This window comes from Colletotrichum abscissum (genome assembly GCF_030869225.1).
Source record: "Colletotrichum abscissum strain IMI 504890 chromosome Unknown Scaffold_7.1, whole genome shotgun sequence".
NCBI lineage: Eukaryota > Fungi > Ascomycota > Sordariomycetes > Glomerellales > Glomerellaceae > Colletotrichum > Colletotrichum abscissum.
The window spans coordinates 289,210-729,737 of record NW_026850514.1 but is presented as its reverse complement, the minus strand read 5'-3'; the positions used below and the strand labels follow the sequence as shown (position 1 = coordinate 729,737).

At 51.2% G+C, this 440,528-nt stretch overlaps 131 protein-coding genes across 131 annotated transcripts, besides 3 other annotated features; 67 read left to right on the top strand and 64 right to left on the bottom strand.

The window, feature by feature from the left end:
- Positions 1-5,164: 5,164 nt before the first annotated feature.
- CABS01_03750 (uncharacterized protein) lies at positions 5,165-6,787 on the top strand (the record flags this gene model as incomplete). Its single annotated transcript, XM_060537122.1, has 1 exon — positions 5,165-6,787. One exon carries the CDS (start codon positions 5,165-5,167, stop codon positions 6,785-6,787), a length of 1,623 nt encoding a protein of 540 aa, XP_060391380.1.
- A 1,153-nt stretch (positions 6,788-7,940) lies between these two features.
- Positions 7,941-10,708, top strand: CABS01_03749 (BRO1-like domain-containing protein; the record flags this gene model as incomplete). The annotated part of the gene is made up of 4 exons (XM_060537121.1): positions 7,941-8,192; positions 8,260-8,968; positions 9,018-10,260; positions 10,312-10,708. The coding sequence occupies 4 exons, from the start codon at positions 7,941-7,943 to the stop codon at positions 10,706-10,708; spliced, it is 2,601 nt and encodes an 866-aa protein (XP_060391379.1).
- Positions 10,709-13,190: 2,482 nt separating this feature from the next.
- Positions 13,191-17,195, top strand: CABS01_03748 (hsp90-like protein; the record flags this gene model as incomplete). Its single annotated transcript, XM_060537120.1, has 3 exons — positions 13,191-13,548; positions 13,780-16,414; positions 16,475-17,195. 3 exons carry the CDS (start codon positions 13,191-13,193, stop codon positions 17,193-17,195), a joined length of 3,714 nt encoding a protein of 1,237 aa, XP_060391378.1.
- A 390-nt stretch (positions 17,196-17,585) lies between these two features.
- CABS01_03747 (uncharacterized protein) lies at positions 17,586-18,972 on the bottom strand (the record flags this gene model as incomplete). The annotated part of the gene is made up of 4 exons (XM_060537119.1): positions 17,586-17,697; positions 17,814-18,227; positions 18,338-18,503; positions 18,612-18,972. 4 exons carry the CDS (start codon positions 18,970-18,972, stop codon positions 17,586-17,588), a joined length of 1,053 nt encoding a protein of 350 aa, XP_060391377.1.
- Positions 18,973-21,474: 2,502 nt separating this feature from the next.
- On the top strand, positions 21,475-22,784 carry CABS01_03746 (cell wall glycosyl hydrolase YteR; the record flags this gene model as incomplete). The annotated part of the gene is made up of 2 exons (XM_060537118.1): positions 21,475-22,614; positions 22,683-22,784. The coding sequence occupies 2 exons, from the start codon at positions 21,475-21,477 to the stop codon at positions 22,782-22,784; spliced, it is 1,242 nt and encodes a 413-aa protein (XP_060391376.1).
- Positions 22,785-22,897: 113 nt separating this feature from the next.
- CABS01_03745 (uncharacterized protein) lies at positions 22,898-24,918 on the bottom strand (the record flags this gene model as incomplete). Its single annotated transcript, XM_060537117.1, has 5 exons — positions 22,898-23,974; positions 24,047-24,126; positions 24,178-24,512; positions 24,570-24,650; positions 24,707-24,918. 5 exons carry the CDS (start codon positions 24,916-24,918, stop codon positions 22,898-22,900), a joined length of 1,785 nt encoding a protein of 594 aa, XP_060391375.1.
- A 901-nt stretch (positions 24,919-25,819) lies between these two features.
- Positions 25,820-26,222, bottom strand: CABS01_03744 (uncharacterized protein; the record flags this gene model as incomplete). The annotated part of the gene is made up of 2 exons (XM_060537116.1): positions 25,820-26,093; positions 26,164-26,222. The coding sequence occupies 2 exons, from the start codon at positions 26,220-26,222 to the stop codon at positions 25,820-25,822; spliced, it is 333 nt and encodes a 110-aa protein (XP_060391374.1).
- A 1,727-nt stretch (positions 26,223-27,949) lies between these two features.
- CABS01_03743 (uncharacterized protein) lies at positions 27,950-28,247 on the bottom strand (the record flags this gene model as incomplete). Its single annotated transcript, XM_060537115.1, has 2 exons — positions 27,950-27,970; positions 28,023-28,247. 2 exons carry the CDS (start codon positions 28,245-28,247, stop codon positions 27,950-27,952), a joined length of 246 nt encoding a protein of 81 aa, XP_060391373.1.
- A 1,263-nt stretch (positions 28,248-29,510) lies between these two features.
- Positions 29,511-30,216, bottom strand: CABS01_03742 (uncharacterized protein; the record flags this gene model as incomplete). Its single annotated transcript, XM_060537114.1, has 3 exons — positions 29,511-29,556; positions 29,774-29,889; positions 30,073-30,216. The coding sequence occupies 3 exons, from the start codon at positions 30,214-30,216 to the stop codon at positions 29,511-29,513; spliced, it is 306 nt and encodes a 101-aa protein (XP_060391372.1).
- Positions 30,217-32,204: 1,988 nt separating this feature from the next.
- Positions 32,205-33,110, top strand: CABS01_03741 (uncharacterized protein; the record flags this gene model as incomplete). Its single annotated transcript, XM_060537113.1, has 1 exon — positions 32,205-33,110. The coding sequence occupies one exon, from the start codon at positions 32,205-32,207 to the stop codon at positions 33,108-33,110; it is 906 nt and encodes a 301-aa protein (XP_060391371.1).
- Positions 33,111-34,693: 1,583 nt separating this feature from the next.
- Positions 34,694-37,143, top strand: CABS01_03740 (calcineurin-like phosphoesterase; the record flags this gene model as incomplete). Its single annotated transcript, XM_060537112.1, has 7 exons — positions 34,694-34,898; positions 34,967-34,979; positions 35,044-35,167; positions 35,223-35,514; positions 35,569-36,061; positions 36,126-36,957; positions 37,027-37,143. 7 exons carry the CDS (start codon positions 34,694-34,696, stop codon positions 37,141-37,143), a joined length of 2,076 nt encoding a protein of 691 aa, XP_060391370.1.
- A 323-nt stretch (positions 37,144-37,466) lies between these two features.
- CABS01_03739 (heterokaryon incompatibility protein) lies at positions 37,467-39,347 on the bottom strand (the record flags this gene model as incomplete). The annotated part of the gene is made up of 1 exon (XM_060537111.1): positions 37,467-39,347. One exon carries the CDS (start codon positions 39,345-39,347, stop codon positions 37,467-37,469), a length of 1,881 nt encoding a protein of 626 aa, XP_060391369.1.
- Positions 39,348-39,934: 587 nt separating this feature from the next.
- Positions 39,935-42,127, bottom strand: CABS01_03738 (F-box domain-containing protein; the record flags this gene model as incomplete). The annotated part of the gene is made up of 2 exons (XM_060537110.1): positions 39,935-41,264; positions 41,346-42,127. The coding sequence occupies 2 exons, from the start codon at positions 42,125-42,127 to the stop codon at positions 39,935-39,937; spliced, it is 2,112 nt and encodes a 703-aa protein (XP_060391368.1).
- Positions 42,128-43,065: 938 nt separating this feature from the next.
- On the top strand, positions 43,066-44,856 carry CABS01_03737 (MFS monocarboxylic acid transporter; the record flags this gene model as incomplete). Its single annotated transcript, XM_060537109.1, has 1 exon — positions 43,066-44,856. The coding sequence occupies one exon, from the start codon at positions 43,066-43,068 to the stop codon at positions 44,854-44,856; it is 1,791 nt and encodes a 596-aa protein (XP_060391367.1).
- Positions 44,857-45,148: 292 nt separating this feature from the next.
- Positions 45,149-46,813, bottom strand: CABS01_03736 (uncharacterized protein; the record flags this gene model as incomplete). The annotated part of the gene is made up of 2 exons (XM_060537108.1): positions 45,149-46,232; positions 46,371-46,813. Coding segments are annotated over 2 exons (1,527 nt in total), but the record flags the coding sequence as incomplete, so codon positions are not given.
- A 915-nt stretch (positions 46,814-47,728) lies between these two features.
- On the top strand, positions 47,729-51,099 carry CABS01_03735 (protein kinase; the record flags this gene model as incomplete). The annotated part of the gene is made up of 5 exons (XM_060537107.1): positions 47,729-47,757; positions 47,873-49,388; positions 49,449-50,311; positions 50,395-50,660; positions 50,735-51,099. 5 exons carry the CDS (start codon positions 47,729-47,731, stop codon positions 51,097-51,099), a joined length of 3,039 nt encoding a protein of 1,012 aa, XP_060391365.1.
- Positions 51,100-51,736: 637 nt separating this feature from the next.
- On the bottom strand, positions 51,737-52,270 carry CABS01_03734 (uncharacterized protein; the record flags this gene model as incomplete). The annotated part of the gene is made up of 1 exon (XM_060537106.1): positions 51,737-52,270. The coding sequence occupies one exon, from the start codon at positions 52,268-52,270 to the stop codon at positions 51,737-51,739; it is 534 nt and encodes a 177-aa protein (XP_060391364.1).
- Positions 52,271-53,872: 1,602 nt separating this feature from the next.
- CABS01_03733 (cyclohexanone monooxygenase) lies at positions 53,873-55,879 on the bottom strand (the record flags this gene model as incomplete). Its single annotated transcript, XM_060537105.1, has 1 exon — positions 53,873-55,879. The coding sequence occupies one exon, from the start codon at positions 55,877-55,879 to the stop codon at positions 53,873-53,875; it is 2,007 nt and encodes a 668-aa protein (XP_060391363.1).
- Positions 55,880-57,106: 1,227 nt separating this feature from the next.
- On the top strand, positions 57,107-57,982 carry CABS01_03732 (uncharacterized protein; the record flags this gene model as incomplete). The annotated part of the gene is made up of 1 exon (XM_060537104.1): positions 57,107-57,982. The coding sequence occupies one exon, from the start codon at positions 57,107-57,109 to the stop codon at positions 57,980-57,982; it is 876 nt and encodes a 291-aa protein (XP_060391362.1).
- A 782-nt stretch (positions 57,983-58,764) lies between these two features.
- On the bottom strand, positions 58,765-59,031 carry CABS01_03731 (uncharacterized protein; the record flags this gene model as incomplete). Its single annotated transcript, XM_060537103.1, has 1 exon — positions 58,765-59,031. The coding sequence occupies one exon, from the start codon at positions 59,029-59,031 to the stop codon at positions 58,765-58,767; it is 267 nt and encodes an 88-aa protein (XP_060391361.1).
- Positions 59,032-59,761: 730 nt separating this feature from the next.
- On the top strand, positions 59,762-60,376 carry CABS01_03730 (Methyltransferase domain-containing protein; the record flags this gene model as incomplete). Its single annotated transcript, XM_060537102.1, has 1 exon — positions 59,762-60,376. One exon carries the CDS (start codon positions 59,762-59,764, stop codon positions 60,374-60,376), a length of 615 nt encoding a protein of 204 aa, XP_060391360.1.
- A 3,245-nt stretch (positions 60,377-63,621) lies between these two features.
- Positions 63,622-66,207, bottom strand: CABS01_03729 (fungal specific transcription factor domain-containing protein; the record flags this gene model as incomplete). Its single annotated transcript, XM_060537101.1, has 1 exon — positions 63,622-66,207. One exon carries the CDS (start codon positions 66,205-66,207, stop codon positions 63,622-63,624), a length of 2,586 nt encoding a protein of 861 aa, XP_060391359.1.
- Positions 66,208-71,141: 4,934 nt separating this feature from the next.
- Positions 71,142-71,390, bottom strand: CABS01_03728 (uncharacterized protein; the record flags this gene model as incomplete). The annotated part of the gene is made up of 1 exon (XM_060537100.1): positions 71,142-71,390. The coding sequence occupies one exon, from the start codon at positions 71,388-71,390 to the stop codon at positions 71,142-71,144; it is 249 nt and encodes an 82-aa protein (XP_060391358.1).
- A 3,407-nt stretch (positions 71,391-74,797) lies between these two features.
- On the bottom strand, positions 74,798-75,056 carry CABS01_03727 (uncharacterized protein; the record flags this gene model as incomplete). The annotated part of the gene is made up of 2 exons (XM_060537099.1): positions 74,798-74,906; positions 75,001-75,056. The coding sequence occupies 2 exons, from the start codon at positions 75,054-75,056 to the stop codon at positions 74,798-74,800; spliced, it is 165 nt and encodes a 54-aa protein (XP_060391357.1).
- A 2,400-nt stretch (positions 75,057-77,456) lies between these two features.
- Positions 77,457-77,810, bottom strand: CABS01_03726 (uncharacterized protein; the record flags this gene model as incomplete). The annotated part of the gene is made up of 2 exons (XM_060537098.1): positions 77,457-77,690; positions 77,790-77,810. 2 exons carry the CDS (start codon positions 77,808-77,810, stop codon positions 77,457-77,459), a joined length of 255 nt encoding a protein of 84 aa, XP_060391356.1.
- A 333-nt stretch (positions 77,811-78,143) lies between these two features.
- Positions 78,144-78,523, top strand: CABS01_03725 (uncharacterized protein; the record flags this gene model as incomplete). Its single annotated transcript, XM_060537097.1, has 2 exons — positions 78,144-78,192; positions 78,351-78,523. 2 exons carry the CDS (start codon positions 78,144-78,146, stop codon positions 78,521-78,523), a joined length of 222 nt encoding a protein of 73 aa, XP_060391355.1.
- A 3,325-nt stretch (positions 78,524-81,848) lies between these two features.
- On the top strand, positions 81,849-82,049 carry CABS01_03724 (uncharacterized protein; the record flags this gene model as incomplete). Its single annotated transcript, XM_060537096.1, has 1 exon — positions 81,849-82,049. One exon carries the CDS (start codon positions 81,849-81,851, stop codon positions 82,047-82,049), a length of 201 nt encoding a protein of 66 aa, XP_060391354.1.
- Positions 82,050-83,248: 1,199 nt separating this feature from the next.
- Positions 83,249-83,332: a sequence feature (Short protein (CABS01_03723, KAK1475446.1) was converted to a misc_feature.).
- Positions 83,333-85,030: 1,698 nt separating this feature from the next.
- On the top strand, positions 85,031-86,098 carry CABS01_03722 (adenosine deaminase; the record flags this gene model as incomplete). The annotated part of the gene is made up of 1 exon (XM_060537095.1): positions 85,031-86,098. One exon carries the CDS (start codon positions 85,031-85,033, stop codon positions 86,096-86,098), a length of 1,068 nt encoding a protein of 355 aa, XP_060391353.1.
- Positions 86,099-89,842: 3,744 nt separating this feature from the next.
- CABS01_03721 (uncharacterized protein) lies at positions 89,843-92,092 on the bottom strand (the record flags this gene model as incomplete). Its single annotated transcript, XM_060537094.1, has 2 exons — positions 89,843-91,934; positions 92,001-92,092. The coding sequence occupies 2 exons, from the start codon at positions 92,090-92,092 to the stop codon at positions 89,843-89,845; spliced, it is 2,184 nt and encodes a 727-aa protein (XP_060391352.1).
- Positions 92,093-92,190: 98 nt separating this feature from the next.
- On the bottom strand, positions 92,191-92,886 carry CABS01_03720 (uncharacterized protein; the record flags this gene model as incomplete). The annotated part of the gene is made up of 1 exon (XM_060537093.1): positions 92,191-92,886. The coding sequence occupies one exon, from the start codon at positions 92,884-92,886 to the stop codon at positions 92,191-92,193; it is 696 nt and encodes a 231-aa protein (XP_060391351.1).
- A 1,035-nt stretch (positions 92,887-93,921) lies between these two features.
- On the top strand, positions 93,922-97,029 carry CABS01_03719 (HET domain-containing protein; the record flags this gene model as incomplete). The annotated part of the gene is made up of 4 exons (XM_060537092.1): positions 93,922-94,617; positions 94,717-95,910; positions 96,324-96,767; positions 96,823-97,029. The coding sequence occupies 4 exons, from the start codon at positions 93,922-93,924 to the stop codon at positions 97,027-97,029; spliced, it is 2,541 nt and encodes an 846-aa protein (XP_060391350.1).
- Positions 97,030-97,243: 214 nt separating this feature from the next.
- CABS01_03718 (uncharacterized protein) lies at positions 97,244-97,879 on the top strand (the record flags this gene model as incomplete). The annotated part of the gene is made up of 3 exons (XM_060537091.1): positions 97,244-97,289; positions 97,366-97,616; positions 97,730-97,879. 3 exons carry the CDS (start codon positions 97,244-97,246, stop codon positions 97,877-97,879), a joined length of 447 nt encoding a protein of 148 aa, XP_060391349.1.
- A 687-nt stretch (positions 97,880-98,566) lies between these two features.
- On the bottom strand, positions 98,567-98,866 carry CABS01_03717 (uncharacterized protein; the record flags this gene model as incomplete). Its single annotated transcript, XM_060537090.1, has 1 exon — positions 98,567-98,866. One exon carries the CDS (start codon positions 98,864-98,866, stop codon positions 98,567-98,569), a length of 300 nt encoding a protein of 99 aa, XP_060391348.1.
- A 574-nt stretch (positions 98,867-99,440) lies between these two features.
- Positions 99,441-101,907, top strand: CABS01_03716 (HET domain-containing protein; the record flags this gene model as incomplete). The annotated part of the gene is made up of 2 exons (XM_060537089.1): positions 99,441-100,717; positions 101,823-101,907. 2 exons carry the CDS (start codon positions 99,441-99,443, stop codon positions 101,905-101,907), a joined length of 1,362 nt encoding a protein of 453 aa, XP_060391347.1.
- Positions 101,908-102,105: 198 nt separating this feature from the next.
- On the top strand, positions 102,106-103,651 carry CABS01_03715 (acetylornithine aminotransferase; the record flags this gene model as incomplete). The annotated part of the gene is made up of 3 exons (XM_060537088.1): positions 102,106-102,240; positions 102,310-102,549; positions 102,623-103,651. 3 exons carry the CDS (start codon positions 102,106-102,108, stop codon positions 103,649-103,651), a joined length of 1,404 nt encoding a protein of 467 aa, XP_060391346.1.
- A 768-nt stretch (positions 103,652-104,419) lies between these two features.
- Positions 104,420-104,917, top strand: CABS01_03714 (uncharacterized protein; the record flags this gene model as incomplete). Its single annotated transcript, XM_060537087.1, has 1 exon — positions 104,420-104,917. The coding sequence occupies one exon, from the start codon at positions 104,420-104,422 to the stop codon at positions 104,915-104,917; it is 498 nt and encodes a 165-aa protein (XP_060391345.1).
- A 1,098-nt stretch (positions 104,918-106,015) lies between these two features.
- On the top strand, positions 106,016-106,870 carry CABS01_03713 (uncharacterized protein; the record flags this gene model as incomplete). Its single annotated transcript, XM_060537086.1, has 2 exons — positions 106,016-106,522; positions 106,682-106,870. The coding sequence occupies 2 exons, from the start codon at positions 106,016-106,018 to the stop codon at positions 106,868-106,870; spliced, it is 696 nt and encodes a 231-aa protein (XP_060391344.1).
- A 463-nt stretch (positions 106,871-107,333) lies between these two features.
- Positions 107,334-108,069, top strand: CABS01_03712 (cutinase; the record flags this gene model as incomplete). The annotated part of the gene is made up of 2 exons (XM_060537085.1): positions 107,334-107,805; positions 107,882-108,069. 2 exons carry the CDS (start codon positions 107,334-107,336, stop codon positions 108,067-108,069), a joined length of 660 nt encoding a protein of 219 aa, XP_060391343.1.
- A 1,067-nt stretch (positions 108,070-109,136) lies between these two features.
- CABS01_03711 (uncharacterized protein) lies at positions 109,137-109,847 on the bottom strand (the record flags this gene model as incomplete). The annotated part of the gene is made up of 1 exon (XM_060537084.1): positions 109,137-109,847. One exon carries the CDS (start codon positions 109,845-109,847, stop codon positions 109,137-109,139), a length of 711 nt encoding a protein of 236 aa, XP_060391342.1.
- A 933-nt stretch (positions 109,848-110,780) lies between these two features.
- Positions 110,781-111,954, bottom strand: CABS01_03710 (uncharacterized protein; the record flags this gene model as incomplete). The annotated part of the gene is made up of 3 exons (XM_060537083.1): positions 110,781-110,976; positions 111,044-111,611; positions 111,681-111,954. 3 exons carry the CDS (start codon positions 111,952-111,954, stop codon positions 110,781-110,783), a joined length of 1,038 nt encoding a protein of 345 aa, XP_060391341.1.
- A 1,186-nt stretch (positions 111,955-113,140) lies between these two features.
- CABS01_03709 (uncharacterized protein) lies at positions 113,141-116,183 on the bottom strand (the record flags this gene model as incomplete). Its single annotated transcript, XM_060537082.1, has 2 exons — positions 113,141-115,812; positions 115,871-116,183. 2 exons carry the CDS (start codon positions 116,181-116,183, stop codon positions 113,141-113,143), a joined length of 2,985 nt encoding a protein of 994 aa, XP_060391340.1.
- A 1,104-nt stretch (positions 116,184-117,287) lies between these two features.
- CABS01_03708 (uncharacterized protein) lies at positions 117,288-118,560 on the bottom strand (the record flags this gene model as incomplete). The annotated part of the gene is made up of 2 exons (XM_060537081.1): positions 117,288-117,893; positions 117,952-118,560. The coding sequence occupies 2 exons, from the start codon at positions 118,558-118,560 to the stop codon at positions 117,288-117,290; spliced, it is 1,215 nt and encodes a 404-aa protein (XP_060391339.1).
- Positions 118,561-119,298: 738 nt separating this feature from the next.
- CABS01_03707 (uncharacterized protein) lies at positions 119,299-121,104 on the top strand (the record flags this gene model as incomplete). The annotated part of the gene is made up of 3 exons (XM_060537080.1): positions 119,299-119,479; positions 119,564-120,925; positions 120,980-121,104. 3 exons carry the CDS (start codon positions 119,299-119,301, stop codon positions 121,102-121,104), a joined length of 1,668 nt encoding a protein of 555 aa, XP_060391338.1.
- Positions 121,105-128,869: 7,765 nt separating this feature from the next.
- CABS01_03706 (uncharacterized protein) lies at positions 128,870-130,206 on the top strand (the record flags this gene model as incomplete). Its single annotated transcript, XM_060537079.1, has 2 exons — positions 128,870-129,900; positions 129,960-130,206. The coding sequence occupies 2 exons, from the start codon at positions 128,870-128,872 to the stop codon at positions 130,204-130,206; spliced, it is 1,278 nt and encodes a 425-aa protein (XP_060391337.1).
- Positions 130,207-135,039: 4,833 nt separating this feature from the next.
- Positions 135,040-135,450, top strand: CABS01_03705 (uncharacterized protein; the record flags this gene model as incomplete). The annotated part of the gene is made up of 1 exon (XM_060537078.1): positions 135,040-135,450. One exon carries the CDS (start codon positions 135,040-135,042, stop codon positions 135,448-135,450), a length of 411 nt encoding a protein of 136 aa, XP_060391336.1.
- Positions 135,451-136,856: 1,406 nt separating this feature from the next.
- CABS01_03704 (uncharacterized protein) lies at positions 136,857-139,357 on the top strand (the record flags this gene model as incomplete). The annotated part of the gene is made up of 2 exons (XM_060537077.1): positions 136,857-137,049; positions 137,136-139,357. The coding sequence occupies 2 exons, from the start codon at positions 136,857-136,859 to the stop codon at positions 139,355-139,357; spliced, it is 2,415 nt and encodes an 804-aa protein (XP_060391335.1).
- A 279-nt stretch (positions 139,358-139,636) lies between these two features.
- Positions 139,637-140,480, bottom strand: CABS01_03703 (glycosyl hydrolase family 12; the record flags this gene model as incomplete). The annotated part of the gene is made up of 2 exons (XM_060537076.1): positions 139,637-140,036; positions 140,146-140,480. 2 exons carry the CDS (start codon positions 140,478-140,480, stop codon positions 139,637-139,639), a joined length of 735 nt encoding a protein of 244 aa, XP_060391334.1.
- A 6,168-nt stretch (positions 140,481-146,648) lies between these two features.
- CABS01_03702 (uncharacterized protein) lies at positions 146,649-148,360 on the bottom strand (the record flags this gene model as incomplete). The annotated part of the gene is made up of 4 exons (XM_060537075.1): positions 146,649-147,284; positions 147,337-147,731; positions 147,803-148,019; positions 148,091-148,360. 4 exons carry the CDS (start codon positions 148,358-148,360, stop codon positions 146,649-146,651), a joined length of 1,518 nt encoding a protein of 505 aa, XP_060391333.1.
- Positions 148,361-150,835: 2,475 nt separating this feature from the next.
- CABS01_03701 (uncharacterized protein) lies at positions 150,836-152,395 on the top strand (the record flags this gene model as incomplete). Its single annotated transcript, XM_060537074.1, has 6 exons — positions 150,836-151,036; positions 151,108-151,235; positions 151,287-151,386; positions 151,449-151,590; positions 151,649-151,857; positions 151,946-152,395. The coding sequence occupies 6 exons, from the start codon at positions 150,836-150,838 to the stop codon at positions 152,393-152,395; spliced, it is 1,230 nt and encodes a 409-aa protein (XP_060391332.1).
- Positions 152,396-154,618: 2,223 nt separating this feature from the next.
- On the top strand, positions 154,619-155,428 carry CABS01_03700 (uncharacterized protein; the record flags this gene model as incomplete). The annotated part of the gene is made up of 4 exons (XM_060537073.1): positions 154,619-154,812; positions 154,866-154,968; positions 155,070-155,236; positions 155,311-155,428. 4 exons carry the CDS (start codon positions 154,619-154,621, stop codon positions 155,426-155,428), a joined length of 582 nt encoding a protein of 193 aa, XP_060391331.1.
- Positions 155,429-155,618: 190 nt separating this feature from the next.
- CABS01_03699 (uncharacterized protein) lies at positions 155,619-155,978 on the bottom strand (the record flags this gene model as incomplete). The annotated part of the gene is made up of 1 exon (XM_060537072.1): positions 155,619-155,978. One exon carries the CDS (start codon positions 155,976-155,978, stop codon positions 155,619-155,621), a length of 360 nt encoding a protein of 119 aa, XP_060391330.1.
- A 2,733-nt stretch (positions 155,979-158,711) lies between these two features.
- Positions 158,712-159,774, top strand: CABS01_03698 (glycosyl hydrolase; the record flags this gene model as incomplete). The annotated part of the gene is made up of 5 exons (XM_060537071.1): positions 158,712-158,834; positions 158,911-159,109; positions 159,173-159,228; positions 159,284-159,350; positions 159,416-159,774. 5 exons carry the CDS (start codon positions 158,712-158,714, stop codon positions 159,772-159,774), a joined length of 804 nt encoding a protein of 267 aa, XP_060391329.1.
- A 444-nt stretch (positions 159,775-160,218) lies between these two features.
- CABS01_03697 (LysM domain-containing protein) lies at positions 160,219-161,072 on the bottom strand (the record flags this gene model as incomplete). Its single annotated transcript, XM_060537070.1, has 2 exons — positions 160,219-160,511; positions 160,568-161,072. The coding sequence occupies 2 exons, from the start codon at positions 161,070-161,072 to the stop codon at positions 160,219-160,221; spliced, it is 798 nt and encodes a 265-aa protein (XP_060391328.1).
- Positions 161,073-162,021: 949 nt separating this feature from the next.
- Positions 162,022-162,858, top strand: CABS01_03696 (uncharacterized protein; the record flags this gene model as incomplete). Its single annotated transcript, XM_060537069.1, has 1 exon — positions 162,022-162,858. One exon carries the CDS (start codon positions 162,022-162,024, stop codon positions 162,856-162,858), a length of 837 nt encoding a protein of 278 aa, XP_060391327.1.
- A 1,180-nt stretch (positions 162,859-164,038) lies between these two features.
- On the top strand, positions 164,039-168,421 carry CABS01_03695 (glycosylhydrolase family 18-6; the record flags this gene model as incomplete). The annotated part of the gene is made up of 1 exon (XM_060537068.1): positions 164,039-168,421. One exon carries the CDS (start codon positions 164,039-164,041, stop codon positions 168,419-168,421), a length of 4,383 nt encoding a protein of 1,460 aa, XP_060391326.1.
- Positions 168,422-170,236: 1,815 nt separating this feature from the next.
- Positions 170,237-171,719, top strand: CABS01_03694 (uncharacterized protein; the record flags this gene model as incomplete). The annotated part of the gene is made up of 3 exons (XM_060537067.1): positions 170,237-170,363; positions 170,445-170,613; positions 170,804-171,719. 3 exons carry the CDS (start codon positions 170,237-170,239, stop codon positions 171,717-171,719), a joined length of 1,212 nt encoding a protein of 403 aa, XP_060391325.1.
- Positions 171,720-172,343: 624 nt separating this feature from the next.
- On the bottom strand, positions 172,344-174,985 carry CABS01_03693 (OPT family small oligopeptide transporter; the record flags this gene model as incomplete). The annotated part of the gene is made up of 4 exons (XM_060537066.1): positions 172,344-172,412; positions 172,567-173,035; positions 173,108-174,592; positions 174,669-174,985. The coding sequence occupies 4 exons, from the start codon at positions 174,983-174,985 to the stop codon at positions 172,344-172,346; spliced, it is 2,340 nt and encodes a 779-aa protein (XP_060391324.1).
- A 1,364-nt stretch (positions 174,986-176,349) lies between these two features.
- On the bottom strand, positions 176,350-177,354 carry CABS01_03692 (3-hydroxyacyl-CoA dehydrogenase; the record flags this gene model as incomplete). Its single annotated transcript, XM_060537065.1, has 2 exons — positions 176,350-176,936; positions 177,081-177,354. 2 exons carry the CDS (start codon positions 177,352-177,354, stop codon positions 176,350-176,352), a joined length of 861 nt encoding a protein of 286 aa, XP_060391323.1.
- A 683-nt stretch (positions 177,355-178,037) lies between these two features.
- CABS01_03691 (histidinol dehydrogenase) lies at positions 178,038-179,453 on the top strand (the record flags this gene model as incomplete). Its single annotated transcript, XM_060537064.1, has 3 exons — positions 178,038-178,399; positions 178,455-179,154; positions 179,211-179,453. 3 exons carry the CDS (start codon positions 178,038-178,040, stop codon positions 179,451-179,453), a joined length of 1,305 nt encoding a protein of 434 aa, XP_060391322.1.
- A 316-nt stretch (positions 179,454-179,769) lies between these two features.
- On the bottom strand, positions 179,770-181,714 carry CABS01_03690 (uncharacterized protein; the record flags this gene model as incomplete). The annotated part of the gene is made up of 2 exons (XM_060537063.1): positions 179,770-180,545; positions 180,613-181,714. 2 exons carry the CDS (start codon positions 181,712-181,714, stop codon positions 179,770-179,772), a joined length of 1,878 nt encoding a protein of 625 aa, XP_060391321.1.
- Positions 181,715-184,858: 3,144 nt separating this feature from the next.
- On the top strand, positions 184,859-186,586 carry CABS01_03689 (acyltransferase; the record flags this gene model as incomplete). The annotated part of the gene is made up of 2 exons (XM_060537062.1): positions 184,859-185,177; positions 185,235-186,586. 2 exons carry the CDS (start codon positions 184,859-184,861, stop codon positions 186,584-186,586), a joined length of 1,671 nt encoding a protein of 556 aa, XP_060391320.1.
- Positions 186,587-187,436: 850 nt separating this feature from the next.
- On the top strand, positions 187,437-189,743 carry CABS01_03688 (uncharacterized protein; the record flags this gene model as incomplete). Its single annotated transcript, XM_060537061.1, has 1 exon — positions 187,437-189,743. The coding sequence occupies one exon, from the start codon at positions 187,437-187,439 to the stop codon at positions 189,741-189,743; it is 2,307 nt and encodes a 768-aa protein (XP_060391319.1).
- Positions 189,744-190,824: 1,081 nt separating this feature from the next.
- CABS01_03687 (dioxygenase) lies at positions 190,825-192,100 on the top strand (the record flags this gene model as incomplete). Its single annotated transcript, XM_060537060.1, has 2 exons — positions 190,825-191,270; positions 191,428-192,100. The coding sequence occupies 2 exons, from the start codon at positions 190,825-190,827 to the stop codon at positions 192,098-192,100; spliced, it is 1,119 nt and encodes a 372-aa protein (XP_060391318.1).
- A 2,591-nt stretch (positions 192,101-194,691) lies between these two features.
- CABS01_03686 (NADP-dependent L-serine/L-allo-threonine dehydrogenase ydfG) lies at positions 194,692-195,825 on the top strand (the record flags this gene model as incomplete). The annotated part of the gene is made up of 6 exons (XM_060537059.1): positions 194,692-194,721; positions 194,784-194,870; positions 194,945-195,100; positions 195,176-195,561; positions 195,626-195,720; positions 195,770-195,825. The coding sequence occupies 6 exons, from the start codon at positions 194,692-194,694 to the stop codon at positions 195,823-195,825; spliced, it is 810 nt and encodes a 269-aa protein (XP_060391317.1).
- A 628-nt stretch (positions 195,826-196,453) lies between these two features.
- CABS01_03685 (dienelactone hydrolase) lies at positions 196,454-197,194 on the top strand (the record flags this gene model as incomplete). Its single annotated transcript, XM_060537058.1, has 1 exon — positions 196,454-197,194. The coding sequence occupies one exon, from the start codon at positions 196,454-196,456 to the stop codon at positions 197,192-197,194; it is 741 nt and encodes a 246-aa protein (XP_060391316.1).
- Positions 197,195-198,448: 1,254 nt separating this feature from the next.
- Positions 198,449-199,675, top strand: CABS01_03684 (isoflavone reductase; the record flags this gene model as incomplete). The annotated part of the gene is made up of 4 exons (XM_060537057.1): positions 198,449-198,532; positions 198,602-198,886; positions 198,958-199,284; positions 199,394-199,675. The coding sequence occupies 4 exons, from the start codon at positions 198,449-198,451 to the stop codon at positions 199,673-199,675; spliced, it is 978 nt and encodes a 325-aa protein (XP_060391315.1).
- Positions 199,676-200,765: 1,090 nt separating this feature from the next.
- CABS01_03683 (major facilitator superfamily transporter) lies at positions 200,766-202,835 on the top strand (the record flags this gene model as incomplete). Its single annotated transcript, XM_060537056.1, has 10 exons — positions 200,766-200,805; positions 200,878-200,937; positions 200,996-201,046; positions 201,117-201,142; positions 201,202-201,275; positions 201,334-201,436; positions 201,490-201,751; positions 201,806-201,998; positions 202,058-202,604; positions 202,677-202,835. The coding sequence occupies 10 exons, from the start codon at positions 200,766-200,768 to the stop codon at positions 202,833-202,835; spliced, it is 1,515 nt and encodes a 504-aa protein (XP_060391314.1).
- A 149-nt stretch (positions 202,836-202,984) lies between these two features.
- CABS01_03682 (DEAD/DEAH box helicase) lies at positions 202,985-208,701 on the bottom strand (the record flags this gene model as incomplete). Its single annotated transcript, XM_060537055.1, has 5 exons — positions 202,985-204,614; positions 204,668-205,516; positions 205,591-207,962; positions 208,027-208,463; positions 208,533-208,701. 5 exons carry the CDS (start codon positions 208,699-208,701, stop codon positions 202,985-202,987), a joined length of 5,457 nt encoding a protein of 1,818 aa, XP_060391313.1.
- A 1,708-nt stretch (positions 208,702-210,409) lies between these two features.
- Positions 210,410-212,093, top strand: CABS01_03681 (cyclopentanone 1,2-monooxygenase; the record flags this gene model as incomplete). The annotated part of the gene is made up of 2 exons (XM_060537054.1): positions 210,410-211,694; positions 211,759-212,093. The coding sequence occupies 2 exons, from the start codon at positions 210,410-210,412 to the stop codon at positions 212,091-212,093; spliced, it is 1,620 nt and encodes a 539-aa protein (XP_060391312.1).
- Positions 212,094-216,574: 4,481 nt separating this feature from the next.
- Positions 216,575-217,262, bottom strand: CABS01_03680 (uncharacterized protein; the record flags this gene model as incomplete). The annotated part of the gene is made up of 4 exons (XM_060537053.1): positions 216,575-216,655; positions 216,773-216,899; positions 216,957-217,075; positions 217,122-217,262. The coding sequence occupies 4 exons, from the start codon at positions 217,260-217,262 to the stop codon at positions 216,575-216,577; spliced, it is 468 nt and encodes a 155-aa protein (XP_060391311.1).
- A 1,418-nt stretch (positions 217,263-218,680) lies between these two features.
- Positions 218,681-219,046, bottom strand: CABS01_03679 (uncharacterized protein; the record flags this gene model as incomplete). The annotated part of the gene is made up of 1 exon (XM_060537052.1): positions 218,681-219,046. A coding segment is annotated over one exon (366 nt), but the record flags the coding sequence as incomplete, so codon positions are not given.
- A 2,443-nt stretch (positions 219,047-221,489) lies between these two features.
- Positions 221,490-223,265, top strand: CABS01_03678 (bZIP transcription factor; the record flags this gene model as incomplete). Its single annotated transcript, XM_060537051.1, has 2 exons — positions 221,490-222,384; positions 222,436-223,265. 2 exons carry the CDS (start codon positions 221,490-221,492, stop codon positions 223,263-223,265), a joined length of 1,725 nt encoding a protein of 574 aa, XP_060391309.1.
- A 1,488-nt stretch (positions 223,266-224,753) lies between these two features.
- CABS01_03677 (GMC oxidoreductase) lies at positions 224,754-226,975 on the bottom strand (the record flags this gene model as incomplete). The annotated part of the gene is made up of 5 exons (XM_060537050.1): positions 224,754-225,152; positions 225,282-225,827; positions 225,900-226,385; positions 226,449-226,792; positions 226,864-226,975. 5 exons carry the CDS (start codon positions 226,973-226,975, stop codon positions 224,754-224,756), a joined length of 1,887 nt encoding a protein of 628 aa, XP_060391308.1.
- Positions 226,976-229,231: 2,256 nt separating this feature from the next.
- CABS01_03676 (uncharacterized protein) lies at positions 229,232-230,089 on the bottom strand (the record flags this gene model as incomplete). Its single annotated transcript, XM_060537049.1, has 3 exons — positions 229,232-229,516; positions 229,592-229,788; positions 229,861-230,089. The coding sequence occupies 3 exons, from the start codon at positions 230,087-230,089 to the stop codon at positions 229,232-229,234; spliced, it is 711 nt and encodes a 236-aa protein (XP_060391307.1).
- An 859-nt stretch (positions 230,090-230,948) lies between these two features.
- Positions 230,949-231,340, bottom strand: CABS01_03675 (uncharacterized protein; the record flags this gene model as incomplete). The annotated part of the gene is made up of 2 exons (XM_060537048.1): positions 230,949-231,076; positions 231,136-231,340. 2 exons carry the CDS (start codon positions 231,338-231,340, stop codon positions 230,949-230,951), a joined length of 333 nt encoding a protein of 110 aa, XP_060391306.1.
- A 1,875-nt stretch (positions 231,341-233,215) lies between these two features.
- On the top strand, positions 233,216-234,806 carry CABS01_03674 (uncharacterized protein; the record flags this gene model as incomplete). The annotated part of the gene is made up of 2 exons (XM_060537047.1): positions 233,216-234,184; positions 234,375-234,806. 2 exons carry the CDS (start codon positions 233,216-233,218, stop codon positions 234,804-234,806), a joined length of 1,401 nt encoding a protein of 466 aa, XP_060391305.1.
- A 158-nt stretch (positions 234,807-234,964) lies between these two features.
- Positions 234,965-237,019, bottom strand: CABS01_03673 (uncharacterized protein; the record flags this gene model as incomplete). The annotated part of the gene is made up of 1 exon (XM_060537046.1): positions 234,965-237,019. The coding sequence occupies one exon, from the start codon at positions 237,017-237,019 to the stop codon at positions 234,965-234,967; it is 2,055 nt and encodes a 684-aa protein (XP_060391304.1).
- Positions 237,020-237,864: 845 nt separating this feature from the next.
- On the bottom strand, positions 237,865-238,953 carry CABS01_03672 (short-chain dehydrogenase; the record flags this gene model as incomplete). Its single annotated transcript, XM_060537045.1, has 2 exons — positions 237,865-237,979; positions 238,037-238,953. The coding sequence occupies 2 exons, from the start codon at positions 238,951-238,953 to the stop codon at positions 237,865-237,867; spliced, it is 1,032 nt and encodes a 343-aa protein (XP_060391303.1).
- A 673-nt stretch (positions 238,954-239,626) lies between these two features.
- On the bottom strand, positions 239,627-241,237 carry CABS01_03671 (uncharacterized protein; the record flags this gene model as incomplete). The annotated part of the gene is made up of 3 exons (XM_060537044.1): positions 239,627-240,276; positions 240,343-240,648; positions 240,739-241,237. 3 exons carry the CDS (start codon positions 241,235-241,237, stop codon positions 239,627-239,629), a joined length of 1,455 nt encoding a protein of 484 aa, XP_060391302.1.
- Positions 241,238-242,581: 1,344 nt separating this feature from the next.
- Positions 242,582-245,410, top strand: CABS01_03670 (uncharacterized protein; the record flags this gene model as incomplete). Its single annotated transcript, XM_060537043.1, has 2 exons — positions 242,582-242,968; positions 243,047-245,410. 2 exons carry the CDS (start codon positions 242,582-242,584, stop codon positions 245,408-245,410), a joined length of 2,751 nt encoding a protein of 916 aa, XP_060391301.1.
- A 93-nt stretch (positions 245,411-245,503) lies between these two features.
- On the bottom strand, positions 245,504-247,498 carry CABS01_03669 (aldehyde dehydrogenase; the record flags this gene model as incomplete). Its single annotated transcript, XM_060537042.1, has 4 exons — positions 245,504-246,521; positions 246,591-246,753; positions 246,827-247,026; positions 247,125-247,498. The coding sequence occupies 4 exons, from the start codon at positions 247,496-247,498 to the stop codon at positions 245,504-245,506; spliced, it is 1,755 nt and encodes a 584-aa protein (XP_060391300.1).
- Positions 247,499-249,068: 1,570 nt separating this feature from the next.
- On the bottom strand, positions 249,069-250,884 carry CABS01_03668 (alpha amylase; the record flags this gene model as incomplete). Its single annotated transcript, XM_060537041.1, has 6 exons — positions 249,069-249,093; positions 249,145-249,659; positions 249,722-250,103; positions 250,157-250,564; positions 250,623-250,670; positions 250,733-250,884. 6 exons carry the CDS (start codon positions 250,882-250,884, stop codon positions 249,069-249,071), a joined length of 1,530 nt encoding a protein of 509 aa, XP_060391299.1.
- Positions 250,885-251,751: 867 nt separating this feature from the next.
- CABS01_03667 (serine protease) lies at positions 251,752-253,101 on the bottom strand (the record flags this gene model as incomplete). Its single annotated transcript, XM_060537040.1, has 2 exons — positions 251,752-252,653; positions 252,912-253,101. The coding sequence occupies 2 exons, from the start codon at positions 253,099-253,101 to the stop codon at positions 251,752-251,754; spliced, it is 1,092 nt and encodes a 363-aa protein (XP_060391298.1).
- Positions 253,102-254,779: 1,678 nt separating this feature from the next.
- Positions 254,780-255,917, top strand: CABS01_03666 (uncharacterized protein; the record flags this gene model as incomplete). Its single annotated transcript, XM_060537039.1, has 4 exons — positions 254,780-254,806; positions 254,868-255,053; positions 255,132-255,463; positions 255,524-255,917. 4 exons carry the CDS (start codon positions 254,780-254,782, stop codon positions 255,915-255,917), a joined length of 939 nt encoding a protein of 312 aa, XP_060391297.1.
- Positions 255,918-257,077: 1,160 nt separating this feature from the next.
- Positions 257,078-259,117, top strand: CABS01_03665 (major facilitator superfamily transporter; the record flags this gene model as incomplete). Its single annotated transcript, XM_060537038.1, has 6 exons — positions 257,078-257,474; positions 257,529-258,545; positions 258,599-258,677; positions 258,738-258,802; positions 258,866-258,993; positions 259,046-259,117. The coding sequence occupies 6 exons, from the start codon at positions 257,078-257,080 to the stop codon at positions 259,115-259,117; spliced, it is 1,758 nt and encodes a 585-aa protein (XP_060391296.1).
- Positions 259,118-259,166: 49 nt separating this feature from the next.
- Positions 259,167-259,793, bottom strand: CABS01_03664 (uncharacterized protein; the record flags this gene model as incomplete). Its single annotated transcript, XM_060537037.1, has 1 exon — positions 259,167-259,793. One exon carries the CDS (start codon positions 259,791-259,793, stop codon positions 259,167-259,169), a length of 627 nt encoding a protein of 208 aa, XP_060391295.1.
- Positions 259,794-260,120: 327 nt separating this feature from the next.
- Positions 260,121-261,546, bottom strand: CABS01_03663 (uncharacterized protein; the record flags this gene model as incomplete). Its single annotated transcript, XM_060537036.1, has 2 exons — positions 260,121-261,217; positions 261,273-261,546. The coding sequence occupies 2 exons, from the start codon at positions 261,544-261,546 to the stop codon at positions 260,121-260,123; spliced, it is 1,371 nt and encodes a 456-aa protein (XP_060391294.1).
- Positions 261,547-261,788: 242 nt separating this feature from the next.
- On the top strand, positions 261,789-263,138 carry CABS01_03662 (class II Aldolase and Adducin domain-containing protein; the record flags this gene model as incomplete). Its single annotated transcript, XM_060537035.1, has 4 exons — positions 261,789-261,843; positions 262,083-262,401; positions 262,467-262,983; positions 263,058-263,138. 4 exons carry the CDS (start codon positions 261,789-261,791, stop codon positions 263,136-263,138), a joined length of 972 nt encoding a protein of 323 aa, XP_060391293.1.
- Positions 263,139-263,410: 272 nt separating this feature from the next.
- CABS01_03661 (uncharacterized protein) lies at positions 263,411-263,914 on the bottom strand (the record flags this gene model as incomplete). Its single annotated transcript, XM_060537034.1, has 1 exon — positions 263,411-263,914. One exon carries the CDS (start codon positions 263,912-263,914, stop codon positions 263,411-263,413), a length of 504 nt encoding a protein of 167 aa, XP_060391292.1.
- Positions 263,915-264,836: 922 nt separating this feature from the next.
- CABS01_03660 (flavin containing amine oxidoreductase) lies at positions 264,837-266,718 on the bottom strand (the record flags this gene model as incomplete). The annotated part of the gene is made up of 2 exons (XM_060537033.1): positions 264,837-265,904; positions 265,966-266,718. 2 exons carry the CDS (start codon positions 266,716-266,718, stop codon positions 264,837-264,839), a joined length of 1,821 nt encoding a protein of 606 aa, XP_060391291.1.
- Positions 266,719-267,810: 1,092 nt separating this feature from the next.
- On the bottom strand, positions 267,811-269,887 carry CABS01_03659 (amidase; the record flags this gene model as incomplete). The annotated part of the gene is made up of 7 exons (XM_060537032.1): positions 267,811-267,926; positions 268,003-268,405; positions 268,531-268,654; positions 268,711-269,129; positions 269,203-269,352; positions 269,413-269,535; positions 269,597-269,887. The coding sequence occupies 7 exons, from the start codon at positions 269,885-269,887 to the stop codon at positions 267,811-267,813; spliced, it is 1,626 nt and encodes a 541-aa protein (XP_060391290.1).
- A 904-nt stretch (positions 269,888-270,791) lies between these two features.
- CABS01_03658 (major facilitator superfamily transporter) lies at positions 270,792-272,829 on the top strand (the record flags this gene model as incomplete). Its single annotated transcript, XM_060537031.1, has 7 exons — positions 270,792-271,115; positions 271,174-271,269; positions 271,332-271,451; positions 271,503-271,625; positions 271,700-272,055; positions 272,109-272,249; positions 272,316-272,829. The coding sequence occupies 7 exons, from the start codon at positions 270,792-270,794 to the stop codon at positions 272,827-272,829; spliced, it is 1,674 nt and encodes a 557-aa protein (XP_060391289.1).
- Positions 272,830-272,994: 165 nt separating this feature from the next.
- On the bottom strand, positions 272,995-274,592 carry CABS01_03657 (uncharacterized protein; the record flags this gene model as incomplete). The annotated part of the gene is made up of 3 exons (XM_060537030.1): positions 272,995-273,897; positions 273,956-274,494; positions 274,550-274,592. The coding sequence occupies 3 exons, from the start codon at positions 274,590-274,592 to the stop codon at positions 272,995-272,997; spliced, it is 1,485 nt and encodes a 494-aa protein (XP_060391288.1).
- A 631-nt stretch (positions 274,593-275,223) lies between these two features.
- On the bottom strand, positions 275,224-277,094 carry CABS01_03656 (uncharacterized protein; the record flags this gene model as incomplete). Its single annotated transcript, XM_060537029.1, has 5 exons — positions 275,224-275,339; positions 275,410-275,642; positions 275,698-275,991; positions 276,053-276,477; positions 276,534-277,094. 5 exons carry the CDS (start codon positions 277,092-277,094, stop codon positions 275,224-275,226), a joined length of 1,629 nt encoding a protein of 542 aa, XP_060391287.1.
- Positions 277,095-278,340: 1,246 nt separating this feature from the next.
- CABS01_03655 (uncharacterized protein) lies at positions 278,341-280,371 on the top strand (the record flags this gene model as incomplete). Its single annotated transcript, XM_060537028.1, has 7 exons — positions 278,341-278,549; positions 278,617-278,824; positions 278,875-279,003; positions 279,087-279,209; positions 279,270-279,745; positions 279,820-280,149; positions 280,209-280,371. 7 exons carry the CDS (start codon positions 278,341-278,343, stop codon positions 280,369-280,371), a joined length of 1,638 nt encoding a protein of 545 aa, XP_060391286.1.
- A 723-nt stretch (positions 280,372-281,094) lies between these two features.
- CABS01_03654 (14-alpha sterol demethylase Cyp51A) lies at positions 281,095-282,801 on the top strand (the record flags this gene model as incomplete). The annotated part of the gene is made up of 3 exons (XM_060537027.1): positions 281,095-281,316; positions 281,388-281,822; positions 281,899-282,801. 3 exons carry the CDS (start codon positions 281,095-281,097, stop codon positions 282,799-282,801), a joined length of 1,560 nt encoding a protein of 519 aa, XP_060391285.1.
- A 1,174-nt stretch (positions 282,802-283,975) lies between these two features.
- On the top strand, positions 283,976-284,816 carry CABS01_03653 (MFS transporter; the record flags this gene model as incomplete). Its single annotated transcript, XM_060537026.1, has 2 exons — positions 283,976-284,023; positions 284,094-284,816. The coding sequence occupies 2 exons, from the start codon at positions 283,976-283,978 to the stop codon at positions 284,814-284,816; spliced, it is 771 nt and encodes a 256-aa protein (XP_060391284.1).
- Positions 284,817-285,966: 1,150 nt separating this feature from the next.
- Positions 285,967-286,927, bottom strand: CABS01_03652 (uncharacterized protein; the record flags this gene model as incomplete). Its single annotated transcript, XM_060537025.1, has 2 exons — positions 285,967-286,561; positions 286,623-286,927. 2 exons carry the CDS (start codon positions 286,925-286,927, stop codon positions 285,967-285,969), a joined length of 900 nt encoding a protein of 299 aa, XP_060391283.1.
- Positions 286,928-291,892: 4,965 nt separating this feature from the next.
- CABS01_03651 (AMP-binding enzyme) lies at positions 291,893-295,245 on the bottom strand (the record flags this gene model as incomplete). The annotated part of the gene is made up of 7 exons (XM_060537024.1): positions 291,893-293,635; positions 293,693-293,786; positions 293,838-294,122; positions 294,177-294,280; positions 294,334-294,416; positions 294,467-294,601; positions 294,669-295,245. 7 exons carry the CDS (start codon positions 295,243-295,245, stop codon positions 291,893-291,895), a joined length of 3,021 nt encoding a protein of 1,006 aa, XP_060391282.1.
- Positions 295,246-299,081: 3,836 nt separating this feature from the next.
- CABS01_03650 (uncharacterized protein) lies at positions 299,082-299,948 on the top strand (the record flags this gene model as incomplete). Its single annotated transcript, XM_060537023.1, has 1 exon — positions 299,082-299,948. The coding sequence occupies one exon, from the start codon at positions 299,082-299,084 to the stop codon at positions 299,946-299,948; it is 867 nt and encodes a 288-aa protein (XP_060391281.1).
- Positions 299,949-301,315: 1,367 nt separating this feature from the next.
- On the bottom strand, positions 301,316-303,123 carry CABS01_03649 (major facilitator superfamily transporter; the record flags this gene model as incomplete). The annotated part of the gene is made up of 3 exons (XM_060537022.1): positions 301,316-302,519; positions 302,580-302,862; positions 302,934-303,123. The coding sequence occupies 3 exons, from the start codon at positions 303,121-303,123 to the stop codon at positions 301,316-301,318; spliced, it is 1,677 nt and encodes a 558-aa protein (XP_060391280.1).
- Positions 303,124-304,839: 1,716 nt separating this feature from the next.
- On the bottom strand, positions 304,840-304,953 carry CABS01_03648 (uncharacterized protein; the record flags this gene model as incomplete). Its single annotated transcript, XM_060537021.1, has 1 exon — positions 304,840-304,953. One exon carries the CDS (start codon positions 304,951-304,953, stop codon positions 304,840-304,842), a length of 114 nt encoding a protein of 37 aa, XP_060391279.1.
- Positions 304,954-305,810: 857 nt separating this feature from the next.
- CABS01_03647 (uncharacterized protein) lies at positions 305,811-307,202 on the top strand (the record flags this gene model as incomplete). The annotated part of the gene is made up of 1 exon (XM_060537020.1): positions 305,811-307,202. One exon carries the CDS (start codon positions 305,811-305,813, stop codon positions 307,200-307,202), a length of 1,392 nt encoding a protein of 463 aa, XP_060391278.1.
- A 389-nt stretch (positions 307,203-307,591) lies between these two features.
- On the bottom strand, positions 307,592-309,874 carry CABS01_03646 (uncharacterized protein; the record flags this gene model as incomplete). The annotated part of the gene is made up of 2 exons (XM_060537019.1): positions 307,592-309,779; positions 309,828-309,874. 2 exons carry the CDS (start codon positions 309,872-309,874, stop codon positions 307,592-307,594), a joined length of 2,235 nt encoding a protein of 744 aa, XP_060391277.1.
- Positions 309,875-312,184: 2,310 nt separating this feature from the next.
- CABS01_03645 (uncharacterized protein) lies at positions 312,185-312,591 on the top strand (the record flags this gene model as incomplete). The annotated part of the gene is made up of 2 exons (XM_060537018.1): positions 312,185-312,303; positions 312,363-312,591. The coding sequence occupies 2 exons, from the start codon at positions 312,185-312,187 to the stop codon at positions 312,589-312,591; spliced, it is 348 nt and encodes a 115-aa protein (XP_060391276.1).
- Positions 312,592-313,530: 939 nt separating this feature from the next.
- CABS01_03644 (cation diffusion facilitator family transporter) lies at positions 313,531-315,031 on the top strand (the record flags this gene model as incomplete). The annotated part of the gene is made up of 6 exons (XM_060537017.1): positions 313,531-313,665; positions 313,737-313,781; positions 313,846-313,996; positions 314,092-314,172; positions 314,227-314,612; positions 314,798-315,031. The coding sequence occupies 6 exons, from the start codon at positions 313,531-313,533 to the stop codon at positions 315,029-315,031; spliced, it is 1,032 nt and encodes a 343-aa protein (XP_060391275.1).
- A 12,648-nt stretch (positions 315,032-327,679) lies between these two features.
- Positions 327,680-328,240, bottom strand: CABS01_03643 (uncharacterized protein; the record flags this gene model as incomplete). The annotated part of the gene is made up of 3 exons (XM_060537016.1): positions 327,680-327,792; positions 327,894-328,065; positions 328,103-328,240. Coding segments are annotated over 3 exons (423 nt in total), but the record flags the coding sequence as incomplete, so codon positions are not given.
- A 5,113-nt stretch (positions 328,241-333,353) lies between these two features.
- CABS01_03642 (uncharacterized protein) lies at positions 333,354-337,022 on the top strand (the record flags this gene model as incomplete). Its single annotated transcript, XM_060537015.1, has 1 exon — positions 333,354-337,022. The coding sequence occupies one exon, from the start codon at positions 333,354-333,356 to the stop codon at positions 337,020-337,022; it is 3,669 nt and encodes a 1,222-aa protein (XP_060391273.1).
- A 1,242-nt stretch (positions 337,023-338,264) lies between these two features.
- Positions 338,265-344,357, bottom strand: CABS01_03641 (AT hook domain-containing protein; the record flags this gene model as incomplete). The annotated part of the gene is made up of 3 exons (XM_060537014.1): positions 338,265-343,551; positions 343,605-343,794; positions 343,853-344,357. Coding segments are annotated over 3 exons (5,982 nt in total), but the record flags the coding sequence as incomplete, so codon positions are not given.
- A 321-nt stretch (positions 344,358-344,678) lies between these two features.
- Positions 344,679-345,193, top strand: CABS01_03640 (transcription factor S-II; the record flags this gene model as incomplete). Its single annotated transcript, XM_060537013.1, has 3 exons — positions 344,679-344,793; positions 344,865-345,099; positions 345,175-345,193. 3 exons carry the CDS (start codon positions 344,679-344,681, stop codon positions 345,191-345,193), a joined length of 369 nt encoding a protein of 122 aa, XP_060391271.1.
- A 102-nt stretch (positions 345,194-345,295) lies between these two features.
- On the bottom strand, positions 345,296-346,410 carry CABS01_03639 (deoxyhypusine hydroxylase; the record flags this gene model as incomplete). Its single annotated transcript, XM_060537012.1, has 2 exons — positions 345,296-345,806; positions 345,893-346,410. The coding sequence occupies 2 exons, from the start codon at positions 346,408-346,410 to the stop codon at positions 345,296-345,298; spliced, it is 1,029 nt and encodes a 342-aa protein (XP_060391270.1).
- A 1,167-nt stretch (positions 346,411-347,577) lies between these two features.
- Positions 347,578-348,615, top strand: CABS01_03638 (uncharacterized protein; the record flags this gene model as incomplete). Its single annotated transcript, XM_060537011.1, has 1 exon — positions 347,578-348,615. The coding sequence occupies one exon, from the start codon at positions 347,578-347,580 to the stop codon at positions 348,613-348,615; it is 1,038 nt and encodes a 345-aa protein (XP_060391269.1).
- A 297-nt stretch (positions 348,616-348,912) lies between these two features.
- On the bottom strand, positions 348,913-349,607 carry CABS01_03637 (GMF family protein; the record flags this gene model as incomplete). The annotated part of the gene is made up of 4 exons (XM_060537010.1): positions 348,913-349,101; positions 349,184-349,317; positions 349,423-349,525; positions 349,605-349,607. 4 exons carry the CDS (start codon positions 349,605-349,607, stop codon positions 348,913-348,915), a joined length of 429 nt encoding a protein of 142 aa, XP_060391268.1.
- Positions 349,608-350,797: 1,190 nt separating this feature from the next.
- Positions 350,798-352,290, top strand: CABS01_03636 (molybdenum cofactor synthesis domain-containing protein; the record flags this gene model as incomplete). Its single annotated transcript, XM_060537009.1, has 8 exons — positions 350,798-350,998; positions 351,077-351,085; positions 351,168-351,212; positions 351,271-351,365; positions 351,423-351,440; positions 351,503-351,795; positions 351,852-352,068; positions 352,173-352,290. The coding sequence occupies 8 exons, from the start codon at positions 350,798-350,800 to the stop codon at positions 352,288-352,290; spliced, it is 996 nt and encodes a 331-aa protein (XP_060391267.1).
- A 6,647-nt stretch (positions 352,291-358,937) lies between these two features.
- CABS01_03635 (uncharacterized protein) lies at positions 358,938-359,698 on the bottom strand (the record flags this gene model as incomplete). Its single annotated transcript, XM_060537008.1, has 2 exons — positions 358,938-359,043; positions 359,217-359,698. The coding sequence occupies 2 exons, from the start codon at positions 359,696-359,698 to the stop codon at positions 358,938-358,940; spliced, it is 588 nt and encodes a 195-aa protein (XP_060391266.1).
- A 526-nt stretch (positions 359,699-360,224) lies between these two features.
- CABS01_03634 (Ras family protein) lies at positions 360,225-361,216 on the top strand (the record flags this gene model as incomplete). The annotated part of the gene is made up of 4 exons (XM_060537007.1): positions 360,225-360,236; positions 360,371-360,485; positions 360,579-360,854; positions 360,975-361,216. The coding sequence occupies 4 exons, from the start codon at positions 360,225-360,227 to the stop codon at positions 361,214-361,216; spliced, it is 645 nt and encodes a 214-aa protein (XP_060391265.1).
- Positions 361,217-362,783: 1,567 nt separating this feature from the next.
- Positions 362,784-366,047, bottom strand: CABS01_03633 (uncharacterized protein; the record flags this gene model as incomplete). The annotated part of the gene is made up of 1 exon (XM_060537006.1): positions 362,784-366,047. One exon carries the CDS (start codon positions 366,045-366,047, stop codon positions 362,784-362,786), a length of 3,264 nt encoding a protein of 1,087 aa, XP_060391264.1.
- Positions 366,048-367,421: 1,374 nt separating this feature from the next.
- Positions 367,422-367,487: a sequence feature (Short protein (CABS01_03632, KAK1475355.1) was converted to a misc_feature.).
- Positions 367,488-368,015: 528 nt separating this feature from the next.
- On the top strand, positions 368,016-370,148 carry CABS01_03631 (uncharacterized protein; the record flags this gene model as incomplete). Its single annotated transcript, XM_060537005.1, has 5 exons — positions 368,016-368,108; positions 368,162-368,355; positions 368,663-369,164; positions 369,226-369,436; positions 369,529-370,148. 5 exons carry the CDS (start codon positions 368,016-368,018, stop codon positions 370,146-370,148), a joined length of 1,620 nt encoding a protein of 539 aa, XP_060391263.1.
- A 1,022-nt stretch (positions 370,149-371,170) lies between these two features.
- Positions 371,171-373,857, bottom strand: CABS01_03630 (kelch repeat protein; the record flags this gene model as incomplete). The annotated part of the gene is made up of 5 exons (XM_060537004.1): positions 371,171-371,757; positions 371,807-372,818; positions 372,870-373,540; positions 373,588-373,683; positions 373,734-373,857. 5 exons carry the CDS (start codon positions 373,855-373,857, stop codon positions 371,171-371,173), a joined length of 2,490 nt encoding a protein of 829 aa, XP_060391262.1.
- A 4,299-nt stretch (positions 373,858-378,156) lies between these two features.
- On the top strand, positions 378,157-383,089 carry CABS01_03629 (glycoprotein X; the record flags this gene model as incomplete). The annotated part of the gene is made up of 4 exons (XM_060537003.1): positions 378,157-378,234; positions 378,799-379,316; positions 379,361-379,498; positions 379,795-383,089. The coding sequence occupies 4 exons, from the start codon at positions 378,157-378,159 to the stop codon at positions 383,087-383,089; spliced, it is 4,029 nt and encodes a 1,342-aa protein (XP_060391261.1).
- Positions 383,090-384,211: 1,122 nt separating this feature from the next.
- Positions 384,212-385,238, top strand: CABS01_03628 (uncharacterized protein; the record flags this gene model as incomplete). Its single annotated transcript, XM_060537002.1, has 4 exons — positions 384,212-384,250; positions 384,352-384,694; positions 384,759-384,856; positions 384,948-385,238. 4 exons carry the CDS (start codon positions 384,212-384,214, stop codon positions 385,236-385,238), a joined length of 771 nt encoding a protein of 256 aa, XP_060391260.1.
- Positions 385,239-385,331: 93 nt separating this feature from the next.
- Positions 385,332-387,562, bottom strand: CABS01_03627 (uncharacterized protein; the record flags this gene model as incomplete). The annotated part of the gene is made up of 2 exons (XM_060537001.1): positions 385,332-387,063; positions 387,114-387,562. The coding sequence occupies 2 exons, from the start codon at positions 387,560-387,562 to the stop codon at positions 385,332-385,334; spliced, it is 2,181 nt and encodes a 726-aa protein (XP_060391259.1).
- Positions 387,563-389,926: 2,364 nt separating this feature from the next.
- CABS01_03626 (uncharacterized protein) lies at positions 389,927-391,297 on the bottom strand (the record flags this gene model as incomplete). The annotated part of the gene is made up of 1 exon (XM_060537000.1): positions 389,927-391,297. One exon carries the CDS (start codon positions 391,295-391,297, stop codon positions 389,927-389,929), a length of 1,371 nt encoding a protein of 456 aa, XP_060391258.1.
- Positions 391,298-393,324: 2,027 nt separating this feature from the next.
- Positions 393,325-394,759, top strand: CABS01_03625 (uncharacterized protein; the record flags this gene model as incomplete). The annotated part of the gene is made up of 2 exons (XM_060536999.1): positions 393,325-393,423; positions 393,485-394,759. The coding sequence occupies 2 exons, from the start codon at positions 393,325-393,327 to the stop codon at positions 394,757-394,759; spliced, it is 1,374 nt and encodes a 457-aa protein (XP_060391257.1).
- Positions 394,760-396,225: 1,466 nt separating this feature from the next.
- Positions 396,226-397,356, top strand: CABS01_03624 (uncharacterized protein; the record flags this gene model as incomplete). Its single annotated transcript, XM_060536998.1, has 1 exon — positions 396,226-397,356. The coding sequence occupies one exon, from the start codon at positions 396,226-396,228 to the stop codon at positions 397,354-397,356; it is 1,131 nt and encodes a 376-aa protein (XP_060391256.1).
- A 953-nt stretch (positions 397,357-398,309) lies between these two features.
- Positions 398,310-399,090, bottom strand: CABS01_03623 (uncharacterized protein; the record flags this gene model as incomplete). Its single annotated transcript, XM_060536997.1, has 3 exons — positions 398,310-398,460; positions 398,531-398,790; positions 398,899-399,090. 3 exons carry the CDS (start codon positions 399,088-399,090, stop codon positions 398,310-398,312), a joined length of 603 nt encoding a protein of 200 aa, XP_060391255.1.
- A 2,264-nt stretch (positions 399,091-401,354) lies between these two features.
- CABS01_03622 (fatty acid synthase alpha subunit) lies at positions 401,355-407,051 on the bottom strand (the record flags this gene model as incomplete). The annotated part of the gene is made up of 3 exons (XM_060536996.1): positions 401,355-401,465; positions 401,523-406,453; positions 406,523-407,051. The coding sequence occupies 3 exons, from the start codon at positions 407,049-407,051 to the stop codon at positions 401,355-401,357; spliced, it is 5,571 nt and encodes a 1,856-aa protein (XP_060391254.1).
- Positions 407,052-410,591: 3,540 nt separating this feature from the next.
- On the top strand, positions 410,592-410,861 carry CABS01_03621 (uncharacterized protein; the record flags this gene model as incomplete). Its single annotated transcript, XM_060536995.1, has 1 exon — positions 410,592-410,861. One exon carries the CDS (start codon positions 410,592-410,594, stop codon positions 410,859-410,861), a length of 270 nt encoding a protein of 89 aa, XP_060391253.1.
- Positions 410,862-413,231: 2,370 nt separating this feature from the next.
- Positions 413,232-419,543, top strand: CABS01_03620 (acyl transferase; the record flags this gene model as incomplete). Its single annotated transcript, XM_060536994.1, has 1 exon — positions 413,232-419,543. One exon carries the CDS (start codon positions 413,232-413,234, stop codon positions 419,541-419,543), a length of 6,312 nt encoding a protein of 2,103 aa, XP_060391252.1.
- Positions 419,544-421,315: 1,772 nt separating this feature from the next.
- CABS01_03619 (guanine deaminase) lies at positions 421,316-422,895 on the top strand (the record flags this gene model as incomplete). The annotated part of the gene is made up of 2 exons (XM_060536993.1): positions 421,316-421,625; positions 421,742-422,895. The coding sequence occupies 2 exons, from the start codon at positions 421,316-421,318 to the stop codon at positions 422,893-422,895; spliced, it is 1,464 nt and encodes a 487-aa protein (XP_060391251.1).
- Positions 422,896-423,463: 568 nt separating this feature from the next.
- Positions 423,464-427,743, top strand: CABS01_03618 (uncharacterized protein; the record flags this gene model as incomplete). The annotated part of the gene is made up of 2 exons (XM_060536992.1): positions 423,464-425,816; positions 427,715-427,743. The coding sequence occupies 2 exons, from the start codon at positions 423,464-423,466 to the stop codon at positions 427,741-427,743; spliced, it is 2,382 nt and encodes a 793-aa protein (XP_060391250.1).
- An 8,183-nt stretch (positions 427,744-435,926) lies between these two features.
- Positions 435,927-435,998: a sequence feature (Short protein (CABS01_03617, KAK1475340.1) was converted to a misc_feature.).
- Positions 435,999-440,528: the final 4,530 nt, after the last annotated feature.

Genomic DNA, 440,528 nt, shown 5'->3' with positions numbered 1-440,528 from the left:
TGCACCCGTAGGGCAATGCCAACCAGCTCGTGTTGATCGTGCTGCAGCGGACGGAACAAGGTGGCCCAGAGTACAGTGCACAACAGAGCGGGTTCAGAAGGGCCGATGAGGGCCGATGACGATGGCGATGCAGGCTGAACCAGCGTCACGGGTTTGGTGGCAGAGGCGGCGACTCGGCGCGAATTGATGATAGGCCATCCAGTTTCTGTGGAGGGGTTCCTTTCCTGCCATCTATCCGTAGCTGGTGTAGCTGCACGGAAACAACTCCGTGGGAGTCCGTGGAAGACGCCATATGTTTCTTGATATTGACCGAAAGAGAGACACTGATAGTATCATCCCCTTTCGGCTGACCGAAGTCGAAAACGGCTGGTCTGGGATTGAGGCGAATCGACGATGATCAGCAGCGTGGTATATAGATTGAGTAGCGAGTAGAGTTGTCCGAGCCGTGCAAAACCATCCACCAAATGGAGAAAAATCCACGGGCCAAGTTGCCAAGTCATTGCCTGCTGTATCCGTATTGAACCGACGGGACGTTTAATTCTTAGGGCCTCGACCGTCAAATCTGTCACTATCCGAAAATGGACCGAACGCGTTGCGCCGGCCCTTGGGAACCCTTCCGTGATGATGCCATGAGCAGTCTATTTCAGAAAGACCCGATTGGGAGCCGCACTGCGATATGAATTGGAACGGAGACGAGGATTCGCGATTCGGGTATCCGTACGGATAGACTCGACTGGAAGGGGTTGGCCTGGATGGCTTCGCAGCAGCAAATTGATGAAATTTGGATGGTTTACAGATGGGGGTGGGGGGAGGGAAAATAATTAAGATTGGGGTCACTCGGCACATGGGAAGGCGAGAGATTGCAGGTTGTTCGCGGGTACGGGAGCGGTACTTGGCGATGCGCGGTCATTTCGGTGGGCTCGGAAGGTAGAATCTGAGTTCCTTGTTTTGTCGCCTTCCTAGATCATCTTTGGTAGATGGTCCCTTCCCAGGTTTTTTTTTTGGCTCCCAGTGGGAAGAAAGAAAGGAAGGAGGGAGAGGGAGGGAGGGTGCAGAACAGACACAGGCTATCTTCACACCCCTCCAAAACGAAGCAGGAACCCCTGAGGCCCTCAGGAAAAGGGACAGACAGAAGGTGGCATCTTGACCAATCATGACGGTGCTCATTATGATTTTCTACTTCCATACTCCGTACGGATGGTTGTATCTGGAGTGTGCAACCGCGGACCTTCCAATCGCGTGACATTGCCTCGAGCACGTTTACAGACTTGGCAGAGCGGCAAGATTGAACATTTGAAGATGGCGATCGAATCTGGTGGTCTGTGAGAGGAGGAATGGATCACATGAATCAGGATCCTCTCATCCCCCAGATATGGTGAACTCTGACAGACTGATACGGATGAACATTTCGTCATTGCTTTTCGTTTTTTAATCGTACCCTATTTCCTCACACTCAACTTGCATTTGGCACTCATTTCGCCTTTTCCTCCGCTCATGCAGGGCACGCTCAAACACTGTCTAACAGCCCACTATCTGATAAGGCCGAATACTCAACTGCCACTCATATACACGCCAGAGGGAGGGAAAGTCAACAATCATGCAGATGGCCTTACTAATGAACGCCCACCGCTTGCGAATTCGCCCAAATCTGCTCTAGCCTCTTGGTCCCATCTGCAATCTGTACACTAATTAGCGCCCATCCACAGGCGACTCGGCGCTGAATCCCAGCGGAGAGGGACGGTGGGCCGGCGTTTCCTCTCAGCTTGGAAGCTTGTGGCTTGCAGCTGGCGCCGGGCTCGATACGCAAGTCAGGAACAGGAGCCCGTTGATAGCGCCGTCTTGACGGGAATGTCAATTGAAAGTCAAAGAGCAGATCGGCCGACACCTACCTAGGCGTTAGCACGCTCTTTGACGCCTTCTGCCACGTAACCGCGCTCGAGGGCCGAAAAGAAATTTAATGCAGGCGATTGTCCATCGACAAAGTGTCGAATGTGTGTTGATAGCTGACGTCGTCACCTACTTTCTCTGCCAGGTTTCCAAGGTCATAGGTTGGTATCATCATCATCATCATCACCATCGTGAGCAGCAGCAGTGCCGTGCCGTCTTATCCACGATAGCGCCTCCGCATACAGCGCCCAGCGTTCTCGGCACGGTTGACAGGTCAGCCAGATGCCGTGCCCAGCAGATGGGATTGTTGGGTCCTTGCCGTCTTGGTACCGCAACGTCGTCGACAAGATGCATATTCAGCAAGTAGATCCGTGATCTCGCCAGACTGCTAGCTGGATATGGCGAGCGATAACGCAGAGCACACTGGCGACTGGTCACTGAGATGGAACTCCTAGAGGCAGGCCGCAGGTTACCTTACTGCGTACAGTACCTAGAGCAGCACGGCAGTACACCGGGGAGGCTGTGAAGGTACGTACTGGACATCCCGACTCGCACCCCACCCTGGGCCCCCACCTGCGCCTATCTGCACACCCCTCCTTCCCATAGTCCCCCCCTCGTGCGTTGCCGGTCCTGGCCAGTCAAATTTTCTGATTCTTTCCCCGTCCCTGGTCGCGCGGGCTGGACCTCTCCCACCTCCCCATGTCTTTACAGTTGTCGACCCATGCGCCGTGATCCAACAATTTTCAAATGCCCCCTTCTTTCTCACAGTGCCGCCCGCACCCAACACGCAGCTCACTCACTGTCACCGACACTGATACTCACGTACAACACTGCGTAGGTCTTGGTTTCGGTAGCTTCTCAGGGCTCTCCCTACCTATCCATCCCGCTACGATGCGAAACCCTGGAAGACTGGCGGAGATGATTGAGGTCAGTATCGGGGGCGCGATAAGATGAGATGAAATGACGAGGACACCCGCTTTGTGCCACGAGGAGAAGCAACGACTGCAGCAAGCAACATCAGATCGGACTCATGTTGCTTCTGCGTGTTCCATGCTGCCGCGTGTACGTGTGCAATCGCACAGGAGAAAAAGGGAGACGGAGACACTGGAGTCTGGAGACATGATCACGCGGTTTCTGTCTCGAGCAGCAAAGCAACTTTCGTTCTGATTCAATCAGTTAGCCTCAAGTTCAATACTCGTTTCGTGGAATCGAGAGTAAGCTCGACTCGGTCCCCCATCCGCACTCGTCAACCTCCAACTCGGTTGTAAATTCCCATGCAAGACGCAAGCTGCAGGTCCCGTTTCCGCGCCAAGGCACCATCCCAGGTTCCCCTGCACCTTGCCTCTGGCCCTGCCGCCCTCTGCTCAGCAATGGTGCCTCCCACTCTGTAACCACTGGCTGTCACTGCAGCACGCAGAATCTCTCTCTCATTCTTTTTCGCCTCACAGTACCTCCTATTCCTGTCCCTTCCTCCCCCCCCTATCATATGTGCTCGTCTAGGAGCAGGAGCATGGTCTTTTTGTCACAGAGTCTGTGTAGGTACTCCGTAGTGTATATACGTGCTAAGGTACCATACCGTGCTGCTACCTCAGGTCGGCACTGGCAGCCGGTGGCGGTGGCGGCGTTGACACTGGCAGCGGCTCGTTATCCGTTGTCGTCGTCAACCGGCGCTTGGGAAATTGTGGCTGAGACGGCCCAAGTATTCAACATCGGTTTGTTGACTTTCCGTCCTTGTTCATCCGAGGCAGGACCTGGAGGCAGTTGAAGCGCCCGTCCCCTATTTCCCTTGTTCACGCACATACGGATGCACACACACATATCGTTTGGACGGTATTTTACCATACCGTCCTCCGTACCTTACCATAAATCCTGTACGGGAGGCAAACCGTCCATCGCTTCTTCTATGTGTGGAAGCGATGGGCGGCAAGGACCATCGTCTTTCTTCAACATGGCAGGCTACCCCTGTACGCCCAATTTAATTCCAATCAACCATCCCACCCGCGTTCCCACGTCTTCTCCCAAGTGTGTCGGTTCATCAATCCAAGGCCCCGGCCGCACCAACCAAACCTGGCCCGCCTGCTTCTTCTTTCTCTATCCGTTCCTACACAGTGATTTTTTTCCCCTGGCTTGATCCCGTAGCTGACAGAGTATGATAGTATTGGTACCTATTTTCCCCTTGGACGTGGGCGACTGATTACCTGTCTCTCTTCCACAGCTCCCTACAGAAACAGACTGCCCTTTCTGCTTCCTTCTTTTTTTCCCTCGTCCCTTTCAGTGTATTCCTAGTCTGCTAGTGTCCACCTTTTCCCTTTCCACACTTCATATCCGTAGGTACGAAATACTGCCACACAGTCTCTCTCTTCCCCTCCAAGTACCCTCGAGGATCGCGCACTTGGTTCATCCACATGCCCCCTGCTCTTTTCCCTAGCTCCATCACTCTCCCATTCCAATTCCCACACCCCCTGACAGCCTACCCTGGGAACTTCCCACCATCCCCCGTCCATCACTCTACGCCGTACCGGAGTCTCCTCTTCTTCGCTGCTATCCACGAATACGTCTTCGAGGTCCTTGCAAACTGGGACCTGTCTTTCTCCTAATTGCCCTAGCCTGGCCTCCCGTTCACATCGGCGCGTTATTCGTACGCCTTTGCTTCCCCTACGCAGCACTACCTATCCGCCAAGACCCTCTTTTCCTTCTTCCAGACCTCTTCTACCTCTTCTTCCCTCATCTCCCACCCTTCCCCTCCTACTCCTTTCCTCCTTCTTCGTCTCTCCAGCTCACGACGAAATCTGGATCGCCAGTCTGTCTGTCTGCGTCTTCGTTTCCTAGCGGCAGAGATTCCGATCCCGCTCCCGACCACACATCTCACTCGTCATTGTCGTCGTCAACGTCTTCCCGATCACTTGCCGGTCCTATGATCGTGTCACTCGCTCAGCAACAATAACAGCACTGCTAGTCACTATCTTTAGTACCTACGTTTACGTCTTTCCTATGCGGTTCTCGCCCTGACGCCTTTTTCCGACCGTTTTGACACCTCTGGGCCCGTGGAGCTACATCGTCCGAACTCCTGCTGCCGCCATTATTCTCTCTCCATCATCCAGAGTATAGCTTGGTGGGCTTCTCTTGGCTGCTCTCACCAGCGATTGTGTATACCTCACCTTTCCCCGCCTCTCAAGGACGACACCCACTCACAACCGTCAAGCTGGACGAAAAACAACTAGAAGTTTTTATTCGGACAATGGGAGCTAAGCTGCCCAATCCGCATCGCGTCTGCAGCATGCGTAACCCACTTACGAGAACGCTGCTTTTTGCAGTCGTCGTCCTCATCGTCATGGCCCTCACCCTCAGGAACGATGCCATCGACGTTCGCGGCCGCATTATGAAGACGGGCGCCGGTGTCAAATCATCAATCACGCATCAGCAGCCCCTGGACCCCGTCAAGTCGCACGGTTCCTCGTCGCTTTCCGAAAAGATCCCCGCCGAGCCCGCTCCCTCCTCAAGCCACGTCATGAACTGCGATATCAACACCGACCACATCAAGACCCTCAAGGACAAGTACGGCCTTTCCGAGAAGATTCACTACTTCAAGCGCTACGTCAGGTTCAGTCGCAAGCCCATTCAGCGCAAGGGTTACACTGTTTTGGATCAGGAGTTCCTCCCCAAGAAGTTCAAGACTGTCGACATCACAAAGTCGTACGCCCCTGAGGAGTGCCACGAGCCCCTGGATGTCCCCGTCACACAGTCTTCCTACCCCTCCACCGTCAACGCCTCCGACTTCATGTTCGCTGTTTCTACTACCTACAAGCGTTTCAATGACCCTAAGACAAGCCCGATTAAGGAATGGGCTCACTGGCTTACCGACAGCAACGGAAAGTCCAATGGCGGCAAGCTTTTGCTGTTGCTTCTTGACGCTAGCGACGCTGAGTTGAAGGACGCCAGCGACAGGCTCAAGAGGGTTGGAATTGACGCCGACGTCGCCCACTCCGACCCCTCCATGGAGATGGCTGTTCGCTACCTTACCCTGGTGCCTTATCTGTACAACCACCCTGAGAGAAAGACCAGAAAGTGGCTCGTCACTTGTGACGATGACACCTTCTTCCCCAGCATGCACGGTCTGATTGACAAGTTTGCTACCTTCGACCACCTCGACCCTCTCTACATCGGAACCCTTTCCGAGGACGTCAACGCCATTCACCGCCACGGCTCTCAGGCTTTCGGCGGTGCTGGTGTCTTCCTCAGCGTCCCTCTCGCGGCTGCCATTAACCAGCTCTACGAGTCTTGCAAGACGGAGACCAAGATCAAGGAGGCCAACTCAGGCTGGGGTCCTCAGGGCGATATCCTTCTCCGCAAGTGTATCTACGAAAATACCGAGGTTCGTCTGACCAATATTTGGGAGCTTTGGCAATTGGACTTGTACGGCGACCCAGCCGGCTTCTACGAGTCTGGTATCAAGCCCTTGAGCTTGCACCATTACAAGGGCGGCGGTTGGCATTACGCCAAGCCCCTCCAGTCTGCCAAGGTCGGACACGCTTGTGGAGAGGATTGCGCCTACCAGCGTTTCATTACTGCTGACGACTTCATCATCGCCAACGGATTCAGCGTTGCCCACTACCCCCAAGGTATCGACTTCAACTTGGATCAGATGGAACGCACCTTCACTCCTGCTCCGGATGACATTGGCTGGAACTTGGACTACATGTTCGGCCCCCAGCGCAGATCTTTGCACAAGACCGGTCGCAAGATTGCTTGGGAATTGCAAGAGGCCCATGTACAGGAGGATGGATCCGTACTTCAGGTGTACACTCGTCGGAAGGATGATGAGCGGTGGGTTGAGGAGGATGGCGAGCCGATGAGCAAGATTGACGGTGTCATTGAGCTCGTCTGGATTCCTTCAACATGAAGTGCCCTCGGAACTGCCGAGCACGACGATACGATACGACCAGAGGCATTCCCAATAACCTCTCGCCTCATGATATGATGGGTTAGGGTGATTTTGGCATTGCAAAAAAAGCTCAAGGATGGATCAAAGCCCATTCGCAGCTCATTTCACGCATTTGTTCAACCCAGGACACCCCGGCCTGTTCGCAATAGCTGCCCTTCAGCTGAAATGGCACGGGCCCGTTTCGATTCAGACGGCAGCAAAAAAGTCAATCTGGCCGACAAAGAACGACAGGTTGCATTGCCCAGGGCACCTACCTACAATTACGACAACACCCCTGGACAGGATCATAATTATAATCCGCTGACCGTGATACCCTCATTAAAACACAACAACACTCTTCTTCGATTCGACTCGCATCTCGACTTCGGCATACAGCTCGCATTGAGCTTCGGCGTTTGAGTATGATACGGGGCATTTTTTCTACATTGACAGCATGCTGGCAAACGCTTACCAACTTTTCTTTCTTTTCTATCACTGCGGCATTGCATTGCACATAGATGGATTGCGTCGACGGATCGCGCAATCGGCACATAGACCTGTGACAGGCCGGACGTTTGGAGTCATGATAAGGACGTTGGGTGTCCTTTTTGGAGGTCAACCACCTGGTATGGTTTGATTTTGGTGCAAGGAAAGGCAAACATCGGTGCCTATGTAGAGTTCCAGAACAGGTGTATACCAATGCTACGAAATATTCAACAATTGCAAACTTGATTTTACAACCTTCGGTACCTTAGTTCTTGAGAATCTGTGCCTTGGAGTCGGATCGCCATCGGCTGAGAGATGCTCGAGATGGGACGAACTGCTCATTCTGGGCCTGATATCTCAGGCCTCAGTCAATAACGGTCGTCAGGCACCAAACTGATTTGTCTCAGCCACGCCCCGCCCCCACCTGAGGCAGGCTCGCGCCACAATGCACTCGTGCCCCGCCAACGTCAGTTCCAGCGCTGCTTCCTTTCCATGCCTCGAGCAATGAAGTCATGAGGCTCGCGACATACCGCGCCTAGCTCGAGGTTCTACAACGACGTCCCCTAAGCCCCGAGAGGCACTCTTCCACCATGGCGACGTGAGTATTGCCTTTATACACACCAGTGTCTCTCCTAACTTTCTCGTCATGGCCAGCATTTCGAATATTCTGTCGTTGCCGTTCCGCAAGTCCACACAGCTCTCGCTCTCGTCGACGATACGACAGTACATCAACACCAAGTATGACCAACACCCGGACATGTTTCGTCAGGACCTCGAGGTCATCGACGCCCTACGACGAGATGCGGTCAACGTGAGGGAACCGCACCCTAGCGGCGTGAAAAAGCTGCAGGCCTATGCGGGACAGCTCGTGTGGATCGGGGGCAAGTTCCCGATCGACGTACGTCTAGCAATTTCCACCCAAACCAGAGAGAGATGGTAAGATCACTAACGCAGATTGAGAACAGATCGGGGCTGAGTTTACCTGGTACCCAGCATTGGGTTACAACACTGAACGACCGATGGTGCGAAACAACCTCAAATACGAACTCATGAACATTCTCTACAACTTGGCCTCCCTCTACTCCCAACTTGCGGTCGCGCAATCAAGATCTGGTACGGAAGGTCTCAAGACGGCCGCGGGCCACTTTGCCTCGGCGTCTGGAGTACTAGAACATATGCTGAAGGAAGTCCTGCCCGAACTGCGCATGTCTGACCCGCCCGAAGACATGGACGCCAACACCCTCGAGTCTCTGTCCCAACTGCTCCTGGCACAGTCGCAAGAGTGTTTTTGGCAAAAGGCAGTCATGGACGGGTACAAGGATGCCATCATTGCTAGGCTGGCGGCTCGTGTCTCCGATCTCTACAACTCGGCGGGGGAGGCTGCTATGAAGAGCGAGGCGATCAGCTCTGCTTGGATCCACCACATGAGCGCAAAGCACCACCACTTCGCTGGTGCCGCGCAATACCGGGCCGCATGCGATTGTCTCGAGAAGAGGAAATATGGCGAAGAGGTTGCTCGCTTGCAGGACGCTGTGAGCTGTGTCAACGAGGGCTTGAAGGAGAGTCGGGGTGGCTACCTTAATAAGGCGGTGCTCGAGGATCTTAATGGTCTGAAACGAAAGGTTGAAGAAGATCTCAAAAGGGCAGAGAAGGACAATGACGTTATCTACCTTCGTAAGTACCGAAATCTAGTAAACAGAGGTCGCAAAGCTAACTCGTGAAGAACCTGTACCGCCAAAGTCGGAGCTCAAAATTCTTGACAGAGCCAATATGGCAGTCGCTAGAGTGCCTCCGCAAGTAGCCAACCCGTTTGACTACGTCGGGGATCAGGCCGAGTTCGGTCCAGCACTTTTCACAAAACTAGTTCCGTTCTCCGTTCACGCCGCCATCACTATTTACGAGCAACTGCGCGATCGCATAGTCAACGAAAACATTATTGGTCAGATGGAAACGCAGACAGAAAAGCTTCATGCCATGCTCAGCTCCATCAATCTCCCGGGTTCGCTGCAGGCACTTGAGAAACCGCTTGGTCTGCCTCACAGTTTGGTCCACCACGCGGAGGAAATACGGCAGGCAGATGCTATAGGAAGGATTCAACGGGCCTTCTCGGATATCGATAAGTTACGGACTGCCGACATCGCCATCTTCAACGAAGGTAAAGCGATACTGGCAGCCGAAGAGGAGGAGGACAACCGAATGAGACGGAAGTACGGCACAGACAGATGGTCAAGACCGGAAAGTCGCAGCGACCCCCAGGGAGGCCAGTTCTGGGCTCAAGTAGCCGAGATCGAAGGCTACTTTGCGAGCAGTACCAGCAGTGATGCGGTCGTTCGAGAGAAGTACAAGGAGGTACAGGACTTGCTCGAGATGCTCTCTGGATCCGATCGAGCCATCATGGACTATGTGCCTTCATCCAGGCGCATGGACATCCCAGAGCACCTGAAGCCGGTAATAGGTAGGCTTCGGGGGGCTTATAATGATGTCCTGCGACTCGAGTCCAAAAGGAGAAAAAAGGCTGAGGTGCTGCGGGAGAAGGCGAGGACGGACGACATCAAGCCGGATATCCTGAAAGAAGCTGCACGACTCGAGAGAACATACCCGACAACAGCAATTGTCCCGGCCCACTTTGAGGACTTTTTCGAGAAGCGTCTTGACAAGCTTTATGACTCTGAGATCGAAGCGGTGGCCAAGGAAGAAGACGAGCAAGAGCGCCTCATGACTGAGGTGCAGAGAGTCAACCGAGAGTTTGAGAGCCAAAAGAAGAATATGTCGAGTGGTAGTCGCGAGCGGGAGCTGGCACTTCAGAAGCTTGACAATGCCTACTACAAGTACAAAGAAATCGTCAACAACGTGGACGTCGGTCGCAAGTTCTACAATGACTTGAGCAAGGTCGTGGGCCAGAACTTTCGCGATCCTGTCAAGGCCTGGGCTGCAGAGCGGCGGATGGACGCCAAGAGTCTTGAGGAGTAAGGAATAAACCCTCTGCGTATCAGCTCACCGTACTAACTAGTTTATAGGGAGGTCAGCATGCCGCCGCTCAATTCACTGAACCTGAACCGATCCCCGGTCCACTCCCCGACCGGCTCAAACTACGACCCGCGGCCCCAATCCTACTTTAGCGCCAGCGTCGTCCCCAGCACAACAGCCCAGCAGCAGCAGCCACCGTCGCGGCACGAGGTTCACTCTCCCGCTGAGGCACATATTCAGTCATGGGCCGGGTCGACTGTCGAGCCCCAGCACCCGAGACCCGCGGCGGCAATGTCGAACATGTGGCAGCCGGATATGGGCATCAAGTTCGGAGCTCAGCCAGGTGCACCAGCACCTCCTGGCGGATCAACACAAGGCCAGGGCCCGGCAAGCCAGCCGCCGCAAGGAGGCACCTGGAACCCGTCCTCTGGGATCAAGTTCGGTTAGGACACGGATCGATTCCCACCGCCTGCAAAGAAGGGACGGTGAGGAGGGAGGCGGACGGGCAAGTCCAATGAAGGCTTCCATTTTGTCGGCTTTGAGCGAGTAGTTTGGCGTTGATGGGTTTGTGTCGTCTTGCTAGATGTACCATAGCTCCGTCGCAAAGCACGCTTGTCGTGTTTGCGGAATGAAGAATACGTACATGGTTCGTTCATGTATACTGAAGCATACTCAAGCATAGTCGAAGTACTCCGCCAATGTCGAACCGCCAGATGATTTCTCGTATGGATCCAAAGGGAATTCTTAACATGTTGCACGTGATGTCTTGCCAGTAGACCATTAATCAACATTGCGTCTTTGAGGGCTGTGTGGACTACTAGATCTCTGAAGCGGGGAGAATGTGTCATTTCACTAGATGTTCCTTTGAAAATTCGCCCCTTCCCCTCCTATTATCCAAATCAGTGTTCACAGCGAAGCGTAGGGTTCAAAAACATGCGCTATGACAGACAACATTTGAAATCTTGATTCGACACAGGTTCTTAAGAGAGACTCGGGGTGGAGGCGACTATGTATGGCCGGAAGCGGGATGTCCCAAGGGCGTGGGACGCTTGACGGTATTAGATTCCTCTAGAACGGAATTGGAGGTGAAGAAAGTTCGGCGCTATTTTTAGTCTCATGGCTTTTTGGAATGTTTTCTCCATTTTTTGCGCCTCTTGTCTCTTTTTTCTTTTTTTTTCTTTTGTTCGGCCGATAGGAATTGGAGAAATGAAGTCTGGGGGTTTCCATGGCATTTCAACCGCAGTTGACCGCGGGTCACAAGGCAAGAGAGAGCGGAAAGACTAAACACACGATAACATGCTCTGGGAACCGCTTGACTCGGAGCCGATTTGAAATCAGTAAGTGCAAGCGCGACGTTTTGCCGGGGAAAGGGGTTGTGAATCAGTCGGTGACGTCGCTGAGTCAGTATCTGCCGAAATCATTTCGGACATGATCCGCGGTAGCCGTTGAAGAGTCTGCAATTTGTTTAAGGTATGCGGTTGCCGGCCAGAGAACAACTGCCTCATGTATGTATAGGTAGTCTACACGGAAGAAGGTGACGATTTTGAGAGTATGAGTTTGTAGATGCTGGGCATCATGTTGTCGTGGCAATTGTGAGTTTTGTTTACTTGAAAAAAGTAAAGCTTGGGGAGCGGCAACGCGGCAGGCAATCGGGCGATGAGCCAAAGTGGAAAAGTTCGAAAATTCGATCCTGACAGCCGACAGAGATCGGGATCGGTTGAACGCTACCTGGGTACCTTATTGACAAGAGGAGAAAAACGTCCGACCGAGTCATTCCATTGGTCTCTTTTTTTTTTTTCCTTTGGCTGTGGACGCGTTTCATAGGCCGCTCTAGAACGTGGGAGAAGGCCCCAAGAAGAGACTGACGGGTGGATCTTGAGTGAATCTGGAAGGGGGAAAGAGGAGGGGTATGATGTCAGATTCTCTTTGGTTGGAAAGAGAGCCTCGCCCACCTACTGCCAACCTCCTGCCACCCTATGGGCTGTGTATGGTGTACCACAACAAATGGATGTGTTTTCCTTCGGTATCCATTTGCGGCATCTTTTTTTTTGGGGGGGGGGGGGGGGTTGTGGTGACGTTTTTGTGGGAGGAGAAAGGAGCCCCCCCCCCCCTCCCCCCACCCCCCCTCCCTCTTGGTTGGGTGTTTAGGGCAACACAAAAATTTTTTGTTTTTTTTTTTTTGTTTTTTTTTTTTTTTTTTTTTTTGGGGGGGGGGGGGGGGGGGCATCTTCCATTCTTTTTTTTTTCTGCCCTTTCCACCATTCCTTGTTGCGTTTGCCACCAGCCTAACAGTTACCGCCCAGCCGTCACCGCCGCCGCCGCCAACAGAGAGCGAGTCGAAGAAATAGGAAAAGTGCAACGCCCGGAATGGTTTAGGTGACACTTCGCACTTGCCCGCCTTTCCGCATTCCTTCCATGCCCCTCCCCCTTCTCCAAATGCACCCCGTGGCCACGCGAAGTCCACGAGCGTAGTGTTGTCGCTCCCCGCCGGACTGTCACTCCGAAAGGCCCCTTTGGACAGGAAAAAAAAAGAGAAACCAACCTAAGCAACAAAGCCTCGGAAGAAAGAGAGGGGAAAAAAAAAGACGCAGAACAAATCTGAAATCTGAGGAGAGAGACATAGAGAGGCAGGCCTAGGCACGAAAGCCGCCAACACCGCCGCTCCCCCCCTGCTTGCGACCCCTCGACATCGAAGCACGGCTACGCTCCTCTCACTCTCAGCCTCACACCCACTGCCCACTGACGCTCATTCTCATCCTCGTTCTTACTCTCAATTCTCACTCGCTTTCCTTCTAACTCCCTCGCCAAACCCGGCTCACCTCACACACACACGCTCCCGCAGAGAACCGCACCCGCCACCCCTGTGCGGTGTGCTGCTGCTGCTGCTGTGCGCGCATCCGCGTGTGTGTATTTTCTTTCCCGCATTCAAATGTCCGAGGCCCAACGCGAGCGGGAGGTCCAGCGATATCTCCAGAGCTGGCAGGTCGCCCAAGGTTCCTCCTTCAACGTCGCCCTCAATGTCGATAGCATCGCCGCCCCGGACTTACATGGCAACGGCTACAAGCCAAAGGCCTCGGCCGACAAGGCCCTCACCGCCTTTGCTCAGCTCGCCGTGCTGAAGCTCGACGTCAAGCGTGCCATGGTCTCGCTGATCGATACCACCACCCAGACCATTCTTGCCGAGGGTACCCGTAGCGTTCAACTTGGAGACTTTGAGCACCTGCAGGATTCAAACAGTAGTGGTTTGAACGACGCCGATGAGACGAATGTTGATGATGAACTGTGGCGTACGTAGGCCTCTCTATTCGGGACATCACATCACTCAGTCCCGGCCGCGGCTGCGGTTGCGGTTCGCCTCCGAAGCTATCCGCCGTCGCAGCATGTCGACAGTCTTCTTTACAAATGCTGGCCTCATGCTCGAATCTTATTTTCAGTGTGCATTGTCGGGCTCAGACATGCGGGAAGGAGGGGGCGGATCGTTTTGGGAGGTCCTATGCTGACATTTGTGATTTCCATAGTCGGCGCCACCATTCTTTCTCGTCCCGATGCCGTTTGCGAACACTCAATGGTGAATACTTGCACAGGTTTAGACCCCAAGGGCCGCCCGTATACGGCGACCGGACTCATCGTCAATGACTGCCGCCTCGACCCTCGATTCGCGCAGCGCCCCTATGTGCTCTCGGAACCCGGCGTACGCTTCTACGCTGGCGTGCCCATCATCTCACGCAGCGGCCACAAGATTGGCTCCTTTGCCGTCTCCGACGAACGACCTCATGATGGACTCACGGCGGAGGAAATTCGGTTCATGCAGGGCGTCGCGCAAACGGTTATGGAACATTTGGAGTGGGCCCGGGATCGCGTGGATAGGTTCAAGGGCGAGCGGATAGTGCGAGGACTGGCGACGTTTATCGAGGGATGTTCTACCATGAACGAAGATTCAAATCCTGTCAAGGACGACATACCGAGGAGCCCCTCGACGGTACGGCCACCGGATATGCCGCTCATCTCGACGCGACGGCCGATGCCCAGATCGAATTCGTACTTCCGCAACGCCGAAGCACTCGTCCGGTCTCGAGAGTCATCAGCGTCTCGTCAGCAAAGCGATACTACGGAACCTCAGGGGCCCAGCACCGAGAACCCGCCATCGCCCAAGAAGGCATACCAACCGAGGGCCGACGGCCTGTCGAAACTCTTCAACCGCGCAGCGGACGTCCTTCGTCACTCGACGCTGGCTGACGGCGTAGCCTTCTTTGGAGCCACGGCAACGACTGCTACTCCCGGAAGCCAATCAAGGTCGGGCAGGAATCAGTCGTCGGACGAGGAGGATGTCACACGACCCGCCACATCAGGCTCTGGGCTGGATAGCTCCGACTCTGACACCTCGCCCTCCGCCAGGCCCTGCAAGATTTTGAGCTTCTCCGTGGCTGATGAGCGTGCGCGCGCGCGCATCGAGCAGGGCCCGGCGCTTTCACTCGGCATTCTTGAAAAGTACTTTTCCATGTTCCCCATGGGCAAGACCTTTTCCTTCACCGAAGCCGGACTTGGGGTGTCATCTGGCGACGACAGTGCTAGTGACAGGGAGACGATGGGCGTCGACGGGGCAGCGCCGCCTGACAAATCCGAAGGCAGACGGCGAAAGGTCAAAATGGTTCACGAAGAACTCCTCAAAAAAATACCCGGAGCCAAGACAGTGGTCTTTGTACCACTGTTCGACTACGGTGAGGACAGGTTAGCCGGCGGGTGTTTCCTCTGGACCTCCGTCACCGGCCGCATGATGAATCTCGACCAGGACCTCTCGTACCTCCGAGCCTTCAGCAACAGTATCATGACCCAAGTTGGCCGCATCAACAGCCAAAAGAACGAGGCGGCCAAGACGACCTTTATCGCGAGCATGAGCCACGAACTCCGCAGTCCCCTCCATGGCATCCTCGGATCCGCCGAGCTTCTGCAAGATACCAGCACAGACGCGTATCAATCGGGCCTCATCAGCTCCATCGCCACCTGTGGAAAGACGCTGCTCGACACGCTCAACCATGTTCTCGACTACAGCAAGATCAACAGGCTCGGGCGGGCACAGATGAGACGGCGCGCTAAGCAGAACCAGAGTAGGCCGGCGGCCATCACATCGGACTCGCTCGAAAGCTTGAGCATGTCCTCCGTTGTGGATCTCGCTGTTCTCGTGGAAGAAGTGGTCGACGCCATTGCCGCGGGCCACGCCTTCAAGAAGCTCGTCGGTGCGGGCTCCCTGGATGGACCCAAGCCCAGCATTAGTGTCAAGGAGACGAATAATGTGAGGTCAGTAGGCAACTTCCAAGCGCCGGGGGCCAAGGGTCCTGTGTCAATATTGCTAGACGTCGACCCGAAGATACCATGGCTGGTCAAAGCGCAGCCAGGTGCCCTCCGGCGGATTATCATGAACTTGTTCGGGAACGCCCTGAAGTACACGACACAGGGCTACGTTCTGGTTTCTTTGACCGGTCAGGCGAGGTCTGAGGGAGCAAAGATTGACGCCATGATACGCGTGGCGGACTCTGGTAAGGGCATGTCTGAGGAGTTCCAGCAAACCCGACTGTTCCTCCCCTTCAGCCAGGAGGATTCCTTTCAGCCCGGCACGGGCCTAGGTCTTAGCATCGTCAAGCAGATTGTTGACTCGTTGCGGGGAAGCCTCGAAGTCAGGTCCGAGCAAGACAGAGGCACCGAGTTCGACGTACACCTCAGCTTTACATCGGCATCCGACGAAACGGAGGACCCCCGTGAACCGGATGAGGCGATGCGCAGCGTCGTCGACGAAACAAGGGGGATGAAGATTGTCCTCCTTGAGGAAGAGCGTACTCCTGACGCACCGCCCATGACGAAATACGCCGCGAAGCTGAACCAGATTCTCACGGAGACGTGCTCCGAGTGGTTCAAGATGAAGGTTGTTAAGGAAAACCCCAGCGAGCCACCGGATGCCGATATGTACCTCTACTCTGAGCCTCCCTCGGTGGAGGTGCTGGAGAAGCGCTTCAGGGAGAATTCGCGGAGATCGCCGAGTCAGAAGAAGGCACCCTTTATCATTGTGTGCCCGACGGCAGAAGAAGCAGTCAACATTCTCCAGGACCACAGCAAGCTCTTATTGGACTTTTCAGAAATCGTCGAGGTGATACCGCAGCCGTAAGCAAACAACTCCTGGATATCTTCAAATCCGTGTCGATGGCTAACTAATGAATGCAGATGCGGCCCGCGAAAACTGTCCAAAGTATTTAGCCACTGTCTCAAGCGGGTAGAAGAGCTGGAGAGGACCCAAGCAACGGCACGCAACTCATCCGGGCTGCTGGCCCCGATACCGCTCGCCCCCGACGGCACCACCCCCGGCACCAACGAGATCCGCCAAGTCGAACGGGTCGGCACCCCACTCCATCAGCAAGCTAGACCAGAACAACTCGAACCCGCCATGGGCGTACAACCCCTCATCAAACCCCTGGGCGCTATGGCCCTCTCCCCGGCCCTCAACGGCGGCCAGCCCGTCCTCGTGGGACAGAAGAACGTGACGCTGCACGTTCTCCTGGTAGACGACAACCAGATCAACCTCAAGCTCCTCGTCATGTTCATGAAGAAGTGCGGCTTTACGTACGAGCAGGCCGAGAACGGGCAGGAGGCGCTTGATCGCTTCATCGAGGCGTCGAGCTCGTCCATTGAGGCGAGCGCGAGTAAGCGGCGAAGGTTCGATTTTGTCTTGATGGATATCAGCATGCCGATCATGAACGGGTTCGAGGCGACAAAGAGGATACGCGAGTACGAGAGGGAACATAGGTTGCAGGCCACGACGGTGGTGGCGCTGACGGGGCTGGCGAGCGCGGATGCGAGGAGGGATGCTGAGACGTCTGGGTTTGATGTGTTTTTGCCCAAGCCGGTGCGTTTTGCCGAGTTGCAGAAACTTCTTACGGCGTCGTGATGGGTATGTTCTAGAACATTGGCTGCTCGAGGCGGTCTTTATCCCCTTTTCCTTTCACCCCTGAGCATAATATACAAAGACGCTTTCTAGGAAAATAGACTAGGTCGTCTTCAACGTCAACTATGTATTTTCAGACCTGGCAAGAGATCGTTCACGGTTCTTCTCCAGTAATTGACGGTTACATGGTTTGTAATTACGATGTAAAAAGACAAATACCACTTTTATGCTTCTTCATTGCTACCTTTTTGTGCTAGTCTCCATCTTCCCGTTTTAATACTTTAGGACCCCGCCATCTATGAGTCTAGGACAACATCTTCACGACTGATGAATCATCTCAAGTACCAGCCGTTCCGTTCGGTTCTTCCCCCTGTTACCCTTTCGGGACATAGTCTACTCCTCTTGGGAAAGAATAGGAGCCGCCGCAGGATCGTACGAGGTCCCGAAGCCCTTTGCCAAGACAGCACACGCGTCATGGACGAGTTTCCTGCTAATCTGGTGCACACTAGAAGATAAAAAAAAGTCAGCATATCAGCCCTCGCCCAAGCAAGCAGCGAGCAAATCAACCGAAAGTAAAAAAAAAAAAAAAAAAAAACCAAACTCGTCGAAGAGAAAACATACCCAGCAAGCACAAGCACAGAATGCGTCGCCCCCTCATACACCGCGCTCTCGACCTCGACCCCGTTCTCCCTCAACAGCCGAGCGTACGCCAACCCCTCCGTCGTCAACAGATCCACGCCCGCGACGGCGAGCCACGTCCTGGGGCTCTCGGCCAGCAGCTCGCGCGGCGCGAAGCACGGGGACGCCCGCCACTCCTTCTTGTCCTGCTCGCCGCGGGAGAAGTAGAGGTCTTGGTACCAGCCCATGCGGGTGGGCGTCAGCCAGGGGACGTGGCGGGTCGCGGACCAGCCTGTTGAGGGGGTGGCGGTTGAGTCGATCACGGGGCAGATTAGGAGTTGGGAGACGGGGGGCGGGGAGATGGGGGTGGGGGAGAGGGTGAGGTTCATTGTTAGGATCGCGGCGAGGTTGCCGCCTCTGGGTGTGTGTTAGCATAGAAATTGGCTTGGAAGGGGGGAAGGGAAGTGAAGGGGGAGAGGTTCATGGTGAAGGGTGAAAGGTGTAGAATTCAAGAAGGGGGGACAAACGCTGAGAGGCCGCCGATTGTGACGAGGGATGTGTTGATGCCTAGACGGGAGGCGTTGGAGGGTTCGTAGAGCCATTTCAGGCCTGTGAGGCAGTCGTCGACGGCGGCTGGGTAGGCGTGTTCCGGGGCGTGGCGGTAGTTTATCGTGACGACGACGCACTTTACATCTGTTTCGATACTCTATCAACACTACTTGTGTCATGTTTTCCAAAACCTTCATCTCTATATGAAGATCTCATACGGAGAGGGAAATAGGGGAGAAAGAGATGACTAACATTTACAAACATGCGTCAGGAAGCCATTCTCGCTATCCAACCCCCCATTCACCCACCCGCCGCCGTGAAGCCAGACCAAGCACGGCCAGCCGCCTTCAGGCTGATTTCCCTCGGGGACGAAGACCCGCACCTGGATCTCCTCGCCGGGGATATCCTCGTCCCACTGCTTGCCGACGGGCGAGAGCTTCTGCGTGGTGTGCGCGAGCGGGTTCGGCGCGGACCGCGAGGCCGGGTCCCAGGGCTTGGCCTCGGAGGGCTCCATGTACTGGATGATGGAGTCGTGGAGGGCGACGTACTCCGGGTCGAGTTTGGAGCGGACGGAGGGGTGGATTGGTTGGTGGATTTTTCGTGAGTCCGCCATTGTGTGTTGAGGTGAGAGATGATGCCTGTTGGTTTAGTTTGATGATCTCGTCTCTGGGTAAGTCAAAGTACACCTCGTATGGGGTGGTGGTCTGCTGGTGTCTAGGGCAGCGTTGTTGAGCTTCACGTTGGTTGGATGTTGAAAGCTGAGAGAGAAATGAGTGAAGTTGAAGATAGTTGACGTGATTGGTGAGGTGGAGCTCTAAGGTTGAGAATGAGGCTTTTTAGGAAGTTTGTGGTGGACGGACCCTTATCCCACCCCCATCCCGTAGCTTGAGATTTGCCCGTTCTCGGTAATCTTCGTTGAAATTCGTATGGGGCGTCCCGCTCGCACCGGCGCTGGATCGGACGGGTAGAAGGACCCGCTGAACCACGATTGAGTCAAGATTTAGCGGCTTTGAGTCAACGCCCAGGCATCGAAACACGCCAACTTCCGCGGTCACGATGATGAGGTGAGAGGCATATGGGTAAATAAACAAAGATGGATGGTGAGCTATTTGCTAATGTATGAGAGATATGTACGTAGAGGTGCATGTCGTGTAGTTGGAAGAGTTGATTCCGTACTTTTCCAAGATCAATGATCCTCGTCACTAATCTTTCTTCACCCCGTCTATCTAGGTGGATGCCGGAGCAATACATTGCTCAACACATCCTCACTACCTCAATCTCTGTTACTATCACCATCAAGACTCTGTTTTCTTCTTCTTTTTTGTCTCGAACCAGCTCTTTACGTGTTCTCTCGCGGCTATGCTCGTCTAGCAGAAACGACGCCGTCAACTGTTGGTAGCAATTCACGCCTGATATATCACAGCACCTTGGAGAAACAGAGGAAATAAGAACATCGATAGAATACGAAAGGCCGTCGATAGTTGCTAACAAGTTATCACGTTAACTACTTGTTACCCTGAGGTACGCATGATAGACTGACCTTATCATCGCACTCCATAATATTCGAGGGAGATGACGGGTCCGGGCTCGGCAGGCTTGATGAGAACTGCGCCAAACCAGACTCCCGGCTGCATGAACACAATAAGCCATGATGAGGGAAACATTGAAAGAACAGAACAAAGTGACGATGAATTACTGCTGAGGTTTTTCTTCAAGCAACTTCAATTATACACATGATTGGTGTCACTTCTTACGAGATAGTTTTCGGGTAATAGTGAGCATGAGGTATCAAGCCAGGTAACTTGCAAGGTGGTTAGCTACCTTGTCTTATATGCAATTAAAAGATCAACAGCCGGCTGTCACAAATTATGCCAAAATGTCGGCTTCGCAGCTGTCTTGCGCAAATTGAGAAGAGGGACTTGACTTATTATAGAAAGAAAAGAGGAAGGAAAGATCATCGCGGCCTTCCGATTGTGCGGAAAAGCGCTTGGCTTGTGAACGGAAAAGTCACGGCGTGATAGGGCTTGGCAAAATGGCGATGCTGATACTGCAACATGAGCAGGCGTCACCGCCTTCTGACAATGGAGAAAACGCCAAGCATCGAAGCAGGCCAACCGGTTTAACGACCGCCGAAGGAATCGAGTTCTTCTGATTCGCATTCTAAATATGCCAGGGCAGCTACATCACCAGTCGTCCTTCTGATTGGTGTATAAACTTATCGGCAATTTGGAGAACACGAGTGCCGAGTTTCCAAAGAAACGACGACATCCTGCATGCAGCCTGGACAACTGGGAAGGAGCCGATAGGAAATATTCGACATATTCCCGGCTGACTACTACCGCTCCGGCACACGGAGCGTTGTGAGGAAGCCTTACTAAGGCACGAATGTACGAGAGCTTGTAGATAGGTACAGATCGGGGATTACTTAGAGAGTAAGCATCTTGGTCTCGATCTATGGATGCAGATGACAACCGGATTTCGGGTGAAATAACTATAAAATTCAGTTCGTCCCAGGCTACTTAGAAAATGTCCTGTAAGGGGGTTCCCTGGTGTGGAATTAAGCATAAGGGCAGACTACTGGGCTTCCCCGCTCCGGCCGGTCTCTCCTCCCGACCCTCCCCGCAAACTTCAAGGTGAATTGAGCAGGTACCCCTTGGCCCCGCAATATTAGAGAGCTCTGCTTTTCCGTCAAGCTGCTGAGCTTCGAACCAACTACCTACTTTCTTTGGTCCGCGGTCTGGCATCATGCCTCGCTTTCTTGGGTTGATCAGATGCCAAGAGTGGCTTCCAAGCTGTTACTCTATGCTCACATTCACGCATCGGATAAGCAGAGCTGCAGATGGAATGAAACCACAACGACTCAGTCAAATTGGCCAGCTCTTGGCCGATCTTGGACGGAGTCAGAGTGAGGGGAACCTTGAAGATGGCAGAACTTCACGAGATCTCTTGAGCTTGGTGGTGTTCTCATTGAGAGACAGGCTTTTGTATAAATAGTCAACCTTGGGGGATGCCATGATAGTATACTACCCTCTTCGGCTCGATCTTCATCCTCCAAGTTATTGACTCGTCGATAGCCTCAGACTTCTAGCTGAGCAGCAGTCAAGTAGTAGTCAACATGAAGATAACCTCACTCGCAGCCACCGCGCTCGCCAGCGCCGCCCTCTCCTCCGCAGCAATATCCCTCCCCAACGGCTGGTTCGCCATTGCTCCCGACGAGAAGCTGAACCCCGGCAAACTCGACGGCGGGCCCCGGTACCTCACATGGATGGCCGACTCCCAAATCAAGCACGGCGTAGAGCCAACCTACGCCTACACGATCTCAGCTTTCTACTCCGGTGTCTTGCGCGCCTACGAGCGGACCGGCGACCAGCGATACTACGACTACGTCAAGCACGCCACAGACATCCTCCTCTACCCTTCCCAAGACGGCGAGATCCTTCTCTACAACAACAGCAACTCCATCGACGATATCCGCTTCGGTCACACCTTCCTCGACATCTACAACGCCACCGGCGACGAAATCTACAAGACCGCCGCGCAGACCCTTCGTCACCAAATCGACCGCACAGGCCGCTCCCCGGACGGCGGCTTCTACCATCGCTATCCCGTCTACATTGACCAGATGTGGCTCGACGGCATTTACATGCTAGACGTCTTCTACGCCCGCTGGACCGCCGAGTTCGAGCCGGATAACACCACCGCGTGGGACGATATCGCGCTGCAGTTCGACCTCGTCACCGCGGGTACGATCCTGGGTAACGCGACAAACGGCCTGCCGCTTCACGGCTTTGACTGGAGTAAGAAGGCCATCTGGGCCGACCCGGAGACGGGCGCCTCGCCTAACGTATGGGGACGCGCTGTTGGGTGGTACGTCATGGCCCTCGTCGACACTCTTGAGCTTTTCCCCCTGGACCATCCGGCCCGCGAGCGTCTGGTTGGGTATCTGCAGCACGTCTCGGACGCCGTTGTGGCTGCGCAGGATGAGAAGACGAAGGGGTGGTGGCTCGTCATGACGCCTGGTACCGAAGGCCAGTGGGGAAATTACATTGAGAGCTCTGGGTCCGCCATGTTTGTGTATGGACTTCTCAAGAGTCTTCGCCTGGGCTATATACAAGGCGACAGCTATCTCAGGTCTGCACTTAGCGGTTACAAGTTGATGACGGACACGTTCTCCGAGACGCGCAAGAGCGATAATGCTCTCGTCTGGGGATGGACTGTGCAGACGGGCAGCTTGAGCTCCAACGGCACGTTTGAGGTATGTGAAAGTATCATTCCGTGCTATGAATACATTGAATGGCCCTCAGTTCTGATCCTTCTTTCTAGTACTATGCCAGCATGCCTCTGTTCGAGAACGACCTCAAGGGTGTTGCTCCCTTCCTCTTTTCCAGTTATGAATACGAATTGTACCTAGAGCAGAAGAAGTAAAAGCCGTGTAATGAGAAATCAAATTGTGATTTGCCTTAACAATAGAAGTAGAGAACGGAATTCAGTATGCTGGCGCAGGGGACCAATAGAACAAGTTTTTGTACGATGAGCGGTCACTTTGAACCACTCTTGTCCGCCCGCTCCTCTCGTCGACGCAGGAGGACTTTATGGAATGTTCGTAAGACATCACCCATTCTGTGCCGTATCTTGTTGAGAGTGTCGATGATGCTCGGCTTACGGGGCGAAGATTCGGCCTGTTCCTCCTTCTCGGCAGTAGAGGATTGAATCCCGTCAACCATCTTGTCGCTCTTGGCCGTATCCTCTTTTGCATCTTCATTGAGGCTCACCGCTGCATCCTCAACTTGTTTCGAATCTTGGGGAACATGGGACGGTATGTCGGCAGCCGCCGAAGGTGTGTTGCGGCGGCGTGGGTTCGACGATGATTCGTCCCTCTTCATCTGCATCCGCATGCGAGCTGTAGTAGCTATTTCCTGATCAAAGTCGTCTTCTGGGTTGTAGCCTTCATCGTCGCCATCGCCTTCAAACTTGTAGGCTCTCGGGTCCACAGCAGCAGCTAGTGAGAATGCCGTATACAGGTTCGCCCGCAGATCCAAAAGGTCACAGTCAGGCAAGTCCTTCTCATCGTAGGCGAAGATCCGGATGATATCTCCGCCGACCATAGAATGAGCAGTGCTGTAATCTACGGCTCCAAAGTCATGGGGATCAAGGTCCTCGAAGTGCTGGCGGGGATCAGTGTCGAAAGGTATGGTTTGCTGCATGTCTGGGAACTCCGTCTTCCGAAGCCAATGGAAGATCAACGTCAAGACCCATACGGTCTTCATTTGAGGTTCTTCAGCCGGATCTTCTGCCGGAACTGGAATAACCACCTGAACTGGGCGACCCATCGGTTTCAGCATGAACTCTCCCATGTACCAGAGCGTGCCCATTTGGAGGTGTATGCAGATCATGTTACGACGAGTGTTGATGATGTTTTCGTGGCAAGACTCCGACGTAAGCTTCTTCAGAAGCGCGTCAATGCGTTCATCTGTATACCAGGATCTCATCCCCTTCAGTGACTTGATTAACTGAGCTCTCGATCTCAATAGATCAGGTGGAATGATGTGTATCACATTATAGACGTCGGCTCGTAGCTTTGTGATGATGCAGCGGTTGCTGTTGTGTCGGAGAACCTTATGTGTGAAGGTTGTCAATTTTGCCTCTCTACTTTCACCAATACCTGTTGAGGGGCATCTGAGACTCACATGTTTGATTTCGGACGTGTTCCTCAGCTGCTTGGCCGGAGAATACTTCCTGGAAGGCTCTTTCGCATACCCTCGTATAACTGAGCAAAGGATTAGTAAACTAGATCGCAGCGGATTGGGGCGTACCTTACAAGAACGGAGAAGCATTGGCGTTGCCATGGCCCATACCGGAAAATCAGTGAGTAGAAGCCTCTTGGCTTTGGCGCTGGTCATATCATCCAGGTCGCGTCGAACTTCCTTCAATCTCTCCAAGTCCATGGTCATCAACGTAGACCAGAACGAAGCCTTGTCTAAGTGGAGCTCCTTCATCGAGACATCCGTATGAAAATTTCTACACAGCTGATTGATTTGTTGCACCAAGACGATCTTCTGGTCGAGGTCTTTGAGGTAGTCGCTGTCCGGGAGATGAGCTGGGTACGTCGTCAATCTTCGATGGAGTTGATCGAGATCTAGCATGGAGGGCTTGCTATTTTGATGTCAGTAATCTTTCAAGTACGTCCATGAAAATCGGCGTGATATTTACCAGCGCCCTTCTCGGCTCAAGAAAGCTTCCTGCAATGCTTGCATCACGGGTATGGCGGCTAGGTTGGCGGGGTCGGGATTTCTGTTCAGTCTCAGTCATCCATCAAGTGCAGTAGTATCTGGATTGGTGGGATGTACCCTTGGGAGTCTGTCCGACTCAAGTATTTCTCCAGCATTCGAGAGAATACGGGCTTCATAGCCACGGCCACCGGGTTAGGGCCGGATATGCTACCAGGTATCGGTCCCCGCAGGTGGCTTCGGAGAAAACGCGAGATGGAAGCATCATCCATCGAAGCGAGGTCCATCGAAGCAAGGTCCATCGACGCGAGGTCCATTGAAGCGACGTTCATCATGTGTAAAGAAGAGGGAGTGAAGCTGGGAAAGTACTTTAGACCGACTCTTCTGAGGTGAGGCCTGTTGCGAGATGAGGCCTAAAGGTGGGGGAGATGATAACAGAAGGTGAGCCGGATCCTCAGATGGGTGGTAGGAGGCAGGTAAGTTAAACGGTTTGGTGGGTGGGAAGAAAAATCTGCGAGCGTTGGGAGGGAGGTGAAAAGAGGGCACGGAAATGTTTGCCTTGGAAGGCACCACCCGTACTTCGTTTATTCTCGCTCCTTCCCTACAGGCTGCCGCCTTTTTCTTCCTCATCGTTGCTTCCACCAGACCATCGCTGTCACTATTTTTTCTACTTTGAATGCCCTATATCGCTAGATCGTCTGATACATTCTCCAAAGAACATATATACAATGACAAATAGAGAGACACTGATAAGGGCAGCTATGATAGTAAGGAGCTTGATTGAGCTTAAGTACCATGCGTTTCCTAGTTGATTGACTGTTTGAACTAAATCTCGATGAGGAAGGGAATGCCATCTATGAGCTTGTCTACAAGTCATGGATTGAAGGCAGCCGAGCCGCCCTGTATCCCTTTTGTCTCAGAATTTTCTAGAACACAGCTGGACACCCCTCTCCCCCCCAGGCCAAGGCGCCTTCCTAAAGGTTCGTATCCACCTCTCTTGCTTCAAGTTCAACCTCTATTCTACAGCCAAGCCCGAAGTGATTATTCGGACTTTTAGATCTTTTTATGATATTTGATCATTTGCACACTCAGTAACATCGCAAGAAGGCCATGAGGAACTTTGATATTGCTCAGCATCTCACTGATTCTATGTTTTGATTCACCAAGTATCAGTGGCCAACTTTCGTATATCATCGCATGTATAATATCCATGTAAACAGTTTATTATGGGACCTAAATGCGCCTCTTCTTGTTGGCGTTGTTGTTGTTGTTTCTGTTCCTTCCGTTCCTCCCAGTGCCAGTGTTACCAGTATTGCCAGTGTTGCCATTGTTGCCGTTCGTCGCGCCGCCAGCACTAGCACCGCTTACACGCTCGCATCTCTCGCCGCCATCGCCATTGCCACAACGGAGGGGTAGCAAGCAGCAGCCATCGGGGTCTGCGAATTGCTCCAGTCCGTTGGCGCCTTTGCCGAGGGATTGGCAATCAGGTCCATCCGGGAAGCCGCATCTTTAATTCGAATACTTGATTAGCAAGAGAATTCATCTCAAGAGGAACAACATGATCAGCCTGGACTTACCCATTTTGAGCGAGGACGCCGGCGGAGAAGAGGGTGAAGATGATGGCTGAGAAACGCATTATCGAAGTGGTGTGAACGGAAATTGTGTAATCGAAGATTTCTGCGCAGCAGATTTGAATTGGGAATTATAAGATCTAAGTAGGCAAGAAGCACACGACAAATGCGGTTGAGTTGTGATGGTTTGAATTGAGACAAAAACTATGAAGTGAGCAACTCCTATCTACATTTATAGTACTTGAGTTGATCCTATTGACCATCAGCTTGGCTATGATCTGCAAAAGTCTCAGCTCCTAAACATCTTGGCTGAAGTCCTCAGCTGTTTTGCCAGGTAGTATCGCTTACTCCGAAAGGAGTACTCCGTTCTGGATAATACGGGGTAGTAAGCCCATTCACAGAGCAGGCCCACCCGCGGATTCCCTGCGAAACTCAGCTCTAAAACCAAGCTTAATGGAACTCGGGTCCTGATTCAAGGGGTGTGTCAGGATTGGGCGGAGCCATGCTAGGTTCATGGTTTTAAGCTTCAATATTCGGTTCGTTATGGAAAAAGAAACTGAGAAAATTTTGAAGATCGTGGATAAATGTCTTGCGGGATATCTTTTACAAGAGCTTGGAATGAGGTTTTGCGAATCCAGGATAATAGATCCAGTCTGGAGTAGCCTTGAGTTGGGAAATTGACTTTTGTATGGCAGTATGTTACATAGGTTTCATCCAATGTCCAGGGTGGTCATTAGGCAAGCCAGTACCGATATATACTGTCATGCCAACGAGAAAGTTGCTGAGACGAGGGATAGGCCCAGCATCGGTGTCATCCGATTTCCTGAACTACCTACCCAGCACTACATTTACGCGGACTACGCCTGTCATGCAAGTTGACGCGTGCTGCCGTCTGAAAATTCCCGGTGGATCTTGTGCGTGCTTTCGTCAGTGCGTTGACTTTGTCTCAAATGATGGCAATGTGAACTGGGAAGATGCCTTCGGTAGTCCACCCAAAATCTAAGATGAACGCTCAGGTTTATCACTCTTCGAAATTCATCGACCGTGTCTTGAATATCTACGGATCTATGCTTCAATCCAACAAGACAGAACTTGTGTCATGCATTGCCTTGATACTTTTTGCAAGCGAAAGACGAAGGTACCACCGAAGGTAAGACGATGACGCAGCCTAGCTCTTGAGTTCGACTGGGCAAGTGTCTTTCCTGGAAGCAGGTAAGCAAATGGCGGTATAGGCAAGCAACAAGTGGGTATGTGGTGAATATCTCATTCAAGGTAACTTTAGCCCTATCTCAGTTCCAAGCCCCTGTACGCGAGGGCTGATGTGAGGCGAATCCGGGGTGGAAGTTTTCGAAACTTGTTCTATACATGAGAGGACCCATCGCATCAACTCAGGGGTGATAAGCCTGCCGAGAAAAGCGAGGGAGTCGGGCATCCCTCGTCACTTGGGTTGGACCAAACTTAGAGCACATGCACGTGTAACTTTAGATGTGCCTCACGGCGAGAGGACTACATTTGTACAGCGGGCCGCCGCGACGTGCGGCCGACATGACTAGAATTGCTTTTTCTGCCTGTACCACCTTCATCCGCATCATATTCATCCTTCTGAACTGTGTCTATATTGCTCATACTCTTTATGGACTTTGGCGCCTCTATGTCTCTTGCTGCCTTCGACCCTCGAGAGATCGCTCGATGTCAACTCAAAGTTGGACATAATAGTCAATAGCTTAGTTGCGTAGGTCTCGCTCTTCGTGGAGCATCAAACAACTGTTCTTGGGCACAGCGAAAGGCTGCGCTACCTTGTGCAGCATGTAACCTAAAGCTTCGTCAGAATGGTCTGAGGTATTTGGGGCTCTGTGGGCACCTACTGCGATTGCGCATCCGTTACCCTCATTGTAATTATCCCCATCGTAACTGTATCGCAGCTTTTCCTGACTCTGGCCAGCCTGACAGACAGCGTTCGCCAATGCAGTACACTCAGAAGCCGAGCCTTTCTTGTACACAGTGCCTCGGTAGCTCTGTGTCCGGCAAGACGCTGCTGACGCAATCGTGGCATATAAACCCACAACAGCGAGGGCCTTTGAGCACAACATTTTTGAGGCTTATAACTACCACCTGGGGTGTAGAGAAGTTATGAATGTCGAAGGAAATGAGGTTGAATATGTGGTGAGAGTCTCAAACTTTTCCAAAACTAATCACTAATACGCTTGAATAGACTACCGTATGTTAGCAATATAATCCCTATGACCTGACGGAGTTGGAGACTTACTGTTCTTTAAAGGTCTTCTCAAAATTCCATTGCGATTCTGGTTCTCTTCCTAATTACTTTCTTTACCAAAATTGAATAGGAAAGACACTGTGAATAAGATTGCATGCTCAAAGATCGACAGACCGGGTCCCCGGCTTATTAGTAGAAGACTGCTACCTGCTTAGGTATTTTCTTCGCTTAATATGAGAGACTTTAAATAGCTTGCTACTTACGGGGTTTAATACGAATCCTCACTTGCTCATGACCTGGAGTTGGAAATTTAGCTTAAAGTTTACCTAAACGACAGACCATTCTGGGTCTAACAACGGGGTGTATCACACATATCTTACTCATCTACAATAGGCCCGTGCTAGGTCATGCGTGGTAAGTCCTGCGATGCCATAACAAGACCGTTCTCAGGTGCGTGGGCCTTTTCATATTTGGCTAATCTCGCCTGGAAGCAGGTGGGGAACAAACTTTCTACTACGAAGTTACGAAAAACTTGACAATGAAGACGGGAAACGGTTACCGCCAGATTTATTGTAACTGAAGGTACCCGTTACCAGCTTGTCAGAACGAGAGGGCCGGGTATTTGTTAAGGACCGGCTTTTCGTCCTGTACGACAATAAACTACGCCTCCGGCTGCTGCGTTCTTACTATGATTATCCTGCGGCAGGTCACCCCGGAAGAGCAATGATAGAAGTCCTCTGCAAAAACTGTTTGTGGCCGGGGATGAGCCAGGCGTTGGGTGGAACGGACGCAATAATTAGCCAATCGTGCGCGCGATGAAAGTCTCCAGACTTCCATATCATGGTCTATTGCAAGCCCTTAAATTCTCACAGTAAGATGGTAGGGCATCGCTGTCGACTTCATGACAGATCTACCGCGTCAAAAGAACGAGACAACCGGACAATAGTCAGAGAATCTTACACAGTTTTGGATCAAATCGATAAACAATGTCGAAATATACCTTGCTACAAGAATGCCAAGTCTTCATAGCTTTAATGCTAGCATCTTGGAGCCTTGTCAGAACCATATAATTTCAACGTCATAATAAATGAGTGTAAATGAGTATGACAATGATACTACAGTGATCGGATTTATAAATTCAGAATCCTTGGACGACATACAATCGAATCGCAAGCCGAACAAAGCTAATGTCGTACAAAAACGGAACCGTAATTGCCGGCCAGCAATTACGCCTTATTTACCACAGCTAAGTATAAAGAGAAGATCATAAGTACTGTAAACTGTCACGGTAACTTGGCTGCCGACAGTGGTAGATGATGTAGAGGCCAAACACGGGGATCTTCGAGACAGCTAGTCATTGTTTTGCGTCGGCAAAGTAGGGCACTACGGATTGGTAACTACCTTGGAGTGCTACAGCTATCGGCCAAACCCCACCATCCTCCAAGCATCGCACTAACTAAAGCAGCCAAAACCGAGTAGGATTTGATCAAATCAAAATCAAACTCAAACAGATGGTGCTACAGCCAATAATTGCTAGCTGGACAACGTTCTGGTTTTTTGTTAGGTCCCAATGAATAGCGCATCCGAGCAGCTTGAACATCATGGCTCAAAAACGATGAGAGAGGAAAAGCTTACTGTCATGGCTCACAACTTCAGCCACATGTAACCCAGTTCGGGCATCTTCCATGCGGGTTGCACACCTCGGCGCAGTTTCCGCTTGCTGGTCGCGGGAGTGCGGCGCAGCCAGAGGCATCGGGAGTTCGGTTGCATTCGCAAAAGCATGAAGCTTGTGCAACGATGGTGGCAACTTGAGCTGCAACGAGGAAGATGGCTGATAGACGCATTGTGACGCTCGGCTATGGAGTTAAACAATCTTTAAATAGAAGTTCTTGAGGGTTCTATAATGAAATATGTCTGTTGTGATGAGATACAAAACCAGGTTGTAGCGATGAACCATTTCCGTTTTTGCAGGTGAATGCTGGCCTTTAAATGTCTTCGCCTGGTCAATAGCTACAGTGATTGAGTCAGCTGAACTTTCCTTCCAGACAACATCAGTGAGATATTCTTGCTGGTTTCTAGCACGCTCCTCCCTAGACGGTGTATGAGAGTTCGAAAGTTGGTCTAGGCCTCGAAACTATATTGACCTTGTTTCTTATTAAACTGTAATATCACACCTGCGGCCTCTCTCGCGGCCTTGGTAATCTCATTCGTTGTCAAATAAGGGCGTAAACTAAAGTGATGATCTTTATGCCTGACACGGATACTAGAAATGCCGTGTACCGTGCTAGACTGCTTCATCCCTACGGAGGTAAACAGGATGCTGCTTTAGCGAAAAGTTTGAGTACCGAGCACAAAATTTCTGGAAATTGCTCTTTCTACATGGTTTTAGCCAGTGATTCAGCGGGTTCGCGGGCTTTGATGCTCGAGTCACAAACAGGCTCCAATAAGGAGGAAATCACTGTATACAGAGTAGTGCCACGAACCGGGAATAGTATCAGCGCCTATTAAGCATTCTGGCACGTGTTTCTACACGTGGGTCTTGCACTCATTCAGTAAATCGACTGCTCTCTTTACCTCGTTCTAGACTGGTTTGTTCAAGTCACCTATAGCCCATTCCATATGTCCATTGCCGGTTGTCATTTCTCATGACAAGTAGTAATGTCAAGAAAAAGAAATCATCGATGTTATCTGTCGAGAATGATGGTATAGACTGAGACGAAATCCTCCTGCCCTACCCTTGATGTATGAACAGAAAAGCTTCTTTCGCTCTCTTGTGCGATGCCAGCGAATATCTCATTCATCTCCGCTAAACTTTCTATCTAGACGTGATGTTCTTTTTTTTTTTTCTAATCGCCGCTCGCATTAGCCCCACACGGTCGGCCGAACTCCAGGCCGCTCGGAGACTTAGGATGATTTGTTCGGAGACATAAGTGTATCGAAAGCTCTCCGTGGTAGCGGACTTTAGGCGTTCTGCGTGGCATAAACTCCCAAATTCTTTGAAGCTTATTTGCGGATTCACAGTGATTGAGTTTGCGACATACCTCTAGTACTTGATCTGATTGGTGTGGCTGCTAAAGGATTATTTTGCCAGCAGTACTTACGATGCTGCATGTATCTAAATCGATTGTCAGCTTGTCTTGTCGCGGTATGAGCCTGACTCACCGTAGGAGTGCCTACTGAAGCAAAAGTAGTATCTTAACAAATCGTGAAGCCATATTCTTGCCTCGTGATACCAAATAATTGTGAAAAGAAAACAAGATGCAAGCTTTCGTGTGCCCTCCCTAATCATTCTGGGCCGGGAGGATCTCGGCGACAAACGAAGCCAGGGGTCCCTATGATGGACTCCTGGTTGTCCCGATCTTGAAGTCCGTGCTCTTTGTGCAAGAGAGAGGGCGACCCGCGCGCAGGAGAGTTTTCCCCAAAAGCCATGTTCGAGGAAAGTCCGCAGTGCCTTGCTTACGAGACATCTGAGAAGTCCGCGATCGGCTCATAACGACTTTACGAGTTATGCGCACGTGCAAAAGGCTAATCATGTACAGACGTAAGGACGATACCTACGGAGAAGCACTATAGGCGGAGCGGAACGGAATAGCCTCAGTATTAGCGGCGCGTAGTCACAGACATATCACGAGAATACAATACGTCTCTCACTGTTCAATTTCAAGAAGATAATTATAAGTATCGCAGTGTGATACCAAGTTTCCAGCCTCGATCTCATCACTCACAATCAACAACATTCAATCAACCATCCTCGAACACAAGTTCATATTCTTGCAATACCAAGTCCAACAACAACTTCGTATCCCACAAAATTATATCAAACACTTCAAAGATGTCTTCTTCCAAGCCTGTTCAGTTCAACAACCGCGTCGCCATCGTCACCGGCTCCGGCCGCGGACTCGGCCGTCAACAAGCCATCCTCCTCGGCAGTCTAGGAGCTTCTGTCATCGTGAACAGCACCACTCCAGCAACAGCCAAGTCCACCGTTGATGCCATTGTCGAGGCGGGGGGAAAAGCTATCGCTTGCGTCGGTTCCGTCACTGAACCGTCTGTCGCCGAGTCTCTAGTCAAGACAGCCATCGACACATTTGGCCGCATCGACATCGTTGTTAACAATGCCGGTACATACCAGGACAAGGCTTTTGACAAGACCACCGTCGCCGACCTGCGGGAGATGCTCTCAATCCACGTGGAGGGCTCTTACAACCTTACTCGGGCTGCCTGGCCACACATGCAGAAGCAGAAGTATGGTCGCGTCGTCATGATTACCTCTCACACGATTTTTGGCATGCCCGGTATCTCCAACTACGCGGCTGCAAAGGCGGCTCTTATCGGTATGGCCAAGACGCTCGCTGTCGAGGGAGAAGCGCATGGCATCCACGTCAACTCGGTGGCTACGACTGCTTACACTGATACCACTGCTGCCAACGCCCCCGAGCAGATGAGGGGATTCATGAAGGCCAACCTACCTGCTTCTGAGCCAGCGCGTGCCGTCGTATGGCTCACCAGCGAGGATTGCAAGGTGAATGGGGAAGTCCTTGGTGCTCAGGGAAGGATCGTCAATCGAATCTTCTTGGGCGACACAAAGGGCTTCAAGGGGTCGAGCAACGAGGAGTGGACTGTTGAACGGGTCAGAGATAACTGGGAGGCGGTGGTTGATGAGAAAGACTACGCCGCGCCGAAGAACACGAACGAGATTGGCGGGATGTTGTTTCAACGCCTTTCAAGTGATTCCTAGATGATGGCACAGCCAGAATCATATGGGTGAATCCCGCAAGTTGCAGGTCGTTAAATGCAATGTATCTACTCAAATTGGATTGATCCTTAAGAATTCTAAGCTCGTTTGTTGGCATTCATTTCGCAGAGTAGTTTGATTCGAACTAATGGGTGACGAAGAGGGTGATTTGACCGTACTAATGTATTCTGCATAGGGTGTAAAAGGAAGGTTCTAATTGTAGGTTGGGTGGGTAGCGATAATTAGGAGTAGGAGCCGCAAGTAGTCTCTGCGCGGCTGCCCGCCTCGAGGTATAATTGGAGCTCTAATTAGACACTTACCCCTTGTTGGGGTACTGGAGTTCCATGATGAAATAAAGCACTGGTGGAATGGGAGCATATGAACCCTCATTGAGATTCAGTCCGAAGCAGCCTCCCATTATCCATTTCCTCAGCACGTGAGTCAGTATGGTGAGAAACTCATTACGAAAAAATGACTTTAGAACCCACCTCTACGACTGGTCAACATGTTATGTCTCATTCAAAATTTATCGCTCCTCAGGTCAGTTTATCGTGGTGTAGCCATCACAGTGCTGTTGAGAGCTATAATTGATTACACCCTGACTACAGGCTTGGCCCGTTATTGAGATTCATACTCAAATCTTCACAGGCCGGCCTCAATGACTAATTGTGACTCTGGCTTGTCACCGGCTGATCGCGCATATGACCACCGGGTTCGCAGATCAATAAAGGAAGACCGTTTGAACAGAGAAACGTATGAGTGTTTCTTAAAGTAGATGGTAATCGAGTCTAAATGTAAAAGATTGGTCATTTTGAGTCGAATTGTTGGAACGAATTGTAATTATGCAGTATCTAGTGATGGGATTGGTTACACAGCAAAGACGAACAATACTCTCTTAAACTCGAGCAATTTGAGGATTAGTCAACCACCAACTCTCGAGTGACGTTTACTGCAATTAATCTCCAGGTCCTCCACTGACATGACTAGTAAACATCCAGCCAACATGCAAACCAATCAAAGCACCCCGTGGATCACCAGCGATCGCCATTTGGGAAACCCGGCAATGACGGCACGTTAAACGAGATCCCATGCGGGCCCGCCATGTCCATTGGAGCGCGGACATCGGCCACGCTAGATAACAAGAGGAAGCTCGGTCCCCAGCGACCCCGGGCAGCTGCTTTATCACACGTGCCCAGGATATGTTGTTGCTTTGGATGATAGCGAGATAGCAGCTTTGCGAATTGCGATTTCGGTCGCCCCCGATGGAGATATTGAATGAGGGGTGGGAGAACGGTGGGTTATCATTTGCCGCGTCAGCGCAATAGAGCTGCGGCTGCCCGGAAGACCACGCCGTCTCCAGGTCCTGCTCTTGGCTCCTGCAGAGAAAAAGCTTGTTTGAGCGGGAAGCGCATCTTTTAAGAGCTTGGCTGCATGCCGTTCCCACGCCTTGTATCCTGGGCCTTGCTGACCTGCTCAGAGGATCTCGTCAATCGTTGCTTGAGCTCGCCAGGCAGAATTGCGAATTAGGTTTTCCAGACGTTGGACCGTTCGTTCTTTTGTTCCATTGGGACCCTATTCACGTCGCAATGCGTTTCGAAAACAGCGTCTGGGCCTCTCTCGCCCTTGCGTTCGGCGCCGTCCCGGCCCTCGCCTGCGAGAGCTGCGAGCATCCCGAGAGAGACGTCGTCTTGACCAGAAATGTTCGTCGCGCGCAGCCCGATGCGCAAGCGGCCGCCGTCGCGCCTCGTGGTCCGCTCTCGTGGGGTCAATTGAACTTTCTTCACACCACTGGTAAGCCAAACTTGGTCTCTAAACAAAATTAGAGTGCAACTTCGTGTACACTAACAGCCTCGGCACAGATACTCACGGATGGTACGATCTCTAACCCCCTTCCCTAACGAGTGTCTCGCATGGCTCATGCTGACAATGTCTACAGGCTCGAGGGACACATTCGCGAGCAAAACTACGGTGCTGATTGGGGTGACTTTGTGAGCTTCGTCAAGCACATGCGCAAGAAAGCCAAGGACCTGGATGTTGACTTGCTGGTGGTTGACACCGGAGTAAGTTTTTGCTCACGAGCCATCTTCAACACCAGTTTTACTAACGCACATCTAGGACTTGCACGACGGTGCAGGAATCAGCGATGCCACTGGCGTTTCGTCTTACGCCAATGGCACCGGCGTCAACGGCCAGCTGTCGAACCCAATCTTTGAGAACATTGACTACGACGTTTTGGCCATTGGCAACCACGAGCTCTACGTTTCCGCCATTGCGTACGAGACCTTTAGCCAGTTTGCCAAGGTATACGGTGATAGGTACTTGACGAGCAACGTTCAGATCCGCAATCCCAGCACGGGTGCGCTCGAGACCATTGGCAAGCAGTACAGATACTTCACCACCCCCAAGGGTATGTGACCTCTCTGCCTTGGTCTTCTCGATATCTGACACAACTCCTACATAGGCCTCAGAATCATGGCTTTCGGCGTCCTCTTTGACTTCACCGGCAACTCCAACGCCTCCGTCGTCACAAAGGCCGCCACAATGATCAAGCAGCAGTGGTTCCTCGACGCAGTCGACTACACGGAACCCATCGACCTCTTCCTCGTCATCGGCCACAACCCCGTCCGCCCAACCCAGAGCAGCAGCACCCTCAAGACCGTCTTCGACGCCATCCGCGCTGTCAAGCCCGATACCCCCGTCCAGTTCTTTGGCGGCCACACCCACATCCGCGACTTTGCCGTCTACGACGAAAAGTCCACCGCCCTCGAGTCCGGCCGGTACTGCGAGACCGTCGGCTGGCTGTCGCTGAGCGGCGTCAAGTCGGATAGCTACAAGGGCGCCGTATATCCCAAGGGCGTGCCTCACCCGTCTCAAAAGGCCGTCAACGTGACTGCTGGACAGACGGCTACTTCCGGAAACTCTAGCATCACGTACTCTCGCCGCTACCTGGACTGGTAAGAAGATGACTACACACACACCGTCAAGATTCCGCAGTCTGTTACTGACTACATCTCCTAGGAACACTCTCACCTTCGAATACCACGCAGTCGGCAGCCAACACAAAGCCTTCAACACCACAAAGGGCCTCGCCGTCTCCGCAAACATCACAGCAACCCGCAAGAAGCTCAACCTCACCTCCCTCTACGGCTGCGCGCCCCAGACGTGGTGCATCGCCTGCGCGCCCTACATGTCCGCCGGCTCCATCTTCTCCCTGCTAACGACCGCCCTCTCCGCCACAATCGTCACCGAGGCCCGCAAGACCACGCCGCGCATCATCCTCGCTAACACGGGCCACATCCGCTTCGACCTCGCCGAGGGCCCGTTTGACTACGACTCCTCCTTCATCGTGTCCCCCTTCACCGACGGCTTCCAGTACATCCCCGATGTCGACTGGTCTCTCGCGCGCCAGGTCCTCGCGGGTCTCGAATCCGGCGGGTTCCCCTCCAAGCGCAGACGTTCTCTCTCGTCAGACTCGTTTGGCTTCGGACAGGTTAACCCGGCCCTCTCGGCCGTTGACAGCTGCATCGACCCGCACGTGACGAACGACCACTTCTCCAAGAGGTCCTACGCCGGCGGGCGCATAGTCAGACGCCAGGCCGTCACGCCGGGGTACACGACCACCGACGACTTTGGCACCGACGGAGACGATACCGTGCACAGCGAGATCCCGACGTATGATTACCCTGACTTCTTCCAGGCCAACGGCAGCTTCCCCACCAACGGTGAGCTTGCCGACGACGACAAGATTGATCTCATCTTTTTGGACTACGTTGCGGGTTCCGTCGTCTCGGTTCTGCGCTCTCTTGGGGGCAACTATTCGTCTGCTGACGTCTCTTACTATCTTCCTAGCGTAAGTCAATGTCCGGGAGGATGGGTGACTGTCGTTTACCTGGATGTGATGAGCTGACTTGTCTCATAGACTTTCACGACCAACTCGTATCTGCCCGCGTTCGCAAAGAGCAATGAGGCGTGGCAGGCGAATGTGCCGAACTGTCCCGTTGGACTGGGCATCGGCTACAACACCACCAGTGCTTGATATTGAGTTGTAGATAGTTGCCACCTTCAAGTGCAAAAGCAGCATCCAGAGGGGTGTGGGAATCGTGGTGTTAACATTGGTATATCTGGGCCCATCAGGTGTTTGGCGCATGAAGATCGCTCGCAGGATCTCTCACCCGCCACCGGTACATATTTATTCTATTCAATTGCACATATTCTATTACACGCTATCAAGAGTCTGTGATCTATGACATCTGTTTTCTCAGTGTTGAGGGTGTAAGCCACCTTCGCCCGCTCGAAGACCCAAACAAGCAAGCCAAATACTTTTATCTACATCATTCCATCTTTCATCATTTCAGCATCTCAAATTGTCTCCGACGTCTTCAGTCCCGCAGTAACCCCCGAAACAATAAGATGCGCAGCCTTAGCAATCGTCTTTCGATCATTCACCTCGGCGCGGAACTCGGGCCCAAACGTAATCGTAATCGCATCCCTCTTTGTTACGCGTCTACTCTCTACCGCCTGCGGGGAGACGTACGCTTTAGCCCGGTACGAAGGCTGCCAATTCGTCGCCGCGTCCCGCAGCAGCCTCTCCAGGTTGGCTTCGGTCATCGAGGAGGAAGAGGACGACGATGACGAGGCAGACGAGCCGGGGGTGGAGGCGAGCCCGTCCAGGTACCGGAATATCCACCACGACTGCCCTGCCTTATTGACGAGGACGCCGAAGAGCATCCAGAGGGCGCCGTCCTTTTGGCTGAGGGAGTTTGCGTGGAGTCGGACGAGCGCGCCGTGTGCTTCGACTGCGTTGAAGACTGCCGAGTTTAGTGCCGAGTTTGGTCCAGTTGTCGCTGTTGTCGTTGTCGTTGGTGACGGCGGGAACTTAAACTTCTTCATGGTGATGAACCCCGCCATGGAATCCGTATACCTCGGTATCGCCTCGATGCGTGTAAAGATCTCGACGCCAGAGCCCCGGCTATGCATGACAAGGAGCATGATGGCGTACTCGCCCAGGTGAAAGCTCGAGTCGTGCGGCTTGAGCTGGACGATGCCGTGATCGCTTCCCGGCGCCTTTGAGGGGACGAAGATGTCGTGGACTTCGACTTTGAGGCTGCTGCCGGACTTTAGGAGCCCTAGATCGCGCGTGTTCCATCGCAGCGAGATGGGTCGGGGGAAGTCCCGGACGACTCTGTACGTGTCTACCAGGCCGGTGCTCTCCAGGGGAACCCCGATGAGGTGGCCGCCCTTTGTACTGGCGGATAGGATGCCGATACACTCCGGGGGCCGGAAGCCAAAGTTGGAAATGCGGATGTTGGCGGGGCGTACCAGCATCAACTGTATCGACAAGCCAAAGTTGGTCATGGAATACGGCACCGGCCTGCTCGAGGCGTCGTGCGCCGGGTGATAATCCTGCCCATTTCTAAAATTGCGCGGCGACGGCGCCAGCATGCTGACCCAGGAACCCGGGTCGCTCTCCGTCCAGGACCAGCAAAACAGCGACTGGTCTGTCGACGTCTTGAGTATCTCCTCCTGCAGCCTCGCAAACGCCTTCGCGCCCTCGCCGTAGAGGAGAGGCATGTTGATATCAAAGATGCCGAGCATGCAATACGCCATGTCCTCCTTGCGGGTCGTCTTGCGACACGACAGCCACGACATGCGCTCGGCGACGCTGGCGTCGGACAGGCGTTTCCTGCTTCGCGGCTGGAGGTATTTCCAGTCAATGTTTGTGATTCTCTGGATGACGCCCGCGAGGAGCTTGCGGGTGCCCAGGAGGCTCCAGCCGCGGGCGAAGAAGAGGACCTCCCGCGGGGCTAGGAGCTCTTGCAGCGTCCAGCCGCGGGTGAACCAGAGGCTCCGCGAAAGGATGTCGAAGCTGTGCTCTGCGTCGCCGGCGGGCCCGTCTAGTCGTTCCGCGTGGTCTACGTCCGAGAGGTAGGCGTAGCAACGCACGGCGCACTCGTACCACGCAAACATGGAGTTGATGGCCTCGGACAGCTCGGCGGAACTCTCCTTGTTGATGCAGCAGGTGTCGATCCAGAGATAATCGAGTCCATCGTCAATCGCCTGAATCCTGGCCATGTCAATCTTGCGAAACCCTTCCCTCTCTCTCGCCACGCATAGGTCCTCCTTCCAGTCTTGAAACGTCACTTCATCGTGGCTCCACGTGTGAGAGACGATGGCGTACCGCGGGATCTCGTCGCCAAAGAACTCGGCCAGGGCCAAGGTGCGGGTGTTGATGAGGCGCATCGCACGTAGCGCGGCAGGGTCGAAAGATGCCGCGGTGGAGACATGTATCTCGCGCTTGGATCAGCTGGGTTTGGTAAGGCACGTCATGTCATGTTGCTGGTGATTCCATGTGTGCGCAGTTCCGTAGACCGAAGCTGAGAAGCGGGGACATTTGCTGACCGTTGCGAAGCTTGAAGTCAGTCCTACACCGTTGGTTAGACCAAATGTAACCTCCCAGCTAGCAGCAGCGAAAATGGCTCAAAGCGCCCAGGTGGTGCCAGCTGCAGCCAGCTGATCCAGGAATCATTGAGTATCACGATGCCTCGTATATAAGTGATGGCAGAAATGATGACCTACAAAACAACTGGCATGGTTCTGGGTAAATTGTCTTTGTAACGGGATGCCTGAAACCACCTTTGAGCCTCAGAAAAATAGCTGTGTTGTATAACCAAAAACTACTCTCTTTCGTTTCCTCCAGTTTCGTTACTGCTGTCAACGATTACTCGGAAGGTGTATTCTTTCGGATAGTGTTTCCTGGCACTCTCTATCTTTCTTCCTCTCCAAGCACAATGTCTATCGGAAATACAACTGATTCAGTGCGGCAACGATCACATCCAGCGTAAACCTCGTGGAAAGAGATTGGAACTGGCCTGGCCAAAGCCCGCATCGTCATCGTCGGAATCCGAGGTGCCGTCGCCGTAATAATGATGGTAGGTTTCGGCTTCGTCCGACGACGCATACATAGAGACATCGGTATTACCGATGTCATTACTGCAGACCTGGCATGTGCTAGACTTGTTCGGCCCCGGGCAACCCCAAGCGGGACATTTCGTGTCCTTGTTGTCAATGTAAAGCCGCACCTTATGGGGTTCGCACCAAGGCCCTCCTTTCAGACTTGAGTCGCCAAAGTTGTACACGACGTAACCCCGTCTGGAAAGGCCAACCACGAAGTCATCGTCCACCGCAAGGGTCCGGAATGCCTCCGACTCTTTGAACCAAGGGTTGTTGGTTTCCAGGACAACCGTTGATGACTTGTTGGCGATGCAGATTGATCTTTGGCCGTTACCCTGGAATTCATGCCTCCATCGAGCTTTGTTGTCGCCCGCGAGGATGGGCAATTTGTTTTGAATGTAATAGATCGAGTCGTTCCACAAGATGCCGCCAGTCTGTGACGGGTCACGACTACCAAAATCCCAGATCGGCATCCGCATGCCGTTCAGGACCCTCTTTTCTACAATGAATGACTCCGTCACTGTGTTGAAGTTGATGCTTCTCACGGGAAGACTGGGCGTCGTTACAGCCTCGTTTCCGGGCAGCTCGCTCTTGACGGTGGAAAGACTGTCCGAAATCGACCTGTATATGTTGCTAATGTTGAAAAGTCCATAGGAGTTCATTGGTCGGCAGTGTGTTGCAAAGCGTGGCACATTTTGAATCTTGTATCTTCGGGTGAGTTTATATGGGAAAGTTTTGACAAACTTCATGTTTTCGAATTTGTGAATCTCGACAAGGAGTTCAAGGGTGACGTATTGATGTGTGTGAACATCGATTTCTTCAACCTCAGCTGTAGAATCATATTCACTCGTTTCGTCTCTCAGCCTGGAGTTGCCGAGAAACACACTGACGAAGTAGAGAACGTGAGGTTTTGTTGGGTGAAAGATGAAACCGTTGTTTATATCCACGCCTCGGCATACATTCTCCTCCCATGGAAAGCCGAGGCCGTGCCGTTCATGGGATGCAGGAGAAATAGGAACCTGGAGCTTGACAAGTCCAGTAGACCAGGTCCAGACATGAGGCGGGGTGTGTTCAGCTTCATCCTCGCCATGAAAATAGTCGGGGTTGAAAATGACGACGAACGTATCTTTATGGGCCTGTAGATCCGTCATGTGCCTAGGAAGTGTAACACGACGGTGCTGGTCCTTGACAAGATCGTACACGATACTGAGACGATTAGCTGGATTTGAAATATGACTCGGTGTCTTTCTAATGGAGTGATGAATGACATGTTGTCGAACAACTTACAGAGCCCTCATGCTATATTGGTCAACGAGGATTAAGAGATTCTCCGTCATGGTATAAACGATGAAGTCCTTATCTCCCTTCACCACGAGGTCGGGAAGTGAAAGAAGCTTCCTTGTCATGGCTCGGATGTCGTCAACGAAGAAGCGGTAGGAATCCCACTGCCAGGCGACTTTTCCACTGCAGTAGGCGAAGCCGAGATGAGTCCTCAGTTCTACTTCTCGCGTATTCTTGAAAAACCTCGAGGGTGTAGGTGTAGGCTTAGATTTGGCAAACTTGAGGCTGCGCTTATCGTACTTCAGGGCGGTGCATTTTAGCAGAGGCACATCGGCCGTGTTGATGGAAAGCCAGGAGGTGAGTTTGCCTTCGTTCCGGGCTGTGGCCTTTTGGGCTACAGGACGCAAGAGATCCCAAGCCGACGCATCTGGAGACGCAGCGACTAAACCAGGGAAGGAAATCTGGGCGATTTCTCTGATGACGGTGTCGGACGTCCATTTTGCTCGCCATACTTTGGAAACCTGAGTGCACCTAAGTGCATCGCCAAGGCGCAGATACTGTGCTATCATAGCAACGACTTCCTCCGGAAGATGATGCATCTCTGCAAGTTTGATTGTGCTCTTCATTGTCAGTTGCCTGAGATGTAGAAGTTCCCAGGGCGTGAGTCTCGAGACAAGATTATCCAGGTTGGCGTGCCGGAGGGCTGTGTTGGGAGATCCATCGTCGTTGGTGAGCTTCGCAAGCTGTCCAGCCAGTAAACCATCATGCGAACCTCTGGCGTATTCCATCCTGACTTTGACTTTGGTGCTTGCAATATCAGAATCGGTGTTCTTGGTGAATAGACTGATGAGGGCTGGAAAAGCCAAAAGAGAACCCCCTAAGAGTGCAGCTGGATGCAGATGGAGGTACCTTAGGCACCTAGGTTGGTGGTTCTTGTCTTATCTAATCAGTGTACCTAATCGACCTTAGCCCCGCAAGGTACCTAGGGAGGTACCTTAGGGGGGCATCGGCGGGGAGTCTACCGGACTCCGATCTCGCTAGAGGCAAGTTTAGGTAAGCGATTGGTGCCTGGCTCACCCCAGCTTTTAGCTCGCTGTCCTCCCTCCACGGTCCACCAGCCACCTGGTCAGTGACACGGTACGGTATGTACCTTAGGTACTGTGGACAGCCTAAGCTCTGTGCCCAAGCGCCATGTCAGTGACAAACGGGCCCGCCGGACAACAGTCCAGCAGCGTTCAAACAGCCTAAGCGGCGCTCCAGAGTCCACCGGCCCGACGAGCACGACATCATTATAGGTGACAGAAGCGACCTGCTGACGTGCGAAATCGTGACTCCAACTCCTGACTCCGACGCGGGCCGTCCGTCTCCTCCCACCATCTTCTTCTACTCCCTCTTCCCCCCCAGTCAGTTCCATCCCGTCCGCGACTATCCATCCGTTATCCGCAAACCCGAGACTTCTCCTCTCCTCTCCTCGCCCTCCCTCTTGAGCACGTCATGTTTGATCTTGGTTGTTTGTGACTCGAGTCTCGCGGATCCGGCCACCTCACTTCTTCCATCTGCGCAATAATGAACAGCGACTGCCCTTCTTTTTCTGTCTAATTGTCGGTTCTTCCCTTGGCTACCCATAGCCGACCAAGGCACATATCTCCAATTCGACAATCCGTACTCTCTTCCACGCATCTCCGAACCCGACTGAACCTCCCACACAACCAACCCGTCATTCACCATGGCGCGAGCCGCAAACACCCCAACCCCGTCCGATGACCGGACCCTCGTCGCGGGAGCTCACGACGACGACGACGCTTCCTCCACAATCAGCCGCTTCAGCTCGAGATCCTCCTTCGACTCCCAAACACCACCGAGGCGGAAACGTCCAAGCCCCCGCGCGGCCACCACCCTCCGAGCAATCTCCTTCGTCGCGGCATTGATCTCGGCCCTCTGCGCGGGCTCCATCACCGTCTTCTCCATGTACGGCCACATCTTCCAGGAACGCCTGCACTACACCCAGTTCCAGGTCAACGGCCTAGCCATCAGCAGCTCCGTCGCCCTCTACCTCCCCGTCTCGTTCCTCGGCTACATCTGCGACCGCGTCGGCACCCCGCCCTTATCGCTCCTGGCGGCTATACTCTTCAGCGGCGGCTACGCCATCGCCGCGGGCACGTACCGGAAGCTCGAGGCGGAGAACCTCGGCGGGCTGCGCGATTACGCCGGACGGCGCATCGGCGGCGGCGCCGACTGGACGTACCCGCTCATGATCTTTGCTTTCGTCTGCGTGGGCGTCGGTACGTGCTCCATGTACCTCGCCGCCGTCGCGACGTGCGCCAAGAACTTTGGCAAGGGAAAGCATCGCGGACTGGCGCTGGCTGTGCCGATTGCCGCCTTTGGGTTGAGCGGCATGTGGCTCAGTCAGTTGGGCAGTCACGTCTTTTACGAGCGCTTGCCGGACGGCTCGGCTGGAGACTTGGACGTGTTCCACTTCTTCGTCTTCCTCGCCATCCTGCTTTTGGTGGTGGGAGTGACTGGCTCTTTCACGCTAAAGGTTGTCGACGAAGAAGAGATATTCGAGGAAGCCGTTGAGGAGCTGGAGCGAAGCGGCCTCTTGGAGCGCAGCACTTCCTTCCTCAGTGCCCGCAGTCTCGAACGCAGCAGAAACTACGGCGCAATCGGACAGATCGACGACGAGGAAGACGGCGGCGTCTTGGGACCGGCGGAAGACGATGCCAAGCTCAGGAAGAAGCTCGTCCTCAACGCCGAGACCAGGAGCTTCCTCACGGACAAGACCATGTGGTGCTTCGCTCTCGGATTCCTGCTGATGATTGGACCCGGTGAAGCCTTCATCAACAACCTGGGCACCGTGATTGGCACGCTGTACCCTCCCACCATGCACTACGTCGGACCTCCGACCTCGGCCGCGACGCACGTCTCCATCGTCGGCATCACCAGCACCATCGCCCGTCTCGCAACCGGCACCCTGACAGACCTCCTCGCGCCCTCGCCGCAGACGCAGCACCTACAAGTCTCCTCCACGTCGCCCTTCCTCCGCGGCAGACCCACCATCTCTCGCGTCGCCTTCCTGCTCTTCTTCGCCATCATCCTGTCCCTAGGCCTGGTCGCCCTAGCCTCCGGCCTCATCCAAGAGCACGGCGAGCGGTTCTGGATCGTGTCCGGTCTGATCGGCTCCGGGTACGGCGCCGTCTTCAGCCTGACGCCCATCATCATCACCGTCATCTGGGGCGTCGAGAACTTTGCGACAAACTGGGGCATCGTCGCCATGTTCCCCGCCCTGGGCTCGACTTTCTGGGGACTGGTGTACTCGGCCGTCTATCAATCTGGCGCCGAGAACTCTCCCCAGCGCGGCGGCGGCAGCGGCGGTGGCGGAGACGTCTTTTGCTATGGCGCGCAGTGTTACGCGCCGACGTTCTGGGCCATGGCCGTCACTGTATGGGTGGCGTGTGGCATGATCCTCTTTGCCTGGAAGGGCAAGGGTGGATGGGCGCAGCGCGGCATCATCATCTAACTCGTCAAACATCACTGTTACTACAACATTACATCACATAACACATCTTTCTTTTTTTATTGTCAGGCATGTGTATCGGCGTTTGGGCAAGAGCATTTGGGTTGAATAAGGCGTGTCATATCTATTCCGCCGTGGTTTCATTGGGGTATATAATTGCGTAAAGTCATAAAATATCCGGGCCAGTCCTGTTTTCCCTCTCGTGATCCAAAATTCGCTCTCGCATCGCACACACACATACTTTCTGTCTCTCTTTCTCTCTCTCGTTCTCTCGCTATGTTTTTGTGTTATTCGATCATAGCATCATGATTGCTACCAAGGTCGCAAGCGCCATAATCAGGCCCGCCACCAGAGGCGTGCTCGTCCTCGCACTCGCGTTCTGCTGGTCGTACTCACTCATCGTCTTCATGCAGATCCATTGCGAATACAAGAGCTTGTCAAACAAGACGCTCATGACGGGCGTGTACCCGTTCAGCCCGCCTGTTGGTTTTGTCGTGCTCCCGTCCCCGTCGAGAATCAGCTCCACGTCGGTCAGCTTGAACATGTCGTACGACTGCGGCAGCGTCGGGTGGCAGTCGTTGTTGTCGTCTGCGTCGCCCGCGTCCTGCGCCAGCACGGTCGGGGCGTCCGGGCCGATGACGTCGACACCGGTGATGTTGACGGCGCCGGCGACGAGGTTGCAGTGGAAATCTTTATCAGTACGCGTCCGCTCCTCGAGGTACATTGCGATTTCCTGGCACCGGGGTAGGGTCTCGTCATTGGAGTGGGCGGTGCGGAAGTCGTCTACGTAGCCCGTGATCTCGTCCATACAGGACTGCTGGAGCCAAGGGCTACAGTCTGTGGTGTCGAGGTCGGGTACCTCGTGCGGTGTGGGCAACGTCTGGAACATGTGCTGGAAGATGAGGGCGCATCCCTTGGGGTAGCTCTCCGACGAGAGATTCAGTCCTGCGGGGGCGCCTAGGTAGTAGGATTGGGTATAGAGCTGCTTCTTTATCCAGCTGGGGGAGTTTGCCGGGGCGGGGGAGTTGGCGACGGTGGCGACGGTGAGGGAGAGCTTGCGAATGTCGGTGGTGTTCTTGTCGTCTATGGGTATGTCGAGAACCTCCGGGGCGATGCCGACGCGGCGGAGGACGGAGCCGGCGAGGGTGCAGTTTGACTCGCCGACGAGGTCGTCGACGGCGCCGGGCGGGCAGTCTACATCGGCGCAGCCTTTTAGAGAGACCTCTGTTAGGATGGGGACCGTTGCGAGAGCGGGCCCGGACCCCGCGAGGACCGTGAGGAGGGAGGTCCCCATGAGGCTCGAGGACCAGAGCCTCATTCTAGAGGGGGTGTATCCGTAGGGGACACCGGCCGGCGGGATGGACTGGAGTTGCTTTCGTCTCGGTTGAGTTGGTTTACGTCAAGTGTTCAGGGGAAAGCGTGTTGAGAGGGACCCGGAGACGGGAAACCGGCAAGAGGCCACGCAGGGCCAAGACCGCGATGAACAATTGGGGCCTGGGCCGAATAGGTATAAAGACCTGGGTCCCGGGACGCGAAGAGAAGAGCAGCGCGGTGGGCGCGCCGGGCTCTGCTCTGCTCTGCTGCGGCGTGCGCTGCCTGGTGGGATGCTGCGCAGGTTCCGCAGGACGATGAGAGGTGGTTCGTCTGGCACGGAAGTACGGCAACGACGGGTGAGGTTTTTGGTCTCGGCGCCGTGGTTGTTCGCGGGCGGGGTGTGGGGTGCGGGTTGCTTTGCGGTAGGTTTGTGCGTGGTGTGTTGTGCTGGCTTTGCCGACCTATGCGGACTGCTGGGCAGTGGATGGGCAGAAAGAGCTGATGGAGTTCTGGCAGAAGCAGACGAATGTGCTAGGGTCGGTAAGTGGTCGATAGTATCACCAACACCTTTGTCGCTGGCTTCATCGTTCGACCTCGCGTCGTTGTTGTTGATTCCTGCATTGACTTTGGAGGAGTCGAGAATTTTCCTGGGCAGAGCGCCGAGAAAAGGAAAAAGGTGAGCAGAGAGGCAGAGCAGAGACGGGTAGCCAGGAGCGGGGTGAAAACCACCGCAGCAGGAAGTACTTCGTACAGACACTGGCAAGACTGGGCAAGAACTGATCACAGATTACATCAATGAGCGAAAAAGCAGCAACAGCGGGCGAGAGGGTCGCGTGGTGGAAGGTGATAGGCGCCCAGAAGGTGATTCTTTCCTTGGCATTTCTTGGCGCTCTCACCGTCTGGTTGGCTTATCTAAGGATTTGAGGTAAATTCCTCAATTCCTCTTCGTCCACGAACTGAATTTGACGGTTTTTGAATGTCGAGTTGGCGTTGATTTGTTTGTGATGCTCAATTGAGTTGCTATAAGATGAGATGGCAGGTAAAAAAAGACTCACGTTATACTCATCTCAAGTGTACCTTGAGCACTGAGGAATGGACGGTGAGTTTGGGTTGAAGAGTGAGTGTGAGAGTGAGGTACCTAACCTGAGAGGGGGGATGGTGGGGTTGGGGATGACTAACCAGCCTGGAAACTACCTAGGTACCTTAAACTGCGTCCGATCTAATCCCCGGATAAGGTACCTACCTGAGGTAAGCTTAAACTTCGGACTTTGCAAACAGCTCCTTCAACTTCACTCACTCCCCCTCATCCAACATTCCTCATGTTCATGTCCCTTTCTGCGGCTCATGCGAACCGCTCTTTCTTGCTTAATAACCGCTACGAATGATGTTCGTGACGACATTGAACCAAGCCGTCTACCAACTGAGACACAACTACCGTTACGCTGAGGCATTGAGGCAGTGAGGCTGTGCTGGAGTTGGTGCTCGACGCCTGGTTGCCCTACTTCAACCTGACCAATCTTGAGAGCCCAAGATGAATTTTTACGCGTCCAATCTTCCGCATATGCGTAGATACGCAAGAAAGGTGAAGCGGTATGCTTGACCGAATCTTGCATTTGTGCTACTAATGGCACGTTCGATCGCCCTGTTTCTCGTGCAATGTGCCATTCTTTTTCCATTTAAAGTGATGCTGCTCCCCCTTTGCCAGAATTCCCCTCCACCTCACCTCGCCCAGCCTTGATCTCTTGGTATCATTAGACAGCAACCATCAACAATCCACATCCTACAGCACTCTTAGCATGATCGAGACTACTCCCGAAAATGAATGCCCCATCCTTCCATCAGTTGTGCTCCAGCCTGACACCATGGAGATGACGAAGCCTCTGAAACAGGCATTGGAAGGAGCCATGCGTCGCTCCTTCAGTCTCGATGGTGACTCTTCCAAGGAGTTCCTTCCCGAGCCTGATATCAACCGAATTCTTTCCGAGAAGTCGATACTTGGAGCTCTCCGGGCTTCCTGCCCTGGGGCCGACTTCATGCGCCGCATGTATGCCTCCGCAATCGTCAAGGAGAAGAAATACACCAAGATATTTGCCATCCTGGTCTTGATTGGTCGAGCCGATGCCATCGCAGCCTTCAGACAGAATCACCTCGACGATTCGCAACTTCCATTGGCATTTGCTTCCACGTCGGGAGAAGAGACGAGCACATTGGTGCGGTCTACAGTCGCCCGATCTAGCTTCGATCTATCCTTGATGGGACTCAGTTACTACGAGTCGATACTCTTGGAGGAGACACAGTGGAAGTTTCTTGCCCCTGTGTTTGCGCGAGCTGATCTCGACAGCGAGACTCGCAACTTCCCGGCGTCTACTATCCTGCCTTTCGTCATGCCTGACTCTCCCCATGGAATCCAAGGGCCTCGCAATGGTTGCAGCAAGAACTCTCGCATATATCAGGCCCACCTTCACGACGGCCATCACGACTTTTCCGTCTCTACAGTCGCAGTCAAGCAGCTTCTCAACGCTGGACCGGAGGAATACGCTCGCGAGGTGGAAGCCCTCAAGACCTTTGGCGGCCCCGATCAACCCCATGTAATTGAGCTGCTTGCCACCTTCAAGCATGGAGATACCTACTACTTGGTGACTCCTTGGGCTGAACACGACCTTCACGGCCTCTTCACCGAACCGCCATCCTCCTTGGCTTGCGACTCAGCCAGCGCGGTGAAGCCTACGAGCATGACCGCGAAGCAAATGCTTGGTGTCGCCGAGGCCTTGAAGGCGATCCACTACTGCCGACTGAAGAAGCGCTCCATCGCGAGAGACCACGAAACGGCTGAAGAAGTCGATGGGGGCTACCACGGCGACATCAAACCTGAAAATATCCTCGTCGAAAATGGGCAGTGGAAGCTGGCCGACTTTGGCCTATCCCAGATCGGCCGCAGGCCAGACCCTTCGCAAGGAGACAGACCTGCAGGCTGTTCACCGGCGTATCGTGCTCCAGAGCATGATGTTGGCAAGTTTGATGGCCAAAAGGCAGACATTTGGTCTCTTGGCTGCGTCATGAGTGTCGCTGCTACGTGGATGACTCTGGGCCGGAAGGGGGTCAAGAAATTCAGCGCCAATCGCCAGACAAAGACCGGTAAACGGCTCGACAACTCCTTTTTCGAGGTTTCCAAAGACCAGGAAAAGGGTACTCGAGTGAAGCTCAAAGCCGCTGTCTCTGACGTGAGTACCCGATGGATGTGTATTCGTATTATGCGTGGGTGCTAATGCAGACTTGAACAGTGGATCAGTCGACTCCATCGCGCCCCGAAAGCGAGTTCCTTCATTCACGACTTGCTTGATTTGATTCAAGACAAGATGCTGGAAGTTGATGGTTCCAAGCGAATAGCTTGCGCTGGTATTGTCTCCAGCCTCGAGAAGATGTACGAAAAGTGTATAGACGACCCAGGCTACACAGAGCCAGCTCCTCGAGGAGAAATGTCAAGTTGGGCATGCAGGCATGAGCTCTCGATTGGGACCGCGCGTCGTGAAGCTCGGTCAATCACTGTCAACGTGGTCGAAGTACCAAGCCCAACACAACGCAGTCAGCCATTCTCGACGCGTGTACCACAGTTCAACTCTTCCTACTCGTCTACCGGCTCCTACAACTCGGAGTATGACGATATGATTGACTTCCCCTTGGCTGCCTCATCGACAGAGCCACTTTTAACTTTTGGGCCTTCCGCCAATACCATGAATCAGTCGAACATTGTATATGGAGGCATGAACCTCACCATCTCACCTGACATGGGTCAACTCGGATCTCCAAACTTGGAAGAATACTCGTTCTCTTTTGGAGACCCCCCAACATCTCGTCCGAGTCTGACTGTTCCTGAAAACATCAAGAATGGGAAGCGGCGCTGTAGCACCAGCAACGAGAAGTCTGCAGTCAAACGACGTAGATTGCAGAAGCCGCCAAGAAAGAGCTCTGCAACCACACAGGGAGCGGAAAGCTCTTTTGACTTAGTCTCAGAGTCACCGACAACCAGTCAAGATGTAGAGGGCGCTTTTGCATGCCATTATTTCAAGCATGACCCTGAGAAATACTGCAAGGGGAAGTGGAAGTCGTGTGGAGGAGCCGGTTGGCAAGAATTTCACAGGCTCAAGTAAGCTTCCTCTTCCCCCTTCTGACATGTGTAACGCGTCATGCAGATGGAATGAGATTGCACCGGTTAACATGTTATCATAGGGAACACCTTCGTCGCAACCATCGCGAACCTGGATACAAATGTAGCAGGTGTCAAGTGCGACTGTCATCGGCAGAAAAACTCAATGACCACTACAATTCTGAAGTTCAATGCCAAAGGCAACCTGCCATCGCCGATGATAACATGGACGACGCTCAGTGGAGCTCTTGTCAAGGACAGATGCGCGGGATGAATGGAGCCGGCAAGTGGGGGGAGATCTACAAAATCATCTTCGGACCGACATCTCCAGAGGTCATGCCTTCACCCTGTACGTGTCCTTCATATTGCCCAGCTGGAGCTGCCGTAAGGCCAAGCACGAATATACAGCTGACTACTGCTTAGATCGCGACGAACTTGATGGACTTGATAAATTCTGCAAGTTCCTGGACTCACAGAGGCAATTTCAGACCTGTGACAGCGTTCAGCGGGAGATTACTATATGTCTGAAGTGGATTCGCGATTTCCAGGACCGACCGTCTCTCACACAGTCGTCTATCAAATCCGAAGTGCCGTCGTTGACCGAGGGCTTGTCCAATATCTCGACACTATCCACTAATGTCATGGCAACGAGCATTGACCAAGAACAGATTTACTACGCATATAATCCAACATTCGATTCTAGTTGTCAACAGATTGGAACGATGACGCAAGATCATTCGGTTGTTAACCTTCAATATCTTGGGTGTCATTTGAATTTTGGACCTTAAGGTATCTGATGTGAAGGGAAAGTCGGGCTGCTGGCACTGGCACAGCATGTGTCAATCCTCTCATTCCTTGAAAGTTCCTAGATTTCCTTGTTATGATACCCAAATTTTTGTCATCTCTTGTTTGCTTTCATCATGTTGAGGTGTATCGAGATCAGATTTTCTCTTGGAATAGAAAATCGCCATCATCTACGAGGTGAGAGTAATGGCATCTTCCCTAACCCAATGGAACTTCGCAATCTCTATGTGATCTTCAAGCTGCGACTGAGGACGACTTCAGCTCCATCTGAAATGATTTTTCTTATCCTGGTTTGTGATTGTGACAGATTTTTGATCAACATCAAGCATGCATCGCTGCCGCGTCCGTTTACGTCAACTCTTGGGACAAGATGGTCATCCAAGCAACGATGACACGTGCAAAAACGAGGTCATAACCAAAAGCCCAGACCGATCACGAGCAGGGGAAATCCCAAAGTCATTAATCAATGCCGCTTTAATAAGACTGAACTAACCAGACTAAGTACGCACAATACCAGGAACCCAAACACCAGAACTCAGCCGCGTTCCCCGGTCCTATGACACATCACGAACCACAGTAGACTTTATGAAAAGATCTAAGCGAAAGCGATGAGGCTTTCAACTAACACCCACACCCACAAGATTTACACCCCTTCCCGCACCCAACATTATCCAAATTTGCACAATCGGAATCTCTATCGCACGTCTGCCAGTCTCCGTACCCCCTATTCCGCGCAGTCCAGCACCACCGCCCGTCCCCGTCACACGCCTTGTAGCAGTAGCCCCCCGAGCAGCCGTAGTCGCCCGGATCGACGTCCCAGCAGTTACCCCAGCCGCCGCCGCCACCGTGCCGCCAGCCCCAGCCCCAGCCCCAGCGATTTACGGTTGTGGAGTTGACTCCTCCGCCCACTTTGTTGTCTGCGGGCGCAGGACGGGGTCCGACGGCGTGTTCGGGTCGAGGGGCCGGGCCTAGGGGGTGGTCCTGGCACGTGCGGATCTGTGCGGGATCAACGCCGGTGCCACCGGCGACGAAGGTGTCGAGGGATGCGGCGGTGTATGTCATTACGCCGAGGAATCCGCACTGTTCGGCGGTTGTGGCTGGGGCTACGGCCGCTAGGATGGGGGTGGCGAGGAGGAAGAGGTGGGAGGTCTTCATTGTGTATAAAGGGGCGAAGAAGGTCTGGTGTGATGAGATGGCTGAATGTTTCTTGAGATTGAGTTTGCGGGGGTTCCGGGTGCTGAGGGGTTTGGTGCGGGTGTCCCGACTGCGTGGATAGAGTTTAGATTGGCGGGAGTCTCGGGAATTTTGGATGCTTGTTTATGATGATTTGTTGGAAACAGGTTTGTTGACGATGATGACAGGGAGGATGAGGGTGTGGGTGCTGTCACTGGCTATTCAGATGGGTGAAGAGATGTGATGGATCTGTATTCCCAAGAGTTGAAGCTGGTAAAGAGGGTTGCGCCAAATTCTTATACTTGGGTTTCCTACACCCTTTTTCAAGTCAGCAGTGATCATGTCCGTTGATCTCCGTCCTCGTCCCAAAGTTTTGATACCGATGAAGCTTGAAATTGCCGTCACCTCCGCTATACTTCGTTGAAAAAGCAAGTTTAACATGCGAACACGGAATCTGCGGGCATCGGACTTGACGGAGTGATGACTCCTGAGATACTTTTTCGATCTTGCTTTGAAGCCAGACCGAGGCTCGACTTACAAGAAAGTCTTCCGGTACCTTCGGTTTTCTGGAAAAGCCCGCCTCTTTTCGTCTGAAAGGATATTCAACGTCATTTCGAAGTGCTGATAATGACCGAGTCCGAGCTCATCGACAGCTTGATTACGAGAACACCTACAAAGTCATCGCCAAGCTTGTTCCGAAGTAATCTGAGGCATGTCTTTCACCCAGCCTATGTGATGAGTCCTGATGTCACTCTTCAATCTCTTTCTCCCAGATATTCGAGTTCATCATGCTACAGAGTTCATGAAAACTCCGAGATTCGAGGCGGCGTCATTGGGAAGTCGACTCGACTCGAGCTTCCAAGTCCGGCATCCAATATCTTGCATACTTTCCGTGACGTCCCGCCACTTTGACACCAGATGGATATCAAGTAGTAGCGGTTACATCCGTCATCGTCTCGATTCTATAGACCGCACATGTGATCTAGATTCTTTTTGATTATCTGCTGCTGCCTGAGATCACTGTATCATAGCATGCCGGCTGCACGACTCAACGCCCACAAAGTTACGAGTGGACAGAGCGCTTTGCTGAGAGGTCAGAGTGTTTTGATGTTTAACCTGGAGGCAGACATATTGTGTCGGGTCGGAATCGTCAACTCAAAATCGAAATCAATTGTATCTACGTTTCAAACTTTGATTCGTAGAAATCGTGACAATAGTGACAAAGGTATATCGCAGGCGAATGCCAGTGTTGGAAGATCCTTCGATACATGTGAACTATTGCATACTACATTTTGAAATATGCTTAAAGTCTCCCATTGGAGTGTCAAATATCTTGCTGGGCTTTCTAATCAAGCTAGGTTGAGAGCTACAAGGATAAGTTATGCTTGTGCTGTTCACGGGGGTGAACCAAGACTGCAATGGACCTCTGACCCTACGCTTGTCTCATCGTGCGAGCGCTCGATAGTGCATGGGAATTGGGAATTCTCTATCCTCAATTCCCATGAATCCAGTTTCAGTCACCTGAACTGCCTTAACAGCATAAGGGCTGAGTATGCTTAAGACCTAGGTTTAGTAGATACTGCATCAAAGCTTAGACAATCTGTCACTGCCATTCGCCGCGAGTCTAGGTCGCGCTGAAATGGAGATCCCTTCCAACTTTCCCTCGTTCCTCCATTTACCAATATACTCCAAGAAAGAGACCGTACCTTCAGCCCACACGACACCCCGTGCCTGCTTGGCCCTCTCTCTTGGGTCGTCTGAGGCCGCTTGACCGTGTCCGTTGAAATATCCCGGGGTACATCCCGCAAGCGACGAAAAGAAAGGAGCCCTCTTAGCAACCTCCAGACTGTGCTGTTCCTCTGCTTCTCGTGTCACCTCGACGATGGCCCTTTGGCCAGCACCCACTCGTCCCTCAGCCTCAGAGATGATGTACGTGACATGTCGAGCAATGAGACCCAACATGAACACATTGTTGCCTGTGATGGTACCCTGAGACGTACCAGAGAAGAAGAGGTTGGGAAACTCGTTCGTGAGGTATCCATGCAGTGTGGCAGCACCGTTGCGACGCCATTTGTCGTCCAATGAGATGCCATTACGTCCGAGAACCTCGATGCCGACTCGTTCTGCTGGACTGCCTCCCGTGCGACCACCGGTGACGGAATAGCCTGTGCTGAAGATGATGACGTCGACGGGATACTCCTCACCGGCGACGACGATGCCTCTCTCTGTGGCGTGAGATGGTCCCCTGCCGTTGGTGTCGAGGAGATGTACGTGCGGCTCGTTGAAAGCCTGCAGATATTCATCGCTGAATGTTGGACGTTTGCACCAAGAGGGGTACCAGGGCTTCAATTTCTCCGCGGTAGCTTCATCGTTGACGATGCTGCTGACTCGAGCGCGCACACGTTCCATATGTGGCAGGTCCAAGGCGTGGAACCAGGTGGCCCTTCGGTCTTGGTCCCCAGGGGAGGGATTGACGATGCCATGGGCGGGCGAACCCATGACTGCGGAGTAGGCTGGCATATCGGTCCAGCCATCGTTGACCAGATTGGACTGGCCTGGCAAGATGGCGTTTGTCATGTGTCGGTTCAAGTTGATTTGCCTCTCGAATTGCCAACCTTTCTTCCTCGCGACTGTAGCTTTGAAAGTTTCGGGGTCCGTGTCTTGTTGACCGCGTTGCTTGACGTAGGCCGGCGTTCGCTGCACCACGTACAACTTCTTTGCAAACTTGGCGAGCGTGGGGATTGCTCCTATGGCCGTTGCAGCCGTGCCGACTATTGCGACCCTCTTGTCTCGCAAGTTGGTGAGTGTTTGATCTTCTTGAGATCCGCCGGTGACATCATAGTTCCATCTGGACGTGTGGAATATGTCCCCTTTGTAGGAAAGAAGACCGGGAATCTTTGGCACTTGTGGCTTTGTGAGAACACCCGCGGCCAGGTAAACATACTGTGCCTGGATCTCTCGCTTGATCACAGGTTCTCCAGGACCACGTCTCTCAGAGAGACTGATATTCCAGAGTTCCTTCTTATCGTCCCACTGCACACTACGCACGTCAGACCGGAACAGAGTCTTGTCGTCAAGCTTCCATCGCGACGCAATGAGTTCCGCATATCGTCGGATTTCCGCGGCCGGGGCGTACTTCTTGGTCGGGACGTAACCAGTTTCCTCAAGAAGAGGTAGATAGCAATAGCTCTCGAGGTCGCAGTGCAGTCCGGGATACCGATGCCAGTACCAAGTCCCGCCAAAACCGCCAGCCGCATCGACGATTCGTATTTCGTCTGCGGTTGCAACTCCAGATTCAATGAGGTTTACCGCGTATAGTAGGCCTCCGAATCCGGCTCCTAGAACGAAAAATCGGGTATGCTTGGTATCGCGGAATGGCGATGGTTTGGCATTCAGTCTTGCGTGATCCGCCCACGGATCATCGAGAAGTGAGTGTAGTCGATCCTCTGAGGCTTCGTTGAGGGGTTGAAATTGTGCAGAGCCTTCTGGTCTCAGCCTCTTCTCTGCTTCCTCGGCATACTTCCTCCTGACAGCCTCAAGCTTTTTGGCGTCAACGTGAGAGACAGGGTCTTGCGGTGCGGGTGCCGACATAGTTTGTGTCGCGTTTGAGCTTCTTCAATTGAGTCGAATGGAAGAGGTGATGTGAGACTACCTTAGTGGCAGTGACAAACATACGTATAACAACTACTACACAAATTACACTTGTTCACCCCTTATTCTCGATCAAATTGTCTCTGGCTTTGACTTCATATACTCGCCGCTGTTGCTGGCCCGCGTTTCGATGATAAGGCAAGCCGCACGCCATTACAAGGCCTTCGATACGCCATCGTTCCTCGATCACACAAGCTGCAAGCGTTCGCACGAATACTGGCATCACAAGTCCGACATCGCTTTCTACACAAGTGCATAGATCATTCAGCCTGCAATTTTGACCAATCGGCCAATCTAGTGACATGCCGGATCACTGATTTGGCTGTGTGTGAGTGTTGGTATCCCTTTCACAGGGTAGTTGATTCGAACCGATGAGTTCCGTGGGCGACGGAGATGTCAGAATGACTGTATTGGGTAATTCTGCGTAGTGTGTCAAAGGGACACGAACAAGCGTAGGTCGGATGGGCAGCTGGGATGGAAGTAGGGGCTGTAGGTGGTTGGTCCCTACGCGGCCGCCCTTCGAGGTTGAATTGGAATTCCAATCCGACAGTGAGGTCTTGAAAGTTTCTATCTCAAGAAGAGACTCATGGAGCAGGTTGCAGGCTTATTGCAGGCTTACAACAAAAAACATGCTTGTTTCCACTTTGATATACCACATCACGATGGTTTTTCTTGACTTGGAACCATTTCCTCTTCAATCGTAGCGTATCGGTCTCATTACTCCCGGTGACGTTGGCGGGTCTTTGTTGTTAATCCTACATGATTTCCTCGGAATCTGTGTCTCTCTATGAAAAGTTTGTTATATGCGCCTGCCATAGTTCAGGCATGGCAACGGCATAAAACTCCCCAGCTTATCCAAAAGACCGTACTCAACTACAGATATGTCGATCTACGATCAATTACTGTAGACTGTGGCTAATCCTCGATCAGCTGTCAATCGTAATTGTTTCGCCGGCTCTAGGCATCAGTCCCCACTTCATGATAGCGCCGACCCTACTCGTTCCATCACTAATTAGGGACCAGCACTTGTGCCCATGAGCCTTGGGACAAAGTCTCCTTTTTCATTGCTGTGAAATTTTCTCCCATCGTCATCGCACAGCTTGAATGTTATGTTGCTTCCTGATCGAGTCTGAATAAGTCAACACCAGAAAGTATTGTGATGCAACAATGTGTCGCGCCTGCGAGCGGCTCTCTTACGACCCATTCCCGGACGTTCCTTCAGAGAATGAAGGCGACGAAGACGGCGACGAAAGTGAACCTCAACTTCACCACGCACCAGTGATACCACTCAGGCGTAAGCTCACTACAATCGAAATAGTAGTAACACCTGCACCGAGCTACGACGGCACTCCGATTTTTGCAGCATATGTGAAACCCACAACCGTTCAGCCAGACGACTGGAACTATTCGTCCCAGCGACAAGCCCCTTTTGGTATGGCGGTCTATGATATCACCCCAACAGCAACCCCAACCCAGGCCGCAAAGCTGGCGCACGCTCTCTCTCGTCACGCCAGGCGTCACAATCGCGAATGGGGACGGGACAGGATAGAGGTCGTTTGCTTCCCTCTTCCGTCCCACCTGACCTGCCAAGAGCGTGCACAAGCATGCATTGATCATCACGGGCACGAAATTCGGAACCGTGCCGTAATGGACGACATTGATGACGCCAAGTTCTGGTTTCTCCCCGAAGACTTTGACAACGAGTGGTATTCCCGCAGCATCATCGTCATCGACCGACTGGAGAACACTTGGGAGGACTCTTTTGGTTATGACGACAGGACGATCCAACACGAAGATGAGAATTCTGGAAGTTCATTTGGCAGTTTTGCAACAGTCCGCTGGCGGCCGCGCGAGGAGACCTGGGAATACTACGAAGATGAGCTTCGTCCGGAGAATCGAGTAATCATGAGAAAGTATGGGTTGGAGAGTATCGGCGAGATGCTAGGACTTGACGGGATTGGCAATAGTATCAGGGGCTTCTACGAACACTTCGCGCCTGATGGGGTTTTGGATCGAGAGTTGGCTGTCGCCAGGACCAGGTAGGAATCGCCAACCCATCTGCCAACTGGCGTACAGAACTGATCGATATGGTTGTAGAAGAGTTGATGCAAGACAGAATCCATTGAAGGAGAAACTGGCGAGAGTGATAAGGCAGGCTTGCTCCATGGACTAGAAGGTTTGCCGTGGTTTTGGTTACATATTCCATCCCAGTGAATAGGTGGCATGTTGTTAGAGACTTGATTCTACAGGCACCTTCATCTTGAAACTACAGTGGTAAATTTGTTCTCAGGACATTAGCCTTGTGATAGAGAAACCTGAGGTAGGGGTATAGATTGATAAATCAGCAACAAAAAACTCCTACACCGACGCCTGCTGCGGCTAGCCTTCTGGCCACCTTCCCGTAACTCCTGCACAGAATAACAGTCGAAAATATCGCTCGTAGACAAAAGACCATAGCCCCAGCCGCTGACTTTCCTTGCCATGAACGAAACGCGGTTGCCCCTGTCTCAATAACCAAGGCCAACATAATGACGTGACCCTTATCACCACGCCCTTGAACACCTTGATTTTCCTTCTGTCGTTCTTTGTATGATTCCATGTAACTACTTTTGACTGCAGCATTGTGATAACGCAATGATGCTGTCGCAGATTTCAGGGTCTTCGTTTACAGGCTGGTCAAATGCGGTCGTCTGTCGAGTGCTTGCGATCGCGACTTCAACTTTTGACCGTTGGTGCATCACCAGACTGTTCGAAAGAATCCGTGTCGCACGCCATTCCCAGAATTGATGGAAGATCGAATCATCATCGTAAACAAAGTGTGCTTCTTACAGGCTTTGGTAGTCTGATGTGCGAGGCTTTGAGTTCTCGTTCGAGGTCTTCGAGGTTATGTGGAAGCTGCCGAGCCATTTTCTAGCTTTCTTAGTGCCGACCACTTCCATATTGTCTCGCGTCTTCGAATCGTTACGTCCGCCAAAGCCGTCCTCTGTCTTTTCGGCTGATGCAGCCTTCATCTTTGCTTTTTCGAGAGCACGCTGTCTGTCTGCAGCGAGGGCCGCGTGGAGGGGTCTCTGGTTTCTTGGGTAGACTGGCATGGTTGTGAAGGATGTGAGGTGCCAAACAAGATTTTGTGAACAATGTATAGGAGGTTTGTTGATGCGAATAAGAGCTATTTCTTGTCTTTGATGGAGAACTGTAACTTCTTGTGAATAGGAACGACATCTGGTTGGAAGGGTGGCTTTGGTATTTATGGAACCGACCTGTACGCCAGGTTTGATGTTGAACAGGAACACATGTGAATGATTTCTAATTACTATAAGTTAAGCAAAACAAGTTCCCAAATCCCCCCTAGATCGCCATCTTGTCGCAAAGTGCGAAAGTCCTTTGGCGGCGTCCAATGTAAGCCTCGGACACACCGACCCCGCATACTCCGAAAGTCCGAAGAGCCGGCACAAGAGTCAGTAAGCAAAAAGCCAGCCATATGGTGGCGCTAACTCGGCTCCCACATGCAAAGTTAATTACGGGGTTGGGAGAGGATCTTATAGTGAACCAACCTTACTGGGTAGGAAGTTGTCAATCTGCTCTCAACACATGCTCAGATCGATAGCAGCGCCAATCAGCATGATGTTACAACCTGTTGGATGCGCTACGCAACGTCATTCTCGCTTGGTGTCGGAATGTTACTTGTTATTAACACAACTTTTGACATCCTTGACGGCATAGGACGATACTTTCCACCAACTCGTTTTCATCACATTTCCAAGCTCCCGCCTTTGGTCATCTACTACCCAGGAAAGAGGCCATCGCCGATAATTATTCGCCGGCATGTCTATTGAGCGCGCTTTGAACTTGACCAGCATCGCGGAGACGAGATGCCTCTACGATGACTGGGCCGAAAATTACAATCGCGACCTGCTAGGTGCAGACCAAGATTACGTCGCACCAGTCCTTGCCAGCGAGCAGGTCGTCAAGTATGTCGGTCCGTCTGCTATTGCAACGTCGAAGATTCTAGACGCTGGGTGCGGAACAGGCCTTGTCGGAGTCAATCTCGCGAAGCTCGGAGCCACGCAGATAGATGGCGTAGACCTCAGTCAAGGAATGCTCAAGGTCGCTGAGAGATCTGGTGCATACCGGTCTTTGAGCACGACAGACCTCTCCCAGCCTTTGACGCAGGCCTCTGACTACTACGATGTCGTTGTCTGCGTTGGTACGATGACTGAGGGTCATGTAGGGTCCGAAGCTTTTGACGAGTTTGTTAGGATTGTTCGCCCTAGCGGATTCGTTGTCGCAACTGTGTACGAGACTGTGTGGGAGAAGAATGGCTATAAGGAAAAGGTTACGTCTCTTGACAAGCTGGAAAAAGTGAATCTCTTGAGCGCCCAATTGGAAGACTATAGACGTGGAGCGCGTGCGGTCATGGTTATTCTTCAAGTACGGTGATGTTAAGGGATAGTCCGTAAAGGTTCAACGAAAGATCTGATGAGCTCCCTTAGAGGAGTCTACGGCTGTGAGAAATCGGCAGTAACCGTTACTAAGGTAAGAAGCAATTCAGTCAGACAAGTCTTCATTACATCATACCTACAGAGATACAGGAACTTGAGAGCAGGTCATCTAGAAGCCCAGACACTATCCCTCAACCCAAGTTGGCCGATTCTGGAAAGTCACAAGATTTTTAGCTGCCGGAATTTCAAGACTCAAGATTCATTACAGTTTTCCTTCGCAAGCCTTACCCGGCGGAGATGCCAAAGCACAATACCAGAGCAAAGACCATGGGAGAGAACTAGCAGGCTAAGCGTCTTGAGAGTAATCTCACGAGCAGTCGGAAGACGCCCAAGGCAGTGGCTTACCTTTCATTCCGAAGCGTTCTCTGGACAGCGCACATGGCTGCTCCCGAGCCCCCCCCCCCCCCCCCCCCCCCCCCCGCCCCCGCCGCCACAGCCCCCCCCCGCCGGCTGGCCCCCCCGCCCCCCGCCCCCCCCCCGCCACAACCACACACCCCCCCACCCCCCCCCCCCCGCCCCCCACAACCCAACCCCCCCCCCCCCCCCCCTCGGCGCCGGGGAAACGGACGATAGAACGCTCGGCTTGGTTACGTCGCCGGCGCCGCTCGAGTAGCTCGAAGCAAAGATACTGAGGCCCCTAGTTCGGGTGCCCAATCAACAAATGCACAAGACCCGCCTTGCTAGCTCAATCGGTAGAGCGTGAGACTCTTAATCTCAAGGTTGCGGGTTCGACCCCCGCGTGAGGCTCAAATCCTCACCGCGATTGGCAAAGCCATTCTTCGGGTTCTTTCTTTTCTATTTTTCCTCTTTTTGAGATTGAAGATATCCTCTTTCTGGCGACCATCTCTCTTGTTCCCGTATAACATTGGCCGAAAAGGAAACGAAACACAGTTTTAGCAAGTTGATTACATAAAGATAAATTCATAATCCAGAAGAAGACTCAACGCGATCGCAGAAGTGACAAACGTTGTCGCCATCGGGTGCACACTAATACGCGCGAAACTCGTATGCATGGTTCATGAACCATCACTGATACGAGCACGCGACAACTGGCCATCCCTCCACAAAGTCAACATTATTCGTGCGTATCGCACAGTCGACGCCTCTGCGACACGGAGACGGTATTCATTCAAGGTAACGAAAGCAGGGTCTTGGTCTGGCCTAGATGAAGTCGGCAAGGTAAGCTGACTGTGACCGTAACAATCACCATCTCTCACACGCTTCGCCCCCGTGCAGAACTAATCCGCGGGCAAATACAACTCCCAACACTCTTACAGGGGTTTTGAGAACCTCACAGCCCCCCTCTTCTCTCTCCAGTCTCCATCTCCCCCTCCACACACGTACACACATTAGCGCCCAGCATCGCAAACGACCTAAGCGACCTGGTAAAACAACAATCATCACTAAACCTCCAAAGGTCAGAGCGTAGATATCGACGATCAAGGGTCCAGGCTTCGAAATAAGCGAGACAAACACTGAAATCTGCCAAAAGGCACGCTAGGATAGCTGGGATAGATGCTGTTGATCATCCCGGGACGCAAATCCTCTAGCATCAACCCCGTCACGATCATCGCCGGCCCGGCCTCCCGAGGATCACCAAGTTTAAACTAGCGGGTCCTCCCCTCCCTTCTCTAGTGTAGACTCTACCCGGCACCGCGAGCAAGGGGTGGGAGTGAGTGAGTGGGCGGGCGGGGGAGAGAGAGAGATATTAGCGAGTGGGAAAAATGGAAGGCGGAGGGGTTCAAGGGACCGTGAGGTTCGTTCTCGTTTAATCGGACAGTTTCCGCCCCCAAGGACGGGCGGAAGATGACAGCCGAGCCGGAGGGCCTTGAAGTTTGGTCAGTGCAAGCAATGTAAGACACATGGCACCGGGGAATTCCCGTCCAAAGAAGGGAAAAAACTGGAACTCATCATCTCGACACTGTTCGCGTTGGAAAGACGTGTGGTGGAAGATGTGCAACTTTCAAGATGGACAGCTGCGGAAGGTTGAGCCGGACTAACAAAGTCTTGAGGCTCTGTAGAATGCAGGCAAACCTCTCCTCCCCCCTCCTCCCCCCAAGCCCGGGCAACATCACCCATCTTTGACCAGAAAGACTTGGCTTTGGGTGCCAAAAGGGAAGGAGGAAAAGAAGGTTTCCCCATGCTATCCTTGTGTCAAGTATGACACGCATCTGCCTCCGGTTCCCGCAACGACCGTGAGACTTGGCTCACTAGTCAGGGCACCACCATCACACATTGCAGGTGAGGGATCAGTATAGTAAAGTAGGGTGATGCTTACTACCTTCAATCGCTCGCTCGCGGGCCCCTCGTGGTACTGGAGTGTACAGTAACAACCAAAAAAAAATGGTAAAAAAATGAATATGATGAACAAGCAGCGATATGCCATATAGACAAAAAAACCAGACCGATTCCAGCCCCAATTCATCCTCTCTGCTGGGTATTGCACCAAAAGGAAAAAAAGGCCCGGCCTCTTCCCCATCCCCTCCTCGCTGTGCCGCGTCCATTACGAAAAACCATCCCTATGCCATAGCCCTCTTCTTTTCGAAGTGTTTGCGAATCCTTTTTTTGTTTTACCCAGGCGCGGTCATCCAGCGAACCGGGCCGTGAACAAAGAGGGAAAAAGAAAAAGCAACCGGGAATAAGCTTCTGGCCTACTGCCGTACCTCCACCCTTTCTCGCCTCTTGCTGCTAAGATGGTGCATACATTAAGGTGTTAACGAATGGTTTGAGGGGGCCTGTATGGCTACTCCCGCTCAGAGTTTGTTGAGATCCAAAAGAGAGAAAAAGGAATGATCGGAGCAAAGTAAATCTTTCAATAGAAGAAAGTTGATGAGAGAGAAGTCGAGTGAAGAAGGCGTTTTAAGCCCCTTGCATCAACACATTATCGTACATCGGAGTTCTTTCCTTGAATCCGGCTTGCTGTCATGGGGCCATCATGACAAAGACCCATTTGTAGGAGTTCGACATAGTATGCATGGCTTCATTTCCGTGACGTTCGTAAACAGTCATGATTTGTTGCCTAGTGTTTGTTTTGATGTAATGAAACATCATGAAGTGGTTGTTATGCAGCTTTTGGGGACCCCTATGGATAGGGCTCCGATCTACCGGCCTGCCCCGTGCTATGCAAGATTGAGCCGCTTCAAGAAGAGAGCATGGGGTTCGATTCTGAGCCCCTGCCTCTCTCTAGATGATGTTTGCGATGCTCAACCTGTCCTGGGGCCGGCCCTTGGTGCTCGTTGTTGGGCTGTTGGTGCTGCTGCCTTCGCCGGGGCCAGGGATTATGCTCGGTAACGTCGGCGTGCCTTCGGTCTTGATCCCGGCCGGTAGAGCAGATGTCCAAGTCGCGGATGTCGGCGTGGGCGTAGTGTTGCCCGAGGCCAGCCCTCGCAAGGCTGCCTCAAGGCGCTCCCACCCTCCCCACTCCTTGACTTCCTCCTCGCTCAAGCCAGTTCTTTGCTCAGCGCTGAAGAGCCCGCTGCTGGCACCGCCAGAAGCTGTGATCGATCCGGGGGAGGTCGGGGAGAGGATGGCCTCGCGCTCGCCGCCGGCCCAGACCCAAGCCGAGTCTGGCGCCGCCTGCAGATCGGCGCTGACATATGCCAGGAGCTCCTCATCCTGCATCAGAGCCTCCTGCAGCGGGGTAGGTCCGGAACGGCCATGGGGTGGAGGAGGTGGGGCAAATGGTTTCGGAGGCGTCGTGCGGGCGACAAATGCCGCATACTCGGAGCGCTTTGTGCCTAGTGTAGATACGAAGAAGGCGAGGAATCGTCCACAGGGGATGGCAACATCGCGTTTCGAGTCTATGGTCGCTAGAGCACGCAGACACGTCGTTGCATGGTCCCAGTATCCTGCCAGAAGGAGAAAGAGGGCACAGCGGAACGTGTGGGTGGTGAGGAGAGCAGTAGCGCCGTCGGCAAGGGTCGGGGTTGCACGCGAAAGGAGCGACGCTGTTTCAAGAGCAATGTGAGTACATTGCTCCATGGCAGCAAGACGTACATCGGACGGGCAAGTCGGAGCCAGGTTGTGGCGGTGTAATGCGAGACGAGCGTGGAGAAGGTAGGTGTAGGGCGTCAGGAGGTGAGGCGATATTTGCCCTGTGCTGGCTGTGTCGCATACTTGAGGGAATTGTGCATGGCAGGCGTTGAAGTGCGTCTCGAAGGTTGCGAGCCTGGTGGGCACCACGATTGGGGCAGCCAGTGTCTTGATCAAAGAAGAATATGACCTGACGACGTTGATAACAGCCAAGAGGGAGTGGTTCAGGGGCTCGCGGCCGGGAGGAACCATAATGCCTCCCTCGTGAATATAATGGTCGTCCACCGGGGCCGGGAGCGACACGTCGCAGTCAGTGTCGTCGATTAGCACCGGGCGGCCAAGGTCGAGAGCCAGACTTCTGTCCAGTATATAGATCGTCCACCATACCCGCCGTCGCGTTTCGCCTTCAATCACAGGCCACGGTCCGGATTCCGAGTACAATTCCAAGTCTTGTCCAGCTCGTACTGCCGTGCCCAGCCATGTCCAGGCAGCAGACTTCTGGTTCATCTCGTTGAGACAGAGAGTAACGAGAAGCAGTGCGCGTACGTTGTCAAGGACGTAGTCGTTGTTCCAAGGGTCGATCATGCCCCTGGCAACTTCCAGTAGTTCCGCCGCCCGGAATGCGCGATGGGGATCCTGGGTGAATAGGCTGCCGAGTGCCAGAGCCGCGAAGAACGTTGATAACCATGCCGGCTGCACGGACTTCGTGTTGCCGATTCTGTAGAGGTCTTCGACTCCCATCTGAAATGTTGGCCAATGAAGGATAGGGAACATGGTGTGCGCGGAGCCGTAGTAGGTGTGCAGGAGCTGGTCAGTCGTCTGCCTGGGAGGCAAGTCTGGTCTCTGAGGATCAAACAATGGCGTCGAAGGTGCCTGGCGGTACTGAGCAGGTGCTTTCCAGATGCCTCTGGAGAAAATGCGCATATTCGATCTTGCCCGCGCCAAGTCGTGAATAGGGGCTGGCCGCTTTCTTCGCTTGATCTCGACTCCTAGCTCCGGTAGCTGAAGGGGCAACTGCTCAAGACCATCCGGATCCACGTCCATCGCACCGTCCCGCTCCTGGAGCGCTCTCTTCAAGTTGAGATTGTCCCGCCTGAGGCGTTCCATCTGCTTCTCTAGGTCCTGCACCTGCTTGATCGAGGACATCCGTCGGTTAGTCTCTTTTGTAAATTGGCACTTGACATTGCGGCTTGAACACTCCGAACAACTCGTTGTCTCTGTAGCGTCGCATTTGACCTTTCTCTCACGGCATGCATCGCAGCTCGGGTCCTTCCTTCTCTGCCTGTACGCCCTCTTCTGAGCTTGGGAAATTGGGGGTAGTGAAGCTGTTGACGGGCCAGGTGTGCTTGCCACGGAATCGGCCGATGGCAGAGAGTCGCGGCCCATCATTGAGCCAGCAGTCACTGGTGTGTAAGGCGTAAAGGCGTTTTGGTTCATTGGCGGTAGAGGTGGGATGCCAATGGGCTGAGGAGGTGGTGCCGCAGTTGTTCTCGCTCCAGTGTTCATCAGACCTCGCGGGATGTACTGGGCAGGTTGTCTCGGAGATGTGGCAGAGGAGACTGAAGATGAGTCGTACGACCTGGTGGAGGGATTAGGAGATCGTGGATATGGGTTGTGCGACGACGCAGCCATGGCGGAGCGCGGTTCAACGGACCAGTGCTCGTGAGTCTGGTTCAAAGAAGACTCCACAGGCTCCCCTAGTCGGTGGACGGTGGGCAAACGGCGCTCCACGAACATACAGACGGTTTGTCGAGTCCTGCGGTTGGAAGGTTGCCGTACTGGACCCAACACACGGTTAAGTATTCCGAGGAAACTCTTTGGTGCGCAATACGGTATCCTCCGGGAGAGCGAGTGCCGTGTTCTACAGGTTGAGCCTTCCCAAGATTCGTATCTCTTCGCGTCCGGGCAACGAGGGCACAGTGGTTATCTTTGGCGATGTTGAAGCGTACCCGTTGTGCTGTAGCTCTGTGTGACCCAAAGCCGGCTAGATTCCTAACGTCCAATGACTTGCTTGTCTGAGCTCCGCCTTCCGAGTACAGGACTGCAGAGAAGACGATAAAGAGGCCCGGCTGCCGTGCTGTCTGATACAACTGTCGAAGATGCTGACACCAAGTGGCATCTGTTACGCAGCAGCTTGATTAGCGTGTAGACTCCTCGTGATCCGTCGAGAGGATGCCAGCTTGTATGATATATGCAAGCAGCGAGCAAGATGCTAAGCAGGCGTAGTCAAAACGAAAGAGGGCGGCGTGGGGTCGTGGAGGATGGAAGCCGGTAGGGGAAACAAGCACCAGATGTAGGTTGCGCGGAGGGTAGAGAGATGTAAAGAATGGCAAGCTGTGTGGCTCTGCGGGATGGTGGCAGAAATGTTAAAGACTAATAGCAAGCGGCGTCTGGTCGGAGCAACGAGGAAGCGGGTAAGGTAGACGGACAAGGGAGGCTAGGCAAGGCAAGGTATGGTGGTCTTGGGCCGTAATGTCACTCGACGGGTACAACACCGCCGGAGGTTTTAGTGACGATGGTTTGCGGTGCCCTCGAGGCTTTAGTTCTGGACTGGATCCGGGGCTCTCCGCGCCATGAAAGCAGAATCGGAAATATTATCTCTGGAGAGTGGTGGAGGGCTGGACGGGATCCTTGCTGCCGCTGGGCCCAGGAAGCAAGGAGGAAGAACAGGGCTGTGGAAGATGCTCATCAACCAAAGTAACTAACGTGTTTCGACCGGAGAGTGGGCGCTGCTGGGATGCCAGGGTCCCGGTTCAAGAGAGCAGGGGGTCCAGGAACCTCGGACAAGTCACCAGGAAACCCCATGATCCCTGCCTTTAAGCGTCGACACCAAGGATTGGTGATGGCGAATCGGCAACAGCTTCGAAAATAAGGTCGCTGTGCCGCGACTCAATGGCATTTCCCGTCGAACAAGCCCACTTGGACTCGGCTGGGGTGCTTTTCTCAACCTCTTGCGCAGGAGGCAGGGGGGGCCAATGTGAACCGTGAACGTTGATGGTCCCCAAGACAAGGATTCGGGTTCAAAGGGGGCTAATAAGTCGATATGGCTTGACTTGTATGATCGTGGGTACCACGCGTCGAGCTCCCTCGTCGGGAATTTTGCAACAGGTGGGCCGTACCAAGACAGGAGAAGCCGCTATAGATCCTGATCCAAAAGAAAACGGGCTCTGGGATGGAGGAGGCACGTACGTATGTGGGTGAAATTTGCCCTTATGCAACCCTCACCCACGCTTAGAGGGGGGGAACTTGGGAAGAGGAGAGAGGGCTTCAAGGTAAGATGCAAAGGGTGTTGGGATACAATGTGGATGGATGCAATGAGCCCGTCGTTGGTTCGGCTGGTTTGCTAAGGTAAAATCTGCAGGAAACTCTTCCGCTTCTGCACTCGGTTGCAGGAGACTTGTTGTTGGAGGCTTGGAGCTGTTGAGAATCGACCGGCATTCTTTCGGGTTGTACCACTGACACTTTGGTGCTGTGGGCTGAGGGCGACTATTTTGGGACATGATGTGCATCGAAAAATCCTCCCAGCAATCTTTGCAGCAGCGTGCAGATGGGCCAACTTGGTCCAGGTCCTTTTCATTCTCCTCTTTGCATATGTCCCTCGTCTCGCCATCATCTTCTCTGTCTTATGAGGCCAGGCTGGATGGAGACAGCGCCGCAACAGAACAGCCGACAAACGAGCCGACCATAACCAGCCCGGGCGATGGACGTGCGCTTGATGAGAAGGGGCCGCTAAGCCGTTCGTCGGGAGCTATCGAACAATGATCATCGGGGGGTTTCGCTGCTACTGGCCGCGATGAGACTACGAGTCGATTGGGTGTTTGGGCAGGCATGGCCTCGGCCACTCAACCGCGTCCCGATCTTGTCATAAAATCTGGCATAAGGTAATGTCCGTGGCTGTGCTAACTAACGGTCGAGGTTCAGGGCGGGCGACTAGCCGATACCCGGGCCGGGTGAAGATGGGGTGCTGGCGATATGGACAGGAACAAGGACATATTCCGGCTCCAGACGGGGGGGAAACGAGACAAATGAAACATGTGGCATACGCACCAAACTTAATGGTTGACTTTGAGGCAAGCTTCTGTGTTCCAGACCGTTTTGCTAAGCTGCTGTTGATGAACGTCGGAATGTTTGCGGGCTACGAGGTGGTGTTCCGTGTCGACGTAGCGGCTTGTCCGCGGATTTCTGCAACGGCCAGGCACGTGGTGCATCTATTACTGACACCAAGAGGCAATAAGCATATCTCAGTGACAGGACAAATCCCCGACTGACGTTTGATCTCTCCGAAGAACAACGTCGATGGACTGGCGCAGACAAGGTAAGAGTAAGGTACAACCAACCGGCTGCTGCTCAGTGCTGGAGGGTTTCTCAAACGCGAGGCGTTGGAAGGCTTTGAAAGCCCTGTGTCAAGGGAAAGGCTTGGTATCCGAACTGGGGTCCTCGCACTGCCTTGTGGTGCTGGTCGTACTTGTCGTGCTTGTCGAATGCCTGTCGACCAATTCGAGACTCTTCTCCGGGCTGTTGGCTAGGGGCTGAGATTGGCTGGGGGGGGGTTCGTAGGAGCGGGAATCTGCACGTTGCCGCAAAAGATTACGGCCGGCTGTGCCCACCGGCCACGCAACAGGCGTGATGTTGCAAGGGTCTGGTGAGCTCGTTGTTGCTAGTGGCAGGGTGGAATGTGACGGATTTGACAGGCCCAAGGCCGACGGAACCGCTATGCGGCAACAAATGGGCTTCCTTCCAAAAATCTGTTCGCCTACGTTCCTTTCCCAGGGCAAGATCGACCAGCCAGCACCGGAACTGGAGGAGATGTATTGCAGTCTATTCAAGGTGGTCTTGACTCTGTATCTTGTAAAGAGAGAGCTGGGATCCAGACTTGAGCTGCGAGAGCGGCCCAGTATGTCTCGGCGTGTTACTCAATGTCGGGTCCTTACAGGGGAGCGCTTTTCCTGAGTTGACTGGAGGGGTCTTGAGTTAGGATTTGGGGCCACCGAAGTAGAACGTGTCAGGATTCGGGAGTCCCAGGACTGAAGGAGAATCGAACCTAACGACAAGGACCAGAGAGACGAGACCAGCTGTTGTGGAAATTTTGCAGAGTATTGTCCCTGCTGCGGCAGGCTGCGGTCGATGTGTGAAGGCAGCAAGGCTTGGCTAATCCGGCCTGCTGGTGCTGTATGCCTGGATGTTGCTTGGCGATGTCAAGTGAGGAACCTTCAGAGAATGACAAGATTCGGGACCAGTGTGATAATGCGTAAGGGTCAGGGGTGATAGAGGCTGACGGGGAGAAGCATGAAGATGCCCGTGATATGATGGTCGTCGTAAGGTGGGTAGCGGCAATAATGATCCCCAATTCCAGGAGAGAAGGTATAGCTGGTGAGATATGATTTTCTGGAAGGTAATGCAAAACAAGTCTGATGGGTTTGTAACGCATCTAAGCCTTGATCCTCGACTAAGAGACGCGAAGCTGAGAGACTCGAGACTCGGGGGGTAGGCCAGTGAGAAAGTACCATCACCGTGATATTAAGGCCAACGCCCGACAGATAAGCTCTACACTTTTCTTTGCCTGCATTGTAAGCCAACGAGGGAGGCAAAATACGGATACATCAAAGCAGTGACCGCCTGGTGCAAGAGACGCAACTGACCGGCCAGCGATCCCACGCACCAACGCGCCGGGGCCGGGACGGATCAGCATTTCCTGTGGTTGAGTCATCCCTGCACCGGGGTGTGGGTGAGCTTCTGTGCACCTGGCCAGTGTCTGTGTCTTGTCGTCCTGTCTTCTTTCTATCAAGGAGCCGATCAAACGCCGTCGGAAAGGGGAAGGTCAAAAGTAACAGACGGTACTAAGAATAAGCCATCACTGGCGAGGGGAACGCTGAAAGTTGAGCTGGTATACCTCACACTACATCGTTCATCCTGCCGCAAGTGACAAGTGGCAGATGGAGATCAATGTTGGTGGAAAACCCCGCAAGCTCAAGTTATCAGCTTGGACTTGAAAGTTGGAGCGGCCATGTGCGCCAGGGCCTCTCGAGGTTCTTTCCTGGGCCAGCATTTCGGACACCGTCCGTTACGTGAGGCACGAGGCAAAGACATGGCTTGCCGCTTGTCAATACCTGCGAGTCTGCGGCGGCGCGACGGCGGTGGTTTGCCTGTGCGCCAAAGAGGGCGTGGATGTCTTGGTTGCGCGGGACGGGTGGTTCCCCAGGGCCTAAAAGCAACTGCGGTTTGGAGCGTCAAAGTCTTGTATGTAAGTACCTGTGGCCCTGTGCCCGGCAGGACGTGGTTGACAATGGCGTCAAGAAATCTGCGAGATTGGAATGACGCTAGCTCCCCCCCCCCCCCCCCCCCCCCCCCCCGGGGCCGCGGCCGCGCGCCCGTGGGGTTGGGGGGGGGGGGGGGGGGGGGGGGGGGGGGGGGGGGGGGGGGGTGAGAGGTGAGGCGTGGGGGGTGTGGTTGACAATGGGGCGCAGAGAGTTCTCGGAGTGTGGTGAGGCCGGCGCCCCCCCCCCCCCCCCCCGGGCTACGTGGTGGCCTGGTCCACATGCTTGGGATGTTGGGGCCGTGGAGCAAGGCGGTGCTAGGAGTTTGAGGAGATGGACTCGAGTCAAGGTTGGAACTGTATTGTCTAGGGTCAGGGTCCTTATCCTTGGCCGGTCTGTTCCTGTCCCCGTCTGTTCCTAAAGGGAAAACATCGGCGGGGAATCGGGACGGCCAGGATCCCGGGCAGGGATGTGAAAAGTAGTGAGAAGTTCAAGGTCCGTAAAACTCCAGAAGCCTGTGTGGCCTTTGTATGTGTCTTGATGTGATGATACTGATGACAACGTCTGTGCCGAAACTACCATCCCCAGTTGGAGTTGCCAATGTGGCGCTGCATTAGCCTCGCGCAAGCAAGTAACTGGCAATGTGAACAGATGAGAGAGAGGCATGCGAAAGATGGGATAAGACAATGCCCATGAGTTATTCTCAATACTAGTAGTTTTGCACAGTCGCTTCATGTTCGTGTGATATCGACCGCATTTGGCCAGGTTAAGTTGTGCTGCGTGCACCTCGCCTCTCAAGTAATGTCTCTAAAGGTAGGTATCGAATAACAAGGTATCTGAGTGCAAATTACGGCATTATTCTAGATTGTGGTTGTGATTTCGAACTAAACCGCTGGTAGCTTCTAGGGTGCCAGGTAGGTTCCGGGCCGTGAGACATTCTCGATTTTTCATGTCTGATGAAAAGAATGGGCGGCAGCAATCCAAGGCGGGAGGGGGAAACTCAGCCGTTCTACCGGCGGCGTCGGCCGGGTAGAGGGCGGCAGACCAAACGGACCTCCACAGCGGGCTGGTTGAGTTCCGCCCACAAGTGTGTGGGGCAGCGACCGGGATACGCAAACTCGCTTGGAGAAAACTGGTGAGTCGTGACGAGGTAACCGAAGCTAGACTTGGGCATCAACCGTTCGAGTTCAAGCTTCTTTCCTAGCGGCATCACCTTGATGCCGAAGCTGTACGAACTATGGTTGGCTTGACCGATGGACGGTGCTTAGTCGTTGACGAAAAGTGATGGGCACGGTGACGTGACAGCCCGATGTCATTGGAGAAACACCAAGGGTGGGAGCCTGGGAGGCGAGCGAGAGACGAGTCCCAAAGCCACCGGGCACTGGGGTAAAGACTGTCTGCACTAAAGTTAGTTGTATTCCGTACTACGTACACAACTTGGTGCGGACACCATAGTGCCACTGCCATGGCATGTGCAGCTGCTCATCGCATCGCCAGTAACAGAATCAGGGGTTGTAGCGGCTGCCAGGACCAGGCCTTGACTCCGAGTTCCGAGCTGTTGCACGGGAGGGTGTTGAGCCGTGGCGCCGTCCCTTTTGGTGTATGGATGTCGCGTGTACAATGGAGATGGCGCGCTGTGTCTCGCGGGAAGGGGGCGGCACTCTCCCTGCAGAGGCGCTAGATAGGTATCGGACAGCTCTATTCTGTGTGGCTGACGGTGGAACAGAGAGAGAGAGAGAGGCTTTGACGGTCGACGTAGAGCGTACGCTCCAGAGTAAGGTTGGTTGGTGGCACACTGGCAGTTCTCAACTTGTGTGAAAGGTCCAGCCATGGAGCTTGTCTTGTGCTACCTAGTTAGTTCGAGCTTGTTAGTTCGTTCCCGGCAGTTTCAAGAGCGTCTCCGGCAGGCTTCTTCACTGTGGCTGACTGCCAGTTCTGGAGTCGAAGGTTGTCAAAAGCTTGGGATAGGGCGGTCAGACAGACGCAGTTTTGCTCATCAGCGTTCATCTGAGGAGGGATAAAGTTGAGAGTCTCAGTCCGAATGTCCCGCATGTGAATAGAAAGTAAAGCGGGAGCCAAGCTCGTCTGACAGTCGCAGGTTCCATAGTGCCCGGGCTGAGCTGGTTGACTTGAGAGTATGTCAAGAATAGCAACAACTAAAAAGTCATTTGGTGATTGCTTGTTTTGATTAATCAGGTGAAATCATGCCATTCCCAAACGAGAAACGACGAGTCGGAGAATTGAAGGGATTGACTACGGCCCCTTTGGAACAGACGAGAAAAGCGCAGACGTGAAGTTGTGAGCCTGATGAGGAGGCGGAGAGCTCAGACTTGGACGCCGTGCAGTGATAACGGTAAGCTCTGCGGTGATCCGGTGTGCTGGCGTGGAGGAAAGAGTTTTCTCTCCCACACACCCCCTCGGGACCCCTTCTCTACATTTGCCTCTTAGTCGTTGGGAACAGAGCTTCTAACCACATGTTTCTGTTCGGTATAGGTGCCTATTGCGCGTGCACTGGGGATAAGGCGGCAAAGAAACAAGTGACATCCATGCTGGTAGACCCTTGTTAGTCGAGCAGAGTTTGTCCCCCTCTCGGCCCCAAGCGATGGTGGTGGTGGTGTTGGTGTCGATGGTGAAGAAGGTGGTTGCGGGTTGAGGAGGGAACGAGATGGTGGTGCTAGGAATAGCACGGCATGCCCCGTGCCGGGCGAAGTACGGGATAACAACTCAAGTATCGATTCGTCGAGGCTTGTTGCCCCCTTGGATTCGTTTGGGCCATTGGACCCCCTCAGTCTATTGTCATGATTCGACTTCCCTGATGGACAGGAGTGACTCGAGCGTTGGTACGATTACTGGAGCATAACTGCGTATCCATGAGGGCAGAGGAAGGGAGTCGCAATATCGAGGCTGGAAGCTGGATGCTGGATGCTTGCTGCTGGGTGATGCCGGGATGGAGAGCAAATTTGCGTCGGCTACGTTGGCCGTAGTGTGGCAGCATGGAGTATCCGCAGCTCGCACAAACAGGTCGGCATTTGGTTGAATGAGGAGCAGGGAGGCTTGATGCAAGTGGGATGAAGATGGACAAGATCGGCGCCTCGTGGATAGTAAGAGATGGGCCAGAACTGAGCGCCGGGAATTTGAAGAGGCACCAAGGGTTGGTAAGGTGTGAGGTGTGGTGGTTGAGTTTGGTGAGTGCTTGTCAGAGTCAGAGGGAATTGCCCGCCCGTCTCCTGTCTACTACGTACCTTACTACGTAGGTACTTCACAGTAGGTACTCCTGTCTGCCACTCCTTCCCCCACTCCGCGTCCCGATTGAGGAGGGCGGAGTACGTACTTCTCAAGGCTCAGGGTCGCTGTCACCCTGCCCGAATGCCCAAGATCCCCTGGCACTTGCCCTGAGCTGAGTCCCTGAGTGACGCCTGAGGCCTTAGGCAAGAAGTGAGACGATGGAAAAGAGGGGCGAGTGCGCGATGGGAGAATACGTATCTCACCGCGAGACTTGGGTTGGAGTCCGAATGGGAATACTCCGTACCGGTACGGAGTATAGAACTGGAAGGAGAGCGTCCTTGGGTGGACGGGTGGACGGGATGATGTACTTCCGAGTCCAATATCTGATGAGAAGGAAGGTAGGTACCTTACCTACCTACCTTTAAACCTCCCACTGTACCTTCCTTGCATTCCAACCGCAAGGAAGCACTTTGATGGCAATTCTCTTTGCGCTTTCTTCCTCCTCCTCCTTCACTGAACAATGACAGGCGTCAGACCATGGCTATAGTAGTCCGTTGTGGGCAACAACGATGAATTGCAATGTTGCAACGCTGCAATAATGGCCTGAGGTACGGTTGCAGAGAAGGGAATGTACCTTGCATGCGTGTGAGCCGTAGTATCCAGGCACGGAATACTGCTTCCATCGATGAGATTGACTGTGAGATCGGCGCCTGGAGCCAATGGAGCTCGGCAGACGGCACTTGCTTAATCTCCTGAGCCTTATGCGCCAATGGATCAAGGTCCATTGGCTCGACGGTGGTCCTCTGGTATCTGACAGGCGTACCCGTATTGTAGGGTCCTCATCGACTTCAGCCGTCTTTCCATGATCCCAGGGGCCAGGACACCGGTGACCGGTGCCGGAGTCGTGCAAGGCTAAGCAGCCAGGTGAAGGGGGAGGGTGTTGTGGACTTGTGGGTGCTTTGCAGTGTCAGAATTTGTCTGTCTGCCCGGCGTGATTGCTTGAGATGAAGTCTCCAAAGGGCCACCGAGGCACCTACCTACCTCACCTTACGTATACGCACACAATTCAGAAGTGAGCCACTTCGGAGGTGAGGGACCTGGCGGCATCTTAGGTAAGGCATCTCAGACAGTACGGAGTACATGGCTACTGTGTAAGCCAGTCCCACAAAATGGAAAGACTCCAACAGTTCACTCTTTCCTACCGAAGTAAACTTGGAGGCTTGAGGTGGAGTGTTCCTTCTCTACCTAATAGAGGAAGGACATGGAGCAGCTGCCAGGAACCTATCTTAGCTACGTACCTTGCCTTGGAGTCTGGACGAGAGTCTGGATTACGTACGCCACTAACCCCGAAACAGACTAGACACCAGGCTCTGACAGGGAGATCCTCCGATGTGCCTCCGTATCCATCCCCAATCCGCAATCCACAACAGCTCCGCGCTGTATACGTACTCGGTCTCGTTTCTTGACATCTTCAGACTTCCACGACTTCGACCTCTCACTATCAATCCACAAAGTCAACCCCGACCCTAGACGAAGCAAAAGCTGGAGCCGGACTTATGCACCTTGACCCGGCGGAACTTGGGTCTGGACGCTCGATGCATGCTGAAGCTACATTCGAAATGGACTGGCTGACTGGATCCTGATTCCCGGCTGCTCGCTTTGAGCCCATTCTTTCTTTCTGCCAGATCCCACATCCCTCAGCGGTACAGTCATCAACCTTCTTCAAAGTCCAACCTCTCTACGCAGTATTCCTCCAACGGGCCCTTTCAACTAAGTGTACGGATACCCATGCGGGCACTTCTTCATCCTCTCCAATTCTCGCAGTCCCTCGACACTTGCGAGCGCACTTTGCACATACACACGGCCACATTTCCGGGTCCCACATAGTGTTGAACCAGACTCGGCAAACCTCTCCGTAGCAACTTGCATTCATATCGACATCAAGCCACGGTTCGTTGTTAGCTCAGCATGTTTTCCCCAAGTCGAGAATCAGGGGGAGGCTACATGTTAAGATACCTTACCTGCTCCAGAACAACTTAGATGCGACACATATGCCGGAAGCACAGCCGAACCCTGAGTTTTCAGCCGTTGACTTGTAGGCCGTCGATCTGCGACGTAGCTACGCAAGACAAACCTACGAGGACCACTTGGTACTTGCTCCGAGTCCGACGAGTCTCGAACCCACACCATGCTAGACCTTCTACTTGGCTCGATATTCCGCCTAGACCAGGACCTCTCTCACCATTGCCGCTGCTTCGCTTTCTGCCCACTCTAACTTGCTCGATACGATGCATGTGTCTGTCGTTTTCCTTTCCAGGACCTAGCAATCTCTCAACCTGCGGCTTGGGATCTGCATTGGCGATTCAGAGACGTGCATCAATCCCTTGACCATAGCTGGCAGCATCGATCTCTTTCCAAGGTCTACGAAGCCGGCAGGTCCCATAGGTTGCAAATCACAAGATACCACGGTAGCAAGCTCATGGATCATGTCTGGCCCCATGGCCCCCTCTCCGTTGCATGCCAACGTTCGCATCCCTCAGACAAAACGGATGCAGTACGGATGCAGTACGGATACATCGCACTCTATGAATTCATACAGAAGCCGATGGGCGAGCGGGCGGGCGAGCCACCCGACTATTTCAACGGCCTCGACTGAACACAATTAGCCTTTTCCCAATCGCCTGGCCTGCCGAAGCAATCAGCCCGCACGCCCGCTCTTATCCATTGGGATTTGAAGTGCCGGCTGCACATCAGTTTTGCACCGCATGCCGCACTGGGATGGCTGGAAAGCCACTGCTGCAACCCACGTATCTGTCTCCAGATCGTCAGCGGACAGCTCTAGCACTGAACGCCGCTGTAAGTCCGACATAAACTACTGGGCAACTCGCCCAACTGCCTTCGAAGGCACTCACACAACGCAGTGAAGGTATCCGCACGTCCACAGTTTCACGCCACGCTACAGCACCTTGTTTCTGCACTCTCGCCCTACTTCTGCCGATCCAGGAGCCGTCGGCCCCACGCCGCCCACTATGGCTTGTTCCCGATATCCGTCTTCTCGGGGTCTTTGAGAATCTACTAGTACGGATACTCGCAAGTGTGACGATGGCTGGACTGCTTCACCATCATGCGGGAATTCTTGGCACATCTCACAGTACGGTTGAGCAATACGCATATCATTCCTCCCGGCTCGCCGCGTTCATCTGGTTTTAGCAACCAAAGCCTCGGATGGATCCTTTGGAAACTGGGCATGCCAGGCAAGAATCAGCGAAGGGGGGGGGGGGGGGTTCCGCCAGCCGGGGATTTTGATGACGACCGCCTCCTGGGCTAGTGGCAGTGCTACCAAGCCCGCAGATTGACAAGTTCATGTCTACAGGCCACTCGACTCGAGGGATTCCGTCCCCGTACCTCCTGATCAGTCGGCAGCATCCGGATGTTCCCAAAGGCCATCAAAGTGGCTCCATCGAGAATCATGTTCTCGCAATGTCACAACCACCCAATTTCCCCGAATCATGTCCCACAAGTTCCGTTCCTGACGGAGAACACGCACGGATGTCGCTCGCCAGGGGAAACACCGCCGGGGGGTTCATCAGCGCTAGTGCCCAGGGTGACAGGGCCACAGGATGGCCAGGCCTGGCCTGGCCTCGAACCGTTGACAGCGAATCCACGAACAGGCAACGTCCCAATGTCATCTTGCGGCTTGCCATGGCCCGCGGGCCTTGTACATGAAGATTTCGCTGCTCGCTACTCCGATTCGAAGCCCTTCGAGTTCGGCCAGATGCCCGGGGTTATATCTGCGACGGCCAAGTTCCCGCTTGGAGACCGTGGATACTGGAAACTAACCAGGCTCGGCTTCTCCAACATGCCATTGTCAAATTAAGCTGGCGCTACGGATACCTGCTAAGGTTACGGCCTAGTGTCCACTGTCCACCGTTGGAAGAGCATTTCAGCGAGTGGCCTGCCCAACTATCCAACAGCATTCCTTCGGCTTGAGCCCCGAGAGCGGCTGGTCTTTGCATGGCTCTAGCAGGCCGCCCCAGCAGAAAACATCGAAATCGCTGCCGATGGCCCGAAATTTCCTCCGACATACTCGCCAGGACTCCCACGTCCCTTGTTTCTTTTCCGACTTTCTGCCAGACTGCCACGCTTCTGACGTAGCATTGGGCTCCGTCACGGCAGAGTAGCCTCGCAACCATCATGTCAAAGACTCCATACGGGCACGGTGTACGGAAGCACTGCTCTGTACGTACACAATACACAGTAGACTGCGGCTGGGCTTGTTGCCCTCAGTTGCTGTCTGCTTTACACTCTTAGCTCCCCCGTCATCTAGATATGCCTGCGTATTTTCCAACGATCCATGTCTCAATGCATCGTGACACCTGGGCACTTTGCTCGGTCAGCCAGCCGAGGGTGAGCAAGCCGACGCGGCCAATGGTAGGGCCTCAAACCTCCGGGTGATAGTCGATATCATCGTCGTTGCGCAAGATTTGATCTCGCCAACCGCGTCTTCCCGCCCTGGAACGCTCCGCATCCGCCATCATGTGTCGAGAACTGGTCGATTGCCCCGGGCCCGGTGAGGCCCTGTCCTTGTCAAAATATGCTCCTGCAGCACGCAGTGCGCTATTGCACAGGCTTACGAGCTAGATGAGCTGGGAGGGAGGAGGGAGGAGACTACCTTAGCCTGCAGTATGTGAGTGAGTGCGTCCCTAGCCTCTCCTGGGAAAAGTCGTGCCGCGAGAGACGATCCCTCCCCCTCCTGATGGCCTTCTCAAGAGGGCCACCACTCGCGTGGGCCGGGGATGCATCCATTAGCACGCCGCATCCCACTTCCCGAAGCCCATGCGCCCGGTCAGGTTGCGTGTACGTTTCTGCCGTGTACCACGGTACACAACGGCCAACCACACGCTCTTCACCTCCACGACAAGCAAACACATGAAGTAAAGGAGGTTTCCGACCCCTTGGCTTGCTTAGTTGGCCTTGTACTGTGGCCTTGTGGCGCATACGACCGCACACAAAGAAGATGAGACTCGCAATGATGTTGTGGTATTACTGCGCCGCACAACGGCCAGCGTCGGTCGACTGCGCGATGGGAAAACCCAGGCACAAGTGACTCCCACGTCAGGAAGAATAGACCATCCTCTCCCATTCGACCCCCGAAAGTCTCGACAGGGCTTTTTCACCATGGGGTTGGGACGTCTTCCACATGTTACGGGTACTTGGTACATACAAATATCACATTGGCGTGGTCGGACCCGGTTACTACCCCACAGGTCCGCATCAACAATTGCATCTCAGAGGTTGTATTCACAAACATCGATATCCCTTCTGTTCATTCTCAACGATTCCCTTCAACCATCCAACGGACCGAAGCTGATGTCTAGGCTCGAGGTTCTCTTGGGACAGGGGTAAAAAGTATGGACATCGCTCGATTGTAAGAGTCAACGAGTCGCTGTCTCCAGCTTCACTTGGAAGATAAGGTGTTCTATTCATCCTTGTCAGCACCACATACGTCTTTCCTCTGTCGTAGGTCGCCGTGCCACCGAACGGTTACCAAGGGTCCAATAGTTGCGAATGACGATTGGCGCAACTCCCGGAGAAGTCGCCGCTTCTTAGGCTGGTTGTTCGGCCATTCTCATTCACGTCCTCTACATACCTCGGAGGTTCGCAACTTGGCTAGCTTTCCCGAGCCATGGTAGAGGGCTGCGTGACGAAAGCGCAGATCAGTGGCAGACGGTAACACGACAGGTGGTCGCGTACATGGTGCGGGTGTACTGTACAGAAGCAGATTGGATCCATTTCACGACTCGCAGCATTCCGGCCGGGACGGTATGTTTGCAGCAATGTAACGCGATCCCCGAGTCGTACAGCACCTCTTCAACAGATCGCCGCCATTGATTCAGTGTCAATCGCAGACAAGAGGATTTGCCTGACCGGGGCCATGGGTACTGCAAGCATGCCGGGGGTCAAAGGACAAGCCCATGTCAGCAAGGTTACAGTATCGTGTCAATCGCTTCAAGGCCAGAACTCTTCCACGGGGGAATGGGGACGACGATGGCGTTGCCGACGTCTGCCACACGTCCGCGTTTGTGCACACGACCGACAGTTATCATTTGGACTCGGTAGGGACTACAGAGTACGCAGTATGGTCTCGATAGGATCCTCCTCGACCACGCCATTCCTTGTCAGCCCCTTGGTCAACATTGGCTCTTGGTGCCGCGGATTAAGAGCATAAGCTATAACCAGGACTTTTATCCTAAACGAGCCGTGGAGCCGACGCATCTGATCACAACCGAATGCCGAATCTGCGGATAGGTGAGATCGGCTCCGCACTTTTTCACACGAATATTAATAGCCAAGCTTTGGAGTTTGGTTTTTGACGGATTTCCGCCGTCGAGTCAACCATCAGTAGACGGCCACCAGTCTGCTGTGATGTTGAACCGATTCGCAACATGAATCAACTATATCAGAGTTTTGTTCAGGCCCAGGGAAACCGTGTTTCCCCTCGGGAGAGTTGTCAAGAATTATCCACAACGGACCGCAGACTGAATGTCGACGGCGCGATTGGCGTACCTGGCAAGCTGGCTCGAGCTCCCAGGGCTTGTCGGCCCATATGAAACATGACAGCCCGGAGTGGTAACTTGCCAGGTTCCATCCGCGAAGCGAATCTAAAGCGCAGTTTATCTGAATACCACTGGGTGATAGCCGAGAAGTCTACGGAGTACTACGGATGCTGCGTACCCAATACACTACTAGCACGCCGGCATGACCTCGACGGAGCTCTGTCGAAAGTAGCACCTTCTCCGAGCCCTCCTCACCACCACCACCTCCTCCTCCTCCTCTTCACCTCCTTCTACAGTCTACACCCTCTTGAGGGGCAGCGAAACGGACCATGTGCAGCGCAGGTTACACTACAAGCATCGTTGCAGCAACCCGAGTTGCAGACAAACCCAGGCAGTAGACTCGGTCAATCACGGTGCTCAGGAGACGCCATCAACCGCCCTCTGGATTCGAGGTGCCATTCGGTATCTCCGCCGGGAGGGAACAGCTCCTGGGTAGCGTGATGGGCACCCGGTGGCAAGCAGAATGGTGTGCAACCCCGCAAAGAGCAAAGTTAGCTGGTCGTTCCGGCTGGCAAGTCCTCTGCCCACTTGGAATCGTGAGACTTTTGTCTTTTCAGCAAAGTTATCCACCAATCCAACCATCGTCTCCTCGCCTTAGTTATTGTCTAAAGAGAGTGGTCTATGAGCCATATCTAACGTAGTTAAGGAGACCGGACGAGGATATACATAGGAAGTATGCGTGTCATGTCACACAAATGCAACCACCGATAACTCGAGGACGGGTGCTGGCAATATCGCATCGCATAGCTTAAACTCGGGCAAGCTCACTGACAGAGACTAAGAAGCAGTGTGACGATGGCGGCAACGACCGTAAACGCACCTTCTTACCCGTAATGACTGTACCGCCAGCCGCGGCTTGCTACGGTATCAGTAAGACTAGCTGTCAACGTCCGGTCCCAAGACACGCATGCATGTTACCATCCACCGATTAGCTTCCGATGGCCAGGCAGATTGGCAGGCTATCCGTATTACCTCGCACTCTTTTCCCGAAGCAATACAACGTTTGAAAACGGTCGACAGCCACTCGTGTGATTTGTCTTGAGTCTTTATCCGTACCCGCGCTTTCGAGCAGCGGTGCGGCGTGCCTCCAAACAACTGGGTCCGGCAAAGGATGCGGAGAGTATTGGGTCTGCGGCGGCAGTTATTGGCAACAGGCGGTCAACAAGCCGAATGAAACAGCACTGCCAAAGAAGCCCTTGCTAGCTTGCATGAAATTGGGTCTGGCTGGGTTTGGCGGATCCCACATTCCTGCCAGCGGGAGAGGGGGAACACCTACGGATACATGGGTAGCAAGCAGCTCGACAAACCGAAGGATCATCTTCACTCGCAGGTTAGATACAAGCACGGCGAAAAAAAAAAGAGTCCAACGGGATTGCTCCTCGCACGCTCGGGCGCTTCAACAAGAAGCTTGTGTCCCTCGTGGCCCAGGGTTGTCGATCTCGGGATAAAAAGGTTCACGGGCGCATCCCAAGTCTTTGGATAAGGTAGGAAGATGGAAAGTCTGACAGAAAAGGTGGTTGCTGTCTTCAAACGGACAGAATTAGAACATAGAGGGCGGGCAGCGGGCATCAAGATGCAACGGGACGACTGGTGACTGGTCGCGTGCAACAAGCATCGGGCGCGGGCGCGCGGAAACGGCCATGACAAGCTTAAAAAGACACAACGGATGAAGGGACGGAGGTCAACGGGACTCCATTCCAACCGCCATTCCATCATCTCACCTGGACGTTAGAGCTATTCCTGTCGATAAGCTTTTGCGCACGACTGGCGGAGGCTTCCCTTCTCGCTTGGGAGATCGGTGGTTGCGACGACTCACGTCACAGATGCCATGGGACAGGCCGTGCCACCATGGATGGGGCTGATAATCAAGCATATCAAGGGCCAAGAGACCCTTTTTAGAGGGAGGGGCCTCACGGGCTAAGACCAGGAACATTCCTTGGCTTGACAGTTCGGAGCAACAGCCTGAGGGGGCGTGTTCGGCCGTTATCCAACATCTCAGCTCCTTGATGGATATCCATACATATGTACATACGCTGCGGCGGCGTACGGATAGTCCTGGGAAAGTCTGAGAATGGTATCATTCAGCTCTCTCGGGTCCCAGTGATGCGAGGCAACACTAATATCCACCTAGTATGGATATCCCTTCGTAGTCAGCCATCCCGTCGGCTGCTGCCTCGCCCGGTTCATCGGCGGCCACAAGACGGATCTGACCACCGAATCCCGGTCGTTTCTGCGGTTTTCTTTTTCTTTTTCCCTTGTTCTTCCTTCCATGGGCGCACCGCCCGTCGCCCCCCCGCAGTCGAACACTGGGATGGATCTCTCTTCTGATCGGCCGTCGAAAAGTGTCCAGTTGACGTTGAACTTTCAGCTCCGGGATGATCCCTACCGAGAAATCCTAGGAGCGGCGTGCGGCGCCACCACTTGCCAGCCTTTCAGCCCCCCAATGTGGGAAATAACCGGGGAATCGGCAGGTTTCTGGATGTCTCTGGATGTCTCTGCGCTCTGGGACAAGAAAAAGCAATACCAGAGGTCTAGACTTTGGAAGCGGTTCAGCGGCAGGCGGCAGGCTCTATCCGTCGCAACGGGGGGAGAACATCCTTCAAAGACCAGACAGACAGAGAGGGGTCTCGCTGGAGCCAATGAAGGTTGGCGAGTGCAACACAGATTGGGTTTCGAGACCATCTAGACGAGTTCGAGGAGCGCGCCAGCCCGCACACTGCTGGCCGTTGGCGGACCGCTGAAGAAGAAACAGCCAAACCAAAGCATGATACCTAAGGAATGCAGTCTACCAATGTCGTATGTGGCGGCCGCCTGGACCTGTCAGTCTCTGAGAGTCTGTGAGGCTGCCCGTTGTCGAGGTCTTAACGTACATATGGCACGGTGACTTGACAATTGGTGACGGGGAAGCTGGCGGCCCCCTCGCGAAGGCCAGCCTCCCAGACTGTTCAAATGGAAAGCATTCCATTCGCGGACAACTTGCTCATGTCAGTCAGTTGCGGCTGCACATCTCTTTGCCACTGCAACTGCGACTGCGACTGCGACTGCGACCGCACCCTCCAGCTTCAATCCTGCTTTCTTGCGACAGTGAGGTGCGCCGGGTCACCTCTTTCCGACGTCAAAGCTGGAGAAAAGAAGGGTAGGATCTGTGATTGTGCCTGTCACCAACAGAAAGTGTTCCTAGCCCAATTCCCGATCCACTGCGACATCATCGTCGTGACAGGCAGAACGGGAGGGAGCTTGTTTCGTCGATGGTCATATTTCGTCCAATGTCTTCCTCCCCATATCCCCGATGCTACTACTCTTAGCCCGCTTCAAACATGGATATTTCAAACCATCTTGTCGTTCGACGGCTTCGCTGGTCGTGCGTTTAATGCCGCAGGGTGCGTCGCGGGCCCGGAAAATTGGGCCACTCACTGACGACAGAGGGCCCTGAGAGGGGGAAGCGGTTAAGCTGCTGGAGACTCTCTTGACCACCGGGTTGGAGAGAGCGTGGGAATGGGTGTGGGAGAGAAGCGTTCTGGCGAAGGCTCGCCTCCGGATCCGTGGCACGGGAAGTTTCTTGATCAGGGGAACCCCTTTTCACAGGTCCCTCGTTCTCGCGATCTCTTGCCTTGTGGTCAATGCTAGTCGTTTTGGAATCGTTGTTTCTCCGACAGCCGTGGAGGCTCATTACTGCCCTCTTTTCAGTCTCTTTTAGTACTATCAGCCATCACTCCATTGTGTCTAAAATCCCTTTGTTATCTAGGATGGATATTCCCGAGGCTAACAGCGTTAGCCAGAACCACTTATACTCGGTCGGAAGCCGGACACAGTCAAGCGGGCGAACGAAGACTGGGCCGAACCTTCGCCGTCTTCCGCTGCAGAAAGAAACACGGCGCTCGCCGACAACGAGGGGAACCTGATAACGTAAACCTGCGAATATGGAGACAAATTCGGGTCATTGTCACCAAAACGAGAGGCAAAACGTAAAAAAACTGGAAGTGAAAGAAAACAAAATCCAATGATATGACACAACACGGATAAGAAAGAAACTTTTGGTGGCAGATACCAAGCCGTGCGTTCGTCTACAAGACTTTTCTAGAAGTTCTCCAACAAAATCTATTTTTGTTCGTGAACGACACAAAAGGCAAAGGCAGAAACCTGTCGACAAGATTTTTTGAGCAAACTTTTTCGGGTGAAACATCTTTCTACTAAAATACACCTCTCATCTTTTTGCGACTTCTCTCCGGCGCATCGCATCGCATCGCATCGCATCGCCTCCAAACTTCATCCCATCATTCGTCGTTTTCATCTGCAGAACCGACAACGACCTCTCACTCTCTCTATCTAAAGCATCTCCAACAAAACGACACACAGACTCTGCAACTTCAGACATCTGGGGCCCCCCTCATCATCATACTCAACACACTCGCACACACCCCACACCCACACCCACACATTCACGACACGCATATCCCGCCCACGATGTGCAAGGACAACCTCCACGACTTCCTGGTCGATCTCCCAAAGTGCGAGCACCACATTCACATCGAGGGCTCCCTGGGGCCCGAGCTGCTGTTCCACCTGGCCGCACAGAACAACATCGCCCTGCCCGTCGACAAGGATCCCGCCTTCGCCAGCGTCGAGGCCCTGTACGAGCGGTACCGCAACTTCTCCTCGCTCGACGACTTCTTGCACTACTACTTTATCGGATTCTCCGTGCTCCTGACCGTCACCGATTTCGAGGAGCTGGGCTATGCCTATCTCAAGAAGGCGCACTCGCAAAACGTGCGTCACGCGGAGGTGTTTTTCGATCCGCAGGCGCACACGTGCCGCGGCGTCGCGTACGAGACCGTCATCGAGGGCTTGAGGCGCGCAAAGGAGCGTGCGCAGCGGGATTTCGAGGGGTTGACGGTTGAGTATATCGTCTGCTTCTTGCGGCACTGCACCGTCGAGGACGGGCTGCGCATGTTTGTCGAGGCCCGGGACGCGGGCCACTTTGCCGACGGCACGATTGCGGGCGTGGGCATGTCGAGCAGCGAGGCGCCGTACCCGCCCAAGATGTGGACGTCCGTCTACGACGCGGTGCGGGCGGCGGGCGTGCGGGCGACGGCGCACGCGGGCGAGGAGGCGCCGGCCGAGTTCGTCGTGCAGGCGCTCGACGACTGCGGCGTCACGCGCATCGATCACGGGCGGCGGTCGGCGGAGAGCCCTGAGCTGTTGGCGCGGTTGGCGCGGGATAAGACGCTGCTGAGTCTGTGTCCGATTTCGAATGTGGTGTTGAGGGGCGTCAGGGAGATGAAGGAGATGCCGATTCGGGAGTTCTTGGACAAGGGTGTGCGGTTCAGCATCAACAGCGACGACCCTGCGTACTTTGGGGGGTATATTCTCGAGAATTACTGCGCTGTGCAGGAGGCGTTTGGGTTGAGCATCGAGGAGTGGAAGGGGATTGCTGTGGGGAGCGTGGAGGGGAGCTGGTGCTCTGAGGAGAGGAAGGAGGTTTTGAAGGGGGAGATTGAGGTTGTTGTGAAGAAATATGCTGGTAAGGCTTAAAGAGGCTGGAAACTGTGTATTGCTGATCGGGGGGAGGTCTTGGGTTGATGGCGTTTGGGCGGATGTCTGATTTTTTGGATGAGTGAGGGTTTGAGGCACGAAGTGATGTCGTTGTCTACCTCGGAAGGATTTCAACGAAGGGAGGTTGCATTGGTCCCCCTTCAACTGGGACTATCGGTTTTGGAAAAGGGGGTTTGAGAAGGAGATACCAGAATGTCACGACGCTGAAGATTGATTAGCGATTGGGGGTACATAGTAAAATATGAGAAACAAGAACACACATATCAAGATTCAACAATGCCTATGGTGACTTGCATGAAGACTTCCATGAATATCGTTGGGCTGGCCTTGTACATCGCGAAGCGCTGGAAAAGGAGTAAATTCCCTCTCGTTGCCCAAACGCTCTCAACGTGTCCAGGCGAGCTGGGCTGGTGGGATATCTAACAACCACCACCGACGATGTAGGCATATCAACCTCCGAAGCTAGGCTCGATGTATCACCGTCAGGCGAATGATTTGCGGTTCTCGACGTAGCTACGGAATATCCTCCGATTTACTCTGTTCGATTCCCTCCCCCCCCCCCCCCCCCCCCCTTTTCCACTTCGAGCGATGATAGCTTTGATCAGAGAAGCATCGGCGCACTTGCTGGAACACCTTCAAGAACACGGATGTACGGTATCTAAAGCCGCGAGTACTACGCAACTGATTCTCAGGGTGATTGGTTGAGTTCGTGCCGTGGTTCACGCCTTGGGGATTCGAGTCGGCCAGGGAGAGGAGTGGGCCAAGCTGCCAGCGATACACACAAACGATCCCTCAAGAAATAACTCGTCGCGGTGCTATTGGCATCTGTTCTTTCATCTTGAGCTCTTCCAATTTCATTTTGTCATCCCTGAACGTCATTCAAAGGCTCAAACTATTCTGCATTTCGTGATATCCTGCCCGGATCCTCTCGTTCAAGTCCGCTGTCACTGACGATAGCCCGCGTTTGTCAGCGATACCTCAGCAAACTGTAGGACTCAGAGACCCCGTGCTAGATAGAGCCATACGGCATGAAGAACGCAGTGCGACGCGCTTCAGATTCGTAGGATGTCTCTGGAAAGCAGGCCCGGTTCAGGCCGTGCTATGGCTGGAGGTGGTCCTTCGCCGTGGCGGGCTTGTCGTGTGGTTAAGCTGATCGCGCACCGTCTACGCGACGTTGGAGAACGATTTCGTCTTGTTCTATCTGTGCGACTGGAATGGCAGTACAAGCCTTGGGAGCATTCGACTAGAATGCTGTGCAGTCTGTGGCAGCTTCCTCGTCTCAAGTCTTTGGCTGGCCCGAAACGGAAGAGCAGATCGCGGGCACATGACAACCCTTCAAACTGATCTCTACCGAGTCGAATCAACCGATCAAGACACCTGCATCCACCTCTTCACATTTGCTTCTCAAGTTGGTCACCGCTGGTCGCAGATTGACTCAATGATAGGGGGCGTGGTCCCCTCTAAGCCTGGCCATGATGTAGTAATTGGATTAAGGTAATTAGATCTCGCAATGGCAGAAATATAACAGATCCGAGGTTCCGTCATACCACTTAGAGGTGGTGCTGACCTCTCCCGTTGTATACAGAGTGCCACAACTGCAGATCGTCTTCTACGCGAGTTTCTAGATAAGCAAAAGCCCTTCCAAGCTCCGTCACGTGGCGGTACCCATAAGCTTGTGAGCAACGAGATCGTTCATCTGCGCCTACCTCCTTCTCCGAAGTTACCCAGCAATCGCCCCAGGCATCCCAGTTTGCTTCGAGAGATCTGACCCAGACGAATCTAGGTGGGTTAGAGCGGTGTACGAAGCAGACATCTATCTCCTGATTGAGTACAGGCCAGTAAGATGTTGATGGAAGCCCTCTAGATCACAGATAGGCTAGCATGAACCACATAATCATCGATTGATCAGTATACCCTACCCAAGAACCCTCAGAATATATGCCAGAGTTCCAGGAACCCCTTGGTATGAAGGCAAGAAGTGCTCATCCCGAACCTATTCAATACCATCCGATTTCATTTCTCAAAAGCGAGAGCAACGGCAGGAACGAACATCAATAATAACCAAGCATTCGAAAGAGAAGAGTTCCCTCTCCCCCAGGCCCAAAACTAAATAGCTATATTAGCAAAAGAGTTCGCCCCCCCGGTGGCGAATGGGGACTACATCTCTGGCGCACATGCTGGGACTCGAACACGGGACCTCTCAAAGCCTTCACCGCGTAGGCTCGTGGACTTGAACCACTCCACCACCCAGCCAGTTTTGACCTGACCCCCAAGGGGGCGCCTGCTGGCTGGTGACGGGAATGGATTTGAGGGGGTCTATATACCCTTCTCGTATATTTAGATGGAAGGCGGGGGGTGCAAGGTGGAAGGTGTGAGCCAAGCGGTCCGGTCTTGCGTGCCTGCCTGTACTGAGCCGCTCTCTCACGTGAATTCGGCGACGGGATGATGTATCCCAAGACCATGAATCATCTTCGAGCAAACAGGCTGACAGGTGATTCATCCATGGTAGGCTTTACTTCTCATTCTCGACCGTCGCCCTGCCATGACGTTTGCCTCTGGGTAAGATAGTCCCAAGGTCTTGGTAGGCAGATACCAGTCAAGCATTGAGTCATTAATATAAACATCAAGGAAGGCGTGCTTCTCACGACTTGGCTTGATTTGCTTGCCCCGGAACTCCTCAGATTAGATATAGATAGGCCAGTGAGATTCCGTCTCTAAACTCAATATCGTAGAAGACCAGGATATCATCACGTCAGAACTCCCCCCAACCTGCATTAGGTAGATTGTCCAAGGACTCTCAAAGCACCGCCTCAGGATTCTCCAAAAGTTGCAGCGTAAAGGTGGGAGGCTAATTTACTCAAGTAATCCAGATCAGAGCGGGAGCAGAAGCAGCCACAACTAATAGTACAATCTACAGTATCCAAAAGGGGTTATAACAGCCCCTCAAAAAGACAACACCAACATCAACCAAAACAACAAAAGAGTTCACCCCCTCGGTGGCGAATGGGGGCTACATCTCTGGCGCACAAGCTGGGACTCGAACTCGCTAAGCCTGTCGTCGAGTAAGGCTGGTTGGGGTTAAATAATTGTTGACCATTAACCACTCCACCACCCACGCCACAGCTTTGACCTGACCCCCGACCTAGAGGGCGCCTGGTGTGCTGGTGACGGGAATGGGATTGAGGAAGGCTTCCTATCTGGTGTGTATTCATGTCTCCTCAGGTGGTCGGAAAGGTATTCGGTGAAGAAGGGGAAGGTATGACTAAGGCGCCTGCTTGCCGTCCGGGTACGTGGTTGGTGGTGAGCATATGACTGAGGCTGAGCATAAATCACAGAGTTCTCTCGAGGAGAGAGACAAGCGGCTGTCATTGTGCCTTGCCTCACTCTCTGAAGGCTTCACATAATCCTCTCGACAGCGAACTTTGCCATGATCGTCGTCAGTAGAAGATCTCTCGACCCCATGTCAACGACCATCAACCCCTTGTTGGAGGCAGACTTACATAGTGACACAAAAGAGGCACGGCCATGATCATACTGGTGTCTATAAAACTTGGTGCTACCCGACGTATGTGTACAGCTTCGTTGGCGAATCCAATCTACAAACCATCTATAGCCACCCAATGAAAGAACACATTCCTGACGAGGCTACATTCGTGACTCGAAATCGTGATAAATACTGTGCGCCTCCATCGTACAAGGACACTTTCAGGTCATTCACCCGCTTCATTCCTGTCCCCTCCCGACGCCAGTCAAGCCCCCAGCAAGGCCTTGCATTCTCCTTCCCAATAAGTCATCTGTACTTTTCAGCTTCACGAGGCTCGCGCTCGCGCCCGCACTCTTACTTGCGCCCCTCGCGCGGCCATTCTTCTTCTTGCCATTCGCATCGGGTACAATGGACTCGCTCTCGTCCATGACCTGCGGCTCCTTGGTCAGGGTATTCTTGCGGTTCGCTCTCGTCATGCCAATCTCCAGCGGCCTGTCCTCGTCCCCGCTCGACTCGACGCGGTTATGGTGCCGTCCCTCGCTGTTGCCATTTGTGATGGGTCCACCGCCGACACGTCTGCGGCCGCGGCTCTCCTTTTCGCGTACAGCGTCGGCTGAGGCAAAGATCTCTGTGATCCATTCCGCTGACCTCTCAAAGTGCTTCCATGCTGGGGGGTACACGGTCGGGAACTGAAGGAAGCCGTGGGAGATGCCGGGGATCAGCATCACCTCGGCAACATCCTTGGGATTGAAGATGGGCTCGAGTCCATCGCCAAGGTCGGAGCGCTCGGATTGGGCTTGGTCGAACATGGACTCCTTCACCTTGCGCAGACGTGCTGAGAAGATGACGGTGTCGTCGACCAGAGGGTCTCGCTCGCCGGTCAGGAAGTAGACCTTAGGGAAGCGCGCAAGGAGGGAGTCGGGGGTAAGAACAGGAGAAAGGAGGTAGTCCTTGCTGAAGTCGGGTCGATTGTGAGGACCGATATAGAGAATGATCATGGCGCGCATCATCTCGGGCGTGAGCACGCGATCGTTGAAGTACGAAATCATGGACGACATGGCGAGGCGGGTTCGAAGAGGTTCCGAGTGATGGGATGCGCTCTGCTGACGCTTGATATCCGGAGCTGAGGATCCTGCGTTGGACATACTTTGTGGACCGCCATGCGAAAACTCGGGATGGGGACTAGCGAGCGCTTGTTGTGAGGCGATCTGGACCTCCTTGGCCGTCAGCTCTGTCGACTGCTTGTTGGAGTCCTCCTCGTCATCACTGTGGTGAGGTGTGCCGACGAGGTCGTTGTACTGCATGCTCTTTCGCCTGATGATCGATTGGTTCGTGCTTCTCAGCCTTCTATCCTTCATAAGTGACATTTGCTCGTCTGACATCCAGTTGCCAATGTTCATATCAAGTGCTGGGTAGAACAAGACCAATCCGTCGGGCAATGGCAGATCTCCTGTGCTCGAGTAGCGACGCATCGGCACTGACGTTCTCTCGACAATCATGAGAGTCGTTGCCGTGGCCAAGTTACCACCGGCGCTGTCACCTGTAAGCACAATTCGGGGTGTCTCTCTTCCAGACATGCCGATGCATCGTCCCTTGCTTCGAATAAGTGTCGTGTAGACGTCGAAGCACTCGTTCAGAGCGAAGGGGTACGGGAACTCGGGAGCCTTCTTGTAATCCAAGCTAAGAACTGGCATGCCGGTCTTGGACGCCCATGCAAATAGCTTATCATCGTTGCATCGAGGGTCCATGGCGACGAATCCACCACCAGGGATATCCAGGATGATTCTGCTGTGTCGCACGAGGTCCGTCAATGGTCCATCAAAGTAGAGCCAAGCCGAGACAGGCTCCTTATAATCGCTGCCAGAGGGTCGGGGAATGCGGATTGCGCGCGGCGGCCAGCGAGAGAAGCGAGGCCGCATGAGGCCCTGGAAGAATTTCAGGTACGGCGTCGTTCCTTTGTCCCAAGACACACGCAGATGCTCGACGGTCAACATGCCGCGCACCTTGCGCACCTTTTCGTCAGCCTTCTCGGCGGCAAACATGTAAAATACGGAGAAGACGATGCTGGCCAGGTCGCGAAGCCACTTTGCGCGGATCTTCATGGCGGTCCAAAAGCCGGCATCCAGAGCAGTCAAGATCCATGTTGCGCGGAAGTAGGTGGCGTCGTACATGTTGGACATGGGTTCGGGACTCGCAAGGCCGACTAGAGTGCTGAAGTGTCGGGCAGCGTAGAGGTAGATCATGGTGACCACGACGGTCTGCCATGTTGTGAGGCGCTTCGTTGTGAGCTTGGAGAAGAAGCGGATGACGGGAGGGCCGTGGGGGTGTCCTCTGCAAAAGATCTCATCAGCTTCTATCACGACAGCGTTGCACGAGATTCAAGATGTTGTTTGTTACCTGAAGATGTATGCCGACCAGAAAGCCAGCACCGCCAGGACCTGAAGGCGGCGCGACTTGACCGACGGCCGTCCCAGGACGTGGTCTATCATGGCGACTGGTGTATGCTATGATGAACAACAGAGCAGTGGACGAAGGAGGAGAAAGAAAAAGCAGTGGGTTGCAGATTCCGGCGCAAGGTCATGGGAATCTAGGCACCGAGGACAGCCGGAGGCGTGGCTGACCAAGCGAGCAGCGCAAGACCACGAGTTTGTGGCTGGGGGTAACAATGGATGGCGTTGGAAGTCGTCGACGGGACGGCGCAGCGCGAGTAATGCGATGGCTCCAGGGCTAAAAGGCCATGGCAATGCGTCCCAGGCAGCTCAGAGAAGCGCTTGGCGAGCACGGCGGGCGAAAAGGTGCAGCGACGGACGGCTCGACACCACGGACCGCCACCCGAAGTTGGACTTGGTTCGAAATAGAAGACCGGAGAGGTTCCGGTTGTTTGGGATCGTACACGTTTGGGGAATGGTTGTACGTGGTGGTACAAGGAGCTAGAAGCCGAAGATGATGAGCAGCCGAGTGCCCGGAATGAATGACGATATGTTTCGCGATGGATATGGCGGAGAGGAGTGGTTGAGAGTCGAACGAGAGCTGTCAAAGAAGACCACGATGGGAAGAGGAGCGGTAGCAGCGGCAGCAGCAGCGACAACAACGGCCGACGTTGCTCGTGAAAGAGGGTCCTTGACCAGGGTACCGGCGGCACATGTTTCAATGTGAAAGCGGTCGAGTGAGTGTGTACGCAGTACTCTGTGTGTGTCTCTCCGCGTGGGCTCGGTTCAATTGCTGGCTTCTGAGGTGAGATGGTGACGTTTGTTTGGGTTTGGGGGGGAAGGGCAGCTGACATGTGAAGAGGCCCAAACCCACCTGCAGTGTGGGTTTGGCCTGGGTGCTCGAGTCAACCCGCACGGGGTAGGACGGAGTACCTACCTAGAGCTCTAGCCTGTACTGTACGCAGCAAGTACGGAGAACCTTGGAGGGGCACGCGGGCAACTGCGGCCTCCGCCGCTAGTCCCCATCGAGATCCACCCCGGATCCGACACCGAGGATGTCCAATCACGCAACGCCGGTTGGCTCTTCTAGCGCTGTTCCCTTGCCGGTTCCACTGCTGGCAGCTACTGAACCGCTGTCCAACTCCACTGAAGATTGTTATCCTGCAGGGCCCTCAGTCAGGTCGTACTTGTAGTGTACTGTAAACCAGAAGAGTTACCTAAGCATCAAGGTAGACCCGCCTATCCCCGGATGCGGTAGAGTTTCCTCAGGAACGCACTCGACGTTCACATGACGAGTCACGAGCACCCGGAATCCCGACGCAATCCGGCATTGTGGATAACGCCGACACCCGACATGTCAGATTCAACATCGGTATTCCAAACGTGCGTAGACGATACTGCAGCCAGGAAGAATATCTATCCTTGGCTTCTTGCTATATGACAATGACCCGAGGCCATGTCAGTGCCGTACCTGCTGCTAATCTTCAACACAATGGGCGATTCTGCCCACGAGGCAAAAGATCGGCATCGGCTTCGCCACCAACCGATATTCGCGATCACGCCAGAATACCTTATGGTTGGTCAAAACTTCATGCATGAGATAACGGTGCAACGAGGCAGACTTGCTGGTTCACCGGCTCGTTACCGGTCAGGCAGGCATGCAGGCCACTATGGTCAGCTTAGCTACCTTACGTATCAGACAATAATAACCCCTCACTTGGAAAGCCTGATTACTTTGAGCAAGTAGATAACCAACCACCTTTGAGCCATCATGAACTTCAACTTGACCTGATTCAAAGTTAACCGGTTTCCTTGCGAGCAAATCAAGCCTTTCAGCTCCACCACCAGAGATCGATTGGAATAAGCAAACATCAATCACTCGACAAATCATGGAGCTGTTCCAATACGAACCCCTAAATCTCACTGAAAATTCATTCCGGCTACTCATGCTTCATCCCGGATCCACCAACGCGATATCATGCAACATCTTTGAAGCAAGTCTTGAATCCGACGACAGAATCCCCTACGAAGCTTTGTCATATGCTTGGGGCGACATAGAGCTCTCGGCCTCCATCACCGCCAACGGCAAGACCCTCTGCATAACGTATAACTTGTTCACTGCTTTGACATATCTCCGAGACGACCATGTGAGCAAAGTTATGTGGATCGATGCTATTTGTATCGACCAAAGCAACGTCGCTGAGCGAGGTCACCAGGTTGGACAGATGGCTAGCATTTACCGAGGCGCAGAACAGGTCATCATATGGCTCGGTACCCCCACACTTGAGACGAACCTCTTGCTGGGATGCCTCAAAGAGCTCCAACAACGCTGGATCCGTCAGAAAAGCCAAGACGACATTATCCAGGCACAAGAGCAATGGTCAAAGATGCGACAGGAGTCGGAACTTGACCAGGCTGTCCTCATTGATCGGCAACAGAAAGGGCTTATTTGCCTCCTCAGTGAGACCTGGTTCACGAGGATATGGGTTTTGCAGGAAGTATCAAACGCACGGGCAGCTTCCATTTCTTGTGGAAGACGATCCGTTCAGGCTCACATGCTCAACATCGCTGCGAAGCTCGTTGGGGTTATCCCGGACGCCGGTTGCCAAGCTGTTCTGGATTTGCTTCCGGATTCATTGACTCAGAGATCTCCAAGAAAAAGCCTTCTCCTGACCTTGTTACAGAAGTTTCAAAATAGCAAGGCGAGCGACCCTCGGGATATGGTATACGCCCTACTAGCAATAGCCTCCGACGTATCGCAGACCGACTCAGGATCACTGCTATCGCCAGACTACTTCAAAACCGAAAAGCAGTTGGTGCGAGACCTCAAGACATACCTGTTCCTTGATTTGCGATATTGCGGATATGTTCCTGAGCAATCCATGGCATCCTTTCTTGAAGCGCTGCCTCAACAAACAGCGGCGATACTCGAGAACGTTGTGGCGGCGGGAATCACAAGCCACGTTCTCACGCTTCTTGAGAGGGGCCAAAAGTTTAATGTCAATAAGGCCGTTGTTAAGAAAGTAAGGAATCACGAAGGTTCGAGGACTACAAAGGCTCTCTCTCATCTAGCTCAGATTGAGCACCAAAACTTCCAGTTCGTCCTAGAAGGCGTCGAGGCTTCATTTCAATTTTGCGATGTTGCAACTGCGCAACGTCTTTTGGGCCAGTTTGGAGATAGCATGGTGATCAATCGACATCTTACCGAAGCCTTGCGACAAAGATACGACAGGAATCAAATGCTCATGCTGCTGACCGCATGGAATAGGTCCACTATTCCATTAACACAAGAAGGATTCTCTACTTTAGTAGGGTTTATCGATCCGACGTCTTTGAAAATGCTTCTCAGTAATCACATACAAGTCTTTCAAGTGACGGACGAGGTTCTTGAAATGGCATCCCGCAATCCGGAAGAGGGCAAGATCATCCCGATGCTCCTCGATTTGATCGGCGATCGAACGGAATTTGAAATGAGTGGGCTGCTGTGGTTGCTCCGATTCTTGAGCAAAATGAAGTTGATGTTGCTGCTTGTATGGAATTTTAAAAAAGTCAGTATTGCTGCTTTGGGGCCCCCTCCTGATGAGAGTGTCCGCTGGTCCACGGAACTGGTATCCGGCTTAGGCTCATTCGCCAACTGGAACAACATTGGATACATCAGAGAAAACACGAATTATCGCAAGCGAGTTGATGTTGCGGTGATCAGAGTGGAGGCGGAACTCACCAATGGGTTGTGTATGGATGCCACCCTTATCTGGGACACTTTATATCCACGCAAGCAAGAGGGCGAGAAGGAACCCGTTCCAAGATCACTGGCAATTGGTCCGGAACATCCACGGCGCCGAAATCTCGAAAGCAAGACCTCAGGAAAGAACCTAGAGGTACTGTTTACTATTCGAGATGAAAGCTGACAAAGTCTTTTGTAGAGGCTTCATTTCCAGCGACCTTCCGCATTGTCAGCCCTTAGCACTAGGATTCTACACTCTTAGAGAGGCCCGCTGGATGGCGTTTGGCTTCAGCAATTCACCACTGCAATTTCGGAACAGCGCGAGATTCCACTGCCTGGAGGCTTTCATACGATTGGTGATTCGCCTGCACGAATCATGGCCACAATGCGGGCCAGGCCACAGGAGGCAGATTCATTGGCGAAGTGTTTCTAAAGGCAACTCACCCAACACGTATCGCCCGGGTATATATTATGGCTGTTCCTGCTTCTCTGTACTCCTTACTCCACATCGCGGTGACCCAACCTGCACCAAGCAAATGGTTGAGTGAAACACTGGCCCATTAACAGTCAAATGTGTCAACCAAAATGCCGCTTCGCGAGACTGACCCAGACTTCAAGAGCGAGATCTTCGAAAGGGCAAAGGCGGCGTTCAGCGCAAAGTCTGGGGTTTACGAATATGAACTCCCGCTGCCAACAATCCTCGGTGAGCATGCGGAGCAGCCTCTGCCATGCCAAAAACCGGTCGAAGAGACCAATGCCATCAGCGCCCACATGTCGACGCGTATCCATGCCTATTACGAGCAGCTTGCTGCCGCCTACGATAAAACTGAGGACCCGCCAGCCAGTATTGGCATCAATCTCGAAATCCAACCGCGAAACTTTGAACCAGAGGCGCCAACATGGCACCATCGCAGGTATCACTCGCGTCGCCTGCAACTGCACAGCCCTGAGACATTGCCAAAATTTGCCCTTTGTGAACAAGTTGTTGATCAGGTCAAGGTCGTATGGCGGGTACGCCGAACAAGTCACAGACATACGCCCTCTGTGCCCCCTCGTGCCACTGCAGTGCCTCGTCCACCTGCCAGCCGTCCAGGAGTGGGAAGCAACATGGTTGTGGGAGCGGCCCATGCCCGCCTCTATACCGAGTAGGGTGATGCGTGAGCACTACACCTGGCCGTGGGAGGGTCCTTTGCGAGACGCCCGCCACGAGTTCGGCGCCTCCATCATGGACCAGAAGAAGAGCCTTTGCGGGAAAAGAATTCCTCCAGTCTGATCAAGGCCGCTCTGCGTTTTGGCCTTACTTCTCGCGCCCCAGGCATGACCAGACCGTGCCCCGGCCAATCCTGATCTATCCTGTAGAAAAAGACCTTGTGTCTATTGGCTTGTGCAAGCTCGGTACACAGCTAAGCTTATTCGACGTGCGTGCTGTGGTCACTCCAGGTCTATTCCCTAATCCTGACGCACCGACCGACCAGTAGTGGTCACAGATGCGGCGATTCCGGCTCAAGTTCCACGTCCTCCGTCCAGACGGGCGTTGGTACTTTGTCGACCCCAGAGGCGAGGATCCGCACGACTCTGTAACAAGGAGGGTACAAGATCTCCAACACAGAACACTACCCCCGCGAAACCAATACGGACGAGGAAATGGACCACGACGCCGAGTACGACAAAAAGCCTGAAGATAAGTACGGTTACACTCTATACATGTTCCGCGTCGAGCTCTGTAGGAAGCATATCGAGCCCCTGCTTGCGGCCTTTGCCAAGTCTTTGACTCGCGACAGTCAGCCGAGCCTAAAGGACGCTGAGATGTTCATGTATCTGTGGTGGTGCCCTAATGATGACAAATTCAAGGAGGAAATGGTATGCCAAGAAGAAAGGGCTACAAACGGGGTGTTGAATTCATTGCCGGGCGTAGTAGTAAGAGACAGCAGCAGGATAGCAATGTTGCTGCACCAACACTGCCGGTGGTGCAGTGGCAGGTTGGTGACTGGAGACCTAGCGAAGACATCACGAGTTTATTTGAATGCCTAGGACGGCAAGAGTGGCTCGATCTTCAGTGGGACGACTATAGATCTACGGCGGGACAAGACGTGCTGGGTGATAGCGAATCTTCGCCCATATAGTCGGGCGGGCAACGGGAGTCTCTGACGAGAGATTTAGAGAATAATCTTTGAGGGATGAACTAGTGATGGCAGCAGCGGAGACGGCGGGAACGTATGTACGCTATTCGTATTCTTGAGCATTCCGCACACAATCATATCAATAGATGCTTGAGATGAACAAGTTTGTTTGAGAGGCTACAGCCAAGAGAAAGTGGTTCAAGTTCGAGAGAGATAGCAAACCTCAGAGTAACCAAGTTGCAGTACTTAGAGATGCTATAGCAATTATCATCGCCCTGAATCTGGTATGTAGTGCCGCCGCAGACTGACTCGGTAGGCGACAGCTGGGTGGTGAAGTAGTCGACGGAAGACGTGATAGCCGGCTTGCCCGTGACGTCATAGCTGGATGTCCAGGCTTGGTGGATAGACTTGCTGGCCACAACGAGGCCATCAATGTAGGGCGACCCAGGCCGCAGCTGCAGCCTAGCTACAAGACATAGGTCACAGTCAGTGGGCTCAACAGCTCCCTCAGGAAAGGCGTTGATAAGTGAAAGACGGAAACTAACGCGCTAATGATTTGAATATACTAGCAAGGCCCATAATTAGCCACCAGGTCATTTTGAAGCTCGTTTATAAAGTAAAAATAAACTTGCCTCCAGTATCAGTGAAGAAAGCTGCTAATACAGCAACAGGTCCGCAGAAAGCATCGCTCTACGTGAGACACGTGAACTCGTAGATATACCGACGGCTAGTAGGGATCACAATAGTTAATACGTCAAGGTCATTCTCTACAGGAATAACAATGTCGCTGCCACACGCAAAACGAACCGAGTTCTCCCACGACTGGAGCGCCGAAGCGCATCCAGCAGTACATAGGCGGATCAACGTAGCAGGAGGATAACAGAAGTCACAGCGGAGGGCCGGCACAAGAGGATCACAAGAAACATCCGCCATGAGAGCCGCAGAACACTCCGCATCGAGATCCTCGGGAAGGCTGTCATCGTAGAGCATCTTGACAGCAGAGACCGCGCCAGGGCTAAGACTCAGGCTCAAAAGAGCAATAGGCGACTGCAAGAGTGATAAATAAGTCGGAGAGTGCCAATGACTGCAGAGCAACAGAGGTCACTCCTCACAATTGCTCAAGCCCGATGGAGAATTTGGTCCAAGGGCTTGCAGCTGATCCATCTCGTCGTCGTTACTTTTGAGATGAGATGAAACTCAGCCGTTCAATGTTAGAATAAAGGTGAAAGGAACGCGCTTCCAATATGTCAAGAATCATCAGTTTTGGCACCAACAACATCCTATAATATTTTTTACAGGGTAGCAGAGGGATTTAGGTACATGAAGCATGGCTACAATGCGGGCGAGGCAAAGGTCCAAAAGGCAGATTCACTGGCGAACCATTTCCAAGAGCGGCTCAGCCAATAACCATACGTGGCATGCTGTAAGACGAAACCCCTCTTCTCCTCAGCCTGATCGCCCTTAAGAGGAGAATCTCAAAGGTTACAAGCATTCTTTTCCCCAGACACCCCACTGCTTCCTTCTGATACTACCGTCTGCTTACCTGTCTAAAAGGGCGATGAGGATGGAGCCATTCCAGTACGAGCCCCTTGACCTGGGAATAAGGTCATTTCGACTCCTCATTCTTTACCCCGGAGATGACGACATCCGATGCGACATATTCCAGGCGGTTCTTGAGCCCGACGACATCATTCCATATGAGGCCCTCTCATACGCGTGGGGTGGGATCGACCGCACCGAGACCATCACTGCTAGTGGCAAATGGCTACCCGTCACAGAGAGATTATTCACAGCCCTGGTTCATCTTCGAACCAACGAGACGAGAATACTTTGGGTCGATGCGATATGCATCGACCAAGACAACATTGCGGAGCGAGGTCATCAGGTAGGACAGATGGCTGGGATATACAGGCAAGCAGAGCAGGTCCTCATCTGGTTAGGGCCCGGGACACCCGACACAGTACTTTTGATGCAGGGCTTGCGAGTTCTCCATCATGACTCTATACGTCAAAAGTCCCGGGACGATATAGCGTGGGCTAGAACTCGGTGGCAATGCCTTCAGATGGATAAAGGCTTCTCTGCGCTTGCAAGGGACTCATTTCCAAGAGGTTTGCTACATATGTTGCAGCAAGCATGGTTCACAAGAATATGGGTGTTGCAAGAAGTATCCTATGCCCGAGTGGCTTCAATCTGCTGCGGGGATTTCTCTGTTCCCGCATACATTTTCGTCTTGGCGACACAGCTCATCAAGAACGAGGACAACGCAATCTTCGAGCTCGGCGACCAGCGACAGACCCTCCTTGACCTCATGCCAAGGCCATCGAGCGAAAAGATTACGAGAAAGAAGAGTTTGCATACTCTGCTACAGAAGTTCTGTGAGAGTGAAGCAACGGATCCCCGCGACATGGTCTACGCACTCCTTGGCATTGCATCTGATACGCCGAAAGACGCGAACAACACTCCACTGGTACCTGACTACTTTAAGACCGAAACAACGCTCATCAGAGATCTACTGTGGTACCTATCCTGTGGGAATTTCGTCCAACACGAGATACTCGACACTGATTTACGACTACGTGCGTTTCTCAAGACGATACCAGCAGTGACTGATGCTAGCTTCAAAAGCTGTATAGTCAAAGGCAACCTAGATGGCATCAAGGAATTGCTTGCTAGGGGTCAGAGCTTTGAGATCACCCGGAAGGCCATTTCAGCATTAGGAAGCAGGGTAGGCATTGTTTTGACTGACCCCAGACTTCCGGACGACACACTGTGGGGCCTACTTCGGCTTCGGGATTCAAGTCTCACATTCAGCTCGGACGGTATTGTTGCCGCTTTGGATTGGTGTGATGACAGCGTGGTTCCTTGTGTATCAATCTATTACGAAGTAAGAATGGAAACTTCAGCCGTGGTAGCGGAGGCTTTGCGGACAAGAATTCAATGTTCGCCAGCGATTTGTAACGATATCACGCTACCTTAACGCCATTGTGGCATCGAATCGACGGAGAAAGGTCTTCTTACACTCTTGACCATCTTGTCGACAGACTGGCTTTCTCATATTGTCGGGGACCGACTTGATGAGTGCAAGATTACTCGAGCTACGGTGGAGGCAACTCTAAAGAACAGTGGTCATGGGCTCAACAACCTGCTCCATCTGCTGAGTCTGAGAGAACATGAACAGAGTTTCGCTTCATCGTTCGCTAAGTTGAAACCAGATGGTATAGTCTCGATATTGGCATTCTACAACGATGAAACTGTAGCTTTACTTCGTCCTCATCGCAACATTGTTGAACTTTATCTGGAATGGGGAGGCCCTGAATTGGGGGTCTGTATAGCCAAAAAGAAAGGTGATCATTATGGTTTAGATTGGAAATACATGGTGGAGGATACAAAGACTTTGAGGAGGATTCGGGAAATGCTTCGGGTGGAAGCGTACATCACTCTGACAGTCGTCGAGTTTGATGGTGGCTATACTTCACGGACAAACTCTATCGATTGGAAAGGTTATACATTGAAGGAAATGTCATGATTGGTAATGCAGTTTGTAGTTATGCTTGCAAATTATCTCATAGGGCGAAAAAAGGATCAGGTGGTTCACTTGCAATATGAGGCATTCGTGGCGCATCCTGGCTGAGAGCCTCTAAGCATCTGCCCGACATCTTCTGAGAACATCAAAAATGTACAGAACACTGTGGAGTAGACTTCTATCCGCTGGAAAGCTTATTTGACATGCCCTTGCCAACATACTTCTGCAATTTACCTCCTACTCTGGACAATGTGAGCTACCTACTCAAGTCTCTTTTGCAAGTTAAAACACATATTACATTTACACTAGATATGGGATTTGAATGGCATAGTGTTTGCTGGTCTCAACATCTCGCTTGAACATGGGATCTACGATAGGTACTGCCACTATTCTGCAGTCAATAGGATACTAACTCAATAGTAGTAGGCATGTCCGTTTCAAGAACATCGGCAGTTCGTCCGAGCCCGACCGAGATCGGAGGGATATCCCCGGGCCACAGCGCACGTAACACCGGGAAAGAGTGGATCTGCCCCTCCAAACGGCGCAAAAAGTGGGAAAATGCGCGCCTTATCGATAACATGTTTGACGAGTCACCTCTGTGCATGCATGCGCGAACGGCCCAAATTTTAATTGACTTCTCTTCAACACCATTCTCTTTTGCCAGCATTTTACCGCAGAGCCCGATTTTGTTCTTCAAGATACCATAATGGCGTTCCGTGCTCCTCTGCGACTCCAATTGGCAAAGTGCCAGCCTCGTCTGGCCGTCGCCTCGCGCATCAACTCCCGCGCACTCTCTTCTGCGGCCGCGGCCGCCACAAGCGACGTCAAGAGCAACTTCGGCGTAGGTGACCCCATGAAGTCACGAACTATTCGAGTAACTCACCACCAGACTGACACTGAAAATGAGCAGAAGCAGTCATCAGTACCCAACCCCGATCCCACCGAAGACTCCCCGAGCGCCGCTCTTGTCCGCGAACACGCGCCCTACATGGTCGCCACATACGCCCGCCCGCCCCCCGTCTTCGTACAAGGCCAAGGTTCTCTCCTGTGGGACGTTGAGGGCAGGAAATACCTCGACTTCACCGCTGGTATCGCCGTCAATGCCTTGGGACACTGCGATCCTGAGCTGACCCAGATTCTGACCGAGCAGGTGGGTAACTCCGAGCCGCCGTGAGTCATTTTAATACCAGATGCGCTGACAGTACATGGTCGGAACCTTACAGGGTAGCACGCTCATGCACGCCTCGAACCTCTACTACAACCCCTGGACCGGTGCCCTGTCCAAGCTGCTGATCGAGAAGACCCGCGAGGCCGGTGCCATGCACGACGCTAACTCGGTGTTCGTCTGCAACTCCGGCTCCGAGGCCAACGAGGCCGCCATCAAGTTCGCCAGGAAGGCCGCCAAGGTCAGCCAGCCCTCGGGTGACAAGTACGAGGTCGTCTCCTTCAACAATGCCTTCCACGGCCGCACCATGGGCAGCTTGTCCGCCACCCACAACCCCAAGTACCAGGAGCCCTTTGCGCCCATGCTGCCCGGCTTCAAGCTCGGAGCATTCAACGACGTCTCTGCCATCAACGAGACCGTCACCGAGAAGACCTGCGGTGTCATCGTCGAGCCCATTCAGGGCGAGGGCGGCGTCACGCCCGCAACGGACGAGTTCCTGATCGCCCTGGCCAAGCGCTGCCGCGAGGTCGGCGCCGTCCTCATCTACGATGAGATCCAGTGCGGCCTCTCCCGCACCGGCACCTTCTGGGCCCACACCCACCTCCCCAAGGAGGCCCACCCGGACATCATCACCACCGCCAAGGCCCTCGGCAACGGCTTCCCCATCGGCGCCACCATCGTCAACAGCAACGTCTCGGAGAAGATCAAGGTCGGCGACCACGGCACCACCTTTGGCGGCAACCCCCTCGCCTGCCGCCTGGCCCACAACATCGTCTCCCGCCTCGCCGACCCCGGCCTGCAAAAGGCCGTCGCCGCCAAGGCCGAGATCTTCAAGACCCGCTTCGACGCCCTGCGCGAGCGCTTCCCCGACCTGATCAAGGAGGTCCGCGGCCGCGGTCTCATCCTCGGTCTCCAGCTTACCCAGGACCCGACGCCTATCGTCAAGGCCGCCCGCGAGCGCGGTCTTCTCATCATCACTGCCGGTACCAACACTCTGCGTTTCGTGCCGCCATTGACCATCACCGAGAAGGAGATCCAGCAGGGTTTGGATATCGTTGAGGAGGCCATCTCCGTCACCCGCTCATGAGAGCGTGATGACTCACCACCCCACAACTTCATGTGATGAAAGGATGTTTCGATCCATGTAATTAATTTTCGTTCGGCGCCGGCGTTTAAAACCTGACGACACTTAGACCTAGATTCCAAGTAACGCAAAGCAGCGAAGCGTTGTAGTTCTGAAGAAGCAGTTGCTTTGAGGCTTGCCGTCTTGAGAGATGAACTTGCTGAAAGCTTGGATTTGTGCGATGAAAAATGAATGAAACTTTGAACTAAACAAAGTGTATCATGGCAAGGTGCCTCTATACTATCGGATCACTCCCTTCCTCCCCGTCTTGGTGATGACTTCAACTGCGTCTTAGGACTCGCTCCCATATATGAAATATGATCTTCCAGTGGCACCTTCCTCACTCAAGAGCCCTACCGCCGTAAAAGAAGCGGAAGGCGTAAGGGAGCAGACCTTCCCTCGAGAAGTCTCCACAACCGCTTTCTCACAGTATAAGATCCTCTCGATCTTCTAACCCTCTCTACTCTTCTTCCTCTTCAACAATCAGAGGGCTTGAGCACCCAAGCAGCCAAGCTTGGCCTTTTTATTGCAGGAAATTTCCCAGTTCCGAGTCTCATAACCCAAACTTTACCAGAACAACAAGCCTTCCTCCCGAGGCAAGGTATCATCAAATCCTGCCGGCACTTCCTATCTTCTACACGCGAAAGACGCGGCCTACACTCGCACCTATCAAATGTAAGAGACAGCCGACTTTGAGAGATCCCTGGTCAAACACACTAACGCATTTTGAAGATGGATAACGTATCCGAGGCAGAGGAACTGAAGCGATGGCTACACGAGATCAGAGGGCAGTCAAGCGATCGGCCTTACCGTGCTATGCACGAGGCCCTGGCCGATGATCTCATCACCGCTCTGTACGAAGACAACTCCGTCACGGTCGAAGAGCGCTGCGCTCCCGATGTCACGCTACTCGTGGATATCAAAGTTCCTGGCCAGATCTTCCACGGACTGGAAGAGGTCGCACAATACTTCGAGAGGAACCCCGGCATTGTGTCCGAAGAGATTATCATCGTCGATCGCTTTCGTATTACCACCGTGGTTGAGTTCATTCAGGAGCCCGGGAAATATATCAAACGTTTCAAGCAACGCAGACTCATCATCTTGGACATCAACAACGATCACAAGGTCATTCGTATCGAGATGAGACCCGTTGGTCCTAAGGAGTCAGTCGATCCGGATGCGCGAATTCCGTACGGTAGTCCAAGTATCTCAATTGACAACTCTCTCTGACGACTACAACATCAAGTTGCCAAGAGGTATATCAGGGAAAGGAGGCATATAGACGAGAGATTATTGAAAACGCGAGGGAATGGAACTATAGTTGAAGGGATCGAGACATGGGAAAATGGCATCCCAGGCAGATTAGTTCCCAATGATAATCTCACGCAGTTTTGAGAAGTTTCAAACTACTTTTAGCATTTACAGTCTCGTATCCCTAACTGACTTGAATATGAGAAAGAAGCTTAATTCCAGTTGTATGATGGTCATCTCTCTCGCTGAAAATGGTCACCGACGATGTTGGATCGTGCTGAATTGAGACCCAAGTAGGCCATCTTCGTTTCTTTAGACCTTACATTCAATTGTGAAAGATTTTTTCTTCAGCGCACTTTCTTGTTGTGGGCATGTCAACCTGTGGTAAGGCAGTGGTTTCGATGAGATCTACCCGTGGCTGATGGTTTTTGATGTTTACTGTGAGGCAAGCCTTGACGGAAGTGGTCACAGTTCTTTCCAAGCATCTCATATCATACAACAAGTATACCGAGCCAAGGCCGAAACTGTAAGTCTGGGGTATACACTGACTCCAAGGACCAACAGCAGTTGCTGGTCATCTTGCCTCACACCTCGGTGGACGGCAGGACTAGTGTAAGTTCCATGTCGAACCTCGGAAGGCGGTGGTCAACCTTGAAAGATGGGTCTCGGCTAAATTCCCCTCCCGTGAGGCGGGCCCGATCTTGCCGGATGCCCCTGCGTCCCCCACGTTTTGCCCCTCCTTCCACCTCACCTCACGCTCCCAAGGAAGGTACGTAGCTGCCAAAGCCGTTGGACTTCGGTGTGACGAAAGTCCTCTCGGTGGCCTCTCTTGGCTGCCCAGGAACTCTCCATCTTCATCATGCTTTTTCAATACAAGTCAACGACAATCGGCAGCGCCCGTCGACGCCTCGAGGCACCTGCCATGTCAAGACATCGATATCCGTAGAGCGGGGCTTTCTCAATAACCTCCAACTTACATGCTCCAACGAGCCTAGTTGAAGTCCCAGTCGATAACTATCGGGACAGCCATTACTCGGTCACAACTAATCATCTTGCCGAAACCGCCCCGTTGCGTTGATGAGGCGCCACCATACTGCCGAGAGTGATGCCGTGTCGTCGGGTCATCTCACCGCATCTTCCCCGAGCCCAAGTCCGGATCTTCGTCCAGTGCCTCTTCCGGTCGAGGGAGAGCATGATAAGACCAGCGACAGAAAAAAGTCGAGACGATCTTGGCAAAAGAGCCAGACGGCCAAACGGAAGGCCATCGAAATCCGACGGTTCAGCTGTCTCCCAACGCCAGTCTTACCTAAACGCACGTCAGCGGTCACCCTCGCCCTTGGTATCGATGCCACCTTTCCAGCCCTCCCTTCCTTCACTCAAGGAGGGATGATTCGCAACTTGACTGGAGCAAGAATGGGTCAAGACGAAGAAAAACGGCGGAAAAACATGGGACCAGAACAAAGCGCTGTCAGAGACCTGCCATCTACTACAGCCAAGCTCAACGGATACTTCCACTTCAGTCTACCACAGCGAGTTTTCCATCCCGCCATTCGCCCTAACCAGCCCCACCAAACCACACCAAACGTCAGTCGGTACATTCTGAAAAAGCTTGGGAGACCGTCGGTGTCCTCCCCTTCCGCTGGTGTTGCGCACAGCCCACCCTGTTGTTTCGAAACTCGTCCCCTCCCTCCCCCACAGGCAACAAGAGATCGGACCCAGCTTCACTCTTGAATCAGACTGTAGCCAATCGCAACCGGCCCGCACTACGATAATCCGCGCCGTTATAGGATTTTGTCTGCCCCGTCAAGTCGTCAACAGCACTTTTCAGCCCGCTTAAGCTGCGGGAAGGAAGTTTGGAACGCAAGGCACGCACACCAAGCTTTCGAGGGGTCCACCTGTTTGGCTCAGCTCAGCTTGGCGGACTACTCCTGACCATCATCATCATCTGCCGGTACCAGCGTACCAGCCAACGATTTCGAAGAATCAGCAGAGTCCGTTCCTGGCTCCCCCGTCTAGTGTCGGGATCAGGTCGATCCCACGTGAGGTCCCTGCCTCTGATCCGCCCTCTTTACCCCATTGGGATGAGGTTGCGGTACCTGAAGCCGTTGTGCTGCAGGAATGTCCAACACGGAATAGGCGAGGGAAAGAAGCTTAATGTCGCCTCCGTCTCACCGGCCGGCTAGGCGACTCGAGAGTAGAAACAAGGAAGATCTCACACTACCTCCGCTATAAGAGTGCAATGGTCGCCAGTAATCCCTTCATTTCATGTGACGACGACCAAGAACCTTGAATAGTTGTTGATCCAACTTTCAGCTAGCATCGGATAATCCAAATTCACTCCTTACTAATATTTTACCAACTACAATAATCAGTCCTTACAATACCAGCACACAAAATGCACAGCTCGACAGCAGCCTTCCTTCTCGCCCTGCTGGGCACGGCGAGTTCCTCCCCTCTCACGATCCAGCCCCGTCAGGCCGACTTCTCAGGGAATCAGCAAGATGGTCTCGCCGCCGGGTGCCAGTCCATGATCGTCATCTTTGCCCGCGGCACCACCGAGGGAGGCAACGTTGGGACCATTGCCGGCCCGCCCTTCTTCCAGTCCCTTGCGACTCAGGTCGGCGGCAGCCTTGCCGTCCAGGGTGTCGAGTATCCCGCCGATATCCCCGGTTTCTTGGCCGGAGGTGACGCCAACGGATCCCAAATGATGGCCACTCTTACTGAGCAAGCCATCACCAACTGCCCCAACTCGGCCGTCATCATGTCTGGATACTCCCAGGGTGGACAGCTCGTCCACAACGGTGCTGCGATGATGCAGCCTGACATGGTGGCCAAGGTTGCTGGTGCCGTTATTTTCGGTGACCCGCGTAAGTTACTTTCCATGAAGCCCTTTCACGGGTGCATGATAATTTTGATCTCAGTGCTAACGCATCTTCTTCACAGTCAACGGACAAGCTGTCCAGGGCGTGGATGCCGCCAAGACCAAGGTCATCTGCCACAACGGCGACAACATCTGCGAGGGCGGCAACCAGATCCGCCGCGCTCACTTGACGTACGGCAATGACGCTGATGAGGCTGCCACCTTTGCTGCCTCGATGATGCCGGCTGCTGCGGCCCCTGCTGCGGCTTGAGAGGGACCCCGGCAGCCTTCTCAGAGTTGACCTCGAAGGCTTTTCTTTTCCTACTCACACTCTCGTTGTATATACATATCGTAAATACTTTTTTGTGTGCACAAAAGCCCAAGCCAAACAGGTTGCACTCGCTTGTCTATCTACATAGTAGTTATTGTTTTGTGTGGAAATTTCTAATGTGGAGAGGAGGGGAGAAGCGTTTTCCTCGTCTCAGGAGCGAGGTGTTGGGGGCGGTTGTGATCATCATTGGCATAGCTTAGCATTTGCGTAGCCCTAGTAGTATACAATCTAGACCAATGTATTGTGCAATCAGATCTAGTGGGTTATTAGGTGACGGCAGTGGACATTGCACGCAGGTGTCGGCTCCCGTCACAGAGTGCCTGGGTGCTTCTTGGCCTGTTTCAGCGCCACGCCTGATTGAGACCAGACTCTTCATGCTGGGTGGCCTGGTGAGCAACACGACGACCCTTTGAGAAGTTCGGCAGTGCTTATGTCGATGAGCGAATCTTCCAGGGAATAAATACTATTGAGATTGTCACCTTCCATCCAGCTGTCGGGAATCATTATTGCTTCTTGGTGTCCTTTGCTCTGCCGCTTTTGTCGTAAGGCGTAGTCTTGCCAGTAGCTGATCAGAGATTGATGTCTCTACGTAGCAGCGCATGCGTATTATACCATGTGAGGGATGTCTTTCTTCCGTCGTTCTACGCCCATCGACCGTAGTAGGATACACGTCTCACTTACTATACTAAGACTTGGTCTCCGGCTGCTATCCTGATGAGACGATTTGAAGACGTGGTCGGACAGGTTAGAGTAAGAAGACGAAGATGAATATGGCCATCTTCGGGCGTTACTCATGACCTTGATATTGACTTGGGCGGGTGACTATACCATATTCAAGTCGAATCCCGCAGTACACCCTTCTCACCACCTATAAGCCTACCCAAGAACCTCTCTCCGCCTCAAATCTCGCGTTCATACCGGACTCCCCTTCTATCCTGACCCCGCGCACACAACCTCTCTCCCACCTCTATCCTGACCCCACGCATTAAACCTCTCTCTCTCCAACTTCACCTCTTCACCCTCACCCTCACAACACACTCCCACCCCTGCCCGCCAACACTCTTCATCCTCTCCTCATCCCAAACCTCCACATCCTCCGCAAACGACTCCAACGCGCCCCGGAAATCATCCCAATCCATTCTTGGACCGACGTACAGCACAGTCTCTACAGCAAACCCCTTCTCCCCGAAACCAGAACTGCTAGAAGCAAAGGCCTCCATGTACTTCCGCACCAGGGCGACTTGCTTCGGGTACACAAACATCCACGCCTTCGCTTCCGCCGCAGCGGGGTCGAGCGCCCACGTTCCTGGGACAGTGCGGTGGTTGCGGTGGTATTTATTTGGGGACGGGGCGATTTCGATGCTGGTTAGGTTGAGCTTCCGAGGGGCAGGCGACTTCTGAGAGACTTCTTGAGTGGGATCTTGGGCCTGGATATCGACCAGAGAGTCCAGCAGGGCCTCGACAAGCCCCGTCCCGCTACCGATCGAGAGGGTAAGCTCCGGCGTCGGCGGGAGTTGTGCGTGGAGGGCTTTTATGAGAGGGAGGGAGAGGGTCAGGCAGGAATCCGGGTGTCGTTGGGGTTCGTTTGTGAGGGGTGGGAGGGGCGCGGGTGTGAATGCTGGTGAAGGTTCTTCATCTTCAAGGAAGTCTTCGTATTCTGGATCTTCCGGGTTGACTGGCGAAGAGTCACCGGCAGAATTGTGTTGGGTGGTGGGCATGCCTGTTATTTTGATGGCGCGGGTGAAGTACACGGAGGTAAGGGCCGGAGGGGCAGGTACATGGAGCCGGGACAGGCGAGCTTCGATGAGGTGCATCCGTGCTGCACATCAGTTGAATCGGCCCCACCGAATCGCGGATCCACCAAACCTTACCTTGGGGCTAACCCAGATCTTAGTCCCGCGGCCCCTTCCGTGATGGGATATGATTACTGCTACGTCCAGCCTCATACGTACACAAAGCGTGGGAACCGCGTATTTTAAATACAAATGTAGTGTGTTGTTGCATTTCTCTTGCAAGCGAGATCTCGTCAAAGTCTACTTCAGTAAGGAAAACCATTCTATATAGAAAGGAAAAAAGAGTTCACCCCCCCGGTGCTGGACTGGGGGCTACATCTCTCGGTGCTCATGCTGGGACATAATTTCTGGTGCTCATGCTGGGACTCGAACTCGGGTACTCGCGTATGCGCTAAGCCTGTCGTCGAGTAAGGCTGGTTGGCGATTGTTGTTGACCATGAACCGCTCCACCACCCAGCCAGTTTGACCTGACCCGTCGACCTAGACGGGCGCCTGCTGGCTGGTGACGGGAACGGGGTTGAGGGGACCTATACACCCTTTGGCTTGTCGTGTATACCAAAGTTAGATATGTAATCCCGTTGGCAAAGATCTACAGCGACACCGGAAATAAATGTCCATTTCAATCAAATGTGTATTTCTTGAGAGACAAGCTAATGCGACAAAGCTCCAGAGGACCAAACACCGGTCCCAACTCCAAAGTCGCGACTTAGGCTCGCGAGAAATATGCAGCCCAGAAACCGTAGCCACTAATCCAGTTTACAGCTATAAAATGTACACTTTCCTCTTTCGTTCCCTGCCATCTCTTTTTCTTTTATAAGCGGACGCTGTGGACGAGGATTATCATCTCAGTTCTCACACCTAGACTGCACTGTATCCGCCCCGGCCACCGCTAGTGTTCACGGTGTTGAGCACGTTCCTAGTCCAGTCCTTCACCAGGTAGGGGATGTCGCGAATGGTGTCTCCGTGCGGCAAAAGATCCCAGCCCCTAGCACCGTATCGGTTGTAGTTCAGCCACGAGCCGAAGATGAGGTACGCAGCGATGCCGAGGAAAGCCCTGTAAAAAAGCATTGACGTTAGTCTGTGCGAAGATAAACCACCATAAAGATTCCGTCCAGACTTACAAGACAAAGAGCCAGGTGAAGAAGCCCCAGTGGCTGCTCGTGTCACCACCACCACTGCCACCCTCCGCAGGCGGCTTACCGTACGCGTCCTCGCACGCGTACTTGGTGTGCCACGTCAACCTCAGCACATCCATGTCGTTCTTCTCGTTCGGGCCGTAGCTGTTCCAGATCAAGGCCGTCCCGTTCAACAGAACCTGCTTCTCGTCGGGCGAGGGTCCGTCATCCTCGCCCTCCTTGCCCTCCTCGCGCGCGCGGAACTGGCTGCCGTCGTACTGGTCCTCAGGCTTGACCTCGCCTTCGAGGCCCGTCCTGTCACGGTCGCAGAGGAACTCGATGATGGCCTTTTGGTTCCGTCCGTTCTTACCCAGTGGGTACGAGCCTCCGTTGAGGATCAGGCGGACGCCCTCCTTCTTCGCGTCCGAGTTGGAGTCGCTCGACTTGAGTCGTTCTGCTGTGGCGTCCAGTTTGCTTCCGCCGTGGTCGCCAAGCTCGCCGGCGATGGGTATCACTTTTTCGACTTCGTCCTTCTTGTCGTCACCTGGATGAATGTTGCGTTCAATGGCACATACTGTCCAGACACGTTAGCTCTGTACTGGTCGAGCTTGCCACTCTCAACGATTTCGCGTGAATCCATTACCTCTTGTGAAACTGGGGCACTGCTCCTCCTTCTTGACGTCTCCTTTGCGCTTCAAGGGAGCACAGATATCGACGGTATAGGATGTGTTGGTGTACGTAGGAGGGTGCCACTGGCTGGTCACAACGCTGTGCGGTCCGCCTAGCGCCTCGAGGTTGAATGAGACGTCGTCCACTCGGATGTGTTTGCAATCGAGCATCGCGGCCGCCGGCAGAGGCGCCAACAGCAGTGCCAGCACAAAGGCTCCTTCGGCCCGCGGTAGTCGAGGGAAATGCATCGCGGGAGATCCGGCCAAGCGTTTCTCTCGGGGGGCCGGATGGGAAACGGGGGACCGTCTGAGCTTCGATGGGGATTTCGGGGAGAGGCGGATCTGCTGCGGATCACGAAAGCTTAGCAAGCGACAGCTGCTGCAAGGTTGCGTAAAGTATTGCGAGAAGAAAAAGGGGAGTAGTTAAGAAAAAGAGTAGTTTTGTACGTAATGAGTGTGGTTCTGGAAGCTGGGTAGGCAACAGAAAACTGGCAGGTCACGGCGTGTCGCTCATGTGGCTTGGAAGGCCGGAGCAAGTGGACTGTGGCAGCGGGTGGATGACCTCGTTTTGGCTGCTGCTTGGGAGAATGGGACCTGACCGTTTTGGCCAGGCGGCATTTAGCTCGTTGCATCATCGTCATGCCGAAGATCTAGCGAATCACGTGCACCGGCCATGCCTGCATGGGGTAACTTGGGAAATGGACAACAAGCACGGATCTGGCCGCACTGTCATCCATCTGTGTACTCCGTACATAGGTAGCTGACATAAGCCAGCACTGCATCCTCAATCTCACGTTGGCATACCTTGGCCCACCTCGGCCACAGCTCATCCTACGCATTTGATATTCGTTGATATCTATTAGTCCGCACACGTAAATACTCACTCAGGTTCAGCAAACTAGGCAGCTTGGCAGGGCCAACATCACTCAACACATCGATCAAGCACCGAAGCATGGAAAACTGATTTGATACTCTGTACATCAAATGATACATGAGCTCGCTTCCGCAGAGCCTTGAACTGCTCTGGTGGTATGCACCATTCCCTTCCCTCCTCCGTGACCCGTGAAAAGCAGTTGCCGTCCATCCCTGACCGCACCTCGAAGGATAAGGTAAGTACGCCTTCGTAGGGGTATATAAGACCATGAGAGATCAAACAGCCAATCCATCCCTAAAGTCCCCAGACGCCAAAGTACCGTAAAAGACGCTCACAACCCATTCCGTCCTCGCCATAGTCTCCTAATGATTCATTTCACTCCCCTCGACATGCCCGCAGCGTTAATCAGTAACGCGATATGTGGCGGCACGTCTCATCTTGAACCTAACTCGCGATTGCCAGTTGAAAGCCGATTTGATTTGCGACATGTCTGGCACGTGCTCATGTGCCCTACGGGGGTCGCTGAGCCCACCAGCACCAGGGTCGGAAACCGGGCGAGTCCTACATGCCGTGAGGTCCCATCATGCCGCCCATGCCTTGCATTTGTTGCTGTTGCTGCTGCTGCTGTTGCTGCTGCTGCATCATGACCTGATGAGCCCTGCGCTGGGCAAGAACGCTCTGAATCTGATTCTTGGCCTCCATCATGCAGTTTCTCTTGAAGGCTTCCATCTGCTCCGGTGGAATATTCTCAACGGCACCACCCCACTTAGCGGCAAGATTGGCGATCTGCTTATTGTATATCGCTTGCCCTTGTAGTTTGACTTGGTTCGTCAATGCGTTGTTGTTGTTCATTGCTTGCTGCTGCTGCATCTGCATCATAGCCTGCATATTCATGTTCTGGCCATTCATCATGTTCTGGCCACCGCCGGCCATCTGGCGCTGCATCGGGTTCATTTGCGCCTGGATTTGCGCTTGAATTTGTGCTTGCATCTGCGGCGTCATCTGGCCACCATTCATGTTGTTGGCGCCCATCTGGCTGAGCTGCTGAGCGTATCTCTGCGCCAGTTGCTGATTCATCATGTTGCTCATGTTGCCGCCCATGTTGCCGCGTTGTTGCTGCTGCTGTTGCTGCTGCATCATGAGTCTGTGCTGCATTTGCTGCTGCATATATTGCTGTTGCTGAGGCGTCATCTGCTGAGGGTTCATATTGCCGTTCATCATGTTACCCATGCCGTTCTGCATCGCAGCAGCCATTTGCTGCTGCTGAATGGCTCGCTGTTGTTGGGCAACCTGTGCAGCAATCATATTGGGGTTATGCCCAGCTTGTGGCATAGCACCGGGCGTTCCCATCATGACGTGTTGGCCCATTTGAGAGTTCGACTGCATCATGTTGGGAGGTGGGCTTGCCTGATTCATACGAGGCGTTGCGGCCACTGCCGGGCGAGGCACGGGCGTTCCCTGCATGTTTGGCGTACCGTGCTGGATGCGCGGGGTGGCGGCTTGATGACTCTGTTGGCTGGCGCGAGCAGACATGCTGTGCGCCATTGGGACCCCACCAACGTTGGGTGGGTGGCCTTGGACGGCTGATGGCGGGCGTGGCGGGCTGTTGGCCATTTGGGAGTTGTTCTGCTGCATAGGCACAGCACCGGGCATGGGAGATGACATGCTGTGGGGTGTGCCCTGTCTGACGACGGGAGACACTGGTGGCTGCGATGCCTGAGAGAAGCGTGCCTGAGTCTGGGCCGGAACGCCATTTGGCATCGCACCAGATGTACCGTTTGGCATAGCAACGTTCGCTTGCTGCTGCTGTTGCTGTTGCTGCTGCTGTTGCTGTTGTTGCTGTTGCTGTTGTTGCTGCTGCTGCTGCTGTGCCAGATTTGCCGCCGCAGCGTTCTGGCTGTTCTGAGCGGCCTGGTTCGCAGCAGCCTGTGCGGCCATAGCCCGTCTTTGGGCCTCTCTCTGCTGCTGTTCTTGGCGAGCTTTGAGTTCCTGAGCCATTTGATGTTCGCGCCGCATCTTCTCCTGTTCCGCCTGGCGCTGTGCCGCAATGACCGCTTGCTGTTCCTGCATCTGTTTTTGCTTCTCTTGTGCAAGCTGGCGTTCCTTCGCGGCTGCTTCGACCTTCTCTTGCTCCTTTCTCTCCTCGTGCTCTCTCTTGATGTCAGCAATGACCTTGAATCGCTCGAATCTTGGCTCAAATGTAGACACAACAGCCTGGCCTTCTTTGTCCGCTCCGTTGGCCCCGCCTTGGGTGCCATTGGCAGCCGAAGAAAGACGCTCGTCCAAGATAAGCATGTATCTTTCCTGTTCTGCTGCGGCGGCCTCGTCGGCAGCCATCTCGGCGACGGTTCTCTTGCGAGTTTTAGGTTGAGGGGGCGAGTCTGAGTGTTGGGGGTGCGCCAACGCATCGAGCAAAGTAATAGTCTCTTCAGTATCTCGGGTTGGCTCGAGAAACAGGGGAGCGTTGGTCGCAAGCAAAATCTGTGATTCTGCTTGGTATATATTACTTCCATCAAGCTCCATGCGCTCACGCTTCTGCTTCTTGGCGGGAGGAGGCATGCTGCCTGCAGTAGGAGTTGGGGGCACCATTGTAATCGGCGTTGATGGAGGTACAGTGCCAGTGCCTTCCACACTTCCTGCTGCGCCTCGAGGTGTTGCAGCCTTGATCATCAGGTCTGCGTGGAGGCTTTCAGGCGTAGGGTGAAGTACGACAGTGAAGGTCTTGGGCTTTGACGGTATCTTGCTCTTTTGGCCTTCACCAGGCAGACTGGGTGCCGGCATGCTCTGCTTATCCTTCTCCTCTGCAGTTTTGGGTTTCGTGTCTTCCTGTGTAGCTGATGCAGCATCGGGCTGCGCACCGAGAGACTCCTTAGGATACGGAACGTATGGTGAAGGTACGATATATGGGTTGTGATTATGAATCGAGGATGGCACAACCTTGCTCGAAGCCGATGTCGGTCGCTGGACTTCCTTGGATTGAGCGACAGACTTGTGATCGTGCACCTGAACAATCAAGCATCCCTCGTAGAAAGGGACACCCGCTTCTGAGAAGTATTCGATGAGATCGTGAGGTACCGTGCGCTCGCGCAAGTGCTCCAAGAACAAACGCATCGGCGACTTGTATGGAAATATTCCATCTTGCTGATCAAATCGGAAATGCGTTGCGTGCATGTGTACGACGAGGGAAGGTGCGTTGCCTGCGAACTTCTTCAAGATGTATTCATCCGTTACAACTATATCCTGTCAGCATTGGCGTCCATGATGATTGCAACAAGTCTACAATCTACTAACCATATGGTAACGGCTCCGAAGGCTGGGCGGCTGCCGTATCGCCGACGAGTGACGCCGATCGGAGTCCCACACTGTTCCTAGAAATGCGACTGCCTTGGGCCGACTGTTCACGGCGCGTGCGATTGATAGGCCGCGCTGATTGCGCATTCGCGCCATTCGTTGTCGCAGAGTTAGGAGGCTTCTTTGTCGACATCGAGGGCGATGGCGATGATCGGATAGAGCTCGCTCCATTGGTTTGGATACCGGGGGGTACGGGACGCTTAATCTTGGACGCGACAGAAGGCGGCTGGATGGCCGTCACGACTGGCGCCATTTTTGCCGGATGAGGCGGCTACCGGAGCGCAACAGGCCGGAAATGGCGTCGCGAGGCTATTCTCCCACTGTCGAATGATGCCCAGAGTTGTGTTACAGAGCAATCATTGAATGAGATATTCGGCTCGTCGGTCGTGATGGGGTTCGTTACGGGGGTGGTCGAGTGGATGATGCGCGTTGACAGATCGGGTGACGTCGACGTGGAGCAGGGTAATTGATGTCGAAGGCGCGGTCGCAATTGTATCGAATATATCCTCGGCGGAGGATCAAAAGGTAACGAAGTTAGAATTCAGGAAAAAGACGACGGAAAGATGCACAACAGCCCTGATGGATGGATTCCAAGCGTGTGGGGTTGGGATGTAGTCAGGCTTCCGCGAGACCTGTCGGAGAAAGGTCCAAGGAGGAGCCGCCGCAAGTCTCCGAGACGGAGACGCGGGCGTGGAGCAAAGCAGAGCCTCAGGCAAAACCCCGGATAGGCGCTCGGATCACAGTACTGGTACAGTGTGTAGACGGTACGTACTCCAGCATCCAAAGATATTGAGAGTATCAAGCCTCGAAATGCACTGCTGATTTGTCTAAATAGTGAATATGAAGCTACAGCAATAGGTATATGCCAATTAAAATCAAGCTGCTGGAAAAGAGTAGTCTTCTTAGTCAGATTTACTCTGACTATATGAGCCCCATCCTCATGCGTAGGTCAGGAGTGAATTTTTTACTCTTTTTCTTTTAGTTGTTTTTAAGATATTGTATCACAACAGAAATATCATGCCTCATGCAGTCTCCCACGCCAGAACTTCATGCAAGAGGCCATGTAGGCGACAATTTTGGAGATAGTATGGATGTTTAAAGGTCGAAATAGTGTGACAAATCATATTCATCACGTTGCAAGTAATATTTAGGGGCTTGTCATCAAGATAATGCACTATCAAAACACTTTCATCTCGCGTCGCAACGGTCAATTACCTATCTGCTCATGAAAACGTTACATGATATCTCGTGGTATATACCAATCCAATAAAAAACACACATTTCATACCCGTTCTTTCCTCCCATGAGACCAGATTTCCCTTATTGGAAGTCTTCGTTTATACAGTGGAGAGAATATTTACTCCTTGCCCTGGACACGGCGGGCCCAGTCGTCATGGACCCGCATGCCGTCAACGACGACAACGCCTCGGCCACGTCCCACGCGGTCCGATCGCTGCCACCACTTTTCTTCCTTGCCAGGCCTCTCTGCCTCAGACTCGCTATCAGCAAGACCACCGCCACCACCCTCGGCACCCACAACAAGGATAATATCGTGGCGCAGCCAGGTCTGGAGATTGGCGACCATGGCGCCGTTGTCGCCTGCAAGAGACTCCTGGAGATAGATGATCTCGGGCTGGAGATGGCGAAGAATATGGGTGTGCCCGTTGGCCGTAGTGAAAGGCATCACCATGGTCTCCTTCTCAACCAAAGCCAATGCCTGGGAGTAAACGGCATTGAAGGCAGGGTTCGCAGGCGAAGGGTTCATCAAGGGGCTCTTGGATGACTCCTCACCAGGCGTCTGGGCTTGATGGTGCTCAATGTTAGAGAAGGACGAGCTCAACGACGGTGGCGGAAGGTTACTAGTAGACTCGCCCGCCGTCTCTTTAAGACCCGGCGCATAGATCAAAACGAAGAGCTTGATGTCGTTGAAGTTGGTGTAGCGTGGGATATGCGACAAAATGGACTGTAAAGGAGTCAGCGAGGCGCTTCGGAACCTATGGCAATTAATGAGATGGGCTTACGGCGTGTTCATGGAATCCATCTTCGTCAAAGTCGTCACCATGGCTGTCCGCGGAAACCACAATGGCAACAGTCCTTCGTCGCTTGCTGGGGTCTCTAGGCCCGGAAGATCGTTCCTTTCTGGCATCCGCTTCTTCGGACCATGTCTCATGGTCAGCGTACGCATTCTTGTCCTCTTCCCTGATGGCGGCCAATGCCCTACCGGCTGCAGCGCCGGCGGCGGCGAAGCCAGCAGTCACTGTCTTCCCGGCAGCATCGAAGAACTGCTGGGGGCTGGGCGTGCGCCTCAATGCGCCAGACATCCTTGCTCCCAGACCATCCCCGGGTGCATCTCGGGGTCCTTCGGCCGTGCCGTATGTTTCGGTTCCGACGTTGCTGGATGGGGGTTTGGGTCTTCTGGAAGTACCATACGCAGGATTGTCGCCATAGTTTGCATTGTCGTAGTCGAGGTCGGCGTACTGCTCGTTTTCGGGCGTATCGTCCTCATCTTTGCGCTGACTCCATACCCACGCTGCGATGCCGACTGTCGCGACAGTCACAGTAACTGCAAGCGGCACCCAATGGCTCCAAACCCCTCGCCTCCGAGAATTCTGATCGTTGGGCCACGACATTTAGTTGGACGCAACCATTGCACTTAGGCACGTAGCCTAGGTATATATAAGATGTGGGTTTGTGTAAATACAAGGTACTCGAACTTATCGAGTTTCGTCAAGCGATTCGGGCGGCTGCGTCCGTGGTCGGGCTGGGTTTGTCTGTGAATTCGCTAATGGTATCGCAATCGTCGGTGTTGAGTCGTGCTTCGGCTCTCGATGTTGTCAACAGACAGGAAATCGCAAATTGGGGGGTGGGCTATAGATCACCCACTTGTCGCGAGCTCGGGTGGCTGGTCTTGGGGGAACATCAACATGGGGGAATTGAATGGGCAAGGAGCTAAGGCCCAGGGGGGATCCCGAGGTTGGCCGTGTTGCCATTGGTTGCCGGGCCAAAATCTCTCACCTGGCCCTCCTGCCCGTCAGCCAAGGTGAGCAGCCGCCAGCCGGACCGAGGATATACCGACAATCACGTGCACCATCCCACCTTGATGCGCGACGTCAATAGTGGGTCCCTGCCGATTGGTCGCGGGTCGTTTTTTGGCGATGACTCCTTCAGCGCGCAGACAAAAATATCAAGAAACGGGTTATTGAACCGGCATTGGTGTGGGCATTACAGAACCTTAGCTTCAACTAGGCCCGAGACGAATCGATCTTGCATCGCACATCTCAACAGCCCAGTTTCTACGCTCTCACACCCCGGCATCTCTTGCTGCAGTCACTTGTCGCAATCGAGATACCCCGCCAAATCACTTCGAGATGCCCCACGCTGTGTCGATGCCCTCACCAGGGCTTCAAGCCTTGGTCCTTTGCGGCCCGGGATCCTCGTTCCCGACCTTCACCTCGAATCCCGATGAGAACCCCAAAGCGCTCTTGCCCATTGCTAATCGGCCCATGGTCTGGTATCCCGTCGATTTCTGCTATCGTATGGGCATCACAAGTAGGTGCTTCGTTCGTTGCTGGGCTCATCATGAGCTCTCACAGTAGCCATTAGTCATGGACATTTTGAGGCTGACTACTGTAGACATTACTCTCATCTGCCCGGCATCTGCAGAAGCAGCAATGACCACTGCCCTGAACACCAACCCTCACTTGACAGCACTTCCCCTGCCGAGACCAGACATCCTTGCTCCTAAGGAATTGGACCAAACCACAGGTACGGCTGAGATCCTCCGCCTGCCTGAGGTCAAGGAACTCGTCAAGTCCGATTTTGTCGTTCTTCCCTGCGATCTCATTTGCGAGGTCGCCGGCGAGAAGCTGCTGCAGGCATGGATGGTCAAGGGCGCAAGCATGTCAGACTTGCTGAGTGCGCCAAAGTATTCAGGAAGCAGACAGAGCCCCTTCAGCGGCGGTTTGGGTGTTTGGTACGAGACGAAGACGGCAACTCCGGTCAAAGGAGAGGAGACGGACTTCATCGCAGTAACACCGTCGACTCCCTCCCCCGTTGCGCCCCCTAAAGGATCTTTACTCCCTAACCTCTCCAATCTGGTGACGTCTATACCCACAGACTCGCTGAAGGATCTCATGGAGACACGGAGAGGCTTCGCTGTTCGTCATGGTCTCCTGCGCAGCCATCCTCGGCTGAAGATGCTCACGACCCACAGAGACGCGCATTTGTACATTCTACCAAGATGGATCATGGACTTTGTTGACAAGAATAATCGTTTGGAAAACATCGGCGAAGATGTCATTGGCTGGTGGGCCAAGGCAACCTGGCAGAAGGGTCTTGCGGAAAAGCTTCAACTGGACGAGGTTCTGCGTAAGGAAGAGGCAGACGACAGCGACGACGATGATTCACTGCAGGAGAGCGCCTCTTCGCCCCAAGACGAAGATCCTGAAGAGCTGCGACCCAGCAGAGGCATTGACGATAATGCTCTCGATGGTAAAGACTTTGACGGCACAAATCCTAAGGGATCTTCGCTCAACGTACCACCGATTATCGCATACGTACATCCTTCTGGAGCCGACGCACCCATGATACGCCGTGTAGACACAGCTCAATTACTCCTAAACGTATCACTACAACTTGCTAAGGTTCCCTCAGTGGAAGAGACTGGTAGCGAGGCCGCATCCCCCTTCGCACACGCCAAAAAGGTGGCGTACCCTGAGGGCGTCAAGGGCCGAACGACAATCACCAAGGCCGACAGCTTGGTCGGAGAGAACGTCACAGTGGAAGAGAAGGTGGCCATTAAGGAGTCCGTTGTCGGAGCCGGCTGCCAGCTCAACGAGGGTGCCAAGCTGTCACAGTGCCTACTGATGGAAGGCGCCGTGGTGGGCAAGAACTGCAAGCTTACGAGATGCATTCTTGGCAAGCGCTGTGTCATTGGGGACAACTCAGTCTTGACAAACGTCGAGGTTCAGGAGAACTTGCTGGTTGAGGCCAGGAGTAAGTCCAAACCATGTCCCACATAATACATGATAATAGCTGACCATGCCCTAGCTGAGGAGAAGGACACGAAACTCATGAGCTCCGATGGCTTGGAGGCTACCGAGGAGGAGATGCAGGGAGTGTTGGAAGACATGGACAACGAGATCATGGCCCAGAACGAGGAGGCAGTGGAATAAACTTCAGGCCCTTTTTCCGTCGATTATGCTTCGCTGCAATTCTGGACCGAGCCCCTCTGCTGAATTTTCTCTGGTGATCCATCGTATTCTGCCCTGCGCTGACCTACGCCAAACTAGAATATCATATACGCTACCCGGATGAGCTGACAGTATTGGGAACGAGAACTTTCCCCTAGCCACCGTGGAGGATGAACCAGTGTTCACTAGGCCGAACCCGCGGATGAGGGACGGAGGTGGACAACTGCCGGCAATGCGGGATCCCCGACAAAGTCCGGAGGCGAAACGACGAACAATCAGTAGGTACTCGAGGGCACCCGTCGTCCTAGTCGAACTCTACTCTTGGTCCGGTGGGAACGAGAGGATCCATCAGATACCTCGGGGAAGATGGACAGTAAGCCGGCAGACATTCAGCAGAATCGCGACGGCGGGCTGGAAGAGCAAAGCCCACCCCGCGGAAGCAACGGGAGCCAGGAACCGCTCTCACCCGTAACGAACGAAGTGGAACCTTCGCCCGCCTGGTCCACGACAATGGCATTCCTGAAGCTCGTGTAAGTCCCCAAAAGGCTCTAGCCAGCTCGTCAGGGGCGATTGTCTTGGAAGCTTCTGGCTCGATTGGGAATTCCAGAGGGGTTCGAAGGGCGCATTCTAGCAGGTCTTGTTCAGCGAGCAAAAAAGAGGCGAAAGAGGCTTTTCGTGTGTGGCCTGACTGCAGTAGCATATGTAAACTAGGGAGCTGGTGAGCCTTTCCAAAAGGCACGAAGTGGAACGACTTTCTCTTCGGACACGATGGGACATCAGACGAAGCTTGCCAATAGCTTGCAGAAACCACGGAAGAGCGTCCGAAAACCCCTCAATTGGAACGGTCCAAGGTAATGGTTTCATCCCCAGAGTTTCCCCTCTCCTTCCGGATAGCTGCAGAAGAGGGCGCAATCGCGAAGAACATCCTCCCCCTTGATCTCCTAACGCCGGGTATGGTGGACGAGCTATTTGCCCATAACCTCTTTTCTACAATGGACGCCAGGGGCAAGAGACATCCACATAGACTCACACACACACACACCGAGCGAGAAAAGCGCGAGAGATTCGCGGCGAGAGTGGGAGAGATGGGACTTCGGGGAGGGCCTCTGTAGAATCAGCCCATCTGCCAGGGGCAAACTGACTCTGCAAGGATCACCAATATTGGGGCCACTCGAGAGGCCCGAGGAGAGACATTCAGCAGATGATGCTACGGTCTAAGCGGGTCTAGCGTGTCCTCGATGTTGATATCGGGAATTTGGCCTGCTGCATATGGCACTTTGAGAAAAGTGACAGGTCACAAAAATCCTCGGAACATTGTCATCTGCTCGTCCCAAGTTGGCGGGATGGGCACTTCGCCGAACTTACTTACACTGACCTTGTCTGGACCGAATGCTCAAGGGGGGCCGAAGATGTGGGCAAACGATGTGGGCAACAGTCCATTGAGTGTGTGAGAGAGTGAGGGGCCAAGGGCAAGCAATGATGGGACTCTAGTGTAGCATCCGAATCGCAAGTGCCTTGTGGTAGTACAGAGATCGATTTTGAGTCCAGGCTAACGGGGTTCAATCCGAACCAGACGACGCGGCGGCGGCGGGCGGATGTGGGCAAAAAAAAAGAGGGGTCCAGGGCAAGAGGGACTTGATACGGTAGTTACGGACAAGATAGAGCTAGAATGCTAGAGAGCGAGAGAAAGAGAGGGACAGGCAGGAAAGAGGGTGGCCGAGCGAGACCGACGGCCCAGCTCCGGCCAGGAACGCGGGTTACGCGGGCCACGATGGTGAGACCCCTCCAAAAGCCTGCGTCGCTCGCGCGAGAGTTGTTGCGTTCCTCATGAGAAGTCGTGGCAAGGCGAAAACTTCTCTTACTTGTCTTTCCCTCTGTCTATCTACCTTACGTTGGAAACACAATGGGAGAGACCTCCCACGCGTCATGATTGGGGGGCGGGCGTTTTCTTACACATAACAAGGGAAAAGGGGGCCAACGTGAGCATTCCTCTCGCGTGTGCTGAGGATCAAGAAAAGTAACGAAAATTATGCTGCGTGAATGTGATTCTGTGTGTGTGGATGGAGTTCTTGAAGCCTCACACAAGACTTCTCTTGCAAGGCCAACGCCAAAAACAGACAGGTCTCGTTTGACACGCGTTGTGGGAACTCGACAGTGTCTACGAGACTATGAGAAGGGCAAAAAAGAGGAGAGTCAGACTGCGGAGCGGCGAAAGCCGCAAAGAAACAGACAGATAGACCTTGTGGAAAGTCAATTCGTTTGAACCGGTAGTCTTGTATCACTTCTTCCCTCCCCTCCTTCTCTAGACTCTCTTGTACGGTCGTGGTGGTGGTGGACTAACGGCCGAAGGTTGCTAGACTGCCCTTTTTTCCCTTGGCTGCCGCCTCTGTTCAAGGGACACGAAACATGGGCCACTAACGTCGGAGGCGCGGATGGGGTTTTGGAATCATGGAATTTGGAACAAGAAGAAGAGGATGCCGGTGGCACCTGGAGACACCTGGAGCTAGGGACTTCAAGGAAGACGGCTTATTGTTGTGTAGCCGACTAAGAGCCGCGGGGGAGACTAATACAAGCGTACGGGTACTGCACAGATATGTTGATGGGACGAATCGAGCTAGACGTACTGACTGGTATTATGGGGATAGTCACGGGCTGAACGGTTGTCGTTGTATGGGAGGAAACATCTTTTGTGCGCTTTGTCCCAGAAATAAGTTGTCAAAATCGGACGATTCGCACTGACGGCGTCGTTGTCGTGATGATGATCGTCGACCGTTGGACCAAGCCCTTTGGCCAAAATCCGATGGGAGCGAGAAACGGTTCCGTGCGGGATTGAACAAAGAGCGGCCATGTGGTAGTGGTGGTGGGAAAGAGTTCGTCCGAATTAAGGTCGTATAAGCTTTAACCTGGATTGAGTGATTGGATTGGATCTGTGTGAGAGGCTGGGCGGGAACGGTGGGTGGACGGGGGGGACAACCTTGACGAGGACAGGGAGCCAAGCACAAGCCGACAACGACGACGCCAGGTACAAGCACGACAAACACGCACGCCTCCAGCTTTCCCGTCATGACTTCGGTGATATTTGATGGAGGAGGGGCAGTGAAGGGATCCCATTCTGGTCCGTCCTATTCACAATGGTTCCTATCTTGGAGTGAGATAGCGAGTGCGGATCGTCCTCTTTCTCCACGTCTGCCTTGCCCGGTGCCATCTTGGCCAGGGCTTTCGCGTCTCCCCCCATGCCCGCTTCCCCACCAGGCCGGGTGATCTGCCAGGTATTTGACAGCAGTACAGGAAGCTCGGGGCCGCTCGTGAGCCGTGATGGCGATCGGTGCGGGATGGGAAATCCGAAAGTGACAGAGGCGAGAGCGAGAAAGAGGTGAGAAGGGGAAATGCGTACGATAACCATGGCATATGGGGGGGAGGAAGCGGGACATGGGCAACCCTGTCCACCTGAGCGACAGTCTCGGGTCCGGCAGCTTGACGTCGATCACGGATGTGGGCGAACTGACTGCAGCTCGACAGGGGGGATGCAGAGAGCCAAAGTGGGTTAATAGTGACAGATTCTCTTTGCTTGGCGATATCCATACGGGATATTCACCATCTAGCATATGCGATGCGGTGCTGGGTTGCGAAGAGAGGGGATTTGCCCATCCTCCATCCTCCCATCATCCACTTCCTCGCCGGCTGCTGGAACTGGCCAGGCACACCACTCGATATGGAGACCACTACGGATACCTATCCACAATGGATTTTGACGACCGAGAAAAGAGACACACGGACGAGGCGGCAGACGCACGGATTCTCGGGTGCCTGAGTTGGACGACTGGGGATTGGGGGCGCGCGCGAGGCTGTTCAGCGGGGATCCCTTTGGACGGCGGCGCGCCAAGTAGCGCGTGTTGTTTAGACGCGAGTGTGTGTGTTTTTTTTCTTACTTTGCTAACGCTGGATCAGATGCCGACGACGCTAGCAGTTTCTGATAGTTTGCCTTGCCCTTCCCTTTGGCTGTGGCTGGTCAACATTGGACCGAATGTTTTGAAAGGGTCCTTCTCGTCTGACTCTATTTCGCGTTCTCTGCCCTCTCGAACCAGTCTGTATCAGTCTGGCGTCCGTCCTGTTTCCCGGGCCTAACGTAGGACCGGAGAGGGCGCAAGAAAAAAGCCTCCCAAAGCATCGGAGACTAAGGTTGGCCGACAGGTTATAGCTCGTCCCAGGAATCGGAGGACTTGCAGCAAGCGTGCAGCAGTGCCGGGGACCAGCCCAGACTGAAAGATTGAAGGACGTCTAGACATAGTGGACAGCGGCACAGCCAGCCCCAGGCGGCGAGCCGGCGAGCCACCACAGACGGGAGTTCTAACTTGTTGGTAGGCTAGAGAGGGGTGGCGTAGAGGCGTAGAGCACCTCGCCGGGCCTGTTAGGGCGTGGGCAAGATGAGAATGATGGTCGACATGGGTCCTGGCGGAGAGAAAGAGACATAGCCGTACATACCCAGCAAAAGAGAGAGAGAGAATATGGTGACGACGAATATGATGATGGAGAGGGGTGTGTGTGTGGGTGGGTGTGGATGGTTTACTGATGAGCCGCCCTGCCCTTGTCAAGGATCTTTGGGGGTCTAAACATGGATGGTCAATGGTGTCTGAATCTATCCCCGCTTTACCTTTCAAGCGTGCCTGCGTGCCTTGATCGCAGCCCTTGTTGGTGGCTTTCTGGGAAGGGCTGTCCAGGGTCCTCGTCGTGTTCCCATTGTGTCGAGGCTTTTGAATGGGGGGGAGAGAAGACATGGGACTCGTCAACTCAATGAGTGAGGGGAGGGCGTGAGTGAAAGGGTGGATGAGATGAGATGAGATTAGATGACATAAGCACTCTCACACAACATCAAAGGCTTCTCACATGAGCTGGGAACCAATGAGATGAGGGATCAACGGCAGGCATCTCGTCGATGAGTCTTGCTAATTGGCCGATCTGGTTGGTGGAGAAGCGGCAGGCCCATGTTCTGCCCGTTTTTGCCGTGTCCAGGGCCTTCAGGTGTGTGTGTGTGTGTGTTTCTGCCATTCTCCCACCCATTCGTCAATTCAATCACCCTCCATCCTTCTCTCTCATCTCACTCACACTACCTTGCTCACAGTGAGAGAGTGAGTGAGTGAGAGAGGTAGCAACACCAACACCGAAAGAAACGCTATCAAATCTCACATCGCCCAATATTCAGCCCGTCGTTAACTTACGGTGCGTCCCTGACTCAAGCGACCCGAGTCGGACGATAACTTTCCGTCGCTCCATCATTTTTTCCCGCCTTCTCCCTTCTCAACCTTTTTTCTTGCAAGCTTGCCGTCTATCTCTTGCCAATGGCTTTCTGCCTTGGTGCGCTTCTTTCTCACACAACATTCCGGTCATTCTTACTCGTTTTGGTCCTCTCGCAGTTCTAGTCCCCTCTGGCTTGGAGACCGTCTCCTTCAGAATCGCTTCATCTTTGCTTTTTGCACATCTCTCATCTGCATCGTCCCTGTTTCAGCGCCTCTTTTCCTCACTCACTCACCCACCACTATTATCCATCATAACAGTGAGAGAGAGTAGTAGGAAAAGAAGTTGAGACCAACTAGCCATGCCGTACCAAGTGAAAATGTGCATGCATACCTTACGTCAGGTAAATCTTCTTCCACCTCACTGTGCGAGCTCCGTGTCAAGATGGCATGCGGATTTGACCGGGGTCCACAGCGCCGGACTACTAGGTTTTGCTTTTCTTGCCTCTCTCTTCTTCCTTCGCGTCCTGCGGCCTGCTCTTCAGGCCCTTGTCACTTTTCACATTTTCTGCACTGTGTCTCAACTGCATCATACATACTCCATCGTCAGCGAAAGAGAGAGAGAGGAAGAGGAAGAGAGCCGATTATTGCCCAAAGGCAGAAGAGCTTGCATCAGGGGGGCAGAGGGGAGGCCTGTGCCTGATGTCTCACACCACAGCTGGCCAAATTCTCGGCCAGTGAGTGTCGTACGTATCAAGTTATCACTTCTTCCATTCCTTGACAGCCATGTCTCCATTCCCCAAGGTTACACACATTCAAACATAAAGCCAGATGCTGAGAGACATATACGGCAGCCAACTACGTCTGGGCGTCCCCACTCTCACACACACTCTCTCGCGGCCTCCCGTTCATCCCAGTCTCCCCTTCCCCTCCGCCCAAGGCTACCGGTATCTCACAGACACACGCTTTCTCTGTCCTCTGTTGAACCCCACCACCACCACCACTACCACTGCAGCTGTCTGTCCCGCTCGCCATGGGCTGTTTCTGGCCCGCGGTGTCATGTACCTTTGATAGCTAGCCAGCTAGTAGGAGGAAAACCGGAGACGCGTTCTTGCTCTCACGTCTGACAATGGGGCCCTTCCGGCCTCCCTGCTTCTTTCCGACCTCACCAGTGGAAGTCTACCGGTTGTCTTGCAATGCTCGGACGTCCAAATCTAGAGATGGATACAGAGGACGATAGAGCCATGTCTCCGAACCAAGATTCAAGAGCGTGTGGATTGTGAACCATCCACCCTACCCCCCTTGTCGTCCATCATCCTCACCCTTCACCAACCCGCGATCCTTGAACAAGCAGAAGCGGTTCATGCAGGTACTCTTTCTTCTTCGTCGAGTGTGTCCCCCGGTCGGTTCTCCGAGTCTCCAGCTGCCTGGCAGCAGTTCCTCGGCCGTGGTCAACCCCGGTCAAAGTTGACTCGATCACTACGAACCCCCCCAAGGACAAGGGTAATCCACACAAACTGCAACCTAAGATAGAGTAGGATTTTGGTTGTCTGGGCTTGACGAATGGGTAGTTTGATCATGATGTATCCGTATCCCAGCAGCCCCAAACTTGGACTCGGCTGTGTACCCTGCCAGTTGCTCCAGATTTGGACTCTTTGCTTTCTCAACTCAGAACCCATGCAGACAGGCATAGCCCTGAGCCTGTCCTTCTATCTCTCTCTGTCTCTCTGTCTCTCGCCTGCCATGCCGGGATCAAGAATCGTAGGCGAACAAGAGAGCAACTGGCTCGAGCTTGTCTTTTGGATCAACAGCTTAAGCCGCCCAGTGTACCGTACCTGGTCCAGCTAATCCATTGATCTAAAACCTATATGTACGTGGGTCTGCGTTCATGGACCGGGCGATCGTCTCATTGTTTCTCAGGGACGACGAAACAGACTGGACTGAACTGGACTGGACCCTCTTCTTCCCGCCGCAAGAAACGCTCTTCTGCTCTAGACCCTCACCATCCTCTCGTCCATAGATTGGTGGATCCCGCGAAGGAGATTAGAGCCCTCTCTGTGTGTCTCTGCCCTCCTCTCCTCCCCCACCACCACCACCATCACGTCTTCAAACTCCACGCCCATTCTTCCCACACCTACACCCCCCGGCTGGCTCTTCGCAGCTCTCCCTCCCACGCTCCACTCCACCTCCACTATCACGTACTCAGACCTCGATACATTCCTATCTGGGGCTCTCTGTCTCTCCCAGTTGGTGTATTGATGACACTATTTCCCCATTTTGTGAGAATATACCTGTCCATCACTCTTTAGGGGCGTCATCTTCATCTCCGTCCCCCTCCGTCTGACGATATAATACTGCCTCGACTGCTCGTCTGTGGAACGCTTCCATTATCCCATCATTCTTCATCTTACTTTTAACCGGACAACTCGCTCCCTCTTCAGAAACGAATTCACCCCCTCTCTCGAACAACAGCGAGTAAGCAACAACAATCAATAACATACACACACTCTCACACAATGATGTCGCACTCGCACCTCTGGCAACAGGAGCAGGACCACTCCATTGATGGAATCATGGAGACCTTTGGTGGCCCCGAGACCAGCTTTAGCTTTGACGGTTCCATGAGCTGCGGGACTACAACACCAAGCTTCTCTGCCGCCTCCTCTGTCTACGACCCCAACGGCCCCTTCACTCCTCGCTCTGGCCGCTCAACACCTCACGATCACAGCCAGTCCAGCATTGACTTCGACGCTTCCTTCTCCTCCCACAGCTCCTTCACCTTCGACCATGCCCCATCACAAGATCACAAGGGTTACTTCCCCAAGCCCGACGAGGTGAAGATCCAGATGCCCATGCAGTATGCCTCAACACATGTCACCCCCTCAAGGAGGCAGAGTGCAGGCTACGGCATGGACCATCTCGACTACAACACAATGCTTCACGTTACCCTCAACTCCCACTGCATGCCCGGCATGTCCTCGCCTCACCCTCACCAGCAGCAACACCAGCACCAACAACATCACCACCACCATGCTGAGCAATACTCTCTCCACCCGGATTTGAGCTCATCACCCTTCGTGATGCCGACTCCCCACCGCGGCCTCCCGAGCTCCACACCCAGCAACGCTCACATCTGGTCCTGCAGCAGCGAGAGCCCCATCATGATGTTCGGCAATGAGGCTACGCCCTCAACGTCGCCTCTTCAGGCCATGCACGGCGGCAACAGCAGCGCTGTCAAGCGCGAGACCACAGACTCCCCTATCCCCCGCCTCACTCCCCCCTCAGCGGCCGCATACCACCACCGCCAGGACCCCAGGCGCAAGCTCTTCGCCGAGGTCCAGCGCAAGACTCTCGCACTCCAGAAGAACCAGAACGATATGGAGGCACTGCGGCAACTGAGGTCCATCCAGGTCAACCAGGATGGCTCCGTCCTCGAGTGCGGCTCAATGAAGGTCCGTCACGTGGCGCCTAGACGGGAGCGTTGCACATATCCCGACTGCACCAAGACTTTCAAGAGAAAGGAGCATCTCAAGCGACACTTCAAGGCGTAAGTATCTACTTCATCGCTCAAACTCACAATTACAACGCCACTAACACATGTCTTAGCACCCACGAAAAGGAGGTTGAGCTCTACACGTGCCCTGCAACAAATTGCAACCACGTGTTCAAGGAGCGCCGCGACAACTTTGTCTCCCATCTCCTTCTTCACAAGCAGGGCAAGAGCAGCAGGACGCCGTACAACGAAAAGGCCGCCAAGCTCTACGACGAGATGTGCCTGCAGAGCAAGAGCCGCAAGCGCGTCAAGACGGGCACCAGCTCAAGCCCCAGCAGTAGCGGCAGCAACAAGAACTGAGAGAGAGAGACATCAAAGTTTCTTACTCTATCTCTACTGCTTTGCTGCTGGAGTGAGACACTTCGAACCGGGGTGTTACGGGACGTTTCCTGGGGGCCACTGGGAACTCGAGAGCCACTCCGGCCGAGAAAGAGGGGCAGCAAGAAACGCCAAGTCGGGATTTCCCATGGCGATAGGCTGCTTCTCTTCATTTCCAAGACAATTCCCAGGATCCCCAACGAGGATGCGAACGCCACTTCTCTGCATGTTGCTCATCCTTGCAACATTGCTGCAACAAACACAAATCTTTTTTGCCTTTCCAACCTGTAATAATTCTGTTGCACGAAAAATTACCTTTTTTCTTAGGCGTATATTTGGCAAACCGTCTGGGTGTATTTTGTCACTTTGTGTTATTTCAACGTTACTTGTTTCTCTACTGTATGGGTCAAACTGGGGAGGATGTTTTTGCTTATCAGAGAGAGACGCTTGGAATTCCCATCGGAGGTTGTCAACACATCCCACCAACCGTCCCTGCGCAACGACTTTACATGCATTTTTACGATTGCCGCGGAGAAATATCAACCCACACACACACACACTACAACCTACACACAAAAAACTCACAAGATTTACATATATTCTTAACGATTGAAAAGACGTTCAAAAACGAAGTCGTATGAGTACCAATCAAAAACATTGGCGGGAGTGGGAGAAAGAGGGGAAGGAGGATACCAAAAGGGAAGATCCTGTCTCTGGCGCGAAAACTAGGAGTAGGGGATACCGGGAAGGAGGCCAACTTTGTCTTACTTTTGGGGGTTCAAACGGCGAAAAATGGGGACACGGGAGGGGAGGAGTGGTCGGTCTATTACTCTGTACTGAATAACTACCCTATTCTACTGGGTTTGCGAGGATACGAAAGAGATTACCATTGTTTCTACGATTTAGATTGTCACTACCAAGAAATGTGAGAGAAAACAAGGTTCGAAGATCAAAAGATGAAAGAAACCCGATATTTTTCCCTAGTACGGGTCTTTGATCACTACATCCAGGCACTTAACAGTCTACCTTACGTACTGATGATACGAAGAAAGCTGAAGTCCGAGAGCAGAGCGACGCAGGATAGGTGGCATCCGAACTTCTATCACATCTCGTCTGCATGGCGTAGACTTGACATGTTGAGTTGTCGGGGAATCTCATCCTTCAGCTACGTCTTTGCATCTCCCAAAAAAGTAAATCAGTCTATACTCAATGGAGACGATTTTGCCCGTCAGAATCTTGGTACTGCTTTGATGTATGCATACCTACTGCAGGTGATATCTGATATTTTGGCTCGATACTACCCGATCTCGTAGGATCATCTTGGCCTTGTGGGAGACCGTAGTAGTGGTCAACGCGTAACTATTGTAACAGCGTTGCAATCATCAATCTGACAACGGACAGCCTTCAGCTGAGGTCCCCTCTCGTCCCATTCTCGTCTCGGTAGGTGAACTTGACGATCACCGCCCGGATCACTCAGATTCCCCACTTCCAAACGCGTATGTGGTCAAGGTGGAACCGTGGACGGGTGATGGAATAGACAGGGCCAGGGGGTCAAGATCAAGGCACGGCCAGAGCGAAGGTATGCTTGTCTCGGATTTTGGCGTCGTTCCTCTTCCTCTGCCTCTCTTTCCTGCTGCAAGAGTCGAGACTACAAGGCACCACCGCTTTTTTTTCTTGCTCCATCCGCCAAGGAAGAGCATCTAAGAGAACTAGGTAGGGGTTAGGGTTCATGATGGGGACGAACGTGCTTGATAGCCTCTCTTATGATCTTATCCCATGCTCTAGTTCAGGACCAGGGCTCAGACGAAAACTCTCCTTCTGCCTCTTTTTGCCCATTCAGGCTCTCGTAAGTTTGCCCCATCATGACCTGGGCTCGTGGACGATCCGGGACGCGAGTCGAGAGCCGGGAGCGAGCGGGGAGGAGAGGGGCAAACGGTGCGGTTCAGGCCGTCAGGGTTTTGGGGAAACGTTCATTTTGGGCTAGATAGAGAGAGAGAGACTACGGATACTGGTCTATGGCTTAGTTCATCGGCGTGTGCGGTTAGTTCAACCGTAGTTGCGTTTTTCAAAAAATGCCCCCATTCTTACAGGCAAGCTTCCGTCATCAGGATTACGTCCCGCGCGAATCGGGATGATTGACGGGATCACGAAATAGGGTTGGTGGGAAAGCAGGGGCAAAAGAGGTTTTACGAAAAGAGGTATCCATAGCAGAAAGTTGGGACCTGGTGGTACAATGGTTGCTCTGGAATCTAGGGGGCCTCTTGATAGGTAGGTTCGACAGGGCGACGAAGGTTACGAACCGATGCGAATGATGGAATGGGCAGGGGTAAGATGATCAGAGGCAGGGGAGGGGAGACCAATCGACCAGGGGCGAAGGGGAGAGAGGAGGAGGAACTTGGGAGGAGGAGACAGCAAGCCTGACAGGGTCAAAAGCCGATGCCCGATGGGCAGAAAAAAGGCGGGAGTCGGTCATTTTGAGCAGGGCCACCCCGGACGATAGAGAACTAGTAGCCTGGCAAGCCTGGGTTTGCCCTGTACAGTAGGGTGTCAAAAGTTCGTGTACACCCTCCCAGTGTGTCACCTATAGCCCACTAACTACGTCTCTTTATTACTATAGATATCTTTCTAACTTAGGTATAAATAATATAATTTAAAATTTTAGTAAAATACTTAAGTATATAAAGTATATAAAACTATTTTTTATATATTTTTAAATACGTTATATTAGTACTTTATAATATAATATAAAAGTAAAATATAAAATAAAAAAACTTTTACTAAGAGGTACAGTGCTATTCGCACTTAAGAGGCCCTATAATCCACTATAATAAAAATCTCTTTAAACCTATTTTTTAAAAGATTTATTTAACGCTTTTATGCTTAAGAAAAACATAGTATAACTTAGATATATACTAATATAATAACTAATTAGTTATATAGTAATTTTTTATTTCTTTTTACTATTATATTTAACCTTTTATTCGCTGTTGAAAAGTAGTGTTTTTGCGGGATACTGTGCGCTGCACACGAACTTTTGACACCCCACTGTAGGTAGCAGCCAGAGTGCCTGGACGACGCGACATTTGACAGGTGACTCCGAAGTGCAACATAAGACGAAGAGAAATCTCCGTCTGGCCTCTTTTGTTTCGAAACGGGTGCTTAATCGTGGGAGCCTCACGGTTGGTCGGGAAGGGCGGCGTGCTGTGTGACTATTCCCATGTGGTAAACCCTTTCTTTCCTACATGATGGGGTTCGCTTTGATTGGCGAAGAAAGCAAGACGAGCCGAAGCCGTTTGCATGACAATGAAAGACAGCAGCAGGAGCAGCAGCAGCAGCAAATTCGAATTAGGACCACAGGGCCTTCTGCTGTGCAAAAGGCGAGAGAGCAAGTGAGTAGCAGGGCAGCAGGGGAAGACCACAACTCAATCTCAGAGAGTGAGACGAGACTGAACACTGCTTCTCTCGGTATTACGGGCGCAAAGCGTGTTTGATTAAGCAGTGCTGCAGTTGAACCACACACACATGCACACACCATACTCCGTTCACACACGCACTGACGGAGCACTCCACCCCGGAAATGCCTAGACCTTGGTGACCTTGTCTGAACGGCCGTTCCGGTGCAATAACTGGTCAAGAGATGAGATGAGTCGAGGTTCGGGCTGATGGATGGGCAGCTGGGGTTCCCAGGTCCAGAGGTTGGCAGGTTGGTAGGGTGGTAGCGCGTCTAGGCAGCCCAGTCAGGCTGGCCTGAGCGTCGGCATTCGGAGCCTGCGGCGACCCTGTCAAACCGTCGATCTTGACCATATTCTCGGGATATGGGCAGGGGAGGGGGTTCGTCGCTCAGCGCTGTCGACGTCGTCGTCGTTACACAGGCACACAGGAAACCCTGCCAGGAGAGGTCTGACGCTGGTGCTGCTGGTGCTACTACTGGTGCTCTCGCACGGGATGGGATGGCAGCGTTCCACTGAAGATGCAAAATTGTCCGCTGTCGGTGGGCAAGCTGCAGGCAGGCCATCATGCAGGAGTCCAGGACAATGATAGGTAGGACAGCGGGAATTTGTCAGGACAAGATGCATGTGTCCCCTGTGCCCCCTCTGGCCCTCTGCTCACCCCTGGTGCCCTGGAAGCACAAGGAAATCCCAAGAGGGCGCGGCGTTCGCAGGGGGGCAGCATGCAGCCCATCGGATTCGGGCAGCCGCTGCATCTGGTGTGCTGCAGCATCTCATCGTGTAGAGACATGGGCAGTGGGACCTTGTGTAACCAAGGCAAGGTACCAGGAGTTGTAGAGCGAAAGGCAGAAGGCTGCTGTTGCGACTTCGGGGAGTGGACGTTCGTACGAGATAAGAAGCGGCCAGTTGTCCATGTGCCGAGGTAACGTTATCAAAACAAGGCCAAATCCTTCTGAGGCATCTTTCCGTCGTTTCTCTTAGCGTATGCCGTCCGGTGGAAGTTGAATGCGTGAGGGTGGGACGGGTGGACGGACCGACGCTTGACAAGCAAGATGCGGCAGAGAAGAGGATCGTTCGTGGTCGTTAGAATATGCCTCAATCCATTGGAGTTTCCGGTTAGGTTCGTTTAGTCTATGAGTCAGTGATTAAGTCTATCGCGAACATTCGCGATGCATTACACGGACAGAGGTACTTTGGAGAGCTTGGAGCTGAGTGGCTAGGATGTGTGCCTTGTTTTCCATGTTAAAGAGGTTGACTAGCCGCACAGAGATGAGAATAACAAACCATGATCCGTCAGATGATGTCGTGACGGGTGGTTGTCTGGTCAGAAGGAGGATGGTTTTCTCATTCGGGGGCTGGTGAATGGATGAGCTTAGGTGTGTGGTCATTGGTGTGGTGGACCTACGGAGCTGCGTCCGTAGTTCTTCTGATGGTGTCGCCAAAGCGCAAGGGAAAACCTACGGTTGCTCTGAACTTTCCCATGGTGTGGGAAGCCGTTAGGTGCGCCGTGCGACGATGCGGGGGCAGCGCCGGCTGTCGGCCGGGTCTCGACCTCTTGGGACCATCGGATGCGGGGGTACAGACGGAGCGGGATTGGCTGGAAGGTTACGAGCCACGGAGTGGAGACTCCGACGCAATTGGCTGTGTGGGGCACCAGGCCGGGGCGCAGTTCCGGAGACTTAGCGCCGAAGGTGGCTTGCAAGCTTGGAAGGACCCTGGCCGTTGTCATCTTTTTCTGGTCGGACCCGCCTACCGCTCACGGCTCCGCATTGCGTGAGCTATCAGACGGACTCGGCTCGCGTAGACTAGGACTATCGAAGTCAATGTTAGCTTCGGGATATGTCGTCTTGCGAGGTTAGCTGAGAGGATACTCTGGCGTGAGTTTGCGGCACTCCTGTCCATTGCCAATGCCGGCTTTGCCGCGTTAGCCACGGGAAGAAGACGCCGGACACGCCGGGGGCTCCCGAGGTACGTATCTCATGACCGCTTAGGTAATTCGGGACCATGCAGCTTCCAGCGGAGAAGTCTCTACATTAGGTAAGCACACGCTACGGTCACGGGTCCTCACTTTCGCCCGGTTGACGACGGCATTCTTTTCCGAACCCCGCGAATTCCTGTCTTCGGATTTCCCACACCTCTTGGCCCTGCGGTGTACGGATTACGGATATTACCTTTCAGTCGTACAGACAAACCCTTGGTCATCTGCGATACGTGCGGTACGGACAAACAGTGTTAGCATGCATGCATGCATAGCCACAGCCTCGAGTTGCTGCTGACGTCAACCAACACCACCCGACCGATCGCCCAGAACAAGGCAAGCCAGGCGAAGGAGGCAGACACGGCAGAGCAAGCAGATCACTGAATGTGAGGCGACAGAAACAATCGGGGCAATCTTACACGCCCAGTCCCAGCCTCCCAGCAATGATTGCCCGACAGTCGTCACACGCAGCGAACAATCACCACGACAGCACCGCTCCCATGCCCTACCACTGTCGCCGGGCGCTCCCATGTCACCCACGTGTCTACCCCGTCTGAAAGCTCGTCTTTGCTTCGGGACGCTTGCGGCTTGTCGTTGAACTTCATCAAAACAAATTTGCTGAAGGTCATCCTCAACGATTTCCAACCGGCGTGGCTTCGACTTCATTCCTGCATTCGCCCCCTGCTTCTCAGCATCCAGCATCGCTGCATCGCCTCTCGAGCACAACCCCCGACAGCCCGCCCTCAAAGAATTGTCGATATCCCGCTGGGCCGCAATCTGGCCCGCGCGTCATTGTTCACTGGAACGGAATCCGCATCATTCTCATGTCTGGCGACGACCATCTCACGACTCTCACGCCACTTTCTTTTTTCCAGCCTCGGTCTCGTGGATGCCACATTCGCACTTTTCCATATCGCGACTAGCTGCACATGCCGTCCGTAATGCAAGCTTCACATCGATCATCGACTGTTTGATCGGCCGCTGTAACGTATCGCCCGTTCATCTCGCTCCAGCAAGATTGTCTAGCAGTAAACGCACCCACGTTTGCTTCTCTGCATCGGCGGCTGTTTCGGCCTGGGCTGGCCCCCAAACCAGTAGAGAGAGGCAGCAAGCTGTTTCATTGTCTGCTACATACCCCATGATCCTGGCATGAGAGTCCCAAGTGGTCTCAATTAGAAGGCGTGAACAAAGCCACCAACACCATCATGGCCACGCTGCCATCATATCAGGATGCCGTCAGTAAACTCGACTGGCTTGAGTTGGTGGCACCATACGTCGCAGACAAGGACTTTACTAGTCTTTGTTCTGTGAATAAACGTTTCTACGCCGTCTTCGCGCCCCGCCTTTGGAACGACCCATTAGTCGCCGTTCGACGGTTGGGACTGGATCCAAGTGACGGTATGTTTGTCTTAACCTACACCCGTTTTGAACTAAGGAATACCATTTGCTGACGTTGTTGCTACTATCTCGGTGGGGTGTTAAAGACCTTGAATGGTACCTAACATTTATCTTCGACCGCATGCAGCGCTTGCGGCCGAAGACCCTGGCCCTGATCATGACGCTTGACTTTCGCGAGTTTGCAAAAGACACTGCCCACTTCTCGTCCGACAGTAGCAGCAGGACAATACCTCACACTCTGCGTCAACTCTCCAAGATATTGCCGAACCTCAGATGTATCCTCTTAGACGGGCATGCCGAGGCGGACCCCGCCTTCTTGACTACCATCCTGGCGTCCGAAGCAAACACGACACCACCAGATTCTCGGCAAGGCCTGTTGGTTCTTAGTGTCGCTTATTGTCAAAATCAACTCCCCAACGGCTTCTATGCATCGGACAAGCTCCAGCAGCTGGTCCTTCTAGACGTTTCCGGATTGCCAGGTTCCCTGCAGCCTCTGATTGCTGCAGCTCACGGACGACGCAACCTACGCAGATTAAAGGTCCTAAAGGTGAGACGTCGGGAGATCAACGACTCCATGGCTTTGATGCTCTTCCAGGCTTTCAAGAGCTCGCTCTGGAGTCTGGATATCAGCGAAAACAGAATCACAGACGGTGTTCTCGACCAATTTGCTGCACTTTGCTTCAATAGTCCATCTTTGAGGTCTCAGTCTCGATTCATGACTGAGGGCAAACTTGTCTTTGACGGTCAAGGAAACGACACATTTGGGCCATTCATGTTCATCCAGGAATCCGACTCGAGCGCAACCTTTAGCGATGCCGAGCGGCACTTCGTGGATGCTCCCATTTACTCAGCTGCTACAGGTCGCGATTTACAAGAAGATGAAGCAGTGCGAGCCAATGGCAGAACTCCGTTGAGGCGAGACAGTGTGGACTACGTTAAGGCCGCAACTGCGGGAGACATGGATCATCCGGTGCCTGACTGGTCAGACGTGCCGTACCTCGACATCTGCTCTGCACCCGCCGGGATCACCCATCTGCACATCTCAGACACTCAAATCACTTCTTCAGGTGTGGAGAGACTGCTGCGTAGCTCGCAAGGCCAGCTGGAAGACCTCTCCTGCGATGCTCCGTTCTTTCTACCAATCCAAGGATCTGCTTTGAAGCAGCAGCATCTCCTCCCATGGCCCAAGAACGTCACTCTGCGCGGCGCTCTGGGCTGCGCGCACGTCTTTAGGCCCGTATTCTCGTCCAATCTGCGGGTGCTGAGGATTCACCATTCGTTTGTGACGCAGATTCCGACACTTGAGACTGATGGGCTGTCAACCATGGCACGACTCTGGCTAGCCGAGACAGTGGTTAGGGAACGATCTCAGATGGCCTTCCCACAGACATTCGAACCGGACATGAACCCCCGGCTGACGTCTCTGACTCTGACCCAGATCCCACGTCGCTCCAACGGGCCGTTGATAGACAAGCTTGTGCATTTTCTCACGCTGGGTGGTCTCCAGGAACGTGCGATCCGAAAGGCTGCCTCTCAATCGTCATCGCGACGTAGTCCAGTACTCCTGCATGGCCTGCGTCATCTTCGTCTAGAGTTTGAAGCCGATCCCATTGAGGATCCAGCCGGATTTTCAGCCGCAGACGACTTGGATGCGGAAGAGCTTTTGAATATGGGCGAGGGTGAGGGCTTCAGCTTCTTCGGCGACGAGCGCCGGCCCCAGCTACGGCCTGAAGCCACAAGGAAAAAGCAAGCAACAGCGGGGGACGAAGTCACTACGCACCACACTCAGCCCGCCACAGTCCGTCTGAGCGCATTCCCCTACAGCGATATCCAGGGCGTGTCTATACCCTACCGTGATACATGGGGCGGGAGTCAATTCGACCGGACAATCTGGGTTGGCGACGGCATGCTGGGCTCAAACCGCCTTGCTGTTAACGAGTATATGAAACTTGTGACGAACCCGCTGCTTAGAAGCAGAGTAGGACCAGCCACCCCAGCGCACGTAAAAGCTGGCGTGCCGGAAGGGGTTCTCATATTCCACGCGGCTTGGGACGCCATTGTCATGCCACCAGAGTTGAAACCTCCCAGAGCGGCAGAGCTTCATGGTATGCGGGACGTCCTAGAGGCCATCAAGGCGTTTCGCATCGAGACAAGAGCAGCATACGAGGCTGCGAAGAAGGCTGCCGTTGAAGGCGTGGCAGAACTTGGCACAACCACCGGGCCACGACACTGCTTCTGGTCGGGAAGGCTTGAGGTCTCTGCGCAGCAGAGCATGGCACACTATCGAGCGCCTGGTTATTGGCGATGAGAAAAAACAAAACTAATCTCCTTTCGGTCACAAGTTTTCTCTTTCCCAACGAGTTTCTAGTGTTCCGTCTTACTCTCGTGTGAAGGCGCAACTTTTGGTCATTTGTGATATATACTTGTTTTGAAATAAGTATGGACAGTGAAGCGAAATGTGGTCCTCAAAACAGCTTTCTTTTTGGCCCTCCCATATGCCACATGTCTGTCTCAGTTTCCAGTGGGCCTCCCCCCCCAATTCAACGTCACATGACTTTGCTCAGAAACCCAATCAGAAGCCTCTCTCTCAAGAAAGAGAAGCAGTGTAAGCAGTCGTAGTAAACTTAGCATTCGACCCGACAAACGGCTCAGTACCGGCGCCGATGCTCTGGAGGATCTGGGAGGAAGGCAGGCCCTGGCTGTTGATGAGGTAGGTCGCGAACGCCTTGAGGTCACCGCTGAAGCTCTGGACGTTGCTGGGCGCGACGAAGCTGAAGACGGTCATCTGGCCGTTGACGCCCTTGTAGAGGTTCCAGGTGCGGCCGGCGACGGTCGGGGTGGCGATGGCGCTGCCGGTGGCGGAGATGGGGCCGGCACCGCCGAGGGAGCCGAGCCAGATCATGATTTCGTATTGGGCGGAGCCGGTTGCCGTGGAGGAGGTGAAGAGGTCGTAGGCTACGTTTGCTACGAGGCCTGTGCCGGAGTAGCTTTGGGGGTGTTAGTGGTCATCATCCTCGATGGTTTTGGTGTGTAGATAACGTCTTTGGTCTTTTCTCTTGGACAAGGAGTACACAGTGACGGAGTAACAAGACATACCTCCAGTTCCACGTCGAGGGGATGCTGCTGATCGCGCTCAGGGCCTTCTTGCTGACGTTGACGACGGCATTGGCGTACGACTTGACGTTGTACTGCCCGCCGGACCAGGACCAGGTCGTGGACCACTGCAGGTTGCTGCCGGAGAGGCCGGTGAGGGTGGTGCACTGGCTTCCGGTGCCCGAGGACATGCCCCAGAGGTTGTTGTAGACGGTGTAGGTGCCCGTGACGGCCGAGTCCCACTGGCCGCAGTAGGTTGTCGCGCGCTTCTCGACGGTCGTCGGCGTCGGGCTGGCGAGCGCCAGGGGGAGGAGCGCGAGGATGGCGGAGAACTTCATGGTGGATGGGCAGAGACGGAGAGAAAGCTCGTTGTGATTATTGGATAAGGAACTGGCTGGAAGCTCACGAGATGTGGTACCGGGGAAGGATGGTCAAGTTTTATATGTCCTGCTTTTCGGTGTATCTGTAAATGGTTATATGTTGAACTTGACTTTCTTGGTCCCGGACTGCATCTTTCTGCCATTCCTCTATTCTTGCGCGGGGTCCCTAGCATTGACAAGCAGCCTCCCGCCAGAATCACAGTCCATGTGGGAACATTCTATGTATCCGCACGAATCGTCACCAATGCCGAACCCGTTTCGTGGGCCTACCTTCCGCAATTGCCTCGGAAGGGTATGCTAATGTGATCACGAGAGTCTTCATCCCCTGAAGTTGGCACGGGCGAGTTACCAATTGGGACGATGATCATATCCGCTCTCGATATAAACTCTCCAGAACTGTAGGACGGACAGTGAGCTAGGCCCAGGGTGACGGCTCTTCATTGGCGGCTCCCATCGAGGTGTTGTCAATACCCCGGGCGAGATCCATTCAGTTCGGGAGTTTTGGGAACCACGAATCAGGGCAATCCGGCTATTGGTGACGTGGGGAAGGAAGAACCGGGGCCGTGGATGAGATGATGCCCAAAGGTTAAAGTTTCTTGGGACGTTTACGCAAAACTTCATGGCTGAGTTGATTATCTGATTAACTGTCATAAGGACCTGGAATCAGGATCAATTTCCTGTTTCTGAGGTATTCTGAAATGTTCGCGGAAGCCCGTCACTTATCCTGAACTTTTTCGGCATCTCGTTCTTCTACAAAGTACAGAGCGTAACTGCACAGCAGTTCTGTTCATCATTATCGGCGTCACTTGGCGCCACATCTACCCCGGCATGGCTTTCAACGCACGGGATTCGAGGATATAATCTGCCCTGGCACTCGTGGAAAGCAGCATGGACTGCCGGCGGAAAATGCGGGGTTAGAGTGCCGTAACCTGTGCTGCTGCGCCGGGTGGTCCCCGCGATGTAACCGAGAAGAGTCGACTAGGTGGAGTTGGGAAGCTGGGGCAAGGCGGGATCTGGTAGCCGCGATTGGCGGGATTCGATCGGGCGTTAATTTACTGGAAACGCACCGGAGGCTTTTCGTTGCGTGCGAGATGCGAGGGTTCTGTTCTTCTTCTCACGCTTGCGTGCGAAATGCTGCTTTTCTTCTGTTGGGGAGATTGAGTGTGAACTTTTGGTTCACAACTTTCACTCTTGATGCTACGGACGTACACGGCTGGCTTTGTGGAGGCACGGAGTTTAGAGATTAATCTCGGTGTACCCTCATTCCAAATCTCTCGACGTTTTAATCTAGTTCAGCGTTGGTAACGATAACGGGCTCGCTTGATCGGCGCCTATGCGATCTCGCTTCTGCATGGCTTCGAGACCTGTCATTTCAACGTGCATTTCGTACGTGCGCACCCGATCTGATTTCCCAGACTCTTCTTGGCTGGCGTTGGCTCTGAGTGATTACGTGATTACCTAGAATCTGATCCAGCCTCGGAATGAAATTGCTCTGGTCCCTGGATCCTACGATGCCTGTTCCCTGACAGACCATCTGGCGGCCCTGACCCTACATTCGCTTATCTGACTGAGCTGGATATCGAGACATGACGCGCAGGTTGGAAGCATAGTTCTGCAATCTGTTAGGCCTCCCTTTTCTTCACGTGAAATTCAATAGTATGCAGATTCATTTGCCAATGAGGTGCTCGTTCGCGTCATTGTTATGATTTATTAGTGAAGATGATGTAGTCAGCGCGGTCGAGTCATAGTAGCGCCCTCATGCAACTGGCCATTGAATGGTTGAAAGCTTGCTAGCACGAGTGTCTCACTGGAGGAGCTTCCAATGAGTCTGCTGGCTACTCCGTAAAGTTCAAGTTCAACGTGGAACTCTCCCAATCTGAATTCAGTCATATTGCAGCTAGTATTGATATGAGGGCACAAAAGCAAACGCGGAGAGGCCCGATCTCATGGTGGCGTTGTTGAAATCTAGCTGTGTCTAGCTCACAGCCTCATGGCCTGGGTAGGAAGGGCTACCTAGGCGAGCTCAAGAACCGCTCGTGGCTTTCGTGCGAGGAAAAACCAAGAACGGCTGCTTGCAGGACGAGATGTGATAGTGGCTCGGAGAAACTCTCACCCACAGTTGTCGATACTTGGTTTTTCTGTGCGCTTGTTGAACGCCTTCCTACTAGGCTCGGCCAGCAAGCCATCTGGGGACGTGAATTGGTTCTGCACTTGGAATATTTGGTTTTTCTTCGTATCTGCAGAGCGAGCCTCGCGTGGAGAGCGCCGAACCGCACTATTTTGACGGCATATGAGATGTGAGGAAGAAAGGTTGGACTACCACACCTTCGAAAGAGAGGGGACGGTGCGATTTGCCTGCGCCACTTGGCATACGCCATCGATTATCTGTATGTACCTGTCCAAGTAAGAAAGCGCCTCGTTCTAGCCTCGGAGACAGGACGCGTCTAGCTCAGACAAGAGACTGGGGGACCTCTCGGAGGTCAAGGTAGTGTGATCTTCGGCGCTGCCATCCCACGAATCTGGGAAGATCTCCTTCGACCCTGTTATGTCTTGGTTGTCTACCTGGCCTTTCCTTGTTTTGTAGCCGCGGGCGTGCGTCGTGCCTGAGCCGGTGGAGACGCGTCGCGATGGTGGTGATGTTTGGGTAGGATGGTGAGAGGGGTGGTGGTGGTGTGTGTTGACAATTGGCACATTGGCTAGCGGCGGGTTCATCTGAGTAGCGTAGCCGATGGCATAGACTCAACTCTAATCAGATATCATTGCTTTTCATCCTGCTTGGAGGGGCGTGTGCAGTCATGTCTTTTGGTATTGAGGCTGTCTTGGTATATCGACACTCAAGAGGGTTGATCTAGGATGCGTTCAGGGGATGAGGGTCCCGGTTCCGAGGAATGGAATTTGAGTTGCTGGATCCCTGAAGGCGACTCAACACCGGCGCTTGTCTCATCTGTCCTGCGTTCCCGATCGGAAAGAGAACAGGGGACTCTCAGAAGGGATGGTTGGTTCCACGTGCTCGGGACCAGATTATGAGTCGCGGATTTTCCTAAGCCTGACATTTATGTGTAGGAACGAGGCTCCAAGAGAGGAGAGGAAAGGGTGGTGTAGGTGAAGACGCACTGTGACAGGGGTCGAGGAGAGACGGACTGAGACTTGTGGCGTACGCCGGCCGGTACGGGTTTTACGCGGCGACGGGCAGCCGGCCTCCACTAGGCCCAGAACATGGAAGTGGGTAAAAGACAATTGGGATGACTGAGGAACGAACGGAACTACGGAACGTCGTTCATTGAGGAATGGAAAATGGGTAAAATCGCGCGGTGCGGGAGCCAACAGGAAGAGCGATTTGCCGCAACAGGGTGCCCGTTGGTGGCTTGTCTGCCTCCTCCATAGAGGATGGGCTGGACTCGGCGTTCCCAGAATCCTCACGACCTCTTATCAGCAGCCATCATCCGCGGCGTTTTGAGGGGTCGAGACATGAACCGGCGGGAATGTATCGGATGGAGCACTTGCGGGCTTTAGCCGTTGCTCGTGGGCTATCGTTTTGACTTGTTTCTATTGTCTTCCACGAAGGCTATGCGTGGTTTTCTTTGTTTTTCGGAGGGGGGCTATTCCCACGCGTTCCTCTTGTGGCAACAATGCCGCGGCAATGCCACGGCCGTTCATTGAAACACACAAAAGGCGTTCCTGGGGAAGCGTTGGAAGCCAACTTGTGAGAAGCGGTGGTGTCTTGAGTCTTGCGGTATTCGATATTCACTTGGGTTGCTGGCAATGATGCTTGCCATTGCCCTGGATTTCTTCATCACCGACTGCAGTAGGATAGGCGATCACCATGCAGCTTGATTCTGCCTCTGGTGGAGTCCTATCCTCATCTGTAATAAAACCCATCAATATACGGGATTTATCTCGCATGTGGACTGGCCGACGGGCGTATCAGCTGCATTCCAGATTCTTGCTATATGCATGTCTCTGCCACTCATGCAGCTTAACGATTCGGGACATGCACAATTACCCTCGGTGGTTGAATATGCCCCCCTGGTCTCTCGCCCAGAGACGAGGCTTCGGATTTTTTACGCTAGGGAAAGCTGGAAGATGGGATCCGGGGAATGCAGGTTGGTCCTCATTGGGTAACTGAAAGGCCCAATCGAGGATAACCTCGTTCTTGTCTATAACTTTCGGTCTCGGACTTTTGCGACAGCTGGGTTTTGATGGGTGGTTAGTTGGTTCGGCAATCCACCCGTCAAAGAAGGGGTACTCGGGGTTCATGCTGCTATTGGCAGCCCAGGCCCAATGATTTTTGACGTGAAGCGAGAGAGAGAGGAAAGGCCTGCAGAGTGGAGAGATTGACGGACAAAGTGGATGAGGCAACATGTCTCTCAGTATTTGCGTTTTGTGCATTAGTGCCTCGGAGCTGAAAGATGCAGCTACTGCAGGATTCACCAGGGGTTGATGCAATCGAGATCTACATGACGAAAAGGAGATCGCCTGCATATTGAAAGGCGACATTGAATTCTTATGGGAGGTTGAATATCATTCGGTGTCAGGTAGATATCGCCATTCTGATGTCTTTCGTAAGTTGAACTTCTCACAGAGGTATGACGGCAGGGCGAAGGTCTGCCATCAGGAGTCACGCCACACATCCTACCTTGTTCTCATTGGAAACTGTGGCTTTTTGCCGAAATGTGATTCTCGAGATTTCTTGGGTCTGAGTAGCTTGTCACACAAGGCCATGGCGACGTCAAGATGATTCTAACAAGAGTTTAGAGGCGAGCTCCTGGACGATATCGTTCCCCAGAAGGCTGTCCTCTAGACATCGTAGTCATCATTGATGATTGTAAGACGAGGGACGATTTCATGGTTGCAGCCACAGGTATCAACGCCCGCTAATGCGTGTCCTTGACACTGTGCTTCCAATATCATTGAACACAATACGAAGATTTGGGGCGGGAATGAAGACGGTCATTCTAGCCTCCCACCAGGTTCATACTGATGCCCGGCTTCTCACCGAAGTAATCACAAGGTCTCTATTTCATTGAGAATCTTTGATAGTGTCCGTGTATTTCTGTCGGCAATTACTGGTGCCCTTTTTGCTGATGAGGCTGGTATGCCTAGGCGACTCTGCTGGTCTCAATGTCGGTCATAGTCACCTCATCTATATCTGGGCGACCTTCAGCGTATTCTGTCTCAGCCATCAAACTTTGCAAAGGTACCTAAGTAAAGAACAGAACCCCTCGATCTTTAACAACTTTGAAGCCTGCTCCCTGAAACCTGGAAGTTTGAAAAAGCTCGTCCAAGTACATCGGCGGACTTTGTATTGATCAACGCACCATACAGGTGTAGACCATAGAACGTAATTCTAGAATTATAAAACCTGTGACTTTGCTAGCTTTCGAGCTATATTACGTTGATTCGGTTGTCATTTTCATTGGTGTGAAAACGACCTCGCCGTGAAGCCCTTCAGAATGTCTCGTGTTGGTTGTCCAGAGCAAAATCAGCAATATGGTGACAAATGTCACGCGAAATATCAACGAGAAACAATACAGACGCAGCAAGCGAATAAAACCACTTCAGCCAGACTTCAAAACTTTTCCAAGTGTTCGAGATGCGGCCGGCTAAAAGCTCTCGCTACACATCTAGAATACCACGTTCCACAGAACTTCTATCTGAGCAAGATACTAGCTGTCAGACCAATTCTAAAAGTGAGTAACTTTGAATGTACAGAACATGAGCAAGGCGAACAGAAAGACAAAAAACTGTAAGTCCCAATCAGAGTAAACTATGGTCAAGACCTTTAGTGAGATAAGAACAGATTTCGTGGCGCAATGAGCTGCAACTTCATTGACAGCACTAAACGCGTTACATTTCAGAGCAAATCAAACGACTGACTAGAATTCGGCAGTATAACTCAACAGTGGTCACTACTGTAACCCTCATTAATTCGTGTAACTTATACGAGTTGAAGAATACAAAGAGCGCACACGTTCGACATTGCAGAAGTATTTGACATTGCTCGTGCCTGCTCAACAACTTGACATCGACGACGTGGTATGTTCGGGCCAAAGTAGAATTGATTTAAGTACTTTATGAGTTGGTCAAATTGCCTCTAGATACAAATCCAAAACCTTCCAACTCCTTCTATGCAATGGGGCCGTAGAAGCTGAACTTGCCGTTCGGGTCATACTTGGTCTTCAGAGACTTAAGGCGATCCTGTCTCCATTGTTCGCTACCATACCACTCTTTAGGACCCTCATCACCAAAGGCGTAGTTCAGGTAGACGTGCTGCTCAGTGCGGCCACTTCCTTCATGGATGATGTCACGGAGCTGGTTGCCGAGCGTGGCGGCCTTCTGGTCAAGCTCAGTGCCGTTGGGGGAGTAGGTGATGAGAGGCGCGAAGAGAAGATTATCGCTACGATAGGCGAATGCAGTTGAGTCGCTTGCAATGGCCTTGACACCTTCGTTGGAGTAACCCTCGAACATGAAGAGAGAGTTGTTGAAGGGTGAGTTGCCGCTGATAGAAGAAGCAAAGAGATCGTAAGCCTTGCGTTGAGCCTCGATGTTGTATGACTCGACATAAATCGGGAAGCGAGGGTTGTTCAAGCCAGCCTTCTGGCACGGGATGGAGTCAAGAGCAATGCCAGTCCACGTGGCTAGGTCAAGGTAGGTTCCCGAAGCTGGAGTGGCAGAGATGGGGCCGATATCCCGGAAAGGCTGAGTGTAATTGGAGTCGACGGTGGTGACGCCCTCCTGGATGACCCAGAAAAGAATGATGGGCTTGGGTGAGATTAGTAGTGCTCATGGACAACAACAAGATAGTCGAACTCACATTCACTGGGTCCGCATCTGGGTTTCTGAGCCAGTAGGACCAGTTGATGACTTCTGCGGCCTGTGTACCATTCTTAAGGAGGTGCTCATTGGCAGCTTGATAGACTTCCTCAACCTTCTCGCCGCTGAAGATAAAAGTCTCCACCGCCCAGTCGCTATGTTCGATGTCATAGACCTTGACGTTAAGAGAGGTCACGATACCAAAGTTGTGACCCGCGCCCTTGACAGCCCACCAGAGGTCCGAGGTCTCATTGATGGTCTGCAAGGTGCCATCGGCCAGCACAATGTTCATAGAAACAAACTGATCGGCGACCAGGCCATGGTGGCCCTGAAGCCATCCATGGCCTCCTCCGAGAGCAGGTCCGAGCGTGCTGACGCACTCGCAAGTTCCCGTTACTGTAGCCCATGGTTAACGATACATTTCGACAAGGTATAAGTGATGGAGATAAAGCTAGAATGGAACTTACCAGTCTGCTTGCCGGCCTTCCACAGCGTGTCGGTGACGAGCTTGGACCCGGTACCACCACCAATCTTGGCGGTATTCCCGTCTGCAGCAACCTCGACACCACTCAGCTGGGACAAGTAGATTTCGATACCGCTGTCCATCTTGCCCAGAGTGGTGATAGCGCCATGCACGCCATTGTATGCAAGGAAGGGCATGCTCTTCTCGTTGGCGAATTTGACCTGTACGCAGGGTAGTGAGAACCTGCTTCGCGCCTGGGTACACTCGGACGAAAGTAGAGTCAGTCACTTACAGTCTCTGCAACATCGTTCTCAGTTCCAGGAATCACTACGAGATTGGGCTTAGGTGCATCAAGGTTCGACCACCGGATAGATGCGTTGGTAAATTCGGCAGTGCCCGGTTGGTAGATCTTTGCAGTAGCTGAGAGCCTATCACCGAGCTCAGCCGTATCTCTCGCGCAGATGCCCCCGAGCAGTTGACGAGCGACAGGAACGTTCAGGCATGCTGAGGTGATTGCCCATGCAGCAACGGCTGTAAGGACTTCCATCTTGAATCGATGCATCTCGGCAGGGGGGAAAAGGGGAGAAAGGGGAGCCGGATTGACAGTAGATAAACTCTCGATAAACCCAAGGATGCAACTGGTGACACAAAATCTGGCCCAAGTGTAACCTAGATGTCAAGAGAGTTCGAAACGAATGTGGTGGTAGTGAATGGACAGACCCCTCGTGGTTGAGTGCGCCTGGTTCCAAACAGTCAATCCGTCGACAAGCAGCAGCGCTTCGACCATTATTTATCGTACATGGGAGGTGTGATGGCTTCTGTAAGCCAAGTTTACCGGGCGCAACGCTGCTTGCATTCTTAATTTCGAGCCCTTGCTTGGGTGCCCCTGACATGCATGCGCCCCTGCTTTTTCTACAACGGAGTCGCCAACCAAGTTGATCAAAAGTGGTGAAAGCTCCTCGCAATCCTCGTCAATATCTGTCGCTTTAGTCCGCGTATCCCGGGGAACACAACGACGAATTGTCTAGACTTATGCGCTTTCTCGATGCTGGAATTAACCGCATGTACTCTCTGAGAGACCTCTTTCTTTCCACGCAGGTGAGCGACATGCCTCGATATAGCCCCCCATCTGAATCCACGTGTCTCTGCCAGTGTTCATTTGTAAGTGAGTTACATTCATTTACCAAACTCCCAATCAGCATGAATACCGCAGCGGAGCCACATCCTTCAAGGTTACTTCGAAGAGGGAAATCGTCCCATGGAGTCCAAGCGTAGCGAATAGTTCCGACCAGTGTTTGTAAATCCTGCGGCCCGTACCATGGGACACCTGTGCAGCGACGAGTCGAACGGCTGCCAACTTCATAGTGCCAAGTCAAGTCAAGTCAGAGACAAAACTCCGAATACTACCCACCTGTTGCACCTCTTTGCACTCCGGCGATGAGATATATTCCACTCTCCACAATCCTCCACCATTATTCTGCCTTCGATGCGGCAACAAGACGTTAGAGACTCGGCTGTGCGGCACTTGGGACGGCGCAGCCACAAAATCCCTCGTGCCCACGACTTTTGGGGGGTATCTTCTGTTGTGGAGTACCTTTTCTCGGCGCTGCTCAAGAATTCATGATGCATTTACACCAGGATCAGGAAGTAAGCCGAGGCAGCTATGGCCCAGGAAGGTTGATTGAACGTCAGGCTGGAGAGTCTTCCCGAGTCTGCGCCTCACTGTGCCCCTTTGCTACAGAAAATCTGGAAGGCGTCTATCTTTCGGGCCGCTTTGACCTGTCAACCATTCCCTCGGACCCATGTGAAGTCTCCCGTTTCCTTCTCTTCCTTCTAGACGTGTTCTCGGGCATGACCGTCTGATATGAGGACTCTGATTAAAGAATACAGCTGCTCGTGTCCGGGGCTGGGCCCTTTCAACTGCAGCCCCATTTGTAAATCATGGGCCGTGTAGGTCTGGTGTTCGCAACTCGCCCCCGCCCCCTCATCGCATCACCCGAGGTATCCTTCTTACCTTATCGTAAAGAAAAGTATTGGCAGTGGGGGCGCTCTACACCGGGGGAAGCACCCGTGTTCCGCTTGGGCCCCCTACAGGGCTCAAGGGAGCTGTCCACTTCCGAGTCAGGGGGCAGCCATGGATTCGATTCCACCATCATGATCTAGGACCTTGGCAAGTGGGGGATAGCTCCGCGAAGTGAACGCTGAATAGTCCACCGAACGGTAGAGCGGAGGCAAATTCGGCCCAAGACAAGGCTGCGAAGCTGTGTTTGTTTTATCATCTCCAACCTGAGCTGATGCTAGGAGGCCTGCGGATCGAAGTTCGCGGAGGAAGCGGATGAGGGCCCAATTCTTAAAGTAAAGGTATCCTTGCCTTTGATCCCACCACTTCTTCCATCTAGAAACCCTGCAAAGGGCCAGGACCACGGAGACAACTTGCACTGCCAAGGGAGAGATGAAGGAGACCATCGGAAGCCGGATGATGAGCGAGCGTAACATATTCCTGAGCCATCACCGTTGCGGTAGTACCGAGTACTGCTCACCAGATGCGGGATTCGTCCGACGAACATGTTTACAGATCCTTGAAACCTTAGAAACCACACTATGGCTTGTATTGGTGCATCCCATACATGAAGTTTGGTTTGCACTGTCACAGCTCGGAGATGGAATTATGCAGCAGGAACGGCTGCATGGGTTCCCTGCAAACTCATTCAAAGTCGCCTTGAGGATAGTAGGGTAAACGTCTCCTCCGCCATGGGTTGCATCAGTTGGGACTCTGCACTCCAACTTGGTGCGTTTAAGCCCGTTGCCATGTTTCCAATGATGGATGTTCCGGTTCTGTTGTACTAGTGATGGATCGCAGACCCTGATTCAAACATCTAGACTTCCTCCTTGATTCAGTTCTGCTCCTCCTGGGCTCCAAGGATTTAATACTTGTACGAATGACACTCCGCACTTGATTTTGCTCTCTTGGTCGGTCGTTTCCTCAGTCATTGGACTTATCTCGACTCCACTTAGTCGACTGCGACAGAATCTGCCAATGTCGACCACCGATCTCACGGACCCGGCTGCACAGGCTGCCGCTGCAGCTGCTGCCGAGGCAGGGCGACAGTTCACGATCGAGGCCTGGACACTTTACGGCATCGGAGTGATCGTTACGGCCTTGAGGACGTACGCCAGAGCAAAGGCCGTTGGGATCCGGAATTTTCGGGCTGATGACTATCTGGTGTGGGGAGCAGTTGTATGTTTTCTTGTTGATGATGCTACGACACTAAGCAAAGTTTGTTGCTGATCTTCGTCTCCTTTATGCAGCTTTTTTACACAGTCCAATCAACCCTAGCCTACTCCGTTGGCAACATAGCTCATGGGCTCGCCAATAATGGTATGACAGACGAAGAGCGAGCAGCACTATCTACTAGTGATCCGGAATATCAACTGAGGTAAGTGACATTAATCCAATGTCTGATGTCATTAAGTGAATTGGTGAATAGAGTCATCGGCTCGAAGATTCAGATTGCTGGGTGGACCACTTATTCCGCACTCATCTGGCTGCTGAAGCTTGCGATGCTGGTCTTCTACCTTCGACTTACGGTACTTTCCCTTTCTCATCTAGCCCTATCACATCATATTTACCGACTGACACATGCCCTTAGGAAGGTCTAGGTCGTCGATATCGCATGCGCATCTGGATTGGCTTCGGTCTGGTGATCGGGACATTTGTCGCCTCTCTTGGAGCAGTGTTCTTGTCGTGCATTCCATTCAGCAAGTATTGGCAAATCAGCCCGGACCCTGGTAGTAAGTTTATGAACCCCAAAGCCAAATGTGTGATGCATCCTCACCATTTCTTTTTTAGATTCCTGTCAAGCTGCCGTATCGTTACCGATCATCTGGACCTCCTTCGCCGCGAACGTCTCGACCGATATATATCTCATCTTGATTCCTATTCCTCTTTTATGGGAATCAACATTGAGGCTCGTCAAAAAGATTGCGTCGACCATCGTGCTTGGTGCAGGCATCTTCGTCCTGGTCTGTGCCACGCTGAAGAGCATATTCGTCCTCGTGGTAGGTTTCATCTATCAAAAAAGCCTCTCGTTATAGGCCTTGTTTGTTCACTAAGGCCTCATTTGTTCACAAACTAAAACTGAACTAGGATCCCGTCAATGGTGCCCAACTTGCCGGCGCATGGGGTACTCGCGAAACCTTCGTCGCGGTCGTCACCACGAACCTTCCTATGATCTTTCCTCTCATTAGAACATATCTCAAGCCTCTTTGGCCCAATGTCTTACGATCATCCAAAAACACGAAAAAGGCATACAAGACACCGAGCGGCTTCCAAACTATCGGGGGCGGCCACGGGGATTCATCGCGCCGGACTGGTCCTCCAAGCGCAAACCCTGTTGCCTCCAACGTCACTTTCACCGAAAGCGAGGAACGCATAATGAGCGACGTTAAGTTGCAAAACCTTAAAGGCTCTTCCACGCCTACATCAGGCAAACCGTCAAACGGTATTGTGGTGTCGAACGAAGTGGAGATCATTACTGAGGACAGAACTAGCCAATTTGGTGAGCAGCGCCCTCAACGAGCACATGAAGCTTGGTAGTCTCAGGATTATTTTTCTTGATTTTTCACGTTCGATTGGTTATAACTTATGTCTGGTTACTTGCTCTATACCAATTTCTATCTTCAATTCATCAATTCTCTATACGTTTGCAGGCGTTGAGCGTTGCCTTATACCGCGAGTAGCATGTCTGACTTTTCCATGCAGTTGAACGCCATACCAAAAGTTGGCTCGACTGTTAAATGACAGAAAGAGCGTGTTCATTGGTCGTTCGAGTGGAGGAAATAGCTTCAATCTTTGTGAAAAGTAGCATAAAAGTCTCCGAGGTTCCTTAGACTGACTCGGCTCGCACGATTTGAAACTCTCCTTGGTCGCAACAACCACCACGAAGGTTTCTGCGGACTCGGGGGATTTCTGCTCATGAAGGAAGCTTGAGTAAAAGTCTCTCAAGTCTGAGAGGGACTAATACATAAATGACACCCATGTTCGTGCAATCTTTGCTGCTTTGCGAAATCTGTCTGCGCAGAGAAAGTGACAATAGGAATTATCTAGGAAGGCAATTTCAAGACATCCCTATTCATATCTGCCCCATGTTTCGGGTTTGAACTGCGCGCCTATGTGTCTGCAGTAGCAGTATTTGCTTGATACGAGGCCTAGAAGTGAAACCTTAAGGTTAAGCCGCATATTTTCAAAACACAAAGAACCAGTACATTGCTAACTTAATCAACGTTCACTCAATATTGCGGATGGTGTCTCCTTGGGAGAGGATAGGGAAGCTCTTCAAAGCAAACTCAGGCGCAGCTGAGGCGTAGTCGCAGCGAACCTTCTCCACATCTCCACACAATCCATCAACCTTTTAGTCGAAACAGCCACTGTCTTGCCGGTGCCTGAATGCTACGTTCTGAGGCTTCAAAAACAACTCAACCAGTCGGGCTGGAACAGGCTATTTGGGGCCCACCTGTTATTGCTTGCCTACAGTTGTGGTTCCCAGCGGTGGGTAAGGTGACCAACCGGCCTAAGAGGCCTCCCACTTCCCGGGCCCTCTTTCATCGGTTCTCAGGGTGTACAAGTATCAAGTCAACCCGAATAGATCTCACGATGAGACGATGAGCAACCAAGGGAAATTAGTAAGTGTTCCTGCCTCGATTTCTAAGAATACCTCTGGCTTGTGTTCATATAATCTCAAGTCTTTGCCAAGATACTTTTGAGAAGCAATGCGTGAAGTCCATAAGAACCGGTAGAAATGAAGGAGACTTTTACTATCATGTAGACATTATGATCCTCCAATATTCTAGCCGTGGATTCAGGCTTATTTCAGACTATCAGTTTGGCTTGGGATACGTGGGTACAACAAAGGGTTGCAAGAGTGTGGGAAGGAACATAAAAGTGAGATTCACGTTGAAAGGCCGGTACCACTAAGAGAATAAGAAATCACTTATTTCAGCAGAGCACATTGCTGTTTGCTACATGCATGAGCTTTAGTTTACCTAATTAGTACTCCATTGCGAATCTTTCACGTTGGTACAATAATTTGGCCAAGATTGCCCTGATTCCTGGTCAACCCCAGCAAACCAGCGGAGCCGAAGAACGCTGCCATCTCTACCTAGCTGAGTGCGCTGTGGTCTACCAATCTCGAGGTCGAAGCAGTCGGATATTTACACAAAGAGTAAATTCTGTTCGGTTGTGAGAATCCAGCATTTCTTAAGAATATTTCCGGCGGTAAAACCTCGCCTTGTGGACTGAGCGAAGTGCGACTAGACTGATTGTTGTGTAGAATGAATCCGCTGAAGGAGAATAATTAACTTGGCGCTGGCGGTTTTGTTGTAGCATGTCTATTTGCCTAAGCTGCTTCACATGGTCCTACCTTACTAATCATAAACGAAGATGGGGCAACTTTCGGGGCCGGAAGCGAATGTCAGCATGACTGCAGCTTTGAGAGATGGTGACAAGTCCGTAGTAAGCTCGAGTAAATCTTTAGGGTGATCCTCCGGCCCCACATTACCGGCGCCGTGACTAATGCCCTTATTTCCTCGGCGCCGAAATGATGCTTGTCACTCAAGGACCTCAAGCCCGATGTTTGAAGCCCACTAAGTCGGCTTGACTACATAAGGCCTGATCTCACAGATGCTATTTTGTCAAAGCCAGATAGGATTGAAGCTTCAACATCACTTGACATTCTGAACTCGCCAAGTCGCTGATATAGGCATTCCGCTTCTGAAATACCAACACACCACAGGCATCAAACTCTCTGCTAGCGAAACAAATATGGTCGATTCATTCCCTCACCGGCGCATAGTGATTTCTAATCTCGATATCGGCTCAGACAATGACAACGGCAAGACTGAACCTGGAGTGGAGGTAGTCACAGATAACTTGGTGACGGAAAATATGTTCGACGGCCTGCTGCAGAGAACCAAGATTGGGACTGTCTCGGCTGTCCCTGCCAGCAATGAAGGGCTGTGAGTAAATTTCGGCTGCAAGACCGTAACGATTAGAGATTGACTTCGTCAAGTGGCCTGCCGGTATTTGCTGACGTCCCTGGAAGTGGGATAGTCTTGCCAGGCGGAGTGAACGTGTACTTCTTGGATTTGGCTCCTGGATACACCACCCCGATGGTAAGTTGGTTTCCTTCTCCTAAGATATTCTAGCAAACGATCCAAAATCATTGACGTGTCTTGCCCTGAATTCACCCCAAAGGCTGACTCAATCATTTCAGCATCGAACCCCATCAGTCGACTACGTTGCTGTCACCCAGGGAACGCCTGTTCTTATCACACCAAAGGCTGCTTTCAGCGCCAACAATGATCAGGCTGACTACGAAGAAACTGTTGAAAGCCTGCTTCGGCCGGGAGATGTTGCCGTTCAACGGGGGGCAATGCACTCGTATGCTTCATGTCTCTTTGATAAATAACATGTCATTCTTGAACACCAGAGCTAACCCGTATGGTCTGTAATAGCTGGGCAAATAGAACTAACGAGTGGGTTCGCATGATCGGCATGGTAGTCGACGCAAAGCCCTCCGAAGCTACGGTAGATGGAAAGCGATTGGAGCTTGGCGAGAGATGGCTTCAGTAAGCATCGGCTCGCAAATCAGAAGTGTTTGATAGCAACACTGGCGGAGCGTCTTGGAGTTGTCTGGTGTAGACTAAGTTGTTCATCTGGAAAAGGCTACGGGGAGAGCTATTATGAAAGCAACTGCAGACAGAGGCACGCGTCTAAGAAATTATCGGCTTAGGTAAATGACCACACAGTGTATTTGGTCAGTCTAGTCTTTGATATTCACCCCCGGCCGTGGGGTGTATACGAAACAGTTCCTGTCGTAGAAGAGTACACCCGTGCCATCCTCTTTGTCCACGCCGTCTTCTACAGGGACATCGAATAGCTTGCATTCTTTAGCGGCCGACTGATACGAGAAAGACTGGCATCGAGGTGGGCGGCGTCCATCGGTACATAGCTCCCAGCATTCGTATGCGTTATCAAAGTTTGACCCGAGACCATAGTTCCCATATGCAGGCTTGATGCTGCCCTCAACATTGCAGGTCTCATTGACTGGAGCCTGCGGTGGCCAAGTAGCGAGAGCATTGGCACCAAGTACCAACACTGCAAGATATTGAAGAGTTGTCATGTTGAAAATGTTAGAGTCGAGGATTGAAGTAAAGCCGGTTGATCAATTCCCCAACCAACTCGGTCAACTGATTATGGCAGGAAAGGTTGAAAGCCTGCCAGCGTGCATGACACAACTTATTCGTATTTATAGGTCAAGAAACAAAGGCTACCCCGCCCAGGTAAGCAACTAAAGTAAGTCTCTTTCTGTCGAATGCATGATGCAGCTGACACAGAATGTAATGTTCCAATTGGTGTTGTCGACATGCAGCCAAGCCTCAGCTCGTATAACCCCTCGATGCTAGTCTTTTGGAGGTTGACTTGTGCTACAGCAGCTGGGCGGAATGGAGGCTTCAAAGTCAGGCTTGATTCGCTGCCATCAAAACGAACGCAGCGACATAATAACAAATTGCGCATGTCTGATCATTCCAGAATGATCATCCGGCCTCGCATTTCCTGAACTGGCCGCAGGGACGGTCATCACTTATTGATTCTAGATGAAAAATTGCGAATAGGGCAGGAAGCATAAAACGACCTTAGATTTCCACAAAGGTAAAGCACCGTACACGGTACCTGCTCAAAATCAATCTTTGAATAGAAATAAGTTGGCACAATGTTGTGGTATCATCTGGATATCTCAAGGTAGTTGACAATCGAATGGTACCAAATTGCCACAAGATTTAAGTCTGAACCTGCGTGGTGGACAAACTGTAACATGCGAAGACCGAAGCAGAAGCTGAAGCCGATACCAGCGGCTACACTCACGAATGTATAGGTTCCGAGTGGAATAACACGACAAATTTGCCGTCCTGTCGAGTACGGATGGCGTCAGTACAGACGTATCCCGGGTTCCTCTACCCCTGTTCCCAACATCACTTTCTTCATTCGAAGATGTGAGTGGAATGGGATGGGATCAGCACGTATTTCACTGCTATTCCAAGTATATACGCGTATCTGCTTATGTACCGATGCCATCCAGCACTCGACAGGATAGCTATGTCGAGGAAGAATGAAGAGCCGGGGGTATCGGAACTGAAAAGCTTCGAATTTTGATATCTTCGTACCGTACTTGACTACTTGGCAGACATGATTCAGGTATTGAAAACGACGACCTTGTCACGCGGCCACGAAGAACATATTTGATGGAACATTTCCGCCCACAAATGGTGGAACAGCTCGGAGGTTAATTGATTTCATCAGCGAGCCCGCCGCTTGCCGCTAACAATGAAATGTTAGAGCTTCAGCACCCAACATCAAGCCTCCTGTTGGCTCATGTACGTGAACACAAGATGTTGCCAGCCGCGCTGAGTTTGGAACCGTAGTTTTGACTACACGTTCATTAAGAGCAGCATGGAATATTTTCCGCCGTACTGATGATAGAGCTGTTCACGTGCTTAACAACCCTTTACGGACGTCGCCGCGTGTAAACAGGGATGAGCCTAGATGAGGCAGGTCGGGAGCTCTAGAGTATTGCCAAATAGGGCTCTTACGCCGTCAAATGGGGCAACAAGCCTTGGGAATTGCCGTCACAAGACCGGCATTCATTGATTGCCGCGGGGCCTTCAATCGGTAATCGGAACGCATCGTCAGCGCCAAGATGAACTGCACTCGGATGAACCACGTCCACTTCTCTCTTATCCACGTACATTCACCTTCCCCATTGGACAGTTTAGCGCCGCATTGCGTGATTAGGAAAAAGTCTTTACCTCCCCCTTTGGCTTTTGGCAGATCCTTGATTCAATCATACTTCTCACTAACTTGTTTGTACCAAGGATTTGGGTGGTGGTTCCTGTCGGCGGAATGTTCTTTAGCGGAAACTCGGCGGAGTTTCAGCGGAGATACGATCGAGCTCATTCTAGATTCTCGTCTCTCGAAAATTCCGCACCCTTTCATTGCTGTCGATACCTATTTCATCACGCAGCTCCTGCGAAACTTACCGTCGAGAACTTGGCAAGCTGCGAGAAGTTTCGTGTAGATAGCCCGCGCTGAGAGTAATGTGGGCTATCCGGGCAACGTCCGATGCCGTTGTCGGAAGGGAATCTGGCCATGTCAATATGCCAGATGGAGCCCCAATACCTGGACCCTTCTGTCATCCACCGTAAACTCATGACAGGCCACCATGACGGATTTGAGTCTATCCACACACACTCGCATGTTCCCCTCTTGAATCATTCCGTCGCCACATCTGATACGTTCTTCATGCCCTAGGACGAGACAGGTTTTGAGGCCGAAAACCAAGGAGCATGATGCTTGATCTACGATTACAAGACTCAGAGTTGACTCCTCTAGTGCCATCATCCTAGCAGTGTCTACGCGTAAAGCGGAAGGTAGTGCTGACAATAGAATCGCTCAAATTTTTGAAAAGGTAGAAGCAAGTACCTCGAGGTAGTCGCAAATGTACAGCTGTTCGCTTGTAGACCTACAATTACAGAGAAGTACAACAAGTTCAGCCCTATTGGGACTTAAGCATACTTGTATCCGACGAAAGCCATAAATTTCTTACCCTATTGTGGAAATGCGCGTACGCTGTGCAACTATGGAGACTCAACATGATGTTCTTTCCTCGGTTTCGCTTTGACGTGGAAAATCACGAAAATCGTAGATGGTTTAGAGAATCCTGACCAGGTTTTAACAGACTTATAAATATCTACAAGTAGTATCATGCAGGTCTAAACCCAATCTCACGCTAACATCGATCTTAATCCCCCCCATAATTACCAGAAAAGGCATTCGCCGTATCTCTCAAACTTCAATCATGTTTACAACTCTTCTTGCGGCCGTGGCTATTGCTGCCAGTCATGTTGCACACGCTTCAACCTCTGCAACTCCTAGCCTCCTCCTTTTCTCCAAGACGGCTGGCTATCGTCATGCAAGGCATGTATCGCGCTCCCTATTTATTGTTCTCTCTGTCTAATTAGGGCATTTGAGCTATTAGCATCCCTCATGGTATCCAGCTCGTGAGCTCCATTGCCAATGAGAAGGGTTGGTCAGTCGCGGCGACAGAAGACTCTGCCATCTTCACCAACGGGAGCCTGTCCGCCTACAGCACTCTGGTCTTCATCTCCACGACCGGCAACTACCTGTCAACTAATGAGTCGGATGCTCTCAACGATTTCCTGCTTAACGGTGGCTCTTGGCTAGGCATTCACGCCGGTAAGTTCAAGTTGATGGATGTATTCACAGCGCTAAAGACATGTCTGACGTTTTCAAATATAGCCGGTGATTTTGGAGACGATATGCCTAACTGGTTCACCAAGCTTGTTGGTGCACAGGTAAGACGCAGTGTCGGGTTTCCCACCTTTCCTAGCTTTATTGACCTCGCCAAAGTTCCGATCCCACCCTTGTGAGACAGACGACATTTGTGACGACGCGCAGAAAGAGCGATATCCTCCTAGTGAGTTAACAATAAGCTCGATTATCAATTAAACATAAGAAACTTCTAACGTTTTCCCTCTCTAGATGGCAACATTCGCCCAGACATCGTCACAATTCTCGACTTTGACCATCCCTCGACCTCTGGTCTTCCAGAGAGCCACAACCGGACGGACGAGTGGTATGCATACAAGACTAATCCTGCCGATGATTCTGCATACAAAGTTCTCGCAAAGGTGGAAGAGACATACATCGACGAGATCACGCTATCTCCAGAGCTTCAGCACATGCCTCCCATGCACTCTATTTCGTGGTACTCTATGTACGAGGGCGTGGCTAGGGCGTTCTACACTGGTATGGGACACACTAATGAGTCTTATTCTGAGGAGTACTTCGTCAAGCATGTCACTGGAGGGTTAGAGTGGGTCACCGGCACTTCAGATTAAAGAGTGGGCACAGCAAGACGGGATCGACTGGTCCCCATCAAGGAACGACTCAGTCTTGGTTTTTGCGGACAAATTTCCTGTAGTACAAGAATGGTCCGTCATCGAACTCTTGATAAGGGGTACGTGGCCGATGACGGACCCCAGGTTCAAACTCTTAACAGTCTGATGAAGAATAAGTAATTCATCCACATGCTGGATTTGTAGTGATTGTGCATTTGTTTCTTGTTTTCCTGTTGGAAAGATCATTAGACGAATAAGAATACTAGCATTAAGAAAAGACCAAACTTATTTACAGGAAACGATGAGATGTTTAGAACTTGAAAGCTTGGGGAATTGAAAATTAGTTGACACAATGTCACACCATGCTAGACTGACACCAACATGATGAAAGTCAACTTTACGTCCGACGTGTATCTGGGCCAACATAAACCAGAGACATCAAATTTACACGCCAGTGCAGACATAATAACCCAGCCACAGATTGCTGCAACTCGAGTCAACTTGTGTGTTGTACGAAAGGAATTGCTCAAACGTGATGCCCGCGCCGCTGTAAATAGACCAGCAGCTGTCGCCAGACTTGACTTGGTAGAATGTCTTGCAGTTGGAGACGATGCCAGGCATCTGGGGTGTCGGGCCGGTGGAAGGAGGAGTCGTCGGCTGAGTGGTGCCTTGAGTGGTGGTGGCCGCGCCAGGCACGTGGACACAGACGTAGTAGTCGAGCCAGAGGTTGGTACAATCTGTTGGGCGACATGTTAGAGGATTGAAACCGAGCAGTAAAAATGATTATACGTACCAGCGTTGATCTCGGTGTTCCAGCTCTTGAACTGAGCAGTGCTGATGCCGTACTTGGATGAGATGGCGTCACAGGAGTCACCGGAAGAGACCTTGTAGAAGCCATCACAGTTGGCTGCGAGGCCGGGCATAGTTGGGGAGTTACTAGGGGCCGCAGCGGTGGTAGTGGTAGAGGAGGATGTGGTAGTAGTTGAGGTCTTGGAAGTGATTGACGTGATGGGGGTAGTGCTCTGGGATGTCGTAGTCGTCGGCTCCGGGTCATTAGTGACAGTACCGATCACGCAGTACGACTTGCTGGTGTCTAGTGCAGGACAGGTGATTCCGGGGTTCAACTTCTGGAGATCGTCGACAGAGAGCCCCCAGCTGCTCGCAAAAGTTGTGCAAGTGTCACTTTTACTAGGGGCCGTGGAGAAGGCGCAGTCGACAGCGCGCCGCGAGAGAACTGACCCAGCAGAAACTAATCCAGGGAGAACTCCCGCAGCGGCGATGAAATGAGTGATCTGCATCTTGAGGAGATAATTGGCAGAGAGGAAATACCCTAAAGAAAGACAAGAGAAGTATGATGTTGATGATGGTAATCATGCGACACTTGAACGCGGCCTGGAAGCCCGAGTCTTATACTCGCCTCCGACAGATTGTTTCCTCTTTCCAACGAGGAACTCAAATTTCGCTAGGTGTAATCCTTCAAGGCAGAAAGAAAAGACTTCTCATCGACTCGACCTTGACAACATCCCACTTCCGGTCATAGGAACCAATTCGACTTCGGAAAGCACAATGCAGGAACTATCATCAAGATCCGACTTACAGCGGCAAACGCTCGTCCCCGTTCAATAATATCTAAACCCGAAATCCGCTCGATGAATTCTTGAGTGTAACTCTACACGGCCCAGCCGGTGGCGCAGAAAGAGAGAACGGTTCAGAGTTGCCGAGACATGTCAAGTCTCTCAGGTACCACCTTGGCGCCAAGCGCGGCGTGCGTGATCATTGCTTAATACTGCTTCCGCTTATTGGCAAGGCTGCCGAGAAGGATTCGATACATGTATTATGTAGGCACCCGCGGCAAGGATGATCGGACCAACTAGCCTATCAACTCTGTTGGTTGCTGTCACATTGTAGAAGCAACTGTTTGCGCCAAGCCGGCCAATCGGCACCAACGTGAACTCTCGTGCTTGAATTCAACTCTTTTTTCTCGTCACACAGTCAAGGGACGGATCACACACTGAACAAGCAGGCTGAAATGGGTAGGATGGCGGGAAATAGCCCGGAATAGTGGGGGTGGCTAGGCGCTTTCTTTGCCCATCCATCTGTATAAAATTCCATGTTTCTTACTTTTCCGTGCCTCTTTTTCCCCATCGCAACGAAATTATTGCCTGCCTATCTTGCCCCATCGAAACCGAGGCATCGAGCATCGCCTGCTGCTACCCATCAAGCTTCCGGATCTGGTAGAGCGTCAGCATGTACACAACATTATGGACGACTAGTTGGCGGCTCCTTCTAGCCTGTGTCTGGACCATCCTCGGAGCAACCACCGTCGCAGCAAGCGATCAGTCGGGCGTCGTGGAAGTTGACCTGGTATTCCCCCGCAATGAGACATACGCGCCGACGCCGCTTTTACCCATTGTCTTCGGTTTCCAAAACTCGCACTTGGCGCCGGGGCTCGCTCTTAAGATCGGATTCTCGATATGGAACTACAATAACAAGAGCGATTCGGTCAAGACCACGGAGTACGACGTGAGATTTGCCAACTTCTCCAGCAGCGACCCATACTATGAATACCGCGGCTTCGCCATGTTCAACGTTGAGGGGACCTGGCAGATCAGATACACTGTGTCATGGTTCAGCTGCACGGAGGATTCATTCAAGTACCCATACGAACTTCCCAGCAATAACACGTCCAACGCCATGATTTTCACAACCAAGACTGCCGGGCAAAGTGTGGATCTCATGGCTGCCACAAACGGACAGGATTGCTCATCTGACGCGGGTGTCGCCATCAGCGTGACTGATACGCTCAACTCTACCGGAATCTCAAAGTGGCCAGGCGGCGATACGTGTGCTGTGGTGGCTTCATCAACGGTCACGCCGAACCCTTGCAAGATCAAGATGAGCGAGGCCGACGCGTCGAGTATCTCTGCTGCTGTCACTGCTCGGGCGTGCGAGGCACAGAATCCACCAATCGAATGCCCTTCAGGCAACGATGGTGACGAAAATGCTGCGGATCATGGGTTGGTTGTTGGAGGGGTGGTGTGTTTGGCTGCCGCATTGGGTGCCATCCTCCACGTTTTGATGTGAGAATGGGCTGAATTGTGGTTGTATTTCGCACCGAGATGACTCAATATGAAAGTTTCTACGATAACTGTGAAAAATAAAGCCTCATTGAGGGTCTGCTAAGGTATCCGAGATCAGGCTGAACAAGAATGCCCTGCGTCGTCCTGCTGTGCCTCCTGCATGGTGTTCGCAGGTGACCATGCTTAAAGGATTTAACTTAGATGAAAACAGGCAACATGAGAATATCATTGGGCTGATGTAATATCAATGTAGCAATATGGGTATGCACAGCGGGAGCGGATGAGATTCAGGACTTTTGCACCTCCGGATGCAGGGGAACATGACTGAAAAATGATGTGAAAGGGGGGAAGGAGGCGGGCTTGGCGAACTTCGGAGAGTGGCGGTCCATCCCGCTCCGTCGCTTCCGCCAGCCCGCTCATTTAGCTTAACTCTAAGCATGTTGTTTCTCCGGGGTTGGGCGACTCCACCTTGATCCTTCGGAAGTGTTCTTTCTGGAAACTCAGCTGTTGGTCATGCTTGTTAAAGGGGGGCAGATGCGTGAAGGATCACTTGCCGTAATGTGCGTCCAACTGCCAAGGCTCTACGATCGAGTTGCCAAGCGTAGAGCCTTGCGGGTTATGCCTAATAACGTAGAGAACTTCGGTAAACACGGCATACGGAAGGTGATTTTGAGGCAAAGGTCGTGAGGCAGCTCTTTTCGCCCCCGAAAAGTGCAAGGATATCGCAACCTCCAGACAGTTGGAATGGAGGTTTTGTGTTGCGTTGAAGTGGAATTCTTGCTGCCTTCTGGCCGTTCATGGATTCAATAGTGCTTACTCGCAATTTGGAACTTGTTATCGATCGATATCATGAGGTTATGGGGGCGGGTTGGGATCAAAGTGGAATCCGAACGGGATTCAGAACTCTGTGCTTGATCGGATGCGAGGAAGATTCATTGTCGTGGTTTGAGTGTTGGCTTGGGGGATAGACTTTTGTCTATCTCAACCGAGTGAATGATATAAAGCTGCTGCGCTGTCAACAACTACAGTTACCAAAACGAGTCAACTGAATACGCTCCTTCCAATCTTTTGTCTCCTATCTATCTTGCATTTTGACTCTTATTCGTCCTTACCATCTCAACCAACTTCCTAATTTCTTTACCCCCTGACTCATATTGTACGAGGCGTTAGCCTCTAGAGCCAATATGCACTTGCCATGGCTCACCGCGGGCCTTATGGCTGTTGGCTTCTTGACTGAAGGAGCCTCAGCGAGGTCGCGGACCGGGCTGAGACTTCCCTCCAGCCCTACCTACAGCAGCTTCGAAACTTGCCCAGAGCGTTGCAGTGTCTCTGGTCCTAATATTGGGAACTGGTCGGTCTATCCCGACTTCAAGCACATGCAGAAATGCAAGCAGACCATGTTCTACCGCTTCTCTCTCTTCGACCCCGTTGACGACAAGGCGGCTAATCATCGCATCCATGCCTGTTCGTCATATGGTCCTGATTTCTCCAAGCTGCCTGCATCGACCGCTCGCATTCCATCATCAGAGTCAGTCGACGTCGACTTTCAAATTGGATGGTGGCAAGAGGGTTTTGGCCAAGCCACCGCCGGCCTTCGCTCTCTGATCAAACAGATGCGCAACTATGTTGATCATGGGCATGGCGAGACTGACGGACCCTTCATCATGTTTGGTCAGTCTGGGCAAGCCACAGTCGGACTCTACATTGGCCAAGGTTTGCTGAACCAAGGCATTGGCGAATCGGCCCTCAAGAATCTCCACGATACCTTGCCTACTCTCAACGTCTCAACACCAAGCCTGGCCATGCAACTTTGCGAGCCAGGCTACGACAGCACTCACATCTTTGGATTGATGCTCTTGAGTAATGGTTCCTTCGGCCCGATTCAGGACGCCTTGAAGACGTGGGATAATGCTACTTGCCTTTCCTTCGAGGATTCCATCAGCGTTGGTGGCCAAGTCAAATTTACCACGCCTCTTCTGCCCTCGAATGGCACGATTCCCACGAACGGCACCACCAATTCGACAATAGCCAAGCGTGTTCACGGCACTGCCCACAGCCGACTCCATGCCCGCGCAGAATGCAGAACTGTGCAGGTCGAATCCGGCGACAGCTGCGCGGCGCTGGCCACAAAGTGTGGCATCACGGCCGCTGAGTTCACCAAGATCAACTCGGCATCGGATTTCTGTGCTACTCTGAGACCGAAGCAGCACGTCTGCTGCTCCACCGGCGACATGCCTGACTTCAGCCCGGACAAGAACTCGGACGGCTCATGCTACTCGTACCAGGTGAAGGCGAACGATAACTGCGACGATCTTGCTGCCGAGTACAGTCTCACGAGACAGAAGCTTGAGGACTTTAATAAGAAGACTTGGGGCTGGAACGGCTGCCAGCTACTCTTCACGGATACCATCATGTGTCTCAGTGATGGGACGCCGCCGTTCCCCGCTGAGATTGCTAACGCAAACTGTGGTCCTCAGAAACCTGGTACGACGCCGCCGACTGATGGGTCGGATATTGCTAAGCTCAATCCCTGCCCTTTGAACGCCTGCTGTAACATCTGGGGCCAGTGCGGTATCACCAAGGACTTCTGCATCGACACCAACACGGGAGCCCCTGGAACTGCTGAGCCGGGCACCTATGGCTGCATTTCCAACTGCGGTACCGACGTGGTCAAAGGCGATGGCACAGGCAGTATCAGGATCGGTTACTTCGAAGGCTATGGCCTTGGACGTGAGTGTCTCTACCAGGATGCTATGCAGATCGACTCGTCAGCGTACACACACATCCACTTTGCCTTTGGCACCTTGACAGCCGACTTTGAGGTAGAGGTTGGCGACATACTGTCCTCGTACCAGTTCACACAATTCAAGCGCATCAATGGACCCAAGAAGATCTTGTCCTTTGGTGGCTGGGACTTTTCGACCTTCCCTGACACTTACTGGATCTTCCGTGAGGCCGTAACGCCGGCCAACCGCCTCAAAGTTGCAACGAACATTGCCAACTACATCAAGAAACACAACCTCGACGGCGTCGATATCGACTGGGAATACCCCGGTGCGCCTGATCTTCCCGGCATCCCGCCCGCCAGCGAAGACGATGGCCCCAACTACCTGGCCTTCCTCGTGCTGCTGAAGAACCTCTTACCTGGTAAGACCGTCTCCATCGCGGCGCCCTCGTCGTACTGGTACCTGAAGCAGTACCCCATCAACGCCATCGGCAAGGTCATTGACTATATTGTCTACATGACATATGATCTTCACGGCCAATGGGATGCCAACAACGCAAACTCACAGGAAGGGTGCGACATGGGCAACTGCCTACGCAGCCAGGTAAACTTGACGGAGACCAAGCAATCTCTAGCCATGATTACCAAAGCCGGCGTGCCGGGCAAGAAGGTTGTCGTCGGCGTTACCAGCTACGGACGATCCTTCAAAATGGCGGACCCGAGCTGTTGGGGCCCGGACTGCCTATACACCGGCGACCGGCTCAACTCGGAGGCGGCTAAGGGCGTCTGCACGGGAACAGCGGGCTACATCGCCGACGCCGAGATTGCCGAGATCATGAGCGACAGGCGCCGCGCCGGCCGTGTGGTGACGAGCTTTCTCGATGCCAGCAGCAACAGCGACGTGCTCGTCTACGACGACGGCGAGTACGTCGCTTACATGAGCGCCAGCACCAAGAAGACACGCGCGGCGCTCTACACTGCCTGGGGCATGGGCGGCACCACGGACTGGGCGACAGACTTGCAGAAATACCACGACGTGCCCGCACCCGCGAAGGACTGGGCGCAGTTCAAGCAGCTCGCCATCAGCGGGCAGGATCCCAAGTCGGACTACACCCGTAACGGCAATTGGACCGATTACGACTGCACGAACATTTACGCAATGGACCAGCTTCACCGGGATGTCGAGGAGCTCTGGCAGGGTCTCAACGCGGACGCGGCATGGGAGGACGTTGTAAGGATCTGGAAAGAGACGGATCAACCCTATAATGACACCAGTTTCCTCGCTTCTGTCCATGCAACACTCATGATTGAGGCCGGCGCGGACGACTGCGGCGGCGTCCTGGGTAGTGACTGCAGTACAGACGGATGCTCCAAGAGTATGGACGGACAGTACTCGGGCCCAGCGGCGCAGCTGATTTGGAACTCGATCATCACGATCCGGAAAATCCACGCCACATACTATGACGCTCTATATAAGGCCTCTGTAGGCCTCGTTGCCGCGCTCAAGGATATGGAGAACACTTTTGCGCCGATCCCTCCTGAGGAGGACAATACCTGGCTCCTCCTCATCATCGATCTCGTCACTCTGGGAACACTCTCTGCCGCAGGGCCCTTCTTCAACACGTTTCTCAAGTCTCTGCCGAAGTTTGCCAAGTCACTAGACAACCTCAAGGATACCAGCATGACTCTGATTGGCCAAAGCACAACCATTGCCAAAGACCTGCTGCCAGACGCGGACGGATCAGACTGGACACCTAAAGATCAGGACAAGTTCTCCAACTACATGGGCCAAGTCATTGACGGCTGGGCTGCAGTTACGTCCCTCGCCCTCACCAAAATCTTTGACGGCTCTTCCGAGTCGGTCAGCCTCATTGGCAAGGCCATTGCCAATGGTAACCTGTATCCCAAATCGGTCAACGGGACTGTGGACGCCACTACGCTGTTGTCGAACATTCAAAAGTCCTATTTCGCCTATGCCATCCCCGCACTCTGGCATGCCTCGAGCGCGTGGGCGTTCGTCATTGACTCGGGCTACGGCTGCGACGCATCGAACCCGCTGGATGACTACCTCTCGGACGAGACCATGAAGGCCACCGGCGCGTGCTACAATGGGAAGCTGTACTACCTCGCCAGCCCGGACGGCGACGCCTACGAATGCTCCGAGGGCGGGTGCGTGGACCAGAAGTTTTCGGCGCCCAAGGGTGTCGGCAAGCTGGGCGACAGCTTTGGCGACGTCACGAAGGAGGACCTGATCAAGGGCGCGGTGCGTACCTATCTGGCTAATGGCGGCAAAAACGGTGGCGGCTTCGCCAACGTAGATGACGAGGGCGTGCAGGACGACCTGCTGGACGTGGACGTCACGACGCCGGGCTTCATCCGCATCCCCGTCTGCAGCGCCGAGCGCGCGTTCCAGAGATGGGAGTCAGCGACGAGGGACGAGACAAAGGGCTCCACCGAGAACTACCCGTGCGACGTGCCGCCGGGCAAGGACTACTGCGGCTTGTCGTCGTTTGAGGACCAGACGAGCGGTGCGTCGCCGAGCGCGAGCGATTGTCGGCAAATTATCAAGAACATTGAGGGCGACGGGGGTACCGACTGGACGACTCAGGTCGTGGGGAAGAACCAGCGCGAGATTGCCAAATTTGGCGGGTGTTCTTTTGGTGTTGAGGCGACCAAGGTTGATGGCAACGTCGAGTTCTACGTCGGTGGGCAGGATGTGATTGATATCATAAACACTGCTATTGAGAAATTTGAGAATAGCGACGGAAAGGTGGGAGCCAAGGGAGACATGGACTGTAACGGGAACAGTCACCAACAGGCGGTGAAATGGGGCATTTACTAAGCTTACCAGGACTTGGATCTAGGGGTTGAACTGGTGCCATACCTTGGCAACTGTTTTCTTTGTAATTCACATTCTCCTGTACGTATTGAGCATTACCTTGGGTCTTTGACTATCGAGTCATATGTATTCTATCTTCGTTCCTGCGTTGAAATCCCGCAATCAGCTTGACCGCGTCTTGAACTCTCGGTGAGCGATCATGGATGGGGTTCTTCTCTCAGGCGGAGAATGGCTTGGCTGGAATGTTACCCAGCTGTGCCAGCACGAACACCTTGGGCAACGCTACAGACAAGTAAGATATGGAGCGTGCGTATGAACTCGCTACAGAGTACCAGGTAGGTGGCCATAGTGACTCTAGTAAGAAGCACCACATGTCATGATTCTACGCTCTTCCATCTTCGAGGATGGGTAATCGAGAGTTGTCAGGACTGAGTGAATAATGTCCAAAGTGTTGTTCCTGGTTGGGTGAGACACGGGCATCCTTGCTGCTGCTGCAGAGCGTTGTGCCACGCCGTTGGGCCTTACGCTCAGGCACCGATACAGATCGATCGAGCGACTTTGATCATATGCTCGAGGTGAGCCATCAGTGGCTACACTGTCTCGTGAGTTCTCGTGAGCTCTCGTGATGTGGTCATCGAGTTATAGATTCACTTCAGATTCGTTCTGAAAGTCTGGCTGTCTTGTTTTCAAGACACGTTGGCGAGGTTGTTCTTCTCAATGGGGAGATTCCTGTGCAGGGCCCCTAAACTATTCCTATTAATAGGCGCATTAACCCCTCATTCAGCTGATAGTAAGGCGGCTGCACCCGCACCCCCCAACACTGTTAGCACAGCGCAACATGGACGCTCCTGGGCCGAGTTAGGCTTCATGACACCCTCCTTCTCAAGCAGCTGTTGCAGAAGACGACGAGCTGAACTTGATTCTCATTCCAAGAATGATGTTGTCCCATTGAGCAACGTCAGAGGGGGAAGAGAAAGAGAGATAACGAAAGAAGATGACTGATTGATCAGCAACCCCGGCACGCCGGTGAAATGATCCGTGCCGAAATGGCGGTGACAACGACGGGTCCTGTACATCATGTACTCCTAGGGAGGGGGGCACTCTGGGACAACTCACGTCTGGTTGGAATGGCGGCGGGGTGGAGACGAGAACCCTCACCGCGGCCATTGACATCGCGGCCGACGCATGGCGGTGGAGGTTGGGCATCATACACCGCGCATGATCCATAGTAGCGACGTGGCGGAAAAAGTAGAGAGAGGCAGCAGCCAGCCAGAATCTCTTCATTCTGTTTGGTCTGCTGCTCTCTCTGGTGCAAGCGTGGCCGCAGGTTTTCCACGAGACCGCTCTTCACGACCCTCGCCTCGCCTCTTCTCACTCACCTCTCACCTCTACTCAGACAAGCAGAGTCTGTTCTGTCCCTACCCGAGGTGATCCCTCCCCCTTGTTGCATCTCGCCCTGCCTCATCTCAATCGTTCCGAGATCCCAAGCCCAAAGGAGTCCAGTCAGCCCCGGGTTTCTTGCTGCTCTATTGTGGTTCTCGAGGTTGGGTTAAACCACTACCTAGGTACTGCATCCCACCGCTCATCCCACACCCCCAGTCTTCAGTCTCCGTCATGTTGCAATGATTTGACCCATTCTCCGTACCCTTTCTCTTACCTACCTTACCTTGCCTCGACCTTTTTTTTCTCTTTGGTCTCCGCCAGAGCTATCCATACACCATACCGACAATTGAATCTTTAAACAGCCCCCTTTAGAAACTCTCTTCCCTTCCTTTTCCTCTTCCCTCTTCTTCCTGTTCCTGGGATGTGTGGCAAGAGATGGTGATCGGGAACCGAGATTTTTCGACTTTCAGGAGTAAGAGTACCAAGAGCACTAAGAGTGACTCGGGGAACGGGGACGATGCGTCCATAGGCACGCACGAGAGCTCGTACGAGCACCCTCTGGGTGAGTACAAACCGAGGATCAACGGTCTACGAGATCACCAGGTTTTCCCCTTTCTTTTGCTAACATTGAGGCAATCTCCAGCTCGCAAAGGTTACGATATTGGCCCCGCGTCGAGATGCGAGGTAGGCGACGTCTTTGAGTTCCTCTGGGCAGACTCGCACGAGTTCGAGTGGGAGTGGAAGTGCCTTGGCTACACGCGCTTCATCGTCCTTCGACACAGCGACACTTTTCCGCATTACTGCCACTGTGTGTAAGTTTTGATCACCTCCAGTCTCCGACCGCCGGAATCCCTCTGTTGATGTGGTTGAGCTTGTTGTTGCTTTTTACCCCTCCTCATCAACGCCCCTCATCCCACCAAAACCCCCCGTCGGCAAACCAAATCAAGCCATAATCAAGCCCAAAACTTCATCTCGCTAACCTCCGATCGACGATACCACCAGTCCCATCTCCACCCCCACGAAAAATGACTTCCAGAAGCCCGGAATCGACTCGAGCCAGCAGGGTTACGTCTTTGACGAAAACGACCGCACCCCGCCATTCGATCGTCTCCCCTTCTCCCCCGTCGGCATGCAGCTCCGTCCGGGCAAGTTCCGCGTGAAAGAAAATTCACGCGCAAACTATGCCGACGTGCTCGAGATTGATCACGATGCACAAGTCATGGTCGTCGGCGACGTCACGCGCTACTTTGACCGGGTGCGGAGGAATGTCAACAAGGCCGTCATGCGCAACGTGTTGAAAAAGGCGTTGGAGCAGTACCGCCAGGGCAAGCTCGTCGGCAAAAAGGGCGCCAAGCTCGAGGCCAGTGTCGTCAACGGCGGTGGGAGCCAGGATGACGAGGAGGAGTTCAACTTTGACGAGGAGCCCGAGGACGGAAGCGATCCGGACCATCCCGATGTGTTCCTGCGACCGGACGAGACCTCGTCCGTCATCGAGAAGCGGAAACCCGATCGAGGAGATCGTAGCGACCGCAGCGACCGGGAACGCGACAGAGACCGGGACCGGGAACCCCTCGTCAGCGCAGAAATGCCGCCACCTCCGCCCCCGGCCCCGCCGCTGCCGCCGATGGACCTCCCGTCCCCGATGCCGATGCAGCAGCCGTCGCCCCCGCGAGAGCGAGAGCGCGACGACGCGTCCTCGATCCGGTCCCACGCGTCTCGAGAGAGAAGGCATTCCCGGAAAGAAGCGCCCCCGCCGAGAGGTGAAGACCTCCCGCGGAAAATGTCGGATCACCACGTCGACGGCGCCGCTCGGCCGTATAGACAGCGCATCGACCTCCCGCGATCCCGGAGCCATCGGGCCTCTGAACACGAGGTCTCTGCTTCAATGTACGACGTCGCTACGGCCAGAGCGGACTGAGAAAAAATCATGAGTTGTGACATTGGGATCTGATGGGTGATGAGATGACGCGCATTTCTAGGATGATGATGATATGGTTACCATCGATCGATCGGCTCTTGAAACGGGTGCTATGAGTGGCACGACGGCGGCTCTGAATGTCTTTTTTTTTTCCTTCTCTTTTTTTATGACACATATCATGATTGCATGCATCAAATGCCTCTTTTGCTTTTTCCCTGCTGCGACTACAACATCAACATCAACAAATAACGAGAATCCGCCAGCATTCACGGAGTACAATTAGACTTGTTTGGTATTTCCTTTTTTTTGCGTGTTTTTCTTCACAATCATCATGATCTTCAGAAGACACATTACAAAAAAACTGTACAAATGATAATCAGACTGCGAGTTTTGTCTCCTCTCCTCTGCACTCAAGATCTCACGATATATCCAGGCAGCTTACCGATTTCACTGTGACTGTTGAACTATTGCATCTAGAATGCATCTAGAAGAAGATGGAAGGATGCAAGATCCGCTTGGGTAGCAATTTGGGCAGCAATTCAATACCAATTTCCTATCTGGGGGCCCCGCGGGCGCTAAATGCGGCAGTCTGCATCGTCATGCAGGATGATTCACGATCCTCTCTCACCAACTAGTCGGACCAAAGGTCTCGTTTTCCCCCACCGTCTTCAGAATGGCGCCATACGTGGAGTCCTATATGCAAGACACGATTAGTTGAAATGAGCCTCGACGTCAGATAGCGTTGCCAGCAAGCGCATTCACTTGCGGGCACCCGCGTTTCGCGGGGAGAGTGAGGGAGGAGGGGCAGGGTCCCCATTCTCAATTTCACGATGCATATGCAACTTACCAATGTATTATATACGTCGACGTTTCCCCACCATTGTGGGATCGTGACGTTGGGTAACGTGATGGCGAAGAAGATGACAATGGTACTGATGATGAGACCAGCGTCGAGCGCAGCGGCGGTGATATAGTTGTACGTCTTCCACCACCCGTGAAACCTCTTGCGCACGCCGTGGTTGAAAATGAGTCCGACAATGGCCCAGCTGGAGAAGCTGAGGGGCGTCGCAGGCGGGAGCCAGCCCATGGCACCGAGCATGACGGGCGCGTGGAGGACCTTTGCGAACTTGAGGTTGAGAACCTTGGCCAGCACGTAGAAGACGATGGGCAGGCAGGCGCCGATGAGCCAGAAGTAGTTGAAGTTGTGGTAGATGGAGCCGGCGCCGAACATGCGGCGGGGACCGATGACACCCCAGACGATGGAGGATGAGAAGAAGGCTCGGCCGTTGGGGCAGGTGAAGTGTGCGTGTTGTGTGCTAAGGTCAAAATGTCAGGTATCAATCCTCCGTAGGGTAAGTAATAATGAGGCTCCCTTTGGATGGACTCACAGTGCACAACAGTTTTCAATATTGCCAAGCGTCCAGTTCATCACGGCAATCTGCACAAAGACGGCCCAGATGGTAGCCACAACCTGACACCAAAATGTCACGCGAGGCGGGATCTTCATGTAATGCGCCATCTTGAGATCGCCAGAGTACGTCTGCGCCTGGCCGAGAGTAATCGTGCTGTACACCTTGAAGATCATGACACCTATCGGCTTCCCGGGGATCATGAAGCCCGCCAAGAACGGGGACAGCACGTTGAGCGCGAGCCCGAGGTTCGAGATGGCGAGGATCGTGCACGTGGGAATCACAAAGATCATGGCCAGAAAGTTGGCGACGAAGAAGGCCCACCACGGCAGCTGGGAATCGTAGCCCTCCGCCGTCGCGAGACCAAGACCGATGGCGAAGAGCAGGAGGACGGCGTACCACCACTCGGGCGCGTCGACATACTTCTTTGCGAGCTTGAGGTGGATGTCGGCTTCCTGGTTACGCGCAGCCTTGAGGCGATACCAGATCTCTTTGCCATGGAAGAAGCCGCAGTGAACTATAGCGGCGGTAAGGGCGGCGAAGGAGAGGCCGTAGTTGAGGGCAAAGGTAGGCGGAAGGAAGAGAGGCGAGTACTGCTTGTACTTCTCTTCTGAAAAGGTGTACCCGGGTCCGAGAATCTTGCTGACATTGTAAGAGCTCTGGGTGTTGTCATAGGTCTGCGAGGTGTTGATGGGGAGGTAGTCTGCAAAGAGGGCGCCCGAGTAGGCGATGCCGATAGTAGGGATGATGACGAACGTGAAGAGGCCGATCAAAACATTGACGTGGGTATGTGTCGGCGAGAGGAGGGGGTCGCCCAGGTAGGCGGATACATAGGTCCAGTCAAACGTGATGGGAATCAGAGAGAGGCCGGTGAAGCCTCCAAAGAGCTGGTTGACGACGATATTGTTCGGCTTGATCCAGGTGACAAAGGCAAACACCGATAAGCCTTGCCAGAGAACACCCGGAATCCAGTAGTAGCAGAACATGGCCGCGAGGACGTAGAAGAAGTACCGGTACCGACTGATGATCCAGCCGTTGCTGTGCGTGCCGTCGCTCTTGCTCTTGTCGTGGAGGGCGTAGAAGAGGGACGTGTTGGCGAACTGGTTGGGCCAGATCATGGCCGCCGGCCAGACGAGGAAACGGCGGCAAAGGCCCGCGAGGCCGATGCCGATGAGCTGAGAGCTCAGCGTGAAGAGCAGCTGGAAGCCCCATCCAAGGTTGATGTCGTAAAAGGGCTTGCCTTGGAGCGCGAGGAGAGCGTCGGTGCTGTAGGCGTAGCCAATGGAGACGTTCGACATGAGAGTAATGACAACGTGCTCCTTGATTGTAAAGGGGCCGGTGTTAAAGGTCCATTGAACGCCAAATGTGTTGAAAACCTTCATTGGCATGGCCTTGGCCCAGAGACATCCAATTGGGTAGACCAGCAATTGGACGATGATGGATGGGAAGTTGATAGCGGGACTCCTGTGAAGATGGAGTAAGAGTGTCAGCCATTGATGTTCAGGTATCCTAAAGTTATCATCATCTCAGTTCCACTTACCTCATGCTCAAAAACATATTGAGTCCGCTCCCAATTGTCACGAAAATCATACCCAGGATCCACGCTCGGACCGTGTTTGCGACTTCACCACCATCCGTGTTGCGTACAGCAGCACGTACTTCCTCATAGGGCGAATCCTCTGCCAAGATGGCATCGGCGGCAATGATCTCCTCAGAGTCGCCGTCCTCGAGCGCTTTCTTCACCATGTCGGCCTTGTCCTGGGGCAGATTAGGGTCCCATTGATGATCACGCTGGAAGTTTTCGAGATCGGTCGCCGCCTGCGTGACGTCCACGCTATGGTTCTTTTCGTCCGCCATGGCGGCTACTAGGTGTGCCTATATTATCGGGCGTGGTGTTGATGTTGGTGGCTACTGCAAGGCTCTATGCAGCAAAGATTCACTAGCTAGATCGTCATAGCCCAATGGCTGATCGATTTGGGGTTTCACGGACGTCGGTGGCAGCTTGGGAGGGACCAACATTAAGATCAATGCTTCGCGATGCATGTACGTACGCGCGTCTCACATATAAGTTGAACAATTTGCGGATTGATTGAACTCAATCAAGGTCCCAAGAGGGAAGTTGCCTACGTTGCCGGGAGCCCGAACGACGTGATAACGGTCACCAGGACCATCCCACCGTAACGTACCACGAGGTATCGTTATCATGGGTAAATGGTCTCCTTTCTCCACCTTCAAAGTGCGAAATGGTGGTGTTCCCAGGCAGTTCGTGTTATCTCGCCCGAGGCCGGGGGCGGGGTGGCGCCGTTTATTTCCCCGGAAGGAGGGGGGAAACGACAAGGAACATGGAGGATTACGTGCGGTTAGGATTCTTTTAGAGGAACTTATTTCTGCGAACCCCTGCCCGCTTATCGTCTTGACAAGTCTTGTCCCGACGCGGCAATGCTTGGTCCAATTGGCGTTAAACTCAAAACAAAAAGTTCCCAACCGTCGGGGGGGATCCCCTTGACAGCATTGAACCGTCGGCACGTTGCAACCGCGTGACGGCCGAACGACTAATAACGAATCCTCGTTCTTACCCCGCCGGTAGATAAGGTAGCAATCCTTCCCCCAACACGAAGGAGTTAGATACGGATAACCTTTGCCCATGAAAGATACGGATATTGTGATAAGACGGAAGTGGTCCCGCGGGGGGTCTTCCGACAAACAAGGATCTCGGACTGAAAGCCCGGGTAACCCGGGTCTGGCCGGGAATGTCACTTCAAGCGTTTGTTTAGAGAATCCCAATTGATTGCAGCGAAATCGTCCGAACCCAGCGCGATGGTGTCAATTGGCCTGAATCGCACATTGATTTTCCTTGAATCATTACCGCTATCCCGGGTGCTGGATCTACAACACCCCAGATGACCTCGAGTGTCCAGCTGTTCCGCCTGCTCGGTACTATCAGCGTGTAAACGGCTAATCATGGAGCCCTTGCCTCGAGGTAACCCTCAGTAACTTGCATGAGGTACCTTGGCTGGCGATACTGCTCCATACAGCCTGCCTGAGATCAATCCATTATCAACAGTCTAGCACATTGACCTCCAGAGATCATGGTGCAATGCCAATGATAGCTCAGTGAGAACGAAGCTCGCCTTTTGCTCCTCTTATGAGTTCAGGCTTTGAACACAATCTCAGGCTTTGAAACTTCGTCTTGAAGCTCTTGAATCAAACATAGAAGCAGTCTACTTCTTAGTATGGGTCTCTCGCTGTCGTTGAACATCCAAAATCTTCCTCAACGCTACATCTCGCTCTCGAAATTGCTCCGGATTGGGCAGACCGTAGGCATCCACAGTCTGCTGCACAACTTTCGCATCCCACGTCGGCCCGTCACTCTTCTCTATGCCCTCTGACTCATTCGTTGCCTTCTTCTGGAAATTCACAGGTTCCGAACTATCCCATACCCCTTGAACAGTCCCAGAAAGGTTATTCAAGAAGGCCTGGATTCCAGCTACCCCGCCACCCATATTGTACGACTTGAAGATGCCTTGCACCGCCCATCTGGGCCCAAGGCTCGCTTCCATAATGGTGTCAACATCTTCCGTGCTAACGACGCCCTGATCAACCAGTGAACAAGCTTCTCTGAGCAGCGAGAACGCCAATCGGTTCCCTACGAAACCAGGAACCTCTTTCTTGATAACCACAGGTCGGTGGCCAGAACCCAATTCCGCAAATAACTTTTTGGCAAACCTGACTTCGTCCGGGTTTGTAGTCGGTGACGGGACAATTTCGATCAAAGGCATGATGTGCGGCGGATTGAAAGGGTGAACCACTAAAAGACGAGTCGTATCCACCATATCGCGGCTCTGAACCGACGCGGCGATACCAGACGTCGAGCTCCAGAAGTGTGCCTCAGCAGGCGCAAAGCTTTAAATTTTTGGCCATACTGATCGTTTGAAATCTGGATTCTCCGGACCTTGCTCCTGGACGATGGTGGCGCCGTCGCATGCCTCTTCGAGCGTGGTGCAGATCACGAGGCGGCCGGACTCGCGCAGGCGGGATATGCCCAGCGAGGCATCATCCGAGTCGATGTAACCCGGCAGGACTGTGGAAAGGTGATGTTCGAGGTCTGGCCTCGTATCAAAGACCCTGACGGTGCTCTTTGTATGTCTCAGGTAAAGGGCCGCAAAGGAGATGCCGATGGCTCCTAGTCCGACGAGGGCGACGCGCTCGTTCACGTCAGATGGCATGGTGACGATGAATTGATACCAGGAAGTTCAACTGAGTGCCGCTTATGTAATGGACTGACTTGCCGACTGGAGAAGGTTAAGGATTGCCGCGAGGGAAAGCCGTCAGAAGAGAAGCTCGTCAAGTTGGGGGAGACTTGCCCCGCATAACGGAAGTCTCCCTCCCGGGCGTTTCGGAATTCCGAGTTTTTGTCCGTGACTATCCAAACGCGATTCCCTAATGCATAAGACAGGGTGCAATGCAGCTACCGAGGTCTACTTTGCTTGGTATTGGGAGCACGGTCAAACGCTCATAATTTAAAGTAGTGACTGCTTCTAAGAGCAATAGTAGACGTCGATGGCACTTTAGAAGAATCAATGATAGGCAGAAGTGTTCACTCTACTCAAGCGATGGTCATCTGCGAAAAAGTATGACATGTTTATTGTCGGGAGAGTTGCACGACACATGTGAAAAAAGGGATATTGTAGAATTGACGGAATTCCGAGAAACTCCGTGAGCTAACGACCCTGATGTCGATGTTGACGCTCTGTATATTAAGCATGAGCAAACTCTTTGAAGATGTAAAACCATCTTTGCCCCCTTCACTCCGACTCCAGGTCAAGTCATAATAGTACTACAGGATCTCTTTACCTCAATAAGTCCATATTCCAGACCTACCATTGCTTGTATATCACCATCGTCCACAATGGTCCAATACCTCAAATCCAAAGCTGCTACAAATGGCACCAACTCCACATCTCCGCTCGATGTCCCAAGGATTGTAAGGGGCGTGATTGACGACATTCGGGAAACTGGCGACAAAGCTGTTCAGACTTATTCAGAAAAGTTCGACAAGTGGTCGCCGGCGTCCTTCAAGCTCTCTCAATCAGACATTGACTCGATCGTTGCCAAAGTTCCGGCCCAAGTTATTGCCGACATCAAGACGGTACAGAACAGCGTTCGGACATTTGCTCTGGCCCAACGAGATTCTCTGAGGGAATTTGAGCTCGAAATTCGCCCAGGTGTTTTTCTTGGACAGAAGAATATCCCTATCGATCGTGTCGGCGCGTAAGTCTTTCAACATGATGTGTAACAAAACGGCTGATTGCTAAAAGTCAAATAGTTACATCCCTGGAGGACGGTATCCATTACTCGCGTCCGCGCACATGACAATTCTTACGGCTAAAGCAGCCGGGGTCCCCAAAGTTATCGCCTGTACACCTCCAATCAACGGGCAGATACCCCCTTCAACCGTGGCGGCTGCATATCATGCGGGAGCTGACGAGATCTGGATCCTTGGCGGCGTCCAGGCCGTGGCGGCAATGGCCATTGGTACCGAAACTATGGACAAGGTCGACTTCATCGCGGGTCCCGGTAACGCCTTTGTAGCAGAAGCTAAAAGGCAGCTCTTTGGTGAGATTGGGATTGATCTTCCCGCCGGACCGACTGAGATCCTCATTGTCGCCGACGACAAGGCGGATCCGACAACCGTTGCTACTGATCTTCTTTCTCAAGCGGAGCATGGGCCGGATACTCCGGCAGTCCTAATCACCAATTCGAGGACCGTGGCCCAAAAGTCCATTGAGGAGGTTGATCGCCTGCTGAAGATTCTGCCAACTGCACCGCTGGCCTCGGTCTCTTGGAATACCTACGGCGAAGTGATTGTAGTCGATTCTCTAGACGAGGCCTACGCCTTGGCAGATGATTATGCAAGCGAACATGTTCAAATCCTGACGGAGAAACCGAGAGAGGCCCTGGAGAAGATGAGAAACTACGGCGCTCTGTTCCTTGGGGCCAAGACTTGCGTTTCCTATGGCGACAAGGTACGCCGTTATCCTGACATCCTCGGCGTCTCTGTTTTATGCTGACATTTCACCAGTGCATTGGTACAAACCATGTCCTACCAACGAAGAAGGCAGGTAGATTTACTGGGGGGCTCTGGGTGGGAAAATTCCTGAAGACTGTTACTTATCAGGAAGTTGTTTCCGAGTCGGAGAGCGGAGAGCTGGGTCGACTGTGTGGTCGTGCTGCACGCGCTGAGAACTTTGAGGGTCATGCTCGCTCTGGGGACCTCAGAGCCAAGCAATTTTTGGGTGACGAGTTCGAATGGATAAGCAAATAGGCACACCATGGAGTCACGTGTATTCATCCGAGAATTCGATGCGTTATCTCAACCTCATTCAGTCTGTGACGCAAGAGATAGGTGACGAATAGTTAGTACATGTACTATTCTATCAGATTGAACTTGCGGCGTAGTTCTTAGTTTTGACTCAAAAGTCGTATCTTTGAAAAGCGTCGAATTTACATGGACTTTACCCAGGTACTAGTAGCTTAAAGAATCAAGGCGGTTTTTGATTTCACATAGCCTGCCTGCCATAGACAGTGTGCTTGGGTTGTGCAGATATTCTAGGCTTTTTGATCGGCTAGCCGGCTATTGTTTAGAGTAAACTGAACCCCATGTGCTCAAAGTTGAACGATGGTAAGAATGAATCCCATGCTAGGTCAGATCCCTCCAAGATGTCCAAACCCAAGTTCTCCAAGCTGTCCATGTCGACAGTATTCTCTGGAAAGTTATAGTTGTCATCCATGAATCCTTGCAGACTTGTGGGAAATGCTTCAGCAACTCGTCTTGCCGAATCCCATGCATCGTTTGATGGCATGGCTCTACTCAAAGCTCTAGCTTTCCGAGTAGAGAGAGTCGGGCTGGCAGTCGTTTCGCGCTCACGTCCGTCCGCAAAGGTCTCTGATTGCCTCTCAGCAAGCTTTCGGCAATTTTCGACAAACTTGGCCAATCCAGCCCCCATCCAACTGACAAGGTGGTACCGCGTGCATTGTATGGACTGGCAGGTCTCTGCAGCTTTCGACACATGGTCAAAGGCTTCATCCTGGTCCATATCCAGATGGCGATGATACTTTGTTGCGACTTTGAGAAGGAAGGTGCACGCATATGCTATCATCGTGTGATTGTAGTGCGGCAATCCCACCAACCCAGCTTTCAGGTCTGGATCGGTGGTGATAAGCTCGATCGTTGATCTAGCGGACTCGACCGCTCCGTGAGCCAAGTCGAGAAATTCCATCGGAATCGGGTCATCGACCGGGTTGGACGAAAGTCCCCGGAATACAAGGGACCCGATGAACAATTTTGCGAAGTGGTAGTGCAGACGAAGATTCTTCCGAGGGAAGGCTCCTATCTGCCTCTCGATATCCCGTTGGGCTATAAAGCACATGATACAGTCAACGACTACCGGTCACAACATTTTCGCAAGTCACCCTAAACTTACTTCTGTATCGAGCACCCCACAAACCGTGCCATCGATCCACCTCTAAATCGAATTCCTCAAGCTTCTTCTTGAATATTCCCGATATGCGACTGTCACCATACGAGCCGAACATATAGGTGACTTTCTCCAATATTGAAAGCAGTTCCAGCTGACTGGAAAGACGAGTGTCGGTGCTTGAGCTGGGAACGGCACGAAGGTACTTTCTCCATCCTTGCACAGACGACGGGTTGCCAAAACTGGAAGGCCTGCCATACAGAATTGAGAGATGATGGTCGCAAATGTAGAACAGATACCACACTCTCAAGCAGCTGAGTACATCTTCTTGGTCCTTGAGCCCAAGACTGTTGGAAAACCTGTCGTCGAGTTGGCTGGCCCCGATGGCGATTTCATATGACTTGTCGAGTTGGAACTCGATAGCTCGACGAATGGCAAGACCAGACACTGACCATGAAAGATCACTGAGCCAAAACGAAGCTATGCACAGTCCCTGAAAATCGTAGAGGTTCACATGCTTCTTGAACATGAAGTCAGACACGAGCTTGCGGAGCCGAGCACTGCAGACGCGGTATAGTTGCTCGCCCCCGTGTTCATGCAGAGCCGAGACCGTGCAGATTGCCACGAATAAGAGGGGAGATGCGCGGCGCACGCTGTCTAGATCTTCAAAGCGGCTTGTGATCCCATAGAGGTAGTAGTCCGTCCGCTCCAGAAACCTTTTCACCAGACGGTCTGCATCATTCCGCTGAAGGGTTCCTTCTGTGATGAGGTCTTGAGGCTCTTGTGCGCCTGGTTGAGCTGTCATAGGCGCCGAAGAAACAGCTCCATTCGCATTGGCAGACCTCAATCTCGTGATTTCATGCAAGGAGCTGATGGGCGCTTGACTCAATGGCTCGACAAGGTCTTCACTCTGTGCACATAGTGAATTGGTTTGCTCTTCCATGTCTTGATCCTCATCTTCGATGAAGGTGCCAGTCTCATCCGCATGCAAGCCCTCAACATTCAGCCTTCCTGCAAGTGAACTTTTCAGAGGCCCTAGCAACGGCAGAGATCCTTGTTGCAGAAGGCCATTAATCGCTGTGTGCAGCATGCGCATATCATCCACCATATCCGACCTTCACAATGCATTATGTATTAGCGGTGCAACTCATCAGACATGAGGCGGGCAGTCGAACCGATTGGGGCTTGCATCATTAGACCTCAGCTCGACCTCTCGAGCTGGCCGTTTGAAGACGCACTCAATATTTTTCTTCCTACAATGCTGGCAAGGCCCATCTCGGCCGTTCGGTAAGCATCGCACCTTCAAAGGGATGTCAGCGACGCGCTAGTTGAGATGTCACGCATGCCAAATGGTCGGGGGGCCCGCACGTGCCTTTTGCTTTTGACAAGAGGAGCAGGCCTTCATTCGGGAGCTGTACGCGGCCCGGTGCAGTCTCTCCGGCTTTTTGCTGCGAGTTTCCATTGTGAATGGAATGCTGTGCTGTCTCAGAGAACATGAATCGGGGAGAAAATGTCAGAGGCGCGGAGTTGACCGCGACGCTGAGACCCCGTTATGCCGTTATGCCAGATATCCCTATAAGAATACTTCCCTAAATGGCCTAGCAATGTGTCTGAGTGACCTCCTCCCTTTTTGCTCTCCCTGTCTACATGATGCCCTCTAAGAAATGACACCATGTTCACCAGAGCACTAGACATGAGCTCTACCATAGATAATGGAGATTAAAATGGTATCTGGTGCCTTTCCCGTTCATTCTACTTACCGTGGAAACTTTTAAAAATGGGTTCAAGGCGCTCAACACGCTGCAGGTGACTGCGCAACGAAGATCTCAAGTTCCTCTGTCGATATTGGTATGGGAATGTGTCATTCATATCTGCTTTTCTTTTGTCAAATAAGGGTCTGCGAACGGAGTAGAGTCAAATAGATAAGGCACTGTGCCTAGTATGCTTTGATAACCGGCAGGAGATCCTGAGTACGAACTCGAGCGCCCGACTTGCCGACGGGGGGCTCGCATATCCCCCGTTTGCACTCGTTGCTCCAATTGATTCTCTGATGGGTTTTTTCGGTCCCTGGTGAATCACAAACGATCGAACGGCGGGCATTGTCACTTGAAGAGTCTCCCTTCTTTGCAAGCCAACCACATCGACCCCACCCACGATTTCAATACGTAGACAATAGTCTCAGTTGTAGCGTACTAAGAAGCTTGTAGCTCTGCTTGCCGGAACGTATGAGCGGGCCGACACTCGAATGAATCTCGGCGAATCTCATCCGGGCAAAGGAGGGCTCGCACTTTCGAATCGACATCACTACCTTATTACAGGACAGGTACTGAATGTATCTTCTCCTTCCTCCAATCATAATATCAACCATGTGTAACCGTAATTTGCACCTCATTCAGTGGCTTGAATGGCGCTCTAAGGTAAGTGAAGAGATATAAAAACTCTGGCCCAACATCATCTTGGCACGAACTTTCCAACCTTTGAGCAAATTACACCGACCCTTTCTTGATTTATACGTTTACGGCTTAAGACCCACGGGGCCCAGCTCCTTCTAGGCATGGACTACCATCGTATCAGCTCCTTCGGCCATACATGATGTCATCGGCCTTGTGTAACGGTACAGCATACCATTTTGAGATGTCTAACACGCAGGCTCATTTCTCATCATACCAGTCATTGACCGGTCGACTGCCCACGCCTTACCTCGCCAAGCTTGCCTCGCCGAAGCATTATGCCGGAACACGGATTCGGCTTACTCGTTTCCTGGCCGAGACTCGTCTTATCCGGGAGGCCAACACCTGACGGGGCTTGACCTCGGCCCGCTGATCGCGCTAGCTTAGTGCGAGACACAACCATTCCCCATCTCTCCAACCTCCAGTCAGCATCGACATCTACACGACCTTCGGGGCACAAAACAAGAATGCCGTGTAACCGACTGAAAGTATTTGTTTCAGGATAGTTGATATCCCTTTCTGCTGCTCACTTCTCGGCAAGACGACTTGTACCCATCCCGAGTTGATGAAGAAGGCAGCAAAACGTTTTGCAACGTAAATTCAGCGCTGTGAGTGATCCGTCATGAACCAGAAGAGTAGTTTATATACGGGCATTCCAATCATCATATAACATGGAGGATTTTTCATTACGTCATTATGCTACATGTGCCATGTCGGCTCGGGTTGTCCTTCGCTTCACGCTCAAATGAAAAGCTAGACTGGACATTGAAGTACTATGATTAGTCAATGTAAACAAGGGGCAAGTCCATGTACACCTCTGAAAATGCGTCCTCATATCAAAAAGAAAGGAAGGGGCCACTCATAGTCTCAATTGGGGTTGCACAAGGCGAAGTATCATTTCCTCGAAATGCGGCCTCTAGGGTCCAGTCGACTCCCTTGCCCTGCTGATCTTTCGACTGGTGTAATCTGAACCACTACCTAGGGGCTTCGGTGGCCCAACAACGACAATGGTGTCACGAAGCTTGCGATTAGAGAGAGCTCTTCTTATCAACAAAGACTCATCCAGAGCGATGAAATGACATCTCGATATTCAGCGATGTAACTACGTCCACAGACCCTGCTAGTTAGTAGGGAAGAGGCGCATGAGGCTCATTGGCATCGCAACACTAGAAGGGGTCTAATAATGAGCCTACAAATTGCGATTCGAGCTTGCTGCTTGCCTTCCACCAGGCTTTCAGGATTTCTTTCTGGTAAAAGTAATTCCAGCCGAAAGATCAAGAGCACGAGGCAAAGGCGTGCCTAGAGCTTGACGGCTGTTCAGTTCAAGTTTGCATCGACTGATTCAGACTTTTGTGCTCGATCCAGAACACCAAAACCTCTCGATGGCTGCACTGCGAACAAAGAGCAGTCTCCAAACACACCGTCTCCCGACTGCTAATTCGCCAAGCACAAGTTGAGTATAAACATTCCTAACTTGGGCGCATGTCATAGTGCTGACCATTTGAAAGGGCGATGGACATTTCGGCGCTCGATGTGGTCCCGATGGTCGCCTATGACCCCCCAAGGGATTTCTTACCGAAGATTCCACTCCATAAGACATTGTGGCATGCGGGAGCAACGCACGAAAAAGGGGGCGAACTTTCCGGCCCTCGAAATCCCCAAGTAGCTTCCATAAATGTCGCTTCATTTTCGTATCCAGCCGCAAGCAGGACTCTTGGCGCTTCACCTCCTTGACGTTGTCCAACATCACCACTCGGGCAATCAGCAGCACCGCCTGCTTGGAGGGCACCACCGACGACACCATGTCCGGAGACCTGGAGTCCATCTTGCTGAAGTCTCAGCCTTCCTCTCCTTCATCCTCCTCGCAAGCATCTTTCTCTTCTTCTTCGGATGACTTGGAGTACGCTCGTCTTTGCCAGGACGACAAGGTTGAGAGCTTCCGTATTGAGACTCTCGAAGTAGAAGATGATATCTCTCTCGACGACACCTTCGTTGCAACTCGCCCCTTGCCGCCTTGGCTGAGATATCCCAAGAACCTTGCTTTGGCCTTGATCCCGAGTTTCCTGCACCCAGTGGATCCTGATGCGACACCAAAGCCCCTCCATCCATCAGCTTGGCTCGGTAAGTTGATCTAAGTTTCAGCAAAGCATGATTTTCTGTAGCTAATGTAAGGTGAAGATGGACTTCGAGGACTCGCAGCGTTCTTCGTCGTCTGCCACCACTGGTCCCTCTGCACGTTGACCGGCGAGGTCCGCCGCGGCTTCATGAGCGATGATACACCTCTCTTTCTCCAGATCCCAATCGTTCGCTTGGCTCTTTCAGGACTGTCGAATGTCTGCGTCTTCTTCGTCATATCCGGTTATGCCCTAAGCTACAAGCCTATGAAGCTCATTAGGCAGAAGAAGTCGGCCGAGTTCGCAATCGCCAGCGCTTCCTCAGCTTTTCGTCGGTATATCCGCCTCTTCCTTCCGACAATGATCACGTCACTTGCCGTCGCTGGCCTAGCTTACTTCAAACTATTTGAGCTTGAGCCTATTTCCGGTCCATCTGTCACAATGTTCAGGCCACCAGCACTAGACAATGTATGGGACCAGGTAGTTGGATGGTGGGGGCACTTCTCGATTTTGTCCGACCCAATGGCCAAGAACCTTGACAGAGGAAGAGGGTTTCCATATCAGCCGCAACTTTGGACCATCCCCGTGGAGTTTGACGGTTCACTCATTGTCTTCTTGGCACATGTCGCCTTTTACCGAGTTCGCCCTAGCGTTCGAATTCTTTTCCTTGTGTGCCTCCTCATCTACACCATTCACTCCGGCTACTGGCAGTTTTTTCTTTTCTTGTCCGGCCTGCTCCTCGCTGCCCTTAGATTTTACGGCGACGATGAGAATGCCGACTACGAGAGCAACGGCTACGTCTGGGAAACTCTACCACACCTATCGAGCCCTTCGTACTGGCGACGTGAGGGGCTGAGGGGGTTCAATGCCCCAATTTCGTTGATCAAATCCTCCAAAACCTACGGGATCTCCAAGAAGACTCTTCAATTAGCCTCTTTCATCGGCGCCCTATGGCTGTTGTCGTTCCCCGAGGGGAGCGGAAGTGTTGCGCAGACCCCAGGATTTAGAAACCTTTCCTGGCTGACCCCTGCAAAGTACGGCGAAGGCGACGGCTTCTGGATCCCCATCGCCGCTGTCTGGCTGGTTTCCACCATTGATCAGTCACCTTTCATTCAGCAGCTTTTCACGGGTCGGGTCATTCAATACCTCGGCCGGATATCGTTCGCCATCTACCTCGTTCACAACTGCCTGATTTGGCTCTGGGGTTATCACTGCGTTCGGTTCTTTAGTGCCATTACTGGCACTCTTCTTGAAGCCAACCTTAGCACTGACTGGGGACTTGTCGTCTTTCTTTCAACGTGTCTTTACTTACCAGGTGTTGTCTGCGTAGCGGATTTCGTGCAGAGACATGTGGATGTCAACGCTGTCAAGTTCGCGGCTTGGTTCGAGGGAAGGTTGATTGAAAAGACGAAGTAGTGGAATTTCCAGGGTTGAACAGTTACTTAGTTTAATCATTTGATACATTACAATTCTGTCAAACCCCATTGTTAACTCTGAGGCCTGTCCAACGCTAATTTAGCTATTTCTAATCACTGCTGCCTTCACGGCAACTGACATAATTCAGAGGCATCCTTGAGTGCATATAAAAACACTGCCAACGTGCATCATCAGAGCGACGTCGGCGAGATGACTAATGTTCGGAAAGGTTAGAAGCACTCTTTCCTGCGACTTTTTGGGAGAGATGTTGAGCATAATTATCTACAAGTCAAGGTGCTTGAGGCTGAGTCAGCTCGGTCAAGACGTACATCACGAGCTGGTCTCACCAAGGTGAACGCCAAATTGGGATGAGAGTTCCGCTGAATAGGCCGGAGAAACGACCACGGCGATCGTTTCTCCGTGTTGTGGATCGTCATGTTAGCCCAGACGCTTCCATCCGTATATTTAACGGATCATCGGCTAGTCAACCTTGTGGATGGAAATTTCCGAGTCAGTGCCCCAGGGTGGCTGTGGATACTGTCGAATACGAGCAACGCCTAATTGGGTTACCCGTCCGTTCGTATGGTTTAAGGCTGGATATGTTCGCAAGTGGGAGGCGATCTAAATGGAGAATCCAATCTCGGTTCATTTGATCAACCTTCTTTGCAAGCTTGAAGATTAAATCTGGCCTTGTGGGCGCACTCAGGGGGCATTATCATCATCGAAATATGAAGGCCAACCTATTCTTCTTGCCCGGCTGTGCTTCACGCACCTTGGCGTAAGTCTTTGCATGTCTTCAGAAAGCTTCAGACGCGGACTAACGCTGCCAAGCCGTGGTGTCATTTGAGACATGGGAGTACCAGAGGCACAACGCAGCTGGGAGCTGGAAGACCGGGCCAAGCAACCCTCTTTTAACCCACCTCAAGAAGACACAACCGCCTATGGCTCGAGATCACAGTATCCATCCGAGCCTCGATGGCCCTTCCAGGAGACCGACCAAGACAAGCAGCCTCACTTCTCACCACCAGCTCCGCCACCGCCTCCTCCTCCGATAAATCCGCCAATTCACCATCAACCCGCACCGAGTCCGAGAAGATCTGGCCACACCCGCCATGTCCTAAGGTACTGGGGCCTCGAGATCTTCACCCTCTTCGTCGCAATCAGTCTACTCACCGCAATCATCTGGCTCCTCACCCACTACGATGGCCACTACATGCCGAAATGGCCCTTTGAAATCAACCTCAATTCCGCCATTGCGCTCCTCTCAACCTTTCTCCGCGCTGCCATCGTCGCCGCCGTAGCAGAAATTATCGGCCAGATCAAATGGACCTGGTTTGCCGAACAGACCCGGCCCCTCCAGCACCTCCAGGACTTTGACGCCGCGAGCCGTTCAATCCTCGGCTCCACGAAACTCCTGGCGATGCTCGTGTGGAACCTGGGCTTCTCCTCCACCGGCTTCCTCGCCATCGGTGCCGCCATCGTGACGATTGCCAGCCTTGCCGTTGGTCCCGTCACCCAGCAGGCCGTCCGAACGATGACCTGCCCCATGCTCGAGGACAACATCCGCGCCAGGATCCCCGCAGCGAACTACGTGCCGGGCTCGTCGGCGTACTACCGCGTCGGTGCCGGATCCTATGAGATCGAGGTAGACATGAAGAGTGCCATGATCCAGGGGATTACGGATCCAGGCAGCCAGGACAGCGACGTCCAGGTTCTCTGCCCCAGCGGAAACTGCACGTGGCCTGACTACGGCACGGGCGTCACGCACGCGAGCATCGGCGTGTGTAGCAAGTGTATTGATACGACGAGCTTCGTCAGCGAGCCTGATACGGTGGGCAACCTGTCGCTGCCGGACGACGGCGCCGTCATCAACATCCTGGCCGGAAAGTACATGTGGATGGGCTACAGCAACCTGACCGCGTACACGAAACTCTTCAGCGACGACTTCGCCGCGGCAGCCCCTGTTTCGATGGCTAACTTCAGCATGCTCATGATTTCGACGTCTCCGTGCACGTCAGACAACTCGACGGGGACATCGAAGCTGACGTGCCCGCATCGTCTGTCGCAATCCGACAATAGTTACTTTAGCAACCTGGGGGATTACATCGCCGCCTCGTGTATCTTGTACCCGTGCCTGAAGGAATATCATGCGCGGTACGTGAACAACACATTGACGGAGACGGTCGTCCGCACGACGACGGCGGCGTCCAATCCTGCCGAGAACGCAGCGTCGGGATACTCATTGTACGGCAACTACACGGCGAGACAAAGTCCCTGTGTGATTGACAACGGCACCTGGTACGATACCACCAACCAGAGCCAGGCCTTGGACGTTCCGGGACGCATCTGGACCAACTTCAGCGTGAGCGGCAGCGACGAAGTCACCCGCGTGCCGAACGAATGCCTGTACAAGATGGACGGGACCTTCTTCTCCGCGCTATCGACTTTCCTCAAGGCGAGCTTGCTGAGCGCCTCGTGTAAGTACGACTCCATGCAGAGCGGACACCTCAACTGCTACGACTCTTGGTGGCTCACGCCGCTGTGGGCCGACATGAACGCCACCGTAACCAACCTTACGAGCGCCGTCGACGACTTTGCCTGGGCCGTGACGAACAAACTTCGGATGACGGGGCTCGGGCCGGACGTCGTCCCTGGCGCTAACGCTCTATTGAATCGGCGGGCTGAGGCGCTGGGCGAGGTATGGGCGAGCTCGACGTGTACCTACTTTGACAGGCAGTACATAGCTCTGCCCATCATCTTGGTGGGCCTCTGCGGGATCCTGTTGGGCTGGATCATTCTCAAGAACTATAACGACCCCGAGCAGCCCGTCTGGAAGGGCAGCGTGCTGCCGCTACTATTCTTTGGTTTGCATGATACCATGGGGCCAAAGGGGACAGCGGGCGGAGCGAGCAATGGTGGTGATGGGCCCAGGGATGGGGTCCGCATGGCGAGGAATATGACGTTCTTCAAGGAGAACGGACGGTCGGCGCCGGAGCTACATCGGATTCAGCAGGAGTCAGGCCGGATGCGGGTGCGATTCCATGGCGGGATGGACCCGGGATTCTTAGATCTGGGGACGGGGAGGAGTGATCCGGAGGCCGCGAATGCCTCGTTAGTGCCGGGGCAGGGTGACTCCCGTGGTACGAAGATGAGATGATGCTCGCTGTAGAGAAATTAGAAACGTGTCTTGTTGCTGTCAATGTAAGATCTAGATTTGTCTCGGTTGTGATCAAATGAGCCTTTCCCCAAGGACACATCGTTGTTGCCAGCATTGAAGGTACGTTCGGGAGGTCGAATCTTACCGGCGTCGATCCCGGAGGACGCATCTGGTGGCCTCTGAGTCTAAGATTGAGCAAATCGGTGGTGACAAAGATTACCGGTACCTTACCGCGATGAAGAAAATGTCTGACCCGGCAAGAGACGCGACAGGCGAGTCTGGGGTCGTGTTGTGCTACAATTCATCTTCCCATATCACACACGACTCGTGGAAAGCCAACCTTAACCTTCAACCTCCGCGTTTCTTCCCGACTGAGCCGCTTCGATGCGCCGATTTGATGCGCTACATGGTCAAACATCGAACGATGGAAAGCTGAAGGATCCAACAGTTCCGGCTGAATCCAAAACCGACAGCGACGCCCGCCTGACAGGTCATGCCAATCAGGAGAGATGGATCCGTCAGCGAGCTGTGAGCAGAATCCCAGCCATCTGGCATTGGACGGACTCTGTCCCCATATGTTCCTGGCGTCCAGCCAGTTAGAAACATTAAATCAACTCTTGATGGAGCCTAGTCGACGCCGTCTGTCTTCCAGAGTGTCCTCCCCGCATGCTTTGAAGCTTTCCCACGGGTTTCCCCCGCATTTCGGCTGCTAGGCGTAAGGAGTTACACTTACCCATGCCATCATCGCTACTCATTGTCCCGGATCTATGTTTTGCCCCCCTTGGCTGAGTAAAGGACCGCAGGGACCATGGCGGGGGTTAGTCCGTCGTCTCTGCCACTCTGATCGAGGTCTGGTGGTGGGATGGACGAGCCACCGCGGGGCACAAAGCGCGAGGCGCGAAAGTTTACCCCAAAGAACTGAACCCCTAGTCAAATTGCCGAAGTCTGTTGCCGCACTCGATGCCGCACTCTGTTGCCGCAACCAAAGATGGTCATACGATTCATGCCCACCATCCGTGGCTTGCTTGTCTGGATTGCTCATGCCTGAATCCGGGGCTCCAGATTTTGATACTTAACCATCATGGCCCTCCGGTTCGTTCGCAGGTCTGCTCCTGTTTCAAAGAATCTCTCATTCTACAAGTGCTCTCCCCCATCTCTATCACAGCGCGTTGTTCCTGTCACCCCCCAGATACCCTCCACCAAACACATCTCCACAACATCCATCACAATGGCTACGAACGGCACAAACGGCGTCAACGGACACGCCAACGGCGCCAATGGCACCAAGAGCAAGTTCGACCCCAACTTCACACAACATGTCATCGACCTCATGAGCCCCGAGACCAAGCCCAGACACAGACAGGTTCTCGGCTCTTTGATCAAGCACCTTCACGACTTCTGCAGAGATGTCGAGCTCACACAAGAGGAGTGGGTTCTGGGTGTTAACTACATCAACTCCATTGGCCAGGCCTACCAGAAGAACCGCAACGAGGCATGGAGAGTGTGCGATATCCTGGGTATTGAGTCGTAAGTCGCAACCCCCCTTTCCCTGCCCTCTAGCGCGGCCGTCTACTCCGAAAATCATTTACCCCGCGTGCGCGGCTTTTCCGGCCGCGCCACTACGATGCCATGTTCGCAAGCAGAGATCCAGCCAATGGCTAACAATTCTCCCCCCTCTCTACAGTCTCGTCGACGAGATCAACCACACGGTCGAGACCGAGTCCGGCGTCACCCCCACATCATCCACCATTCTCGGCCCCTTCTGGTCCCCCGAGACCCCCTTCCGCGACCTCGGCGCTTCCGTCGTCCAGAACATGCCCAAGGACGGCCAGCTCACATACTTCCATGGTGTCATCAAGGACGCGGAGACGGGCAAGGGCATCCCCGACGCCGTCTTCGACATGTGGCAGGCCAGCACCAATGGAAAGTACGATGTCTTTGACCCCGAGAACCAGACCCGTCACAACCTGCGCGGCAAGTTCAAGACGGACGCTGAGGGCAAGTTCTACTTCTACTGCCTGAAGCCCACCGAGTACGCCATCGACACCTCCGGCCCCTCGGCCGATCTCCTCAAGCTCATGGGCCGCCACCCGTACCGCCCCGCGCACATTCACATGATGGTCACGCACCCCGACTTCATCGGCGTCACGGCACAGCTCTACCCCAGCGACGACCCGTACCTCGAGACCGACACCGCCTGCGCCGTGAAGGACGATTTGCTTCTTACTTTCAAGCCTGTTCAGAACGAGGCCAAGGGCGCCACCCTCGACGTCGAGTACGACGTCCGCCTGGTGTCCAAGAAGTACAAGCCGGATTCCCAGATGCTCATGCAGAACGCCAACCAGAACAAGTTCTAAGTCTAGACTTGTGGGGGGCTTCTGATTTGAATGAGAACGAGTGGTTGTTTCAGCATGTGAGAGCGGAATGTGTGTGGGTGGTGTGCGTGCATAGTACACTGAAAGGACAGCACAATGGGTCTGGATAATTGTTTTGAGCATGAGACTCCGAAGAACGGAGATTTCTCACTTTTTTTCTTCGTGTATCCCTCCAAAACCGCACTGCAAAATGGCGTCAGTGCAAATGTGGCCCGTTAGAAGGCCCAATTTTCTCCGCACGAATTAGAAATTGATATCCTCTTCAAGTTGATTCGGTAGAAAATCGCGGTACTTTGGTGATTGGTTGAAACCCCGCGTGCTTGTGTCTTCGTCTCCAAGTTTGCAACTCGTAGACTTGCAGTTTAGCTATTGAGTTTCTAGGCGAATGCTACGTAGCGAATCTGAGCAAACCGGCTCTTGAGAACCGCTCTGAATCTATTCATTCCCTCACCCGTGTGAAGTGAATCCTGAAGTCCTTTGAAGAATACCTTTGAATTGACTCGACGCGACTGAAAGCTCAACTCTGAGACTCTGCGTGTCTTCAGTCAACAGTGTCCCCGACTTTTCCCCTCCCCCTCCTCCACTTACCGGGTTCCTTCGGAAACCTTCGGCTAAGCTATTCGCCCTCTCCCTTGGCTCTTGGGGGGACGATTCTTTTCCCGACTCGAAATGCCGTGGGGGGCGAGACCGGGGTAGGACGTGCGTCAGTGGGTCTAAGCCGGAACTGGAGAGCGGCTTTGCGACACTGCTGGCATTTTTAGAAGCCAAGAGATCACAGTTTCCCCTGGCTCCGGATGGTAGTCTGCACGTTATCGTGCCGTGCGTGCCTGACAGCTATCACGGCTAATGGCTACGGTAGGTAACGGACATCGAACCCGTACGCTCGGGTTGTCGCTCTTCGGTCTTAACGTGAGAGCTGCCGATCTACCGGTATGAGGAGAGCCTCTTCCCGTATTACCCCGCGATCCTAGTGAGTGCCTCGTTATCACCGGTAAGTAGATCGGTCAAGGGATGGCTGGCAGATCTCAATGACTACATTAAAGCCACGAGCTCCAGCTCACGGACAGTACGTCCCTTCCTCGTGTTTAGACCTCACAGTTCTTCAAGAACAAGTAGATGTAGCAATGACCTGTTTTCAATTCAAGGCTCAGAATTCCGTCGTACATTTTGGACGAAACCTCGCCGCTCTGCATGCTCGGGAAATATGTAAAACTTGGTATCTACTGATTGGGTCAATGATTCAGTAGAACTCCCTATCGAACAAATTCAACATAGCTTCTGACAAGCGTTATCTGCTCCCGTCATCTCAAAAATAACTACCACGTGGTATTAAGGTGAACTAGAGAGGGCTTATCTAACAGGCATAACCCACAGCTCCTACTTTTCTGGCAAGGTGCGAGAGCACTATCTCTTGGGCATGAGAAACACATTTCTCCGAGCCCATCTTGGTTAACAACATGAATGAGTTGGGGCTTGTGCTTAAGCATGCCGGTGTCTCTTGACGTGTCGCCCACAGCACAATCGGTAAAGTCGGTCCTATCAGCGATAGGCCTTTTGTAAAAGGTATCCCTTGTTGCTTCGTGTCAAAAAGCCAGGCCGTTGAATTACCCCTGTGCCGCCTGCCACAGTCATCGGCCCGTCTAGCTTGAGATCCGGCGTGAGATCCGATTCGTTCCCACGCTGCCGGCGTCGAGATAGCCTGTAGACTGATCCAGGTAATATCCAGATTTTATCGCATTGGTAACATCAAGTAGAATCTCGCTGCTAAATTCCTTTGATTTCCTTTAACTGAGAGTCTTGATCCTCGTCATGATTCGTTGGTATCTACCGCTGCCGTAAGCTTGAGGTCCTAGCGCAGGGTGTCTTTCTTCCGAAGAAGGCTACATGATCTCGAACCTAGCAATTTTCTCTCTTCAGCAAGTTTCGATGTACGTGCATGTAGGGATCGAAGCCCGAGACTGTGCACATTCAAGTGATTCCATATCTTCACACTGACCGATGCCTTACTTGAATCATTCGTCCCCAGCACGACTTAGCCAGCGTCTCAGACCTTGGCTTGACGAAGTACCAACGCTATAATGACTCAGTCGGCGAGAAAGTCCGTGGAGTTGAGGCAAAAAGAGGTCTCTCCCCACCTGTGGACGCGCCAAGGCGCAGCGCGCCCAATAGAGGTTGTTTCCGCCCATGGGCTCTCTACAGCGGGAAAGAATGTTATGCTTAGAGACTATTTCACCGTAATCGTGCATGTTATCGCCGAAAATGAGCATGTAGTGGCCTTTCTCATAGGATGACTTTACTCAGGTTCTATCTCACGAAGTGGGGTCGTCCTAGTTAGTCGACCATGACGTAGGGGACATTTGTAAGCTGAACGACTAGAGAGTCAACTCATCTCGTGGTGTTGAATGGTTCTCATATCACTGAGAGACGCTCCTCAGAAATCGTATAAATGCTTTTCAAAGACCCTCAAAGCTCATTGCCTTCCACCTAGTAGTCTCATCGATTCAACTTTGTCGAATTTAGATCAAGAGGAACTTTAACTTGGGCTGCGACCACCTTACCTGTTCGACATCAAGATGGGCCTCGACGGAAAGAATGTCTTGCTGGTTCGTTTACAATGATGACAAAAACTGGGCTACAACGCGGATTCATCACTGAATCTCTACAGACAGGCGCCTCTATGGGAATCGGCGAAGCAATCGCCACGGCGCTGGCCGCCAAGGGTGCGAATCTAGTTCTCCTATCCAGGTCCAAAGTAAGTTGGCAGCAGGAGGGCCAGGTATACGGGGAGGCTTTACCTGCACGTCAGTTGACTGACGCTCTGTGAAGGAGAAACTCAGCACTGTTGCGAAAAGCGTGTCGAGTGCCAACCCGAACGTCAAGGTCATCTGCCGAGCCGCTGACATTGGAGTTTTCGACGTGGTCGACAAGGCGATCGGCTCAGCCATCGAAGAGATTGGCGAGATTGACATTCTCATCAACAACGTACGCTCGGCTTTTACATCAACTTTCAGTGTGACGCCACATCCTTCCAAGCCTCGCTAACCCGTCCCCCCCAAGGCTGGGCTCGCTTTGGGAGCTCCCGCCAGGTTCCCAGACCTCAAGATCGAGGACATCATCACCATGTCCAACACTAACATCAACGGAACCATGTTCGTGACACACTCGGTACTCAACAGGTCCATGATGAAGCAAAAGCCCGGGAAGGGCACAATCCTCAACGTCACCTCTGTCACTGCGCATGAAGTGCCACCGTTCCCGGGCGAGGCAGTCTACCACGCGAGCAAAGCGTTTCAAGAGGGGTTCACCAATTCTCTTCGCAACGAACTCGTGGAAACCGACATTAAGGTGCTAGCAATCAGGCCTGGTGTCGTCGCGACTCACTTCCACACGCAGCGCGTGGGTTTCGATCAAGACCAGTACGACTCATTCGTGGAGGGATATGAGTAAGTTCTTGCCACTGGTCTATTTTTTTGTTTGCTTATGAGTGAATAAACTAACACCGGTCAGTCCGCTTGTGTCTGGAGACGTTGCGCAAGCGGCGGTCTACATGCTGGAGCAACCGGACAATGTCTCCATCAAGGCTCTTGACGTCGTGCCTACAGGTATGTCGAGCAACCCTGTGACTACATCAATCAACTAACCTGCAACTAGCTCAACGCTCACTCACCGTGTTCGATCGGACATGGAATCAGCGGGGTCATGATTAAATCTAAATTCAATTGAATCACGATAAACGATGTACGCCGAAGCTACAGCTCTCTGCGGGAGGTTGTAAATATTTCAAAGCGGGGAGATGGCGAAGATGTCTACATCGACTTTCCTGAACCCACATCTCTCTTCTGCTTGGGAATTAGCTGTACGTACTTAGTTAACCCAAGTACCTTTGGTCTAGTAGTCGCAGCAACATTAGTTGCCAAGTCGAGTTTCCGTCCCCTTCAGGTCGCTAAACCAAAGTCCCTAGCCTGAGTCGCATTCGCACTCGTACGCCCAAAGCTTTGATTGGTACATCAACAACCTTGTTGTGACTATTTCACTTCAACTTAAGATGTTGGTATCCCGACCATCAATTGCCTCGTTCCTGGTTTGGTGTAACGTATATCTCATTGGAAGATCGGCGTCCGGACTCTTTCCAGGCCGACTTGCTTTCTCCGCATTGTCATGGCACCGGTGTTTAGGTAGTAGTGAATCCGAAGGCTGCAACATCAGCCCTATTAATACGAACCCCCTCACAGAATCGTCTTACTCAACTCACGACTATACCCCTCGAGATTGAAGATACTGTTTTACTAAAGACCTAAAGGGCGCTGCTCTATTCACGTTCCAAAGAACCCAAAAATGGCTATCCCATCGTGTTGCTTGAAAGCCTTTGAATGGGACGGCACTCCAACGGGCCGAACCGACAAGCTTGCCAACAATGACGTCTACGTCGTCGGTGACAATCCACACGCCGCAGTTGTCATCGTTCACGACCTTCTAGGCTGGACCTTCCCCAACGCACGCCTCCTGGCGGATCACTATGCTCGCGAAGCCAACGTCACGGTCTATCTACCAGACTTCTTCGGCGGTTGGGTTGTACCCTTTGAGCCAGTGCTTCAGAATCGATGGCACGAAATTGACCTCTCGAGCTTTGGAAGGGACAATTCACGAGAAATTCGAGAACCTGAAATCACCAACTTTGTCAAGGAGGTTCGCAAGAAGCACACGAAAGTCGGGGCTATTGGGTTTTGTTACGGAGGGTGGGCAGTCTTTCGGTTAGGAGCAAAAGAGCATGATCCTCCGTTGGTTGACTGCATCGCGACTGGCCACCCCAGCTTGCTGACCAAGGAGGATATTGACGGTGTTGGGGTTCCGGTGCAGCTGTTGGCTCCCGAATTTGATACGCAGTTCACCCCCGAGCTCAAGTCGCATTATTTCGAGACCATGTTGAAGAAGGGCGTGTCGTTTGAGTATCATCACTACCCTGGTGTCGAGCATGCTTGCTTGACTAGAGGTGATCCCGGAAAGCCTGGAGAGAGGAAGGCGATGGCTCTGGCAAATTCGGCCGCGGTAAGCTGGTTCAGTCAACATTTGCATTAATGGCATCAAATAAGAGTGACTTTTGAAGAGTAAAAGTTGAGGGAGATCATGAAACGATGAGGTGGAGAGAAAAGAGTAACTGAGCAGGCATTGGAGGGCACTATGTGGCACTCGGAATGAATTTAGCATACCTGCCACAATGGATTTCTAGTTCAGCCACTCGATTATGTGTTGGTAATTCCAGTCGGCAGCGAAGTCTATGCCGCTTCAAGTGTTTACTATCGATACGACTTCGAGATTGCTCTTCGGAGAAGTTGATCAATGTCATGGCACCGATTGCATTTAGAGAAGAGGCATATTTGTTAGAAACATGCCCACTTGAGCATGATTCAAAGAATATCATACTGACTAAGGTCTACAACCATCAGTTCGGCAAAGAAACAACAGTGTGAAGTTGTGATCTCATTAAAAAGGTTGTTGCAACAGACTTGAACCACTTGATATAGCATTGTCTCGTCCAGTCAGTTGAACTTATTGCTTCTATGTCCCTTGACTACTCGAGCCAAAACATGAAGTTGAGATGTAACATGCCTTTCATGCTTCGTCACGATAAAGTAGTAATTACGCTTGCGCTAACTCGGGTAGAACAAGCTTACGGTCAATTGTGGACTGCTAATCATAACGACGTACTTAGACTATTAGAACACAATGCTTGGTATGGCATCACAATGACTCACTACAGCATAATCTCAACGAAGAGCCGACACGATGTTGTTAATGACAAATTTTGAGATACCTCGTATTGTTCGTATTCTCATACGAGGGAATTACCAGCAACAAGACGCGGGGTTGATACTGATTTATAAGCCAGAGCCACCTCGGCCGAGGTTTTGGGCCGCCGCCCCCGGTCCTCCAGTCACTTCCGGAACCGAAACCGAGTGGGCTGGCGCGGGCCCCGGGCCCTAAGCGCGGGAAGTTGCGTCCGCGTTGCATTCAGCCCCAACCCGATAAAACTCCGCAGCGTCAAACCGGGCCAGCCCGCAGCTTTTCCCCGCTTTTGGCGGACTTTGGCTGTTCGAGACACCGACATTGAGAAATGGTGTTGCGATGATATCATCCCCATGGCGATATGAGAGCCCATAGTAGGCGGTTCTCTGGGTAGAGGGGGATCCATACTTAGCTTTATGAGATTCTGGAGCATAAGTTAAACTCAAGTCCTTCTCATCAACAACAAAGCCTTGAACTAGATCATTGACTTCGACTCCAGGCAACAAAATATTCTAGGTTCTTCGAAACCAAAGAACAACATCAAACATGAAGGTCGCAGTACTCGGTGGAACCGGCGAGACTGGAACTTCCATTATGAATGGACTGCTCTCCTCGCCTGAGACGAAATACGTAGGGACCTTGTCTATCATGAAAGTCTGTACAATACCTTGGTAAAGTTACTGATAAGTCGTTTGATAGGAGATAACTGCGCTTATCCGACCGAGCTCGCTTGAGAAGCCAGAGGTCAAAGCTTTAGAGAAGAGGGGCGTCAAGATTGCCACAGTAGACCTGAGCGGACCCGAAGATGAAATCGCGAATCAGCTTACCGGTCATGAGGTGGTCGTCTCAGCCATTGTGGCAGACAAGCTGCTCGACCAAATCCCCCTCGCCAATGCGGCTAAGAAAGCGGGGGTAAAGCGATTCGTCCCCTGCTTCTTTGGGACGGTGATGCCCGGCAGGGGCATGTTATGGTTCCGAGATCAGGTGAGGAAGACTCCCTAGACCCCCAGGATATGTCAAATTAGCTGTTGAGCTGACATCTAAATGCGTCCTAGAAAGAGGATGTCTTAAACCATATCCAGACTATCTACCTCCCGTACACGGTCATCGATGTTGGCTGGTGGTACCAGATCAGCTTGCCCCGTCTGGCCTCGGGACGGATTGACGCAGTCGCGAGCCCATTTGACAACTGGATCGCTGGAGATGGAAGCGTTCTCTCTGGTATGACTGACCTCCGCGACGTTGGCAAATACGTCGCCCGCATCATTGCGGACCCACGGACCCTGAATCACAGAGTCTTCGCCTTCACCGAACTCATGTCCCAGAATGAAGTATACGATCTGATTGAGAAGATGAGTGGAGAAAAGGTTGAGAGAAGATACGTAAGTTCTAGACCACCTTCCCAAGACTCGGGGAAATAAGGCATACATGGAGCGATAAATAGACGGTGAAGGCTTAGCTTTGAGCGATTAAACTAACATTGAAACACAGATGTCGGCTGATGAGATTGAGGCTGCGATGGTCAAGGCGAAGGATGACAAGGCCAACCCTCATAGGCTATCGGTTTTACAATATCGGAAATCGTGGGGCCTCCGAGGAGACAACACGCCGGAGTACGTGCGATACCTAGGATATCAAATCGCCAAGGATCTGTATCCTGACTTAACGGGAAATTCGTTTGAGGCTTTCTGCGGCGAGGCTCTGGAGGGCAAGGTCAACTCCATCTACGAGAAGAAGAAGCGTGAGGCCATGGAAGCAGCTGGTAAAAAGTAAACAACCAATAGACTTCTTACTTGGTAGGTTTCGACAGGCTCAGCAATTGCGGCTATTGTTGGAACGTGTCAGTAGCCGTTCTTGCTGGACCAATAGGTGAGTCCGCAGAAATTCAAAACTTCGATTAAAGTCGCGATGCATCCACTATTAGTGAGCTGATCCATTTCAAGGCGGCCCCGGTTTCGAGTTGGAATCCATTCATTTGATCTGCATGTTTAAAACCTTGATGCTGTAAATATGGTTCGTGGGCGATCAGAGTTTTGTCTAAATCAGCTCGGACTAATACTCGCCTTGGCATCACCAACGATTCTGTAAAGATAGAGCTCCGACTTAGGAGTACCTTGATTAGGTAAACAAGACCACGAAAAATGGAAACAAAGGCATTCAACTTCGAATACAGCAACAGGCTTTAAGAATTGTCATGCCAATAGTTTGCCCGCTGCAGTCAGAGAGTACGAAACCAGCGATAATGTACGTCGCCGAAGGTCGCCACAGTTAGGCCTTCGGCAACTGATGCAGGAAAGCCGCCTCCCAAGCGGGTGGGTGTTTTATCAGATCCATCAGCCGCCAAGCGCTTCCCCGCCCGTCTTCGCTCAAATCCGAGCAATTTCATTTGACAAGATGCCATGTCCATGCCAGTCAGTGGAGTGCACTTGTGCAATGGAGCCACAAAAGTAGATGGGCGAGACGGGGCCGCCGGCCACCATGTCAAAATGACTAGTAGGAAAACTGGTAGTAATGAGGCCATCAAGGTTCTCTGGTGAGCAAGTTTCTGTTCTTTCTTTAGACATCTTTGGAAGTTCGGCGCGTTTACTTTCGCTTATGACCTGTAAGGAATGCGATTGACATTTCATCGCCAACGACGTGTGCTCCGAACAGACGAATCCTTGTCGCGCACGCCCTAGATCTGGGCAGTAGAAAATTTCGAGTTTACGGATGAATGACACGCTAGTCAAGATAGAACACTTAAAATTCTTTATCAGATCGTTTGTTTCACTCGGGACTCGAGAGAGAAAGCACTTGTTCATGTTGCATCTCGGATAAGGTAGTATCGGAAAGAATCTTATGTGGCAAGCGATTTACAGAGAAAATGGCCACTGAGAACCGTTCAACCGGCAAAAAGGTCAAGGGTATGTTTTCGAGCCTCGACCGCCGTCATGACTGTACATGTGCCTTGGGCTAACTTTCTTGGCTTCACGTAGCCTTCTTCCTTGGCAATGAGGCAACTTCAAAAGAAGAAAGACGTCTTGTGCAGAAAATAGGTAGGCACTCCCATTATCTCTGCATTAGGAGACGATGAATCTGACTAATAAACCGCAGACTTCTTCATCTTGACATACTGCTGCCTCAGCTACTTCTTCAACTACCTGGGTGGGTGATGGTTGTCTCATATCAGCTTTGAGGAAGGGACCGTAACACTGACAATGAACGGATACAAAAGACCGTGCTGCTTTTGCCAATGCTTATGTGAGTTTCCACATCGGAAATGAGTAGACCATCGAGTAGAACTGACAGGCTCACCCTAGGTTGCTGGCCTCCGCGAGGCCTTGCACATGAAGGGCCATGACTACAACACAGTTCTTTCGGTGACCACTGCTGGGTAAGATCTAGGCCGATGAGCAGCGTTTCCACGAACATGAGCTGACCCCATGTCAAAGTATGGTGGTGGGACAGATTCCTCATGGCATCATCATCGGTCTCCAAATCGTCCGGCCGCGAATCTGGCTGCCGTCGATGTGCTGTCTCTGGGCATTCCTGACTGTACGTCTCATCGATGTCAAATTGCCCTATTCCGGCTCGCTGACAATACCCAGATGGCTAGTGCAGGCGTCAAGAATACCGCTCAGCTCTGCGTTATCCGCTTTTTCCTTGGCTTGGCGGAGGCTAGCACCTACTCGGGAGCCATCTACATCATGGGCTCCTGGTACAAGCCTGAAGAAATCTCGAAGCGCACGGCCATCTTCACCGCGTCAGGTCAGGTAGGCACGATGTTTGCCGGCGTCATGATGGCTGCCATCTACAAGGGACTAGGCGGCCTTGCCGGTCTTGGTGGATGGCAGTGGGTCTTCATCATTGGTACGAACAAGTTGACGAGGCCTGCGGCTGGAAGAACTTACTGACAAACTTCAGATGGCATCATCACGCTTCCCATCGCGATCTTCGGCTTCTTCTACTTCCCGGATATCCCTGAAAACACCAGCGCTCGGTATCTCAGTGACTCTGAGAAAAAGATTGCTGTTGGACGTTTGCCTCCAGTCATCAAAGGGTCGCACGGAGTCAACCCGTTCTCTCTGTTAAAGCGTCTAGTACTTATGCCCACCTTGTAAGTCGAATATCCCGCTTTTATTACGACATGAGTTGGGAAAGCTGACCACGTAATAGTTGGGTTTTGGTGCTGTGGTCTCCGATTTGCGCTACACTCGAGGCCTGGGTTGTCCAGGGTAACTTCATCCTTTGGCTTAAATACCACGCCGAATCCTTCACGCAGAGCCAAATCAACACCTATCCTTTGGGCGTGCAAGCAGTCGGCATCGTAACCAATATCATGGCGGCATGGCATATGGACGCGACCGGAACCCGAGTACCCATGGTTGTGCTGGTTTGTCTTATCCAAATCGTCTGCGCCGCGATGCTCCTCGTTCCGAACCTGCCTTACGCCGGTACCATGTTCGCATTCTACGCATCGGGTTCGTCGTACATGGTCAACCCGTTGATCTTTGGCTGGGCCAGCATCATTCTCCAACGGAGCGGCGACGAGGCGGTGCGCAGCGTGACGGTGTACGCTATGAACATTGGCGCCACCACGCTTTACACTTTCTGGGGCATCGTCTTCTATGCGGCCGATGAAGCGCCGTATTGGAAGAAGGGTGCGATTGTCATGATTGTGTGCAGCGTCATCGTACTCTGCTTCATGGGACTCGTCATCAGGGTAAGCTCATCATGATTGGAAGAATCACTTAATTTCCGCAAATATGAAGTAGCTAATCACGATATCACACAGATCGATAGGCAATCACTTGCAAAATATGGCTCAATGACGGTGGAAGACTTCGAGCGTGCCGCTGCGGCTCGAGAGACGCAGACGTTGCCTGACGGAGAGAGATCCGATGAGAACGAGGACCAAAAGAACACAGTTTCGGAGAAAGTGACGCCAATCTGAGTTCGAATAAGACTTGGTGATATTTGGTCTGGCCCTTTTAGTACATCATTGGGTAGAGTCGGATCAGACGAAGCTTTCGATACTCTTTCTTTTACAGTTGCTGTAATTAATCAACATGTACTTTTGAGAGAAAAAAACTACCTACTTACTCATGCCCACACCTTTCTGAACTTGTCTTCGAAAACCTGCTGCAGGAGTTTGAAAGCCATATGGACCTTCACAAGACTATCACCGCCTCCCTTCCCCCGACCTGACCCGAAAGACGTTCCTTCTGACTCGGTTGCCTGACCCGCTCTGCTTGCGCTGCTACTCACGTGCTCGGTATCGGAGGAGGAGCCATCCGACACATCTTCCCATGATTCAGCCACTGCTTCTTTAGATTTGCTATAGTGGGACTTTGTCTCTGCTTTCGCAGTAGCAGACGAGGCCACATGGTTCTCCGAGTATTGTGCATCTAATTCCTCGCCGGATCTCTCTTCTTCAATGGTATCGGCAACATCTTGAACATTGATCATATCCGAGTCATCAGCACCGACTCGGCCCATGATATTCTCCAAGCTTGTTACGATGGTGGCCAAGATCAGAGAGAAGTCTTTCAGATGAAACCAAACATCGCCGCCCTTGATTCCGTTGTCCTGCACAAGAGTATTGAGATCGCCGTGCTTGTAAAAGTCATAGATGTATGCGTTCCAGGGCACGCCGTTTGTCTCTTCAGGGTAAATGGGGATGTACGGGATGGCAGACTCGTCAAGAAACACACCAGCGCGGACTGTGTCGCATAGCTCATGAATTGTGGCGAAGTCGTCTGTGAACCCCGACAGCGCGGCGAAAGGGGATCGAAGAATTGGATGAGGGAGCGTTGGAATCTGTGCTGTTGAGGTATCAGCCGAGGCCTCTCCAGCGGCGCCCACCCGGCGTTTGGTGAAAGGAAGCTGGTTATCTGGAGAGTCCTGGAGATTCTGTGCAATGAAGCTGCGAACGTAGGTCTTAAAAGTTTTCAGAGTCTCTTCGTTGTGACCTCGGAGGACGGTTTCTGCCTCTCTTGGGAGCCTGGGTAGAAGGACAACAGAAGGTGATCGATATACGACGTTTTCACGCCACTCCCGATTGTTGTACTTGCTGCAAGGAATGCGACAGAAGAGGTGACATAATACTGTCAATAAAGTGAGAATGATCTCTCCCTGCTTCCGTGGATTGCCAAAGTCCTCGCAGATCTTGTGCAAGTAGCCTTCCTTGAGCAGGGAGTGCAGAGCAAACACAGCATTCTCGGTAAAGTACAAGTGACCCACCAGGCCCGAGAAGTTGAGAGGTGCTCCTTTTCGAGAAAGGAGGTGCTGTCGTCTGAGATACTCGATGGAAAAGCGCAAGTGGTGCTTGACGGTCATCTGCGAGGCAGGTCCACCGAGGAACAGACGTGTTTGGGTCAACAAGGACTCCACTGCATCAATGGCATACTGGGAGTTGTTCGTGCTGTGCAGCAGGGTGAAGAGCCGAAGAACCAAAGTGACGGAGATGGGGAATTGGCCTTTGAGATCGGGCAACCGCGACGAGATGATTTCCATCGCACGATGGTGGGGGATGCCATGAAAGACGACGTTACCAAGGAGGTCAAATCCACGACGTCCAGCACGTCCTGATGCTTGACGGTAGTTGAGAGCCGTGAGGAATGCCGAGTCACCTATAAAGACAACAGTTTTGCAAGGCATGTTCAATCCGAGAGCGAGAGTACCGGTCGCAATAACGACGGTCAAGTAGCCCTTGCGGAACAACATCTCTACCCTTTGCCCCTCGAAATCAGTGAGTGCTCGAATATGGGGCTAGGCTCAACTTACACTTGGCGGTACTGACGGTTCATACCAGCATGGTGGACACCGAGTCCCCGACGAAGAGCGTCGATTAGGCGAGGCTTGATTCCCAAATCATCCAGAGACCTAACACGGGCCTCAAACTCTTCAGCCGTAAGTTTAGTAGTGTCCGCAAAATTGTATTGCGGAAGCGGCGCCTCGGGATCAAAGTTTTCCCATGGGCTGGTTTCCCGGCCTGCTTCCTCCCTCACAAGATCAGCTTGATTCAGGGCTGCACCAGAATCCTTTGCGTGGTGTCTCTCCTCCTTGGAATTTGCGATCCCAGTTGCTCTAGTCCCTTTCACTTTTTTCTTCGCAGCTTTACTATCAGTGACTTGTCGCCATTTTTGATATGCGTCCATCTTTCGTGCCCACTCTGTACTTGTATCGCGATACTTTTGTTCAGCATTCTCCAGGACTTGAAGAATCTTGAGAATTACCTTCTCGCATCCAAGTCGGTCGTAATTGAAAAGGATAGCTGGCAGGGCACCCCGGGAGCGGAGATCGACGAGGAGTGAGAACGAAGCGTCACCGTAGATGTCCGCGACAACCTCGGGCCTTTTAAGGTCTATCGCTGATGAAGGGCGGTTTATCTTGAGCCTTCTGTATACTTCTGGAAAGGGTGACTTGGGATCCTGTTGCCATTGCCAGAGCTGTTCTTTGAGAGCAGCCTCCCACTTGATAATGTCCGACTTCTTCACCAACTCTGGCAACGCAATGTTGGGCTCAAGGCTAGGATTGATAAGATAAGACTCGTTTTCATATTCCTTCATGGACAGCCAAAGCCGGAGACAGTCGCGTGGCTCGAGACTGGCATCTTCAAGAGCCTCGCGATTCCTGGGTTTAATCAGTCAGTATAAGATGGCATTCAGGATTTGGCAAGGCTGCATGAAAGTTTTATCAAGACTCACTTGTTGATAATGCTTCCGATAGGATGCACAAACGTGAATCGCGAGGTTTCTCCTGCTTCAGCATCCAAACCGGGGATTGGCAAACGCTCCACTGGCTCTAGTCCTTCAAACTCAAGCCTAATGGGTGGCTGGTACAGGAACTTTCGCAAGTCAGAGTATCTGGCCGAGTGAACGATCATTTCAAGGTCAAAGCCCTTGACCTTCTGAGTTCCTGCGAGCCACTCCTTGAACTCGAGCGGGTTGCCCACAGTAGCAGATAGGGCGATGATGGGACAAGGAGCAAGAAGCAATAGTTGCTCCCAAATGATACCGTCTTCGGCCTGACCAATGCAGTGCACTTCGTCAAAGATAATTCTCTTCACTCTGCGAGCCCAGGATTTCTCATTTTGCGCATTGGTGGGCGCCAGAAGCATGATCTGGAGGATGTGCGGAACGGTCACCAAAACCTGACAGCCGGTGGGGTTATTGACACGGTAGTCTCGAGTGTGGATGGCCCAAACCGAACGGCCCTCATGGCGGTACGACTTGGAGAACCGAGCCTGAACTTCGGCGGCAATCTGGTTGACGAGCGCTTTGGTGGGGGCTACGTAGACGAGAACGTCATCGTCGTTGTTCTGCAAAATCTTCTTCATGGCGTAGAATGAGATGAAGGTCTTTCCGGCGGACGTTGGAGCGACGACGAAAAGGCTGTTATCGTCATCAATGGCATCAAGTACGCTTCGTTGCCAGGCATCTGGACTGAAAGAAACGCGCGGGTCGGGGGCGGAGTCGAAGCTTCGCTCCAGATAAGGGCCACAGTGAGCCAACTGGAACTCGAGACCAGTCGTCTGGACTCGTAGATGCGTGGTTGACACTTCATACGTTGAGACGAACGGAAGACGATGTCTGACGGGCACAGAAGGTCCGCTTAGAAGTTCCCCCAGCGGGAACTTCAAAGCCTTCATCAAATATTGGGCCTGGTGTTTCGTCTCAACGGAGAGGGGCAACGATATCATCTCTCTGACTTGGGCCCAAATCATTGCCAATACACTCGATTCTAGAACGATGAGGTCAGAAATAGAGACCAAGAAATCATGTCCACGCTTGCTCATACCTGAATCGCTGAAGGCCCTTTTCAACGGTCTGCGAATAAGTTGGAGGCCAAGGATGTTGCACATGTACAACATTACCTCGCCACCAATAGACTTCTGGTCCTCTGAAGAAAGACTTGATAAATACCTCTTGACCTTCAAGTAGCGCTGAAAGACAGACGTGATCTTGTCGAAGTCCTGGCATTTCTCTGCCCAGTTCTTGATGATTACGGCGGTCCTGGATTGACTCTTCGCCTCTCTCAATCTCCTCGATGTTTCAAGTGCATTCTCTGTACCGCTCTTAATCGAATGATCTTGTCTTCGGGTTGTGCCCACTTGCTTTTTGGACCGGGCAGAAAGGTCCGACTTCTTGGCGACAATCGTCTCAGGATCAATGCTTTTCCCGGCAGAATTAGTAAGACTGGCAGAGTAGGCAATCGTGTCGGCCATGTATCTCTGGTTTCTCTTGCTCGCATAGAATCCTCGACGCTTTGGTACATGCTTGGGGTCGATGCTCTTCTTCGAATTCTGCCAGTGGGAGAGCTCTTGAAAGATTTTGGACTCAAAGGTCTCATCCTCCATCACGGATTGGCTTGTCAACTTGACGTCCTCGAGATACTTGTCCAACACGGGATGGCTGAATGCAAGTATCGACTGTGTGTCTGGGGGCTGGTAGCTGATGCGATGTATTCCTGCGCCACTTTTGATCTGTGGAACGGAATTCGGCATGCAGTAGGATACGTCGACGCCAGATAATCGCCGTACAGCTTCTGCATACCCAGAACCGGCATCACTTGGGAGTTTGAGTGTTTCGAGTCTCTCCAAGACTTGATTGTAGATTCGGCCGTCAATGAGATCACAGACTCTCCAATTGAGGTATTGTCCTTCTTCTCCCCTGGGCCACTGCTGTATCAGGTGAGCTGCTACCGCAGCAAAAGTCGCAAGGAACTCCTCGATGCCCGAAGAACTCTCCAGTTTGGGTAGAGTCTCCACGGGTCGTTGTAAGAGCGTTGCGTGCTTCAGCAGAACGATGTGTGAGAGGAAGGCGGCCACTAGTCTGTGACTGTGTACATCCGAGGAGGCCTTGTTAGACAAGAAGATTGCGCAAACAGTGACCGCTACTTCTTCCTGGGCCTCGACTTCACTGTCAGATCGAAGCACTCGCCACTCACTGGGCTTGGGTATGGCCTGGAGACGTTCGATAGTCCGTTGGCAACCGGGATCGGGTGTCGTCGCTGGTGTTGGCTCTGTGACTGGTATCATTGCCACTGAGGTCGGCGCTGTTGCAATGAGAGTATACGCCTGCCATTGAGAGATTAGGTGAGCGCGCTGTGATCTATTGTCAAAGGTAGTACGGAAACTTTACCTTGGAGCTTCGAAACTCGACATCGTCAATAAAAGCCAAGCTGTAGCCGCGAAGACCGAACAGATACATAATGTTCAAGAATTCTCCCTTCTTGGTCGTGTTGAGATCTGAAGACCGGCCTTGGGACATCATGATGAAGTGAAAGCGGTGCTGATTGGTGTACTCCGCGAACTCGGGGCTCATGATGGAAGGGAACACGAAGCTCATTGGAGAATTGATACCGCGATCGTCGAAACTCATTTTGGGATGTGTTTCAGGGCATCTCAGGTGCTCAATGATGACAGCACGCGTCAAGAGATATTTGTATGATTGATTCTCGGGAGAATCAGGTGGTGTCGCTAGGTCTCGATGACTGTCGAACCACAAGACGTGGAAGTTGCACAGTTTGGCCAGGAAGACCTCGATCGCATGTACTGCATGAAGTAGCTGGAAGCCCGCTGTTTTATCGATTAGCCAAGATCAGGTAGGTAGTGAACGCATTTGAAGGGGTATCTGGAGATGCCCACCGAGATAGTCGACTTTTGCAGAGGCGAGACAGTGAGCCACCAAAGATTCCCCATGGATGGTGAACAGCTCTTTCCCAGCAAAGTCGCCAACGATGTCAACTCTTAGGGGGCTCAGACGCCGCTTCCATTCCTGTAGAGAATCCATGATCATGTCGTCTGAAGACGTCATCGCCGGCGATATCGACCAATGCAAGCGGCCAGGTCCGGCACTAATGGTCTGGTTTGTAAGAGATCGTCGCTTTCCGGAAGATGAGGAAAGAGAAGAGGTTCTCAGAAATCTAGAATTCGAAAGAATTTCAACCTGTACGGCTGTGCATTCATACAAAGGGCATAAAACAGTGAATCAGTTGGTTGTGTTAGGGCTAAGGTCGGTAGGCCTCCCGCAGCACGCAGCCGCTCGTTAGATCAAAGGAAGCATCCCCTTTTTTGAAAAAGAAAAAGAAATAAGAAAAGACTTAGGCATCATTCACTTGAGAAGTGTTAAAGCGTCGCTTGCCTCTTCCTTATCTTTTACTGTATCGTATACGAAGAGGAAGCAGACTTTGCTTTCGATTTCGCTGGAAGGCTCTTCTAGGCTTTTCATGCGACTTGCAAGACTTCAAGGCAAACAGTGCAGGTCAGGTGGAAGCCACGAGATGATTTCCGTATCATCAGCTGGTTCTCTCTCCATTTTCCTTAGAATGTTAGTATGCATCTTGCTTTCTTTCTCATTTCCCGGGCGCCGCTATCGTGACCTGAGATTTCAATATACCCAGTCCTCGACATGAAGCCCTAGGCATCGAATTTTCGGTCAAATGAGGCTGACTGCCATCGTACGAGGTCTGCCAGCTGCTCCGGCCCCTTGCATTGGTTGTGGGGAAAATCTCTAGCCATGACAGACTTCATCCTTATACTGAAAACTACCAGTGGCATGCGCCAGACATAATATTTGCGAGAGGCCGTCCACATATCTCCCCCCGCCCCCTCTCCAGGCGAAATGATTGATGGCATAGCTACACAAGTTTGACAGTGCTCCAGTCGATATTTGAAGACCATATGTTTAAACACACATTGTTGACTAATACATCTGAATGACTCCATGCAAGGATTGAGCGAGCTTGCAGATGAACCTAGTATTGCATTCTACGATATCACGGCTGCGCATTCTGTGGTCAAGTATTTCAGAACGTTCTTTCTCGTTGCATCGACAAGTCATAGAGCTTCGGTTGAATGCGATATCAAACGGCCTATGGTCTTGGAGAGACCAATCATTAAGCTTACTTGGTCGAGCTTTGAAGCCTTTAATTAACAGGACTATACAAATGCCGACCTTATCCTGGCTGGAACCACGCATTATCCACTGGGCGGACACGGAAAGAGCATCGACATTCCCGAGAGATCTAGACCCGTCTAGCCCATTACATCGACTGCAACGCTGGCCAGGTTGCAACTGCGGGGATCGTTTCAAGTACGACGTCAAATCGTCAAAGATTCAACAATGGCAAGCTTGCACCACTCATCAATTACTTCCGAGTACGGCAGAGCTAGGAAGATAGCGAAAAAAGGAACTTTATTGCCGCAAGAGCATGTCGAGGCGACCGAGGCGGGCCTAATGCCGCACATCAGCTTCATCTCCTCTCCTGCTTGAACCCAAAATCCCATCTGATCTTTTGGACCATACGCTCGTCGGCTCTTAATCAACAGATCTCGCCTCATGAGTCGGTAGATCTCCCAGATTGCTCGATTTCTAAATGTTCCTGACTCTTTCGTCCCGATCCTGACTCAATTTGGTCGACTTAAGGTTCAAGACTGAGTTGGTGATAATGGGGTCTACCCACTACCTCAATCACCACCGAACTAAATACAACGGTAATTGTAATGATACCTGCGACAGAAAGATGGATTACGATGTTCTGATCATTGGCGGCGGCTTTGGGGGATGCTACGCCTTACACCAGCTGCGCAAGTCGGGCTTTTCGGCACACGTTGTGGAAGCTGGGTCGGCCCTCGGCGGTGTATGGCACCGGAACGACTACCCCGGAGCACGAGTTGACTCGGAGACCCCCTACTATCAGCTTTCGTTGCGGGAGGTCTGGAAAGACTGGACATGGTCGCAACGCTTTCCGGGGCACGAAGAGCTGAAGAGATATTTCACACACGTCGACAAAGTGCTTGACATTTCTAAGGACGTGTCGTACAATACTGTTGTGGTTGGGGCCGACTTTGATATGGCGACAGCCAAGTGGATCATCGAGACCGATACAGGACGCATCATCACGTCGCGGTTCTTGATTCCGGCGACGGGCAGTTCAATCAAACGATATGAGCCCGAATTCGCAGGAAAGAGTTCCTTCAAAGGCATAGTGGTACACCCCGCGGCATGGCCTGATTCCGGAATCGATCTTGAGAATAAACGAGTTGCCATCATTGGATCAGGTGCAACAGGGGTTCAATGTGTGCAAGAAATTGCTAAACAGCCCGGCGTGGAGCTGACAGTCTACGTACGAAATGTCAACATTGCACTCCCAATGCGTCAACGCGAAATCTCGGAACTCGAGCAGGACAGCTTGAAAGCGATATACAAGACACTTTTCAAGTTGGCGAGGGATAGTAGTGCCGGGCTACCTTGCGATGGACCTAACCAGGTTACAAAGGAGACAACAATGGAAGAAAGGGAGGCATGGTGGGAGGAGCTATGGAAGAGAGGGGCCTTCAACTTCCAAGCAGGCCAGTATATGGACTTCTTGATGGACGCGGAAGCGAATCGTTTGATTTATGAGTTTTGGTCAAAGAAAACCAAGTGCCGGTTGCAAGATCCGGAGAAACGAGCCATCTTGGTGCCTGACGAACAACCTTTCCCGTTTGGAACGAAGCGAAGCAGCCTGGAGCAGGATTACTACGAATGCATGGACCAGGATAATGTGGAAGTAGTGGATGTGAAGCAGATGGGCATCCGCGAATGGACAGCACGAGGTATCGTGACTGAAGATGGAAAGGAGAGAGAGCATGACATTGTTGTCCTAGCGACGGGGTACGACAGTATGACCGGAGCGTTAACAAGCATGGGGCTCCGTGGGAAAGACGGCATCGATATGAAAGAGAGGTGGAGACAAGGCGTTTGGACGTATCTTGGCTTGATGGCTCGAGGATGTCCAAACATGTTTATGATATACGGGCCGCAAGGTAAGCACGAAGCCCTAAGCATCTTTTCTAGAAGACCTCAAGTTATTGACGACAACTGAAATAGCTCCTACGGCTTTGACGAACGCGCCGGTGTTCATCGAGCAGCAAGTCGATTTTGTTACAGACTTCCTTGTGAAGCTGCGCACGGGAAACATCACATCCATCGAGCCACGCCGTTCAGCTGAGGAGAACTGGAAGGAAAAGGTACAAGCAATACACGAGGCGTTGCTGTTTAGCAAGAGCGATACATCCTGGTACGTGGGAGGGAACATTCCCGGCAAGAAGAAGGAACAGCTCAACTATCTTGGTGGTATTCCTCGATACCTTGAAGAATGCCGCAAAGGCACCAAGGACTGGGACAATTTTGAAATTACCTTGGGAGTTGGAAGCGCGGTATGATTTAAGTCTGCCTTGAGTAGACCAAATCAATGGAATAATCAGATGATGACAGGTACCTACAGTCATGAATGCTTGGCCCCGATTGGCGAGAGATTGTCGGCCCACAGAGATGGCTTAAGGTTTATGTAGTTAGATCTGGAAATTTCCATCATAACCGTCGTCGGTCGTTTAGGTAGACCATGGAGAAGGATGAAGCATGGGTCGACTGCTCGTTGTAATTATTCCATATCTTCGCCGAAGTTCAGCAAGATGACTCCCCACTGGCAACTGGTTTGCATGAGCATGGTCTCGGTTTTTCTGCTCTACTTACTTTGGGTTGGGTAGTTGTTTCATGGTCTAATTAATTATACAGGTACGGTGCTGTCCGAGATGACCCCGGCGTGGGTGATTAAGCAATAGCCTTGCCAACCGGGCAAGTCTAAAACCACGGCAGCACTGTGCAATACTACTCCCTTCAGATGTGTCAATCGTTGACTCGACAGGACGGCTTGAATTGCTTTGCGAAAGTCTTCCTCGCTGTGAATGCTGTACAGATGCAAAGTCTCCAAGACTCCGACAGAAGTGCCTCCAGGCTAGCAAGCAGGGGCTCTGTCGTGACTTCGTTGTACACGCCGCTAGCAAGATTTGCAGTTTCACAGACGTCGACGCACAATTAATGAGACGTGCTGATGAGTTACTGAGTTACATGATACCTGAAGATGATATGTTTAAAGAATAAGAAGCACTTTGCCGAAGTGACGCTGCTAAGCAATAAGCCATCAAGACTTGAGTTCAATGAACAAGACGTAATTCGAAAGGCTGCTCCAATAGCTCAAGCCTTGTGTAGAACGTGTATTCTGATCTCAACGCATAGCAATTGCATGTTGTTGTAGAAAGCCTCCTGCAAGACGTAGGCACATCTCTTTTTCTTGTCTTGTGAGAAATAATATAACATATAATAATAAATTGTAGATACTTCAACGTCTTAGAGATTCTCGAATAGGTCCACTACAACATGAGATTATTCATTGAATACTCCAAAATAAGCCTTGATAACCTCAAATGTTTCCAAAAGCAATAGAGAAGTGTCATCATAAGTTTCTCAAAACAGAAACCTATGTTAAAGCGCTAAAGCGTTCCCCTTTGACTAAGAGCAACCATCCCAGAATATAAACAGCTCTACCAAGCTGCTGCCTATCACAGCCATCGTCTTGTGCCGAGGCATCCCAATGTTCGCCATCGACCTTCCCCTCCCCCGCCTCTAGCTGCTCAACATCGGCAGAATCACTAAGCACACTCTCTTCAACTATGAACTCGTCCAAAAGTGTCGGCAAATGAACGCGAACTCGGCCTCGACATCCGGTCTTCCAACCAGAGCGTCAAATAAGATCGTCCCCTCTGTCGTTCCTTCAGATGAAAAAGACAAGCCTGTGACTTCCTTCTACGGCCCAGATCTTCACTACCTGAGTGCCCTCCCCCCTACCTCAGAACCCCCGCATGCCATGAAGCTCCCTCGTTTATTTTCTCTGACATACAACAAGAATCCACACTGCGCCCGCTAAGCTTCACCAAGCTTTTTCATCCCACTTTGTACACTTTGTAGACTTCGTAGTCAGAAGATTGGGTTTCCATGGCGGCGGAAGGTGTACATTCCCGCTACTACCACTCCTCCTCAACCTCCCGACGGCATAATGCTCTGAGTAACTCTCGGGAAGTCTATTTCTCGCAAGCAGAGAGGGGATGGGGTAAAAGCACGGATTCGATAGACACATAGGTAGTTCGAGACGTACCGAGGCCGAGGGTCAGTAAAAGATTTCCAGCTGATGACTGCGTTAATTTTGCACTGACCTCCCATGAGCTTTGGGCAACACACACACACACACACACACACACACACACACACACACACACATACCCTTACATAATCACACGGGTATCTGTATCTACATTGCTTATTCTTGAATAAGGCTCGACTCCTCCAAGCGGCCCCTAATCTTTTGCAAGTGGAAAGAGAGCACATGGAAGTTCGGATGGCGAAGCTTTCCACAAAATGGAAGAGCTTAGCGACTCAACAGAATCTAACTTACAAGCCCTCAGGGTCGAGCATTCCCTTCCACTCGTCCACCGAGGCCGGTGACATCTGCCACAACGAAGAAAGAGGGAACCGACCCTGAGGTTGCCGAAAATCATCACGTGTGTGGCTTGACGATTCATGTGGCGGGTGTAGTCGCGAGCGCCACATGTGAGGGGTAGTGTGGCTGTGCTAGCTACCAAATCGTCACTATGACCTGTGGCTTGTCGCGCATTGGTCCACCGTACCGTTCCAACTTGGACACCATAAAAAACCTGTTCTCGACAGCTGCTGTAAGTTGGATCTACAGGGGAAACTCGATTCTGATAGGAAGACGGCTTTGTTTCTAATAACGTCCTGCCAACAAACTTTCCTGGTTACTGTGGCATCTGTGATGTTCATTTTTGTGGCGAAAACCTTGGTATTCGTGCAATGATCAGAGTTGCTTATTGAGAATCCCTCTTTTCCTTCCCTCGACATTGTTCGAAAGCCCATCATCGGTGATCTAAAGTCGAGCTGATTGGCTGGATGCCATCGGGGCGTCTCAACACTTGCCAGGTAAGTCGAGGGCCACCGTACTATTTCATCAACGGATATATTCAGGGTTGTTACACCGGTGACCTACCCCAAGGATATCGAGGTGGAACCACACGTCAGTGCCACCATTCTCAGTCAGTATCTTGGGATCCATCATCTAGGCCACCCAGTCAAAACTCGAGTTCCTCGGAAAGTCCAATGCCCCTAAACTTCTTTGCTCCCTGTTCACTCAAAAGCACGACATCAGATAGGCGAGACGGAATTCTGCTCGTCGGATATTGAATTCAGCAAGCAAAGAAGCACCTCGCTGACTAGCCGACTATCTCAGAGACATCGGTCAAAAATTCGGTGACAATGACCATGCAGTTTCTGACTCTCTGCTCACCTCGAGGCCATGGCCCTGCCCACTCTCACGATAAGGCTTCAAATTTCGATACCACCTTGTTAACATTGCATGCTCAAAGTTCAGCAATCTCGTTATTTTCGCAGTGGCTCATGCACCCGCGCCGCAGGCCGCACGGGAAGAAGGGGGGCGCCCATCCATAACTGTCAAAAAAATGCTTGGTCCCCTCAACGCTAGGCCCGAATAGAACGGAGCATCTTGCCAGATCCGGGCCAACCTCGAGTCGTGAGTCGTGAAGGTTGTTTACTGGACAGGGGGGGGGGGGGCTTTTTTCTTTTGCTCGGCACGGCAGATGGTGGAGACAGAGGCTCAGCCATACCCTTGCACTCACCTGTCTGCGGGACATTCTTTTCTCTCTTTTCGATACGGATATGTGCGATTCAATGTGCGGATGATATCCGGACAAGAAGTACATGAATCGACGTGATGGCGGAACGCATCCGTACTGCTACCGTGCCCACACGTGTGGACTGACCACCTCCGCTTTTGCTTACCTTACAATTCAAACTTTGTCTTCGGCTTGGACAAGTTGATTGCTATTGTGGAGACGATTTCCCAGACAACAAATCGTGGAATGTGGGAGCGCATAAGTAGGTATGAGGGTGTATTGGCCGGCGCTGTTTGAGAAAACGATTCCAGAGTGAACCCCTCGAAGAGAGTTCATGGCGGAGGCCCATTCAACGAAATGACCTGAGAGAGAACATCTTCAATGGGCAGAAACAAGCCTTTCATCGAACAGGCTTTTGCTCCGAACTGTAAGGTGGACATACCATAACTGATAAGATTCGGGATGATCGGACACTAGAGTTCAGCTCTTCGCGATGAGGGGGGAAAAGTGTAGGGGGCAAAGGAATGTAGAGTCGACGTTCTAGAACCCCGAGGTCGAAGGGGCCGCCACCGTTCTGAAGTCTGTCGGCCTGTCATTCGCTGTGGCCCGCATGTGTCACTGCTATGTATTTACGAATACACCTCCCTGGATCTTCTCCAGACTCCTGGTGATGCGCCGATGTGGGCGATCAAACCGACGCCATTCCCGCGAGAATCTGAGGGGTTGGTTGATTGATGGTGCGGTACGGAGTACGGGGCGTCTACTATGCATCGAAACATGGGATGGCAGGGCCCCCCTCAAGCGGCTCTTTCGAGTTTGAGGTCAAGGGCAATATCTGGTTGGTGGTCGAATTCATCGAATGTTGCGGTTCTTGGTGCCGAAGCCCCTATTGTCCGTTATAGTCCGTCAGAAGGCGTTCTCCCACACCAAAAGGGAAAAAGAGCCTTGCCGGTATTTGGGGCCGTCGAGCTGGCCAGTAGGAAGCAGCCGCGGGAATGGAGCATGGAGTTTACGGTGGTCCCTGGTTGGCTCTTGGAAGCAACCCGTTGTCAGTTGACAAGGCGTTCTGGATTTCGCTCCCGGGACTCTGTGGGCTGTCGTGGTTGTGAAGGTGCCGCAGGTGAAACAAGGCGTACATATTTTCTATTTTTGTTTACACAACGTCATGGTTCGCGCTTGGCCGGGGCGTGGCCTGGCAGCGGCTCACCCTGATTCTCGGCATAAGAATACATACTTGTGAACCACTAAGTAGCCCAGCTAGTGCAAGGTTTAGCTCCTTATGTAAGCCCACACCCATTGATGGGTTGATAGACGGCTGCTGAATGGTTGCGGTCGAGTCTTCTACTGGTGACTTTACTGACATTAGCCCACTGCGGCGTGTGCGAGGCGGCGAGACTCGAGAAAGTCGGCACGTCGGGAATGTGGGAGGACCTTCGGGACCGGTGGGGCCAGAGCGAGGTGCCAGAAGCCGAGACGGTGCCCATAGTACTAACTAGGCGCACTGTTACAGCAATGCCGAAACGGCGCCGGGGGGTTCTGCCGTACCTAAGTGTTGGAAGTACTGGCTTCAGGTCTGTCTTGGTCGGATTCTCAATCATCACGGCACCAGCGTTCGATATTCGGCTCAATTTCGCGGTGCGAAAGGGCTGACAGTCGTCTGGACTCTGGAGATTGTCAAAAGTTGAAATGGAGACTGAGACGTCTGCGAACCCTTCTTGAGCAAGAGCCCAAAAGTGACAAAAAGTGGACGGACGGTTCGCGATCCAGATTGCGCGTATCAAGGGTAGGCGAGATGGCGAGGAACATCAGATTCGCCTTGAGTCTGGGGGCCGTAACAAGCCCAATTTCCATCGTTTGTCGACCTTATTGGGAGGACCCGCGGGTCGACGTTCGCCTGCTGAGTTGTGGCCCAGGGGCGTGAAGTCGACCAAGACTTGTGATGCAAGATGTGCGATGGTGCAGTGACCGCCGTTAAGCCAGAAGTCTGCTCCGCAATGAGCTAGAATTGTTCCCGTTGTGGTGCTGAGGGCTTGCTGTTATTGCCAGCTTCCAGGGCCATCGTCGTGGTCCAACGCCCGACAGGGCCGGGTTAGCAGTGACTGTTGCAGACGGATAAGCAGCTCTACTGCGAATAGAAGCTCATCTAAGCCACGCCGTGTCGCGAGTGTTTTCCACTAAGCTCGCTCATAGGAGTGGTCAACGGCACAGCCCATACGAAAAGCAGATGAGCGAATCAAACATGGGCGGTGGATGATTTGGTGATTTCGATAGTGCACTGTTTAACTCCATCGTTTTGCATTACTAGAGGATTGCCGTAGTATATGTAGACGCTACCCTGCCCTCAAATTCCGCACTATTTAACCTTAACCCTTTTCTTACCTATCCTTTCTTCTATTCTACCCTCTCCCTCGTTAAGGGATTACTAGAATTATAGTTTTAATAGCTTATTAATAAGCTAATACTACTATTTAAAAGTAAATAATCTATTTTTATATATAAGTACTAGGAGTTTTATTATTATAAAAATAATAATAAATATATTAAAGTATTTAAAAGAGCTTTTTAATAGATTTTTAATACTATTTAAAGTAATTATTCTTAAGCTATAAAAAGAAACTAAGGTATTATATTAATATAGCCCTATCTATCTTATTAGTATTAATAATAGTCTTTTTAATATAAAATATATTACTAATACTCTATAACTATATTATTACTTTTTATAAATCGTACTTAATATTAATAAGAATTTTAGTATTATTTTTTAGTTTGTTTCTTAGTTTTTTTATTAAAGCCGTTATTATAGGGTTAGTTTAGTTATTAGTATTTTAATAAGTATTTTAACTTAGTATACTTAGAGGCTCTTATAGTCCTTAAGGAGAGGCTTTTAAAGGACTTATAATTAAACTTTTTATTTATTATAAATAAAACTATTATAATTAAAGCTATAGCGTTACGAACCTTAATAATAAGTAGTTAGTAATATAGTTATCTTTTTTTTATAGTAAGCTTAAAAAAGTATCTTAATTTAAGTACTAAGTAAGTACTATACTATTTTATTAAAACTATATTCTTATACTTATGACTTAGAAAGAATTAACTTTTTTCGATAATAAGGTACTTAGATTTCGATAGTAATAACGGCCGTGGTGGCAGTGCATGAATTATCGCGGTAGGGTCAGGGAACGGAAATCACAAAAGCGTCCCACAGGATTGAATGATCATAGGCGGCATTTCCAGAACGAACGGGGCGATCCCCTGAACGGGATCTAACCACCGACCAAATTGAGGGCCCAGTTCAGTGCGGAATGTCGGGAGCGAACGAGACACCTGAAGTTGCCGTCGGGTCTGGCTCTGGCTCTGGCTCCCTGGACGAAAAGTCTTTTCCAGATGTTAATGCCGTGAACAACGGACACAACTTCCGCTTCGGGGGCGAGCTGAACAGAATTTGGAGCCGCGAGAATGGGACGGCTTGATGTCAGCGCATGGCCAAACGCCGTAGACTCCCTTCCACCACCTCCTTGACCACCTCCATGAAGCTCGGACGGAGACCAGTGAGCCTTTTCGGAGGGACCTTTTCGTGATGTGGGCAGTGGCCCGGACGAGTACCGTAGCCGCAACTTGCAAGTGAAAGTCTATGCCGCGCCGTGTTTCTAGTCGCCGAGACCAGTCTGCACCTATTGCTTCAAAGAATGGCAACCAAGGGGAGGCGTGAATGCTGAAAAAGGTTGCCGCAAGTGAGAATGCTGTGTCAAGGGGTGTCTGAATTGCTTCGATATGGGGGCCTGTACTGTTCTGGGCGGCGACGCTGAGAAGCATGGGAGGTTCAGATGGTTAGAGACGGACAGGTGGCCGGTATTTGCATACTGCTGGATTCCAAGCCCATCGTAAGCAGCTGGGTCAGGCCGTTGGAGCGAGTTGAATCGAATCGAAGACCATGAGTCCAGTGATTGAGGCTGAGCATACCGAGTAAACAACCTTCTTTTTGAACGAACCAAACGAGGGCCTTTGATTTGTTGGTGGTGGGAAGAGTAAGAGCTCAGAGCAACATTGACGGACGATCAACCTACGCCGAAAGCAAAAAAGAGGCAGAGCGCCAACTGGAACAGCCACACCCGGGATGGCGGCACCATTCGTATTGGTACACGCGACTGCGGCTATCTTGGGCGTGGCATTGAGTACTCGATACCTGTCTTCGACCTCGCAAGCGAAAGCGAACAGGGGAGGGTGCGCTGCCGCCACGCACAACCAAAACTTCCCGCCGCCCGTCTCCGTCGGGCAGTGAATTGGTCGGCTCGGGTCAGCACTCAGCAACACGCAGCGCAGCATAGCGCCAGGCGAGGCGCCGGTGTGGTTTGGTTTGTATTATTTGCAGCGATTCGCTTGGTTCGGATTTGGTCTCGCGCCCGAACAATACGCGGCCTCGTCATCTTGTCATCTCACCAACCTCGAGTTTGCGGCTTCGTTCTTGTATGTCGGCTAGATTCTGCTCCGTCTTATCGGAAGAACTAGAGAGGCTACGACAATGGGGGGAGGGGATTGACGTTGGATTCATCATCGACGACTTTATTGTACATAGAGCCGTAGCCAACATCAACGAGTGGGAATTGATGATAAAATGGGCGGGTAAACAGGCCTAGTCTCTGTCGGTAGCATAGGCGAAGACGAGTAACCGGAGAAAAAAAGTCAAAAAAGTTCTCTCAATAAGCGTGCGTCGTCGAGTCGTCGTCAGCAACATTTCGAAACGGCGACATCGCGCCATTGCTTGTGGTTGGGCGGCAGGCGACAGGCGGTAGAGCGAGTGGTCGAGTTCAATATCAAAACAAGCGGTCGCTGTTCTGGCGAGTGACGAGCTTGCGAATCCACGTTGAATTCCACAGCGCTCCGGGGGTTCACCAAAAGAACCTGGAAGCCAAAGGCGCAGAAAATGAAGGAAATGGGGACCGCCAGGAGCGAATCAGTGTGAGCGAATGGTCGAGTACTCGTCGACGACTGAGCCGAAAAGGGCAGTTGGCGTCGTCATCCTCAGGCCGCAGACGTGTACATTGTAAGTGTGCATCGCTGCAAGAAGGTACCTGACATCTTGCGAATTCGTGCTTTCCCACCCGGGCATTTTCGAATACGATTGTACCTGTCTGCCGTTGACTGGTCTACCTAGTTCTGATCCAATGCTCCTTCCTTTGCCTGCCTGCATTTGCTGGTACGAATATCCGCTGGACGCAGTAATGGGAAGGGAAGCAACGGACGAGTGAGAAAGAGCGAGAGGGAAGGAACACCACTGCCTGCCTTCCCACCCGACGAGAAGGTGCAGCCCGTCAGCCAAGGACGCCCAGCCCAGTCTCTCTCATCTACCCGCGCTAATCCCAATCAGGACACGTCGTCCATCGGCTTACGCGTCCCTCTTTCCCTCCCATCAGCGTCCCGGTCGTCTCTCTCTTTCCCTCCGTCTTCCCTCTTGCGCTCTCTGGTCGTTCTGCTCAGTGCTCCCTCTCCTTCCCTCCTTCCCTCCCCCAATCCCGTCTTTTCACTCCCTTCCCAAAGTACCGAAGTACCAAAGTACCTTCCCCTCGCTCTTGCTCGCCCGTCCTGGGACTCCTGGTCCCTTCCTTCCTCAACTCCCCCCCAAAGCCCACCCCCCTGCTCAGCCCGCCCAGAATCCGCTTGGGGCCCGCCTTTCCCCCCTGCTGCTCCGAGGACCAGGCACCCAAATCATTCAAGAAACGGAGTCCCCGTGCTCAGTCCCTCTTGTTACGCTTCCCATACATCCACTGCCCAGACCCCCCCTAAACTAGTCGTCTATCTCAACACTCTTCTTGTCCTCTTTTCCTCTTTCTCTCTCCCACCTCTCGAACCCTCTTTCTTCTCAACTTCAACCAAACCACCAAACGAAACACTCACCTCAGGCATTGCCATCTATCGTCACGAGCCTCACTTACCGAACCGAGTACTATATCGATCATTCCCTCGTCGTCGCGTACGGGACCCAACAGTCACAACAAAGGTTCGCCACAGACCGGTGCGAACCCTAATCCACCAACACCCATCATACCCAAGGGATCGAACTCTCCTTCGACGGCGATGACGACCTCGAATCAGAACGTCGATAACATCGACGCCCTCCTCGACTTCAGCGAGTATGACAATATGTCTTATCAGTCTCCCTCGCTCTCTCCTGCGGCGACCGCCAAGAACACCTTCACTCGCCCATCAGTCAGCACCGTCGCGACCCCGACGATGCCGTCCGCATCACAACCCCTTACTGGCCCCAGCCACCAGTATGATCTCTACAAGCAGCAGACTGGCATCGTTCCCGGTGCCCTCGCCAGCACCCTGGCTGTGAACGAGGCCAACTCTCATATCAGTGGCTACAACAGCGGCTATGGAATGGACTACTTGGGCAATGGCTTGAGCCCGGAGAACGACATGTTTGACTTCAACACATCGCCCTCCCAAAACTCTACCGGCTTGGATATGGATATGGAGTTTGACTCCCCTCCGGACTCCCAGTACTTCTTCCCCAACCCCACCGTCAATCCCACTGCCATCGGCGGACAAGAGTCTCCCGTGGTCCCCTCCCAGCAAAGCAACGTGGGCCGCCTCTGGCCCGGCATGCACTCCCAGGCTGCGCTTGCCAAGGCCCAGGCCCAGCAAAGACAACAGCAGCAAATTATCCAGCAGCAGCAGCAGCGTCAGCAGATGGGCCAGAAGCAGCGCACCAAGAGCCAGCAGCCTACCGACCCCATTGTTGAACAGAAGATCACCCAGCTCCTCAACTCCATGCGTGCTAAGCCCGCTCAAGAGGGCGACAGCCCCACTCCTCTCATGAACCTGCCTAGATGCAAGAAGGACGAGGAGGATATGGACGAGGATGAGAGACTTCTCGCTAGCGAGGAGGGCAAGAAGCTCAGCAGCAAGGAGCGTCGCCAACTCCGCAACAAGGTTTCCGCCCGCGCCTTCCGTTCCCGCAGAAAGGGTAAGTTCCGCTACCACAACGCCAAAACATTACCTCGCTAACCCATTACAGAATACATCACTCAGCTCGAGGCCGAGATTGCCAACAAGGTTTCCGAGAATGGCGAGCTTCGCCAGCACAACCGTGCTCTCCAGGACGAGAACAAGCGCCTGCAGGATCTCACCCGCATGCTCCTCGCTTCTCCCTCATTCTCCAACTTCCTTGACCACCTCAGCACCAACCCCCAGCCCGCCCCTCAGCAGCAGCAAGCTCCCGCCGTCAAGGTTGAGAGACAAGCCGAGCAGCGCCAGATTCCCAAAGACATCAACCCCTACGCCAACCAGACCCAGCAGCAGCAGATCGGCATGGCCATGCTCCCTGAGCAGAACATGGACTTCTCCATGCTGAACATTGACAACGACGCCTACAACTTCCAACCCCAGGTCTTCGCTGTTCTCGAGACCCCGGATGTTCCCGTTACCATTGACACCAACGTTCTCTCCGGAAAGTCTTCCAACTTTGTCGGCGAGCAATTCGAGTCTGATGACGAGAAGATCGAGCTCCCCACTATTGAGGCTCCCAAGGTCCTGGCGCCCGAGGTTCAGTCCCAGGCTCCGGCGACCGAGGAGGTCTTCGATGACGAGTTCGAGAACGACCCTGAGTTCGCTCTGTACCACTCTGCTCCTGCCCCTGCTACCGTATCCCCTGTCGAACTTGACACCGAAGCCCTCTCACAACCCGAGATCTTCGGAGGTGTCGAAGCCGAGAAGGTTCTTGCCCGCTACGAGCTCGTCGATGCATCAGAAGATGAGAAGAACGCATGTGTGGCCATGGCCAAGGTGCAACGCATCGACGCCGCGCTTCAACCAGTTCTCGCCAGATTGGAGTCGCTTTTCCTCTAAACACCACATTCTCTACTACACTTTCTTTTAGCACCTTATTTTGGGCATTTAGTTCGCTACAACATTTCCTGTGCATACTAGCTTGATATCTGGGACATGGCGTTGGGATTGATTGGGAATCAACTACACCCGAACCGGGACGGCATCTAGTTTCTTATTTTTATTTTAAGAATGCTGCGGCGGTCGAAAAGAATTCTATAGGAACCAAGCTGGTTCGGCATGATTGATGATTGTTAACATTGGCGAGTAAGAGGTGGAATTTACGGCTGGCCATGGCCATCGTGTACTAGATAGATTGGGCGCTCCCGCAACTCGATCTGAAGAATACAAAAGAATTCTTTAACTTGATCTGCACTGGTTCGTTTCTTCCATGTGAATGATTGTTTCCCTCCATGATTGAGATCGCGATATGTCTGCTCTGCGTGCCTCTGGACCCATGGCGACGGTGGTAAGATTATGGACCTGCCATACAAGATGAGGCACGAAACGTCGCGTCCGTTTCTCAAGAATCTGCTCACCCCGTGCATCTATGCAGTGTTCTCGCTCTCCCACCACCCATGGGTTTTCCGTGAGCACGTCCCCGAATCTGTTCAGCCGACCGCCTGCCTGTCACCGTCTCGTCTTTCGAAACGGCTTGGCTTCGGCTCGGTACAGGTCTTTTGCTAGACATGTTCTCTAGAGTCTGGAAAGGAGATGCCGAACCGTCCAACGAGACGATGACCTTCCGATGAATCCCCACCTGCTGCCGAGAACATGGACGAATAGTATGGTTGGGAGATCACTGTCATCTGGTGTCTGGATCTTCGGGTTCGTTCTTTTGGGGGCTATTGGTCTTGATACCCTTGTCTTTGATGTGCCCTTGGCCTGTAAGGGGTCTTGGTAGAGCAGATAGTAGGAGGCCTCTGCGGACTACGGAGTCTGAACTCTGGAGGCTCTCTCTCAAATTTTGGGGCCGTTTGACTCCTGGCTCGGATTTTCCGACTGGAGGTGGGGTGCCACGTTTTATGTGACGGGCGTTGTTGGTAGCTTGCCTTGCTATGCTGTTTGACTTCATGTTGCTTTGACGAGTGGTTGTCAAGCGAACCCCCCGGCTTGTGTCTTTCTTGTCGTCGGATGAGTGTATCATCTTGTCTCTGGTCTCTGGAGGGGATTCAGAAAAGTTGAGATGGCAAGTCTGGGCGAGGATGGAGCATACCAGGGTCCTTTGCTTTTCATGAGGTGAGATCAGTCTATCAGGCAGGAGTCCTGTGTAAGAACCGATGGCTGGTTGGTAACGGCCATTACTGCGGCTCCCGAAGGTAATGGAGCTCCGTTACCAATGTGTGAATGTGTCTATCTGGTTATGCAGAGGGATGGCCGTGGACGACGATTACAACTAAGACGTACTCATTACCACATCAGACAATATCGAAAGCTACTTCGCATCTCGAGCTGAGCCTACAGACACCAATCATACCGTCGTCAGACATCACTACTCCAAAACCGTAATCACGAATCCCCCCAATCCTCCCGGATCATCTCCGCCCCCTTCTCCCCAATCATATACACCGACCCCACGATATTAACATCAGGCAGGATGGGAATGATGCTGCAATCCACGACCCGCAGCCCGTCCACGCCGTACACCCTCAGCCGCGGGTCTACGACGCCGCCCTTGTCTTCGGGGAGCATCTGGTTCGTGCCGGAAGCGTGCCAGTTGGGGATGGTATTGGCGCGGACGTAGGCCAGCACGGTGTCCTCGTCGTCTTCCGAGACGCCGGCGCCAGGGGAGACTTCGCCGTGGGATGGGCCGACGGTGTATTCTGACATGCGCGGATGGGCGAGGATCTTGCGGAGGTATTTGAAGGAGGCGAGGGCGATTTTGCGGTCAGCTGGGTGGGCGTAGTACTATGTTACAATGGGTTAGCCCACTCCGTTTCTTATCAACGTTCGTTAGAGGGGGAACGAGGAAGAAAAGTGAGCAAGCCGTCCGAGATAAATAGGAGGCGCTTGGGAAGAAACCAAACGTGGACTCACATTAGGATTGATTCTCGGCGTCTCAGCCATAGAATTTGACCTCAGCGTAACATTTCCCCTCGACAGAGCCACCATACTCGACGCCGTGAGGGAAATGTACGTCTCGTTACCGCGGGGCGTGTAGTACGGCGTCGGCCCGCTCGGGTAAAAGACGCTCTCGAAGAGGTACTCGATGTGCGACTGGTTCGCCAGCCCCGCGGTGACGACGTCGCCCGCGCCGATGGCCTGCAACTCGTCGACCGAGAGCTTCTGGAAGGCGTTTGTGATGCCCGAGGGGGCCGTGTACTCGCCCGTGGTGTTTTTGTAGAACTCATCTTGTGCGGCGCGGAGGGATTGGTAGGTTGCTGCCATGTCTGTTGTTGAGAATTCGGGGGTCGAGAGGGCCATTATGCTGAAGACGGAGTGGTCGTTCAGGCTTAGGGGATTTGATGTTAGTCGTAATGTGAGAGGGGTGAGAAGGAGGGGTACGTACTGCTGGCCGATGTTCTCGTTGATGTGGACGGGTTCGATGCCGAATTCGTTGAGCTGGGAGGATGGACCGACTCCCTGAAGCGGACGAGGTTAGTACATGATCTGCCGTTCATCATGCCACATCCGCGATACTCAAGAGAAACTCACAGAAACCATTAGGAGTTGAGGCGAGTTGAACGCCCCCGCGCTGACGATAACTTCCTTCTTCGCTCTAACCTCATGTACGATACCCGTAGGATGGTCCATGAAAGCGACACCTACGGCTCTCGGGTTCTTCCCCTCCACCTGGTCAAAGTTGATCTTCCACACGGGAGCAAAGTGCAGAACATCAAGGTTCTTCCGGCCCTCGGCCTGCTTCAGATAACTATCGTAGCTGGAGCTGCGCATGAACCCGGCGTCGAGGTGGCCTGTACCCTGCTTCACGCCGGTGCTGTTGCCCGTGTTGTGGTCCTCGACGATGGGGATCTGAAGGGCTTCAGAGGCGGCCTCGATAAAGCCTACGCCCGAAGGTGGGACGTAGCCCTGGAAGCCGAGCTGGAGAGGACCATCGGCGTAGGCGGAGGGGTCGTGGGTTTTGTAGGAGACGTCGAAGCCTCGGACTTCGTGGTCCGTTGGGGGGTTAAAGTGCGTACCCTATTATCATGTCAGTTAAGCGTGACAGACATCCACGACTGGACAAGTGAGCGTGTGATTCACCTTAACAAACAGAGGATACACGTCGTCCCATCCCCAACCCGGGTTCCCTACTTTGACCCAATCATCGTAAACGGACGAGCTGCCACGACCGTAGTAGAAGCCATTGGTCACGCTGCTGCCGCCGAGGCACCGACCGCGGTGGTAGCGGAGGATGCGACCGTCGAGGTGTTCCTGCGGAGTGGTGTAGAAGGACCAGTCGATGGCGGTTCCGCCGAGGAACTGGTTGCCGCCGGGCGGCTTGTAGGCGGAGACGACCTCGGGGTTCGGCCCCGCTTCAAGGACGAGGACCCGCTGTTTGCCGGACTCGGAGAGGCGGTTTGCGAGGACGATGCCGGCGGTGCCGCCTTTGAGAAGGGGAAGAGTGAGTTAGCCGCCTGAATTACTGTGACTTTGGGGAAAATTGAGCGTGCGTTACCTCCTGCTATGATGAAGTCGTATTCATCTTGGATCGTTGCGCGGTCGAGGCCCTTAATTGGTGCGGCCGAGACTCCAGCGAGGAGTGTCAGGAGAGGGAGGGTCAGCTGCATCGTGAGACCGCGTACTTCACAATAACAGTGGTTGCCAAGAGGGAAGTTCTATCAATTGAATCCAATTAAAGGTCTTTGAAGCGGTACCTAGGCAAGGGCCTCGTCTTTCTCCGGCGAACTATCGGAGATGCCCCCGTCCTCAAATACTCTCGCCCAGCGCAGCGAAGTGCACCTCGTGATCAAACTTGCTTGCAAGTGAACACAATTAAGCCGGCTCAGCCCATCTTGGTTCCCATTGAATCAGGCATACAAGCTTACCTTGCGCCATCATGGTGCGTCATCGCACCGCGAGGTGTCAGACCGGGCGAAGGCGAGGCGTGCCGTGGATGCTCTTGGCGAGGAAGCGAGTCGGATGGATTGGATGTGGTATTTGTTCTTTTAGGCTTCTTTTTGGGTTTTTCTCTAGGCAAGGCACATTGAACTTTGGGGCGAAGATGGCGGGGAAGGAAGACGGGGGAAGCTTGGTTTTGGGGTATGCTGGTGAATGGGCACGGTGAGCAGGTGACGGGCCCATTGCTTGGAATTGAGCAAGGCTTCTTGCTCTTGCAGATCAGATATTGGAGGTGGCACAGCTTGGAAGCGAAGCGAAATTGAGAGACAAGAAGGACAGGCAAGATACCTAGGCACAGTGTGATGGTGCCACGAGTTGATGGCGCAGGATCCGAGAGCGACGTATGTCAAGACAATTAGTCGACTAGTACAGGATACTAGCTTTATGTGCCGTTGATGCCGCGGGGTTGGCATCCTGTCCTTGGCTCCCGCTATTCGGCTCAGCATGGAATCGAACTTTACCTGGCTACTAACTTACCTCATGGGAACATGTTGCCCTCTAGGTTCTTAGAACCAGAGAGTGACTTGCTTTGTCTTAAATAGGGAATTGGCATCTAATGACATGCGAGTGAGATGGGCCATGGCAATGCTACTTCGTACTGTACAAGGCATTTGTAGACAGAGAAACTTCACCAATGAGCGAGGCCAAGACAATAGCATGCAGGCTGGAAGGATCCGGCCGACGTACGTCCAGCGGGGTATGCAGAACCCATCAACCACCAAGCCCTACCGGCCCCGAGTCCCGTGTGGTGCCCCATCTTGTGTCCGCTTTGCCCCGCATCCCGGCGATGACTGGGGTGAGAGATCTGGGTAAGGATGGAGATTTGTTACTATTCGATTCGACATGTCTTGTAATCGGAGAAGGAGGGCAGATTTGAGGTGCCTTTGGCCACTATTTGACCTTGATTTCTCCGATAAGCTGCCGTTGTGCAACTTATTTTACTCTGTATCTTGCTCAGCATCCAATCAAATCCTGGGTTTCGGTAGGGGAACGGGAGGCTCGGGCGTGCCTGGGAGGCGTATTATTGATCGGCGCCCTTTCCGCCTCGGGCAGTGTGATGTACATGTACTTTTGTCTCACATCATCCTGCTTTTCTTTTATGGTGGAAACCTGCGCGGCGAAACTGAAGTTGTGTTGTCTTGTCAGGAGATGCTGTGCGTCTTGGACGTTGAATGCCTGATTGTCTCTGTATTATCAAGACTGTCCTCGCAATCCAGTAGGAGCATCGTTCATAGCTCGGTTTCGCGATCTTCCTGGTCCCAGAATTAGGTTTGATGCCCAAGGTTTTGGTCGATGAGGTCAGTTTAACGTGCGACCTTGACGGGCTGCATCCTTAACTCAGATTTTGCTGAAGGATCAGATGCAAGTTTACGAGTATTGTAGGTTGACTTGGCTGCATCGCCACTCTAGGGTTGCGAGCCTTGGTTACTTGTCAGGTGCAGATTTGATCTGAAGACATCCTGAATGTTGAACCGGCAACATCATGGCGACATTTCACAACTGGAACAGCGAGAGATAGAATCGAAGTCGTGTATTGAGAGCTTGAGTGTTGGTGAGATCGTGATGTCGTCAAATGAGTGTTGCCTCAAGCTCAGGAGCAGGGGGAGGGGGATGGTGTAAAGTGCAAATTCCAAAAGATGGGGAGTTCACGTGTATCGAACCGATAGCCCCGAACAGAAACATCTCCTTCAAAATAGTAATCCAACCCAGAGCTCATTGTACCCATTGCTCTTCCGTCTTCCAATCCCTGCATGTATGTGTCCCTTCTTCCGTGCGACCCCTCTCCGCGTCGAACAACCATCTTCTCCATCACCAAATCGACTGAAAAGTGAGTTAGACTGAGAGTCCCTCCAACTACACATACGATAGAACTCATCACGGTCCATAACCGCAGACTACGCGAGTGAGCGATCTGGGGTACCCGCTCACTCCGCAATAAGGCCCCTGGCCAAGAGGAAACCCGGAACACCCGCATCGGGGCACCAAGGGCCCCATACGGAATCCCCTAGGAACACGGTGGTCGGTTCTCTCGGCAGCAGATCTTGAGAGAAGAATGCAACACCCAAGCTGACCCCAGTCTGCTTCGATGTTCTTCGCTGGATCTGCCGCGAAGACAAGAGATGCCAAGCGCCATATTCCGAGGGGATCTCCGTTTGGATCCCTCGGTGCCCCAATGCGGGGCTTCCAGGCTTCCTCTTGGTCTGGGCAGGCTACTGATCGTTAGCTCAAGGGGTAAGAAGGTTTTGACATTACCGATATCAGAGAATATGGAGGTTCGTTGCCACAAGTCTGGCAGCTTCGAATCCGCCGTCTAAGTACGCAGCACCTATGATGGCCTCGATGGTATCGGCCTTGGTCCGAGGACCGATGGACAAACCCTGAGATGGGTTGAGGCCGAGACACTCCAGGAAGCCAACCATGTCAAAAACTCCCACAAGTCGGGCATTATTGAGCTTAAGCTGAATTTCGGCGTCGATGTCACCTACCATCGCCATGTCAGTTTTTTTGGATGGGAAACGATATGCAGAAATCTCGTTGTCGAATATGAACTCACCCCTAGTTACCAGGTTTTCCCTCACCATCGCTTCCACAAGCAAGAATCCGAGAACTTTGTCCCCCAAGAGAGCCAAGGTTTTGTTGCCGTCAATGATGGAACGGTCACCGGCAGTTCGGACTCCGGAACCTGGAGTCTGTAAGGACTCCAAGAGCAGGCTGCGAGTATTGAATCTATAGTCAAGAATGTGCTCAGCCCTGTTCAACTGGTCGTCCTGGTAGGCCTGCATCGCGATGGTAGTTTGGGCCACTGTCGAACTATCAGATCGTCTGTAGCGATTCGAAGTTGAAAGATGTGAAGGAAGGTACAATAGAAGGAAGAAGTTGTGAGAAAGATGAGGACAAGATGTGGAAAGGATTTGTACCCAGGACGGTCACGGGATTTTATACACTTGGGGGGTTTGAACTGACTTAATTACGGTGACCGGGGGAACAGTCTCCTTGCAGATAGCTGGTTTTCATGCTTCGACATGGCGTGGTGCTTGAGACATTTCTCAGACCTATCATCCAACCCGGCCACCAAAATTGCGACAAAAGATAGGCTTGCCTTCCCTGTGTCCATGCATGTCTTGAAGCTGCGCCCGAATTCTGTCATCCTCGGCGCAACGTCGTCGCGCCAACCAGGCAGCCAACCAGCTACGCAAGATTGAGAGATTCAAAGCTAAGGTACTGTGTGATATTCGCCGAGGTGCGTGTCAGGTAACCAAAAGGCAACGACATTAATCTACTGGAGGGATCACATCATTTCTTTTCGGGGAGTTAGTTTACAGCTGAATGTTGTTGAGGCAGAACCATGGCTACGAGCGTCAGGAAGATAGGTTATGCCATATAATCTGCTTGCGCTTGTGATGTGAACTAAACGAAGATTTTCCATGAAGTATCCAAACAATGGAAGGAAATCATGCGCTTGGTGGGGTCTTTCTTCAATTGAGATCCCGGACGGCAATATAACAGTCGACTTCACGCAGGGTACTTGGTAAGGCCTGTCTCAACTAGGTATTGGAGCTATGGATTGGGATGAATTGAAGTTAGAGATTTGAACTGCTACACGCCGAAAGGAACATCATAATGAGTTGCTTGAATCTAAAGCTATTTCTTCGCCGGGTTTCGGGGGCCGTCTACGGCTTTTTCCACCGTGCCTGCAATGCCTCCCTTGCTTGCGTCAAACTGACTTCCAATGACACCGTCCTTTGAGAAAGGGCCGCCAACTGCTTCACCTATGAATGAAATGTCAGAATTAAGGTTATGTGATAAAGGTGTTGGACACATCACTTACCAATCTGGCCGATGTTACCATCAGGGTTGAATTGCTTGCCAATGGCGCCCTCCGAGGAGATGACGCTAGGCTTGGAGGGGCTGGTGTCCTTCTTTTGGCCGGCGGCCTCGGCAGCGTTGTGGATGGGGTTCTGAGACGACATGGCTCTAACTCTGGGTACTGATGCAGCGAAAAGCTTGGTTTGTCTAAGGGCGATTCTGTTCATGATGTAGTAGGTGATGAAGATAATAGCTCTTTTTTCTAAGGTTCGGTGGGTGAGATCTTATACACTTTGAATGGTCGTGCGCGTCATCTTTGGCGCACAACATGTGGTTAGCCAGAATGACGTTTCTGCACCAGTGAAAGAATGGTGACATCATGAAGCGCTGACCATAACATTCAGATAGGTAGTGTGCGGAAAGGACCGAGTAATAGTAAATGGCATGAATCATCGTTCAATCGAGCGGGCTTAAGACAACGATTTTCCGCAAACATCAGCATTCCTGCGGGTTGGCCTGTCAGTGTCTACCAGTGCCACATGCACCTTTGCTCCTAGAGGTATTAAGAGGAACCCCTATCAGCATGTGAACATACAATAGAAACCTGAATATGACGATACTGAAACAACTTACTGGACTGACTTGAATTCTGGTTATTTCTAGGTGCTAACTCAATGCTGGAACTGCGAGTTTCTACTTGACTTGGATTTGGTCGTGATTGAGGGCTGCAGCGTACTGAAATTATGCATTTGGCCAACTCTGAATGCCATGTGAAGTTTGATGGAGATGGAAGTACCTATCCTGCCAAATACACACCAATCAATGCTTGAGAATGATTCTTAGAGCAGGAAAGATTCTCTATCCTTTCCTTAGCCGATACCTCGTTGAGTAAACTGAACTCGAACATGTGATCATGTCGGAAACGCATCTTGTCGCAAAGCGAGAAACAAGTGGAAGACATACACCTGAAGAAAGGGCTTGGGTTCTTGAAAATCCAGACTCCTAAATGAACGTATATATATAAATACCTATGTATGTATAATAACCACTCACCATAAGCTCTACTGTTTTGTCTGCCGTTCAAATTGGGAGAAATAAGCGCATCGGCAAGGTTGACATGGCTATGACCGTATGCCTGGTAGTCTTATTGCTCCTAGAAAATTACGAGATTGGGCTACCAGCAAGCCACTACTTCTTAATCAGGAACGTGTTGAATAAGATATCTAGTATTGAGAGAAGATTATCTACGACAGGAGACAAGACGCCGTTACTAAAGGCTCTGGTACAACACCTTGTATAGTCAGTTAGTATCTGATCTTCGAGTCACACTTGCCCATCTCCTGACGAGGACTTGTGCATGTGGAAGTCGGGAAGGACAAGTTGAACTGAGAGACAAGAGGTTAAGTCATACTCTCGTCTGTTCGCTAGGACTGGAAATTGAATTCTCAAAACAATTTGAATGTCTCTACTTGACCAAGGTGAATACGAGTTTCATCGATCCTATACTCGGACTCTTCGAGGCATGCAATTCATAGTTTCACATAGCTTCTAGATCCAGTTACTTTACAGCTGTAATGTTTCCAGTTGTTGCCAAATGGAAGCAAGCAAAGGCTTCATTCCAACTGTGACTTGAGACAAGGAGCTCACAATTCACCAATGAGAATCGACAAGTGTCTTTGATGAAGTCGATTTAATTGTATCAAGCAGGGGTTTGATACCAAGGCCTTTGTTCTGTAAGCTATTTGCACCTGAATACTCGTGTATTCGCTAAGTGGCTGGAACGCCCGAGTATTCCTCAAAATTAGAGGAAGGAGCGAGGTGAACGTGATTGAAGTCTTGGATTAAGCGAGCAACTCTAGATGAAATCGCGGTTCTTCACTTCACCTTCGTCTAGGGCTTCTGCCTCACTTCCTTTCTAGATAGTTCACGGTCGCTCCTTTCTTCTTGTGGAAATATTCTCAACCTTCTCCTTCAACCCATTCTTCTTACTTCCTGCCCTTATATTGCAACCTTTCCCTTCCCACTAATCCTTTCACTTCACACAAGCGACCGTGAGTCCCTGAATCTCGGTCCCCAATCTTTCCTCCTCCGATCACAAAGCCATGGACTTCGACGACGACGAGTCGCTCTTCGGATCTTCTCCTCCAACTTCAGCGGCGTTGGGGTCTTACTTCGCTGTCAGAGATCCGATCCCTCTCTGCTTGCCCAGAATGGGCGCAACTCAACTACCGAATGCCAACGGTGCTCCTGCGCAGGCGCAGAGCGCAACCTCGAGTTCACAAGTCCCTCACATGCCTCATCAAGTACTTGGCATCGAGAACAACTCCCTGGACGTTCCTTCCAGACCACAGACACCCGCACAGAGACGGCTTTCACGAAAAACCTCAAAGCCCTCTTCCTCTCGAAGAAGCTCTTCATCTCAGAAAGCTCCCATCTCCGCGATTAACCCCGGCGTTCCCGTTCGACTGATTCCGACATTGCCAGGCTCCTCAGCTCCCACAGCAGAGACTCCTCTGTTAGCTCCGCCAATTGCACCGGGTCACAGTACCTTGCCCCCTTTGCCGGCATCGCTCCTTCTGTCACCTTCACCGCCCGTTCTGAACGGGAATGGCGCACCCTTGGCCTTAGGTGTTGGTGAAGCATCTTCAAGCCAGAAGTTGTGTACCAAGTGCCACAAGTCTAAGCCACAATCGGAATTCTCTTCCATGACCAATATGGGTCTGATAAGGGAGCGAAGCCAATGCGAGCCGTGTCGCAGGAAGAGAAGGGAGTCATCGGCTCGATACAAGCTTCGCAAAGAAAAGGCTGAGACTCAGGCTGAGGACAACCAAGAGCAGCTTCAGCAGCAGCAACTTCCACAAGGTGGCATGGCGCAGTGTCCTTATCATGGCTTAAGCGAGCACCAGCCGACTCGCTCTTCTCATCCATTGACAGGAGTGGTCGGTCTTGAGCAGGCAACTGAATCCAGCCCTATGCATGGCGTCGCCACGGCGAACACAATGCTTGGCTTCAATTCTACTACAGAGCTCATGAGAAAGGCAAGTCCCATAATTGACAAGTTTTTCCCCAAGGTTGGCTAATAGAATCATGCCAGACATTCGCTCCCAACGCACTGATCACAACCCAACATGATCCAATCGACTTGACGTCTCCAACTTTTTCCCCCTTCTTCGACTGGCCAGCAGCCCAGGAACCAGAACAGGTATCTCACCATACCTCCTCCAATTCGCCCAAGTCCACATGCTAACGTATCATTCACAGGGCGTCGACATTGAAGCTGATATGGCATTCTGTGGATTTCAGTCGTCGAAGCAAATGGCGTCGCCGAGCTTAGTTCTCCCGCAAGAGACTGGCATGGAGGCTGGACTTCCCCCAACTCAAGATCACACAAGCGAACTCTACGACATTGTGAGCGTCAAGACGCTTAAGACTCCCTTGACCAAGAATGCCGAGGCCTGGCTTCTCAACCACGAGAAGCAAAAGTTCAAAGAAGGCCGCGAAAAGTGTGAGTGGATGAAGACGCAGGAGAAGAAGACTTTGGTGGCGTGCTGGGAGAAGAGACAGGCCTCGATTGTTCTTGGACTTGTAGAAGTGCCTGGCTCTGATCTTCAGCCCATGATTGGCTATTCCTACGCCGAGGGTTCGCACCAGAATCTGCCTGGTGCTTACCCAGATGACTATGATTGGCATTGAACTGGGCTGGACCCTTGAGACCATTGAAGCAGAAGATGATGAATGGTTCGAGATGACTCTTTGTGTTTCGTTGGCGTTGTCTTTTGGGAATGAAATGGAAGATGAGGCATTGGCAGGACGGATCTCAGATTAGTTCCATAGTGGAAACAACGATTGTATCATACAAAAGTTCGCGAACCAGTAGTGACAGGCCCCAAGACTCCCAGCTTCGTTAACTCTTCGACAAGATTAAACAAGACAAAATCGCACCCCCTCCTGGCCACCATATTGATAGTCACAGGCATCATCTCTTCTCGGTGGGTGATGTTGCTGTAGTAAGGCACCTGACCAATTGGAATGGTGAAGTCTACGCTTCCAAAGTAGGACGCAAGGGAAGAAGCAGCTCCTCGAGTTCCAGGACCATCAGGTAAGGCAGCGCCCGGGGACTCATTCAACTCAGCCTCTCTGAAGGAGGGAAGCCCGGCCGTGCCGATGTCGTAGATCATGATGGACTCAGAGCAGCTTTCGGTCGTATTGAACAAGACCTCACGATGCCAGGCCTCGGAGTCCTGGCGTCTGCGGTCAAGCGCTTCGGTATGACCTTCGGCGTCTAGGGTGAAATTCCAGAAAGAAGTTCGGTACGGTCTATCAAGAGAAGGGAAACCAGGGCTGTAGTGTGCAATCAGAGGTGTTGCCACAACTTTGAGCTGTGTGTAGGTCCAGATTGTACCCAGGTCAGCCAGAATCCCGTCAAGATCCCGACCAGTTACGGTCCCGACCCTTTCCGTGATGTTGACTTTCGACACCATCAAGTCCATGACCTTGCTGACCCGGGCCAGGAAGCTCTGAAGAACGGCTTCGGCAGCGGGGTTCTTCAGCGGAAGATAGTCGGTGGGATACAGAATTCGCCTCGGAAAAGCACGAGAATCCGGAACCACAAGATCGGGTAGCCCATTGAGGCTGCTATCTTGGTGAAGTGAAGGGTCGTACCAGAGCTTAGCGAACTTCACCCAGTCCTGAGGATCACGTGCAAATACACCGCCCGTGTCGGCACCATAGGAAATAGGCATGACTCCGTCTAAAACCATGAGACCTTGCGATGGGCGGTTTCCAAAGGTACCCGAGAACGCCGCCGGTTGGCGCATAGACTGGCCAGTGTCGGACCCGATGGCGAAGTCGAGCCAGTCGTACGCGGCTATGGAGCAACCACCACCAGCAGACGACGCCGAGCAACTGAGATATCCGTCACCGCGGGGGTTCTGGGGGTAGTAAACGTCGGTCCACTCCCACGCGTGAGCCGCAGATGCGAATTGGGACGTCTTCTGCTTCCCCACGACCGTTCCGCCGAGGTCAATAATACGCTGGATAGAAGGAGCGGTTGCGTCCGCTTTGGTGGTCATTTGCGTCCATGCCTTGCTTCCTAGCGTGGACTTGAGTCCCTTGACGTCGTAGATATCCTTGACGCCAATTCTTGTCCCAGAGAGAGGCCCAGAGTCGGCTGCGGTGTAGAGGCGGGATGGGACGGGGATCAAGGGGTAGCCCCAATCAGCGTCGGTTAGGCTAAGGATCTTGTAGCTTCCGTTGGATTCGTAAATTCCATGGACAAAGTCACTGTAAGTGTCCGTGTAGAGACGGAAGACTTTTGAGAGCGTAACCGTCTTGCCATCGGACTCCAAGAAGAACGGACCGGGAGGCGGCATGGGCGACTCAAATTGGGAAGAGACTGGTAGCATGAGAACTTGCGACCCAATAGATACCACGAATGCTGTGGCAGCATCATCAAGCCTTGAAGAGCAATTGGAGCTCAGGATGATGGTCTCGAGGAAGTCCTCTGAGAATACGTCATCTTCGGCCAGGTAGCGCGCAATCGTATCTTGGAGGTACCGACCAGTGATGACGGGGCTATTTGCGACGATATGAGTTGCCGGAGCGGTGGTTGCTTTGAGATTTGCAGCTGCGAAAGCGAGTGATGAGGCGGGCGTTGCCAAGTAGCTCTTGTTGCCGAGTTGGAAGACTTGATCTAAGCCATTGATGGTGTGAGTCAAAACCAGGGGACTCCTTTCAACGAGAGCAGCGGCAATGCCCGCGAGGCAGACAAAGGAGAGAGCTTGAACTGCCATCGGAAGGATGTCAAGCATGTAGAATTCTGAGATGCTCTGCGACGAGTTACCCAGGAAGCTTGGTAGTATCCATGGCGATAGGAATGCGACACTCTCTGGATATAAATGCTCCATTACTGATGTATCTCACTACCCTCCGCGAAGATACCTAAGGTAAGACGATATTGAGGAGACGTCAAGCTTGCATGAAGCTACTTCGTTAATAAGTGATGGTGTGAAAGTATTTCCACTGATAAGGCATGCATGTTATCAGGCCGGTCTCTCCCCGCTTACCTCGCTAAGACCCCGCGCCTCGGAATGGGAGCATCTGTCCTACTGCGTGGCATGGAGAGAAGATCGACGTCCTCCATGATTTGCCGATTGCTCAACAACGTCCGAATATCGGCTTTATGGCCCAACTGTCGGAAACATTTCTTGTTGTCTCATTGAACAGGCTTATCTCACCCCGCAAAAGTCACTCAGGCACGGCAATCCACCCCCACCGGGCGGAATATACATTCCGAAACATTTAAGTGGGCATGATGAGCAGTGCAATCAATAACTTCACTCTTAGCTCTCTGTCCCGGCTACAGAGACGACCGGCGACTGCGATAACCTTCAGATCCCGTTATCTTTTCTATGATATAGATAAGCTCAACTCATAAGATAGAGAATCCACCATTATGTACAGCAATCGAGTCAGATTCGACTACATTTGTCGATTTCGGTTAGGAATCTAAGTTCAATTCTGATGCGTGCGCGACTAAGAGTAAAAGAAGTCTGCTACGAAGAAATGAGGCAGAAATGGTAAAGATCGGCAAAAAGCAGCCCGGGTCTATACCGTAGGACGGTATCGTACGTGCAGGCTGGCTGGCTGGCATCGTCTTACACTAGAGTAAGTTGCGCACTCGCGCACTCTCGGCCACGACAACACGGGATAACATAGCTTCCGGAAGAAGGTTGGGGAGCCCGAGTTCGATCTATAACGCTTTCAAGATGGATCGAACGCCTGCAAAGTCAAGCTCTTGTAGTGTCTCTTCCCAAAGACGATCTGTAACAGTGATGCCCTCGGAGGTGTAGAGAAACGCAGCAAACCTAGAAGTTGTTAGTGGTCTGGTACAATGAGGGAACTCGCATTTAGGACAAACGTACGGATGAATTTTCCAGCTCATAAGGAAACACCCATGAGACTCTTTGCCTTTGTTGACAATGGCATCAACAAAGCAAGAGGCACCTACTCGTGGCGTTCGTCCAGTCGTTGCCCCAAATACCGCGACTCCCAATTTCATGATGCCCTGTGCATCTCGGGCTAGGTTTGTGCCTTTGCACCACGCCGGATCTGCGAGGTTGACAATTACATCGTCAGCCGAAACATAATCTACCAGTTTCCAGAGAAACATGTGGGCGAGCAGCTTCGAAGTATTATAGGCTTCCCGGCCGTGGATGGCGAAGACTTCGGGATCATCAAAGGATGGGAGGAGGGGGTCGGCAGCTCTATTGGGAAACGCGGCTGCCAACGTTAAAGCTGCGCTGGCGATTGTAAGACGCGCGGGGCCGCCATTATTCTGACGTTTGGCCTTCAGAACAGGGAGAAGAAGTAGGGCGAGGAGCATAGTTGACAGGTAGTTGACTTGAATTGTCTCCTCGTGACCAGTGCTAGGGACTTTGGTAAAGCCCATCCGTATCGCTCCGGCATTGAGAAGGGCGATGTCGATGCGATCCACCTCGTTGTCAATGCGACGTACGAAATCTTGGACAGACTCGTAAGACGTCATATCGAGAAGTTGCACGCTGATAGTTGCAGTGGGATATCGGCGACGAAGCTTCGTGGCGGCTTCTTCGCCTCGCTGGAGTGAGCGCACAGCTAGGATCAAGCGGGACAACTCGAGATCTAACAGTTGAAGGGCGGCTTCAAAGCCTAGACCTGTGTTCCCGCCCGTGATAATCGCGGTTTTGCCGGAAAGACTGGTGCCCGGGGCCGGCCATTGCGGCTTCGCACAGAATTGATTGTTGTAGAAGACGCGCCCAAAGGAGAGAGTTGATGGAGGGAGGTCTTTAGAGCCGACCATCGTGATATTAGTGCCGAGGGATTGCGAAGCTGAGGTTGCCTGGATTGGCTGATACGTGAAATTCAGTAATTGAGGTGCCAATGGAAGAGATAGAACCATGAAGACTGCTCGGCGACCACAAAACTTTTATAGCCATGTTACTGCTCCCTTTGAAGAAATGGTTATTGTTTCTGATAATTCACGTTTCTATCTGCTGACTTATGTCCGGACCAGTTTGTTTGCCTAGTCGGGCATGGTCTGGAAACGGACTTTTGAATCCTGTCAGCCAGATCGACACAACAAGTCACTAGGCCTAGATTGGCGAACAATGTGGTCTAGGCTACTAAGGCTTTGGCCTACGTATGACAAAGCTAGGTATATGTAATTACTTGGGATGACTCGGTCCAGACGGACGCGAATGTTTTCGTCTGGGTTTGATGCCATACTCTGTCACTTTGGTAATTACTTGTGTCACGCGAACACAGTCTGCAATGTGTCCATATAGCTATGCGGTCAACAGTGTGTGCCACTGAGAATTGCCTTATTAATACGAGAAACTTCATGCCCTAGCTACGCACCCGACGGTCTGTATGTTTCTCATGGGCCAACCCCACCCCTATTAGCACCCATGTAATGGAATTGCAACCCTGAAAGTACCAATACCGCAAAGATCGCACAGTCTTCGATGGCATGATTAGACCTGATCAAGCTGCTCTACAAGCTTCTCGTCCTTGGCGACAGCAGCAGCAGCTCCAACAGAATCCTGCATAGCATGAGGCACCAGCTGGTCCCCAAAGAGCTCATCCATCTGCTCAAGCGTTCTGCCCTTGGTCTCCGGGAAGAAGAAGATGTAGCAAATCATGGCGATGAGGTTGAAAACGAAGAAGACGTAGAAGTAGCGGAAACCAATATTAGTCAGGGCCTCCGGGGAGATCTGGGCAAAGATAAGATTGACGGTCCAGTTGGTGAAGGTGGTGATAGCGTTTCCGAGCGCTCTGACTTCGACAGGGAAGATTTCGGCAGGGTACACCCAACTAATAATGCCCAGCGGGGTATAGAACATGCTGAAGACGAAGTTCATGGCTACCATACTGCGCAACTGATTGGCGTTATTCTCGTTGAGATATTGGGCCTGCACTGCGTTGACGAGGAGGGCGGCGGCGAGACCAGCTGCAGAGACGATCAGGGGCTTCACTCTGCCGACGCGGTCGAGGAGCCACAGGCCAATGCTGCAGTAGACGATCGAAAGAGCACCGCTGATGCCGATAATCATTAGAGAGGTTTGGGTATCGATGCCGAGAATCTTGTAGATGCGAGGTCCATAGTAGTTGATCACATTGATACCTGTTGGAATACGGCGTTAGCAATATGCTTTGACTTGCTTCTTCTTTGCGTAAATGACAGGCTTACCTGAGAGAGGTCCAAAGGCCTGTACACCACAGCCCAACAAAAGACGCTTGCGCCACGAAGGCTTTGTGATGATGGACTTCCATGAAATGTTGCCGAGGGCGCGGTCAGCCAAGATGACGTCGCGAATCTCGCGGAACTCGAGATCGATGGTTTCCTCGTCCAGGCCACTTCGGAGTTTACCGAGTGATCGGCGGGCATCTTCGTGTCGGTCTCGCTCCATCAGCCAACGAGGGGATTCTTGGAGGAAGTAGATGCCGGTGACGAGGATGACACCGGGGACAGCCTGGAAGGCGAGAGGGAAACGCCCTATCCCGTTGTTAGTTTGCAAAACAATTCGTATTACACTGACTCTGAGTGGGTACACATATATTGGGACAATGAAAAAAAAAGGCTTACAAGAAAAGTCGCTCTTGACAAAGGAGCATCCATATCCAAGCCACTGGGCGATCAAGAATCCCCAACTCAACATCCACTGCAGCAAACCGGACAAGATACCACGGTACTTGGCTTCCGACAGCTCAGAGGCGTACATAGGAATTGTCGAAGTGACCATGCCGACGGCAGCACCACCGATGAAGCGGCCAATAATCAGCATGACCATGTTGACGGCGCCGGCCTGCAGAGCCGAGCCGAGGCACGAAATCACGGATCCGACAAAGATGGTGTTACGCCGACCGATCTTGTTGGCGAAGAGCATGTTGATGATTGTGCCGAAGATGGCACCGCCTTGAAAGGCTGACACGATGCCGCCGGCGACGGTATCTGATGGGTGGCGGAAATACTTTTCAAACGAATCTAGAGCGATCGTCGAGGTGATGATACCGGAGTCATAGCCGAAGAGGAAACCTCCGATGGCCAGGAAGACGGCGGAGAGCACCGTCGTGAGGCGACCCATGGTTGTCGTATGTTGTGAACAGTCACAGCTGTCAATAAGAGACAAATAAAGAATCAAGAATGAATGCCGTCCTTGGGGGCAGAAACCCGGGAGAAATATCAAGGCTAAAATACAACTGGAGGTCAACAAACATGACCAACATCCAGTAACGGACTTGTCAGCTTTCAACTCCCACCGGCGAGTGTCCCAGTTCATCCAATCGACGAGATCGAGGTGTCATCCAGTGGGTCTTGGCAGCATCTGAACGGTACTGAACCTGGCCGATCCCCCCCTGAATGTGCGGTCTTTAGAATCTGGGGCCTCCGCACGAACCCAGCAAACCCCAGACAAAGCTGCATCTTTAACCCGACATCACCGAGGGTGGTTGGTGGCGTGTTCAGTATCGATTCTTTTGGGTAGCCACTTGGCAAGCTGTGCACTACGGTCGCTGATAACTACTACGGATGCGCGTACCGCACTTGATGAGGCCGTTAATGTTCGAGGCTCAAAGCGGCCCGGTAAGTGGCGACCCTAGTCCGGAGCCGGCACGGTGGGGGTTCCCCATAGAGAATTCTCGTGTCAACTTTCTAGGTTGACCACTGAAGCCGGTGAAGTTGCTCAAAGTACGAACCACTGGCGATGAAAATTACTGTCGGAGACGAATACAGACGACAGCGACACGGCGACACGTCTAGGACTCTGTGTAGAGATCTCTGCTGGACTAACCCCAAATAAATGTGTGGCTCACTCGGGAAACCCGGTCTAAAAAGCCGTTTCACAGTCGGTAATTCCGAGCCAGAAGGCATCAGATCGACACCAACACAAACGTATCAGGACTTGTGATTCGGCGACAATGCCTTTACCCCACCCCGGCGACATCTCGGTGCCAATACTCGCTATCCAAGTACCGAAGGCCGGGTCTCCACCGGCACATGGCCCTGATCCCTTGGCCAAAAAGACTCGGCGTAAAGATTCGAGGTTCATGGTACCAGCCCGCCGGGTGCTCTATAGACTATACTGGATCCAAGAGGAGGTCTGTTTCAAAAGCTCCAGAGTTGCCACTCTTTTCGAGAGAACAACGCACCGAACTTCGGTCATTTCGGTTCATTGTTGACTTAACTACCCCGAGTTATCTGACCACAACCTTTTCAAATGGGGGGCCACAGCATGCGGAACATGCCCGAAACAGAATAGAGATTACAGAAGTTACATGTACCTATGAAGCTCGCTTCTCTAAAGACTTGCCGGGAACCGAGTACTTTTCTAGGTTACTATCCGTAGAAAGCTGCTTTCACCTTCTTTTCGACCGAAGCTGCGGAGGACACCCTGGAGCCTTACTCCCTTGACAATCGTCGCGCTAGCGTAATGGAAGTGACACGCTGTGGCATTCATGCCTTTCACGAAACCCTGGGCATCGACGTTGATGAGATTCGGTTCTACTGGGTGCTTCACTCTGAGCTCGAACATGCTTCCCAAAGTGCCTATCGTATCGTCGTTGCTTTAAACGCGACAGCACTCGATGATGGTTCAAGCTCTCAAGTCGTCTGGGACTCGGGCAAAATCGAAAGCAATGCCCAGAGAAACATTCTCTGCAAGCCGGATGGCGGCTTCAAGTCCGCGTCGTTCCACTTCTGGAAAGTGTCCGTCTGGGACCAGGACGGACAGGCTTCGTCAAGCGGCGTCAACGAGTTCTTTACGGCGTATCCAAGATCGAGCAGACTTTTGCCGCCGTACAGCATGAACCAAACCTACGTATGTCCGTCCAGCACATGTTATCGTCCCAGAACATGATGACAGCACCTTCCTGACTTCTAACGCGAACGAAAACAGATGCCCCATACCAGCCTCATCTTCCGCACCTGGTTCGAAGACGAAGCAAACCGCTGGAAAGGAGTCTGGATCGGCGACAGCAGCGACAAACCCTTCTACCTCCGCAAACACCTCCACCTCCCCCGCAAACCCTCCCGCGCCATCGCCTTCGCCTCCGGTCTGGGCCACTTTAACCTCTCCTGCAACGGCGCTCCCGCGTCGACGCATGTCCTCGACCCAGGCTGGACAAATTACCACCGCACGGTACAGTTCGTCGCCTACGACCTCAGCGATGCGCTGACGCAGGGAGACAACGTCGTCGGCGCGCACGTGGGCAACGGGTTCTACGCCGGTGATAAGGGCGGTGATGATCGCTTCTTTTGGCCCATGTACGAGGATAACACGTACGTGCGGTACGGTAACGAGTTATGCTTCTTTGCGGAGCTGCATTTGTTTTACGAGGATGGGAGTCGGGAGACGGTGATTTCGGGACCGGATTGGAAGACGAGGAAGAGCGCTACCACGTTGGCGAATATCTACGCGTCCGAGGATAAGGATTTGCGGGCGTATCCTAACGGGTGGGACACGTCCGGCTTCGATGACGGGGAGTGGATTGCTTCGACGCCTGTGACCGGGCCGAGGGGAAAACTGAGGTACCAGAGCCAGCCGCCGGTCATGCTTCACGAGACGGTCGAGCCGGTTTCGAAGAAGACGTTGGAGAGGGGTGTCGTGACGTTTGACCTAGGGCAAAACATGTCCACCATGATTCGCATCCAGGTCAGCGGCCCGGCCGGCGCACAAGTCATCGTCAAGTTCTCCGAGAGCGTAGACGAGACGGGCCGCGTGCTGATGCCGGACCCCCTTTTCAAAGACTTTGAAACAAAGGTCTTTTCCAAGATCACGCTCGCGGGCACAGGCGGCATCGAGACGTGGGAGCCAGACTTTAGCTTCACCAGCGCGCGCTACATCCAAATCGAAGGCGTCTCTCTACAGACGGGCGAAGACCTCCCCGTCGTCCACTCCGTCGTCGGCAGGCACATCTCCTCCGCCTCCCGGAGGCTGGGCACCCTCAAGACAGACAAGCCGGACGCGAACGCCCTCATAGACATGTGCTACTGGTCCTTTGTCAGCAACTTGTTCAGCTACCACACCGACTGCCCGCAAATCGAAAAGTTCGGCTGGCTGGAAGTCACGCACCTCCTCGCGCCGGCGACGCAGTACATCCGCGACATCGAGGCCCTGCACTCCAAGATCCTGGACGACATCGCAGACGCGCAGGAGTCCGACGGGCTCGTGCCGACGATGGCGCCAGAGATTCGGTACATGTGTGGTCCGCTGCACGATACGATCACCTGGGGCGGGGCGGTTGCCTTGATCCCCGAGATTCTGAAGAAGTACTATGGCTCGACGCATACGTTTGCGAAGCTGTATCGGCCTTGTGTGCGGTATATGGAGTATCTCCGGACGAAGGAGCGTCGGGGGGGTTTGATCGAGCACGGACTGGGTGATTGGGGCCGCGACATCGCGTTTGGGAACCACCAGGCCAACATCGAGACGGCCATCTACTACAAGTGTCTCCGCAACGTCGAGTTAATGGCCAAGGAACTCGGCTGCGCGAACGACGAGAAAAAGTGGCGCGCGTGGGCTGACCGCATCTACGAGACGTACAACCGCCACCTCCTCGTCACCGACAAGACGGAACACCCTTATGCCTTCTACACCTCCCTCGACGAACCCGGAACCCACGACCGGACGATGATCGCGCAGGCTATGGCGCTGCAGTTCGGCCTCGTCCCGGAAGAGCACGTAGCGGACGTCCAGCAAGCCTTCCTGGACGACGTGGCAGACTGTCGGATCCGCGCTGGCGAGATCGGGCTCAAGTGGCTCTGGAACACTTTTACCGACGTCGACCGCCCGGATATCGTGATGGCGATGGCGCGGCAGGAAGAGCACCCGTCGTACATGCGCTTCCTCCGCCGCGGGGAGACGACTCTGAATGAGTTTTGGCAGGATGCGTGCCGGAGTAAGTGCCACGACATGCTGGGCACGATTTACGAGTGGTTTTACGAGGCTGTGTTGGGGGTGCGGGTCGAGGAGGATGGATATAAGACGTGGAGTGTCAAGCCGCCGTTGAGGGCCGAGTTTGATTTTGTGGAGGGGACGTTTGAGTGTCCGTATGGGTTGATTGAGGTTACGTTCAAGCGCGAGGGCGGGGAAGTGAAGATGAGGGTTGTTGTGCCGACGAGTACGAAGGGGACATTGGTGTTACCGAGGGATGAGAGCGCGGTTGAGATTAGAAGGGAGGGGGGCGCGGGTGTGAAGGGTGCGTCTGGGAAGAGGGTGACGCTGCTGCCAGGTCGGTATGATTTGGTTCTGCACCCATAGAATGTGCGAGGCATCGATGGATACAAAAAGCATGATCATAAAGTTGTTGATTGCGTCATTTTCATCTTCCTGATAAAACCTACTCGAAACACTTCACAGCCTCGTGCCCATGTTGACGTGGACAGCCTTGATCTGACTATACGCCTCCAACCCAGCCTCGCCCAACTCCCTTCCAATACCACTCTGCTTGACACCTCCAAACGGCACGCGCGGGTCGCTGTCCTGGGTGCTGTTAACCCACACCATGCCCGCCTCAATCTCCGACGCAACACGGTGCGCCCGCTCGACATTCTGCGTGAAAACCGCGGCGCCGAGCCCGTACTGGCTGTTATTCGCCAACGCGATCGCCTCCTCCTCGGTCTTGAAGCGCGCAATCACCACGACGGGCCCGAAAATCTCCTCGCCCCATACGCGCATCGACGTCGTGACGTTGGTGAAGACGGTGGGCGCGACGAAGAAGCCCTTGCCCTTGCCGCCAATGTTGAGGGGTTCTCCGCCTGCGGCGAGGGTGGCGCCCTCGTTCTTGCCAATGTCGATATACTCGAGCACGCGCTCGAACTGGACCTTGGAGACCTGGGGTCCCTGGTAGGTGTCCTTGTCCCACTGGCTGCCGACTTTGCTGGTCGCCTTGAGGGTGTCGAGGAACTTTGGGATGAAGTCGTCGTAGATATCCTCCTGGACGAGGATGCGGGAGGTGGCGGTGCAGATCTGGCCCTGGTTGGACATGATGCCCATGTGGGACCACTTGACGGCCTGCTCGAGGTCGGCGTCGCCAAAGACGAGGAGCGGGGACTTGCCGCCGGTCTCGAGGGTGATGTTCTTGAGCGTCTTGGCGGCCTCGCCCATGATGGCGCGAGCCGTGGCCGTGCTGCCTGTGAAGGCGACCTTATCGACGAGAGGGTGGCTGACGAGGGCGCCGCCGGCGACGCGGCCGAGGCCGTTTACAAAGTTGACGACGCCCGGGGGGAAGCCGGCTTCCTTGATGAGGGTGCCGAGGTAGAGGATGCTCAGCGGGGTCTGCTCTGCGGCTTTGAGGACGACTGTGTTGCCGCAGGCGAGGGCTGGGCCGAGTTTCCAGGTGGCCATGCTGAGGGGGTAGTTCCAGGGGATACTGGACTGTTATTAGTCTTGGTTCGTTTCCGCGGATGGGCATGGCTGTCTGAAGCGGGGGTTGGCTTACACTTGGGCGACGACGCCAATGGGCTGACGAAGGGTGTAGGCGAACTTTTGGGGGATGCTGGTGATGGTCTGGCCGTAGGTCTTGTCGGCCCAGCCGGCGTAGTAGCGGATGACGGTGACGCACTCGGAGAGGTCAATCTCGAGGGCATCGGCGTACGTCTTGCCTGTAGGTTGCGTTAGTTCTCCGTCTGGCCCAGGGGTAGAGCGGGAGCGAGAATGTCAAGATTGCGAGCATACCATTGTCCCATGCATCGATGGTAGCAAGAGTCTCCTTGTGCTGCTCAATCAGATCGGCGAGCTTGTACATGAGGGCGCCACGATCCGTGGCCGAGATGCCCTTCCAGGACTCGTGTCTCAGCGCTGCGTGTGCGGCCTTGACGGCCTTGTCAATGTCTTGGACCTCTGCAGCCTGGACGGATGCAATCTTTTCTTCGGTGCTGGGAGGTGAGGTTGTCAGTGTCTTCATCCAGAGCAGCAGGGAATCGCATGTGATGCACAGGGAGAATGAGGGATGAGGGACTGAGTAACAACTCACGCAGGGTCTATCGAGTCAATGAGCTCGCCCTTGGCAGATTTGACAAACTCATTGTTGATGAAAAGGCCGGTGGGCTGGGTGTACTTGACGCCGTTGGGGGCCGTCAGCTCAACAGAGAGATCGGACATTGCGGCGATGTTGTTGACAATGTTTGACTGGCGATGGTGAGGGGTCGATGAGAAGAAGCGACGCGCCGCTGGGTGTCTCTGGCGTGTTCTTGTCGCGTGAGGGCCGAGGTTGAGGTGGCGTTGTCGGATCAGGGGGGTATCACAGAATCGAGACCGACAAGGAAATGAACAAGTTGAGAGAAGTGGTTTGGCAAGTGAAGAGGAATCGCGAGCGATGCGCAGGCGAAGGGGAGGAGAGGAGAGCATCTTTTTCTATTTGCTCCAGCTTCTGGTGTGCGAATGCGCCGGCGGCCATTGTAAGGCCGACGATAGGAGCTTTCGAATTGGAGGGGTCGTTGATGGGTGGATTGTGTGGATGTGGGCAGTCAGCGTAGCACAGCAGATCGGAGCGAGCTTCCAGTCCAATCGAAGCTCAGTGTAGCTACTCCGCATTCACTTACTGCATTCGGCCCAAGGGGGGGGTGGGGGGATGTTTGGAATGGGGGCATCCACGGATGGAGCCTGGCATCTCGGATGGTGTTGGAACTTGGAGCTTTGGAGGAAGAGGCTGGAGCCTCGAGCATGAAATTGAAGCCCCCACGGCGGGGATGCCTGACGTGCGGAACCGCTCTGCCGTGTTTTTCCCATCGGCGATAAGACATCTGTGGAGTGCTACGGAGTAAAGAACCACTGAATGGCGCACAACGCGGGGATTGAGTCGTGGACTTTTCGGGGATGCACAAGTATATCAACCAAGACCTCTATCCAAGTCATACCTCTTGTCGCCGAAGCCTCAGATACCCCGGCTTTTAAGCTTTCTTGGACATCATGTGCCGGACAAAAGGGATTCAATCTACGGATCCTCAACACTGGAATAAGGCTGAAGAGGCACAGGGTCTAGGGGGCACGTTGCGGCTTTCGGCTTTTACCAACGAGCCCAATTCCCTCTGTCCGATAAGTGCGATGTTCAAGACTCTTCACAGTGATTTTGGCCTTCTCGCCGACAGGTCAGCAGCAACAGCGGTCATGGCTGAAGAACAAGTCTCAATGATCTGTTAGTGATTCGCCCGAGGATACATACAACCTTCAATGTTTTGTCATGGAATACACCCGTTATGTAATCACCCAGAACTCGCTCGACAATCGCATGCAAAAGATGCCAAATTTTTACCGTAAACGCACAAGCTCGACTTTGCGTGCTTGGAGAGATGGGTGGGTCCCGTCTAACCGGGCCGGCCCCGCCCCGCCGTACCCAGGGGATTAGCTCCGTCCGGCCCGGTCAGGACTCAGAAGAATAATCACGGATAGAATAGAAACCACAATGACAAACACAAACCCCATACCGAATGAGGGTCAGAGCGATACTTGGACGTCCTGCGCCGCCGGCCTGACGTACTATGCCCCCGCACTTACTAGATATGAGGTACTGATATTGAGGAGACGAGCAGGTTTGTCTTCGGGTCCGGGCTACGGGCCCACCTATCGGCCGCCTGCTTCCCCGCAGTCTTCTCGCGAGCCTCCATCCCGTCACCTATGGGGAGCATGTGCATTGTCTGCAGAGATATCTGTGGCTACGATCTGCTGGTGTGTGTATCTCAAGTGCTGTGGCGCGGAAGAGACTTAAGGGTTGGCAGGCATACCTGTCATGAACGCAAGAGCACTTGAAGAGCCCGGAGGCGCAAATCTGAAGGGCACAATTGTTCCTGCTTGCGACCATGTAATTAAACTTATTGTATTTCCATCAAGCACATACTTGTGAAGCGTAAAATCTACGGCTACTTGGTAGCTATTCTAGAAAGTCCAATTCTTCCGCCCGCCTGATTCCATGATATCTACTCTATTCTTCGTAAATGTTGGAGTCACTGTCAAGGTTAGCACACATTCGTTTCTTGCATAGGGTTATTAATACTCACAATTCTTCGTTGAACTTGTCCCTGCCGTCAGCATTCTTGTTGACAAAGATGCTCACCGAGGTACCAGAGCACACGAACTCGCCAAAGCCGTCGTCGCCAATGGTAACCTCCCTGTCGTTCCAGCCCAAAACATCGGTCCAGACCTCGCCGGCGTGCATCTCACCAACATGCATACGCTTGGATCCCGGTCCGGCGTTGCTGGCCACCACGGCGCAGCCGTAGGGGCGGTCCCAGGTACCGTACTTGACCCAGCCCAGGCACGTCGCGTAGTCAAAGTAGTCCGCCTGCTTGCCATAGGCGTAGAGCTTTCTAGCCAGCGTCATCTTGGGCACGGCCCCGCCGCACGAGGGCGGGAAGGGGTGCTCGCCCTTGATGCCGTAAATGTCGCCGTACCAGACGCAGGGGTATCCGTCGGTGCGAAGGAGGATGAGGGCGTATGCGATGGGCTTGAACCACCCCTCGATCGGGGCCTCCAGGGCCTGGTAGGGTTGCGTGTCGTGGTTCATGACCAAGGTCTGCGTGCCATTAGATTAGGTCAATGTAATAGGAGTAAAGGGAGGATGCTGGTGATGCGTACCACTGCGTTGATGGGCTCCTTCTGCACCAGAGTGCCGTCAAAGACCTTTCTCATGTCGGCGCCGTTGCCCTTGCTGATCTCGCTAAAGTTGTACACCAGAGGCGCATCGAAGAGGGTGAACTGCCTGCCCATGCGCTGCAGGTACTCGGACATGTCGTCGAGACTGTCCTTCCAGAACTCGCCGACAAAGAACCAGCCCTTGCCGTACTCCTTATCCAGCTCGGTGATGAATTGACGCAAAAAGTCCTCACTATAGTGCTTGATGGCGTCGAAACGGATGCCCTGGAGCGGCACCTCCTGGGCCAGCCACTTGCCCCAGTTGAGGACATCCTTGACAACCTCGGGGTGGTCGTAGTCGAGATCAGAACCCATCAGGAAGTCGCTACACATCATTAGCATGGTCTATGATCCAGCCAACGGGATGCCTGATCTTACTAGTTTCCCTTCTCGTCATCGACGCTCTCCGCCCATTGCTGGTCGCCCTTGTCGCCCAAGATCTTGTAGATTGCAGTCTTCTCGTTCCTGGCATTGTAGTCTACACCACTGAAGTGGTACCAGTGGTACTTCTGTTCGCTGTACTTGCCCTTGCGACCGGGAAAGTCGTAGCCGACCCAGGCGTCGATCTCGTATTTGTCGCTGACGAACTTTGTGCGGTCGTCGGGGTCGACCTCGGCAGCCAGACACTTCTCCTTGCGGTCGGCCGCGAACTTGTGGTTGAGGACGGCGTCCCAGTAGATGCCGACGCCATTGTCCTTGGCGGTATGCGCCAGCTTCAAAAGCTCCTCCTTTGTGCCCCATTTTGTTGCTACGGATCCCTTCTGGTCAAACTCGCCCAAGTCGTAGCTTTTAGGGTGATTAGCAAGATGCACCGGCTCGGGAGGAAATGAGTCGCAATACGTACAGATCGTAGATGTCGTAGCCGTTTCCAGTCTTTGATGATCCCTTGCACCTATATTCGGGAGTCAATTGGGCTGGCCTTGATCTTCGCGATTCAATTGAGCTTCGTCTTACGCTGGCGGGATCCAGATGTTATCCACACCGAATCGCTTGAGCTGGGGAACATGCTTCTCGAGGCGGACCCAGTGCTTCTGATCCGCAGGCACATACCACTCGAAGCCCTGCATCATCGTGTGGTTCTCGGGGGTCGGTTCTTGGTCTCCCATGATGGGCGATTGTGCCGTTGCGGTTGACGGCTGGCGGAGGAGTGAATGAAGGGGTTTGGAGGGGTCGAGGAGGGGTAGGACAAGGGTGAATTGGCGACCAGGAATTTAGGGAAGAGGAAAGATTGAGAAAAGAGAAGAGAGAAGAGATCGGGACAAGGCGTCAGGCTGTAGAAGAAGAGGTAACCTCTATACCATATAAGTAGTAATACGTTCTGAATTGCCGACCGCCGAGCTACAGAATGTACGCACCGACTTCTCCTGTCGGTTGGTTCACCAACAGGATCTTACGACGCATCGTAGCTGCTGCGCTGCTCCTCATGCAACACAAAACGCAGGTTGACGCGGCGACTGCGAGCAAATCAAACCGTCGGATCGCAACATTCCACACAGTAGCTTGAACGCATGGCCAGACACAGAACGACATGCGCTTTCTGCGACAACAAAGGGCCCCCTAACCTGGAAAATGGCGCGACGCTAGCAGGATGCCATCAATCCATGAATCCATGGACGGCTGGCCCGTCGATTCTGTTGGGACTGGCGTCGAATCGCAGCGGAATTCCAGGCGTCTTCTGCCTTGGATTTTCCAACTTGACAGGGAAGTTTGACGTCATGCTGCAGCTGGCGTCCCAGATAAGCCCGCAGGAGCCCGGCGCTTGCGTTCAATTGCTTTGTGTTTGAAAAGGTCTAGACCATCCTGCCTGGAACTTTTCTGAGTTTAATGGGCGGTGGAAGAAAAGACACTAGAGCTTTTGCTGACTACTCATACCGTGGTGAGCTTCGGTGACGACTCGAGGTCTGTGCCCTCACCTTGATCGGAGGCAACTCCGGTCTGTGGTCAACATATTCCAGCTAGCACCGTTCAACCCCTCATCGTCGACCATTCCCATTATATGCAACAAGATTAGGACTGCCAACTCCAGGATCGGCAACTATGTCCTTGGTAGCAAGCTCCTTGATGCGTGCACCGATCGCCGCCGGTGCGTCCACGACAGAGCCCTCCTGTCCCTCGAGATACAACGCCAACCCGGAAATGTGTGGTGTTGACATTGATGTTCCCGATAAAAGCTCAGTTCCATCCTGGTACAGAGAAGTCGATCTCACATCCACCCCAGCAGCAAAGACATCCACAGAAGGCCCAAAGTTGGACCACGTAGCTCTAGTGCTGTTAATGTCAATCGCACCAACGGTGAAGGCAGTCGGCGCGCTAGCTGGTGATCTCGTGGAAGCATCCTTTCCATCGTTCCCAGCACCGACGACGACGAAGACACCCAAGGCTGTGGCTGCGTCGACGGCATCATTCAATGCTGTGGATGTAGCAGTGGCTTGGATTGGGTCAGATGCGAGCGTTCTAATGAAGGAGTACACGACTTGCCTAGACTCATACTGACGACAGACTTGCCAGCCCTCGCAGGAGTGTTGGTGATATTCTGTACAGACCACTCCAAAGCCTCGATAATCTTGGCCGTCGTACCATAGGTAAGCAACCCTGGTCGTCTTCACGTCGACAAGGGTCGCATTCTTTGCGACACCGAACCTTACGGATCCAATGGTGCCAGCCACGTGCGTGCCGTGCCCAAAATCATCGTCGCGAGCAACTTCGGGGAAAACGTTGGTGCCCTTCATCGCGCGTCCCTGGAAATCAGGATGGGAAATGCGAATCCCGGAGTCGAGAACGTAGGCGAGTGTGCCTGTTCCCGCACTCGAGTCGTAGACGTAGGCTTGATGATCCTCGTCGGCGCTGGCGAGTTTTGCTCGAGAGGAGAGGCTGGCTAGACCTCAAGGCTAGTCGCTGACCTCGGTGAGAGCTGTCAATGAAGCTTCATGGTCAGGCTCGATTGCGATGACCTGTCTTCTGGTTAGTTATGGGGACATCGTCAAGCATTATTATCTCGTCACGTCTGGTAAACGTACCTCGTCTTTGGCTTGAATCTCGGCCAACAGCTCCTCGTCAAACTCGCCAGTGTAGGCATGAAAATCCCCGATTCCGAATGTCCTTTCGACTCAACTGGTCTGACGGCGAGACAAACTCCGCCTGTGAGTATCGTGAATCCAATCGAGGTGCTGCTCCACGTCGCGTTTGTCGATGCCTGACTTAAGAGTGACGATCCATCTGCCAGGAATTGCCGCCGTGCTTTGTTGTTGCTGCGAACGCGGCGCGGCAGCTCCTTGCGCAACAAGAGAGGCGATGGCGATGCCAAAAATACAAGCTCCTTTCATCTTGAAGCTCTTGAAGATTGTTGATAGCAGAACTTGGATCGATATCCAGAACAAAAGCTCAAAACACGGAGCATCGACAACTATACAGTGGTGCAGGATCGGGGGTTTTGGTCATTTAATGCTCCTCTTCTTCTGTGATGTTTGTCGCATCCTGCCATATCCCTCGATTTTCGCGTCAGGCAATTCAAAGCTTAGCAAGCTCTAATACGAGCTGTTCTCATATACACGGTCGTCGAGCTGCTCTTCGTGGAAGCCATGCCGCGCAGAGGGTAATGGTGCCAGGTTCTGTGAGTGGGGGAACATAATGCCAAGTGCTTGAAGCGGAAGGTGTCCGTTTGACGACCGGGATAGAATGCAACTTTGGAAGTTCGTCTCGCAACCATAGGTCTTACGCGAACAGCTCCAAGATATCATGAGAGTAGATAAGGCTCACGATTGTGGAAACTGCCCAAGCTTTGATCCTGACAGAAAGAAATCGAGTAGACTTCACACCCTTCCGTCACCTTCGGGACCTTTTTTTCTCATGGAAGGTAAGATTATTTGTCCGGTCTCAACCAGCAGGTTTCTCCAAATACCACAACAGGGGATAACGTCCCCCAAGCTCGCCTTGGTCTGAAATGATGTGTGAATAAGCACTAGTTATCCTTCTAAGAATGGGAAAACGTTCGCTCGAGGCTTGGGATAGATCATGCCGTGTTTAATCGTGTGTGAGCATTAGTTGGTCTTGTTGGATTCAGAGGTCAGCAATTCGCCTTATGTGATTAAATACTCCAAGACGATAATTGGTAATGTGGACACATGGGATGTGTGGAGAGAACGAGTTGACCCAAACTCACCTGAGGCAAAGCAATGCCCTTCCAGGACAAGTGCGCGAGTCACGTCGTGGCTTCTTCTTAAGCCCTTCTTTGAAATTAAGCAGTATGTATATCTATATGGAAGTATGAATCTTTCCATTGTCGTTGGAAGGAGATGATATTTGACGGGTATCGACGGCCTGATAGGCGCATACATCCTATAAGAGCTCAAGCGACTGGCCTCGAAACTGACTAACATCATCCGCCTTCATGTAAATGGAAAGATAAGATCGGATCTTTACCGAAAGACACCATTCCTCGGTCTGTAATCCGACAGCAAGCAAGATCGGCCAAGAAATTCGATGAAGGTAGTGCTAAAACAAACCAAAGACACTTGGGTCGAATGCTCGGACCTGGACTCCGAAAGCGGGCTTCTTAGATCTGTTAGAGTGCGAAGTGGGCCCCGGGCGGATCATCCGAGAGATGCTTATCAGCCATTCTCGGATTGCGGGCCGGCATCGCTGCACCGCATCAGCGTTCGAGCAGAAAGAGGATTGAGGTTGTAAGTAAAAGGTATGGTTCCGTCGATTCGAGCTTAGATTGAAGCTTATCTTTTGTCCGCATCGTTGATAGGCGATGAGCCATTATCCTCCGCCGGCGATGTTGGCCTCACGGCATCGCCGCATGACGTCGGGTCGCAAGCCGACGAAGGAGGCAAAAATGCGTTTCACGACTTTGAGAAGCCAGACATAAAGGCCGGTAAACGATGGAAGAAAATGAGATGAATGAATACTGATGAGAATATCAACCTTTGTTTGAATCATCATCAAAGCCACTCTATCACCTACCTACGTAGACCTTACTCACACAATAACTCACACAATATGCAGAAAATCAAGCCTGTCGGCTGGGTAAGTGGAATGAAGAGCAAAATCTCTGGTTTGCTGGAGTAATACACTAACTAAGAAGCAGTTCGGCCTTGGATCCATGGGTTTGCCCATGGCCATCAACCTGCAAAAGAAGCTTCAATCTCACGGCGCCAACCTGACATTCTCAAACCGCACTGTATCAAAGGGAGCCGCTCTGGTAGAAGCAGGAGCTGTTGCGAAGAATAACATCGTAGAGGTCGCGCAAATATGCGACGATATTTTCACCATGGTCAGTCTCGACATGATACATCACCTTCCATTGTCTAAAAGTTCTGCCTTGGGGAATGCCTTCTGACTAACCAAACAGGTCTCGGCAGACGCGGTTCTTCAATCGCTAGTTAAGGAACTCCTCGCAAGCGGCATCGACCTCAACGGCAAGACGTTCATCGACTGCTCCACAATACACCCCGACACGGCGGGATCCGTATCGGAAACCCTGCAAAAGGCCGGCGCCACCTTTATCGCTGCGCCCGTCTTTGGCGCCAACCCGGTCGCTCAGGCTGGAAGACTCATCTTCGCCATGGCCGGCCCCATGGCAGCTATCGAACGCCTTGAGCCCCTGATTGTCGATGTGATGGGCAGGAAAGTCATCAACATGGGCGAGGATGTCAAGAAAGCCCCCATGCTAAAGGTGACAGGGTATGTGGCATAAGAAAGCATGCATGACTCTACGGTGATTGCTAACAGGGCATTTTGCAGGAACGTGCTTCTCGTTGTCTTCCTCGAGGCTATTGCCGAGACGCAGGTGTTGGCGGAACAGAACGGTATTGGCAGCAACGTGATGGAAGATCTCATCTTTGAGAACTTTGGACCGGTATTGGGGAGCTATTCGCGCAGGATGACCAGCGGATCATGGGCTCCCAAGGAGGGAACGGCTGGATTCCTTGTGTCCAACACCATCAAGGACGCGAAACATGCGCTACGAGTCGCCAACGACCTTGGCGTCAGGATGCCGGCGTTGGACATTGCGACAAACAACATGCTCAGCGCAAGGGCGTACGGTGGCGAGAACCTAGATGGTGCGGCTCTGTATGGAACTCTCAGGTCCCAGTCCGGTCTTCCCTTCTGGTCCGAAAACAGTCGTCAAGAGTGAGGAGTCGGGTTGAAATTCGTGTTGGAGTGCTGATGATTAGAAGTTATAGACGGGAGCAGATCCTTGGAAGCATAATAATTACCACGCATGCAGCGCATGGGTTATGGTACACGTAGATAGATCACGACAATAGACAAATAACTAAGACTTCCGGGCGGACTTCTCGATGGTGAGAAACCGAGGCTATAGTCGCATAGGTAAACCATCTTCACCGCACAAGTATACAAATAGCCTTCATTGCTTGTGGGTAGAGGCTAGCCATGTCTCTACTGGCCCCGGCTCTCCCAACATGCTAGGGGTAAAACTGAACTTCAGCTTTGTGACCAGACGGGATTACTCTGTAGTTTGTGAAGTTTAGAGGGAAGAAATCTCATGAGGTACTTTTCCTGGTAACAAGATTTTCAGCGTTGAATAAACCTCGAACGAATTTCACCATGCTTCAACCAAATTGCGAAATCGGCACCGCTCAATATAAAAGCAGCGCTCGCCTCCCGAACAAAGTTGCCAAGGCGCAGTACCAAGACTACCAAGCAACCGCTAAATACTGCCTGTAGTCTTGTCATTGCAGACTTATCGCAGAAAAAAGCACGTCTTTCTCTTGGTAAATCGCATCATCATCCTAGTATCCCTCCCAATTGCTCTTTTGTCGCTTCTTCTCGTAGCCATCCTCGGGGTTCGAATAGTTCATTCGCTGTCGACAAGGAGCGAACACTGCCACGGCCAAGCACTACCAAGAACACAATTTTGAGGGAATCAGCTGTGAAATGGATTTGGCTGGGAATTGCAGTGATGTCTACGGAAACATCATCGGCGTCTCGCCATGAAGTGTCGAGCTATCAGTGTTGAGCATACTTGGCAATGTCTTGCCCCCGTTTTTCGTCATTGTTGCCAAATGACCGGGTAGAAGGGATCGAATATCGCGCAAAGTATCTGTCAACTACGGATGGAATATCCAGGCGCGTGAGGCACGAATATTACGCCAACAGTGTCACGCCAATGACTACATAGTCGTGTTCACTATCGTCAATCTGGACATGTCTATCCTCAAATATCCTTGTCCTCAGCCCCCTTGATTCCGATTTCGAAAAGAGGATTCTTCGCACGAGCTGAGATTGCACGAGATATCACCTCTTTCGAGAAGCCTATGTGTGCACCTAAGAATGTCCGAGAAGCAAATCGTCGAGCAATCCTCGGCCTCGGCCTCGGCCTCAGAGCCCGAGAGTAAGAAAGACAACGACACGATCAATCTGGAGGCGACAGACGAGGAGATCGAGCAAACGAAGAATCGCATCCTCCGCGAGCAAGCAGACCTTCGCCAGCAGGATGCTCCCATCATTCCCATTCTGTCCTTCTTCAAGAAGAAGAATGGGTATGATCCCAGTGCGATAGCGACACAGCCATCTGTCTACGACCACCCTTCCACTGCGAAGTTCTTCCAGCCACATCCAAAGTATGAGAATCTGCATCGTTTTGATCCGGCATTCCGATGGAGCTGGGGCGAGGAGCTGCCCCTGATAACAAAGATGGATTGGCGCGTCACACTATGGGCGTGTCTCGGTACGTGTTTACATGGTGTATGAACTCCAATGCTTAGATCTAACGTTACCACAGCCTTCTTCGCTCTCGACCTGCCTCGAGGCAATCTAAGTCAAGCAAACTCGGCCTCTTTCCTCGAGAACCTTGGCATGAACACCAACGACTACAACCTCGGCAATACAGTCTTCCAAATATCTTTCCTCTGCGCAGAGTTGCCGTCCCAGATGGTCAGCAAAAAGCTCGGCCCGGACCGCTGGATTCCATTCATCATGTGTTCCTGGAGTCTGGTGTCGGGATGTCAATTCTGGCTTAGTGGTCGAACCTCCTTCCTTGTGTGTCGTGCACTCCTGGGCGTCCTTCAGGGCGGGTTCATTCCCGACGTGGTCTTGTACTTGACGTACTTCTTCAAGTCGACCGAGCTCCCCTTTCGACTTGCCATGTTCTGGACAGTTCGTCGAATCACAGATATCGTCGCACCCCTATTAGCGCTTGGTGTCCTTCGCATGGATGGGATCAACGGCTACGAGGGCTGGAGATGGCTCTTCCTGATTGAAGGGATCATTACACTGTCAATCAGTGTCTGGTCCTGGTTCGCAATGGCGGCTTCACCAACGCAGACAAAGGCTTGGTGGCGACCCAATGGATGGTTCAACGAACAGGAAGAGAAGATCCTGGTCAATCGAATCCTTCGTGACGACCCCTCGAAATGCGATATGCACAATCGGCAGGCAATCACCCCCAAGCTGCTTCTCAAATCTCTTGCTGACTGGGAGCTTTGGCCCATCTACATCTTTGGGCTTCTCTGGGAAATTCCAGCCGGCCCTCCCGACCAATATCTCACACTGACTCTCCGCAACCTTGGATTCAACACAAACGATACTAATTTGCTGAGTATCCCGCCTCAGTTCTTGGGAGCTATTTTCATGTTGATCATGACATATCTATCCGAGATATGGGACACGAGAGCATTGTTTGGTGCCTTCACGCAGCTGTGGTACCTTCCTAATCTCATAGCTATGGCCGTCCTCCCGACAGATGCTAGTCCCTGGGCCCAGTACGCTGTTGTCACTGTTCTCCTGTCCTATCCATCGCGTAAGTCTCGGTTCTGTTGAGAACCAAGAAGTGACTTGATCTGACGTTACTAGCCCATGCCATGCACGTCTCTTGGGCGTCTCGAAATTCTCACTCTGTTCGTACCAGAGCCGTTTCCGCGGCTTTGTATAAGTAAGTCAGCACCAAATTCTGCTAGTTACGAATGTTTAGCTAATGGGTCTACGTTGCCAGCATGATGGTTCAGCTTGCTCGCGTCATCTACTCGAATATTTACCGGGAAGACGACAGACCAGAATGTGAGTGCCGTGGCATAGCTTCATACCTGTCGTGGAAGGCTGACAAGATCTGCAATAATGAAGACCGACGTGGCAACCGGGTTTTGATCGGAATATGCTGCATGAACATCTGCGTTTATCTAATCGCTAAGGCATTCTATATGTGGTGTAACAATAAAAGAGAAAAAGAATGGAATGCAATGACGGAAGAGGTAAGCTTCCTAACAGTCCCCTGTAAGGTCCATTGCTAACGGTGGCCTCCAGGAGAGGATTCACTACCTCGAGACGACGAAAGATGAGGGCAGTAACCGTAAGGATATTCGCTTCAAGCACTAGGTCATATCAGCCTCTGGGAGTCAGAAGTTGTCCTTCGATGTTCCAGGGATCATGTCAGCATCAAAGTCATCCCTGTTTCCTCCACTACGGTACGCCATTGGCTCGTCACACGACCATCAGACGAGGGCCCCCGTTTCCACGCTTCATACACAACTTGAGTTCCTGTTCTCACCGCCTTGATGCCGTAAACCGAAACTTTAGTATACCATTGGCGGAAGCGGTCTTGGAGACGCTGATCATGAGCTTCCGTTGCCGCCATGAAAGCCGGCCAGAAGAGGGGTGCAGCAAGTAGCTTGCTCTCGGCCTTGATGTCCTCGATTGTTTCAATGTCATGGAGAACCTCCGTCACATACTGGCGGAGATACCTATGGCTGAGTAGTCTGACATTCTGGGAGAAGTAAATAATGAGAGCGTTATGAAATGAATGTGTTTGGTGATAGATGATCTCAAAGCTCGTGTCAATGTCGGCATCTCGATACCGAGTGAGTTCCAAGTCGAGTGGCCAGTCGAAGATATCTCTTTCAATATCATCGCACGTTCTGTCCAAATCTTTTGGCATCGATGTGATGCTATGATTCTTCCTCGCCGCATCGACCCTATCAATCAGATCAATGGTTCTTTGAAGCAAAACGAGTAAGCTCTGTGGGATTCCATAGATACATTCATATGATGCCATCTTGCTTGCTGCCTGTACAGGCTCAGAGCACGAAGATATTGCATCCTCGTCTGGGAAAGGGAAAGTACTGGTGGAGACTTGTTGGCCTGGAGAATGGAGCATATGAAGAACACCTTCTCCGGAAGATGGCGAAAAGCGACATGTGGGACTTCGTAGGGGAGCGGTACTTTCGTAAATAACTCGAAGGTAATAGTAGATCCTATGCAGAGCTCGAGACTTTGAAGACAGCCTAGGCTTTCCCTTCCCCATGTGGATGATCAACTGTTGAGCGCCGTCTAGATGAACACCACAAGTGCTTGTGTCTCCTGACATGACCTAGCCTAGGTGTCAGTGAGATACAGAGAGACTTGATCGATTTTGAGCAAGGTCTAAAGAGAATACAGGGGATATGACGTGTACCGATAGGTGATCATAAGCTTCAATCCCCATGCAGAGGTGGTGCGATGCTCTTGTATGCTTGCCCCGAGACAACGGAACGAAATTATAGCTTACGTTTATTGTTATCATTGACAACATTGTTGCTAGAAACTCCTTATACTTCGGTCTTTCTGGCGCGTGGAGGTCAACTTCTACCGCTTGTTTGAGTAATCCAATGGCGTTATAACAATAGAGAGTGGCTGCCTCCACCCACTTCAACTTCACTTCCAGGCTATTTTCTGATACCTGAACGTTTGAGAGGTAGTAGGCACTTATAGAGAGCAGCGCGTTTCGCAGGGCATTGCGGATCCTAGATGTTGCGCCCATCACACTCAGCTCACCGGCACCCTGAATAGCTCGAGGCAGATGTATCGTCTTCCAAGGACTCTTTGTATTGTCGATGACACAAAATATGTTGACGACTCTATGCATGTAGTGATGCATGAGAAATCGCTCCCTCTCAGAGATGACTGCCATCGGTGGCCTTGGAAGTTCCGTGGAGACGCTTATCCCGGGCCAACGCTGATGTCTTGATGAAGAAGACGAGACTCTGTCAGCGGCTCCCTCGTCTTGAAGGTTGTCTGAATGGTCTTCGGCAAAGCCTGGGCATAGACTATCTACCTCCGTCTCCGAAGGCCCTTGCACATGCAGATTGCACAACTCCCAAGCTACTTCAGCTTCGGAGTATGAAGGCGATGGCAATAACTGCTGTCTCTCAGGACTTGGCACACTTGGAGAGGAAGTGTAAAGAGCCAAGTCAGTACCCAACATTCGTTCAGAATCTTCATCGCAAGTCTCGGTTGTCGTGAAAATATCTTGCAGAAGGAAAGTGCCGGCAGGGTTCCGAGAATCGATAGTCGATGGTTTTCCTGCATCAAACACTCCGAAATTCTCTACGTGAATACCCACGTCATCGCTTAAGCTGGTTGCTGACGATGGTTCCACAGAGTCAATGAGTTTAAGGATCCCCTCGACTTGACTCCATGTCAGAACTTGTTGAGTGGATGCTACATAATTCTCAGTACTACGTAGAAGAGTGTTTATGGTGATCGGAAAGCCTACAAACTGGAACTTGTCGCCTTCGAGATCTGGAGGCTGATGCATCGTTGGCCAGTTCGCTATCAGACAAGTTCGAATCTGATGGGACCGTAGTCTCAGGGTGCAGCCATTGAAGCCGAACACCATAACCTTGGCAGTCAAGTCCCCGTACTTTGCACGGAGAACAGTGTGGTTTGCCCTCGTCGCACTTGACTTTTCTTGAGCGGCATGTCCAGCAACCAGTGAAAGTCTTGGTCCGTCTTCGGGCAAGATACGTCGCAGACCTCGGAGAAGACATCGGTCAAGTCGAGGTTGCCAGACAGAGATCGAGTTGCTGGTTTCTCCTACGCATGTGTGAAACAGGAAGCTGGGAGCGAGAGCAGCGGGTGACTGGACCCCATCCGACCGACCTTGTGATCTGTTGCTTTCCCGGAAGGCCCTGGTTTTGGAGATAAACACGGGGCCCCGGAGATAATCCCGGAAGAGATACGGATAAGCTTATCACTCTTCGTCAAGCGGGCGCCGATTGGAGTGGAGACAATGATAAGGCAGGTAGGAGTAGATCCCGCGATGGAAGGCCACAGCGAAGCTAGCAGTTAGTCGCAGTTGATTACCCAATGCAACATGATCAGGTCGATCGTCAAGGACGTCAGGTTGTGCTTGGAATTAGGGCAATGTTCATTTTCGTAAAGATAGCTCCGATCAAGACATCATCTGCTGGATAAGAAGCGTCGTAAATGAGCTGACCGTATTCCATTGTAAGATACGCGAAATCGCGTCTAGTTCACCGCTGCAGTCAAGTGCGAGAACGAGTATTCTGTGTTCCAAGCACAGGCTTCACCACGACCATGTCGACAACTACCACCATGACAGCTGCACCTAGCCAAATTATCACAAAATCATCAGAAACTCTAGCAACACCGCTAGTGGTCGAAAAGCCTGTGGAAAAATCGGGAGTGACGGCCCTATCGACAGGCGGCTACGAGTTTCCTGGCATCCCGAAAATCGCAGACCCGTACAAGAAGAGACACTGGCAGCTTGAGCACATGGCTGGCGCTTTCAGAGTATTTGCGCGTAAAGGATTTACCGAAGGAACTAGTGGGCATATCAGCGTTCGCGACCCGGTAGACCCGAATACTTTCTGGATCAACCCGTGAGAGTCCATGTCCCTAAGAAATCGTCAATTTCTCGAAATCTTTGCTTCTAACACCGATTCAGGCTTGGGAAACACTTTGGTATGCTCAAAGCTAGTGATATGGTTCAGATTGACGATGAAGGCCAAGTCATCGGCGGCAACAGGGCAGCTGTTAACGCAGCAGGCTTCATGATCCACAGCGCCATTCACAAAGCTCGCCCTGACATCCATGCGGCCTGTCATACACATTCGCCAGCCGGGAAAGCCTGGTCAACGTTCGGAAAACCACTTGACATTATCAGTCAAGACACTTGCAACTTTTGGGGAATTCAGGCGGTGTACAGGTCTTTTGGTGGTGTTGTTTTGGAAGCAGACGAAAGCCAAAAGATCGCGGAGTCTCTGGGTGAAAAGGGCCGCGTCATTGTCCTTCAGAATCATGGCCTGTTGACGACTGGAGGCACGGTTGATGAGGCAGCGTATCTTTTCACGTTGATGGAAAAGTCATGCGAGGTTCAGATTATGGTGGAAAGCACAGGTCTCCCCAAGAATATCATTGGGGAAAAGGAGGCCGAGTTCACAGCCAAAGTTAATGCTGATCCAGTACGTCAAAGAAGCTTATGTGGTGCTCAAACTCGACGAGAATGGCTGAAGGCTAACTCCGATTAAACGCATAGGAGACATTATACACGGAGTTTCAACCCGACTTCGAGTATGAAATCTGGAGGTCGCGTGGAGAGCTTTGTAAAGGAGAGTAAAGGTCATGTCCGAGTCTTTAGTGCCTCTCGAGTTTCGCGTGTGCTCAATTAAACTGTTTCCAGCCAGCCTTGGAAACTTTTGATTGGTGGTGCACCTATTTTGATTTGAGACGGCGTATGACTATTGACATTGTGTTTTCCGAAGAATATAAAGCAAAGTTCATCTCCAGGTGATACGCAGGCTTGCATTGGATGCCGTATTTTCTCCTGGTAAAAGCGAATGACTTCTTTGTTTTTTGACATCCTGAAGCTCCCTGTCCGGATCCTACTACTCATGCTTTCCCTGTCAATATCTTCCGGTGGACCTCCACCCAGTTCTTCTCTAATTCGCCTTTTACAACGCCCACGAGGAAACGGGAGCAGTGAGCGTCCACAACCTCTTCTAACTCCAGACTTCCGTCGCTCCCCTTGCGAACACGCCACCGCGTTTCCAAAAGGACGCTCATGGGGCAGTGAATTTTGACGAAACTTCCATCCGGGGTGAAGGTAAACTCGTACTCGCTGACACTCTTCTTCTCGAGCATGCCTTTGGGCAGGGCCTTTGGGAGGTTGGTAGGCACCGTATCCGTGATGGTGTAGCACTCAGTGACCGCTATGGAATCAACATCGTCGGGAACAGTGGGGGGCACCTTGGGCGTGCGGGGCGTCCAGTGTGTCAAATTGGGGTCGCTCTTGATATGGACTTCCGCATTGTGAAGGTGAGAGAGGACCTCCTCGCTGGTCATGTAGTCGGGAATCGGTGTGACATGAGTCAACTGGAATGAGGTGGTAAGCATTTTGATTGAGTAGGTCGCTGCCGATGCCAGTGTCTCCCTGCAATAAATCAAGTTGCCTCGAAAGAGAAGTCTACAAATCAAGTTTAGCTAAGGACTGGGAGTGAACAAGGCCGCTCTCATCGATGACCTGAGATGCGTCGTACAAGCTGAGTATTTGAACTGCTGACCACATTTATGTGAAAGAAAATCCCATCGATAAGCGCAACATCCAATGTCAAACTCGCAACCTCCAAGGCCGTTGGTCGAAGTCAAAAGAGGCATGATACATCTAACGTGTCAAATCTAGCCTACCCAGAATCCCGAGTCCATCGCACTGGATTGATTTACAGTAGCAGCTTTTCCAATTAATACCCTGTAGTTCCCCCACAAACCGAGGTTACCGAGCACCCATCAACAAAAGCCAGGCATTATCTGTAGCTGCTTGGCTATTGCGACAAACACCACCGTACCAATGCTTCGGAAGGGGAAACTTTAATTCACTGGACCAGTGAAAAGATCGGCCAATGGTGAATGGATGAAGCTTGTATGCCATGCCGGTGGGCGAAACACCAGGCTGATGCACAGAGGCCGGCACCGCGCGACAGCGCTCTCGTCCCTTGTCTGAGCGGCATGGTCTTCTAGAACGGCGACAATGCAGAGGCCCGACGCCGCTACATTGAACGCCATGAGCTGTTGGTGGTGGTCTTTTGTGCCAGATCCCAGCATTCGGGGCTGATACCACGCTTCTTATAAGTCAGCGTGCAGCAATGGTAATATGGACTGGTAGTAGAACACGCTATCTCGGATTATAACTTCAATGGAGATAATGTTCACTTCTATTTCAGTAGCCAAGTCAGATGTTTTGTATGGGCACAGCGCTCAAAGACATCTTCAGGTTCGTGTAATATCATCGAGCTTATTAACCAAGAGAAACGTGAGGAAACTAGAGGCGTGATATCAGACCGCCTTGAAGGCTTTTCACAACCTCCACAGCCGCCCGCTCTCCACTTCTTACAGCGCCCTCCATGTATCCCTTCCATTCACCTGCGGTTTCTGTTCCCGCGAAATGGATATCACGATACGGCTCCCGAAGCCCATCTCCACCGAGCGTGTCAAGAACTCCAGGAGTGAGTGACGTGCAAGGGCATCCCAATCCCGAAAACTCATCGGTGACCCATTCGTAGAATACCATCTGCTTGAAGAGCTGACAAATATTCTCAACGCCATATAATTGGCTCAGTTGCTCTAGTAGGCTGCTCTCTCGCTCGGTAGTTGTCGTTGCCGCCCATGCCTTGCCAGGCTCGCCGGCCATGAAGCACGTCAGTACGAACTTCTTGTCTGCCGGACTGCTCGTGTCACGAATTACAGAAGCAGGGCCGACGAAAGATTGAGCCAAGCCGCAATATCCCTTCTCGACCCAGAACGGGGTGCTGAACTCCATCATAGCTTTCGTGTAGTATCCGTATGTTTGTGACTCGATCCAGGCCAGCTTCGTATGGGGTAGCGCTGGCTGAAATGAAATCGACTTGAGGACGGGACCAGGTACAGTCGTAATGACCTTTTGCGCTGAGTAGACCTTACCGCCGGCCTCGACTTCAACTGAGCGATTCTCGTTCTGTACAACAGCCTGAACGGGGCTAGAGAGACAGACGATTCCTTCAGGCAATGACGAAGCCAGCCCTTTAGAGAAGAGCTGCGTGCCTTGGCGGACCCGGAGATACTGTCCTCCATCTTTTCTATCCGATCGCATCTGCAGCAGTCCACCGCCCGACTTGCAATAGTTCAGGAAGTACAGTGCGGAGATGTCCTTTGGCTCTTGGCCCAACATGGCCCGTGTCCAGACTGTGGCTGTGGCTAAAGCAACATTATCGGCACCTCGAGATTTGAGATAAGCCTCGAATGTGAGAGAGTCGAGAGATGTGTCCCGTGGTCTGAAAACGTCGAGGGCTTGGCAGTCTGCTTCTGCCATGTCCCTGATCTGAGCTAGATGATCGCGCGTCGATTCACTGAACTATATCCATGACCAACATGTGAGAAATGCTCATATCTGACGGGGTGTTTTCGAAACCGACCTTGGGCAGCTCCCCGTACGGGAAAGGGCTGCATTTGCCATCGAAATCTTGAAGAACGCAGTTACCGTTGGTGTTCTGCTCGATCAACTCAGCGCCATATTTCTTCGCAAGTTCATGCATCCTGCTTTGATTCGTATCATTGATCCACGCCGCGCCGAGGTCGAACACGCCGTTGTCTCTGCCATCCTCCATCGGTTGACTCCACGTCTTGCCGCCCACACGATCTCGGGCCTCCAACACAACGCAGCTTAGCCCAGCCCGTCGGACCTCATGAGCAGCAGAAAGACCCGCCAATCCCGCACCGATAATGACAACATCGACACTCTCCTGCACCGATGGAAGGCTTCGAGGAACTGAGGGTGTTTCTGGTCGGACGACCACGGCGTTGATCTCGATCAGCCAGCCCGGCACCGCCAATTTTTGTACGGGAACGAGTGTCATTGCGGGGCGGTGCGTTCCCAGGAACCGCTGGACGTAGCGAGCATGTTGGCGGTTAGAGGCATCGTAGTCCACAATGTAGAGGGTCAAACTCGCAATGTTGGATACCGTCGATCCGGCAGCTATGATGACTTTGCGTAGGTTGAGCAGCGCGAGGTGAATTTGGGAGTCGTAGTCTGACGGCACCTTGCCATCTTTGGTGTTGCCGGGCAAGCCTGATACGTGCACCAGGGAACCAGCACGAGTGATTGTGGCAGGGGCGTAGTACGCCGCAGACGTGTTCGAGAGTTCGATGGTTTCGATGAGTTTGGTCATATTGATTGCCTAGGAAGAGACACGTTGCTTGCGTATGGTCCAGCTAGGGTGAGTTGGACTTGCTCTACAAAGATTGATCACCGTCCCGAAAGGCGCTGGCGATGGTCTATGTCGTCTTTTGGTGGCTTCAAAATTATCGTTTTCAACAGGAAAGTGTTCTAAGACAAGAGACTAGTATCAACCTTTCAGAAGAAGATGCGAAAGTGATATGATGGTCGCGATACCGGGCGTTGATTCAACTCATGGGCTGTCCCATTCCGTTGGCGTCTGGATTAGGCATCCGACAGCGATCGCAGACCCCGCTCAGTTGCGATCGCTCAGTTGGCCAGGGCTTGATCACAATGATCTGTTGCAGCCTAGGACTGCCCTATCAACACGGCGACCCTCGGCCCCTCCCCCAATAATACGTCCACCAGTTCAGCCAAACCCCACAAGGGGACATGAGCAAGGTTACGGGTGCTACGGTGTCTCTATTCCGGCGGGGAAATTTCTCCTGATCGGATATCATAGCCGGTTGCCCGCGGGCGTCGTTATCTAGGTACTGCGTAATACCTTGCCCTTACATATTTACGGAGTGCGGCACCGAAACAGCCCGGCATTCAAGAGAGTTAGACAATCAAGAGGCACTCTAACGATACTAAGTCACCGAACTCTAGTCTATCTTGGCCGGTTCTTACCTCCTAGAGTCCAAGCCATGTGGTTGATATGTCGGCTACAGTGAGGTGGGAGTGTTGCCATTGGCCTTTCAGTGTCAACGTTCATGGAAACAGAACGGTTTGTAAGGCCGACGGATGTGGCCCAAAAATTCTGATGCCATGAGCGACGCAACTCAACACAATTCTCGCGCTCCCCTAGACGGCTTTGATTGAAGTTCTTTACCTCAGTCGCCCGCTACCTCGAAACATACAACGTAACCGCCTTTTATGTACACACAAGTACCAAGAAACTAAGAGGGCATGTGTTGATTGTGGAATATTGAAGTCTATCTATCCAAGCCCCTTGATCAAGTGGAAAGTTTAGCATCTAAGTCTACTCATTTATGCGCCGATGCCTCGACAACTCCTTGCGTCTAGTCTAGATAAGAGCGAAAATCTATTCCTTCAAGATGCGATCAACCAGCTTAGTTGCCTGTAGCACTTCTTCATCTTGGAAGTGTTTTCCGACAAGCTGTAAACAAATTGGCATGTCGTGGAAAAGGTCGGCATCATCTAAATAACGTCACACCGTCAGCACATGGGACGCGACAACTGAAGGAGTTTGAGTGAGCTAGGGGCGGTGACTTACAGGCCTTCCATTCTTTAGCATCATAGTCATTCCGAGGCGTGTAATCTTCTTCGGGCTTGTCAATGGCTTTGTCAACCTTCAGTCCGCTCGGCAAGATGGCTGCTGGTTGGTCTAGCACGTTCCAAATGGCCGTGTAATTCCAGTACTCGGCGCCGCCTTGCAACACACCCGCACCAACGTATGCAGGACAAAGTATGACATCGACGCCTCTGTGCTTCATCAGAGCATGATAGTCTCGTCGATATGCCTCTCTTCTATAGTTGAGGTTCCAGTTCTCTGCGACTGTAAGTGGCTCGGCTTTTGAGAATCTGAAAGCATGCTCGGTAAGTGGGAGGACCGGCTCGCCACTTTCGGCAAATGTGTCGAGGTACGGCTTTGGCCCTTGGGGAAAATACAACGAGGACTGATTCTGGTTAGTCGAGATGAACCTTGCAGAACCTATTCTACAAATACCTGAGAAAGAGGGTCTAGGCAGGTAAAGAAGAAAGAAGAAAGAGAAAGGAAAGGAAAAATGAAATGGCGACTTACTACTATTTCCCAGCCGCGCTGGTGGTCAAAGGGTTCCCAGTCTACCACTTTCACACCTGACTGTTTCAATTTTTCCGCGGCTGAACGAAGAGCCCGTAGGACCGGCGGATGTGGTTTGACGAAACTTCGACCCATTCAAGTCAGTTACAAAGACAATAGAAGACAGGGAAATGGACATACCCATCGTCCAACATGATTCCCACCGTGATCTCTTTCCTGGGATTGACAGGTCTCCATGGCACTGGAACCAACATAGTCTCAGTATCCCACGGTTCAGCTGCAAGAACAGCACTCATGAACAGTTCCAGATCATCAACGCTCTGGCCCAAGGGTCCTACAACACCCCGGATACTCTCTTGTCCAGATGTGATACCAAAGTTTCCAAGGTTTGGCACACGCAGAGCCGTCGGTCGAAGTCCATAACAACCATTGAAGGCGGCAGGGATGCGTATACTCCCGCCAATATCTGTGCCCACGCCAATCACTGAGCATTTCGCGCCGACTGATACTCCTTCACCACCGGATGATCCTCCGGGCGAGCAAAGAAGGTTGTGTGGGTTCCTAGTTAGCCCGGTGATATTATTATTGCAGTCCAGATGCTGTGAAGCAAAGAATGTCAACTTATTTCCAACCTCTCAAGTTTGTTGTCACAGGAAAGACTAGTATACCTACCATGAGACTCTGCGGTTGATTCGTTCTGACATGAATGACTGCTCCTGCCTTCTTCAAAATCTTGATGGAAAGGGCGTCTTCGAGCGGGATGTTTCTGATCTTTGATACGAACCCTGCGTGCGTGATATGGCCACCCATGCCGATGTGTTCCTATCAGTAGCGAGTCAGTAATCACACCCCTCGACGCGGGACTAGAGGGACAAAATCTACCTTGACTGATATCGGGATGCCATGAAGAGGGCCGACCAGCTGGCCTGTTTTTTGGAAGTACGCATCAAGTTCGTTGGCCTTCTGAAGGGCATCTTCTGCTAAAATCTCGGTAGCAAAGTTGGTCTAGCACGTGAAAATAATGCGTTAGCTAGAAATATCCCTACACAATGTGATATCTTCATACCAATTGATGAATCATGGTTGTTTTCTTCAGAAAAGCGGTGACAACTTGTTTTACAGTCCATTGGCCGCTCTTGTACTTTCCTAACAAGCTCGAGGCATCCTGCTCAGTCATCCGAATTTCCTCCGTAGTCAAAATTCCAGACTCATTTGGGATATCAAGCACATTTTGACGATCTTTCGGAGGTATTTGGTCGCTTGCCAACTCATACTCCTTGGGAATTGACTTCGTCTGGATGTCGATACAGACTTGTGCGAGTTCCCGCCAGCCTTTTGGAATTGTGGTGATTGCCATTTTGGGCGAGCTTGGGAATGTTAGGGGTCGGGGATGCTGTGTAAGTTGCGTCACGTTGCACGGCACTTCAAAGCAACACCCCAAAAACAGAAAAAGAAAATACCACAAAATAGCTGGCTGGCTTCACTAATATCGTCTGCCTACTTCTACTAGTGTACGCGTTGTAAGATGCACCCTATCTGAAGCGATAATGTCTTCCCTATCTGCCATCCCTAGATAGCGCCAAATTGAGCTCTCTCGGCCTATCGCTGTCAACTGCCAACTTGGTCCAGTGGTGGGCCTAAATCCTTCATCCCAGTGCAACATCCGGCACCCTTGTTTTTCGGGGCTCCGCTCTATGCGGGCGGTTGACGACCCAGGAACGAGGAGATGTAAGCACATATCTTTAGGCGGATTATGGTTGATGTTCTGCTATCGTTATCCAGGGCTCTCTACAAACATGGCGCTTTACGTTCGCGTCCCTCTCTGGCGTCGTTATCTACCATGCTGGGTAGCTTGACTGTCAGCCATCTCCTAAGGAACGCCCAGGTCAATGTCCGAGACTGAGAACCTGGTTGTCTTATCAAAATTCCCCGCCAAGTGACGCCTTGGCCAACGCTGGCCTAGCTAACAAGTCCCATCCGTAACTCGCTTCATACCGAGATAGCTGATAGCCGTACCCGGGTGGCGGGTGTGTGCACCCAGTCTGGTTGAACCGTTCCTTGGGATCGCCATACCACATCAACGTTTCTACGAGTTACGCTGATAAGTAGCTGAAGCCGCACATCACTCCCAGATACGCAAAGAGCGCTATTTTCTGTTCAAATACCTCCTGTGCCAGCTTTTTCTGTGCGGGAACTCTGAAAGATCGACACAGCCGCAGCTTTCGAGTTTCTTTGGGGTCGACTGACCCGACAGCAACCAAATGGCTCACGACACCCCCGCTCAGACGGATGGCGATGGCCTGCCTCCTGGTACCACCAGACTTATCGACGTAGATGGCTCCGTCATCAGCAAACATGCTTCCGGATCCGATGAGGCGGACATCATTCTAATTCCCCGCCCGTCGGAAGATCCCGAGGATCCGTTGAACTGGACCAAGAAGCGAAAATGGCTTGCGACATCTTGCGTCTTGGTTTACACCGTCATGATAGCGATTCCGAGTAGTGCTGTCTATTCTGTCGTCACCCCCATCAGAAAAGCAACTGGATTGTCGCTTTCAGATATCAACAATGGCACGGGAATCATGGTGAGGAGAGTCCATATCGCAATCTTAAAGCCATGCTGACGTGTAGTTCCTGCTCTAGTTCCTGTTCTATGGCTGGGGTTGTCTGATTTGGCAACCGTTTGCGCTGCAGTACGGCAAGCGACCAGCGTATCTGGCGTCTCTTATCGCCAACATTGTTAGTCCTTCAAGCGAACCCAGCGTCAATGATGGAATCATTCCTAATGTGTCGGCTTCTAGATCATCCTTGCTACCGCCCCGATGTGCACCACGAAACACACATATCTGGCTAATCGCATCCTGCTTGGGCTTTTTGGGGCCCCGGTTGAATCTTTGTGCGAAATTTCTATCACAGATATCGTAGGAACCCAAGCAGGCCCCAAAGAATGCGCTTGACTAACCATCGAACAGTGGTTCGCGCACCAGCGCCCTAAATACCTTGCACTCTACGGGTGGGGTCTTTCAATGACGGGCAAGCTTGCTCCAATGCTTTCGGGCTTCATCAACGTGGGCATGGGTTGGAAATGGACTCTCGTAAGTCATGTTCTCTTACGGCCTTTAGCCCCTATCCCTCCCTGCCGTATCTAGCTAATTCTTGCCTACTAAAGTGGTGGTGTTCTATATTCAACGGCATTGCTCTCGTCTACTGCTTCCTTTTCATGGAGGAGACCAACTATGATCGTCCCGCGCGGCCTGTCGAAGACAGCACATCCACAGGTCATGCAACCGGAGTTCGAGAGCAGCACAACGGGAGCGATGCGGACGAGAAGTCGTCTGATAAGGTGGACGAGAAAAACATGACAAATGCCAAACCTGTTGATACCGAAACTGGGCAGATGATCTATCCTCGCAAGACTTATATCCAGAAGCTCGGTATCAAGGACAAGGCTAGGCCCAACCGCATGTTGGATATTGCACTTGGTGGACTTAGAGGCTTCACATACCCCTCAGTCGTTTACGCAGGGTGGGAATCTTCTTCCTATCATGAGATGAATCTAATACCTAACTTGTGCTTAGTCTGATGTACGGTGCCAACAATTTGGTATGGTCGGGTGTGCAGAACGCTACGGCTGGTACTGTATACACCACGATGTACGGCTTCTCTACTGCCGGTGTAGCAGCGGCTTATGCCGGAGGCTTACTCGGTACTATGGTTGGGTAAGTGTTTCCTAGATACTCCTCAAAAGGGAAGGGAAGAGATCGTTGACTTACGCATCCTGGCAGAGGCTATTACTGCGGCAAGGTCGGTCGGCTGCTCACGATCCGCCTCGCCCGACGCAACAATGGAATCTCCGAGTCGGAACACTCCCTCTGGCTCTTCTCCGCATCAATGTTTCTGGTACCATTCAGCATGCTCCTATACGGCCTGGGTGTGACCTACCACATTCACTGGATGGGTCTCGTCGTCTCCCAGTTCACCCTCGCCATCAACAACGCCCTTGCTGTGGCGGGATCACTCGGATATGCCATCGCGTCGTATCCGCAGCTTAGCGGTGACATGATCACCACATGCGTCATCATCCGCAACACCATGTCGTTTGCAATCAACTATGGAATCACTCCTTGGCTAAACCATATGGGATATCGCGATACCTACATCATCGTTGCCGCGATCGGATTCGTCTGGAATGCCAGTATCTTCGTCATGACCAAGTATGGTAGGACTATCAGAGAGAATAGTGCGAACAGATACTGGCGTCATGTTGCCAAAGCGCATGCTAAAGGCCTCAGTCACTGACATGCGGTGCAAATACGATGCCTGCCGTCCATTTTCGTTGAATTAGTACCATAGGATGGAAACAGATCTGCAGCATTATATACTTTAGTTGCTGTCTCCTAATCATCTTTCACTTTCACTGCATGTTGGCAATTGAACACAAAGACTTTTGCCCACAACCCTTGATTACACCGCACAAGTCCTCTCGATAGCACTCATCACCACAGACTCTCTAGGTATGTCCTCGGTGCGCTTAGTCCAGACTCCTTCTAGATCATCGAGAATCCTTTGAATTTCTCCATACCCCATACGCTCTACCATTTGCGTCAGAACACGCCGGATCAACGAGATATCCTCAGACGAGGTAACAGAGTAACCAAGTATCAACATCGGCCAAGCCCCCAAGAAGCACCGCGTCCACGTTTCATAGGCGGCTGGTCGACGAAGAATCTCAAAGGCACGCTGCACTTGCCATCTTGGTGCACTTCGTGTTGGATGTAAAGGGTTCCAGCTGTTCTGCGTAGTTCTTGGGACCTGTGGCCATAAAGTGTGGTTGGCGAGTGAAAACTCTGCGATGTAATCTAGGAGCAGCGAAGCGCCCAAAACGAAAAGAGTAACAGCGTCTTTGTGAAAGCTCGTCATGGACAAAGGGCAGCTGGCTCCTCCATCTTCTACCAGTACGAGGCCTTCCCATGTTTCCATCTCCTCTCTCATCCGAATCAGAAACTCTTCAGTCGGATGCTTGGGTGAGTTGAGGACGTCAATGAGGTCCGTTATGAGACGATATAGCGGCAGTGGTAAGCCCAGTACGGGGCTATCACCTTCGGATAATATGTCGATGAGTTTCCTTGCGTTGAGAACATGTTCGGATCGATCGAGGAATTGTTCATCCACATGAAAGTTGGGAGCGAATGGCTTTCGCATAGCAAGCAGGAATGCTTGATAAAGCACGCTCTCCGTATTAATTCGATGTAGAGGTCTCGACATTGACATGGGTGAGCAGGTGTCTTCGTATCTAAGCTTGAGTAGGTTCATAGCGCCGTCGACATGCTTCCTCGCGTCTAAAGTCTCATCGGGCGGCCCCCACATCTTTCAAATTAATGAGATCGGGTTGGGATTTGAGACTCAGTAACAACGGGATACTTACATCGTATAAGTAAAGATACACAACGGTGGTCAGCAGCGGATCGTCAGGCCCCTTGGCGGATGCACCCAAGTCATGAAGAGCACGATTGACCAGTTCCACGGCACGGAAGTAGTACCCCAGTGCCGCATCATGATACCTCCTTGACCTCAGAAGCATGTACTTATTAGACGCACACGCAGCTAGGACAGCGCACTTTACGCTTTCAGAGCGAAGCATCATGCTCATCACCTGCGATCCATAGCCCTCCAGGTCTCTTTCTCTCACTGTGGGGAGTAAGAGTACGGAGAGGAATATGTTGAAGTAGTGGTGGGTCAGCTCCTGTTCGAGATCCGGCAGCTCTCTTAATTCCAGAGAGATGATGGAATCTTTGCTGCAGGAAGACGGTGAAGGCAAGGTCCTGTCATCAGAGAAGGATCGACGAGATCGGTGACGTCTATCGTACATGTCGTCGGAGGACGGCCACGTGCAACCACGTCCTGAAGCAACGCAGGCGCGGCATACTGGTTTCTCCTCGCCGCATTTCACTCTTCTCTTCCTGCCTGCTATGTATCAGCAACGTTCCTGATGTCGAATAGGCGAATCGAATTGACTCACAGGTCGAGCACCCGGTCTTCGTTCGCAATTTGGCTTTGGGCATGTTGATGCACGTGTAACAAACATGTAATGAGGCGCTGAAATCAGCAATCGGTAGTGACGAAGCAGATATGCCAGCTGCGAAGCAAGGCTGCCTACTTCAAAGACCCAATCAAAGGGGATACGCAGGATCGGCATGTCTTATCATAGGAAAAATGGTGCACAGCCCCGCACGAACATCGTCCTAACATCTATGGTGGGCCGGCTTATCGTATTACTTAGAGTACATACCATACCGTTGCGGGGTTGATTGCACATATCTACAACCTAGAACCTTGCACACCATTTGAGTTCGTCTGCGGCATGTATGGCAAGTATTCTAGGCAGTTGCTCTGGTGAAATCACCTTCTTTCGCACCAATGCGAATGGTTCAACAATCTAGATGATGACTTTGAGTGCTAGCCGGCCGCCGTGTGGAGTACAAATTTTTAATCGCGACCTCGCGAAGTGTGGCACAGAAATCTGCCCGCGAGCTATACCGCAATGGTCCAAATCTAGGTGCCTACGTGGGGGCCTATGTTCCATTGATGAGAGAAACCATGCGGCCAGTAATGAATCAAGATTATTCAATTATTCAACGGGGCTTTCAAGGCTTGAAAATATTGAGATATTACAAAATTAGGGCCAAGTTCACCTCAATTTTGTATGATCTTCGTCACCAAATCTGCTGCAGCCACCGTCTCCTCGTCCCGGAAGTGCTTGCCAGCGAGCTGGAGAGCGATCGGGGCATCGACAAACGCTTCGGGAATATCTGAGTTTTTTTGTTAAATATCATATGCTCAATCGAGAAACCATAGCCACGGGACGTGGTGTAAACTTACATTTCTTGTACTCTCTCTCATCTGTTGCTGATCGAGGCTTGTAATTGGCATCAACTACGTCAACCTTGGGGTCGACATGAAGACCAGTCGGGAAAGTGATGCTTGGTTGGTCCAGAATATTCCAGATAGTCGTGTAATGCCAGTATTGAGGAGTGCCGCACTTTGCAGCCACGCCGACATAGGCAGGGCAAAGAATGAAATCGACGCCGCGATCTTTCATCACCTTATGATACCTGAGTGCCAACGATGTCAGCTATGAGCCAAGCAGATGGATTTGATTTCCCTTACTCTTCACGGAAAGCTTCTCTCCGTAAGTTCAGTTCCCAATTCTCTCTGATGGTGAGCGGCTCCGGCTTTGAGTAGTGGAACGCCCACTCCGTTAATGGTGCTACCGGCTCGCCCCCTTCTGCAAGGACTTCCTTCTGTGTCTCGGCTGCGTCTGGGAAGTAGAGAAGCTCGATTATCTCGGCTCCTTCGCTATGTTTATACGGCTCAAAGTCTACGACCTTCACCCCAGCTGCCTTAAGTTTGTCAACAGCGTACTTGAGGCCACGGGTAACTGGCGGATGAGGATGAACCATTCTGTACAGCTACCGTTAGTGGAAACTTCGAAAGCATGCATCCAAATTCCAAAATCACTTACCCATCGTCCCAAATAACACCAACAGTAAATTGGCCTGGTTGATATGGCTCCATCTTCTTCCAGGGCAGGGGAACCAGAGAGGTCTCTTCGTCCCAAGGCTCTTGGTTAAGTACAACATCTTCAAAGAGCTGAATATCCGAGATGCTGTTTGCCAAGGGGCCCAAGATACACTTGATGCTCTCTTGGCCTAGGCCCGGCAGACAAATGCCTTTGTATGGATTGCGCAGAGCCGTTGTTCGAAGACCATAGCAGCCGCAAAAGGCCGCCGGCCCACGAACTGAGCCCCCGATATCAGTCCCGAGTCCCAAGACAGAGCCACGGAGTCCGAGGCATGCTCCTTCGCCACCACTGGAGCCGCCCGATGTGAGATTGCGGTTGTAAGGGTTGACTGTCGTGCCGTAAATGGGATTGCTGCAGTCGAGGTGCTGTAGTACGACCAGTCAGTCCGGTTGTCTCGGAAATCATGAACGATATGGCTTACCATGCAACTTTGTGGGACATTGGTGCGGACATGGAAGACAGCACCCGCTTTCGCAGCCAGCCGAAGAACTAGAGCGTCTTCTTGGGCAATGTTGTCCGCCCAAGCCACGTAGGCCGAATGCACAATCTTCCCTTTGAGTCCAATATGCTCTTTAATAGAAATCGGCAGACCATGCAGCGGTCCAACAATCTTTCCAGTCTCCTGGAATTTCGCATCGAGCTTTGCAGCAGCAGCTAACGCTTCATCGACCAAGAACTCGGTCGCGAAGTTGGTCAGCTGATGAGCCACATGAGCGCGCTTCAGAAACGCTGTAACTGTCTCAACGGCGGTAAGCTTGCCAGCAGCCATCCGGCGTACTAGCTCAGTGCCGCTACAGGCTGTAATCTCCTGCTCCTGTGGGGTCAACAGCTTGCATGTGTCGATGAACTTGGAGATATTCAGCTGGCTTGGGGAAGGCAGGTCTTCCGGAGCCAAGAGCCATTTTGGATTGAGAGAGTCTTCGAGGATCTTCTTCAACTTATCGGCCTTGAGTTCCCACGAAGCTGGTGCAAGTGAACCCATGATTATTGATACACTGGAGAAGAGACTGGGATAAAATGATGGAAGTTGATGGTAAAAGAGGGTGCGCCGGAGGAGACAACCATCAGACGTTAGATATAATTGGGATAATGTTTTTATCGATATTTCTACTCCAAGGACTGGGGGACGGGATAATCAAGAACCCGGCCATCCCCCGTTGACTGAAGATTGGAAATTATTCAACTTCGCATGCGTATCGGTCAATGACTTATCGCCGCCGATTGTGACGACAGCGTACATAATCTGTTGGAGTCCTGTAATGAGTTCCCCTCATTAATGCAGCTTCGTTTTTCTCGACCCAAGGTAAATACATGGCTAAAACAGGTACTAGTAGGCAGGACTTGACGCCGGAACCTCTGTTGAGATACCGTAGTTGGAGTAATCCCTCGGCATGCTCTGCCGATCTGGTGCCATTCTATTGTTGTCGCAACAATTCTTTGTTGTCGTTGGTGTCTCCTCAAGGATCAGATTATCATCCCAACAAGAGGACGGGTGTGATCCGTGCCTTATCAGAGTTGGCTCCTCTCGATCCCTCGCAAATACAAGTGATTGGCTGGTTCATGGCATTTAACAGCAATCAGCCGGTGCCGAACTCTCGTAATTCTCAATCATTGGCTATTGGCTTATCCACACCAGCTTGATGCATGTCATAATCTGCTGGTCGTTGTTGAGGTAGCAGACAAGAAAGGCAGAATTTATCCTCACAGTCATCATTTGGTGCACCTGTAACCCTGTAGCAGTGTCACTTCGACAGTGCCGGGCGCAGCATGATTGCTGGGCGCGCAGAGATCAAGTCCATTTACCCCATCGTCAAGTCACCCATACTTGGTATGGTGGAGATTACCCCAGACTCAAGGGCCGACCCATATGAGATAAGTTCGTAATTACATATGATTGGCCCCATTCAAGAAAGTTACGGCCGCCGAGTCCACCATGGCCCCTTTACTCACCACCATGCCTCCCATGTGCTTTATCAAGAGAATGCCTATCTTGTCACATTGAAACTTGGAACATGTAGTCAAGGTCTGATATCACCGTTCCGGAATTACTTCTCGGCTTCATTTTCGTCATTGCTATCAATCTCTATGTGGGCAGAAGATAGATAGAATCCCTTGTCTCTCCTACATATTGTCCACCATTACTCCCTTCTCGCAACTCTTTGGTACACTCATTCTATGCCCCACGGACCACCCAGGCTTTTCCACAAATTTCTCTTTGAACATCGACCATGGGCTCTGACACGGTCGGAATGGCCCCGCCGTCGGGCTTCATCCCTGGAACGGTCCACTTGGTAGATCTTGAGGGTACGATGGCCCCACGGCACGCTGAGGGTAGTGGAAAAGACATCGTTCTGATTCCGACGCCATCAAATGACCCGGACGACCCTTTGAATTGGAGCCCTCGAAGAAAGTATCAGCTCCTAGCATGCATATGCGTGTAAGTCGACTCCATCTGGCAACTGATTTGCCCTCTTTAAAGCTAATCAGGTGACATTATTATGCAGTTACTGCCTCGCCGTTGGCATCGCATCAGCCGCGATCTACTCAGTCCTTGTGCCGATATCCACCGCGACCGGTCTGACCCTCGCAGATTTGAACTCCGGAACCGGCTACATGTTTCTTGCATTTGGTTGGGGCTGTCTGATATGGCAACCGCTTGCCCAGAAGTTTGGCAAACGTCCAGTATACTTGTTTACTCTACTAGGAAGCATGGTCAGTTTTCACACAATATCAGCTGATGCTAGTCCTCGACCTGACAATAGGCAACCCAGGCCATCATGTTGTGGGCACCATATGCCACCACGGGCAGTAATTGGATTGCGAATAAAGTATTGCAGGGAGCTATCGGTGCGCCCATAGAATCTCTGTGCGAGATATCCATTGCCGATGTGGTATGTCGAGCGTGCATGTATCCTCCAGATAACTATATCAGTAGCATCTCTACCTTCTGTATCTCAACTAACCATACGAACAGTGGTTCACACACGAGAGAGGCACTTACATGGGCTTCTATGCCTTGTTCTTGGTGGGAAGTAACTTCCTTGCACCAGTCATTGCCGGATTCGTCAATGACGGCCAAGGTTGGGAATGGGTCTTGGTGAGACTCTGAATTTGGAAGTTGCACGCATTCGCTCCCGTGACTGACTTCGGGATGCAGTACTGGTGTGCTATCTTCTGCGGGGCTGGCTTCGCCATCTGTTTCTTCTTCATGGAAGAGACCAATTATCAACGCATGGACGTTTTGACGGCCGAACCCTATCAAGTGGACTACACACCATCAGCACTTGAGAAGGGGTCCAAAGATCCATCCGACTCAGATCGAGTAGCGCCTGTTCAGACGCCTCCCAGCCTCGTGCCGACTATGACAAAGAAGTCATACCTCGACAAGCTCAAAATGTTCAGAAAACAGGACATCAATCATCACGCTTCACTTGTAGAGATGGTGATCAGACCATTCCTCTACTTCCAATTTCCATCAATCGTATTCGCAGGCTTCATGTATGGAGCTGTTGTTTGTTATTTCAATGTTCTGAATGGCACTGCATCGTTGATCTTATCGAGCTCGCCTTACAACTTCAGATCAAGCATTGTCGGATTGTCTTACATATCCTGCTTGATCGGCGTCGGCATTGGGTAAGCAACGCCTATCTGTCTCTCTCTCTCGTGCTCTCTCTCGCTTTAGTATAAGTTCTAATGGGTTACTATAGAACAGTGTACTCGGGGCTTTTTGGCGACAAGTTCGTCATCTGGAAGGCACGTCGTAACAACGGAATAATGGAACCTGAGTTCCGTTTGTGGCTCTTCACAGCACTATTGATCTGCATCCCAGGTGCTCTTCTCCTCTGGGGCGTCGGGGCCGCGCACGAAGTCCACTGGTTTGGCTTGGTTTTTGCAATGGGTGTCTTCGGTGCAGCTATCACTGCCGGCAGCCAGCTTTCGATCAGCTATTGCATCGACTGCTACAAGGAGTTGGGCGAAGATGCCATTGTCACCGTCATCTTGATCCGCAACACCATGTCTTTTGCCGTTTCCTATGGGTGGGTCGCCGTCATTCGTTCAATGTTGGAAAGAGGTGTATTTGGCTAACCGGTATCAGCATAACTCCTTGGGTCGAAAATATGGGGTACCAAAACGCGTTTTTAGTTGCTGCGTTTGCTGCTTTGGCGCAGATCTCGTCGTACTTTGCCATGATCAAATGGGGTCGACAGATTCGTGCAGCGAGTGTCACCCGGTATTGGAAGTACTGCCAGAAAGAGTAGAAAATTTGAGAGCAGCAATTCTGATGCTCCGAAAGAGACTTGCATTCAAATCCTTACTCGTATGTATTCTTAAGTAATGAGAGGTAGATTTGGGTAGACCAAAATCCGACTTATACTACGTATGAGATCCAACCTGCTCCAAGCTGATACCTTAACTCGAAGAGCATAATCTGCACACTAGCGACTGCATCCCACCATAGTCGGACAGACTTTATGAAACGCGGTAATTGTGCATTCATCAATAAAGATGTTTTAGGAAATCGCAGTGATTTTCTAGTGCTTATGTATTTCCTAGGCCCACTGGTCTCAACTGAAATCAGCAGCGCCTGCAGCTTAATAGGGGTGGGTACGTACCTAATACGAATACGAACCGCCTTTGCGCTCCAGAGCCATCAAGGAAAGCAGGGAGCTCGATGTGGACATCGCAATTACTAACATCTCGAAGGCTTGTAGGCCCAGCCGAATACGAATTCGAAAGGCTTCTTAGTTGCTGTCACTCAGGTTGCTAGATTTGGCTCCAAATCACCGAAGGAGTTTTGGATGTTTGCCATTGCCTACTACACATGTATGAATTAAAAAGAATTATCGTCGTCTTTCCTGACCGAGCTATTGAGAAGTCTACTCGACTTATGTTGTGTTGGCCCAGACGCAGTCCTTATCCTCTTCTTACTTGGAGATTTTGTTTATCATTCTACAGAATATTGACAAAACCCAGCCGCTGAAATGCCAGACTCTATTAAGGTCTTGGGCCTGTCGAGTTTGGCACACATTGTCTTTTGTGGCCTCATCGGATTATTGGCATCGATTCTAATCAATGCCTGCCGTCAGACGCTTTTCCACGCCAAGAGCGAACCGCCAGCTGTTTTCCATTGGATTCCTTACATTGGCAATGCTGTTTCCTATGGCATGGACCCTGTAGGGTTCTTCGTCAAGTACCGTGCGAAGGTATAGCCTACCAAAGACCCGCGCAGGAGCAACATGAGCTATAAGCTTTCATTTCGCTAACCTTTGGTCAGTACGGTGATGTCTTCACTTTCACCCTTTTTGGCAGGAAAATGACCTGCTATCTGGGAATCGAGGGTAACGACTTTATTCTCAATGGGAAGCTTCAGGACATCAACGCCGAGGAGATTTACGGACCGCTCACGATTCCCGTGTTCGGAAAAGATGTCATTTACGACTGCCCTAATTCCAAGCTCATGGAACAGAAGAAGTTTGTTAAGTTTGGACTTACACAAAAGGCTCTAGAATCTCATGTTCCGTTGATTGAGAAGGAAGTGGTGGATTATATCAAGATGAGCCCTGCATGGAAGGGGTCATCGGGTGTTGTTGATATCTCTGCCGCCATGTCTGAGATCACATTATTCACAGCAGCGCGCTCGTTGCAGGGAGAAGAGGTCAGGCAAAAGCTGACGGCTGAGTTCGCGGGCTTGTACCATGATCTTGACATGGTAGGTGCCCCATATCCCCCCGTTGATATTTGGCTTCTCTAGATGCAAGTATGATACTAACAGCCTGGCCGCCTAGGGCTTCACCCCAGTCAACTTCCTCTTTCCTTGGCTACCTCTACCCCGAAACCGACGTCGCGATGCTGCCCACAACAAGATGCGAGACGTATACGAGGATATTATCATCCAACGTCGTAAGAATGGTCTCGAGTCCAACGACGAGTACGACATGCTCTGGAACCTCATGAACTCGAACTACAAGGATGGAACACCGGTGCCAGATAAAGAGGTTGCGTGCATGATGATCACGCTCCTCATGGGAGGTCAACACTCGTCATCTTCAGCCAGTGCATGGATCATGCATCGTTTAGCCGCACATCCCGACGTTGCAGAAGAGCTTTATCAAGAGCAGATATTGAATCTTGGCCATGGAGACAAAAGTCGACTCTCGCCAATGCAATATTCCGATCTAGACAAGCTGCCACTTCTACACAATGTCGTGAAGGAGACGCTTCGCCTACATGGTTCCATCCACTCCATTCTCCGCAAGGTTATGAACCCTCTGGCCATTCCCGGAAGTCCTTACGTGGTCGGCACTGACAAAGTGCTGCTGGCCTCGCCAATGGTGACTGCCATAAGCGACGAATACTTCCCGGACGCAAAGTCCTGGAATCCTCATCGGTGGGATGAGCTACAGCCTAGCGAGAGCATCGTTGATGCCAATGATGCTGTAGACTACGGCTATGGCGCAGTTTCCAAGGGTACTAGGAGTCCTTACATCCCGTTCGGGGCGGGGCGACACCGCTGCATTGGCGAGAAATTTGCATACTTGAATCTAGGTGTTATTGTCGGCACTATCGTGCGCAACTTCAAACTGGGCACTATAGATGGAAGAACAGGCATCGTGCCGCGGACGGATCACACGTCCATGTTTGCGCGTCCAGTTCAACCTGGGCGCATCCGTTGGACCCGTCGGGAGTAGAAATATTGGCGCCGAATTGATGCAATTCTGAGACCCGAACATGATGTTCTCCCTCTCTCCCTCAATTTTGTCCCTCTCCATGAGGTGAAATAAAAGTGATTGTACATACTTTCAATCGGGATTCTAAGCGCTATTACCTGGCTATTTTATGTTGAGTGGACTGGCTTATTCGAAATACTACATGCCTTACCCCAGCTAGCAAATTTGAGTTGATCAAGATCGAGGGTACGGTATCTGAAGTCGGTTACCATAGCTACATGACGCTTGTTCTACATCCTACATTCAGAAGATGTCTGCGGTAGAACATTGAAGCTAATCGTCGGGTGAAGTTGAAGCCTTGAAGTTTGGTCTGAGCGAAAGACATCAAGCGCCAACACTTTACTGTTAAACCTTGTTACGAAGCGCAAGGGCCCATCCGAGCTGGAACATGTTCCTAAAAAGGCAACATCTGGATGATCATCCGAAGCTTTGCCGACTCAGTTCTCGAGCCCTGAAACCGTTAATAATCACTGACACCCTCCATTTCAAGCCGTCAACTTACCCTAATGTCATAGTCAAGGGAGCTACTTACTTTTGCTCTTCGTTCACAGCGACCCCAACAGCACGAATCATGGCACCTCCCATTTCATCACCTGATTTTAACGGTGCAACAGAATCAGAACGGTTGCTTGGCACTAGAAGTGCAGATTCGAATATCGAGCCAACATCATCCATCAACGGACAAGACCGAGAAGCCATCGCATTGAAGCTTGCCGCGGCAGCTTACTCTTTCGTAGTCGCGGGCCTTTTCGTGGCTACAATTGGAGTTACACTACCGCACCAGCAAACATATTACCAGCTCAACGAAATTCAAGTATCTGCCATATTTCTCGTTGGACCAGTCGGCTACTGCTTGGCATCTCTTCTCAACAGTCGCATCCATGAGAAACTCGGGCAACGCGGAATTGCTTTCATAGGTCCCGCATGCCATCTGGTCTACGCCGCAGTAGGCTCCTTCCATCCACGTTTTCCAGTATTCCTTCTGGGAGTCACTGTAGGTTCCTTCGGAGTTGGCATAGTCGATGGATCTTGGTGTGCTTGGGTTGCTGCACTGAATAACGCAAATACCCTATCGGGTCTTTTGCATGGCTCATTCTCGATTGGAGCTGCGACTTGCCCCTACCTAGCAGGGATTATGTTGTCTACGAATAATGGACAGTGGTATCAGTGGTTCTATGTGCTGGTAAGTTTTTATCGAAGGAACCTAGACAAGGCTTGGAATCTTTCCTGGTCGGCTACTAACACGCTTTCAGGCTATTGCATCTGCTGTAGAAGTTGTCTTTCTGCCCCTGGCGTTCAGACACGAGACTGCAGCGAAGTACCATGAGAACAAGAAGAAGCAGGGAAACCCTGAAGATGGAGTAGATCAACGAGCCATCTTCCGATACAGCGCGACCTGGATATACGCCGCTTACCTTCTGGCATACGTGGGCACTGAGTGCACTGTTTCCGGCTGGGTTGTCACATTCATGCTCCGCGTCCGCCATACCAGCACTTATGCATCCAGTATTTGCTCTTCTGGCTTCTGGGCAGGCATGGCGATTGGACGACTAGCTTTGGGTGCAGTCACAGAGAAGTTGACCCCAAGACGGGCAGTCATCATTTACTTGGCACTTGCTCCCGCAATTGTGGTGCTTTTCATGATAGTGCAGGTTCTGTGGGTCTCGGTACTTTCGATGGCACTGCTCGGCTTCGTTATGGGCCCGCTATTCCCCTCTTGCATCGTCGAATTTGTTCATTACCTACCAAAAGAGCTTCATGTTGGTGCGGTATCGTTTGTTGCTTCCCTCGGCCAAGTCGGCGGCGCCATACTTCCATATATGCTCGGCGCTATCACCCAGGTGGCGGGGCTCCATGTGTTTCCTTACATGCTTCTTTCACAATTTGCTGTCATTCTTCTTCTGTGGCTCATATCATATAAGGTGGCAGGGAAGAAGATACTCCAAGAAGAGCCTGTGCGAATAAGACAAGACTAAATGGTACACATACACAGAGTTCTGTATGTTTGATAGCAAGTTGACTTGGACAACAAGGTGAAGGGTTTGAGTGGGGATCAGAGACGGGGTTCCTGGATACTGTCCACAGTGAACGACTCGCGAGAGACATTGCAAACATACCAGTACCGAACTACTAACAAGAATTACGTGCAACTATGAATTCAGAGTACAATCTTCGCAAGAATACTGAATCAAGGACAGAATAACAAGAATCCACGCTCTTCTACCACGTTATTCAAGAAAACGAAATTGGAGTTGAGCCTTCCTACAGTTCTGGTTAGGCCGATTGAGTCTCTTGCTCAAGTTAGCCGAGCACTAAGCAGTCGCATTAGAACAACTTACATGAAGTACCTTATCTAGAAGAAGAAATCCTGATTGAATTTGAGCTTAATCTTAGTGTCCATAGTGCGCAAAGAGAACGAAGTCAAGGCGTCTTGCCTTTGGCTGATGCGCTGTGGAATCGTAAGACCTGTTCTGTAAGTGCCTCCGAATATCAGCTATCTTAGGTGCATCATCTTCGATTGCAACCATGCCAAAGGAGACTACTTTGACAATCCTTGACACAGGTGCGTTTTCTTGTTACCCAATGTCGAAAGACTGACGTGCCCCTCTGTCCAGGGGATTGTTCCATATCTGTTGTCCCCAAGTCACAGATCAAGGTTTCAATGAAATCATACCGTTGAAACCGATTTGAGCAGTCAAGGCGCCAAGAAAAGGATTTATGATACACTCTATATGCGGAAGAGGAAAACGACACTGAAGACCATCAAACGTAAAATCAACCGGGAAAGAAATTGTCTGGAAATTCCCCCATCCAATCCAAATACCAAACCCAAAACCAGACCTATCCGGCACTCGAGTGCAGTTTCCCGTGTCCTGCACGTCCTGCCTCAAAGCACTAATCCCTGTTGTCGTTGATAGAAGTCTCCCAGGCCCTAGCTCCCTTCCTCGATCGGGTTCGTCCTCCAAGTCGGAATCTTCCGGTCTGAGCTGAATATTCTTCTTCCTAAGGCCCGAAAAGTCGTCAGTCTCCTGACCCGTTGGTTCGTTTTCTTTCGCTACGCAATGCAATGGAAATAATCTCTCAGAAAAGTCCAAAGGAAACGACGAACGCCAAGCTTTTGATGCTTTAGACGAAGCCCTGCTTCGCTCTGGCAATGTCGTCCCTGCTCCAGTCCCGGGTCAAAGGAATGTCGTCACGCACAAGATTGTTGTTGCCTTCGACATCGGTAGGGGTGAGTTCTACCTGCACCGCCTTGGGCATATCGGCGCTCATGCTGAGCCAGCCTCCTGCGAGCATGGCGATTGTGACACCAAGGTATGTGCCGAAAATCAGAACAAGCTTCGTCGCGAAAGATCCCATGATGGGGTCGAGGCTGGAGATCTGGTTGAAGGCGTAGGTCGTGGTGTAAGCCAGGTGGATCAGCTGGAACGGCAAGCCGACGACAGCAGCGCGGATCATGAGCATCGCGGGGCGGCAGTTGGGGCTGGACGAAGATCGGATTTTCTTGTAGGTGGGCCACAGCCAGGCGCAGACGGCGAACATGACGAAGAGCTCCAAGCAGTTACCGATTTGGTTCAAGCTGTTGTTGATAAGGCCGCCTTCGTGACTGGGGGATCCTCCGTAGGTTGCCATGCCGATACCCGCAGTGTTCATGAGATGGGTGACGCCCAAGATAATCTTTTCGGTCCATCGCTTCGGTGATCCGGGCAGGATGATGTTGCTATAGAACACACGTGAGTCAGTCTTTCTTATCGACCCCAGGTATTGACGGATTCCCTTACGCCTCGTAAACAATACCAATCAAGGTCAGTGACAAGCAAGCCAAACTACCGGCGCTAGTCATGATGTTGAACTGGTTTGGAAGCAATGGCTCGTCTCGTTTGATGACTTGGTAGATATCGGCAATGAATCTCATTCCGAAGTGAGAGACAAAGATAGGCCAGCATACCATGCCCTTCTTTCCGTGCTTCCAGGTGATCCATACTGCGGGAGGGAACATGAGGCCATAGAGAACTAGCTCCGCAATCGCCAAGTTGACGACCTCGCTAGAGACGGGGGGAAAGTTGTGTGCTGCTGCTTCGGCCATGTTGTAGGATTTCCGTTAACGGTAAGTTGGCGGGTCTTGATTGGTGCGTTCGGTATCGAATCCAAATTGGGGAATTGAGGATTGACTTTGCGTATACGCAATGATGTGATTTCAAGATTAGCAAGTTGCGCTCTTGAGTATCTAGTTCGATGAAGATGCTGTTTTTGTCAACTTGGCTCGAGATGATGTTGAATTGTCGGCTGATTTGATCATGATCTTGCGTCGTTGATGGACTATTAAAGTAAACCCCTATGTTGAGGCCGAGTCATTTGTCATGACGACGTTTTAGTCTAAAACAAGATCAGACTGCACAACACTGGCAGATCACTGCAACGATTGACAGCCAAATCATTCGTGTTTGGTGTATTGCACTGTTGCACAGCCGGTCGATGGAACTCTCCCACTCTGTACTGCGATACCGAGACCGAGACCGATTCAAACCCAAATTAACGCCCCTGCGCCGTTACGCAGCGCGGGTAACCCCGAGTGGAGCATTTGGCCTTTGACACAGGCGGGGATCCAATGAACGACTGCCGGCAGGCTCTATCCGGCCCTCAAGGCCAGGATGAACCTAGAACAGCCCAAGGATCCGCTATCTTGTGAATGCAAAAGATGGTGACTGAGTGCAACAAGGCGTTTCACTGCCAGTTGTCTGCTCGCACCTGTCTGCCTCGCCCCCAAGCCTTGCAAAGATCTGCCCTATGGTGAACTAGCGGAGAATTTTATCTGAAGCCAAGCCACCCATCCAATCTACGTGAACCTGTCCGTCCAGTCGATGTCACCCATTCCGACAGAGAGTGGGGGACAACTGGGCATCAGATCGGCACTAGGGTTGTAAATACCGACAAAGACCAATCAAGGGGCCCTTGATAGCATGGAAAATCTGGCAAACTTTACCTCAAAACAGATTGGAAGCTCGGTTTCGAGAACCAGCGTGACCTTGGACATGGTCAATTGGTCCCAAGCTCCTACCAATGCTTCGCTTCCCCATCAGATGCGGCGCAACTAACCATAGCTGCGGAGGAAAAAGAATGCCTCGATTGTCCGTGACCCTCTTTTCTCCCGTCACGTCTTTCCGGACATATTGATATTTGATTGATTCTGGATCTGGAATTCTCCATCGGCACTTCTTTTCCGTCTCAGCTTTATTTCTCGCATTCTTGCCATCGATGGCGTTCGTCCTGTAACTACTCGGACTTATTGTATGAGCAATCGAGCAACTAGGATGCCATCGTACGCTTACACACAGAAGCAACTATAATTAAGCTGTCCAGATGTTTTCTAACGAGGCCACCTAACATTCCAGGGTTTGTGAGACTCGCTCTCGCCGCCCGGACTGTCGATGCTTGAGTAAGCACAGGCCAATCGTCCCGTGTTTGACGACTGAACTACTTAAGACAGCTGAACTTGAGGCACGTCTGGCCTAACTTGCCTTTCACCTCGCTTTCGCGGTGCTTTGTGGGGAACCAGGATGCAGCTTGCGCTGCCACGCTGGGGGGACCACAGAAAACCACAATACGACATCAACACCACTACGAATTCAACAACTCTGCTCTGAGTGGCTGTATTGACAAATACTATAAAAAACTCTTTGGGCCGTTTATCCGATCTTCTCGACAATCAATCCGGGCTGAGTTGAGATGAATGTCATTTGAAACCCCAACGCGTCTCCATCCTAGGGCTCTTTCGACAACGCTGAGCTCTGCGAAACCGAATTGCAGCATGCACGATGATCGCGAGATTTTCGAGAGCGCCTTGCAATTCGACTCCGAGAAACAGGACTTTTTGCGTCAGGATATTGCAGTCAGCAACTGTTCCATTGTGCACGAAATCGCCCGAATCAGTATCATAAACTCTCAAAGTTGCTTGTCTTAGTCGTACCCGGGCTTGTGCTACCGATTCAGTGTCGAAATACAACTCAAGTCTGCAAGCTACAATGCAACGCCGAGGTGGGCAATGTTTGACTGTCGAATGCCGAAGAACAGATCAGGGCCGAAAGAAGCAAGTCTGGTTTGGATGGCAGATTGTGCAAGTTCAGCCACCTGAACTTTCTAGAGCGCTTCAAGACACCCCTGCGCTGCCCAGCCCTTGGTATTAATGACGAACGTCCTTGATCGACTAGCTAGCCGTCGTCTACGTCACATTGAGCTAGTTTTAAGAGGTTGTTTTGGGTCCTGAGGAAGCAGACTTAGCCCTTGGTGTAGGCGATATGCCGCATGGTGCAGCCGCCCTAGGTTGCATGCAGACGCAGCCAAGTTCCGGCATCAAATACGACTACCGCAACAAACTTGGAAGTTGGGGAGTCGATATCATCGATCGTTCACCCAAGAGCTCTCCCACATGTTCATCGAAAACTGAAATGACTCTTACCTCCCCTTTCTGGGACATTATGTTACCCTCCGAGTTACCGTCTCGAGGTCACAGCGGCTCGAACGACCTTTCAACCCCTCATAATCGTTTGACACGTTTCTGCCAAGATTTGTTCCTCCCGTTGATGCAGCAAGATTCAACTTGATGCCTCGGGTGACAGATCTTTGGCATGTGTTTATCTCTTGGTTTGACCAATCCTATGCAGGAGTTGAACCGAATAGAGCAGGTCGACGTGGGATCTGAAGCATTCAATCTTGTCAATATTTTCATCTTCACTGTTAACATAGCTTTGTCCAGAGTACCTGCTAGTCTCCATCGCGAAACGTCCACGAAGCCCTCACGAAGCCCTCACGAAGCCCTCACGAAGCCCTAGCCATCTGCACTGCTGACAGACGACATCTAGCCACCGATTCGCTCGTTGCCAGAAACAGCAAGGAACATGAAAGCTCTTCCATGGCTCAAAGCTTATGCCTCTCGTTCGCTCATGCAGAAGTTGCACTCTTAAAATGACAGATAAACACGTAAATCAAGGCCAGCCAGCTGCAGCGATATTGCACATCTGTCCCCCAAACCATCTGAACGAGAATTGCACACAAGCACAAAGGGCATCAGGAATCTGTAGGACGACATCGACTATGCTGCTGAGAGTAACATCCCTTGACTAGACACCGAGGTTATCCATGTTGCCTCTGCATCATGAGTCTCGGCAACACACATCTGCCAACCTCTTGCCAGTCACTTTGTCTTAGGAACCATTTTACTTGGCATTTGGCATATTATCTGCCGAACCTCTACTGAGCTTCTTTATTAGGAAGCTGATCGTCTATCTTGCAACAATTGGGCTTGTTCTGCGCCGTGTTGAATATCGAACGCAATGGTTCCTAACTCCATACGCCTCCATGATGCAATTGCCTGTGCATCTTGCGGCCTAGGGTTCTTAATGGAGCAACGACACCCAGGACATACCAATGCTACTGTTACCACACTTGAAACACTTCTTTATCAAGTGATCGGAGTTCAAAACAGGTTTTGAACAAGACATATGGTTCGAACCGTAGATGGAAGAGCAGAAATACCTTCCCGACATAGGACATAGCATCTACCCTTTCCAAATGGGGTTCCGCAGAGGTGTGGCTTCAGGCCCATGGTTACATACTAAAGCTTCTGCAGTATTGGAGTCATAGAAAGATACAATCTTAAGGGACGCATCTTTTTCTGAATGGTAAATCATTGGCGTAAATCGCACTATCATATGTGCCAAGACGACCTAGGCACGATGCCATCGAAGCCAGCACGCTACCCCTCAATTCATGCACCACGCGTATCTTGAAATGTTTTAGGCCGCATCATTAATCTTATTATATCGTATGTTTTCACGTCTCCGACCCGTTGAGGTTGCAGCGACTGCTGCGCTGCTGTGCTTAATCACCTCAACTCCAACTGGCCAGGGAGTTGTCGCCAAGTGCAGCTCCGTGTAAATCATCGGCCATTCATCTAATCAATAGCACACGTGTGTCCAGTCATCAGAGCGCTCAGACCTCGGGGGCTTTGAAGATTCCTGAGGGGGCCAGCAAGTCCAGCCGCTCTCTAAGCTACCGGCGTATGAGATTCAAGGCGGGAAGACGGGACAGGAGAAGGCAACCTCGTGTCCGGAGTTAGTCGTCGGACATGACTGGAGGCACGCATAATCTCGGCGAGTCATAGATTACCATTGCCAAGGAAATGAGCTAATCTAGTAAAGGTTGTTTTTGTTGTCCTAGATATCTACAGATAGCGTCGATGACATCGCAGCCTCTCGAGTCTCGGCCAAAGACCTCTGGGTGTCTCGGCAAACTAGACTGGAGAGCTCATCTCTATTCTGTTCGCAGCGCACGAGTCTGCCTTGGCCACCTGGCAATAGGCTCTCCGTGGTCCTTCATTATTGATTGGTGACTGACTAATTCCCCGATCTAGTTGTGGGCCTTGTACCATCCATGGCTGCAGTCATTTCCCCTCCCACGCGTTGCTGATGATGACAGAGTAGCTTCACTCAGCCATCCTATCTAATTTTGATTTCATTATCGTATTCCACGCAGACTGGAACGAAGCATTATCTCAGTGTGTACTTACATTATATGACGATCGAACTGCATCGGAATGATGGGATGCGATCAGCGGTCTGTCTACTTTGACGACGAGAAACCACCTATGAAGAGTCACCACATGATTATTCAGAATGAATAAGTCAGTTCAAGTAAACTACAGGTATGAATCATCTTATGAAAGGGAGCTGCTCTGACATGTCTGAAAGTCAATGACAGTGCCTATGGTGGCATTGCTGTATCCGCCTTACGTTTAGGTACTTAGGCAAATGGCGATATGCCTAAATTACGGGCGACATTTTCTATATCATAAGTAAAGAGTGGACTGAAATCACTATCTAATAGCTAGCAGTTTGGATGACAATCATGAAAGAAAAATGTGAGATGTTGGTCGACAGATTCGCACCACAAATCAAAATCATGCGGAAAGCGCCAAACTCCATTTAGAAACCAAGGAATAATGAAATTGACAAGAAAAGGAATCATCCCCCGGCGCTTCTAACGAGTCAATCGCTCAAGAGTCCCAAATAGCGCCATAAGCCGGAACACCTCTAGTTTCAAGGCCATAAACAACCTTCTTTGTGATCTTTTCGTTCGCAATGATAATGACAGCTTCGGCGTTGAAGCTCTGAACAAGGTTGTATCCCATCTTCACCAGATCCGGACGACCCGATATCTTGGTGTCGTGAATCACTGCGTTGGGGATCTTTTTCTTGATGGCGTCGAGCAAAGGCTTGCCAAATGTTTGCTCGGGCTTTGGTGTGGACCAGATCAACTGCGTCGCGCAGCTTGGCTGTTGAATGTGGCCAAGAAGAGGCCCAATGCCGGATCCAGTGGCAATGACCACGACGCGGTTGAAGCAAGTCGCGATGCGCATGACACCACAGGTCGGGACACCACGAACCCATATGTGGGTGGGGGGCTTCTGGATGCAATTTTTGGTCCAATCGCCAGCGTTGGAAACAACCAAAGAGAAACCCTTCTCGCGATGCTCGACCTTCTCAGGGGCCGGAATCGTGGCGAACGAGTGCCATTCTAGAAGAGGCCTTTGAGAGAGTCTGACGAAGCTGCCGTTGACGGGGACCGTGTAGTCAAAATGCAATCTCACTGCGTGGTCGGAAAGCACCTCAGCTTCGACAGGAACTTTCTTGAGGAACAACCAAGAGGAGGCGATGCTCATCGTGGCGACCGCCAGCATCCAGAAGCCGGGAGTTCGAATGCATGCGTCGCCCAGGGACATCTCTGCGACCTTGCTGTCGTTCGCGCCGAGGACAACCTGGACCCAGAACAGCCCCAGCATGGTCCATCCGACGAAACGATGGGTCTTCTCGAAGAGGTCGTGATGGGTCTTGCGGAACCCAGGCCAAGCGAGACCGATAGTGATGGTGAACAAACCCGTAAGAAGCCAAGACACGACCTTTGAAGCCATAGACTGGTGGCCCCAATTAGGGCACTCTGTCAGCTGGCAGACCTCATCGCTGATGTTGGAAGCCAAAAGCCAAGCTCCGGCAGAAACAGCAGCGCCTGAGTGAACGCCGCCAAAGTGGAAGATCCTGGCGCAGCGCTTCCTGATGGCGAGGGGCCAGGACTTTGGCACGTTGCAGGTGATTGTGTAAAGCGCGTTGATGACAAAGTCCTGGCGGGCAAGGACTGCGACGACCAGGTTGATGGCTGTGAGAGTGCTGAGCCAGTTGCGCTGGAACCCGGCAAAGACGAGTGCGATGACGGCCGCGATGTTGAAAAGACCCACGATTGTGAAGAGACGGCGGTAAACGATGGCGATCCGGTGAACAAAGCCGCGGTAGGGACGGCCGAGGCTCTTTGCGGGGATGTCGCCGGTGAGGTCGAGCTTCTCGTCTGTCTCGGTGAAGCTAGAGGCGGAGGATTCGGCCTTGAGGTCCGTGGTGGTGGAGTTGCTGTCAGTAGACAGGGACTCTTTTGAGGCGGTCTCCCTGATGGTGACATCGGCGACTTCCTTCTTGTCGGTATTGCCAGTCTCGGTGACCATGTCTTGAAGCGCACGCTTGTCGACTTTGCCATTTGCAGTCAGAGGAAGGGCGTCAAGAAAGTGGAACTTGGTCGGGATCGCGTAGTAAGGCTGACGAGCCCTGACGTGGGCTTGTATCGTGTCGAGATCGCAGTCCTTGGGTGCGACAAACCCGTGGATCTCATTGCTGATGAACAAGGCGGTGGCCTTTGAGACGATGGGACAAGAGCTGATTGAAGAGGTAACTCCGTCAAGCTCAACCCGGAACCCCTGCAAATGATGTGTTAGAAAGCTCCTTGAATGTATGAGTTTGGAGATGCTACTTACTTTGATCTTGATCTGGTCATCGACTCTTCCGAGGATGTCAATTGAGCCGTCCGATCTCCAGCGACCGAGGTCACCAGTGTTGTACATCATAGATCTACAAGAGTATCAGCAGGTAGTTTTGAGTAGTACGAGGGATTATACTCACCCGTCATTAGCAAAAGGGTCCAGCTTGTATCTCTCAGCAGTCTTCTCGGGCAGAGAGACATAGCCCCGGGAGATTCCGTGGCCACCAGCCCACATAACTCCGGCTTCCCCAACACCTAGAGAGTTGCCCTGCGCGTCAAGAACGTAGACGGTGTTGTTTGGTGTAGGCTTTCCGATTGTCAGAGCTTCACCCGGGCGGTGAAGATGCATGGTGTTGACAATGGTAGTCTCCGTAGGTCCACAGCAGTTGTAGTAGGTTGCGTGAGTGGCCCAGAGGTCGGCGAGCCTATCGATTTCATCCTCAGTATAATTCACTTTAGAAGTGTAATGGAAGTCTCACCTCTGAGAGCTGGGTTCACCCGCCGTCGCAGCAACTCTGATGTTGGAGTACTCCCGAGGATCATACTTGGCCAAGATGCTTGGTGTACAAATCAGGACTTGAGTCTGTGGGTTATGTTAGTCTTGTCTTGTTGGATGCTAAGTCTTAGTTATCTCACCTCTCTCAGACACGGCTCCCACTTTGAGCCTCTCAAGACGAGAGTTCCTCCGTTGCAGAGACATCCCAGCATCTCCCATGCAGCTACCACAAAGTCAGCATCAGCGATTAGGGTATTAGCAACTAAGACTTACCCATATCAAAGCTGATATTCAACACCTGACCCACCCGCGTTCCAGGTGAGATACCCAGGCCACCAGGTGAAAGGCACACGAGGTTAGTCACATTCTTGTGGGTGACATCCACTCCTTTGGGAGTGCCCGTAGTTCCTACAGAGCCAGAGAATTAGCTCAACTGTCTTCTCAAATCTAAATGGGCGATGAGATGTTCGCTTACCCGAGGTGTAGATGACGTAGCAGCCATGGTCTGGTTGGGCCAGGTCCTGGATAGGGTAGGATTGCGAAACCTCCTTATCTTTCTCCGAATCTTCATCAATGACAAAGATCTCGCAGGGAACACCGAGAGTGTCGAATCGATGCTTTGTCGACTTGAGACATAAAACGTGCTTGCCGCCCGCCTGTTCCAAAACAAACCGTAGTGTAGAGTCTGGAACCACACCGCCGTCGAGAGGAACGTACTGAGCACCGCAAGAGAGAATCGCAACTATACCAACCAGCATGTCAATACCTCGCTTCACGACGAGAGGCACTCTATCTCCAGGCTTGACCCCGAGTGTGGTCAGTTTCCTTGAGAGCTGGTTGGCTCGAGTAGCAAGATCACCGTAAGTGATCTCACGAATCTGCTGCGACGACAAGTCACGCCCTGCGGTGACATCAGGATGAGTCTCTGCATGATGATAGAATGCGGCCGTAACAGTGGGATAGGTGGATTTGATTCGTTCGCCTTGGGTAAAGGATAGAGGGGCTGGCCCAACCGGAGTTAACGCCGAGTCTTGAACGATGGTGTTCTGCATGGCTGCGGGACTAAAATAGACTGGAGGAGGGAACTGGCAAGGATAAATTCCAAATGAGAGCCAAATAAAGACCAGACTATTCCAAATCCTAATAGATCTGAAGGAGTAAATGCTCCTGTTGCTTGTCGACTCGTCACCATGTTGGCGAGCGCTCGAGACTTTAAATATCTTCGCCAGCCTCCTTTGGAGCCCCTCGACAACCTCGACCGCCAATACCCTGACAACGCAAGCCCTCATCCTCCTTCCTGGACCGGACGCAAGAGGAAAATCTCTCACCATCACGTACATCCGTGTTGAGTTGCATCACACCCAAGGTCATCCACCGGGGTTGTTGCGTGAATCCTCCCACTGATGGCCAGCAGACATCTTCGAACTCCACCCGAGCTACATCGAGAGGTTCGGACTGACACATCAAAATTCTCCTTCCGCGTTGAGAAGACCTCGCAGCCATCTCAAGAAAGAAACCATGTCCTTGTCAGGACTGCGGGTGAACTTGACCGCTGGCTCTCAAACAGGAAAGTTGTCGGGGCCGACGTGCGCGCATACATCCCTTCATCCATCCATCCATCTCATCACATCCAAACATCGATAACATCCTCTTCAAGGTGTATCAACCAAGGTGGCAGAGTCCTGCAACGTACTGCAAGGCCCCACCTCGCAACTCGTGGGACCTAGCTTCTAGGTGTGGTACTTCATGCAAGCACTTTCAACCTAGTTGCAAGTTAACGCGTTAATCTTTACAAACAAGTCCAAGTCCACAAATGACATCGGTCTAACGCCCACGGCCCGGCCTGGGGAGTGGGCCCTCGACTGCCGGTGGGCGGGGTGGAACTTGGTTGTCACGATTAACTACCTTCTCGGCCGAGCTTAGGAACATCTGGCCGCCGGAATACGAGACCGCAAACGAAAGCAACGCAGCGTTTCATCGCCTGCTGGCTACCGATATAAAAGCACTAATCACTGATCAACGATCACTGGGCGTCCACTCAGTCGCGAGCAACGAGTTTTGGAGCCTGATTGCCTTCTGCGGAGCAGCGGGGAGCTCGGGATCGACTCGGAGGATCGACGAGGCTTCAAGGATCACGTCCTTGGAAATCGAAACCACGAGAAACGGCTCCAGACTTTCTCCAGCTGAGGCCTTGTGACCGACGAAGCTGCTCTCGTCCCTTCTCCCAGGTCCAGTCTTTGCGCAAAAGGCTCTGGCGACAGGCTAGGCTTCATCAGTGAGTGGAGGGAGGACCCAGCCCCCAGAAAGTCCAGATCGAGATGGCTCCAGGATGGCTGCGACGCAATCTAATCAATCTCTACGAGTGGATTCAAGTGGTGTGATTTTCTGCCCCCGCGATCCGTGGGCAGCAACTGGGCCAAGCCATGAAAGTTGGTGTTGACGCTGGCTGGCCTCTCTCTTCGAGCCGGGCCCCGGTGCAACCTATGGGGCCGGGCAACCGTGGGGGACGATTTAGACGCGGACAGGGCGATTCCGTTTGCACTGCGACGTTCCGGAACTATCCCTTGTTGAGAAGCTCTATGTGCCGATGCAACCTCACGTCACTCAACCGAACGCAACCAAACGACCTATCGAGAGGGCCCAAGAGGTGGCCAAGACGCGGGAAGCACATCATACAACCACCTAAAGACGCGGTTCACTTCTTCGCGCCTAAATCATACAGGTCCATGTCACATGTGAGCGAGGCACAGTTGTTCAAAACCAGAACTTGGCGGCTTTTCGGGAAGCTGCTTGTGGATGACAGATGCTGATGTAAAACCGTACAGGTATCGCTCCTAACCGGTTTCTGTCAACCTTTTTTGGACGCTTTCTTCTTCCATATTACGTGGAAAGAGGTAACATTGGACTAGGCGAAAAGAGCGCAAGGCGGGTGATCACATTGCAGTTGCCGCAACGAGCCATCTCCTCCGAGCCGCTGCCGCCGTCTGCATCGGAAGCCCGACCGTAGTGGGGTCACGGAGCTGGGGGTGGGCCGGGGCGACCAGGACTGGATTCCTCAAGGTTGCTGGTGTTTTGAACTTTTGAAGAGCTTCACACGCGCGCGCGCAAGATCGGGAGACATCGCAGGGCTTCGGTTGTTGGCTCGTTGGCCTACGACATTGTCCTGCACTTTGTCAAGTTTTCGTCAGCATCTTCAAGGACCGTTTCCCGCGGAACTTCATTGCGATCCTGGCCTTCGGAAGCCCTGTGACGTTTACTCCGAGTCATTTTCGAACGCGCGGGATTAGTTGTGACGTCGCTTCGTCAGCTCCCCCGGTCTCGAGTATAACCGATGTCGGACATTTCCTCACTCAAGGTGGCTGGGATGTTTCTGTTGCTCCTCTATAACGCGTCAAAGGGTTGTATGGCCTGCAACTGTAGCAAAAGCCTCAATTCGCCAAGTCGGCGACATTGTCCGAGTATCAGACGGAGCAGGACCGGTCAGCGTAGGGTTCCTTGGCATGCCAGAGGACGTGTCGGACTTCGGAGCAGGATCCGCTCGAAGTTAATCGGTCGGCGATCAGATCTCAATCAGAATTGGCAACTCTAACCTGCCCATGCACACCTTGTTTGGACTTCCCATGATCTTCACATGCTGTATAAGATAGCATCAACTTGGTGTTTTGCCCAGTGGTCGGGGAGACCAGAATTTCGGCCCACTTGGCACGCAAAAGGACTTGAAGATCGCGTACTTGTCGGGCTCGCATCAATTAACGTCATTTGCGGCATGTTTGCAGTTTGAAGAACTGATCTTGTCTTACCCTCCTGCCGCATCTAGCAGCTGTTTGTCTGTGTCGTGCATACGCCTCGGAGCTATCCGCAGTGCTACAGAACAAACTTGACAATGCTTGCATACGATGCGGAACATGTGGCAAATCATGTAGCACCCATCTTTCCCTTCACGGTACTTGAACATGGAGAGCCTAGAACTTGAAATAAAGTCCGAGGGCCTTTTGCAGATCTTCCGGAACAGGGTGCGGTGCCTGACATATGTATACACCTAACTAAAGGGGTGTAGTAGCAGATCGCTGACGACGCTTAGCGGGTTTCAATCCTATATGCATAGCTTGAGGTTGTACGGAAGCCCATGCCTTATCAAGACTCAGAATTTGTGTCATATTCGACACCAAATACGCCTTCAGATGAACAGAGGCGATATCTGAAATGGGCTTTCTGCGGCATCACATGCTACCAAAGTAGGCAGGAACTCCCACAAACTGTACGGTTGGCGTGGCAAGGCAACAATCATTTGTCATGATGCCGCAAACTTCGAAGTCATCAATGCAGGTAAAGTAGGTTTCAAGGTAGTCAACATGCAATTTTCCAAGTCCAAAAGCTGCTACTGTGTCCGAGCAACTTTTGGTGAATCGATTTTTGGTTCAAAGGCTAAGCAGGGAGGGCTCAAACGAAGGGATTTCAAAGAATTTAGGCCCTTGTTCCCAGGCAGCAAACGAAGGAATAATTAACAAAAAAAAACACAAGGCAGGTAGCACACTTCGGCTGAATTTGGGGCTGCCTACCTAGGCAGGAATCAGGCTTCCTGTCTACCTACACACTTCTTCTAGAACAAGTCAACGGTCTCCATCGTATCCCACAATCAAACGCAAAAAGTGAGAATAGCTTCACCAAACCTACAAACAGATGCGATGGTATAAGCATGGAGGGTACAATGCCCACAGCAACTCTCGCTCCTTCCGTTTTTCATCGCTACAGACAGCCCCATCTCATCAAACGCCGCATCCGAGTTCCGAAAAAGAAGCACCGCCGCTACACTCGATCCAGAATATTGCCAAAACAGGAAAGTCACATTCTCGCGATAGCATCTCGAGATAGCACGCCTAGCATCAACATGTCTCGTTCCAGCTCTGGCAAGGTCAGCGCTTCCTCGGGTTCCACGGCCAACCTCAACCCGTCTGCTCAGCCCTTCACCCCCACGCGCGTCGATAGTTCTCCTACCAGTACTCCAGTTGATCACGGTATGTTTATGCATATGCCAGCCAAATACGCACATCTCAATCCTCCTCCTCCTCACATGAAAGGCTTCATTCCCCCGCGATTTCACGTGCCAGCCCCACCCCCACCGTTTGGCCACGTCGATCAGCAACTCGGATCTTCACATGGACATGGTGCCATCCCACCATCTTCATCGCAACATAACGCTAACCCCCAAACCGCAGGCGATCTTGCCTACCACCAGGCCAAAGCCGTTGAGGCTGCAAACATGGCGGCAGCTCAAGGTATGCCTTATCCTGGGTACGATCCTACCCACCCTCTTCAGCCTCCATACCCGCCTCACCCATTCTACCGTCCTTCCCATTACGGCGCGCCTCATGCGGCTCATGCAGGCCCAATCCCTCCTTCTCATCCCGGTCTCAAGTTCCGTCCTGACAGTAATCTAGGCTCTCGGCCTCCCGGCTACGGCCCTGACGATCATCGCTCTTCTCCAGTCGATCCAGCAGCAGCTGCTGCTGGCTATTCGACCTACAACCTGTACGCTCAATACTTTCAACACACCCCTCCCGGACGTTCTTCTACGCCTGGTTCGGCCGGTCTTTCGGCCGGTCCCTTCAACCCTACCACCCCGCCCAACCGGCACAGCAGACCCGGCCAAGCTGACCCCACTCCGCCAGCGCATACATTCTCCGATGATGGCGAGTTTTACCCCGGCACTGACCCACGCCTGAAGAACCACAACCGCGCGGCAAACTCTCAGTGAGGAAGTTGGGAAATAAGAGGGAGATCGTCGAGCTGGAGGTCGTACCGTTACTACGTTATCAGGCTGCAGATGGTTCCTTTCGTTATCTTATGGATGTCGACAAGTGTTGCAGTGAAAAGGCGATGAAGTCACGTCATCGGATAGCAGAGATTCGCACTTGAGCTTCTTGTTTGTCAGGCGTCAACTATGATCAATGGTCAACTCTTGCTTTATGGCTTCTTCTCTTCTCACACGGTATGACAAAACACGGAAGGAACCTCATGGAAAATGTAGGGAGATGCTGCCAGCATTGGGAACGGATATTGAAACTGCTGCGCATATTTTCGAGGAATTTCCTCCATGCTGGGCAGCTTAGTGATTGCCCCAGCTCGTCAAAACTTCTGGAGCCATCCCAATAATGACCCTTCCACAAGGTAAAGTCAAATTTCAGTTCTTACAGTTTAGACACATGAGGTAATGAATAAACATCGAGCCTCATGCTAGTACCATATAGACTAAGAGTAGGCCATCCTAGAACCCTACCATTAACTGATGTCATAATGACAATTCGGTTGAACTCAATTTCAATGACATCCAGCAGGCATCTAGTACACTTTTTTGATCCTTGGTACAAGAGCAATCTCTAATAACAGGAAATGGATGGACGAATTGGACTTTTTCTTCATTTGGGGACAAACCTGACACAAATTTTACACCTAAAGTAAACCAAATCCGCCAGTACTCAGATAGTGTGTCACCTGTCTTAGGCTTCAAGCTCCTCGCTTTCTGTAAGGAATGTATGTAAACGACAGTATGGGAAAGAGCCACCACAGAGTAGAAGCTGGTACATGCCATAGGGGTGGTGGCAGTAGCATCTGATGAATACATGTGATCACGTGGTAGTATACGTCGGCGAGATTGGTGAAGGTAGGTACTTGAGGATGTTCTCCTTCCCTCCTTTCACCAAGTGACTTGGGGACCGTGGTCGAGGGGTTAAGGAGGCGCCAGTGGAATCCATTCTTACTCGGAAAACGTCAAACCAACGCTTAGTTTTTTGTTCGATTCCCTACAAAAGACCCTTCTTTTTCTTCATCTGCATCCCCCATCTCATCTCCTCCTGGCTATAGAATTGTGAATGGAACGTTTAGCCCTGATTCTACCTGGGACATGTCACAAACAAACTGGATTGTTGAGGTTCCAAATTTCCCGCCAGCCCATCTTTCTCATTCTAGCTATCGTTATAGCAATCGTCAACATTTCAACGTTGAAGCTAGAAAAGACAAAGAAAATATTAGACCGGGAGGAGCACACTGCCTTGAACTGTACAGTGTGCTCTCCGTCAGATTCATCTCATCAAGCTCCAAGTGCAATCATTTTCTCATACAAGTTCACTTAGACACCTTCGCCCTCCCAAAGTCCAGCTTCTCCCACTTCATGAAACAGCCACTCAGAAAAGCCACAACTCCCGCCGCCACAATCACAAATTGCATATCAGCAATTACACTCGCGACATCTTGAACGGCAATCGCAACCACCCGACGATCTGCGGCCGTCCAAATTTTAGAGTCGAGACCAGCCAAAGCTTCCCGAATATCGTGATCGTTGTAATCAAGCCCCGAAAGCGACGCGTGGAGACGGTTGAAGCCGAGATTCGAAAAGACACAACCAGCTAGAGCAAGTGTGACTGAGATACCGCCAAGCTGAACCATGATGAAGAGCGCGGTGACGTCGAGACGACGGTTCGCGGGTACGGCCTGCGTCATGATGGCAACTCCGGTCTGCCACATGCATCCGGTCCCGGCACCGATGAGGGTGCTGACTCCCATTACTCGGGCCTCGGAGGTTTGAGGTGTGATTTGAGTTTGAAGGCCGGCGCCGATCATTGCCAGGGCACCACCTGCCACGTAAAACGGGGCATATCGACCGATTACTGGTATCATGCCGGCCATGACGATTGTGAAGATGATGAAGGTGAAGATGAATGGAAGTATGCGGACGGCAGCATCGACTGGCTCGACTCCCTTTGTAAAGGCAAAGAACAATGGTGTGTAGTACAAAGCGATTCCGTAACAGCTGCCAGCAGCCATTGTTCCAAGGCCGACGAGGGCGATGGTTCGGCTCTTGAGGAGGTCTGCAGGAATCGCTCGGTGTTCTTTGCTAGTGAAAAAGCAGAAGTATTGCTGCGCAATATAGATGGCGTATATGACACCCACAAAGACCCAGGCCACGATCGCTGAATGAGACGACCACTCCCAAGTGGAACCGCTGAAGATGAGAGCTGAGCACAAAATGATGAATCCTGCCATGTGCAGAACGATGCCGAACCAGTCGATGGCAAGGAGACCGCCGATAAGAGGCGTGTTGACGCCAACCTCGATGGGAGGCAGAGCTACGAAGTTGAGGACGGCGATGACAGCAAGGATGGGCAGATTGAGATACATTGCCCATCTCCAAGTAGCACTTTGGTTCTCAGCAAAGGCTCCTCCGATTACGGGACCTAATGTCAGTCCAATCGCCCACGAGACAGCCATGATACCTTGGACACGAGGAAGCTCTGCTGGAGTCGTGAGAAGGACGTTGACCAGGATACAGCTATATCACGCCATCAGCTAAGGCGAGCCCAGTGAACGAGGGAGTCTACACTTCACTTACAGCTGGTAGATTCCAGCTCCTCCAACTCCTGAAACCGCGCGACCGATAATGACGGAGTTCATGCCGGTGGCGGAACCAGATACGGCTGCACCAATGAGAAAGATCAAAGTGTAGGCAACTATCTGCAGCTTTACATGGCCCAAAAGGGCGAGCTTGCGGACGAGAGGAACCATGCAGACTTGGGTTGCCGTGTAACCCGTCGCAACCCATGGCAGGAGATGGACCTGGCCGAAGGCTTCGTAGATCGGTGGTTGGATATTCGCAATGTTACTGACATCGTATCCTACATGTTGACAGTAGAAGTTAGCTAGTGTCTACAGGTTGTATGATGTTGAAAGAAACGGGTGGCCTCACCAAGCAGCATGCCTCCAAGGAAGAAAGCAGACTGTATGCATGGCCAACGCCAGGCTGCCATGCCATCTCTGGGGTGTTTGTTCGGCAACACTCCATCGATGGCTTCCTTGGTCTCTGGAAGAACGCTGCCTGTGTATGAGCTCCCTCGCTCAACATCAGTCCCGGCTGTGGGCTTCGTGTCTGTCCCCATAGCTTCCTGGCAACCTTTTGTGATGTAAGGTAGGTGGGTATGGTCTTCTGAGCTTCGTGTAAGAGGGCCAAAGCCAAGCCGCAGAAGTAGACTGTGAGACACAAAGAACAAAGTTGCTGCAGTGTTTCATACAGGAGAGAAGATCGAAAGGCAACGGGGCACAGTCTTCTGCATATATATAACGTACTCTTCCGTCGGAGAATTGGCATCTGTCTGGGCAAGGCAAGGACGTGCCGTATCTCTGCTTTGCTTCGGACGGGAATCGCGGCGCGCCACACCCACTCAATCCTTACCGCCCGCCCGTGTCCTGCTCTGCGCCCCAGCGGCATGCAGTTTGCTTCAGCCCGCCCCCGGGACGGGCCCCCAATGGTAGCCGAGTTCCAACGCCCAACGCATTGTTTCCCAGCATCAAAGTTACAGTGAAGTTCTATTTAGGTTGAGTCACCAGGATGGACTACAAAAGCCGTGTGATGAGATCGAGCAAACAAGCCAAATGTGGCTGTACGTCCGAAACACAAACGGCGGCAACAGAGTTGGAACCAACGAAGATAATTTGACGTGCTCTCTCGATCCCGGTGCTGTGCCGCACTTTATTTTGCAACCAACAACGCAGCGATTTACCCATAGGCAAACACTCTTCTTCGATCGAGATGAGCGGTCGACAATGCTCAAGTAAAAAATCGGAAATGGCAGGACTCATAATTCGCCGTACAGCCTGATTTGGTAGTCGCAAAGAGCCCAACATGTCAACACCAATTAAGCCTCAAAAGAAGTTGATAAGCTCACGTCAGCCCCGCAATCCAATCTACTGGTACAATGTCCATCCATACTTTCAAAGTTTGACGTGTCGATAGGGCCACGGAAGGAACCTCGTAGAGCCGGTTGTGGTAAGATTGCCCTTCCTTAGCGGCCGCAACCCCCGGCTTCCGACCGCGTGCCCACCTTGGTTGGCCCGCTGTGCCGGCAGGAATCCATGCAGTGAGATGCAGCCAGGGATTTGTTGGCCCCCTCCGACTTCAAGGAATTGTACGAGCCACCAGATTGTATCTGTGCTATTCCAAACTCGCTGATCGTCCCATGTCGGGCGGCTGAAAAGCCTTGGCGGGGGCAGAGTTGGACTGAGTTCCAACGGCAACACGGATACTCATCGTGTGAGTTGCTTAGTTACCTGCAGGTGCGAATTGCTCTTTGGTGGGATTTAATCAAAAGCCTGTGAATTCGAAAACCAATCATATGCTCTTGTTGTCCTCGCTTCGCCTCTATTAGTTTATGTCAAATTTGCCCAATCTCGACCTTTTTGGGGAGTCAGTAGGACAGGATTATCAGTTGGAGGAGCATGGATGATACAAGGTAGGATACAAAGGAATTCATGGACCCCAACAGCTCCGAGCCTAATCGGACGCAATTATGGTTTCAACGAAACATTGACTTTACGACCTCAAGTCCAGTCCTCGAATCTGAAAGTTGAGGTCAGCCACAATGTCTCTTTCTCTCTACCTCACCGAAAGCAAACAACGCCAATGAGGCAGGGTACATACATGTACGTAACAAAGCCTCCAGCGCCGCGAAGACATCGGCGCAAGTACCCCATTTCGGTCTAAGCTTCCGCGTCCCGCTCCATCATCCGGTGTTGTAGGATCTCCAAACCCAAACTACTCCGTACCTCACTCACACAAAGCGAGCCCGACAAAAATCACGACAAAGAGTCGATTGAAGCTACAACCTTTGCTCCACGAACAGCAAAAGAGGAATCAAAAGGTTTCGTGCCCAGAGGCGGATTCGAACCGCCGTCAACACGGATCGCTGTATAGAAGAACCACAACGTATCATCCTAACCAACTAGACGATCTGGGCTACGGGTACTAGGGCTGTGGACCCTTGCTTGACGGGGCAGCTCAGAAACGGGTAAATGAATGGCTGCAGTAAGCCAGGGCAGCAATTCGACCGCCCATCTTGGCCAACAAGATGCCGGATACCTTCTCAATAGTGAACATTTGCTGTTTCAATGCCATTCAGTAAATCTGAAGTCAATTTCAATTATTGGAGACAGTTGTGAAGGATTCAACGCTCGCACATTCTTTGGGCTACCTCACAGCGTAAAGCTGCGTTTGCAATCGGAGACCTCTACATAGCTCAAGTCTAGTATGCACTAACTTGATTTCAAATAACCGTATTCTCTCCCTCTAGCCGTTCCCTTTCCCCTATGCGAGTTCTTGAAAGAAACTGTTGAGGTGCACCAGGATCGGAGTAAAACAGGCATGGAGGCTCGCGTCTAATAAAATGTTAGAAGTGCTTGCTACGGTAAAGCTGTTCATGTCGCTCGACCAAGATCATGTTCTTTGCTTCGAGTAGGTAGACCTGCATTTTCCTCGACAAAAGAAGGTTTTCTATTCTTGCCGAGATGATAAAGGTCAAGAACTTTGTTCTAATTGTCATTTGAGTTGAGTCGATGAACAATGAACTGGCCCTTTGAAGCCGTGAAACATTGACAATTCAAGACACAATCATTGCAGTCATGATGTATTTAAGGTAACAGGAATCCAGAAAAGAAAGTGTCTTCTCGGAGCATCTTGATCATCTCAGCTTCTCTAAGGCCTCCAGGACCAATATTCGTACTTAATCATCACAGCATTTACAGCAGCATCTCGTAAGTCAACTAAACCCCCACCCAACTAGCAACCTTCTCGATGGAGAGCAATACGCCTTATGGTACTCCCGGACACTCTGGTAAGAGATGGGTAGAGTCATCAAACGCAGATCGTTCACCAAAGAGGCCTCGTCTCAACATCAATACATCGGGTAACGGACCAAACACACGTTCAGTAACCTCCCCTATCCCCCTTAGCCCAGCAACAGACATCTTGTCGATCTATCGCCGAGGCCCATACGTTCCTCAGGGAGGAACTGGCTCTCAGATTCAGCCAGTCCCCGATTTCCTTCAGCTCAATCCCATCCAATCGAACCGGCCCTCAAGCAGTCTGCCAGTTACCCTCCCTCCTCTCAGGTCCATCATCGCCAACAATTTTCAGTATGCTGATAACCAAGCTTATCGGACATGTCCTCAATGCTCCGAAACCATTCTAGGCCCGGAACCCATCGGCACCAACGGACAACCAGTCTCCACCGTATGCGAGAACTGCAGGCAGGGCAACGTCAGGGAGCAGGTTCTCCGTAACATCGCCGCTGAAGCCCTTCTCCTACTCAACACCGGCGTCGTCCCAACCCGCGACAACACAGATGAAGCGTCAGTGGCCCCCGTCAGCCCTCCAAAGGAAGATGACAGTCACAGGCTATCCCAAGAGTATCAACAGTTCCAGCCCCATAGGCCGCTCCTCTGCGTCCGCTGTAAGAGGCCAGGAGTGCCATGTGCTCCCGGACGACGACGATGCGCAGAGTGCATCTGCATCCTCGTCGCCTTTGGTCCAGACGATGGTTCTGGTTTCCAAAAAGGTAACAGTCAACCCAACCCGTTCAGAAACGTCCCTCTCTCATCTCAAAATCTCACTAGGCCGCTAATCCTTTGCGACGTCTGCCACGTTAAGACCGTGCCTCCAGGCACGAAGCGCTGCGAAGATTGCATCGCCCCAGACACCCCAAACACACCGCTGACAGCTTTCTTCACCGCACAGGGAATCTGCGTCATATGTGAGCGTAACCACGTAGTGCAAGGTAAGTCCCACTGCAGAAAGTGTCTCTTCGAGGGAACGACCAGCGCCGAGCCCCTACAGGCTCTCCAGAGCCTGCCCGCGGCCGAGATCATGCAGTGTACGGGTTGCGGCCACCAAGTCCACAGGACTACCGAGGGTTACTGTCGCGAATGTCGAGATAGCATGCCGGGCGGCAGCGAAAAGAAGTCTCAGGGCGGGGCGATGGATGTCGACGACGAGCCTGCGGAAGCTGTGTCCTCCACAGGTATCTTGACGAGAACGAAGTGCGGTTGCCAAAAAAACTTTGCGCGACTAGGCAAAAAGTTATGTGCGGATTGCCTAGCTGCCAAACATATGGTCGGATGGAGAGGATGGACTGCGTGGAGGAAGACACATTGGCCAAGACCCGGTCGCACGAACAAGAAGCATTAAGCCTGGTATGTGCAAGCCTCAAGTGAGGGGTGGGTATTCAGGGTTGGCGGCCCTTACTACTGAATCTGGTTCAGTTGAGTTGAAGAAGGAAGCAATGCTTCGTTTTTTTAGCCGAATTGGTGCTGAAGGAGAGGTGGGTGGGTTTAAGAGGATAGGCCAGCTCAAGGCAAGGTGGAGATGACTGAAGATGAAGCTTTCCGCAGGCTAGAACTGTCGATAGGCGACCTAATAGATGGAGTCAACTTTGCGAGAAGTCATCGTGAACTTGACCAAGCACTTGATTGTTTGTTTGCATGCTGGAACACAGAGCTTTTGATTACATATGCCGTCATCCCCAAACTAAGAACCCAGGTTTCAAACAGAAAGACTCTGCAACATCCTCGCCTAGTCTATGTACCGTTGGCACGTCTTCCGCCACGTTTACTCCTCTCAATGTGACCCTGCAGCACCTTCTTCGTCTGTACCAAACTCCTCTTGTTCTTGTACTTGGCCTTGTTCAGCGTCATCATAAAGTTCTTCTGGCGCGCCTTCTCCTTGTTCGTCGAACTCTTGCCCTCGGCTTCCTTCTTGGACCGGCGGATGGCCTGCGTCGACTTGTGCTCCTCGCGACCCGGCTTGCCCTCCTGAGCCAACGCGACTCTCTCCTCCTTGGTCGTCTTGCGCAGCCTGGCGGGAGCCTCAATCTGCTCAGCCGTAAGGCCGTCGTCTGCGTGACGGGCCAGAGCCTTCTCAGCCTCCTTTGAACGTTTCGAGGTCTTGCCCAGTGTTTTGTTAAGACTGGCCTCCATGCGCAGCTCTTGGAGTTTCGCGAGATCGGCGGGTGTGAGAATGGTGGTCGTGGCGAGTTTTTGTATCCGCTCAAGTTCATCGGCGTCCTCCTCCTCGTCCTCCTCGTCCTCCTCATCATCCGAACCGTCATCTGCTGTCCTGCGCTTCTTCGGCGCAGGCTCGTCTTCATCATCCGAGTGATCAACGTTGATCCAACCGCCGGAGTCGTCGCTGTCATCCGAGTCCACTTCCCAGTCCTCTGACTTGTAGCCCTCCTCATCCTCGTCTTCGTCCTTGTCGGCGCCGTCTTCTGGCAAGCCCTTGGCGGCACGCTTGAGCTTGCGCTGCTCCTCCTTGTATCTTGCCAATAGTTCGATACCCTCAATGCCTCCAACTTCCTCCTCGCCGAATCTCTTCGTCTTGATTTCTCCGCTTCTAAGACCCATAGACGCATCCTTGCCTCGGTCCTTCTTCTGCAGCAGATCAGCGCCAACCTCTCTGTACAGAGACAGAAGACCCTTGGCCGCCATCATTGTTCCCTTATCTTTGCTCTTTCTGTACTGAACAAGATCTTGCAACAGTGTATCGGACATAGCCAGGGGCTGTCTGACGCAAATTTCACGGATAGCATTCAGACCAGCTGCAGCGACTTCGGCGGCGGCGGCTTCTGAGACGAATTCGTTTGCAATCTTCTGGATGAGCGGCTCAACCGCATCAGGGGGTACCAAGCTGTGCGTTCCCTGAGCTAGAGAAGCTAAGTAAGAAGTGACCGACTCTTGGCGGGGTGTGAGGAATTTGATAAACCAGGAGTACAGGCTGATGATGGTCAACTTGTGAAGACCAACCAGTCTCGTGACCAGCTGCAGGACGAGGAGCTTGTTCTCGTGCGAGAACTTTGTCTTGGTGCTTTGCAGGTGCTTCTGGAACACGGTCTCGGCGAAGCCTTGAGGGTCGTGCAGGAGGTGGAAGGCGGAGAAGTTGAGCGGGTGAGGCTTGCCCTTGCCGCGCTCCTGCTTGTGGATCTTGGCAACGGCCTTCTTGTACGCATTTGCCTGCTTCTTTGACTTCTTGTTGATGCCGATCTGATGCTTCATCTTTTGCAAATCAATCTGCTCCTCGTCACTGCTATCGTCCTCCAGCTCCTCACGCTCCTTGTCGCCACCGAGGAAGAACCGCACGGAACCAACGACAACCTTTTCGTTGTCGGAGAGAGCCGCTTCCTTCATAACGTCGACCGTCTTGGCATCGGTCCAAATTTGTCGCTTCCACAGCTCGCGGGTCAGCTTGACAGCCCAAACAGCTTTCGGTGATGTGCGGTCGGCCGTGATGAGGTTGTAGAGGACGGTCTGGATCGTGCGATTGAGGGGGTGGTTCGTCGCCTTGGAGTTCGCATTGCGCATCTCGGTAAGGATCTTGCCGAACAAGAGCGTTCGCAGCGACTTGCTGGGCGAGGAAACAAGAATGGGGAACAGCGTCGTGAGGTAGTACGTCGAGTCGATGACGTCCTTCTTGCGGAGGAGCGCCAGAGCTCCAACAATCTTCTCGCGCAGCTCGGGGTGCAGGACCTCGTGATGCTGCAACAGGATCGCCTTCAGGTCATCGGGGAACGCGGTAGCGTGCTTCGGATACAGGTCGACGGTGTGGGCGAGAAGATCGACGAGGTTATGGAAGGACTCTGTGTACTCTCTCGTTGCTGTCGTCGGCGAGACGAGGAAGACCTCGCGCTGACTCTCATACTGGCCCCATTGCTGGAGGAAGTTCTCTTCGTACGACTTGGGATCGCGGCGGATCTTGTACTGCAACCCGGCGCTGTTCTTGTTAGCGATTGACGTGTCGGCTAGGTCGCGAGTCACTTACAAGTCGACATCGACCTTCTCAAGGGCGGTGACCTTGCGCTTTCCCATGATTGCTGTTTTCGCGGTTAGAGTTGACGAATTGATCGGTGTCTGAGCGATGGCGGGGGACCTGACCATCAAAAATCTCGACGGTCGGCAACTTTTTTTGCTTATCGCTTATCTTATCACAGATGATCAGCTTATCGGTGTCAGGGAGCAGTTTGGGTGGGTCCGTTGGATGCACTCCACCAATCGGAGGCAGTCAAACAGGCACCTTTGTCCCTTCCTCTTGAGGCATCGCAAGAGAGAAGTACTTAAGGTAGTCGAGAGTACTCATTCCCACGATCAAAGACTAAGATATGGAGAAAATCGACATTTATTTAAAATGAATATTAGTATGATTAGAAACTTGACTGAGTCTGGATGAAAAGTGAGACTGCTGATGGTGGGAATACTAGAGACAGCCGGGAGGTCCTCCAACATCAACATCTCGTACCACAAGAGGCTCACCTTTGCGTTTTGCCCGTGCTGCGCCCCAGTCACTTGACTGCGAGACTTTCTTAAACTCATAGTGATAAGTCAAGTGCCAAGTATTTGGAGCGCATTCAGTCTGGAAGAAGGCCCTGGTCGAGCAAAGCAGAGCATGACTCTTTATCGCTTTCTCGAAGCGTCATGTGAACAAGGATAAGTACATCCAGTGCGGGCTACCTAGTTCATGTCCATGTCATACGTACTGCAAAAACTAGCCGTCTTTTTCTTGAAGACATTGGCAGAAGTGTTTGAAACTAGAGGCCGCGGAGGCGTAGCATCATGGTGTGTTCCAGGAATGCTTTCTAAAACAGTAAAAACGCCTCGAAACTTTGTAAACTTCCTAAAGTCGCCGGTCCGGCGGCTTCATCACCGGAAGTTATCGTAAGCATCCGCTTTTGGAAAGGGCAGGAGAGGCATCTACCGCCCTTCCCATGGAGAATTATAAATGCCAACCGAATTCCCATTCACTCACAGCTTGGGTCTATCCCATCGACTGCTGCAAGGCGACAGTACATCCGAGTGCGGGGGAAGAACTAATCAGGCGTTATTCCGATTTTTTTCCACAATATCCGCAAATCAAAAAATTTATATCTCAGAGAATTTGGAGAAAAGCTGGAGACCATTGTACTGTCGCCTTGTAGCAGTCGATGGGATACCATTAGTTCATCGGATCTTCACAAGAAAACGGGTCATTTACGATTCTACATCCGATCACCCTCTAGCCAACAATGAAATTCTCAATCATCGCCGTCGCCTTTTCCCTCTTGGCAGGAAACGCGTACGCGCTGCATGTAAGTTCCTTGACAATATGGCCTTCTCACCTCTCTATCCCGAAAATGGAAGACTTTCGAAATTGAGTGACCTTCTGCGCCCTATTTTTCTCTACCCAATTGTTCTAACGCTAGTTTGTCATAGAGATGCTCTTGTCAGCTCGGATCATCGTGCCAAAGCTTCTCTCAGGTGGAAGATAATCAGAGCTGCGGGGACTTCTGCAAGTCAAGCTTCAATAATGCGAAGACGTGTTGATTGCAAATTAGTGGAGTGAATTTTGTAGTCAGTTCGCGAATACAATTGTCAATACCTTCTAGCCTAAGAAATTTGATGAGCACTCGGTGTACAGGCAGCGATGCAATTACTGTCGAAGTCACATCAACAGAGTCCCAGCAGAGCTGGGAGGCACAGCCTTGGGGGCAGGATGTCCCCCAATAATCCTTTTCCACTCAGTTATTCCATGGCCTCTTTATGAATTGTCATTATTTGATGACTGGGGACGTATCAGCAATCTTCAAATTGGCATAACACGCCCGGTTTGATCGAGTAGTTCGCCACAACGCTTTTTCAGGCAACCGGAACTTTTGCTGCCTAGGGGCTTTTGTTGGGTACCACACGCACCTTGAGCAAAAGGCCCATGCAGGCTGGTGTGCGCGGGCAAGACACAGAGACACCTGCAAGCCTATTAACTCCTGATGTTACTCAGCTCCGTCACGACTCGCTCTGGCACTGGTCGTCTGTCTGCATGAGTCTTGCAGCTCTAGTATTTCTTGATAAGCCTTGGCAAAGACCAGGCGACCAATACTCTGCAACTGGTCTTTTGCCATGTAGCAGAAGTCCCCGTCAGATCATCAGGCTGTAATTTTCTTGGTGTTGTATTCACAAAAGGTCCAGTTCACCAGATCATTATCGACGACAAGTAGACATGTAAATCGCACAACCACTTAATAACATCCAGAATTCTCCCTCGGAATCTGTCGTAGTACTTTCAAGCTTTACTTTCGCTTAGTCGATAAACTGTCAACATCTCTTTTGAGTAATCACATCTGTCGTGGCATCATTCAATTGAGGACCGCAATGTCTGGCATCGAGTGGGAGAGGTGGCACGATGAGATCACTCAACTCTACGTGACTGAACAGAGATCTGCGGAGGAAACAATCAAAACTTTAAATCAGAGACACAAACTTAGAATTACGTATGTGCAAGTCTTTTTCAATTCCCCGAAACTTTTATACCAAGCCTCTCACACTGGAGAAGTATCAAACAGTTCAAGAAACGCTATTCAGGCCTCAAGAAGGTGAGCGCCAACGAATGGAGAGCAATCAAACGAGAGATGCAAAAACAAAAGGCTTCAGGCAAAGAATGCCTGTTATTCCTCAATGGGCGTCAGCTTGGCCCTGACCGGGTTGCTAGAGAGATGCGTCGATATAGCGGCATTCGTGGTCAAGATGTACAGGATGATGGTGCCCCAATCGGTGAGTAGCCCGGAACCCCCAACGAGTCGTCTTTGAGCACGCCAAATCTCTGAGACATATTAGACATTGGCATCAATACTACAGGCCAACATCGCTTGGAACTACGCACAAAGCTTCTCGAGAGCGGTATCTCGTCAGACATCGGGTCGAGCATCTCACGGTTTCCTTCTCCAGCGGATGTCACTCGTATCGCAAGCTCATGTAGCCCAAATCTAGTGAATGCCAACTCTTCCTCTGCAGAGACGTACTCTCTCGACTTCGACTTCAATAATATTAGCATGAGCACTCCTTGCTTCACTGAGCTTCTGTTCCAGAAAAGTCCTAAGGACACGCTACACGTGCAGAGCATCCCTCGTCCACGAAGTGGTCGAGAAAGTGTCGAGGGGAATAGCGAGGCTACAACATCAGCGGTTTCCCAGCAACGGTACCCAGCGCCAGTGTATTTCATTTCTGACTTCGGTCTTTCCACTAAGTCAACCACCGACCTTTCTTCCTACTCGCCTTCCTCCAAAAGTCTCAATAAACATATTCCATGATCCCAGTATGAACAGGCGAAGTTGCGTAATATCTAAAACCTACGAGTCATCAGCCCCAAACTTTGTTCTTAGAACAGAAACAACTTCCGTGCTTCCGTTTCCTTCCCGTGCCTGTATGTGCCAACCCGGGTCAGAGACACCTTTCTCGTGTCTGTGTGTGTCCCGAGTCTTGGGGAAATGACCCGGCTGTACGAGACTCTCATCCGTCGTCTCTTGTGGCTGTACGACCGCTGTCCAAAGCTCTCTTCCGTTGATGGAAAACAAAAAGGTCTTGACTATAGCGTGACTTAATAATATCCGCCTTACGCATGTCGACGCTTCCTCCTCCTTTTTGTCCTTGTTGAAGTTCAAATCAAATCTTTGTAGTGGTTCCACGATAACTTTTCCCGAACGTGGAAAAGCCCGACGAGTATGTCTCGCTTCAAGATCAACAGAAAGCGCCGTATAATCGCCGCAATAGCGATATCTGGCGGCTTCTTCATCGCAGAGCTGGTCGTCGGGTACCGCACAAAGTCTCTCGCTCTTATAGCAGACGCCTTTCACTACGTAAGACGGCGAAAGCCAATCCCTCTATTTCTTAATGTTAGTTCAGTCGGTGTATCTGACAAACGATCTAGATGAATGACCTGATAGGGTTCGCCGTCGCCTTGATAGCTTTGGTAGTAAGTCCTCCTTCTAAAAACCTGATCAAGCCGTACTTGATCTGAAGACTGATATACCAAAAAGGTTTCAGAGAGGAAACCCCCTCCGCCTAAATCCCTACCCTTTGGCTGGAATCGCGCCCAGGTGTTGGGAGCCTTCTTCAACGGCGTGTTTCTGCTTGCGTTGGGTGTCAGCATCCTCCTCCAAGCGATTGAGAGATTCACTCAACTTCCAAGTGAGTCTTGGGCCTTTCTTGCCTGCCAGTCCTGATGTGCTTGGCCTTTGGCAAACGATAGTAACGAGCCCAAAACTGTTGACAAACATTCACAGATCTCAAAGACCCAATACTGATTCTGATCATGGGCTGCGTCGGCCTCGGGCTCAACATGATAGTCCTAGGTTTCCTCCACGGTCAGCAAAATCTTCAACCAAGCCGTCTACAACAAACCTGAACCCAATACACAGAACCCCATCATCACGAACATACCCGAGAAACCACGCACCCCGCCGAGGACTCAAGAGACCCCCTCTCGCCCACCAATACACCTATACCAACAACATCATCTCCCAAGCACCACAGCCACACCCACCCCCACAACCTCAACATGCTAGGCGTCCTCCTCCACGTCCTAACCGACGCCCTGAACAACCTCTCCGTCATAATCGCCGCCCTCATCATCTGGAAATCTCCCTCCCCCAACCGCTTCTACGCCGACCCGGCAATCGGCATCTTCATCGCCCTAACAATCACGCTCTCCGCTGTGCCCCTCTGCCGGCGCGCAGGCCAGATCCTGATGGAGAGCGCGCCTGCGGGCGTTGACGTGGAGTTTGTCCGGGGGGAGATGCTAAAGGTAAGGTAGTTTTCCCTTTCCATATCGTGATGTATTTAACCCGCCTTATACCCCAAAGATTCAGAGATAGGCGGCACAAAATGCGTGCATGTATCTTAACGTGTATAGGGGGGATGTGGATGTGGATGTTGGAAGCAGGCGATATGGAAAGAGCAAAACGGAAAAGACTGACAATACGTCCTCAGGTCCCCAGGGTCCAAGAAGTTTCAAACTTACTCGTCTGGCAACTAGACCAGACAACAACCCTCGCAACCGCACACGTCACCATAACGGAAGACAGCATCAGCAGCTTCGCGTCTACAGCCGATGCTATTGGCTTAAGATTACGACAATTCGGGATCCGCTCCGTCGCACTGCATCCTACCACCACACAGCAACGACCGCACCACGAAGTCCAGGAAGGAATGAAGATATCTTGATACTCAATGTTTCGAGGTAACGTATAGAGCTGAAAGCAGCTAGCTTCCTACAACCAGTGAAATGGTGCTTCAAGGCCAAGGGAAGGTTGGACCGGACTAGAATGCGTACGCCCAGTCATCTATCCTCCTCTAAAGTTTCACATCACTGGCTGGGAACCATCTTTGCACGATCGCGTACAACTCCCCATAAGCCTCACCAAAAGAAACCACCCAATTCAAACCACATTCGAATGATGACAAAAAAAAAAAAAAAAGAAAAAAAACCACGCCCGCAAAACGCTGGAAAGTAAGACTGCTGCCTGTATGCATACAACCTCCCACCTCCGTCACACAACGGAGGAACCGTCATCGTCACATCAGAATACTGAACCCACCCCCCAAGATGATGTGAGAAAAGAAAAGAAAAGAAAAGCCTTACCACCTTTCCAACTCCCAAAAAGAAATCTTGGCACAGCCTCCTATGTAGGGACCTCTTACCACCACATCATATCAAATCAAAAATCAACCAAGATGGGTCTCACTGCTGAAGAATCGATACGACCACATCCTTCCGGGTAAGGTCACATCGTTAGTCCCTCCGTGCCGCCTCTTTGCCTCGCAAGTATAAGTAAAAGAAATAAAATAAAAAACCCCCCGTCCGACTCGTCATCCAGCCAGTCCGGGTTACAAGACATGGATAACATCATCACAGTGTCTCCTCTCACCGAATGATTGGTCATGTCCGGGGGTCCAGGGAACAGAGTCACAAGACGGAGACTTGTAAGACCAGGGTAGCAATAGCAAAAACGGCACAGGAAAAAAAAGCTACGTCTTTGAGCGGAAGTGCCTCACCTCACTCAGCTGGCGTTTTGCAGTCGCCATTCCCAAGTCCAAGACGAAAGAAAGGCGAACCAGCTTACAGAATCTGATAGAGTACCTCATCGAAGATTCCAAGGACACCAAGCTGAGCTGAAAAGGAAGGACAAAACATCTACCCACCTGACCACGCCATCCACCACATAGCATTACTTGACTAGGGCGGCGTGGGGATGTGTCAAACTCGATGAACAATCACGTTGAAAACACATTGGTCATCGCCATTCTGCAATGCTATCGCCTCATCACTAGCGCTATCTCTCACCGTGGAGATTGAATTGATATCGCCGTCCCGATACCGTGGTAAGCGGTAAGCCTGGTCTCCTCTGCGGGGGACGGGAACCCGCCCCTCGGACGCCCCCGAAATGGCGTGGGGGGAGGGCACCAACAAATCTGCCGAAAAGTGGGATGATTGCATCCATGACATTGATCCAGAGGAGGGAAACGTTGCAGAATAATGCTGCATTTTCCCAAACTGCAGAATTGCAGAACCGAGATCGACCTTAGCGGCAATGGTTCCTTGAAACGATGCGAATCCAAGGATCCGAGGTGTCCTCGGTTGCTACATTCCCACCTACGAGCCTGTATGTGTACGGTGTAAGTGGCTAGGGAACCGAAATCATAGGCTGGACACTTCCAAGGTCAGCAAAAGTGCCGGTGTGTCCTGCACCCTCACATCGGCCTCGAGCTATAGCGCCGCACCCCGGGCCGAGTACAACGGGACAGTCCGTTGCTGACATCCATCCAGTACCTTTCGATTCCTATGAGTCAAGGATTAGTGCGTAGGTCTGTTTGGTTGGGCACACGAGAGGAAGCGAGAGTGCGACAGAGGAACAATAATGTGTGGCCCTATCAGCCTTTCGGCTGCGCTAATCCTAGGCATGCAGAAGCCGACCGCCTGTTGCCTACGTCCCGATCATGGCCGCTCTTCAAACTTGTGTGAGCGCGAGATATGTTAGCTCCAAAAGCCGTTGTGATAACCGTCGGGAACGCTACCATGATCCATGGCTGCTGACATCCCTAGACATGTAACCGACATGCCACTTTGAGGAAGATCGTCGCCATCACCGCCGTGCGTAAGCCGGGCTGGCCCGGCCCGTGGACTGAACTGACGGGGAAAACCGAGCCGGACAATGATACCTATTGGCAAGCAAGAAGGATGGTGGGAGCTGGCCGTCGGTCTCCAAAAAGGCAAGGTTGGAGAAATCATCGGAATTATCAGGGACAAACCATCGACCGTTGAGACACGGGACGATGGTCGGTTGTTGCCGGTAGGTGTGGCGAACACTATGCGATAGATGCATGGAAGGTAGGTACAACTAAACTTCTATCCCAATTTGCGGGAATTCCGAGTAAATTCACCGGCTCTTCTGGATAAGTGGCGAGTTGCGAGTTCTGAATTGCTACGAGACCATAGAAATCGCAGACTTCGGTGAGATATAGCCAACGACAGCAACGCTCGCAAATTGACACAAGCCCGGACGGGAGAAGACCACTTCACGGCTGATGTCACTGGGATGGTGAATACGGGGAACCGTTCCGCTGGGTGTCCTCAGTCGCATGGTCATGTCTGAGAATTAGGATGGCGAATGGACAGATAGGAGGTTCCCTTTACCCCGGCGCTGGACACACCGCTGCCTCTTTGCCGGGCTTGGGTGGCCAATAACGGATAGCTTATTACCTGGCATGTTGGATAATGAGATCATACCGCGGCCTTATTGATCAAGAAAGTTTGTAGTGTAGCTTCGCGGTCTTGGAGTTGGATATCGGTGAGGCAGGTTGCAGCTAGACTTTGCGCGAGAACGCCCGCTTCGCCGCGTGAATGCTTCCGGTTCCCGCTTGACATCTGCGGCTTGTCCGGGAGATGATAGAAGCAAACCAGGCAGCAGGACCATAGCATAACCCAGTCGAGAAGCCAAGGTGAGGCTTGCTGTATTAATGAGCGTTTTGCAAGGACAAACCGGCTGGCGACGGAAGACTACATACGACCCCCGGTGACCCGTGCGCTTGCGACTTGCTGGGCAGCGAGTGGCCCAGGAGCCTGGGAATTGGGCTGAACTTTGAAGCGGCCCCTGAGATAGACAGCCCTGAGAGAACTTGTTTGCCCGATTGTCGAGGATATACAAGCAGTGCCTCAGTAAAGGTGAGGATCATGAGCATCACGCGGGACAGCTCCGGGATGCATGATCGAGTGCCTATTGTGGAAGGTGTATCCAGCATCGCGACCTGATCAGCGGGCCCTTGATTGGCGCAGGTAGACCGTTTCGCTTGGCTGGGAGTAACCACAAGCAGTGAACCTCTGGAAAGGGCCGATGTGTGTCAAGATGGATGGATTTAGCGAGGATGTCTGCTGCCCGGCGGGGCGGTGCGTGTGTCCATACTCCATAGTCCATGAATCGGTATCACGTCGTATGGGAGAAGCTCGGTTCGATTTGCGCCTCGCGTCGCAGTTGGAGGCGTAGTTTAAGGCTTGAAAAGTGGTAGTAATTGATGCTTGTTTTCTCTAAGTATAAAGTGCGCTCTAGCACGGTACTAATGTAGCTCTACTGATTATATAATAATATATAGTATAGGTAGGGGTAGTAGTGCTAGCTTCTCAGCCTACCTAATTCTACAATAACCTAACCTAGGTTACTCTTGACTAATATAAAAAACGCCTCTACTAGTACTATTCCTTATTATTATATTTATTAGTTATTAGGTATTATTCTTATTTATTTTTTTAGTTTTATTATTAGCGCGGGTAATACGTCCTCTAATCGTATATTATAGTATTTATTAATATTAGTAATAGTATATATATTAGCGGTAGGCTGCTTAGTTTAGAGTCGAGGGGGTCTAATAGTATATATTTTAAGGTTTAATACGTATACCTTTCTCTTTTTACTTTTGTAGTTCTTAGTAACGTCTCTAACTTAGTATAATATATTTAATATAATTTTAATAACTTAATAAGGACTAGTTTACGACAGGTCGAATTTAGAGTTTAACTTACTATCCTTATTACCTTTTTCTTAGACGAGATTATTTATATTAAACTTTTTAATAAGGATAGTTTTTATATTTACTATCTTAGCTATACGTATTAATTTATTTCTTATATTATTATATAATTCTTTCCTTATATTAATATTAGTAGTAATACTCTAGCTTACCGTAACGAGGTCTATACTAATATCTTCTTCGTTAAGGATAATAATAGGTTCGGTAGTATTTTTAAGTACCTTAGTTAAGTTATTAAAACTATTAATAACTATCGTATTTTATAAAGTATTTTTCCTAAGTATAGCTAAGGATAGTATAATAAATATTAACTAAATATATCGTAAGTTAAGTTACTTTACGATTATAAGTACTTCGTAGTACTATCTTATCCTTAGTTCTTTTAGTTATAATTATGCCTACTTTATTAGTTATAACTTTACTAATTTTATTATATGCTCTACTTAATTAGTAAACCGTAAGTAAAAAGCGGGATTATAGATAAGCTTAGTATCGTAATAATTAGTAACTATAGTAAATAATATATTCTTAAAATAACTACTATTATTATAATAAATAGCTTTAGGTTATCCGAGTATAGAGGAGATCGTTAATAACTATACTTAATATACCGCTTTTATAAATACCTCTCTATATAATATAAGGATACTAAACTTAGTAAAATAGTCTACGTTTATTAAAATATATTTCGAACTATTTATTATTATTAAAGTAATCTCTTTTATAAAGTTAATAGCTACTATCTTCTAGGGCTCTAATATTAAAATCTTTTTTAGTAATAATATTCGAAGTTTCGGGCTATACGCTTAGTATATTTAATATAACTTAATATATAGGTCTACGTTTTATATTCTCTTAAGCTAAAATATACGCCCTCGTAAATAGTATATTATAATTAGTACTCCGAAATAGCCTCTCTTATTATATATATTATAAAGTTATTATACTACTTAGTCTTTACTTACGTACTGGGCTAGACTATTATCTATCTTATTCTTATATAGCTCGTACTCCTATATTTTATATTATATTACTTTTACTCTTATTAATCGTTTCTTATTTTTTAAAAAATAATCGATAGCTAATAGTCCTTTAAAAAGAAATTTAATAATATCTTCGTACTATTTTTAGAGTTTATACTTATCGTAAAGTATATAATAGATCTTATTCTTTTACTCCTTACTTAAAGCTCGTCTAGTTTCGCTCGAGTTTGCTAAGATAGATTTTAATATATCCTATACCTTAGCGGGGTTTTAAAAGTGCCCTAGCCTAGGGCGCTCGTGCTTAGCGTTTTTTATAATTATTCGGTTTTTTATTTTTACTTTAAAAGCGAGTTACTCCTTAATATTTATTAGCGAGTTTTATAGCTTATTATATATACAACTTAATCCGTTTACTACTCGGATAATCTTCGTAGTATTTAGTTAATATAAATATTTTATATTATATTTTATTAAAACTTCGATCTACTTTACTAACTTATTATAAACTTTATTATAGTTCTTTATATTTTATTTAATTAATCGATAGTTAGTATATACTATAATAAGGTCTAGATTTACGCTCGTTAGCTATTAGTATTTAGTTAAAGCTCGTATAATTACTAGAGTTTCCTTTTCTAGAACTAAATATTACCTTTCCTAGTTAAATAAACGAAATAATATCTATATAATAATTATAGCCTTACTAAAATTAATATTAGTAATTAGGGTACCTAGTTTATAATTATTAAGAAGCTATATAAGTATAGCACTAGTAGTATAATTATTTATATTTATTATAATATAAAATTATACTTACGAGCTTATACTATAAGTCGCGTTATTTTAAACTACGTCGCATATCTTATTAAGTACTTTAACTTACTCTTCTCCCTAAGCTAAGGTCTTACGCTCTACCTATTCTTATTATACGCTCTTCTTACTAAACTTAGTTATTTTTAATACTTTTTTAAAAAATACCCTCTTAATCGTAGTCTCTAAGTCGGCTCTTTTAAGAATATATTTCCGTATAAACGGTATTAAGTATAATAAACCTCTTACTTCTTCTTATATCCTTAGAGGCTACTCTTTAAACTATTACTTCTATATAACGAACTTATTATAATACCGTCCTAAAGGGTATATCTTACTAATATATATTTTAAATCCTACCGACGTTATATAATTATTAAAAAAAAATATCTTACTTTTACTAAGGAGAATCGGTACCTATATTACTTTTAAGAAGTAATAGTAATATAAAAAATAAAAGTATTTTTTAAATATCTCGCTCGTAAAGTTATAATCGTTAATAAAAATAAATATTAATATTAAAAAGTAAAAGAGGAATCCTATAATTAAAAAAAAGTAATATTTATTAATATTATAGTATCCGAAAACTAAGTCTCCGAAACGTATATATATTAAAAATACTCCCTTAAGTCCTTGCGGTATACTTTTATACTCCTATATATTATTAAGGCCGACGACTAAGGTCTTATATTAGTTACCTTCTTAAATAAGAATACCTTAAAAGCTATTAAAAATATCGGTCTATAAGTAAACTCTCGGGCGTTTATAAAAAATCGAGTTAATATCTATTTTTATATTATAATACGGGTATACTACTTTTACTAATACTTTATTAATAAAATAAAAGTCGTATATAATTCGTAATACTCTTAGTTTCGCTACTCTCTTTTTAAAAAGAGTATTTATAATCTATTCGCTACGTCTATCTAGCCTCCTAATTACTCTAGCTTCCTCTATTTTTAAAAAAGCTACTACTATAAACTATCGCTCTACTTAGTTATATTTAAATTACTTTTTAATTTTCGTATATATACTTAAAAAAAGATTAATAATATATTTTACGAGCTTAGTACGCTTAATCTTTACTAAAGTTTTTATAAAGTAGTATTTATAAATATAGTATAGCTATCTAACTAAGTCTCTCTTCTCTTTAGTATTTACTATTACTCTGACCGTAATATCTAAGTTCTTAAACTATAAGTCGACCTTATATTATAAAACTTAAAATAAGGGCCGAAAAGTATTAAAAAATCGGGTTTTTAAGGGGTAAGTATAAGAAATCGGATTTCGTATATAAATTAGTAAAGCCTTAAATATTTATATCCTATTACGTCCTTAATCCTTTTTTAGTTAGTCGATTTTACTATCTCTACTTATTACTAAGAGTAATATCTTAATAAGGGTCTCGGGGTCTATATTATTCTATAAGTAATACTCGTTATTATTATCCTCTATACTAAATTTATCCCTAATATCTAAGTTAATATTAAATTCCCTTAACGTATCCTCTTTTTCTTTAACTTAACTTTTCCTCTCCGGTACTACTATTAGGGATTAGTATTTTCCCTTAATAATATTTTTTATAATATATTATCGTCGGTCTAGCTAGCTCTATATTAAGGTTTTGCTATTATACTTAGTTTTAGAAAATAAGTAGGTAAATAATTATATATTTATACTACCTCCGGTTTATATATATTTACCTCCTACGTTAGCCTTAGTATTACTAACGTCTCTTCCCTACTCATCTCTAATTATATCCTTTATATATATATTTATATAATAATAGCCTATAATATAATTATTCTATACTTATATATTATATATCTTTATTTTAATTACGTAATAATAGTCTTAATATTATACCCTTTTTAATACGTCTTTTTTTAATATATACGACCCGTATATATCTCGTTCCGCTCGATAGTCGTCGTAGTATTCAAAAGGGTAAGTTATGTCCTATAGTAATAGGTTTATATTTAGTATGCTCAGTAAAAGTGCTAAGTAATGGTTTTGCTTACTTAATCCGATTACCCTATTCTTAATAATACTATATTATCCGTACTTATTAAACGGCTCCTTAGCTAATAATTTAGATATTATTTTTTTTATTAATATATATTTTAACTTGCTAGCGTTTAAATAGTAGTACTACTACCTCTCGACGTACTAGTCTTTTTAAAGGTCTACTCGTTTCTTAAGAGTAAGTATTAGTAATAAGGTTTAGTAACCTCACAATAAGCCTCCTCTAGAAGACGTTCTAAGTCCTCTATAATATTATTATCGTTACTAATCTCTAATATATTATTTATATAAAGCTTATTCCTAGGCTAGTACTAATACTCGTAGTAATATTAGAACTTTATAAGGTTCGGTAATAGCTTAATAAGTACTATAGTTTTTAAACCCTTCTATTTTTAAAGTAATAGTATTTCACTTTTATAATTAACTACTGCGCCGACTCTTTTATATTACTATTTATTTAAAAAGAGGTCCTATTTATTACTATGTTTAATAATAATAACTTAAATTACTATTAAAATATCTCTTATTACTAGTTTTATAATACCGTATTCGTATACTAATATTACTTAGTTATTTACTAATCTAATCGTTATAAGTTCTTATATTTCTACCCGGAGTATATAATATTTTTTAATAAAAGTAAGGTTAATAATATTAATAGTAGATTTACTATTTAAAAAGATACTTAAGATACGTACGTTCTTAATAATACTATTAATATACCCTAAACTAGTTAGTACGCTATCCTTAGGACTATATATAATATTTTTAAAAAATACCTTACCGTCGCTCTTTAGCTTTTACTCGTTTATTATATTAACTTTTATAATAAGGTTAATATAATATTAGGGCTCCTTTATATTAAATACTCGTACCTTAGGGTCTAACCTACCTTACTTTTTTAGTTTTCTTATTTTAACTAGGTCTATTTATATTAAGAAGGCTACTTTAGCTCTAGTTATTAAACTAATTTATAAGAGTTATAGTATCGTTATATTAATAATAATATCCCTTAGGGTCTCTTTAATACTAAATAGCTTTACGTCGTACTTAGTTATGCCCTTAATAAATAATAAGGTCCTAGGGTATATATTTATTTTAACTTTAGCTCCGGTATAATTTTAATAACTACTAATATAATATAGCGTCGCTTACTCCCTTTACTTCCCCTTTAAGCCTTTAGCTTTACTATTTCTACTAGGGCCTCTTCTTAAAACGCGTTTATTAATATACTACGCTTCCCTTACTAAACATATAACTTCTTTTACGTATTTCTAAAATATCTCTTTATTCTCCCTTTCCGTAACTTATTACGTTTTTTTAAAAAAGTATCCTCTTTTATCTTTATAAATATCTAAGTATAACTCCTCTCGTATCTTCTTTATTATATATATTTTATTATTAATCTTCTAAACTACGGTATTATATCCTAAAATACTACTATAATAGTTCTTAGAAAATATTACGTCGTAATATAATAGCGTATTTATATTACTTAGCTATTTATATCTTATAGGGATAGTATTAATAAACGGGCTTAATATAATATTTAAAATAACATCGCCTATAGTCTATTAATCGGTCTCCTCTAACTCGCATATTATTAATAAAAAAAATAAAATATAATTAATAATAACTAGCTTAGCTTTTAATTCTTTATATCTCTTTCTTAAATACTTAGCCTTATACTCTTCTTAATTAGCTTTATTCTTTACTTACGTAGCTAAGTTCCGAGGCTCGGGATATTCTAAGCTAATATATCCCTACTTATAATAGTTAAAATATCGTAATATATTAATATTACGTAAGGGTTTACTACCTATTTACGTAAGTATTTATAGTTACTTATCCTTACTTCCCTACTATCTAGTACTCTATATTATTAAATTATATATCGCTTCTCGTATTAGTTCCGTATTCTAATTGTTACGCTATTTAAATTTCTTAATAAGCTTATAAAAAGGGTTCTCTTTTTTAATATCCGATTCGTTATTAATATTAAGCTATTTCCGGACTAGGTCTACGCATAGCTTAATAACTATCTTTAAATTGCTAAAAATATAGTTATATAGAACCCCGTATTTATTAAGTTACTTTTTATAAAAAAGCCTATTTAATACTCTTTACTAAAAAAGAATATCTTTCTTACCGTTAAGAATAGTAATAAAGACTTATTATGTAAATATATCTTAATAAGCTTTTAATAAACGTTTTTAAATTTTTAATACTCTTTATAAAAAAGTAAAGAGTATTTCTCTATTATTTCTCGTAAATAATAAAGCCTCCCGTATTACTTTAGTATTCTCTACTATACTATCGGGGTCCTTAAAGCGCTTTTAAAAAGCTTTTTTAATTTTAAACTAATTTTATTAGTTTTCCTTACTCTAAATACTAAACTAATCTTTTATTTTATAACGAAGCTTAGTTTTAAAAATATAAATTCTCTATCTATTTTCCTTAATAAGGTTATTAACTCTAAGCCTATTTACTTAAGTTTCTATTAAATCGAGATACTCTTTTATAAACATACCTCGGTTATAACTAATAAAAGTTAGGCCTTAAGAACTAAAGAAAATATCTATAATAATAGGCTATTTTATATAAGTAATAATAGTCTTAGTAAGTACTTATATATCTTAGGATACTTATTTAATAGGGGTACTTAGGGTAAATATAAAAGGGCTTAACTAGTTAAATAACGATAAAATAGGGTTACTTACTCTTAACTTAGAGAATTACTATATTAAGCGTAAAACGTTAAGGGAATAAAAAGATATAGATTTTACTATGCCTTTTACTTTAAGTATATTAAATATTAATATAAAAAGTTTTAGTAAGCGTAATATATTAGTATATCGTCCTAGACTTCTCTCGAGGGCCTTCTTAACGAGATCTGCTCTACGAACGTAGTCGTAATATCGTATATAAAGTATAAAAAAGAAAAGGATTATAAATTATTTTATAATAAATAGCGTTATAATAGTATCCGTTACGCGTTAATTTAAAAAAAAAATATAATATTAAATTAAAAAGTCTACTTTATAGGGCGTTATTATACTATAATCTAAGAATAAAAAGGAGAGGAAATCTCCCCTTTTCTAGGGGTATATCGAGGCTTGTTATAGTTTACGGTAGTATATACTACTCGGGCTATCCTAAGCTTCTTTTTACTTCGCTCCGTAATTTATAAGTTAAATAATACGGCTACCTAGCCCTTTAGGTTTATATTATTATAAAGTCGGAAGGGTTTTTAACTCGCGTCCTTTTTTATAATATTATTTAATGCGCCGGTCGCCTTCCCTATGCTTCTTCTTTTTAGAATATTTTCTCTCTACTACCCTTATAAAGAAGAAGGAGCTACGATTTAGCTAAGTCCCCTTTTCCCTAAGGGAAAGTGCGATTTTCGCTCTGTTCGAAAACTTATTTCTAGCGAAAAATGCCTACTAAAATGTTTAAGTCCTCGTAAGTATAGTATAAGCGATATTATTAGCCTTTACTCTAGCCACTAAAAATTAGGCTTTTTTAAAAACCGTGAGCTACGATTTATAATATAGGCCTCTTATTAGGGCCTTGTCGGGGCTTAATAAGGAGTAAAAATTTGCTAAGTCCCTAGATCTTTAGGTAGTAAATATTGCGTTTTTCTAAGATCGTGCGTAGTAACCGTAGGGGCTTTTTTTTGCTAGTAATATTAGTTTATATTACTTTTTACGCTTACTTTCTTTAGTAATATTAAGGTAGATATAGCTCTCCTTAACTTATATCCGCCTTCTCTCGTTATTTTTTTAAAGTAAAGTAATTTGTTAGTTAATATCGTAGTAAGAGAGATTATTTAGTCTAAATATTATTATTTTCTTAATAGTATTCGGGTGGGCTAGCGAGTCCTTTAAGTATTTCGCTTAGTTATTTTTTATTAGGAGGTTGATTTATTAAGGATATTATTACTAAATTTGTCGTATACTACTCCCGCTATGCTCCCCGACTTCCTTATCCCGCTTTCTTAATATAGTCTTTTTTTTCGTAAGGTATATCTTTGCCCTTTACATTAGTACACGAGGGTCTTCTTAATAATGATTTTCGTAGTATGTATAGTAAGTATCGTAAGTATTATAAGGAGTAAGGGTGTTTTGTATATATTACTTTTTTTTAAGTCCTTTTGCTAAATATAAACTTGGCCTTTTACGGTCTAGTCTTAAGAGTATTTCTAACGCGTTAGGTGTCCTAAAGAGCAATACGATATTATATTTATATTAGGTTTATGTTAAGTTAATGATATCGCTTTTCCTCTGGCAGGGTAGCCTTCTGTCCCTCCTTTAATAAATATACAACGAAGTAATATTTACTTATTAAACGATGAATAGATAACTGCGGTTATATATAACGAGATAGATTGCTCTAGAGGGGCCTAAGGGTATTAGAAAATTACCCTCACGATCTACCTCTAGGTACTATTGAAAAGTGGTAGTAATTGATGCTTGTTTTTTCTAAGTATAAAGTGCGCTCTGGCACGGTGCTAATGTAGCTCTACTGATTATATAATAATACATAGTGTGGGTGGGGGTGGTGGTGCCAGCTTCTCAGGCTAACAAGAATAGGTGCGCGACGGGTGCGACTTAGAATGCGATACATGGTTATGACGCTGTTCAACGATAGAGTGCTGGCAGTCAAAATTTCAAGCGAACACATGGCGACTAGGACATCTACGCCGAGTTCCCGTAGGAGACGCAGCTGTTAGCTTGCAGCCGCCCTACGTGTATGCGTCTCATCTGCAGCTTGTGCTGCATTTCAACTTGGCACTGGCGCATGGGAGGCGGCGCCTCTATCCGTAGGGGTCCCGACACATCGCCGTGGCGGTGCTACTCGAGACCAGTACGTGTACCAGGCGGGTATTCTGGTGTCACCTGGTGTGTGACTCAAGACGTAGACGACGTGTTTCCATAGTAGATGGTCTCTTTCAGAACATAATCAACAATGATCACGATGGCCACGGCACTGGCCAGAAAAGAAGCTCCCGGGGATGACCGTGAGTGACAGTTATTCTAGGTTGCGGTTCCGAAAGCCGGACAGAAGGCATATACCCTGCTGAGTTTGGGCAACGTTGGGTCGCTGGTCTGTGAGGAACAATAAGGGAAGGTCGGTGAAGCAGTCGCGTGTCGGAAAGGGACGTGCAATTAGGCTGCTGGACGCACCGAGGTCCTTGGCCGGTCGACAAAAGCGAGCATGGGGAAGCTTGATCGGAGCATGGTTGGGCGACCGAGGCAATATGGCGGGAAAAGACGCGGTGAGTTTGTCGGGATGATGGTGCGAGTGACAACCCCCTGTGTTGATGGCTTGTCGCAGTGACACGCTGGGAGATGATGCCTGTCGTATGGAGGTACATACGTGCCTCTTGGAGAAGATAGGTATATCCTGGAGTCTTGTTGGAGAGTGTTGCACCGATAATTCGAACTCCAAGGTGTCGGTCTCTCACCGAGGAGGATAATCTCGCTGAGTGACTGGAATCTGGAGACTGAAGCTCCGCACCGTGCGCTGCCGTTGTAACCTGACGTATGTTTCTTATCGGCCAGACGCTCGGTCATCCGCCTCAGACCGAGCCACTTTCAACCAGCACGATGGGATTCCGCTTCTATCTGGGACTTGCGGTGCTGCTCCACGCTGCAGTCATGTCGAACAGCAACATGGTTAATGTTGACTCGCATCGCTTTCCCCTCGTGCCCCTCCATTTCTGGTTTGTTTGGACCCGTGAGCATTGTTTCCTGTGGTATTGGAGGGGCTGGCCACAGCGGGGTGGGAGAGGACAACTATTGAGCTGGAGTAATTGCGAGCGATGAATGGGGCGGTGGCTGGCAGACGAGGACAAGACGAGCAGCCATTAGTCGGCAACAGGACGCTTTTGCCAGCGACTGATGTAATTTGGGGAACATTTATCGGCGCAGCAGGGGTATGCTAGGCCTCGCTGGCTGCTCGTGGTGGGTATCCGTAGAGGAGTGACAAGCAGGCAGAAGATTTACGCCTTGTTGCCAGGGAGGCGTGAGCGCAGAGATTGGGGGATGATCGACGAGGTCCGTCGGGGTCGGCTCCGAGAACCAGATGCTGACGGATAAGTGCTGGCATGCATTCGTCGAGTGACCTGATGTTGCAGGTAAGACTCTATGCCCTGTTTCTGTTAACTCTGAGAGTCGCACGGAGTTTCTGAGACGAGGTATCGTAAGGAATCCATCTCTTTGACGTAGTCGGTGCCCAAGTGAAGTTGAACTTGGTTGTGTATGTTTGAAGTCGGGCTGTGCCATGGGACAAGATGATGAATGCTCCCTCGGTGGCCTCAAATGACCGGGGGAAGAGGCACGGACAAGACGACGGGCGCAAGAAGATGACAAGCGAAGCGAGAACAGCCCAACATGCTCCAAGTTGATTGACATCAGCGTCGGCCACGAGGGTATAAGCTTGAGCCAGGGACAGACGAATGCTGACGCTGGTTCGGGGAGTTACGGTCAGCAGTACTGATGGTTGTCGTCGTCGTCGTCTTGGAGAGCAGGGTCACCAATGATGCTCTTGTTGCAGGGCAGTTGTTGACGAGAGTGAAACCTCGAGGTGGGATTAATGCAAGGGGTAGCCGATGAAAACAGACAGGGCTGACGAGGCAGAGAGGAAAAGACTGGTGCGCAAGCGAAAGAGAAATTCGACACGGGATATTGGAGACATCCAGAATGGTACGTACTGCGTATTGCCGTATGGACAGGAGAGGAAGTCACGGGGACAATGGAAACTCGGAGGAAGGAAGGAAGGAAGGAAGGGGTCGCCTGGGGACGGAATTAGAGGGCTGCGGATTGGATGACGGCAGGCACGGCTGAAGACGTTTGGGGCTTTGGGGACCACCTGTGACCCGGGATGCTCGATGCAATTTACCATTTGAACGGGACAGCACCCATCCTGTCACCTGTATCTTGAGGCTATGGTAGGTACTTGGCACGATAAAACGGAATGGAGCAGCAACACGGACGAGGCGCATTGCCACTCGTGTGTTGTGATGGTCACCGCCTGTTGTTGTTTTGGATACCTAGAATCGGTATGGTGAGGTATCGCGGTATCCTAGGGATGAGTGTAATAAGAGAGGAGGGCAATAGTAGAACATGGGGAAGTGAGGGAAGAGAGATCACGAGACACCAGTTCGCCCCAAATTCAGGGTCCTCGAGTCACAAAACATGGGAACATGGGGTGCGAGTGTCAAATGGGGGCTAATTACCCCGCCGCTGTTCAGAGTGGTCGAACTAGCTTCTACAATTGAGTCTAGGGAATTAATTGCACAGGACTTGAGATTCGCTGATTTGGACGAGTCGGTTGAGACATTACCTAAGGGGACCATTCCTCTACCGGGTCTACCCCGGCTTGATACACGTTTTTCCGTCTTCTTTTCCTCTTCTGTTCGTCTTTTGTACCTATTTTATTTTCCAATTTCAACTCTGCTCTGTTTCTCACGCTCTCTTTCACGACCCCGTGATACGACTTTTGACCTTCTCTTATTCCAATCAGCAAGCAGCATCTTTTCCCAATTCGCCTCCCAGGTCCACTGCGTTACTCGAATGCTACCCAGTTTTAGAGGGGCAGAGTGAGAGACGTCAAGTAGACGTGGCGCTAGAGCAGAGATGCAGTAGCGAACGAGGCGACACGCGCAAGTGGCCTACGCAGTACCTATATAAAAGATACGTACCTCGGATAGTACTGGATGCAGAGTGGACGCAGTGTGGTAGTGGGCGGGTTTTAATGCAGTCGATGCACGGCAGAGCAAGGGCTGTTTTGTTCACCGCATTTTTGAAGATACATCGAAAGCCCAATTACACAGCATCGGCGGGCGGCAGCCCCCTACCTAAATGTATCTTAGACTAAGGTAAGGTAGATTTCCCCCATGTTGTTATGCCTTGCTGCCGCTCCCCATACCAGTATCAGCTCTCGGGAAAAGACACTGCGAGATGGGAGGCGGAAAGAAGGAGGGATCTTCAAGACGTCCAACGACAAGTCATGCACAATGAGGTTTTGGCGGGAAGAGATGAAATGATGTGGCTGCCGCCGCCGCCTCTGCCGTTGCCGTTACTGCTGCCGTTGCCATAGCCGCTGACCAAGCCTGACAGAGTCAGAAGTCAGACATGCATCATCTTGCCGTTCACAATGTGCCTCGAGCTAAGGTACACAAGAAGGGCAGGGTCAGGTACCTCCACCACCTACCTTGCCTAAAGTGAGGTATTCTCGGGATGTGCGAGCTAAGGTATCGTAGTACGTACCGGCCGTGCCACATTACTTACATGCCTCATTCCAAGTTTCTCCGAAGAATACCTCGGGGTGTTGCTGCGATGGGAGGGAAGGAAGTCAGAATGCAAGAGTCAAGGATGGAAAGAACGAGATACTGCCGGAAAAAAGACGGCGAGAGAAGTGACGACGACGCGGAAAGAACCCAATGGCAGACAACCTAACAACGAGTCCATATTCTAATAGATACTTGACACAAAGTACGGAGTACTGTCCACTTACATAAGGCACGGTTACCCACTGCGTAGTAATCCAGATGCTATTAGTGTACCAGTCCCAGGGCTAGGCCGCCAAAGGGCAGATGGAAAAAAAGAGAGCACGATCCAATGCTCCATTCCAGCTCCACTACCCAAAGATAATCCACCTCAAAAGGTCCCAGTCGTTGGGCCGTCGTCGTGGGCGTCGCCGCGTTATGAGCGTGGCGTGGAGCGGGCATCGGGGATGAACCGTGAAGACCAGGTTCCTCTCACTTGCAGTATGGAGCACTGCGTAGTACCTAAGGTAGGCTTGAAGTACCTTATGGAGTAGTACCTTACTGCATAGTAAGGTAGAAAGAGAGAGATATGGAAGAAGAGAGACTTGATACTCCAACGAGTACGTACCCCACAGCTGCCGCTCCACCCACGATTGCGGCACTTCCGTCCCTCTCTCTCTCTGCCCAGTGCCATGTGCTGCCCGCAATTACAGCTGCTGCTCTGCTCTACCTTACCTTACTCTCTCCTCCTCTCTCTTGTTGCTTGTGCTTGTGCTTCTGCATCTTCCTCCTACCAAAACACCATCATCATCATCAACGCTCGAGTCCCTCGTCACAAAACATCATGGACGCAGCACCATTGACCTGACCGCACACCCCCTTCCCGGGCCATGCCCATGTCCATGTCAATCTCTCTGCCGTGAGGTACCGACGCTGAGATTCCGGAAACCTTACCACCCTCTCCCGCACCATCATCCTCGCCGCCCTCACCACCACCACCACCACCACCATCATCCAAGTACCTACCACCACCACAACGGAGCAAATCGCACTTCACCCGCCCTCGGCCTATCCCTTCCACCCTCTCGACGTACCGCTTGCACCTGCGACTTGCGGCCTGTCTTCGTTTCTTCTGCCTGTTGACCAGGTTTTCCCGTCCTCGACACATCAACTAATCCCCGCCAAGCTAAACCCGCCCTCTCTCTTTACCACGTCGGACACCACACAACTCAAATCGACATTCCGCCCACCTCCGACACTGCCAATCCTCCACCACTAATTACCACAAGTCCACAAGTACACAACCCTTTCTTCGCCTTACTTCATACCGACCTCGTCCACTTTCCGACTTCCACGACGACAATCCCGATACTATTCCGTCCAATCCAAATATCACCACCACTATCCTCGCTCCCACGCTTGACCACAACTGCACTCACTCACTGCAACACCCAACTGTTACCACAACACACTCTCCCTGCCCCGCGTTCAACGGAAACCAGGTCCCATTCAGCGAATATTACAGATCACTTCTGCCGCCTTCGTTGCTCTTCGCCAAAGTACGAGACCACCTCCAGTCGGCACCGCTCACCCCAGATACCGAGTTCTCAAACCAACCCCCCGGCCCATCTTGATCCGCCACTGCAATCGCCGCCGCCTTTGTCCCGACCATCTGGTTCTCTTTGACTGCGTCACATTCAACTGCCTCTCACACACACGCATTTCTCCTTCCGCCTTCGACTCAACTTTTTATCACATCCCAACCCTCTATCGTGCCTTTGCGCCGCCAACGTTACCCCCCTTCGCGCCAGCATTCCTCAACAATCATCGGCGCCCGCCCGAACGCGCTCGCTCCCCCGCCCGCGACTTCGACGTAGGGTTCCTCTCGCGACCTTTTACAACCCTCATCCCCGCAATCCAAATCGGAGCGGCAGCCGCCCAAAGGGGGAAAAAAGAAGACTCCAATTCTGCTCGCGTGCGTGCGTCTCACAGACACAGAGAGCCTGCATCGCAACACTTCAGCCACTTCCGATTTGCCCAACCTTGAACGAACGCCGTCGACTCATCGCCATTAAACTCCGGCCCCCGGCTACCTAGACCTCTCCAACTCCTGTGCACCCCTCAACTCTGTTGGTCTCAGCCCGCCTCTAACCACCATATGCCGACTTTAGATTGAGCCTCACCCTCCACCATCACGGTTCATCGCGTTACTCACCCTCAATCACATGGAATTCCTTTCAGAAGCTATGCTTTTCCATCTGATCTACCAAAATCGTGTGCTTCGCTGAAAACATGGCACACTCCCCCAATTTTTAATCAACAAGAGTCCAGCAGTCCGTTGTAATTGAATAGTTTCCCAGTCATCTCACCCACGATGTTAGGGAAGCTCTTCAACTTGGGCACGTCGAGTGCTTCAGGTGCTTCAGCCTCATCACAATCAAATAACAACTACAACACCATCACTCACAATGAGGCTCCTATGTCTCTCGAATCCAGACAGGAAGATATCCATACCCGGAACCTCTTGTTTCCCGATACCGACGCCCTGTACCAGCACCCAAACGAGAACCTCTTTCCCTTAGGCTCTGGTCTTCCCATGGCATCCCTCGCAGGTGCTTTTGACTACGACGGAGACGTCGACCTCGACACTCGACATGTTCGCATGCTCATCATGCAAGATGCCGTTGCCTCCTTCCCAGCACAGCTGCTTTTCGATAGTCATCCTGGTCCTCCAAAGCCGACTTCCATGGCCGCAGCAGACCGTCCGCCAACTGGTATGGGAACTGTGCAGGACTCATACAGAGGCCCAACTTCGCCGCGAAAGAGCAGTCTGAACCAGTCATCGCGACCTCTGGTAATCCAGCCGGACAGCCCCCAACCCCGCCAAGGAGCGTTCGATCGCAGGGCCTCGATGCAAGGCCGAACTCAATCTCAAGCTGAGACGGATCTCCAGCGCGCACGAAGAGAGTACGCCGACGAGATCCATGCCTTTGCGGGCTCCGTATTTGGAAATTCGGAATTAATGGCCTACAAGGGCACTTCGACAAAGGTCCACATCGTCCCTACCGAAAACCGCCCTGAATACGGTGGCTCCTATCTTGGTGACGGTCGCGGCTCTATAGGTCGGTCGAGCATGCGGTCCAGCAGGCTAGCACAGTCTTACACATCGGACAACGTTTCGCCTCTGCAACCGCAACAATCCTTCACGTCGTCTGCACCAAATACACGAAGTCTTCCTGAGAGGAGGAAGATTCTCATTACCCGATTATTCCCTGTACTCTTGCCTAGCGATGACGAGGCACAGAGCGACACACCTTTGAGCCGGTTTTCGGATTACAACACCGGCTTCCCGTTTCCGCAGTCTGCCGAAGACGCGAATGCCCCCAAGAAGAAGAAGTTGCAGCCCAAACAAAAGCGTACACCAATGTATGCAGTTGTATTGGTGGTCCAGCTTCCTCCCAGTTCTGCGCAGATGGTACCTCCCTCCACTATTAGGTCAACATATCGTGGTGCCAGCTCGTATACAGAGCAGGACTCCTTCCCATCCTCCATGAGCTCCGCCCGCCGCTCAGGATGGAACATGTCTGGGTCCAATTTCCCCATTGACTCCATGGATTCCAGTTGCTCAACAGACGTCGACGACAGGATGGACACCGTCACTCAGCACTGGGACATCATTATGCGAACTTTGACGCACCTCCAAGGGGTAGTTGCCACTACGCTTGGTGTGCTACTAAAACAGGCCGACATCTCTTCGCCGGACCCATATCCTCCTTCGGCATCTTCGTACGCCAGCAGAGGTCCATCCATGGGTGGAAGACGAAGCGACGAACCTCACTTTGTCAAGCCTCCCAAGACTAACGCAAAAGTCATAGCTCTACAGCTTCACTGTTTACAGAACGATAACACAATTGTGCAAGAGGCTGATGCTGCCAGGATTCGAGTGGTGACGGGCTTGAGCGCCCAACGGGCCATCACAGCGCAGGGGAGATGGGGTATCTGGCGGGACGAAGCTAGGTGGATGGCAAGAAAGGCTGGCGAGAAAGAACATGGCTTCTTTTTCTTCAATCTTTTGACTGGCTTTCTTGCTACGCACACCGATTGGCTAAACGCAATGAGTCCAGCATGGTACCGCAAAAAGCACTATCAGCAACAGAAGGCCAAAGGCGAGGATGATCTATCGCTCCCAGCACGGACTATCATCATCTCGTCAGACAAGATGATGGCAAGACGTCTCATCTTCCTTCTTTCTGCCTTTTTGCCATCTCACCAGCACCTTTCTTCCACCAGAGCTCACCGGCCGAGTACTTCAACCTCTTTTGGCGCTTTCTCCCAATCGCCACCTTCGCTGATCATCCCAATTCTCCGCGAAGAGTCATTGCGGCGCAAGATCAACCGACGAACAGGGCCAAGGAGAGTCTCGCATTCCCGTACTGTTAGCCAAAGTACACGAGCCTCCGGTGTTCCACCTCAGCTTGCGCACTTGAGTATGGAGAGCCATCATGAGAGGCGCGTTTCGGATGCTGCCTCAATCCGATCAAATTTGCCCATCCCTGGAAACGACCAGGTCAGTCGGAAAAGTAGTGCAGCAACGACGACTACAATCACCCCAGAGACGACGATTCCACACTTTGCAACCGCCCAAAGATTCGAGACCCGACGAAGTCTAAGACCTGGCAGTAGTGGCAGTGTTGCCGCGGACGACCTCAAACGGACACTGAAGCGTGGTGAAAGCTCGGGGCACGTCAGCTCGGCGAGCACAGATTCTCGCATGTCGGGGTCGCGTTGGGGTAGTGTCATTAGCACGCTGTGGAACGGAAAGAGGAGGGATTCGACAGGCTTGACCACTCCTAGCCAACCCTACAGCAGCAACCCTACATCCCCCACCAAATCAGGGCCGGGAGGACGTCGAGATAGATTGGCAGAAATGGTCAGGGAAGTCGGCCCTGAAGGTTACCGCCGAACAGACATTCACAAGACCGAAAGCAATGGCAACGGGCCTACAACCCCGCGGGGATTCGATGATCAGGCTGTCGAGGATGCTCCTGAGAGGGCCCCCTTCCCGGAGCGAGTTCCTGACCCGAGCGGCGACTTCCGTTCTCCGGTCAAAACGTCAATCAATGCGGAGGACGGTGTTATAGACGTTGACATTCCTTTCCCTGACTACATCACCTCTTTCGAAACCGCGGTCAGCTCACCGTCGAGCAGCGGCTATCTGTCTACGCCGGGCATTGGCAACGGTTTGGAGGGCTTCGAGCAGTTCTCCCGCATTACCATTGATGGGGATTCGCCGATGAACGTTGCCGGCTTCCTCCAGCGGTATCATCAGGATTTCATCCTCCAGGCAGTTCCTCCCCAAGTTACCCTCATGGATGACATCAAGAGGTCTATGCGCGCCGAGCCGACCCCGTTCATCACGCAACCCTTCTACTCTGCCGAGCAGCCTGCCGATCGATGGGTCGACGTAAGCAGCGCTTTAATTGCAGACACGACGACGCATACGATCAAGCGAATTCGGTACCGCCGACTCATTCGGCCGAAGCCATTCACAGACAGATCAGTACCTCTGGGATCTGCGGGTTCGAGCGCCTATGGCAATGCTCCTATGACGCCGTCCATTCTTCCCTACGAAACGCAGCTGGACGATGAGTTCATCGAAGAGCCGATTGCAAGCCTCGATGAGGTGCTCATTGACGCCGTCGAGAGAGTCATTGCGCAGAGCAACGAAGTGAGCAAACAGAGCTCATCAAATTCGTCCCGGTCAACGAGCAAGCGGCGAGATCGAAGCAATAGCGAAGCATCGGTCTCTGTGGATTCTCGTCACACCACTCGCATGCCGGTTCCATCACAAGAAGTACCTCGAGACCAATGTAAGACGGTTGTCTTGTCCGCCCTCGATGAGATCATTCGCGATGTCATTGGGGAGCGAGACCATGACACGCCTGATGCTACCGTCCACGCGGTAGATAGAGACCGCGAGAGCACTCTCAAAGAGGCTGTTCGGGTCTGGCTCGAGGCTGTTGATCCAAGCGAGCAAGATTGAACCGCACCAAACCAAAGCAGGATTCCTGCAACTACCAACAACAAGCTGCAATTTGCAGCTTTCATGATGTTATGACATCTAGCAGACAAGACTGGTCTGCTAGTCCGTGTATCACCACCAACCACCACAAATTTCCTTGGTTCGCAGAAAGACACATAAACTGAGTTGATACCCCAAGCGAGTAAGCGATGCCAGCTTCTCGAGAAAGGCACCTGTACCGGCATGGCAGGGTGCAGACGATGCGAAGGAGGCATAAGCGGCATAGGAAGGAACGGACAACATTCGGGTTTCCGTTTGGCGTTTAGGAAGGCATAGGTTTTAGACGGATGGGTCTTTTACCACTTTGTTTAGAGCGAGGGGATTAGGTATGACGAATAGTCACGCCATGGGAGTTTTCAAATTTCATCCAAGGTCAAGGGACCTTTTAGCTAGGAGCGTATACGAATGAATAGGGAAATGAAATCCCTTTTCCTTGGCAAGTCTTGAACATATCTGTGTGCAGTGAAAGCCATTGTGAGACCAGGGACTAGCCATCGACGATGTCCAAGTTTGCAGCTGTAAACCCACATCGTAGCTCAAGAGCACACACACATCCTTCACCATGGCTATTCAATACGGCCTCGTTGGTTGGTATTTATTGACGTTGTATCTCAAGTAACTTTCAATCCCTCGCAATCTGACTAGGCGGGGGAAAGGAAGGGAGGTATCATCTTGTAGCAAAAAAAAAAAAAAAAGAAAAAAAAGAGGCAGCAGAAAATAAAAATCGAGTGGTAAAGATAAACTTGGGCATCCCCAAAACCGGCCCCCATTCAAAGAGGAACAGGACGCAGAGAGACACATCTTTCCCCAAAAGTCTCCCGCGTTCTCTTTTTTCTCATTTCTCGCTTGTCGTCAAGACATAGGAAAAAAACGCCCCTGATTTTTTTTGTAGTACCCGGCCTCCTCTCCTCCATCCCTCCCGAGGTTGGCCAAACACCTCTCTCAAATGTAGTGGAACGAACGGCAAGACCAAAAGAATTTGCAACATGCCTCGACCTGTAAATGTCTTGCCGTTCTTCATGCGACCGACCCTTCCTAAACCCATTGATGCCGTTATATGTGTGCGAATCGAAGATGATGTACATGTAAATTGTGAGAGAAAATCATGCTCGTTGCTACCCATCTATAGCAGTGGTCGCATACGTAGTGTTCGATGAAAAGCATGTTTGCTCTTGGTAACGCAGTGGTATCGTGTATGAGCACTCAGGCAAAGTCCATGTCGTCAAAGTCGCCCTCTGCATCGTCCTCGACAACTTCCACCGGATTTTTGCGAGGTCGTCCGCGAGGTCTCGGTCGAGAGGTGGAGCGCGCGCGTTTCTTGCGACCACCAGCAAGTGCGCCAGCTTTGCGCTTGCGGCCTCTTCCGTCACCGGTGGGGCCATCGTCTTCACCCTCACTAGGAGTTTCGGCTTCTTCGCCGTCCATATCGTCCTCATCGACAACCTTGAACTCCTTGTCGACGTTCATTAGTTCCACGAAGGCCTTGCATTTCTGTATGGTAGATTCCTGTGTTGCAAAACCGTTCATATGAGAGTTCACTTCCTCCCAGAACTTGTCTCCGGTGACACCCTGCACTTTTGTAGGTGCTTTGCTGAGATCTTTTGCTGCCATCTTGGTCTTGGTCTCGCGTTTGCTGCCTAAGCCGTACAGACGTCGAAGGTAAGTTCTTGCCTCCCAGAGACAGAGAAGAATGATAGATCCGGAAGTTAGCTGCCGAAGCCTCTTAGGAGAAATGTTGAGCTGAGGTTGTTGCGGCTGTTGCTGCTCGCCATTGGCTTGCGGGTCCTCTGGCTTATCGAGGTCCATGCGCATGTTGAAGATTTCGGACTCAATGACGTGCGCCATGCTGGATCCAGTTGATGAGAACATCTTTTCCATCGCATGTACCGTGACCAGCACCTCTCCAACAGTTACATAGTCGAAGAATGCAAGATTCTCAATCATGAAGCGGGAGAATTCAACATGCGCAGGTAGTTGCTTGGAGACATCGAGCTTCGAAGAGTCGAAATCAACTTGGCCGACAAGTTTTTCTAGGAACTTTTGTCGGTTCTTTGACTTACTCACTTTCAGCACCTCCATTAGGAGATGAAGCTTGGATTGGAAAGGGTTCGTCGTTGCGCCACGAGTATCACCCACGATATCCCGCTGGTATTCGTAGGCTGCTTGGATGGCTCTGGCATACTCGCGTTCAATGACAGTTTCGTGTTTCTCATGAAGCGCCCGATGTTCCATGAATGCGACCTCGGATATCTTGGTCATCGATGACGTTTCGAGGGTGATCAAAGTCACTCCCGTTTCTTTGGGGTGCACAAGACCTTGTCGATTAATGCTGCCAAGTACCTCTACTGCGAGGAATGCGTGCTCGTCTTGCGACGACAGAGCGATACGAGTTACCTCCTTGAGGAAGCGTTGAGTAGTTGCACTCGCCACATCGTCGAAGCTCGTTCCACCCATTACTGTCAGCTCGCGCTTCTTGTCAGTGTCGGCGCCGGCGGCAGCAGCGGCAGTCGCAGCCTCTGACCGCTTTTCTTCGGTGAGGAGGAATTCCTTGAAAGATCGGAGAATAGTACTCTCGAGTGCCGGAACCTTGGCTTCGAAAACTTGTTGGAACTTGGTGTACACGTTCGGTGAGACGTAGTTTCGGGGATGTGCCTGGCAGATGAGACCGATGGCGTCGAGGGCGTGCTTCCGGGCCTCCATGGGCTGTGAGGCATCTGCCCAGGGAGACAGGTTGTCGACCATGAGCTTTGCCACGGATTTGCCAGAGTACTTGGGGAAAATCTTGAGGAAGACAGCAAGCTCTGAGTCCAAGTCGCAATGCTTGCCGACCATTCCAACAATGATCGAATATCTGGCAAACTTCATGAGTTTGGTGGCGTCCATCTGCGTGTTGCGCATGCTGGCAACTCCGCGCAAACTAGAAGCACCTAGATGAGCTAGCTTATCGCGATTGTCCAAGAGAGTTGCGATGATCCATAGACATGCGACGACATCATCCAGAAGGTTCTTGTTGAGTCTGCCAACAGAGTTCTGAAGCTGTTCTCTCACTTCTCGAAGGAAGTCAGCATACTTTGCAGAGAGTTGCGGCAAGATCTGGCGATAGATGATTGTGACGGCTTTGAAGACAGCTAGGTCATCAGCACCACTGATGCTAGCGAGATGGGGCTTCAGCAGCCTAATCTCTTCAAAAGTGAAAAGCTTGGGGTCTGCCTTGGCAAAGATTTGCAATACTTGCAATGCATCTCTTCCGGAAGGGATGTTAGGATCGTCAGAATCAAGATTATCGATAAGCTCGAACATCTTCTCAACCAGCTTCATGCTGACACCAAAGGGGCCATTGTGAGATTTGTTCTGCCCGCCTAGAATGGACTGAAGAACTTTGTCGAGGACTGCGCCAACATTACCAGACTTGACTGTCTGAATCATCAGAGCAACGTGGTCGGTGAGGGATGTTTTGAAGGCTGCTGTGTCGTCGACTTGGTAAAATGGAGCGAACCAGACCTCCTCAATCATCTGGCGAGCAAGCTCTCGAACACCTTCGTCAGGGTCTTGCACACGATGAAGCAAGCCATTGGCGATAGAGCTGCGGATCTCCCTGCTTTGGTTGCGAAGGTAAATATCTTTGGCCAGTTTCATTGCCCTCTTCCTTACGCCGATACCGGAGTCGATAAATCTCTCAATGATTCGTTCCGCCATCTTGTCTTCAAGTCTCGGACGCAGGCCAATGCACTTGCCCATCAAGCCAATTGCCGAGTCGCGTACCTGAGGGGACGAATCACTTGAGCAGTTGATGATCAAATGGACCACCACGGAGTCTCCGTCCAGGATGGCCGGATCTGTCTCCAATAGCTGATTAATACTCTTGAGACTCTTGCTGCGGACGGTGGCCTGGTCACTGGCCATGGCATTGAGCAGAACATTGAGCATTGCTCTAAAGTGTTCGCAGAATGGTGACCGGAGAAGAATGATGGAGTATGCCAATTTTGCGTGGTTGTTGTTGACATCTTTGAAAGTGTATTCATTAGAAAGCCATCGACGATCCTCAATCATCATTCTGAGGCGGAAGGCAAGTCGTCCAAACTCGTGGTCCAGCGAGTCGCTGGTCTCTTGCAAGGCATCATAACCGGAGAAGATCCTTTGGGCCCAATCTGCAATCAGGAAGGAAATTGCGCCTTGTAAATGAGGGTCATCGCCACACCGTTGCTGAAGGTGTTCAAGAGTTGTTCGAAATGGTCCTGACCAAGAGACGTCATGTTCGATTCGACTTTTCTGCTCCAGCGCAGAGGTTGCCAGCTCAGACAGGTACCGCGACAACTCGTTGGAATCGCTTCCATCCATGGAATAAGTGACCTTACGAACATGTGAGCGGAGTTTAGAGACTGCAGCACTCATGACACCGAGAAGTTCAAGGGCCATATTCTTGGCAGGCGCGGCTGTCCTGTCTCCCTCCCAGAGCTTCATCATGTAGAAGGTCATTTGGCGTAGAATGAGCTCAGCAGAGGGCCAATCAGGTGAGTCGAGACATTCCGTAAAGTCTTCAACGAAAAGGTCAAGAAGATTGCGATATGGAGTGTCGCCAGACTTTGTGGACTTCAGCGCACGGTTGACCATAAAGTTAACCACGTAATTTGCGTTGTGTGTCGAGCCTTCAGTCAAAGGTAATGCTACAACCTTGAGCTCCTCCAAGGCGAGCACATGTTGTGAGGCACCTGCATCCTCGGACTTGACAGTGGCAGCCACCGTCTGCTTCGTAGGCTGGGCCAACTCATCCTCATCCGGATCTTCTTCTTGCATCATGGCTAGGCGACTGCGCGTGCCCTTCTCATCAACCTTGCCAGAGCTGGCCTGGACAAGGCGCATGATGAGGGCCGATACGGGCTGGATGCTACCGCCATTGGAGAGGCGAAATTGGCGAGCACTCTGTTTTCCAACCGGAAGCTTCTCCAACGATGTGAGGATGTCGTCAAAGATGCCACGGCGCTGGTCGGGTTTGGCGAGGAAAATCTGGCAAAGCATCTCCATTGCAACCAAGCGAATGCCATCGAATCGCTGTACACCAACGACAGAATCTTTCTCTAGGTAGGCATTGTCGACGAAAAGTAGGCTCGATGCGGCAAATTCTAGCATGCCAAGAGCAGTATCCGAAAGCTCTATGCTTGTGACGAGTTTGGCGAGCAGCGCGAACAGCTTCTGGCAGTTCGTGAGAATCGGGCCAATCGCCTTTTTGTGAGGCTGTAACAGCTTGAATAGTGCAGATGTCGGGCCAGTGCCCCTCATCTCGACTACGGGGATGACGATACCCTCGACAACCCCCTTGAAGACATCTGTCGACTTTTGAATAATCTCCTCGGAGTAGATTTGCTTCTCTTCCCTACCACCACACATTATGCGTAGACAAGTGCGCGCAGTCTTCAGGCCCATCTCAATCTCTGGAAGCTGATTCAGCCAGCCGGAGACTTCAGATTCGCCCCAAGATTCCTCAATTCGATAATCGAGATTGAGCGTATGCGCCAGACCCGGCTCGCTCAGCTTCTGAATGTACTGAAGTTCTTCGATGGGCGCGTCGCCGTAGCTGCCTAGCTCGATGGATTTTTGGATGGCAGTCTGCAACTTCTGCTGCGTGGCCCCCGTCAAGACAGCCTCGTTGTCGGGGTTCAGCGTGGCGACCTGTTCGTAACCAGGTTCGTTTCCGAGCACACTTCTAGTGGCATCGAGTACGCTCTTGATTAGTCGCTCAAGATCCTGGAGGGCTGCTTCCGCCCGTTGCTTCTGGTTGAGGTTGGTGCTGATATCATCCTGCCGGCTTTGATAAGCACCGTCCTGTCTTCGCATGGACAACCCCGTTGGCTCATCAGGAGAGTCTGGAGCCGCCATCTCAAGATATTCATCCTTATTGAATCCAGGAGCGCGAGGCAATTCTATCGCAAACTTCGTCTTCTGAGCTGCAACCGCGGCCGGTGGCCCTTGTGCAGTGGAGGGCGTCAAAGGCTGCGTAGGGGTCGCTTGCACGGGGACAGGCTGTATAGGGACCGGTATCGCCGAGAGCTGAGGTTGAGTAGGCGTCAGCTGCTTCGGAGTAACCTGGCTCGGAGTGACAACTCTCGTGACGTCGGATGGGTTGACGGTAGCAGGCTGTGGAGCGGGTTGATCGGGGACCTCTACATATGCACTAGGGTCGAATTTTTTGGATGGGATCGCTACTTCGAAGCGGAAGTTGTTTCCATGATGACTTTCTGCACTTGCTGACGGACGCTTCGGCGGCGGTGGGGCTGATTTGGGTGTTGATGGAGGTTGCGGCTGCGGCTGTTGAGCAAGCTGGCCGTTGGCAGAGGCTGAGGTAGTACTCGTTGTTCCCGGAGGCTTGATGAATGTGGGAGCCCTATCGAACACCATCTTCGCCACCGGGGAGAGACCAGCACTCAGACTCTGGGAAGATCCAGCTGGACTATTCGCCATGTTCAGGTTCGCTTTAGGGACAGTCTTGAACTTGCTGCAAAACACAGATGTTAGACAATGATCGGCTCGGAGAAGGGTTCAACTCACAAGTAGGTCCGTTGATTGGGTTTCAAATCGTGAAGTACATGATCCACCGCATATTTCAGGTGCTTCATCCCATGGTTGTGATTTTGCCCCGTTGCTTCCTTGTTTAGACTATCGAATTCCTGACTGCTGAACATTTGCGAGATACTCGAAGCAAGCGAGCCAGAGCCAAGTGTTGGATCGGGGATGAGATCTGAACCAAGTCAATTAGAGACAAGCGACCATATATTCAGACAAAGACAGCCACCCACCTGAGGTAAAGGGAATGACGGAGGTTTGAGGAGAGTAAGGCAGGGCCTCAGACAGCGTAAACGGTCGCGCCATCGGACGTTGTTCTGCAGCTTGCGGCTGCATATAGCCGCCGTTGGGTGGACCGTTCTGGACGGTCCCCTGGCTGTTGACCATTTTTTCTGTCTCCTCGGACCTAATCCGGGTCTCAAGACATGTTATTTCGTGAGGAGGACGGAGATTCGAAGCGACTGGCGAAGCTGATCGGCAAGGGTGTCGGACGTGGAAACGCGCAGCGGAGGAAGTATCGTTTGTCGGTCGAGGAGTTTGCAAAGGATGGAGACTAGAGGTCAGGCAAAGGAGGGAGCCACCTGTAGCATAGTCCCAAGCCGAAAAGTTGCAAATAGGAAAGGACGATGTGTTGCGATCGGGCGTCGTCGTTGTCGTCGTGGATGTGATGAGAAGGTCGGAAGGTTGCGACAGCCTCGCGTGGAAGGACCCTTGTCCAGTCGCGTGGTCCGTGCAGAAGCTTTAGGCGGCAGGAGCGGCCAACCAGTGGCCAGTTGTTCCGTTCTTTCCTGTTTCCCCTGGCACTTTCAAGGTTCTTTGTCTTGCGCACCTCGCAGTCTGCAGCAAGCCTGAGTCGGGATTACATAATATGCCACCAGGGTGGAGACGACCGTCAAGACAATCGATAAGATCAAAGATAACGATAAGGAGATAGCGATTGTCCGAATTTCTTGGAAGAAATATTTTGTTGGTCTGTCTGCCGCGATACTCCGTCGATCACCCTACACCCCGAACGCCTGTAGACACTCGATACCGTCACACACCGATCCCACCGCAGCCATGTCCGCCATTGGAACTCTCGTCTTCTGCACCGATTGCGGTAACCTTCTACCCGCGTCAATGGGCACGGAGAAGAACACCCTCACCTGCGACTGCTGCGGTGCCGATAACAAGGGTAGGCTCATCGCCGCTGACGTACTTGGTTGCAATAGTTTGCAAGACTCCAAACTAACAAGATCAACACAGACACTGGCGCCAAGACGATTACTACACAGACCAAGCCTTCCGATTTCCCTTCCCAACTCAGACAGAAGCTTCAGTCCAACGTTCAGGCTGTCGACAGAACCAACGTCAACACCGAGGCCACGATCAGGGAGACATGCCCCAAGTGCGGCGCAGAGGAGGTCCGCTTCACCGCCGTGCAGCTTCGCAGTGCAGACGAAGGCAGCACCATCTTCTTCACCTGCGAATGTGGTTTCAAGTACGCCAATGCCTCGTTTTGTTCCGACCGAGCTAGCTATTTCCCAACTTCATACTAACCGACTTGTTTTTCCAGGTGGTCTCATAACAACTGAAATGCACTAAACTTTTTGCCCGTCGCTTTTAAGTACCTAATACCACCCGAATATTTACCTGCCCGACCCAACTTTGCCAAAACCAAAAAGACCACTTCGTGTTCAAGCAGCCGCCTTGGCCGCCTCGGGAATCAACGCATACTCCGTCTGGCCGCTTGACTCGAACTCGGCCATGTCCAGCGCCACGATGACGCTCTCGCGCACAACCTTCTCCTTGTCGTGCAGGAACTTGAGGAGCGTCGCCTCGACGCCCTCCTCGTCGCCCAGGCTGCCCAGCGCCTCGGCGGCCTCGTGCCGCACCATGCTGGCCTCCTCGGTGTTGCTGAGCGCCTCGGTCAGCGCGGGGATGGAGGCCGGGTGCGACAGCTGACCGAAGACGAAGGCGATCTCGTGGCGGAACAGGGCGGAGGAGTCGGCGAGGCCCTTGGCGAGGGCCAGCACCGCGGGGACGGCGGTCGGCAGGTCGGGCGGCGACGCGAGGTCGCGCAGGGCGAACATGGCGCGGTAGCGCAGGAAAAGGGGCAGGCTCGAATCCATGAGAGTCTTTTCGAGCTCTGGCACGGTGCGCTGCGACTCTTCCATGGGAGGCGCGGGGTCGACGGACGTGAAGTCGCTGTACAAGCACGAGGGTATAGGCGTTAGCATAGTGAATTAAGATACCCCCGTTTCTGGACTCCATGGTAGTAATGCAAGTCGTACCTCTTACGCAACTTCTCCAGCTTTCTCTGCTCAGAGTTCTCCCACTCGAGACGGTCGATGGCAATCTCGCACGTCTCAACAATGCAGATGTCCTCGCCCTCGCGGTCTCTGTACTCCCTCAGGATGTCCAGCTGGCTAGCGTCACCCAGCGCACCAAGGGCCTCGGCGGCCTCGTGGCGGCACATAGGGTCCTCCTGGAGGTCGGTCAGGACATTGCGTAGGTAGGGGACGGCGACGAGATTAGCCGTCTGGCCGAGGCAGTAGGCGAGCTCATGCTTGAGCAGGGCCGAGGGGGAGGCGAAGCCTGCAGCGATGGCCTCGATGGCGGCCTCGCTGTCGGCGCCCTTGCTGTTGCAGGCGACGTGCTTGAGGGAGAAGAGGGCGCGGAAGCGGATGGGGAGAGGGGTCGTCTCGGAGGTGAGCGTCTTGCGCAGCTCGGCGATGGTCTGGGACTGGTCGGCGGCGGCGATGGCCTCGAGTGTCTCGCGCGTCTCGGGGAGGTCGGCGGAGGGTGACATTGTTGCGTTTTCTTTTTGGGTTGTGCGTAAACGGAGAGGGGTATCTTTTATTCTAGAGACTGAAAGAAACTGACAATAATGCCGTCAATGGAAGTTTGTGGTGACTCAAAGTGAGGCTTGAATGGAAAGAAAAAAAGAAGAAGGGCGTGGGCCGATTGTATTCTAGGAGGGCGGAATGGACTAAGACTTACCTCCGAGGGGTGGTCTCTTGCCCGTCGGATCTGATAAAGTCGGGCTGGCTGTAGAAATTTTGCGAGGGGCATAGCGGGGTGATTGGCACCCGATAAGATCTGCCCCTCACTAGCAAAGGGAACCCTGCAGCCCCGTCCACAGCTGCATTTCCTGCAAAACACAGGCACTTCAGCTGAGAGGGCCTTCGCCGTACGTAATGCTACGGGCCTTGCAGCCCAAAGCGGCTCCATTCATAGGCTGTCATCTTCAGCTTCTCTTTCAGAAGCCAGTAGCTCTGATTGGTCTATTAGTCTAGTTGGTTAGGACGTCGGATTCTGATTCTCAGAACCTTCCGTAGGCCCAGGTTCGAATCCTGGATGGACCTCATTTTTTGCCATTGTCACCCAGGATGTGTTTCTGTATCACTGGATGTTTGTGACGACCTTTTTGTTGATAATCTGTGTCCTTTTGGCTTCCATCTAGAGCAGCTGTTAAGTCCTGCAAAGCTTAACTTTTGATTACATCAGCAAAGTTAGTGTTGAAGAGTGACTCTATTAAGTGGGGTTGCAACCGCGGCGAACTTCCAGGGCGGCATTGCCACCACTCACAGCAACTTATTTTGTCAACCGCTCTTCATCTTAGATATTTACCTTATACTTCCACCTTCGTACGATCCACAGTGAACTCTGGCTTCTCCAAGCAGAAAACGGACTGAAACTCACTTGTCAGTATTCCCCGTATAAGTCTTCAACTTGTGACGAGTTCGATCTTGACTGTCGCCACAGAACCGCTTTGCAATCCGGCTTATCAATCAACTTCACCTCACTTGGCCTCACCCCATCGCCGGTGCCGGACCTAAAGGCAACTCATCCATCTCATTTACACGCCTTCAACTTTCACTATAACCGATAGGATCTGACTGCACATCACTCGCAATCCTCCCCGGACCTCCAGACACCACTCATCTCACGAGCAAACCACAGCGCGCACACAAAGATGGCCCCCTCCCTGGAGGCGGATCCCGACTCAGCGGTCCAAGACGTCCTCGCCAACCCCCTCAAACAGAAGCCCTCCCTCGTCGCTCCAGAACCAGAACACTGCCCGGGACCAGAATCCGCCGCCGCCGGCACAGCAGACTCCTGCGCCGGCTGCCCCAACAAGGAAATCTGCGCCGCCACCGCCGTAAAGGGCCCGGACCCGGACATACCCATCATCGCCTCCCGCCTCTCCGGCATCGCCCACAAGATCCTCGTCCTCTCGGGCAAAGGCGGCGTCGGCAAGTCCACCTTCACCACCCTCCTCGCCCACGCCTTCGCCACGAACCCCGACAGCGCCGTCGGCGTCATGGACACGGACATCTGCGGGCCCTCGATCCCCAAGATGCTCGGCGTCGAGGCCGAGACGATCCACGTCTCCGGCGCGGGCTGGTCGCCCGTCTGGGTCCTCGACAATTTGGGCGTCATGTCCATCCAGTTCATGCTGCCCGACCGCGACGCCGCCATCATCTGGCGCGGCGCCAAGAAGAACGGCCTCATCAAGCAGTTCCTCAAGGACGTCGAGTGGGGGCCCCTCGACTTCCTCCTCGTCGACACGCCCCCCGGGACCTCGGACGAGCACCTCAGCGTGAACACGTTCCTCCGCGACAGCGGCATCGACGGCGCCGTCGTCGTCACCACGCCGCAGGAGGTCTCCCTCCTCGACGTCCGCAAGGAGATTGACTTTTGCCGGAAAGCGGGCATCCGCGTTCTCGGCCTCGCGGAGAACATGGCGGGCTTCGTGTGCCCCAAGTGCACGAACCAGAGCGAGATCTTCCGCGCGACGACGGGCGGCGGGCGGGCGCTGGCCGAGGAGATGGGGGTGCCGTTTTTGGGGAGCGTGCCGCTGGACCCGCGGATCGGGATGGCGTGCGACTATGGCGAGAGCTTCTTTGATAGTTTCCCTGATAGTCCTGCGTGTTTGGCGTTTAAGGAGGTGGTGAGGAATGTGAGCAAGGAGATGGGGCTGAATGAGAAGGATGTGTTGCCCGAGGATTAGATGGGAGAGGAGGGGGCTAGACATTACTCTCCTGATCACGATTTAGACGCTACTTAACGAAAAAAATAATAAAAGATATCCATCAGCATGTTGGGAAGAAGCTGTATCGGCAAAGCACTTGTATTATGTACGCGAAACGCTGCATACTACCGTCCTGTTCTTCATCATGAACGGGGCCAAGCCTGTGGTCCCCTCTCCTTCGACTGTCTATGTAGATGCTCACTCCCCGCCTTGCAAATGTTCATGCCTCACATCATCTTTTTTCTTTTCCTTTTCTCCAAACTCATATTGGCTCTTTTACTCAGCGCCCAACTTCTCCGGTATCTCCTCCAGATCCTCAGCCTCTCGGATATCAATCACGCGAATGACCTCGCTCGTATTCCGCATCAGCTCCTTGGCGCCGGCGTAGAGCATCCGTATCTCGCTGTTACAGGTGGTAGGGAGGTAGTAAATCAGGACGTACGGGACCGACAAGCGGCCGGAGGCCTGCAGGGAAAGACAAAAGTCATCAGCCATCAGGTTTCCCCTTTCTCCTCGTCATGGATGTCTCAATGAATCCTGAACATACCAGTGTAAGCGGGTAGCTCAGCAGAATGAAGCGCGGGCTATGGTCTGGGAGGTCGTCGCTAATCTCCTCGAGTGACTTGTATACGACCTTGTCGTCGTCTTGCTTGATCTCGTGCGTGTTCTTATCAATGTAGTCTATCACAGTAGCATAAAGTCAGCATCTAGGGTATACACTTTGCTGGTCCGGCGCGCAAGGTATCCCGTCGGGGCTAGTGTTTGACATAAACGAGACATACATACAAATGACAGCTTGAGCACTGCTAGACCGCGAGGTCCCGAGGCGGAACTTGCGCAGGTGGTCCTTTGTCTCCTGGGAGAAGGTGTAGAGCCGCGATTCGGAGGCCTAGTGGTGCAAATACAGCCAGTCAGTCTGGATATTCTAGTGACAGTTGCGCTTGCGACTGGAAAGCTTGCTTACGCACCATGGTTGGTCTTCGAGGAGGGGTTGGCCAGGGAGGAGCACTTTCAAGTCTCGCTCGAGATATGCAGCGAAGGAAAGCGAGCAACGAAGTTCTCGAAAGCCCGGAGGATCGAAAAGCTGCCGTTTACAATACTGTTACGATATCCCCAAGGGTCCTTGAGGTTTATTTGGTAAGGTAGGGTAGCTTTCGTTGTCGCAAGCACTATGCACTAGAAACCGTCAGGCCGAAAGTCAAGCCACCCCTCCCCCGCCTCCGACGGAGTTGAGACCAGCGCAACGAAAGCCCCGCGCGCGCCATCTGGCTGGGGCCCCACCGAAGTGACCTCACCCATCCTCCCGCCGGACGGGAGCTTTCAAGTCGTCCAGTCCTTCCGATTATTTGCCGATGTAAGCAATGCTCTTCTTGTATACCTAAATACCTAAGGAACCTTAACTTGGGTTGTTGAGATATAGCATGTTCATTTTTTTATAGCTGGTGATACTATCTCTGGTGATTTCCTTCTATACTGCTATGTGAGGGTTCTCTGGAAATAATCAAGTCGTTGACTGTCCAACCGATTGACAGAACGCGGAAATATGTCAACAGAAAAGATAAAGCATCTTGCAGTAAGAGCTGGGAGTGGGATGAAGGTCTGGGATTTACCTATGTCTCTGATTGATCACCTCAAAGATCAATAGAAACAGCCCAATGGATAAGAACCAGTCACAGCAGTCGCGGCAGTCTTCTAGAACCCATTCATCATACCGATAATGAGAGCAAACGGTCACGTGATCTCATACACCGCAGGACCGTCCTCCGCTCACCCCGAACCGGAGCTCGGAGCCTCCAAAAGAGCTCCCGCATCTCAACACTTGATTCGTGCTTTCTGACGCCTTACTCTCGATTCCGCTCTCCTCCTCCTCCTGCCCCGGCCCGTACCCAAAGAGAGACCCTGCATCGCTCTCTTCCGCCCACTCTAATCAGCTCATGGTCCCATTGCCGTAAACCTTCCCGTTTGTCGTGACCTTTCCTCTCCTTTTACCGAAACCTTCGATTTCTTCCCAACATATGACATCATCGATTTTTGTGAGACGAAAACCCATCGGTTCGAGATAAGTTGCGTAAACAGAGTTGAGGTGCACACACACACACACACACATACTTGCACCTCATTCCGTATATACACAACACTTCACGTCGGGTATTGTTTTCTCATGTTCGCGCGACTCACCCAGCTGTCTCGGCATCTCCCCTCGGCCCAATCGATAACACAAGCCGTCAAGCCCACCGCTTTCCCAGTCTCTTCCGGCATCGCCCGCAGGAGCAGAATCATGGTTTCGGCAGACGAGCGCAACACCCGCACGATTCACACGGCGGCGTGTCTTATTATCGGAGATGAAGTCCTAGGCGGAAAGGTGAGGAGAAGTTTCGACATCGACACCACTTGGCGTCACATATTAGATGAATGGCTAACATCTCATCGTAATTCGTAGACTGTTGATGTGAGTAAACGGCACTCTGATAGGCCATCTAGACTGTCAAGTAGGCTTGTAGTGACCAACTCGTATTAACTGATCGTCATAGACCAACTCGGCTTACATGGCCAAGTGGTGCTTCTCTTTGGGCATTGTGAGTTGTTCAACATGTATTGAGTGCTTCATAGGAGTGTGGCTGATCCCGAAGGCAGAACTTGAAGAGAGTCGAAGTCATTGAAGACGATGAGAGCGAAATCGTCGAAGCCGTCAGGCGCATGAGCGATCGTTACGACTTTGTGGTAACCAGGTGCGTCCCCTCAAAATCTCAATGACACCAAGGCCCCAGCTAACATGATATTCTCAGCGGCGGAATCGGTCCAACGTAAGAAACGTGGAATCCGACCCTTGACGTGAAACTGGATGGTTGACTAGGTAATTTCACAGACACGACGACATCACATACCAGTCAATAGCAAAGGCCTTTGACCTGCCCCTCGTCCTGAACCAGGAAGCCTTCGAAAAGATGAAGAAGCTCTCCAAGCCGCACCCGGGCCAGCCAGATTTCGACTGGGACGTCGACTCGCCCGCCCTGCAGGCGAAGCTGCGCATGGTCATCCTCCCCACCGACGAGAAGCGCGACCCCAAGAAGCAATTCGTCTTCCCCCACGAGGACCTCTGGGTGCCCGTCAACGTCGTCAACGGCAACATTCACATCTTGCCGGGCGTCCCGCGACTTTGTAGGTTCCATCTTTCTGCCCGGATATGGTTCTGATCTAACATTGCTGGGAAACAGTTGAGAAGCTCCTCGACGGGCTGAAGCCAGGCATCGTGCCCCGGCTCACCGATCCCGAGGGCAAGGGCCTCTGCCGCGTGCTCATTTCTACTCCGCTCCCGGAGAGCGCCGTCGCCGGCTACCTGACGCAACTCGCGGCCAAGGTCGAGCCCAAGGGCGTCAAGGTCGGCAGCTATCCCCGGTGGGGCCAGAACGGCACCGTGACGTTGGTTGGAAGGTAAGTCATCAAACTGCGCAGAAACGTGCTCGCAGATCACAGCTGTGGATATCTCCAACATCAAAGTTCAACTTCGGATGGCTGACTTTTTTTTTCGGCTGCAGGGACCAGGCTTACATCGAGAGCATCGTGGCCGAGGTTGTCCAGGGTGTCGAAGGAAAGCGTGTAAACGCGGAGGGTGAGGATGATACCCAGGGCGAAGCAGGGAAAGATCTCGAATAATGTCAGCAAAACCTAAATCTCAAATCAGATAGGAATCAACCCCCACGATCCCGAAGGAAGTGGCTCCGTTGCGGCAATAATAATCTTGTTCGGGATATCCGATTGTAACTCTATCATCTGGAGTATAAAGTGTTGCGGATCAATCCTAGGATGGTGTACTTTCCGATACTGGAGCAGCCAACAGCGATTTGACCACCGTGAGATCGGTTTTCTGTGAAAAGTATTCAACCGTCCCAATATCTTTTCAATGGGATCAGCTGTCAACCTGCCAACATCATCCGCCAGCTATGAATGATGTGTTTGAGCTGTCGAACAAACTCTTCAAGAGACTTCACGATCTGACTTGTGGAGAGGCGGAGACCGCACTCGGGCACGTGGTGGAGCCCTTTCAATGGGCCACAATTTGTGACTATGGCAGAGGCTCTCAGTAGAGATATCGCACGAATCCTACATGGCCTGATTCGCAGACACACACAAATCGATGCGTGTGCATAATCAATCCCATCACTTCAGCCGCGAGCCTGCGACCAACAGCCAACCCGCGATGCGAGGCGAATGCAGCTAGAGAGTATTCGTGAATTGCAGGCATCCTAACTCGAATAAACCAAGAGATCGTTGTTGGACCCATGTCGGACGGAGACGATGGCGGATTGCGCTGCTGCAGGCCAGGGGTGGATCGAAATGATCCTCCAGGGCTTCTAGAATGACAAGCTTCTGCTGCAGCTATTCAACACACCACGGGCCTGCAGTTCTCGGATTGCTAATTACTGCGTATGATGGCGGCCCGCGAGCGAGATATGCCAGCACGGTTACCTACCGATTGGAGACTGGCTCCGTTTCGCCAGGAGATGAGCTGTGGATTGGGGCCCCGGTGCTATCTCTGACGGTGACAACGTTTGGCTACACCTCCGTCTCGTGACGGCACAATGGGGCCGTCGCTCGCGGATCCTTATCGACGACGACGACTCTTCCCCATGGCTGAGGAAACCTCTCGAGACTCCCAGCAACCACTTCGGCCACGCTATGCCTGTTGCATCGAGTCAGCCGAATGTCAAGACTCGAAAATCGATGGAAGGTCAGTTCATGCTCCACAAAAGCATGTCTGCGACTACAACCCAGTCGTCGCATTGTCGCCCTCCGGACATGGATTTGCCATCCATTAAGTGGCCTGTCCGGAACTTCATCCATCCATGTCATGTCGCACTGTGCGACTGACCGAGATTGGGATAGGTTCTCTAAAAATCTCGTGGAAATCAAATCGGTTTGATATGTCCAAGGTGAAGCACGGTCCGAGAAGAGACCATTGCTGGAGAAGATAGCCTCGCGCGGATGAAAGGACGACACGGGACTATCGCCGCCGCCTCCTGTCTAATGGCCTCATGAAGGCGATAGTGCAAGGTACTCCTGATCAGTGCCGTGCTTATCCGCCGTTCTACCCTGGTGGCCATGCTTGCAGAGGCCAAGCTTCTAGAAACCAACGTGAACCCTCGCTCGCTCGAACTCCTTTTGGACACTGGCAGGACTGGTATGGCGATATGGAAATTTGTGGCTGCGCCTAAACCTGGGGTATTGGCAGCCTGCTATCCTGGGGTATCCCCAATGTGGATTAGATACTGATGTTGATGGCCACCGAGCATCTCTCCAGTTGTTTGAGCAGGTATGCGCCGTGGAAAGAATATTGTTCGAAGCCCTTCAGCGTGCGATAATGGCGGCTTCCACCAGCAGATCAAAGTGACATGACTTGCATCTTTGCTTCGGCAAGTGGCTGTACATCCAACAGCCCAGACTTCAGAAAGCCAGAACCCAAAGATGCAGAGAAACATGGCCCGAGAACACCCCAGCTGCCTCCACTTGAAGGCATGGAAACACGCGGAGGGACGAAGAAAAAGCGATCTGAGCGCAATGTCGCCAGAGATCAACCAAGTTGACGGTGGTGTTTGTGGAAAGATGATCGGCGCTGTCTTGCCAAGTTGCTGGTCGGGCCATGCAAGCTCGGGCGGCGCAAGAGCCAGTATGAGTTTGGGCCGGTGCGAATACCGCGACTACTCATGCGCTATGGCCTTGAAGCGTTACCGGTCAACGAATCAAAGCTGCCTCGCGCCAGAGCCACCAGTCGCTACAGCCTACCAAGCACTGCCAGGGGAAGGATTCTCTGTCTCTCGATCATCAAGGAGTATGTCGTGGACTGGTCGCTCTCTGTGCGTTGCATGGTCAAGACTCGTGAGATCTGACGTGGGCCACGCAACGTGCCTGGCGGTTGTCTGACTAGAGGAGGAGTCAAGTCAAGGCGTTGAGTTATGGCAGAAGCAAGTAAGCCAAAGTTCAGATGTCAGGGCTAGGCGTCTTGGCTCAAACCCGGGATGCAAGGGATGTAGGTAGAAGCAACATCGTTTCGGTCCGTAGTTTTGGGTGTGGTTGCGGCTAAAGTTTAGTTATATCGATGTCGGATTCCATGGCATTGAGAAGCTTCAGAATGCTTTGGACAGATGCACGCTCGACCCATTCTGTCATAATGACAGAACCTCTCTAGCGACTTTGAAGGCTGGGGTGCAGTAGTCCCAGTTGCGCCGTAGAAACGGGAAGCTTGAGGGGTTCAAATCGAGCGCTGACTGTAGTCTGGCCCCAGTACGGCTTCATTGCTCAAAGTGCTCCGTACGAAGTCGGACAGGGGGTGGATCGTAACCATTGGCCCCTCATCTCTTCTTCACTGAGGACGGCGTTCCGTATTCAACAAACCTTTGCTGCGAGGTGCCGTGCTGAAGTATTGGACGTAAAGTTGAGCATGTTGTTCGAGCTGGCTGAACGATACTGATCAGGACAGTTGACTCATTGAGCTCTGATGTCTGCAAGTGTGGCGCAAATCCTCTCAGTACGTAAGATACGATCATGATCTGTTGGTCTGTTTCGACGAAAGATCTTTGATGAACGTGATTCCCCTCGCGCTCCTGTTTGAGTTCTCGGGTGTCACCATTACCGCGAGGTGGTCGTCTTTCTCGGTCTACGTTGGCAAGGGTTTAACTGCAGTAGTACTGCGTAGTCTGGCACCTGGTAAATGCGCGTGTACCGTTGTACGTGGATCTGCAATGGCTTGCTGAAGCAAAGCCGCATGAGGTGGGCCTTTGTATCCGTTGACTATGGCTGCGTTCAACCCCTGGCAGGCATACGTACATCGTGGTGGCAAGGGGTTCACAACGTCGGTTGAGAATTGCCGGATTGTGACATGGTGTCCAGCACGTTTTCCCAGGGTCCTGTATCTCGACAACATGTCCATATGCGTATGAAGTGATCAGCGCCGGCTGGTAACTTCAGACGATGTCGTGTAAGCTCAGGTGAGAACAGCCAAGATGCCATTCTACATTCCAGCGCGTCGTCCCTTACTGCTGTCATGCGTAGGTGAGGGCGTCTTTGATGGATATCTTGGGGTGACGGGTGCGGTGGAAGGGAGCATGTGCTGGGAACTCTCACGGATTCTCCGTGACCTCCGGGCCGAAGTTTAGTTTGGAATGGGATTTGTGCAAGTTGAGCTGAGCCAGCCTTTGCGCCACGAACTGGCATAGAGATTGATCGATCGCTATCAGGCTGCTAGGCTATACATGTGCGGAGCAACATGATCGTTCTTTCAAGAGCGGGCTATACGACGAAGATTCACGTGGACGTGGAGACCCCGAAGAGGCTCAAGTCGGCGCGAGGCGCTGCCGCAAACAGACAGGCTCGTAATTACCTAGTGGAGAGAGTTTAGGAGGCGGCGACTTCGCTTTTGTCGCGTATGCTCAGCGCCTGGGTCATGGTGAGGCGTCGGAGACTGCAGCCTGCAGGCAGCTCACCAATTGTTGTTGCATTGGATGGGCAGGCTTTTGAAAGGTGTTAAATAAGGTTTGGGTGCAAGCAAGTGAAAGAGGTTATTCGCAGATATTCGGGCGATGTTGGACAACGGGAACCGTAACAAAATGGAATAAATGTACGTATCTGGATGTTGACCACTAATTATCAGCTGGCTCGATGGATCTCATTCAACCTCGGATCAGCAAAGAAGGTCGTCCGAGTCGGGTTCTAGACCGCAAAACCAGTATCGTACGCAGGTAAAGTGAGGGAAGGCCTCTCTGTAAGGTTGTTCAAAGTGCAGAGTCTATCAAGCGGATACGGAATACGGAGGGCGTAAGAGGTGCAAGGCTGGAGACATGGCATTGCACCTGCCGTCCAACATACGAATCCTCCCATCCTTCGTACCTGCCTGGTGTCGTAAGAATTCGTACAGTGCGGAGTCAAACAGTAAAACATCAGGAAAGCCCACGTGGTCAAAGCTCTCTGCTCGCTGGAAGGAAGGAACCACTCACGCCTCGCCCTCTTTAACTACATACGGCCTCGTCTCCAAGGAAGCTCACTTTGAAGCTCATTTCAGATATGACGACGAGACGGGACGGAACGGAGACATCACAACTTGAACGCATCCCATGTTGACCATGGACTGAAGGATACGCATCAACTTCTTGTCACCAGACGCATGGCTAGGGGTCGTTCCAAAGTGATAGATTGTCTTGAAATGTGTGAGTGCATTGGTAAGACCTAGGTGTATGTCTTGGTCCTACGCGTCACCATCGGCCGCAGCAAGCCGCGGACACAGTCGACTTGAGCATCTTGACAATTCTTGGATGAGGTCTCTTTCCTGTTCATCTATCTTATTGAGGGTAAGACTGTAGCAGGCTTCCCGCCATATGGCAAGGCAGAGCGCGTAACGGTGACAAGGAGTCTAATCGCTAACGACCAAATCCATACTACGTACAATGGTACACAGGTATGTAAGGAGGTAGACTCTACTATAACCTATCCTGCCGTGTTCTGCGCCGTATTATTACTGTAATCAGAAGTGTGGAGCTGTCGAACCGCAAGATGCGATACGTCCTCTCACATCGGGCTTTCTGCTCTGATGAGGTGACCGAACAACCGGGGCTTATATCCGGACATTGTATTAGGCAATACGACATGGCACCACAACGGGAGCGGTGAAGAGACCGATGATTGCGTACCTCATTCGTTCAGAGCAATCCATGCTCTTATTGACTCGGAGAGGTTGGACTGCACTCATTTCTGATAACAAAAAGATATTTGTCTGCTGGTTTCCCATCTAGCTTTTTTCGTGGAGACGGTGACTGAAGTATTTCCTGAATGCGATCTTGATAGATTACATAAGGAAAAGAAAACTTCGAGCTTGACGCTTAAGTGCATCTCTACCCCACCTTTCCCTCTGGTTCTTGCCCCTGTCAGCACTTGGGAATTGCCGCTGGGGGGGTCACTCACTCGCATTTGCAGCTGTTCCTTCCTTTCCCCTGTCTGATAGATACGCAGTACGTACCGTTTCCTCCTGGTGCCTGAGGTGGGACCCCCCATCTCGCTCCCACTCGCTTCCCACAGTTCCACTCTCGCTCGCACGAACCATACACGACGCCACCCCTCTTTTTTCTTTCCCTTTGGTCCACTCACCAATTTATTCCATCGTTTCTGCGCGTCTTCTCCCCCCTTGCGCTCCATCAATGGTCCTCCCACCCTCGGCCGCTTTGCTGCTTTGTGGGCATCTGCAGGCGTCTGCACCAGGCCTCTTTTTTATGGTTCCAAGGGACACCCCTGCTGCATCCAACGCTACTGCACCAGAAGGTCGCCGCGATAAACTCCCACTTGCAAGTCCCTCTTTCCCATCCCCGGTCAAATCTCACCTTCACTCGAGCCCTCGGTATCGTCTAATTTTTCTGTCAATTCCCTTTGTCTGATGGGATTGTTCACCTTTGCCGCTGTTTCCATACCCAGCGCAGTGCGACCAATGGAGGCATGTCTTGAATAGCATCACTATCAACTCTCATTGCGACCCCAGGTTCTTGTAAATGATTTGTAGTGATCTTCTCCTATCCTTCCAGATGGGCCCCATAGAATCATTCAAGTGATTGGTAATGGGAGGCGCCTCGCTCGCAAATAGCGCTTCCACGTCGTTATCGATCTGCTTCCACCTGGCCCGACATGAGCTTCGTGTATCCGTAGCGCACGTCGCGTACCTCAAAGTTCGCACAAGGCATGGGCGGACGGAGGCAGTGTGAGCGACGTTGGTGAGGGTGTGTGCCTGTGCCTTCTTCGATTCAAGTCTTCCAGGTCGTCGTCAAATCATGGACCCAGCGCTAAACCCCAAACTGGTGCCAGCCAACCGTTCTTGTCCACTGCGGAATAGAGGGGCGACGAACCAGACACAAGATATCGAGATGTCTTGGCTTACCTTAGATACATGGCATTGTCGACCGCGCGATCTCATCGAAAGAGCGCCTGGTGTGACAGAAGCCGCGCGCATTGGGTCCCTCGTCTCATGAGAAGGGGGGGGTACACTTGGAAAGAGTCTAAGAGACGAAGAACAAGTGCGTGACGGACGGCAAAAAAGGACCTGGCTAGACCTGGTGGCACGCCCGTGTCGACTTGGCCGGGCACGGCAGACGAGACAAGGCCGGCGGAGGGCAACATGGGCAAGCAGTCCTGGTGTCCCGTACCTTGCTGTGAGCCTCGAAGTGACCAAAGCAGACGGAACCAGACGTGCTCACTGCTTAGGACTTGGATGGAATGGAATCTTTACAACCACACCCTGGCCAACCCAAGCCAGGCTTCACCTCGTTCTCTCACTCACTTCTCACCTCTCCCGTCACCTCTAATTCCGTCCCAATGTGTGAAAGAGACTGAGAGATGAAGAGAGAGTGTGTGGCATGCCCCCCCCCCCCCCCCCCCCCCCCGACCAGAGGGCACCCCCTTTCTCCCATACCACCTTCTGACCTCTCTTTCAGGGGGGCGGGATAGGGAAGGAACCACCCCGCCCCCTACCCCTCATATCCCGCCCAAATGTGGAAAAGGCTGTGAGAAGGAAGAGAAGGGGGGGGGGGGGGCCCCCCCCCCCCCCCCCCCAGTGCGATGAAAGAGGCACTTTACTGTCTGCCCTAAAGTTACGTACCGTTTCTGGACGAAGGTGGATGAACGGATACAGCACCTTCCCTGCCCTGCTCGTCTGGCAGTGGGAGAATGGAGGTGAGTGTGGAAGGAGCCCAGAGGGAAGACGGAAAAAAAAAAAAAAAAAGGCAAGGCGCGGGAAAGAGCGAAGGGGAGCTGGGAGGGAGTGGACACGAGAAGGCAGGGACGGCAGGGAAGGCCGATGTAAGGAAAGATACAACGTGTGGAGTGAGTGGGTGTACTGCGATTTCCGCTGTGCAGCAGCTGCAAGAGCAGGTACCCCGGTATGCTTAATCAGTACCTCAGCTTCGTACCTTACCTTCCGTACCTTCCCTTCCTCCTGTCTACCTAAGCACCTAGGTAGGAACCTTAGCAGGAGAACAGAGCAGAGAGCAGAGCAGGAGCACACACACGCACCCGCACCTGCCCCAGCACACATACCTAGCACCCAGCAGCTGCGCCAGGAGGCAGGAGCAGAGGCAAGGTGCAGGCAGGTCCTTCCTTCCCTACTACTGGACCGACCCGTTCCCCCATCTCCACATTTTGCCAAAAAGCCCCCCCTTAGCAACAACGAAACACCACCCCATTTGTGCCCATTCTCTCATTCTCCTTCTCGAAAGACTGTCTGCTGTCAGTCCCGGATTTCTGCCATCTACCTCGTCGTTTCACCTTTAAACTTCGCAATCCGGCCTGTGCCGTACCAGATCCAGATTTCCACCCGTCGTTTCGCTCGCTGTCAAACCACTCCTTTCAATCCCACCCTCACGCTCACGCACCTCGCCAAAATCAACCTCGCTGAGCCCTTTCCGAATCCGTCGAGACGCCAATCGCCCGGCTGCTCCTGACTGTTTCCCGGATCTCGCCCGTATCTTCACCTCAACAGCAGTTGCTTCAAGCCATCAACATTGCGCGCGAACAAGACCTGTCGAGATTTCAACCATCAATCAACACATCATCACAGCACAATGGCGTCCAAGGTTCGTCGTCTCCCTCGCCTTCGCTCTCGTCCTCGTCCTCGTCCTCGCATCGTCGCGCGACGTTCCACTCTTCGATCCTTGTCTCGTCTCCGTCGCTTCCATCAACGCATTGCTAACCCGTCATTCATTCGCAGTTCTTGAGAGAGTACAAGCTGGTCGTCGTCGGTGGCGGTGGTGTCGGTAAATCTTGCTTGACCATTCAATTGATCCAGAGCCATTTCGTCGACGAGTATGACCCAACGATTGAAGGTACGCTGCCTCGATAATAATCAAATTTCCTACTGCTGGTCGATGCGACCGCGAATCAATCGCTCAAATTAACCTGGTTCTTCTCAACTACAGATTCCTACCGCAAGCAGTGCGTTATTGACGAGGAAGTTGCCCTGCTCGATGTTCTCGACACCGCCGGTCAGGAAGAGTACTCCGCCATGCGCGAGCAGTACATGAGAACGGGAGAGGGATTCCTGCTCGTCTACTCCATCACCTCGCGCCAGAGCTTCGAAGAAATCACCACATTCCAGCAGCAGATTCTGAGAGTCAAGGACAAGGACTACTTCCCCATGGTTGTCGTCGGCAATAAGTGCGATTTGGAGGGCGAGAGAGAAGTCACACGACAAGGTATGTTTTTTTATTTATTTGCTGCGCCGCATTGCTGCATGATCGTGCCTCCAATATATAGGCCTCTTGTCTGATGGTTGATTTAATCGATTGAATTGATGACTGATACGTTTCTCACAGAGGGAGAGGCTCTTGCCAAGTCATTCGGATGTAAGTTCATCGAGACATCAGCCAAGTCTCGTATCAACGTCGACAAGGCTTTCTATGATATTGTCCGCGAAATCCGTCGATACAACCGAGAGATGCAGGGCTACTCTACCGGCAGCGGTGGCGCCTCTGGCATCAACGGACCCCCGAAGCCCATGGACGTTGAGGGCGGTGAGCAAGAGGCAGGCTGCTGCTCCAAGTGCGTAATAATGTGAGCGGTCTTTTTTCGACTTCGACCTGGAGAAAGAGAGAGCGCGCGCACAATGGGGAGAGAGAGCGAGAGAGCAAGAGGGAGGGGTTGTGGCAGACCAAGCGGCTAGAGAGTCGTGAGATACCTTGAGCCTTGACTGGGCTGGTGGATGCCGCTGGTTGTTGCTGAGCGCACGGTTTCTTCCCCGTCTGGACTTTTGAACAGGTCCAAGCAGGCCCAGCAAATGTCGTTTGGAGAAAGACATGTTGACGTGGGGAACCAATGATCAAAATCTTGTTTGTGCTGCATCGGACGGGGAGTCGGGTTCTGACTTGCTGCACTTTTTGGAACTTGTTCTTTTCAGGGCAACTTCATGGACATGGTCATCGCACACGATTGTACGTGGCAGGGGACAAGAGAAGAGAGTCCTGTTCACAAGGCTGTCTGGCAGTATCCTCATCGTGTGGTGCGGCGGCAGAGAAGAATGGGTTGCAGACTGGCTGGTCTGTCAGCCAGAGACTGTTGGCCGCAAGACCTTGTGGAGGGTGGACTCGAGATTCTTTACTACACACACTGGGAGGGTTATTTGAGACCAAACATCGGCTTGTCTCTGTCTCTTCTTTATATCGGTACTCCTTTTTTTCTTTTCATACTGTAATTTCTTCTTTCTTCTGAGACACCGCAAGGTCTTTCTGAGGTCAGAGTCAGTCGCCAAGTCATACAGATTCCCTTTACGTCAGTTCATCTGAGATGTGATATCCTGCCCTCAATGTGATTTTTAACGGTTGAGCTGTAGTTGTGTGAGGGTTTGTCTACTCAGGCTTAGCGTTTTTTCGCACTCATGGTTGTTGTTCAAGATGCTACTGCAACGTTTTACGACTTGTGATACCTCAAGATGTTGTGGCTGATGATGAAACGAGGTTATCTAGGAACAGGCTAGTCTGCTTGCTCAAGAAACCGAGTGACGGTAAACAGGTGAGCTTGAATGTGGTTATTTGGATTGATGGATCACAAAGAGAAGACAGATCTCTGTCGGTAAGCGTTCCACCTTCCGAATTTCCGATGCCAATGGAATAAGAAACTCCCAATATCTTAGTTCATCGCTAACATGTCACTACATTAGGGCACAAAATCACAACCCGGAGCATATGCAACTTGCTTATGACATCCCTCAACAAGTTGCCCCTCGCGACTGCAACCCACCACGGAATACATAGCCCGAGGCCCTGAGCCGCCCTGTTGCCCCATGGGCCATGGCTCCTATCACCTTACATCACCTTAGACATGCAGATGCGAGTCGCTCAGAAACATCGCAGCCATCCCTCAAGTCTCAACGGTGTGCCTCTACGTTCACTCGGCCAACATCTCACGGCCCGGAGCGGAAACGTCAGAATCCGAACATTTTCTTCTTCTCTACATCAAACGAAACACCTGTAATGCGCCATGTATGCTCCACCGCTACCGTGGTATCGACCCAACCGCATTTCTATCCGAATCCAAAGCCAAATCGGAGCAAGATACCGCCAACCAGTACTCCTCCTTCACTGTACCCAGCTTTCCTCCATGAGACATCCAGGGCCATATTCGCCTAATCAGGCGTCCCATTCTATGTCCTGCATAGGCGCCTGCAGCCACGGCTCCGAGTAGAGGGAAACCGGATGACACCCGCCAATCCACTCCTCGACGCCCGGAACGAGCTCCTTCGGGCCGTTCACGCAGACGATGCCCTCACAATTCAGGCACACGTACAACACATCATCCATTATCCCGTTCTCCGACTCCGCCATGCTCCTGGCGAGATGGCCACCCTGCTTACAAAACAAACACATGTCCGGTCCAAAGTTGGTAATCGCCCACTCGATCACCATGGACACCTGAATCATGAGCCGCTGCGCGAGCTGGTACCGGTGATGCGAGCACAGCCGCCGGCCGAGCAGCTTCCTGGCGCAGAGGCAACCAGTCACGGGGTGCAGCGGGTTCGCGAGCTGACCGTAGGGCATCCTGCCGCCGAACCGCACGTCGGCCTGGCGCGTGTGGGTGCACCCGCCGCAGGCGTAGTTGCGCATGTTGAGGAACTCCATGCGCGTCAGGGGTTGCGGGCCCTCGAAGAGGTGCTTCTTGGAGGTCAGGTCGCAGCACTCGCAGACGACGTGCGGTTTAGGCTGCGCGGCGGCGTGTTCTAGGTTTTCGCAGTGGGCGCCGTCGGGGACGTGGGCGTTGCAGATGTTACCCGGTGCGCCGGGCTTGACCTCCTCGCAGGGCTGGTTGTCTGGTTGGGCGCCGTTTAGGAGGGAGGCGTCGGGTATGTCGTGGAAGACGTCGTTGGCCGGGCGTTTCCATCGCGCGAGAGCGGCGCGGAGTTGGGGTTCGTAGGGGCCCGGGTTCCATGTTGGCGGTCCTGGTGGCTCGCGGGGCGTTTCGGCCGCGTCTTGGTCTGTGAGTTCGAGGATGACGAGGGCGGGAGGGCCGATGCGGGCGGCGGCGGGGGTTTCGGCTACTTCGGGGGGTTGGAAGTTGCGGAGCTCGATGGGCACGAAGCGGCCGTCTCGGGCTAGTTGGGCCATGAAGTCACAGATTCCGCGGGCGAGATCGGATTGTTCGCGTTGGGGGTCGACTTCGAGCTGTGGGTGAATGAGGACCGGCTGTGCCTCTGTCATTTGGACCAGGTTTTCGGGGTTTATATCGTACCCATTGCCCATCATGTACTGGACATCACCCTGGTTCTGCGCCTGGCCTTCGAACAGAGGTAGTTGGGCGTTTTGGTTTGGGCCGGCTTGGTTGTTGCTTGCGTTGTAGCCGCTTACCCAGTCGGAGAACCCTCCGCCCGTCTGATTTGCCGCGACGGCCGCGTTGTTGTCGCCGTACATCATGTTGTTGTGTTGGCCACGGATGTGGCCTTGGTTGCCGTAGGGGAAGCCCGGGTCGTGGTACGCCATTGGATCGGGCGGTGCGGCGAAACCTTGCTGTCCGGCCGCCGCCATGGGCCGCGGCAGTGGGGCCACGCCGCAGCCGCCGGGCCCGTTGCCGACGACACCTCCGAACTGACGTGGGTTCTGTTGCGCCGCCATGGGAGCATTTCCAACTTTGAGGGGACCAGGACCCGGAGCATTAGCCGGGTTGGCACCGGCAGCGACGGCGGCAGCTGCAACGGCAGCCGCAGCTGCTGCAGGGTCCGTCATAACCGCGTACCTCGGTCTGTTTGGCCCGAGGAGATTCTGCTCTAAACACAACGTCCGATCATCGTCAATACCCTTGGGGCCGTACCCGAGAGCCATGTAATACTCTGGCTGCTCCACGCCATCCGTTCCGTTGCGTCTAACCAATTCCTTGTTCATCACCCACGAATCGCAGTCCGCCCCCGCTCTGTCGTTCACGCACCTATCACACGGCCGCTTCCGATCGCAGCTATACCCCTTCTCACGACACCGCCGGCATCCGTTAAACTTCATACCCTTGCCGTTGGCAGTGCACTTCGTCCATCCAGACCACCCGATCCTCTTCTTATCGATCCAAGGCAGTTGCCGCGACGGGTGCCGGCTCCCGTTCCCGGGCGTCTCGCACACCAGGCCCCACGAGGTACACCGCACGCACGCAAAGTCTTCCTCGTCGGTGAGGGACCGGCACATGGCTTGGTTCGTCGCGCAGTTGGTGCACCGGTGCCTGCCATCTCGGAGCTTGGTCCCCTTGTCGTAGACAATCTTGTCCCCGTCCCCGGGGGCCCACGTGTACGGCGTATCGTATGTGGCCGCCGTCCAGGGGTCCACGCACGGTATGTTCTTCTCGACGCACGACGTGCACTTGTACTCCCTCAGCCGGAAGTCCCGGATCCAGGAACACGGCTTCGTCTTGCCGGGCTGACACCCCTGACACATCTGCCGCCACCACGGCCGCCGACCCGCGGGAACGGTGCCGTCTCCGGGCATAGGCCGGTTCCACATCACCTCCGCCGGCTGATCCACGTCCGGCTTCTCGCCGCTCACCTTCTGCTCGTCGTACACCCGACATAGCGCCTGGTCATTCTTACACGGCGTACACCCAATCTTGACCCGGTCGTCGATATCGCACAGCACGATCCGCCCGCTGCCCTGGTGCGTCTTGCACCGCTCGCAGACGCTCGAGCTCGTCTCGGTGATCGGGTACGACGGCCGGGAATTGGCGAAGCGCTTCTGCCAGTGTTCCCGGCCGAGGACTTTGCAGATGTGGTTCGGGTCGACGAGGGCGCGGTAGCGGGTGCAGCGGTGGCACTCAATCTGGTTGGCGAGGTCGACGTTGCAGCCCTGGTTCTCGTGGGGGCGGGCGCGGCAGTGGTCGCACGTGTTGTCGATGGGGTTGTGCTGGCCGACCTGGGGGGAGTGCGTGATGCGCATGAGGGGCGGTTGCCATGGGGTTTGCTGGAGTTTGGGTCTTTTTGGTGCTCTTTGTCCTTCATCTTGGTCTTCCTCGTCGAGGTGTTTGCGGGGCCGTCCGCGCTTTGCTGGCTGGGATGGGCCCGCGGGACGGGGCTGAGCCTGGTCTCGGGGCTGGTATGGATTGGCCCAGCGGAGCGGTTGGTTGTTGTTTCGATGGCTGTTATTCTGGTGGTTGTTAGGGTCCACGAACTGCGCCGGCGGCGGGTTGAAGTTCTGGTTCGGCATCATGTTCGACACCGGTAACTGGGCTTGCTGTTGGCCCATCTGAGGAGGCACCGCATTCGATGGTCCCGCCTGGACAGGCACGTTGAAGCCGTTGTTTGGCAAAGCCGGGATCCGCGGGACGGTATTGTCCCATCCGGGCCCGAAATCACGGTCATGTGGCTGCTGTTGTTGCTGCTCCGGTGGCTGTCGGCTTGAGGAGCCATTGTTTGACCTTGGTGGCATTCTCTTTGGTGAAGGAATTTTCTCAAGAAGTTTTGAGCAGCTTTGATCCCAAGTGGGCTCACTTGATGTAAGTCAGCTCGTGAAGATCCGAAGAGAGTGTTGTCTGTACTTGAGATGAGGTACGTCTTGCAGAGACTTGTTTCCGGACGAATTGCGAGAGTTTCTACCGAAAATTGTACAATCTCTGTTTCATTTATGTGGATGTGTCTTTGCATTTATTTCTTGTCTTCTGTCTTCCGGGGTTTAGCATAATCTGCCATCCCCCCTCTCGTTGAGGACAAAGAAGAGAGCCATTCGCAAGTCTCCCTTGCCAGCGATTTTCTTGCAGTCCCTTGTTGTTGCCGAGGCAGCTTGGGAATCATTGAGAAGCGCTTTGTGCTAATCTAGGCTCGAATCCATCTTTCTTCCTAAAGTCACAATAGTCTCTCTTCACAATTGTTCGAATGAGTCGAAAAAAACGACGCATTCGGACCGAGAGACTTCTTTGGTTCTGCGTTGAGGAACAACCGCCCCCAAGCCGATTCCCTCCACATCTTCTCTTATTTCCATGCTCCTGTCGTGGGCAGTGCATACTTAGATCGGTACTACCCGTCACGGCGAGTATTCGAATATTCGAGCTCGAATTGCCAGCACTCAGGAGAAATACCAGTGGAGCATGTGAAAGAAGAAAACACGGCACCAAAGTCGTTCGCAACCCGTAAGGCAACCTGCGAGGCGACGACTGGGGGCTGAGTCGATTGCCTAGGGTCAATGCAAGCTGCGGTCATATTAAGCCACCCATATTACACGGAAAGGAGCGAATGCTATCTCATTGGGACGATCAGCACTGTAGCGCAGGAGATGTGCTGCAGTCGCCACATGTGTGGTGCTTGGCAGTGGTGACCATCTTGCTGACCGCAGCCATGGCCCATCGCTCATAACCCCGCCGTCCCTCGGTTTCCAGACCTATGTATGCCTGAGTTTTGACAAAGCACCAACTTTTGCAACATGGAGGTAGTTTCCGCAGCCGCCAGCGTCGCGGGCCTGCTGTCTGTCGTTGGCCATGTCCTCAGTGGGCTTGTCAAGCTCAATGCCTTTATCTAGGACTTGAAGGAAGCAGATGCACGTGCGCAACGGCTGACTCTGGAAGCTCAAATTCTCTCGCAGACAATAACTGACTTCAAGTCTCTGCTCAACACGTTGGACGAAAAGGCGCTGGATAAAAACCAAGTCTTTTGGGTCCAGCACTTTGCCAATCTCTCTTCCCGTCTCGAGGATTGCGATCAGGATTTGAATACCTGGACCAAATCTTACCGACCCGGAGATGGGCCATCTTCAAAGCGCCAAAAAATAATCGAGGGAATATCAAACAAGAGAAGCCGGGAGATTTCTGAGATGGAGTCTAAGTTGGCGCGTCATCGGTCGCAGATTGTTCTTAACATGAGCACTATCAATGGGTGAGCTAGATCTGCCGTACGCAAATGAAATTTTGAAGCTAAGCTATCCTGTTTCAGATGGATGTCTCTCTCAGGATTAGAAAGAATTACTGCAGTCCATGAAGATGTAAGGAAGCTCACGGATACCCATGTACAGATGGAACGCCAGAGAATAGATCGCCATCAGCTTTTCACGGAAGAAACAAGTAGATTTATCCTGCTTACACGACATTTGGTGAAACGACTTGGCTCTCGCACTCAAAGGCATGTAAGGATGCATGTCTTAAGCCGATCTGACTGGTGCCACTTGAGAGCCACGTAGGTAAGACAGGGACGCGTAGGCTGGCGCGAAACGTGTTCAGATAAATGCTCGGTATTTTAGGACAAGGCTAGATGCTTGGCCCTCTTCATTTGCTATTTAATTCAGCATGTATTCACTCGTTTTATGTTCAAGTATTGTCTGTAGTATCGATCGATTCTCCTACCGAGGCACTCCATCAGGATCTCACGGATCTCTGACTCTATTCTTGATTCAACTTAGGCTTCAGTAGGCATGAGTCTACAGAAACCGACCGGCTTCCTGCCGCGGTCGACGTGGAACTGTTCTGCTGAGATAACTGCAAACCCTGATGTCAGTGGAATTGGAGTAAGAGCCGCGACAAAATTTTGGTGTTGAGACATGAAGGCTAACACCACCAGGTGATCGTCGGTTTTGTTGGGACAGGTGGACTTATCATCCTGCTTCTTACCGTTCATTATCTTTTTGCATACGATCCTACATTGGATCCGTTCCGCACTCTAAAACAAACAAATGCAAAGACGAGCCGACCTAACGCCATTGATGTCGCCTTCTTGGGATGGTTCAGGGGACATATGACGCATTTTGGGTTCCAGCTTACTTGGCTAGATGACGCCAGACGTGCTAAAACCTTAAGAGACGCTTTTGACAAAGTAAGAGTCTCCCACTCGTGATGAAAGCACAATGTCTGAGCCTGTTATGTGATACTGATCACGGAATCAGTCCGTCCTAGCAATGAGTGATATCCAAATCATCACTGGTCTTGCGATATTAATAAGCGGAATCAGTGGACTTTTCGGAACCTTGTCAGGCTACCAGTGGCTAATTCTCACCTACACGGCGTGAGTAGTTATTATACTCGTGGTCTAAGGCTCGAGCAGAATGCTGACTGGCTCTTGTAGATGGTTCTCAGTAGTCACACATCTAGGAGCCCTCACATATCTTCGAAATTACTACATCAATCGCGCAAATCAATGTATCTGGAGACTCGCTCTAATGACTGTGGTTCTGGTCATGCTAATAGCCGTGATGATCATTGGAGTTCCCATCAGAGCAGACCTGGAACAAGGTCATGCCCCAGCTATCTGTGTCTTGAGTCATAGAAGGGAGAAATACGTTAATAATCTTCCTAAAGTAGCATTATCAACATCAATCTCGGTCTTGATGATGACTCTAGGTTTCGCATTCCGGGTTTTGAAAATGGGCCGCTGCACATCTGACCGATTCCTGATATTCCGGGACAAGTACCGAACAAAAGTTATCAATATCATCAAGTTAGACAGAAAGCCATCTCAAATATGTACCGGACCATGGGTACACATGACATTTGTCGCAAAGCCGTTGAGTGCGTGCTGGCTGTGTGGCCGAACGTATTTGGAATTATTCAACTCAATTTTCGGTGAGGTTCGTGTGGTCGCCTTAATCTCTCCTTCAATATTGTAGCTGCAGCAACTGACTCTTGTAGCTATTTTGGCTCACCTTTACAGCTTCTTGGGGTCTTACCCATCTGATTTATTTCCGGACAGTTGCGGGTCGAGAGGCGATCTGGGCTACAGAACCTACACAGGATGGCGATGCTACGAGCATCCAGGACGCTTGGGGATTTGGGCAAGTGACAGCCGTAATCCTGTTCGCAAGCCCGATCATATTCATTGTGGAAGCATTCTGCAGTATTGGTAGGTCTTTGAAGTCTTTGAAGTTTTCGATGTTCATTCTATTCAGGCCTGGAATTCATTAACACGATTGGTATCGGTCTTGGATCACATAGGCTCACAAGAACCGTCTTCACTGCATCAAGATGCTGCTACAACCTTTCTACAATCCTCACCAGGAGGGCCACGACGAGTCTCCACTGGGTTGCCTGAAGACACCATGACTAGATCTGGATCTCTGAAAACTGAGCAAGTCAAAGAATTGGCGCGGAGTCTGCAACCAAAGTCGCACATGGAGTTGGCTTCCACACGAATCTCTTCCTTGACCATTATTATCTTCAACATTGTGTTTGTGGCTCACTTACTCTTGTTCTTCTCTTTTAGCCCTATGACCGGCGGGGCAGTCACGGCATCTTCCAGGCTCGGTGCATGGTATTTATTGTATCAGCCACTTCTAGTTCATCTCATCTACCTGATGGGCTTCGAATTGGAGCCTAGGATCAAAAGATCTGAACTAAGGAGATGGGTCTACGTTGCTTGCTTCATCATCTTGATTTTCTCCTTTTACTTGGTCACATCTGGCATTTGGTCGTTCTGGTCGGGGCTCGACACGTTAATTCCAATCTACTATGTTTCACCTTCAATCTTACTGGAGTTCTTCTTTGGATATGTTCTATACGTTGGTTTATCATTCGCAAATAGTAGATGTACAGTAGATTCTTCCCAAGAGGTCTAATCTTGAGCTTTGAGATCTCTTTGAGTCGAAACTCAACAACTTCAAGCATCTCCACATACAAATGGAACTAGAAAGACTCTTTAGAGGGCTCTCTTTTTGTTCTGCTCTCATTTAGCAGAGGTATGAGCTCGCTTGCTATGAGACCTTTAGAAGTTTAGCTCTATCAAATACGCTAGCTAATTATCGGAGAGAAGCATAGGCGCACCCTGAACGTCCGATGCCCTTCCAAAAGCCCAAACGTCCAAGACTTCATGTCACGTCAATTGGTTTTCATTGCCCATTGTACATAGAAGACTTTTGGACATAGTACAGTCTACTGAAAATAGGTTAACCATGGTAACTAGAAGGATGCTCCATGTGGAGTCTAAGTATGGGTCTAAGCAAACCTATATGGGGCAAGTTGTGTCCATCGTCACCAACCCAGCAACTGTCACCGGATGATCACATCCACCCATCCCCGATAGTCTAGTGGTGAGGATATCTGCTTGTCACCGGGGAAATCCCACGATTCGCAGGGGACCGGGGTTCAATTTCCCGTCGAGGAGTTCTTTTTGCTTTTTGAGCGATGTATTGACCATCCGTACTTACCTCGATGTGGTTCCGGGCTTTTTGGCTCATGGTTTTAGACAAATGCCGCAATGAGCCTCTGGGAAGAAGACACTCGGCCCTGAAACGACCACCTTACATTGGAGGGAACCTAGGAACCTTGGGTTACTTGCATGATCGCGCGACAGCTTGTCTGGAAAGTACTCTTTCTGGAATGTGACTTGAGAGTGGAGAAGATGGGCCGTGGCACATCCGCATTGCTACAGGATTCGAAGGCAAGCTAGAGACCAACCGTTGCCATGGTTAAAGAGGAAAGAGCTCGTCAGTGGATCAGGTTTCGGCTCACACCTTCATTGGAGGCCAGTGGCCGCAGCGTGTCTCTTTGGCTGGGCATAGTTAGACGGCATCATTATGTTCATTCAAAGTTAAAAGATAAATAGCCCAACCGGAAACAGTGCCTTGCCCGTAGAGATAGTTTACTTCCTGGACCCAAGATCATCCTCACTCTCGTGAAACATACTCCTCCTCAAAGTCGCAGTACCAGCCGGACTGACCGGCAACATCCTCGCACTAATATAATCATCCCCATCCGATGCTCCAGTCGGTGGACTCAGAGGACTCGGATGTCCGGGCGTCGGCGTCTCCGGCACCGTCTCCGGGATGCTACGTGGCTGTTCCCGAGCAGCCGGGCCATCTTGTTCGCCACCCGACGAGGCAGAGCTGACGGTCGCTTCGCTGATATGCCGCAGGTGCCGTGCATCCTGGTCGCTGAGGCCGGAGACGTCGGAGCCGACTCGTCCGGAAGAAGTAGCGGGCGCAGCGTTGCTGATGGGCGGCGATGGCGGACCTGGGTCGGGGGATTGGGCGCGGGTTTGGTACCCGAGGACGCCCGAGGAGCGGGAGAGCGATGAAGCGTTCTCGTTGGAGGATACGGAGGCGTAGTAGGATGATTGGTGTGTTGTTGCGGGGTTAGATGTGCCACCGGTTCCAAAGTGCGTGTGCTTGTTGATGATCTCGATGGGCGTGAGACCTGTACCGTGCAGTTCTGGCGGCCGCGAAGTGTCTGTTCTTGGTTAGTACTTGTTCAGGTAGAGATTTCAAGAACGTCTTACCTGGTAGCTCTGCAATCTGATTGTCGGCCATCTCGTGATGCACCTGTTGGGGTACAGGCGATGCCGCCGGGGCAGGGGGCGGCGTCCGGACCTCAGCCATATCTTGGGAAGAGGCTTCCTCGGTAGTGACGGTAGGCGCCTTGGCTGGTTCGCTGGGCTGGCCTCTGATCCAGGAGATGATTCTAGATCCATTGTCGTCCGTGTGTGTCGCCGTTCCATTGCCTCTTCTGAGTATTCTGCGACGACGCCACAGGCAGAAGCCGACGAGGATGGCAGTGATGAAGACAAGGCCGAGAACGACGCCGAGGACAGGGGCAACCCATTTCGGGGTTCCTCCGCCGCCGCCGCCGTTGTTGTCTCCGCCACCTGTGACAGTCGGCCGTCCGGGGTCTTTGGCTTCTGTGTACGGGTACCATGTATTAATCTTCGAGGTAACGTACGGCGTCGCAAAGATGGATGCCAGTCCTTGGTCAGACCAGCCGGACGGCTCTGGGGTCGTCTTCGTCGCCGAGCCCTTCTCATTGCCTCCAATCTTGCTTCGTACGGCGGTGGGGATGGTGTAGTTTGACCATTTCGTCGGGCTGTATCCATCAAGCCACTCTGCACTTGAGAGATTGAAGACCTGCATGATGCCTCCTTCAAGGCATGGTGGAGCTCCGCTTCCAGCCATCGCCGCATAGCCGCCGACGACCATCATCTGATCAGGGTAAGGCATTACGCACTGATGACCGGCACGGGCGTGCAGGGCTGTCCCCTCGTAGATCTTTGTCCACTGGAATGAAGGAATCGAGAGAACCCAGACGTCGTCGCTAAAGTCGTCTTTGGGGTGGATTCCATCGTAGCCGCCGTAGTAGTAAATGTTGAAACTGGAGTAATCCTGAGCGGGCGCAAGCACAGCGCAGCCTCGAGTAAGGGCAGGCGGTTTTGTCCCGTCAACCTTCTGTTGATACCATTTATCACCGGCTACGTCGTAAATGTCGATGGTTTCCATGAAAGCAGGACTTTCACTTGCCTATGAAGGATGTTAGATGGATAGAGTAGAAAATGCAACCGCGGGACTCACGCTCTTGACAGCGTCGTCGGATTTATGACTGGAATTGACATATTCGGGATAGGTCACCCCGCCAAGCACGACAAGGATACCCTCTGCGCCAACTGGAACCCAGACGACCTCAGGATTTGCCCTGGCCTTGATGCTACTTGGCAGTAAAGTCTTGTTGGAATATTGCTCGAACATTTGGGTGGACATGTCGAGGGTGATGAGGGTATTGGAGGCGTTGACAGCGTTCAGAGAACGATTCGTAGTGCTCTGATACATGTCGCCCCATAGAGGCGACCGCATGCCGCCAACGTACCAGGCCTTATTCTCCGAGGGAGCACTGGCAGCCCCCCCATGGGCAACATATCGAGTCACGCCGTTGTCCAGGGTTCTCTGATCACTTCCATTGTTGAAGGCGGCCTTTTCTGCGCCGTACTCGTAGAGACGCCATACTAGTGCCTTGTCGCCGGGCGGAGGATCGTAAGCGTCCGTTGGTTTAGCAAAGACACCTCCGTACAAAAAGAACTCGGCATCATTGTGAAGCAGAGCACCATCGATAGTATTTGGGGCGAAGCTGTTGGCATTACCACTACCTGAAGGAGCCTTTGAGTGGGTTTCGATAAGCTTAGTGATGTTTGTTGTCTTATCGAAAGGCTTGCTGAAGTTGAGTGAGTACATGAGACCCAGGGGGTTATCTGAAGATGTCAGAAGTCGATCGCAAGTGATGCCAAAATGGACTCACCTAGGGTCGTTGGATATCCAGTCGACCCGTCCCCATATGTTGGGGTCCAATACAGACTTCCACCATCTAGCCATAGCGTATCTCGAATGACGGCAGCTTCAGTCTTGTCAGATGCTGCTAACTCGGGACGATTCGATATTGCAAACCTCTTGGTGCGTACCAATAACACATGGACGAGCTCACTTGGCCTTTCTCAAGATCCCACCCATCATATTGGGCAGTCACGAGGCCCGCGACGGCCACCAGCAAGGCGGTATTCACACAGACCATTCTCTCGACAGCGCTGTGATTTGGCTGATGCGGAAACGCGTTAGGAAGAAATTCAGGCCGCCCGCTGCTGTCTCAGCGCATTGCGGCTGGAGGTGGTGCTTATTTGGGGGAACCGCACTGCGTTACCAGGAGCGGTGGCAACCTTTCTCGAAAGCAGTGGAGGGAAAGTGTCAGAGTATGGGAAACATAAGCCCGGCTGGTTTGGGGCGGGAATGACTGGCGAAGAGAAGGGCACACAATCCGGAGGTAGGGGTGTTGAGGCTGACAGTGTTGGCCGTGCCTATAGTCAAGGGAGTATACCACTGGAACAGCGAAGTTGACCTCTTTGTTCGAGAAGAGTGTGTCGAACGTTTGAGGCGGATGTTGAGAGAGCACATACACACTTCGATCGACCCCGCAGTGTCGCTAACTCCGTGTGCTCAAAAAGACGAACCGATACGGTGGCAACAAGGAACTGTATGGGACAGGGCGGACAGAACCAACAAGTCGGCAGGAAAACTGATAAGATGGTTGCCACTGCAAGATTTTGCCCAAGTGCTCACTAGAACTATGTAAGGCTGGGCCGCTGGAATACCATGGTTGGAGCAATGCCTGAGATGGAGGGTGGAAGGAGAAGAGATGGGTGTATGCAACTCATCGGACACCACTCTAGACCGGGCTCGGCGGTCCTTTGGAAGAAAACTTGCACAGATGGGAAGCTCGTACCGACTCGTAAGAGGATGGGAGGTATGTGACGAAATGATTGGTGGACAGAGAGGGGCATTGGATGTCTTCGTCCGCGGTAGAGAGTTGTGCATCTGACAGAAGAGCGCTCAGCCTCATCACCCACTTAGAGCGTCGTTGTGATTTCTAGCTACATTCAGCCCAGAATATACGCCAACGAACCACAGGGAAAAACAAGGTCATCGGAGAAGACACTTGTCTTACCGGCGCAACCTCTGATTGTCAAAGATGCTGCTCCGAAGTCCAAACCTCGTATGAATATTCGGGGCGAAGGCAAACTGCACAATTACTAAAACTAAAGGTGTGTTGCAATCAGGCTACGACTTGGAACACAGCAGCAACGGGGCCACCATGTGGGCAAGCAATACGGTGTTCTTGGCATACGGTGCATACACCGTCCAGCACCACAAGCCTTCCAAGACCAGACTCGGACAACAAACACAAGCCAAACAATGTGTTATGAAGTGGACGACACAACAAAGACACGCCGAAAGGAAATAATTCTGGCTGCCGAATTGCCCCTGTGATGTTTGCTCAAAGTTGTTGCAAAGCTTGCTGAACCTTATTGTCAGCAAAAGCCCGTGTCTTTACTCGTAGTGGTAAGTAAGCCGAGGCGGCAAGGTGACTCGTTGATATTCCGGATAAACTTGCGGTTCCAGCGGGACACTACATTGACGGAGGTGACATGATTCGAGAAGGTAAGCTACGAGTAGGTGCGTAAGCGGGAGAAAAATTCTAAATGCAAGTTGGACGCAGTAACGTGCCGTCTGTGGCTCTGATCACCACGTTGGGTACAGCGGTCCCGGCATCAGCTTGCATAGGAAATGGTGTGGTGGCAGTGGTTATTGCAGGGGTTGAGCATCTGCAAGTCAGTCAATAGACGGATTGCCAAGTTGAACCTGCGAGGTCTGGATGGGACCAGCACAGTTGGATGCGGGAGCGGGCCAGGATCGGGGACATGGGCGTTCGGATGAGCTGCTTCGTTCGAGTCTCCAGCCTCCCAGTCCAGGCACGGATGAAGGGGACGGCTCATTGAAAAGAGAGAAAAGATGAAGGTGTCAGCCCTGTGGGATTGACCAAGTAAGACTGATCCTTGTAATATCGACTGTCGGTGAGAAGGATGGTGTCTGAGCCTCTAAGGGCAAACAACGACCCATCATCGGATGGCCCGAATTCGAATGAGGTTTCTCATCGCAAAATGCAAAACGACGGCAGTAGAGCATGAGAAAGCTCCTGGCTATGCTTTTCACCAAGGGAGCTTATCAGAAATGGAGTTGTAGCCTAGAGACATACACGATGCCGACTTGGCCGTTGGATGGAAACATTGTTGGCGTAGGTACGGAGGGGGAGGTGAAGAAAGAAAGGTGGAAACGAAATAAAGTGCCAAACGGCGTCGAAGGAAGGTGGAGTGAAAACTAAGTCAAAATGGTTTAGCGTTGATGAGGTAATGTACAATCAGACCAATCGCAGCTTCCATTCTGAGAGGGCTGGAGGTGTGGATAAGCACGGACGGAAGCGACCCACTGTTGTCCATTTTACCCCTCTTTCCCTCTTCAGGATTAGGTCATCAAGCTATACCTTAAATGGGATGACTCCCATGAGCAGTTCCTCCCATAGGGCGGGAGCACGTTTCCCCTGTTCCTGAGCTAATCTCCTTCCGCCTTAGCTCATCTCTATTGTCACTCAATCACTCATTCACTCGCTCATCCCCCTTGTTCCTGGTCATCTCATCCTTCTGTGCTGACACCTCCGGACCTCCTCTCATGCTCACTCACACTTTGTCACCAGGCTTCAGTATTTCTCGGTCTAGCCACTCAGATGACTTACGACTACACTAGGATTGCACAATGCGGGCGGTGGCGAGTAGAGACTTTTCCTCTTCAGCAGCAATCAGATGTGCCGTGATGAAAGACCGGCCAAGGATCAGGTCCCTGCCGGAACCAAGTTCCAATCCTTCAATGACACTGAGATATCTCACCACGAGAGGCTGCTCGTGCTGACTAGCTCTCAGTCGCGACTTTCTGCTCGTCGGCAATACGACCGTAGAGTTGGAAACAGTTCTACGAGGATGAGAAGTATCTGATGTTAATGACTTGTTCTTGATTCGGGCGTACCTCCAAGGTGGTACCGTGAAACCAGCCATCGAATCAATAATCGGACGGCTCATCAGACGTCTCTACCTAGACACACAAAGTCCAGACAAGATCGTCATCCATTGGCACTCTTGAATCATGCTGCAAGGTTCACCAGTGGCACCTGCTGTGCTACCCGGGCTTCTTTTCGGTCTCACCCGCTGCAATCGACCGGGCAATCACCATCCCAGAAGCAAAAAGGCAAGATCGTTGCTCTGTCACTGGCGACCGAGTATCCGCAAGGGGCAGGCGGAAGTTGCTTCCCAGCTTTTCATCAGTCGCACATTGATCGGTTTTCTGGTTCATGTTTATATCTTTTGCCACAGGCTGTCACTCGACCAACTGGATTTTCGTCGTACCTGGCGTGCTGGTTATCCGAAAGCAATATCGTCTGCATATCTGGGTCGATGATCTTCAATCTTCTTCCCCCATGCCGGACCTCGACAGTTGCAGGCGCTTCGCATCCCGCATGTCTGCCACCCTCCCGCTTCCCGGTCATGCTTACTTAGTAGGCTAGGCTTTAAACTTACGGAAATCTGCCCGTTACGTTACCTTTCATCCCACCACTTGGTGATGCCCAAGACCTGGGCCCATCCGACGAGGCAATATTGCACACAGTTTCGAGGGCACGATCCTGGCGTGCAGCTCGACGGTCAAATATTGCGCAAGAGGGCCAAAGGCCAACCGCTCAGGACCTCCATCTAAGCAAAAGTCCCTTGTATGTGCATCGGTCTTGGCCCTTGCCAATGCCACCCGCCCCCCTCCCAACCCATGGACGACAGAAACGGCCGGCCGATGCCGCCTCACGGCCGCCCGAACTCACCCCATGTAGCTCAGGCGCAGATGGGGACGAAGTCCGACAAAATGTGCGCAACTTGCTGTGAGATCAATCTGTTTTACCCTACCTCACTCTTCGAGCCAGAGTCTCGGCATTTCTGTCTTTTCTCAGGCCCTTCTCTCACCTGCAATCACGCCTGTTTTCCCCGCCACGCCTACATGAATTGGGCTTACACAGTCAGGCCATATCTTCCGCTAGTGGCATCTAGTGATGCTGCCGCAAGATTTTCGCAATGATTTTGCGTCGCGTATCTTATACTTGGCACACATACAGGAAAGTCTTTCTGTGAGCTGCATGCCTAATTCCTCCCGGGACGCGTACCCAAGCAGCCAAGTTACGAGCATCATATCTCGCACCCGCTTGGTGCCAGTCTTCTTGGAGCCGGAACTGTTTGCCGTTGTTGTAGCGACCTCTTTGACCGTTCATATGGCCTCCGCCTGCCTTTCGAGGAAACAGCTTGCCAACCACGGTCAATATCCCTGCCGTCATCTCTGCAAGCAGGACCAGGGTCCTGGTGGGCCGTCACACCCCTCCTCAAGTGTCCACATCCATCGGCTCTCTCGCCTTCTGTGCTTCATTGCCCTCGTCCCGATCTTGCATTTGCCAATGGCCATCAAGCGAAGCCTCATGGCAGATAATATCGTCCCCATTCACTCCGACTGCCGTCTGAGGCACGCCCCTCCAGTATGTGGCACATCGACACACGAGAGGCGACGGGGCCTAGAGCTTAGCTCCCCATGTCGCTGGGTTCCTTCGTCATCCTGTTTCCCTGCCTCCTCATTGTGCTGTTTACTTGACCAACACCCTCCCTCCTTGCCTCGAGAGTTGAGCTGGCGAGATGCCCAGCCTATAGATCGCCCACCTTTGTCAACACCATCTCGGACGGAGGTCCCGCGGAACGGACACTGCGCTACGTAGCTTACGAGGTACGGACTGCTCCCTCTGGCTAGAGCTTGCGGGGAACCTCATCCTGCTGTTGACGGGAGCCCTCCTCATCTTGATCCTGAGCTCAGGTAAGGCTGCCTTGCCAACTCAGCTCTTCAGCCTCCCGTCTTCCCATTGTACATACATATGTGCCCCCAGGTACCATCCTCAGCTTCTTTGAGCCTGTTCTGCCCCCAATCTCCAACTGGCACTCGTTCATGTGTGTTCAGCTTCGACCTGCGGCTCTCCCACACTCGTTAGTCCATCGTCGCAACGCGACCAGCTTGCATGCTGCATTGATACTGGGCACTTGGGATACCATAGTCTCTCGTTCGTCAGAAGCTCACGGCAATGCGTTGGACATCACTCCTGGCCTTGGGTGCCTTGGCCGCCAGTGTCACGGCACAAGACGGCGGAGCAGTATTTGCGAGACAGAATGATTCCTATGCTGAGCCGTCTGGCGCATACTCGGTTGCCCCTTTGCCAGAAGCCTCATCTTCGGCTTCACTTAAGCCTTCACCCTCGCCATCGCCATCGCCTGAACCTCAACAGTCGTCCGAACCGGCAGCGACGCCCTCAGCCTCAGCTACCAAGGAGCCCGTCGCAGAACCAGCTTCTTCAGTTGAAGCCCAGCCCGCTCCCACAACCACCAGCGCCGACAAGAAGTCGCCAGACTATGGCACCGATACCGATGACTGTAGCCACTGGGCCTCGAAGTGCCCCTGGGGACAGACTGTGACCGTCACCGAGAAGCAGGTTTCGACTGTCACTGAGAAGCAGGTCTCGACTGTTACGGAAAAGCAGATCTCGACCTTGACCGTTGAGAAGCCGGTTGTTTCCACGTGAGCTGCCTTCTCCCAAGGACTCCTAGGAAGGATATCTCTAGATTCTGGCTGACCTCAATTAGCCTCACGATCGTCTCCAAAGAGACTGTGTACACCACGCAAGCCTTCACTACGACAGATTACGAGACCAAGACAATTGTGAAGGTTTCTTCCTACCCTGTGACTACCACGGTGGCTCTGTAAGTATAGGAAGCTCCCGCGTACATCCCAAACATTCTCAACCCACCAAGCCATACCCGGCTCCTTATCCTCTTCTATCTCCTCTACAACGATTTCAACGTCCCGCCTTCTCTATCCGACAAAGGCGCCTTGTTGAAGAGAGACGAGGAGAGGGCGCCGAGACAGAATGTATACAACATACGGATCGTGGGTCCGTGGCTTGCGATTCTGCATTTCCGAGCCCGCTATTGATTTCATCCCCCGTCTATTACACAATGCGGTAGAGCCTGGGATTACATGAGCTAACTCGCCTCAGTTGCGATCCTGTAGATGCTCCTGGTCCAACCACCTCCCCCGTCCCAACTTATGGAGGTGGCTATGGCAGGAAGCGAACTCCTCAGCAAGTCTGCCGGACGACCACAACCACAATTTGGAAGACGAGCACGACAAAGGTCACGGAAGTCGTCCCAGTTCCTACCACAATCGTACAGACGCAGAAGCAGACAATCCAACTCCCTCCATCCATCGAGACGCAACAGGTCACGCAGACGCGAGAGGTCACTGCTACTCGGATTCATACTTCCGTCTCGACTTTGGTCTCCACCGTTGTATCGACCGAGATCATTCCAACGACAGTGATCTCAAGCAAAACTCAATACGTGACCACGACTTACACGACATTGAAGACCTACTATATCACGGACACTATTACAGAGACTCAGAAACAGCCACCAACCACGATCTTCGAGACCAAAGAGCGAACGGCAACAATCACTCAGCCTGTGACTCGGACGGCTACTCAGATTTCAACGACCACAATCATCTCGACCCTTGTGTATACGACAAGCATCCCATACACTATTACCTCTGATCACACAATCACCAAGACTTCCTACTCTGTGTCCACTTTCACAAGTCTCGTTACTTACACTTCACCAGTGACCATAACTGCGTCTTACACGGAATTCCAAACAGCAACGGCAACGGCCACGAGAACCGCAACTGTCACGAACAAACAGACAGAATATTTGACTTCTCTGACAACGGTCTTCGTCTCAACGACTCTCTTCGAAACTCTCACTCTGTCGACGAGTTATCCAGTGACTATTCCCATAACCGTCACCAACGACAGGACGATTCGGGAGACGTTTTACTCGACTGTCGTGGAAACTTCTGTGAGAACGATAGTTTCTTCCTATCCAGTCACTCGAACAGTCACGCAAACCTCACCTCCGCAGACCGTTACTCAGCCTGCTTCAACAGTGACTCTTCCGCCAGTTACGACTACGACAACGATTTCTGGGGAGGCCGTTACAATCACCTTGCCTGCTTCAACCATCACCATTCCTGTGACCGCCACTATCACGGGGCCCGGAGAGACGGTAACGCGTCCTGGTGAGACGATCACTCGGCCTGCTTCAACCGTCACCCTTCCGCCAGTCACAACTACGACGACGATTTCTGGGGAGGCCGTTACGATCACCTTGCCTGCTTCAACCATCACAATTCCTGTGACCGCCACTATCACGGGGCCCGGAGAGACGGTAACGCGTCCCGCTGAGACGATTACCCTGCCGCCCGAAACGGTTATCACTACGATTGCCGGTGAAATCACGACTCTCACCCTGCCAGCATCTACAATTACTCTGCCAGGAGTCACAGATGTCATCACCGTCACACCTCCTCCTGCAACCATCACTCTTCCCGGATCGACTGTGGTTTCGACAATTGCAGGCGAGCTAACGACAATCACCTTACCCGGAACCACATTGACACTGGTCACCACTCAAGTAAACACAGTCACTCTGCCTCCCTCTGTGACGACTTTGCCTGGTTCAACAATTGTGACTACGGTCGTCGAGACTGCGCCTGCGTCGACATTGACCATCACTCGCGACGGTTCGACAATAACCAGCATCGTGCCAGGGCCAACATCTTTCGTCGTTTCGACCTTAACGTTGCCCCCGGTCACCGTTACCTTGCCACCTTCAACGGTCACAGAGATCACGGCTTGCCCGGCCCCAACGAATACTCCCGGATTAAACTCTGCGGCCGAATACAACCCGAAGTCCAACCTGACGTGGGGCTGTCAACCCGGATACGTCTGCAACCCTCCCAAGCCGGCCGGCTGCAACCTATGGGCAGACCCGCCAGCAGACAATTATATCTGTGCCCCGCAGAACTGTATTCCAGCACCGCCTGTCACTCTAGCAAATTGGAAGGAGAATCAGACAAGCTACTATCCAGTGAATGAGGGATACTTCAACCTGAATCCAAATGCCTTTGGTCTTCCTTTTGACATCTTTGAGTACGAAGTCATTGTGACCAAGGTGAAGGGTAAGAAGGGACACAAGAAGACGACCATCACGACCGGAAACTGGGCTTCAGCTACGGAGCTAACTCACTATCCTCCGACCGCCCAACCCACGATCACGTCTTCCCCTAACCCTACATCCTCTGCTGAGATTGGCAAACACGCCTACAAGCATAAGCAGGAGGGCAAGACCTACGAGCGCCGTGATTTCTTCGGCAAGCGAGATGTTACGATCGCCCCTGCCATCTGCTTCGACAATTGCAACAATGTTTATATCGAGGTTCAGACCGTGGGCAAAAACCCTCAGATTTGCTTAGCGGGCTCCGCCTTCCAGATGAACCTCGAGACTTGCAGGCAATGCGTGATAGACAACGCCGATGACGGGAAGGAGACTCTGCGTCTCTACATCGAACCACAATTCCAGCAGTGGCTAGTATACTGCACCGGCGAGGCACCGCAGACTTCGTCTTCCGCAACTATCCTGCCACCCCAGAGTCAAGCAAGCGGCACGGCTACACTCACGACAGCAAGCCAGGGGGCCGGTTCCAGTGATACTTCGGCCGTCCCTATTCCGGGGTCAACCACAGCCACCACTGCTGAGGTGTCTACCACGATTACACCTACTCCCACTCCCACGCCGTCTCCTAGCACGAGCGTGGCAGCGTCTTCTACATCCTCGACTGCCAGCACAGCAGAAAGCTCTCAATCGTCATCCAGCTCTAGCCCTTCGATCTCTCCCACGCCATCTGACACGACCTCTGTGGCCACGATTAGCTCCGGATCCACTGCCGTGACTTCCAGCTTTTCAACAGCGACGTCTGCCGCCGTTTCGACAAGCTCGACTTCTGCTGGAACTCCTACTCCGACCGGAAGCGTCTCCTCGGGTTCTCCAAGCGCTTCGAGTGCCTCAGGTACTTCAATTGCTTCGAGTTCCGCTAGCGGGTCAAGCGCTCCAAGTCAGTCGAGTTCTCCAGCAAGCGCGTCATCACTCCCCACGGCAACTTTATCTTCGGTATCATCAGCACCATCCGGAACAGCGACAAGCGGTGCCGGCTCGATTCCGTCGGCTTCAAGCCTTTCAGATTCCGCGTCTGCCGGTCCAACCACCTCAGCCGGATCAGCATCCACTGCAACTGGCGGGGCTGGAGGCTCTCCATCCGAAACCTCAGCGCCATCCTCGACTGTGTCTTCTCCAAGCACCACGACGACAGGCCCCGTCACAGCCGCAGCAGTCAAGCCCGCCACCTCGACCATCTTCGCCATACTAGCGCCGCTCATGGTTCTTCTACTCCTCTAATTCATATTCGATCCTTCTGAACATTATATATTATTCTTCTTCGTGGGTTTATACAATTGGCGGTAAAAGTTCATCATCCTATTCTGCACATTCCTTCCCAAGGTCTGACCAACATCGTATTTGGCGTTTTATGAGAAAGAGACTCATGATTTGGCTTCTTTACAACGAATTCACGACACTCCTTAAGACTAATGAGTAATTGGCATCATTTGGCGGGCATGACTTTTTGGGCAATTTTGCATATTTAATGGGGGATATTTTTGTTTTTTTGTGGTTATGATACCCTTACGCTCCTTAACGACGCGGCTTTGAAGGCTATGAGCCATCACCTAGGTACGACGAGAAGCTTAGCGCGGCTCGATGCGACTTGGTAAATGATGGATGTGGTATATGCCAATGTTAGAATTCTGATTCGGGAGGGAACGTAATGAGCCGGAGCACTGAATAAGGCAAGGCGGCCTCCTCAATACCCGGACTGTGTTTGAGATATCCAATGCAATAATTTGTGCTTTTCTATTCCACGCGTTTCGAACCTCTTCTTTCACGTCCTTTTATTTGCGAATCGCGAGTGGAACGGCCATGTGTTTCAACTAGGGAACTGTTGGTTGTGTCCATATCTTGCTTGGCCTGGCTAATGTGGTGCCTTATGATGCGACCAACAGTACTCATTGCCTAACTTCCATGCATCTGCTCCCGACTTCGACGTCATCCAGATCTTTTCAAACAACGTGCTTCCGTACTCCAAACTTAGACTTCGTGTTTAGGCAGAACATATTTTATCTACATATACACGTATCGAGACGTATACGTGACCGCTGCCCAAGACTCGAGCAACCGGGCCCTCAACGATCGAATCAGTACCACAAACTCCAGACGACTCCGGAACAAAATATCACGAAAGTACTGTCCACAACTTCCCTCCCCTTCGTCCTCATGTTCCTTTCCCAAAGCCTCCCGTCAGCCTGGGAGCTCACGTTTTTCCAGGTCCCACTCATCATCTCCTCGTGGCTAGGCAACAGCAATGCGACCCCACGCGTCCCTCAGTTCCTGCTCGACACGGGTCATCCGTGGCTCACCAACCACGCCCGCGAGCTCTGAAGACTCCCGGACGCGACAGACTCAATGAGATCAAGGCGTGCCCGAGAGCACTCGCTGAAGCCTGTGAGTTGACGGTGGATGTATATGTCCATACCGGAATGGGGTGGCAGACCTTGGGTGATACTTGGGACACCATAACCGCGGAATCGACGCTTCCCCCAAAGTCCTTACCGGCGCTGTTTTTCGACGTCATGGGGAAGATGAAGAATTTGAGCAAGATCGAATGGATGGTAAGGGGCGTCGACGAGAATGCGGCCATCGGCAGGGCCTTTATCGAGGACGGGACACGGTTGCCTGGTGTGAAGCACCTTGTCTCGACCATAAATGCGCTGTGGATTGTCGGCGCTTGTCCTTCACTGGCTTCTCTCGAAGCGAAACGCGATGATTTTGTCTGGGGAGAAGCTGCGCATAAGAGGGATGTGGCCTGGTTCGCTGCCGCAGGGAGACTCAAAGGCCTGAGGAAGCTTGATATGGGAGAAGTCGAGTGGACGGGCACGATGACTGATTGTGAGTACTTGGAGCGGGAAATGTATATGTCAATCCTGTTTTTGACTAACTCACAAACTCATAGGCGTACTTCGAGATACCCCTCACATTGAAGGGCTCCATATAGGTGCGCCAGCCCAGGACTTCAAACATAGAAACATCAACCGGGGAAACTTGCTGCGGGTAAACCTCCCTTCATCTTTTCCCCATGCTTTATCCCTCGAAGGTTGATTCTCCCACGTGCTGCTGACCAAATGGCATATTGCGTAACCAGGATCTTATAAAACCCCTCTCTCTTCTTCCCAGCCTCACGCAGCTTCACCTCCCGCGGTCCTCTCAACTGGAACTCGGCTATGACGGGGGATCGATGTGTGAAAACGCAAACATGGGCCAAAACGGTGCCAAATATTGGCGCAGTAACATGGCTCAAGACCTTGAGACAACGGAGTTGGCTGGGAAGATTGTTCGGCAGGAGTTCCCGGGGTTGCATGGAGTCCACGTCGGTGGGTTCTGCGGGAACTTCACGACGGATGCTGAGGCAGAGCAGGTCATTACCTGGGATTGAACTGGGAGGATGTACGAGTGGTTGGGTGAGAAGCAGATGGCTGTCAATTTTACCGAGGAGCCTTAAGCTAGGCTGTGCAGTGTCAGTCGCATTCTAATTGACGAATCTTGCAAGAGGCGGTTCATAGGACCGTTCCTCTTCTCTCGATACCGTTTCTGACAAGTTGAAATCCACCGCACCGTCGCTTCTTGTCCAAGATGAGTTTTCATCTTCCTCGTCAATGTCCATCTTGCTCGAATTGTCTGGTATAGAATGTACTAAGCCGTCCCATGGAAAGGCATCCTTGAGGATCGTCAGGAACTTGCCTGCCCCATCGATCGAGGAAAGAAGCATTCTTTTGCAATTGCCAACAACAGCTTCGTGCCACAGCATGGTGATAAAATGGTCCGACCGGGCGAGTATTCCCAACTTCCACTGGTATATCTTTTGTAGGCTTGGCGCCCTGTGGTTCAAACTAGCGACTAGGGGCACCAGATCGTCTCTCCATTGAGATTCGAGCCATCCGTTGAATTTGTTTGGCTGATACTGGTGACAAAATGCTCGCAAGTCAGCCTTGGTAGGCGGAAGTCCTGGAATTTTGAAGTGCTGCCGTTGCAGATGTGACGCTGCCTCTTCAAAGGTACGATAAGTTGCAGCGCCCCGACATTCGGTACACGAGGATTGTTGCTCTTCACTGTCAAGCTTACGCCATCCTGCTTGGCGAATCGCGGTGTCTTTGACGAACCATCGTAGGTTATGATGTGGGGTGGAACACAAGCTCTCTCCGGTCCACCTAGTACCCCCTCTGATCATGTCTTCTGGTATAGGAGCCCAGCTTCGGGGGAATGGCCGATTGAAGTTAACGTTCAACTTCTCTTCTAGTACCGCTGCCTTATAAAGCACCTGGATTAGCTGCTGTGGCGGGTCTTGCACCCAGAAAACACGATGAGCAATCCTCTCAATAACTTGATTCATGTCTCTGAATGCATGTATGCACGATCCCGAGCGTTTTTCAACGTACTCGGTTTCCGAAAGCAGTTGACATATCTGTTTCTCAACATACATTGAGGTCGGCTGCGGGTCCAAAGTTTGAGGTAAGCCCTCAAGATCTGTAGAGCGTTTATCTCGTGACTTGCTGGTGTCAACACGAAAGAGCTTTATAGACTTATCGTTGTGATCCAGCGATGGACGTTGGGCAGAATGACATTCGCATAAATGAAACTTGAAATCTGATAAGGAGATATAGAGCTTTCCCTGATTACAGGTAGCTGGTGCGTGAACGTTTACGACATGCATTGCTTGCTGTTGCGATTCGTTGATGTCGAAGCGTTGTAGACAAAATATGCAGTGGACCAAATCCTCGTTATGGGCGGCAACAAAGTAGTCGTCCATTCCAATTGCCGAGCCGCAGGACCAAAATGTCCTTATTGGTCTGGATGTTTTTGTAGTACCCAAGAAGTCTTGAAGATCACCGTCGTGACTGCCATCCGTTTGAGAAGAGTAACTCAATCTTCTCAGTGTACCTGTCTGAGAATGCGGTTGACTGAGCTGCTCAATAGAGCTGCTGATTGAGCTTGCCAGGCCATATATACTGTCGCTTATGGCCGTGAGCGACTGTCGAGTCTCTAAACGATGCGCTTCGATTTGGTTCTCAAGCTGCCTTAGTCGATCACTCGCAGCGGTTGAGATATGGTCCCTCAATTTTCGGTTCTGAACGGCTGATTCCTCTGCCGCGGATGCCAATGACTCGTCATTCGTGGCGTTTGATTGTAAGCTGAGCTCCGTGAGCTGATGTAAACCTTCTTGAACAGCGTCAATCTTCGCCAGCCCTGCCATAGAAGAGGCGCTGTGAGCCAGGCGATTAGCTGATGAAGTCTGGTTGGCTAAGAAACTCACGCATTCAAAACACTGAGGTCAAAAATCAATTGGGAGCGGTGAGCCGTCAATTTAATTTCCATATCCGAGATGCCCCGAAGGCGCTTGTTTTGAATGTTGTCTAGGAACTTCCGTCGCTTCGATGTTGACTTCCCGACGCTCTTGTACGACTTGGACCATTCGTCGAGGTCCTTTCCGCAGCGAACGAGATGTGATCGGAGTGTAGAAATGTTCGGCTCCCAAGATGTCTCGATAATCGAGGCAAGGTTTTTTTCATAGGCCTGGAGCAAAGCCTTTATGTCCTCTAAGGTCTCAGAGAGAAGCCCAACTTTGGCATTCAAGGACTCGGTTCGAATGTCCATATCCTTTGCAGCCTGGACGAAACCATTGAGTTTGATGAGACCATTCACGACGTGGCCGGCGACGGAGAGGAGCCCAGCGATGCTGGCCGCCGCTGAGACTGCCTCCATTTTGCCATGGGGTGTTTTGAGAACGTGTCTTTGAACCAACGGGGGTGAAGGGAATCAGCTGTTATGTAGCACTTAGAGGTCTAGACTACTGCAGCACCTGCCATTCGCTATGCATGCATGATCACGCAACACGACCAAGGAAGGACAGTTCAGAAGACTTAATTGGCTTGATTGCTGCGCCTGGAGGAAACTTGTAGCCAACTAAAGGGGCTCGTCAACATGCTCACCATGGCGAACCAGTCATCCTCGATATGCTACCTACTTTCCGTGGTTCGTCACAGCCTCAGGAGGGCTTCACGTGCCATCTTGTTGAGTGGATGAGGATTGACTGGACAGATGCTAGCACAACAAGAGGCGGTCAGCTACGCAAGGATAATCGGAAGTGAGGTTGCGTTGCATCCAAATCGAACCGGGCGTTGGCCATAATTTGGCGGGGGAGGGGAGGGGGCTTTCTCGAGAGACACTAAGCTATTGCGATTATCACAAGAGACTGAGGAACAGACAAGTGCACGAAAATTATTTCAGTTGCCAACAAGGCTCCTCAATTATCCTATGGAGCTTCTTGAAAAGCCGTGCTTACACTTAGACTTCTCAATCATCAATTTTGGCAAAGCGAACATGAGCAAAACGAGGTGTGCATCATTGTAGGCTGGATTCAGAGGTGAAGCTCTGTGGAAGTCCCTGTTCGCAGCCAGACAGCTGGTGTATGAACATGTGTGATGTGTTCTACTCGCTTGCAGGGGAAATCATGGAATGATTGTTTTCTATAACGACTTGGAGGGATTTTGATCCTCAAACCCTCATTTCATCGCTTCGTAAACTATATAATAATGCTAAAACTTGAGGGTTCCTGCGAGGTTCCTTGTGATCTCTCCCGGTCCATATCGTGGCGCGGGGACTCGTCCAAATCAGATGCGGATGGTTCGATCCCATGCCAAAGAGGCATGACTTCGAATAAGATGACGGCTATTGGTCCATAGTTGACAGTCTGTCATGAAATAGATGAGTAATGGTAATGACAAAAGAGATGAGATACCGGAATAGAGTGCATGATGCTTACCATACGAACACTCTACTAGCAGGACAATGAGAGTACTCATCGCCATCTTTGTCAGGAGACGCCGTGGGAATCCGTGGGAAGATGTTAGGGACTGACAAGCAGACCTTCGTCCAGAGAAGAGGTGAGAAAGGAAGCGAAAGAATGATCTTCGTCCAGAGGAGAATTGAGAAGAGAAGCGAAAGAGGATTTTCGTCCGGGGGAAGATGTGAGAGAAGAAGCGAGAGAACTCCACGGAAGACGCGGAATGAGGCGGCGAGCGGGGAAAAGGTCATCTGCTTGCCCTCTGGCAACTGCTTCAAGTCAGAATGGGAAAGGAGAAGGCGATTGACACGGTTGATTCCTTACCGAATGGACGGTGTTGTCAGGGACGTGCTCATGTACTCTGAGTGACCCCATGGTACGTAGACATCTGGACGACTTGTGAAAGAGCAAGAAACTCAGAATCCAGCCGAGTTCCCATGGGAAGAGTTCTTAGGGAATGTAGGTACTGTGGCATATGACGAGTATCGCTTGTCATTGACGAGAAAGATCAAGGTTGCTCTGTTGGAGTTAGACTGCGTTGAGATGCTTCGAGGGACATCCAAAGACGTGTCAATGACCCTGATGAATTGGAAGGGAGTATTCCATAGTTAATCGTGAACTGGAGTTTTAATTTTTGGCAATGTAATGCCTTGAGAGGCTATGCTTCCTGACAACGAAGTGAGATGGTGGGAGAGGAAAAAAAGGAAGGATGAAAGATCGAGAGGTCAGCTCAGAGAAAGAAGTATCGAGCCGGAGTGGCCAGGAGCGGAGCCGAGCCGAGCGAAGCAGTCACGAATGCGCGTTCTTCCGATCTGCCTGACAATTGATCCGAATGGTGTAAGTTTGGGAAGGAGAGAGCCACAGAAATGAGGCAAGACCTTGAGCGAGGAGGTGAGGAAGGCGCGAGTGGCCCAGGAAGGAACCAAGGAAGGAGCCAGTCTCTGGGTTCGTCTCTGGGTTCAGTGCTCACATCATCTCATAAAATTATTTGAACGACCTCGACGATGAGGATTCAGACTGATGGCGGTTGATAAGGCCAGACAAGATGATCAAATGGTCAAGCCTCATTTTCATCCATGAATCCAGGTGGCCTTCATAAGGTAGGCTCAGGTTGCCACCACCACCACCACCACCACCACCACCACCACCACCAACCAACCAACCAACCAACACCAAAAAATAGGAAATGGGGTAGAAGCCCGTTGGAGCAGTGCATGTATGCCATGTTCATTGATCATCTGTTCGCTTCTTCGCTTCGTAAAGTACATTATTCTCCCATGCAATCACGACTCGCTAGCCTTCCGCTGCTTCTCCCGAACCGAATTGATGGACGAGCTGATACTAGCCTTGGACGAAGAGTGCCTCAACGACCTCTCCGCCACAGACTCGGCACCGGAACCGCTATCCCCGCGACTGATACTTCCCTCCCTCGCCAACGGCGACGAAATATCAGGCGTGACAGACCTCGACTCAATATTGGGACGCTTCGCCTTGGTCAACGTCTTCTTCCTCCGCTTCTCCGACGCATTGGACCCGGTGCTAGCCTTCCTACTGACAGTACCATCCCCGTCGTCGCTCGTCGCGGCCACGGACGGCGCAAGGCTGCGGCTCGAGCTCGTCGAGCTGCGGCGGTGGGCGCTGGTAGTGCTGCCGCGGCGTCTATGCTCGCGCTCGATGGCGGCGGCGCGGGGGTGCATCGTCGTCTTCTCGGGCGACTGCTGGCGCGCGGGCGGCGGGCCGGCCTTGTCGATGCGGTGCCACGGCAGCCACCAGAACATGCCCCACCGCTGCTTGGCCACCTGGCGGTCGCGTGCTGCGAGCTTCTTCTGGATGAGGGCGCGGCGCTCGTTCTCCTTCTCCCAGTATTCTGTGCGGTAGATTTCCCAGTTTTCTCTAAATGTAGGCGTGAACGGCTTCGCGAGCAGGAGGAGCTTGACGTAATCTCCGCCCGGGGCGAGATCCTCCTCGTGACCTCCTTTTTCTTCGTCTTCGAGCAGGACCGGTAGCGTTGGGTGGCTGTCCGTGGTGAGGCTCAGCTCCTTTTCGACTTCGCGCAGGATGGATGGTTCGACGTAGCGGTAGGACGAGCTGGCGGTGTGGGAGAAGAGTCCGTAGGTCAGGAAGAAGCCAATGGTGGAGAGAAACTCGGCCCACCAAGGTCGTCGGATAATAACCAGCTTAGAATTGAAACCTCGAAGGCCTCTGTTGGAGATGGCGAACCAACGGCGTGGCCACCTGATGCCTCGCTCCCATATTCCTGTAGCCCATACCAGTATCGCGGTCATGACACCTCCCATGAAGCAAATCTTCTCGAACGTTTCGACGCCCCAGTACACAGAGCCACCAACTCCACGTCCATCCTCACGCGGGGCGAAGAAGAGAGCGTAACCAAAGCCGCTGATCCATGCGGTCAGCAAGGTGAAGAAGAACGTGTGATGGCGGCGGCGGGCGCGAAGCTCGAGGTACTGTGCGCGTAGAGAGGCCTCGAGGATGAGGAGGTTCAGGTAGATCATGGACGGAGAGCTCGGGGTATGGATCAACGGGTCGCCTTGCTTGCCAGAGTCGGGAACGACGCCGGTGGTGCCGACGGCGGCCTTGGGCTCTTTGCCCGGCGGCGGGGCGCCCTTGACCAGCGAGTCAAGCTCGTCGGCCATGGTTGCGGTAGGGAGACCTGTCGTCGCTCGGAGGGGATTTCAAGCTTTTCGGTAGTGGTGATGCGGCGGTCAGGTCGCTTTGGGACGGAGGATTGAGAATTGGAGGGGCCTCGGCAGCCGCAGTCAGCAGCGGTCTGCAGACATGCGCGGTGGTCGAGGGGCGGGGGATGGAGATGCGAAGCTGCAGGTGGACGGGGCGCAGGTGTGCAGAAAGGGGTGAGCAACAAGCAAAATAAAGCTGCTTTAGCTGCACTGCCCTTTGGAGGTGAGAGCTTTCTGCGTGTGTGCGTTCTGCTGGTGTTCGAGAAGCAAGGGCGGAACTGGAATCTGTCGGTGGTCAGATGTCAATCCAGGCCAGCCGGGTGTGCTTCAGCTGGCGGGTTGGGGGTGGAAATTCCGCTCCGCCTGGCAGCAGGTGTGGACAGTGGGACGTCATAGGGAAAAGAGGCGGGGTGGCCCGAGCGCGGGGTGTCTGGACCATTACGATAAGCGATTGCGATTGCGATAAGGCTTGTTGGGGAGCTGCGCATCTCAGTGAGAGCTTGACACGTGCAAATCGGTTGAAGATTTCACGATGGACAGGGCTTGATTGAATATGAAGCTCGAAGAGCCAAGGCTGATGAGCTGCTCAGGGATGTAAAGGGCCCCTGCGGAATACAGAGTACGGAGTAATACAAGGTTGCTCGGCTCTGGCTTGTCAGCAAAAGGCGCATTTCCACCTGTTTCCCACACAATTCGCAAAGACCCTGAGTGCATTGTGATTGATGCCCCATTGTGTGGGAGACACTGCACAGAGAAAAGATATTTCCTCGTCCATGCTTTTGTTTTGAGCCTCAGAATTGAAACATATTCACCAAGCTAGAGAAGGAAGTTTCGTCTCTTCTTTAACTAAACTCAATTACTTTCTTCATGCAGGTCTTATGCAAATATTGACAGCATATACTGGACAGATGCTGGGTACGGAGTACAGTTGTAGGTATGGTCATGATCCGGCCACGATTCCACAGCCACGATGCTGTCTTAATTGATAGCTCCATTCAGATTGTTGCCTACATCGAGTTAGCGTGTCTATGATTGCGTAAGGTCCTGGAGGGAAATTGCACCGTCAGCTTCAGGCTTCAGGCTTGAAAGCATCATCTGACTGGGCCAACTACGAATTTCTCCAAGATACGACTTAGTAGTCAGCAACTTAGCCACATGTCCACCGGGAAATCGGAGGCTTGTTTTGTCTCTTACCGCCGACACGGCTCAATGCAACAGCTGCCCCCACTCTTCTACCCGCCAAACTCCGAGTGCTAAGTCCATGAACCGATCCGCATCCCGCTTCTGGGGCACGTTGTTGTCCCCTTGGTGCCACCTACACAGTAGTCTTTCTCATGTTCCTCACACAATGACCCCTGCCTGCTTACGCCCCTGTCGCTCAACTGCTCAACAAGCTTGTCGGTTTTTTACGGAGCCGTTGACATTCCGGCCGGGGCACCTGGCTTGCTTGTCTCTCATCGAACCCTCCCATCTTTCTGTCCACCGTCATCTTTTGTCCACCCCTCTGCCACATCTCCGCGTCACCACTGCCCTGCACAACGGCGTCTCCGTCCTTCTTTTGTTACTGCACCTGCCTAGAACTCGGGAGGATTGCTAACCCGGCGTTAACTGCATTATCTATCCCGCTCCGTATAGACTGCAGCCCCCCGGTCCGCATTCTTTGCTGACTGATGAGTCGTCGCAAGTTTCAGAACATCCGCGCTCCGGACACACACCTCCGCCGCCCGCGGCCACACTGATTTGACGCCTTGCGCTACCCGTACTTTATTTTGCGACTTTTGTATATAGACGGTTGGCCCCCGTCGCCACCACCCACAGCAACATCCGGCATGATACACCAACAAACCGCTTCTTCTCTAGTGAACGGGTCGCGACTCAAACTTGCTTCCTCACTAATTACGTCGTCCTCTGCAACTGTCAAATCTCCCGCACCTAGCGTACGGGCCTCTTCTGAAGACTCCGTCCCTCGCCGATCCCACCAAACAATGGCTGCCGCCGCCGCACCCCCCGCCGCTCCCAATGCGACAACTCGGCCCCCGGGAACCTACTTCCCACTGGGATACAAAGATGCCGTCTATCAATGGGTAAGCAATCCAAGAAAGTCCTTCAAATCGCGGGGTAACGTTGCTAACAAAAAGTCCGCAGTGGACAAGTGTAACTCCGCAAATGGCCGAACGCAACGTCCTGTCACACATCCCTTACCTCAAAGAAGCCCGCGAAAACGCCTCCCTCGACTCGACCAAGCCAGACCCCTTTGGCCAGCGCGTATGGAAGTCCCAAATGGTGGAGCTCTCCGGCAAGAACCGCGCCCTCAACGAATACTCCATCGAGCGCGTCGGCGAGGAGGTCGACAACAATCTCGTCATCGTCCACGGCTACGGCGCCGGCCTCGGCTTCTTCTACAAGAACTTTGAGCCCCTTTCCCGACCCAAGGGATGGAAGCTCTACGCCCTCGACATGCTCGGCATGGGCAATTCCACAAGGCCGCCATTCAAGGTCACTGCCAAGGACCAGGAGGGCAAGACTCGTGAGGCCGAGGCCTGGTTCATCGACGCCCTCGAGGAGTGGCGCAAGAAGCGCAACATTGACAAGTTCACCCTCATCGGCCACTCACTCGGCGGATACCTCTCCATCGCCTACGCGCTCAAGTACCCCGGCCACCTCAAGAAGCTCATTCTCGCCTCGCCCGTGGGAATCCCCGAAGACCCATACGCAGTCAACGCAGCCATGCCCGAACCCGAAGAATCGACCCTCCAAAACGAGTTCACACAGGATCAAAACGACGTCACCAGCAACGCCTCCACCACAACAGCATCCCGAAACGCCAAGCCCAACGCACCCAAGCGTCCCCTCCCGGGCTGGCTCGTCTGGCTCTGGGACGCAAACGTCTCCCCCTTCAGCATCGTCCGCTTCACCGGCCCGCTCGGCCCCCGCTTCGTTTCCGGCTGGACATCCCGCCGCTTCAACCACCTGCCCCAAGAGGAGTCCCAGGCGCTGCACGACTACGCCTTCTCCATCTTCCGCCAGCGCGGCAGCGGCGAGTACGCCCTGCCGTACATCCTCGCCCCGGGTGCCTTTGCCCGCAGCCCCATGGTCAACAGGATAGACGGCGTCGGCCGCCAGGTCATTGAGAAGAGCACGGGCGAGAAGCTTAGGGAGACGGGAATCCCCATCGTTATGATGTACGGCGAGAACGACTGGATGGACAAGAAGGGTGGCGTCGCGGCGGCCGAGAAGCTAAAGCAGGCCAGGTTGCAGGCGCTGCTCAACGGCACGGAGGAAGAGAAGAGGAGGGAGAACGGGTCAGCAAAGGTTATTGAGGTTTCCAAATCAGGTCACCACCTTTACCTCGACAACGCTGAGGAGTTTAATGACTACATCCTCAAAGAGATGGAGGACGTCCAGAAGAGCAAGCTATAGAACTTTGGCTTACGAACGTTTCGAGAGGGGCGTCATTGGTGAAAATATGGGCAAGCTTCACAGCCTTGCCAGCCAGAGCAGCATGATTTTTGAGGCGTTTTTCGGGGGATTGCATTGCATGACAACAGATCGAGCCTCAAAACGGCCGACGGGAATATCCAGTAGGAGCGTTTGGCTTGGTATAATAGAGTCTATTCAACCGGCTTATCTAGATGAAGAATATAATTACATGACAATCTATTCGAATATGGTTTCAACCTGCATTGCACAACACATATGCCTTTCAGAATTATAGAATCAGCGATGTCTCTTTGTCTTCCCCCAAGGCATTTCAAAGAGAGACCGGGGCCGGCTCCCGCCCTTGATCGGCCCCGCGTCCACCGGCCTGCCGGACATTTGCGCAACATCGGCCTATGTCAACTACTTATAGAGGGAAGAACATGACGAAGAAACTCACTTGCTTTGTAGGAAACATGGCTATATGCTTAAGGCGAGCTTCGCAACCTACTTCCAATTGTTGCTCATGTTCATGCTAAAATGTCTTTGACATGCTCAAGGCTCACAACCTCTAACACTTGACACAAGTCTCGGTTTCCTCGAGCAACCTACCCCTATCCTCGAAATTGTCATACTATTCTTGATAGAACTAAACAAGAAGCGGCATCTTTGACTTCCATTTCCAAGGTACACGTGATCCAACACCGCCAAACTACCATAACGAGTCTCAAAACCTCTCTCCGTCCCTCACGATCGTCGTGCCGACCCCGTGATCCGCCCCGTCGTCTCAACTTCTCAACTCACGTGTTGACCTAGACGAGCGAGGCTCATAATCACTTTTCGAATTCTTCAATAGCTGCATGACCGTTCGTCTGATATTGTTTGCTCGCTTAAAGGCGTCTAATGGGCGGCCTCTGAATAGGCGGTCGAACGACCGAACAACCGCCCTCGCCCCCTTTTCCATATAAACCCCCCCTCCTCGTTTCCCACGAAGCCGCGGGGCCCTATTACCTTTTTTACTTTCTTAAAACCGCCGCGCCCCCGCCTGTTTAAATTTTTTCTCCCTTAAAGGGCGGTCACGGGGCGCCCCTGCAAAACGGGGCCCACCCCCCACAACCCCCCCCCCCCCCCCTTTCCCCAAAACCCCCCCCCCCCCCCCCCCCCATTCACCCACCCGTCACGATACTTTCACTCCTCTTTTCCTGACTATCATTTTTTTCACTCAAAACACTCTTACCAGTTTCATCAAGTTCATTCTCTTCATTCAGTCACGCCAGTATCTGGGATACTCCTTGACTAGCAAACACCCTTCACTTCTCTCTCCGCGGGCATCGTGACTCTTCTTCGTCCAGAGCAAACATCACGACCAGTCATCAGTCTCACAGCCTTGCGTGTCCCAAATTCGCCCGAACTCAAAGCCTTCATAGCTCCCAAAGATCCGTCGCAGAACACTGCTCAACAACTTCATCATGTCCGGCCCGTACAGCCAGTTCCTGGATCTCGACAACACCCGGGATCCGTACGCCTTCGAGGATCCAGACATCTTCCAGGACCCAATCCTCAACGACATGTCCCTCCTCGGACCTGATGAGTACCAGCAGTCATACAACCCTCAGTCGCAGTACCAGCAACCATACAACCCCCCTCAGTCGCAGTATCAGTCGCCATACACGAACAACTTCCAGCAGTCGAGCTACCAGTCTCCATACAACAACAACAACAACAACAACAACAACAACAACAACCCCTACCAGCAACCCTTGAATAATAACGCCTACATCCAGCCTCCCCCTCCTCCCCAACAGACGCTCACCGAAACCGCAGAGCCCCTCTCCAAACGTCTCCGGTCTCGTCACCCAAAGCCCATCCCCGTCCCCGCTCGCTCAACGACACCCGACGGTGAGCCCCCCTACCACCTAACCCTCTTCTCCTCCCACAACCTCCCAGGCACAGTCTCCTCCCTCCTAACAGCCCACCTCCAAGTCCCCCTCTACACAACCCTCGAAGAGCGCACCCGCCGCGAGAACGAAATCAAGCACCTCTTCTCCGCCAACACAAACACAACTCTCCCCCCTCCCTCGCCGCGCGTGAAGAATATCCCAGGCCTCACCGACTCCTCCTCCTCCTCCTCCTCCTCGGCCACAAAGATCTACAAAATCCGCGCCGCCCCCTGCCCCCCCGAAATCACCTCCCTCCCCCCTCAACCCGACCTCGGCAAATTCATCAAAATCGACGACTCTCTCGGCCCCAAAGACGACCCCCGGCGCATACAGGCGATGGACTACAACAACCACCTGGCAGCCCTGCGCCTCCGCAACCTCAAGAACCGCAACAACGTCGCCGCGATGCGCAGCCGGAACCGGCGCGACAGGGCGGCGGTGCTCCGCGCCGAGGAGGCGAGCTTCGCGAAGGCGGAGTGTCGGTACTGGAAGGCCAAGGCTATCGCTGCCGGCGCGGACCCAAGGGGTTGGGAGTATTTGCCGGGTGTGGCCAAGGAGGCCGTCGCTGCGGATTATCGTATTGACGCGTTGGATTTCTTCCAGGACGTGGGCGAGGTTGCGCCTGCTACGCCCAAAAAGGTCCTCAAGAGAAAGCGTTGAAGAAGGAAGGTCGAAGGGGGAGTAAATCGTCGAGAGAGAAGATTGGGATTTTGCTTCGGTGGGTGCTGTTGGATTATGAATGGACAAGGAACGAGGTTGCGTGGTTTGGCTTTTCTTGAGAGGACTCCTTGTCATTGCTTTGCTCCCCTTTGCGAGTTTTGCATCAGCAGGGGGAATCTCTTTTCGGGGGCTTTTTGACAGAGTATTGTATTTGCAGATACCGCGGGAGTTTGATACCCAGTTCTAGGCGTTTATCTGTTTGTTTCCTGCTCAGCTCTCCACTCAATACTATAACTTCAAATGAACCTTATAGTGACACCTAAAAGATTCTTGACTTGAACAACTGGTCTCACTTGTTGATCTTGGGCAGGAGCGTTCAATCACACGGCTGTATCGAACAAGAGTCATGTAAGGAATCGAGGACCTTTGAGATAATGTTGCTATTGGCTCTGGGGCAGAGTAAGAGTCGGCTACAATGTAGGCTGCCATCCATGAAAAGCCTTCCCGTGGTCTCGTGAGAGTATCCACCACAAATAGGAAGGAGGCCAGGCGCACGTAGTGTTCAAGGCATGAAGCGTGTTTGCTAGGGAGTATCTCTTCAAGCAGCATTTCAGTAACCCAGCTGGAAATGGAAATTCAGACGCAAGGCTGGGGGGTAAGACAGACACATCACGTTTAGACTCGCAATTGTAGGAGTTCACGCAAAAATAAAATTAGCTACTAATTATAGCCAGTGGTATCTCATCAAACCATTCAAAGACCAGATCATGACTCTCCCTCCAGAACCATCTGAGAGGATTTCGACCGCGTCGATATTTCCATCTAAACCAAAGAACTCCGTTCATTACTAACTCCAGATCCGGCTCAAAGATTATCGCGACTTCTCCCCTTCCCGAGTCTGTTCAAATGGAACACCATCACCTCGCGCCTGTGACACTTGCAGTCTGCGGAGCTCACGGCTCGTGAACGGAAGGCCGAGACCGCAACTTGCTCTCAACTTTGATGCTCCCCATCTCCGACCCATGGCCCGTAGACACCCCATAGCAATCCGGGTCGGAAAGACATCCCTTGATGTAATAAAACAACACAATCGTCATCAAGACCCTGAACGCGTCTCGTTAGCAACTACACCACAATCCCACAGCCGAGAACATGGAAACAAAGAGGAACATACCAGTTCACAGCACCGACGGCAGCAGCACCGGCCATACTACCGCCATACCGCTTCTCCTCCGTAGTCGGCCCAAAGCACGTCCCCTGCACGCACGTATCACCCAGGAACAAGGCCGCGATGCTCGCAGACCACGCCCAGCCCGACAGCCAAAACAGGCAGTTCGTGCCGTAGCCGATGAGTACGGCGACGCGGAAGTAGAGGTGCGCCGCGAAGCGCTCGAGGACCATGGCGCCGCCTAGGACGAGGAGCGTGAAGAGAGACTAAACGCGGGTGCGGTCAGTAAAGTGACATTACTTTTTTGACATGTCTGGTAGTCGGGGCTGAGGATGGATGGCCGAAGGGGGGAAAAGGGCCCGGATCAGACGTACGACGAAGAGCATGAAGCCCGGCGGCCCGGTATAGCTGCTCGAGTAGGCGCCCAGCAGCGACAGGCAGTACGCGCACGCGGCGAGCACGGCGAGGGAGAGGACCAGGACGGCGACGCGGACGACGGAGAAGAGGGCTGGTGTTGGCGGGGCGCCTTTGCCCATGAGGCCTCTGATGTTGTTTGCGCCCGTCATTTTTGCGTTTCGGTTTCTTGGTAGCGTCTTCCTAAGTTTCTGACTCCCTTCTTTCTAGGTAAGGTAACCCGGTGTGTTGGCTGCGGTATGATTTGAATGCTTCGTGATAGCTTCACTCGTGCGGCTCTTCAGATTGGGTAGGTGTAAGGCACTTTAGGTATTAAGCACTCAAAACGTCGAAGCCAGCAAAAAAAACAGACACAAGCGAATGTGGATAGGATACACCAAACGATCAAGTGGACGATTCATAACCACGCGCGCATCAAGGGGGGACATCCGTTTCCTTATACCTCCTCTCTCTCTCCAGCAAGCCCACGTAATAAAGGAGGTGTTCAAACTGCCTCCTTCAAACACGCCCAGTCCGTGGTCTTGCATGACAACGGCCCCAACCATATGAGATTTGATCCAAGATCCAAACAAGCCTGCAAGGCCTGCGCCACACAAAAAACACAGAGACCACAGACAGACACCCAGCGCAATAACGACTGGAGAACTCCAACCTAAGAACAGGGGAAAGTCTGATCACAGTCGGCTGAACGACGCTCGGTTGCGGTCCTCGACCGCCATCACACTGGCACACCTGTGGATAGAGGACCAGAGAATGACGGATGATCGACAGATGGAAAACGCACTTAAAAAAAAAAAAAAGGGATGCATCGATGCATAAACCACCTTCATTCCCAACATGCAGGGGCCTCTCCAGCTTTTGCAGCATGTAATTGGCCGACACGGCTGGTTCCTGATTTATGCTCCTTTCGTCCACCCCAGTCATCTCGGCAGTGCAAAAGCCCAGACACCACCACCAACAAGCACACGCTCGTCGATCACTGAGCCGGGATGAGAGCCGGGAGCCGGCAGGAGCGATCCAGTGGGGTGGGGGTGAAGCCAGCTGCGACTTGGGGATCCCATTATCCTCCCCCCTCCCGTTAACTGTATTGACCTCTTCGGAGGCGGCGAGAACGATTGGAGTTGAACAGGCTTACACGAGTTTCAAATACTCACCAGCCAGGGTTTCCTCGTCGCGGAATTCAATGCAAAGAGACCCAGTCGGCCCCTATGTCGAGTCAACCCCTCATAACCCAGCAAGAGATCCAACAAGAAGAGAACATGGTCTTTATCCGGCCCATGTGCGCAATGTTTCTCCCGTCAACGTACCGTCAATCCCAAAAGAAAAGCGACAGAAAAACAAAACATCTTCACATCAGACGAACCTCCCCCCTCTCAAAGAACCTCACGGTCTCAGGTGGGACAAGATGGAAACAAGAAACGCAGAACAGCACAGGCAAAACGCTGAAACAAAAAAGAACGCGCAAGCTGAAGGTGCACCACTTCCTTTGCTGAACACTGAACAGCACTTCGTCGCATCTGTCTGTTCATTCCTTTCTTTTGATTCTACACGCATCGTTCAAAGATACACCCACCGACGCGTCAAACACCAGACGCTGCACGTCTAAGCCCGCCTCCTGCCTCACCACCGTGCCGCCCACCACCCTCTGAAGAACCTGCGACGGCTCAGCCCTTGGCCAGAGAGACCTTCTGAACTGTCCCAGCGCCAACGCAGTCGCGATTACCATAGGTACCAACAGCACGTGAAACCCAAACTCCTTCCCTTTACCAGAATAGCATCTCCTCAATTCTCAACTGCCAACATCATTACCAATATTGCCATCACAGTCAGATTCCGTCTCTCCTTTTGACCCCCTTGCGCATGCCAGTCCACCAGTCGCTCGTTCTTAGTGCAGTGAAGTGACTGCTGCACCCCCACCTCACCAGTTCGTCCCATTTCATCAGACTGGCCATGTAACGAAACCAGGATCATGTTGCATTCCTGGCATCCTGATCGCCGCTTTTCGCCCGAACAGGTGGGAAAGGGAGTCACACAACCTGATAAGCGTGTACATGGCGGGGTAGAACTTGTGTCTGCTACCCAAGGTACTCGGAAAAAGATGATGTTGGTTGGGTTGATGTCACGTCAAAGGCCGCACCTGGCATCAAATCACGTACACGATTCAAATGGTTGATACAGATTCTATTGTGGCATCGAGGAACTAGCTTCTATCGTTGTTGCGCCGTTCCCAACATGTGCATTAACTCGTCAATTCATCCGACGATGATGATCATGCGACTACACTCCTCCCAAAGTGTACCCGCAGTCTATACTCCCAGGCTTGTATGATGTCAAAAACGACCAAAGTGAACAAGCAAGATCCCATGCCTGCCTATATCCCATGAACTAGAAATGCATTGTACAGTCTACCCGCTTTTTAAAAGTTTGCAACAGCCACCGCAATCGCCTGCGTCTCAGAGTGTGAGATGGAGACGCTAATGTCTGAAAGGCCAACCTTCTTGGCAGCAGCAGCAGCTTCGCCGTGGAGCTATCATCAAATTAGTAAACAGTCTCAAGAGTAAAGTGTATGCTGAGTGAAGCTTACCTTGACAGTAGGGGCGCCAGACTCGTCCTTGGCAATCTCAATATCCTTCAGCGGCGCACCGGCACCCTTGCTGGAGACGCCAAGAGACTTGAAGACGGCCTCCTTTGCGCTCCACCGGCCAGCGAACGAGCTCTGAGGGCTGGGCGCGGACTGGCAGTACTTGATCTCACCGGCGGTGAAGTTGCGCTCAATAAACGTCTCGTTCTCAATGTTGATGGCGGAGATGTCCTCAACGTCAACACCAACGTTGCTGTTCTTGTTGGCGACCTTCTTGGCCAGACCCTCCATCATGTCCTGGGTGGCCTTGGCCGCCGTGGAGGTGACAGTCTTCTCAGACGCCTTCATGAAGTTGGAGGGGTAGGAGATGGTCGAGGTCTTCTTGTCCTCGGTGACGCGAGCATCGGGGTTCAGAAGAACCTTGCTGAGCTGCTCGTCGGTGTAAGGAGCGTTGGACTTGGGCACGAAGAGCGTGTTGTTGACCAGGCCCTTGTGGAAGAAGCTGTAAGCCTTCTTCTGGCGAGCGTTGACCTTGGCAGAGTACTCCTCGTACGTCTTCTCGTCAAGAGTAGCGAAGAGGTACTTGGGGTGCACACCAATGGCCTGGGCACCCTTCTGACCGAAACCGAAAGAGGTGACGGAGAAGGCCTTGATACCATCGGTCTGGATGGTGCGGCTGGGGTAGACAATCATGTCGAACTGCTCCATGATGGGGTCGACATTGTCGGCGTTGCGGTTGCCCGGGACCAAACCGGTGTTGAGCACCTGCAAGCAGCCGTTCATCATCCAGGCACCGGCGGCACCCTTGGGGTGACCAGTAAGGTACTTCTGGAAGATACCCATGACGGCGTTACCCTTCTTGCGGCCAAGGTGGCGGAGCTGCTGGCAGATGACAGAAGACTCGTTCTTGTCGTTGGCCTTGGTGGAAGTACCGTGGAAAGAGGCAACCTCGAGGTCGTCGATGGTGAGACCCCAGGTAGCGAGGGCACCACGGAGAGGAGCAATCTCCGGGTTGTTCTTCCAGAAGTTGTTGCCGAGGCTGCGGAGAACATCCTTCTCCTGGCGTTCGGCCTCCCTCTTGATGTGCTCGGCACGGTCGTGGGCGTACTCCTTCTCGTTGACCTCCTGGCCCTGAGCCTTGATGGCCTCGACCTCATCGTAGAGGTACTCGAGCTCAGACTCCTGCCACTGCTTGATCTGCTTCTTGCGAAGCTCGATCTGGCGGCGACGGTAGTTGATGTCGAGCAGAGGCGAAGGGAACTTGCCGGCGTGCTCGCGAGCAGTGGTCAAGACACCCTGGCCAGGAGCGGGAACGGATCGGCCAATCTTGTCGGTAGCAGTGGTAGTCAAGGCCAGAATACCGTGGATGGGCATGCCCATGTCAAGGGCGAGCTTGGCGGTCATGATAAGCTGGACACCGCAACCCTGGGACTCCATGAATCCGTTACGGGTGGTGGTGGTGGGACGCGACATCTCGGCGGGGGTACGGCCGTGGGCAAGCTCATCGACGGCGTTGCTGGTGGCCTTCATGTTGGCGAACTCGTAAGAGCCCTCCTCACCGAAGTCATCGAAACCACCGACGAAGACGATACGAGCCTTGCCCTCCATGATGGTCTCGTAACCAATGTCGACGGACTCGACAGCAGTGGCGCAAGCACCGACAGGGGTCTTGATGGGACCGGAGGAAGAGATCAACAACATGTTGACCCAGGCGGCCATGGTGTTGATGAAAGACTCCTGGAGAATGTCGTTCTGGACGGGCTTGTCGAGGTAGCGGTCTCTGTGCATGCCACGGAGAGCGCCAGCACCACCCATACCGGATCCGATACAGTTGCCCACCTCGGAGACGTGGACATACTTGTAGAACTCGTAGGGGTCGGTGATACCGGCCGACAACAGAGTCTCGGCAACGGAAACAAGGACGAAAAGGGTGACTGGGTCGACCTGGGAGACAATGTCCTCAGGAACACCGTATCTCTTGGCGTCCCAGCCGGTGGGAATCTGTCCAGCGACGAGTCTGTCGAAGCGAAGAGCCTTGGGGATCAAGAGAGCAGCTCCCTTCTTCATGCGGACAATGTACTCGCCAGACTCGGGGATCTCAAAGATCTCGACCTTATCGCCGTGCTCGCGCTTGAACTCCTCGGCAGTCTCCTTGGACGCCTCGAAGGGCTCGAGGTCCTCCTCGATGACAACCTCGTGAAGAAGCTGCTTCTGCTCAGGGTCGTAGCCGCCGAAGAGCTCAGGCTCAATGAGACGGATACCCGAGTGCTCGAGAATGTACTTCTCGTACTTCTGCTTGATGTCCTTGTCATCGACGGGCTCGCCAGTCTTGGCGTCAACCCAGCCGGAGTAGGGAGCAGGCTTGCCCTTGATGGGACCGTTGTGGTTCTTGATCAGACCCATGATCCAGGCCATCTCAACGCAACCCTCAAGAGAGAACTCGCCGTGAGCCTCCATCTCCCAACGGGTACGGGAGTTACCCCAAGGACCGACCTCAGCGAAACCGGTGACGACGACGACCTTCTCCAAATCGACCATGCCCTTGAGGCGGTCGTTGAGGGGAGCAATCTCCTCCTCCCAGTCGGGAAGGGTGGGGAAGTCGAACTTGAGGTTGGCACGGGGCTCAACGAGGGTCTTCTTGTAGAGAGCCTCAGAGTTGGGGCCGTTGACAACCTTGTTCTCAATGGCAGTCTCCTTGGTGACAGCGCGGCGGACCTCGCTAGTCTCCATGATGTCCTTGCGGAGCTTGGTCATGGTCTGGTTGAGGTCGGGGATGAACTGAAGACCACCGTTCAGGTCGGCGAAGACGGGCTCGCTCTGGCAGAGGTCGACAACAGCAGGAGACATAAGACCCAAAAGGTTGAAGGCCATCTCCTGCTGGGAGAAGGTGCGAACGCCGAAAGCCTCGACGCCCTCGGCGACAACGTTGTTGCCGCTCATGAGACCAGTACCACGGGTCCAGCCAATGACGGCACCGCAGATGGTGAGGTACTGACCCCAGTCCTCAGAGTGCCATCTGTTGAACAGAGTCTCCAGGGCAAGCTTGGACTCGGAGTAGAGACCATCGTTACCGAAGGTACCGTGGTTGGGAGACAGAGGCAGGACGACCTGGGCGGGACGGGTCTCGAAACCACGCTCGGCCTTCTGGGTCTTGACGCTTCCGAGAATGCGGAGCAAGTTGGTCAACATGATGCGGTGAGCCAGCTCGGAACGAGAGTCGATCTGGTCAATCTGGCGTCCGTTCTCGGGAATGGCAGCGAAGGGCACAATGAAGTCCAGATCCCAGCCGAGGCCGTTCTTGGGGTCGTAGATGTAGTCAATGAGAGCCTCGCAGTCCTGCTTGCTACCCTGGTTGAAGGGCACAACAACAAGCTGGGAGCCACGAGCTCCGAAGCGGGTGTACATGGACTGGTAGTACTCAGTGACCTCGCGAGAGAATCTGCTGGTAGTGACGACGACCTTGGCACCACCGCTGATGAGGCCCTGAAGGACCTCAGCACCGATGGAACCGGCACCGGCACCAGTCATGAGGGCGTGCTTGCCAGCGAAGGTGACACCGTCCTTGGCAGCCTCCTCAAGAGACTGCAGGTAGTAGCCTGTGAGCTTCTTGCTGTAGTCCCAGCCGTGGAGGCTCTTGCGCTTGAGGTGCAGGAAGGGGATGGTCTCGACCTTGCCGGGCTTGGCCTTCTTGGAGGGGCTGTCCTCGTTGGGGATGATCTGGTTCTCGTTCATCGCGAGAGAACGCAAGACGTCGCCGTAGAGGTTCTTGATCTCGAGCTGCGAGGTCTTGGACATCTTGTGCTGCTCCTTGATGAGCTTGTAGATGCGGCGCAGATCGTTCTGAACCTTGGTGCGGTTGCCGTACTCAGAGATCTTGCCGCCCTCAGCCATCTGCTGGACGTAGTGCTCCAACTTGCGGCAGCTGGCGCGGGGGACCTCCTCGTAGTTGAGGTTGCCGCGAGCGTCGACGGTGGTCTGGGGACCGGTGGGAACAGCAACGTCCTTGTAGACGGGGTTGGCGTTGAGAACCTCCTTGCAGTTCTCGATGAGCTGCTCTCCAAGCTCCTTGGCGAGCTTGTAGGTCTCTCCGCGCTCCGCAGGGCAGTTGTCAATGTGGTACTGCATGAACTCGACGAGAGTGGGGTTGGAGCGGTTCATGATGCGGATGCACTGGCTGACAATCTCACGGTCAACAGCCTTGAGGCGGCCGAAAATAATGTCGTAGTACATGTGGAGGGCATCCTGGCGCGCCCAGTTCCAGGATGAATCGTAGGAGCGAGCCTTGAGGGAGCTGAAGACGGGCTGGATGCCGGCGGCGTAGAAGTCACCGTGCTCGGCAGTCCAGAGGTCGAGCTGGGACTGGAGGACCTTCTCGGACTCCTGGGAGTTGAGGTAGGCCTTGTCGCCGGCACGGAGATCCAGCTTGAGGTATCTCGCGAGGAGCTCAAGCTGCTGCTTAAAGAGGGCGCGCTGGTCCTTGGTGAGGGCATCGATGGCCGCGGGGTCCATCATCATGCCACCGCCAGAGCCGCCGGCGGCGGCACCAGCCTGAGGGGTGCTCAGGCTGATACCAGCAGTGACGGCGTACTTCTGGGTGACGTCGTCCAGGAAAGCCTTGGCATCAGCCTCGGATCCCAGACGAGCAGGGGGCTCCATGGTGAGAGCGAGCAGGAGAGTGCCATCCTGTCTTCCAGAAGCCAAGCCCCATCTTGTCTCGAGGTATTTTCTCGCGGCCGTGATGTTGAAGCCACCGGGCATCTTGGAGGAGATCAGGCGGGCAATAAGTGCCTGAGATTGCTTGCCAAGCTGGCCGTCGAAAGTGGCCTGCATGGAGGAACCGAGCTCGTCGAGAGGAACATCTTCGGGCTTCTCTGGTGTTGAACCGAATTCCTTGCCGAGGTCACCAAGGATTTCGTTCTGAAGGGTAGATTTGCCTGTAGAAATGGGGGATCAGCAGGTTGCTACAATGGGTAGTGGGGAGTTTTGAAAATTTCGCTACTCACCGCCAACAAGGTCCTTGATGGCCTTGCTCAAGGGAACCTCAGCCAAGGGCTTCTTGAGCTTTTGAGCAATGAGAGCTCGCAGGATGTCGATTGCCTGGACGGGGGCATCGGCAACCTGAGCGGCAGGGCCGGCGCTGGGCGCGGGGGCAGCCGCAGCAGCGGGAGCGGCAGCAGCCGCAGGGGCAGAGGATGAAGCAGCGGCCGGCGCGCTCGATGAAGCGGCAGCTGGCTCTGGCTCCTCCTCGATGGGGTCGGCCTCGTAGTAGATTTCCTTTGCGTCCTTGTTGTAGCAGAGGATTTGACGCTGGACAGACTTGGCAGCATCGTAGGCTTCGTACTTTGAGGCGAGAGTGCGCTTGGCCATCACACCGAGGGTATCAGCGGGACCGATTTCAACCACCCTCTCGGCGGTCTTCTCGGCCAGGAAAACATCTTGGGTCTCAATCCACCGCACGGGCGAGGCGAATTGGTAGGCAAGCAGCTCCACAAGGAGAGTGTGGGCAAGCTCTTGCTCGACTTCGGGACGCATTATGAACAGCTGGGAGGAGCTGGAAAGCTCAATGACACGGAGCTGGGAGGAGAACCGAGAAATTGAGGGTATCTAGAAGCCGTCGTCGAAGTTTTGACGATTTGGAGGGGTATATGCTGTTCGTGGGAGTCCGTGGGAGAGTCGGAATCCTGGAACAGTGTGGAATGGCGTTGGTGTCTGCGGTGAGGGTATATGTGAAGCAGACAAAGCTCGCAAGACTTTTTTTTTTCTGGACAGTGGGTGGTGGCTGTTCAAGGGAGAATCAAGTCCGCGCCAGAGAGAGGGAGGGACAAACTGGCGAAGGCGAGCGAGGGAGATGTAGAAGTGGTTTGGAAGTTGGGAGGACCACGGATGAAGGGAAGATGGTTGGATTTGATTGAAAAAAAAAGAAGAGACAGGCTCAATGTTGATGGCTCTGGCCCCTCGATATCGGGTCACTGGCACTTGATTGACTTTCTTGGGGGGCGTCTACTTTGTGAGGAGAGGACACCAACTGGAAAGGGAGGGGATGGGATTGGGAACAACAGGTCCCGTCAGGAAAAAAGATGAATGTTGAACCAGGCAAGGGCCCCCACCGGCTCAAGGAAGATGAGCAGAGTGCGTGAGAGTAGAGAGGGAGGGAGTGTGTAGTGTACTGCGTAAGGAGGGTTTTCCCAATGTCGAGGTACCTCAGGTGAGGTCAGGTACAAGGTACATGTAAGTAGGTGATGGTGTACATTCACCAGGGACAACACTCATGGAAGTGAGGATGGATGGATGGATCCATGAGGTGAGGTGGGCGGCGGGGGGGTAATGTCTCGAGACATTCGACTGGCCATCTTCTCTCTGTCTTTTTTTTTTTCTCTTCCTCTCTCTCTTAGCCTTCGTCCTCCAGTTCTGCCTCCCGAGGGGGTACGTGGGAGGAAAGGCGGCAGGGCCCTGGGAAAGGAACATACAAGTGGGCCCGTCTTAGCCTGCCTTGCCTCGCGATGGGAGAGCCGTGAAATCCCCGGCACCTCACGCGTTGTCCCCTTCAGGTTCCCATGTTCCCCCCATGCAGGTGGGAAGAAAGCTGCTGGCGTGTAAATTGCCTGGGAGGCGTGTGGTCACTTTTGGTTTGGTGTGTGTGTGGCTTTACCGCTGCTGGGTGCTGGGTCCTGGCTTCTATTCTTTTCTTGGGTGGTTTGGCTGCAACGCCTGGTCGGTACGTATCTCGCTGTGTCGAAAGCTCCTCAACCATATTCAGACGCTTTCCCCAATCGAGCTTGGTTCGATCAGGGGGGCTTCCCCACAAAACCATTTCATTGGGGGAATGCAGGGTGGGAACCGTGGGACGGGTGGAGCATATCTTTTTGGGAGGGACGGCAGGGAGGGCAATCCGCAATCCGTCATTGATGCCAAGTTGACGTTGGAGTTGAGGCGTGAGGCGTCACCTCTGCGAAAAAGGTTTCGGGTACGGATAGGCAACATCCATCCATCTAGGTATTCATGATCCAGCAAAAACCAGCTCATCAAGAAGACGTGATGAGGGTGTCACCGGTTTCAGACTTCCAACCTCACCCATACCGATACTATCTATACATTATACCAATCCGTACTTATTATGTGTAAGCTACCTCAACCTCACCTCTCGAGGTGATATTTGCGTTTGATCCCAAGAGCTTCTTTCTCAATTCAGATCATCGCATCCAACAACTTACAAGCCACGTAAAGCATGAACTCTTTGGGACCAAGCTTTTCTCACCATCGCATACTGATACGTAAGATATCTTGTCACCTGGCTAGACCGAAGCCAGTCAGTGCTCCTCGTCTTCCGTGCGAGTGAACGAGCAAAGTGGCAGCTGCCGCATCATCGTCCTGCATGCATTATCCACCAGTCTCAAGTGACTCCTTCCGTGCGCCTCCTCTCTCTCTTATCGCTTCCCTCTATCAAACGAGGCTTTGCGCCTTGTCTCTTGTCTGCCACCTCTTCAAGCCAGCCTGTCGTGTAATGCGAAGTGCGGGTACGTGCCATGTTGCGAGGTGGGATGAGACAAGACCAAGCAAAGTAGCTGTACCTGATTTACAGCTTCACATCGCAAGGCTTGCCAGCTCTCGGGCTCTTTTCCTTGGGCTAGGCTGGCACGGCTGGGCGCTGTCGTTAGCCTCGTGTGGCGCGCATCCAATGTCTTGACTCCTTCTCGTCATCTCTCTGCCCGACTTCTACTTCCTCGCCGTGCTCGCTGCCCTTTCCCGAGCTGCCGGAATGTTGAATTCGGGCTAGTGGCCGCCGTACCTGCCCCTCGAGTCCTCGACTCTACTTAGCGCCTGCAGCAAACGTCTAGCCCTTCGCGAGGCTCTGGGTGTTGGTGATCTTAGTCTGAGACCTCCCAAGCTTCACCTCACCTTTGGCCTTGAGATGTACCCGTTCCGATGACCCTTAACTCTGATTGTGCCTCTATCAGCTCACCCTTATCGCTGCATTCCTGTTGGCTACAGTCTCTTGCGACGTTCAAAGACTACCCACACACTTCCCTTTGGAGGGGGAGAGAGCTGGAAGCTTGTTGGAGCTTTGATGCTTGGCGGGGTGTTGATACCGATGCCGATAAGAGATACGGATAGAGCTACGGCTCTTCCCAACGGCCAACGACACACACACACATATATAGCTCTGATGTGAAAAGTGTCATCAACGGCATGGCTTTTGTATACGTGTACATATTCAGTACGACTGCGGCAAGCTGTGGGAAAGTGGTGCCATGATAAGATATCTTCTGCTCCGTCACCCAACGGGGATCCGGAAAGTAACAGCCGCAACTCCTCAGCAACAAGCCAAAAAAAGCCTCCATGTTGCAAGCAGAAGGCCATGGAAGAGTGGAAGGGGAAATGGGAAATGGAGGGCGAGGAGGGGCAAAAGTGGTCTCTGCTCCAGGAACCCGCCACGGTCCGATGGGGGTGTAATGTAGCGATACCTCCTTGGCGACTGGAGTTGTACTCCGTATACAGTAGACGACGAATTAACCCAAGCTTTTCCTGTCGAGGCTCGAATCTGCTGTTCGAGGGGCAGAAGGGGCTTGGTTTGCCTCAACTCCAGCCCTGGCCAGGCCCAGGAGGACCTAATCAGTTCGAAGTTGACTAAGCTCTTGCTGACCTTTCGGTTGCGTACGACGGGTTGCTCCAGTCCTTCAGTAGACGAGCCACGAAAGGTGGGTGAAGATGCCCAGTTGATGGAAGCCTCAGTCAACAAGCCATTGTGATGCGCAACAAACCACAAAGTGCGACCTGTGTCTGACCGCTCATCACCAGGAGCATTCTTCAACCACTCAACTCAGCTCGCCCGAGCCAACCGAGAGACGTCGATGAACAATCGGAGACCGAGTGAATGAGCTCGGTGCAACACTTGTCGATATTCGAGGATTCCAGCCCTGTGCCTCATCAGTTCATGCTTAAAAGCCTGGGCTTGGCTGGGCAGCGGGCAAGCAGTATGTCTTACCGAGACGGTGCCTAGGTACAAATCTCATCGCTATTCGTTACCCCTCCACGCATGGCAAGGGAAGATACACAGGGCATTGTGGTACGTAGATGCTAGAGCTTGCATTCCTGGACGACCGACCGCCCGCCCGCGTGGGCGGCGTGGCATGGCAAAGAGATAGCTCCCGCCTCAGCAAGCCGGAGCTGCGAGTGCGGTGTGGCGGCTGGTATCGGTACATCAAACATGTACATGCCGTTCTCCCTGCCGGATCCTCGTCCTCAGGGTCCCGCGCATTTCCCATCCTCCCCAGCATCGAGCCCCAGGCGTGGGGTGAAAGCGGTGGGGAGAAGGAGACGGCAGAATATCGGATACGACGCTAGAGATGCTGACCGCCTTTCAACCGGCCAGGGAGTTGCGGGAACGTAACGGGGGGCCCGGGAGTACATTGTACTTGGTGGGATCCCGCATATCAGGATCTTTTAGGGTCCAAGTCGAAGTGGGCGACACCTTTTTTCGCAACTCCCGGTCAGCGAGGCGACTCGATACAAGGAAGAGGCGAGGTTGGAAAACTTCTTTTCCTTTCCTTGCAAGAGCTGCTCTGAGAGGCAACTCGGCATCGAGCGATGTCGCGCAGCAGAACCCGAGATGGCCCGCGACGGCGCCTTAGTTTTGGGCTCGTTATCGTCCGTTTGTTGCATCCGGGGTAGCAACTCGGCATCTTATCGGCGTGCGCGACAAGTGCTATTCGCCTAGCATCAGCACTGATGTTGAAAAGTATGGTGCAAGTCCAGGCCCAAGAGCCGAAATGATGCCATTTGGCCGAGGATTCGTGCGTCCATTGATCCAGCACCTTGAAAAAGAGACGAGACCGGTCCGATGAGCTAAGAGTTGGCGGCAAAGATCCGGAGGCAAGATTGTGTAGACACGATCCGTTGTGGTTGCGGCGTTCCGCCATCATCCAAGTGTGGCTTGAGAGGGAAACTTGGGAAGAGGATGCTTGGATGAGTGGGAGAGAGGTTGAAGGAGGTTCGAGGGCATGTACCGGTACATTGGCGCCCGTTCTCCAACAGCGGAACCCTTGCGGATCACTCGGGCTGCATGAAGTCAAGGGTGGAGCTGGAGGGGTGGATTGGGGTGTACGACCATCCCCAACAGAACTAAAAAATTTGGCGAGACATTGAGATTTGAGACTTTTGGAGAGATGCAAAGGCAGAAAAAGAGACGGGAGAGACGATGCTCCATACGAATGCCTACAGTACCGTGGGTACCTACCTTTTACACACAGACAATTGGATTGATTAGCATTGACACACGTACCCGTAGCAATTGGTCACTTGGCCGCGCGACCAGGCAGGCACTGCTTGACGCCAGCAAACGGCCAACTGCCACCTCCCCTGTTCTTTCCGCTCTTGAATAGTGAGAGCTGTGGTGCCTCTTGCCTTGAGCCGGCAAAAGATACAAAATACGGAGTACAGGTAACGGGTACTTTCCACCCGTCAAACCGTACCTGCCTTGCAAGCGCAGTGGAAGTGAACCAGATGGGGCCACAGCGTGGCAGGGACGCAGTACGTACCTACTCAAGATGCGGTCCAACGTGCCTTTCCTCCGTCAGCCCGAACCAACTGGATTCATTCCAATCCAATGTCCCAAAATGACCCCGGCCTATTTTTTTCTAATCGTTGAGTTCCATCTCGTCTTCTCGGCGTATCGGGGCCATGTACCTGTCCCTGTCCTGGGTACATCCCCTTTCTACCCCTCGTAGACACACCAAAGTGACCCAAACTGGGCCAGATACCTCCAATTACGTTGGTGGGATTGACCTCACTCTCACGAAAAGAAAAACAGAAAAAAGGGTCGAGAAGCAGGCGGTACTTCGTACGGATACTTGGCCCAAAGGTTGGATCCATCAAATTCATCATCCACTTGAACATCCACACACCGCACACCACAGTCGATGTACCTACACACCACACCCGCCATGCTTCTCTGAGTCTCCCTCCTCAATGATGGCGTGAAAGTACCAAGTCCCGGTTCTCAATCCCACAATCCCAATCAATCCATGCCCACTTATTGAGACAGACCCGGGAAGACACACACACATACGCACACACAGACGCTCCTCACTCAACTCAACTCAACTCCCACTCCCCCAAGAAAGTCAGCAGGGACCCAGACCAGACCCGGGCCGCAGTAGAAAAAAAAGTCCAAAGGGATACACTTCAATTGCCTCGCCTTCCCATCATAACCTCGTCCAAGAACCCTCCCAACCTTCCCTTGCTCACCATCCCACTCTTCTTTAAGCTGCCATCTGCCACTCTCTTGTTCTTCCCTCCCACAACTCCACGTCAAGGACAGAACTTGCAGGCAGTCTTCTCGTTTCTTTTTCTTGTCCTTTATAGACCACCAATTGCTCTCGGATAATAGGAGAGAAAGCTCTAGACGACCACCCACGCTCAATACCTAAAGACACGACACCACTGCCGCACACTTCCTCCCTCTTCCCCCGCCATACCGGAGCATCTTGAACTAGCTGCCTCCTGCTCTTTGCTGAGTTTACGGAGTCACACACCAGGTAAGCCATCTTGCTGTTTCCCCCATCTCCCGCTGGAGAAACATCTCTGGGCCGGCAGGGGAAAGAGGCGGTAAAAAAACAAGCACTCCTCGGCTAACAAACGTGGCGAGCAAAGCTCCATTCATAGCACGAAAAAACTTCACACCCATTTTTGATACCCCCAAAAACCGTCATCACCATGTACGGCACTGGAACAGGCCCTCAAACGGGCGTTTCTACCCCTCGATCCAACGCTTCTCTGCGACCTCTCACTCTCCGCCACGGTTCTCTCGAGACCTCCCTCCTCGTACCGACCGCCCTGCACTTCCACGCCTCTCAATTGAAGGACCGCTTCAATGCCACTCTCCCCACCGCCACAGATGAGCTTGCTCAGGATGACGAGCCTTCATCCGTTGCAGAGCTGGTCGCAAGATACATGGGCTTCGTCGCCGACGAGGTCGAGAAGGGCGAGGATGACGAGTCAGGCTCTTACGAGGAGGTTCTGAAGCTCGTCCTTAACGAGTTCGAGCGCGGCTACCTCCAAGGCAACGAGGTTCACGCCCTCGCTGCCACGCTGCCCGGCATTGACGCCAAGAAGTTGGTCGTCATCCGCAGCTACTACCAAGCCAGACAGACCACTGGTCGCTCCATCAAGGCCTACGGATCTGCGCTCTTCCGCGCATCCGATGATGGCTCCGCTGATATCTACACCATTTTCGGCGGTCAGGGCAACATCGAGGAGTACTTCGAGGAGTTGCGCGAGATCTACAAGACCTACAACCCCTTCGTCGGCGAGCTTATTTTGAACGCTGCCGAGCTCCTTCAGAACCTGTCCAAGCACCCCGAGGCTGAGAAGCTTTACCCCAAGGGCTTGGATATCATGAGATGGCTTGAGAGCGAGGACGCGACCCCCGATGTCGACTACCTCATCTCAGCGCCCGTCAGCTTCCCCTTGATTGGTCTCGTTCAGCTTGCGCACTACGAGGTCACTTGCAAGGTGTTGGGTGTTCACCCTGGTCTGCTCCGCGACCAGATCAGTGGTACGACTGGTCACTCCCAGGGCATTGTGCTCGCTGCCATCACTGCCGCCGCCGAGTCCTGGGAGTCATGGAAGGAGCTTGCCCCTTCTGCGCTCACCATTCTCTTCTGGATCGGTGCCCGCAGCCAGCAGGTGTTCCCCCGCACCTCGTTGACGCCCACCATGCTGAGAGAGTCGGCCGACAACGGCGAGGGTACACCCACACCCATGCTTAGCATCAGAGACCTCTCTCAGGCTGAGGTCCAGAAGCACATTGATGCAACCAACAAGTACCTGCCCGCCGATCGCCATATCTCCATCTCCCTGATCAACAGCCCGCGCAACCTGGTTGTCACGGGTCCTCCCATCTCCTTGTACGGTCTCAACGCGCAGCTCCGCAAGGTCAAGGCTCCCACGGGCCTGGACCAGAACCGTATTCCCCACACCCAGCGAAAGCTCCGCTTCGTTCACCGCTTCCTGCCCATCACTGCACCCTTCCACAGCAAGTATCTTGCTGAGGCGACGGAGCTCATTGACGAAGACTTGAAGAACATCAAGATCCCCTCCAAGTCTCTGGGCACTGCGGTCTTCGACACCAACACTGGCAAGGATCTCCGTGAGGCCGGCGACAGCAACATTGTCCCTACCCTCATTCGTCTCATTACCAGAGACCCCGTCAACTGGGAGAAGGCCACCGTCTTCCCTCAGGCCACCCACGTCCTTGACTTTGGTCCTGGCGGTATTTCTGGTCTTGGTGTTCTCACCAGCCGAAACAAGGAGGGTACTGGTGTTCGCGTTATCCTCGCTGGCTCCGTTGATGGCTCCATCACGGAGGTCGGCTACAAGCCCGAGCTTTTTGACCGTGACGAGGAGCATGCGGTCAGATACGCCGTGGACTGGGTTAAGGAGTTCGGTCCTCGCTTGGTCACCACATCTAACGGCGATACCTACGTCGATACCAAGATGAGCAGACTTTTGGGTCTTCCTCCCATCGTCGTCGCTGGTATGACACCTTGCACGGTCCCCTGGGACTTCGTCGCTGCCACCATGAACGCTGGCTACCACATCGAGTTGGCCGGTGGTGGCTACTTCGACCCCAACATGATGACCGCCGCTTTGCGAAAGATTGAGGGTGCCATCCCGGCTGGACGTGGTATCGGTGTCAACTTGATCTACGTCAACCCCCGTGCCATGCAATGGCAAATCCCCATGCTCGGGAGACTCAGAGCTGAGGGTGTTCCCATTGAGGGCCTGACCATCGGCGCTGGTGTTCCTTCCGTCGAGGTTGCCCAGGAGTACATCGACACCTTGGGTCTCAAGCACATCAGCTTCAAGCCCGGCTCCGTCGACGCTATTCAAGCTGTCATCAACATCGCCAAGGCCAACCCAACCTTCCCCGTGCTTTTGCAGTGGACTGGTGGTCGTGGAGGTGGTCACCACTCTTACGAGGATTTCCACCAGCCTATTCTCACCATGTACCCTCGCATTCGTCGCCAGGAGAACATCATCCTGGTTGCTGGCAGTGGTTTCGGTGGTGCCGAGGATACCTACCCGTACCTCACTGGTGAATGGTCCAAGAGCTATGGCTACCCTCCCATGCCCTTCGACGGTACTCTCTTCGGTAGTCGCATGATGGTCGCCAAGGAGGCCAAGACCAGCCCTGCTGCCAAGCAGGCCATCATCGACGCCCCTGGTGTTGAAGACAGCGAGTGGGAGAAGTCCTACACTGGACCCACCGGTGGTGTCGTTACTGTTCTGTCTGAGATGGGCGAGCCTATTCACAAGCTTGCTACTCGTGGTGTCCTCTTCTGGGCTGAGATGGACAAGAAGATCTTCTCCCTCCCCAAGGAGAAGCGCGTCGCTGAGCTGAAGAAGAACCGCGACTACATTGTCAAGAAGCTCAACGACGACTTCCAGAAGGTTTGGTTCGGTCGCAACCGTGCTGGCCAGGCTGTCGACTTGGAGGACATGACCTACGGCGAGGTTGTCCGCCGCATGGTCGACTTGCTTTACATCCGTCACGAGCAGCGCTGGATCGACCCCACCTTCATCAGGCTCACTGGTGACTTCATCCGCCGTGTTGAGGAGCGCTTCACCTCCAAGCCTGGCCAGGTCGCTCAGCTGCAGGACTTCAAGGACCTCCAGACTCCTTACGAGACTGTTGAGAAGATTCTCTCGCACTACCCTGACGCCGAGACTCAGCTCATCAACGCCCAGGATGTCCAGCACTTCTTGATGCTCTGCCTCCGTCCCATCCAGAAGCCTGTCACGTTCATCCCTACCCTGGATGAGAACTTTGACTTCTACTTCAAGAAGGACTCCCTCTGGCAGTCTGAGGACCTCGGCGCCGTCATTGGCCAGGATGTTGGACGTACCTGCATTCTCCAGGGACCTACTGCTGTCAAGTTCTCCAAGGTCATTGACGAGCCCATCAAGGATATCCTTGATGGAATTCACAAGACGCACGTTGAGTACTTGACCAGAGACCTTTACAAGGGCGAGAAGAAGGCCATTCCTACTATTGAGTACTTTGGTGGCAAGCTCATCGAGACTGAGATCCCTGTCGAGGATGTCGATGGCCTCACCGTCTCCTACGATGATGCCCACAAGAACACATACCGCCTCTCCACCTCGCCTTCCGCGACCCTTCCTAGCCTCGATGCATGGCTGGCCCTGCTTGCCGGTCCCGATCGCAGCTGGCGCCACGCTCTTTTGACCTCTGAGGTTGTTGTTCAGGGCCAAAAGTTCCAGACCAACCCTCTCAAGCGTATCTTCGCACCCACCCGCGGTCTCTTCGTTGAGATCCACAACCCCAAGGATGCGAAGAACACCAAGATCATTGTCAAGGAGCAGCCTCGCCACAACCAGTACGTTGATGTCATCGAGGTCAAGCTGGAGGGCAAGAACGAGATCGTTGTCAACATGATCAAGGACACCACTGCTCTCGGCAAGCCCGTTGCCCTGCCTCTCAAGTTCACCTACCACCCTGAGGCCGGTTACGCCCCGATCCACGAAGTCATGGAGGGTCGCAACGACCGCATCAAGGAATTCTACTGGCGTGCGTGGTTCGGTGACGAGACCTTCAACCTCGATGCCGATGTTAGCAGTAAGTTCGACGGTGGCAAGGCCACCATCACCGGTGAGAGCATCAACGACTTCATCCACGCCGTTGGCAACACTGGCGAGGCCTTCGTTGAGCGTCCCGGCAAGACTGTTTACGCTCCCATGGATTTCGCCATCGTCGTTGGCTGGAAGGCCATCACCAAGCCCATCTTCCCTCGCACCATTGACGGTGACCTGCTCAAGCTTGTTCACTTGTCCAATGAATTCCGCATGAAGCCTGGTGCTGAGCCTCTTAAGAAGGGCGATGAGGTCTCCACCACCGCTCAGATCAACGCCGTCATCAACCAGGAGTCTGGTAAGATGGTTGAGGTCTGCGGTACCATCTACCGCGATGGTGAGGCTGTCATGGACGTCACCTCCCAGTTCCTGTACCGCGGTGCTTACACCGACTACGAGAACACCTTCCAGCGCAAGATGGAGACGCCCATCCAGCTTCACTTGGCCACCAGCAAGGACGTTGCTGTTCTTAAGTCGAAGCAGTGGTTCAACACTGATGACCTGCCCCGCGACCTCGACCTCCTCGGACAGACGCTTACCTTCCGTCTTCAGAGCTTCTACCGCTACAAGACCAAGACGATGTACAGCAGCGTCTCCACTCAGGGCCAGGTTCTTCTTGAGCTCCCCACCAAGGAGATCATCCAGGTCGCCAGCGTTGATTACGAGGCCGGCCAGTCCAACGGCAACCCCGTTGTCGACTACCTCGAGCGCACTGGTGCCCCTCTCGACCAGCCCCTCCACTTTGAGAACCCCATCCCTCTCAGCGGTCGTACCCCTCTGCAGCTTCGCGCCCCTGCCACTAACGAGAACTACGCTCGTGTCTCCGGTGACTACAACCCCATTCACGTTTCTCGCGTGTTTGCCAACTACGCTGCCCTCCCCGGCACCATTACTCACGGCATGTACTCCAGTGCTGCCGTCCGTAGCTTGGTTGAGACCTGGGCTGCTGAGAACAACATTGGTCGTGTTCGCAGCTTCCACGCTTCTCTGGTTGGCATGGTCCTCCCCAACGACGACCTTCAGGTCAAGCTTCAGCACGTTGGTATGGTTTCTGGCCGCAAGATTATCAAGGTCGAGGCCAGCAACAAGGAGACTGAGGAGAAGGTTCTTCTCGGTGAGGCCGAGGTTGAGCAGCCTGTGACTGCCTACGTCTTCACCGGTCAAGGTTCCCAGGAGCAGGGCATGGGTATGGAGCTTTACGCCAGCAGTGACGTCGCCAAGGACGTCTGGGACCGTGCCGACAAGTACCTCCTGGACAACTACGGCTTCTCCATCACCAACATTGTCAAGAACAACCCGAAGGAGCTTACCGTTTACTTCGGTGGCCCTCGCGGCAAGGCCATCCGCCAGAACTACATGGCCATGACCTTCGAGACCGTTGCCGCCGATGGAAGCATCAAGTCTGAGCGCATCTTCAAGGAGATTGACGAGAAGACCACCTCTTACACCTACCGCTCGCCCACTGGCCTGCTGTCCGCCACTCAGTTCACTCAGCCTGCCCTTACCCTCATGGAGAAGGCTAGCTTTGAGGACATGAAGTCAAAGGGTCTTGTTCCCCGTGACTGCACTTTCGCTGGTCACTCCCTGGGTGAGTACTCTGCCCTCGCCGCCTTGGCCGAGGTCATGCCCATTGAGAGTTTGGTGTCGGTCGTCTTCTACCGTGGCTTGACCATGCAAGTCGCTGTCGAGCGTGACGCCGCTGGCCGATCCAACTACTCCATGTGCGCCATCAACCCGAGCAGAATCTCCAAGACTTTCAACGAGGAGGCTCTGCAGTTCGTTGTCGACTGCATCTCTGAGGAGACTGGCTGGCTCCTTGAGATTGTCAACTACAACATTGCCAACATGCAGTACGTGGCTGCTGGTGACCTGCGCGCGCTCGACACTCTCACTGGCGTCACCAACTTCCTCAAGCAACAGAAGATTGACATTGAGGAGATGCGTGGCAACATCGACGAGGCCAAGGGTGCTCTCAAGGAGATCATCAAGGGCAGTGCCGAGGCGACCCTCAAGAAGCCCACGCCCCTGGAGCTCCAGCGTGGCTTCGCAACGATTCCTCTCCGCGGTATCGATGTGCCTTTCCACTCGACCTTCCTGCGGTCTGGCGTCAAGCCTTTCAGATCGTTCCTTCTCAAGAAGATCAACAAGACGACGATCGACCCTGCCAAGCTTGTCGGCAAATACATCCCCAACGTGACAGCGAAGCCTTTCGCCATCACCAAGGAATACTTTGAGGATGTTTACAAGCTGACCAACTCACCCAAGATTGCTCAAATCTTGGCGAACTGGGATCAGTACACCCAGGACGGCCCTGGCCCCAACGGAGTCAACGGCCTCGCTGGTGAGCATGAGGGCCCTGGTACCGCAGCATAAGCTGTGTATGCGTACTTGACAGAAGGAGCAATCGGGCTACGGTATAACGAATGATAAAAAGAAGGAGGAGGGCATTGAATGACTCTAGACGGCGTAAGGGTTGTACAAATTAGGGATGTGGTTTCTTGATGACTGTTTTATCATGCTGCGTTTTAGAAAGCTTTGTGTTTGGTCATTACATGAAATGTTTGGGGCGTTTATTATTCTAGAGTTTTAATTGTGGCACAAGAAGAGAAATAGAGCAACCAAGGTTCAACAAGCTGTATAAAGTTTCCGAGAGGCGTGTGATAAAATGTCCGATGGCATTGCTTTGTCTGACGGGCAAACAAGGCAGAGGGTGATACAATGACTGATGACTGGAAAGCTAGTGGCAGCTGGCAAGCACAGCAGCTATTTTGACAGCGGGGATCTACGAAGAGTGACTGCAGGGACCCGGAACACTGATGCTTCTCCCGACTGGCGCAGCATGCGGACGGAAGCGCGGGACGGGTTCGACTACCCGTCTCGAGGGGAAGATGAGAACATTATGACTTTGGGAAGAGTCGGAATGGCGGTGGAGGACCATGTGGTTTTGCGATAATCAGCCTATCCAAGAGTGTCCCAAGAGTAAGACATGGCCATGCCGTGCCGCCCTGACGAACAAAGGATGCTTATCAAACTTATCAGGCGGTGGCTTGAATAGATCGAGGCGTGACTTGGAAGGGCTGAGGAACGGGGGTGATGTGGATAGGAAGAGCTATGATGGGAATGCTGGAGAGCTATCCGGATGGAGTCAAGCCGAGGGGGATGAGAGCTGCGGTCGGCCAGCGGCGAGCGCCGTACGACGTGCGGCCGGTGCGTTGCGAAGTGGGGGGCGGGGCGCGCATTGGTGGTGTTTGGCAGCAGTTTGGGGTCGCAGTCCCGTACCTCGAGAAGACTGGTATGCAATTGTAACCCAACGAATCCTAATTCCAGACTTTTGACTAATGCAGTTTTGTTCCTGTTGTTGGTTTAGGTAGTCAGCTACGCTCAGAGAGGAAAGCTTCTTTGCTTTGACACTTAGTCCCGTTGAGTCGGGCCCATCCCCTGTCAATCAGTCCGTCTCCGTATTCCGCGTCTTATCTCTTGGAGGGGTAAATTGGGGGGTACCGGTAGCATCCTGGGGAGACCCGAACGTGGAAGGAGACGGCCGCCGGGCGAACTACGTTTACCTTGACCTTGACAAAAAGGACGAAGCACATGCTTTCTTTGGCTTCGCGTCATCTGTTGCACCGCATATATCTACCGTGTCTCCCTTCTCTTCCTTTTCTTTCCCCCTTCGCTTTTTTCTTGCTTTTGAACAGAGGGGTTTTGGGAAACTTGAACCGAAGAGACGATACCCATCTTTTACCTTTTCTGCCTTACCTCACTTACCTCATCCTCTCCGTACCACCTTTTGCAACGTTCATCCCGTGACTGCTGTCCTTTGAGGGCATTGACCCAGCAATTGCCATTCCGGTCCATCGTTCTGTGGTATCCTCGGTGAGAGGGAATTGTCAGCATTAGCGATCACCTGCGCCTTTGGAAGCACACGGGGAATTGGAAACAAAGAAGACGGAGAGAGCAACGTGGTGGGGATTTTCGTTTCAACCGCCGCCGACTCTGCCGACGACAACCGAAGACCGAAGACAGAGTATCCCGATGTCACGGCCACCTGCGATATAGTCTACCACCGAACCTTCATTTGGACACTTTTCTCAAGAGAGTCTCAATATCGACTCTGGTCAAAACAGTAGACGAATAGCAATAGCATAATGGGCGACATGATCAGGGACCTACCGCCCGCCGGCGCACCAGCAACGGAGACTCCCACGCAAGCGCAGTCGCAGCCGCGCAATAAGCTCTTCCTCGGCTCCTTCATCCACTCCAAGACAAAGGAGCAGCTCGAGTACCTCCACGGCGCGGCCGTCTGCGTCGATGCCGCCGGAACGATTGTCGCTGTTGAGGCGGAGTGCGATTTAAAGAAGGCCGAGGCGGAGGTTCTGCCGCACTTGGGCTGGGCAGCTGGCGATGTCGAGGTTTGTGTTGGCAAGGAGGGGCAGTTTTTCTTTCCTGGGTTCATCGGTATGTTCAGACCCCTTCTTTCTCTTCGTGCGCCCGGGATAATGATCATCTGTCTCGGGATGCTCTCCCGCCCGTAGTGAGACATCGTACCCAGAGCTAACCAGCCCCACCACCAGATACCCACGTCCACGCATCACAATATCCAAACGTCGGCATCTTTGGCAAATCAACCCTCCTCGACTGGCTAAACACGTACACCTTCCCCCTCGAGTCCTCCCTCGCCGACCAGAAAAAGGCAAAACGCGTCTACACGGCCTGCGTGAAACGCACCCTCGCCCACGGCACCACCACCTCGGCATACTACGCCACCATCGACGTCGCCGCAACGAACCTCCTCGCCGACATCTGCCTCGCCCTCGGCCAGCGCGCGTTCGTCGGGCGGGTATGCATGGACCGCGAAGGGTTGTGCCCGGACTACTACAAGGACGAGTCCGCGGCCGACTCGCTGCGCAAGACGAGGGAGAGCGTGGAGCATATCCGGCGGATCGACCCGGCGTTTGAGCTCGTTGCGCCGGTGTTGACGCCGCGGTTCGCGCCGGCTTGTTCGGGGGAGGCGATGAGGGGACTGGCGGGGTTGCAGCGGGAGTTGGACGTGCTCGCGCAGACGCATATTTCGGAGAATGAGGGGGAGATTGAGCTTGTGAAGGAGTTGTTCCCCGAGGCGGAGAGTTATACGGATGTGTATGACAGCCATGGGCTGTTGGGGGAGAAGATGGTGCTCGCGCACGCGATTCATTTGTCGGAGAAGGAGGCGGATACGATTGCGGAGCGGGGCGCGAAGGTGTCGCATTGTCCGTGTAGCAACAGCTCCATCACGAGCGGTGCGGCGAGGGTGAGGTGGTTGTGGGATAAGGGGATCGATGTCGGGTTGGGGACGGATATGAGCGGCGGGTATAGCCCTAGTATACTCGAGGCGGCAAGGCAGGCTGCGTTGGTGTCGAGGCATGTTGCGATGGGGCTTCAGGGCGAGGCGAAGGAGAGGGCTAAGTTGACGGTTGAGGAGGTGCTGTATCTCGGCACGAGGGGCGGTGCCAAGGTTGTTGGGTTGGGCGGGAAGATTGGCGGGTTTGAGGTTGGTTTGCAGTGGGATGCGCAGCTTATTGGGTTACCTGTTGTCGATGAGGATGGGGAGCAGGAGGAGGATGGGAATGTTGATGTGTTTGGTTGGGAGAGCTGGGAGAATCGGGTTGCGAAGTGGGTGTTTAATGGGGATGATCGGAATACCAAGATGGTTTGGGTCAAGGGGCGGATGGTGCATTCGAGGAAGTAGATGACCAGAGGGTGTTACGGTAGAAGGGGGGCATGAGATACATGGCGTTTGGTTACTTACTTATTTGGTGGCTGGTTTGATATCACTGGGAGTATTGGACTACCTTAGATGTATAATGAAGCCTAGAGCTGCTCATCAAAATCTCCAATCACGAGTCTCTCGTTGTGAAATTTGCAGTGTAACTCAACTCTTCCAATCGAGCAATGCATGAGAAACCGGGACCTGATTGGGTGTATCTGAATGCGCGTCAGATCACGAGGGAGGCGCGGTTCCTCCAATGCAGTCGAACTTGCCATATCACAATCAGGCTGCGTCTTGCCAAGTAAACGCACCCAACCAACGCCCCTCCCAAATTTCCTGCCACGTCAATCTTCCCTTCTGCATCGTCTCGTTTTGCCTGTCTCTGGGTGCCTCATCGTCGTCTGTTGCCTCTTTGCTCAAATCCCTCAGCGTAAACCACATGGATCGACAACTCAGACGATCCTGGCAACCGACAACCTTTTGATTTTACCTTGCTCAAAAACTATCCTACCTCACCTACTGGGCTAGTCACCAGGAACGGCCCGCCATGTCCGGCCTCGAAGGCATCGCGGGCCTGAGCCTCGCCTGCAACGTCATGCAGCTCATCAGCTTCGGCCACGAGGCCATCTCGATCTGTCGACGTATCCACGAGAGCGGATCCCCAGAGCCTGGTCTCTCTGAACACGCCGAGAGTCTCAAAGCCGTGTGCGATGGATTGGAAAATTCCTTGGGCAAACGGCCGACGCCCGTTGCTACTGCTGCTCCCACTGCCGCTGCCACCAGAGCACCGACAATGGAGAAGCGACTTCTCGACCTTGCCGCCAAGTGTATCAAAAATGCCAGAGATCTTGAGGAGGAGATGAAGTTCCTGTCTCCTAGTCAACCAGGCAAACTTAGAGCGCTGGTCGCTGCGCCAAAGATACTGTGGCGGAAGAGGAGACTTGAGAGACTTAAAGGGAATCTGGATGACGCGCAGAAAGTCATGGACACATCGATTCTCGAGCGTCTGTTCGCCAGAGTAGAAGCACTCTACCAAGCGAACAACCAGGGCTTTTCAGATCTGAGCCAAGAGCTCCAGGAATTCATCACAGACCATGCGGCTTCGAATAGCATCCTTCGAAATGCCATTGAGACACAAACGAAGGGAATTCAAGACCACGTCACCATGGAATCCTCGAAGACGCAGAATGAAATCAAGTTACACGTGTCCCTCAAACTTTCTAGTCATGAGATTTCTATCAAGAATCATGTTTTATCATCTGCCCGGGATGTCCAGGATACTTTTTCACAGAGGATGACGTCCAGAGAGGACTCAAAGGCCAAAGAGCAGGCCTATCAGCAGCTTTTGAAAAGTCTCAAGTATCCTGGAATGAATGAACGAAGAAATCAGGTTTCAGAATCGCATCCAAGAACCTTTCGATGGATTTTCAGCGACACATTTCGATTCAGCGACTCGGATTCGGACAGTGACGGGGAGTCCAAATGGCTCACAGAAGACGATTCCAGCACACACAGCGATGAACCTGCCGATGTTGACACGACGAGCATTCGGTCAGAAGAGTCAGTTGAGTCGTCGGCCAGCTCAAGAAGCTCAACTCGTTCTCTTCGACCAACTGAACCTCCGCCTTGGGACAGTTTTATCGACTGGTTGAAAGATGACACTCGTAAAGTTTACTGGATTAGTGGCAAACCCGGATCTGGGAAGAGCACACTGATGAAATACATCGAATCAAATGACAGCAATATTAACAACCGCGAACTGGCAATTCGTTTTCTATCACATTACCTGTGGAGACCTGGTACCTTTATGCAACAGAGTATCAAAGGACTGCTCTGTTCTCTGCTTCATCAAGTTCTGTCCGAAGACGAGAGAATCGCAATGGAAGTTTTGAAGAGGCAGCCGTATATATCGAGGAAAGATGCAGACACCGACTGGACTGCACGAGAGCTTGAGACCACCCTTATTTATGTGCTACGAAATTCGGCTTGCCTCCATTTGGTGCTTTTAGATGGCTTAGATGAAGTCGCCGATACACCGGATGAAGGAGTTGGCCGACTTTTGTGCCTCATAAACGACCTTGTCACGTCAAATCGAGTCAAAGTCTGTGTATCTAGCCGTCCTGAGCCAGCCTTGAAGCGCGAACTCGAAAAGCACCCGATGCTCAAGATGCAGGATCTGAACAATCGAGATATCCGCTTGCTCACGCGAGAACGAATTGAGGCTATGCAAGTTGACGCCAACAATTACACGACCAACCATTTATCCAATCTCATCTGTGGAAAGGCCGAAGGAGTTTTCATCTGGGTAATCCTTGTTTTGAATAGTCTCAAACGAGGTCTCGACAACTACGATGATATGGACACTCTTTACAGTCGTGTGAAGTCCTTGCCCAAGGACCTGACGAAACTGTATAAGGAGATGTGGTCCCGACTGAAGGAAGACAGCGACCTCTATCGAAGGAAAACAGTCTTGCTTTTTTATATGGCCATGGAATTCAAGACAGACCCTGAACGTGCTATTATTTGGCACGGTAACGCCAACCTCCTTGGTCTTGCAATTTCTACAGACGATGAGATGCTGGAGTCCTTCATGTCCAGTCATGGCTGGGAGCTACCCGATACGGAATTACTCTGGCAAAAATGGTATCGCTTAGGGAGAAAACTACCAGCGATGTGTGCCGGGCTACTGAACATCACTGAGCCCGAAGAAGCTTTCTCGTCCCCTAATGATTACGAGAGTAAATTCAAGCCTTGGGGCAAAACGGGCATTGATTTCACGCACCGGACAGCTATCGATTTCATTTGCAATAGCGAGGAGGGCAAAGAACTTTTTGGCCCTTACGTCCCGAAGCAAGACGACCTTCTTTCACGGGCGATAAAGACAGACCTAATATTACTGGGTATTAGCAATAGAACAGACACTCCAATCACTGGACCCCCTAACAGCCCCCATCTGTCACTAAAATACGACAGATGCAGAAATTTGCTCCCAAGCTTTGTACCCTTTCAACATCTGGCCGGAATCTCATCACACCGAATCACGCATAATTTACTTTCGTTCACCTATCAGTGTCTCGAAACCATGGATTTAAATTTGGAAAACCAGGTATCAACATCAGACTCACGGAAGGTACATCACGCTTTTTTAGCGCAAGCATTTTTCGAGGTAACATTCGCCGACTGGGCTGAGAAGACACTACAGGTAGCCACGGCAGGTATCGAAGAAGTGACCTTAGTAGAGTCGCTTGCTCTCCGAAGCGGGTGTGAAGGCATTGTAGTTTTTGGCGGCTACGGAGGCGATATAAGTTTGGACCCAATTTGCTCACTAGAAGACAATCCTTTTCAGCTTTCAATGGTTCAAAGAGTACTGAGAAAGTACTCGAATACCCGAAGAGGGTTGAATGATAGTATCATTCGACCACTTCAGCTGGCCTCCTACAGGGATGTCTCAACGGCGTGGCGTTGTGTTTTAAGTCACACTCTGGACCAAGTTTTGAAGTGGAAACGCTTCTCCCAGCTTGCGGATGATGTAGAACGGCCGCGATGGTGGTCAAACATAGTGGAGGTCATTCAGTCCTTCTTGTCGGCAAGTGTACTGGAAGACTTGAAAGGCCAGAAGTACCTTGTTTCCATCGTACCGTCAAGCGGCAGAGTCAGTATCATATCGGAAGAAGGACCTATGCAAACGAAGCAAGGGGAAATTATTTTTGAAGTCAACGACGCTGCTATGCTAGCAGTCATCACTGAAGCGGCTCAAAACGTTCTGGGCCCAATTTCCCTGACGAAACTCCTGCTTACGCCAGGGTATTGTCCAATAGCAGAACCAAAGCTTGTTTCCGACCAACGACAACCGCCGCGAGCTTTGAGAAGTTTTAACGAGATTTTACAAGATGGAAGCATGGATGGGCAGCGACTACTGAGGCTAATATTCAGTGGAAAATTACCAACATCAGATCACTTGACTTCTAAATCTGGTGGGCCCTGCATTCTACGGGTACGAAACATGGGTCATCACTGTGAATATTCCTCGGTGCTTCGAGCCATCGGTTTTGAGCTTGGCACCGCAAATAAGGAATATACATGTTTCTACAATTATCAACCACTATGGTAGGAGTGGGAGTAGTGAGATAGGATGAAAATAGATTCTCCCCCGAAGACTTATCAGCGGTTATATACTTACTGTACCTTCTGTTTTCCCGGGTTCAAAGCCCAGGTAAAGTTTTCATTCCCCTCGTGTATAACGGCTAATAGCGATGCTGGGAAGACACGGCTTAGGAAGTCTGAATTAGTTAGGTAGTAACTGTGGCTCGGTTTCTTTGCACGCCTGAGTGTTGACCATTTCACAATCTTCTACCAGACTAAGTACACATGTTACACATTTCGTAGTAATAGATCCCTCTGAACTCACTTGTATCTGCTCACCGGGGACCTTGGTAAGGATGACCTTCTGTCTGCATAAGCTTCACAGCCACTGGAGTTCTTGAACCCGAACTCACGTGTGTCGTTATTGAATCCTGAGAATGACATTCGAGTTGTACGTTATCTTGATCCTCAGCGTGGATCACATTGCTTGTGAACTGCGTTAGGGTTGCTCCTGGTCTGATCAAGTAAATCATATTCAGTTTGCACACGGACGTCGTTCAATTTCAAGATGAAAGAAACTCTCAGCGTACTCACTGCGAGACTTGAAAAATTTCCGAGTTCGATCTGCCAGAAATATTTCAATCATGGGACGCACCAGAGAAGAGGACTCTTATAATCGGCTAATAATTCCTTCGTAACTGACTACAGGCCACAGTAGGTCTATTATCAGGCCTCGCCGGTTAGGCCTCGTCGGTTAAGGGATAGCTCAGGGGGCATAAAGAGGGGGACTAAGTAATAAAGGAGTAGCTTAGGTATATATAGAGTATTAGTAATATACCTCAAAAAAAGGGTAAATTTTAATAATTTATTTTTTAAACCTTAATAATAATTAGCCCCTATAAGCTTTTTTTTTATATTATATACTTATTAATAGTTTAAAATTTTTATTTATAAAAGGGACTAGGCTAAAAGCTTAAAATATTAATAAGAACGAGATATAATAAGAGAGTATAGTTAGTATTATAATAATAATAAAAAAACGACTTTTTTTTATTAAACCTCTTAAAATCGCTTCCTTTTTAATAAATAATATAAAAACGAAGTATAATAAAACGAATAACGTAATAATAATAAAAAAAGACCGTATTACTAAGAATATTAATAAATTTTAAATAAAATAGTAAACTTCTTACCCTCCCTTATTAATACCTAAACTAAATAATAAGTAATAAGTTAGTAAAATTATAAAAATAAGAATAATAATTAAAAAAAGAAATCCTTATTATAATATATAAAAAGCGCTTATATAAAAAACGAGCGGATTTAAAATATTTATAGAGCTTTTTAAATAACCCAGCCCCCGTACTAAGGATTATAGTTTTAGTTATAATAACTTTAAATATTAATTTTAATATAAATAAGAATATAAACCCCCGGACTAAGGATAGTTCGATAAATAAAGCTATACTTAAAGCGCTACTTAAATAATAATGAAGTAATAAGTTCGTACTACTTAAGCCCTTATTTACTAACTCTTTTTTAATTTAAATAAGTACTATAAATAGAACGTTTATATTTAAACTACTATTTTTTTTAACTTATCGTATATTAATAAATTAGTATAGGATTTATAAAACTTCTTTTTTAACTATTATTATTATTTTAACTTATAAGTTTAATAAATAAGAATAAATTATAATAAAGTAGTATATATAGTTAACTACTTAAGTAGTAGCGTAAAGACCTCTTAAATATACTATATTTTTAACTAAAAAAAGACCCCTAGGTTTATAATAAACTAAGTTATATAAGAAGAACTAAAGACTTTTTTTTAAAATAACCTATTTAATCCTACTAGCTAAGGAATAATAGTAAATATATAATTAAATAATACCTTATAAAATTAAAAAAAAAAGTCGACGAGTTCGTTAATTATATTAATAAGCTCAAAATAGAATTAGAATATATTTTAATAAAAAAGTAGAGGATCTTTATATTAATAAGTAAGCTACGGCCCGAACTATACCTCGTAATAGTATTATAAATAGAATTTTTATAGACTTATTTATAATTAATATTATTAATAAGATATATTAAATAATCCTCGCTATTAATAAGGAGCTTATGAACGCCCCCTAAGTAATATTCTAATATAAACTCGAACGAGTTAATAAGAAAATACTAGGGTATTAATAAGTTAAATACGTAAAAAATACGCTATAACTTATTTAGTAAGGATATTATATATTATAATTATAAAAAAACTAGTTATATTATAAAGGATTACTTATAATTATAAGAATAATATTAGTAATACTATAATTATAATAAAACTAAGTACTTTATTAATAACTACCTAAGCGTTATATACTATAAATATAATTAAAAGGGGTATAAAGCTATTAATTATTAATTAGACCTTATCCTAGCTAAGTAGCGCGGATTAATAACGAGCTTAAATACTATTTTAATAAAGAGAGTAGCTAGTAATTAATAAAAGTAGTATTTAAACGTCCCGACCTATATATACCTAAACTACGTATAAAAAAAGCTAAGTACCCTTATTAATTTAAAAATAAAAGGGAACGTAGTTAGTATCGGGCTACTTAATAGTTTTAATATTAATTTATAAATTTACTTATTATTATAATTAGTAAACGTTAAAAATAAATAAATAAAAATATTAAAAAGCTACTACTTATAGTTTCGAATTATTAATAATAACTACGTAACGGAGATATAGTTATATTACTTTATAATAGCTAATATTATAGTACTTACGCTTATTCTTAGTTTTCTTTAGCTAGAGAATATCGACTTACTAATTAGTTAGAAATAAAAAAAGTAATAGTATCTAATTTATAAACGATATATCTACTTAAATACCTTAAAAAAGGGGCTATTAAATAACTTAATTTTAATAATACTTACGTATATTATAATTAACTTAATTATAAATAGTAACGTAAGATTAGCAAGCGTAGCCGAGGATTAAAAACTATATTACTAAGACTTTAACGATTTATTTTTTAAAAAAAAAGCTATTTCGCTACTAAATAGAGTACTATATAACTACTATATTAAGTTAAATAACGCGGCGCTTATTCCTTAAGGACTTATTTACTTATTATTAAATTATAAACTTAAGATCTTATATAACTATTTAATAAAAACAGAGGCTAGGGGCTAAATACGCCCCTTTATAAGCTTAGTAAGAGTACTTATTCTTTTTATATTTAAAAAAAGAGGAGAGCTATAACTTTATATTAACTATAGAGCGATTAATAAGATTATATAAAAAAATAGAACGCTATTATTACTAATTAGAGAGATACTAAATAAACTATTTAATACCTCTATTTTTATAAAACTAAACTTTAAAAACGCGTATTACTATATATATATAGCTAAAAGCGATAAATAAAAGACGGCTTTTTATATTAAATATAGGTAATTCGAGTACTTAGTTATACTTTTTAAGCTAACTAACGTACTTACAATTTTTTAAATATATATTAATAACGTTCTAAGCAGCCTAGTTAATACTATTTATATTATATATTTAAACGATATTTTAATATATAATAATAACTACGTAATATATAAAGAGTACGTACGTAGCGTATTATAAAGATTATAATAATAAAACCTATATCTAAACGGTAGTAAATACGAGTTTTATATATTATATATAAGATTCTTAAAGTATATTATATTTAATAAAAGCGTAGAAATAGAACCCGCGCGTACCGAAGCTATAGCAAATTAGCTATGTTTAAAAAACGTTAAAAATATATAGACGTTTTTTAAATTTACGAGGTTCTATTATAAATTTATTAATAATTATACTAAGATAATAGTACTTTTAATAAACTTATTAAAAAAGGTAAAACCGGGATAATTAGAGCTATTAATACTAACTATAGAGTTATTTAAGAAGTTATTAATAATATTTATTAATACGCTAATACTACGATATTTTAACCCTATTTTACTTATATAATTATAAATAAACGCTTCGGCTCGAGTTATTAACTTAATAATTACGTAATTATTTAAAAGTAATTAGTACCTAATTATTTATAAGTTAAGGAAATTAACGAATATAGAGAGCTACTACGGTATAAAAAACGCAGAACTACTAGTTATTATAAATATATTAAGGAACTAATAATACTACTTTATTTATAGCCGAGATTAGGTCGTAGTATTTATAAATTATTTTAATTTATAGTTTTTAAATATAAAAAAGAGATTAAATAGAAAATAGCTACGCTAACTAAACGAATTTATAATATTTAATATTAAAATTAGGTTTAAACTAAGTATAAAAAACTTAATAAATAGATTATTACGAAAATTTAATTATAATAAAAATAATAATAATAATAAAATAGAGGAGCTATTATTAAAAATAAAAAAAGACTTTTATAATATTAAAAATATATAAGAGCCCTTTAAAATTATAATAATAAAGTATACGAGGATAAGCTATAAGAGCGGCTTTTAAATAAAAGTAATAGTAAGTATTTTAAAAGCGGAGCTAATAATAATACAAAAAAATAAGTAAAAGAGGTTAAGAGCTCTAGTTTAAGGGAACTTTAAAGAGTATTTTAAAAAATATAATAGGGCTACGAGCCTAGGGTATTAAAATTATAGCGTAGTACTTAAAAAGCTACTTAAGTATATTATTAAAACTATAAATTATAAACTACTCGTTTTACGGGATTTTAATATAATAAGAGTACTTAAAATAGTATTTAGTAAAAAAGGGTTATTAATAATAAGTTAACTATAAGCTATTTAATAAAAGGACGTTTTTATAAAAAATAAGTAATAAATTAAAAAGAACTAACGGCCTTACTTAGTTAAAAAGAAATAATAATAAAGCTAAGTATACGACTTTAAAAAGCTATTATATTATAGTAGCTATATTTATATATTACTATATAAGGGGCTAAAAAAGGAGGTTATTAAAATATATTATAATACGCTTATAGCGGGATATTATAATATAAAGCGGATAATAGCGTTACTAAAACGCTATTATTATTAAAATAGAGTAAGTAGGGATATAAAAAGTTATATTAATATTTATATAATATACTAGTAAATAAAGCCTCGTTATTATAAACTATATAGCTTATTATACCCTCTATTTACTCTAATTAAGCTATAGTAAGAGATATTATTAAATTTTATTATAAACTTACTTATATTAATTATACTAATTAGAAGGCGCCCTTACGACGTAGTACTCGTTATAATAAACCGATTTATAAAATATAACGTTTATATTATTACGAGGACGACCCTTATAGCCTAGGGGTTTATAAACCTCCTATTTATAAAGATCTTTATTAAGTTTAGAATACTTAAAGGGATCGTTTTTAATAGGGGGTCGTTATTTATAAATAAGTTTTAAACTTATTTTTATTACTTTTTAATAATAAAGAGGCGTCTTAGTACTACGTTTTATTTATAAACGGACGGTTAGATAGAATAATAAAACTAATATTTAAAGTAATATTTTTATTATTTTTATACTTAGGACTAATTAAATTAAGTATAGCGTTTTTACTTAGCTAAGTTTATATATAATAATACTTAGTATTTAGTAATCCGTAAAGTACTTACTAAGGCCCTACTTAAGTTCTTACTTACGTACTTTATATTAATCTTAATAAGGACTTAAGATAGTATATAAAATATTTTAATTAAGGAGCGTACGGCCTAATTATAAGCTAATTAAAAAGGTTTATAACTTTTTATATAAAAAGTACGCGAAATATATAAGTAATAAGCTAATAAAACTAAGATAAATATATTATATAAAGTAGATAACTAGGTACTATTATTAAAAAAGAATATTAAAAAGTAGTATCTTAATTAAAAGTTAGTTAATAAGTATTTAGGCCTATTCGAAATTAAATTAATAGTTAAAACGGCGGGGGTTATTTATTAATTAGACGTACTAATGTAGTATAAAATATATAATATATTTTATATATCCTTACTCGAGCTATATTAATATTATAAATAAGCTTTTTAGAAGCCCTTATTTATTAGGGATATAAACGGGGAGCTATTTTACGAAGTAAAAAATATTATATAATATAGAGGGTTAAAAAGGAGGTAATAATACCTAATCTAGTAAAAGGGATATAGTAACGACGAAAATACGTAAGAACTAGCTAAGTATATCGAAGACGTAGCGTTAATTAGTATATATAAAAAACGAATTTTAATTAAGTAGCGCGCCCTAATTCTTAAAGAGCTTAATAATATAGTAAACTAGCTACTAATAATAAAAAAAAGGGGGCTATATAACTACGATTAAGTAATATAAACGTACTAATTACTAACCGTTTCCCTATTCTTTATAATATATAAAAAGACTACTCTTATTTATAAAAAGACCGCCCTTATATATAAAAGGGCCGCCCTAGCTATTATCCTAAGGGTCGTTATAAAAAAATAATCTCCTTATTATTAGCGAATTTATAAATAATTAATTACGAATATAGAGCATAAGCGGGGTAATTATATACTAGTTAGAATATTATTAAAGCGGCGTATTTTATTATGGATAGTATAAAATAATATAATTATAGCGTCGTTACGGGACGTAAATATAGTACGAAAGGAGCTTATAATTATTTTATTATTATTATTATTAATAATAAGAGTTAAGCGGGCCTCTTTATTAACGCGCTTAAGTACCCTTTATATATTATTAATAGCGATTTAATAAGTTTACTAAAATTATAAAATAATATTAGTAACCTAAGTAATAATAATAATAGAGTAATAACGGAGTAATAAATTTTTAAATTATAAACGTTATTATTAAAAGCGAGTATAATATTTTAAAAGGTTCGTATTATAAATTCCGCAGACTTAGGGACCTAAGACGTTATTAATATAATACTTAGAAAAAGTAATAAAGTAATAATAGTACTAAGTACTTATTATATTTTTATAAAAATAGTTCTGTATAGTATACTTAATATAACGCACGCTAGATCTTAAAAAAATATTAAATAAAAGAGCGAACTAGGGGTTATAAATTACTAACTTAGCTAATTATAATAGGAATTAATAGGGACGCATAACGAATTAATACGGACGTATAGCTCTTAGGGACGTATAATATTCTTTATTTTTAATTAGTTTAAAAAAATAGTACCTCCCTATAAAGGCGGTAAGAGTAACTATATTAATATAGCTATTCTTATTATCCTCTCTAACCTAAGCTCTAGTTTAAAATTTCTAAAAATAAGAATACTACTATAACCTACGTACTCGTTTAGAACCGCTATATTACCTATTTAAAATTTATAAATTTTAAATAAATTAGTAATTTAAGCTTTTATAAATCTTAAATAAATAAGGCTTCTTTTTACTATATACCTAAGATATATAAAAAATAAATTATAATAACGTCTACCTAACTACCTCTTTTAACGTAGTTATAATAATTTATCGTTACTATAAACTACTTCTTATTAGCTCTGTTTTTTTTAAATACTAAGTTATATTAACCGTTTACTTATATAATTCCTCGTTATTCTCCCCCTATTAAAAACGTTAGACTAGCTCCTTATTTATTATTAAAATAAGCTCGATATTTAGTTTTAACTTAGCTAATTTATTTTTTTTATAAACCTAGTTAGTATTAATTTATTTTTATTTTTAAATAAGTAGCTTTGCTTCTTATTACTTACGCTTTAGTTATTATAAGTAGTACGAGCTTAACTAACTAACTAGCCTTTTTTAAATAAAGCTAGTTATAATAAAATAGGCTATATTATATTCTTTAGCTTATTATAAAGGGATATAGTAATTTTAGGGTTAAGGATCCGGCGGTATAGATTTAAAAAAGACGTTTTTTAAAGACGTTACTAAGGGTATACTTCTTACTTATTAAAAGTAGCTAAATTTAATATTTTAAAATAAATCTTATAATAATATAAGATACTTAGCTTAATTAAAATAGTATAATTTAGACTATAAGATCCGAGGGGGTCTAGGAATAGCCTCTTATTAAATAGTATTACTTTTTTTATAAGCCGGCCTTATATCCTAATTAAAATAAGATATTTTAAAAAAAGTATTATTTAAAGTTTACTTAAGTATTTAAAGCGAGTACTTATATACTCCCGGCCTATAAATACCTTATTCTCTATATAAGCTTAGTAAAAATATAGCTCCTAATTACTAATTATATCCTATATAACGTTAATAAGCTAATATAAGTAACTAAGACTATTTAAAAAATAACCCTTAATATTATTATTACTTAACTTAGTACTAAAAATAATATGAGTACTAAAGTTTTAATATTTTTAAATAAAATAACGGGCTTACTATGCTCTTAAAAATAAGTATATTATATAGAAATATTAGAGAATTAGGTATTAGTTATTAAACTTTTTATAGAGCTTAGTCTAGGCTTTTTTAAAAATATACTTAGTCTTAGTAAAAATAATAAGCTTTTATATTATAAGGACCCTATAATATATATAAGGGGGGGGCTTATTAATAAGCATATTAATATAGGTTTTATTTTTATTACTTAGTATAGTTATTATTTATATTAATAATTAATATCCCTTATTATTAAACCTATTACTATTATTACTATAACTACGGTCCTTAACCTACTTTTACTTAGCCCTAAGTATAATATTAAAATTAATATAGTAAATATAGAGTTATTATTAAACGTCCGAGAACTACTTATTTAGTATAGCTTTTATCTATTTATTATAGTTTATAATAATAATAGTAGAGTAACGGACTAAGTATTAGTTTATAAGTTAGCGAATACTTATTAAAAGAAATTAGAAACCCTTTAGTTTCTTATTATTAATAAGGCCGAATATAGCGTTATAAATAGATCTAAAGTAGGTCTATTTAGTAACTTAGAAAAGAGGGAGCTTAAAGTAATTAATATTATAAATATTATTAAAACTAATTACCTTAGGGAATCGTTTCTATATTTAAAAATAATAAAGAAAGGTTTAAATAAGGCTAATAAAGTAGTTTAGCTCGTTATTTATTTATTTTATTATATATAGGATATTTTACTTGTTAAATAGTTTAATTAATACTATAATTAGTAAGTATTTAATTAGTTTTTCTTAGTTTATACGAGCCCTAGCGTTATAAATATCTTACTAAGTAAATAAGGACTTTAGGAACTACTCTTAAATAATAGCGCGTACGTTATATACTTAAATTCTAACTTATTAGTTTATAGTTTTAATAATATCCTTAACTAGCTAAGTAAGCTTATAATAAGAAGGGTATATAAATACTTTAAGGCTAGGCTTATAATTATATTAGCTATATTAAGGATTTTTATATTATTATAATAACTACTATCCCTCGACCTTAGCCTTAGTAATTAACTTTTATTTATAACTATATTTTCGGGATCTCCGTTACCTTAGACCTATATTATAGCTAAGCTTAGGATATTTATATTAGTTATATTAAAATATATACTAAATATTCTTCTTATTTTATTTATACCCGTAATATTTTATAATACTAAAGCTATTAGCTTTAATAAAAGTATTAATTCGATTAAAAAAAGTATTTATTATTAGCTCTGGGCCGCTAAGAATTAATAAGTTTAGGGTTTTATTTAAAAGAGGGGAAGAGGATTTATTATTTTAAGTATAATAAGAAGCTACGGTTTAAAAAAACAATAGATTTAAAAAAGGGTTTTATTATAAAAGTAAATAGAGTAGTAAGTTTATTTAAAAACCCTACGTTTCTTATTATAAATAGCTTTGCTTATATTATTAAATAAGGCTAGTTATTAACCTTTTATTAGTCTTAATAACTTATATAATAAGTTAAAGAATATTATTAAACTATTTTATAATAAGCTAAGTAGGTTATTAAGATTTATTAAAAAAAAAAGAGGGACTAGGCTTTAGTAATATTCGGGGGAGGGTAGTATACTAAGTAGTCTATATCCCCCTTAGGAAATAGTACGTAAAATAGAATATAAGCTATTTAAACTCTTTATTAAAAAGGGGAGGACTGCGCGTTAATAAGAATTAAAAAATAGTAAAAAGCTAAAAAGTATTAGTTTTATTAGAGAATTTCTAATTAAAATAGAGGGTTAGTTCTATTTTAATATATCGGTATAAATAATAAGATAATAGTTACGTTTCTTATAATAACTCGGGTAAGATATTATTTATTAAGTTATTATATATATAAAGATCGCTAACTTTATAAAACTAGTTAACGTTAGTATAGCTTCTATTTAAAGTAGGAGATAATAGTATATTATTATTATCGGAGCGTTAGTATTTTATAGGATAGTTTTAATTATCTAAGCTATTAAATTAAGCTTAATAATATAAGCTTAGTACGTAAGCTATTAAAAGAGCTATTTTATATTATATAAACTAATATAATTTTAAAAAAAAGAGGACGTAAGACGCGTCGAGTTAATAATAACTTCGTAATAAAGCTCTCTTAAAGTATAATTATATAAAGGAGATTATAAAAAGGAATAGGTACTTTAAAAAAAAATAATAGAATCTAAGTATACTAATAATAAATTTTTAAACTAATTAGAGGTAAAGAATATTATACGTCCCTAAGAGCTATACGTCCGTATTAATTCGTTATACATCCTTATTAATTCTTATTATAATACTCGGTTTTTAAATTGAGCGCTTTATATATAATATAAGCGGGATAGAGGAGCGGGCATACTTAGCTAACCCCGATCTTTTTAGTATTTACCTTTTTTTTTTTTTTAATAAGAGTTTATAATAGTTAATATAAGTAGCGTATAAATAATAATATATATACGAGGTTAGGGTAAGTAAAGGGGATATTAAGCTTTTTAAACGGACCGCTACTACTATTATTACTAAGCGTACCTATAATACTAATAACTAGTCCGCTACTAATAATAATAACGCCGTAATTAAGGGCTATAGTTATATTAAAATAAGTTAATAATAATTATAAAACGACTTTATAAAAAGACTTATTTAGGTATGGGGAGTATATAAAAATAGGGATCTAAGAAATATTCGTTAGCTATAATATTTATATAATAAGGGAGTAGCGTAAATATTAATAAAAATAAGAGATTATATATAAAAAAAAGGACTATAAATAAAAAAAAAAAGGAATTTATAAGAGATTAGGCTATAAGTACTTAATTAGCGAGGCTATAATATAAGTATAGGTATATTATAAGACTTAAGCTTATAGAGTCCTTTATAAGGGCTCTGTTTTTTAAAAAGTTCTTTTATAATATAAACCGTATACTAGTTACTAAGTTATTAGCGTCCTATTACTAGCCGTATCCTAAATTTATTATAATTACTCCCCCCTTACGTAACTTTAATCCCTAAAGTTATTACGTAATATTTTTTTTTAATACTAATAATAAAGTTATTAACGTCGTTATTCGTAATAGATTCTATAAGGCATTAATAATATTCTTTTTTACTTAGGAATAAAGTATTATTCCTATCTCTTTATTTAACGGATATTTTGTTATTATTATTTAGTAATAGTGCGCTAATTAGTTATTAAGTTAGTAGTATGTATTTATAGTAAAATATTTTAACTATCGTAATATATAAGAGCTTATTTAGCTTTATAGTTATTATTATTATTAGGTTATTAAGTATAATAAAGGATTTTTTTTTTATTCTTAATTACGTATTTACTTTTTTTTCCCCCCTTTTATTTAGCGACCGTTTTACGAATTCTTTTTTATATAACTATACTTTTCTTTTTATAATATTTTAATTTCGTATTATTTTTTAATTACGACTCTCTTATTATACTATTACTAAGTATTTGCTAAAATATTTATTATTTTGCGTATTTAAAATATACTTAATATAGAATATAATTTTAAGAAGGGCTTCTATAGTTTTTATAGCAGTGCTCCTTATATACGCTACTTAGTTAGTATATATTATAATATTAACGAGCTTATTTATATTACTAATACTTATATTATTAAGTATATTATTTATTAAATTAATAAGAAGAAGTGTTCTATTATAAGTCGTTAAGTCTTTGCTAATCTATTATTAAAATATTAGCTAACGATGTTTTTTAGGTTCTTAAGGAGCTATATAGTACTGCTTAGTTTATTTAGAATACCCTTATAGAGTTTTATAATACTAAGGAGTAAGGTAGTCTTAATTTCCGTAAGCGCGGCTACGTTTTTTATATTTTTAGCTATATTATTAATATATAAGAAAAGGTCGCTACTTATATTACTAACCCGTTAGTAAGTAATAAAGCGAAAAAGGTCTATTTTAAATAGGCTACTCTTTAGGAGCTTATTATTAATTACGAGTATTTAAATTTATTAATCTTAATTATAATAAGTCGTTAGTAATTATTTAGCGATTTTTTTTTTTATTAACTTAGATTTCTTTTTTTAAGTTAGTATTTTTAATATTAATAATAAGATTAAGATTATCTTTTATTTTAGTTATTTCTAACTAGCTTATTTTTATAACGATAATTATATAACTATTTTATAAAATAACCTCGATATTCTAACTTAGTATTATAAAGAGATTCCTAAGGGCGTTATTATTATATATATTTAAGAGTTTTTTATTTTTTTTATTTTTTATAAACGTATTACTAAGTTCTTAGTAAATAAGGTACTTATTTATATTATTATTATATATAGCGCTGTTCTTATTTCTTATAGTCCTAAGACTCGGACTCTTATTAAGAAGCGTACTTTTATTACTAATTATATTTTTAATAATAATAATAAGTAGGACGACTTTAGGTTTAAGTTTAATAAGCCTTAACGTAAAGATATTAAATTTAAAGAGCTCGGTAGTAACTTAAAGAATTTTTTTTCTTAGCGTCGTAATAAGCACTACTATTTTAATATTAACGATTTACTAACTTCTATTTACGACGCTCTTTTTAATATAAACAAGGGTACCCTAGCCCTTAGTTATATTATTTTAAATTTTAATAAGACTAGTATTGCGCTCCTCTCGCTCTAAATAAAGGCTTTATAACGGTTTAATAAGGCTATTATTTATATTAAGGTTAAAGCTACGGGTCGTAATAAGTAGTTCGATATTAATATATTTTTTATAAATATTAATATTATTAAGGCCCCTTAGCTTAATTAGGACTACGAGAGCGTTATTTTAAATAACGTTCCCCTTCTTTAACCTATTATTAATAATAATAGCGTTATGCCCCCTACTTTACTTCTTATTCTTATTATACTTTTTATTATAGCTCTTATTATACTTCCTATTATAGCTCTTATTATACTTCTTATTATAGTTCCTAATAGCGACTAAGTAGCGAACGCTTTATAAACCGCTATTATTAATATATATAATACTCTATATAACTTTAACTACCTCCTTTTTACTTATCGTAGTATTAATAAGGTTAATAATCTTATTCTAAATAGTTAGCTAAGTACGTATATAAAGCCTCCTCGTTTCTTACTTACTAAGTAAATTACTATTATTAAT